Source organism: Lissotriton vulgaris, chromosome 5, assembly GCF_964263255.1.
Source record: "Lissotriton vulgaris chromosome 5, aLisVul1.2, whole genome shotgun sequence".
Taxonomy (NCBI): Eukaryota; Metazoa; Chordata; class Amphibia; order Caudata; family Salamandridae; genus Lissotriton; species Lissotriton vulgaris.
The window spans coordinates 1,141,553,139-1,141,965,736 of record NC_141693.1 but is presented as its reverse complement, the minus strand read 5'-3'; the positions used below and the strand labels follow the sequence as shown (position 1 = coordinate 1,141,965,736).

The window sequence follows — 412,598 nt, the reverse complement described above, 5'->3', positions numbered from 1 at the left end:
TATGTTTTAAACCGCAAACCATCAAAGGCATTGTCATTTACAATGCCAATAGCTCAAAATTGTGTGAATGCGAGACCTATTGCATTGCAAATGCTTGTTTTAAAGTGGCTCTGTGCAGCAGAACTGTTTTAAAAAAGTAATTTGTGCCCAAACTCGACTTTTGTGTTTGGGGCACTTAAAAATGGATAACCTACAATGTTTTGGAATATTAGGAACCCCCAGGGTCTCCCCTAGGCATCGCGGGGGGGGGGGTCAAGTATTTATAAGGTACACCCTTATAGAATGAGTTTTATATGCCCAGGGTTAAGTGAAATTTCACATTTCACTTTCCACATTGTGATAAAGTGCTGCCCAAATTCGACTTTGATGCTAGGAGTACTGTGGAGGGAGGATCTGCAATATTTCAACAGATTCAGAGCCCCTAAAGTCTCCCCTAGTTGTCCCATGGGATAGGGGTCTTCTAGATATAAGCAAAGTACTCATAAAATGGGGAACATCCTTTACAACGCAACTTTTACCACGTAGAGCCTTTACGACGCAACTATTACAACGCATGCCATTACAACGCATTGCGCTGGGGGGCGCTCTAGGATACGGAATAGATTTAATTTACTATCCAACACCTTCCCTACTATCCACGGGGACTGGAGTTGGAATAGTAAATTAAACTATTCACTATCCAGCACCCCTCAACACTATGCGTTGTAAAACTTGCGATGTAAAGGCATGCGTGGTAAAAGCATGCGTTGTAATGTCATACATCCTTATAAAATATGTTTTTAAAAGCACTAGTGCTGGAAAAATGGCCCAAGTAATTTTTCCTATTGCAAATCCCATGCCACATAGGTTAACATGGCAAGAAGATATTAACTAATAACTCCTGATAGGAGACTGATAGAACTTCCATTTAAAGACTTCCAAGAATAGAAGTGATGAATCCAACAATATCATGTTGTTGAATTTTTCCTAAAATGTACAGACAAGAAAGAAGTTATAAGACTTTCTTGTTTGTAAGTCCAGATTCAGCCTTCCAGTGGTCTGTTCTCATTGGTCAGAGTTACGTGGATTAGCCAGGCTGCTTTGAAGAGGTGATAAAGAGCCTCTGGGGTTAACCAGCTCTGCTGGGAAGTCAGTGTGCTGCTACACAGGAATGCCAGAGCAGGGGGAGGAGTCGTAACCCACGGTCTTCAAAGAGAAAAGGACAGCCTCAGTGTCATTTACAACTTCACTCTTTTGATCCAAAGTTAGAGCTAGGCTTATGGAATGAATGCACAGATGCAAGGGGGAGAGGCTATGGTAAGTAGCCATCCTAGGGGTGTGTTTAGCCAGCCCATACCTCCCTGATGGAAAATCAGCCATTATGAATTTGGAGGATTTGGTGCACTGTGGGACAAAATAATACCACACTCTACAGGATGCGGTCATATCCTTGGGAGATGCCCTGCTCCCATTGGTCAGGAGTGACCTCCTGCTTGACCCAGAGAACTTGGAATAAGTATCCGAGAGGGGCAGAGTCTCTCAGATCTGCTGCTTGAAACTTAAGGAAGCAATACGTTGCCATGCTGAGACGTTGGGGTGCAAAATTCTAAGGCCTGTCTTCTGAAGACTGCACCAGCTGAAACTACAGCCCTGTGGATTACCTTGCTGTAAAGGAACTAAAGAGTTGACTCCCTGCAAGCTACAGGTTAACAGAGCTCACCTAGAACATTACCACCAAGGATCCTCAACCTGGAGAACGACCAGTGGATTTGTAGGAGCTTTGTCCAAGTGGATTGTGGGAACTGATGTCCCAAAATTTCAAGGAACATCTTGGAGGTTCCAGACCCTCGGAGTGAGTTTGAGACACTTTGGGACCCCTGGGGGGGAGGGGGGGGACTTATGGAAGAAGTGCCAGAAGTTTGGAGAACTTTGGAACAATTTTGAAAAAACAGCTCCATAGGGGGACCAACTCAACCTGGCCTGCCAAGCCGCCTGCCTTCAACCGCGAGCCAGCCAAGCCATTCAGGTTCGTCCTGCTAAAAGCTCAGTAGGTCCGACTTCCAGAGTTTGACCGGGAATAGAAGAAATCCGAGGCTAGCGAACCCTCACTGAATCCGGCCTGGTGAAGAGCATCGAGGAACCCCGCGAGAAAAAGCTCCAGAAAAGTTTCTAAGTCCTAAGTTAAAAACTATGACCGAGACCTACCGCAAGTGGTAGCCGCTCAGGGCTCCATCACGGTCGCAAACTTTGCCTTTGAGCCAGTCTATCATGACCAGATGTCCCAATAGGGTGCTATAAATTTCTAAGTGCTATAAAGTGATAAATCTGTAAAAATTCATATCTCTGGTTCCCTTCATTGGATTTTTGTCATTTTGGTGTCATTTTAAAGATACAAATATTTCTTATTTTTATAAATTATTGATGTTTTTTTTTTAACAACAGATTTTATTGATTTGCCATGGTACCAGATGGGCAGAGCCCAGCAAGCAAAGGACATTTGAAATGCATACTCTAAAATATCTAGGTACTGTAGATTACCCACCCCTAAGGTCTGCGGAACATCAGACCAAAGAAAACACCCCACCCACGAACATGCACCATACATACTTTAAAAGCATTATATAGACCCATCGAAAGAATTCCAGTCAACTTATGTGTAGCACTAACACTTTAAACTGGCAAATCTTCACTATCAGCCGTTCAATATGGTCTCGGGTGACTGGCTGCACCATTAAGGACATGTCAATACCCCTGTACTTGGCCCACCTAGCCCACGCTTCTGTGGACAGCCCCTCGCCTGGAACAACGCAACCTCCTCTGACATGCACCTATCTATGGCCTTTTTCAAGTTAGCTATACAGGGCGGGGACGAATCCTTCCAATGCTGTCCTATGTCTCGCTTAGCTAAAATGAGACCCAAAAACAGAAGGTGTCTTTTAAACCTGTTCCCCCCCAATGTCTTCTGTGCTGTGTAAGAGCGTTAGTCTAGGGTCGGTCGGGATGTCCTATGCCAGAACCCGCCCCATGCAGGACATTGCAACTCTTCTAGTTGGGCGTGCTGCCCGACCAGAAGAGTTGCAATGTCCCGCAGCTCCACACTGACACTGTGTGAACGAATGACCCCTCATCTGTGCCACAACGGTGACAGATGGGTAACTGAATAGCCCCTATTTTCCAGAGGCGAAGACACTTGTAATATATCCTATGGAGATATTTAAATTGGATTAGCCTGTATCTGGTAGAGACGGCGGTGTACCTAGGGCTAGCCAGCCCTTCTGCCCAATCATCGTCCGTCAGGGCGGGCGGGTCTGCTTCCCACGCCGCCCGGGTTCAGTGGATAGTGGTCTTCGAGTGTCTAGTGAGGGTTTGATCAATTTGCCAGATTTTGTGGGCCCCCGAATCTCCCATCAACATTCGACCTTCCAGCGGGTGGAACTCAGGTAATGACTCAAGATGCCGTATCTGGGGGTCAATGCTTGACGGAGTTGCAGATAGCGATAAAACTGTGATTTGTGAGGTCAAAATCCGTCGGCAACCTCTGAAAGGATTTAAGAGTGGTCCCCTGCATAATGTCTACGAGAGTGGATATCCCAATATCATCCTATCTGCGGAACCCACCAATGCCGAGACAGGCTGGAAGTGCGTTCCCTGCCAGAGGGAAGTGGCGCCGGTCAACGTACCCACCCAACCCATGGACCGAACCACCCGCCTCCATGTCTGAATAACTGTCCGGCACGCCGGGGAAGCGTCTCCAGGGACGAGCAACAATACAGGAGATGGAGCAGCGGAGTGCCTGCCATGGCAAGCCTTTCCACAGATTAGGCCGGGTCTGTCTGAGAACCGTACCACCCTTGGTTGATCACCAGGAGGTGCAAAGCCCAATAGTACGCACGGACGTCGGCCGCCGCAATACCACCACAATACATGGACTGAATGCACGTTGCGAGTGCCACACGGATCACACCCCCTTGTCAAAGGAACCTATTCAGGAGTGCATTTATTTGGAGAAACCACAATGGGGGGATACGGATAGCTCTAGATCCTGTAGAGCTAGTGTGGCAGAGACACCATTTTGAAAATTGCGAACCTGCTGTACAGCCATAAGGGTAATTGGGACCAAATCATCGTTTCATCCTGGATGGCGGGGAGCAGTGGAGCTATGTTATGCATCCATGCTGCTCTGGGACACCGCGTTACGTATACCCCAAGGTACTTGAGTATCTGCAATGATCAGTTGCAAGGCCCAAGGCTGACTCCTCTGCTCGCCGAGGACGGGGAAGATGATAGATTTGGATGGGTTAGCGCATAGCCCAGAAGACTCCCCGAACACCCGAAGAATTCGGAGGACACAGGGCCCAGAGGCCCAAGGGTCCAACATGAAAAACAGGGCATCGTCGGCGTAGAGTGCGATCTGGTCCGAGTGCCCCGGCGACCAGTCCAGCCCTTGGAGGAGGTGTTGGATTTTTATTATCTGTTGTGTCTTGATTATTTACTGAATTGGTGTTTTTAAATGCTTTACATACCGGTCTTTGAAGTTAAGCCTGTCTGCTCACAGCCATGTTACCAAGGGTTGAGCACGGTAATCATTTTCTAAGACCTATTCTGAGCCCTATACTGTGTTAGTGGCCTTATTGCCAGTGGCAGACCTACATTTGCCCCTACCAATATTCCACTTTCCAACCAGGGGGAGAGATTTTTGGTGGGCTAAGTCCTCTTTGTTTCCACTGACTAGTAGCCTAAATAAATAAATTGTGGCCAAAATGCAAACTTTACAGGAGCAGCTGGGGTGTGGATGGAGGGCTCTCGTCATGCTGGGGGTACATGTTTAAGTTGGTAAAATAGCACAGCACTGACAAGTAAAGCCCATTTGGTAGAGAGAAATGTAAACTAGAGTCATTATCATGCCTCAGGGTCTCTTTATACTGCACCAGGACACAGAGCTAAGTGGTCAATCCTTTTCCACAGTAAGACCGAAGGCTTCGGAGCTGCTGGGTGGTCACAACTAGCTTTGCTTCTTCAACTTTCGAGTTTTTTAATAAACTTAAAAAAGCTATTTGAAACATTGAAGCCGAGGCATAGTCTAGATAGAATGAGATCTTCATGGCATCTTACCTCACCGTTACTGCGAAACCATGACGGATCCCTCATGCTTTAGACCTAAAGAAAGGAAATCCTACAGATGGAAGAATATTTAACATTTAAACCATTTCTGAGTGCGCACAATCACGACAGATGTGAAACCGAGCGACAGTTGTAGAGTTCGCTTTTTGGTCCCCGTGCAATGCATTTTCATTCCCTCCACACTAACCAGACAATAGGAAGTAGAGTCCTCTTTCTTTCTGCCTTTAGCTTTTAAAATATTATCAAATAGCTCCTTCACACAGGACACTTCTTCATTCCTGCAAGGTACATGGGCACCCAAGCACACCAGTAATCTCAGCAGGGCTCTCTGTCTGGTTGAAGCTAGAGGAGACACCGGTGCTGTTACCACAGGAGGAAGTGTAGGTGCAGGAGGCAGTGGCAAACAGCCAGGAGGAAGAAGCTGGGGCTCTGCAAGGGCCTGGTACCTGAGAAAGGCAACAACACAGGTAACACCAAGACTTCCTCCCAGCCCCTCTCTAACACGCCAATCCGTGTCTAACACTTCTTCTATAGCAAAAGGAGAACAGAACTACATGAACAACCTAATGCCAGCCATGGCAGTGCAACCCTTTGTGGCTTGAACTCCTTCACCAACATGGTGGCCAGGCTTTGTCTAGTGAAGAGTGAATTTACTTATTGGATGGGTTGCTTATGGCAATGGGCATAGCTGAGCACTTTTTTGGGCCAACTAAGGACATTGCGATGGACCAAGCTACTTCCTGTGGAGGGGGTTCAGTTTGTTGGAAGAATACACTCCCAGAGATTTCACAAGCAGTGATTGCTCAACCGTATGCCACAATGTAAAAAGAGTCATATCAAACTTGCTTGAATGCAAATTGTGACTGAGCACAATACTCATCTCATTTCTCAAAACAGCCAAACAAAGTGTCAGACAGGCTGATGGAGCTGTGGCTCACTCAACCAACCTCTATCTTCAGAAGTAAAATGGGAAAACTAAGGAAAGGGAGACCAGATTAGGAAAATAAATAAAAGCAATGCAATCAAATGATTTGCAGATTAATAGAAGTGGAATAAATAATTTGCCACAATTCTTCTCGATCATGGGTTATGGTATTCGTGAAGAGCAATACTAGTGAAAATAATTACAAACATGAACATTATATTTAAATCAAAATAATTAATTAACATTACTAACAATACGTGTAACCATGGCTATCTGCGTAAAGCGTAATTCTTAGCATTAGCAAGTTGGTGACGACAATTTGCTCATGTGCAAATCAAGCACATATTTGTGTGATCATTTTTTCTACACATTGCAGTAAGTTTTGCAAATTTTGTGAAAGAGTTCTTTTGTTTGAAACACTCCAGAATTAGCAACACAAACGAAAATGGGTAAACCAATGACATATGAACTATAAATAACGTCTTTAATTATGCTTCATATTTAATTGGAAAGCACAATAGAAATTCCAAGATGGGGAGAGACGTTGTCACAATGTGTTTTTAAAGCACATCATGCAGGAAGCAAATACCAATCAAAACTGAGTTATTCCGTCAGATCGCTCATAGGATGGTACTGTAGCACAAGTTACTTACCTTCGGTAACGATATATGTGTAAGAAACAGTAGTTAGTGTTGCACAAGTTACTTACCTTCGGTAACAATATATCTGTAAGAGACAGTAGTTAGTGTTAGATTCCTTACTTTAGAATATTCCCAGGCATCAGACTGGATCAGGAAAGTTTATCAACAGTACCCTAACGCGTCGGCAAGCGTCGTCTGCGGCTCCGCATTCCGCCGGCGGCTTCGTGTTCGCCGGAATGATGTCGTCGGAGTACTTGGACACCGCCCTCGCGCGCTGACGTCAGTTCTGTACATAGATTTCTGCGCCAGGAACGCAGAGCCATAATAGAAACTGACACTGGTGCCATAAAACCCGGGCCCTGAAAGGGATGACCTTAACCCTAGATATTGGTTCGCAGAACGGGGAGGATGGGTGGGGCGGTAAGGAATCTAACACTAACTACTGTTTCTTACAGATATATCGTTACCGAAGCTAAGTAACTTGTGCATCTGAAAGAAACAGGTTAGTGTTAGATTCCTTACCTTAGAATAGATACCCCAGCAATACCAACCCCTGTGGTGGGTCTGCGAACCAAGATCACACCAGAAAGTCCTGGAGAACGGAACGGCCGAAAAAGCCATCTCTCCAGACTTGGCTGTCCAGGCAGTAATGCCTAGCTTATGTGTGCAGCAAGGCCCACGTAGCTGCCTGACAGATGTCCTGCAAGGGGACTCCCCGACCCAGGGCAGTAGTAGCCGCCATGGCCCGAGTGGAATGGGCTCGCAGCCGCACAGGAGGCTCCTTTTTCGCCAAGAAATAACAGACCTTGATGCACAAAACGGCCCACCAAGAGATGGTCCGCTTGTGCACCACCTGTTCCTTCTTAGCGCCCATGTAACCAACAAAGACTTGGTGGTCCAGCCGGAACTGGCGCGTGCGGTCTAGATAAAAGGAGGCCGCACGTTTTGGGTCCAGACGGTCGAGCCTCTCTTCCTCTTTCGAGGGATGCGGAGGCGGAAAGAAGGTGGGCAAGGTGATGGACTGCCTGATGTGAAAGGCTGTAACCACCTTGGGCAGGAAAGAAGGACGAGTCCTCAGAACAACCTTGTCTGGATGGACAGAGAGGAAAGGAGTCTTGGAAGACAGAGTCTGGAGCTCACTCACTCTCCTGGCAGAGGTGATGGCAACCAGGAATGCAGTTTTAAGAGTCAGAAGACAAAGAGGACAGTTGTGAAGTGGCTCAAAGGGAGCGCACTTCAGATAAGTTAGCACAAGGTTCATGTCTCACTGAGGCATCAAGAAGGGAACAGGAGGAAACATGTGTGTGATGCCCTTCAAGAATCTATTTACAACCGGGGACATGAAAAGAGAAGGCTGATCAGGAAGCCTTAAGAAGGCTGAAATGGCCAAGAGATCGCCTTTGATAGTGCCCAGAGCAGAGCCCTGCTGGGCAAGAGAAAGAAGGAAGAGGAGAACCTCTGAAAGGGGGTCAGAAAGTGGATCCACAGCCTTTGCTGTGCACCATGCCAGCAATTTGTTCCACCTGCAGGCGTGTACAGTTTTTGTGGAAGTGACGCCTGGCTGCCAGAATGACATCACAGACTTCAGGAGGCAAGTCAAATGACCTCAACTGTCGCCGCTCAATCTCCACGCATGTAGGTGGAGACTGGACAGGTTCGGGTGGAGGACCGTCCCCTGTTGGATGCGACAGAAGGTCATCCTAAAGAGGCAGACGAATCGGGGGATCGACTGACATGTTGAGTAGCTTGGGATACCAGTATCTTCGTGCCCAGTCCGGAGCCCCAAGGATGACTTGGGCCTGGTAGTGCCTGTTCATCTTCAGCACTCTGGGCAGAAGTGGTATAGGCGGAAAGGCATATAACAGACCGCAGCTCCACTCATGACGGAAAGGGTCGCTGAGCTGATGCCGCCTTGGAAATTCCAATGCGCAGAACTTATGACATTGCGCGTTTTTCTTCGGTGGCGAAAAGATCTAACCGAGGCTCTCCCCACTGCCGAAAGAGACCTTTCGCCACATCCGAGTTCATACGCCATTCGTGATCCATCATGCACCGGTGGCTGAGTTCGTCCGCCCTGGAATTCAGGGAACCTGCCAGGTGTTGAACCACCAGGGTGAAGCCCTGGTGTTCCAGCCATGTCCAGAGGTGCAGAGCCTCCTGACAAAGGGTCCACGGCCCCACCCTGCCTTGTTTGTTGCAGTACCACATAGCGGTGGTGTTGTCCGTGAACACAAGCACTACACTTCCTTGGACAGAGGGAAGGAATGCCTTCAGTGCAAGCCGGATCATCCGCAGCTCCAGAAGGTTGATATGGAGCCGGGAGTCAGCCGTAGACCAGAGGCCTCTGATCCCCACCACCTGGCGTGATGCACCAGTAGGATGCAGGAGGCCATCAGCCCCAGGAGCCGAAGTGTCAACCTGACCAAAACCCGAGATAAAGGCTGAAAGATCGGAATCATAGCCTGAATATCCTGAACCCGCTGCTCGGGAGGGTAAGCCCGAAACTGCGCCGAGTCCAGAACCGCTCCGATGAAAAGGAGCTTCTGAGAGGGGCACAGGTGTGAATGCAGGAGATCGGCCATAGTCTGGAGGTGGGAGACGACTGTCTGGGGCGAGCCCGCCTTCAACAACCAGTCGTCTAGATAAGGGAAGACTGGAACCCCTAATCTGCGCAGATGAGCTGCGACCACCGCCAACACTTTCGTGAACACTCTAGGGGCACTGGTGAGGCCGAAGGGGAGCATGGTAAACTGAAAGTGCTCGAGGCCTACCGTGAACTGCAAGGAGTGCCGGTGGTCCGGCAGGATGGGGAAGTGGAAATAAGCGTCCTGCAAGTCCATCGCTACTATCCAGTCCCCAGGGTCTAGGGCATCCAGGACCTGAGCTAAAGTCAGCATCTTGACCTTCTCCTTCCGGAGGAAGCCGTTGACGCTCCGGAGGTCCAAGATAGGGCATAGGCCTCTTTGCCCTTCCAGAAAGTTGTGGGAGTAGCAACCATGTCCTACTTCTGGCCCAGGAACGCGCTTGATGGCCTCCTTGGCCAAGAGGGCAGTAACTTCTTCCTGCAGAAGTTGCAAGTGATCCCCCGACCTGCTGTGGTACTGCGGTGGTATGGCTGGAGGGGTCGCCTCGAAGGGGAGGGAGTAGCCCCTTCGGACGATTTGCAGCACCCACCTGTCCGGAGTGATGGTGCACCACTGGAGAAGGTGAAGGTGGACACTGCCCCCTACTGGAGTCGAATGGGCCTGAAAGCTCAGACTAGGAAGGCTTTGAGGCAGATGCTGCGGGAGTGGATGTGGACAGACCCGGCCTTTGTTGCCCTGCACCGCAACAGCGGTTCCCACATCTGCGACCGCGTTGAGGTTGGTTCTGCGGCCTGTGGCTGGACGAACGTGTGGGGGCGCCCCTTCCTTAACCACGAAAGGGGCGAAAAGCAGAAGTCTGCTGCGCTGGCCCGACAGGCCCAAGGCTTTGGCAGAAGCCCTGGAGTCCTTGAAACGCTCAAGCGCACTGTCTGCTTTGTCGCCAAAAAGGGGACAGCCATGAGCGTGGACTGGACATCCCCCGAAAAATTGCCGGCCTCAGCCAGGCTTGGCGACGGATTGCCACCGTCATGGAAATCGCTCTGCCCAGCGAGTCGTGGTATCAAGTCCACATCGGATGGAATAAAGTGCTGCATCCCGCCCTCAGCAAGAGCTTGGGCGAGCCTTGCCTGGGCCTCCTCCGGACACTGAGGCAGCACGTCCGCAACCATATCCCACAAGGAGTGGGTATTTCGGCCCAAAAGGCAAGCAATGTTGATAGACCCGCAACCCCAGACTAAGTGAGGAGAACAGTTTCTTCCCAAACTGGTCCAACCTTTTGGATTCCAGATCTGGAGGAGCAGTCGGGAATGCGGTCTGGGACTTAGAGGCCTGGATGACCAGACTCTCAGGGTGGGGTGTACGGAGAGAAAGCAGGGGTTGCCGTCGGGCCACGTTCCGATCCACAGGGGGCACTGTGTAGGGCTTGGACCAAGTGCCCATCAGAATATCCGTGAGGGCCTCATTAAACGGCAGCAGAGGCTCCGAAGAGTTTACTGGCGGCTGAAGCACCTCGGTGAGGAGATTAGCCCTCACGGCCGCAGTCGGGAGCTCAAGAGCAAAGGCCTTGGCTGCCCTGTGCAACACCACACCATAAGTAGCACCCTCCTCCGTAGCCAGGGAAGGAGGAGAGAGAGATGAAGCCAGTTTTCAGGCGATGTGTCAAGACCACTGGCCCCCCAGCTCGTCTGCCCAGTCCTGAGATAACTGGCACTGTCATTCGAGAGGGTCCTCAGACCCCTTCCCAGTCCTCCCCTTCATCCGTGTCCTGATAAACAGGCAGAAATGACAGGTCATATTTGAATTGCTCACCCACATACGCCAGACCCGGACCGGGGCTGAAACTGGGGACGACGTCACCCGAAGACGGCGCCGGGAGTGACACCAGAGGCGTCAGCGCCAGCGGAGGAGTCGTGAGGTCAACTGGCGTCGACCGGGATCCAGGCCTGAATCCCACGGGGGCCTGCGGTGTGGGGACCGAAGTCAATGATGGCGCGGGGGCCGAAGCCCCCGGCTCGCTAGGACCCCCAGTCCGGCCTGCGGGGCCCGAATGCGCGCCAGCAGGCCTCAACGGAAGGAAAGGAGTCCTCATGGCAATGAGGAAATCACGAATTTCCTCCGGCATCATATGCAGTCCAGGGACCGGATGCGATGCCTGCGGCTCCGGCGGAGTCACCCGAACCCTCGAACGAGTCACGGAACTGGCGATGGGAGTCAGAAGAGCGATGTCGCCTCTTCAACTTCTTTTTAGAGTGCCTTGACTTACCTGAATGCAAGGACTTGGACCCGACTAACGGTCGGGCTCCGGCTCCGCGACTGGTCCCTCGACTTCCTCCTCGACTGGGACCTTGAGTGGCGTGGAGCCGACTGCCGGAGCTCGAGCATCTTGCGGGACCGCTCCTGCCTAGCTTTCGAGGTCAAGGCCCGGCAGTTGGGGCACGACTTTTCTTTGTGGTCGGCCCGAAGCAGTAGAGAAACCGGTGGTAGGGGTCGGTCACCGACATCAGGCGGTGACAGGCGTCGCACGGCTTGAACCCAGGCCTCCCTACCGGTACCAGGAGTCGAAGTAGACTCGAAAAGAGATCCAAAACAGATCACAAAAGTTAGTCAAAAAATGACTAGAGTACTGCTCTTCCCGGATCTGCGCTTGCTTGCGCGGAAAAAAGAAGAACTGACATCAGAAGGCTAAGGCGGAGTCTAAGTACTCCGACGACGTCATTCCGGTGAACACGACACAGACAACAGACGCGGAGCCGCAGACGATGCCTGCCGACACGCAAGGCGACTGCTGACGAAAACTTTCCGGATCCAGTCTGACGCCTGGGGATATTCGGAGGTAAGGAATCTAACACTAATCTATTTCTTTCAGATTCATCTTATAAGGTTGACAAGCTGTCTTGAAGATGAGCCTTCCTCAATGGGACCAACCCCACATTAGCAAGCCATGTTTTTTTTGGTTTAAGGATTAAAAGACATGCGCCTGTTTCACAAAGTGTTTCCCGAATTTAGTTGAGTCAAACTTTCCCCTCATGGAGAAGCTATAACCTAGGAATCTCCGGCGGTTTCCTTTATTATGGAAGATAATTAAAAAAAAAAAAAGATCTTGTTCCAGTTCTGTGAAAGAGACCTACAGATCTGGAATGAACAGGGAATATGATCAGCACAGCTTACCTTCAGAAGTTAAAATGTAGGAGACATGAGAAAAATAAAGCCTTCACAAGATATGTTAGTCATGGCTTCAACCGAGGAAAGAGCACATTTTCTGGGCAGATACTCAAAAATGTCCTGCTTTTCTCATGAGTAAGCAGTGCCGTGAAGTAATTCAATAAGAAACCAAACGTGCAGTTATTGGTTTTACCACCCAAAAAAATAAGATCAATATTGGAGCCACTGCCAACAAGAACACGGTGTCAAATTCTGTGCTACATGAACAGAGGCTTGTTGACAGTTCATCCCCAAACACTACTGGCAAGACGATCAATCCCAGGATAACAGATGATCGCAGAGACTGTGGATCATGACTCCCAGTCTTTTTTGCTTATTTTATTTTGAAAAGTTTAATATAGCGCTACTAGACCCGGAGGTATCAGAGCGCTTTACATGAGTTACAGCAAGTTACAGGTTACATATTGAGGAGGGGGAGGGAGGGAAATACACAACGGGAAAAACTAGGAAAACAATGGCAGATCTTGAAGGTTCAATGCTGTTGTTCAATAGATTTCATCTGAATCTGTTTAAACCTGTGTTTAATTGGTAAGGGCTCAGAGGCGAAGTCGCTGTAACCTCTACTGCCTGTGGACGCACTTGTGATGCTATCTGGAGAAAAGAGCTCGCCAGGGCAAAAGGAAAGCCCAGTCTCTTCTCGTTGTACGAGTAAATATACAAAGAAAGAGGAGGGTTTCAACAGAAGGATTTCATAAACCATATTTAAGCTCAGGCTCTAAGACATGATTGGAGCACCTGTTTATTCCAATCACTGTAGTCATAAGAAATTCCAGCTTGAACTGACATTATTACTCCTTCTATTGGACCACCACGCCTGCCCTCTTACCATATGGTGGTGCAGTGGTAACTAAAGTAAGTGGTTTGCTCTTGCACTGGGCTTTGTCTCTCCATGACCTTAAAAAACTTTCAAAACTACTAATTGGTTTCCTACCTGCACTAAGAGGTATTCTCAAACCCACACTGCCAAAACCCTGTTCAGTACCCTTGTCTTCCGCAAGTTAGACGTTTACATTTTCCTAACTCCCTTGTTACTCATTCCTGGCTCAAGTTAGCCACTCAAACCCTATTCAACCTTCCGCTCCTGCCAAGACTAGGCTAGCCGGCATCGTCAAAGAAAAGTGCATTAAATATATTTTCTCCAACTTATCATTCAAGTCAATCCGTGTCCTTTCCCCATAGCTAAGCCACAAACACCCTCGCTTTCTTCCCTGCCTGCCGTCCCTACCTGCAACAAGCCTTCTCCAGCTCAGGCCATTGTCCATGTCAGCCCCATTATAGTGGAACATAAGGCACCTCACTGGTCCCTTAAGGCTGCCGTGAAAATAGGCCACATCAAGTCTAGGTACAAGACGGCCTAGGGAATAGGTCCATAGTTGCCTCACAAACTCACACCTGATATTTTGCGTAATTATTGCTGTAATATAATGGACTCTTCTCCCAATAATGTCGTCTACTGCATCCCTATACCAGTCTACCATTTATATTTTCTGTCACCCCATGTACAGCATCCCTGCTGGAGAGTGGCTCCACAACACACGTGCAATAGAAAATAAATGACATACAAGTCAAGCCTTTATAACTTTTAAATAAGATGTATATAGGGTTAGTACTAAGCAGCCCCAACACATGGTATAAATTTAAAAAAATAAAGAAGGTTTTCGATTATTATAAAACAAAACGTTTTGCATTGAAGGAACGTTAAAGAAGTCTTCTGTCCGTGTTGACTCCAAATGACGCAGTTTGTACTCCTTTCCCGCCAGCTGCACATAATGAACTGAGTTGGAGGCCCGCCCCACGGCGCGTGCTTTTTAAGGGGAGACCATGAGGAGGCTAGCCATATAGGCCTCATTGAGCCGATAAATCAGACTCCGGCTCTTTTCTCAGTACCGAGGACGTCCCAACACACGCGGGAGATGCCAGGCCCGAGAACATTAAGCCCCAGCACTGAGCGTCTCCACGCCTGGTTTTATGGCTCCCTAATCCACTGCACTCCATTCCGCCACTTTTGATACTGCCTCATGAAACATGAATGGGAATGTCTCGCGCCGTCGACCAATGTGGCTCTGATTACCCTATCCATTTTTAATGGGCACACATATACACACGAGGGAAGCCGGGCTTCGTGAGCGATGCCCTGCCTGGCTGCAGCCCCCCTCCATAGAGCCAGCCCCCCCCCCCCCCCTCCATGGAGCCACACAGATGATGCTGCTGGCTCTGTCAAAGACATCCGCATCCAGGGTACGAGTGGCAGCGCTTTGTTCTAGTCATCTGTGTACATTTTATTTAAACAAAACACTATTTCAATTTGTAAATATATATATATCATTAAATTCAATAACTGGTGAGAAATTATTAAGGGGTATCCACTAATTCTGGCCTCCATGCATTATAAATAAGTCAGTGTTTGAGAAAGAAGCTGAGGAGACGAAAATAAACACTAATCACGCCAGGTAACAAGATGTACACACCCTTTTGTACATTCAATGCAGCACAAGCATCTTTAATTCATGATATACCTCTGATTCTTAACACAATTACATTATGTTTAACCATGTTTTACGTTTAACCAAAAGTCTGCTTCTATGCCTGAACACAGCACGCTGGGCCCAAGTCTCTGCCAATTCGAAAGTCCAGAAGAATGCGCTCTCAAATACAATTTGATCCTTAAACTGCACTGGTGCTTCGTCTCTTTATGAGGTTTAGGGGCCCGGTGTAGGTACCAAATACCGGTCGGAAACGGCCGTTTCCGACCGGTATTTGGCCTACTGAGATGTAGGGGACCTTTTTTTGTCCGATTCGGTATTTTACCGATTTGGTAAAATTACCGAATCGCAAAAATACCGAATCGGTAATTTTACCGATTTTTTAAATTTGGGATGTAGGTGGGACTACTTTCAGTCCCACAGGCCCTTCAGATTCGGTATTTTACCACCCAATCCAATTGGGGGTTAAAATACCGAATCCAGGTGTGCATGCACATGTGTGCATGCACACCTATGCCATGTGACAGACAGACATGCCCTTGGGGCATGTCTGTGTGCCACATGGCTCACATGCCTTTTTTTGGGGTGCTGGAGGGTGTCAAAGTGACACCCCCTGCACCCTTGCACAAATCGGTAATTATCGATTCGGTAATGCCCATTGATTCCTATGGGCTTCAAGGCCCATAGGAAGCAATGGGGGATACCGAATCGGTATTTACCGAATCTGAAATACCTACATCTCCCCCCCTCTAATTTACCACTTCATAAATACCGATTCGGTATGATTCGGTATTTATGAAGTGGTAAATGTAGATTTACCTACATCGGGCCCTTAGAGATGAGCTCCCTGGCTCGCTGTCATCCGTCCTTGCCCCAAATGCTAAGGATCGGGGAGGACCGGGGGTCATGTGTATCTTTAGTTTCATCCTAAAGGGATTCACTGGTCTGCGCTACTTCAAGCTTTGCTCCCGCTTCGATTGGACCCTTATATCACAGTTCGCAGCGTTCTGGACCCATAACAACTTAAACTCTACATACATGCTGCCTAATTCTGAACCATTGCAGTATCATCAGGACTGGGAGGTGTGCGCTTCCTTTCAGCCACAAAGCGCCTCTGGGAGCCTATCTGTGCCTTTTGTAATTTTTACAAATGATAGAAAAAACGTTCAATGAACGAATGTATATGTCTCACTCTCAACTCTGTTAACATTACAGTCCTAAATCAACACAGACTTCTTTAGGACCCTAAGAAAGTGAAGCATATTCTCAGTTCAAGCTGAAAGTTGAAGCTCTGTCTTAACCAATACGATTTATTGAGACTCCAGAGACGCGCTGGTCAAGTAGATCTTGAGGTTTTTTTTCTTCCCTGATGCAGTTTGTAGAGCGGCGGGGCCACGTGGGTGAAGGCCACAGCTACGCTCTAATAAGGTACGCCACATGCGCTTCAGTATTACGTTGGCTGGAAAGACCAGAGCGGTCTCCGGTCATTTATTTATCCCCTCGGGTCGAGCCCGCCCTGTACTCTCAGCTGTTGGTCTTTGGCCCGACGAGCCTCACTCACCTTTTGGTTCGTCATGGCTCTTCTCGTTGGACAGCATTGTTGTCTCATTCCATGGGTACACACGAGGGATTCGTCGGGATGCTATCGCAAGGTGGCCTCTTGAAGAGCAGATGCGACGGGGCACTTTTGTTGTGCTGTGTGGCGTCTGACGGTAGGCATCAAGGAACTGATTTAGCGCGACTTCCGTATCTTCACCTTGGTCTACAGCGATGCGCACGGCTCGATTAAGTGTCCGCATGAGGCGCTCTACACCTCCCCATTAGCTTGAGGCCACAACGGGGAGATCTTCCGGTGATGAATTGCTTTTCGGTCTAGGTACTCTTGGAATTCACGGCCTTGGAACGGTGGCCTATTGTCTGTCTGAACCTCTTCTGGTAAGTCCATGAGTGTAAATGTCTTGTTTAGGACTCTTTGGACATGTGTGAAAGCTGTTGATGCCACTATTTCTACTATGGGGAATTTTAAGTAGGAGTCAACCATCACCAACATGGTGCGCCTATCCAGGAACCTTCCAAAGTCAAGACTGACCTTAATCCAAGGGATGTCACTGGGCTCTTCGGTGATAACTGGCGCCGGCGCCGGATCTCCTCCTGTGATGGTGCAGGCATGGCACTGCCTCACCATTTCCTCTACCACGGAATCCATTGCCGGAAACCAGACTTTGTTCCTCAACCTGGCATTAGTCTTGGCCATCCCTTGGTGTCCCACATGCGCCATCAGGAGTATTCGATTCTGCAGTTTTTATGGAATCACAATCACATGTCCTCGCAGAACATCTCCCTTCTCTCTTACACTGAGTTCATGGCGCACTTGCCAGATTTGTTGTTGAGCGTGGCTAGCTTCCGCCCTGAGAGTTCGGGCTCCATCCATTAAATGCACCCAGCCCACCAGCACCATCTTCACTCGGGACAGTGTTTCATCTTCGGTAGTGGTGCGGCCAATTTTTTCAAGTGTCATGGCCGTGGGGCACGCTCCTTGTGGGACTATCTTCACGAATGCCTCAGACTGGGATGCATCCATTGATGATTCCTGAAGCGGCCTGGATTCTGGGTGGCGTGAGAGGTAGTCTGCCAGGATGTGGGCTCCAGGACGAAAAATAATCTTGAAGTTGTAGGACTGCAGCTGCACCGCCCATCGCTCGATCCTCGGGGGTGCTAGCCTGGACGATCCTGCAAAGAGCGGGAGTAGGGGCTTGTGGTCAATTACAACTTGGAATTCCTGGCCGCACAGAAACAGGTGAAAATGTTGATACGCCCATTTTTTTTCACCAGGGCCTCCCTCTCGATTTGGGCATACCTTGTTTCCGTGTCTGTGAAGGCCTTACTGGCGTATGCTACCGGCCTCCAGGCTTCAGGGCTGTGTTCTTGGAGAAGGACCGCACCAAGGCCAACTGGGCTGGCGTCAACGATCAGTTCAGTGCGTCGCCCCGGATGGAAGTAAGCCATCACCGTCTTGTCCAGCAGGGCTGCCTTGATGTTGTGGAACGCAGCATTGACAGCTACGGTCCACTCCCACTGGTGGTCATTGCGTGTGAGAGCTCGGAGTGGTTCAGACAGGGCAGCGAGATTTGGAATGAATCTTCCACAGGACGTGGCCATGCCAAGAAATCTTCCCACTTCCGTGGGGCTTTTCGGGGTGCTGGCCGCTCGAAAAGCTGCGGCCTTCTTGGGGTCCACTTGTAGTCCTTCTCTGGTGAAAGTGTATTCGAAGAAATCGACAGATTTCTGATAGAACAAACACTTCCCCTTGTGATGGGTCAGCCCGCTGTCCTCCAGTCTCTTCAGGGTGGCCCGGAGGTGAGTGTGGTGATCTTCTAGGGTGTCCGAGAACACCAGGATGTCATCACTGAGGTTAATCATGCCCTGCAGACCCAACAGTACTTCCCTGATGGCGTTCTGGATGATTTCGGCTGCTGAAGACACCCCAAAGCGGAGTCTCTTGTACCTCTGGAGGCCAACATGCATTGAGAATGTAGTGATGTATCTACTCACGGGTTCCAGTTCCAGCTGGTGGTATCCCGTATTTAGATCTACGTTCAAGAACCACTTGGCTCCGTTCAGGTCCGCCACTATGTCGTATATGGTGGGAGTGATGTGGCGCTCCCTTTTGACTGCCAGATTATCTAACCGCATATCCACACAGAGCCGGATGGCTCCGGGCTGCTTGGGTTTGGGAGCGACGGCCTGCAGGGACACCCACGGGGTGTGGCCGGAGACCTTCTCAATCACGTCAAGGTCCTCAAGCTTTTTCAGCTGCTCTTCTACCTGCGAGCGTTGATTGAACGGCACTCTCCTATGCCTTAGGGCGACCAGTCTCAACGTGGGGTCGATGTGGAGTTTGAACTTCTTCCCTTTGAGTTTTCCTAGTCCAGTGAACAGTGCCGAAAACTCCTTCAAAATTGCTTCGGCATGGGAGTCATGGATCTGGTGGCCAAAAAAGACTAGCCCTAGGTCTTCGGCTGTATGGCAGCTGATCAGCGTGCCTTTCCTTCCTTCTGTGATGTGGAACCTGGTTACTGTGGTGGGCCTCTAGCTGACAACTTTTGCGTGAATGACTCCTCGGAGGGGAAGTTGATCCGTACCTCTGTACGTGTAGATCCGAGCCTTTGAGGGTGCGAGCAGGGGCCGTGGCGACAGGCGATCATACTGCTCCGAGTCCATCACATTAACAGAGGCACCTGTGTCGATGAGGCCTAGATAGCCGTCCCTTCCACCGAGATGGAGCACATGGGTAGTGGCCTTCGGTGATTGCCGGTCCTGCTGACATACGACACAGCAAATACTTCGTAGTAGTCATCGTCCTCAAGTGCAAGGCAGTGTTCCTGTTGTTTTGTCTCACTTATCGATGGCGGGTCTTCAATGGAGACCTGGCAAGGGCGTTGTGACATGCCCCGCGGCCTCGACGTAGCTTGCCTAGACCGACCACTGTGGCACACCTTGGCAAAGTGATTGATCTTGCTGCAACAGGAGCACGTTTTCCCTTTCACCCTGCTAACAGCCATCGCTGGGTGTGTATCACCACAGTAACCACATTGCCCTCTGGGCTGCACCCTTGGTGCTTGGCAAGTCGTGTTGGGGCACTGTTGGATTGCCTCGACCATCTCTTCCTTGACGGAATCGTGCCTGGACATATGCAGTGCAGCGATGGGTGTGTGTAGGGCAGCCTCCATTTCCTCAGCCTGAACATCTGACAGTTTGGCTGACCGAACCAAGACGAGAATCTCGTCCAGCGAGATCCCTAGTTGACGAAGGATCAGCTTACGCAGGAGTTTGGAACGGCATCTGAGGATTATTTGGTCCCGTATCTCTTCCCTATAATCCGGGAAGGTGCACGTGCTGGCCAGCCTGCGCAGCCGTGCGTAAAACATGTCGACCGACTGTATTTGACTGCGACGCCCGTCTGAACTTGAACTTTTCGAAATTGGGGTTAAGTTGAGGGTCGAAATGCCTGTTGAGAGCGGTGACCGCCGCCTCATAGTCATCGTCTTTATCCGTGTTGAGGAGCGTCTCGAAGAGGTCGTAGATCTCCAAGCCTCCGTAGTAGATGAGCAGCGATCTCTTCACGTGCCATTAGTCTCCCTGGTGCCCTTAAAGTAATGATTAAGGCGACCAACCCACGCTTTCAATTGTAGGGCCACTGTGGCGGGATCCGCCGTCTCACTGAACAGTGGCAGTGGGGTAACGGCCGTGTGACTGTGTCCTGGTGGTGGTGTGTTGGCACTCCTGAATGGATTGTTCCCTCCAGCCTGCTGAACCGCAGCACTGTCTGGAGCCTGGTTGCTAATGGTGTCTGTTTGCCGGTGCGGTGGCGCAGTCCTGGCGCAAGGAGACCATGGGGAACGTGCGTGCTGGTACGTGGCCACGTGCAGTTGGCTGTCGCTGACCTATAGGCCCAGTGAATGCAGGCTAGTGGGCTTTGTTACCTTTTGGGGCTATGGGCGAGGTGGCTTGGTCTTCCTGTAGAGCAAAGGCTGCTGACACCCCTTGTGTGTGCTGAAAGTGAGAGTCCAGGTAATGAAAGTTGGGGCAGTGACCTCTGATGTGCCTGGCTATCCTCCTTTGTGTGTGCAAACTCTTCCCCCTATCTCCTTTTCTGTAGCGCAGGCAGCACGCAGGGCAGTTATGCGTGCAGGGGGGACTGCGGCCAGACGTGTTCTCAGGCCTGTGCAGAGGCCCCGGAGCTTTAGACTGCTTCGGCGCTGGCTGGCGGAGTCGGGCAAAGGCATCGAGGGAGGCGTCCTGGGCAGGCAGGTGCTAATGCACGGTGTGGAGGGGAGGGGGGAGGAGGGCTGCAGTACTGCGCAGCGTCACAGCCGGGGGAAGCCCTTCTACGGGCCTGGCACTTACCCGTCAGCAGCGCACACCTCCGGCTGAACATGCTCCCGCTGCTCTGGGAATGCGTGTGGGCAGGTGCGGGAACAGCGGCAGAGACCGCAGGGCGTCTCGCGTCGCCATAAGCGAGGCAGGGTATGCTCAGACGTGAGTCCCTTGCTCACTTTGCCACTGGATTCAAGGAAGCGGGGCTGAAGACGCCTGGAATGCCAGAAACCGGTCCTCGGAAGCTTGTTTCCGGTCCAGGGAAGACATGGCTTGGCAGTTCGGGCTGGACTGTTCCCATGAGGCACAGGGTCAGACTGATTTGCATATAGCCATGTCTGAACTGGGGTGGCAGAGTGGGCGAAAGAACGGTGATGGATTAAACCCAGATCTTTTGACTGGGTGTGAGTGTTTGATTGATTCAGATGCTCCGTCCATTACCACCCCCTTTTGTACCGTCCATCAACGGGAGCAGCAGCAGGGCGTGGAAGCGGGCCCATACCTCCCGCAGCGATGCGCAGAGGAGCGTGCAGATACACTGGTGGCAGATGCGGAGCGTCACCGGTAGGCTCTGGTGGTGTTCCGTCAAAAAATGACCATGAGGCGGGCATGCGTGGAGCACGACCGACCTCGTCACCAATGTAGAGCGGCAGGGCCACGTGAGTGAAGGCCACAGCTACGCTCTAATAAGGTACGACACACACACTTCAGTATTGCGTTGGCTGGAAAGACCACGAGCGGTCTCCAGCCGTTTATTTATCCCCTGGGGTCGAGCCCGGCCGAGGGGTTTATGGATGCATGTGTTGGGCTACATTGTAGAGGAGAGCCCGGGTGGCTCTCTACACAGTTGGTGTGGTTTACAACTAGGGGGACTAACTGGAATGTAGGCACATTTTGGAAAGTGAATGTAAAAATTCAGAACAGAGGTTAAAAATTCAGGGCACACTGGATATCACAGGGGAGGTGAAATGGCCCAAATACCTCGCGCTGTGGCCAACACTGTCTGCGGAGGTCCCAAAAAGAAATATATCCAGAACGTGGGGGACAAGCAGACCCTCTCCGACTGTCGGCGATTGGGAAAACGACCTTGACTGGTGCCAGTTTGCGGAGTGTGAGATGTACCTGGGTCTGGGATGCCCCCGTAAATTTGACAAGATCGAGGTTAACTGGACACACCACAGGGAGTCCTGAGAGGAAGTGGTGGCGGGAGGTACTGGGAGGGAGGTCCCAGGAATCCCCCTACCAGATTTATCCAGAGAAACACGTCGTACGCTACATACTGAGCATGCAAGTTGGGTGATAACGAACATTTATAAGGAAGGGAATGTTTATGCCTCCTGCGAGTGGCTTACTTTATTTGCTTTCCATTCGGTCTGCACTGCTGTGAACTGAACAACTGTTTATTAAAATGATTTATAAAAACAAAAAAATCAGGACAAAAGGTCAGTTTCACAGATACATCTTAGCCGGTCATGCAGTATTATAAAAGTACGTTTTCAGACTACTGCCACAAGTGCAAGTTAAAACAGGCTTTTGTTCTTTGGTTGTATAATTGTATTTTTGTATTTCTATAGCACTTGATACTCCTGACTAGGAATTGAAGATATATCCATACGTTCTGTCGGTCTATAAATCAATGTATCTAGTCGCTGACATTATGGTTAGCCTTGGTTATAGGACCTTATGTAAAAAAAAATAAAAAAATACCCAGAAATTCACTGAAAAAACCCCTCAGTTTGAGTGTAGTTTTGGTTACAAAACCTAAAAAAAGCTTACATTTGCCATTTATAGTTGGCAAACAAATATTAACTCAGGCATGACGTTACATCACTAACAACCTCTCTAATTACATAGTTGATTACAAGACTGATGTCTGATTCCAGAGATGAGCAGAGGGGCTTAACATCAGAAATTCACCCTGCCCACAACCCTCTGATCACCCACACCCCACTGAGCGCATCCTTCGTCTGGATGCAGCTGCAGATTGCCAATGGCAAATCCTATGCAAGTAGCCAACTCCTGCTGTGCACAGCCTTTATCTCTGTGCAATTGAGCGGGCTGGAAGGCCTAATCTACAGCCAGGCCGTGAGCCCAACACACGATGGGTAGCCAACCCCACTATATATTAATTTTATCCACGTGCTGCAAGGGTTGGTTATCCAGCGGAAGGCCAGGGATTAACACTTCAACAGTCAACAAATTCAAATTGGGCCCATATAGGCATTCGAGTTTCCAGGCTATTCCGCTGGGGGTCAAGTTTTATAATCACTTTGATCTTGATTAGTAAATTCCTCACTAATCTTCACAGATCAACACTCTTCCTTTGGTCAATGGACCATTAGTCGAGTAGTTGATGGTGGCATTAACAAATTAACTAATTTAACTTATAACCCAATACAATAATCACAGACTCCGGGTAAGATTAAAATTATTTTATCTAATAACTCAGTCAAAATGAACGCCATTTGTACAGATTCACAGTGCAAACTCCAACTTACATGGGAGACAAAAACTGATTTATCAAATACATTCAATTCACAGACCCATTCAACAATTCAATGCATTAGGAGTGGATAGATGGAGACAAAAGACATAATAAATCCTACATTTGCAAAATATATGCAAATTTAAGACAGAAATATATTTCGCCAATGGTGAAACGGGAAACCCAACCCTCTGTCCTAAGGACTGGAGAAGGAGGTCACCTGATTAAGAGTCAGAGGACCAAGACTATTGGACGGAATCAGGACAGAGAAATACTAACAACACTGTTTTAGATCCCGACGCTCCGGAATGCATCCCTGTCTTTCACTCTACCCCTCCTCGATATTCTTCCGCAATCTTCAATCTAATCAGGTTGTTTTTCAGAAATAAGTCTTCCCAGTCTGTTATCTTCCTTCCAGCAGCTGCTCTCGCCTCTCTCTCAGCATTGATCGCTCTCATGATGAACACACTACTAAACTTTTGTCCTTCTAGTTATACACTTTAATCCTGCATGTCCCACCCTCATAAGTTGCAAATATCCGTGGATCATGGACTGTGATTGGGAAGGGGCAGGGGAGTTGTCATCACCTTATGCATATTTGATTTTCTAATGAACCCCTTTGTTTATTAAATCCTTCCCATTTAACTTATTTATTTCTTTATTCCACATCCTTTCCCACCCATTCAAAGTAACAGATTAAGTACACATTTTGTATAATTCCACAGTTGAAAGGAATTCCCATAGCCTCTGTCCTTTGCTCTTGGCAACCTATCAACGGTCCGGTCAGGGGGTCACAACATCACTCAAGTGTGCAGACTCAGCCTGTTTACGTTTTTCCGCTGCCATCTTTTACTTTGGCTTAGCACATTCGGGCCAAACATACACTACTAAAAAGGAGATATAAACAGATGTTAATTTCTTAAAATATGTGATTATCACTGTTCACCACCCACTTCTACTCTAGCCCATTTTAAATTTGTCTTCTTTAAGCAAAAGCATTAGCAGCAACATCTTCTTTTAAATTTCAGGCAAGCATATGCCAGGCACGCGGTGCCTCAAGACCTAAGGTTAGTAATTCTTACTCATGCGTGAGAGTTTCTCTCTGAAACGAGTTAATCACATGGTTATTTACGTAGGTTTTGGTTTGCGCATCCGCAGAAGCATTTTTCAGTTTAAAGCGAGATTTTATCGCACTGCAAATTATTCTTTGTTATTTAAGCGTGCAAAAAGCTCTCTACCCCATATGTGAATGTTGTGTGCATGTTATTTTTCACTTCTTTTCTATATCTAGAGATTAGTACTTGTTAATGAGGAATTGATCCGAGCAAGTTCCGTTTTCTTGAACCATGCTCCATCAATCCGCCCTCCGAAGGCATGTTAGAGCCATTATAAAATAACCATCATTACTAAGTGCCAACTTCATCATTTTATCTTAGTATCTACGTTGTTTTCTACACCTTCCTTATTTTTCTCTTTTAAGTAAATTTCTTTCATTTTACCATACAGATTGTCTCATTTCTTCTAGCTCAATTTCCTCCCTTCTACTCTTTCTTCACATCTTTCTATTTTTGATTTCAATCATCAATCCTGTTCTCATTTTTCCCTTGTAACATTTATAAGTCATTATTATCATCAATATTACCAATGCTATTGTAATTCCTGGGATTAATATTTTCCCTAATAAACTGGTTCCAAAAGTGGAAAACCAGTTACCTATAGTGGAAATCCATTTACCAAGTCTCTCCCAAACACAGTCATCCTCCAGTTGGGTCAAATCTTTATGAATATTTGTGATATTCTTAATATATCCCTCAATATCTTTACTTTTATCTGGGATATTTGTACAGCAGTGTTGATCTTTCAACATGCCACAGACTCCACCCTCGTTTGCCAATAGTATATCAAGTGTTACAGCAAACAAATGATGGACGGAATGCTGACAATGCAAAAATTCTCCCCCAGTCAAAAGATTTGGGTTAAATCCAGTGTTCTTTTATCCACTACGCCACCCAAGTTTGGGCCGAGCCATATGCAAATCAGTCTTGACACTGTGCCCCATGGGAACAGTCCAGACCGAACTGCCAGGCCAGGTCCTCCCTGGACCAGAAACAAGCATCCTGGGTCCGGTTTCAGGGTATGGCACCCTTCTTCAGTCAGGCTAGCTTGAATCCAGTGTCACAGTGAGCAAGGGACCCACGTCTGGGCATACCCATCCCACTCAGGGAGAAAAGTGTTACAGCAAACAAATGATGGATGGAATGCTGACAGTGCAAACATTCTCCCCCAGTCAAAAGATCTGGGTTAAACCCATTGTTCTTTTGCCTACTGCGCCACCCCAGTTTGGACCCACCCATATGCAAATCAGTCTTGACTCTGAGCCCCATGGGAACAGTCCAGACCGAACTGCCAGACCAGGCCATCTCTGGACCAGAAAAAAGCATCCTGGGACCGGTTTCAGGGTATGTCACCCTTCGTCAGCCAGGTTAGCTTGAATCCAGTGGCACAGTAATGTAAATTGATGCTGGTATATCGCACTACTCACCCGCAAGGGTCTCACGGCGCTTGCACGAATACCGCTGTGGAACCCATCCTGGCTTTCCCTGTGAGGCGTCCTCTTCTGGGCACCCCCAAGGTGGAGGCCAGGCATCCTTAGCGTTGTGGGGGCCATTGTGGAGATTAAGCAAGCTATTGCCCAGAGTTGCAGAGTGGGACTCCATGATTGGAACAGGCACCGAGGCGAGAATTATCAGGTCCGTGGAATTTTGAGCCCAAGACCCGCCGAGGCGGGGAATTGAACCCTGGTCCCGGGCTAGACCTCTGCATCAGGGTCTGCCGCTCTAACCATTGTGCCACACTTCTCCTGAGCAAGGGACCCACGTCTGGGTATACCCATCCCACTTAGGGCAAAAAGTGTTACAGCAAACAAATGATGGACGGAATGCTGACAATGTAAACATTTTCCCCAGACCTGGCTCTTTTCTTTGTTCTGCCAGTTGCTGCTTTGGTCGTTCAAGCGGACTTGGGCCTCTTTGGGTATGACTGGCATGGATCCAATTTGGCAAACCTGCAAACTTCACTGCTGTTGTCGTACCCAATATGGTTTGATGTGGTCCTTTCCACCTGGGCTCCAAACACGATTCCCTCGTGTGCTTCTTCACCATGACCCAATCTCCAGGAGACAAATAATGAGCTTGGTTTGGCTGTGCTGTGATTGCATCCTCTCCAACCTGGTGAACCACAGAACGTACCAGATCAGCTAGTCCCTTGCAGTAGTCCAACACTAGATCATCAGTTATATTCACCAATTTGTTGCCAGGTACAAATGCTTGTCTCATTTCTCTTTCCATGAGGATTTCATGTGGACTTAATCCGGTTCTTCGGTCAGGAATGCTTCTTAGACTCATCAATACAAGGGGTAAAGCACCAGGCCATTTCAGTGAAGTGAATGCACACACTTTCCCTAACCTGGATTTTACTGTGCCATTTAACTGCTCAACCACTCCAGAAGCTTCTGGTCGATAGGTGCAATGTAATTTCTGCTCAATTTTGTAAGCTTCACAAATCAATTTCATTATTTCATTATTAAAATGAGGTCCTCTATCTGATTCCAAAGTGACTGGAAATCCGAAACGAGGAATGAGCTCTCTGAACAGAAGTTTGGCAACAGTGAGACTGTCATTCTTCCTCGTGAGATAAGCTTCTACCCATCGAGAAAACAGACACACAATAACAAGAACATACTTTAAACTGTTGCACGGTGGCAACTCAATGAAGTCTAGTTGCAATCTTCTAAATGGTCCTTCTGCTTTTCTAATCTTTCCCCAACTGACCACTGTCTTTTTCCCTGGGTTTTGAAGTTGGCAGGTCAAACATCTTTAACAGAGACTTTCTGCAACTACCCTAAACATTGGATTAAACCATGTTTGTCTGAAATGTTGAATCATGGCATCCCTCCCAGCGTGTGTGGTTCCATGATATACCCTGGCCATTTGTGACAACAAACTATCCGGCATTATTGGTCTACCATCTGGACACACCCATACTTCATCGTCAGCTCTTTTTGTGCAACCTGTTTTGATCCAGTGTTATTTTTCCTTTGTGTCTGCCTCATCCTGTAACTGTCTAACTTCATCCCATGTTTCAAATGCAGAGAAAAACATCAGTTGGCAATTGGTAACTTCTTTTCCCACCCCCTTGTTCAAAGACATTGTATTTCTTGCACAAAATTGTGCCACTTGGTCTAAGTACCGATTACCCAATGTCACAATCATTTCCTGATTTATGTGCGGCACATTTGACCACTGTAATTTCTTTTGGTAGCTGTCATGCTTCCAATAGTTCTTTAACCACTTTGCCATTCCTGATTGGAGATCCTGAAGAAGTCAGATATCGCCTCTGTAGCCACAATTGGCCGAAATCATGCACAATCTCGAAACCATATTGACAGTCCGTAAATATGGTTACCCTCAATTTCTTCCCCACTTTACAGGCTTTCGTTAAAGCGTACAATTCAGCTATTTGTGCAGACTTGACTCCTCTTAGACAGGAATCTTCTATGATACCCAATACAGTACATACTGCATAACCAGACATCAAATCTCTATTCTCTCTTCTCAAACATGATCTATCAACAAACAGTACAAAGTATGACTCTTCCAGTGGAACGTCAAGGAGGTCGGGTCTAGGCTTTGTACACATCTCTGTCACATCCAATCATGATCAATTTCCTCTCTCACTTCTTAACCATGAGTCAGGCAACACGGTTGCTGGATTCATCATTGTGCATCTTGTCACACTCACATTTTCAGCACCCAAAATTACTCTTTCATACTTAGTCAGCCGACTCTGGGTCAAATGTTGAGTACGAGTCCTTGTTAAAAGGATCTCAACTGAATGTGGTACAAACACCTTTATATATCACTACTGATTCACTCTGTTCTAGACTCACACAAGTAGCAGTTACTGCTTTCAAGCTGCCAGGTTATGTCGCAGCTATTGGATCCAGAGTACCAGAAAAGTATGCTAAATGGCGTTGTGACATTCCATGTCTCTGGGGTAATACTGAAAGTGCACAACCTTCCCTTTCACAACAGAACAAAGCAAACTCTATTGTATAATCTGGCATTCCTAGTGCTGGTGCTTGACACAAACAACTTCTCAATTTTATGAATGTTTCCTCACTTTCATCATCCCATTCAATTGGATCCATCATATCCTTTTGTGTCAACCTTATTAAAGGTTTTGCAAGCAGTGAAAATCCACGTATCCACTGGCAACAATATCCAACCACTCCCAAAAACATTCACACTTCCTTTTTAGTTTTAGGCAGGCTCATTTGTCGAATCACTTTTATCCTTTCTTTGTCACCTTTCTGACTCCTCTATCTTATGTCCAAGATATTTAACTTCTTGTTTGCTAAATTGTAATTTTTCTGGAGACACCTTGTGTCCTCCTGCCACCAAATGATTCAGTAAAGCTGTTGTGTCAGTGACACAAGCCTCTCGTGTTTTTGGTGCCACCAATAGATCATCCATGTACTGCACCAAAACTGAATTTCCAGGCATAACCACATTTTCTAAACATTTTTTCAGAATCTGGTTGAAAATTGAAGGGTTCTATGTGTACCCTTGAGGAACACGGCACCATGCCAAAACACAGTCTCCGAACCGGAAAGCAAAAAGATATTGGCTGTCCGGATGCAATGGATTCGAAAAGAATGCTTGGCACAAATCAATCACTGTATACCAATGTGCATCCCATGGTATCTGATAAAGAATTACTGCAGGGTTTGGTACTACAGGACAACAGGGTACTCCTATTTTATTTACTTTCCTCAAATATTGCACTATTCTATATTTTGCACTGGGCTTTTTAAGTCCCACAATTGGCGAAGTACAAGGACTGCTCAATATTTATTTTAGAATACCTTGTTCAATCATGTGATCAATTACTGGGGCAACTCCTGCTTTGACTACAGGACTCGTTCTGTATTGTGGTGTATTTGGATATGTTGCACCTTCTTTTACCACAATTTTAACAGTGTTGACTTTTGCCATTAGACCAATATCTTTTCCAGTAAAGTCGCATACATCTGACCTCACTGTAGTTTTCAGTTCATCAGGTAAATCACTCTCAGTAAGAAGTGAAAACATCTCATCCACTTCTGTTCCCTGCTTTGCTAGCATCATTTTGAAAGCCACATCTTCATCCGGTGTTTGGAAAGCCACACCTCAGGCGTACATAAGATGGTGCAGTTCATCTTGAAAAGTAAGTCTCTACCGAATAGGTTTACTGTAGGTGAGTCTCATACCACAATCCTATGCATGTCTCCTGAAATTCCCAATATTCACTTCTATTGGTTTTGTGATTGGGGTCTTAATCTGTTTATTTGAGACTCCTACAACTTGGATAGTTTCTCCAGAGAGGGGTAGGTTTGGGATTTCTGCTGTTCTTACAGTAGAACGGGTAGCGTCAGTATCCACTAGGAAAGTGATGTCATTTCCTTCAACCTTTCTATCAACAAAAGGACCTGACTTATCTACCGCCAAGGATGTGCCAAGTACTCACTCCTCCTCTCCCCCTCAGGCACCATCATTGCTGCATTCCCGAATCACTCGCATTACTTTGCATCCAATATTGTTGAACGGTCTGTTTATTCTTACCACTTGCTCCTCGGAATCCAGTGTTCTCACTGTATCTCTGCACCTGAGCGTTCAAATTGTTGGGCAAAGGGGCTTGTGGCACCTGTAACTGAGGAGTAAATCTCTGTTGCTGTTGGTTCACAACCACCTCATTCTGCATCTGTGGATTTAAAATTTTATTTACCCCATTTTTCTGTTGTATATTTCTACACTCATTCTTCCAATGTCCAAGCTTTCCGCATCCATGACAAGGATATTTCTTTTTCATCTTCCTTTATTTCCATTCACTACTTGACCATTCTGATTCTGTACATTCGTCTGGTTGTCAATTTGAGAACCAGAAACTGCCTCTTGATGTTCTGCCAATTTCATTTGTGCCCACATCATTTTTTCTATTACATTTTTATGTTTTGCATCAATGTCATCACTACAGTGCTTTGCGTACTTTAGGATGTCATCAATTGGCTGGCTTTGCCAACAAAGCATATGCTGTTGAATCATTTGACTCATTTCTGATCTTAGTCCATACACCAATCTATACACAAAATGTCCCATATCCTTATCATCAATGTTCTCAAATCCACTATACTGCTGGAATACCTGCAATAGCCTCTCATAGTATGCATGTACAGACTCCTAAGGTTCTTGAGTTGTTCTGTCTATTTTAACCCAATCTGTTTCTTTAGGGAGAATTTTCCCTTTCAGGAAAGTAATCACTTGATAATATTTCTTCATTACATCCTCTGAAGGCGCACCTGCCTTTGCGTCTCTAGGATATTTCTCAGGTGGCCAATCAACTGTAATTTTACATTATGTCCATAAATCTGTGGGTACCACTATATCAAACAAACCATCCAAATCTTTAAATAAAACCTTTGAAACTTTTACAGACCGCTCTATCTTCTTGTACCATTCAATTGGTTTCTCTCTCAATCTAGAAAAATCATTTGTAAAGGAAAAAATATCCGGTCTACTCCATGGAGCATGAACATATTCACCACCAGGGACTTCTCTCATTGGACATATCCTTTCCACCTTTTCTACCTCCCTCAACGGGAATGTGAATATTTCTTTTGTAACTGCTTCATCTTTTTTCCTTGACCATCTAGATCTCCATTTACCTACATCTCCCCACTTCTTCAAAATGTGTATTAATTCCTTTATTTGCAATCTTCTTCCAGATGCATTCAAACATACAAAGTCCTTCTCAGTAAATCCTGATCTGTAAGGTTTTTGTAGTATTTTTGATTATTCTCCATATCTATTACAAATTCTAAAGCTGCTTCCGCTATCTTTTCATGAAGATTCTTTGTCCTCCAAGTTATACTTTCACACAAAAACAACTCTTCATCTCCATATAAACCTAATCTGTCAAGACCTACCGTGCCAATGATAATTTCTTCCAAACCTACCCTCAACTTGCTTATATCTATAGTTTTGGGGGCATTTTCAGTTTTTCTAATCCTTTTGCCCATTCCTCCAGATCTTCAGGAGAAAATCCAGTGGAATTTCCTGCCACTAGAGTGACAGTTGGTACTTTCCTTCTTGCATCAATGGATGAAGTTCTTTTTGGAGTTTCGGTCACAGCCTCAATATTTTGGAGATCGATCAATGAAACATTTGAATCACTCTCACTAATTTGATCTTCTAACATGTCTATCTCCTTTCTAGCACTATTCTGTGTGACTAATATATTTTGTGATTTTGGTGTACTTCGTTTATCACCATACAATGGGATAAAAGGACCAATAGTTTCTGGCACTGTCAATGCTTCAGCATTTAAAGCAAACTGATTTATTGTCTGAATAATCTCTTCTTTTGTTTTATTCAATGTGTCCCTTTCTTTTTTTTGTGAGGCTAGAATAACTGTGGGATCATATAGAACTTGTGGAATCAATGGAGTTCCCTTCATAGGGGTACTTGGAGTTGTATCTCTAGCACTTTCTTGATAAGGCGGGTCTTTTTACTAAAATATCTTCTAATTAATAACTCATCATCAGACTAATCACACCCTATTCCTGTCCTACCTATGTGTTTCATTTGTTCCTTACACTTGCTCCCTTCCTTGTCTTCAGCCATCAATACTGGATATAAACCTTCCGTTACTACAGCCCTTCTCCATCTTTTCATTTGGTCTCCTCAAGTGTCAAATGGGTACCTGGGTAAACATCCTCAAATCTTCTGCCTCCTCTGTATTTCTCTCATTCAAATGCCTCAACTTCCCATTCTTCCAAAGCCTCACACTGTGTTAACCTAGGATTTGGTTCTAACAAATTCATCCTGTTTCTCAAATTTTGGAGAATCCTTACATTAAATGTACCATGTTCTGGAAAAGCTAGAACACCATCACCTTTTGTATACTCCACCCAATTCTCCAACCATACACACGTATGATATCCATTCTCCATCATCATAACAGAAGCTGGCGTACTGGGAGATGGCATAAGAATTTCCTCCCTAGTCACTATGCACATGTCCTTTTTAAAGAAATTCTTAATTTTATTAATCAGTTTCATCCTTACGATTCTTGCAATTTAACTAATTCAGTCGGCAAAATTCCAAAAGCTCTTCCGTATTTCACAAACCCTGCTCGTTAACACTCGACCTATACCAGCACGACTCACACCAACAGCCCAATCAGGACTCACTACGTATTTCTTTCTTCAGCCAATACCAGCACACTACCTGTCCATTAACCAATCAGGGCTTACAACACACTCACTCGTCTGACCAATGCCAGCGCAGTTCTTTGTGACGTCAGTATTACTCCTACTACTGACCATCCCTTTACAATCTTCAGTTTTCTCACGCCCGCTGCTTCAACCAATACCAGCACGGCTCTCTGTGACGTCAGTATTGCTCCTGCTACTGACCCTCCCTTTACAAGGTAATGCAACAATGTTTTTTCTAACTCTTGTTTATAAATTTTTTATTATTAACAAAGTAAAAACAGCGCTACTCTGTCGGCTCCACTTAACCACAGATAGTTCTTCACTCGCTACAAAGAGAAAATTCCTTCCGGTCACTACGAGTAAAAACCACTGTTTACCCTTCACTTAAGCTCGAGGAGAACCTGTTACTTCTCTAGGGCTATCCCTCTTCTGGGTAAGGCCTAATTTTCACAGATAAGCCCTCTGCTACCTCTCGCACCCTACACTTATACAATATAGTCCCTAATATAACACTGCTAGCTCTGCGTAGCTTCTCAGTATTATGACAACAGACGAGTAACCTTCTGCAGTGTGATTTCCATTTACCATACTCTTCTAAATTCCGTTCCCGGGATTCCCAGGTATCTCTGTACCTGTGCTTCCAGACAACAAAAAAGGCTACACAAACTTTTAATGTTAAACATATAGTTGATAATCAAAACAATAATCATTAATCACCAAACGAATCGATAATAACCATCGCTCTGCTACCAGAAAAACTGATCCAGCGGAAGGCCGGGGATTAACACTTCAACAGTCAACAATAATTTCAAATTGGGCCCATATACACATTCAAGTTACCTGGCTGATCTGCTGGGGGTCAAGTTTTATATTCACTTTGATCTTGATTAGTCAATGGCTAACTAATCTTCACAGATCAACACTCTTCCTTTCGTCAATTGACCATTAGTCGAGTAGTTGACGGTGATATTAACTAATTTTACTTATAACTCTCAATATAATAATCACTGACTCCGGGTAAGATTAAAAGAATTTGATCTAATAACTCAGTCAAAATGAACACTGATTTGTACAGATGTCATGGGAGAGAAAAACTGATTTATCAAATACATTCAATTCACAGACCCATTCAACAATTCAATGCATTAGGAGTGGATAGATGGAGAGACAAAAGACATAATAAATCATACATCTGCAAAAGAAATGCAAATTTAAGACAGAAATATATTTACCCAATGGTGAAACGGGAAACCCAACCCTCTGGCCTAAGGACTGGAGGAGGAGGTCACCTGATTAAGAGTCGGGGACAAAGACTATAGGATGGATTCAGGACAGGGAAACACTTACTACACTTCTCTAGAACCCGTCGCTCCAGAACGCACACCTCTTTCACTCTCTCCCCCTCAATATTCTTCCGCAATCTTCAATCTAATCAGGTTGTCTTTTAGAAATGAATCTTCCTAGTCTGTTATCTTCTTTCCAGCAGCCGCTCTCGCCTCTCTCTCTCCCAGCATTGATCAATTGCTCTCATGATGAAAACACACTACTAAACTTTTGTCCTTCTAGTTATACTCTTTAATTCTGCATGTTTCATCCTCAAAAGTTGCAAATATCAGTGGATCATGGACTGTGATTGGGCTGGGGCTGGGGAGTTGTCATCACCCTATGCTGTCATATTTGATAAATGAACCCCTTTGTTTAATAACCCTTCCCAATTAACTTGTTTATTTCTTTATTCTGCCTCCTTTCCCACCCATTCAAAGTAACAGATTAAGTACAATTTTTGTATAATTCCACAGTTGAAAGGAGTTCCCATAGCCTCTGTCCTTGGTAGCCTGTCAACAGTCCGGTCAGTGGGTCACATCATCACTCAAGTGCGCAGACTCAGCCGGTTTACTTTGTTCCGGCACCATCTTTTTTTTTGGCTTAGGGCCAAACATACACTATTATAAAGGAGACATAAACAGATGTTAATTTCTCAAAATATGTGATTATCACTGTTCACCACCCACTTCTACTCTATCCCATGTTAAATTCTTCTTCTTTGAGCAAAAGCATTAGCAGCAACATCTTCTTTTAAATTTCAGGCAGTGCCTCAAGACCTAAGGTTAGTAATTCTTGCGCATGTGTGAGTTTCCTCTCAAACAAATTAATCACATGGTTATTTACGTAGGTTTTGGTTTGCGCATGCGCAGAAGCATTTTTCATTTTAAAGCGAGATTTTATCACGCTGCAAATTATTCTTTGTTATTTAAGCGCGCAAAAAGCTCTCTTCCCCATATATGAATGTCATGCGCTTGTTATTTTTGACTTCTTTTGTATATCTAGAGATTAGTACTTGGTAATGAGGAATTGTTCAGAGCAAGTTCCATTTTCTATCATTGCCAATGGCCAATCCTATGCAGGTAGCAAACCCCTGCTGTGCACAGCCTTCATCTCTCTCTATGCAATTGAGCGGGCTGCAAGGTCTGATCTACAGCCAGACCATGAGCCCAACCCACGATGAGTAGCCAAACCCTACTATACATTAATTTTATCCACGTGCTACAAGGATTGGTCCTGCATTCATCCAGGTACTGTGCTTTTGGCCATGAGGGTTAGACACAGGACCTGACCCATAGGCTGGCCATACCCCACCCATCCCCAACCTTTTACAGGTGGTCAACCCTGCTACACACAACTTTCAGCCCTTCACAGCAGGGCTTAGCCCGCAACCCAACCCCTTGTGAGCAACCAAACTGCACGACGTGCGGCTGTGCACAGCCACGTTGGCTGCTTATCCCAATTTTTTATGGTTCAGTATAATGTAAACAGCATTATCATATATTAGGTTGTCAATGATGTCATTTAACATGTCATGAGTGATGTCATAATATGCAGGGCCCTCAGCAGCACATGACCGGCAAGCCAGTTAGGGTTAATTTACCTAACCATAACTTCCAAATTTCTGCGACTTAAGTTTTGTTTTGTAACTGCACTTTAACTGTTTTTTTCTGTGAATTTGAGTTTCTTTTTTTAAATGCAGTTATCCTATAACCAAAGCAAACCATAGTTTCACTTCAACCTTTGTATTTTTCAGTGAATTTCAGTTTTTTTAATCCAATACATCAACACTTCCTTACACATACCTCTTATGTACAGCTAACCTCTATTGTCCATGGATTCTGGCTCTAGGGTATGGAATATGGTCATGCAGTCTGCCCAACACACTGCAGGCAGAAAATCCCTCTCTGGGCATGGGCTTTTCCCCATTTTAATGTTATCACTGGTGATATGAAACTGGTAAAATGTGCTTTCTTCAGACAAGTAAAATCACAAAAACTATGTCTTTATAAAAAATGGATCTTTTCAGAACCAATTCAAATGTTATGAAAAAAGATACAAATATATGTTATTTGTATTGTATGTGTAGCTGTTTGGCCATCCCCACTGCAAATAGCCTTTGACCAAGCGCAGAAGAGGTGGCTGTAAAGCCTAGACAAGCACCAGGCAATCTACCCTAACTGTTGCAGGCAGCCAGCTTCCACTCACATGTCCTTCAACCATGCACAGCAGGGGCTAGCACTGTGTCCAATCTGCCAGGATTGACCACGCTCCAATGGGCAAACCTTTCATCTGTGCGCAATGGAGGTGTGCCACAGGGCCTGTACTATGGCCAGGTCCTGTGCCCAACTTGTGTTGTACACATACAAGCCAGACATCCAATATGCTGTTGGCAGCCAACCATAACATGCTTTTTTCCTGTTTTCTGGGAGGTCATATGCAGATCCTTCATAGGATTCATGTACTGCATTTGGATCCTGGAAATATTTTGTACCTTCTGTGGAGCTCGCAAGCCGGGTTTATTTTGCTGAACCCACAGATGTGCCAACATGGTCATATGGAGCTTTTAATGGGTTCAGGAGGATTCTGCACCCATTTTGGGTTACTCGCGGGTCCAGGGTGTGTTCCCTGGCCTCCTTATGTACCTGTTCACTTTTTCCCCAGAACTAAGGGGCAAAGTCCTTGTGCAATATTTCTTTCCATGTTGCCTCCTGCCTATCAGATCAATCTGGGTTTGCAGATCTTGGTGAGGATTTGGAGACTAGAAAATATCAGATTGGCTGACCTCAACTTGCAGAAAAATATTGCAAGTCTTGAGGAATTTGATGACCCAAAGTGGACGGGTGAATAAGCTCCCACATCTAATCAGATTAGAGTATTTTGAAAAAAAATGTAGTATGCGGAACTCTGTGAATTACCAGTCAAGATATCTTTAAAATCTAACCTCTTAACGCCCAGTCCAGGATCCGTTTTAAACACGAAGGGGTCATTAGTATCGCCCGCCATACCCCCGGGAATCGGGACCGCCCGCAATGCTAGCGGCGGTCCCGCACCCTCAATTAGGATGCGCCCGCCACACTTGTGGGCGCATAGCGCATTTGAAACATTGTGGTAGGCGCTGCACCTACATTGGGGTCTGATGGCACCTTGAACCATAATAAGGGGGGCCCAGGTCTAGCGGGAGTGCTAAAAGGAAGTCTAAGCCAATAGTTAGGCAGGCTAAAAAAAACGAATTAAATGCACACTCTAAACCATTCCTCAAAAACAAGGCAGGTGCTCACTTAATGGATAATAGTCATTCAGGATATGTTGGAGGCCTTTAAATCAACCATGAGCTGCATGTTGAAGGATAGGCTGAGTCCCATTGTAGACAAATTGAATCGCATCGAGAAGACCTTGGTAGAACAAAAAAAGCTTTTAGAGTCCTCACATATTCCCAATTTAGTGCCTTCAAATTTGAATAAAGTCACTATGACACCATGCCCTATTCCTCCACCTGTAGAAGCAGCAGTCTGCCACCCTCCCAACAGTACTCAACACTGTAGCGCAAGTGTGGTTGTAAATGATTTAACTAGACTGGCTGACTGTGTAAGTGTTAGATCAGATACCATTGGGGATCAACCTGTTACTGGGCAGGGACAGGTTCTTCAGAGGACAGGTAGAGCCTTGGCTGATCACCAGGGCCCCCCCCATTTCTGCCAGTCAGAATTTAGCAGTTGTCGATCTTCCACCACAATCTACGCCCCTGGTAGTGATTCTGACAAATGTACCGCCACTTCCCCATGGATCACAGGAAAATTTTACACAACTAAGAAACAAGGTAACCTATTGGCTATCAAGTAATACCTCCATGGGACCAATGGTGGAACGTAACATCATTATGGTGCGTCGAGTGGGGTGGATAGGGAGCTCGAGGAAACATTAAGGGGGCGACCCTATCATTGTGAATTTTAATAGCAGTTACCTTGTGGATATAATCCTTCGGGATGTTTACCTTAATTCCACTCATAGAAATTATGGTATAAAGGCTCTCCCTTTGGGTTACTTCTATAAGTTCGACCCCAGAAGTCGGTTAAATTCAAATTTGCTTTTTAATGGACCGGCTCAAAGATCTTCTGTGGTGTTGGGGGCGGGTCTATCTTTACAACTTGGAGGTGTAGGGCGAGTAGATGGGCACCAGTCGGTTCCCGGCTGGAGCTCTCAAACAGTTCTCAGCCCTCTCTAGGCTGGAAAAGTGTGATTGACTACATTTGAGGCCTGAGGCAGCAGGAGAATAAACCCAACGGCAGGGGGATCCTTGCCCAACCACCCAAGATACTGTGTCTGGTGGTATGGAGGAGTCAGGGAGGTTTAGCCCCCGGCAGCAGGCATCCCTATTGGTGGGAGCCCATGTAAAGCAGCTTAATCTGGAATCGTTGGAGGGCTATAAAGCATTTTTTGTCCCTGCATCACCGTCATTACACGGTAGCGCTAGTGGTGGCTTGGCCATATTTATAGCATTGGCAGTGACCCGCAACTCCCTTTTTTCAACAAAGATATCCAAGCAATCCTCCTGAAAAGAGGAAAGAATAGCCTGAGAATCATTAACTTCTATAATACCATGGCCTTACAGGGGAGTGTAAAATTGCCCAGTTAAGCACCCTTCTAAGGCAGATGTGTGGTTCTGTCACAAATAGCCTTATGGTAATGGGAGATTTTAACATCCACCCTTGTGGTGACCCGGCAATCACCTGCATGAAAGAGTTGGGTGTGCAAGATGCGGGGCTTTCATTTTGAGCACTCTTCACAGGGGGATGCCCTTAACAGTTTGCTTAACCATTTTGACTTGCTTCCCTCAAAGGCATTTTCTACTCCGCTTAGTAAACAGCTTGCACCCTCGTTTAAAGGACGGTATAAGGGATCTTTTATCGACCATATTTTGATTTCAGCTGGTTTACAGAGTAACTTTCAAAGGTTTGCAATTTTAGACAGTGCATTTAGTGATCATAATCCCATCTGTGCACTTCTGAGGGGGGGGGGGGCTGTTGTCGATCCAAGACAGGGTTCCGGTGACCGATAGGATGAGATCTACAGATGGAAGGCATAGAATTAGTGGTCACAGGTCGCCCCGGATTTATTTTACAGTGAGGTGAAAGCTAAATGCGCAGCCGAGATTGCATCTTATGTGTCTCTCAACACCCGTCCTGGGGGAGTCCTTAACCCTTCTGAGGGTATTATTTCCAAGGTAGGGATTTTGTTAAGTGCCCCTTCCAACAGATCAACGCCCTCTGAACCTAGATGGTTTGACACCTCCTGTTCTAAGGCTGCTAGACTTAAAGGAAGCCTTAAAGACTATACAGAGAAACCAACCTTTGATCAGTGCCCATCGTCTTACCTATAAGCAGGCACTGGCTTTTAGGAAGAGAGAATTGAAGGAGGAAACCTGGCGAGAACTACTGGAGCCTAGTACTCTAGCTAGTAGTTCTAGATTTTGGGGCATTATTAATCGCCCCCTATTCGAGAAGTCAAGGGACGGAGAAATGGGCACAAATATAACCGAGGACGAATGGGTGGCACATTTCACAACTATCTTTAAGGGTGTGATGGTACCTGAACAACCCAGAGCTAGGGTTAATAAGTATGTCCTGATAATATTTTAACAGAAAGAGGTGGAGTTGGGCATCATAGGGTTATCTGGTAATAAAGCCCCAGGCCCGGATGGTATCCCTCCAGACCTTTTTAAATCTAATCCTCACTTTGGGCTCTGGTCCTGGCGGCCATGTTCAACGGGGCGGCCAGGGTCGGTTGTCCGGAGTGCTGGGGCACTTCAACAATGGTACCGGTTTTCAAGAAGGGGGATCGTAATAGCACTTTGTGCTACAGACCGATCGCCCTCCTTGATTCGGTGGTTAAGGTAGTTGGTGGGGTAATTCTGAAAAGATTAGCCTCCTGGGCGGAGGAGAATGCGATAATCTCAGAAATTCAATATGGGTTCCGCTCGGGGCATTCCACTTTAGCCCAATGCCTTAATTTATATTTGATCCTGGGGAAGTATACAATTACCCGTCAGGGTACGCTCTACATGGCCTTCATGGATTTATCCTTCCTTTGGACTGTGTCAATCGGGGGAGATTGTGGCAATCCAAGATGGCCGTGGGTGTGGAGGATAACTTGGTTGGATTCCTCGAGGATCTGCACTGGGTTACCAAGGCGAACGTCAGATATGCAGAGGATCTCCATGTCTCTAGGGAATTTATCATCAAGAGGGGTGTACGGCAGGGCTGATTTCACTTATGAGGGTCGTCGGGGTTTGCCCGTCCTGCTTTATGCAGACAACGCTGTCCTCATTGCTAGAACAGCAAAGGGCTTGCAGACCCTCCTTGACACCTTTGGGAGCTTCATGGAGGATTGCGACCTAGCAATTAATAACTCTAAATCATATATCATGCAGGTCGGGATCTGTCTGAAGAAGGAGTATCCCTTTAAAGTGGGCAATGAAACGGTGCCCCTGACAACAACATTTTCTTATTTGGGTGTATTGCTGGACAATAAATTGAATTGGGGGCTCTTTATTCAGCGGACTAAGGGGGAGGTTACAAGTGCCAATACAGCAATCTTCAACTTTGCCACCAAAAAGGGTAAGCGCGCAGTGACGGCAATGTTGAAGTTATACCAGTCGAAAAGTGTCGCCATTGCGACCTATGGGAGTGGACTATGGGGCTATGCCACAACTGATGCCCTACAGGTGGTAGAGAACAATTTTCGAAAACGCCTCCTTGGCTCAATTGTTGGTTGAATGATGATTTAGCTCTTAACCATCAGATTCTAAGGGATATTTTGAGTCTGGATTTCATGCTACGAATTCCGTGGTTAAAATAGATTAGGGCTGTTTTGAAAAGTTTGGGCGGCCTGATTCATTTTTAAAACCTGATCTTATTACCGGGGAGGATGTGGGTTATGTCAAAAAGACTTTTATGACAATTAAAAAAACTGGATAAAGATCACATTGAACTGGGAAAACACAGTGCTCGTAAATATGTGATGCTCAAAACCATTCCCTCTATGGAACTGTATCTTTTGTGGCCTTTGTCAACACATGAGCGGTTTTTACTGGTCAGGTTTCGTTTGGATTATTTTCATTTGCTTTTAGCTGTCCCAAAGGGGAGCTGCAGGGGACAGGTGCTAGCACCCTGTGGCTGTGACGGAGTGTCTCCACAGGATTTGCAGCACTTTGTTTTTTTGTAATTTTTACATTGTTCCTCGTAAATACTTTTTAATCCCACTTTAAAAGAAGTTGAATTTTACTCCGGTCCACCGTGCCCTATTTTAATTACAACTGTTGAAACCAGATTGTATACCATTTGTAGTAGGCTTTCTAAAGTCTGCCTTGTGACTAGAATCTGTACAGAGCACTGATAGTCACTTTACGGAAAGACATCTCTATTTCCTGCTTTTGTATTTTGTATAATGTTTGCTTGTGCCCTGTTTTTCCTCCATAATCATGTGTCAGATGTTGATATTCTATCCCTACTGTATTTTATTGGATCAATTAATATTTTTTAATGATATGAATTGTATTAACAAAAAATTGTTTTATGATGCTGTGCAACTTTTATGGTTTTATTCATAAAGCCGAATAAAGTATTTTGACTGACTGACTTAGTGGGTCAGTAAGAAATCTGTGGCAAGGCTATGGGGCCGATTATGAGTCTGTCCGCCATTGTGGTGGTGACCAGGACCGTCCGCAATACATGCGGCGCTCCAGTACACCCAATTAGGATCCGACCGTCACCATGGCGGTCCTATTTTGCACTTTAACATTGCGGCGGGTACTGCTGACTGCAGCACCCGCCGCTATGTTCAAAATGCATGTTGTGCATTTCCTTGCATTATGCGGCAGGCACTACACGGTGCCTGCCACTTGGTGCAGTGAAATGTAGAGGTGCACCCACACCTCCCCCCAACACAAGGAGGGCCCTCAACGGGCCCCCAAAGCCAATCTCCACCAGCCTGTTCAATGGCAGTTTTGTTGCCACAGAAAGGCTGCCTGAAGACAGCATCCTAATTTGGCGGAGGGTGCCTGCTAGGCACTGCCATCAATTTATAGATGCAGACCGCTCTGCCAGGCAATCGGTACGATTGCCTGTGGGAGTACCGTGGGGACGGTCTTTGCGCCCGCCAGGGTCTCAGAAGGTGAGAGGTACGGATCACTGACATAATATGGACACCACTAATTTTGAGCAACAAAATTGACACACTAATATCGACCACAAAAATATTGACATCCTACTATTTATTTAATAAAATACACAAATATCGAAATAAAAATATCGCCTGAAAAACAGATGCATCTAATCTCGAAAACAGAAATATTGTAAACAAAAATATTATAATCATTAAATAAACATACAAAATAAAATATAAATATGTAAAAAAATATATTCATATAAAATAAAATATTTTACATAATAAAATTATATATCTTAAAAAAATATTTAAATACAGATTTCTTCTAAAAACACAAGCAACAAACTACATAATCCTACCTAAAACAAATATAAACATATCATTAAAATATTTAGCAATAAATAACATTTTCCACCCACCATAATAATTTAAAACTACTTATTATTTCGTAGCTGACGAATATGATCCACAAATCAATTAAAAAAATCCAGAGTTGTAGAAAATCTAATGCCTAAATGAAAATAACCCCCCAAAAAATGGAAAAATACAACTGTCCAAAACCATATCCTCCGACACAATCTCCATAGTGTAGAACCACAAAAAACACCCGGAAAACAATTGCAAAAAAGAACCCGAAAAATAAAGGATATGTAAAATAATTATTAGTTTATTTGAACCTAATACACATTTCCTTAAAAAAACAAAAACCTTCTTCCAATGGCAAGTCCGGAACAAACAGTACCTGTAAAAAAAACAACACAAATCCTTCCCGAACAAACATACAGTACTAATAGTATAAAATAAACAAAAATATAAATTCCTCAACACATACTGCTCTACATATAACTAACACTCTAAAACATACCATACCACTAAACCTACGACACACGAACCGTACTTCACATAAAATAAACTACCTAGTACACTACACAAAACCAACTAAAAACACAACATACAAACCCTAAACAGTACCTAACTACCTCCCCATACTCTTAAATTACCTTACAAAAGTAATTAAAATAAACTTTTATTAACTGATGCAACGCACCTTCCAACCATAAGCTTGTCCCTTCAAAAACGACACAAAAAACTAACACTGATAGACTAGAAAAACAATCATCATCCCAATTTTCAAAAAGTGAAATAAATCATTGACAATAAATTACAGACCAATATTATTGGACAATACCGCAAAATTAATGGGCCGCCTGCTTCTAAACAGGTTAGAATCTGTGGCCCAAGAAAAAAACATCTTATCAAGTCCCCAGTATGGATTTAGAAAGGATAAAGGGACGACTGATCAGTGCCTCAACTTAAATCTACTTAGTGCTAACTATGCAGCGGTGAAAAGAGGTCAATTATAAATGGCCTGTATGGACCTGTCTGCGGCTTTTGATGATGTAGTCCACGCAAAATTATGGTCGATATTGGAAGACTTGGGCATTGAGAAACCGATCATTGATTTTATTTGAGAAATGTATGCCGGTGCTACGGCCTGTGTTTGATATGTTACAGCAGGTGAAACTACTAGTCCCTTGGGATAGCTCATGGGGTCAGGCAAGGGTGCGTACTCGCACCTTGCCTATTCTCCCTATACACCAACGGTGTGGAAGCTGCACTGGCAACGTCTGTAAATTAATTTTCACTACTTAACTCCACCCCAGTGCCAGTACTTCTCTATGCAGATGATGCAGCCAAGCTTTTGGAAGCATCCGTTAGGCCTCCTTAAAGCTTGTTCTTATATTTGTCAGCTGGAAATGGATGTAACCTTCATATCAGATTTGATCCGTATTGCTCCCCCCTTCTGTGGCACTCAGTATGGAGAAGGGAAGATCTAAAGATTACATGACATATTAAGATACTCCTTAAAGCTTGATGGGGTATCTAAGGTTAAATGGCTACAAAAAACATAAAGAATAGTTTTTACTCCATTGGCCATGCTAACTAGTTGACGATCCCCCAGCATGTAGAGCTATGTCAAGAACCAAGCTGAAATGCCTGTTGCTGGCAAAGGAGAAGCGATCAAGAAGTGAGCTTAACCTTACAAAGTCTAGGGCTAATTCATATCTCTTAGCACCTAGGTTGAGCACACAGGATGACACGTACATACATTTTGTGATGAACCTTAAACATAGATACCAATTAGTCAGGTTTCGCTTGAATTTTATTCCTCTTATGTTGGGATATCCCCCTAATATATTCTCTTTAGAGGCACTCACAGTTTGTCCTTGCGACTATCGCTCTTTCCAATGTGATTCACATTTTTTTTATTCTTTTGCAAATTGTATAGGAAGGAAAGGAAGAGATACATATTGCCACTTTTGCGAACTATGATTTTTAGACAATGCTACCCAGCCTTATATTGTCTTACATGTTTATCAGATCCTTTTACCTGCTTCTATCTGGCTTCCTTTAGCTTGCTCTAAATAGAAGGAACCAGACTTTGTATGATTAGTCAACTTGTGCCGGTTTTAAACAATTTTATTTGTTTATAAAAATCTGTGTATCGCGTCATATTTTGTAAACAAGAATTTTTTATATTCAAATTATATTTTATGTAATTTTTGTCAGATATTTTTAATCTTCTACTTATGTAGTATACTCGTTATGCCATTGTCTACCTCATTGGTGAAATAAAATGATTGATTATACAATACAAGTTACTGAAAACAAAAATGGTCGCCTAATTTAACAAAAAAAAAGACTATTCTCAATTGAACTCAATGTAAATTGATAAATAAAAAAAATGTATAAAAAATACATATTAATGTTACAAATGTTAAAAAGAATTTTTTATCATGTTAAGTGTTCAATATATAGTAATAAATATTACAACATACATATTTTTCACTATACATTAAAAAATATTACATATGTTTGTCATGAGAAATTATTATTTACCGTTTAAAAAAATATAAAAAGGTAGTAATGTGTTGGGGGAAAAAAATGTTACAGAAGTAGAGGACTATCCCTGGAGAGATACGTCTCATAGAAGACTGGTAACTAACTACCATGAATTCTGTCACACTCACTCAGCACATATATTCGATCTCTTATTCAAATCATTGGTCACGGACTAATTTATAACGTTTACAGTCTATTTATTTAAAATCAGTGGTTAAAATTTCAGTGTGGAATCAAACGGATCCTACTGAAAACATAAAATACACAAGCATTTAATGATACTAGTAAAAAAAAAAAGGGAGAACATTTCTTATAAAAAACGTAATATAATTACATTTATACAACATATGAAAAACCAAGGAAAAAAGTACATTTGTTTAAGCCGTCAAAGCATACAATCAATTACAAATACATAAGCAAACGAAACCCCCTACTGTAAATAGAGCACCTGTTTGCTACAGATTATGAGATTCAAAAAGCCTTTATACAATTTCATTAGAACTTCTAGTGTCCCATAATATAGTACATCTAGAGTCTCTATGGCTCTATTTGAATTCTACAGTGGAAAAATTGCGTCGACGCGTTTCGGTGTTTCAACCTTGCGAATGTGGTCACACCTTGTCAGGATCCCTCCTCTTAGTGAACTTAATGCAGACTCAATTTGTTTAAAAGCAAGAAAATGGAGCGCCAGCCGAGACTTCAAGTGGTCCCGGTTGTGGAATGCTAAGTTAGCAGTCTAGCCTTTCCAGCGCGTGATTGAGAGTCCAGGTGCAGCGCGCTTTCCTTTGGAACTGCGCACTTCACCGAGGAATCTGGTCACAGAGGTCGCGTCAGAGAGAGAGAGAGAGAAAGGAAGAAACATTTCCAGTCAGTGTAGAGTTATTTAGGCTTTCGCTGCATTGACCTTGGGGTGTCACGAAGTCAAGAGGTTATAGAGCATTCAAGGGAGAGTTTTGTTTCAAAAAAGAAATCCGAGCTATTTAAACTGCGTGTCAGCGAAGAACATTTACCAGAGCAGTGAATTCCAGTCATTAATGCACAGAAGCAGAGAGAGAGAGAGAGAGACTCATTCGAAGAAGTAGCGGAGAAACACAGAGCTAAGTGGAAGGTTTCCTGTTATCAGTTCAATTTCAAGTGACTGTGTAAATATTGTAATAACAACGTTCTCAATGCAAGGAAAGGTCTATGAACTGTTTAATGGAGTAAAGCCTGACAAACCAATTGTTGAATTTCGTCTGCAGAACCAGTGCTAGACAGAAGACTTCAAGTTTAATCTAGAAAGAGATAGGGACAGTGTTAGAGAGGTTTTTCAGTACAGTTAAAAGAAATTACAAGCAAAAGAAAAAGGAAACTTACCTGGAGAGTTGAATGAGGTTAATTCATCTATTCAGGAGAAAGCCCCTGTATTTAAGAAGAACATAATATAAGGATAACGTAGAGACAACACTGGCAGGTGGAGAAAACAAGCAGTATAAATTTAGTACAAACACTGAGCATAGAGTAGAAGGCAATAACACTTTTATTATTTTGCAGAAGTAAGAGGTAGACCTGTCATCTGAAAATACAGAATATGCAGATCATTCAAAAAACCTACACTTCAGTATAGAAGAGCAGCAGGTCGTTACAGATTCCTGGGTAGGTGTTCTTAGAACTAGTCATAGGGAAGCCAGAGTAGCTCAGGTACAGTGATTTATTATCTTGTATGTGTTTAGTTTTCCTAGGGTTCTTTGAGAAGCTGATTTGCAAGCTGATTGAAGATTCCTACGGAACTCCAGAGGATCAGGACCAGTCTCTTCTCTGTTTTATTTCTTTCGTTATTTTATCCAATTTTCCCCTTCCCTCTATCTAATCAGGTAGAGTCATGATATACTTCTGATTCTGATTGGTTGGAAGTGGGAGTCAGAAAGCTAGCATCTTCTGTTCCTGTGCAAGTCTTCGAGAGGATAGAGTTGGTAAGAAAGTGGACTCTGACACACCTTCTTCAGGACAGAATAGATATACTTGGGGTCAACTGGTACATTAGACCGGTGTTCTATCTCTTCTATATGAAGGCTGTTTTTTCAGGTTATTCATTGGTTGAACCTTCACTTTTAATCATACCCTGCAGTAAGCAAATCCTCAGGGTTGGTGTAGGATCGATTTATTTTGAATGCAAATGGGTAAGAAATTCTACTCCTTTATTTCTTATTCACTTATTCAGATGTAAGCTATTCGGGTGTTGGCTGTATTAAAAGCGCCAGTTGGAGTTGGTCGTTTGTCTCACTTTGGAGCCCCTCGTATAGTTAAGGGTATATCCTTCCCCGTGGTTTCCCTTTGTTTACGCACTGTTGGTCATGTTTTACTTCCGATTCTTGGAACTAGATATGTTCTTTTTATTAATCGTAGTAGCGCCGCCACAGGTACGTCCGGTCTCGTTTCTTACTTTCAGAAAAAAAATGTTACCCAATGCTTTCCTTGCTATATGTTTGTTTCTTATACATTTAATAATATTATATAAACTATATTATTTAATATCCAAAATAATTAAAAGAAAAAAAAAAGAACACAAAAATGTTTAAATATATATAGTAAATAATATACACAGTATATAATTGTTTAATAGTTAAAACAAATATTGTATAACTATTACAAAATAAATATGAAATGAATACATGTATGCAAAAAACCAATTATGTTTACATTTGAAAAAAAATGGTTTTCAAATGTTTTAGTTATAAAAATAAAAAATTCGTTTTTTTATTATTTATGTTAAAATATTTACTGTTACATTACAAAGAAAATCTCACTTTATGAAAAATGCATACAAAATATTGCAAGTAAAAAAAGTGCACTACATTTAATGTTTTCAATAAAGATACATTGAAAAATAAAATGTAAATCTTTTTATATATTTACTATATATTTTAATTTTCATGTATTATAATTGCAATAAAAATCATTTACTAAAATTTAACACCTGTTTAAAATATTTTAATAAACATATATGGATGTTCTCCAAACTCCATTAACTCAGGGGAGGTGCTGGACACTAACATATATCATTTACTATTCCCACTCCAACCTACATTAAGGAGATTCAGGAGATTAGGTGAGCCTATGTGGGCGGCCCACGGATGACACAGACTGGGAGAAGGACAGTTTGGCAGGGAATGTAGACTGTGGCCCCCAAGAGTACTGTCCCTGACCGAATGGTGGGTGCAGAGGAGGCATGGGGCCCATGAACAAACAGACTACGAGCGCATCTGCACAAACACTGAGTGGGATAGCTTATGGGGCACATGGAGCCCTTTCTGCTACAGTAACCCTTTGGGAGCAGAATCAGGCCTACTAGACCTGGTGGGTCCTTGTGCCCATCTCATCTCAAAGGCCTCAAGGGGTCATCTGCACTGAGAACCTGACCCAATACTGGGAGTATGATAGTGTCATTTGCCAGCATGAGAAAAGACATGACAGCAAAGTCAGCTCAAACTAACAAAATGGTTAATTATACACACATACTATGCTCCCTGAGGGCACTACCAGAGAGAAAACTGCAAATACCCTTGGGGTGGGAGGCAGTGGGCCAGCGAAGTCTGCTGATACTTAAGGACTTGGTGGTAATAGAGGACTTCTGGGACGATCTGACCACTAAGATAGACTTGGTTGCAACTGTGGTCAATCTGCTGCACGTTGGTTTGTGAAAGGTGGCGGGCCATGTAACCATGGCGGAGGACAACATTGGGGTCCTGCAACAAGAAGTGCTCACTCTGCACAACACTGTGCCAACCCTGCAAAAACTGACTGCCCGGCTGGACGAACAATTGGAGGATTCCAAGTGGCGGTTCTGAAGAAATAATTTGAGGTTCATAGGGTGGGTGGAGGGGCAATCGGCAGAACTATTCTTAGAGGACTGGATTGCCACTACTCTGCTCCCAACAGGTTGTCAAAGTTCTTCATGATCGAGTGGGTCCACCGGGCGCTGGTTCCCCCGTCAAAGTCTGGACCGCCGCCGAGGGCCCTTATCGTACATCTGTTTTATTTTAGGGACCACAATGCTATTCTGCAGCACATCCAAGTGCATGGCTCGCTGCAATTTGAAGAGAAACCTATATCACTATTCCTAGATTATACTCAGAAGGTACAAAACCAACAAAAAACTATCCTAGCTGTAAAGAGACTTAATAGACCTTAACCTGAAATAAAGCTTGATGTTCCGGGCAAAACCTCGGATCCTACCTTGGGGGAGGGTGTTGTTCTTTTTCAACCTAGAGGAGGCAAATGACTGGTTGGCTATCCGGGCAACCTCACTGGGGTGCTCCGGGTAAGGGAGCAACGCTACCAAACACGCAGAGACACTAAGTCCATCTACGGAATCAGAGTGGGCAAACAAATAGTCTGGATGACAAGCGGCAGATGGGAAGAATAGTAGTATGCCCGGCAGGCACCCTCCTAGACACCAACATTGTGCCTGACAAAAGGGAATCTTTTCAGAGAAGGAGGAGTGATCCTGGCACTGTCAGCGACAGCCCGGATGTTGGACTATCCTAAATTGTCTACTTCACAGTGAGTACTGAAACTGCCCATGAGGCGTAAGACTACCTGTGTGATTATGAGGCCCCCTAACTAGGCTGTGGATTTGGCCCAGGGACACCTGGATGGAGGACTTCCAGGGGATGTGGATAGGTACTTGCAGTGCTCCAAGTTAATGGGTGGGCCGGCCAATTGAGAAGCACAGTGATTATTTTCCCTGAGCAGTATACTATGCCGGTGGGGAAATTTAAGAGAAGTGTGAGGACACAGAGGAGCTCGAGTGCATAGGCCTTGCACCTCCCTCTAGGCCCCAGTCTCTAGTGAATCAAAAAGTAAATGGACAAGACTGCCCAAGGAGTGTGGGGAGTTGGAAGGGTATTTAGTTATTAACGGTTTGCTGTTCTGGGGAATTGTACACTGCTCTTGTACTGTACTGAAAAAACCCCAGAAAGCGATGGCCTCCGTGCTGAGTTTAACCACCGCTAGAAGCCTAGCAGGAAGCCCTACAAAAGGAGGGATTACCCAACACCATGTGTGAAGCCTTGACCCTTATGGTGCAGAAACCGGGCAAGGACCCAACGGCAGCTTTCTCATATAGACCACTCTCACTGTTAAATGTGGGCGTTCTTCTTTCTTTGATTCATGGGACTTGAGCGGTGGCTGCTGGTTTCCGACCTGCCTGTTGCTGGACAGGGCAAATTGGAAATTCTGGCCAAGGGGTGAGGGCAGTTGGGAGGGTATTACTCTATCAACTGTTTGCTGTTCTGGGAAATTGTACACTGCTCTTGTACTGTTTGGTTTTGGTTTGCACCTCCTGTTGGGCCTAGAAGTTAGGTTGGAGGTAGAGTTGTCCTTCTGGGTCAGGCCCTGGACTGAACTGGTGGGTGACCGGTTTAAACTTATGACATGGAACATCAGAGTACTGGTCCAGTTAGATAACTATTGGAAATAATATGCCTATATGAAAGGCTATAATGTGTCCATAGCATTCCTGCAAGAAATTCATGTTTGGGGGAATGCGTCCCTACTCTCTGAAAAAGTTGGAGGACAATTGTACGCCATCTCCTATTCTGGGTACGCCTGGGGTACACTGATATGGGTGACCCCTGGGCTCCTTCCAACAGAAGGGGCATGTGCTTGACCCGGACGGGAGGTAGGCGACCCTGTTCGGTACCCTAGGCAGTAGAGGGACGAGTCTGGTGAATGTATATGTGCCTAATAAGTATTTCCCAAGACTTTTATGTCCGGGTGGCATCTGCCGCCTCGTCCTACTTAGCGGTAGACATTATACGCCAGGGTGGAGTTTGCTGCCTCGTCCTACATAGTGGTGAACATTATTCTGGAAGGGACTGTAATTGTGTCCTAAACAGGGTAATTGATAGCCAGCCACCCAGACTACACACCAAGCAGATAATGACAGGTGGGCTACATAACATGCTCCGGGGCCTTAGCCTGGTCGATATCTGTCGGGAAAGACCCGAAAGAGAAGGTATATTCTTGTTACATGCCCGCGGCTTAGACATACAGCAGATTAGACTACTGCTTTATGTCGGCCAATATCGGGTGGAAGTGCATCGGTGGGTCAAGCACGGTCTCACTATTTTGCCCAAAATTGGGGTGGCACGGGTAGCAGGGCAAAGGACTGGGAAGCCATGAGGTGGTCCTTAATACTGCTTATGGCTTTAGGCACCATCTACATCGTGACCAAACACAAGGAAAACCCGAGAACCATAGAAATGGTACTACCCACAAACCCTGGTAGACACCAGGAATGGCAACAGTGCTGAAAGGAACTCTTGGATGACTAGCGCAACCTGGAGAAATAAACAGCACACCAACAGACTACACATGGAGGGAGACCAGACCGGGGCAATGTCTGCCTGAGTGGCATGACAGGATGAGCAATGGGTCCGTATAGTGGCGATGAAAGATAGCAGGGGAGTCTTGGTTAGCACACAATTAGCCGTTAATGGGGTGTTCTGGTGCCATCTGAGGCCTTCCAAAAGGAAAGCTTACCAGACACTATATGTTAAGCCCTGATCGTAATGGTGCAGAAACCAGGCAAGGACCCATTGGTGGCTTCCTCGTATAGACCCCTCTCGCTCTTAAATGTGGAGAAGGGAAGGATAGTCTTGAATGGGTGTCTGCTACATAGGGGCACTAGGCAGGTGTGTCCCCTATAGCCTCTACTGTTCGTGCTGACTGTGGATCCGTGGCGGAAAGGCTTGGCCCCTGGGGCAATCGCAGTAGTGGAGACCACATGTGGTAGCCTTATATGCCGAGATGCCCTGATCTATTTGAGGTGGTCTGAGTACTCTGTACCCATACTACTGAACGCGATGCAGGAGTTTGGGGAAATAGCGGGACTAAATGTCAACCGGGCAGGAAAAATCTAAACTGTTCCCATTGGGGGAACTAGCTGGGATACTAGCCGAGACACTCCCAGAGGTGGAACTCCTCTGGGAGTTTGAAGGCATGTGGTACTTGGGGTTCTGAGTTGGTCACACTAAACACACGTTCTTGGATCTTAATATTGGCAGGGTGGTAGAGAGTTGTGGGCCTTTGTCCAGTTCTGGAGTGATCTGCCTCTATCCCTGATGGGTACGGTTGCCCTAGTAAGAAGGGACCTGCTCCCTTGGTGCCTGTATGCACCGCAGTGCACCGCAGTACACCCTTTATGAGATTCCTCGAAGTGATTTCAGGGACATAGGTAGACTCATCATCAACCTGTTATGGCAAACAGACGGAAACGCTATGGTCTGACCACGCTCAAGAGGACCTAGGAAAGGGGGCCTTATAAGTCCCCAACATCGAATTAAACTATATGGCAGTACACTTACAGCTCACTAGTTGCTGGCTGGACCCCTACGACAACTGGGAGAAGGTGCTCTTGTATGGCTTTCGTGGTGGGTTGTCGCTGCCTGTTTTGCTGATGGGGGTGTGTAGTCACGCAGCTAGGAGACACAACCACCAAGAGGCTTTAAGGGCACAAAACAAATGATTTTTAATACAGATAATCCTCTGGTTACAATAGGATTCCACTATAAAGGAGGGCAACACAAAAAAAAAGGAAACAAAGATATATGTATGGAATCAATTGGTAATAGTTCATACACTCTTTCTTGGTTTGGCGTTGATCTCTCTCCTCCCGGAATCCTTTTCAGTTCTGTAGCCACAGTATGGAGGTCCTCGAAAAGAATGACACAAGTATACACTAGTTACTGGGGTTGTTCTCTGGCGGGTTCCTTCACACACCAAAGTGCTCAGGGGGGCTACAGGGAGTGAAGCGGGATTCTTGGGACACAGGGGTGAAGTGCTCTGGGAGTTTCAGGGTGTGAAGGGGGTTTCTTGTGGTACAGAGGTGACATGCTCAGTGCCCTTGCATTCAAAATGGCTCTGGGCGTCGCAAGGTTCTCCCTCCCACCACTGTTGAAAGAAATATAAGAATAGGACTTGCCTGAAGCCACGACACTCCAGGATCGTGGCGCCGGTCGTCTTCGCCTCCTCTGCCTTACCCGGGCCTTTCAGCAATGGTCCTTCTCCTCTTTGGTGTCACTCTTCGGTACCGGACCTCTTCGATGCTTCTCTCTCTGCGATTTCTCCGTTCCAGCTTTCCGCATCCTCTCTCTCTCTCCCGCTCCGCGCTCACTGGGTCGAGGTCGGGTGAACTCGTGACGTAAGCGCCGACCGCTAGACTGCTCACTTCGCTTCTGCCTGTACAGGACGGCGTAGCTAGGGTCACGTGTGTCCGCGACACCGGATCACACTGCTCCTCTTCCATGCATGGACGGTCGGGCCATGTCGAAATAGGATATTGAGACAGGAAGTCCACATTTCCTTGTAGTTTTCCTGGTACATGATACGTCCGAAACGAGAAAGGTTGTACAGCCAAAAACCATCAAAGTATTTTGGGGTTCGTGTCTTTGTGAGTAGCAAGCCAAGTAAGGGGTGCGTGATCTGTAAGAAGAATAAAAAAACGTCCCAGCAGATAATACTAAAAGGCTTTCATTGCCCACTTTATTGCTAAACATTCTTTCTCCATGGTGGCATAGTGTGTTTCTCTTGGGAACAGTTTCCGGCTGATAAATAGTATGAGTCTCAAGTCTCCCTGGTGGTCTGGTTGTGAGAGAACAGCACCCAGACCTCTACCAGAGGCATCTGTTTGGAGAACGAACACTTTGGAAAAATCAGGACACATTAATACAGGTGTTGTTGGTAAGGCATTCCTTTAAATTGATGGAAGCTGTTTTCTTGGGTTGTTGTCCAAGGAATGCCCTTAATAGGGTGTTGTTGTGACAAGAGGTCTGTAAGGGGCTGGCTATGTCTGAAAAATGTGGGATAAAACGACGGAAAGAAATATTGTAAGAAAGTGACTTGCTAGAAGCCACGACCCACCAGGATCGTGGCGCCGGTCGTCTTCGCCTCCTCTGCCTCACCCGGGCCTTTCAGCGATGGTCCTTCTCCTCCTCTTTGGTGTCGCTCTTCGGGACCGGACCGCTTCGATGCTTCCCTCTCCGTGTTTTCTCCTCTCCAGCTTTCCGCGTCCTCTCTCTCTCCCCCGCTCCACGCTCACTGGGTCGAGGTCGGGTGACCTCGTGACGTAAGTGCCGACCGCTAGACTGCTCACTTTGCTTCCGCCTGTACAGGACGGCGTAGCTGGGGTCACGCGTGTCTGCGACGCCGGATCACAGGGTGCCCCCGGGCACAACCTATATTGTACACCAGATGTCTAGACTGTGGGAGATGATAGTCACTAGAGTGATACGCCGGGCTCCGCACATGCCAGATATGCCACTGTGGTGTCTGCACCTGTTTCTTAACATAGCTGAGACCATGTCGGTACAGAAATGGCAGGATGGGGACTGCGACATACTGAGTGATCTGTATCCTGAAGGCAAGTTTTTCACAAGGGAAAACGCAATTGTGACCTTCGTGCTTGGGATGGGGCAATATTTACAATATGCGAAGATTTCTACAACAGCATGTAGACTGTGGCCATGCTTTCCAGAGGTGCCACCACACTCCCACACCCTGACGGCACTACTGGCCATGGCAGGGGAGCGTAGACTGATCTCTAACATGTATTGGGCGTTGCAGGACCATCTGTCGGTAGCAACACTTCACATACATGCAAAATGGGAGGTGCTTGAGGAGCCCATGACCGCTAAAGATTGAGAGAGAGTACACAAGGGGGTGAAGACAGTCAGCTCCAATGTTGGATTTAAATTGATAGAGTATAATTAGGCCCATCAGCCATATGTTGCCAAAAACACTGCATACTATATACAATGCCCGACCTGATAGCTGTGCCCGGTGCAGAAGACCTGTGGGAGATTTCCTACACATGTTGTGTCATTGCCCATTCCTGAAGCCCTTCTGGCAAGAAGTGCTGGAAAACCTTAGTAGAGCCACTGGTTGGGCGTTGCAGTCCTCCTCCCCTCTCCTAAAAATAGGAAACTTAGTGGGAAATTTATACTGCGCCGCCTGTTAGCAAAACGCCGCATATCTACAAAATGGATGGGGGCGGATGCCGCGAGGTATGGGTATTGGCTTAGAGACATGTCTGAATGGACAGTGGGGGAGGAGATCCGCATGAAACATGTGAGACTGAACGAAAAGCTTGACGATGCTCTGAAGGCATGCTGACTTACTTGAGGGAACCCCTTGTGGCCGAGTCCACATAGGAAGGCAGGTGAAGATGTAATAACAGCTTACTGGAGCCGGAGCAGGGAGGAGCTCACATGTATGACTGGAGAACAGGCTGTGGATTGTCGCTGCACCCCCGGCACAGATTGTTGTGTGCTGTCTACCTAGGGAAACCGATACACTCACAGGACACCAATGCAACATAATAAAGCGGGTTGGAGCGGGAACTAGACAGAACAAGGGTCCGCTCTGAAGAATAACCTTTTTTCCTCCATTTACTTAAGGTTCTAACTGAAGGTGCTCAAGAGCAAGGGGAGGGGGGTTGTTGGGGAACGGTTATTGTTTACATTGTTGGATACAACACAATGGCGAGCTCTGCAGCTCTACTGATCAATGCTTCTGTATTTTGTGTCCCACAAAAACTTAACAGTATCAAAATGTTATAAAAAAAAATCATAACCTACTTCTGATGAAGGCTCCCTCTTTACGGCTTCTTGGCCTGCCCTTCTTGGCGGAGCATAGAGAGATGGACCTCAGTCAATCGTACGTGGGTAGCATTGGTGGCGGGGTAATCACAAAGGGGAGGGAGAAACCTTTTTGGATGACATGGGGAACCTAGCAATCTTATTTTACTGACCGCCAGTGGCTGTATGCACACACAGCATCACTGCCAAGTGTATTTCAGTCAATTGGTCTTGTTTAAAGTGCCATGTTTTCAGTTTCTTCCTGAACAAAGAGGTTGCAACAATAGCTTGTATTTCAAGTGAAAGCTTGTTCCATGCTATGGCCAGAAGAAAGAAAGAAAAGGGTCTTCCCCCAGCCCTTGTGGACTAGTTACTATTGTGTAACAATATATCTGTAAGAGACATTAGTTAGTGATAGATTCCTTACCTTAGAATGTCTCCAGGCATCAGACTGGATCAGGAAAGTTTTTCGTCAGCAGTACCTGCGCATCAGAAGGTGGTGTTGTGCGGGTCCGCGTCCGTTACCGAGATGACGTCACAGAGACTACTTAGGCGCCACCCATGCACTCTGACGTCAGTTCTGTAGACGACTTTATGCGCCAGGATCTTACAGATATATCGTTACACAAGTAGTAACTTGTGCATCTGAAAGAGACACGTTAGTGATCGATTCCTTACCTTAGAATAGATACCCCAGCAATACCAACCCGGTGGAGGGTCTGCAAACAAGATTACACAAGCAAGTTACAGAGAACAGAACAGCCAAATAAGCTGTCTCTCCGGACTTGACTGTCAAGGGAATAATGCTTGGTTAACGTGTGCAGTAAGGCCCACGTAGCTGCCTGACAAATGTCCTGCAAGGGATGCCGCGTCCCAAGGCAGTAGTGGCTGCCGTTGCCCTGGTAGAATGGGAACGCAGTCCCACAGGAGGCTCCTTCCTAGCAGAGTAACATGCTTTGGATGCACTGAACGACCCACCGGGAGATGGTTCGTTTGTGCATGGCCCAACCTTTTTTGGCACCCATGTAGCCAACAAAGAGCTGGTCATCCACCCGTAACTGTTGTGTGCGCTTCAGATAGAACGAGAGCACATTTTGGGTCCAGACGGTGGAAAGAAGGTGGGCAAAGTGATGGTCTGCCCGATGTGGAAAGGCGTGACAACCTTTGGCATGAAAGAAGGACGAGTCCTTAAAACCACCTTGTCCGGATGAACAGAAAGAAAAGGAGGGTTAGAAGAAAGAGCCTGGAGCTCACTCACTCTTCTGGCAGAGGTGATAGCTACCAGGAAAGCCGTCTGTAGAGTGAGAAGACGTAAGGGACAGTTATGAAGGGGCTCAAAGGGAGCACACATCAGATAGATCAAGACAAGATTTAAGTCCCATTGAGGCATTATGAAAGGCACAGGAGGAAATGGGAGTGTAATGCCTTTGAGGAAGCTAGTAACAACCGGGGACTTAAAAAGAGAAGGCTGATCTGGAAGCTGTAGAAAGGCGGAGATGGCCGAAAGATAACCTTTGATAGTGCCCAGAGCAGAGCCCTTCTGGGCCAAAGGGAGGAGAAGAAGGATCTCGTGAAGAGGGGCAGAAAGGGGATCCACAGCCTTTGCTGTGCACCATGCCACAAATTTGTTCCACCTGCAGGCGTATACCGTCATAGTGGAGGGACGCCTGGCTGCCAGAATGACATCACAGACTTCGGGAGAAAGATCGAAAGCTGTCAACTGTCGCCGCTCAATCTACACTCATGGAGGTGGAGGCTGGACAGGTTTGGGTGGAGGACCGTCCCCTGCTGCTGCGACAGAAGATCCTCCCGAAGAGGCAGTCGGATCGGGGGATTGATCGCCATGCTGAGTAGCTCGGGATACCAGTATCTTCGTGCCCAATACGGAGCCACAAGGATGACTTGGGCCCGGTCGTGCCGAATCTTCTAAAGCACTCTGGGCAGAAGTGGTATAGGCGGAAAGACGTATAACAGACCGCAGCTCCACTCGCAACGAAAAGCGTCGCCGAGCGAGTGTCGGCTTGGAAATTCCAATGCGCAGAACTGATGACATTGCACGTTCTCCAGTGGCGAATAGATCTAACCAAGGCTCTTTCCACAGCAGAAAGAGACCCAGCGCCACTTCAGAGTTCAGACACCATTCGTTATCCATCATGTACCAGCGGCTGAGTTCGTCCGCCCTGACTTTCAGAGAACCTGCCAGGTGTTGAACCACCAAGGTATTGCCTTGATGTTCCAGCCATGTCCAGAGGCGCAGAGCCTCCTGACATAGGGTCCACCCACGACCCCACCCTGTTTGTTGCAGTACCACATGGCAGTGGTGTTGTCCGTGAACACCTGCACTATACTTCCCTGGACAGAGGGAAGGAATGCTTTCAGTGCAGGTCGGATCGCTCGAAGCTCCAAAAGGTTGATATGGAGCCGGGACTCTGCCTGAGACCAGAGGCCTCTGATGATGGAGAACCCCAGCAAATGGCGGAGGTCAGCCGTAGTCTGGAGGTGGGAGACGACTGCCTGGGGCGAACCCGCATTCAACAACCAGTCGTCGAGATAGGGGAAGACTAAAACCTCTGATCTGCGCAGAGAAGCTGCGACCACCGCCATCACTTTCGTGAACAAAAAAGGGGCACTGGTAAGGCCGAAGGGGAGCACAGCAAAAAAGTGCTCTTGGCCTTCCGTGAACCGAAGGTAACGCCGGTGGGGTGGCAGGACGGGAATATGAAAATATGCGTCTTGCAAGTCCAAAGCTACCATCCAGTCTCCAGGGTCGAGGGCAGCCAAGACCTGAGCCAGAGTCAACATCTTGAACTTTTCCTTCCGGAGGAAGCGGTTGACGTTCCTGAGGACCAAGATGGGGTGCAGGTTCCCTTTCTCCCTCTTGGGGAACAGAAAGTAGTGGGAATAACAACCACGTCCTACTTCTAGCACAGGAACGCGCTCGATGCCCCCCTTGGCCAAGAGGGCCGTGACTTCCTGCTGGAGAAGCGCAAAATGGTTCCCCCGACATGCGGTGGAACTGAGGTGGTATGGCTGGAGGGGCAGTTTCGAAGGGGAGGGAGTAGCCCCTTCGGCTGATATGCAGCACCCACCTGTCCTATGTAACGGAGCACCAGTGGGGGAGGTCATGGCGAATCCTGCAGCCCACCGGCGTGGGGTGTGCCCCAAAGCTCGGACTAGGAAGGCTTTGAGGCGGATGCTGCGAGAGCGGAGGTGGACTGACCCACACGCTGGCCCCTTCCTGCCGCGGCGGGAACCACATCCACGCGGAGGTTGGTTCTGCGCAGGCTTCTGGCTGAACGAACGTGTCAGGGGGCCCCTTCCGTGGCCACGAAAGGAACAAAAAGCAGACGTGGCTGGGCGCGTTGAGGAGAGACCAAAGGACTTGGCCGTAGCCCGGGAGTCCTGAAAACGCTCTAGCGCACTATCTGCCTTATCGCCAAACAGGCGAGTACCAACAAGGAGCATATCCATAAGAGAACTTTAAACATCCCCTGAAAACCCAGTGGACCGTAAACAGGCTTGGCGACAGAGGGCCACTGTCATGGAAATTGCCTTACCCAGTGAGCCCGCGGTGTCCAGTCCACACCTGATGGCGAACTTTGCTGCATCTTTCCCCTCAGCAACAGCTTGGGAAAGCACTTTCTGAACCTCCTCCGGACACTGAGGCTGCATCAGCGCAACCATGTCCGCACAGATTGAGAGTAGTGGCCCAATAGGCATATGATGTTCACCGACAGCAGCCCTAAGCTGGCAGATGAAAACAGTTTCTTGCCGAACTGTACCAGCTTCTTGGATTCTTTATCCGTTGGAGCGGTAGGGAATGCACTTTGGGAAATGGAGGCCTGGATGACCATGCTCTCTGGGATTGGGTGGGTAGACAGAAGAGCAGGGTCACCCGGAGCCGGGTGATGATGCCTGGCTACGTTCTTATCCACGATAACACCCGAGGCTGGTCTAGACCAGGTGCCCATCAATATGCCAGTTGACGCCTCATTGAACGGTAGCAGAGGCTCCATAGAGATTGCCGCCCGCTAAAGAACTTAACGTGAGGAGATTAGTTTTGAGGGCCACCGTAGGCAGGTCAAGGGCCTCAGCTGCTCTACCGAGCACCAAAGTGTATGTGGCGCCTTCCTCCACAGCCACAGCAGGAGGAAAGAAAACCAAGGTCAGAGGTCAAGGCCACCAGCATCCTCTAACTCTTCTGTCCACTCTAGTTCCGAACCGCACTGTCGTGCAAGAGGGTCCGCAGACCCCTCCCAGTCGTCCCCTTCCTCCAATGCCTGTGGAACAGGCTGCGGCGGCAGGGGAGGGACTGGGGAATATAGATGTTCGAACAGCGCCGGTCCGACCCTGTGTCCCAGTTAGGGTCCCAGCCAGGAGCAAAATTGTCTGGGAAACGGGGCAAGGGCAGTGGTGGAACAAACGGAACCCACTGCGGTGCCGGGAGAAGAGCCGCGGGCGGCACCGGGACTGGAACCGCCGGCGGAGGACCCTGCGGCCCCGGAGGCAAGGAAGGGCCCTCAGCTGGGACGGCAGGGCCCAAAGGCACGCCAGTGGCAGCCTGAGGCCTGAAAAGGCAGTCCATTGCAGCAAGAAAATCTTGCACTTGGGCAGTAGTCGCCGATGTACCCGGATAAGGTGGGTAGGCCGCGGGACTCACAGGCTCCAAAGGAGCCACGGGGGTGGGACCCCGGGCCCCCTCGTCCGCGTTCGGAGACCGACCGGGTGGGAAGGGGACTTGGAGAGCAGAAACGCTTCTTTGACTTTTTCTTATGACGTCTCTTAGCTGAATCAGAGTGTGAAGACTTTGACCTAGAGGAGTGATGGTGATTGCTCCGCAAGTGGTCCCTCAATCGACCCCTGAACCTTGAACGGCGCGGAGAGGACTGCTGGGCCTCCAGTAGCTTGCGGGACCGCTCCCGCAAGGTCTTGGGAGCCATGGCCAGACAGTAGGAACATGACCGGGAGTCATGGTGGCGCCCCAGACAGTAGAGATCGACGCCATGGAGGTTGGCCACCGACATTGGATGGCGACAGAATTTAAACCCAGGCATCCCTACGTGGCACCAGGAGTCAAAGACTCAAAAATGGAAGACAAAAAGTCTCGAAAGGTTAGTCAAAAAGTGACTAGGGTACGTGCTCTAACCGGATCTGTGCTTGCTGGCGTGGAAAAAGAAAGAACTGACGTCCGCGCACATGGGTGGCACCTAAGTTGTCTCTGTGACGTCATCTCGGGTCTATGACACCAGCGTCAGATGTGGAGCTGCACAATGACACCTTTTGACGTGCAGGGGTACTGCTGACGATAAACTTTCCGGATCCAGTCTGACGCCTGGGGATAGTCTAAGGGAAGGAATCTATCACAAACGTGTCTCTTTCAGATACGCCAAATCCTAGGTATTTTGGCTACGAAGGTGTTGGCTGATCTAAGGTTCCTTAAAGGGGCTAAAGCTAACACTGAGATAGCCTGCACCTGTATGGTGGAGAGCTCTGTGGACCAACACAAGTGTTATGAATAAAATTCTCTTTGAGGCTTGGAAGCAGCAGCTGACAGGGGAGTGGCAGACTGACCTGACCTCAGGCCACCCTATCCTATGCTATCTGTGGGACCCATGCTCTCGGCTACAAAAAGGCTGAAAATCCTGTTGGCTGTGGTGGTTTGGACGGTAGGGCACAGTGGAGACTCCTTCTATGGCCACTAAAAGGGGAGGGGGGTGAGGCAGACTGGGTTGGCCAGGGGACATAGACAAGGCCCATGAGCTTGCCATAGCTCTGCTTTCCTTGAGGCGTCCAGTGCTGAATACGCCTTCCCTTCAAAGAGGCGAAAGCCATCGAAGGGAATGTCCACGAGAGAAGACTGGACATCCTCTGAAAAAACAGTTCTCAGCCCGTGGCGGCGCCAAAAGGCTACCAACAAGGAAATCGCTCTGTCCACCGAGTCAGTTGTGTCGGTCCCACACCTTATGGTGAACTTTGCTGCATATCGCCCATCAGCAATACCCTGGGTGAATATGGCTCTTGCCTTCTCCGAGACCATAAGCAGCACATAAGCAAACTAGGCCTATATCATATGGGAATAATAGCCAAAAGGCAGGCGGTGTTCACAGGCTGCAGTGCTAGGCTGCTGGAGAGACCATTCTCTTACTAAAGGTATACAGTAGGAGGAGGGACCAGGCCAGTGGCGGGTGAGGTGTCCAACTCAATTGCATTCGCCAGTTCCTCATACCAGTTGTCCTGTCCTTCAGGGAACTGGTAACCATAAGTGTCCGTAGACCACTACCATTTGTCTTCCTCTCCAAGCCTATCAAGTAAATAAGGCCCTGCCTCCACTCCTGGAAGCATAGGCCCAGTCGGTGCTGGAGTTGGTAGACGTTGCTCCGGCTCACAGCCTGAGTCAGGAATAAAAATGTAGGTGGCGCCGCCTAGGGGTGTTTGTGGCACTGGAGCAGGGGTCGAGGAAGGTAACAGTCTCGCATCTGCGCCGTTTCAGATTCAGCAAGGGATTCAGGGGGCCAGACTAGCGCTGAGGGTGAATGCAGTAGTTTGCTTTCTTGCACTAGAGAAAAAGACAAATACAAGTGGCTTTCAAGAATTAAGCAGGAGCGTGACAGAACATTCTGGTTTACAAAAAAAAGCTTACACAGCCAAACTCTAATACAAAAAAGTGGCCTAGCAGACAGTCCAACCACTTGACTGTGGGTTAGAGACACTTAGTGGATGTGTGAAATAGCTATGTTGAATATGCAAATGGTGAATTTTATTAGTTTAAAAAAATCTTATTTGAGTTTTATAAATGTGCTATTTGCTTATATTGCATAGTCTGGATAACACTTGCTTACAGGCATTTAGGGCCTAATCTAGAATCTGGCAGATGGATTATTCGTGGGTCCCTTCCTCACTGGATTCAAGCTAGCCTGGCTGATGAGGGGTGATACCTTGAAACTGGTCCCAGGATGCATGTTTCCAGTCCAGGGAGGACCTGGCTTGGCAGTTTGGGCTGGCCTGTTCCCATGACTGATTTGTTTGTGGCTGGGTACAAACTGGGGTGACGTGGCAATGAAAGTTAAGTTATGATGGATGAAACCCAGGTCTGTGACTGGGGTTGAGTGTTTGAAACACCCCATCCATCATTTTATTTTGTGGTGATGTGATGGATTATTCTGCCACAAATGTGGTAGATATCCTTCCCGCCGTATTACAAGTGCATTATATCCTATGCACTTGTAATACACGGACGGACACTCGCAAGTCACTTCTGTGGGGCAGTTCTGTAGAGTAAGTCTATAGTCCTTCATAGTGAAAATCAAAATGAACCAGAACAGGTGCAGAAATATAGACACAATGGAAAATGTATAACAAGTTTTATTTTGCAGGGCACAAAGATTATGCTGTAAATCATTGGCATTATAAATCATTCACAAATATGACGCTTTATACCACACTTCTGCCATGCAATTGGTAAATATTAATTTGCAGTTATTTATTCCTACAAAACACACAGTCAAATGCTCTTGTTCAGAATCATTAAAATTTTTGTAACCAGAGCTTTTGTGTTCTCACAAGAAAGTTAAAAGATTTCCGTTACATTGCTTCACCGGTCTTCTCCAATTTCAAAAGCATGAAATTTCACTATGCTCAAAACATTTTTTTTCAACTTAACAAACCTCAAAACCTTTACCATTAAAAAAAAAAAAATCTTATATTGAAGTATACAAATGTTGAAACAGCTGTGTCATATTTTTCATTGTGCAGCTCAAATTTATTTTCTAGATACACAGGGTTAGGAAGCAGCAGTATGTCCTCTGTGAATTTTATCAAAGGGAAAACTTCAGATAAACTTCAATGGTGGCAGTCCTTCATGACTAAGTTAATTTGGGAAAATAAGCTTTATAAAAAAATCCTTGAGGACTGGGGAGGATGCATAAGTAATGTACTTTAAAGAACTGTATTTCAAGATATGCAGGAAATAATTACGCATTACTCTCCCAGGACTTTTCGGATACTAAAGAACATTATGACCAGGAGATGGAGGGCCGGGAACACATTCAAAGTGCGAGTTCCTGGCGGTTTTGGTCCAGGGGAAACAGTCACTTGGTAAGCACACTGAAGTCATTGAGACTTGTATAAACAAATGAAGCCCTCAAAAGGACATACTATGAAATTGAGATTCTCAAAGCAAGACCATGTCAGGAGCAGACAAATATTTCCTGAGACCATGCTCAAAAGGTTTCTCTTACAAGGTAATTTTCCATTTGGTCTTCTTTGAGGTCCCACTTCATAGATGGATAGCTGATGTTCCTCAACTCTCAATTTTCGTTCACAAGAGCTCTTGAAATGGAGTTCACTAATCCCAACAATATATGATATTATGCAAGTGGGAGAGGAGTTGCACTATCCTCAGACTTTTGAGTAAGCAATATTTTGTCAAATACGAAACCAACCAACACAAATAACAAAAGCATTGGCATAGCAAACGAGTCTGGTCTTGCTTACAGATCGTTTAGCTTTCCTAATGCTGGTTTCCTTTGCTGTAGTTGATTTGTTTACTGTTAAAAGGAAGCACCTGGCCAGCCATCTTGGCCAGGAAAACTAATGAAAAGTATAACATGAAGCGTTCCAGGTGGCCACTGATGCATATGCATAGTGTGAAGATGCGTGGTGATCATATTGGAATTATTTACTTTCAGGCTAAAACCATTCAAGCACGGCCACTCAAGTGTGTGATGTGTAAGCAACCAAGGGAAGCAATTTTAGAATGGCTTTAGGATACTTTTTTAAATAAAGGATGGGAAACTGCAAAGATGGTTTCCCACGGAAATGCTTGGGTGGGATGAGACACATTTGTAGCATCAACAAGCAGCCTATTAGCAGTGTTGAGGAGCTGCTGGGGCCTCACAAATACAAAAAAAAGATACAAAATGTAAACTAGTGTAAAACGAAGAAGTCGTTTATAAAAAAAAAAAAAAGAAAGACGAGACTGGCCTGTGAGCACTGACACTGAAGAGGACTATTTAAAATACCACTCTGAGTGAAGAAAGTCAATGGCTAAAAAAAGGGCTATCTCACTGCCCTATGCTGTAAACTGAGGTGGGCAAAAGCAAAATGTGAATGACAATTTAACGGACCAATGGATGAAGACCACTTACCAAATGCTTGTATATAATATATATGATTGAAGAAAAAAAAGTAGCTTAGCAAGACAGGTTCAGCGGTCTCAAAGGCTAAACCTAAAAGGATACTAGGACAACAAGCATGAGAAAAATCACCATTGTTATGCATTACGTGCTCGCCTGTAGCTCCCTCACCTGAATGGAAAAACAAATTAACACAAAGGACCAGATATACAATGGACTATTTTCACAAAAATAAACAGTAGCACTGCAAAATGACAATCCGCTCTTTTAAAACAAAATAATACTCATGCATCTCATTATAAATCTAATAAGAATATATGCACAAAAACATAAAAGTTTGTGCTACTGCATTGGTGTAAACATCAAAAGGGACGGAAGATAGGGTTATTATATTATGAAAAGTAGGATATTCCCTTTGTAACCTATAACATATAAATACACTTAATGACTGCAGTGGATTTAACATAGGAACATTCTGATAGATGGGGTGAATATCTGGAGAAGTTACCAGCTACTGGATAGTTAACATTCAGGTTGGGTTAGAAGCATCACACTGATATGGCTGGAAATCTCTACACAGAATAAGGTGCCTGTTCAGGTGTGCCCTGCAAAATAAAATGTTACAATAGAGAAGCAAACTTCTTCCCTGTCCCTCCATATAAACATATATACAGTCTTTGAGAACTAAAACTTGGCGGAAGCCTGGATTTCCATCACAGCCTTTGTATTGCACAGGTGAATAAAATGTGAACTTATTACCAAAACAAAATGTAGGTGTTTGGAAGACCAGGCTCTTTCCGGTGGATGAGGTGCTTCTACGTGCGTATTTTACATAAAAGAAGAGTCTACCTCACATCTAAAGTTATACCGGACATAAATGAAATTTGTACAAATCAGTCTATTTACAAAAATGTGCAGCGAGGTGAAGCCCTCTCTCTATACGCGCCATATAAATTAAAAACTGCCCCATTACAATTATACTACATGGTGGCTGCTCTGACATACATAGCCATGAAGCAAACACTGAAAGCAGCAAACACTGAAAGAGGCAACTGACAATGTGGAAATGGATCCGATTAGAAGCGCCGGTCATTTCTTTCAGTTGCTTAACGATATAATCCACAGAACAAAAATAAAAATCTTTCTCCTTTTGGTCTCAAAAGCTAGCAAATTCAAACAATTATCGAATTCAATCTTAGAAACTATTAGAATCTGCATGTGCAAAAAAAAAAATGCAAGAATTAATTCACATAACAAAAAGTTACAAAAACAATGTAAACAAAGTATGGTTGCATTATATATATATATATACATATTTGTGTCTGCATATTATACACAAATGGGCAATACTTCTATATTTTACAGAACATATTTCCATATATTCCACATAAGCAATTAAATGTGACTGCAAAATAAAATAGAGATGCAATTAAGCTTATCTACTTTAAATGGGGTCTTCTTCCATCACGTGTCAACTGCGTACTTTACTGTGTCTGACAAAATATTTAAGTCATCTTTTTACCCACAGAGCAGACTCAGTTTTTATGTTTCTGTTTCACAGAATATTACCTGATATTACATTAAAATGAAACCTTTAACTTAGGAGACCACACATTTGCTGATATTCCCCTAAACACGTTTCTGACTACATATGCAGCTCAGAAGTCAATTAGAAAAAACGTGATATACTTGCCTCATTCTACTAAAGAAAAGTATTAGTATTTTGCAACTTAGGGTTCTACATATTGACAACTCATGGCATCCAAATACAGTGGGGAAGGTGGGAACCGGGACGAAAGTGTGCTGAGCAAGGCTAGCTAAGAGATGTTGCCTTATTTAATCCTCGTCTTGAGTGCTCTGGCTACACAGAAGAGAATGTGAACACGATTTTTTACGTTATTTATGGGATTTGGTTGCCCTTGCAAATATGACAGTTCAAGCTGTATCTTTGTGTCAGAAACTACACTTAGGTTTCTGGTTGTTCAGTATAGAGAGTTTAAGTCAGGAGAAACAGGGCAGGAGGAGACCGGGACGACAAAAAAAATACATGAAAGTATATGACCTCTACTCTGATGGGGTTTAGAATAAGAGCCATCCAGTGATAGGTGGCAGTAACGCTTTAAAAAATTCGAGAGTCTAGACAGGAGGAGAGCGCTAGGAATGAGAAGATGACTGTGGTGTCATGAGTATAGGTAGCTGAAGCCAAATGAAGAGTTGATGTGGCCAAGGGAGGGGATGTAGACACTGAAAAGATTGGGACGAAGGACAGAGCCCTGGTGATGGCTAAAAGTAAGGGTGTAGGTCTCTTCACCAGCAAAATCATTTATCTTCTTACATCCTCACCGTTGTCACACAGACATCGCAAAAGTGCAATGAAGCAATTTTACATGGAAGCAAAGGTAAAGTGCTTCTCCAGAAATGCTTCTCAATTACAAGACGGAAATTTCATCTGTTTTCACAGAACCCTGTTGCAATTAACTTTTTGATTTGGATTAGTGAAATCAAATAGTCTGCTAATATCCAATCCAAGGCTCTGGTTGAATCCTTCCAATAAAAATGTTGGTGTGGTTTTCTGTTTAAAAAAATAAAATAAAAACACACTGCCCCTCTCCTAGAATTTAAAATTGCACTACGGTGAGAAACTGATGGAAAGGACAAAAAAGTTAACTAACAGCCTGCATTCAAGAGGGATAAGAGATGATCTTATGGATGAATTGTGCATGGTGAAGAACCAAACTGAAGTTACAAGGACTATAGTGGATGATAATTGAAGGCTCAAAATTCTGAAATGTGGAGTCGACCAAACTGTTTGGGTTAGAATACGGGAAAAATGTAATCTATTACTATCACTAAGGTATTTCTAAATGTCAACAAATAGTTAAAAATATTTCTGTGCATACAAAAACTTTTTCATCATTCATTATTCCCACCAGCGATAAACTGTGGCATGACTTTACACGCATTCTGTTTCTGAGTTCTGCTCAAGGGCTCTTTCATCAACTAACTACTGTTATGTGGACTGACCATTAGGTTGTCTCAGTATCAAAACGCAGATGTATCTATAAGCTATTTTTAATGACTAATCCCTTCACTGATATGCCAGCATTATTCGCACTATGCCTCACACTTCTATATATGCCAACAGACCCAATCAGGCAGGAAACTCCCGATTTTTAAAGCACAGAATGGCTTTATTTTAGGTGTGTCCCACCTGCAACCGCCAGCTTTTCAATGTAAGTCAATGGGTAAATCAATTCCCCCGATTTGAATCTCTCTCTTACCACATTCAAAATGTTGGTTAGTACGCATGTTTCTACTCCACCTATTGAAATCAGTTGAAAACATAAACACTCTTTTAAAGTACATTTAACAATTTCTCTTTTTTTAAAAAAAAATAAAAGATGACATTTAAACTGCAAAATATTCTCAAATGACATACGACATTGAAAGTTTGTTAAAAACAATAAAAGTGATCAGGGAGCTTGGGTAAAAGTCCATCTCTTTGATTAGTTTTTAAAATATTGTATTGAGGTTTCCTGAAGTCTCTTTAATTGCATCCTGTGAAATAGCAGAAGGTTCTGTCCATATGTTTGCTACATGTTCCAGAGCCAGTAAAGGGTGAAAGAAATATGACCTTGAACAATGGATGTTCGCATGAATGAATACTTAAGGACATATCCTTTCTTGTCTGAGAGAAAGTTATACTCCAGAGATAGCAGCACATGCGCATCCGTTACTTCCCTGCTGATCACGGTGTGGTTGTGGCATGGTACTTGACAAAAGCTACGGCAGCCAACTCCTTGCAGAACTCTTCGAGCACAATCACGCCCTCCAACAAGGTCATGTGGTCGACACTAGAAAAGAGAAAAAGACAAATAAAGTCATCCAAAGTGCATGAAGTCTCCCAGAACAGACCACTTTCATTATTCACTCTTAGCCTAGCAAAACGGACCCTTGTTTGGAACTTCTCGTGCACCTAGTGCCCTTGGCGAAGATGTGGAGTATACCTATTTGCAGAAGGGTGTATAGATTCATCAGCCATCACAGAGTTATTCGCCTTGGAAGAATCTTTGCTTCAGTCACTGCTACAAACTGACAGAGACAGAACTGGTCGAAGGTAGCTATGTGATTTATATCTATATGCAATCATTTATTTGTGAGCTCTTTTTGAGCCATTAGTTGTCTGACGAAAGTTCATGCTATAACAAACCACACAACATACACATACATACAGAAAGGGGCTTTTAGACAGTCCATTTGAAGTATTTGCCGGTCATTGTAACCCCACATTCCAACAACCTTTCTTCACATTTAGTAAAGCTATTTTGAATGCATCCTTGTTGACAAGGAATGAGCTCAAAACGCTGCTCTACTTATCCTGCACACCCCACGTTAAAAAACACAAATGGAAGAGACCGGACTCAAGTGCTTAACGACAGGCTGATGGCTGGAAAATGGGTGGATTTCAGTAGATAAGTTAAATTCAAAAGGTACAGCGAGGTAACGCACAAGACACAATTTAGAGCACTATGCAACCAGTGATCTGCAACCAGATATCAATATCAGAAAACCAGCCTAATGAGGCAAGCATGACTGTCGGCACAAGGAGAGGTGTAAACGTGAGGCACAATATATGCACATTCGCACTCCCCAATATGTGCACTGTAAAGAAACTGTTAAAAATTACAATAAGGAAAACCACATTACATCCAAAAGCCAAAGCGTCAATGCAATCTTCTGTAATTAAATTTAAAATGTATTAAAAAAAAAAACTTTGGTGCCAGAACCTTTCGCAGGAGTTGCTATGTAGAATGGCAGGACTACTGTTATGATGTATGTTGCTCTAAAGGCAAAGATCTATATCCTTCAGAATCAGATGCCCTCTTTCTTATAGAAACCACCCGCAAGTCAAAAAAGACTTGCCAATACCAGTGTAAGTAATCTAGTTCTATTTAGTGCAGGCTTGCTTCTTGCAATAAACACAACAACTGCAGACTACTGTAGCCCGCAATTGCCCCCTGGAACCTCCCTCCCATTCCTTACTGTCAGAAGCAAAGTGCCCAATTTGCCAGTGAAATCCAAGTTACCGTGGGAGGGGAGCCAAGTGTAGGCTAGAGGGGCTTATTCAGATTGACTTGGGGTTGGTCTGCAAGAGGCACACTCTCTTCACTCCTGCCTCCTCTCCTGCAGGCACCCTGCGGGAAATTCACAGGGAAAAATTCACAGGAGGGATTTCGCAGTGGGTAATTCTGCAGCAGAGAATTCCCCAAACATTCCATAAAGGGGAGGAAAGGCGTATAAAAACCTACTGCATGTACCCAACCGAGACATAGCAAGAAAGGCTGTAAGCAATGAACACTGCCACGAAGATTACTGGAACGCCATAAAAAATCGTTGGTTGACACAGACGTACCCATCATTATGGAGTATATGTAGAAAAATCACAAACTGTAAAATCTAGTGTTTGTGTCTTTAGCTTAATAAACTTGTTTTTCTTTCGACCACCTTTATCAAGTGGAGAACTGTAAGCATTGGCACGCCACAGCTACGTTGCTGTTAAGCAAATTAGGAAATCAGCGAGTCATACAGACTATGAGAAGCTTTACAGAGAACCTCGTCCCTTTATGCTTTCTTGAACTTGATGCTGTGGAAATGATGCTCGAATATGAACACGGTCGAGAGTCTAATAGGACTTGTGTTAATCTATAAAAAAGATCAATACTGAAGATCTTGTGTTGCGGCTAAATAGGTTACCTTTTGCCAGTTTTTGATCTTTGACAAATTCCATTTTTTTCAATAGAAGAGCAAATATCATTATCTTTTGTATGTCACCTATTAAATGTGTATCTATCAAAGAGATATTCAAGACAGCTCGGCCGATTCGAGCGTTACCGATTATAGAAAGTAGACACTAAGCTAGAGGTTGCCATTTTGCTGCCATGTATTGTTCCGGTGTTATTTAAGAAAGCCACAGATGCTGCTTCCCCTCTTGTAAAGAGGCACAATCCCACAATTGAGTTTATGCGCCTTTCTGTAGCAGCACCTAATGTACGTGATGACCTTTATTTTTGCCGCCATTCTTTAGTCAGTAGATACAGACCGTGAAAGCCTCTTTGGTACCCCAATGAGGATTGAAGAATGTCTGCAAGAGTGAAGGAGACTCCGAGAAATCTTGCTTAACCTAAAGAATTACCTTGCAATAAAAAATATAAACCACCATTCAATCTGTACCAGTAGTTCACTCACCTGCCGTCATGTTAGGAAGGAAACAAATCATGTGTTCTTCCATGAAGGTCATTTGAGATCTTAAATGCATAGACTCAAAACTGTTTTTGGTATGTTTTGATAAAACAAACGTACAACTGAGTGCCTTTCTTAATTACAGTGATGATACTGCAGGCTCCAACAACATCAGTTGAACCACTTTGACTTCAAAAAGAGGTTTTCTATGAACGAAATCGTGCCAAAAAGACTAAATTACAACATTTCTTAAGATTACTAATTTAATGACTTTGTTTCCCTTTCTATGCAGCACAGGACAAAACTGTAGGACTTCAGGTGATACCCTGCAATGTTTCTATACCTTTGGCCACTGAAGAGTATCTTCAAAATACGTTGAAATAGCAGATCAGTGACACTAGCTGCCAAAGCATACCTGGCAGACCTAGACTGTGTTTACAGCATGGGTACTCACAAACTTTCTCTCGGGGGCCGAATTTACAGTGTGGTTTGTGGCCGAGGGCCGCACCGGTGGGGGCGGGGTCATTGGGGGCGGGGCTAGAGGGGTAAAAAAAAAAATGGTCCCATTTCAAAAATTGTTTCCAATGCAGATGTTACTACATGCAGCACATGTTTATAATATTTTTTTTATTAGCAGACAAGGGCAATCTTAAGTGGTATTGAATGGCAATTTGCAGCAACCGGATATTCAGCACATGTCCAGTGCAGCACAGGCTTCAGAGCCAAAAAATAGATATGTTAAACACAAACACTATGGACTTATTTTACATTTCATGTCACCAATTAGTTTTCTGTAATCTGGTACCAAGTTGGAAACGGCAAGCCTTAAGAGCTGCTCCAGATGTATGTCTGTAAGTTTATTTCTAAGTTTGCTCTTCAACAGTCCCATTGTGGAAAATGAACATTCGCAAGCATAGGTTGACCCAAACATACAAAGTACCTTCTGGGCCACTGTAACAAGAAGAGGAAACTTGTCAGGGCCCCATCCGTTGTTATGCTGACAAGAGTGTTCAGTGGTATGTCATTTGTTTTGAAGTAGTTGCACATACTGTCCAGTACATCTTCTCCTCTTGTGTGCCCTTGCAGTGGTAGAAGGCAGGGGAGCTCTTCTTTGGGATGAAGCGATTGGTCCAGATACCTCACCCAAACTAATAACTGGGCCACATCGCCTATGTCTGTTGACTCATCCATGGCAATGCTGAAGAACGGTGACTCTCTGACTGATTGAATCACCTGCTCCTTGACGTTTTGTCCCATTGCCTCTATTCTGCGTGCACATGTTGAATCGGATAGCTGCAATGCACCAATTTCCTTTAAAATGCTGGCTTTATTAGTGTAGCTGTCAAATAAAATTTCTGCTGCTGAAAGGAAACATTGCTTCATCAGCTCTGCATCTGTGAAAAGTTTTTTATGTTTGGCAAGCAGGTAGCATATTTTGAAAGACGCTTCTGTAACAGCCTCAGATTCTTTCATCTGGCAAAGGAAGATCTTCTGCTGGGAAAGAAGTGCTTGCTTTAATGATGCCACTTTTGCAGAACGCAGTTTTGAGTTCAGTGGGAAGTTCGCAGTGAATCCAGAGTGCCGTGTTCTGTAGTGCCGTTCAAGGTTATACCTCTTAAGAACATTTACTTTCTCTTTGCAAAGCAAACAGGTGTCTTTTTCTTTTGGGCATTCCACAAACAAGTACTCTTCTTCCCACGCTTCCCGGAAGGTTCTGTGTTCACTGTATTGATCTGGGTCGTTTGCAAGCCTTAGAAACTGGACTGTAGGCCATTGCGGAGCTCTCCAGATGTATGTCTATGCAATCAGTACCAGGAATCCGATTTTCCACCAGACGTCACCCCACGACCGATGCGCACCACGACCGCTGGACCGACACTGCGTCACGACCGCTGGACCGGCACTGCGTCACGACCGCTGGACCGACACTGCGTCACGACCGCTGGACCGACACTGCGTCACGACCGCTGGACCGACACCACTTCTCGCAACAGATCTGTGAGCAACACCAAAGGAATGCAGGAAATGTGTCACTCAATAGCGCATGTTAACCCATAGATATCTTAGTGCTGAATAACAGATTTTTATTGCTACCCAACTCATTTTATCGACCTCAGATGGATGAAAGGCAGGACCTGCCGGGATTTGAACCTGTGACCATGAGCTAGAACCCAGGGCCCTGCGGTGGACGCATTTTTCCACTGAGCCACCAGACCCCGTGTGCACACAGTACAATGATACAGAGTAGAAACATGTGGGAGGAGCTAAAGGAATCTGAAAGGCTCAGATAGCATGGTCAAGCCTGTAGAGAGGGGATGGGTGAGACACATAATACATCATCTGCTGCTTAATGTGAATTATGGGAAATAATAATACAGAGTTAGACCTCTTGTCTTTGAAATCACTGACAGGTATGCGATAAGAAACCTTAGTGTGTGTGTGTGTGTATATATATATATATATATATATATATATATATATATATAACAACCAAGTCCTTAGAGAGCACGAAGTAGGGCAAAACTCCACCCGGCGGGGGGGGGGGGGAGGGGAGAAGAGAGAGAGAGAGAGAGAGAGAGAGAGAGAGAGAGAGAGAGAGAGAGAGAGAGAGAGAGAGAGAGAGAGAGAGAGAGAGAGAGAGAGAGAGAGAGAGAGAGAGAGAGAGAGAGAGAGAGAGAGAGAGAGAGAGAGAGAGAGAGAGAGAGAGAGAGAGAGAGAGAGAGAGAGAGAGAGAGAGAGAGAGAGAGAGAGAGAGAGAGAGAGAGAGATATGGTGAGAGGGGGAGAGAGGTGAGAGAGGGATATGGAGAGAGGGGAGGGGGGAGAGAGATGTGTAAGAGGGAGGGATATCGAGAGAGGAGAGAGGGATATGGAGAGAGGAGAGAGAGATAGAGAGATGGGGATATGGAGAGACAGAGGGGGAGAGACAGGGTTGGGAGGGAGGGAGGAAAGAGGGAGAGGGGGGAGAGGGGGGAGGAGATGTTAAAGAACAAGCTGCAACGGGTCACCAAACACAGCCTGACAATGGAACACATTACAACAAATGTACTGCCAGGCATTAATGCAATCGGAACTTCATGCAAGCACGAATACAACGGGACTGTGTGGAAAACAGAGCAACACATCCCCCTCCTGTGCAGGAGGCATGTGTCCAGGGTGCAGTATCTTTTTCCCAGATGGGTAAAGTAACCAAAAAACAGCCATCTGTAGCCAAAAGAACGCACCTCCCACAGAGGGAGAAATGAGAGAGGAGGGATGAGAGAGAAAAATAATTTGCACAGTTTCCCTGATGAAATCAGTTGTCAACCCATAGTAACTGGATAGCATTTCATCAGAGGACAAACAGTAAAAGTTGCAGGTTGGGCAATGATTGCAGCCTTCAACAGACTGCATTGTTTACAGAAGGTGTAACATGCACTAAACATTTGGCATTTACTGAGCTACAAATTCTAGTGAGCCCATTGCATACACGCAGTTCCAGCGCAAGAATGTAACAAAAAACAACTATATCTAGGTACAATAAAAGGTCTTTTTTTCCTTCAGGTCCTGTGAGTGGGGTGAAAACAAGGGGACCGAGGAGGGAAATACTGAAGATGCGTGGAGAGCATGAAGGTGTCTGTTTTGAGGCACGAGCCAGGCCCTCGTGACCTCTGTAGAAAGACCTTGCACACAGGTGAGGGCTGGCTCGTGCCTCAAAACAGACGAAGGGTTAACAATCCCTAAAAGGGTCTGCCTGTCTCCCTAAAGAGCTAGTGCCCTAAGGGACCTTTTGAACTGAAGCATGTCTGTGCTAGGATGTAGGAGGCACCAGCGAGGCTTGAGGTGCGAAGGGAAATGTTAATCTCAATATATGTGCATGTGTGCTGTTACATTTACAATGCAGTCATATGTTTGGGATTAAACGTTTTAATATTACATTTATAACCATCACATATAATTTTAATAGTAGGGTATGGCTGCTTTCTGACATAGAGGTGTACTTAGAAGTATGGAAACTCTTGTAACTTTCAATATAAATCGTGCATGTATGCTGCTACATTTACATTGCAGTCTTATGTTTGGGATTAAACATTTTAATATTCATGTTACAACCATCACATATAATTTGAATAGTAGGGTATGGCTGCTCTCTGACGTAGGCGGCAAGACATGCAGGTTAGGAAAACAAATTGTGAGCATGGAGGGGGTCTGTTTTGAGGCACGAGCCAGACCCTTGCGACCTCTGTAGAAAGAGACGCCTCCATGCTCACAATTTGTTTTCTTAACCGCTAATGGCACAGACCCAAAACCGCCCCAATGATAACACTGCAGCTCCGCTCAACATGGCTGCAGAAACAGAAAGCATCATGGTGTGGCGTAGCATCACGAGATTGGCAAGGTAGGAAGCACTTCCATACTAGACACACACTCCACCTACAATCCATAATCTGCTTCTTGCCCCACATCACTCTGAGTCTGAACGCAAGAAATCACCCCAATTCCGATGGTGAGCAAACCATTTCGAAACCAGGAAAGAAATCCGGTCTCATGGGCCTTCCTCAGCAGCCACGCATCAGCCTTGTCCAACTCGGAATCAGGTTTGCACACCACCGCCTCCAGCTCCCCGAGGACCCGCCAAAGAGCTGTGCAGCCTTCTCCGCCCGCTCCGTTTACAACCCAGCCACAGTAAACTACCAGCCCGAAGTAAAGCTGGTCTCCACCAGCCAGAGCCCACCATCTTTGTGCGGAAGCAGAAAGCTGCACTGCAAGCACCATCACAACACGCCTATGAACCAGAGCACACCGCTAATGACAGTGGGTGTGGAGGTGGAAACAAGGGGACCGACGAGGGAGACAGAACATGCGGGCTCAGAAGGGCGGCAAGACTCGGAGAACATACCTGCTGGTAAAGTACCACTCTGACGTAAAAGGCTGCTGTAAAGATTCTCCGGGGCTGCGGGCTGCAGGTGAAGCGGCAAAGATGCTGCGGGCTGCAAGGACGTCGTCACCGAGGATACAGGAAACTTCCCAAAGGTCCTTTAAAAGTCAGCTGTAAAGCAGTAGTTACAGCTGACTTTTAAAGGACCTGTGCTTCGCGCCGGCCGGGTGCCGCATGTGACGTCACAGAGGTAGGCCAATTAGGCCGTGTGCCGCATGTGACGTCACAGAGGCAGGCCAATTAGAGACAAGCAGTAAGCAGAGACAATGGCCGCAGTCGCAAACGTAGTGAATAGGTATTGTATACGTATTCACTACGTATGCTCCTGCGGCCATTCTCTCGGTTTACTAACTTACTGGGAAAAAGTCGGTATAATGGAAAGAAGGTCCGCGGGCCGCCAAGGAAGGCCAGGCGGGCCGCCACTGGCCCGCGGGCCGTACTTTGAGTACCCCTGGTTTACAGGAACATGCTGACCGTTCTACTTTTCGATTTACCAGCGTTTTTATATGGTTAAGACAAATCGTCCCATCCCAGTGCAGAGAAAACTGTTTTAGAACTGCTCTTCTGCTAAACTTGAGGTGAACAGCGGACAATTCATTTTCTTTGCGAAGGCAAACAGATGTACCCAAGTGTAGAGTCTGTATTTCGAGAGTTCTGCCTCTATGTAGTCCTTATTTACAATTTGTGTAAGCAAAACTATCTGCACTTTAAATGCCCATATTCTTGCTTTTCTTTTGGATTGTTGTTCTTGCTGGTATATTACTGTAAAATCTGAATCTTCATACATAGAAACGAATATTGAGCTCCTTGATAATTAACATGTCCGTTGAACTATTCAGCACAATGTTTAGTGCTGGTCAGGACATTTGTTTGGCCGGTCAGGTTCTCAGCTCTATGAAATGTGATGCATATTCATAAATACATCTTTTATATGAACCTTTTCTCCACAAGCTTTAGTTTACCGGTAAAAAGGAGGAACCTGCCACCACTGTCCAAGAGCAATGAGATTGGTGGGTGTGGTGCCATATTGACAAAAGGCCAACAATGCAAGTAAAGTCATTGTGACTTTATTACTCTGCAGTCTGTCCAAGGGCCCGGTTACTCGTTTCCAATGATTCAAGGGCTGATATTAGCTTTAATCAGTAACACTCGTCTTAAAATATTTTCTCTGTAGTATGTGGATAAAAGACCAACCACTCCATGCCAATTAAATTAAAAACACTTTTTTATTGATAAAACCATTCACTGGCCGAGGTCTCTTTCTGTGGCCTTTCACTACATATGGACATTTTCAAAGTTAGTATTGTATTGTGATAAACTTTAGACCGTCTGTTATACTTTTTTTTAACCTTACATTAAACCAGGAACTCAATTAGACTGGGCATGCACAGTGGCATTTTAAAGTCTTGCGTATCAAACAGCACATGCTGGTTGGTTGCTGTTGGAAAACGAGGCAGTGTCTGAGGCCTGCACAAATAACAGGACTACATTTGTCCTTCACTGGGAACCAAACACCCCATTGTCGCATTTGACTCTGAGGGTAGCGTTGCAGAGCAGTCTAAGGCTTATTCAAGGGAGGTGGTGTGGGCTAGTAATCGCCATTTACCAGTACACAGTAATAACACTCAATATTTGACTGTCCAGTCTGTACTTTGCTTTATATAAGGAAGAGTACATGTATTAAACACACACACACTATTCAATACAATTCAAAAATTTACAAATTTACATAAGCTGTTGGAATTACTTTTTGACATTGCCTAACTCCCACCCCTCCCGAAAGGGAGTGAGGGGTTTAGTACCACCATTCCCATGTATGCACATCATCTAGTGAGGGCCTTGCCCACTAGCACCATCCCAGTGGCGACCCACCAAATTATCTCAACAAGCATTTAAAATAGCGCACACCTGCCATGGTGACACATAAGCCTGACTTAGCATCTCATACTGACCATACAGTATACACCTCTACATCTTAGTGGCTAACAGTCGGATTGTTCTTCACCTAACGCAGCAGCAAGAATACATGTTTAGGCATCACTTAAAAGGACAGTACTTATCATAGCTGATAACAGTTATAATGCATTGCAATTAAAGCCCCTAAAAGGCATCACAGTTATATTCACACGATTAAGCATGTACAACCAGACACCCTAGCAGGAATGCCCAGCAATATAACCCCAATTTGCTTATGACTTCACATTACACATGTGACTTTCAGTCCCTCTAAAGAAATAACATTAGGTAAATGCACTTCTCCACCTCCAGAGGATACCCTTCTCCAGACATCCCCAGTTCAGCCCTTCACCCCTTGGTGCAATCCCAAACACACTTCCAGCTGAAGGACAAAAGTTCCAGCCACAGGATGCTGTTGGAGTATGGCTGAGCCCTTGAGGGGTTGTTTCTTTCTAGTCTCTGGAGACTTTCATCATGTCGTGCTGGGGGAGCCTGCATGCTCCTGCAACTCCTCCTGCATCTTTGCACACCAACCGCGGTGGCCCCATCCTCCTGGGAGAACCACACGCCTAAATAACCAGGTTTCCTGAAAGCCTTCCCAGACCCTGCAAAGCATTATGGGGCGCTCTTCCCCCATCTGGTGCATTTTACAATAGCGGCTCTCCCGCTGCTCAGGGGGAGAGACGCGCACCCTGAGATGGCAGCCTTGTGCCACATTAGCTCCTCGCTGGAGGCCCAGTCCCACCCGGACCCCTTCGGTACAGGTATGTGGATTGCAGCTCAGGGAACCCACCCCCGGCCGCGCCTGCTGCTTTTCCTTGCGCAGACGTTTGAGAGCTGCTCGGGGAGCCCACCCTGGCGGTTCCCTCTAGCTCCCCGACTGGCCAGCACCCTCGCGTGCTGCCGCAGGAGCCAGCACTTTAATTCTGGTCTGCCCGCTCCTGCGTCCAGACACAGAGACTGTGCCTGGACTGGCGGGACCTCGGGGGAGTGTGACAGCACTCCCCCCGCCTTACTCCTGCGGCTAGGGAGTGTGGCGCACTCCGCCTCCTCTTGGCATCACTGGGGCCCAGAGTTGGGGGTCCGGGACCCAGAACTCACTCGCTCGCTCGGGGGAGTGCGACGGCACTCACCCCGCCTTCCAGGGCAGGTTTCTCACCATCTTGGCCTCTTCTGGCTCATGGTGGCCTGCCCCAGTCACTGGGAGCACTTTCTGCCGACCTCCTGGTCTCAAAGAGGGTGAACTCAGCAGGAAGCTGTGTTCACTGGCTCCCTGCGCCAGCCTTTCACCTAGCTCTCCTCCTGGGTCTCTCTTCTTGCGCAGAGGCCCAGGCTTCTCTTCACTGGTCCTGGACTCCCCCACAGGCGCAATCCAGGGTCTTGGGACAGTCAGGGGGTTCCTCCTTCCAACTGCCCATAGCGCCAGGCTCCAGCACCAGTCTTCCTTGGCCGACCAAATCCCAGAGAGAGCTTCTCTTCCTGTGCAAGACCTTTTAAAAGCATTTGGAGGGGCTGGAAGGAAGTCTCTTCTGCCCTATCCTGCAGCGACAAATCACCTCTCTGCTCCTGCTCCCACCTTCCTGCACATCAACATCATAGGATTGTCCAACGTCCGCTGGCAAGAAGCTTCAGGGAACATTCCTGCAGAGCCTTGGGATTCATGGCATGGCAGTCTTTGCTGGTCTTGGAGTCGTGGTCCAGCTCCAAGCATCATAAGCAAACCAAATGAGGGTCTGTCACAAACATGTGCCTGAGACAGGTACCACAAGGTTTAAAATCCGCTGGCTCGAGGGGACTTACTTAATACACCAAGAGATTAAATATCTCCAAAAAGCTTTGACACAGGTTGAGAAAAAAAAAGTCAGTCAAAAATTGACGAGGGGTAGTAGTTCTCTCCGGATCTCCGCTGACTGTTGTGGAAAGAAAAGAACAGCGGACTGGGGTGGCGCTTATATAGGCACTGTGCACGTCAGTTCCGGCGCTGACGCCACTGATGTGAAGCGGAACAACGCCACCTAACAGTGCGCAGGGGTACTGCTCAAAAAAGTCTGGTTCCTGACACCTGGGGATTATTCTATGGGAAGGATTGTGTGTCTAGAAGTCTATCAGATAGAGCAAGGCTAGCGAGGTAATCTGAAGAAAGTTCCACATATACAATTTCCTTAGCCCTCAACCTGAACATTATGACTAGTGTAGTCTTGACATCACAGAATTGAAATTAACGTAAAACCAATAGAAGAATATGGGAGAAAGGAAGGCGAGACAATGTAATAAGTGACATTCAACTCAAGCTGGGTCCTAAGGAGCGTGTGAGGTGTCCACAAGTGTTTTTATAGATAATTACAGTGAGCTCTATGAAGTAAATTGGGTATCGAGAGTGGCTACAGGACCAACCATTATACAACAGACTCAATGGGCTTTATTTCTCTGTAGATATACTTCTAACCCACTGCAAAGCTTTTTTGGTAAGTGCAACTAGAAAATACAATGTTGCCTGCCCTTTTGGTGAAGCCTACATCCAACTCCATGTGTGAAATGAAAGATATTTTGAGTTTTTCAGTCAGACAGAACAGATTGAATCCCTAGTTCTAGGTCTTTTGAGTAGAGAGCTGCTTGACTTAAGTGTGATTTAGTGTTTGCACGATACATTCCTAACAAGACAGTCATGAAGTTTAAATGCAGGTACTTTTTTAGAACTCCTATGAAAAATGGGGGTTGTGCCAGAAAGGATAGACCCCTGAAATTCAGTTTTGTAGTAGTTTAGACAGACTTTGAAACTTCTAACAACTGTCTGGATTTTTCATATGATAATCTTGTTGCACTGTATAACTTAAAGGAACTCAATTCAAATTGACGATACAAAACCTTAAGCAAATTCAAAATTTATGAATTTACTAACAATACAAAACCTTCAACAAAAGCAAACTACCCAATCTTAATCAAGCCTGTATAAGAGTAAAGCATATGTTATGGAAGACAATTAAAATTTGACCTTATGATCTAGTACTGAGTCCGTTTTATAGATAATACTACAGGCAGATCATGCTTTAGGCCAAGAGAGATTTTACCAGGAAGGAACAGGATCATTTAGCTGCAGCCCATGGTGCTAAAGAAGCAAAGTTTTTCTTTGAAGTTAGTGTCAGGATGTGTTACTCCTGGGGAGGAGCATGTGCATGGGGTGGAGGCTGTGGTTCGGGCAGATAGCGAAAGGTTCATTTTTACTAAGCACAGAAGATGATATGAACAATAGTACCAACTTTGGCCTCCAGAGTAGGGAATAAACAGTAAAATGTATTGGAGTGACTATCGAAGCTGACTTATGCGCCGCAAAATTAAGAAAATCGACAAATTTCTCACCTTGGGGAACATCAGTCAAGCAGCCATCGCCTTCGTCATCTCAAGAATTGACATTGCCAACTCTTTATGTTGGCCTACTCAAATGCCTTATTAAAAGCCTCCAAATTATTCTGAATGAGGCAGCCATTTCAATCTATAAACAACCAAAGCAATGCTACATTACCATCACAAAAAACCTCCACGGGCTGCCTATAGAAGGAAGAACGATTTCCAAAGTCAGATGCATTACCTTTAAATTACTCTATACTAAAAGCCCCTCGAGAGTAAGACTCTGTCCCTTGGTGTCTGCCTTGCTCGCTACAGGAGTAGCTGGGAGCCAACACGTCTTTTGGGGGCATTCTGCAGCTGTTCAAAGGAGGACCCGGCCTCAGTGGAGGTGAGAGGCGCGGCGAGCGGGACTGCGAGGACCAGCATTCCTGAATAACACCGCCAGCTGGTTCCTCTTCCCGCCGCACCGCGCCCCCTCCCAGTGCCACGCCCCCCCGCCTGAGCCTTCATTACCTCTCGCGGCCCCCGCTTGGCGGGGGCCGCTCGAGAGTAAGACTCTGTCCCTTGGTGTCTGCCTTGCTCGCTACAGGAGTAGCTGGGAGCCAACACGTCTTTTGGGGGCATTCTGCAGCTGTTCAAAGGAGGACCCGGCCGCAGTGGAGGTGAGAGGCGCGGCGAGCGGGACTGCGAGGACCAGCATTCCTGAATAACACCGCCAGCTGGTTCCTCTTCCCGCCGCGCCGCGCCCCCTCCCAGTGCCACGCCCCCCGCCTGAGCCTTCATTACCTCTCGCGGCCCCCGCTTCGCGGGGGCCGCTCGAGAGTAAGACTCTGTCCCTTGGTGTCTGCCTTGCTCGCTACAGGAGTAGCTGGGAGCCAACACGTCTTTTGGGGGCATTCTGCAGCTGTTCAAAGGAGGACCCGGCCGCAGTGGAGGTGAGAGGCGCGGCGAGCGGGACTGCGAGGACCAGCATTCCTGAATAACACCGCCAGCTGGTTCCTCTTCCCGCCGCGCCGCGCCCCCTCCCAGTGCCACGCCCCCCGCCTGAGCCTTCATTACCTCTCGCGGCCGCCGCTCGAGAGTAAGACTCTGTCCCTTGGTGTCTGCCTTGCTCGCTACAGGAGTAGCTGGGAGCCAACACGTCTTTTGGGGGCATTCTGCAGCTGTTCAAAGGAGGTCCCGGCCGCAGTGGAGGTGAGAGGCGCGGCGAGCGGGACTGCGAGGACCAGTATTCCTGAATAACACCGCCAGCTGGTTCCTCTTCCCGCCGCGCCGCGCCCCCTCCCAGTGCCACGCCCCCCTGTCATACTTAGGAGCACTTGGGCACGCGCATCGCGGGATGCGCGCGGGGCGGAGAACGGGGCGAAGACCGGGCAAAGAGCGGGCCGTTCTAGGCCGTTAGAGGCCGGTAGAGACCGGACGGGCCACCCCTCTGACGCTCCCTGTCCCTTAGCCCCTCTCCGCTTAACTCCAAAATGGCGACCAGGGCCTCAAGGAGCAAGCCCGCCCAACAGTGTTCAAGTACACTGGAAAAATTCTTCCCAAAGGCGAGTGCTCCAGCCAACAAATGCCAGTCAGTCACGGAAACACACCTGGAGCTGGGATCTGAAAGCGTGGCTTTGGACCACGCGATACTTTTTCTACAGATGTTAGTACGCCTATACTACTGGATGCCACCCATATGTCATTAATAGACAGTATTGATCAGACCATTGAGTCGGTTCTACAGCAGTTAAGAACTCCATCAATCCCCCAGAGGGATAGTGATTCCCCCCGGCCATCTGGGATCACTAATAACTTTTCTTTTCCGGTCAACACGGGAATAGACTTGCAGGAAGTGGGACAGGTTGCCCTGCTCACAGAGCCGGCAGGTAGTGGAGTGGAACAACCACCAAAAAGGAAAAGGTCCAGGAAATCAAGGAAGGCAAAAAGGGCCAAAGTTGATACAATTGAGCTAAATCTGGATGTCAGCACAGACATCTCGGCCTCCCCTGAGCTCATTTCACCAGGGTCTAGGTCGGATCATATAGGCTCTCCAGTATCCACGGCCTTACCATTGCACTCGGGTCCGTTTATATTCGGTGGGGCAACTTCCAATAGCACTGACATGATAATCAACTCACTTACAGACACCCTTAAGAACTTGTTGATTCCCATTTCAGACAAACTGGACGCCATAGAGACTAGACTCAAGGCTTTGGAAAACATTCACAAAAGGAACAGCCCTGGGTCAGCTACAAATGCTCCTTTAGTCCCCCGGGATCCACCTGGGAACAGACCGTCGTCTTCTGCGTTGACCCAGGTCTCAAATTTGGTCCCGCCGAGTACAAATGGTGCGCTAGCCTCGCAAACGCACCCTTTGATAGCTCCAACTCCTAGGCCCCCGGTTCCGGCCCCTAGGAGATCTAAGCCACTTCCTGCTCCCCAACTGAGGGGAGTTGAGAATTCTACTAATGGTCCCACTGGTAACACTACTTCCCCCCATGATAGGCGTAGGGTGGTTAATTTGCCCCCAGAAGCAGTTCCATACACAGCAATCATGGTGGGAGTACCCGAGCTAACTGGTGACACAAGGGAGCCTCAGGACTCTTTACGCAACAAGGTCATAAGTTGGCTTAGTATTAATAGGCCGCTGCCCCCAAACCTGAAAGGTGAGGTTCTGATGGTCAGGAGGATCCCATGGATTGGCCTTACCCCAAAGAACAGGGCAGGGGATTGCATCATTGTAAGTTTCAAAAGCCCACATGTCGCCAACTACATCTGCAATTGGCTTGTAAGGCCTGATAAGTCCAACATTGAATTAGTACCCCTCTCACACTTCTACCCAAATGCTTGCAATACGGAGGTGGGGAGGGAGAAGGGGTGGACTAGAGTAGGCTTTGCTGTAGATGGCTCACGCTATAGACCAAGGCATTACTTACCACCTGTTCCGGCCAATATCATACATCACAATAGATTTTCCTGCCTAGACCAGGTCGACTGACCACAAACTGGGGAGATTCCCCTCAGCCATGGAAAGCCGGTGGGTGAGGCGCAAAGTTGGGTGGGATTGAGTGCTGCCCCTGTAACTGAAAGTGGCCCACAGGATACCGTTAAAGAACGAACGGTTATCCTGGATGATAGTCTGGGCCAACAAGGGCTTTCACCGAACATTGGGTCTGACCATAGTTTACAACCTGAGGAGGCGGAGGTGGATGGTCCACCCGCCACCATGGTTTGTAACATTGCTCTGTCAGACACTTACCCACCGATAGTTACCGCGCAACCTCCTACTGGAGGTCAAGGTACACTACTACCAGATCCTGGGTTGAGAATTCTCTCCTGGAATGTGGCAGGAATCGCAAATAAGGAAGGCACACCGGAGTGGGATCAACTATTGGGTAGCAGTGATATCCTCCTTTTCCAGGAAACATGGGCGAGGGAACCCCAAACCAGGAGAGGGTTCGAAATATTTGAAATCCCTGCAAAATGGAGTGGGAAGGGGAGGCCGTCAGGAGGCTTGGCAATCTGGATTGCGAGTCACACTGGGTGTCAGGCGGAACAGGTGCATACGTTTTCGCAGGACATCCAGTGTGTACTGCTCACATGGCCTGGCAAACCATTGTGGGCTATTGTTAATGTCTACTCGCGTCCAGTTGCCGCGCCAAACGAATCGCCCACCCTAAACGATTTGTCCTCCTTCCTGGGTCAACTGCCAGGAGACTTCAAGGTAGTGCTGGGAGGAGACTTTAATTGCCACTTTGAACCCTTGGAAGGCCTACTGGAGGGTGCCCTCACTGCCGAGGATGACTACTGGGGGGTTCCACCCTCGTCCTCGCCCCACCCTAAAGCCTGGTCCCCTCTAGCAATACAACTCATGTCCCTCGCCTTGAACTTCGCACTGAGGGCTTGTAATGGTCGTACCCCATCCGATACCCCCTCAGTGTGTACTTTCAACAGAAGGGGCCATGAGTCGAGGCTAGATTACATCATGATAGATATCACACTTTGGCCAAAAGTCCTCGACTTCAGGGTAATAAATAAGTCAGACAGTGACCACAATGCCCTTTGCTTAAACATCCAGCAGCCCCTGCCTCCAGCGGGTCTGTCCGCAGAAAACGGAGGTGAAGACATGGGGGAGCTGCTTCTTACAACAAATAGGCGTCGGGTTAAGTGGGGAAAGCTCGTGAGTTCAGAAGATGACATTAATAAGCTATACGAGTTGGCACTCCCAAGGTTTATGGAGGTGGACGTGCTTTTAAATGAACCAAGAATCCCAGAATTTAACGAGAAACTGGGTAGCATACACCAGGAATTAGTGAGGGATCTGGCGGAGGTATTCCACCCGCTGGTGCCAACCCGAAAGAAAAAGACCCACGTTCCCACCTGGTACACCTCCTCCTGCAGGGCAGCCAAATCTGAGCTTATTGCCGCAATCAAGGAGGGGTCAAATAAGGCCAAGGTACGTGACCTTAGGAAGGAGTATAAATCAGTGATGGCAAATGCTAGGACCGAGTGGGGCTGGAACCACTGGCAGGACCTTCATGATGCCCTAAAAGCCAGGGATTCCCGGAAATTCTGGGCCCTGGTAAATAATGGGATGGGGGAACTTAAGAAAGCAATTGAACCCAACATTGCCCCCGCGGTTTGGGAGGATCACTTTGGGGCACTCTATCAAGACACTAATACCTGCCCTGATATAGCCCTGTCAGTGCCCATAGGCTCCCAGGACCCTGCCTTGGAACTATCCCTAGGGGAGGTGGAGGCTGCTCTGGAGCATTTATCGTTGGGGAAGGCGCCGGGTTTGGATAAGTTACCCGGGGATCTTTTTAGGCATCACCCGGACATCTGGGGTCCGTACCTCCTTATTCTTTTTAATGCCATTTTAGGAGGTATGGCAATCCCCGGGTCTTGGCTGGGGGCAGAGATTGTACCGATTCACAAGAAGGGGTCCACTCTGCTCCCGGCCAACTACAGGCCTATTAGCCTAATAGATGTACCCCAAAAGCTCTTTGCGCGCCTTATCCTTAACCATCTGCTAGATTGGGTGGAGGACAATGACATCATGAGCCCCCTCCAGGCTGGCTTCAGAAAGAACATGTCGACCATGGACCAGATCTTCCGCCTCCTCCTCCTTTATTGGAAGACGGTGACGTTAGAGGGGGGAAGACTGTACATGGTCTTCGTGGATCTGAGGTCAGCCTTCGATCTAGTCCCTCGAAGGAAATTATGGGAGGTTTTGCAAAAGCTAGGAGTACCCCCTCAGCTACTCAGCATTATCATCAGGTTGTATGAGAACAACTATGCACAAGTGAGGTGTGGGAGGGACGGCAAGCTCTCGTCCAGATTTCCGGTCCATCGAGGAGTCAGACAGGGCTGTGTCTTGGCGCCGACCCTGTTCTGTCTTTTCATCAATAGCGTCATATTACATCTTGATAACGTTAAGGACAATGATGCCCCGCTCCTGGCAGGCAGGAGGGTCCCGGCAATAATGTTTGCTGACGATACCCTCCTGCTTTCCAAATCCCCCATGGGGATTCAGAGGATCGTGAACGGTTTTGGCCTTTTCTGTCGCCAACATGGGCTGGAGGTGAACACGGAAAAGACCAAGTTCATGATCTTCAATCCCCCGACCAAAACCAGATCAAATCCCACACTGGGGGAAGTTAGTCTTGAGAGGGTCTCGACCTTTATATATTTGGGGGTAACACTCCAGGAAAACCTCTCATGGGACTGTCAGATAGCTAGATCCAGACTAAAACTGTCCCAGTTATCGGGTGCAATGCTGAAGGTGGCCAACAAGTCCACCTTTAAGCCTGTAAGCCCGGCCCTGGAAACATACAGGTCCCAAGCCAAGGCAGCAGCCATGTATGGTAGCGAGTTATGGGGACACAAAGCAGGGAAGGCTTTGGCAGGAGTGGAAAATAGTTTTCTAAGACGCCTACTTGGTCTCCCGCAATGCACGCCACTTCTGCCCCTAAGACTAGATATGGGTCTTCCCCCCATTGCTGAAGATCTTCTGTCTAAACCTGTGAAGTTTTGGCACCGGATATGGACTACTGAGGAACTGCACCATTACAGACAGGACCATATTCATGTAATGAGCCTGAATGGCAACAACAAAATTCCCTGGCTGGCTTTTATCAAGACGGAATTGCTTAGTATGAACTTGCCAGACTTATGGGATGATCCAGCTCAGGGCTGCCAAAGGATTACACGTAAAACTCTTGCCCAGTTGTAGAAGAATAAAAACTTGTCTCACATGGAAAATGCTCATAATAGTGGCACCCTGACGGCACGTTTTATAGAATCCAAAAATACTTATGTTTTCGAACCTTTTATGGATTTTATTTTTCCTGTCCTGGCGAGGAAATTGTTTGTGCAATGGAGGTTCGGTACACTCCCCACCAAAGTATTTACCTGCAAATGGTCCATAGGGGGTGACAAACTTTGCCCATGCTGTAAAGCCCAGGACGAAGATGACCTACATATAATGTTTGTATGCCATGCTTACCAGAGACCCAGGAAGCGCTGGATAGCACCGCTCTGCCGGAACCTGGGGTTCAGGAATTACTTACAGGGTCATGAAAACTAATACTCTGGGCCACATTGTGTTTGCTGTTTCAAAATTCCTAATGGCAGCGTGGATAATTAGGAAGAAAATGTCCCCCTGAACTGGTAATACCTTGCACCTCCTATCCCCCGCTGGTCCAGTAGAGACTTTTTATATGTAAAAATACTGTGTTTTAATGTATGTATTGTATTTTACTGTATCTTTTATGGCCTATATGGCCGAAATAAAGAATTTTTGGAATTGGAATTGGAAAAAGCCCCTCATCTTCTCCTGGTTACACACGTATACTCCCATGCTCTTATTAAGATCATCCCACATGAACTACATGTCAATTCCCAAGTTCAAGAGGAAGTGGCAGGGCGGTACCAGTGTTTCGGTTATTACGCCCAATCTATGGAATTCCTTCCACATTGAAAGAAGATCAGCACCCTATTATTTAGAATTCCGAAAAGCATTAGAAACCTGGCCATTTAGACAAGCCTACTATTAATTCTTACCACCCTTATTTCCCTTTTGGACAAATTCCTTAACGTTTCCTTCCTCTTGTATTCCCTACTCAGAGCTGTGAAACCATTTGGTGACCGTGCGCTTTACAAAACTCATTAACATTATTAAGTATGCTATCATCAAAAAAGGGAAGTTGCCTCTGGCTTTCATGGACCTTTGTGAATCAGTCCACCTTATTTGGAATGGCTGACCGGTGTAAGCTTCTGAACATTTTGCCTCAAATAGGATAGAAGAGCTAGCAACATTATATTATGGACAGCATGCATGAAATATGGTCTGTGCTTATCAAATTACGATTGCCATGGCGAATCTAAGCCTTCTGTTAAGACTCTCCAAGGTTTAGCGGGGCGTTTTGGCCTCCTCCTTTTTTACGAATATAGCACTTTACATTGCATGCGTTTACAACGCATGTGATTACAACGCGGTCGTTACAATGACCGCATTGTTACATCACAGTACATTACAACGCAAGTCGTTACATCGACTTGCTGTAGGGGGCACGCTGGACCTAGGAATAGTGTAATTTACTATTCCAACTCCAGTGTGCGCAACAGTAGCATTATACAATTCCTTAGGTTAGTGCACCCTCTACAGCAAGTCAATGTAACTACTTGTGTTGTAATGTACTGCGATGTAACAACAAGGTCGTTCAGAGCTACCAATATTATTAGTACTGTAATAGTGATCACAGCAGACATTACATTAGTGACACCATAGGGAAGATAACTTGCAGAGATCAACTTGCCAGCAAGCAGATGCTAGCAGAAAGGCCTTGTCAATTTGGAGTGCCTCTACATGAGTAATACATAACAGTTATTATATATGTAATGCCCGACACCGAGGTAATAAGGTTCAGTAATAAGTCTCAAATATCCCATGATTTATCACTCAAATATGGTCCCAAAACAGGTGCCATTTCATAGTAGTATCCCCTCTATAGTATGTGGGGTGGGTGTATGGGGTTATGCTCAGTGGGATTCACTGCAGGTTGCGGAAAATATGTTTATAAAACAAATTCTGAAATTTCATGCTCAGCCTCTAATTTTGCCTGCCATCAAGAAATCGGACAGAGATTCTTTGTTGATTAAATCAAATGGGCGCCACTAGCTCTGTAGATTTCAGTGTGGGCTAACTCTCATACCACTCTAACAAGGACTATTATGTGTGAGTTAATGCATGAAAAAAACTAATCATCAATTAGATGGTATGACCATATACCTATATCTAGAAACAAATCACGGAACATATATCATAAAAACATTAGTTAGCTTAGAATGAAAAAATAAAAGTTTGCACCCTGTTTTTGGCTGGAGTCTAGGGTGAAGTGAAACGTTTGAGATACAGAAGGCCTCTGTTTGAGTATATAACCCATGGACTACTGCTACAGGTAAAACGTCCTACTTAAGTTAGGTTGTATGCGCCTAGGAATGCAACATCCTAACCCATTTCAGAAGGAGTTTGATTTTGGAGAGGGTTGGTTTTCGTAACATTGGGCTTCTGAAATGTATGGCCAATGTTGCCTGTGAGACCAATTAGCCAGGTGGCCATGCATGCAGTTCTTTTTTCTACCGGTTTTATCAGGGGGCAAGGAATACATTTTTAAGTCCTGTATTCTGATTCATGGGGATAAGGAGCTCTTAAGCGGCTTTCTTTTTGTTTGTTGCCTATGAACTTCCCATGCCTTACGTCTGTGGTCTCTTAAATTTCTGAAAGCTTCTATGTAACTAAGAGTGCCATAGCAGAATGATAAATGGTATTCATGACGTCAATTGCTAATTATATTAATGGCACATTAATCGCGCATGAGCAGTATGTAAGGGAGGCATTGAAAATGAAAACGTTTGTGGGAGACTAGTCTCACTTTGTCCCCGTTTTCAGATTTTTCTTAGTATACATTTTATTGGTTAATATTATATTGTATTTACTGTTACATCATGGAGGACACTGTACATCAGAGGTGGTCTAATTCTGTGCAGGTTATATTCAAAGGCTCAATGGAAACTACCACTGCACTGCCTGACCTACATCAAGGTTACCTTCACTTATGAAATCCAGCAATGGATGTAAATGCATGATTGAAGGTGCCAAGTGCTCTGTCCTCTGAAGGCTAATGGTGTAGTTGACAGTGGCATTCTTATGTCAAAATGAATACCAAGTGCCACATTTGGGAGGTTCTCATACAAGTAATCCGTGCCTGATTTATTTTCTACAAGGACATGAAACAGGTCTGTTGCCATATCACGGAGGCTAATGCAATCAAATCATCTGTGACACTTGGCCTGGGAAGTGCACAATAAATTTGTCCTAAGAACATGACAAACATCCTGCACGTGTGCCATTATGCCACATTGGTGTTATGAAAAACCCGATTATACTGAATTATTCTGATCGGGGTTCTCACAACACCAATGTGGAAAATAAGCTTCTTTATCCCCAGTGAGGACAATTTCCAAGGAAGCAAGATTCCATATAATATTGTTATCAAAGGGATGCAACCCCCAAATATAGTCTTTCAAAAGTAGCTGGCTGACACACTAATTTATTTGTTCAAACGTTTTCGAGAATCCGAACATGAGACCCATAACATGGACAGATAGGAGAAAGGATGTTTAAGATCTAAAGAGCAATACTTTTAAAGTCCACGGCAGGGAAAGAAAAAAACAAGAGCACTCTTTTAAATGAAAAAAGAACTTAAGATATCCATATAAATGTTCCCCCTCAATCTGCTCGAAGAAACCATTTCTATAAGCACATAGATTGAGGAGATGAAAGGTGAAGGTTCAATGCTCTTTTCTCAATGTGAATGAAAATGGGTTCTTTCGTAAGAAGCACAATATTAGAGACCGTCTTTTTTCCTGCCTAGAAAACACTGGTTATATAAATGCCATTAGTTGTTTTCACAGTGCACAAGTTGTGACTTAAAATGGAGTGTAAATATATGGACCACCTATTTGCCTACAGCATACTTACACAGAAAATTGTACACACACTGTATTATTATTATTGCTATATGATAGGTATCAGTAATGTTGTTGGTAAAACTAGGATGAACAGGATTTACATCCTGCCCGTTTCCAGGTAGGCAAAATGAAATTCATGGCCAGAAATACACTAACCAATCATAGCGGTCAACTATTTCTGGAAATTGAAAAAATGGACTCCAGCAACCCATTTCGTGTCAAGGCGTGGCAGCAGAAAGGGGGTGGAGTCAAGAAGGGCAGAGTCATGAAAAACCGAATTGGACAGTCAACTTGTACCTTTTTTTTTTAAAACTCTTCCACAAAGAAACTAGCAATAAGGCCACGTGACAGTAGATCTGCTCTGGCTAAATTAATTGGTCATAAAGAGGTCATATTTTAAGATATACCTTATGCGCTTAAAGCAACTGCAGCAGAGCACCTTTTGTGCCTAGTAATTTTCATGGTATAATAATGGTAAGTTCAGTTACAACCGTAATATAGCATACAGAGTTATGAGTCAGCATAAAGGAGGTGCATAAAACGTGGAAACTTATTGTTTTTGTAAATTACACTTTCCTTATTCTAATGTTCAAAAGGGTTCCTCTGGGTAGCAATAAAGTCTTATTAGTGTAGGCAACCTTAGCCACAGCGTTACGTTTTAAATCCTAACTTTGCGTTTCTCCAGACTAAAAAGAACTCTTAACATAGAATGCCTACTAGTATGGTTGATAATTACTTAGAGAGGTACATCTTATTTTGACATTGCATGCATATCTCTTGTGTTCAGTGGTTCAGCAAGTCAAAAACGTGCATCCAAATCATAGTTCGCCTTAAGCACATGTGAAGTGAAAAGCTGATTGCCTTCATTGCATTGGAAACTAGGTTCCAGATAGCTCTCAGCCAGGATAAGAGTCCAAATAATGGACGGATAATGGCCATTTAAATGAGGCCTTGGTATTGGGTCTGCCTGGCCTGAAAAAATAGGTTTCCTCAACCCCTTGCAGGTGTCTGCTCGGAACAGAAAGAAGATAACGTGTGGGTGCTACTGACGGTGTCGAGCTGTCAACAAATTACCCCGGACAAATTTAGCATATTTCACTAGGGCCGGCCCCGATCCGGCTCAATAACAGCTGCCATACATGAGATCCAATTGGGTCCCCCTCATTTCCTGCACTGGCTTGGAACCTAGAACAAACCAATTACACAGCCTGCAGCAAAAAGGAATAGTGATAATGCAAGTGGTACCTGCTTAAGAAAGGAGTCAAACGTATGGGATGGCAGGGCCGCCTTACGAAAGCGACCCCCCCTATGGGAATCGGATATTCTGGGTCGGCTTAGTACCTGTGTTGGCATATGATAGGGATCCCCACGGTGGGCGATTTGTGGGTTACGCACAAGAAGGCATAGCTTTCCGATCTTCAAACTAAACACCAGTTTGCGCAGACAGAGATTTCGCTACTTGCAAATCAGCCATGCCATTGACTCCGCCCTTCCTAGGGATACCCCCTCCCATACTACTCTCCCCTGGAGGACAGGCTCTTGCTGGATTCTATGCCCCGCAAGGCCATCTCCCTCACATACAAAAAGTTGATTAATAACCGGGCCGATCCAATGTTGAGACTGATGGCGTCCTAGGAGGCTGAGCTGGGGGAGCTACCCGACGAAGACTGGCTAGAGGCGCTGTCTTTGCCCCGAGATGTGGCCATTCCGAAGCGGCTTTGCCTGGTGCAGCTTACAATACTTCACCATGTATATTTCGACGCCACACTACTACACAGACTAGGCAGACGATCGGATGATCGCTGCCTCCGACACTGTAACCAGAAAGGAACGCTCCTACAAATTATATGGTAATGCCCGCACATACAACACTACTGGACAGAGGCCACCAGACAGTTGACTAAAACCTGTGACAAACCTATCCTCCCAACCCCCACACTGTGTCTCCTCAATGTCTGGGAAGCAACGGACCTCACGCAAGCCGAACAGGCATGGGCTACGATGGCATGGAGCATAGCGAAACAGAACTCTGGTCAGAAATGGGGTGTGGACACAGTACCACTGCTGAGGGACAGGGCTAGAGATATGGACCATGCTATGATTGCCGAAAAAACAGTATATAAAGGACGGGGTGCCCACGTAAATGGGATCACAAGTGGGGGAGCTGGAACAAATATAGCGGGGAGATATGTGTCTCACCGACAATAGAACTGAGGAGGGAAAGACTCCGGAGATTAGGAGGAGATGTGGATGAGATATCAGCACAAGCAGAGGATAATTAGAGGTAGAGTGTCTAGCTGAAGTCTCCTGACCCGAGAACATGTGAGCGGCCTACCGATAGTTTCATATGTTATCATTGGATTGTAGTATCCAGGACCTTCTCCGGATTAATAATGGGAGAATAATATTGTAATCTCTTTGACCACCTGTATACGAGCTGTCAATGCAATGTCCTTATTGCTGCTTTGTTTCTAATAAAAAATTTGTTTGGGGGTTGGGGGGGGGTCTGGTGGAAAAACACACCAAACGAGAGAGACCGAAAATGGAGGGTTTTAAAAGAGGGTATCAAGGAGTAGAAGCTGAAGACACTTATGGAAAGTTGTCACTTACACTGAACCTGTCACATTAATGTGAATTAGGTTTTAAAATGACAACGCAGTTCTCCAAAACCATTTGCAATAAAGTAATATAACTTTCATTGCAACAAACATACCTACTTTATACTCCTGACCATTTCACAGCATATTCATACAGAGCAACTTGCATGACATGAAGTATAGGGTCATCAGAACACCTCCAGCCACGAGGACACCAGGTTTTCAGGGGAAGGCTTTTGTTTAAAAAAAATAGTATAGCCCATCCTGTATACTATAGTGCTGCCTCAGATTAGTTTACCAGATTGACAGACTAATCCAATTACAATGATATAAATAAACAGAAAAACTCAGAAATGGAAAAGCAGTTTCGGAGTAACCATTAAACTTCCCACCCTAGCATAGGCCACATTACACCTCACCATTCATCCAGGACATCACATCTGCAGAAAAAATATTTTTTGTCACTTACATTGGACCCTCAGGCTCCAATCCAAGCAGCCGTTTTCTGACCAGCAGAAGTTTTGTAGTGAAATCTGGGATGCGCTGAATTCTCACCATAAGATCTCCAACCACCTGAGAATAGTTACAGGGAGTAAGACAGCAAGTGTAATACATTTAACAATACAAATATCTCTGCAACGACAGTTCAATAAGAGACTTGGAGAACAGATTACAATCTTCAGGATTGAAAATGTTCGACTTTGTGAACAATCAGTTATACTCCTCACAAAACAAAGATATCAATTTCACCTGACGATTGTGTAGCTGGACAAGTTACTTATCTTCGGTAACTCCTTATCTGGTAGAGACATGATCTATCCGCAGATTCCTTACTTTTGAACTTCCCAGGCGTCAAACTGGATCTGGAAGATTTTTCTTAAGGAGTACCCCTGCGCGTCGGTAGGTGGCGTCGGTCTTCTGCTTCGTCTCAGTCATCGTGGCGCTCGCGTCTATATAGGCAAACTTGGGACGTCAGTACTTTCACGACATTCCACACTAGAAGCATGGAGCCATGAAGTTGACTGACAGTGGTGTGTTCAAACAACTAGGGCCCTAAAGGGGAACAGCCTTGACATTAAGAACGTATCTGCAGTGCAGAGAAGATGGGTGGGTCTATAAGGAATCTGCGGCTAGATCATGTCTCTACCAGGTAAGGTATTACAGACGGTAAGGGACTTATCCATCTGTTAGAGACATCTACCTGTAGATTCCTGACCTATGAACAGATATCCAAGCAATACCATCCCCGGAGGAGGGACTGTGGAAAAGTTTAAACCAGAAAGTCCAGTAGGACCTAATAGCCAAAGAGGCCTTCCGTATGGACCTGATTGTCCAGGCAATAATGCTTGGCAAATGTGTGCAGGGATGCCCATGTAGTCGCCTGGCAGATGTCGAGGACTGGGACACCACACTGGAGAGCCATGGAGGCTGCCTTAGCTCTGGCAGAATGAGCTGTCAGGCCTTCAGGGGGCTGTTTCTTTGCCAGAGCGTGACAGATCTTAATGCAGAGGATAACCCATCAAGAGATGGTCCTCTTCTGCACAGAACATCCCTTCTTTTCTATAACATAGCCCAGAAAGAGTTGGTCTCCACCGGAACTCTATAGCGCAGTTGAGGTAAAAAGATTACGCTCCTTTTTGGGTCCAGAGTGTGGAGACCTTATTCTTCCTTAGAAGGATGCGGAGGAGCATAGAAGGTGGGCAAGGTGACAGGTTGCCCTAGGTGGAAAGGTGTCACCACTTTAGGCAAACAAGAAGCCCTAGTGCGGAGCACTACCTTGTATGGGAAGACCGTCCGATAAGGACACTGATAAGAAAGTTCCTGTAACTCGCTCACCCTCCTGGTAGAAGTTATTGGCACTAAACAGGCTGCCTTGATGAAAAGCAGCTGGGGGGGCAATAGTGCAGTGGCCTGAATGGTGCACACATTAAATAAGTGAGGACCAAGTTAAGGTCCCACTGGGGCATGATAAAAGGTGAGTGCGGAAACAAATGTGTAAGCCCTTGCAGAAATCTATTTACAATAAGGGACTTAAATAGTGCAACCGTAGAAAGGCAGAAGGGGCCAAAAGTTAACCCTTTAGAGTGCCAGAGCAGAGGCCTGCTGGGCAAGAGATAGGATGAAAAGGAGGATGTCAGAAGGGGAGGCAGAGAGAGGGTCAATACTCTATTCTGTACAAATGTTTGCCATTGGCAGGTGTATACTTAGTGGAGGGATGCCTGGCTGTCAGAATAACTTGGAATAGTTTGGGAGGAAGTTTGAATGCTGTCTACTATCGCTGCTCAATCTCCACGCAAGAAGGTGGAGGGTTAACAGGTTCGGGTGGAGGACCTTCCCATGCTGCTACGACAGAAGATCCTCCCAAAGGGGCAGCCTGATCAGAGGCTCATGCTCATCTGCAGAAGCTCGGGATACCAAATTCTCAGTGCCCAGTCCGAAAAATGACCTGATCCCCGTCGCTCCTAATCTTCTTGAGCACTCTGGTCAGGAGTGGTATGGGCGAAAAGATGTATAGGAGGACTGAGCTCTACTCTAGATGAAAAGCGTTACCGAGCGAGACCCGCCTTGGAAACTCCAACGTGCAAAACTGCTGACATTGGGTGTTCACAGTGGAGGCAAACAGATCTAACCAAGGCTCTCCCCTCCACTGAAAGAGTCCTTGTACCACCTCCAGATGTAGATGCCATTCATGACCTGCTAGGCACCGACGGCTGAGTTCGACCACCCTGGTGTTCAGGTAACCAGCCAGGTGTACCACCAGGGATATGCCCTTCTGTTCCAGCCAAATCCTGAGATGCAGGCCTCCTGACAGAGGGTCTACAACCCCACCTTGCCTTGTATGTCGCAGTACCCTATGGTGGTGGTGTTGTTCATGAACACCTGAACCAGCCTTCCCTTGAGAGATAAGAAGGCTTTTAGTACCAATCCGATCACACAAAGCTCCAACAGGTTGATGTGCAGCCTGGCTTCCGCTGGAGACCAGAGTTCTCGGATCTCCACCTCACCAGATGGGCGACCCATCCCAGGAGTGACATCTGTCACCACTGGAAGATCTGGGTATGGAAGGGAGAGGGGTCTGTCTGTGACCCATTTGCGGTTTGTCAGCCACCACTGCAGATCTTGCGCAGTTCCCGCCATGAGGCCCAGCAGCCTCAAGAGTCAGTCCCACCGAAATCCAGTATAGAAGCTGAAACATCCGTATCATAGCATGAATATTTTGAACTCACTGGTCAGGAAGATAGGCCTGAAACTGCACCCTTTCCAGAACATCTCAGATGAAAGGAAGCGTAAGGGAAAGGAGTCAGGTGTGGTAGTCGCTGTAGTCTGGAGGTGGGAGAAGACCTCCTGGGGTGAGCCTACCTTCAACAGCCAGTCATTCAGATAGGGGACGACCGAAACCCCTGATCTCCGTAGATGAGCTGCGACCACCGCTATCACCTTGGTGTACACCTGAGGATACCTTTCATGCCGCTTTGCCTGTGAGGAGCCTTGGAGACTTTGGTGACTGTTCGCGGGTGCCGCTTCATTAAATTGCCCCGGACTTGGACCGCGTGGGGACCGGAGGAGCTGTGTGTGCGTGTCGGCAGGCAGGCAGGCAGAGAAGCGCTGCAGGGACTCGCTCTCCCAGGAGTCCCTGCTTGACCTTGTACACCTGGTCTACGTTCCCTGCCTGCCACGCCCAAGGCACACTGAGGTGTTTTAAACTCTGCCCTTCCCCCCAACGAGTGGGATAACTTTCATGCAGTTTTGCCGCTTTGCCTGTGAGGAGCCTTGGAGACTTTGGTGACTGTTCGCCGCACCAGCTTCGCGGGTGCTGCTTCATTGAATTGCCCTGGACTTGGACCACGTGGGGACCGGAGGAGCTGTGTGTGCGTGTCGGCAGGCAGGCAGGTAGAGAAGCTCTGCAGGGACTCGCTCTCCCAGGAGTCCCTGCTTGACCTTGTACACCTGGTCTACGTTCCCTGCCCGCCACGCCCACTGAGGTGTTTTAAACTCTGCCCTTCCCCCCAACGAGTGGGATACCTGTCATGCCGCTTTGCCTGTGAGGAGCCTTGGAGACTTTGGTGACTGTTCGCCGCACCTGCTTCGCGGGTGCCGCTTCGCGGGTGCCGCTTCATTGAATTGCCCCGGACTTGGACCGCGTGGGGACCGGAGGAGCTGTGTGTGCATGTCGGCAGGCAGGTAGGTAGAGAAGCGCTGCAGGGACTCCCTCTTCCAGGAGTCCCTGCTTGACCTTGTACACCTGGTCTGCGTTCCCTGCCCACCAAGCCTACGGCACGTCACTCGCACTATTTCTTGGTTGCAGTCTACCGCTGGTGGGAGCGCGCAGGAGCATGCCGGGCTAAGCCCTGGTCTGTGGCCATCCAGGGCCAGGAGGGGCTGGGCTGGGCCACCCCCCTAAGGTTTTTGACATTTGTGAACTTGCACATTAGGGACTACTGTTTCCTGCAATATACAGCCCTTTTAGGTATTGTAATTGGGTGTGTGTTATTTTGTGGGCAATGTCTACACGGTCCGGGAAAAGCTTGAGGGGTGGAAATAACTGTACAATAGTTACCATGGACCAATTTATTACTCGCGTTGTTACGGTCATTGAGAAGGAAATTGCAATGACCGAACGTCGCCTTTCCCAGGAATCACTTGCTAACAAACGGTCATCCTTGGGCCCTTTGGCATTAGCCCCTTCTCCAGTACATCTTGTTGCCCCTGGGGTGAATGTCTCAGAGAAAACCGACCACCCCCAAGTAGCTGCGCTTAGGACTAGTCTGGACAGATTAGAGAGATTGTCTGATTTGGCGCCATGCATGGAAGGGAACACCACTCCAGACACACGAGCACTTGAACAATCTGCTCCTGCTGTTCCCCCCTGTACCCCTGGTCGCCAGGAGAACTTTACTTCTCCCCTCATTGTACCACCACAGACATTTACTGGAGTACCCCCCACTAAAAGGAAACGCATCGCTAGCCCTCGAAAGGGTAGTTACTTTAAACCACATAAGAAACCCAGGAGGACTGGCAATAGGGGGGGTCTGTCTTCTAAGGGCCTATCTTGCAAGGGCGCGGGTGAGAGAGCCAAACCTTCCGAGAGGCAGACAGGGGGACTCACTTCTGATGTGTTAGGTGAGAAAACAAGTGTAGGTTTTACATTTGTCCCTGCCTTAGGATCCTCTCCAGAGTTCCCACCAATCTCTCAAATTGAACATCTAATTAAATCCCTACTCCTCCCAGTTTTAGAGAGAGTTAAAGGGCTGACAGAGCGGTTGGATAGATTTGAGCAATCTACCCGTGACAACTTCTTTTCCCTTAAATCCCTAATTAAACTTCATTCTAGAATTAGGGAGGATGGGTTAGTGGGATCTACTGTCCCCCAGGTTCCAACCATCGTTGCCAACGCCTCGATCATCTCTCCAGGGGTTGAGGTAAATATATCCAATGTACACTGCGGAGTCCCGACTGTGGACCTTTCTCCTAAAAGGGTGATCACTGAGGGTGCCTTGGCGCAGCCTACTGCGCACACGAGTCGTGGTGAGCCTCCTAAGAAAGCGATGCAGCCCGTAGGTCCTGGGACCAGCAGTCTCGCCAAAACCAAGAAGCCTAGTTCTAATAAGACTCTTAGCAAAGGCAAAGGTCCTGACATGACTATCACTAGTATGCTGACTATGGCTTCTAACCAACAGCCATTAGGGGAACTGGACGCAGTCACAGCTCCCATCATTAACCTTCCCCCCAGACTGTCAGCCCTTTGTAACTGTTCTCACTGGGGCCCCTACACTTAAACCAGGCAAATAGGAGTCCTATACTGAACTCAAAAATAAAACTATATTTTGGCTGAGGGAAAACCGAAATTTACCAAGCTCAATTGATGGTCGGGTCATCCATGTAAGGAGGGTAAATTGGATAGGTACTAGACCCAAGGATGCAAAGGGTGATTGCATCCTTGTTAATTTTAAAGATCCTAGGGCGGCTAGATTTACTTGCAGCCAGAATTCTGTTGGTAGCAATACAGGGATAGACACACGCACTCTTAACTATTTTTACACTCACCCTAATACTACATGGCCCCTTAGATTCACTACTAGGGGGAAGGGTTTGACACTAATTTCCACCAAGATTTGCCACCGCCCCATATGTTTTATCAGCACCCTGAACTGATTCCCTGCTGGCCGTGGTGGGGTCATTGACCAGTTGGCTACCAATCACATAAGCGAATGCCTCCTGAAGCCCCTGACTCCGGGGGCTGCAATTTGTATTCGCAAGGGGACACGCCCAAGAACCTCCAATTACATCCTGTCCCTCCTATTTCTGGCTCTGATCATGGGGAGCCACCGGGATGCTCTGTTGTGGACCCATCTGATACTATGTTAGTACTGGAGGGGGTGTCAAAGCCCCCTTGTCCGGAGCTTACCGAGTGTCCGCTGAGACTCTCTGCTGGACACGAGCCAGCTCCTAACAATGCTCTGAAGATAGCCAGCTGGAATATCGCGGGCATTTCTCGTAATCTGGACATACCGGAGTGGAATTCCCTCATTGAGTCTTTTGGAATATGTATTTTCCAGGAAACTTGGTGTTTGGAACCTTGTCATAAAGTTGGGTTTACCACCTATATTTGTGCCTGCTATTGCCCCCCTTATGGGGAGAGGCCGTCCCTCTGGTGGCCTGCTTATATGGGCAAATTAGATGTAGACCTTCTAAGTCTCATGACTTGCAGAGACTGTCAGTGAGTGGGCCTCACAGTGGGCGGAATATGGAGATTTTGAATATCTATGTAAGAGCCCCTAAAAGAGGTTCGCCCTCATTGACACTATCGATCCTTGAGGACGAACTTAGCCTATGCAATCCAGCTGACTACATTCCGCTTGTGGGGGATTTTAACTGCACCTTTGAGCCCTTAGCGGTTGATGACATTTTGGGCATCGAAGAGGAAGACACTAGGAGTGGCATACCATCCCTATCTATAGCACCTGTAACGAGATGGTCCCAAAGGGTTATACAATTGAACGCCTTGACCCTGGAGTATGGCCTGAGGGCTGCAAATGGAAGAACAGCCTCGGATCCCTCGGGTGCCCATACATTCAAACAGGATAGGTCATTCCTCTAGAATTGACTATATCTTGCTGAACTATAAACTTTGGGCAAATGTACTAGACATGGCAGTTCTATCTTCTACGGACAGTGACCACAAGCTACTCTCCCTGGCACTGACCCCCCCTATGGACGATGGCCACCAATAATCAGGCACCTCCCATACTGAGATCGACAGACGATGTCTGCCCATCGAATTGCGGGAGACGCCTTAAATGGAATAATGTGGCCTTGGATGAGGGCAAAATCTTAGAAATAAGCTTAATCATGGCTGAGGTTTCAACTAAGTTGGAATCTACCACCTCAAAGGCCCACGAGATTTCCACTCTCTTTGGCCACACTACGAAACTTATAGGTGACCTTTTTACCGTACAAAGCCAAAATGTTAAGGCTGGTTCTAGGGGGCGCCCTAGGGGAAATCCAGGTTGGTATACCAACTCTTGCCGGAAAGCTAAGAGGGACTTAATCATTGCAGTTAAATCAAAGGATTGTGGGTTGACAAGTATAGCTAGGAAGAAGTATAGGGGTGCTATCTGTAAAGCGAAGGAAGAGTGGGAGAACCAGTTCTGGAGTGATCTGAAGTTGACAAGTGTTGGAAGACATTCGAGGGGCTTTTGGGAACTAGTTAGAGCCAGGAACAAACCCGCTGATTCCCTTATAAAATGTAATATCCCCGAGGTGTTGTGGGTGGACCATTTTTCCCGTCTATATACCTCAATAACGGGTGACGGACAGGAACCCTGTGAGCCACCACCGTTGGACCACCTTGGGTTGAGTGAGGACCTAGCATTTACTAGCAAGGAAGTGGAGAACGCGATCAAGTCTCTTGTTCCCAATAGGGCTGTCGGGCCCGATGGGCTACCAGGGGACTTGTTTCGCATAAACGTCCCTGAATGGGGGAACCTTATTGCCTCGATGCTAAATGCAAGCTACCTTGGTGCTGCCCTCCCCGAATCCTGGATGAGCGCTGAGGTTGTCCCAATCTTCAAAAAAGGGAGTCAGGACGACCCAGCAAACTACCGACCTATAAGCTTGATAGATACATCTCAGAAATTTGCAGGGAAGGTAGTTTTGGGGAGGGTGCTCCAATGGGTAGAGGACAACGGGATCCTCTCTGATTTCCAGGCGGGCTTTAGATCAGGCACCTGGACTATTGAGCAGTCCTTTCGACTGCTGTTACTCTATTGGAATGTGGTCATACTGGGCAAAGGCAGTCTGTACCTTGCTTTTATAGATCTGCACACTGCCTTTGACCTAGTACCCCGTGATTGCTTATGGAGGGTACTGTTTGACCTGGGTATGCCCCCGTACCTGCTGTCGCTATTAATAAAGCTTCACACTAAAAACTTTGCGCAAGTGAGGTGGGGTAAACAGGGCCAAAAGACCTCCAGAATAACAGTAAATCGGGGCATCCGCCAGGGCTGTGTCCTTGCCCCCACTCTGTTTTCACTGTATGTCAATGGAGTGGTGGATCATCTTTTAAAACATCCCGCAGATGCTCCCACCCTGGCGGGCAGGAGAATTCCTACCCTGCTATTCGCAGCCGACACCCTTTTGATTTCCAAAACACCGATTGGGCTACAGAGTCTCCTCAATAGCTTTCACTCTTTCTGCGACTCTCGGGGATTGAAAATTAATACTGATTTTGGACTATCTGTAGAACCCACAATGGTGGAGGTGAAGGCGTATCCTGCCACCAACTGGATGCCCATGATCTGGGAGAATCGGACTGGGAGTGTTTGGAGGCGGAGAAGGGTTTGTGGCCTTATCTGACCTCGGGCAATCCGACCCACAGGGTGAGGGTGAGCTGCGCCCACGGCCATGCATAGTTTATGTAACTGGTGCTGTTCTGTGGTTAGGATAGGGCTGGCTCCGCTGGAAGCCCCTTCTATAGCCTTGAAAACTGGACTTAGGCGAGATGACACAAAGAGGCCCAAGGACTTGGGCGTAGACTGTGATTCCTTGAAGTGCTATAGCGCAGCGTCCGCCCTATTTCTGAAGAGATGAGAGCCATCAAAGAGCATGGCTATAAGATTGGCTTGGACATCGCCAGAGAAACCAGACATTCTCAGCCAGGTGTGGCGCCTAACGGCCACGATCGAGGAAGCTCTCTGTCCAGCGAGTCTTTCATGTCAAGGCCACAGTGTATGGTAAACTTTGATGCATCTCTCCTGTATGCAACAGCTTGGGAGAGGACTTGTGGCAGCACATGTGCAACCATATCCCATAAGGCAAGGGAATAATGGCCCAAGAGGCATACAGTGTTTACCAACTGCAATGCCAGGCTGGCAGAAGAAAACATTTTCTTGCCGAAGCTATCCAGCCTTTTGGAATCCCTGTCCAGAGGTGCAGAAGGGAATGCACCACGAGAAATAGAGGCTTGGACCACCAAGCTCTTGGGGGGGGGGGGGGGGGGGGGGGGGGGTCAGTTGAGATGTGAGGAAACAAATAGTTTCTTACCTGTCGGTGTAGTTTTGCAGCTTGAAGATCTTTCTGGATTCACTATGCTGTGCATTATTCCGCGGTCTAGTGGTTGGGTCCGGAATCGTAGTCTTTTCTTTTTTTTTTTTCGTAGCCCAGTTGGGCGTCGACGTCCCACCTTTTGGTGTCCTTCATGTGACGTCGGCATGCTTCCTGCGGAAGCTCCCACCCTGGGCGCCATCTTCGGATTCTTTTTTTCCTTTTCCATTTGTGTTCTGTTTCCGAATAGTATGGCAATGTTTCGATCTTTTCTTTTATCGCTCTTTTCCTTGACGTTTTCATAAATCTTTTTTTTTTTTCCTCTCCACCTCTTTTCTCCAGCCTCATCTTTCTGGCGGAGGTGGGTGGGTTCGCTAGTGAATCCAGAAAGATCTTCAAGCTGCAAAACTACACCGACAGGTAAGAAACTATTCGTTTTGCAGCGTGAATCTTTCTGGATTCACTATGCTGTGCATAGACTTTGTAGCGGTTTTGTTATTGTGGCGGCTGGGTGGAAGATGAGCTTGTGTTCTTGAATATGTGCTGAAGCACTTTCTGTCCCACTTGTGCTTCCTTGTTCATTTGTATGTCCACACAGTAGTGTTTTGTAAACGTGTGCACAGAAGCCCATGTTGCCGCCAGGCATATGTCCTGAATGGGAGTGTTTGCCAAGAAGGCTATTGTAGCTCCCTTTTTCCTTGTTGAATGGGCCCGTGGCCCCTCTGTTAGTTCTTGCCCAGCTTGTTTGTGGCAGAATTGTATAACTTGCACGATCCATCGTGCAATTGTCCCTTTGGTAACAGCTTTGCCCATGAAGCTTTCTGCAAATGACACAAAAACTGTTTTGTTTTCCTGTGGTCCTTAGTTCTTTCTATGTAATGCATGACTGCACGTCTCGCGTCCAGAGTGTGCAGTGCTCTTTCTGCTTTTGTTGTTGGTTTCTGGAAGAAACTCGGTATTTGGATTGCTTGGTTGATGTGGAACTTGGACACCACCTTTGGCATGCAGTGTGGGTCCGTTCTCATCACCACCCTATTGTTGTGAATTTGAATGTAGGGTTCCTGTAGCGTTAACGCCTGTAGTTCGCTTACTCTGCGCAGCGAGGGGATTGCCACTAGGAATGCTGTTTTTAACGTTAGCATCTGTAGTGAGGCTTTATGCATTGGTTCAAAGGGTGCCTTCATGAGTTCTGTTAGCACTATATTGAGGTTCCATGCATGTGCTGGTAACCTTTTAGGTGGTGCAATCCTTTTTGCGCCTTCCAAGAATCTTTTTACAATCATAGAAGTAAAGAAGCTTTTGCCTGTTTCTCCTCTTGTGTAAGCGACAATGGCTGCTAGGTGTACCCTTAGTGAAGAAAAGCTCAGGTTAGTCTCAAGCAGGTGCGTGAGGTACTTAAGCACTGTAGAGTCCCTTGTCATTTTGTTGTGCAGTCCCTCCTTTCTGCACCATAGTGTGAACCTCTTCAATTTGGCCACGTAGCACTTCCGTGTGCTTGGTCTTCTTGCCTCTCGAAGTACCCTCAGGGTGCTTTCCGGTAGTTTTAGGTGTGCAAACTCTATGTCCTCAGGAGCCATGCTGCTAGGCTGAGACTTTCTGGTTCTGGATGCAACACCTCTCCGTTTTGCATGGAGAGTAGGTCTTTCCTTCTCCCAAATTTGTTTGGTGCACTCTGTCATTTCCATAATCTGCGAATACCAAGTCTGCCTGGCCCACTGGGGTGTGACCAGTATCAGGGTCATTTTGCTTGTCCTGCACTTTGAGTACCTTGTGTATCAGGGGAATCGGCGGAAAAGCGTAGGCAAATGTCTTTGACCAGCTTATCCATAGGGCATTCCCCAGGGACCCTTCCCCTGGTTGCCTTGATGAGAAGTGTTGGCATTTTGCATTCTGGCATGTTGCAAACAGGTCTATTGACAGTGTTCCTCACCTGTCGAATAGTTTTCTTGTTTCTTGTGCATTTAGCTCCTATTCGTGTGAGGCCGATGTCTGTCTGCTGAGCCAGTCCGCTTCCACGTTGTCCTTTCCTGGGAGATGTATCGCCAGTAGATCTATCTTCAGAGGTATTGCCCATTTCCATATATCCTGTGCTAGTTCTGACAGCGGGGCCGATTGTGTTCCTCCCTGTTTGTTTATGTAGAACATTGCTGTTGTGTTGTTCGTCTGGATCAAAACTGTCTGGTTGTATAACTTCGTCTGGAAAGCTTTCATAGCTAGGAGAACGGTCTTCAGTTCGAGGTAATTGATGTGTTTGACCGCATCCAGTGGCGTCACTAGGGTTGGTGTCACCCAGGGCGGGTATCTCATGGTGTCACCCCCTCACGACTTACCCCATGATGGACCTCCTCCGAGTCCGCCAGTGCCAAATAACGGGACCATCAGAATGGTTTCAATGCTAACTCCCACATTGCCCCATCCCTTGTCACCCTCAGTCACCACCTCTCATTTTCCCCTATTCCCTCCAGGTCCGGAAACTGACAGCTTCAATACAGAAATGCTCTGCAGTCTGCGCATAAGCCCCCTTCCCTCATCTTTTAAACAGCCTCGCAAGTCGCAACGCTCTGACCCGTCTATGGCTCACTTTCTGATCTTTGCACTTCCTTTAATGAAATGTGTTTCCATTATTCGCCTTGTGCCTAAAAAACAACATTGATAGAACCATGTGTTTTGTAACTGGTGGTAATGTATAGCGCTCCAATACCTTTGTGTCGAGTTTGCTCTATATACAACTACAAACAAAAAAAGAAAGAGCCTTATATCTTTTTAAATGACCTATAAAAAATGATCAACCTAATTTGTAGACAAAGCAATTGAGTCATGTCTAAAGGTCGGCAACAGACAAACTGTGGCTCTACACTGAGCATCACTCTGGATTATAACCCATACAATACCTGCATCTAGAAAACAATACCCGTTCTACAGTACCGCGTAGTGTTAGGGCTTCATAGCTGAATGATGAAAAACACAGCCTATCACCCCTCCGAGCCTTGCTTCGAAGAGTTCAACGCGCCTCTTTTCTGTTCAACTGGACTCCACTGCGAATTTCTCAATCGGAGACCCTTTGGCTAAAAAATATTTTGTTTTCGATTCTGTTTTGCAATATATCTAATATGCTAAGCAGTCCATAAGACAGTAGCCAAGGGGGCACAATGGGAAGAGAACCAACTCTTACGCGGCGAAAATCAGATAGATCAGGCAGTTGAGGACCTGCTGTAAAGGTCTTAGAATAGCTTGGGGGTCAAGGTTCAACAATCAGCTGAGTCTTCCGTCCTTACGAAATAAGCAGACATGACTCCTGTACAGCTAAAATCGATAATAATGTTGACATTTAATTAAGAGAATAAGCGCCAACACACAATTTCTTGCAGTTTTATATAGCGCAAATTTGGCCCGGGAGCATTAGAGCGCTTTACACGGAACTAGAACACTTTTACAATTTTTTTTACTTTTTTTCATATTTAGTGTGCGATGTGCCTATGCTCTACCAGAAGTCAATTTTATACAGCATTGCCAAAAGCAATACAAACTCCGATGGGACGCATCCGTAAAACTAGAAAGCGCTGCACCTGACTCTGAGCTCGCAGGGCCCAGTCTGATTACAGTGCTTGTCTCCCTGCAGGTACCAGACTGAGGCAAGAGGCTGCAGCTTTCATACGCCAAGCACAGTGGGCCGGCTTTCCGACAGTTGCACAGAAAAGTGCAGACTAGCAGGCAGGACCGGGCACTGCTGGGACGCAACGCGCCCACTCGTTCTGTCTCTCTCTGCCGCTCCAGGCACAGAGGAGTCACGCTCCGCCATGCCCCACCCCCAGGCGCTTCCCAACCTGCTGGTGGTGCTGGTGATGACGAAGAAGAAACAGCAGTGACAGTGCTTACATTTAAAGCATGTAGCGGTGGACGTTTAAGCACGTGTAGTGTGAGCAGTGGGCTGATAAAAAACGGCACAGGCCCCTCACTCTGAGTTTTCCCATGTGTGCTCCCCATCCCTTTTGGGATGAGTCTGTGATGATGGTCACTGTTGGTATTGGTGGTGTTAGAAGTTTCCCCCTTGTTATGTTTCCTTTGTTCCACCATGATATCTCCTCGTGCACTGCGTACGTTACAACCACTAGGTCCTCCCAACACCCTGTTGCTTGTGACCATTGGTCCTGCAGCCACTCCTGGAGTGGTCTCATGTGTAGTCGTACATTTGGTACTATGTGGATGCATGAGGCCATCATGCCCATCATTTTGCTCACCGTCCTCACTGTCAGAGCTTGCCCCTTCTGGTAGCGGCGCGCCTCCTTCAACCGCGCCATCGTTTTTTTTCTTTTCTCGCTGGGGAACACCTTCCCCTGCACGGTGTTGATTTCTGCCCCCACAAATATCTTGGTCTGTTCTGGGTTTATCAAGGATTTTTTCCAGTGGATGGAGAAACCCAGGGCCATCAGTGTGTCTGTCACTATTTGAGCGTGCTGTTTGCACGTGTTGTACGACTTTGCCTTTATTAGCCAGTCGTCTAGGTAAGGGTAAACGTGTATCCCTTTTCTCCTTAAGTGAGCTGCGACTGCTGCCAGACACTTTGTTAATACCCTCGGTGCTGATTTTAGTCCGAAGGCCAATGCTGTGAATTGATAGTGATTGGAGTTGATTGCAAATCGTAGCAGATGTTTGTGCAGTCTGTTTATTGGGATGTGCAGGTAGGCATCTTTTAGGTCTATGGTGACCATGAAGTCCCCTGTTTGGAGCTGTGGAAGTACTTCTTGCAGGGATGTCATTTTAAATTTGTGTGTTTTTATGAATTTGTTGAGGAACCTTAGGTCCAGGATGGGTTTCATTGTTTCGTCTACCTTGGGTACTAGGAAGGAAGTAGAGTACACCCCCTTGTTCCTTTCCATGGGAGGTACAGGCTCGATAGCCTCCTTTAATAGGAGTTCCTCTGCCTCCCTCTGAAGAAGCTCTAGTTCCTTGTTTGTTAGTGCTCTTTTCTTTACTTTTCTGCTTGGTGGTGTTTTTTCTAACTCTATGCAGTACCCGTACTGTATTGTGTTGATGATCCATTTGTCTGTTGCAATTTTCTTCCACTCCTGGAGTAAAAGTTTTAATCTTCCTCCCACTGGTGTTACGTGGTCGTGTTCTTTTGGTGCGTGACACTCCCGTTTTTTGTTTTTGTGCTCCACCCTTTGAGATTTTGGAAGGGTGTGCACTATCAATGTGGCCGAGTCACTTGGAGGTGGTTTGCTGTCCACCCCTCCTGTAGTTTCCACATCCACTCGCCCTCCTGCGAAAGGACTGGCCCCTGTGTTGATATTGCCAGTGCTGTTTTTGCTGGCCTTGTTGCGTATGGGTGTCGCTTTGGTGGGAATGTTGGAAGGACTGATGCGACGTTCCTGGCTGGTTCCCCCCTCTCCCGTGTAGTCTCCTCTCTTTGCTCCCCTGAATTGCAAGGCCCCCATGGATCTTGCGGTGTCATTATCCTTTTTGAGCTGTGAGAGCTTGTCGTCCACTGGTGCTCCGAACAGTGTTTCACCGTTGAACGGGGTGTTCAGGATGTTGCGTTGCACCTCCGATTTAAAGCCTGATATTCTGAGCCAGGCTTGTCTTCTTTCTGTGATGCCTAGCATCATAAGCTTGCTGGCCGTGTCTGCAGCGTCCAGTGCTGTTTTCAGGCAAGAGTATGCCAAGTTCTTCTCCTCCTCTACTAGGTGTGAAGCCCTTTGTTGGTATTCTTGAGGGAGGTGTTTCACCAGCTGTCCCAGTTCGTCCATGATCTGGTAATGGTGTCTGTTGAGCAGTGCGTTTGAATTAGCCATGCGCCAGTGCATAGCGGCATTCCTTTCGATTCTTCTTCCTGTTAGGTCCATCCTCCTGCTCTCTTTGTCTGGGGGTGGACCAGAAGTAGTTGGGACATTGGCCCTTCTCCTTGCTGTTGCGGTGATGATGGAATCTGCAGTGACCGTCCCCTGTATGTAGGGTGGGTCCTTTGAGGAGTGCTTGTATTTTTTCTCCGTCCTTGGCGTGACGGGTTTACAAGTAGCAGGCTCCTTGAATGCCTCTCTTCCATGCCCTTTGATGCTTTCAAGCATTGGCAGGTATTGGCTCTTACTTTGCATTGGGAGTAGTGTTTCTACTAGGAAATCCCCTTTTGGCACCTCCTCCTCTAGTTTGACTCTGAACGCTGTTGCTGCGTTCTTGATGCATTCATTGTAAAGTCCAATGTCGTTAGGCGGCGAGGGCCTCGCTGGATATGTGTCTACCCCCTCTTCTGGACTCTCGGCTTCGATGTCTTGCCACTCTTCGTCCTGTGTATCTGAGTATGTTGATTCTTGGTACACCCTCTGGCCGTCATCTGCCTCCTCATCATAATAGGGGGTATCATCTTCCTGATATGGCAGATCTTCTAAGGTCTCCGACACTGTTTCATCCTCATCTTCTTCCTCGACCAAGTGTGTTTCTGGTGACTTGGGCCTCGACGGAATTCTGTAATTTTTTCATTTTTTTCGTCGAAATCTTTCTTTCGCTGCAGGATGTTCTCCATCTCTGCTTCGAGTCTCCTTTTCTTTCTTTCCATCTCCGCCGCCTGGTCGGCGTCAAGTGGTTGTGCCGATCTCTTCGGCGCGCAAGATGGTGGCGAGATGGGTTTCAGCGGCGAGACTGGTTTCGGCGGCGAGACTGGTTTTGCGTTTTTCGACGTCGGCTTCGAAGATGTTTTCGGAGTCGAGCGCTCCTTTTCTTGGAAGCTTTTCGACGACTTTGGCTGGTCGCCGTCCCTCGGCGCCAGGGAGTCCTTCTGTGAGGATCCGCTGGGCCTGGATGTTGCTGCGGAGGCCGAAGCTTTCGGCGTCTGCGCTTTCGGGGTCTTGGCCTCATTTTTTTGAGAGTCTTGGGTAGACTGTCGAGAGTCTTTCGGGCCTTTTAGGGGTGTCGAGTCTCCTACCTTTTCTGTAGTCTTCTTTTTATCGGTCTCTGCGACCGTGTAGCCGAAGTCTTCTTCGGTGGCGCAATCTTCCTCGTTGGTCGAGAGCCCCAGGTCTCGAAGGGACGGCGGTTGGCCCTTGCCCTGCATGGTGTAGTTTGCAATTCTTTGCCTCTCTCTAATTCAAAGGGTCTTCGGCGTGAATGCAGAGCAGGCGTTGCAGTTCTTGCTTTCGTGGTCGACCGGCAGGCAGACGTTACAGACTGGGTGCTGGTCCTTTTTCGCGTACTTATGGTGGCAGTTGTGACAGAATTTAAATGGTGTGTTGTCCATGTCTTGCGTTCAGGGTGTCCCCTTGTAGCGCATTCTCCTCTGGACGTCGAAAAGGTGTTGAAATTTTCCTTTCTTCGTCGTCCTTTCGATGGTGTAGTCTTCCTTCGTCTTCTCAAAGCTTTTCCTCCACATTTTCTCGAGTTTTGCTTCTCTTTCCTCCTAATCTCTGGAGCCCTCTCGGGAACGATCCAGACCCAACAGCGGAAAAAAGAATCTGAAGATGGCGCCCAAGGGTGGAAGCTTCCGCAGGAAGCATGCCGACGTCACAGGAAGGACACCAAAAGGTGGGACGTCGACGGCTATGAAAACCCCCCTCAAAAAAACAAAGAAAAGACTACGATTCCGGATCCAACCACTAGACCGCGGAATATTGCACAGCATAGTGAATCCAGAAAGATTCACGCTGCAAAAGTTGGGTCGCCTGGTGCAGGGGGATGGCGGCAGTCGATTATTCTTTTCAAAGGAGCTCCTGAGCTGGGCTTGGATGTGCCCAGGAGAACATCAATCAAGACTCATTAAATGGCAGCAAGGCTCCAAGGTGGTGATGCCAGGCTGCAGGACGTCCATCAAGACATTGGTCTTGACCGCCGGAGTAGGAAGCTGCAGGTCCAAGACCTACACAGCCCTACGCACTGCCATAGCAAAGGAAGCTCACTTCTTCATAGCCAGGTTAGGAGGAGAAAGCCTGCCAGGCTCAGGGGAGGTATCCAGGCCACTGGTATCACCCAGTTCCTGATACCAGTCCATTTCTTTGGAATAAGGCGGAAACTCTAAGGGGTCCTGCACCCCCTCCCAATCTTCCTTCAATCCTAGCCCCTCCAAATAAGTCTGAGGATGCTACAGAGTCCAAGGGCTCTGCCGGCCTCGGGGGACGCCCGGCTGGCTCTGTGTCGTCAGGGATGAGAATGGGGCTGGTGCCGCCAGAGGAAGTCTTGGCGTCGTGGAAGGTCGAGTAGGTACAGCTGGAACCGGTCCTGATCCATGAGGAGCCATGGGTGCCGTGGCCACAGCCGATGCGCGGCACCCAATGGAACTCCTTCAACTGAACCCTGAAGATGTGCTAGTGTATTCAGCCCTCCCAAATATGCCGCAATGGCGTCATAAAATTCCTTCAACTGGGCAGGGGTTACTTCCGGTCCCAGGACGGAGGGGAAACACAGAGCAGACACAGGTACACACTTCGCAGAGCGAGGCTTCGAATGCAGAGACTCCTCCGTCGCGTTGGGTGACGGACGGGGTGAAGTCGAAGCACACTTCAACCTCTTGTGTTTTTTGAGGCGCTTCTTACCTGACCCCTTTGAGGACTTTGAATGGTAGGACGAAGACTTGGATGCCATGGAGCGGTGCTCGGACCTTCGTCTCAACCGTGACCAGGAACGAGAAATCAGAGGCTCCAACGCCAGGCTACAAGCAGCTTTAGGATCTGCTCCCTCAAAGCTTTAGGAGCAATGGCCCAGCAGTCGGAGCACAACTTCTGGTCATGGTTGTGCTCCAGGCACCAAAGGCACTCAAGGTGGGGACCCCATGACCGATATGGCACTGTGACAGTCACCGCACCAAAGAATTCATGGTTGAGGGGTGAGACATTTTCTATCCGGAGAAACTTCCAAATGCATTGTTGCCATGATGTCTCATTAGATTTAAATGTGGGGTAAATCAAGTCTATGTCAGATGTTCACAGTATCTTACTAAATAATGACAAAACCTGTAAATGTGGTCTCAATATGAAGGGAGATCTAGCACATATTTTAGTGAATTCCCTGTGGTTCTTAGCTCAACGGAAGATTAATTAAACCAGTTTTTAAAAAGTATGACATTAGGGATAGGGGCAAGCGAATAAATTACTTATGGAGATGATTCCTGGATGTAACCTGTGCCATGGAACGATTTGTATCGCATGTAGAATCGTTTCTGACGGGCAAATTGATTATTCTTATGAATGTTTTAATTAGGAACTAACTGGGGTTGATCTTTTATCGTCTGTGTTTAATGTACATGGATAGATTGGTTTATGCTAGATGAATTACAGTTTTAAAAGTTGTTTTATTACGGTTTACGATTTTAACCATTATTGCGATCTAAACCACTGTTTTTATGTTATATATGTGATTTACAGTGTGTTGTTTAGAAGAACAATGGTCTAAATAAACATATGTTTTGATTGACTGACTTACTTCAAAACTAACTTGCCTGGAAAAAAAGTCACGTGTGGCAGATTGTCAAAGTTGACTTGCAGATCACTCATGTCGCACCAATGTTCCGGCGATGAGAAAAAGCATATTGAAGGTAAGAAGCTATAATTAACAGTTGCATGGGGGTTCAAAGAGCATGCACATGAGAAATGTGATGTACTACCGGAGAATAATCAAATGAGTAGGAAAGTTGGAGGCGATGCATGTTGCAAACATTTAATAAATAAATAAATAAAAAGACAGAGTGCCCTGGTAGCTTATTTTAGAAATGCATCATAGCTTTGTGTAACTCCAGGATTTGCTGCGTGGTCTCACTGAAGGACCCCGAAATTCTGATTGTGCCGGAACGAGAGTCTGAATCATCTCTGAAAGAGATTGAATTCATGAGCATGACTGAGAATCACGTTTATGTCCTTCCATCTTCTCAGGAGTTAGGGAGTGGTATGAAGAGGTAGAGTCCTGCTTGGATTTCTTATGCTTCTTTTTCAACTTAGCGGAGGACTTCAACCATGACAAAGATCTGCCATGGGAATGACTTCGGGAGTGGGAAAGGTACCTTACCATCGATCGTTCACAGGGCAGAGTCTTCCCGTACTTGCCGAAGTACAGCTTTGCCTCACTGTCCCAAATGGCTTTTGGATTCATCAAGGCGCTTGCTCTACAAATTTTGTAGTTGTGTTCTGAGCACAAGCACCAAAGACAAATCTGGCAGGGATCTGTCACTGACATCTGCTACCAACAGTCTCCACAGGGTTTGAACCCTGTGGATTTATGAGTCATATTTCCCTTGTATGTTTGTTATTTTGAATGAATTTCAATAATTTTGCCTCATGAAGAGAGGAAGGGTCCCCTCTGGATAAGCGCCTGGTGCACAGAAAGAAAGGAACGGAGGCAGTGTGCATGGGTGGCTCTTATACGCAGCTTTGAATGTCTCTTCCTGGGCAGAACAACGTTGTTGCGGAGCAGCCCAACACCACTAATCAGTGCGCAGGGGGACTGTTAAACATTTACCAGATCAAGTCTGATGCCTGTGGAACATTCAAAAGATGAGCAATCTTTGATTAGAAGTATTCATCAGAAACAAAGTTTTAAATTAAGATCCTTTCTTCACAGCCAACAACAATTTCTGCTCAGCATCTCATCATCTAGAGATAGATTTACTTCATTTGTAGCAAAGACTGTTCTAGGGTAATAACTTAAGATGCTTTGGACTCACAAGGCCTGAACCACTGGCTCTGTAGACTCTGGCGATGGCAGCCACTGGGGTTATGGGTGCAGCTAATGTGGAGCTCACTGGGGCTGCACTGCTGGTGCCACTAACTGTGTCATGGAGGAAATCACCTGCCCACATGGCTTCTGCCACTGCCTGGATCACAAGGACAACACCCACAATGGTGAGGCTGGGGACAGGCAGGCACTGAAAGTGCGATGCTCAAAAACTCAGGTTTGGGAAGAGGTTGATGGTTGCAGTGGGCGTCTCAGGAGAAACATCTTGGAAGGAGGGGATTCACCCATGAACGCAGTACAAACACAGCACTGGCAATCATAACCTAAGAGGCATTACTGTCTTCAGTCACTCCTCTTCGCATACACAGTCATGTCTTTACATTTAGATACAGCGGCCGTCTTGCACATGCAACCTTAATATTCAAGGCTCTGCATTTACCTTCAGGGCTGACTTAGTATTGATCATTGTTAAATATTGAAAACACTGATGGAACCTGATAAGATACTTTGGAGCTCACAACACAATAACATGACATTTTTAAAGATATATTGTATGCTATGCCAAGGTTTAGTAAGGATCAACTGTCCTACATTCCCTGGGTCGAAACGTAGACTTCCTTCTACTCCCCCTGAACTCCTAAAGGACAGCCTGATGTACACAGCTAATTAGGAGCTTCAATTTGAAACGTTGTTTGATATCCATACACTGTTTGACCCCTCCTATGGGGATCTATAATTTTTTGTGATGATAATTTGTGCACATGAGATTTTCTGACTAGTGATGTTTTAACTGTCATGAAATGTGTACCCCTTTCCTCACACCCCTTCCCTGTTTTTCCCGTGTGGGCGCATCTAATTTTGTATATACTATATAATGACTTGGATTATTTTTGGATCATTGAGTGATTGCAACAGTGCGGTGATAATAAAAAACACCTTGCACTCTGATTTTTCTGCGAAATTAATTTGTTTCAAAACATTGTGATTTTTTCTAAGAAATTTTTGGTGTTTGGTCAGGGACCACTTCCTTATATACCGACTTATTACCCAGGTCCCACTGATCGTATGGGTCTAACCCCTTTATCTACAACATACTTCGAGCAGACGGTGGTCTGCGAGGTTCCCCTTTTCCCTAATAATCTATTACATTTTTTCTTTGCGAACTTTTATACCTTTATCTGTCTTTCAACTCAACCATTATGGTTGACAAGGAGGTTCTCTCCTATACTGAGGATTATATTAAGCAACTTCTACTAGATCCAGCTAACAACTTCCTATCACCCACTACACCCGTCATTGACTTTTCGCTCAACGACAAAGTCAACAATTTGGAACGCCTAGAAAAGAAACTGATCAGAACAAAACTGCATGGTCATTTTTTAGCACAGTGCTTGCAAAACAACATCATTCCTGTAGGCTTACAGGTTAAAGTCGAACCTGCAATCTTCATCGACGTACCTAAGTTCCGTGAGGGCTTCAGCTTTGTCGCGAACAACTGTTCGCGACATTGGATGGTCCTGGGCATTGAAACAGCCAACGAGCAAATTGCAATCTTAACTAAACAGATAGCGGATTTGAAGGCTGAGATTACGGGCGACGCTGTCCCAACAATGAAAAGGACTACGTTTTTTCAAGCCGCCCTTTGATCGTTCAATAAGGTAATTTCATGCAACTGTGGGTCTATCCTCAGTATAACCTCCTTCACCCAAACTCAGTTCATAATTTAAAGTCTCTTTGAGCATAACGGGTTGTCCGTTATATAGTATTTCTGGACTCTTTCTGAGACCAATTTTAAAATTGTTTTCACTTTTATCCTGTCTAGGACAAGCCCCACTGTACCCTTCCCTCCCATCACGTCCTGACGAAGACCCGTTTAGTAAGGATCAACTGTCCTACATTCCCTGGGTCGAAACGTAGACTTCCTTCTACTCCCCCTGAACTCCTAAAGGACAGCCTGATGTACACAGCTAATTAGGAGCTTCAATTTGAAACGTTGTTTGATATCCATACACTGTTTGACCCCTCCTATGGGGATCTATAATTTTTTGTGATGATAATTTGTGCACATGAGATTTTCTGACTAGTGATGTTTTAACTGTCATGAAATGTGTACCCCTTTCCTCACACCCCTTCCCTGTTTTTCCCGTGTGGGCGCATCTAATTTTGTATATACTATATAATGACTTGGATTATTTTTGGATCATTGAGTGATTGCAACAGTGCGGTGATAATAAAAAACACCTTGCACTCTGATTTTTCTACGAAATTAATTTGTTTCAAAACATTGTGATTTTTTCTAAGAAATTTTTGGTGTTTGGTCAGGGACCACTTCCTTATATACCGACTTATTACCCAGGTCCCACTGATCGTATGGGTCTAACCCCTTTATCTACAACAAGGTTTAGTACCAGCACAAGCCTAGAGTATTTCCAATTATTCTCAAATATCAATTGTGCTCCAAAGGAAAGAGTGGCCACCAACACTCTTAACTTGTCTAAGGGAGAACCCCAGTCATTTCAGATAGATACAATGCCCCGAGCAGTAGCTACTGAAGACAAATTAATCTGTTTAAGTGACTATGCAGTGTAAACAGGAACAAGCCTTTGAATTGTGAAAAAGATAAGAAAGGAAAATGCTACTTACCAGTATGCATGTTCTTGGCATGTAGAGCTGCAGAGTTACACACTGTGCATAGACGGCCACCTAGTGTTGTGGCGCGGATGTTTGCAGTTTGTTTTGTTGTAGAAAAGTCTTTGGAAGTCACGGGATAGGCGACGCCTCCTTTGGATGATACTGCGCACGGGCATCGGCTCCATCCCCAGATTGTTTTTCGCCATTAGGGAAGTGATGGAGCTGTACAAGAGGTAGTGATGTCCATGTGATTTGTATCTAATAAAGACAATACTGAAACAGATAAAGGTAGCCGGGGAGGCGGGTGGGCGTATGTAACTCTGCAGCTCTACATACCAATAACAGATGCATTCTGGTAAGTAGCATTTTCCGTTCGAGGCATACGAGCTGCAGATTACACACTGTGCAGGATTGTGTAGCAGTACCCACATCTAGCGGCGACCACCAGTATCTGTTGCAGTTGCTTGACACAGTTAGATTCACAGTTTTTTGTACCTCGGCACTCGATGATTAAACATAGAGGCAAGTGCTTCTATGAGAAGGGAATCCCAGTCCTGACCTTCTTACAGAATCATGACTTGATGATAGTTGAACAGAACACATTCAATATTTAGCTGTGATATAGAGAACATCCACAACTTAGATAATGATTGCTATTTTAATATCATATGCCAAACAATTGTCATTCCAGTATTATCATGTTGTTTAGAAACATTCAGAAGCACATTGTTGTAAAGTTCTTCTGTGCGTAAGTTCCAAAATGAACACGAAGAGGCAGCCGACACGTGTTTCATTACTAAATAGTAACTTTCTCAAGTCTTTAGGGATTTCTTGATTTGGATGCAATCTGCGTAATTTGAAGCAAGGTTGCAGAAGAAGAAAAGAAAATAGTTGAACCAAGGATGAGGGTTGTGTTGCCTCTCAATCCTGGGACTCAATTTAAAACCAGATGCGGGTGAGGCCCTTAGTTTCAGTTTAAAGATTTATCAGGGGTGGGCTCCTTTACGAAGAATAATCAAGCTGTTATAAATTTGCACTGCTTTTCCACAGCTGGTTAGGAAGTGTAATCCAAGAGTGAGTCAAATGGGCCTGTAGGTACGGCAGTAGAGACAAAATGATCCTCAATGTCATGAGTGGTCAAGTGACTAAATATGAACCCAAAGGCACGTTCAAGGTAAGTCACAGCTTGCCAATTTACAACAATTTTCTGACACCTTATGACATTCCAGAAAAAGTGAAGATAGCCCGCTATGGCCAAGTCGGATGTGTTGTTAGGAACCTCGATAAGCTCCTAAAAGGGTCCTCAAAAGATTTTAAGACATTCTGAAGAGCCTGATATGCTCTTGAGAAGAACTGCTGCACATCTCTACGCTCGTTGCCGTCCGGGGAAATGTAATGGTGAAGCTAATTTTGTTTGACACAGTGTTTTTAGTACAGCCTGGCCCACAGTGGCTTTTTGTTTAGTTTACACATCTACACAGTAATGCTTTGTGAATGTGTGCGGTGTAAGCCATGTAGCTGCCTTGCATATATCTTCTAGGGGAATGTTCCCTAAGAATGCCATTGAAGCCCCTATCTTCCTTGTAGAATGGGCTTTTGGAGGAATTGTTAATGTACCTTTGGCTTTGTGGTAGCATATTTATATGCATTTAACAATCCATCTAGCTATCCCCGATTTTGATATGGGGTTGCCTTTATGTGGCGGTGAAAAAGACACAAAAAGTTGTTTTGTTTTACGAAAAGATTGTGACCTTTCGATATAGTACAGTAATGCTCTTTTGACATCTAAGGTGTGTAGAGCTCTTTCTGCGCCTGTTTGAGGCTGCGAGAAGAATACGGTCAGCTCAACTGATTGATTTAGATGGAATGGCGAAATGACTTTAGGAAGGAATTTAGGATTGGTACGAAGAACCACTTTGTTATGATGCATTTGCAGAAAAGGTTCTTGAATTGTAAATGCTTGTAGTTCACTAAAACTTCTGAGAGAAGTAATAGCTACTAGGAAAACTACTTTCCAGGTTAGGAATTGCAATTCACATTTATGTAATGGTTCAAAGGGGGGTCCCCATTAATCTTGTGAGAACAATGTTTAAGTTCCACACTGGTGCAGGTGGCGTTCTGGGAGGAATTATCCTTTTGAGTCCTTCCATGAAAGCTTTTATAGCTGGTACTCTAAAAAGAGATCTATTTTGTAAGTATGCTGCAATGGCAGCGAGGAGTAGTCTGATAGATGTGTAGGCTAAGTTACACTTTTGAAGGTGTAATAGGTATCCTATGATGTGTTGAATAGACACGTCTAACGGATTTATTTGGTTGTTTTGGCAGTATATGACAAACCGTTTCCACTTAGCAGCATAACATGCTCTAGTGGTGGGACGTCTAGCTTCTTTGATAACGTTCATACATTCTGGAGGAAGGTTGAGGTGACTCAACTCTATGACCTCAGGAGCCAGATCGCTAGGTTGAGCTAAGCTGGGTCCGGGTGTCTCATCTCTCCGTGGTTCTGTGTTAATAGGCGTGGAGATAGGTTTAGTTTTTGGTGTGGTACTACAGACATCTGCAACAGCGTGGTGTACCACGGTTGTTTGACCCAAGTTGGAGCGACTAGAATGAGCGTAAGGGAATGTTGCTGTAGCTTGCGTACTACCAACGGAAGTAGTGGGAGATGAGGAAAAGCGTATGCAAATAGTTTTGACCAGTTCATCCATATCGCATTGCCTTTGGACAATGGGTGTGGGTATCTGGCGGCAAAGTTTGGGCATTTTGCGTTTTCGTGGGTGGCTAAGAGGTCTATGTGAGGTTGCCCCCACATTTGAAAGATTGGATGAAGAACTTGTGCTTTAAGTTCCCACTCGTGGATCTGCTGTGTTTGTCGACTTAGCAGATCTGCCATAGTGTTTTGTACTCCTGGAACGTGTTGGGCGAAGAGGAAGATCTTTAGTGGTATAGCCCATCTCCATATCTGCTGTGCTAACTGAGAGAGCTGCAGAGAGTGTGTTCCCCCTTGTTTGTTTATGTAGTACATAGCTGTCATATTGTCTGTGCGGACTAAGCCAGCTTTGCCTGAGACCCGAGTTTGAAAAGCTTTTAGGGCTAAAAAAACAACTAGCAACTCCAAGTGGTTGATGTGGAGTAACATTTGTTGCAGTGTCCACCTGCCTTGCATGGTGTGATGCAGTAGGTGAGCTCCCCAGCCGGAGAGCAATGCGTCCGCTGTCATGACTATTTGAGGATCTGGCTCTAGAAATGGTCGCCCTTTGGAAAGGTTTTTGGTGTCCCACCATTTCAGAGAACGATGAGTCCGACCGTCTACCAACACTAGGTTTGTTAGTTGACCTTGACCCTGGTTCCATTGGCGTGCTAGGCACTCTTGAAGTGGACGCATTTGCAGTCTTGCGTGAGGTACTACAAATAGGCAAGACACCATCATTCCTATGAGCTGCATGAACACTCAAGCTGGTAGCGAATGTTGCGGTTTGAATTTTGTTAGGAGAGTTTGTAGACTTGTTATCCTGGCTGGAGAGGGATAAGCTAGTGTTAGTTGGGTGTTTATTGTAGCGCCAAGATACAGTTGTATGTGCGAATGTTGCAGATGCGATTTGGTGTGATTTACTGTGAATCCCAAATCGTGAAGCAGTTGAATAGTAGCGTGAGTGTTTTGTACACACTGGCTGTATGAGCTGGCTTTTATGAGCCAGTCGTCTAGATATGGGAAGACATGAATGTGTTGTCTTCTTAAGTGTGCTGCTGCTACTGCTAGGCATTTTGGAAACACCCTTGGCGCTGTTGTGACTCCGAATGGGAGCACTTTGAACTGGTAGTGCTGCCCGTCTAGCACAAATCAGAGATATCTTCTGTGCGCTGTGTGGATGGGAATATGGAAGTAGGCGTCCTTGAGATCTAGGGTGACAAGGAAGTCGTTTAGTACCAGAAGTGGAAGGACTTGTTGGAGTGTGACCATGTAAAAATGATCCAACTGTATGTAAATGTTTAGAGGTAGGAGGTCTACGATGGGTCTTAGAGATCCATCCTTCTTTGGTATTAGGAAATATAGGGAGTATACTCCTTTGTTTTTCTGATGCTCTGGAACTATCTCCATCGCATTTTTTGCAGGAGGGATATTACCTCCTGTCTGAGCAGTGTTAAAAGTTCTTGTGACATTGGACGCTGCTTGGGTGGCATGTTTGGGGGGGTGGATGTTAGTTGTAGACAGTAACCTGATTGAATTATTTAGAGCAGAGAGTCTGATGAGATGTTTTCCCAGGCTGGCAGGTATTGTTGAAGTCTTCCCCCGACAGGAGTGGAATGGGACGGGGGAAGGGAGTTATTGGGCAGGGGTAGAGGCAGAGCGGGAATTGTTATTTTTACCTCTGCTTTTGTTATTGTTACCCCTGTAACCACCCCTTTGGTAGCCCTTGCTGTAAGTGGACTGTTTAGGGGTTTTGTATGAGGTGTGTCTGAAGAGTATCCCCTGGTGGCACCTCGATAGGATGAGTGTAGAAATGAACGCCTGGGAGCCTGCGACTGCAGGGCTCCAATAGATTTGGTGGTATCTGTATCCTTTTTCATTTTTTCAAGTGATACATCTACGTTAGGTCCGAATAGGTGTTGTTCATCAAAGGGTTGATTAAGATTGGAACTTTGTACTTAAGGCTTGAATCCGGATATACGTAGCCAGGCATGCCTACGTAATAAAATGCTGGTGTTAACTGCCCTAGAGGCAGTATCTGCTGCATCAAGTGCACACCGAAAAGAGGTGTTTGTAATGTTTTTCCTCTCTTGGATGAGCTAATTTGCTCTGTCCTTGTATTTATCAGGGAGGTGCTTCATTAATGATTCTAATTCGTCATAATGTGCCCTGTCGCATCTGGCTAATGATGCCTGTGTATTGGCAATACGCCACATGTTTACTGCTTGAGACGCTGTTCTTTTCCCTGATGCGTCAAGTAGCTTAGACTCTTTATCTGGTGGTGGAGCTTCCCCTGATGTTTCCGAGTTTGCTCTCTTGCGTGCATTAGAAACTACAAGTGAGTCTAGTGGTACTGGACCTTTAATATATGCTGGGTCTGAGGGGGCAGCTTTATATTTTTTCTCTATAGGAGGGTTAATGACCCGAGTTCTGACTGGGTCCTTGAAGACTTCAGGAGCATGCTTAATCACTCCTTTAAGCATTGGTAAAGTGGATGAGGCCCTTTGTGCATTATCAAAGGTATCCATTAGGAAGTCTTCATCAACAGGGTCTGTGTGCATGTCTACCCCAAGATATTGCGCAGCTCTGTGAATTAATTGATTGAAACCCATAGTGTCTTCTGGTGGGGAAGGCCTTGAGGGGTATATGTAATCCAGAGAGACATTTGGGACATCTGGGGAGGTATAATCATCCCACGGGTCAGGTGATCCTGTAGGAGTAGCTGGATCAGGTATGTTACCCCCGATATCATCAGAGCTATTATCCCTGTTGTCATCGTCTGGTATGATAAGAGGATGCTGGGGAATGTTGTGGTATGGGAGGAGGTGGTGATGGTACAGGTGAAAGGGAAGGGGAAGGCAGTCTTAGGGGAGAGGTAGCCATGTCCTTCTTTGAATGCAGAGCTGGAGCTGGTGTGTCTAGGGGTCGCTTTTTTTAAGCTAAAATTAGCTGTCCAGTGATTGGATCTTTAGCTAGAGTCTTTTGAGCAGGGTCTGGATAAAGTAAGTCCTCTGCAGGAGGCCGATCTTTTGGTGCGGAGGAAGGTTTCGGCACCGAAGTGGTTCGTTTAGGTTTCTTGGCAATGTCTTTACTTGGAGAAGCAGGAGTCTTTTTCGGCTCCGAAGCTTTTTTCGATTCAGAGGATTTTTTCGGCTTTGGTACATTTTTTGGATCCGATGTTTTTTTCGGTTCCGGTGTTTATTCTTGAATCCGAAGCGGGTTTTCTTGGTTCCGACCTGGGTTTCGGTGCCGAAGGAATAGTGGTCTGTTTCGGCGCCAATGGTTTGGATGTTGGCGTAGCCGGTGAAGTTGTCTTTTTCGGTGCCGGGAAATGTGCGCCAGCACCGTGCGAAGGTCTACTCGAGCCCGAGTCGCCTGAAGGCTTAATTAGCTTCTTAGCCGTGGCCGAAGGTGGGGCAGTAGAAGCAGTGTGTCGGTGTGCACCCGAGGGCGAAGGTGTGTATGGGGCCTTCTTTGGGTGTGTCGAGGAAGGGTCGGGGTCGACGGTCTTACTTCCGACCCGCTGTGCTGGAGTGAGGTACTCGACTTCGGAGTCTTCTGCCTTGGAGTTGCTGTCGACGTCGTGTTATTCTGGAATGTTGAAGCCTTCTTCAAAGAGGTCGTCCGGAATGGAAGCTGAAGATCGAGCCATTGGTGCTCCTCGCTCTTCAGTCCCGGATAGTCTTTTTGGAGCGGAAAGAGGCACAAGCGAACAGTCCTTGGCCTCGTGCTCCAGGGAGATGAAAAGGTTACACACTACATAAAGGTCGGTGTGGGGAAACTTTGACCCACATTGAGGACACTTTTTAAATGGCGTCCTTTCCATGAGCTGGAGTCGGGGCCTTTCTGTATGTTGGTGAGGATTGCGCGCCGAAGGAAATCGGTTCCAACACGGAGCGCTGGAAACACATCTGAGCTCGGTGGAGGGAAAAAACAATCTGGGGATGGAGCCGATGCTCATGCGCAGTATCATCCAAAGGAGAAGTCACCTATACCGTGACTTCCAAAGACTTTTCTACAACAAAACAAACTGCAAACATCCGGGCCCAACACTAGGTGGCCATCTATGCACAGTGTGTAATCTGCAGCTCATATGCCTCGAACATATAGAAACAAGGAACAAGGAAACTTTTTGGACATAATTGTATACTGTAACGTTGGATGCTCGGGCATTGTATCTAATACATTTTTTAACTTGTACAATGAAGCACTGCCATTTTTGCAAGGGGTGTTCTGTCCACACATAGAGAAGCAAGATCTACTTCATAAGAAGTAAGTGAAATGATACCAGTATTGCAATGATATGCTCTAAACAGGCTGATCAACATAGAAAAGCTCATCCTCTATATTTTCCTTCTTACTGCATTTTTTGTTTTTGGTGAGCTCTGGCAACAAATAAAGTGGTGGCTAGGAAGAACTAAAAACAGAACAATTGTGTCTTTAATCACATTAAAGAATAAACATGGTCTGTGGTAGAGTTCAAAAGACCCAAGTATGTAGAAATTGAAAGGCAAAACAAGAGATGGTCAAGAAATCTTAACTCCATCTTTTCATAAATCGAGAATTATTTGAAATTTCCTTCCCCAACAACACTCCCTGGAAAACAATTGTCCATCTTTTCAGTAACAACCTTGCATTCATGTGTCAAGTCTACTTACCCTGACAATGACAGAAAACAGAGATCTACAGCCTGGAGCCAGATTTACATATGGATCCAAAAGGAATTCATGTATGTGTGGGTGAGGGAAGAGACACAGCTTGGACAACACTGACGTTACTTGTAAATTAACATCATAAGGCTGTTTGGGGAACAAGAGGAGAAAACTGTTTAGCGACAAAGGCAGAACAACTTATACAAACATTTGCATAATTAAGCAATATTTGTGGTCCTATTAACCATTTGTTCGTTTTGGTCATGAAATGTCCTCAATAAATGCTTGTCACCTTAAAAAAAAAATACATAAAGTTTCTTGAAAGGTATGTGACAATTTTTTTTTCACGAGCAATTAGGGAGAATAAAATGCCTGAATTTGCTACAACACCCTAATTCTGATGCTAACCTCTTACAAATAATTGAGAACAGTCACACCTTAGTCAAACGCCACTCGACTGGCTGCAACCAGAGGTAAGACTGAATGATAAAATCTGCTAGGTCTTCAAAGCAGAACAATTAGACAGATGTGCTGAAAATAACAAAGGGGTTAGAGTGTAGGATTGATCTAGTTAGTCGAAAGGTAAAGTTAATTCCGAAGACCATTAATTGCCAAAGCTAATCATCTGGGCTTTTTTTACAATGAAAAGGATGTATCTGCCTTCACTAATACGTCCAGGTAAGTGCATAGTTATCTTTAGTGTATTTGATGGAGAAGGGCTTGTAGGTGTGATTTTGGGGGGTAGAGCACCATAGTACTCAATTTATATCAGGTCTTTACAATCGAACAGGGCGAGTGGGAGGTTCTGGAGGTCACATTTCCATTGCTGCATTAGGCCAAGGGCCTATTGCACCCTTGCTTCGCCACTGCAAACAAAAAAGGAGAAGCAGGAGCAACAGCTGTTCACGCTTACCTCAGGTTATGAAAGAAATTCTGAAAAAGAGACCGGGAGATGCAGAATGGTGCAAACAACAGAGGTCTTACAACGTGCCTCCTGCACACTGATTGTGCTCAGAGAGCGAGCTCGATGCCTTAATATGTTGCTGGTTGGTATGTTCAAAGCCAGTAATACGGCAAAAGTATTTGAAGTTTAAGGTCCACCCTGTATACGTCATTTATACATTTATATGCTTATATACGACATTTATAAACGTGTGGTTTAACTTCATTAACATATATGGTACATTTAAATTAATTAATAGTATGCAACTATTATGATCACTAAGACTTCACATATATGTGTATCAGATTGATCAACAAACTGATGTATTCATATTCATTACATACTCACATTTAATAAAGGTTTACTTCCTACTGATGTATTTCTCTAACATGTATCCATTTCGATTCTCAAGTTAACTTAGCTTGACATTAGGCCTTAAGTGGAAAAGGTTTGCTTTAACGCTGCCAGTATGTGGTTTTCTTTACAGGCGCAATATTGTGCTTGTCATTAGTTAGAGAAAGGCTTATTGTTATGTATTAGACAGCTAATAGTGAGGCTGGGAGTAGAAAGTTGGCAACGAACGCCATGCAATGATGGTGAGAGAAATCCTCCTGTTAACGTTGTAACAGGAGGGTGGAACAGCCAAAGCCATCACATTGGTACCGGACTGTGTGGAGATGGGAATTTAGGAAGCATGTTCACTTCCATCAAATGTGCTTACAGGAGTGGCACTCGGTGGTGGAAATGAGATATGGATGTTCTCGAAAAGGCTATTTACACTTTTAATTGATGTTTCACAGCTAGTTAGGCAGACTACATCCTGCCTTTGAGAGGAAACAGATGTCTCTCTACTCAGATTCTTTGAGTATAAAGCCTTATGCCGAGCACTCGTCTCATTTCCTTTGTACCTTTACTAAAGCTTAAACTCATGCGGATACCTTCTATGCTCCCTCATTGGAAATTCCCTTTAGAGTTTTTCACCTTAGCTTATCATTAGATTAGAAAAGCAAAATGTCTTTATGGATGACTTGAATGCATCAATCAATAGCTTATTTCTGTATTGTGGGTGTTACTATCGTGTACCTTATATTATTACGACGTAATGTACTGGCACACACTAGTCTGCAGACTGTACTGCTATATCTTTTAAATCTGTTCCTGCTTTTCATATATACTGGTTTGATTAACGTTTCAAAACAAACCCTTATAGTTGAATTAACTGGTTCTTGGTCTTCACTGTAGAGTCATATTGTCTTCACAGAAATGGAAATGCATTTCTGATGTTAGCTTCCTTGCAAACTTTTCAAGTCAACTATCAATAGTCTATGTGAACAATGGGGAAATTTGTTTGATGATTTCACTAAGAGTTTGATGTTTAGGAATCCAAGCTTCATCAGCTTTGTTGACCTACTGTGAAGAATCATTATGTGGGACATTCAGACAAAGGTGAAGGCACTGCCAATCATCTTCATTAATTTACTTTTATTCTGAAACACAGCTTCCTGAAAACGGTATTCTCAACACATTCATGGTCTGCCATAGGAGACCCTCTCTCATGCGCATTATTCAGTGATGTGGCAAATAAGTTGGTGTAGCAGAGACCAGTAAAAGCAGTTCATCAACAAATCGCCAGAGCGCCACCCTTCACTGCCCATGCTAAAAGATGATATATTCAATGATAAATTCAACACAATGCAAAAATGCCAGAAACTCACATTTCCTTGAAACTATTACTGACACTCAGGCAGTTGGACAATAAAAATAACTACTATAATTTAAGATTTCAAAACAATGACTCCCATCTCTCTGGAATCTACACTGAAATTGTATGTATTGTTACACTACTGATTCTGCATTTGCGAGCTCCTAACGACCCTGCTTTATTGACTTCCTGTTTAAGCAAGACACTAACTTCCTGTACTGGTCTAACAGGAACAATGGGGTTAACCAGAGGAAACAAAACCAAGGTATCGGGGGGTGGAGGCAAGCTGTTAGGTCCCATGGATGACTTTATAACCAAGGCAAACTCATTTATTGATCAAAGCATTATTCTGATGGAAGGTAGGGTGTCCTTGGATTTAGCGCTCTATGGGTAACTTAGCTGACGCAAGAACCCTGTAATAGACAACAATTCTGGGCAAAGGATCCTTTGTGAGGGTAGGGGTAGCCTACCAAACAATGTGGACCTGTCGGCTTCCCAACTCTCGGACGTCCAGTTAAGTTCAGATCTAGAAAAGACTCCAGAGCTGCTACCCCAAATTACACCAGATGAAACAAGGCAAGCAAGAGGGAGGAGGGAGGGTGCCATAAGGAAAAGAAAGAATGATCAGAAAAATCCCACCCTCAATGAGATCGGTGATACAGCTAATATGACAGAGAATGCACCCCATAGAGCCGAACAGGTAGTAGTCACTGCGATCATAAACCAGTCAGCACATGATTCTTCTGACTCTATTAGCTTGAAATCCCCTATTCATTCATCCTGTAGTAACGAAATAACTGACAGCAATAACTTACAGCTGCTAAATAACATCGCAGATATAATGAAATCCTTTCTTGAACCAGTAGACGCAAGACTAGCGCACATAGAGAATCAGCTATCTAATCTTACAAATCTTATAAAACCCATGCAAGTCCCGTGGGCCCAAAATACGGGGGGAAATAAACAGAACAAACCGATCCAACCCAAGCACTCAGTCACACAAAACAAGGTACCTACATCGTCAAACGCAACATCTAAACCAATACCCCCTGAAATATCAAATAATAATAGACTAGTGAAACTCTCCACTAATACTGCCACTACTTTATCCCAGGGGAATACCCCGTCAGAAACAATAGCAGCGCCTAAGACATCGGTGCCCAAAAAACCGGCGCCTAAAACTCCGGCGCCTAAAACTCTGGCGCCTAAAACCCCGGCGCCTAAAACCCCGGCTCCAAAAACCTTGGCCCCAGTATCCAACAGAGGGGGCCCTAGAGGACCTTCCGAAGTTAGACTCCCTGTTGAGATGCCACCGGAAGCCTGTCCCTTTGTAGTGGTAATGACAGGTGTTCCCGAGTTAGTGGATTATAACGCAGAACCGACATGGTCATTGAAAAACGAGGCTCAACATTGGCTAAACACCAATTGCCCCATTCCACCAACCTGGTCGTGCAGGATTTCGATGGTACGTAGGACTCCCTGGGTAGGAAATGGAAGAAAATCAATTCCGGGAGATTGTATTGTGATTACATTCGAAGACCCCCGAGTAGTAGACTGTAGTTGCTCTTGGGAGTACTCGAGTGTAAATGGAGGTATAAGCACCAAGCCACTTTCCTTTTTTTATCCTGCAAGACATTGCAAAAGTCCCTTCAATGATCATGACACCCCCTGGGAAGTAGCGGCACCCAGTTTCTTTGAATATGGCAATACAAGGCAAATAGCGGGCCATCGTCGCCACGATTATGATAGATCCTGGCACACAGTGGGCCCACGCCACCGGGGAGGAGGATGGAATGATTGGGGTCCGCACACGCAGAGGACGGCCTATAGAGAGCCGCCCCGCTGGGATACTTGGTTCAGCATCCCGACGTGGAGTAGATTTAGTGGCCTCGAAATGGTCGACTGACCACTAACGGCGACTGAATCTACTAATCCTAACCCACTCCATCTAATACCAAAATTAAGAACAATTTGCCCAGTAAACTAAGCTGTGGCGGCTAATTTAGAACCACCACCCCTTCCTATCCTCTTCTGGAATGTTGCGGGTCTCCGTCCGAAAATTGAGGATGGGACTGCCATGTACTTTTTGGAGCCGGGCAAAATTATCTGCCTCCAGGAGACATGGTCCACGACGGAGCTCCACCTTCTGGGCTATAAAACATACTTCATTCCAGCAGTGCAGGCAGACCTAAGGGAGGGCTGACCACGTACATTGCAAACACTGTGAACCATCTAAAAGTGTCTATGGTCGATTCTGATCCAAATTTCCAATTATTTTTCCTTTCAACTAAGAACAAGGACTCTATCCTCTTAATTAACCTTTATAACAACTTAGAAGAGGACCAATTCTTGACCCTTCTTTCTAACATCCATGAGAAACTAACCCAGTTTCATCAATCCAAGGTAGGAAAAGGGGCGATTCATCTTCTGGGGGGGGGGGGGGGGGGGGGGGGGAGCTATGAACAACGTGTTATCGGACTTAGATCTCATAATAGCTAACAGGTTAAGTCCAGGCTCAAATCTCCTGCAACCAACATATGTGGGAAGGGGATGCCAAACGACAGTCGATTACATTCTCCTGTCGCCTGGATTGTTACGCATAGCTAGATCTTTTGAGGTCCTGATTAACACTCTAAGTGATCATTCTGCCCTGAGGATGGATCTTTATTTAACTAACTCCAAACCCCCAACCACAGCTATAGCGAAAACTCTTGCCCAGAACAAACTGGAGCTAGGTAAACAAAACGGATATACATTAAAATGGGGGAAGATAAACCCGGCCGAAATTACCGGAAAATTGGTAAAAGCGGCATACCCAAACATAATTAAATGCCTGGATCTATTAGAAATGGACGAAGAAGTCCTAAATAATTTTGCCCAGATATTAGAGAAAATTAAGGGATTCCTTACAGTAAAACCAAGGAGCTTGAACCCTACCACCAAAGGGTGGTTTAACCATAGTTGTACTGTGGCCCTAACGAACTTAAAGCTGGCCCTAAGAAAAACACCTAGAGATTCGCAGCAGATCCAACTCAAAAAGACAGCAATACGGAAGGGCACGTAAACTAAGAATACAAGAACTAAAACAGAAACTATGGGACGATCTCCATACTAGTGCTGCCTCCAAAAACAGTGAGGCTTTTTGGCGAACAGTTAGATCCCCCTACTTAATAGACGATAACAGCCCCAAGATAGAAGTGGCTATAGGGGAAGACACCTGGGTGTCCCACTTTTCCAAAATCTTTAAAAACACAGTAACATCAGGAGGGACAGAAAACACACATCTAATAGTTGAATACCCAATATCCCTGCATTTTGACATCTGAGGTACTAGTTGCACTGGAAACAAGTAAAAATGGGAAACCTCCAGGCCATGATGGGGTCCCAGTGGATCTTTTTAAATACAATCTGGATCTCTGGGCCCCCATTCTCACTAGAGTGTGTACCGCAGCTGCAAAAGTGGGACTGATAAAATCTTGGACCAACTCCATCATGGTCCCAATCTATAAACAATGGGATCGTCAGGATGTCACATGCTACCGCCCCATCTTATTGCTGGACTCTCTGGGTAAGGTCGTTGGCAGGGTAGTCCTTGAACGACTCCAGCAGTGGGCTGAGGAGAAAGGCATTATCTCCGACCTTCAGTTTGGATTTCGAGAGGGGTTTGGAACGGTGGAGCAGGCCCTTAATCTTAGCCTGATAGTGGGCAAATATATCCAAGCAAAGAAGGACACGGTCTATATGGTGTATGTAGACCTGTCCGCCGCTTTTGATTGCGTCTCGCATGCAAAACTCTGGATAGTTTTGAGACAAATGGGAGTGGATCCCCCCCTCTTAGATTTTCTGAGTCAGGTTCACGTAGCACGATAACATTTAGAGCACTCGCGAGAACGGTTCAAATCAACCAGAGACTCGGTAAGCTGTCGCCAATAGGATTGATGCACACGTTTATCATCTGTTAGAACACTCTAGGTAAGCTTCTCTCTTATAATACGTGAGATTATCGGAATACGCGTTTTTAGTACTACACCGGCCATAGCACGGTTGTTAACATAGGTTATGTCTTTCGTTTCTTCACAGATACGTCGTGGCTCTTTCGCAGTAAAGAAGGTAATGACACGTATAACTGCAGGCAGTTTAGCAAGCCTCCGTGTATATTTGTACATAAATTCTTAGCGGTTTCCCATTTCCCCCGTTTTTCTTATAACATACATTTGGATAAATCAACACGCGCAAAGGATAGCTATTCGTGAGATCGCCCCAGATACGTCGCCATTCTTTATGCCGCGCAGGTAAATTAAACTGACATTTTAGGGGAGCGAGGTCAGCTACTAAGACAATCAGTCAGTAAAGCTAAGCGGTTTTTCCTTAATTTTTTTTAGAAAGATTCTCTTGGACGAATTCTCACACGCAGAAGGGCACACATTTTAGAACCCCAAATTACACTGTGAGTGTTTAATGTTTTCATGTTTGTACAATTGAATGTTATGTTACAATGTTTTGAAGCAGTGCTAATCTACATTTGTGCAGTTTTTAACGCATTCTTCATATTGATGTAACAGCAAATGAAGTCATATTTGTTCTGATGATACATAGGATGAAACGAAGAATCTCGAAGATGTTTTTACAATGTAGTATCATGAAACAAAGTACCCTTGCAGCAAGGTTTATTCATATCTGTGCAGTAATTGATGCATTCTCTATAATGACGCAACAGCAACTGATGTTATACTTTGTTCTTTTAACACACAGTATGGACTGAAAAATTGTGAATATTTCTTTAGGCTCAATTCACATGGTAGTTTAATATTTTGTACATAAGATAAGGGCGGTGGACGCAGAATTGAGTAGTGGCAGATATGGAAAACTCAAATATAGAGTACAAATCAAGTTAACATTAATTTATGTATATGATCTTTTACAGAGGCCCCTGAGGAATGGACGAGGTCCCGAAATGCATCGGGCCGATCTATTCAACGATCGTCGAAATGTGAATGATTGTGTGTATGATTAATACAGCAAATGCATTCTTTTGGATTCATTGAAATGTTATAATGAAATGTACATATTTGTAAAAAATAATCACTCATAGTTGATAGGTAGTTGAAATAATGATTGCAAATAAATGCGAGAAGCAAGTAAAACTTGTCTTTAATGTGTAAATAGAAAGACATTTAAACAATTAGAACAGGGGGAAATATTTAATATCTTGCTGTGCGCCCGGTAGGGTCGTGATACCTTGATCATGTACCGTTCTTCTACAATAATATTTATAGACCAGTGCCACACTTGTAATAAAGTACACTGCAGCATGATTCACAGCAAAGGACATACTTTTTATCCAAATACATTTTACTGTTTTTTTTACAAGATAGAATGAGCCTTAGTTAGGCTCAAATTTGAAAACAAAAAGGTAAACAAAAACCCCACCTACCTTTCACATTTTTCCTGACAGGTGAACTGAACATAAGTATATCTTTACAATGCCTTGAAGCTCTGATATCTTGCGATTGCTCAATAATAACTCCTTTTAAAAGGCTTTGTTCATTGGAGCAGGCATGCACTCTACCAGATGTCTCCATGTTTGATCATTCTAATGACTCATACTGTGAAGGTTTTCAAAGGCCAGCAAGGCCCACAGCTTACTCTCCCGTGTGTAGATTGATTTTATTACCGTAGATTTCCAAGAATGTGCCTCTTGGGCATTTAGATGCAATATTATCATATACTTCTAAAGAGATTCTCTGTTTTGGACACTTTTATACATGGAGGGTAAATTTAGCAGCGCTTCAACAACTGCCCCATATAGATATTCCATTACCAGATATTTTGCCAGTCTCATTTATGTAAATTGGACTTTGTGCTGGTAGTCTTATGTACTGAGAATATATTTGAAATGAACCCCTCAGGTACTGTATGTTGGACCCGGGGTCTCCGGTCCACCTAGGGTAGCTTGGCACAGGGGGTAAAGGCTTAACTCCAAGACATCTGTGTTGTGCTTGCGTCACACTCAAATCAGTAACTCAGCGTATCCCCACTTCCAAAAATGACACCACACCTTCTTTCTTTTTTATAGAAAAGTTGAAAAGCTTTATATTTTCTTTCAGTTAATTTTCCAGTAGCCTCACAATCTGTTACATCTGCATTTTAGATACCATCATTAATATTTGGCATACTTTTGTAATTCCATGAATTATAACACGGAATTCGGTTACATTAGCAGACCTTACTTAATTCTAATAACCTAGTGCTAGTAGGAATAAGAGATACTTTGCAAGAAGGTCATCCTTTTTCTGTAAGTGCATACCTTTCCTTCTGTGACAATCAGAATGTGACTCTGTATGTCAATGCGTGCAATAAGATTTAAATTACCATAAAGGACACATTGGAATTACAAATGGGATACAGGTTCCAGAGATAGCTCTGTGATATTTGTACTTGGAAATTGAGTCCAATAGTAGCTTGCTTAGAAGGGCAAAATTAAGTTGTGACATTAATTCTTACAACCATTGGATACATTCTACAAGTACCTTAGAAAGACAGGGTAATACTTTGGAATAAATAGACTTTACTTTGAATGTGTACACTCACTTTAGACCGTCAAAGTTCAATTTCCAGCGTTGCTGTAACGACCATGCTCCTAGTCAAGATTGATTAAGTATCGCTCCTAATCTATCCCTGGTTTGTAACCTTTCTCAGGATGGCTGTGGATAGATAGTATATTCGTGGGTTACCATCCTCCATTAACCCCTTCGACGCTGATGACGAGCTGGGCTCGTCATGGCGTAGCCTCCTCGCACGCTGATGACGAGCCCAGCTCGTCACGTAAAGTGAGTTTCCGCAAAACCCAGCGTGCGAGCGGAATTCCGCTAGCGCGCATGGTGTTAAGAACCCCGGCATACACTGATCATTGGTTGGATTTTACAGTCAGGGCTCTCAGTCGCAAGTCTCCTAGGCCCAGCAGCCCAACCACAGTTACAACCCCGCAGGGATTTAAGAGTGCCGAGTCTTTTCCCTCTCTCCAGGACAGAATTCCCGGCTTACTTTGTGATGACGAGCTTGACAGGACCCCGGGAGGTGAAGAGCACTCGACGGGGCTTCCCCGCTGACTGTAGGACTCCGACGGGGGTACTCTCACCAAAGTTCTGTCAGTGAGTGGGGGAATTGATTCTTGCTCCCCCCCCCCCCCCCCCTTTGTTTCCACGTCTCTCTCACTCTTCTGCCTCCTCTCGGGGAAGAGCTCCGCTTCAGCCCAGCCTCCTCTCGACCCCCACCTCACCGTCCGGCGCCTCGCCTCCCCTTGACTCGACGAGCGGAGCTTTGCAGGGCCTCCGCTTCCTAGCAACCAACGCGGAAGACGCTCTCCTGCCACACACCGACGCCAGTCACCCAGGAGCCCCAGGAAGCCCAGTCTGCCCGCTTCCACAGCCGACTTCAAATAATGAGCGGTGAGTACAGACAAGCGTGGATGGTGCTACGCTGCTTAGGGTCCGTTTTTCCTGAACCTCCAATTACACCTATTCACTAGTAGGCTTCGGGGAATAGCCAAGAGACAGTTCCTTCTGATTTCTCAGGGTTTTAGACAGTAACCTTTCTCACCCTCTAACTCCCGGCTCAATGGTTTTCCGCCACCCAGGCTGAACCAGGGTTATTTTTAGAAAAGAGGGGGGTACCACTAAAGTAAATTGCGACAGGGTCACAGATTAAGACAGGGCTAGGTATCAGACCGGGAGGGGGGCGTCAGCAGAGAAGGGAAGAAGGCCCGCAGACAGTCAATTTTCCCTCCCCAGTGCGCCAACCTCTCCTCCCAGAAGCCTTAACTCCTGACTGACCCTACTCCTCACAGGATCACCTCTCTCTCCAAAATGGCCGCCCAACATTCCACCTTTTATAGCCTGTGTCCAGAGAGGTCCAGAAGGTTCTGGAACCCCTTTTGTTATCCTATGGCACCAAGCCCTGAGGTAAAAATTAGACAGTTGGTGGCCACCATCTTGTAGCTGTTTTATTACTATCAGCGCCAAGAAACCGCAAGGTGTATGCTGCGCTTTACAAGTATTTTAAATTAGAAATTAGAAATTACTCCTACCTCCATTTTAGACGAGCATCTGCGCCTTAGTACTAATTAGTAATAATAAGGCGCCCAGAGACCTAAGGTCAGCACCCAAAAATCACAGTGGACACAAAAATTAGAGGCAAAAAGGGGGGAAAAATTAGGAGGGACCACCCAAAGGGCTGACCGGTCTAACACTTTATAGTTTAGTGAGTGGTCTAATGGCCGCTACTTTGTTAGCAGGGTAGACTGCCCAATGCTGCAACTGCAAATCCTTCATTCAGTCACCTTCCCCTATTTTAAACTTCTTTTTGCACTGCTTAAATGTTTTGATTTCCTATTTGTCAAATAGATCTTTGAGTATTCTGCTCTCCTACCCTTGCGCCCAACAACCCTCTCCCCTCTGGCACATTCCCTGGAGCAAATACTGAGTTTCTCCACAGCAGAAAAGAAATATTGCCAAGGACCGTTTTCTGGTGATCATCTCTTTTTCACATCGTAGGGCTGAGCTTTTCAGAAAAGTAACAGACTGAGGGATGAGCCATTTTTATTAGTGAGAGTATAGCCCATGGTGTTGGATCCATGACACCTTCGTTCATAAGTATCCAGTGCCACTCGGTCTCAAAAAAAGAGACTTTTCACAGAAGACTTGGGTCTGCCAGGCATAGTAATACAGCTTTATTTCCGGAAATCCAAGTCAATCTAATCACAGGTGTCCCATCAATATTTTCTATGCTATTCATACTTTTTTCACCGCCCATATTAAAGAGTTGAATGCACTCTGTAGGGATTTCAATGCTGGTTTAAGGACTCTTACTGGCAGGGCTTGGGAGGCATAAACTAAACGGGGTAAGATGTTCTTTTCAAACAGCAGCAACCCTGTCAGCTATGAGTATGAGAAGCAAGGCTCTTGTTTCATTTGGGAAAAAGAGGTAAAGCGTATGCGAATATTCCTGTTCAAGCTAGGTGGAATGCATTTCCCCAAGATTTTGTCTGTGGGAACCAATTTGCATTTTTATTGAGAAAAGTTTCAAAGAGATCCAGATGTGGAGTAGCCCATCGTTGAAACACCTGCAGTAACTCCCGCTGATTCAGTTCCCATTCATGGCACCACCTTATCCATTGTGCTCTAGGGATTCTGCTAATTTGTTCTCTACCCCTGGAACATGTTCCACTTTCAGGGTGATGTTGTGGACAATCAACCATTCTCAGATCTGCTGAGCTCGAGCTGATAGAATCTGCAACATCATACCTCCTTGTTTGGTGAGATAAAAATTGATGTGGTGTTTTCTGTTCTCACCAACACAGAGGAGTTGCAGATCCTAGGAAGAACAGCCTGGAGTCTTAGGGAAGCTGCTTTCAGCTCCAGAAGATTTGTGTGAGATAAAGTCTCATAAACGGGCCATTTTCAATGAATCTTCAAGTCCTTAAAATGAACTCCCCAGCCTTCCGCGGGGCATGTAATGTCATAACTATATGGGGTTGTATAGTAACGAACGACAGACCTTGACAGATATCAGCTGTATCTGTCCACCAAGACATTGCCAACCTCATTGTCGCAGTAACTCATATTGTGTCCTCTAAGGTGCCCTTGCACTGAGCCCACTGACCATATAGTTGTTCCTGCAACGGCCACACGCAAATATGACGGTTTGGTATCAAGTGGATGCAAGAAAACATAAGTCCCAACATTGACTTGTAGTTCCGGACAGAAGTGGTCCTTCTTCCCGAGAGGGAAGCTTTAATTCTTTCTCAGTGATGAATTCTTTCTGTAGTTGGAGAAGCCTTGGAAACATTAATATCTAAGATTGCCCCCAGAAAAACTGCTGTCCTTGATGGGGTTTCAGACAATTTTTCTTTGTTCAGTTTGAGGCCTAGAGTACAGAACAGCCTCAGATGCACCCTAATAGATCTTCCTGCAGAGTGAGAAGTGGGTCCTTTTATAAGCCAGTCCAAGTACAGGAACATCTGGTGCCCCGTTCTACTCAAGGAAAAAGACTCTGGGGCCATGCATTTGGTGAAGACCCTGGGGGCTGATTGTAGCCCAAAAGGAAGTATTTTATATTGATGGCACTCTGCCACCTTGAACTGTAGGAATTTGTGATGCTTAACGTGGATGGGGATATGGAAAGACGCATCGAGCAGATCCAATGAGGTCATGTAATCCCCTGTATTCATGAGTTGCAGGATCTTTTGTAAGGACAGCATTCTGAGAGGTTGTTTCTAGATGAATCGGTTTAATAGCCTCAAGTCCATCACTGGTCTCCATTTTCCGGACTTCTTTTTGAGGAGGAAGAAGTTGGAGTAGAAACCTGTGTTGGCATCCGAAACTTCCTCTATCGCTTTCTTGGAAAGAAGTAAAGGAATTTACTGCTTCACCAGAGGCAGATGATGATGGGATGTTCTGTTAGGTGGAACATTGGAAGGCTTTTGAACAAATTCCAGGGTGTGACCGTGTTGTATTACATGTAACAGTAATTTGGTTGAAGAGATGCTCATCCAGCGAAACTAACATTTGAAAAGGGTATTTCCAAATTGGTACTGTCGTGGGATGGAGTTGACTGGTGTCTGTTAAGTATCATTGCCGCATAGAAGCGTCCCGTGATTTTTCCACCAGCTGGGGGGGCGTCTGTGATGGCTATCTAGCATAGGAGGACGCTGCTGCCAACTTGTATAGCTGTTGGAATGAGTATGGAGAGCGATACCCTTGTTGGGAATATGGTTGGTACCGATTTCTGTTGGTAATGTTTTAAAAAGATTTTCACCAACAAATGGCATGTCAAGAATCTTAGCCTGCACTTTTGGGCAGAACAATGTTACCTATAGTCAACCCTGGCGACATAAAACAGCAGCTCCTGCCATCTGATGAAAAGCCGTAGACTGAATATTCATGTCTGCATCAATAATCTCTGAGGGGGTGTTCACGCCATCCAGCTTAATTTCCCTTGCTTCCTTCTTGTCCTCTGGTAAATATTCCAGAAATGCTAACATATCAGCCCACATTTGACTATCATATCGCGTAATGCAGCATATCGGCATAATGCGGCATTACACGATTCAGCTACAGGTTAAAATCGAGCCGCTTAAGTAACGGTCTCCTAGAAACTCGAGGGATCTCCCCACACCAGCGCTACCAAATGGTAAATATATTTCGCCCTTAACCCGGTGAATTGCCACTCTTGACCACAGCCGGGTAATGACTTTAACTTTGTCCCCGCAGGTTAAAATCTGCCCTTAAACCGTCCTTGTCGCACAGAGGTATGGCCCCCGGGCAACCAACTTACCTTGGCAACTGTTACTAATTCCGAGACAAACATGATTTATATACTTGTCCTGAAGATGATGCCATGTATCTAAGTTTTCAGCATCGAAACGTTTTTTTTTTTTTTTTTTTAAATATATTTTTATTGCAGGAATCAGTAAATCGTTACATAATCGACCAGCATTATATAACAAGCAAGATCAATGAGACACAACCCTCCGTCCCCCCGCCGTAAGTCTCTTACACAGCCATTCAGCCCACAACCCTGGGGTCGGGCGGCGAGATTCAATGGGGGCTCAGAAGGATGTCGAGGCTGGTCCGGATAATCCACTGTCCGTCATCTGCTTTTCCAAACAAGCCTATAAACCCAGAAAGAAAAACCCCACCCTCAAAAAACGCAACGAACCAAAGAAAACCCTACCCAACCCCGCCATCAGCGCACGGTAACAACCTCAACAGGATCTGCTAAAGGACCCATGGGGAAAGCAACAGAGCTGAAAAGTGCAATCGTCTATCGGGACTTGGGGCGAGCTGCTTCCTCACTTTCAGAGTCGCTGGGGGCGCAATAATCCCTAAGGGCCTGCACTAACGTCTCCCACTCCAGCGCTGCCTCCTGTGCCTTCTCATTACGCTGCCTCCAAGCTAGCTGGTATCTTAGCGTGCTCTCCCCCGCCGCCCACTTCAAAAGTTCGCTGTGCCACCGGCTTCCTGTCGGACCAGCTCGTGCCTTCCAGTTCCTGGTCACCTCTCGTTTAGCAAGGAGCAGCCCTAAATCAATGAACTTGCTAGATATTTTGTTCTTGGGGGTATGAGGGAACCAGTGCAGGAGTCCCACCGCCGCGTCAAACGATAAGGATCTCCCCGTCACCTCCTCCAGGGTCTTCCCCACTTCTACCCAATAGGATGACAATCCCGGGCAGGCCCACAGCATGTGGAGAAGGTCCGCCTCCTGGGCCGGGCACCTGGGGCATTCCGCCGAATTCGTAGCAAAATATCGCCTGATTTTCACTGGGGTCAGATATGCTCTATGGAGCACGTAGTAGTGGACCAATTGAAAGCGGGCGTGGCGTGTGCCCTTCCAGGCTCGCCGCACCAGCTGGGACCAGGTCGTCTCCGGGATCTCCTTGCCAATGTCCTCCTCCCAACGGTTTCTCAGAGTAGTGAGGGGAGCCAGCCCCTCATTGATCAGTCTGCCGTAAAGGCAAGTGACCGCCTTCACCGTGCCCGCAGACATCATCACGTATTGGCATACCGGAGATAAAGGAGGTTCCTCCTGCCCGCATTTCCAGTGCGCCTGGATCGCTCGGACAAGGGCCGAGTGCAGCAGAAAGTCGCTGCGGGGAATCCCGAAGCGATCAATGAGCTCCTGAAAGGGCAAGAGCGCCCCGTCCTCGTATAGGTCACCTATTAGCTGTAAGCCGGCGTCCTCCCAGTTCGCCAACCGTGACCAATCGCCGCCATGGGGCAAAGCCGTTAGCATCCCCAGAGGTATTTCGGGCGCATACGGTGTTCTCAGGTGGCCCCGGGCGTGAGCTCGGTTCCAACACAGGCGAACGGTCCGCTCCTCCAGCGACAAGTCCTGTAAGGCCAACCGTTGTCGCATCGCTATGAAGGAGAGAACATGCCTGGCCATACCCGTTCCCCTCCTGTCTTCTGGGCCCCGGAATTCCCGGGCGATCTCCTGGGTGAAGGTCTGGAGCTGCGCCGCTAAATAATACTTTTCGAAGTCCGGCACCGCAAGCCCACCCTCATCCTTCGGTCTCATCAGGGTCTTGAGGGCCACCCGCCGGCGGCCCGAGCCCCAGAGGAATCCGACTATCATTGATCGTAATAGTCGAAACGTGGCCGGTGGGACCCAGATCGGTAGTGTCCGGAAATAATATAACAACCGGGGAAGCGCCACCATTTTAAGCAAAGCAATCCGCCCTGCCACCGAGAGCGGTAGCGTGGCCCAGAAGTCCATACTGCCTCGAAGTGCTCGAGTGCCGCGGGCAATGTTCCCATCCAGGAGGTCAGATGGTTCATGATAGACGTACACCCCCAGGTACTTAAAGCAGTCGGGTTCCCATCTAATCTCCCTACTTAGAGCAGGGGTAGGGGTGCCCCTGCGAACCGGGAAAAGACAGGTCTTAGTCCAATTCACTCGGAGGCCCGAGACCTCCCCAAACTCCGTGAGCGCCGTCGCAGCTCCATGTAAGGCAGCGAGCGGGTCCTCTAGGAAGAGCAGCAGGTCGTCTGCATACAGCGAAATGTAGTGCGGGCCCGAAGGAGTCCACAGGCCCGTATAATGGGCTCCCGACCGGAGATGCAGCGCAAGTGGCTCCACCGCCAGCGCAAAGAGAAGTGGGGATAACGAACATCCCTGCCTCGTGCCTCGCTCCACCGGATATTGTGAGGAAATCAGCGGTCCCGCCCGAACCCTGGCCGATGCCGAGGCATACAGAACCTTGGTCCATCTGATGAAGCCCTCACCGAGGCCGAACCTCCGTAGCACAGTGCAAAGGTAGTCCCATTCCAGGCTATCAAAAGCCTTCTCTAAGTCTACCGATAAGACAACCGGGCACGGGGCGTCCACAAGCGGTTCCCCTAGTAAGCGGAACAACCTGCGAATGTTCATGGTCGTGTTACGCCTGGGGATAAAGCCAGCCTGGTCCTCATGTACCAGGGAGCTCATGTGTCCCAGCAGCCTCGAGGCCAAGATACTGCTCAGTATTTTATAGTCAACCGTCAGCATTGATAAGGGACGGTAAGACCCCGGATCGGATGAGTCCCTTCCGGGCTTGAGGAGTGGAACCACCAATGCCTCGCACATCGAGCCCGGGAGTCGCCCAAGCCTCTTCGCCTCTCTGTATACTATCAACAACCTAGGGGCTAGGAGATCAGCATAAGCTGCATAGAACTCCACAGGAAGGCCGTCCAGGCCCGGGGTCTTATTCCTCGCCATCTTTTTAATGGCGCTACGGATCTCTCCCAGTTCTATGTCGGACCCCAGGGCTTTCGCCACGTCCTGCTCCACTGTTCGGATCTCCAGAGGCCGTAGATAATTATCGAGCAGGTCAGGGTCTCGGGCAGAGCGACTGCGGTACAAGCGTTCGTAATATTGCCGGTAGCAGCTCAGAATCTCAGGCTGAGTGTACACCTCGGTTCCGTCTGCCTTGCGCATGGACGTCGTCAGTGAGGACTGACGCGTAGGGTTGGCTAGCCATGCCAGCAGCGCGCTCGACCTATCCCCCTCTGCGATGGACCGAACCGTATAGGCCTTGTAGTCAAAACAGCGAAGCCGTTCGACCTCCGCCGCCACCGCCTCCTTCGCCTCCGCTGTGCGTGCCTGTAATTCAGGGCGCCCGGGGCGGCGTAGTTCCAGCTCGCGGAGTTTTCGATCCGCTGCCTCTAGGTCGGCGAGGATAATTCGCCTCATGCCGACCTTTTTAGAGATACAGTACCCCCTCACCACCACCTTAAAAGCGTCCCACTCTAACGCTCTCGAACTCGCGGTGCCACCGTTGGACGCAAAGTACTCTGAGATCTTATCACCTAGGTCCGCCCTGAAAACACTGTCCTCAAGGATCTCGGGCCGTAATTTCCAGGTGGGCACCGCAGGCACCCCGGGAAACCAACGAAGGTCCAGCAGGAGGGGGTTATGGTCTGATATGGTCCTGGTCAAATATTCAGACCGGACCGCTGCTGAAACCAGTTCGGGCGAGCCAAGAAATCCGTCCAGTCTAACGTGCAACTCATGGAGGCTCGAGAAGTAGGAGTAGTCCCTAGTTGTGGGGTGTTGCGCCCTCCAGATATCCGTTAGACCCCAGTGAGTCTGCCAGTCCCTACGACCCTTAGCCATGCGACGAACCGGAGAATCGGGGAGGGGTGGATGCGAGCGGTCAGTGTCTACATCCACTACTGAGTTGAAATCTCCACCGAGCAGGAGGGGCCCGGAGAAGAAGTGGGCCAACGAGCCCGATAACCTGGAAAGGAAGGCAGTCTGGTCTACATTAGGAGCGTACACACAGCAAACGTTTAGGTCTCTCCCTCCCAAAGTCCCCGAAATGGCCACATAACGCCCCTCTGGATCTATCACTGTTTTCGTGACCTGGAAGGGAACCCCAGCTCTAACCCAGATCAGCGCCCCTCTGGCATACGCGGAGTACGAAGTGCAAAAGACCTGCCCCCTCCACCTACGCTGTAGCGCCGCCCCTTCCGCCTTGTTCAGATGAGTCTCCTGCAGCAGCGCCATTTGTATCCCCCTACGCACTAAATAAGCGTGGACTTTGTGACGCCTGGACATAGTATGAAGCCCCGCACGTTCCAAGTAACACATTTCAGATTAGCAACATCAGCCATTGTCCCATATCGTTCTCGCAAAGTCTCCCCATCTGGGTCCCAACAAAGAAAGGACATCAATCATCTCAGCACTGATGGCGGCCATTTTCCCCAACCAAAACTTAACAACCCAAGTGTGAACCAACTCCCCATCCACCCTCCCCAGAACAGGACCCAAATAGCACCATCTAGTTCCCATCCAAACCATACCCTCCAACAACCCACTTTCCCCTACTAATCCTGCGGTCGCCACCGTAGGAAGGCCTTAAGGGCCAGGTGCGGGCCGGGCGGAGGCAGTGGGCCCTCGACGCTCAGGCCACCAGGACTAAAGCAAGCCCAAAACAGTGTCAAAAAACCCTCAGGGCAAAAACAGGGCACCCCACCCTCCCTTCCCCGGGAGTCAGCATCTATTGTCGGCACCCGCCACCCCCCTGCCGGGCCCCCTCCCAAAATGAAGTAGCTCACCCCGTTACCCCTGTCCATCCAGAAGGTCCTCCACCGATTTCGGTGTGATCACCGGCGTATGGACGCTGTCAGTCACCGATTCCTCGGAGTCCGTTGGTACCCCCTCGTCACCAGGGTCCGCTTCCTCCTCAATGGCATCGTCCCGTGAGCCAGACAGCGCAGATAACACCTCTAGTACTCCCTTCCGCTCCGTCGATGTCTCTGCAGTTGAGGGTCCTCCTGAGCGGCCACGGCGACTCCGAATCCTCTTGGACCGCCGTCTCTGCTCCGGCTCCGCCGCCTGCTGAGATGAGGAGCCGAAGCCATCTTTCCCCGCTCTATAGAGTTCAAGCCAGTTACAGACATCCTCTGGGGTATCAAAGAATTGAGTTTTGTCATCGACAATTATGCGGAGCCTCGCAGGATATAGGAGCGAGTACTGGATGCCCTCGCTCCTGAGCTCGCGCTTGACCGCCAGGAAGGAAAACCGTCTGCGTTGAGTTTCATAGGTGTAATCCGGGAAGATGTTCACCTGGCTGTTCGCCACTTTGAATGGACCATTATGTCTGGCGGCATTGAGGATGAGGTCTCTGTCCCTAAAGTGCAATAACCGTGCCACCACCGGTCGCGGGGCACGTCCCTGCTGCGGTGGCCTCGCTGGGACTCTATGGGCACGCTCCAGGGTGTAGAAGGAGAATCGACCCTCCGGGGCCACCGTGTCTCGGAGCCAGGCCTCCAAGTATGCCACCATGTCGCCATCCTCAATCTTTTCCGGCAGGCCCACCACCCGAATGTTGTTCCTCCTGTTACGGCCTTCCGCATCCTCCGCTCTCTGCTCCAGGGCCGTAATCCGGGATAGAGCATCCTTCATAGCCGCAGCCAAGGTTCGCTGTGCCGGCTCCAAGGTTTTCACCGAGCTCTCCACTTCCTTGACCCGGTCCGAAAGTTTGCCGTGGTCCGCTCTAAGGAGACCTAGGCTCGTCGCTACCTGGGCAATGTCCTGCTGGAGGGCCGAGCGCGTGGTCGCTATCGCCTCTAAGACGCGGTCAAATTGCTGTTGCATTGATGCACCGGCAGAACTCTCTGGGTCCCCACGTTCCTCTTTGTCCTGGGTCTCCGAGTCTGAGGCGGCTGGGGTAGCCCCCTTGGCTCCTCTAGGTTTCCCCATGTCGCCGGGAGCACTCTGTGCGGGTCCAGTAGCAGGCGTCTCTGAGTGCAGGCGCCGGCTATGACTCTCTCGGTTGCTGGGCCTCAGGTCGAGTGCCGGAGATCCCCATCTCCAGGGCCTGTTGGACCTTCTCAGCTTCGGCTCGCGCCACCACACGTCGTCTGAGGGCACCGAGGAGGAGGCGGAGACAATCGTCGCCAGGTCGGGCAGGCCCGCACGGCCGATAGAGTCCCGGAGTGAAGGTCACCAACTCCACCGGACGATTTGCGGCGCCAAAGGGTTGCGCCTCCCATGGAAGTGGGTCGGCCAGGAAAAAGTAGCCAAATGCGGTGTAGGGAGTGGGGCCACCGTCGGGACCTCCAGACGTCCGCGTGCGGGATCCACTATAGCGTGGGCATCCGCCCATCCGAGTGCAATCCCCGTTGAAAGAGACCGCTCTGACCGATGTCCAGATCCACACACCACTGGGAGACGGCAGAGCGGGGGGTGCACCGCCGCCGGCGACGTTCCTCCAGTCTAATGGATCCGGCCAAGGGGACAATGAAATCCGGGCGCCATGTTGGGTCGCACTCCGCAGTTCCACAAACTTCGATTTTCCGCCGGGTCACCGCTCGTTCAGATCGCGCCAAGGGCCCCGGCAGGTCTCCGTCGGGCCGGTCAGCAGAATGCGGGGGCTGGGGTGCCCCGCAGCCTCCGATTTACAGGATAATCACGGGCTCAGTCCCGGAGCCGAGCTCTCAGGCGACCATCGCCATCGGCGCCCAAGCCACGCCCCTCCATCGAAACGTTGTTGACACATTAGTATCATATGTACCTAAAATGCTTGTAAATGCTTTGTACAATGGAACCCAAAATGTAATCAAGTCTGTTCACTGATTATAAGTATACAGACCGTCTTGTTCGCTCTTGCCTGAATTTGTTGTTTTGTCTTGTTCACTGGAGGTCACGGGCTGTTCCCTCTTGACATTACTTTAAGATTCATTTCCACTGTGTGCATCTTCGAAATAAATTACTGTCCAGCTGGACAAAGGACATACTAACTAGTCAGTGTATGTCTATTTTTACCTTGATTTCTCAAGTACTAGGGTCCACTGTTTTTTGTAAAAAAGTTAACGCCCAAGGTCCCTAGTGTATTACCTTCGGGTTCCCTTATTTCCCATAACACAACATCCGGAGGATCTTGGCAGGGCTTCGGCTGCTTCCGCCTCCTCCTCCTCCTCCTCCTCAGTGACTTATGAGTTGATCTGGTTCTTGGAAGTGTTCCTTCTTTTGGGAGGGTCGCCCTAGTTGTTGTTCTGTGTGCTTCGTGGCCACTTGAGTTCTCCTTGTTGAGGCAGGGGTTTTGTTGGCTGCTGGACGGCCCTTCTTGACTGTGTTTTTGCTTTGGGTTATCTGCCCCAGGTAGGTCCTGAGATAAGGCCTTCTGTTTTTTCTCTTTGGCTACTTGACAAGCCTTCTGCGGGGATTTTTACCTGCGGTCCTTTCTGTTGTCCTCTGCTGCGGAAGTTTCTTCCTAAGAGGGTTACCATGTCTTGGGACTTAACATACCCTATGTGGGGTAGTGGTAGCTGTTGTGGTCGCCTGTGGGCTACTGCTCTCCATGGCGTTTACGTACATTGCAAGTGCAATTCCCTTATTGCTGGATTGGAATGCCTTGGTGGCGGGGGGGGGGGTCTTCTCCGGGGTCGCTACGTGGTTTGCCTGGTCTGCCTGCTGCCTACGGCCTGACGTTTTGGCTCTGGTTCTACTTCTTTTTGGGTCATGTGTGCGGGCCCTTCTCTGTGGTGTCTCCGGGCCTTCTTCACCTTCATGTTCTCTGTCCTGAGGGCTGTGATGGATTTTGTGTTCCTCCCTCTTTCAGGCGGAGTCTTCCCGGTTTTCCTGGGTGCCCCGGGCTACTCTTTCTGTTTCCGACTGCTTGTTGCTGTCAGCGCCGTTCTGTCTGGTCTCTTGACTTCTGGCTGTGGTGGGCTCAGCTGCCTTCTTCGCGGGGTATGTTCCCGGTGGGGTCTGGTCTCCCTCGTCTCCTTGGAGCCTCTAAGTTGATATTTATTTATTTATAAAGTTTTATATAGCGCGTCTTCCTCTTCTCTGGTCATGGATGGAGGTTCTGTTGCCTTGTATGGGCGTGGGGTGCTTTGGCCTCCCCTTGCCTTGCCCTAGTTTCCTCTGTTGAGGGTGAACGGGCTTCCTCTCCTTTGTTCTTTCCACACCCCCACCTTGGGGTCGGGGGTGTTCTGCTTGTAGGGGTTTCCCTTGCTTGGGGGGATGGGGCTCCTCGCCCTAGTCCCCGGGACCCAATGTTATGACCAGGCTGGTGGGTTTCTCTCGCAGACCCTCGTTCCCCATGGGTATGGCTAGGGTATCTATTCAAAGTTAAGGAATCTGCGGCTAGTAGTCTATCAGATGTACAAGTTACTTACCTTCGGTAACCTTCTGGTAGAGACGATTCTAGCCGCAGATTCCTTCACGGCCCACACTTCCTCCCCGTTCTGCTGGGACCCTTGGTTGGTCTTCTGCATTCGCCCCCGGTGGGTGGCTGTGTCTTCTGTGAGTGCTTTCTTTCGCTCTTTCTGACAGGATGATTCATCCTGTTTCTTTGCTCCTTTCCTCCTCTTTGGCACATTGGAGGATGGGTGTATAGGTAATCCTGTACCCCTCTCCCCTTTGTTGCCAAGGGTTCTGGCCCCTCTGCTATCCTCTGGGTTGGGGTCACCTGGCCGTGCCTTTACCCTTTGTTCCTTTGGGGGGTTGTCACACTCTGTGCAGGGGTTGCCTTGGAGGTTTGTTGTTCCTGCTTGTCTTGGAACTGGTCTCCCTTTGTTGTTCTTGGTGGGGGTTGTAGTCCTGACATTTTACATATGTTTCTTGTCTCCAGGAGGAGGGCTGTCTACATATGGCAGGGTGGCTGCTCAGGGATGTGCTCTGTTCTTTATTATTTTCCCTGCCTTTGGGTACTGCAGTGTCTGGCACTGCTCTTTATGGTGTCGTTCGAGACCATTACTTTTCCCAATTTTTCTGCTCTTTCACACATTGTTCCCATACTCCCACAGTTTTGTCTGATGGCTCTGCGTTGTGGCGCGGAAAAGTTCTCAGGAGAAAACTGACGTAGGTGCGCCGGGGTGAGACTTATGTCACCACGCTGACGTCACGTACACGGACGACGCCTGGGCGGAGTCACGTGATGCCGTCTCCTCGGCACGCAGAGATGCTTGGCAAAAACTTTCCTGATCCAGTCTCACGTATGGGGACAATTCTACGCTAAGGAATCTGCGGCTAGAATCGTCTCTCCCAGATACATTGTTACCGAAGGTAAGTAACTCGTACCTTTGTTAGCTTCAACCCCTCTTGCCATATATATTTCAGTACGGGGTTGGATCTGACAGAGCACTGAGCCGAATCTTTGAAGTTGTACGGAAAGGTTTCGGTTTGTTTGGCCGGGAGAGTTAAGTCAAACAGTTTGGACTCTCTTTCGAGGAGCTTGTGAAAACCTCAAATATCCGCTCTAGGAAAGTTGGGCAAGGAGAAGCAGCAAATGGCGCAACATTATCGCCCCCTTCTGGGTGATCACCTGCTGACCCAAAAGGAATCTCACCTTCCTCAGGTTGTTGGTCCCCATCACTATCTGTAAAGGTATCTCAAATTATAATGGGAGGCATTAGTTCTTACCATTGGCGAGTTTTTATAGGGTTACCACCTCTGGTGCTTCCGAACAGGCCGGAGTAGGTTGCACTGGGGCATTTGCTTCTGGAAAGCTTTTATAGTCTTCATTCAGAATCAGGCATAAATCTGTGACCAGAAAGATAGGGACCGTAACCTTGTGCATAATGCTGCTCTTCATCAGGATCATCATATGGGTAATACTCCTGAAAGGGGTCATAGTCCTGATACGACTGCTGGTGTCTGTCCTGAAAAGAAAAGTCATCTTACTAGGTATCTAGAAGTATCCTGATCGGTGTGGTCCTCATCAGTGACCTGCCATTTGACTATATGTTATGTAGAGCTGTGGGCGGGACCAAAGAGACCCTCATCACCCGATTCCTGCATCTCCAGAAGGTGAGCTTGAGTTAGAGGGGACACCGTGGAAAGATCATGAGGAATGGGTGTTGGAATGCATCATCTGATTTAAAAAGTATTTTTTTACAGCGGTTGTCGACGTTGACCCGGAATCTTCAACGGAAGGAGCTGAAATGGGGCTAAGGGCATTGACGGTGCCACTGTCGAAATTCTTGCCATTGATGACGGTCTCGCCGGCGACTATGTAATCATAGTCAGTGTCTTAGTTGGCAAAGAAAATGTTCTTGTTCTCCTGGTCGCCGTCATGGTAGATGCCGCTGTAGTCACTGGTACTGAGGGGGATGCGACGGTCGAAGGGGTGATGATCTTTGCCAACGGGTCCATCAAAGGATGGATTTTCTTGACAGAAGGTTCCTTGAAATATGTTACAGGAACAGGTAAAGGTGAAGGTGAAGAATGGGCTTTCTGTGAGAAGGAGAAGGTTCAGCAGGTTCTTTAATTCAAGACCTCTCAACACTGGTATGGGATTTTTCCCTTTTTGTGCCTTTGTCAGATGAAGATGAGCCCTAATTTTTTTTTTCTTAGAGGAAGTGTGCCTCCTTTTTTCACACTCCAAATCAAACTCAAATCAAACTCAGATTGAGCCACCGCCTTCTGAAGCCAGAGGAGTTTTGGCCTCACGGTCCTTGAGTATTTTGACAGAAAATGTGCGCCAATGTCGTTCGGTTTACGGCGAGGGTAAAGGTATTTCTTGTGAGGGTTCTCAGGGAAGAGTCTTGGTTTTCCACAGGATTTACAAAGCCTTAGCCTTTTTTTTAAGATCCCTCAGACATGGTGAAAACCGAGAAATAATCCCAAATATCTGTACCTCAGATGTTGCTTTAAGTTCAAGAAATAGTTTGAGGTCTAAAGTTAATAAAAGTAAAGTGACTGAGCAGAGCTCAGGGAGACTCTCTAACACACATGTGTGGTACGAAATCTGAGGTATGGTGGCTTTGCATTGGATGAGTGCTTCAGGGTCTCTACTCTGACTGGTTGAAGTCTAGACTGCATTAATTGGCAGAATTGGCTAGCAATGTCTATTGCTATCAATCGGATTCTTAATGCTGATCTATTACCACAGTTTTTATTAGTGTTACCATGGAACTCCCATCATGACGATGTGGAAACTTCAAGCATATGAATCTATGAAAGATTCGGACCGTAACTATGAGAAGTACAGGTTATGCCATCAGAGCAATTGATGCGTATCTCACAGAGTAGACAGGGACAGTTTGCAGAGTAGAGCAATATTAAGCACTAAATATTTGATCTTTTCTTGGATCCCACCTGAAGCGGGTCTTTTCAGTCAGTATCTCTTTTTCTGCTTGGGGCCACGCCACTACCATCAACTCCAACTTTGCTAAATTGACTTTAAAAGACTGATAATCTAACAAAATGTTTTATCAAGTCTAGGGCCTGAATGATGGATGTGTGTGGATTTACCACAGTAAGTGGAATATAATCAATGAACAAATGAATCTTATGCTGCTCGCTCTAATTTCTGGATTATAGGTTAATGTGTGCAGCTGGAGGTTTAATGTTTAGTATAACAAGCATTTGCAATGCAATTGGTCTCGCATCATTAAAGTTTGAGTTATTGGCATTGCTAAATAATGCAACACCAATAGCTCAAACTTTAATAATGCGTGACCTATTGCATTGCAAATGCTTGTTTTTATGTTAATCTTGACAGAAGTGCAGGATTGGACAGGCACGCGCGCACACACACACACATGCTTTGACATACACACACACAGACACTTTCACATACACAGGCAAACATACACAAGCATGCACACACACACACACACACACAGATACACACACACACACCCACACACACACACACACACACACACACACCCAGGCATACATAAAACACAGATGTGCATACACGCCCGGGCATGCACACACAGGGCCAGGTACGCACGCACACACAGATGCGCACACTTATACAGGCACACACACATAGGGATGCACACATCCCCAGACACAGATGCTTTCACATACACAGGCAAACACACACAGATGCGCACACGCCCAGGCATGCACACACACACTGATGCGCACACACACACACACAGGCACAGACACATAGGCACGCCCACATACACAGATGCGCACACACACACAGGCATGCACACACACAGATGTATTCACATACACAGGCAAACACATACAGGCATGCACACATACACAGATGCGCACACACGCCCACGCACAATAACACCAAACACACACACACACATTCATATTTCCGTCTGAGAGGCTGCGAGAAACAGTTAATTCCAAACTCAATAAGTAGAAACCCTTAGTGCACTATTTGCACCACAGCTGGGATTTCGTCTTGGATGCAAATTTCTTTTGCAACACATAAGGATGTACACGGCCCTTGGGATACAGAAACAGTGTCCATCAGAAAACAAGTAACACAGATTAGGAGGCAAGGTCAGCTTTCAGACTGCAGAGCTATCCCTAGGGTTACGTAGCCAATGTACACTCTTTAATCATACAGCATACAGGTTACAGAGAACCAGACCTACCAGTTTATACATTTTTGTTCAACGCCTAAAGAGGGGCATTGCCGGGACTGAGGCACTTTAAATTCACCACCTCCAACACCAAACAAGATGGCACCCTCTCCATTGTTGTATGGTCACCTGTGAGTGACTCTGTTGATTCGCAGAGCAATCTGTGTCTAGGAGTCAGTGTGCGAAGAGATTGCGGAACCATTGTCTACCAATCCACACTTGTATTTCGCATTGTATGGACTACTGCCCACTAAACAGATTTGCCAATCAGGCGGTGTTCGACCTGCCAGAATCTAAAGTACCGGCTGTTTACCTGGAATGGACACCACCTCAACAGCAAGGGACCTTTCACTAGTCCAGCAGCAATCTACACCCTCTTTGTGACGAGTCCATGATCACACGTAACGTGCCGATCCAAAATATGAGACGGACGAAAATTAGAGCGCCACAACAGCGAAAAATGTTTTCTAGCGTGGTCGAGGAAATGTATGGCGGAAACTAAGTAAAGCAGTGACCAGATGCAAAGACACTATTAATTCATTGCCCCCGTTAAGGGCCCGCACGTGCTTTTATCATGGAGCGCGCCTATGAACGTGTTATTAAAACAGATGGAATGCATTGTCATTTGCAATGCGAATAGCTTATACTGTCCCAAATTCGAGACCTTTTGCATTGCAAATGCTTGTTTAAGGACTGGATCGTGTATGTACCACACTTAATGATAACCCCTAAATCCTATACCCAGTATGGTGATGTGATTCTAGCTTGGGAACCTATACACGCCGAAATTAAATGGCGGCAGTGTGCTCTCTGGTACAAGGGCTGCTCCCTTCTACAATTAATGGTAAAGTAGGGCTGCCTGGCCGCTGCCTGAGCGACTAGAGGCTTCTGAATAAATGACAGCACCTTGCCCCGTGAAGGTGAAATACACTGCTGTGCCCTGCATTGGGGTGCTTTGTAAGTCTACCTAGAGACACTGAGACTGTAATGCTATGGTTTGGCTTGCGTCACTGCTGCTGGGTGTAAGTTAATCAATGGACTATCGCCACCTCACTAGCGGGGGTCCAGGTTCAAGTGTAATCGACACCTCACTTCCTATGTAGAGTAACTGCTGCTGCTCGCACTACGGGAGACGTCCTTGGGGAGGAACTCACCCTGGCTGCAAAATGTGACGGGTCATCGGAGGAGCTGATGTACATAAGCCAGATAGCTGAGTGGGTTATGCACGTGCAGTAGAGATGGGCGTAAAACTCACTGTCCAAACCCCACTGCTGGCAGTGACCGCCACCCAACCCTCAGTTGGACTGGTAGAACAACAATTAGTACCGTGTTTTGTTTACCCAGAAATTGCCCAATAAGAGGCGCGCACACATTGAATCCAGCGTTCAGCCTCCGTGCACAAATAGGGAATTTCCCCTGTCTAGCAAAATATTCTGTATTTGTATTTTTGGTGTGTAATTGTGGGCAGCAGTGGTGGTGGGTCGGTAGAACAGTTCAACTTGGACATGTTAATACCTTTCTGCCTTCGGATTGGAGAAGTTAAGTGCAACTTTAAGCACTGAAAGCAATTGCTCTTGTAAAAAAAAAAAAAAAAAAAAAAAAACACGCCGGCGAGCGCGCGCCACATGTGCTTTCAATTATTGTGCTCGTGTCTGGGCACGAGAATTGAAACCACATGAGCTTTGGTGCGCCTAACAGACACCAATAGGCCGTGGGCAGGGCAATGCTCCCGCCTTTGGCCTATTGCGTGCTCCGTTGAAAGAAAACACACACCTACAGCCCAATTACAGAACACAAAACAAAAAACAAACGCACAAGCGTGTACAATTCCAGGGTCCATTTCTGAACCCCGGACAAAAGGACCCTAAAAAGTAGGGACAATAGAGGACACCCCTGACGGTGCCTCTATGTAAATAACTGGGTTCACACCTATACCCATTGACTGGTGTTCTAGCCAATGAAGTTTTATGGTTAGCTACTATCCCTGTCAACATATTAGGTCCCAGTTCAACTTCTTTGAGGATTTTTTGAAGAAATGCCCAGCTTACCCTGTACAATGCTATTTCAGCATCTAATGACAGTATTGTAAGGGGTATCTTTTAAGGGATACCTTTTGTATTAGGGTGTGCACTTGTATATTATGTGCTGTCTATCGATGATGCGGCAAATCCAGATTGATCTGGGTGTAGGAGATAAGGCATGTGGGGCATCAATCGGTTCACCAGTATTTTTTCTGAAAGTCTTGGTGTCCAAGTTCAAGAGGGCTATAGGTTGGTATGCCTCACAAAGAGCCTTATATATTAGTGCAATGTTTGTTGCAGTCATCGTATGTACGACTGAGCTTGTTTGCAAAAATAGTTAAATATGGTTATGAGATGCGGGGTTAGGTTTGATTGATTAGATATCGAAATCGATAGAATGAGTTCGATAGGCCATCAGGACACAATGACTTATTAGACTGTGGTTCAGAAATGACTTTCAATACCTTATCTAAGGTTATCAATTTTCGAGAGATGCTCTACTGGCTCTGGATAGTCTCAACATTTCTGCTGAACTAATAAATTCACCCACGTTTTTCAGGTACACTGGATCCTCCAAATAAAAGACTGAATAATATCTCCTAAAGGCCGTTCTCTTTTCCTTTTTGACACAGCTCTATTCACGCCCTTCCCCTCTTAGAGCAGGGATTGGCCACATCGCCTTCACCCCAGAGTCTTCTAGCCAACAAGAAGTCCATTTTATGGCCGTTTCAAAAGGTTTTGTCTTAGGCACAATAGCGCCTTTAAGGCATGCCCATGTACAGGAGGCCCAGATGGCTTCTCACTCTGGTCAGAGTTCATAAAGACCACAACTAACCTGTCATTTTACAGACCTCTTCTGCCAGTTTGAGCTCACCTTCTAGGGCGCCATGACTTCACTTCTATATATTGCGCTGTCTAGTGCTCTCCGGTACGCACTGGCCTCTAGCAACAGCCTTGAAGGCATCCTATATGATGCCGGGGGGTACCTCTCCTGTATAATTCGCTTGGAAATACTTTGTGATGGCATCCCTTAGAGAATGCAATGTTATTCTATCTATAAGGAGCGCTTTACTAAATCGCCAGGATTCTCTGCTGCCAACGCTACCGGAGCACTTACTCTTGTATATAAGCATAAAGTAATACGATGCTGCAAGTGTTTTCACCCACCTGTGACACTAGATCTATAAGGGGTTACAATCTATTAACATGAGGGAAGGTAGTGTACTCTTGAGCCTCAGGGTTCCAAATGTCTATGAGACCTGCTTCCCTGAATTCAATCAAGAGGGGTTCAGATACAGTACCTTGGTAAAATCTATCCTGGGGGTGTCTATCAAGCTGTGCATCCGGGACTACATTGAAATCACCAACAAAGTAGCCCATGTGTGTTTCAGTCTTTCATTTTGGCTGACTTGTGGGAAAGAAATGTTTTCTTGGGATGTATTTGGGGCGTAAATATTGAGAATGCTAAATCTCCTGTCAGGCCTAGGTTCCTATAATAATAAAAATAAAAGTTAGCCCTCCTTAATGTCTTTCGTGATCATAAAAATTTTAAGTGGGATATCACTGTGCAAGTCTATCATAACTCCTCCTTTTCTCTTACTGGTTGCGGAGAAAAATAGTGTGGGGCATAGTTTTCTCTGCATGAGAGGGGTATCTGAGGAGTGTAAACGCATCTCCTGGAGAGACACTACATCTGTTTGGGCTTCCTTCACTTTCCTTCAGATTTTAGGTTTCCTAACCAGGGATTTCTATCCACTCACATCCCATGACATGATTCTCATCGCATAGCTAGTCTCTGTGTATTCCATCTATAGGAGGAAATCATTCTATGGTCTCTAGGTGTGCTTTCAGCAACTTGGGTGCATTTGTGGTGTCTGTGCTAGTTGGTCTCCTCCTTAAAGCAAACTTAGTAACTCACCCTGTTCTCTCCATCTCTCCTCCTCCCATCCCCAGCACTATCTGAAAAAAAATTCAGGGGAAGGATTACATACACTCACAACACGATGGTGAAATGTGTTCCAGTCTTCTGTGCACCCCCAGGCCTCAACTGCCTCCATCCTTTATGCATCTTCTATTAACGGTCATCTAAAAACAGATAATGTTACCATTCTCACTCAGTCACCCATTGATATATACAATAAACTTGATTATCCACTACCCTCCTCACATCTTGTGTCAGGCATAGTGTTGTGAATTTTACAATAAAGTGATATAGCATGAGGGACTCCTACTTACCCTCCGGAATTCATATCCTTAGCAGATAGGTCATTCTGTAACTTCATCTTCCACAACTACCATTCCCAGTCAGTCGCAAAGAAGCATGCGTGCACCCTTATGCCTGCTGTTATGGGAAGAGCATCTCAAGAGGTTTGACTTTTCCTATTTCTCCATGGGATTTCCACTACGGTTTTCATCCTGACTGGTGCCCGTCCTCTGCAGGACCTACGATCTCATAGGCTTCCTCGAATGTACATAGTAGGTGCGATTTGAAGTCCATTTTGAACAGCAGCCCATAGGATAATGTCCATCTATAACAGGTCCTTCTCGTTCGCACTTCTGGTTTGCTGCAGCTTCCTCCTTTTATTCAAAGAAGCTTGCGAGATATCTTGGAAGAGATCTATACTTTTGTACTAGAAGATTAAGGCAGCAGCCTTTCAAGCTTCTCTCACAATCATGTCCTTGATATGGGATGATCCCAGTTTAGCAAATATGTTAGTAGGGTGAGCACCAGGCCCTTCTCATGTGCCACCCACTCTATGCGCTCTGATCAAGATATCAAATATTTGGTCCTCTTTTAGAACATGGCAGAACAGAGTCTGAAAACAGATGACTATGTCTGTTCTTTTTTCATCTTTGTGAACATTCTAAATTCTTATTTTGTCTTTGCATTACCTGTCCATGCATTTTTCCCAGAGCTCTCAGATATCTTCTTCAATCTTTCCCTCGACATCCTGGGGTTTCTCATCTCAAATTCTTGGCTCATTGCCATTTATCCTCAATGGTAACAACGCTGTCCCCCATTGACTGCAGCTTTTTCTTCAGATCACAGAGAGGATGCAATGTCAGACTTTAGCGTTTGATCTGTGTGGTCAGCATATTCAATTTAGTAGCTCGCCTAAGCAGATCAGTAATCTTCCTTAGTCCGTGGTAGGACAGAAGCCCTTTTTGCCACCAATATGGCTACCTGTGATATCTGTGCACTAGCGACTAAGGTAGAATTGACTCACTTCTCTGAATTTCAGGAATCTCTAAAGGCCCTCAGTGCTTCAGTTTAAAAAAAAAAAAAAAAGAAATTGGCATCAAATTAGGAGAACACTTAGCAAGAGTCTGTGCCCCTGAGGCGCTACTTGTAGTTCTCTACGCTGCATAGAGACTCTCTTCCAGAAGCCTCTTATTACCCCTTGGCGCGCAGAGTGGGAAGCTTCACTAGGCAAAAATTGTGTTCCATGGGGACTGCTACAGTTGTTAAAACGATCGTCAATCCAGTAGTGTGAAAAACATTAACCACCCAGAGGGATAGCACTCCCCAGTGAAAGCCATGAAATGCTCTTTGTAAACATTTTTGGTCTGGGAATCGCCCCAACAGTCTTAATTTAATTCTGCGTATAGTCAAACATGGAATTCAACCAACATCGACATCATGGCGTATTTTGTTGGTGCCTTAATAAGTAGTGTGATAACTAAAAGTTGGGCTTCTATTCATAGAATTCAAACAGGAATGTGGCAGGGTCTTTTGCGCTAACTTTTCATTTCTCTCCCCCACCACCAGAAAGATCTCTAATTGGGTCCTCCAAGGAAGAGGTCTGCCACTATTGCCCACAAATACGGACTAGATGCATCCAGTCCTGAACAATCCACAAATTATCCTGAGCACCAAAATGTTTACAATGAAAGTATGTCCAGTTTTCTTTATCAAGTTCAGTTTATTTTCAACAGGACTTCTTCAGAGAGTACAGTCACTCTTCTTCAGAAACCACATAAATGCTCTTCATGTAGCCACAGCCAACACGTGTTTTATCAGAGTTGATGTGTGTACATCACTGACTTCATCTCAGATAAATCTCTCTAGATCCAAATGCCACAGTTTAGTATTCTCAATTCTTCTCTATCTTCTCAATCCTAAACAGTAGAATTCCAATTATGTACAGTTCCACCTGTGAGCTGGAGAGAACTCTTCGGACACTTCTGGAGAGTGCTCCTCGAACAAATCTGCACAGCGTGGTAAAAAACTACCAGAATACAATACTGTGGCATTTGGATTTAGAGAGATTTATCTGAGAGCCCTGATGAAGTAATCGGTGTACATACTAACTCTGACGAAAAACGTGTTTGCTGTGGCTATATGAAGGGAGTTTTTTGTGGTTTCTGAAGAAGAGTGACTAATATCTGACAGCCAAGACTGAGCAATCCATAGGGACGACATTGCCTAGCAAAGGGATGTTGTTCGCTCTTTCTTCCTCGTCAAACACATCGCCCAAGCCTATGATTGGCTCATAACTGCAGTTCAGGTCACCAGCTATTATAACAGTTTGCTTGTCTTCCCTGCTATTTAAAAAGGTGTCCAGCTTTCCCAGGGTCACAGACTCTTTGGATAATGCAGAGGGTCTATTATATATATTGATTAAATATAGCACCTTTCCATCAGTGCCAATAGATCCAGAGAATCAGTGTCGATTACTTCGACACAGATTTTCAAGGTTACTTTTACCCAGATAATAAGTCCACCCGATGGCCTGCCTCTTACAGAAGGCACTGCATTGATCCCAAAAGTCTTATAGCCTACTCTATGTGGGGTGCTAAGTGCCCAAGTTTCCTGCAAATAGCAAAGTGCACTTGATTCAATATAATTGGACCAATCTGGATCACTTAGATTTTTTGATAGCCCGTCTATATTCCATGATATTAATTTAATATTTGAAACGTGGCTATTACAGTTGTATGTTTGCTCGTGAGTTATAGGGTGGTCCTTCGTGCATATGGTATCTATACATTTAGCACCATTAATACTCCTATCCACTAATATGTTAGAACAGTCTCCCATAGGCACTCCCCTTTCTGCTATTTCATGCTCATATGCATGTGATTGTGATGATAATACTGATCTAGTATTATGCCCCTTTCCACTTGTAACTACTTGGACAACCTCAAAATCACTACCGACAATATTTGCAAGTAGTAGTCAATCTACCATTTCCAAGTTTGCTAGATCTTCAAATCTGTTGGTGCAATAGATAAGGGGGGTAATGTCAGGATGTCTACGGGTTCTCTCGCTTGGGGGTTTATAGAAATGACCCAAAGGGAGTGCATGGATATTAGTGTGCACCTTCTGCGTCAAATCGCAGGGTCTTAGCAGATGGCGAACGATATTGGGATTTCTAAAGTTCACCACTATACAGTCCCCTTCAATATCTTTAGTCTGCTCTCCTACCCAGCCTACTCTGCGCACCATGATAATTTCATGGCTTTTCTGTGGGCTGAAACTTTTGTATTTGTTCAGCCAGTCCACAACCTTGTTCTTCAGGTTACTCCCTGTTTCTACCTGGCCTCTCCTTAGTGCCGGTACACCAGTTCGTATCAGTACATAGGGGCATGAGGCTGGGGGTAGTCTTAGATTATCTTTGTTTGGTGTTACCAGGAGTGTATCTGGTTGGGGAACAGAAAGTGCTGCACCCATAGAACTTTTATCTCCTCTTAACCCACTGGACTGGCTAGTTGCTGCCATGTTAATATCATGGGTGATGCCGGTCAATGTATCCCCTATTAATTTCTGGGCTCTTGTATCTACATTATTTGTCTCAGAAATTTTTTGCAAGCCTGCCCTAGATGGTAAATTCGCTTTTGGTAGGGCCTCTGCTTTATTACCACAATTTTCTATTCGGTCTACAAGGGTTTTTTTAAGTGCAGTTTATCAAACTCTCTTTCCCCTCCTTTAACAGGGTATCCAGGTTAACAATTTCCTGATTTATGCCATTTGTTTTGTTGTCCAGTTCCTTTAGTCGAGTTATCATAAGACTGTTAATCTGGGCCTGTACGGATTCAAGGGTGGATTTAAAGATGTCAGCAACTATGTGTTCAAGTGACTCCACGGTGTTATCGACCCCGCTTGTAGAGGAACAACGAACCGTATCTGTTTGAGTTCCAATAGATCTGTTTGCTATGGTTTCACTGACACTTGCCTCAGCAGTGGTAACTAAACCACCCTGCCCACTCTTACTGTAATTTGATTTCTTCCCCTGGGATGAGGACTTAGATTTACTTTTTTCCTGCATCCTTTGCGTGATCCTACACTGCCTGGTTGCCCTTGTGGGTACAGGAGGTGAATTAAGTGTTACATCTGAACCTGGCTGAATTATGTCGATAACTTCAATGGTTGGAATGCTAGTTACCCTGGCGTTTTGTGGTATATCAACGGAAGAAGGAATATGCCTATTTGGTGTTTTGCAGGGGACATCAGGGGCTACTAGTGTACCTGAGTCTACTTGTGTTTGGAGTTTTGCCGGATCCAGAGAGAGTCGTCCCTCAACCAAAGCAATTTCCTTGGTTATTAGGGACTCTGCTCTCAGAAAGAACCCATCTAGTGGTCCAGACATAACTTTTGGTTTGCTCATTACTGTTTAAAGATAAAAGACAGTTCAAAAGTTTACAAGTACAACCCTTGGCGACTACCAACAATAGTATACCTAAATGTTCAGTTCCAGGTAGTTCAAGGGTGGACCAAAGGATGTGGCCCAGTCCGGCCTCTTCCGGCCACAGACGGCCCGCCCTTTGCCTGGGCTTTGCCCGGCGCGTCCCGCGACACGGGTATATGACCTCGGTTATATGCGCCTTCAGGCGCGGAGTGTGCACAGGCGGCTTCCGGCCGCAAAGGCTGATGGTCTCTGTAGTCCCCTCTGCTCGCGCCCCCCCCCCCCCCCAACTGCGGCCGCGCTCTGGAGAGAGAGAGCTGCGGTGGCGGGGGAAGAGCAACAACAGTCCCAAGGTAGCTAGCGTGATGTTCGGGCAAGCAGGCACAGGAGCGGCCACAGGAAATGCCCCCAGAGACACAAGAGCACCGCTGTAGAACTCCGCCAGGAGGTTTTTTGATATGGTCTCTCATTCCATTCTTATCCATAAACTGTATGAGGTTGGCATATGTGGCAGTGCCTTGCTCTGGCTTAGGGATGCTTTAGACAACCAACCCCAAACCATCTGTCTAGACTCATTTAGGTCCAAAACCTTAAGAATCAACAAAGGAGTTCCACAGGGTTACTGCCCGATACATACTTTTTAACATTTACATGGCGCCTCTAGCACAGATAGTGAGAATGTATGGATTTGAGATCATAGCCTTTGCGGAAATGCAATTACTCATCTCCTTTGGACTGGACTCCAGGAAAGTTCCATCGCAGTTCTCCCATTTAATGCATAAAATTGCGACATGGATAACCAATAATTGTCTTCAGTTGATCGGAGACAAAACTGAGATTCGACTTTTTGGCAAGGCCCTGGAAATTTGAACAGCTGACGGATTGCACCCTGAGTTTGGTCCAGCTCCTGCCCCAAACAGGTAGTAAAAGAATCTTGTGGTCAAAATAGATCAATCTTTATCGAAGAAATCCCAGGTTGACTATCTGTAGTACCTGCTATGCCACCATGTGGCTCTTAAGGAAGACGTTTCTGTGGCTCACCCAGTCCAAGCTATCATTACCAGCCACCTAGACTATGATAATGCGCTTCTATGAGCAGCTAATGACACCTTGTTATCAAAACACTACGTGGTGCAGAAAACTGCTGCCCGGCTAATTTTTTACTTGCTCCGCCGTACTTCCATGGCTCCCATTTTAAGGTACTAGCACTGGCTGCCCATAAAAAAAGAATATTCTTTAAGATATGTTGCTTGACACAGAAACCCTTAATTAAGCTCATGCCCACTTATTTGCATTCCAAGCGTTGATTGTATCAGCCCTCTTGGCTGTAAGATCTTCCAACAAGTCTTATTTAAAAATACCTCAGATCCGCACAGACAGATTCAGCGGCTGATCAATTTCCTACTTGGTGCCATCTCACTGGAATAAACTTCCCCTGTCTATTTAGTTATGCGAAGACAATGCTAAATTCAAAAATCTATTACAAACATGGCTATTTAATGTTTCTCTCTAAATTTCTAGAGAGTACCCATGCCAACTTGCTACGCCCAGTGCCAAGGTGCCTCTCTGGGAGTGAGTTGTGCGTAATAGCAAGTTTTAATAATTATAAAAAGTAATCAGTCAAGAAAAGATAGCCTTAGAAGGAATTGGTATGAAAAACCAAATGCCACAACACTCACTAGGTAACATTGTTTCAAGAGGCCATGCTTTCCACTGCATTGTGCAAACATGCTTGACAGGATTAAAGAGGTGCAGTAAGGCAGATCAGATGGCACTTCAAGAATAAGTTAGTAGTGGAAAAGCAGTATCCAGGTTGTTCATAGGCACCAACAGACACACTGTTCTTGCAGGCATTGCCCGAGAGAGTTGGTTTAACAAGATATGTAGAGAAAGGCATACCACTGGTCACTGTGCAAGTATGCAGGTTACTAATGGACCCTTGACCACTTGCACTTGAACTATAGTCTTGTGAAGGATTTCCTGGCAACCACCAGCATATCTACTTTGTCGTACTATACGCAAGGATGGAAAAGGCCAGCTGCTCAAGAACAAGACACTCAAGCTGAGTAAAGGGAGGCCGATGTGCAAGACCCTCCATCCCTCTCTGGAAATGAGGCCTCAATTCTGGGGAAGCAGGTCTGTTCCTTCTGTAGAAGATGCAGGATTTTCAGAAAACAGATTTGTTGGGGACAACCAAAGTCAGAGCCCCCACAGTGGTCTCTGATCTTCCACAGAATGTTTGGAGTAACAGGGGTTCGGGGTGGTTTTACAGCAATGTTACTTTCCAATCCATCATCAGCTGCCAATCCAGGAGCCGAACCACTAACTTCGCATTCTCAAAATGATCTTCCGCTGGATCCCTCTCGAGACAAGAAAGTCTGTCACCCACGCACTGGTCACGAGTCGACTGGATTATGGTAACACACTATACGCCGGAATCACAGCAAAATTACAGAAAAAACTCCAACGCATCCAAAATGCATCAGCGAGACTCATATTGGACATCCCTCGCCAAGATCACATCACCGGACACCTAAAAGACCTCCACTGGCTTCCCGTCAACAAAAGAATTACGTTCCGTCTTCTCACCCACGCACACAAGGCCATCTACAATCTAGGACCCGAATGCCTCAACACTCGACTGTCCTTCTACAAACCCACCCGCCAACTAAGATCATCCAATCAAGCCCTCGCCGCAGTCCCGCGCATCCGAAAATCCACCATGGGTGGCAGATCCTTCTCCTTCCTGGCTGCCAAGACCTGGAACTCACTCCCCACTCACCTTTGCCTTACTCAAAACCACATCTCCTTCAGAAAAGAACTTAAAACCTGGCTATTCGACAAATAATGAACCCCTTCCCCAAGCGCCTTGAGACCCTCTGGGTGAGTAGTGCGCTATGTAAATGCCCGAACTTGAACTTGAACTTAGACTTACAGTTCAAGTGGACGCCAAAGGCATCGACAACTAGAAATCTCACCACAACCACCCACATCCCCAAGTTTATTAATTGGATGGTCTCTCTCTAGGAGGCAAATAAGTGAGTTCAGAGTCTAGAATGGCCCAGCTTAACAGATTTTAGGATACATCAGAAAGGAGTGTGCATTGTTTAGTAAGAAAACAAGTTACTTACCTGTAGCTTCAGTTATCCAGTATTGGTATCTTTCATAGAGTCACATGCCTGAATCATTCCCCGTCGCCGAGGCGGGAGTCCCACGGTATATAAAAAAGCAGTGCCAAAAGTAAATTACAGTAGTAGGCCCTATGAGAAGGCCTGAGGCCTAGATTGTAGCAGCCTATCTACCTCTTTATGCTAAAAAGACCAAAGTCTTTGCTCCAACCAATCAGCTCACAGAACCCTCTAGAACCCTCTCTGCAGAGCCAGTTCTCCTCAGATTTTCGTCAGCACAAGTGGGGAGTGGAGGAGGGTGGGTGCATGTGAATCTATGAAAGATACCAATACTGGATAACTGAAGTTACAGGTAAGTAACTTGTTTTCTTATCCAGTATTGGGGTATCTTTCATATATTCCCATGCCTGAATCAGAATAGCAAGCAGTAAGCCAGGCAAAAGTCAGTTGCGGATGGTGGGAGACTTATCGTGGTATACCCCCATAAACTTATGTTTAACAACCAACAATTGCAAAGTAAATGATCTACTAATAAAAAAACATGACTAAATTCCAAAGAGTATTCATATAGTATTCCACAGAAAAGGAATATTAGCATAACATAAACAAGTAAACTGTAATACATGTATTTCTTTTATCTTTAAAAAAATATTGAATAGTAAACACTCATTATAAAATGAACCAAACATTGTTACCTGAATATGTTCTTATGGAAACAGGTGACGTAAAACCGCTTGACCAACTGCTGCATCCTCTTGATTTGCTGATTGCAGGCAGTAATGTCTTGTAAACGTGTGGACATTCTTCCATGTCGCAGCACGGCAAATGTTCTCTAGCGTCACTCCTGCAAACAATGCTGTAGACCCTGCCACAGCCCTTGTAGAGTGAGACCTTACAGTCCTTCTTAGAGGTCGGTTAGCCTTAATATGGCAGAAATGGATCGCAGAGGCTATCCATCTGGAAATTGTGGCTTTAGTGACTGCTTTTCCCAGTGTAGTTTGGCCATAAGCCACGAATAGCTGATCTGACTTCCTGAAGTTCTTTGTTCTTTGAAGATAAAACTTTAAACATCGTTTAATGTCCAAAGAATGTAGTGTTCTTTCCGCCGGGGTTGTAGGATTTGGGAAGAAAACACGCAATTTCACTGGTTCATTCAGATGGAACTGAGAAGGCACTTTGGGTATGAAAGTTGGAATTCTTCGAAGAGTGAAATACTCTTGAGAAAAATGTAAGAAAGGTTCTTTTATAGTGAAAGCCTGAATTTCTCCTATTCTCCTGGCAGAAGTTAGGGCTAAAAGTAGGGCGCCCTTCCATGTCAAGAATTTGAGGTCGGCTTTGTGGATCGGTTCAAACGGGTGCTTCATCAGCTGTGAGAGGACCATGTTGAGTTCCCATTCCGGTGGTGAAGGTTTAACTGGAGGATAAGTCCGGAAAAGATCCCTCATGAATTGTTATATTAGCGATGAAGAGCATAGTGTCAGCCATTTTCCTGAACCTGGATAAAGCCGCTAAATGGACCTTTATGGACGAGAAAGAAAGACCAGAGCGAGCCAAATGTAAAAGATAAGGCAGAATTTTTTCCGTTTGAGCTTAGATAGGGTGTAAAGAGTTTGAAGTACACCAGGAGCAGAAACGCTTCCATTTGAAACAATAAGTCTTCAAGGTGCTCTGGGCTCTTGCTTTCTTCAAGATGTCCCGGCAGTCTTGAGGAATTTGGAGGTGTTGAAATTCTAAGAAGTTAGGAGCCATTCGTGCAATTTCAGAGATTGAGGTTCTGGGTGAAGTATCTGACCCCCGTTGCGTGACAGTAGTGTTGGAGCCGGTAGAAGTTTGATCAGAGGCTCCTGTGACCGCAACATGAGCTCCTGAAACCAATATTGACGAGGCCATCTGGGAGCAATTAGAAGGAGACGGCAGCTCTCCAATTTCATCTTGCGCAACACTCGCGGAATCAGTGGGATCGGAGGAAAGGCTTAAGCATAGATCCCCGACCATCGCATGGACAGGGCATTCCCTCTTGATCCCTGTTGAGGGTATCTGCTGGTGTAATACCGGCATTTCTTGTGCTGCTGGGTCGCAAATAAGTCCAACGTTGGTTTGCCCCAAGTCTGAAACACCTTGATCAATTGCGTGTTGTCAAGCTCCCACTCGTGGCAATCCGACAAGGATCTGTTTACTTTGTCTACCAGGGTATTGTGCAGACCCCTGACATGTTCCGCCTTTAGAGTTATGTTGTGAAGCGTCAGCCATTCCCATAACTCTTGAGCCTCTTTTAAATGTGTGTCTGACCTTGAACCTCCCTGTTTGTTTACATAAAACATGCTGGTGGTATTCTCTGTTCGGACCAGGACTGAAGACCCCACGATTCTGGGGAGGAACGCTTGTAGAGATAGAAAGATGGCTCTCAACTCTAGACTGTTGATGTGGCATTTCTTGTGTTTCTGAGACCATTTGCCTTGCACCAGCAAGTCTTGGGGATGGCCTCCCCAGCCCTCCATGGACGCATCCGTCGTCAGGACGAAGTCTGGAGGAGTTCGCAAGAATGTGAGTCCTTGTCTTAGCTTGTGTAGTTGTGTCCACCATTGAAGAGCATCCACCATGCGTGGGGTGACTTTGATAATGTCCTCGAAGGAGCCTGTCGCTTGTTTCCATTGAAGATGTAGCTCCTCCTGTAGAGGGCGCATTCTGAGACGTGCCAGCGGAATGAGATTTATGGCTGAAGAACACATTTCCAGAAGTGAAGCGAAGAGGCGAACAGAAAGTGACTTTCTTTTTGATAGCTTTATGGCCAATGCCTGTAGACGGAGCTGCCTTTCTTGAGACAAGAATGCCTTGCATTGTATCGTGTCCAGTCAAGCTCCTAGGAAAAGCAGGATTCTTCTCTGGATCAATTGAAACTTGTTTTCGTTGACAGTGAGACCTAGGGATGCAAAGAGATTGAGGCACACTTATGTCGTTCTGCACCCTGCATTTTGATGGACCTTTGACTAGCCAGTCGTACAAGTACGGGAACACCTGGATCCCTGATGAGTGTAGTGCTGCCGCTATCGGGGCCAGGCACTTTGTAAAAATCCTTGGAGCCGACTTGGGGCCAAATGGGAGTACTTTGAACTGATAATTGGCGCCAACCACCGTGAAACGAAGATACTTTCGATGTTTTGGGTGAATTGGGATGTGGAAGTATGCATCTTCCATGTCCAAAGAAGCCATAAAATCTCCCTCGTTGAGGCAATTGAAAATTTCTGAAAGAGTGACCATACGGAAACCCTGCTTCTTGAGATATTTGTTGAGATTGCGCAGGTCTAGGATCGGTCGCCATTCCCCCGATTTCATTTTTATGAGGAAAAACGGGAATAAAAGCCTGTCCGCCTCTGATGTACTGGAACTTTTTCTATAGCGTTCTTGAGGAGCATTGAGTGAACTTCCTTGAACAATAAGTGAAGACGAGGGAGAGGGGGACCCCTGGGCGGAGTTATTGGTGGTTTGGTGACAAACTTCAGGGTACAGTACCCACTGATCGGATGTAATCTGCTGCCACTGTTTTTGAAAGGCAGATACCTTTGCGCCCACAGGGAAGGAAATAAGGTTGGCGCCCGACTGATCTCACTGTTTTCTGTGAGTGTCTCGCCCTTGATTGTTTGTGCGCTTTCGTCTGCCTTGGCGAGAGAAACTAGCTGTTCTGGACTGGCGATAAGAAGACTGATAATTTTTCCGGTACTGAGGCTGATATTGTCTGCCTTGTTGGTAGTAGTTTCCTCTAGAGGAGTATCCACGTCTTCTAGCACCTCTAAAAGATCCTCTCTTATACTGTAATGAACCTAGGGATCTTGAGGTGTCAGTATCCGTCTTGATTGCCTGGAGAGCCTCGTCGATATGTTTACCAAATAGAGACTCTTCGTCATAAGCCATGTCCAGGATCTTTAATTGGAATTCGGGTCTAAAGGTGGTAGCCTTTAGCCAGCCCTGTCGTCTGAGAACTGCAGCTCCTGCCAGCTGTCTAAAGTTCGTATTTGCAATATCCAAAGCGCAGTCGATGGTTTCTGCAGCTGCACGTTCCCCCTCCATTAAGATCTTGCGTGCCTCCTGACTTTTATCCTCTGGGATTAGATTAATTATACCAGCCATCTTGAACCACATTTGGCGATCATAGCGCCCTATAATCGCCATAGAATTTGCTCCTCTGATCGAGGCAGCAGCCATGGTGGAAATGTTTTTACCGATAAGGTCAAAACGACGCCCCTCCTTATCCGGTGGTGTAGTGATGGGGGTGGCTGGGTTTTTCGATCTTTGTTGCGTGGCCTGCGAGATGACCGAATCCAGCCGCGGGAGTCCAATGAGGCATGAAGGACTGTTGAGAGGAGCGCTATATTTTTTATCGATCCTTGGTAACACGGCCGGCACTGAAGCAGGGTTTTTCATCACTTTGATGCCTTCTTTCCAGATATAATCTATAATAGGAATGGCTCTTGACACCTTCCTAGTTTATTCTTTAAAATCATGAAGAAAATAATCTGTCTGCTCCACTGTTACTGGCAACTGAAATCTAGTTGCAGCTCGCTGCATGAGATTATGGAATCCACCTATGTCTTCAGGCGGTGAGTCTGAGGGTTGTGGGGTTGGTTGAGACGGCATGGGAATAACAGTCATCCCACGGATCCAACTGAGGATTATTAGGTAACTCTCCTTCCTCTACTTCTTCATCCGAAGAAGTGTCCGGGGTCTGTCTAGGCATAGCAGGTTGTGGAGTTTCCGTGACCGGAGACCTGGGTGGTGGAACCTCAGTTTGAGGAAGGGAGACAGCAGGTTGGGCTGGAGGCACGACCTGTTGAGGTGGAAAACGTTGTTTATAGTCTGCAAGCATAGCCTGTAAATCTTGGATGAGGCTTGATGGTAAAGGACTGGCCTCTGAAACCTGAGACCGCCTCTGGTATTCTGTATGATGAGGTACTACAATGTTCTCCTGATGCTCCCTCATTGTCATCATCCTCAAAATCCTCCTCTTCGTCATCAGCATAAGTCTCTAGGAGATGAGAGGGCACAAGTGGCGAGATGTAAGATTCTTGCTGTCTCTGGTATGATACTAATTGAAAGGTCTTTGAAGAAAGTGGTGTAGAGAAAGCCTGTTTAGCAGTTAAAGGATTAACTGAAGCAGCATCTATTGGTCTTGATGACACCGGTGATAATGGTGACTTTGATAGCTGTACTGTCACAGTTGTCGATGACAGGATTCGTCGTTGATGGAATAGACGTCGACAGGACTGCCGTCGACGGGACAATCGTCGACGTGCTCGACGTGACCGCCGTCGACGGGGCCGCCGTCGACAGACACATCGTCAATGGACCTTGCTTCTTCGTCGACGAGACGGTCATCGGCGTTACCGTAGATGACTTCGTCGGCGGGGGCTTCTTTGTCGACGAGTGCTTCTTCATCGACGAGTGCTTCTTCGTCGAGGAGGCTGTCGACGAGAGTTCTTTTAGCCACAATGCAGATTCTAGTAGACAGGATAGGAGAGGTGATGGCTGTAGTAGAGATCATAGCCGTTGAAGAAGAAGTAGAAGTTGAGATGGTAGTCACAGGCGATGAGACAGAAGAGCTCTTACTCACGGTTTTCCTTGAAGATTCCTTGAGAGCTGAGGCTCCAGAGATAGAAGATGGAGATCTCTGTGAAGAGCCTGAAGTGGAGTGGGAGGTTTTAACATATTTTCTCCTCTCACTTGGATAATCCTCTTGAGATTTTGCTATCTTACTGGAGGTAGAGGCTCTGTCTTCATCATCAGTAGAAGAGGATTTTAGCCATAAAAGGACTCTGGCCTCCCTATCCCTTAGAGTCTTAGAAGGGAAGGTGCGGCAGATCTTACAATTTTTTTGCCTCATGTTTAGGATAAAGGCAATAAATGCAGCCCTTATGTTGGTCATCAACATGGACCCTTTTCTTCTCGCATGTTCTGCAAGGTCTAAACGAGGCCTTCTTGTCAGACATCCTGAAGCTTAGAGAAAACTGAGTCAAGACTCAGGGAGACTCCCTTCCACACGACGTGCGGTGAAAATCTGAGGAGAACTGGCTCTGCAGAGAGGGTTCTAGAGGGTGCTGTGAGTTGATTGGTTGGAGCAAAGACTTTGGTCTTTTTTTTAGCATAATGAGGTAGATAGGCTACTACAATCTAGGCCTCAGGCCTTCTCATAGGGCCTACTACTGTAATTTACTTTTGGCACTGCTTTTTTATATACCGTGGGACTCCCGCCTCGGCGACGGGGAATGATTCAGGCATGTGAATCTATGAAAGATACCCCAATGCTGGATAAGAAGGAAAGAGACTGAATAGAGCATAATTAAGCGATCAGACTGAGTTGTGCATACTTGCTTGACAAAGCCGATTTTTCAGGTAAGGTTAGTAACAGGCCTTCTGTAACCTTAGAAAAGCAACAGCAGGAGTCAAGATATTTGAAAATATAGATGAGAAAGAGCAGAAATTTCACAAGGTCTTGTACTATCAGGTTTGGTTTCCTACCATAAAACAGAGACACAACTCAGAATATGCCTTATATAATTGTTGACAACTTCCAAGACTTGGGACAGCACCAGCATTTTGTAGATCTGAAGAAGGAAGAAAGGGTCGGGATTGTAGAGATCCAAGTAGGTTTGATATCCTATTCAAGAAGAAACTCGTGATATAAACCTATCTTTTTGGAAAAACATCAAATAGAGGTCAGTGCTTATGATTATAAAATGTGGAGGATCTCATTTCTCCTGCAGAAATTCCTGACATATTGACTGGGGAACAAGTATCCTGGTAGGGGTGGCTGGGATAGCTGTAGAGCATACCTGATTAATACTACCCAAAGGGCTCATGCATTGGCAATCATCTGGATGGTAAAGCTTTCTTCTTGCTAGAGAGTACAGTATACCGCCTAAGAAAGAGAGACTAAGGTCAATGGCATAGCCCTTGCTGTCACTGGGATTTTCAACTTCTAATAATGTCTGGAGAACAACTGTGGTACATTCTTTGAAAAACCTTCCCATTGGACTCAGAGGTCAAGCCCAATGAATAGATGGCAGCTGCAAAAGACTTTGCTCAAAAGGACGTGTTGGCCTTGAAAGACTGCAATAACTTTTTTGGTTGGTAAGGGCACTGTAGTCTGACATGTGCACTCCGGATGTCAATCAGCTATTTGGCGTGAACATGACGGTTTTGTACTGCCAAAGGGCCATACTAATTTGTGGAGCAGAGGATAGGTGGGTGTGTTTCTAGTCATCAACTGGAAAGTTTATGGGCCAGATGTATGACCATTTGCTTTGAGACTCGCAAATTGCCAAAGATTGTGAGTCGCAATTTGCGAGTCGCAAAAGTAAATGTACAACAGTGTCAGACACTGCTAGCGATTCTCAATGGGGTCTCAAAATACGAGGCTCGTGAATATTAATGAGCCGCTTGCAATTTGCGACCCCCTTGGGAATGGCTGGCCCTCCCAAGGATGGTGGCCTGTGGGCTCAGCAGACCTTCATGTCTGGGACTGCTTTTTAATAAAGCAGTTTTTTTTTTAAAGGAAAATGGCTGAATTTAAAAAATAAAAAATAATGAAACATTTTATTAATTTTTTTAAGGGCAGGTAGTGGTCCCTGGGACCTCTGCCTGCCCTCAAAAAGTATTTTTGGAGCCTGTCACAAAGGGGAAGGAGTCCCCTGGGGACCCCCCTTCCCTTTTGCAACTCCATTACCACCCTCTGGAAGATGGTGGTAATTTGCAAGTGTTTTTGCGACCGCAATTGCGATCGCAAAAGATGCTTACATGGGTAGAAACTCGCTAAAAGGAAGGGATGCCCTTGGCAGCCCCTTCCTAATAGCGACTCGCAAATACTATTTAGCGAGTCACAAATACATTGTGACGCGCTAATTCGGAATTGTACATGGCCCTGTAACATTTTGCATGTGCAAACGGGTCGCAAACCTGTTTCCGCATGCAATTTAGGGTCGTACATCTGGTCCTATATCCTTTTCTTGTACTCATCAACAAAGCCAAGATTCAAGACCTTGCCCCCTGTGAGGGATTTACTATTTACACCTAATCGCTGCTTTGACACTTGTGGTTAAAGCCTCTGTCAATTCATGAGTGTAACATGTTATCATCATCTGTCTGGTTATGTCCCAATCCATAATTCAGGAGCTGCACTTTGCTCAAACGTAGTTATCAGATTAGCAGGACTCCAGTCTTCAACATTGTCATTAATTAGCAAGATATGATCCACGGTGGCTTAAAGTGGAAGTTCATCTTTATGTGCACAGGTTTAATCTCTAAATGCACTCAGAATTCATCCAGTACCCAATTGTCAGATACAGTTTTATCTCGTAAATATAGGAAAAACTGTTTGCTCTACTTAGGAAATGCAACCTCATACTTCCTACAAACTCGCCATTCCTCATGTCCAAATTTCTGGAGTTGCAGGCAAAACAAGACTACAACACTTATGGACCTGTTTTGTAGTAGTGCACGATTTAACTCTTATTATCCTCCACAAAGTTCTTATTTACCAAGCACTGACAAATCAAATGGGTCTTGTATAGAAAACCAATTAAACATGAGTGACAAAGTAGCCAATCAATAGTAAGCATTGAGTGTCTGCAAGTCACCTGTAAGTAAACTAAATGTATCGAAGTGGCAGCACATGCTCATCTCAGATGAGAGCTAAAAAAACAGCCCCGTCACTATTTCTACTTATTACCCTTAGACTGAGAATGGGAGAAGGCAAGAATACAGGAGGAAGAATATTTTTGTCAGAATCTAGTGGCTCTCTAAACTCGGATATGCTGCTGGTCTAACCTTTGCATTAGCTCTATATACCCATTACCAAAGAATTGCAGCCCAAAAAGATGGAATATGGAAAAAACAGACTGCAAACTCTTGCCACTAGTAATCTACCATCAGTGACACACCTTGTAAGATACACCTCTATTTTTTTTCGATGGGTACAAATCATAACACTCTTCCAAAATATACCTATCAAAACAAACACCATAGAAAATCAGTATTTCAGTGCCCAAATGTCACATCAATCTGGTACAACAGCAAATTAGTGGGATAATCTAGGGGACCCGAGCACGTTGGAAAACTAGGCAAACACAATTACAAACGAAGGTACTGAACTATCGAGGCTGTCACATCACTAAAGTGCACCGATATGTACATAACTTTTGTTCGGGGAGGGCTTATAATGGTCCTTCTTTATTTTACTGATTTTGCTGGCTGGCTTGTGACATGCCATCACTTAGTAGAGCTGATTCTGCTTGACCATGAGGTAAATCTCACAATTATCATGGAAAAGAGCATATTTTTTGTGTGACTGCAAAGTGTTTATGATCTTTGAACGGCTGTCACATTGAGGTTTGTATGGTGCACAAATATGCAAATGTAAACTTTTGGTGTATTTCTTACATTTTTGTAAGTTTGTATGAAGGAGATCAACTGGTGATAATGCTAACACGAACTGAACTAAAATCATTAGAAGCTTCCTCAACTTAACACTACATTTCTGATCTGCTGTTGCCACACACCAAGTCCCCTAAATGGCTTATTAGCCTGTCTTACCAGCGTTAATGCAATTGCTCCTATAGGATTTCTCCGTAGAACATTCATTGCTTATTAACGTTTGAAGCTAGAGAGCAGGGATTTAATTCAAGAGTTTTGAGTATGAGCTAAGGGCCACATGTAGGTAAATCTGAAATACCGATTTCGTAATAGCAAATTTTACCGTTTCGCTATTAAGAAATCGGTATTTCCTATGTAGGTAAAGATTCGGTAAAAAATACTGAATCCTTAATATTCCTTATTACTGAATCGGTAATTGAGATTCCGTAATAAGGAATACCTACCCATTCATTTCTATGGGCTTGGAGGCCCATAGGAATGAATGTGAAGACATTCAGTATTAGCAATTCGTCTGGGAGGTATTTCAAGGGTGCCAGGGTGTCCAAAGGACACCCTGTTGCACCCCTGAAATGTGTATGCATGCACATGTGGAGCACATACATGCCCTAAGGGCATGGATGTGTGCCACATGGTACTTCAAAAAAAAAAAAGTGCTTTTTTAAAGGAAATCGGTAATTACCACCAACTTGAAGTTGGTGGTAATTCCCGATTTCTTAAGGCTCAAAAGCACTCTTTAACCTCATAGCTGCTGGCGACATCAAGCGGACGTCGCGTGCACTACCTAGGTAGTGCTGCGCACGTCCGTTGGATGTCGCGGCCCCGCCTGCGCAATATAACATTCCGCACTAGTGCGGAACGTTCAGCGCAGTAAAGGGGTTAATGTGCTTCCTAAATTGCATTTAAGGAATCGGTATTACAGATTCCTTAAATGCAAGAGCAATAAGGAATCAGTATTTACGGATTCCTTACCTGTATATGGTTATTCACTCACTTCCCTTATATCACTACTCTACATCATATAGCCCACTCCTTTTCCACTCTGGACTTATAATTGAATTGTTATGTGTGAACTATTTGATCTTATGATTATTATACTACCCATCTTCGAATCATGATCTGATGGTTATCTTTCCCTGTAACTGTAAAGCGGTCAGATATCCTTCGGGATCAGCACTGTAGTAGTTGTGCCAAAGCTGCTTTCAAATTGGAAGCAAAAAAATTCCTCTTGAAGAAGTTCTTACCTTAATAGAAGGGGCAATATATATATATATATATATATATATATATATATATATATATATATATATATATATATATATATATATATATATATATATATATATATATATATATATATATATATATATATATATATATATATATATATATATATATATATCTTTCTTGTACTTTTATTTTCTGCCCAAAATGCATCGGACTTTGCATAGAATGGTTCATTCCGGTATATGGTTATTATTTGGTAGTAATTATTATTCTTGTACATGATTTTTGTGTTTGCTCCCCTTAAATCATTATGTTACATTGTTTTGCCCATCCCGTGCTCACCCAGGTCTATAAATGATCTATTAGATGCTCACCACTTGATTCAATGCTTAGTAGAAGCCCCATATCATTCATGTTTAGATTTTATCATGGTATTGACTATTATTACTGCATATGGATATTCACTCACTTCCCTTATATCACTACGCTACATCATATAGCCAACCAACTCCTTGTCCACTCAGGACCTATAATTGAATTGTTATGTGTGAAATATTTGATCTTATGATTACTATACTACCCATGTTCGAATCATGATCCGATTGTTACCTTTCCCTATAACAGTAAAGCGCTCTGATATCCTTCAGGATCTAGTCTGCGCTATATAAAACTTTATAAATAAATAAATACATACATTAGGAATGGCTAAATACAGGTCGGCAACGCTGAAATTTACCGAATTTCGGCATTACTGACTGGTATTTAGCCACCTCCATCTGGCCCCAGGTTCTTTCTTTTATGTCAGTTGCTTAGGTTACAGAAATAGCAGGTAGGTCCTGTCCTCCCATCAACTGTCCCTAGCTCCTAGCTTGCACTTTACACCACACATCAACATTTCATTACGTCATTAACTCACAAATTCCAGGTGCTAGCTCAGGCATACAGTGAATAGGTAAAGACAGGATACTACACACGTCCCTTTCTTACAAATAACGAAACATGAATGCAAGACATGTAGTCCCAGATCCTCGTTCACGAGGCAGAATGGACACAAAAAACACCCACTTCCTTCGACAAAGGGTTTCTCCATCATCTCTAAGTCTTCGCATTCAAGGCAAAAACAAACAAAAGCAGAAAGTTTAACAATACATCACCTTAAAACCAGTGAAAACTCTTTTGACCAACCAACACAAAACCTGGCTTCACACCACTGGGACAAAAAGTCACCAGACATCTACATCACACTACCAAATTATGCAGGTGACACAAACTGAGTTTCTACACCTACCCAAGGGCTCCAATATGCACATCCACAGATGTTCAACATACTCCACCAAGCACTCACACATAAAGTGCAGTCGAGTACTCTAACACATCCAATACCTAATCACACCAGCAGCTCAGACCAACAATGATCAAGAGCTAGGTCGAAGAAAGCCCTTAATCTGCACCCAGTAAAACACCCTCTGGAAACAGAACCAGAAAAAGTTGTGATACTTTCTAAACGCAATGACAGCCTACAACATATGTATAGAAAAAAACATTACCAAAGATTAAACAATACAGCAGTCCAGTAATACAATCTTGGGCTTCACACCCCACGAAGAAGGACTCCCCCTATATCACACTAGAGTTGCACCAAACACTAGCATTCAAGCAGAACACTGACCAACTCCATTGAATAAAACACAAAACAATAACAAATGTACCGCGCTCCTGTACAAAACACTTGTCAAATCTTCCTACTTTAACAGGTTTACTATTTGTCCCAGATCGTGCTCAGGCAAAACATGTAGCTACCATCCACAACAGCACAGGTAACTACACTTCTTCACAGTATCACTCCATGGGGTACTTCTCATTGCAACGTCTTATAGCATGGTACATCTCTTCTCCCACATCCCGCATCACAGGGTACCTTTAGTGAAAGGGTACTGCTTTTTCTCTATTCGCACCACCACACACAAGTGTACAGCACGCATATCTCACAGTGGGTACTGCTCTTCACCGAGAGCTCCATCCTCCATCTAACTGTCCCCATCTCCTAGCTTCCAATCTGTGCTACACACCAGTATTCTATTACATCATTCATTGTCAATATTCCAGACACCAGCTCAGGCATACAGGCAATCCAAGCACACTAAAGACTACACAAACCATCTTCCTCTACAGAAAATCCACAACTTACACTAGGTTATTATACACCAGCACATATCCTACTAATATCAGTTCTTAGTCTACAAGCTAGTTTAAGAAGTCACTCCCCGTAATGATTAACAAAAGCTGCCTTTGTATTACTTTTTTATGCATTCTCCAAAAATATGCCATTCTTTTTCCAGCCATCATGTGCTTGTGCAATTTATACCAGTAGTCTCATATCTCTACAATTCTTTGTGTAAACCATTAGTTAAATACACTAATCAAGCTGACCTGCAATAAACTAGTCCTCTTAGTACTTAAACACACCTTTGTTTTTTCAGCTGCGGGCACAACTAATTTTATTACTCACATTCATAAAGCATTTTTTAAAGGTTTTAAATATTTTCTTTTCTTACCTGATCAAGGATCCTCCCCATTCTGTCAAACAAAACTTTCACAAAATGTCCCTCAAAGAAAGGTGCTTCCAAATTGCATTTTTCCAGTGCCTTTGGGTAGTTGGGCCATTCCCACCGAATACAGATAGCACAGTAATCACGAAACTAGAAATGAATAGGCACATGACCACATATTAATGCAGAGTCGTTGATTGAACTGACCACATTTCACTGCACGAGGAAGGGTGAATCTAGAAATGACACACAACACACTACATAACAGGGGACTGACCTTGTGGACCAATTTTAGTGTTAGATAGTACCAAGCAAGGTCAATGAAAGCAGCGTGGTAGGGAACACAGTGATGTGACAGATCATCGACCTTACCAGATGACAAAGCAGCACATAGTACAGTTTTTAAGGGCGGTCCATGAGTCTACTTCTGGCCAGCAGGATGAATACACATTGCCAGGAAGCGGCTCTGAGGAAAAGAAATGGGTACCATGGACACAGTAAACAGGGTTGTTTTCTAAAGAAGATGCACGTCATGCTGACAACGGGTCCATGTTTCGAACAGAATACTCCCTGGGTATAGAAGCTTGCCATCCACTGATCAACCACGATATGAATCTATGCCCTTAATTGCACACAGTGGTTTAAACACATGCATATTCTTCACATGACAAGTAGTGTTCAAGTTGCCAAGTGGCACCGCACTATGTGAGATACCGGTGTCCAACACCCGTTCCGCCAGTACTGACATTTTTGCAAGCAAAACACACTGCATTCTGAGTTTGTACTTTTGCCTTACCCAAATTCAAGGTGTACCCAAAAGTGTAATCTTGCATACTGATAAAAGGCCATGGCACGCTAAAGTTGTTACACATACGTGAGGTCAAAAAGCTGAGAGTGCTCTTACCTGACTTGAGCTACCCAGTCCCATGCAAAGGCACAAAGGTGCCCAGTAACAAATTTATTCCTAGCAAGACTTTTCTTACGCTTTACTGCCATTAGTATGGATTCATGCTGCTGCCAGATTTAGGACACCTTTATAACCTGTCCTTGGGTAATTGGTCACAGAACAGAATCTGTTTTCGGATTGTTTGAATTGGATCATTAGTATGGGTAGAATTAACATGCTGGTTTAGTGTATATTATTGGTTGTATGAGTATTGTTTAATCTTTAGCACGGTTTGGCTTGTGTAGTTAAATGGTACAAAAGGGGGTGGTGATGGACGGAGCATCTGAATCAATCAAACACTTACACCCAGTCAAAAGATCTGGGTTTAATCCATCACCGTTCTTTAGCCCACTCTGCCACCCCAGTTCAGACATGGCTATATGCAAATCAGTCTGACCCTGTGCCTCATGGGAACAGTCCAGCCCGAACTGCCAAGCCATGTCTTCCCTGGACCTGAAACAAGCTTCCGAGGATCGGTTTCTGGCATTCCAGCCGTCTTCAGCCCGGCTTGCTTGAATCCAGTGGCAAAGTGAGCAAGGGACTCACGTCTGAGCATACCCTGCCACACTTATGGCGGCCAAAAGCGGTACAAAAGGGGGTGGTGATGGACGGAGCATATGAATCAATCAAACACTCACACCAGGTCAAAAGATCTGGGTTTAATCCATCACTGTTCTTTAGCCCACTCTGCCACCCCAGTTCAGATATGGCTATATGCAAATCAGTCTGCCCCTGTGCCTCATGGGAACAGTCCAGCTCGAACTGCCAAGCCATGTCTTCCCTGGACCGTAAACAAGCTTCCGAGGACCGGTTTCTGGCATTCCAGCCGTCTTCAGCCCGGCTTGCTTGAATCCAGTGGCAAAGTGAGCAAGGACTCACGTCTGAGCATACCCTGCCACACTTATGGCGGCCAAAAGCGGTACAAAAGGGGGTGGTGATGGATTAAACCCAGATCTTTTGACTGGGTTTGAGTGTTTGATTGATTCAGATGCTCCGTCCATCACCACCCCCTTTTGTACCTCGTTTGGCCGCCATAAGTGTGGTAGGGTATACTCAGACGTGAGTCCCTTGCTCACTTTGCCACTGGATTCAAGCAAGCCGGGCTGAAGACGGCTGGAATGCCAGAAACCGGTCCTCGGAAGCTTGTTTCCGGTCCAGGGAAGACATGGTTTGGCAGTTCGGGCTGGACTGTTCCCATGAGGCACAGGGTCAGACTGATTTGCATATAGCCATGTCTGAACTGGGGTGGCAGAGTGGGCTAAAGAACGGTGATGGATTAAACCCAGATCTTTTGACTGGGTGTGAGTGTTTGATTGATTCAGATGCTCCGTCCATCACCACCCCCTTTTGTACCGTTGTGTAGTTAAATGGCATTACCATCTTGGGTACATGTATCTGGGAAGATTTGGCATGTGCATTCCCCAGCTTGACTGTGCCAGATGTAATTGAGAGCATAGCGTCTTGTGAAAGGTCACTGGTATCTCTTTGAGCCACACTAGTAGTTAGCTCAAAAAGTCGACATCCTGCTTTAACCAATCAGTGTTAGATTACTGAGAATCTATAATGTGGGTAATTGCAAACTGTGTGTCTTCTGCAAGCTCTCCTTTGGGGCACTGGTGCTAAAGAACAGTGTTGGTAAGCATCATATTTCTTTTGGGTGACCAAACAAGAAAAGCAAGTTCGGAATTACTGTGTTTTTATCTAGGAACCTAAATCGATATTTCTATTTTATGCCCTTGTACGGTTATAATCAATAATATCCCTATAATGGCATAAGAATCATATCCATATTTGTTGTAGCCCATGCAGTCACATTAAGCAAGGCTACTTCCCCGGACTCCTAGAAAGCACAACGGTTCTCTATACAAACCAAACCTCCAGCAATCTGGGAAATCCCAATTTGCTTTGATTTTGATTTCGTCCTAGGACTCCTGTACTGTAAGAACGGCCAGTTCTTAGTGACATCTTTATTAACGTCTTATGTCCACCCTTACGTCAAACCTGGCACCTTTCAGGTATAAATATACCAACGTTGCCTTAAGCAAACACACGGTGGTGGTTTTGGAGCAGAGCAACTATCTACTTGCCCGAGAGGCCAGCTGATGCGAGAGCCCACGGACGCTGCCCCTCCCTTTTGACGCACTGAGAAAGACGCTGTCTTTTCTCCGGCCGAGAAAATCCAGCTCCGGTGTTCTCAGCCGCCTTCGCGAGCTGCTGGGATATCGAGTCCTGAAAGAGAGATACCAGACCTCCTGCATTCTATTACCCAGGTACGGAGCTGACTAAATCCTTAAAGAGAATTCTTGAATCAGATCCTTGGCAAAACCAACTTAACTTAAACTGCTACTTACTCCTTCCCAGTATTAGGCCTAGGTCAGGTACACCGGGGTAGGCGTATTTAGAAGCACCAGGTGAGTATGTTTAGTCAATGTATATATGTATGTATATATTTTATCCATTTTAAAGTATCTTATGGCTAAGAAACCATATCAATGCTTTTACAGTATTATTTCATAATACTCCTTTTACTGTACGCACTTTACTTTATATTAAGTATTGCAATTATGGCAATTCATTTCTCTTGCATGAGAAAGAAGACTGCTCAATAAATAACACCTTTTTATTGAAAACGCCCGTCTCGCTTTTCTCTGCACTCTGGTGAAACTAAGTATGCACTTCTGACTGAGTGAAATAACTGTCTATTGTTTTCACACGACTCTAGAGATACACTCTTATTCTGAGGGAGCAAAGTTGTCATGTTATATGGTTGTCAGAAGCTAATCCCTTCTTGTCTATCCAGGGGGGTTAAACTCCTCCTCGTTTATTCGAGAAAGTTTCTAGTGACCTCTGAGCTAGCTGGCAAAACATAAGTCTAATATAGTCAGTAGAGATATAGTCAGTAGAGACCTAGTCGACCTCAGTCCTACGTCTACACTGCTGAATATATTATTCCAATGCGCAGAGCCTATTGGGAATATAGGAACTACACTACATGGCGCCCAACGTTTTGTAAGGCGATAAACCTAACGCAAGACGTTAGAGTAACTCAGTCGTGCTTTTTCACAACGACCCTTTTTCCCCGTAAATACTCCAAAAGACGTCTGGAGTGGGTAAGAGGTTAAAATCCGCCGGAACTTAGTAGGAAGAGATTCCTATGTAGAGTTTTTGGTTTAGTAAACGTTGAAGGATACAGTATTCCAAAATATTGTGCACCTAATCTTTGTTTCCTTGAAACTTGATCTGCAACAAAAACCTTTCTACCAGTAAAATGGGGGAAAGTGAAGAAGAAAGGGAGACAGCTAGAATAGCAGCTCAACTCCTAGAGGATGACACAAGTCTCCTACAGAATGACCCGAATGCTATACTCATTCCGGTCAACATAAGAAAAACTATAACTCTTAAACTTATAGAAAACGGACTGACATCATGAGGTAGTACAGTCATATTCGTGATAGAGGCCCATGAATATCTGCAGACAGAGGTATTCTATTTATGGATAAACTTTCCAGCAGCAAACGCTGTAACACACGACTTCCACTATTATAAAATAGAGGAACCTCCGGATGAATACACTCCTTTCGAGGACGTTAAAATCCCATTAAATTACCAAGAGCACCTGCTCTGGTTTAAAGGCGCCCTAAAACATAATAATCACATCACCAGGCTCGGTCCACTAGGTAGACCAGAAGAAACGGGTCGGTCCTATACAACTATGCAACACACCCAGACTACAAAATAATGTCAAGCGAACAACTCCTAGTTAAACTAAAAGAATTAACAAAGACATATAGGGAATTAGTTCAAATGGCAAGGGATGATATAAAAAATTTCCAGAAATTAAAGGAAACAGATATAACAGACCAACCAATTGAACTTGCCAAAATCATAGAAAAATCCTATGAAGAACTAGGTAGAGATAGTTTGGGTGGGAAACCGGTAAAACCCCAACTAACTGAAAATCCTGAAAAGATATTTATTAAAAACAATCTAAACACTCCAAAAAAGAGCTGGGATGGGAATAAACAATCCGCTCCTAAAGAAAAAAGATTCCAGTCCAGAGGAAGGTCTCCTCGGCGGAGAGAAAGATCTCCGGACCAAGGACATAAGTTTCCCCAGAGGGAGCCCTCTGAGAAAAGATACAACCTTAGAAATAGGGATAATTTGAAAAAAACCTGATAGATATCAAGATATTGATACATGTCCCTCTCGATCTTTTCAGACTTCCTCGCAGAAATCGGAAAGAAGAGGAAGGTCAGAACACAGGGAAGAGCACATCAAGTCCAAAGACAAGGAACCTGCTCAAAGTAAAAAAAATACAATTTCCAAGAAAGAAGGTAGCTAGTATTAAAATAATCAAACATGCCGAGGATACTGAGGACACAGCTGAAAAACGGAGAGTGGGCCCAGATAATGCTAGACAGCGCAGCAGAAGTGACAATAGCTCGTAAGATCCTGATGAATCATCTGGAGACAGTGGACACGAATGAAAACATTCAGGTGGAAACTGCAGATACCAGAGTTAGCAAACCTCATAAAATATACGAAATAACATTGCGTATAGAGGGAGATAAGACTAGGAAAGTAAGGGGTCTGTTTTGGGATAACCTTTCAAAAGGCTATGACATCCTATTAGCTGAGAAAGACTGGCCGCCAGAGTTTGTCAGGGAGTGCCCCCATGGCGAAGAAATGATTATGCCTGCCTTCTCAAATCATATTCCAATTCATAGAAAATACATATTGCAAGAAAATGGGCAGTAGCCCAAGCTCCTGCATTATATAAAAATCATGTAGGATGGGATGAGGACTCCCCTCCTCACAAAATCCAGTTAAAATGTCAACCAACTGCACAAAGGCAGTACCCAATTAAGCAAGAAGCTAAAAAACAAGTCAGGGAGATCTTAGATCAACTTGAATACCAAGGGGTGATAGAAACATGCACCTCTCAAATGAACAATCCTTTGTTTCCTGTCTCCAAACCAGACGACTCGTATCGTCTAGTCTTGGACTACAGACACCTTAACTCATGTTGCAAAACGTTTGCAGTACAAAACTCACACAGTGCAGCACTAATGAATAACATCGTTCGCAAAAAAAAAAACAACAACATTAGACATCTTTAATAAATTCTTTTGTCAAAACATTGCAAAGCAGGTATTTAACCGCTTTCTCAATAATGGGTTCACAGAAAATTTCTGTCGACTCCCACAGGGATTCAAGAATAGCCCAGGATTATTCTCAGCAAGGGTAACAGAGTTACTACAAATATATGATGATGAGGCATTATCTTATGTCGACGACATCTATCTCACAGATGATGACTTGGATACTCACTTGAAAAGAGTGAACACCATAATACTTGGGTTCGCAGCAGAGGGTTACAAATTCAACTTTAAAAAGTCACGAATTGCCCATCTAACTGTCCTGTTTTTAGGATATGAATTATCAAGTGAAGGCAAAAGCCTAGCAGACAACTTCTTAGAAAAGTGTGCTGTACTCCAAGCACCAAAAACGCTGAAGAACTCACAATCAATACTAGGTTTCCTGAATTTCGGAAGAACTTATATTCTAAATTATGCAGAGAGGGTTAAACCTCTCTATGAATTAATAAAACCTGATTTTAAACCAATCAATTGGACTGAAACACACAGAGATTTTGAGATCATTGCAAACAGACATGTTAGCTAAAACAAAATTACAAATTCGCGACAACACACGCAACCTTGTAATACGAATCATCCCAGGAAGATGCGGATTCACGTACCTAACTTCTAATGAGGGAGAAATGGTACCAATAGCTTACAAATCACATTTGTACACAAAAGCTGAAATGAAATTCAGTTCAACTGAAAAAATTCTAACTGCGGTTCAGACTGCTGTAGCAAAAGAAAGAGCCCTAGCACAAGGTAAACTAATAATAATCGTTACACCGGTACCAGCCCTAGAAGCGGTAACAAAAGCAAGCATTCCAAATGCTAAGGCACTACATCCGAGATGGATCCAATGGGTTAAATCTCTTGCTGCAACAGACGTAGTATACAAATTTGATCCTAATTTAAAAACACAAGAATTTCTACAATATGAATATGAATGTCCCCTGCCAACCGAAATCCTGCCTCTAGAACACTTCTGCTGTGTAATATATACAGACGGATCAGCACAACCCGCAGTTGGGGGTAAACAAGCTTACAGTGCTGCGTGCGCGATTGTTAAAGGTCGTTGGCACAAAGGAAAATTTAGACCACTGGTCACTAAAACGCAATCTGTAGGAGATTGTACAGCTCAGCGAGCTGAACTACTAGCATTTAAGATGGCGCTTGAAAATACCGATCGCGAATTCCCCACACCAATAGTGTGCGATTCATATTACTGCGTTCAGTCTTATAATGAATACCTGCAGAACTGGGTTCAAAACGGTTTCAAAGATGCAAAAGGTGGCACAATCAAGCATAAAATGCTTTGGGAACAAGTAGTTCTTTTACAGGAAGAACTACAAAAGACTCACGTGATACATACACTGAGTCATCAACGTGATGGCGTTCACGTTGCAGGGAATTCATTGGCTAATGAAGCCGCGAAGGCAGCTGTGCAAACGGCTTCCGTAGCTGCTATCACCCTGTCAAAAACAAAAATAGACAGCGATATATTGCAAGCTGTCAGTGTGTCAGTAAAACAGGACAGAAAAACACTCCCGAAAGGCTTTCCAGTAAAGTACTCATACATAACTGATGCAAATAATGTTCCTTTTGCTCGAATCCCTGGAGTGGGGGATAGGGCAATTCCAAACATGGAACACAGGTTAGGACTAATTACAGCGGCACACGAAGGTCTCGCTTCTGCACATGCTGGTGTTTCCGCCACAATATCATTATTAAAACAGAGATATTGATGGCCGCGCATGAGAATACAAACTAGGAAATATGTGCTAGAATGCGAAATATGCCAAAGAATGAAAGTATCAACAGTGAAACGACCAGCAGAGACGCCCCTTCTAATTTCAGATAGACCTTTAGCTTGTGTTTACCTGGACCACTGTGGTCCCTTACAAAGGGATGGTAACTATAAATATATCATGGTCGCAGTGGATTCCTGCACGAGATTCATTTGGATGTGGCCCCAGCGCTCTGCTGACGCCAGAACTGTTATAAAAGATTTGCGAGTCTTTATCGGCACATACGCAATTGGCATGCTACATTCTGACCAGGGTCCTGCTTTTAGCTCTCGAGCTTATAAGGAGGCCATGACCGGCATGGGCATTGCATTGCGGTACTCTTGTCCCTTCCATCCTGAGGGAAATGGGATTGTGGAAAGAAAAAACCGGGACATAAAGCAATCTATAACGGCGAGGGCATTAAGTTCGGGTGATGGGTGGGTCCAACATTTAACAAGTGTCCAACGTAGTCTTAACAATCTGCCAAGAAATTCTCTAAAAGGTTTCAGCCCGTACGAACTATTGTTCGGAACTAGAATGCATATTCAGGACTTAGATAGTCATACTTCAGTGGTAGAAAGAAAATGCTTTGATATCAAAGATCGTTCGGCTGTTTTACAGGACTTACATGAAAAAAGAAAAGACCTGAGCAACATAAAGTTAAAACAGCAGCCAACAGCCACTGAAGATAAACCACCTGTCCCAGCAAGGCCTGTCTGGATTCCAAAGATCGGGGATCTGGTCAGAGAGAAGATCGCGGTGAAAAAGGAATTTGGGCATTCTTACAGAAAAGCAGTACCTGTCTTAGCTGTCAGCGGAACAAGATCAATCGTACTACCGCCCCTTGCTGGTAAAAAGGAGAACCGAGTTGTATCAATCGACCTGGTAAAACCACAATCATGTGGCCAATAATAAGTAGTAGGCCCAGTGGACTCCCAAGAAATAGCAGAACACCCACATTTGCTACAATCCAAGAGGTTCAAACTGAGAGACTAATCACATTTGATAAACCTGCAGTGAATAAAAAAGGACTATGCAATAATGCCATGGAACTTGTGCCTCTTGAAACCCAAATTACAACAGTTCGTCAAGAAACACCCGTCTACGACGATGTAGCATCCGACTATGCTAATGAAAGAAAATATTAAAAAACAAAAGAAAATTCGGAAGCAATTCCAACAATTGACAGAAATGCATCTGGCTACTTCATCAGTTTCGATAACTTTTCTGAAGATCCAAGCGAACCTGAAGAATCGCCAAAAACAAAAACTTTCAAAGGCAAATTAACTGAACTCTTTCATCAACTCAAAGAAACATATCTGATTTCTCCATTGATTGAATTTTGCATTGTGTTAGGTGTACTTTTCCTCCTGCTTTGGCTCATCATGGTACTTTGTTTGGGAAAATTAATTGAGGGAAAATACAGTACAATGGACACAGCAAGTCATAACATCAACTTGGTCCTAAAGCCACACAAGTCATCTCACAGCAAGAAAAGAGAACTATCAGTGAATGTCACAGCCATTCCAATACCCGGTGGGGTAGCTTAGGACAAAACTGATTACGAAATCTATGGCCCGGTTGAACTCTTGAAATATCCACATCAGTTCAAGGTTTCATTAAGTGACTTTGTAAAACCAAGTACATTCTCTGATGATTGGGACTTTGAAAGCATAAATAATATGATGTCAGATTTAGTAATGTCAGCAAAATTTACTGAACATGTTTACTTACAGGGTTCGTCGAATTATGAACAGATGTACTGTTACAATCACTTTGCACATCACTATTTACATAAATCTGCTCAACCTAGAAATGTTTTTAAGTATAATCAATGGGAACATTGTGCGACTCCACCAAAAAGCAATTCAAAAACATTTTATGGGAAATTTCCATACTTCTCAGGGTTTACCACAAGTGATGCAGAAACGTTTTACTTCAAACTGTTAAATAAGACCGGGATAAAAACAATGTTGACAAATACTAAATTGATTTATTTTGAAACATTTTATGAAAAAATTATTACATTTGGTTTTGAATTCTGGAAAAACAACATTGAAACAAAAACCATCTGGGGTACAAAAGAATGGCAGGTCCAAGGTTTAGAAGTATTATTTAGAGCCTGCATGATCCCAGAATAAATAATATTCTTGAATGACACCATTCAACAGACTACTTGTCTTGGCCTAGCTAAGATTAAAGACTTAAACAAACCGCCTATTCCAAAGCTGATACCTGATAGTAACACCACTACAGATGTTGAGATAGACGTATCCCATATTTTACACCAAAACAGAACACATCCTGATTGGAAAAAGTGGTTGATCTGGCCTACAGACACAAATACCTGTCAAGATAGATTCCTGAACAAAAACAGGGGTTCAAAATGACCAGACCAGACCCTAGATACTCCCAGAGACAACATCCAGGGATAGTAACAACATACAGTGTAGGAAAACTATGCCTTGAGTGGCTACAGAAATCCACACTGGCTGAAAGTAAGCAACACTTGAGTTTACTTAAAGACGGTGCTGACTTGCGTGATTTCATAATGGGACCACGCAAACAGCGTCAAACGTTTCATAGCGGCCAGCATATACGCTGCGTACAACGAAGCATGGAAAGTAATGCAAATTGAAATAGCAGAAAAAATACAAGAAATTGATCTTTCCAAATTAATTCGATCACTTGTGGAGAGGTGGGGCTCACTGGTTAGAGGCGGCAGACCTGTGAGCAGAGAACGGCCCGGGACCAGGGTTCAATTCCCGACGCGACAGGGTCGTGGACCAGGGGTCAACGGACTCGATAATTCTCACCTCAGTGCCTACTCTAACCAGGGAACACACTCGGTAACTCTGGGCATTGAACTTGCCTCATCTCTACAATGGCCCCCCACAGATGCCGGGATGCCTGGTTTCACCGTGGAGATACCCAGAAAGGGACCATCTCACAGGGAAAACCAGGACGGGTTCCCCAGCGGTCTACAGCGCCAGGACACTCGGGTAGAGTAACAGTGCGCTTTACAAGAATCCCACATTCACATTACATTACACTTTCTGTTGTGGACAATGGGTTAATGAATCTGTCTTCCAGAATATATTCACTGGACAGTATTGTATCATCTGCTATCGATATAATAGATCAGGGCTTACTAATGTTACATCACGGTCAGTCCCAATTGCGTTCTATTGTACAGCTCGGCTGGACGTTGCAAAATCTGCGTTCAGGCTACGTGCCATGGCGTTTGATAAACACAACGTCATTATTTTCTATCTTTAACCTTACTGATAAACAAATCCGTTTGGCAAAAAAAGGAGTAGACTATACGATTCTGAGCATTGAAAAACTTGAGAGATTACCATTGACAATGTCAGAAAGACCTGTCATTGAATGGATAATACACGGAATAATAACAATTCCGATAACAACTTTCCAATTTAAATACTGCCAAGAGTATATACCAGCAGGCCAGTATGAAAGGTTGGGTAAAGGGTACATTAAGTCATCATGGAAATTACCTTACACACACATGCTATAGTGAAAAGAAACAGAATGTATTTCTTAGTGGTAACACTTGTAAACAATCAGTAAGCGGTATACTTCTGTGCCAAGGTATTAATTTGCATGGGGCCTGTGAGGGGACTTCAAATAACCTTTCATGTCACCAGCATGGCACACCTGCAACACAAATAGAGCCATTCTTTAGACGGCTTTCTAACGGGAGCTATATTCTAATAGTGGACCACAGCTGTTGTGGCATGGTGCCAGGAAAAGCCTATCTCGTAAGCGTTAGTTCCAGGGTCACTTGCTGTTTGCAAGTATTGTACCCAAACAGCACTCCAGATACAGAGGCGACGATTTGGCCTTCTTTGAATATCTCGTCTATTCGAATTGATACTTTAAGCAGAATGAAGTCTGTTCTTTTACAGACAACTGTGCCTTTAACGGCATCAAAAGAAACATATGATCTTCTAGTTGCAAGGACAACATCAGAGATACATACCCTTTTATCAACAAATTGCCCCGTGCATTTCGTAGAAATGCTAAGCCAAATCCTAAATAGGTCTGATGCCATTGGTATCCCACATATATTTAAGACAATTTTTTTCGGGACTGTTAACTCCCTTCGAAACAGTTCTGGGCATCTTTCCCAATTTTGTCCATTCGGTCTTTGGCGGCCTACCACTACTTTTGGGACTCGTAGCAGGAATTTTATTTTTGACCCTTCTGCTCCGATATGGCAAGCCAAGTCGAAGACCAGACTTCAGCAACAATGGAAGAAACGATCCTAGCTATACGCTATCGGGACCGCATAACTAAAGTCCTTAGATTAGCCCGGCTAAGAGATCTGAATATGACCTGGTTTCTTTCATTCAGACCTATCTGGCAGAATTGCATCCTACCTGTGCTTTGATGTATGCTATGCGGAGAAGAATGCGTGTTGGACGTCTGTCTTCCACTACCATCAGCAGTACCTTTGGATACAGATACTTTGCTAAGTCCGGTAACGACTCATGCATCGTGTTGTCCCCAGCGGCTACCCATTCTGATGACGGAATTCGTTGAGACTTCACCACTACGATTAGGTGGCAGTGAAGTACGAGATGAGAGCAGCATCACCCAGGTAAGGCCTTCTGTGAGCATTGCTGATCCTGACATCGATGATAGCAATCATTTTCATGACTGCACTGTTGCGGCATTTTCAAACTTGGTCGAACTTTCAGCTGATGTCGTAGACCAATTTTTTGCAAGTCTGTATGAAATGATGTTCTCCCCTGAACAGAGAGAATAAACTTTTTAATCTACGAGCACACAGCGTTCCCCTGAACTCTGAATTCGGCCTTCAGCTTTGATAAACGAAAGCTACTGAAAACATTTGGGACTATTTTTCTCCCCTGAAAGCGAAAAATTTTTTTTCCAACTTCCAAAATATTTACTTTTTGCCGGCACATGTACTCTGCTTAAAGTAGAACTATTCTTAAAGAACAGAGCTTCTATTTTTAGGAACTCTAGGGACAAAATATTACCTCAGCCTCTAACACATTTACAGCTATATTTATCTGTGATGGAATGGTCTCGACCTTCTTTTCTGTATTAAGAGCCATTTCATGTGTAATTTTCGCAAATCATTCGGCTAATATGTATATAGGCCTCTTTGACTGAATGATTACACTGCTTAAAAAGTGTACAGTACCTATAATCATTTTTCGTGTATTTCGCATACACCATTTCGAATGCAAAAATGTAGTTTGGGGTGGGTTGGAATACACATGCACCTTTAAATGTTTACTATTGCTTAGTTTTAGTAATGATGGACATTAGATCGTGGAGTGGGTATTGTCTTTTTATCTAGGAACCTAAATCGATATTTCTATTTTATGCCCTTGTACGGTTATAATCAATATAATCACTATAATGGCATAAGAATCATATCCATATTTGTTGTAGCCCATGCAGTCACATTAAGCAAGGCTACTTCCCCGGACTCCTAGAAAGCACAACGAGTTCTCTAAACAAACCAAACCTCCAGCAACCTGGGAAATCCCCATTTGCTTTTGTTTTGATTTCGTCCTAGAACTCCTGTACTGTAAGAACGGCCAGTTCTTAGTGACATCTTTATTGACGTGTTATGTCCACCCTTACATCAAACCCGACACCTTTCAGGTATAAATATACCAACGTTGCCTTAAGCAAACACACGGTGGTGGTTTTGGAGCAGAGCAGCTATCTACTCGCCCGAGAGCCCAGCTGATGCGAGAGCCCACGGACGCTGCCCCTCCCTTTTGACGCACTGAGAGAGACGCTGTCTTTTCTCCTGCCGAGAAAATCCAGCTCTGGTGTTCTCAGCCGCCTTCGCGGGCTGCTGGGATATCGAGTCCTGAAAGAGAGATACCAGACCTCCTGCATTCTATTACCCAGGTACGGAGCTGACTAAATCCTTAAAGAGAATTCTTGAATCAGATCCTTGGCAAAACCAACTTAACCTAAACTGCTACTTACTTACTCCTTCCCAGTATTCGGCTTAGGTCAGGTACACCGGGGTAGGCGTATTTAGAAGCACCAGTTGAGTACATTAGACAATGTTTATATGTATGTATATATTTTATCCATTTTAAAGTTTCTTATGGCTAAGAAACCATATCAATGCTTTTACAGTATTATTTCATAATACTCCTTTTACTGTACGCACTTTACTTTATAATAAGTATTGCAATTATGGCAATTCATCTGCTCAATAAATAACACCTTTTTATTGAAAACGCCCGTCTCTCTTTTCTCTGCACTCTGGTGAAACTAAGTATGCACTTCTGACTGAGTGAAATAACTGTCTATTGTTTTCACACGACTCTAGAGATACACTCTTATTCTGAGGGAGCAAAGTTGTCATGTTATATGGTTGTCAGAAGCTAATCCCTTCTTGTCTATCCAGGGAGGTTAAACTCCTCCCCGTTTATTCGAGAATGTTTCTAGTGACCTCTGAGCTAGCTGGCAAACCTTAAGTCTAATATAGTCAGTAGAGACCTAGTCGATCTCAGTCCTACGTCTACACTGCTGAACATAGTATTCCAATGCGCAGAGCCTATTGGGAATATAGGAACTACACTACAGAATCACCGTTAGTCATGCAAAAGAAAAATTAAACGACGTGGAAAAACTGCACACCTAACTCAGTGATATGTTGGGACAATAGATTTTTTAAACCATTAGATATATTTTTCCATCTTAATAATGCATTAACACAATACTAAATTATACTTAAACATAATCTGAACCTACTATACAAGTGCTTGCATAACAGATTGAAAAGTCTCAGTGCCGATGGATATACCTTTCCGCAGAGTTCTTCCCTTGTGCATTATCCTATGCGGCATCAAACTGTATGTAGTATTTTAGTGAACCGGAGGTCTCAGTGGCTCCATCATCAGGGGAGCCTCATGGTTTGGGTGCAGAGCTTTCATTCTGTTAATGCGGATCAGCACTGGTGGATCAGTGGTGGAAATCACCAACTTTTTGACAGGTGGTCTGTTAGTCTGAGCCTCAGGAGGCTCAGACTAACATGGATATAGATGCCTCCTCACTGGGCTGGACTGCCCATCTGGGCTCAGGTTCTGCATCTCACCAGCCAAGCAGCATGGACTGACATGGTGGAAGCCGCTGCTTTCTATCAAAGTTTGTGATAAGATCTCAAACATGCCTTATGGTTAGCAGTAAACTTACCCACTACATTTATGGAATTGGTCAATGTGAGAAGTTGGCCTGATATATGATGTCTCCAATTCTTATATCAGTCCAAACAATCCCTTATGGTGGTGGTTGTAAGTCAACCTTATAGACAAGCTATCCTAGGGGTAGCATGGACTAAGCAGCCTTCAGGCTAAACTCAAGAGGGCATGTGAAGCCAGCTGTTTTACCAATCACAATCCTGTAATCTCAAATGAAAGGACACCACACAAGTTATATATTATAAAAATATATGTATTTATTCTCAGAATAATCCTCTATACTCTTTATGAGTCTAGAAGCACAAGCGTTTAAACAAAAGCACAGTAAAACATGAAAGTTGCACAATTATGGATGAGTCCCAGGGGCCACTCAAACCATATACTAAAATAGTGGTATAAGTATCACTACTTGAACAGTGGTAAGGCCTGAGGCCTTGGGAATCGCTGGGGCTATTCGGGACTAGCAGTGGTGAAGTCGGGAAAAGCCCGCGGGACTCTGGTGCAGCGCTAAAAACACACGCATGCACCAATGCAAAGTCAATGGTGCGTAAAAGTTATCGAGTTACAGTTTTAGGAGTCTTACGACTGGACTAGAATTACCAAACTTTAGACTTAGACACTAGAGGTGTATTCCAATGCAGGAGCACCGGCGTTCATGAGTTGCCTCACCCACAGGAAGCGGGTGCATAGGTGCCAAAGTGTCGGGTTTCGTCACGCAGTCTAATGGTGCCTGGAGATGAAGATGCTGCAGGCGTCCAGAAGAGAAGTGTCCGGTTGGATCCAAGGGTGGATCGAAGATGTAGAGTACCTGAAAGCAGAGGGGACAGAGTCTGGGTCACTCAGCAGTGACTAGGGTGGAACCAGGAAGGAACCAGGCAATGTCTGGCGCAATCAGGTGGTTGTTGTGAAGCTTGACTCCGCTGCCACGTGGACTCTGGGGCATCTAGGATGACCAGGAGTGGAGCACGAGCTGTCCCACGAAGGCTCTCGCTGATGGCGGTGTCGGCTTCCGGATCGGAGCAAACAGGCCTTGGCAAATGCATCCCACGCAGGATTCGAAGATCGCTTCTTACTCGGACTAGCAAGGTCAGAGCGGTGGCTCCTTTTCAGGGGAGCGAGGGCAAGTCTGGAGCAACCAGACTCACAAGTTAGTTTTCAAGGTTCGTCGGTTTTGGGGCCACTAGCCAACGGGCGAGCGACCGGACCAACGCGTCGAGCAGAAAAGTGCAGAAGGGCCCCACGCAGTACTCGGAGATTGTGGAGGGGTGAGCTTCGGTGCAAAAGCTGCTCGGGGCTGGGGCTTTTCAAACCCCAATGCACAGCTTTGACGGAGTCTCGGAAGCTGCACGGTCAGCACTTCGTAGTTTTTCCAAGATGGCCGGCTCCACGCTCCACGGGTCTCAGATTCGCTGGGACTGTGGATCGGGCTGTTGGGAGTCGAGGGAAGCTGGTCTTGTCGATCTCTGTCGCTCGAGTTCCGGCGGGAACTGCAACAAAGCAAACGGTGAGGCGCTGGATGGTGCCTGTTTGCACAGGGTGGTCAGTCCTTGACCACAAGGGAGGTTCTTCAGTCTTCCACGTTGAGTGGGATGTCGAAGGTCCAGAGTTCTGTATCAAAGTTTCAGTCAGGATAATCTGATGTGCGCTAGCACTGCTCCCACCTTTATTCCAAACTAGTGGGCTGGATTACCTGTAAGGTCCCTCCTATGGGTGGAACCAGGGAAGGGGGTGGTTACACCCATTTCCCTTTGTCCAGTTTCGCGCCAGGACTGGGGCTGGTGTGCCCCAGAACTGGTTTGACTGGATTATGCAAGGGGAAGCCTTGTGCTCCCCAGGCAGTGTCTAGTTTCATTCAACCCACCCTGCCCCAATACACTATCTCCTGTCTGGGGAGGTGTAGCACCTCCCTGCGACAGGAAACCCTTTGTCCAGCCCTCCCCTGCCAAGTTTCGGTCAGCAGTAGGAGGTCAGACTCGTGTCTGGCAGCAGCATCCATTTTGTGATGCTGAGGCTCTGGTTAGAATTAACCGCGTTTTAGCAAAGTAACATGTCTTCTCCCTCTAGAGGGGTGGAATGCTACCCCCGTCGCCAGGACTGCGAGGGGGTAGGATTCCAAAAGCGTATGACACCTTACACGACATGTTTTGATAAAGCCAAACCAAAGTTAGCACATAACCGTGATGGATTATAATGCACTTAAGAGTATATGGTATGGCAATATCCTGGAACAGCTAAGTGAGTTGGTCCCGACAGCTGCAGACCGGCTCAGCTCATGTTAGAGCACCATCTCACATAAAACCAAGCACTCTGCCTCCAGGATTGCTAAGGCCTGCCATAGGAGTGACTTATAGGTATATATGTGTCCAGTTTTAAGTGTAGATATAGGTATACTATATCTAAGCAAGGGGTGATTACACGACCTTGCCCCCAGCTGAGTGATCAGCCAGTTGTGTCAATTTAAGGACCAGCCAGGGGTGGCAAAAGATATGTTGCAGCCCCTGGTAGGCCTTGGATGCACCTATGCCCTGGGCACCTATAGTGCACTGTACAGGGGCTGATAAGGTGTCCAGTACCAGATTGGTTATGCACCTAGGGTGCATGGAGTCCATTTTACAGAGAGAGCAGAAAGCCTGGGGCCCTGATTAGCAGGGTCCCAGGCCAACTAAGTCGAAAACCAGCTAAACACAAGGCAGAAAATCTGGGGTAACCATAGTCCGGTATCCACCCTCCTACAGTCAACCTCACTTTACAGGTAGAAGCTCAACAAAGGAGTTGACAAGAATAGAATTGCCAGGAGCCTGTACATAAATGCCCCACATTGTTAAAGGACGATAATCTCCAGTGGAAGAAGTCGAGGAAGAAATCATGCAGATCAAAACCTGCACAAACCTTCAACGCGAAATAAAACAGAAAGAGGAGGCCTTGATGGTTTACGTTTATATTGTGGACCAGCTCATCATTAGAGGTAAACAACGTTTCAAGATCTTGAAATGCATACCAGGACCAAAGGTTTCTCTTTTAAAAACATGCCTTGAAAGTAAAAGCACATTTTTTCCATATATTCTTTGTGATCACTAAACAAGGCCCACTTGCCTTATTAGAATTAATTAAGTCTGGAGTTTCTGGAATATTTATTGATCAGACTTTTCAAAGAAGCACAACATACCCATTCAAAGAAGAGATTGAACTCAATTTTTGAACTGGATTAAAATACTAAAAACTCAGGCAAAGTAATCGACAAAACATGAACGTTAATCAAGGTAAACCAATCATGACGTGCAAAATGGATACCGTGATATCATAGATACTCCAGGATTGTTAATGATTTTAGGGACTTCCTGGCTTCAGTGCCATGTAACCCAATTTTGCAACTGTTCCTCTTCTCTAATGCAATAACCCCTGATGTGCTTCTCATTGGAGAATTTGCATGAAATAGGATAACCTGATGTCTGTAAAGACTTTCTGAATGTGGTTAGTGTAAAGGAGGCAGACGGTCTTCCTACCCTTTCGGCAATATGATTATACTATTGTCTTCATTCCTGGAGCAAAGATACCACTTAAACAAACATACCAACTTACTGTTCAAGACCTATTAGACATTCCCATGTACCTTTATGGTATTTTGGATTTCATACAAACAAAGAACAACATCTGGCACATATCTGTGAAATAATGTCTAAGAAAACATTGTCTCTACACCTCAAATTAGAGTGATGCATTTTTCTCCAATTTTACTTCTTTGAGGAATTTGCGTTACCACTGCTATTCACTCACAGTGCTGGGCATTCATAAGTGTTTGTCTTCAGGGTATTGAGTTATGTGTTTTCGCAGCTACTGTTTGAATGCCATTCACTAGAAGGGAGGTCTCCGGATAACATCATGCAATAAGTCGAGAACCAAAGAGATGGTGGAACAGCATTTTGTTTTCTCTCTTCCTTCCCCCTGATCTTCCCTGCTGCCCGCTATGTTTGAGTTGTACATTGTCAAAACTTATATCATGGAAGGGTTGGGTTCACTTTGAATTTCCAACAACGTGGTCATTTACAAGATCAGGGCATGGAGGTAGCTGAACTCTGACAGAGCTGCAAGATCACAGTTACGGTAAGACTGTGCTATTCAATTCTTTTCAACATATGTTAGTTAGTTCAGTATTACTTACAGGGTTGGATTTTTTATGGCCCTCATACTTGCAGAGCATTTAATAATAATAATAATAATAATAATAATAATAATAATAAAGTCATTTGTAAAGCGCATGGTTACGCCATCTCGGCGTGTCCCGCGCTGAGTGAGAGGGAAGAGCAGCGCACCTAAAACAGAACCGGCCATTACATTATATGCTGTCAGAGAATAGATGGGTTTTAAGCAGATTTCTGAACTTGATCTCAGAGCTTTCCAGCCTGAGTTTTATCAGGAGTTTATTCCAGTTCTGAGCGGCACGAACCGTAAAAGAACGACCCCCCCCATACTGGCCTTCTTTACCTTAGGGATCTCCAGTACCCCGGTGCCAGTAGACCTCAGAACCCTCCTTGGCGCATATCTGGTGATCAAGTCACTCAGATAAGATGGACCAGTGTTGTTATGAATACGGTGACAAGTGCATAGTGTCTTAAACATAACTCTTTCTTTTACTGGCAAACAGTGCAATGAGTTAAGGGCTTTCTTAGAAGCCGTCCTCCTAGGCTGACTACGGACCAGCCGCGCAGCTGCATTCTGCAGAACCTGTAGTCGTCCAAGACTTTTGTCCGTGGCTCCCAGATACAGTATGTTGGCATAATCAAGGCGCGACGTTATAAGCGCGTGTACCATGGTCTTTCTTGCCCCTACTGGGAGTAGATCCAGTGTTTTGCGCAGTTTTTTCAAAACACCAAAACACTTTCCAACTACCTTTCTTATGTGTCCATCATAAGAGAGAGTCGGATCTACCCAAACCCCCAGATTTTTCACCTCATTGCACGGTATAGGGGTAGAACCCAAGCTTGAAAGCCACCATTCTGTCGACCAGCTGGGAACACTGCCTCCCACCACCAGCACCTCGGTTTTGCTACCATTCAGTTTAAGGCAGTTCTTATCCATCCAGGAGGCAAGCTCCTGCATGCAGGCCCTAAAGTTGGAGGCAGCAGTCTCCAGAGCCTGGGATAGGGAGATCATCAGCTGGGTGTCATCTGCATAGGAGACCACTCCAACTCCAAAGCCCTGCACGATCTCTGCCAGCGGCGACATATATAAATTGAACAAGGTGGGACTCAGGGCAGAGCCCTGAGGCACTCCCTGCTGCAATTCAATGTCTTTGGAGTCGTGTACACCCAGTCTGACCTGAAAGCTGCGTCCAGTTAGAAAGGACTTCAGCAATTTCAAGGCAGAATCCGAGACACCACCTTTATTCAAACACTGCAGCAAGGTGTAATGTGCTACAGTGTCGAAAGCGGCACTCAGATCTAACATGATTAGCACCATAGTGTGTCCCGCATCTGCCCTCTTTCTGATGGTTTCTTTGGCCCTTAACAGAGCAGTTTCCGTGGAATAACCTGCCCGAAAACCAGATTGCGACGGGTGAAGGAGGCTCGCATCTTCCAGATGGGTCATAAATTTCCCTTACACATCAAGCAATCTTGTTAACAATTCCTACCCAATCCCTCTGACCCGATTCTTATGACAGGGCATCAATGGATAAATAATGTCCCTGGGAATGATAGATAGCAGACAGCAGTTGCCTGGAATGTCCAAAAATAAAAAGTACAGCTCATTGATTTAATTTAATATAATGAAACATTGTTATAGTATTTTTATTCAGGCTCAATATCAGATATTGTACCAGTTATAAAAAAAAAATCAAGGTAACTGTAGATTTATAAATTAGACAGATTTTGCCTTTATCGTGTTACACTTTCCACTACTACAGGATGGGAATCTGTGATTCAGATGGCATGTGCAATCAACAACATTTAAACTAATGTAAAACTGCAGCCACACTGGGGCCAGGCTATGACAAGGCTAAAACTGATCTAAGAGTTGGATGAATCAGTTATCATAATGGGACCTGGACATACTGATGTTAAGGAAAACATGTTTGCAATACTTCTATTAGTGATGATAAGAATGTCAATTGTTACTTCACAGTCATTTACATCTGGAGCCCTTATATTTTTTACCTCAGGTAAGTAAGACTTACTTTGCAGGTAAGTCTTAGTTTTAACTCCTTTTTATTTCATTTATACACATTAATACCTATCAATATTAAGCTCTTATGTATACATACTTCATTTATAATTACATATGTACAACCTCTCTATAGACACACACATTTAAATACATAAATTAATTTTGTGAAATGTAATTTTATTTCTAAAATTATTATTTGTTAAATAATTCTTATTACTTGTAAAGCACCTATACATTCAAACTATCTTCATACCTATAACATACCACCACAGATCCCTACTCCACCCCCCTTACAGGCTTTCCTTTTTTCAGGTTCCATTTTTGGTAAATTCTGGTGGGGTTTTTTCAGTGATTTCAATACCTTCGAAAAACAGTGGTTATCAGTGGTTACACATTTCCGTGCCATTAAAAAAAACAGAAGGATTAGTTACTTATCTGTAATCCTAGTAATCATCCGGGGGTATACTCATCAAAGTCATAATCTATGAATAATCCCTGCCCACGTGCGGGATCCCGGAGCATATAGAAAATACAAATATATACATATATATGCATATGTGAAAACATATATAAGCAGCCTAAAATGTTTCCAACATGGCAAAAATGCTGAAATTACATAGATTTGCGTAGTAGAAATGATACTTTCCCAACCCAAAAGGAAAAGAAGGAGCAGTAAACATTTGTCATACAAACAATGCTTTATTGCCATAGAGAAAACCTGTAATTGCAGGCATTTGCCAGTAGGCTGCAGCAGAGTACTAAGAAACCAAGACAACTGGCACCTTGCCTTTAAGGCATTAGAGTAGTGGTGCCGTGCCTTTAAGACATGCAGGAGACCCCCTGCTCCCATGATGCACCACAGGTGACAGTTGGGTCAGTTATTTTTGGAGGTGCATATGCACCTGTGCAGATCCGTAATCATTAAACAAAACACTTCCAAGTAATGCTCGTCCGGGGAGGTGGGTGGGTCGCTTATGACTTTGATGAGTATACCCCTGGATGAGAACTAGGATTACAGGTAAGTAACTAATCCTTCTCATCCAGGGGATACTCATCAATAGTCATACTCAATGAATAGAGTAGCAAGCCCATACCGAAAGTCTCACGGACGAGCAACAAAGTAAACATAACATGAATCAATATCACATTTAAAATGCATTTATGCAAATAAATTCCTCAAAGAGGCCTAACCAACCTGGGCATTGGCCTGTGCATCTGAATCTAGACAGTAATGGTGGGTAAAGGTATGTACTGAGCGCCATGTGGCCGCCTTGCAAATCTCAGATATCGGAATGTTGCGAAGGAGAGCTGTGGTAGAAGCTTTCCCTCTAGTGGAATGTGCATGTGGTCTGCCCTGCAAAGCCTTGTTAGCTAATTGGTAGGACAGAGCTATACAGGAGACGATCCATCAAGAAATAGACCCTTTTGAAGCAGCCAGACCAGTATTAGTTGAACAATAGTTGACAAAGAGCCAGTCAGATTTCCAAAGTGGAAGAGTCTTAGCAAGGTAAAATTTCAAAACCCTCCGGAGATCCAGGGAGTGTAAAGATCTCTCTGGGGGAGTGGTTGGCTGAGGGAAGAATGTAGGCAGTGTGACGGTCTGGTTGATGTGGAAATCCGAGACCACCTTGGGCAGGAAGCTCGGGTGAGTTTGCAACACCACTCTATTGGCATGAAAAACAGTGTAAGGCTCCTTGCAGCACAGGGCCTGAATCTCACTCACCCTGTGGGCTGAGGTGATGGCTACCAAGAAAGCAGTTTTCCAGGTCAAGTGCTGCAAAGATGCTTTATGAATCGGCACGAAAGGAGCACCCATCAATTTGTTATGGATGATGTTAAGCTCCCAGGGAGGAGAGGGGGACCTCACTTGTGGAAATACTTTCTTAAACCCCTCTAGGAAATCTTTGACCACAGGTATTTGGAAGAATGAGGTCTGGGTAGGAGACTTTCTATAAGCTGTGATAGCAGCTAAATGAACCCTGATGGAAGGGTACTTCAGGCCTGACCCAGCCAAGTGTAGTAAGTATGGAAGAATCACCTGCTCCTGACCTTGAGTCGGATCAAGAGCATTGTCCTTACACCAAAGTTAAAACCTCTTACACTTGAAAGCATAAGACTTTCTGGTGGAGGGCCTCTTCGCTTCTCTAAGAATGTCCATACAGTCAGCTGAAAGGTCTAGGTGGCCATACTGGATGACCTCAGGAGCCATGCAGTCTATCGAAGGGAAGGGAGATTTGGATGAACATTCTCCCCTCGTCCTTGGTCAGTAAGTCTGGGCGGTAGGGCAGCCTCCGGTGAGGAACCTCTGACAGTTGGAGGAGATCTGGGTACCACCACTGGTGTGGCCACTCTGGCGCTATCAGGATCATTCTGGTGTTGGTCCTGTAGAACTTCTGTATTACCGCCGGGATCAGAGGGAGCGGAGGAAAAGCGTACAGCAATGTCTGCCACCAGCTGATCAAAAGTGCATTTCCCCGTGATCCCTGCTGGGGGTATCTGGACGTGAAGACGGGGCATTTCGTGTTTGCCGCGTCTGCGAACAGATCGATGTTTGGCACTCTCCATTGCCGAAAGATTTCCTGAGTGACGTCTTCGTTGAGCACCCAGTCGTGTGCTTCTACGAAGTCTCTGCTGAGGCCGTCTGCTTGAACATTCAGGGTTCCTTGAAGGTGGACAGCAACGATTAAGAGGCCCGTCGCCAGTAGCCAGTGCCAAATGGATTGGGCTTCCAGAGACAGGACTCGTGATCTGGTGCCCCCTTGCTTATTCAGATAGAACATCGTTGTTGTGTTGTCTGTCTGAACTTGAATGTGGCGGAATTGAAGAGACGGATACAGGGACTTGAGCGCCAGATGAACCGTCTGTAGCTCCAAGAAGTTGATGCGATAACTTCTTTCTGTCTCGGACCAGACACCTTGTACCTGAAGCTGGCCCATATGAGCTCCCCAGCCTTGCATTGAGGCATCTATGACTACTGTCTGAGTTGGAGGCGTCTGATGAAAAGGGACCCCTAGCAACAGGTGAGAGCTTTTCATCCACCATCTGATGGAGTCCCTGGCAACTTGATGGAGAGAGACACGATCTTCCCAGTGACCCGACCTCTGAGACCCTTGATCTTCTAGTGCCTGCTGAAGAGGCCGCATGTGAAGGTGCGCATTGGGCACAATGTAGATGCAGGAGGCCATCAATCCCAGTAGTGAAAACATCTGTCTGGCTGTAGGATTTGCGGTGTCGAGAAGGGTGCGGCACTTGAGAAGCATTGATGACAACCTCTCCTCCGAAGGACACATGCTTGCCCCTGCCGAGTCCAGGGAGGCGCCCAGATAATGTATTCGTTGGGTGGGGTTGAGGACCGACTTCCTGTACTTGGCTTGCAACCCCAAGGAATGCAGCAGGTTGAGGCAGTATGAGAGATGGCTCTGAAGTAGAACAGGTGTGGAGCTTTTCAGGAGCCAGTCGTCTCTGTATGGATAGACGAAGATCTTCCCCCCTGCTGAGGAAGGCTGCCACCACCGCCATGCACTTGGAGAATGTCCGAGGGGCGGATTTGAGGCCGAACGGAAGCACTGAGAAATTTGCGATGTTTCACTGAGACAGGTATGTGAAAGTAAGCGTCATGCAGGTCGATGGCACACATCCAGTCTCCCTGATGCAGGGCTAGCATACGAAATTTCTTTCAGATAAACCTGTTCAGCAGGCTCACGTCGAGGATAGGTCTGTACTCTCTGGCGACTCCTCGCTTTTGGACTAGGAAGTAACAAGAGTATACCCCTTGATTACCTTGGGGAGGTGGAACCTCCTCTATGGCCCTCTTGGAGAGAAGGATAGATACTTCGTCTTGTAACAGCCGGTTTTGAAGTTGAGGAAGTGCTTCAATTGCGGGGGCACGTGCGGAGGAGACTCGAACCTCAGCAAGTAATCATGCTGCACAACATTCAGCACCCATTTGTCTCTTGTTATCATTTCCTACTCTTCCAGGTGAAAAACTATACTCCCTCCTACCGGAGTGGCAAACAGGTGCGGAGGAAGCAACGCCTCACTGCTTGGGAGGCTGCTTAGAGGTGGACTGTTGCTTGTTATTGCCTCTTCCTCTGCACTTTTGGTGGAACTGGGACCTCTGTTGGTTCTGGGAGGACCATTGTGGGGTTTGAACCCTATGTTGAAAGGAACGTTTTTTGCCCTGACGGAAACGTTTCCAGAGCTCCTTGCTTTTCCAGGCCAATAGCCTTGACAGTGTCCAGCTCTGGCTTTATTTTGTTCATCTCGTCATCGGCGTGAGCCCCGAATAAGGATGAACCATTAAAGGGGAGGTTCAGAATCTTTTTCTGGGCATCAGGCCTGAGGCCTGTGAGGCGCAGTCAGGCTGAGCGCTGTGAACAGACTCCATGGGAGTAGCCATGAGCGGCGAGATCTGAAGCATTCGCTGCAGCACTTATCACTTGATAGGCTACTAGCCGATCTTCTTGCAGAATTTCACTGAAATCCTGCCGGTCCTCTTTGGAGAGCTTTTCAGTGAATCGTGCCAGGGAGTCCCAAAGAGATCTGTCATATCTCCTGAGAATGGCTGAGGCACTCGCAATCTTCATTGATGAAGCTGAAGCATTTCTCATTTTTCTGCTGGGGTCTTGTATTTCTTCGCAATTCTGGATTGGACGGAACCCACCGTTGCAGGGGTGAGGAAGGTGACCATAGCCGGCTCCAAAAATCCTGGCACCAACGGTAGCAGCAGTCTAGGAGCTGTACGGTGTTGTAAGGGGTCAAAGATGACAGACGTGGGAACCCCCGCGGTATGCAAAGTGATGTTCAATTTCTTCGCACCCCTAACCAGAACATCTGTGAAAGTCGTGATGTCATCGATGGGAGACACCCGTGATGGAGGAGAAGGTCACAGAGTAGTCCCGGACCTAAGATCTCGTAGAGGAAGACCATGTGTGTGATCTTGTGCGCCTTCTCTTATGGGGTCAGTCGTGATGATAGCGGTGACGACCCCTGGACAGAGATCGATGTGTAGAAGGTGATCTTGGTCTGGAAGGCGATCTTGGTCTCCTAGGGGAGACCAAGAGGGTCCAGCAGGTCACTTTTCTGAGGAGTTGCCCTGGATGGTGAGTACGTGCATGAGTAATCCGAGCCCGGACTACTGCGGTCACCTGTCCCGGCACCTTGCGGACAGCGAGGTGACAGACCTTAGGCCCTCTCCTATGCAGGTCTGGGGGATCTCTCTCGCGATATCTGCACAATATGCAGTCCTGGAGATGATGACCGGTCTCCAGATGACGATCTGGTCCTGGAAACAGACTGGCGCCGGGACTCCTCTGTGATCGCTGCAATTTTTTCTCTTGACGTCGAGTGCCTCGACGTCTATGAGGTCTGAGTCACCATTGGCATTGAGTGAGGTCTCGACGGTGGTATCGACGTCTATCGCCTACGGCGATGAGGTGACCTTGACGTCGACCTTCGGCGTCGTCTTGGAGATCTCTACGTCGATGTCTCATGGCGTCGTGTCGACGGCGATCTTTCATGGCGTTGTGTCGACGTATATCTTCCAGACGTCGAGTGATGGGTCCTAGACGATGCTCGACGACAACATGCCCACTGGCGGCAAGATGTTCGCCGTTGTGACTCTCGGCGCTGAGGGCGGCGGAGAGTGTCTCGACGCCGACGAAAGCCTCAACGTCGATGGAGACTTATCAGGTCTCTCAGCACCCACAGCCTTCGAGCCCGAAGTGTGGTGTCTCGACACTGACTTACTTGCATGCGGCGGAGAATCTCGACGTCGAGATGGTGTTCTGTCCCTCGAGCTGAAGAGTGCCTGGGCCTCTTCGACAGCGACTTAGACGTTGAATCTCCTCTTACCTTCTTTTTGGGGTCAGGGGAGGTGGAATGTCGCTGCTTCCGATGTTGATTGCTTAAAGAAGGTGGTCTGAAGCCTCCATGACCACCTCCATGATGGCTTTCTGGCAGTGGTGGCACTGGTCAGGATTGTGTGAGGATGTAAGACACACAATACACACAGAGTGTGGAATGCCCTTCCTCTTCACTTGCGCTCCTCACAGTGTGTAGCCCAGTTCAAGAGAAATCTGAAAACCCATCTTTTTAGGAGTGTGACATAAGCTGACTCTTGTTTTGTTTCTCCTCTGCTCTTTCCCATCGCGCCAGGATACTCCCAAGTAACAGAGCGCGTTATAAAATGATTTATGCATATACATATACATCTTCTTGTCACAGGAAAAAAGAACTGACCCAACTGTCACCTGTGGTGCATCATGGGAACAGGGGGTCTCCTGCAGGTTTTAAAGGCACGATACCCCTACTCTAATGCCTTAAAGGCAAGGTGCCAGTTTTCTTGGTTTCTTAGAACTCTGATGCAGCCTACTGGCAAATACCTGCAATTACAGGTTTTCTCTATGGCAATAAAGCATTGTTTGTATGACAAATGTTTACTGCTGCTTCTTTTCCTTATGGGTTGGGAAGGTATGGTTTCTACAACGCAAACCTATGTAATTTCAGCATTTTGCCATGTTGGAAACAGTTTAGGCTGCATATATATATTTTCACATATGCATATATATGTGTATATACATATATGTATTTTCTATATGCTCCGGGATCCAGCACATGGGCGGGGATTATTCATAGACTATGACTATTGATGAGTATCCCCTGGATGAGAAACTGTGTTTTTCCGGTGTTTATGGAACATTTTGCTTTCATTATTGTTTGCTTTCTGCACGGATGGCGCATGGTATTTAGACAGTGTATATGAGGTCCAAATACATTTTTGCGAATCAAACTCCTTGTACTACACCATACAATACTTCAAGTTTTTGGTCATGCACAATCGCTTTTTCCTTCCCATCTAAACTTTGGTCTATGAAAAGGCCCTCTCAACATGGGCACTGAGACAGGCAATATCAAAACAGTCAGTACACAATTTGCCAACTCTGGCCACCTACATAGCTTTCCATGCCAATAATGGAACACCTGAAGATTGTGATTCTCTGGGACAGGTAGTGCAACAAATGCACTGAACTGGGCACATATGCCCTCAGAGTTATTGAATAGGTAAAAAATGAAGCAGTACTTTTCCAAATCCAGATAAAATTCCATTTTACGGAAGAGATCTAGAACTTGTGCAGAGTACCACAGTGAGGCTTCATTGACTTCAAATGCCATGGTTGGAGAAGGGACATTTTTATGCACGATTGCAAGCTATTTCTCATGTATTATAAAATGAAATTTCCTGATTTCCTCCTCAACATTACTTTGCTTCCCAAGTGGCAAGCATTCTAACATGGAACATGTTGTGTCATCCATCCTACTATCAAGAAGATGTTTCAGATGTACACCAATTATGCTGAACACTTGGTAGACAAGGGTGTTTCCAGACTCTAGTTTTTTTATTATGTCCACTACAGCAGTCATGTTTTCCTGTAAAAATGTAAAAATGCAGTAGAGTGTACTTTTTCACATCACTATCAATATGCGATTGACGATCCTCACATTACTTGCCTTTGGCATCCTCAATATGCAAACATTCTGTAAACAGTCGCCACATAGAAAAAAACAGAATTCACAGCATCTAGGACTGAGAACCACTGGTTGAATGACTCAGTTGTGATGAATCTTTCTTCGATGCGACAAAGCACAGCATGAGAAATATTTGCATTTAAGTTCCCACGCATAACGAAAAAGTGCACCAGAATGGACTACAAAGTCTATAGCATTCTTCATGAACTCTGCAGATTGTAAATATGCTTTCAGCATACCAGATAGCAAGAGTCAAGGATCTCTTACAGGGAAGCACTTCAGCGCAGGTATCCATTTTGACAAGTAATCACATAACCTTTTCATATACACAGCTGAATCACTGCAAATACAAACAATATCACTTCAATCTTTGTTGAATTTGGTAAGGACTTTTGGTAGCAGAATTCCAAGTGAATCTATGCTCCATATTTTCGAAAAGGTCTGGTGCCATGTTTTCACCACTATCCCAGATGCTTGGTGAGAGCACTCTATTCACATATACCGGTCACTGCACTTGCATTGAATGTGTAAAGCCTGGGCTGTTTGTCAATTCACCTACTATCAATACCGACTTGCTAGAAAAGGGGTCTGATATATCAAAGGGTTTCACCCATTCTCTGTCTGCCGGTAAATGTGATGGTACATATTGAGAATATTCTTATGAAACCCGCCTATTTACTTATCAGTGAAAGACTCAAACATAGCCAAAATATCAATTATGATTTTGATATTTCCTGATTCTCAAGTTTACAAAATAATCAAATATGACCTAAACATGCTTGCAACTCCTGCAACTTTAGACCAAAGACCACAAAGATGAAAAAAACAAATGTCACCCCCCTAAAAAGCAAAACCCAAACAGAACAATGTTAGCCCATCCTTCCTTGCTTCTAGCTTGTATAACAAAGCTACATTGTATTGGCCCTTTCAGGAAGAAATACAAATTACTCTTTCACTCTCCTCTTCCTTTCTTTGAATGGCATTTATTTTATGTTTCTGTAGGTGTTTTTTCCAGTGTTTATATGTTTACACTGGTGAGGGCCATTTCCCTTTCAATTGGGTTTTCTCAGCTATTATAGGTTTAAACCTAAAACAGGATAGCCAACCCATAGGCTACTCATCCCAGATGCTTAATAACCACTTACTACCATTATACACTACCCCTTCCCTGAACACTAAAAACTCCAAACACTATTAAAGTACAGTAAGTGGGATTGAGTGCGAGTATGTGTGTGTATAAAATGCCTGTGAAATAAAAACCTTTACAGACTGGACGCAAAGTAACAACTCCCAATGTACTTAACCTGTGATATGTCAATTAATTTGCCTGAGGTGTAACGTAACTGTAAGTAACAGTGACATAATGTTACTGTTAGGTGTTTATGTCCTATTGTACAGCATAGCAATGCCTCCTTTTTTTGAGGGAAAGCCCGTCTGTAATCTATTTAAAGCAATACTTTTTAATATCAAACAAATAAAGGCAGCTAAGAAGCGTCTACTATGGTGGAGTTACTTACTTGCCTGTGGGCATCTCTGAGGTAGGTATCATAGCCTGTGCCCTCTACCTGGTAAGAGGATTTGGCTTCATCTGGTACGAGGCAAAGAAAACTTGGAGAAAAAGATAAGTACATTACAAAAGCTGACTCACCCAGGCAATAATGTAAAATACCATTTAATGCATCAACAAGAGACATTTAGGCATATAGCAAACCAGCGAGAGCTTGAGATAAACCAGAAGATATCACATTTGAATAAAAACCATGCATCCAAATTCACAAAAGCATCAATGAATATGTGAAGTAGTGCTCCTGTAGTACTATTTTACATACTCTTAAATGCGCTTGTCAAAAATTGTCATGTACTATTAGTACAAATAGAAAGGTTCTTGCATTCTTTGAACTTTTACTAACAGGGTATTTAGACATTCAAGCTCATAAAAGCGAGTTTGTGGAGTAGTACTCCTGTAAGACTGTGATCATAAATGCCCTTGAAAATCAGCCACTATAGGAGAGATAAAGCAGAACCTCATTCATGACGGGAATATGTTCCAATAGGTCCAAACATCCAGAGGTTAATTGAAGGATTTACCTTACAAATAAATAGGATAATAATTAAGAGCATATCTCCTGAGGTACCTTTACAGATTTCTTGGCACCCACATCTGTTCTATGCACCTTGGGTACAACATTCTTTAACTTTTTAAAGTCCTTCGCACATAGGCAACCTAACATTTTTCTACCCACATATCATACATTTGGACCAGTACTTGGCATTATAAATCTTGCACTCTAATGAGATCGAAGCACAGCATATTACTTACAATTGAACTTTTGTCCAACAACACCAGATAAGGAAAATGTTACCTACCCTGTATGCATCTGTTCATGGCATGTAGTGCTGTAGATTCACATGTCCATCTAGTGTTTGGATGGATGTGTACAACTTGTTTTTGCTTCAAAGAAGTCTTTCCAGACACTAAGTGTTTTATGACTCCACCTGAGAATGATATTGTGGTTGATAATTGGTTCCATTGTTAGATTGATTTCCCCACAGAACGGGTGAGGGTGGAAATGGAACAGAAAGTGAGAGAAGATGCCTATGCAAAAGTAAAACAGAGGAAATATATATTTATGAATTTAGGATCACCCTAAAAAGGGCTGTATCTGAAGTAGTTGGATATGAGATTTGCTCACATTTTTTTCTTGTAGCCAAGATCGTGAAGACCAAGAGACACTACTCTCTGCTCACACTCTTTATCAGCCAGTCGTTGGGGTACTGAAATATGTGGGCACCTCTTCTCCTTCGATGATCGGCTACCACTGCAAAGTATTCAGTAAAGATCCTGGGGTACCATTGTTACCCGAGAAGGCAGAACTTTGAATTGAAAGTGCTGTTAACTTACCTTGAATTTGAGGTAGCGGCAATCAGCAGGGTGGATTGGGATGTGGAAAAATACATCCTTCAGTTTAACAGTGGTCATGAAGTCACCTTGCTACCGCACTGGGATGACATCCTTGAGCATGACAGAATGTACTTGTTGAGTGGCCGTAGATTGAGGTTGGTCCTAAGGGGCCTGTCTTTCTTGGTGTTGAGAAAGTACAGGGAGTATACCCCTTTGCCGTGGTGCTGCGGTGGAACAGGCTCTATAGCACTTTTAAGCAGTAGTACATTTACTTACTCCTGGAGGAGGCACTGATTGTTACTCAGAAGTGAGTATCGGGGGGGAGGGGTACAGGGGGAGATGTTTGGTGGCGGGGAAGGAAAATACTACTTACCAGTATGCATCTGTTCTTGGCATGTAGAGCTGCAGAATCCTACATTTAGCAATAGATCGCCACCTGGTGTTGGGCTCGGATGATTGCAGGTTGTTGTCTTCTTGGAAGAAGTCTTTTGTAGTCACGAGATAGGTGACTCCTCCCTTGGACAATACTGCGCATGGTCATCGACTCCATCCTCAGATTGTTTTTCGCCATGATGGGAAATGATGGAGTTAGTAGAAGTAAAAGAGAAAAGAGGATGTCCATGCGTGTGCATCTAAGTAAGATGAGTAATGGAACGGATACAAGTCCCGGGGAGGCGGGAGGGCATGTAGGATTCTGCAGCTGTACATGCCAAGGACAGATGCATACTGGTAAGTAGCATTTTCCGTTCGAGGCATACGAGCTGCAGATCCTAAATTTAGCAACGATTGTGCAGCAGTGTCTCCCCTAGCGGTGGCCGCTTGTATTCGTTGCAGCATACTGAAATAGTGTTTAAGGACAGCTTGCTGCTTGACTTGCACATCAACACAATAGTGTTTAGTGAAGGTGTGTATTGTAGACCATGTTGCTGCCTTGCATATGTCCTTTAATGGTATGTTTCCTAAGAAAGCCATAGAGTCTCCTAGTTTGCGAGTGGAGTGTGCTCTAGGAGGAACTGTTAGTGTACGTTTAGCCTTGTGATAGCATATTTGAATACACTGTACAATCCATCTAGCAATACCTCCTTTAGAGATGGGATTGCCTTTGTGTTGGGGAGAGAAAGATACAAATAGTTGTTTTGTCTTTCTGAAGGATTTAGTCCTGTCTGTGTAATATAGTAGAGCTCTTCTAACATCTAAGGTGTGTAAAGCTCTTTCTGCAACAGAGTCCGGTTTTTGAAAAAACACTGGTAACTCTACTGATTGGTTTAGGTGTTATGTTATGTTATGTTATGTTAATAACTTTTATTCGGCGCACAGCTGCCCCAGCGAAGGGGCGTCCTGGCGCCTGATCAAGTACCACAACACAACAGGTGAAAAGGAGTAATCACTTTTGGTAGGAATTTTGGATTAGGTCTTAGTACCACTATGTTAGGATGTATTTGAAAAAATGGTTCTACTATTTTGAATGCTTGGATTTCACTAACTCTTCTGAGAGAGGTAATGGCAACAAGGAAAGCAGTTTTCCATGTTAGGAATTGCAGTTCACATGTAACGGCTCAAAAGGGGGTCCCATGAGTCTCGTAAGGACCACATTTAGGTTCCACACTGGAGCAGGTGGTAACCTGGGTGGGATTATTCTTTTTAATCGTTCCATAAATGCTTTTATTGCAGGTACTCTAAATAGAGATAGTTGTTGTCTATTTTGTAAATACGCTGCAATAGCTGCTAGATGCAGGCGTATGGAAGAGTAAGCTAAATTTGACCTTTGTAAATGTAGAAGGTAGCAAATGATATTTTGGATGGAAACGTCCAAAGGATCAATGTGATTGTGGTTACAGTATATTGTAAATCGTTTCCACTTAGCAGCATAGCATGCTCTGGTAGTGGGTCTTCTAGCTTCTTTAATTATATCCATACAGTCTGGTGGTAAGTTTAAGTAACCAAACTCTAGGACTTCAGGAGCCAGATCGTCAAATTCAGTTGGCTTGGTTCTGGGTGTCTTATTTCTCCATGGTTCTGTGTTAACAGGGATGGCGTGAGCCGTAATTTCGGATGTGGAACCAATGAGAGATCTAGTAGCGTGGTGAACCACGGCTGACGTGCCCATGTGGGGGCCACTAGTATCAGTTTGAGGGACTGTTGTCTGAGCTTGCGTACTACTAGTGGAATGAGTGGGAGAGGCGGAAAAGCGTACGCAAATCTGCCTGACCAGTTCATCCATATTGCATTCCCCTCCGACCGTGGGTGTGGAAACCTGGCGGCGAAAGTTGGGCATTTTGAGTTCTCGTGGGTGGCAAACAGGTCTATTTGTGGATGCCCCCACATTTGAAAGAATGGTTGAAGTACTTGTGGGTGCAACTCCCATTCGTGAAACTGTTGAGATTGGCGACTTAACAGATCTGCTATCTGGTTGTGGATCCCTGGAAGGTGTTCTGCTGTCAGATGTATGTTTTGATGGATGGCCCATCTCCAAATGTTCTGTGCAAGTTGGGACAGTTGCAGAGAGCGTGTGCCCCCCCCCTGTTTTTGTATATAGTACATGGCTGTCATATTGTCCGTTCGGATTAGGACAGCTTTGTTTTGGACTTGTACCTGAAAGGTTTTGAGGGCTAGGAAAATTGCTAGCAGCTCTAAATGGTTGATGTGGAACTGTTTCTGTTGATTGTTCCACTGACCCTGTGTGGTATAATGCAGGAGATGGGCTCCCCATCCTGTGAGGGATGCATCTGTCGTGAGCACTATCTGTGGAACTGGATCTAGGAACGGCCGTCCCTTTGTCAAATTGTTGGTGTTCCACCACTGCAGAGAGCGATATGTACGGCTGTCTACCAACACCAGGTCTGTGAGCTGACCTTGAGCCTGATTCCACTGTTGTGCTAGACATTCTTGTAGTGGGCGCATTTGCAGTCTTGCGTGGGGAACTATGAAGATGCAAGATGCCATCATCTCTATTAGGTTCATGAACACCCTGGCTTGTAGAGAGTGCTGTCATTGAAAAAGGGAGACTAAGTTCTGAATACTTTGAATCCTGGCTTGACTGGGATACGCTAGAGCTACCGATGTGTTTATAGTAGCTCCTAGATATTGATGAACGTGGGAAGGCTCTAGGTGCGACTTGGTGTAGTTTATCATAAACCTAAGTTGTGCAGTGTTTGAATTGTTTGTTTTGTGTGTTGTGCACACTGGTTGTACGATCTTGCTTTTATGAGCCAGTCGTCTAGGTAGGGGAAGACATGTATTTGTTGTCTTCTGAGATGTGCTGCCACTACTGCTAAGCACTTTGTAAACACTCGTGGTGCTGTTGTAACCCCGAATGGAAGGACTTTGACCTGATAGTGTTGTCCTTGTGTGACAAACCTTAAATACTTCCTGTGCGCAGGATGTATTGGAATGTGAAAGTAGGCGTCCTTTAGGTCTAGTGTGGACAGAAAATCTCCCTGTTGTAGTAATGGGAGTACCTGTTATAAAGTGATCATGTGAAAATGATCTGATTGTATGTAGTGGTTGAGGGGTCGGAGGTCGAGAATTGGTCTTAAAGTCACGTCCTTCTTTGGAATTAGGAAATACAGGGAGGAGACTCCTGTTCCTTGTTCTTCTAATGGAACTACTTGAATAGCATCTTTTTGTAGAAGTGCTAGAACTTCCTGTTGAAGCAGAGTTATGTGTTCTGCAGACATTGGACGCTGCCTGGGTGGTATGTTTGGGGGGGGGGGGTTGCTGTGAGTTCTAGGCAGTAGCCATGTTGGATAATTTGTCTTACTTACTTGTCTGTTGTGATGGAGTTCCAGACAGGTAGGCACTGTGAAAGTCTGCCCCCCACAGGAGTGGAATGCTGTAGGGGAGGCAGAGGGAAGTCACTGTTTAGGAGTGGAAGAGGAGCGGTTGTTGTTACTACCTCTACCTCTTCCCTTGTTGTTATTGCCTCTGTATACTCCTCTAAAATATCCTTTATTAGAGGAGGTCTGAATGTGTGTTTTAAAAGACGATGTTGTCTCTGCGCCGGTCTGCTTGGAGCCTCCTCTATAAGAGGAGCGGCGAAAAGAACCTCTAGTTTGGGTGGATTGTAATGCCCCCATAAACTTAGCGGTGTCTATGTCCTTCTTCATCTTTTCTAACGTATTATCTACCTCCGGCCCGAACAATTGGTTCTGGTTAAAGGGCTGGTTTAGGATGGTAGTTTGTACCTCTGGTTTAAAACCCGAAATGCGTAACCATGCGTGACGCCTGAGAATAACACTAGTGTTCACTGCTCTGGATGCTGTGTCAGCTACATCTAGTGCGCATTTAATTGAGGCATTTGAAATTAATTTGCCTTCTTGTAAAAGTTCTGCTGCCAGATCCTTGTGTTGATCCGGTAGGTGTTCCATTAACTTTTCTAGTTGATCGTAATGAGCCCTGTTGTAGCGTGAGAGTAAAGCCTGTGTGTTTGATATGCGCCATATGTTTGTTGCTTGTGCAGCAATTCGTTTCCCTGACGCATCAATAATTTTGGACTCCTTGTCAGGCGGGGTGTATCCCCAGAAGTTTGAGAATTGGCCCTTTTGCGTGCATTTGACACTACCAAGGAGTCTAATGGCAGATGACCCTTAATGTACACTGGATCAGCTGGTGCTGGCCTATACTTTTTCTCTATTCTAGGATTTAACACCCTACACCTTACTGGATCTTTATAAATCTCTGGAGCATGTTTAATGACTCCCTTAATCATTGGTAATATTTGAGTAGACCTTTGTGACTGTTCGAAAGTGTCTAACAAGAAGTCCTCCTCAATGGCATCAGAGTGCATAGGAACCCCATGGCAAAGTGCAGCTCTGTTTAATAAATGATTAAAACCAATACTGTCCTCTGTAGTGGATGGTTTTGTTGGGTAGTACTGAGGATCAGGGATGTCTGGTGCATTATTTGGTACAAAATTATATGCATCATCATCCTTAGGGAATTCTTGGTTAACATCCTCATCTAAAGGGTATGTATGTGGCTCTGGAACATCACCCCCCCCACCCAAATCATACTCCTCATCAGTGTGGTGTGATGATGCAGGAGAGTGAATAGGAGAAGTTATAGGTTCCACATATGGAGTAATATGAGAGGAAGAAGGTGAAGGAGAGGAAGGGTGCATTGGAGAAGTTGCACAGTCCTTTTTGGCAGGAACCACAGGTGTAAGTGGTGTGTCTGCTGGTCTCTTCTTATAAGGGATTGCTTCCACATGTCCAGTTTTCGGATTAATATAGACCTTTTTCTGTCTAGGATCTGGTCTAAACAGTTCTTCCTCTTCTATAATCTTCTTCGGCGTCGATTTTTTCGGAGCCGATGGAGGTTGTTTAGTGCTTTTTGCCTTAGGAGTAGCGGAGTCTTTTGGCAATGTTTTCGGTGCCGAAGGTTGTCTATCCTTATCTGGGGTCTTTGGTACCGATATTAGAGGTTTCGGCGTAGAGACCGGTTTCACTGGGCCTGTGGCGCCGGAAACTGGCTTCCCCTCTTTGTTTTCTGAACCGGAAGGTTTCGGAGTCGAAGCTTTCGGGTTTGGTACAGGTTTTGGCTTCGGCACCGATGGTACGGGTGCCGAAGCTTGTCTTTGGGCGCCGAAGGCTGTCTTATCTTCGGTGCCGACGAGTCCTTCGGTGTCGAAGGATGTTTTGGTGCCAATGGAGGAGGTGTAACTGGCACATGGTGTTTCTTCGGTGCCGAGGCACCGGAAGGCGTATTCTGTTTCCTCGGAGCCGGGCCCGAAGGCGGGGCGTTAGAGGGTAAATGTCGGTCTCGACTGGGCCCCATGGGCGGAGTGCTGACCGTTGCCTTCTGTTTGGGTAATGTCTGTCGTGCAGGGGCAGATGTACTCACGGGTTGTCGAGATGGGATTGAATCGTCCGAATCCTCTGCCCCCGATATTATCTGGAGATCAGGCGAGTCCTCCTCTGCGCCGAGTGGAGCCTCGTCCTCGGAGATATCTTCGATTGGATATTCGTCCTCGGAGACGTCTTCTTCGACGATCTCCTCTTCAAAGATGGCCTCCGGTGCTGGTGCTGATCTCAATTCGCGTCGACGGGCCCTCTGATCCCGAATGGTCTTCTTCGATCGGAAGGAGGCACAGGCTGTGCAGGTCGACTCGTCGTGTTCTGGCGAGAGACAGAGGTTGCAAACCTCGTGATGGTCGCTATGAGGGAATTTTGCTCGACATACCGGGCATCTCTTGAATGGAGTTCTGTCCATGAGGCGTAGGCCGCAAGGCGCCGATGGGCCCAACAGCCCGCGTCGACGCACCAGAATGTAGCTGGTGATGTCGAAAGTCTATTCGATGTCGAAAGAAGTTTGTTTGAAGTTTCTCGTTTCGAAAAAGCAGAAAAGGTATTTTTCTAGCCGGAGCAGAAAACTTTCATCCGAACCCAGTGGCGGAAAAAAACAATCTGAGGATGGAGTCGATGACCATGCGCAGTATTGTCCAAGGGAGGAGTCACCTATCTCGTGACTACAAAAGCCTTCTTCCAAGAAGACAACAACCTACAATCATCCGAGCCCAACATCAGGTGGCGATCTATTGCTAAATGTAGGATCTGCAGCTCATATGCCTCGAACCAGTGAGTTCCAGGCAATAGCCACGAGGCACAATGGGCAGAACCCATTGGTCCAAGGTGATTTGTCGCCATTATGTGAGGATCCCCCTGTATATGGCCCCTGACAAATGTTGTGAGATCGGGAGGGGGGAGGGAGTCACTGCTTGGCAGAAGCATCTCCATTTGCAGCACCACATCTGTTCCTGCTCTTTGAGTTTTTTCTCCTGAAATAAGTGGAGGCTCGATACTGATGCTTTTGCCACTGGTAGGAGGTAGAAACCTCCGGAGAGGTTGCCTTGGTGCTGCACCAAAACTGTGTGTGGTGAAAGGTCCCTTGGGATGATGGGGAATGGAGAGCTTCAATCGCCTTGGCAGTGTCCATGTCTTTCTTTATTTTCTCCGGCATTTGATCAGCTTGAGGCCCAAATAGGTGCTCCCAGTCAGATGCTGTTGGACTTCTAGCATGAAGTCAGAGACAAGACAAGCAGCCAAGCTGATTAAGATGCTGCAGTTAATACCCCTGGCAGCAGTGTCGGCAGATTTTAACATACCCATGAGTATGGGCATGTATTGGGTTGAGCGCTGTGTGTATGAAAGTGACTTCACTAAAAAGTAATCTCCTCAGCGATGGCATGCAAATCCACCACGTGGAAGGTGGCCACTCAGTAAATGGCCTCTCGTGATACAAGGTATCCCCTGAGGGGAAGGCTTAGCAGGGTGGAGCTCAGGTCGCTGTTGCTTTGGGGATAACCATCCCAAGGATCATTCTGGGGCTCTGGGACGTAGGGAGCATTGTATGAATCTGCAGGATATATAGAGCTACTCTCTCCATATGAAGAATGTGTGAACCTTCTTGTGAAGCTGGTGGAGGTGGCCTTTGCTGTGGAGGGGGGTGGGGACTTTAGGTGGAGGACTTGTAGTCTTGGCAGAAGGAGGAGGAGGCTAAGAAAGCAGGGGGGCGGTTTCCCTATCTCAATGTGCCTTGGGCTTGGTTGGTGGCTCTAATGCAAGCTGCTACCCGAAGGTAAGCTTCCTTTTGCGATGAAGATGGTCTTGCACATTCAGTGGTGGTTTGGCAAGGAGCTTACCCATTTGAGGGCAGATGTAAAGTCTCTTCTGCCTACTGTCCATCTCCTCTTGGAGGTGCTGCAGAAAAGGAGCCTCGAGGTCCTCGGGAGTCCATTGCGAAAAGTGCCTTGGATGTGCGAGTTATCACCGACAGGATCCAAAGCCGGTCTCAATGTCAAAGGAGATTTCTGCTCCAAAGGGAGGAGTTGTGCCGGTGTCAAGGAACTGGAGGGCATCAATGGGTCTGCTGGTGTCAAAGAAGACTGCGTCTTGTACAGCTGTCTTGGTGTCAGTTGGTACCAAGGCCTTGTATCGGTACCGGCCATGGCTGGGATGCAGTGCTGTCCTGGAAGGCTGCTGGTGGACTCAACGCCCGGCCCCCTGGTGGGATGTGGTCAGCTGGTTGGTGTAAGTGTTGGGGAAGACTACTCATGGTCGAGAACTTGAGGCGTTGTCCCCATTAAAGCAACTGGGCGTTGACCTCGGAGTGAGAAGGAGAGCTAGGCCCTAGACGTCTTGCTCTGCAGACTTCGAAGTCTTTACTGAAGATGTCGGCAGTGTCTTAGTCTTGTGACTGCGCCATCTTGCTTCGATTAAGTTGTCAGTACTGGAGAGTCTTCTTGGATCCGAACAGGAGGCTGGCGGAACAGGAGGTCTCATTGTACTCTGGCGACAAGCAGATGTTGCAGACAGAGTGGTGATCATGCCACGAATATTTGAAGTGGTACTATGGACACTACTGGAAAAGAACGGCGGGCAAGCTCTACAACAAATGGAATTGTTTTGCGCCAAAGGGAGTGGAAGCAGCAGAAGGCCCAGACAACGAAGAACAAGCGGCGTCGATTGAGCTTCGGCAACACCCATCGAACCAGCCGTCAGAAAAAAAACAATTTAACAATGGAACTTATATGTAGGCACAATACTAGTCATAGGGGGAGTTACAACACCTCTTGACTCCAAAGACTTCTTCCAAGAAAAACAAGTTGTACACATCTGAGCCCAACACTAGATGCATGAGTATGGCAATCTCCACTGTACATTATTATTACATCTTTTTCATAGTTTGCAATAACCAAATGTATGTAAACATATGCCCTATTATTATCACACAACCCTATAACAGACATCTGAATGAGGATGAGAAGAGACTAAAAAAGCAGAAGGAAGCTCACAGAGCGATTTCATATAATTTCTTAAGACAGTACATTGGAAACTAGGAGACCGTTTGAACTTCAACTTCAAACATTATGCATGTTTTTATCTCCAACAGCCAAAATGTGGGCACCCAAAGAAGACATTTGAGCTGGTTTTCCACTGAGCTACTAACCTGAAAAAAGACACTACTCATAATGACTGAAAGAGGGGAAAACAAACATAAAGCTGCATACAATCTTTAACAAATTTTTTTAAAAATTCAGAACAATGGTTAGTAAGCAATCATCGGGGGAAAACAAACAGCAGACACATTAAGACGTTGGTATGGCAATCGATACAGTCAGCAAAGATAGAACACAAAAGACAGCATCTGGTAGTAACACGGTGACCAAATATTATGGGCGGATGAACTTCTAAAGCATATGGTGTCATACATTTCAGTCAGTCATGACTCTTGTGTTGTAAAAGGTTGTCTCTAAGGGGCTGCCAAATCACAATACGTCATACTGAACAGCTAGTCAGGAATGGAAGGACAGCACCTACTGCACCAGTGTAGAGTAATCTCTTGTTTAGCTATTAATAGCACTATAGCCATGAATCTACGCACCCTAGGTGGCACATTAGCGACATACCCCAGCAAAGCTAGCAGTGGATCTGGAACCAAGTCTGTCCTTATCACAGAGAGCTGAATGAATTTAGCCCTCCAGTAGTCACCCACAAGCTTAACTGTTGGGGGCCATCTTGGTTGCCGGGTTGGCCATGCCTCGTAAAAATAATAAAAAGATAGATTTCTTTCCAGTCTAGTCAAGGGCAGCCAAAAGGAAAACCTATTCAAAGTTGTCTATGTTTAATCTTGTATCAGCAGTCTTAAAATGATAGAAAGAACAAAACTTTACTGCCAGAATTAAACTCCTACTAACCTTCTTACCTGCACGCTTGTGCCGAACCAATCAATTGCATACATCTTAAACTTCTCCAATTAATTACGGTCACCTTCACAGCCAATCTGGCTAGTATTCTAGTAAAGGTGAGTAAAAATGTGGATAATAATGTACTCTGGTACACCTTGGGTACTTCCTAACATCCAAGGAAAGCAATATTTCAGCTACAGTGTCAAAAACATAATACTGTAAAGGACAATGAGGTTCTTCCATTCTTTGACTAGTCAGCAGTATTTGATTCAGAGGATTATTAAATTGTGAATCGTCATTGGCATCTGATACAGAAGATTTTCAAATCCTACTTTTCCATCCACTGTACAAAAACTAGCACTTCATGTGACAACCTGTGATGGTTTTATCAACAGGCAAGATCCAAATTTGTGAAACTCAACACAACTCATCTGTTGGCAAAACATATACAAGACTGCCTTGAAAATTAGAAACAAGAATGGACTAATGATATACAAACAGGCTGATGGAACACAAACTAAGATTTAGAGGTGTCTGAACAATCAGTTCACAGCTGCAAAATACTGCAACAAAGGGTTAACCCAAGATCCATGTTGGCAAAGTAAATTTCAGGAAAGCTAAGTACAGCTTTTAATAATAAACATGAAAGACTAAGACTTCCCATGCACATGTTACTAGTAGCACTTCTAATTAATACATAAATGCAGGGCTACAGTGAAGCAACAAGGTATGCAGGAGATAATTACAAGTGAATCCCCCCCATTCCTGGTGCCTTCTCCTTTAAATGTGTGCAGAACATTAGGTGGTAGCAGAATCTGCTGCGACATTGCCAGCCCACTCATCCTGTCGTGGACAAAGCCTGAGCACACGGACAATGCAGCTCTGCCTAGAAGCCAATAAGAATGGTATATGCACAGTAACCAATTCAAGTTGACAGAAAGGTGACAAAAATAATAGCTACAGCAAATTCAGCCAAATAGAATGAGTTCCAGTTTTTACACTATTCTGACTGGCAGTTTGACAGTTTTGAAATCCAAGGAAGATACAGGCAGCTAAGGTGGTATCATTTTCCTTTTTAGTCTGCCCACACCGCGTATTTTGAAGGTCTTTCGAAAGTGACTAACAAGACAGATTCTACTATTTCCACATTTTGGTAAATGTCTTTGCCCACGAATCAAGAAGTAGAGAGGCATCTTGTTTAACACAGACGTAACTGTGGCACCACAAAATGTCAGTTGTCCAAACCTGCAATGTCTACATCTGCATTCTTTGTAATATTCGCCCTGAGAAAAACACAGTAAGTGTGGAACTCTCACTTATAACCTCCCAAGAGAACCACTTTAATGTACTCCATGATTTAATGGAAGTCCCAGGGAGTTATCAGGAGGTAACAAAATTCTGGAAATTGGCAATGCCGACAACCTAGGTCGTTTGCCGTCTTGCCAGGTTTTCTTTTTTAAGAGTAAAAATGTAACCATTGCTAAAAGGTCCACAAACCCTATTCATACTGATTCTAGTTAGGTAGTAAATATTCATGCAACCATGATCTTTAGCCAGGATCTCTAATTATAGGCTGCACTCTAAAGGAGGTTGAAGTCATGCCTGGTCCCACACTTCTGGAATTTCAGGCCATATGAATTGGGGAGCTTAACAGTCCATTGGTCTACTGAGATTAAGTTTATATGTTTGTTTACTAAGCTTCCTGCATCCTTGCCAAGTCTTTCACTTGTGTCTTTTCTTACTCCCAGTGCCTTGGGGTTTCAAACTGTAGTACACGCTTTATGAGGGGGAACAACTGAATTGACCAATCAGGAAAGGATATATAAAGGAATATATCGGATGATGGAAAGCAGCGATTCCAGCCCCATACCCTTCTTACCTATTTACTATTTTATGCACCTCTGTCTTGCCGTCATTTTTATGGTGATCTGGTGTGGTAGGCGGTGAGCTGCTTAGCCACTCCTGATTTGACAACATATTATCTTGTGAAATGTCCGTGAATATTGGATCCTCTTCGAGATCCCTAGGCAGATATTGAAAAGAAAGCAAATTAATTAGATTTTCCTACATCTTTAACTAAACTCTCTTTTCTTAATTTAAATGAAGCAAATTGCACATTCAATGGTATGCAAAAACAAGAAGCACACAAAACAATACATATCACAGCTGAACAATTAACGGGATGCAGGTTTACTTTCTATTAGAACAGATTGAAGGAAGCCCATTGTCAATTATAAGACATGAAAAATTACTCAAAATAAGTTTATTTTTTACACTGACAAGAGCAAACAGCTTCACTCACTGTGGTAGTGTCTCATACATATAAACATCATAATTCCTCTTATGGAAAGTTCTGTCCTTGTGTTGGTTCCAACTGATCTACAAAATTATAGGCTGATCTTTCGCCTCCCTTGTAGCTCAAAGATCTTGGAAACATTAATCAATCGTCATCTCTCTAGTTATTTGGAACAGAATAACCTATTGGACTTGTCCCAGTCGGGATTCCGTGCTTGTTATAGCACGGATTCCGCATTGTTGGAAGTCACGACTCTATAAGGATGTCACTGGACAAGGGGACCCCTTCGATGCTAGTTCTCCTTGATCGGTCAGCAGCCTTTGACACCATCTCTCATCGCATCATTCTGGATAAGCTACGAGAGATTGGAGTCAGAGGCATGGCATTCAAATGGATACAAAGTTTTCTGACCGACAGAACACAATGTGTCCAGCTGGATTCCTTTGTGTCTCAGAGCACGCAGGTGGAAAAGTCCCACCTTGTTTAATATATATGTGGCCCAGTTGGCCGCAATTATAAGATGCTGTGGGTTCGAGACCATTTCGTACGCTGGCGACACGCAGGTGATTGTCCCCATAGAGTCAGACCCGGCAGTGACTAAAGCGAAGTTGAAAAACTGTGTGTCAAACATAGCCATATGGATGAAGAAGAACTTTCTTCAGCTCAATTCCATCAAAAAAGAGATACTGCTGTTTGGTAAAGCAGAGGAATTGTGGACTCCAGAATGGTGGCCGTCAGAACTAGGGCTGACCCCGTCACCAAAAAAATGGGCAAAGAATTTAGGCATCAGAATTTACAACAATTTATCTATGGAGGAACATGTGAAGACGTAAGGTACCTGCTTCGGAATAATGCGGATGTTAAGAAAGATCTTCCCTTGGATCCCTCTCATGGCAAGGAAAACTCTCATCCAGTCGGTCTTGGTTAGTAGACTAGATTATGGTAACTCTCTACTAGTCGGAATCCGGGAAGAGCGATTATCAAAATTACAGGTGGTTCAGAACACTGCAGCCCGCCTTGCCCTCAAACCGGTACGCACCCCATCTCTACCTCTCCTAAGTCAACTGCACTGGTTTCCTATTAGAAAGATAGTAACTTTCAAGCTTCTATGTACTGTTTTTAAGTCCATTCAGGGGACTGGCCCTGCTTACCTTAAGAAGAAACTGAAGTTGTATCAACTCGTACGTCAGTTTAGCTCTAGCAATCGCAACTTGCTTGGCACGCGGAGAATTAGGAAAGCCAAAATAGGCGGTTGTGCCTTTACTCATCTAGCCCCCGCCCATTGGAACAGTCTCCCTGATGAGATCCGGGACTGTTTCAACTTGTCTCAATTTAAGAAACTGCTCAAGACTTGGCTGTTTTAACATTCTGTTACCTTTTAGGTGACTGGTACTCTGGCACAGAGATCCCCCTGGGGATGATTTGTTGCGCACTACAAAGGAGTATAATAATAAGTGTATCTAATGTTTCAATGAGGCTTGCAGGACAACATAACATTTGATAACAAACAACATCAGTATAGCCTATGCTTGTTTTGAACAGTTCCAAAGTGTCAAAGTACATGATGAAATGACCAAAGAGCAGTCTTCATAACAAACTACGAGTCATCAAATTACACTTTTCTACTAGTATGTCTTTCTTTTTTAGCAAGACCATACTCTGGAACAGACTTAACCCTAATGAGGTATGAAACTGGGGGATGGCCATTGATGCCTGCCTTTCCCTAGTCCCTTAAGTGAACCAATTTGCATGAAACACTCGGTAACATATATATATTTTTGTTTTATAAAGTGCGAACTAGACCAGAGGATATCTGGTATATGAGCGCTTTACATGAGCACCAGTTTTGTTACAGATGGACACACTAATTTTTGTTAGTCACGGGGAGATTAAGTGATTTGCAGAGGATGTTGAGCGCCGTTGCCAAGAATCAAACCCTGTTCCCCAACTTCGAGGTCGACAGCTCTAGCCGTAATGCTACATCCTCTCCATTGATATGTTGATTGGAAGCTGTTCCAAAAGGTGCAAGACTGAGGCTGATTTGCTACCTGTCTCCGTTATAAGCGCTTCGTAGATGACGTACCAACACGGCGCCGGAAATATTTGCCCAATTGAATTCTGTGGTTACAGACTAAGGACGGTAAGGACCCAAAGTGAAACCTGATAAACGGAGCTGGTAGAAGACTTCCCTTCTTAACAAAAATGCTGAAAGTCTCCATCTTTTCCAAACAGATTAACTTGGAACGGAAGTCCCCCCTTGACTCCATTGCCACTGACCGGACCACCACGAAAACTCTTCGAGGGTATTCGAAATACAACCAAGTAAGTCAGCCAGCAAACCATCTCCACCGTTCTGCTAGGTCATACTAGGCTTCCGAACAAACACTTATGGATCCTTTCCCTTGTTTCCCCACAGCTTTTAAAGGATTAGAACCTGAAGAAACAGGACAGGTACTATTGTTTGTCGTGCTGAGTGTTAAGTTGAGAGTCTCTCTTGTTTGCTTACATCCGACTGAGTGTGTTTCTTATGTTGGTTTTATGTTTTTCAGATCTTTTCTGTTTTTCGGTCCTGAGGAGAATCCCAAGGAGTAATGGGATTCGAAACGCGTCGACCCCTCTAGATTGAATAATAACCTTTTCAAATTCCCTCTCACGGTGACTTCGTGTCACCGGAGTGATTGTTATTCAGTTATTTGTTTGCATATATTGCACTTAAATAGAGCAATTTTTTCTTTAAGTTGCATAGTGACTGTACTTTTGTGTTTTCAAAAAGAAAAAATTGAGCTTTTGTTTGCTTACCTTAGTGTATATAGTAGATAGTTTCTTCCGCCCACTTGTAAATATTCACTTTTGCACTTCCCTTCTTGTATGAGTAGCGGTTTGTTGTTTGATTGTTGTAGGATTGAAGGTTTTGTCGAGTGAGTAGAACTGTACATTAATGGTGTGTATGTGCCTTTTTTACCCCCTGCACCACTTACACAGAGACCCCTTTTTTGTGAATCGAATTGTACGGTGTGAAAAATTTCATTTTGTGTATATAGAGATTGGTTGTTCTTTGATTGAAAAATAATCCAAAAAAGTTCTTAAAATAATTTTGTAAGTAGAGAATAAAAATTCATACTCAATATCATTTGGTGTGGACTAAATGACTGGTCCTTCTAGGTTGGGAAGCGATACTCAACTTATTGCGTATAAGAATAAATAGTCCGAGCAGTACTGGCAGTTGTTTTTGTTTCATAGAGTTATAGGCGTAGCCTTACTGCGCTCAAGCCAAACCCTTCTTTGTTCCAAGGACCTGTCTTACGAAGCACAAGTGCCCAAAAAACGGACTAGAATCCAGCCTGGGAAACCATTTCTGGCTGCCATTCATTCCAGCATTCCACACTTGCATTTATTTGGATATGAGAAAAGCAAAACCAAATTGATCACAATATTGTGAGAGCACTGTATATACCATCAGTAATAGGAGGAAAAACATGATGCCAGATAAGGAGGGGCAAACTGGATTAGCATGTCCTTAGTATCCATGTCTTGGCCATGTTTGCCTACTGACGCTGTTCCGGATAAAATCCAGTCCCTTCAGCTGAGGTGGTGAAATATGCTAAAAAGGAATAGATTACTTACCTTTTAAGCATCCCTTGGTAGCATGTAGTGCTGTAAATCCCCATGTTTGCATACTGCTGCCATCTAGTTAAGATTTAGAAAAGGGGGTGGTGATGAACAGAGTGTCTGAATTAAGCAGACCACTCTTACCCAGTCCAAAGATCAGGGCTTGATCCATCACCGTTATTTATCTCACTGCCCCATCCCAGCTCAGAACCTGGCTATATGCAAATCAGTCTGTCCCTGGCCCAGTGCATCATGGGAACAGGGCAGACTAAACTACCAAGCCAATTCTTCACCAGAAAGGAGACAAGCTACCGGGGACCGGTTTCTGGCATTTCAGCCGTCTTCGGCCCGGCTTGCTTGAATCGTGATGGAGCAGTGAGAAAGGGACTCATGTCTGAGTATACCCTGCCACACCTATAGTGGCCAAAAATGATTTAGAAAAGGGGGTGGTGATGAACAGAGTGTCTGAATTAAGCAGACCACTCTTACCCAGTCCAAAGATCAGGGCTTGATCCATCACCGTTATTTATCTCACTGCCCCATCCCAGCTCAGAACCTGGCTATATGCAAATCAGTCTGTCCCTGGCCCAGTGCATCATGGGAACAGGGCAGACTAAACTACCAAGCCAATTCTTCACCAGAAAGGAGACAAGCTACCGGGGACCGGTTTCTGGCATTTCAGCCGTCTTCGGCCCGGCTTGCTTGAATCCTGATGGAGCAGTGAGAAAGGGACTCATGTCTGAGTATACCCTGCCACACCTATAGTGGCCAAAAATGATTTAGAAAAGGGGGTGGTGATGAACAGAGTGTCTGAATTAAGCAGACCACTCTTACCCAGTCCAAAGATCAGGGCTTGATCCATCACCGTTATTTATCTCACTGCCCCATCCCAGCTCAGAACCTGGCTATATGCAAATCAGTCTGTCCCTGGCCCAGTGCATCATGGGAACAGGGCAGACTAAACTACCAAGCCAATTCTTCACCAGAAAGGAGACAAGCTACCGGGCCGAAGACGGCTGTAATGCCAGAAACCGGTCCCCGGGAGCTTGTTTCCTTCCCAGTGTAAGAATTGGCTTTTGTAGTTTGGTTTGCCCTGTTCCCATCATGCACTGGGACAGGAACAGACTAATTTGCATACAGCCAGGTTCTGAAACTGGGATGGTGCAGTGAGCTAAAAAACGGTGTTGGATCTAGCCCTGATCTCTTGACTGGGTGAGAGCTTTCTGCTTAATTCAGAGACTCTGTCCCTCACCACCCCTTGTTGTAAATATTTTTGTCCACCCTAAGCGTGGAAGGGTATTCTCAGATGTGAGACCCTTGCTCATTGCACCATCAGGATTCAAGCAAACCGGGCCAAAGACGGCTGTAATGCCAGAAACCGGTCCCCGGGAGCTTGTTTCCTTCCCAGTGTAAGAATTGGCTTTTGTAGTTTGGTTTGCCCTGTTCCCATCATGCACTGGGACAGGAACAGACTAATTTGCATGTAGCCAGGTTCTGAAACTGGGATGGTGCAGTGAGCTAAAAAACGATGTTGGATCTAGCCCTGATCTCTTGACTGGGTGAGAGCTTTTCTGCTTAATTCAGAGACTCTGTCCCTCACCACCCATTGTTGTAAATATTGCCATCTAGTTAAGGGCTCAGCCATTTGCAAGTTGTTTTCCTTCGAAGACGTCTACCGAGTTATGAAGTATAATGACTCCTGCTTTGGCTGGTAATGTGCATGGGCACAGGCTCCATTGTTAGATTATTTACTGCATAGTGGATAAGCAGGAAAATAGAGAATAAGATCGAAAGCATAGAAAGCATATTGACAATGCAGAAAGTAAGATATTTAGAAGCTTGATAACTTTGTGTATTTGCAACAACCAAAGGCTTTCAGGGAGGCGGGTGGCTGCTTCTAATCCACAGCACTTCATGCTACGAACAGATGCTTACAAGGTAAGTAACGTGTCCCGTTCATAGTATGTATGGCTGGATAGACTGTGGAAGTTTTCTCATAAGGGGTGGCTGGCTGAGGGCTGTTGCAGGAGATTAAAGAAGAGTTCTTTAGACAGCCTTGCCACATATAACGTGAAGAATCCGAAAGGAATCTGCCAACAATGTATACAAAGGTAGGCCACATAACGCCTTCCACACTAGGCTAGAGAGGCTCTAGGTTTGAATAATTTACACTTCGCATTTTCTTAACCCCTTCCATGCTGATGACGGAACCGCTCCGTCATCAGCTACAGTTGAGCTGTGCTGATGACGGAGCGGTTCCGTCATGGCCCGGCCGCCGCGCCTGCGCGGCACTGATTTCGCGCCTGCGCGGGCGTTCTAATGAGCGGGGCGGGTCATGACGGAACCGCTCCGTCACCAGCATAGCTCAACCGCGGCTGGTGACGGAGCGGCTCTGTCACCAGCATGCGGCCGCCGCGCGGCCGCCCCGCCCCTTTAGCGCTGCGGCGGAATAGCCGCCGCAGCGAAGGGGTTAACAGCCCCCCGCACCTTACACTACTAAAACGTTGGGGAATTAAAGAAAGAAAAATTTCCGAACATAACAAGAGAGTCTTCCACAGTCCACCGTCTAAAACTGGTATGTAGTCTTAAGTCAGAGACATTGCATTGGTCATTTGTGCAACTTTAAAGGAGATAAACATTGAGATTTTTATACACAAAACTTTATTGTTTTGTTGTTTACATTATACAGACAAAAGAAAAAAGGCCCTGATGAGATTCTAGGAACTGGTTTCCTGTAATCGAAACGCGTCGGCATATTTGGAGGCACAGGCACACTTGGAGGCATATTTGAAGGAATAATTTACTCACATTACTCACAAGAACTATTTGCTGGTTTTAACACCATGAAAGAGTATCATTAATTTGACACCATTCCTTACGCTCTCCTTCCTTAATGGCTTTCTTTTCCTCCTTTTGATTTTGTCTCTCATTTATAAAGATTAAGTACACATCAATTTAATGTGGTTTTTGTTGTGATGTTTTTTTGAGTTTGTGTAGATACATTGTGATATGTTTTGTTTATAAATTGGTTTTTATAGTATTGTAAATATATGTACAGTCTGTCCTATCTTTGCTAATGAATATATATGTAAAAAAACTTTGAAATCAAAAAAATAAGTAAAAGGTATAAAATAGAAGTACCTGGTCAGAATTCAATAAAGAGTATTATTGACCTTCATTAATTGTTCTTGTTTTTAAAAAAAAGAGTGGTCTAGGCATTTGTGTTTTTTGCATTTATAAATTGTCCAGCCTTGTCCACGTCCAAAAAGGACCTAACTCTTTTGGGTTATAAATAGACTTGTGGAAGTTGGCATGATAAGACATCCACATAATAGCATTTAGTGAATGTATGTGGAGTAGATCAGATAGCTGCTCTACAGATGTCAGCTATGAGTATGTTACATAAGAAGGCCATAAGGCTACTTTTTTGCGAATGGAATGTTGCCTGGGTGAGACAGGCAGAATCGTGTTTGACAAGCTATCATGCTATGATCGCCTTTGAAACTGCAGAATCTTTGTGCAATTTGGAAAAGGTGACTAATAACTGCTCAGTTTTGCGAAAGGGCTTTGTTCTATTCATGTAGTACATGAAGGCACCAGTAACAAGTCTGGTTGTGGGAGAAGTTTGGAAACTCAATGGTTTTGTTAAGGCGGAATGGAGACACCACCTTTGGAAGGAACTTGGGATTGGTTCCAAGGACAAGCCTGTCCTTATGAACCTTGATGGCCAGCATCTCACTAACACAGTGCAAGGATGTGATAGTAACAAAGAGGAATTGCAAGGGACACAAATGTAAAGGTTTGATAGAAGGGCACATAAGTCTGGTAAGGACAATATTAAGGCTCCAAATTGGGGAAAGGGTACTCTCGGAAGTATCATACATTTGAGATCCTCCATTAGGGAACTTAACTACAGATATCCTGAACAAGGAAGTCTGTTCCCTGTTCTGCATGAAGGCAGCTATAGCAGCCAGATGGAGATGTATGGCCCAATTTTTGTAAATGCAGAAAGTAACACATGAGGTCTTGGACTGGAGGCTTAAGTGGGTCTTTAGCTTTAGCAATGCAGCTGGAAACATAGCAGGCCTGCCTAGTGAATGGGCATGCACTTTTAAAGGGGGCTGAGGTAGCCAAATTTGATGCCCTCAGGAGCCAGATCGCTAGATTTCTCGGCTTGGTATTGGGTGCCTGACTTTGTCCCGGCTGCTTGGAAGCTTCTCACAGGGAAACACTGACATTTCTAGTAGGGTGAAAACCCATGGTTGCCTGGCTCAAGTGGGAGCAACTAGGATGAGAGAGAGAGGTTTGCTGCAACTTAAGGATTACATAAAGTAATGAGTAGGAGTGGCATAAAAGCACAGGCAAATATCCCTGAACAGTTCATCCATAATGCATTGCCTATGAACTGTGGGAGTCTGGAGGTGAACTTTACATACAGCACGTGCAGTATATATAGTTTCGATCCCACCCCTACTTGCCTCAACAGGAGCATCTCCTTAGATGTTAGAAACATGGAGGTGAGCTGCAGCTTTTTGGGTAGTATTGGAGTAGGACTTGTGGGTGGCATTCTCACTTGTGGACTTGTTGCTGCATCCTGATAAGCCGCTCTGTAACACTGTGATCCACTCCTGGAAGGTGCTCCACCAGGAGGTGTATCCAATAGTGAATAACCCAATGCCAAATGCTCGGCGCTAGTGCAGTTATTTGTGGTTCCTGATAGCGGTTTTGTTTTGGGAAGTAATTTGTGGAGGTCATGTCTGTTTTTATGAGGTTTACTTTGAGTGGAATCTACTTGAAGAATGTCTTTTGAGCACTCATTGGATGGCCAGCAGCTTAAAGTAGTTGATGTGAAAGCCCACTGCTGCGGCGACCACATGTCTTGAGCTTTCAGATGCTGAAGATGCGCTCTCCACCTGAGAAAGATGCATCCTTTTTGATGGGCACCTGCGGAACTGGGTCCGTGAAGGGCTCCCCATGCAACACGTTGTTGGTATTTCCCCACTGCAGAGTGTGATGGGTCCTGGCTCATATCTACACTAGATCCTATCAATGACCCTCTGCTTGTGACCATTGCATTCAGAAGCAGTATTGCAGCGGGTGCATGTGTAGATGGGCGTTAGGAACAACGGCAATGGCCACCATGCCTCGAAAGCACATAGCTTTTCTGACAGCCATTTGATGATTCTCGACTGCAGTAAGCTTTGCCAGTAAGTGTGTTTAGAACGGTCCCTAGAAAAGACTAAATCTTCAGAAGCTGCAGGTGGAAATTGGCAGGGATTATTGTGAAGCCTTGTTTGTGAGGGAGGTTAATAGTTCACTGGGTATGGGAGAGGCAGAGCTGCTTGCATGCATGCACTCTTCATCAACCAATCATCCAAGTACGGGAACACATGAATGCCACCCTGTCAGAGGCTGGCGGTTACAACATCCAGGCACTGTGTGAGCACTCTGGGGGCAGTGGTGACACAATAGGGTAAAACATTGAACTGATAATGCTGACCATATACCACGAATCACAGTAGAGTCAATGAGTGGGTTATGAACGTAGGCATTCTTTAGATCGAAAGCTATCATATATTTGCCTTGCTGTAGAAGAGGGATGGCATCCTGCAGAGTGACAATATGAAGTGTTCTGAGAGGATGTAATTGTTGAGGGGCCTAAGATCAAGGACTGGCTTTATAGATACGTCTTTTTGCGGCTGAGGAAAAAGAGTGAGTAGACTCTCCTGTGTTGGTGTTACAATGGTACAGGTTCTATCGCGCCCTTGAGGATAAGTGCCTAGACCTCTTCTTGAAGAAGGCGTTGATGTTCGGCAGGGAGGGTCTGTGCAGGGAGGATGTGTGCATGTGGATTGTTTGGTGGGGTTGCAATGAGTTCCAGTCAGTAACAGTGAAGTATGATGGAAAGTACCAACTGATCGGAGCAGATAACTTCCCAATCCAGAGGATACCCTTGTCGTCTACCCCCAACAGGTGCAGTGTGATCATGAGAGGGAGTGAAAAGGAGTCACTGCTTAGTAGAGGACGCACCCTTGGCTAGGTCTATTTTGCTTCTGCCTTTGTAGCCACCTGTGTGCACTGCGGGTGGTATTGCTGCTGCTTTAGATAGGAAATAGGGATATGAATTTACTACCACCCCTGTACTGAAACCTCCAAAAGGATGGATCCTTGTGGTAAAGGCACCTGAAGAGCTCCCATCGCCTTGGCAGTATTTATGTCCCATTTTAGTTTCTCAAGCATATGATCCACCTGCTGTTCGAACAGATATTTTCAGTGGAACAGGTATAACAGATTCTTTTGGACTTCTGGCTTCAAACCAGAGACACGAAGACAGGCATAATGGCAGACCAGGATGCTGCTGGTAAGACCTTTGGATGCTGATGTTAAGACCTTTGGCCGCAGTATTTGCTGATTTGAGAGGATTGTGATGCTCTATACAGTTTGGACTTCAGCCACAATCTCCTGACCACACAGTTTGTAGTGTGTGGGGATGTGTTGTAGTAGTTCTTCCATTTTATTCAGTGTGCCCTTTTGTCTAATACTTGGCGAGAAGGTCCACTGAGCTGGTAATTTGCCAGTATGTAGCGGATTGTTCTGCCACTCTTACCTACTGCGTCAATCATTTTTACTCTCCTTATCGGGAGGTAAAAAGTCTCCTGTACTTTGGAGATTATTGTGCACTGTGTGAACTAACAGGGATTCAGGTGGAATGTACCTGCAGATATGAGGTGGATCATTGGGAGAGGGTTTGTCCTTTTTGTCTGCCCTGTTTCGACCAGGAAGTCATCACTTTCTTGGACGACGTGGATGTCTTCTTTATGTTAAGTAGCTGATCTGTGGATAACTCTGCGAGAGGAAGACATATCATCTGGCGGGGATGGTGTCGCATGATTGAGTTCAGGGTATGTGCCACCTTAGGCATCAACATTGTATTCATTCCCTGATTCAGGTTCATAGGTAGCATCATATGGCTCTACTGGATACAACGGGCTGTGTTGCCCTTCCCATCTGAAAAATGAAGTGACCTCTGTGTGGTGAAGCTAGAGGAGGTGTCACATGTGGTGGTGGCAGGGAGGGTGGAGGAGGAGGCGGAGAAGAGCGAGCAGAAAACAGGTTAGTGCCCTGTCCTCGAAGGACATTTTACGCTTTTTTGGCAAAGTGTCCTGTGGCAGGGGCTCAGTGGCAATTTTTCCTGTTAGTGGGTGTATAAAACCTCTCTTTTGCTGAGTATCAAGCTTCTCCTGCAGATGCTGAAGAATGGATTGGCTCCAAGTCCTTAGAGCTTGCTATCAAGCATTAGAAACTAGATTGCATGAGTATGTAGAGCCTGTATATCAAGCCACACCTGCTACAAACAGTAAAAGGTACACACTTCTATTAATTTTGGCTCAGACAGATACAAAATTCCCTCTAACAGTTTTTATTCTTGAAACATCCCAGCTACAGACGGGGACCAGGGAAGTATTTTTTTTAACACAGTATCACTGGTAAAATGGGTGGTGACATATTTGTCCCAAATGTGCAACACCAACTGTTCTTCAGGGCACTGCGGATCAATCGCAATAACTCCTTATTGTTCCCCCTTGCAGCTTTCTCTGGGACCCCTGTAGAACACCTGCTCAACATTGGTCTGTGATGGGAGCTGGAACACTTCTGCGACTCAGGAATCATAGTTGCACATTCCAAGGAGAAGCAGCTGAGCCTTAACTTGGGGAGGGTAATGGACTTACCCACGTACATCGGTTGCCTTCTGTCACTTATGGGTGGGAAAGCGATCTCCAAAATGGTGCTCTTGACTGTACGAAATACAGAATTCCCTTTGTTCTCTGCCTTCCAGAGTATATTCAGCCAGCAAGGATTCCATTCTTGTTTCACTAATCTGGGCTGACAGGCGTAACAGGGTGGCCTTGGACACACTGAACCAGAGATATGAGGAGAGTGGCTGGAAGTTGCCACAGTTTGAATTCTATTACTATGCTGCACATATGAATCATTCTGCCTACTGGTTGGAGGGCGGTGATAGTTGGGAGAAGTGTATGCTGGCGGGAGGGGTTGGTATTACAGAGCTCCCGGCTCTGCTGATTGAGTGCTCCGGAGCGCTGCCTAATGTGCCATTCGTAGTCAGGAAGAAATGCTCATCGATGGCAAAAGCTTGTGACAGCTGTTCTTCAAAGGACTCCTTTTCACAGAGACTTACAGGTATGGATCCATGCACAGATCCAGCGCATTGCCGAAAACATGTCCTTTCAGGCTTGGAGGGATGGAAGATGCAAGATACTGGGGGGACCTGTACCCCAATGAGCACTTAATTTCTTTCTGGGCTGCACAGGCGGAGTTTGAACTGGGACATGGACACTTCCTACATTATGCTGGCCTGGCCGAACTAGTCAGGCTGACCTGGACTACTTTCCCAGTGGAGGCTGGCACCTTGGGGACCTTACTATCATGCGGGACAGGGCGGCACTTGGTGCCCCTGTCATATAAAGCAATGGTGGTGGACACTTCAGGCCACCAACTGCAACTCTGGGCGACATGGGAGGCTGATCTGTGGCCCTGCATGTTGGACACTGACTAAGCTTGAAACTGCATCCTTACCAAGACGGTCTCTGACAAGGTCCGATTCAAGAGGATCCACTAACTTTTTACATCGAACTTACATGACGCCCTTGGCACTTCATCTTATTTCTCGATCCTGGTCGGACGCGTGCCCTCGCTGTGGGCTCCAGGGAGCTGACTTTCTAATCTTGGCCTGGAGATGTCAGAGTGCAGGAGATTTATGTGTGGTTAGTGGAAAAACTAACACACACACCTTTCTACAGTCCAGCCTCACTCCACAGTATTGTATATTGGGAAATATCGGTAGGCCCGAAGGTCGTAAGTGGCATACAAATACTTGCAACTTGCACTACTCCTGGCCCGACGCAGAGAGGCCATCACATGGATGGGTCAATGCACTCCAGAGATAGAACACTGGCTCAGAGATGTAGAGGAATGGATGCTAGCAGCGAAGCTCCAAATGAAGCTGAGCAGGAGATTTGATAAGATAGGAGATAACATACTTACATGGAGAGACATGGGAGACAGATTTCTAGCCCCGGATGAAGCTTTGTCAAGCTACGACAGTGCATGACACAGATAATTAGACCTATCTTGCACTTGGAGCAGTAGATGTGATATGCCCAGGATACTCTATTGTACTCACGCTGTATAATCGTCCTTTGTGCAATTGTAGCATACAAGTTACTTACCTTCGGTAATGATGTATCTAGTAGAGACGTTGTCTAGCCGCAGATTCCTTAACTTAAAATATCCCCAGGCGTTAGACTGGATCTGGAAATGTTTTGCAGCAGCACCTCCGCGCGCCAGGTGACGGCGTCACATGACCCCGCCCTGACGTCGTCCACGTACGTGACGTCAGAGAGGTCATATATCTTTGGAGAAACTTTTCCATGGCACAAGGCGAAGCCACCAACAAAAAACTGTAAAGCATGGGAACAGTGTGCGAAGGATGAAAAATCTGTGAATAAAGAAAGAGGATGGTGCAAGGCACCATAGTGAAAGATAGAAATAGACACCACCTACATATAAGTGAAATCTGTGAGAAAGAGCCCCCCCAAGGGAAGCAAAAACCTTTTCCTACGTGCAACAAGTGAAGAACATATGAACAGAGAGAAATAGACTGTCAGTATCATGTAGAACTGTGCCGTCTAGTAAGAACGGAACACAGAAAGAACAACCATCCACTGCAAGAAGGTATAGAAATGGAGGTTTGAAAGAGATCACAACCGATCCTCAAAGAGGACAACTAAGAGGAGACCAGGACCCTGAGTCAATAGAAAAGGCAGAAGGAGAGGAAGGCAACAGGAGAGAAAAATAAGCCTCCTAGTTAAAGAAAATCAAAAGGTACCATATTACAGGAAAGAAGCCCCGTAGCAGGAGTTAGCTGTATATGGAAACTCTCAGAGGGCTCAACAATGTGAACTCCCTTGAGAGAAAACAAATGGCAACTGAAGAGGCTAGTGGAGAACACCACTCGGCAAGGTCCTTGCAGAACGGGGAGGCTGGGTGAGCGTTAAGGAATTTGCGGCTAGACAACGTCTCTACCAGATACATCGTTACCGAAGGTAAGTAACTTGTACATCTGATAGAGACATCTAGCCGCAGATTCCTTAACTTAGAATAGATACCACAGCCATATCCTAATGGAAATTGGATCTGCGACAGAACAGAAAGCGTCAGGCATTTGAGCTGGCAACAGAGTGACAGACAATGGGGGGATGCCGTGGCAGAGCAGCTAGACAGCAACCCATGCAGCTCAGAAGAGCAGAAATAGTGGGTGGCAAGACATCTCAAAAATACCAGAATGGCGCCACACCATACCCGTATAAGAATGACAGGTAGAAACGACACCAGCCATATACCAGAACAAAGAAAGAGAGAGAGAGAGAGAGGAAGAAGGACCACTCTCGGCTTAATGGTGCACTATGTGGACACCGACCAACGGACAAGAAGAATATGGAGATTCAACCAGACCCTACCAGACTAGCCTATGGAAGGAAGGCTGGAGGAGCTTTCACCAAGACCCAAAGGGCAAGAGGTAGAAACTGCGCAATGCTTTGAAAATAGCAGGCGGGGACAAGAAAACACGCCAAGTGCACACCCAGACCCTAAAGGAGGAACAGGGGTGGACAGCAGCAATTTAAAACCCGCTGAAGCAGGCCACCACAGAAACATGCATCAGGCAAACGGCCATAGAGACCTCAAGGTGGCGAAGCTAAAGAAAGCATAAGACTGCAGCCTGAAGGGCAAAGTGAGAATCAACCCATGAATACAGACATGCAGGGAATAGACCAAGGACAATCATCTTCTGAAGAGCTGTCCCGCAGGCCTAGCTGATACAATAGTAGGATGATACCTAGGAAAGAGGCACATCCGAAGGAAGTGGCCACAAAAAGCACCAAGATGTGGGAAGAGTCCCAGAATCCGAGACCAAACCCTCAAACTGGAGGAAGTAACTAGTGGCCAGAAAGAGATAAGTACAGTGTCTGAATACCAATAAAAGGAGCAGTTATAAAACTGGGAAATCACCCCAGTAAGTGGAAGCAAAGAGGGAACTTATTGGCAATCCCGCAAATAACACTGAAAAGCTCCCCGAAACATGGAGACATTGGACCAGACCTAGCAACCTCGAAGAGAGGGGACGACGTAGGAAGAGACCCACGGCAACCGTCATATATACACAAATAAATAAATATTATATATATATATATATATATATATATATATATATATATACACACACACACACACACACACACACACACACACACAGAACGAGCCAGGACTATGCAACATGGCCGTTTAGAAGCACACCTAGTACAGTAATGGCGGATGTCAGCCACATTAGAAGAGGAGAAACACCATGAAACCCTCCCAAGGAGGTGAAATAGGCAGGACAACCCATGGCGTACAGACGATGGCACCAGGGAAAAACATTGAAAACCGTAAAATGGAGCACCGTCCGACGTGTGGAGCCTACAGGATCTCCAGACACAGGTGAGATAAGTAGAGCTATATAATAGCATACAAGTACCCCACATGGAGTATGCACACCCCTAACAAAGGGGAACTCCTCTTAGGGCAAACCACAGTCAGAGGACCAGACACAGCAACCTGTAGAAGACATCCACAGCTGTCACAGCCACAACCGTCAGCTCAAAGCAAAATGAAAACAAGGGATGCCAATAAAAGGGTAATTACCCTTGACCATACAAAAAGAAGACCTAAGGCTTACTGCCCATAATAAACACAGAACACATCTAAGGGATGCTAATTGAAAAGTACCATCACGGAAGACAGGCCTGGGAGGGCGAAAGCCCGCAAGGAGGCGGTGAACCGCCGATTCAGCATGAGCATCAAACAGCAAAACCCCATCAAAGGGTAAGTCAACCAGTCGCTCCCGGATATTCTCAGGGAAGATGCTATCTCTTAACTAAGCAGGACGCCTTAAGGCAAAAGAACCAGCCATAGCCCGGCCTAAAGAATCCGCAGTATCCAAGGCCAAGCGGATCATAAATTCGACAAAGTCACGGCCATCCCGGAGGAGATGAAGGAGATCAACGCGAGCACCTTCAGAGGTGGCAGAAATCAAAGACTCTGCAGAGTCCCACAGGGAAGAGGTAGCCCGAGCCAAAACACACTGTATTTAAGGACCGAAGGGCAGCACTAATGGATGCAAAGATGTTCCTACCCCGTGACTCAAGCCATCTGGACTCCCGCAAGGGAGGAAACGTTAGTGGGGGCAGGGAAGGGAAGGCAGTTTGCAAAACAAACCCCTGCACATCAGGGTGCACAAAAACGCACATAGGATCATGTGGAGCAGGACGGTGGCGGTGCAAAACTGAACGAGCTACCGGATCACCTGAAGCAGGCTGAACCCAGGTACCCAAAAAGGGCATCATAAAGGAAAGCTTTGAAGGGCAGAAGCGGCTCCACGTTCCCGGACCCACAGTGAAGGACCTCGAGCAGAGGGTCCACAGACAAGGGGGCAGAAGGGGGTTGAATGTGTAAAATGTGAGTGGCCAGGAAGACCACTCTCAGAAAAGCCGCACTAGCCTCAATAGCCCTCCGTGGAGGGGACAACAACTCATTATTTGGGGAGGGTTGTAAGCTAATCCTCCCAAGATACGGAGGATGAGACCAATGCCCCACTGAAGGGAGCCCCACTTGAAGAATGAGGATCCTGAAGGGGCTCTTGGGGAGGCGAATAGCCTGCCGGATCTGTGAGCTCCTGAGGAGGCTCCAGAAATTACAAGGCGGGTACTGGCAAGAATACTTCTGGTGTCGCCTGGCGGGAGGGCGATGCCGAACTCTCTCCAGAGGCTTCCGGAGAAGAGTCAATAACCCGGCGTCGACGTGGTGCCAAAATGAAGTGTGCTGGTGTCAATTGTGCCTCGTCAGGCGCCAACTCGGCTGCATCTGGCGTAGAGTCGGCGCCGAAACCACAACAAGCTCCCCTTCCGAAGAAGGAGAAGGCACCGGAGCCGGGGAGGCAAGCCATCGGCGCCGACTCTGCCTCAAGCATGACAGGCTCAGACTCCAGAGAAAGAAGCAGAGGCGGACCCGGGGAGGCGAGTCTCAGCTCCGACCCCGGCTCCAGACAGGCGGCCGCCTGCTCGGAAGGCCGGGGTGTGCTCAAGGCAGGGTTATGAGCACCAGCAACCACCTGCGACGCCACAGGGAGCCCCGCGGGGCTATGCCGCGACCTGACAACTCCATGTGACTGGAGAGGGGGACCCAACCAGGCCACGCCCTGACACCACATCTCCAACGTCCCTGGGGGGCAAAGGCTCAATCGGCACTGGGGGCGAACCCACCGGCGAGTCAGTCAGGGATCCTGCAAGAAGCGGAGGCCCCAAGGACACCCCAGGAATGAGAGGGGACCAAATGGAGGCCTGTAACGCTGCGCCATTGGCCTCCATTTGGGCCCGAGTCGTCCCCACACCTGGATAGGGCGAGTAGAGGCGACCGTCGGAAGGGCACGTCTAGAATGTTCCAGGAACCAGTGCCCCTGACAACAAAAGGGGAGGTCGAAGACCTCGACAACATACGCCTCAACTTACCGACAAGTGGTGAACGACTACCCCGGCCCCAGAGGGCAATCGGCGGCGGAACCGGACAATAGAGGGACCTGCCGGCGATTTAGAGGCCGGGGGACGAGACTACTCCGGCCGGGACAGCCGTGCTGAAAGAAGCTTCATCCGGCGATCCTGCCGGGACTTCGGCTTGAGGCGTTGGCAGGCGTCGCAGGCCGTGGAGTCGTGGTGCTCGCCCAGACACCACATACAAATAAGATGTGGGTCCGTCGCAGACATCTGCCGCGAACAGGAAGTACAAGTTTCAAAGCCCGAAGGCATTGCACACTGTTCTTGACGCGAAGCATCGAAAAGGGGCCTGAAAACAGGCCAGAGCAACCGCTCACTCTGGATCCACGTTGCACGCGGAAAAGAAGGAAACGGACGACAGAGCGCCAGGAGGGCCTTTTATGACCTTGCTGACGTCACGTACGTGGACGACATCAGGGCAGGTTCGTGTGGCGCCATCCCTCGACGTGCAGAGGAGCTGCTGCAAAATATTTCCGGATCCAGTCTGATGCCTGGGGATATTCTAAGTTGAGGAATCTGCGGCTAGATGTCTCTATTAAATAGTTGTTTATCAGTAGTGTTTATTGTATAATGTTATCCCTGTGTTGAACGCTGCACTGTTAGTTAACTTGAAAGTGATAAAGGTATAAAAAAAATTGTACCTCATGACACAAATTATCTTACCCTGCCTGATTTCTTCACTTCCAAGACATTTCCAATTTGGTAGTCACCACAAAGTCAGAGGACAGATAGGGAACTTGAGCATGCAATGAAGAATCTACTAAGGAAAGACACGCACCTAAATAACTAATACTACAGGAAAGCGCTTACTTTTCAAAATGCCACCTAAGAAATGTTAATGGAGCGGGCTGTGATAGACAAACAAACATGAAGCTTCCTGAAAATGTGCTGAACCACCTATCTTCCAATACACGCTTCAGTCCCAACATCTTAACTATGGCAATTACATTTTACACACTTATTAACAGATTGCCAAGTGGCAGTCTTGGAATTGTCTTGCAAAGGGACCCTACAGCTGAAAGCAGCAGTTGCTGCTCTGTTACTGGCGGAGTATGTTATTGTTCCTTCAGGAGTCATGTTAGCTGCCTCTCAGTGCTTCCTATGGCTGGAGTCTATCCATCACAAAAAGGCCTGTTTAGTAACATCCACAATGTTGGAAGTAACTACAGAAATGACAAAAAGCTGCCCATCAAACTGGCCTCCTGCATATCTGGAAAAATAATGTGGTCGCCAAAGAAGGCAGACGTCTGAACAGATTTGTTTATCTAAAACTATGTCACCATCTTAGAAGGGGAGGATGGCTTCACTTTCATAGTTACTATGCCCTTAGAGAAAACTATGGAAATTTTGACTTTAAAGCCAGTAACCCTTGAGGTTGAAGTTACTGCCAAAATTAAGACAATAGTAAGACCAAGACAAGTCTGTGTAAAAGTTCCAAATGCAGCATCATAAATGCAGCAAACATTAAAAGGGGTCTAACAGAGCATTGGCATAATGTGAAAGGGGAAGTTTATTTGGCACAAGTTTGATAAAGCACTTTTATCTCAAATAGAAGCATCTTTGGGTTTCATAGAAAATGACATGAGAGAACCTTTAAGAAATGTCCCCGGCAAACTCATTGTTGAGTAACAAAGTACTCCTCAGCATTTCAGATCACAATGGTCTATACCAGTGGTTCCCATTTTTTTTTTTTAATATCCACGACCCACTGAAAAACGTTCATGAGTGTCGGAAGGGACCTGATGCCGAATCCTCAAGAGCCGACCCTTTACCTCGAACTACAGCGGAGGTCACCTGGGCCAGGGATCAAACAATCGGCCACCCGGGTAACTCTTGGTCCGGGACCTCTTCGTTACAGGATCTCGGAGGCGGGCTTGAGGACGTCAACCAATCAGACCGGGAGCAGCGAGAGGAAAAGGCAGAGCAGGACTGAGAACGCAGTGACGTCCCTGAGTCAGGAAGGAGGAAGAGCAAGGAGTCGCAAAGAGCCAGAGAGACGGAGCTGGAGAAGACGAGGAGACGAGACGAGAAGCCTGGGGAAAACCACGGAAGGAGTCATGAAAGTCGAAGAGAGGTGGACTCCCCCATAGGAGGATGCAAATGCCGCAGTAACTCAGGAGAGTTACGGCTTGGACGGTGAGTGACACCGCACACGAGCCTTAGGCTCAGAGAGACTGGAAGTGGGAGGGAGTTCGAGGGAGTGGGGAGGACGGGCGGGAAGTTACGGGTCATTGAATACACTTGAGCACTGTTTTTAGAAGTAGAATTTTGGCACTATCGAGCTTAGGTCTTTTCCCCCTCCTTTTTCAAGCTTTCTAAGTTTCATTCGCCAGGTGTCTGTCAACGGAGAACCCAGAGAGGCCTTAATAGACACAAAATGTCTACAGAGCGTCATGCAACCCCAAACCATCTAGAAAGGAGTACAAGATACCCGTGGTATTGTGAACATTCTGTGTGTACATGGGGACCAAAAACCATATACCACAACGACAGTGGCAGTACAACATGACCCCGAGGTTGAACCAGTAACACTCAACGTAGGTCTCAACCCTAACTTGTCCAAAACCTTGGTCCTTGGACGGGACTACCCTTATATAGAAGACCTACTGAAAGACACCCGAACCAGTGAAGATGAGTGGAGAGAAACTACCCCGTTTGCTTTTCCTCTGAGGCCACTCTTGATCTGTGAGGAAGGCAAAGGACAGAAAATAAAATAAAAACGAGAATGGACACAAATAGCGTTAATAAGGACACCTGTCTCTGGGAGCATGATCAGCAGTTCCATATAGCCCAAAGAGAATACCCCACGCTACGGGAAGCCTGGAACAAGGCGGTGGAAAATGAAGAGTCCAAAACGTAGGTCCCCAGTTCTTAAAAATGGATTGCTATATCGAAAAGGGAGTAAGATAAGAAACCACAGCTATTGGTCCCTCAGGTATTCAGGGAGAAGGTCCTGTTTCTCGCCTATAGTCACCTCCTAGGGGGCCACTTTGGAGGGGATAAAACGGAGAACAATATTTTTGCCCACTTTTATCGGACGGGCATATACCTTCAAGTCAGAAAATACTGACAACAGTGCCCCACATGCCAAAAGGACACCAGATCTAACCCCCCCCCCACCCAGGACGCGTACGCCCCCTTCCCCTTCCCGTTATTGAAGAACCCTTCTCCCGAGTTGGGATGGATCTGATCGGCCCCCTGTTGCCCTCTCGCAGCGGGTGCCGATAAGTTCTGGTTATCGTAGATTATGCGACATGGTTTCCAGAAGCCATTGCTTTACGCCAACCCAATACCACCCAAATAGCAAAAGCAATGATTTCTTTCTTCTCGAGGGTAGGATTCCCCAAAGAAATCATCAAAGACCAGGGGACGCCTTTCGTCTCCAGGTTAATGAAACAAGTATGCCAACATATAAAGATAAAGCAGATCCGTACGGCGGCCTACCATCCCCAAACAGATGGCCTCGTAGAAAGGTATAATGCCACCCTTAAGACAACGCTAAAAAAATTGTTGGAATTAGAATCCGTAAAATGGTAGGGCATGTTGCCACTAGTCCTTTTTGCCATCAGATGCAAACAGCAGAAAAGTACGGGATACTCCCCTTTCGAGCTTTTATATGGGAGACAACCCCGTACCTTGCTAGATATGGCTAGGGAGGAATAGGAGGAAGAAGGGAATGGAGCCAAACCACTTCCTGAGTATGTATGGAGTCTGAAAAATCTATCTAGCAGAAAATCAGAAGCATAGTAAGGACCCATTTGGAACAAGCACAGCAAGCCCAGAAGAGACAGTACGATAAAAAAGGCTGCCAAAAGAACCCAGAGTGTGGGGAGACATGGTCTTGTTAATGATGCCAAGCTCAGACTACAAGTTAATAGGGCAATGGCAGGGTCCCTTTAAAATAATAGAGAAGGTAACCCCTGTCACATTTCGCCTAGAACTCGACCCCCATAACAAAAAAGAACACACAGATTTATCATGTGAATCTGCTCAAAAAGTGGCAAGGCCCCAAGCCCACATTAGTAGGCATAGCAGAGGAACCCACCCCCTTGTTCCATCAGATTATCGACGGTGAATTACAGATGGTCCTCAAACAAGATCTCTGTTCAAGATTATCTCCCTACAAGAGGTGTTTTCCACAAACCCAAGGAGGACTACCCTGGTACAACATGAAATACACACAGTACCAGGGAAGAAGGTACGGCTGCGTCCCTACTGACTATCTGAGTCCCGAAGATGTACCATAGAGCAAGAGGTACAACAGATGTTACGCATGGAGATTATCGAACCCTCACACAGTGAGTGGAACTCCCCTATTGTGATAGTACCCAAACCTGACTGATCGATCCACATCTGTATCGATTTCCGAGAGATCAATAAGATATCCCAATTCGACGCCTACCCCTAGCCACGGGTTTATGAAATGGTTGAAAAATTAGGCAAAGCCCAGTATATCAGCACCTTAGACCGATGCAAAGGTTACTGGCAGGTCCCTCTCAGTGAACAAGATAGTGAAAAAACTGCTTTTTCCACTCCTGGGGGTTTATACCACTTCCTTGTACTACCTTTTGGCTTGCATGGAGCCCGTGCCATCTTTTAGAGGTTGATGAATCACGTACTTAGACCTTGTGAAGACTTCGCAGCTGCATAACTTGATGACATCATCATATACAGTGACTCCTGGGAAGAACACGTAGTGCATTTGTGCCAAGTAATCCAGGTCCTAAAGGAGGAAAGGTAAACTATAAACTCAGCCAAAAGCCATCTAGCTGCTACGTCAAACAAATATCTGGGGTATCTGCTAGGGGAAGGATTTATTAAACAGGAAGGGAAGGTAGCTGCCATAGCCCATCTAGCATTCCCCCTTACAAAAAAGATATGTGCGCATTCCTAGGAATCCTAGGTTACTACAGAACCTAGGATTCTATCACTGTGATAATAATTTGAATCTCTTCTTTTCGTACACATTAGATACCTACCTGTTGTTAACTAGATCTGTACATTCTCTTTTACTTTCATCCACTGAGCATTTCCCCATTCTAATATGGCCGATACTTTCTTTTCCCAACTCTGGTCCTATCTTCATTTCTACTCATTTCCAGCTATCCCCCATAAACACAAGCCTTCGGCTCACACGACTCCAACGTTTCCTGTTTGGTTTCTACCGGGTTTTCGGCATGCCGTTTCGAGTTTAACACTGGTAAGAAGATATTAATCAATCACGCTCACATACAATTAGTCATATTATTTGGATTTTATTTTCACGAGTCACTCGTTCGTTTTCTACAGGCATTGTTGTACTGACGATTATGGCACTCTAGACATCTTTATGAAAAACCATTACGGTAAGCCACATTCGAGCGCTTTCTGCATTCACGCGTACTTCACTGAGAAGCGTGGAAACTCAGAGTTTTACGATCCTTTTGTTTATTCAGCCGTCGTGATTTCCGTGATGGCGTAGACCTTTTGAGTAATTCACCTAACTTCGTAAGTGACAATGGATTTTGATCGCACGTTATATCGGCATGTTCACCATATTTTGTTTCGATTTTTACATCACAGTAATTTCTTTACCTCATCACGATCTCTCTCGAGTAATTCACGATTCATTCACTTTGTTTCTTTTATTCTTTCACTATTGGTACGTCGCAGCTTATCCCTGCATTGGCACGTCATAGCTCACTCTTCACTATCCAAAAACGATCCGTTCACTTCAATTTTCACTCGTATCCTAACTATCCACTTCTCGGATACATTATCACTCTTGTCCACTGATGTACCCTATTGTCCATTCCTCGCTACTACGTTTGTGTTACTAAATAGCCTGCAGCCTACGATTCCCACTCTTAAAATATGATATTGTCTTTATAGATTCCCCTGATAAAGGGCCACAGTTACCGCCCGAAATGCATTGGGATATGTTACTGAATTATATTTTAAGAACTGTATACCTTAAGCTTGGATTTTGTGAATTTCAACATTTTCCATGGATACATTTTGTGCTTCTACATAAAGAAGAAAAAATCAAAAGAAAGAGAATAAGGATTATATGTTTCATTTAATTTATGTTTGCATATTGTGTCTAACCTTTCAAAAATTGTTAAAAAATGTATTTTGCCTATTACTAAAGATTGCTGATTTACACTCCTAGGAGGGATTTGTGCTGTGCATTAGGTACTCAGACACACGTCTGGTGCACTCTCACATTTAATGACAAAAGGTTTGCAGAACCTTTTTCCCTTTTGCACGCAATTGAACATTGAGTGAAAAATTTGATTATATGTAATAACCACTACTGAGTACTGGTTAAAACTGAGTGCATCCAGGTTGCCTTGACTCCCGATTTTAATATTACTCTGCACTGCAACCACTTTGCACCACCCCAGGAAAACTTTACCCCTTTTAAACCGCATCATGGCATCTTTTGATGATATAGCTCATCTCACATGAAACAAAGCACAAACAAAAGCTTATACCCCAGCAGAAGCTGCAGACATTTATGAACTCAAAGAAGTGAGGAAATTCGATGTTTCCTCTGGTCCAGTTCAACAACAGATAAAACAACTTGAGTATCTCATGCGACGTGAAATCAATCAACGCCTGCATGCCACAACGCTCATTCAATACCATCGAGTGAGTAGGATTCCCCGCGGATTGCGTCTATCAATCAAACCCATGCTATTCAAAATGAATAAAAAAATGTATGGAACGATGGTACGCTGTCCTAACAAATGGTCTCTCGACCTTATCTTACTGATTGTCGAAGAAATTTCACAAGTCCTCGTTGGTTTAGAGACCGAAATTAAAGACTTACAAGCTACTCTAACTCAACGTATGGAAACTGAATCCTTTACACCTACCTTAGAAGACATCAATAAAAAGCTAGACTCTTATGCTAAAGAACTCCACGAGCGAAAAATTAGAAAGTTTTGTCGAGACACAATCGACTATAAACTTGACGAGGTCTACTCCTGGGCTGAAGTGCATGCACAAAAAAGAACATGGCAGAAAAAATCTGACACAGCGTCATCTGATGAAAGTGTAGTTTCCATTACTGACACTCAAATGACCAGACCTCCTGTATCTACAATATCCACAAGCGATCCAGCCAAAGGCGCTCCTTCAACATCAAAGTCTTTTTTATCCACCAGCCCGCCTGCCAACGCACCGCCCATGGAAACAGTACCTCAAAAAACCCGCAGAGGTCACAGATTCAGGAAAACCGACGAGAAAGAAGAAACACTAGTTGTTAACATCTCCTCTAAACAGCTCACTCAAACTCAAATGGCGGTACTGAGTAGAGGTTGCTCCTTTGTACCGACGAACCAAGCAAGAAACCTAGATGCCCAGATAGAGCTGTTTAGATTCACTAGAAAATTGAGGCTACATTACTTTTTCTCCACTATAGAGATTCTTCTATGCCCATTCCAGAATCCACGGAGTTACACGAATTCAAACCGAAAAGTTCCTTCATTTCGCCAATTTCACACAAGGCCATTGATCTTTTCGAGACTCGAGTAAAACAAGACATTGCGAAACTGCCTTCTACATCTCATTCTAAACAAAATGTATCAAAAAACGAAAAGGATTCACTACGTTCACTACAAAATGACAAAGATCTACATTTTACTCGTGCTGATAAAGGTGGCGCACTAGTGGTCATGGACCAAGAAATATATGAACACAAAATAGAAGACATGTTAAAAGATACAACCACATATCTTCCCTTGACCTCTGACCCTACCAACGAATTCTTGAAAGTGCTTGACATCATTCTCAATAGAGCTCTAGAAATGAAATGGATTACTTAAAACTTAAAAAACTAAAGAATACTTATTTAATGAGGTACCCGCGTAGACCTTGCCTGTATATGCTCCCCAAGATCCACAAATCCCTAACAAATCCCCCACTGAGAACGATCATCTCAGGATGTGATTCGATACACGACACTCTGGGAAGATATCTAGACACCTTTCTTCAACTCATTGTGAAAGCCTGTGAAACTTATGTACAAGATTCAACACACTTACTCAACATCCTTGGTTGCATCAATATTCCACCTGATGAAGAAATCTGGCTAAGCACAGTGGATGTCGTTTCCCTGTACACTTCTATCCCTCATTCAGAAGGCATAGAAGCCATTGAATGGGCATTACTCAGAACTGACGAACTGAGAGCCAATCGAGTGTTTTTACTCGAACTCTTAGAATTTTGCCTTTTTCATAGCTATTTCCAATGGAAAAACCTTTTTTTCTTGCAATCTAACGGCACTTCAATGGGATTTCCAGGAGCCCCCAGCTATGCAAACATCTTTATGATGAAATTTGAAACAGAACACATCCTATCAGAAGCTGAATGGTCTGAGCATCTATCATTGTTTAAACGATACATAGATGATATTCTAATCATATGGCGAGGTTCGCGAGACATACTTGAAAACAACATTCTCAAATTGAATAACATTCACCCTCGTATTCAGTTTACTTTTCAAATTGAAGCCAAGAGTATTCCGTTTCTTGATTTACTAATCACCCTTCAAGAACAGCAAATCACCACCTCATTGTACACCAAAAAGACTGATCGCAACAACGCTCTGGCCTACCAGAGTTTCCACCCTTGGTCACTCAAACGCCACCTACCATACAGTCAATTTCTTTGCATCAAACGGATACATTCTGATGAACGGACTGGCATGCAGACTATCGAGAAATTCAAAGATAAAGACAAGGCAAGAGGGTATCCACCCTCAATCATTCAACAAGCAGAAATCAGAGCTCACATCCTCAAAAGAGAACAACTACTGATTAAATCCACAAAGGCTGATACTCCCAAAAGAGAGGTTTTTGTCTCCACCTATTCCACGCAATCAAAAATGCTTAAAACCATCATAACAGATAGATGGTCTCTATTGAGATCAGAACCAGATTTCAATGATATGCTTCGTAAAACACCAATGTTTGCTTACAAAAGAGCACGTAATCTAAAAGATATTCTTAACAAATCACCGACTCCTCAAGTTGTATACAAAGGAATGCTAACCTGCATGAACTGCTCTAACTGCGGGAATATGATCAAAGGCAACACTATCAACCATCTAAGATCAGGAAAATTAATTCATCTCAAATTTAACGCAACTTGTAACAGTCATCACTTGGTATATTTCATAAAATGCCCATGAGGCCTATTATATGTAGGAAAAACCGAAAGAGCATTAAGAATGCGGATTACTGAACACAAAAGTCGTATCAGAACTCAAACCACGAGTTGTCCAATAGCAGAACACTGGCGCAATATGAAACACAACATAGCGCAATTGAAATGTGGAGCACTTGAAATAATAGATCCACAACCAGACAGAGACACCAATAAATATTTGGCTCAGCGTGAAACATATTGGATTTGGTTTTTGCAGACACTGACCCCACTAGGTCTTAATGACAAATTTGAATTAGCATGCTTTCTCTTAACTGTGAACTCTCAGTATTATACACTTCGATCTGTACTGTAATTTCATTGAAAACTCACATTGAATTTAATATTGTGATAAATTGAATTTTTTCCTCTGTTGAACTTAAAGAAAATAACCCATTGTTTTGTATTCTATCACTGTGATAATAATTTGAATCTCTTCATTTCGTACACATTAGATACCTACCTGTTGTTAACTGGATCTGTACATTCTCTTTTACTTTCATCCACTGAGTATTTCCCCATTCTAATATGGCCGATACTTTCTTTTCCCAACTCTGGTCCTATCTTCATTTCTACTCATTTACAGCTATCCCCCATAAACACAAGCCTTAGGCTCACACGACTCCAATGTTTCCTGTTTGGTTTCTACCGGGTTTTCGGCATGCCGTTTCGAGTTTAACACTGGTAAGAAGATATTAATCAATCACGCTCACATACAATTAGTCATATTATTTGGATTTTATTTTCACGAGTCACTCGTTTGTTTTCTACAGGCGTTGTTGTACTGACGATTATGGCACTCTAGACATCTTTATGAAAAACCATTACGGTAAGCCACATTCGAGCGTTTTCTGCATTCACGCGTACTTCACTGAGAAGCGTGGAAACTCGTAGAGTTTCACGATCGTTTTGTTTTTTCAGCCGTCGTGATTTCCGTGATGGTGTAGACCTTTTGAGTAATTCACCTAACTTCGTGACTCACTGGATTTTGAACGCACGTCATATCGGCATGCTCACCATATTTTGTTTCGATTTTTACATCACAGTAATTTCTTTACCTCATCACGATCTCTCTCGAGTAATTCACGATTCATTCACTTTAAGTTTCTTTTATTCTTTCACTATTGGTACGTCGCAGCTTATCCCTGCATTGGCACGTCATAGCTCACTCTTCACTATCCAAAAACGATCCGTTCACTTCAATTTTCACTCGTATCCCAACTATCCACTTCTCGGATACATTATCACTCTTGTCCACTGATGTACCCTATTTTCCATTCCTCGCTACTACGTTTGTGTTACTAAATAGCCTGCAGCCTAAGATTCCCACTCTTAAAATATAATATTGTCTTTATAGATTCACCTGATGAAGGGCCACAGTTACCGCCCGAAATGCATTGGGATATGTTACTGAATTATATTTGAAGAACTGTATACCTTAAGCTTGGATTTTGTGAATTTCAACATTTTCCATGGATAAATTTTCTGCTTCTACATAAAGAAGAAAAAATCAAAAGAAAGAGAATAAGGACTATATGTTTCATTTCATTTAGGTTTGCATATTGTGTCTAACCTTTCAAAAATTGTTAAAAAATGTATTTTGACTACTAAAGATTGCTGATTTACACTCCTAGGAGTAATTTGTGCTGTGCATTAGGTACTCAGACACACCGCTGGTGCACTCTCACATTTAATGACAAAAGGTTTGTAGAACCTTTATTCCTTTTGCACGCAATTGAACATGGAGTGAAAAATTTGATTATATGTAATAACCACTACTGAGTACTGGTTAAAACTTAGTGCATCCAGGTTGCCTTGACTCCCGAACAAAAGTGAAGAAGACATTTTGAACTCTGATTGACCTTTGTAACCCAAGGGCAGACTTGACCTATCAATCACCAAGTGCTTCATACTACAAGCTTTCAGTGACATCAAAGAAGAAATACAAGCAGTAAAAACAAAGGTCTAGCTGAACCTGCTAGACATGAGGAAGTTCATCAATGACCTAGGTTGACGAGTGAACTATCTAGAAAATGCTTGAACAAAAACGTTTATGACTACGACGGTCTATTAACCCAAATGATTACGCTTGAAGGTTAACATGCAATTTTCCAGGAGAAATGCGAGGACCTGGAAAACTGGTTACTGAACAACAGCATTGGAAGAGTCTCTCATAACACCCAAGAAGGCCTCCATCGCCATGTTCAAAACCTTTTCAACACCATCCAGGAAATCGTGCGAAAAGAGCCAATAAGACTAGACAGAACACAGAGAACCAACCAAAGCCCTGAAGCTGGTCCTGCCATCCCAATTTACTATCCCAAGGATATTTCCATGAGAAGAAAAAGGCAATCTTGGCCAAAAGCCGAACAATGGAACATTGTTATAATAATATCAAGACCTCTCCCAGTCAATTTTTTAAAGGCAAAACATCTAAATCAATGGGGAATATGGTTAAAATATTCTTCAGGTGAGCAAACAATGAGCCTTCACCTCACTTAAGGATTCCTGCACATTCTGGGAATAAACAGTACAAATAAAGACATATCACTCTACACTACCTTCTTATGGTTCTTATTTCAAGTGAGTCAGAGACTGGAAAGCTAACCGATCAAGGAGATCGAGACCTAGCAGAGATGATTGTAGAGAGTAAAGAATGTCTGTCACATATCGTGAGCACCACAGGAGATACCCAAGAAGTCCTTCACCTTAGTCAAGACATGGTTGAAACATGATCTCCACTAGGTAAGATCTGACGGTTGCAGATCTAGGGTCAATGATGATGTTCTACATGGGGGAATGCGTTTGGAGGGGGGGGGGGGGGGTGAGGAGAAAGAACAATAGTTACTTATCGGTAATCTGTGGTTCTCCAGTATTGGTGTCTTTCATAGATTCACATGCCTGAATCATTCCCCGTTGTCGGAGTGGGAGTCCCACGGTACATAAAAAAGCAATAATATGCATATAATAACCAAAAAACCTTGGTAATAACCAACCAGGAAGTAAAGTAGCCCTAAGCTACAAAGGCAAACTTCCACACTCATGACTATCCTAGTCATTTTATATAGACCAAACTGCAGCCAATCAGGCAACAGCACCCACCAGAATGTTCTCCCCAGAGGCTCAGGCTCTCAGATTTTCTACCGCACGTCGTGTGAAGGGAGTCTCCCTGAGCTCTGCTCTACTTCTCAACTTGGCTGGTTTTTTACCTACTTTAAAGATGTCATCTTCTAAATCCCTCTTCAGGCCTTGTGAATCTTGTGGGAAGCTTAGGCTTTTTAAGGAAGATCCCCACAAGAAATGCATTTATTGCCTGTACCCAGACCATGAGGTTTGTAAGATCTGCAGAACCTTTCCACAGAGGACCCTCAGAGACAAGGAAGGTTGTCTTCTCCTGTGGCTGCAGAAGATCAAGGACCAGGACAACCCCCTATCTGAGGTAGGAAGTGTGGCTTCGGGGTCAACTATGTCCTCTAGAAAGAGGAAGATTGAGGAAGAGGTATAGTCTCCTGGGGCTAAGGCGTCGAGAAAAGCTAAATCCTCCAAGGATTCTAGCTTACCTTCCTCCTCTACTACAAAAAAGCCTTCTCCACCTTCAAGATCTGGACTTAGTACACCCCCGAGAACGTCTGGAAAGTCTTTACCTTCAAAAAGACTGTCACAGAAAGTTTTACCTCAGAAAACTACCTTCTCTGACGCTTCCTCTACGTCTACGGTCACTTTTTCATCACCAAGACCTACGATGATAATGTCTTCAGCTTGTTTCCCGTCAACGCTGGTCTCAGTTTCAATACGACCCATCTCGTCGATGCAGATAATGCCTTCAATCGTCGATACGCCTTCATCGACGAAGAGTAAAAAGGTCCCGTCGACGAGCGCATCGGCGACGAAGAACAACTCGACAGCTCCTAGCCCGTCGACGAAAGTCACCTAGTTATTGCTTTATGTACCGTGGGACGCCCACTCCGACGACGGGGAATGATTCAGGCATGTGAATCTATGAAAGACACCCCAATACTGGAGAATCTATACTATCTGTAACACTCATTCTTTGCATTTAACATTACCACATATCAGTATAGAAATGGATAGGATACCAGTCCCTCCACCACACTAAAACATTACATGCATTTGCCAGTCTGGGTACAGGCCGGTAGCAGGCCTAGGAAAGGTACCTATACATACAGATGCCTTAATTGTTGCGCACACAACTAGATAAATTTCTTGCATTAGAGGCACGCAGCTGAAAATTTTTGCAATTCTCATGGGTTTGCTGGGGAATGGGTGGAGGAGGGGTGTGTGTCCAAGTTAGACCACTCACCTGATGCAAATTAAGTTTCACCCATCCCTGGGCTAATCTTGGCCCACACTGTGACAAATAAAGCCCTGTCTATTTACAACCCTACTACGCATCTCCTTCAGGAGACCCACATGCTCTGAACCGATCCCAATATTTTACCAAACAGATGGTGCCACACCATGATACTAAGAAGGCAAGGATGGCTATCTTCCTTAAATGCTTGTGTTAAATTCATGTAACACAGCAATAAATTGGATAGGACATGTATATGGATTACTGTTTGCTGGGAGAGGGAGGTGGACTTTATGGCTATCACTAAGACAGATGCCCTGAACATAAGTCTAGAGAAATATGTCAATCCAGAAAATCAGGAGGTAATGCAATTTCCCTCCAACCCAAAACCAACTGGAAGACTATTTAACATGGTAATGCACTCCTCTCAAGACAGGTCATAGCATAGAGCAGGGGAGACATCCAAACTATCGATGGAGGGCAACGCCATGCCTGGTGGCACATAGCCCCTTTAGTATCAGATTACTACAATTTCTCCAGACATGCATTGAACCTAAACTCAAATAGATTACAGACTAATTAACTAACGATTAGTACAGTGAGTGAAGGTTGTCCTACAAAAAGTCAGGCGCTCTCTGATCATGGCCCCAATTAAATGATCCTTAACTGGTCATCCAATAACAACTCATGTCCCAGAGATATGTGGCACTTGAAGGACTCCTTCCTGAATTGTCCTTCATAGGATTCAGGAGAAGATTAGGGTGTGTCTTTCAGCAACACTGGGGAATTTGAGCTTAGAGACAGAATGAGATGCCTTTAGGATTGTAGTCAGAGGCATGTTTATTCAGCAGGCGAGTCGTCTTAAACACATGAGAGAAACAGAACTGGAGAAGCTCATCTTACAGCTCGTGGAGCTAGAATACAGCCATAAGTCTAACTTACCTAGGAAACTCTGGCGAACACTCACCCCAGTTAAAAGGTGAGCTGCGAACCCTAGAATTCTTTAAGGATAACTATATCTTGGCAAGTGCATGAGTTCCCTTCTCTGAGAAGGCAATACCCGAGTAGCAAATAAACTCCATGCAAATCAAGAGCACAATATATTTAGGGAAATCAGAAACCGGAATCGGGAGCTGAAACAAGCGAAGAAGGTAAGCTGCAGGCTTTTCCTGCATAAAATCAGACATACCTTATACAGTAAAACCGGTTGACCCAACTGCTACAACATATTTAAGGTTCCTTTCCCTCCCCACCTTACCCGAGTCAAGAAGCAGAATGCCTGGGTATGGCAAACTGAGATGTTGGAATCGATAGTCAGCCTGAAGATAGGCAAAGACCTGAGACCTAACAGCTACACATCTGCATTTCGCATGCAGTTTGCCACAGTCAATCCCAATACTGGTTGTGGTCTACAACAGCTTCAACCACAAGTGGGACACATCCCATATGATCACAGAAGCAACAATTTCACCAATAGCCACACCACACAAAAGACCCCATTTCGCTATGATCTTAGCGACCCGGTTAGACAAATTGATGCCCCTTTTGATACACGCTCATCCGAATGTTTTCATATCTACTCTATCAACAAGTGACAATACCAAGAACACCCTACACCTAATCAATAATATGCAAAAGTGGAAAAAGAAACCACATTGTTTTCCTTCGATAAAGGGTGGAGTGCAGCATGATGAGAGTGACGCTAGAGGGGTTAAGCTTTGAAAGTAGAATTATGGGATCGGTCGCTGCTCTCTATAACCTTCACAATGGCCTAAGATAAGCGTGAATACCAGGATACCCAAATGCATGGAGATCCATCAGGGAACTGTACCCGTTGCTTTCTGCCCTCTACTTACAGTCCCTTTTGAAACAAATCAGCAAATTCATGCAAATAAAGAAAATCGCCTTTTGCTTAAACTGCTTCAAACTGTCAGTGTTTGCTGACATATTGCCACTCATACAGCTCAAACAATTCCTAAGGAAACCGGAAAGCAAATTCATGGTAACCCCCTGATCGTATTATTGGGCTATGTTAAACAAATTCCATCTACAAAACGCAGGATCATAGCCATGCTACTTCTACCTGCCAACTGCAGGGTGGCCATGAACTGGGGGAGAAGCCAGGTGCCCTTAGTAGATGCCTGGTTACAGGATGCAACATACCGTTCCAAATAACTTTCCCACTACTGAGGATTAATGGTCCCGTAGTCAAGTCCCAAAGATATATGGGAACCCCTGCTTGGTTATTTATGCACCAGAGATGCATTGATCCACATGTCATCAACGTCGCTCTCTACCGCAACACCAGATATACAGGACGACTGACTCCTTATCGTTTATATATTATGACGGGCTGTTGCACCCTTTAGTCGCAAATCCTTTTTTTTCATATATGTTATCTATCTTGTTGACTGGCACATACTGCAATTTGTTCACCTGTCCCAACAGCCTCTACAAGTTGTGTAATTACAAAATCTTCATTGTATTTGTGTTATGATATGATTCTGCTTGCTGATGTCCCCCTCTTTTTTTCTTCTCTTTTTCCCTTTATTGCCTGTTCTATTTACAGTTTGGGTTTCCCTTATTTTCTCCTCTTGTTTCCTGATTTCTCTTTTGCTCATGTAATCTATCACTGATTTTCACATAGGGTTATTGCTGTATCTTTTTATTTTCTTCTTAAATGCCAATAAAAACAACTTAAAACAAAATCATTTACAATTGAAGGTGTTGCTTATGCCTTTGTGTTTTTGTTTGCTGATCAAATTTGTCTGGGTGTATTGACCAGTTAGTTTCTTGGAGATATTGATAGAGAATCTGACAGAAGATGGAGACCGTCTTCAAGGGAGAGAAAAATATTGACTATAGTAGTGGATGTGTTGATGATGGAAATGCTGAGAAATAACACACTATGAAGATGTTAACTGGGGAGATGATGTTGACGAGGCGGAGAAGTAAATAGCGGTCTTTATAATTTGCATATCTGTTTGTAAGTGCCTGTGCATATGTAGCTCATTGTGAGGGTGAGCTCTGGGTTTGTGTGTTATGCTGTGCTATATTACAGAGATTTTTATTACCATGTACTGTCATTAATTGTTTTTGCATTAATGTGGTCTTGCAGCATTGTTAGTTTTTGATATCTTCATACACTAGTCTTGAGGGTTCCACACAAACTGGAGTCTATATTGTGCTCTCTTTTTTTAATATGATAACCATGTTGAGCAATCTTATATATGATGGTAACAAGTGAGAATATCTTTATAGTGTTACCTTCTTGGATCACAGACAAAACACTGATTAGTCCTTCTAATCGCACCAGCAAAGGGATAGAGTTACAGAGACAGATCATGCAAGTGTCTTTGATAATATTTTAGACTATGGTACTTGGTTGATTAAAAAAAAAAGAGGCTTCAAGAGTACAAACATATACATGAGTCTACCCACTGGTCATTGGGGAAATGAGTCAATAATTGTCTTATATATAATCTAAATCACATTCTTACCTTCACAATCTCATTATTACAGGAGAAGTGGAAACTAGATTTTCCTGGCTATGTTGTGCTGTAAACATTACCAATTCAAACATTATCCTTCAAACTTACACTGCTCCTACTATCTGTCCATTCTCCACCACATCCTTATCTTCTGGGAAAGGTAAGCTGTGGTCTGTGTAGTTTCGGTCTTCCAAATTTCTTAGCACAAGATTATAAAGAATGTGCTCACTGGGCTTTTGTAAAAGATGTTCAAAGAGCTTCAGCGTCATAATGCTAATCTAAAAGAAAATAGTGATATCAATAACACTGGTATGTAAACAAAAATGTAGTTTCCATTTTTGCTTTATATTGTGGTAATATGCATATACTTGACATTGACTTGTATGTAAACAAATTATTTCGTTTCAAAGAAAGACAGTGCACTTTGGAGTCATAGAGCAGCCAACTGCCCTCCTCTGATTCAGATACCTTAGTGCATTGGGATAGAGGGAGGCACAACACATCATTCACTAAGCGCCTTGGAGCAAAATGGAGGTACAACACTTCATTCACTAAGTAACATTTTTCAGTAATTGGGCAAGTAAAGTAACATCTGAGCGTGTACAACACCTAGAGAACGCTCACAGCTGCCTTCAACGGGAAGAGATGGTGTGGAACAGAATACACTATGTACATAAACAAATGGTGTTAATCTAAAATGTGACCTTCATTTGCTTGCAAAGTGAGAGAATGCCACATGATCTGTGGGAAAGGGTGTGAATGGAATGCTAACAGCTCTGCAAAATAATATTATGAACCTAAAGAAATGCAATCTGTATTTTTATACAAGTTACTGGTCTACATGTTCCTTGGGAGACCAGAAAATCTCACTTTCCAACACTGAAAATTGACTCTGCAACGATCGTCTAGTTTCAATTGAAATCCATGGTAACCATCATGCGATTACTTCTGCTGATTCTTAAACAAAAACAATTTCTTAATCAACTAAGATAGATGAAAACTATATGCCCTTCTGTTAGGTTGGATGTAGACAACTAAAACCAGCAGGGTGTCAGTGCCTTAAGTTTCCCTAATGCTACTAAAAACGACTAAAGGAAGTCCATACAGATCAATGATTCAAACACTTTGGCATAATTAAGCTGTGCAATGTATGTTACAAGAATCATTATTAGGAATATGCTACTTACCAGTATGCATCTGTTCTTGGCATGAAGGGCTGCTGACATTCATATCTGTGCATAGATCGCCGCCTAGTGTTGGGTCCGGATGATTGCACATTGTTGTCCTGGAAGAGTCTTCGAAGTATCACGAGATAGGTGGCTCCTCCCCTGGACTACAGTGCGCATGGGCATCCTCTCCATCCCCAGATTGTTTTTCGCCATTGTGGCAGAGATGGAGTGTAATACTGAAAGTGATGACCATGCCTGAAAATGCTTCTGAGAGCTGCAGCTGCGACAGGCACCGGGGAGGAGGGCGGGCGATATGAATGTCAGCAGCCCTTCATGCCAAGAACAGATGCATGCTGGTAAGTAGCATATTCCGTTCGAGGCATGAGGGCTGCTGAATTCATATCTGTGCATAGAATAAATAGCAGTTTCCTCCTTACTTGCGGGTGCCCGTGCCAGCTGCAGCAGTCTGAAAGAGAGTCCTGAGAACAGCCTGACCTAAAGCAGCTTGCTGTTTGGAGTGTACATCTACGCAGTAGTGTTTGGTAAATGTATGTATAGTGGTCCATGTGGCTGCTCTACATATGTCCTCTAGAGGAATATTACCCAGGAAAGCCATGGAGGCCCCCAGTTTGCATGTGGAATGCGCCCTAGGGGGAACTGTTAGTGTGCGTTTAGCTTTCTGATAACAGATCTGGATACATTTAACAATCCACCTGGCTATACCTGATTTGGAGATAGGGTTGCCTTTATGTTGTGGAGAGAATGCAACAAATAGCTGTTTAGTCTTTCGAAAGTCTTTTGTCCTGTCGATGTAATACAGGAGAGCTCTTTTGACATCTAAGGTGTGCAGTGCTCTGTCTGCCACCGAATCTGGGTTAGGAAAGAAAACGGGCAGTTCTAGGTTTTGATTGATGTGGAACTGTGAAACCACTTTTGGCATGAATTTAGGGTTGGTGCGAAGCACCACTCTATTCGCATGGATTTGCAGGTAGGGTTCCTGAATTGTGAGGGCTTGCAGCTCACTGACCCTCCGCAGGGATGTAATAGCTATCAGGAAGGCCACCTTCCAGGTGAGGAACTGTATGTCACAGGAATGGAGTGGCTCAAAGGGTGGCCCCATGAGTCTGGTGAGAACGATATTTAAGTTCCAGACTGGTGAAGGGGGGTGTCTGGGAGGGATCACTCTTTTAAGGCCTTCCAAAAAGGCTTTAATGGCAGGTACCCTAAAAACGGAAAGGTGTTGCCTGTTTTGAAGGTAAGCGGCTATGACCGCCAGATGGATCCTGATGGAACTGTACGCCAGGTTGCATCGGTACAGATGCAACAAGTAACATATGATGTTTTGCGTAGATGCGTCCAACGGGTTAACGTTATTGTTGGAGCAGTAAATAACAAACCGCTACCATTTGGCCGCATAGCAGGCCCTGGTAGTTGGTCGCCTTGCCTCCTTGATGATGTCCATACACTCAGGAGGCAAGTTCAGGTATCCAAACTCTATGACCTCAGGAGCCAAATCGCAAGGTTCAGCTGTTGTGGATCTGGGTGCTGAATGTCGCCATGGCTCTGCGTGAGGAGGCTGGGGGTGAGGTGCAGCCGCTGGTGAGGCACCACTGAAAGTTCCAGGAACGTGGTGTACCAAGCTTGCCGTGCCCACGTTGGAGCAACCAGGATGAGTGTCATGGAGTGCTGTCGCAGTTTGCGCGCCACCAGAGGTATGAGGGGGGCTGGCGGAAAAGCGTACGCAAATCTGCCTGACCAGTTCATCCATATCGCATTGCCCTGAGACTGCGGGTGTGGGAACCTGGCGGCGAAGTTTGGGCATTTTGCGTTCTTGCTTGTGGCGAATAGGTCGATGTCTGGATGACCCCACTGCTGGAAGTACGGATGGAGAACCGACGGGTGGATCTCCCACTCGTGCATCTGATGACTGTGCCTGCTGAGCAGGTCCGCCATCTGGTTGTTGACACCTGGGAGATGCTCCGCCATGAGGAAGATGTTCCTCTGAATGGCCCACTTCCATATGCTCTGGGCTAGGTGAGACAGCTGCGGGGAGTGCATGCCCCCCTGCTTCTGGATGTAATACATGGCAGTCATGTTGTCCGTCCGGACTAACACGACCTTGTTGCACAGGTGCAACTTGAATGCTCTCAGTGCCATGAAGATCGCCATGAGTTCCAACACATTGATATGCATCCTCTGCTGTTGTGCAGTCCATAGCCCCTGCACCGTGTAGTGGAGGACATGCGCCCCCCAACCCTGGAGAGATGCGTCCGTCGTTAGCACTATTTGTGGGACAAGCTCCTGGAACGGTCGTCCCCTGCAAAGGTTTTGTGGGTTCCACCAATGCAGAGAGTTGTAAGCACGACCGGTCACCAACACTAGGTCTTTTAGATGTCCATGAGCCTGGTTCCACTGACGGGCTAAGCATTCTTGGAGGGGTCACATGTGCAGCCTCGCGTGCGGGACTATGAATATGCAGGATGCCATCATGCCGATCAATTGCATGAAAACCTGTGCTGGGAGGGGTTGCTGAGGTCGGAACCTCCGGATGAGCGCTTGCATGCTGTTGACCCTGGCTGCGGCCGGCTGCGCCGTGGCCGACTGGGTGTTTATTGACGCCCCCAGGTACTGTTGCACATGGATGGCTGCAGGTGAGATTTTGCGTAGTTGAGAGAGAACCCTAGACTGTGAAGGAGGTGAATGATCCGCGACATGTCGTGGCCGCACTGTATGGCAGACCTTGCCTGGACGAGCCAGTCGTCCAGGTAGGGATACACGTGAATACCTTCCCTGCGCAAGTGCGCTGCCACAGTTGCCAAGCACTTGGTGAAAACCCTGGGAGCGGTAGTGACCCCGAATGGCAGGACTTTGAATTGGTAATGCTGACCGTTGACTGTGAACCTGAGATACTTTTTGTGACTCGGGTGAATGGGAATGTGGAAATACGCATCCTTGAGGTCCAGGGTGGCTAGGAAGTCGCCCTGACGGAGCAGCGGCAGGACTTGTTGTAAAGTTAGCATGTGAAAGTGTTCCGAGAGGATGTATTGGTTGAGGGGTCTGAGGTCTAGAATGGGCCTTAGGGACCCGTCCTTTTTTGGAATCAAGAAGTACAGGGAGTACACCCCTGCACCCCTTTCTTCGGCAGGCACCAGTTCTATGGCTCCTTTTTGCAGCATGGAGAGGACTTCTTGCTGCAATAAGTGTGAGTGCGATGCGGACATAGGACGGTTTCTTGGGGGTATGTTGGGAGGGGGGGGGTGGAGGTCAGTTCTAGACAATAGCCGTAACGGATAAGTTGTCTCACCCACCTGTCTGTTGTGATGTTTTCCCAGAGTGGCAGGAACTGCTGAAGTCTCCCCCCGACAGGTGTTAGATGGTCGGGGGGCAGTGACAAGAAGTCACTGTTTGTTGGGAGTGTAGGACCTGGCGTTGTTATTGCCGCGGCCTCTCCCTTTGGCGCTGTTCCCACGGTATCCACCTCTGGTGTTTTTAGTGTATGCAGACTGCGTGTTGCCCTTGGCGTACTGGGAGTGCTGTAGAGCTTGTCCTCTTGTTGCTCCCCTGTTACCGGAGCGTTGAAAGGAACCGCTCCGAAACTGCTGTGACTGGAGAGCCCCCATGGACTTTGCCGTCTCAGTGTCTATTTTCATTTTTTCGAGTGTTGTGTCAACATCGGGTCCAAACAGGAAGTCCGGATTAACCGGCTGATTGAGAAGAGTAGTTTGGATCTCGGGTTTAAACCCAGAGATGCGCAGCCATGCGTGGCGTCGCAGCATCACGCTAGTATTGATTGCCCTTGCTGCAGTGTCCGCTGCGTCCAGTGCGCACTTGATGGACGCATTGGAGATCAGTTTACCCTCTTGTATAACCATTTCCGCAGCCTCTCTGTACATATCAGGCATGTGCTGCATGAATTGTTCTAGGGTGTCGTAGTGCACCCTGTCGTACCTAGCCAACAGGGCCTGTGTATTGGCTATTCTCCAAGTGTTAGCAGCCTGCGCTGCCACCCGCTTCCCAGACGCCTCTAAGATTTTGGACTGTTTGTCCGGAGGGGGAGTGTCCCCCGTTGATTGAGAGTTAGCCCTTTTGCGCGTGTTAGCCACCACAAGGGAGTCCAAGGGGAGCTGTCCTTTGATGAAGGTGGGGTCCACTGGAGCAGGCCTGTATTTCTTGTCGATCCGTGGATTGATAACCCTGGCTTTTGTTGGCTCCTTGAAAATGGCCGTGGCATGTTTGAGGACCCCCTTAAGCATGGGCAGAGTCTTGGTGGAGCGTTCAGATGTGGAGAAGGTGTCGAATAAGAAGTCTTCATCCACTGGCTCAGCATGCATTTCGACGTCATGATTGAGGGCTGCGCGCTCTATCAATGCATTGAACGCTGCAGTGTCCTCAGTTGGAGATTGTTTGGCATTGTAGGACTGAGAGTCTGGGGCGGTATGGGGGTCATCAGGGTCATCGCCTTGATCCGCTGCCCCTAACCATTGATTTGAGACATCCTGATCAGTGTCAGTATTGTAAGAGAAGCCCATTTGGCTATAGTCCGCAGTTAAGTCTTCCTCACTTTGTGTTGGAGAATGAACAGTATGGTGCGAGTAGTCCTGAAGAGGTTCAACAAGAACCGGAGAGGTGCCGGAGGCCATCTTCTTTTTGAGGGGAATTTTGTAACCCTCCAAAGGATGTTCAGGCGTGATTTTCCGCTTGTGGACGGTAAGCCTGCCCGACTCAGAGTCAATAAACAGTTTCGTTTGGTTGTCGTAAGAAGGCTCATGATAGACGACCTGTGCATGCGAGGACACCTTCGCCACCTTGGAGGCCTCTTGAGTCTTTGGACGGGCAGTGGGCGGAAGGCCAAACTTAAGTGGCGTCGATTCAGCCTGCTTCGAACCGGAAACGCCGGCTTCGTGTTTCTCTGACGCCCGAGTAGGCCTCTCGCTTGAGCGCGTCGAATCGACCTCCTTGCGCGGTGCGCCTCGACGATAATTTCGGGGCGTCCTTGGCCGTGGCTTCGACCCTCTTCGCCAGCCCAGCCTTGAGTCCCGAGAGGGGTGGCTGGAGACCTTTCGCGAACAGAAGTCCCTTGCCCTTCTCGCTATGCTTGGTAGTGGACGCAGGCACTGGCGCCGAGGCCTTTGAGGCGACGGTCTTGGTGGCAGAGCCCTGCTTCGGAGTCCCAGTCTTGGCGCCGACGGGCATCTTCGGCGTCGAAGGATCGATGACAACCTTCGAGGCGTGCGTCGACGTCGAACCGACCACCATTTTGAGTAGTTTCGGTTTCGATTTCGTCTCCGTCTGTTTCGGTTTCGATTTCACGGAATCGACCGATGGCTCCTTTGAAAGGGTCTTAGCCTGGCTATGTCGCGGGGCTGTAGACCGAAAGGATGGATCTTGGCTAAGGCCTTTCGGCGATGCCTCGACCGGAGCCGGAGCGGGCTGAATGTCAATGATAGGCCCTGGAACTGAGGGCGGACTCGGTTCACCACCGGAGTCGTCATCAACGGCCTGATCGTCGTCCCCTACCTCGACGACATCCTGGTCGTGGCCGAACTCCTCGTCTGGCTAGTCCACTTCGAAAGTGGAGTCTTGCTCCGACGCCGGTTCCGACATTTCTTCGGGAACGTCATCTTCCGCCTCATCCTCATCTTGGAGTTCCTCGTCCCCGGCATCGAAGATGTTTGCAGGTACTGGAGCCGACTGTTGGGCCGACTGCCTCGCCGCGCGTCGAAGTTTAATAGTCTTCTTTGATCGGAACCTCGAGCAGGCGAAACATTTTGACTCGTCGGGGGACAAACAGGTGTTGCACACTGGGTGCACATCTAAGTTCGAATATTTTGAATTACACACAGGACACCGCTTAAACGGGGTCCGTTCCATCGTTGATGTAGTCTGGGCCTGAGTCGTCGAGAGAATCTTTTTTCGACGCCGATCGAAGAACCGAAAGGGCCAGGCACCGATCGATACAATACCGACGCTAAGAAGGCCTTTTGGCCTTAGGAACAGAAAGAGTACAAGTTAAGTAACTGGAGTAAGAGATTAGACATCCGAAACCAATGGTGGAAAAAAACAATCTGGGGATGGAGAGGATGCCCATGCGCACTGTAGTCCAGGGGAGGAGCCACCTATCTCCTGATACTTCGAAGACTCTTCCAGGACAACAATGTGCAATCATCCGGACCCAACACTAGGCGGCGATCTATGCCCAGATATGAATTCAGCAGCCCTCATGCCTCGAACACATTCATATTATTCTTTTGACATGATGACCAGTGATTCAAGTTAGCTTATGTTTTTGCACTTTAAGTAATCAGATCTACTTCTGTCACAACTACCCAGCTCTTAAATCAGTAAGCCCTTAATGCCCTTACCCTCCCATTCCACTGGACTCATGGTTGTTTTGACTGGTATGCAATGCACCAGAACATAGATAGCAGAGAAATTGTTCAAGTTTAGAAAGCTAAATCAATCAATCAATCAATCAATCAAGAATTTGTAGAGCGCACTACTTACCCCTGAGGGTCTCAAGGCGCTTGGGGAAAAAGGGGGGGGTGCTACTGGTCGAACAGCCAAGTCTTGAGCAGCCTCCTGAAGGTCAGCAGGTCTTGGGTATGTCGTAGGCTCAGTGGGAGGGTGTTCCTGGTCTTGGCGGCGAGGTGGGAGAAGGATCTGCCGCTGGTGGTTGTTCTTCGGATAAGAGGGACGGTGGTGAGGGCAAGGTCGGCGGAACTGAGCTGGCGGTTGGGGATGTAGAAGAAGAGGTAGGCTGGGCCGGTCTTGTGGAGTGTCATGTGTGCGTGGATGAGGAGCTTGAAGGAAATCCTCTTGTTGACGGGGGCCAGTGCAGGTTTCTCAGGTGGGGGGTGATGTGGCTGTGGCGTGGTACGTCGAGGATCAGGCGTGCAGAGGCATTTTGAATGCGGTGCAGTCGTTTGATGAGCTTGGCCGGGGCACCCGGGTAGAGGGCGTTTCCATGTCGGGGCTGCTCACAGTGCCGTAGGCCACCAGGAGTCGTCCCAGGCTGAAGGGTTGGAGCCGAGGAGGAGGACCTCCGTCTTGTCCGTGTTCAGCTTCAGTCGACTGATCTTCATCCAGTCGGCGACGGCCTTCATTCCTTCGTGGAGGTTGGATTTGGCAGTGAGGGGGTCCTTAAAGAGGGAGAGGATAAGTTGAGTGTCGTCAGTGTAGGAGATTATGTTGAGGTCGTGCTGTTGGGCGACTTGTGCGAGCGGGGCCATGTAGATGTTGAACAGTGTCGGTCTAAGGGATGATCCCTGGGATACGCCGCAAATGATCTTGGAGGCTTCCGATCGGAATGGGGGAGGCGGACGCTCTGGGTTCTGCCGGAGAGGAAGGAGGTGGTCCATTCCAGGGTCTTGTCTCTGATCCCTGCGCCGTGGAGGAATGTGCATAGTGTGTATAGTGTGCAGTGGCAGACGGTGTCGAAGGCGGCGGAGAGGTCCAGGAGGATGAGGGCCGCGGTCTCACCCTTGTCCAGCAGGGTCCTGATGTCATTGGTGGCGGCGATGAGGGCAGTCTCTGTGCTGTGGTTGCTGCGGAACCCTGACTGGGATGGGTCCTGGATGCTGTTTTCTTCGAGGTATTGGGTTAGCTGTCTGTTGATGATCTTCTCGATGACCTTGGCTGGGAACGGAAGCAGGGAGATGGGGCGGAAGTTCTTGAGGTCTCTCGAGTCCCCCTTGGGTTTTTTGAGTAGGGCTTTGATCTCGGCGTGTTTCCAGTTCTCTGGGAAGGTCACGGTCTCAAAGGAGAAATTGATGACGTTGCGCAGGTGGGGTGCGATGGAGCTGCTGGCTTTGTTGAAGATGTGGTGCGGGAGTGGGTCTGACGGGGTGCCAGAGTGGATTGTGCTCATGGTCTTGATGGTGTCATCTATGTTCACGTTGGCCCAGGCTGGCAGGGGGTCGTGGTCGATGGTGTGCGGGGTGTGTCTTGAGTGTCGATGTCTGTTGGGGCTGTCTGGGCGTTGAAGCTGTTGTGGATGTCAGCGATCTTGCGGTGGAGGAAGGTGGCGAGGGAGTCGCATAGGGCTTGCAACAGCGGGATGTCGTTGGTTTTGGAGCGGGGGTTGAAGAGTTCCTTTACGATGTTGAAGAGCTCCTTGCTGTTATTGTGGAGGCGGTTTTGAAGGAGGTCCTCTTGGCAGACCTGATGAGGTGATGGTGTTTGCGAATGGCGTTTTTGTGGGCTGCGAGGCTGTCCGGTGCCTTTTCATTGAGCTGTTTCTTCTCTAGTTTCCGGCAGCTTCGCTTGGAGGCTAGAAGTTCTGGGGTGAACGAGCTAGCTCTCTTGCTGGTGTCTGTGGGTGGGTTTCTTCGTCGGGGCGAGGGTGTTGGCGCAGTCGTTGATCCAGCGTCTGAGGTTGCAGGCGGCGTCGATGTTGGAGGTGTCGGTGGGTGGGCTGAGAGTGAGGTTTGCGTGTAGTTGGTTGTGAGAATGACCGGGAAGCCATCGGAGCCACCAACCGGAAGTGGAGTAAAACGGGCGAGGACTCCCAAACCAGACCGGAAGCCACCAGCGGTCTAGCTCTGTGCAAGGACGTCTGATCGTGGAAACAGAGGAGAGACGATAAAAACACACCCCCAACGAAGGAGGGACGGCATAGTCAGGAAGCCGTGAGTTGGAGGTTGGCCGGAGACGATGAGCCCAGCGAACGAGAAAGCGGAGACCAGCTGTCGGAGGAGCCAAGTGGAGGCAAGCCACCGGAAGGACCGGAGACCAGCTGCCAAAGGAGCCGAGCGTCGGAGGCAAGCTGTGGAGGGAGTGGAGCACGGAAGAGAACCACCCAAGAGCAGACAAGATGCGCACACACCCGGCGGCCCAAGGTGGGGAGAGGACACCCCGGGTCCAGACGCCACGGCCCTGTTGACGGGTCGTGGCCCAAGGCAAGTGCCAATTCGGGGTGCATTCTGGGGGGGTTGGTGGGGCGACAAGGGGTAGCACACAAAGAGCACGGACATTGCCGGCCTCCCTTCCTGCATACCCTGCCCTCTTTTCCCGCTTTACTTTAAGCCCCTTTTTCCTTTCACTACGCCTGGTGATGGTAGCACCCAGAATAACAAAGAGACAGGTATGACTAATTCTGATCCCTTTCTTTTGCGCTCTACCCTTCCGAGGAGCCTGACTGAGAGAAGCCCGAAAAGCAGCAAGCCCAGAGGCCAAGCCCAAGAAGTAGACGGCCTACCTTCAAGACAACACCTGACCCTCCTTAACAATTTGTTTTGGTTCTCTGTCCCTTATTTTCGCTGAAAACTTCTCTTACAAAATAGACCAAAGTCCTCAAAATAAAAGGTACTTGATAAAGAGTCTAAAAACGACCAGTCTTTGTGTTGGACACTCGGACCACATTACATTGGTCTTCCATGATTTTTCTCCAGCAGCGGTATATGTGCACCAGCGGATTTCATACTCAGTCATACACGATGGCTCTCTGTGCGCCTTATAATAGAAGGCACAGTCAGAGTGGAATGTGAATGGATTGTCTTGAAGACAGAAAACTAAAGACTATGAACATAAGACTCACTTAAGTAAAATTAAGGTTGCTTACAAGTCATTACAGTTTTTCAGAATAAGTATCTTTTATAGAATCAAGATTCACTTTGTTTGAATATTCCAGAATATCAGGCTGCGAGTCCTTGGAAAAGCGAAATCATACCTTTTATTAAGCTCTACATTCCGGCATTCTTTTTCATTGAGTAGGGATGGGTTGCAACATTGCTCTCCAATGTATCAATTTAATTTGATTCTGAGCCAATACTTAACTGTCTCATGTACCACTCTGGGGTGAAGAAACAGGTTCAGTGTAGACCTATAAAGTTTGCTAAGACTGGATAACTATACTTGAAGGTATTAACTAAATATTCCTCAACCACAGCATCCACTAAAGATTCACATGCTTGCATCAACAGAAAAGCAAGCACAATCAGACTTGAAACTGCATGAAGAAGATATTTACTGCATTCAAATATGTACTAACGTACCTACCTCTGTGTCTGCATTTGTCAGTTCTGCTGTTAAATGTTCTCTAAAGAGTTGTGTAAAGCTTTACACCCTCAACAGTGGAGTTCTAGCTATAAGGCTTGACTGCCTAGGGTGATGTTAATTTTATTGTGATATTTACAATACTTTAGTTTATTAAGATATGCAGGTAGGTGTTTTTGGGGTACAGGCCAATCATCCAAAACTGTTCTCTCATGTTACAAGAGGTTTTTGAGGTGGCACAGAATTAATTGTAGTTTTATCTTTTCAATAGTTGCACTCTGCTTTGAAGCGCAGGGTGTGTTAAGTCTTCTCTACAGAAGGATTAGGATATTACAAGACTACCACCAGGTGGAAAAGTACAACTGACATGAATATTGTATATTATCAAAACATAAAACAATGGGTAGGTTTTTAAGTTTTAGCCATTATAGTGGAATCTTGATAAGACTCATCGGGCAATAAAGTGTGCATCTTACTAACCTAAATTGCTAATATAATTGCTGAAGTGAGGCTTTTTTACAGGCAACTGATGTTCATGGTATGCATGTCTAAAAGGAAGTTTCCTGCAACAGCAAAAAAACTGCTTTAACTTCCATGCTTGGGCTGGAAGTTTTAAATTGCAGAGAACATTAATCCCCCTTAACTAACCAGGTAAAGGATGTTAAGCCTATAATTCTAGATTGAAACATTGCATTGTTGCAACTGTCCTTCTCCAGGGTACAAATCGTTTACTGATTTCTTGAGTTCTGAAAATCTCTGCTTGTGAGAAGGATCCCAAAACACTATTTTGTCAGTATTTCAATTTGTTATTTTTTTTTTCATACTCACATATCTAAATTACCAATACCATGTATAATAAACATATAGCCAAATTAAGTGTTTTCCAACTAAGCTAGCCTTTTCAGTTCTATCCACTATCTTTAGGCAATGTTAGTAGAAAAGAGTACTGTCCAACACAGAATTCTTCCCTGAACATTGGGCTGATGATGCATTTAGTGAAAAATCTGATGAAGACCCACATTAATTGTACTAAACTTTGTGTAATTCATACTCTTCTTTTTTTTAGGTTTAATTTACCTAATGATAGTGAAGCACATATAACTTTCAAAGTGGCAAAATGATGTTTAATTGGATTTTCGTTTAAATAAAACACAACAAATTAATTGTAAATTCTACTTTATTCCGTCAATATTGACAGTTTCCAAATATGGTTTAACACAAACAGCTGAACAGAGATAACATCACCCTACTATGGCCACCAATCAATCAACACAGTTTTCCTTATGATGTAGAGCCTTTTTTGAGCATGAAAAGATGGAATATAGATTCAAGGTTCTTACACGGCACTCACAGGGGGAAAAAATATAATATACAAGGCAAAGACCAACAGCACCACCAAAAGCAGGATGGAAGTTATACATAATTTGTTGGCTAAACAAAATAGGAAAACCAGGGCCGAAATCTGCAAAAGTGTCTTAGTAATAAAGAGCAGTGCTAAGAGATTCCCACTAGCCTTGCTGCAAAATCGAGCCAAAATGAACTTCACACCAAATCATAAATTAAAAAACAATAGAGTAGGGGATTTCTCTGTTTCGCCAGAGACTTATTTAAAAGTTTATGACTAACTCAGCCCCCATGATATAGAAACAGATATGGTAAACTCTTGCATCCCTTTATAATGAATACCTTAAACCACAATGATTCGTCATGAAAAAGGGGTCACAAAATGTATTTTACAGATTGATTGGCTCCCGATTCAGCCACAGAAGTGAATGTTGCCATGCTTTATAATCCCAACACACTTTAATGAAGCACTAGGTTACTATTTGATAAGGAATTTGGCGCTATCCTAGCTGTATAGTTTCAGAGATGCCCTAAATCATTTAATCAAAAACTATTTTAATTTGTGATATGCACAAAATTTATGGGTAGATATCATCAATAGTGATGTTTTCCAACAAGCGGTTCCACGGGACATCAGTGACATGAGCAATGAAAAAGTTATCTTCATGTCACTTGGACTCTAGGGGTGGAAAGCACTTTGCTGTACTGATACTTATCTGTATACATACACCATAAACCTCATCTCTGCTCCATAAAGGTCCCCTCGTGGTCACAGCAGAAACTGTAACAAACAATGACTTCCTCAAACATTCGCACCTACTAGTAACCTTTTAAGCGCTTCACACAACTGAATATAAAAAATCTACCTGTTGGTCTGCCAACATCCCTCACATTGCTTGCTTTGGCCTGCCTCCGAAGTCCTGAAAGAATATAAACATGCAGCCTATTTAAACACCTTTCGCTCCCGATGTCCTCACAACTTTCTCCATTCTCCTACATAGATCTATATTGAAATCTACTTGGCAATCTGCTGCCCTTATTATTTGCTTGCAGGCTTGCCTTCACCTACTAAATTATTTAAGTACGATTGTTAACACCTCCATGCTTCTACCTTGGCTTTTCCTCCCTTCTCTCCCTAAGTGTTCTGTACCTGCTCTCCCAGAAATAATTAATTAAAGGCACATTACTTGACAGCTCTGTTCATAGTGAGCCACTGATGAACAAAGCAGTATTCTGCTGAGTCTATCAGGATGTAGTGGAGTAAGTGAATGGTGAAGTAAAAGCCATTCCATTGAATTCTTCGAGCGTATGGCGACCCAGAGTAATACACATCACCATCTGCTGTTCCTCTTCTCTTTCGAAGACTGCCAAAGATCTGGGGCAGGAAGGAGATCCATGCCCAGCATTCTTTCATCTGCCACTACTATTGAGTCTCTTGAGACCAAGGGTAAGATTTCCCTGCAAAGCGACGTCACAGCACTTGAAATGCATTTCATTTTCGCTGCTGTAACGTCACAGTACTAAATAATCAGGATCATATTCCGATTTCACAATAACTGCTACAGATGTAAGCCAGGCACACAATTATATCTAGAAATGAATTTACCACATGGTCTAAACCCACTTAGTGGCATAAATCATCGAGATTCACTTGGTACTGATAAAATGTTAGCTCAACCAGCCTCAAGTTATTTCCCAAGAAGAATCGAGCAATAAAGACATTGAAATGTTATTCTCCCTTCATCCAAATTCAATAATTCCACACAAACGCAGACAAACTCTATGGTTTGCCTTCTCTATCATGAAATAGTAAACCGTTGTGAAACAAATAGAGTGGCAACTATAGAGAAGCACTGTTCAGCATCCTTATGAAGGAACTCCGGTCCTGCTCCACACTATTGTATTGCCAAGTGACTTATTTATTTATTTTATTTAAAAGGTTTTATATAGCGCTACTGGACCCAAGAGTATCAGAGCCCTTTACAAGGCAGTTAAACATATCATGACAAAATAAACAATGTGCAGTTTCCTAGCATAGGATAAGAATTAGCAATCAAATGAGAGATGGAGGCAAAGAAAGAGAAAACTATTAAGGGGACGATGAGTGTTGAGATTTAAGCGATAGATGAGAGTGTAGAGCGGGGGGAGAGAGAAAAAGAAAAGTGGGAGAGGGGGTGGGTCGAGGAGAGAACAAGAAGAAAAGAGTGAGCAGAGTCAGGTTCAGTGACAATTAGGTACCCCAATATTTGTTGAAAAATGACTCCTCAGGGACTTCCTATGACCTGATGAGGTGTGACAGAGAGCATTTCAGCCTATATGTTGTGCTAGCTAGTACTGCTACTATATAAGAAAACATGGTTTAAATATCTCTGCTGCACAAAACAGTAGATAAAAGATCAAAACAGGCCCACCCCCTCAAAAATGTCAACATTCTGTCTGCAGCGCAAGATCATTACCTCATCAGAAATATGATCACAGTGTTCTATAAGCCGATGTCTTAGACTGCATTTGTTGATGTCTGCCAGAGACTCCTGCTCTCTTTGCTCTCCAAGAATGAAGAAAACTATCTCCTGCAGCAAGACGGGAGATGTGACATGTCGAACAATCCGATGAAGCAAAGCTGTTGATGTAAGGATGCCAATCTCTGACCTGGACACCGAGGGTTAAGGGAGAACGGAACAACAATGACAGCATATTTAATTCATTCTTTTTGTCACACCACTTGGGCTTTTGAGAAGACATTCAGTCTGAAAATATTTGAACAGATCAGACAAACAGGACGGCAATTAATCTGTGCGTGTATATTCAATATATATTTTAATACCTGCCCAATCATAATCTAGAATACAACGGTTAGTTTCTTATACATGATTTGCTCCATGCTTAGATCTTTAGTTTTGTAGATCAATATTTCTGCAGTTCATACAACACCATTATCGCTAACATAATCAGGTTTGTCAAGAAGAGGGGAAACAAATTCATCAGAGCTACACACTTGCAGGTGCAAGCACGTTTTCTTAAGTGCCCTTACACATTTTAATACCTCCACGGCATTCTGTCTGAGGGATGGAGCTTAAGCAACTTACTGTCCGAGTCCACCTACAATCAATTGCTTTTACTACAAGAGGAAAAGGCAGAAGAAAGAACTGCCAATTAATTATTAGAAATTACATAATTCAGCCTCCAACACTAAGTTTAAGCACACTGCAGTAAAGAGCCTTGGCCAGAGTTCCAAGGTATGGTGTATGTACACGTTTCTCTGTATTCATTTCTGTAGCACTTCTTCGCACATGGGGAAATATAGCTATCACAAACCAGGGCACACTCACGTTTGCATCAACTGTGGCTCCATGACACCAACAAAAAATCGCTCCCGGACACACCTGGCCATAGCCACAGCAGCCGTCTACAAACAAAGAGGAAAAGCCACATTATGTTTGTACCATATTAGACTGGAAAACTGCAAATACTGGGTGTCGCAATGTTTATTCATCTATAGTTGACGTAAGGTGTACATGAAAGCCAAACGTTTGTTTACAATTCTGCTACATTGTTTATTTATTTTTATTAGCTGGCAAACTCATGCTTACATTTTTTGTTTGTCAATTTGGAATATTCAAATGGGGGTAGGGAGAACGGTGGGGTGGGTGTACATGTACAGATATTTCGAAGTGAAGGGAAAACAAGTATGCTCTTCTGGCCTGAAACTCTAGCAGTTTCTAACACAACATGGTTGCACAAACATCTTGAAGTTTGGAGAGGCCTATATTAGAAGGGATGGCAGAAGTGAGCCTCTCTCGACAGAAGAAACCCACCTATACCATTCTTTCTCATGTTTTTGATAGAACATCAAACCAGCAACACTTAAAGGTAGGAAGCTTTCACAATGCAGAATACACTTCTGCATGGGATATGCAAGTAGCACTGTGCTCATGCCATTCCTCTGGGGTAATGAGCTGTTATTCTTCCTTATTTCCTTCTATGACCTATGAAATACCTTAAGTCTTTGCTTCCTCAGTGACATTCAGAAGTTCACTAACCAGCCACGACCACACTGCTTAAACTTCTATCGTAAGCTACCGCATACTAATCATATGCTTCTCATGAAAATAGGTTGCAGATCAAGTTAATGATCATGTATGTAAAAAGATCGGTGGAGTATTAATCTATTATTTTTATATTATTTTTATATTAAGCAAGGTTTAAGAAAATAGTAATTTTCCTCAGTTCAGAAACAATGCAATTAGAATGGTCAGAAATGCAATTATGGACATTCAATTATTTCCACTCATGCCAATTTGAAGCAGAAAACGTTCTGCACCTCGCTTAAAAACACTATAAATATATTCTTACAATTTAAATTTGCAGATATCCGAGTGCTTTACACATATATGGGATCAGAAAAGCAAAAGAGTGATTAACAGACGTTTTGTGCACAGGGGAGCAGAAGGTTATCAGTGGAGAGCAAAGGTAACAAGGTACATAGTTGGTCAGTCCAGACAATGTAGTAAAAGGATAGATGATGAGTCTCGATAGTTCCATAGTTTATATTCATGTGAATTTAGCCATGAGGATCGATTTTACTTCTTTTTTGAAAGATGCCGTGGAGGAGATAAGTCTGGTTTCTGGAGGGAGGGCATTTCAGATCCTGGGTGCCATCTCTGCGAAGAAGCGTTTATAAGTTTTTTTCTTGTGAAATCTTTGTGGTTTCAAAAGAAGATTTTCTGTGCTTCTTATGGCTCTCGAACCACCTAAAATTGTCAATTTCTGAATGAGGTAGCTGGGCGAGTTGTGGTGTACAGCCTTGTGTGTCATGCAAGCGATTTTCAGATGGATTCTAGCTTCGTAAGGCTGCCAGTTCAGGGATTTGAAGTCTGGAGAAATGTGCGAGCGCTTTTTTGATCCAGTGATAAGTCTCGCTGCAGCGCTCTTAGAGGCTCTTAGTGGTGCGGTTGTTGATATGGGGAGACCACAGAGGGCAACACTTCCATAATCTATCCGAGGAATAACTAGGGCTTGTACTGCGGTCTGGAAGTCCTTGGCTGGGAGGAAGGGTTTAAGATTCCTCAAAGTATTGATTTGGAAGTTAGCTCCCTTAGTTGCCTTGCTGATATGATGTTGCATATTGAGATTGGCGTCAAGGGTTATGCCTAAAGATTTAGCTGATTCCACGATGGTAGGTTGGACGTTGAGTGCAGTTAGGTGTTTAAGCCAAGCCTGAGTGATGGGGATTTTAGCGGGAGGTGCTATTAGAAGGAATTCCGTTTTTAGAGCTTTAAGTTTGAGATGATTATCGGCCAGCCATGTCTGTGTGTTCCTAATCGTTGTGTTGAGTAGTTTGATGTCTTCAGGGGATTGTATTTTGAGGTAGAGTTGGGTGTCGTCTGCATACATGTGAAAGTGTACATTAGATGCTTGCAGCAGTGTGGTGAGTTGTTCCATGACTAGATTGAACAATGTTGGGGATAGGGAGGATCCTTGTGGGACACCTAGTGTTACAGGAACGGGTGAGGACATCGTGTTGTTGATCTTTAATTTCTGAGTCCGGTTATGCAGAAAGGAGGTAAACCACTTGAGTACAGTCCCTGATAGACCCATTCTGATATTCAGCAGCTCGAGTAAGTTCTCGTGTTTTACGGTGTCAAAGGCTGATGAGAGGTCGAGTAGGATGAGGAGGCACTTATCGTTCTGATCTAAGATTTGAAGTGCGTCATCAATTATGTGTGTCATGGCTGATTCCGTGCTGTATCCTGCTCGGAAGCCTGATTGGTGTGAGTTGAGGAGGTCAAATTGATCGATGTGTTTAGTCAGTTGGAGGTGTACACATTTTTCCAGCAATTTGGCCAGGGTAGGAATATTGGAAATAGGACGGTAGTTGTTTAGGTCCGTAGGGTCTGCTGTGGGTTTCTTAAGTATGAGCGAAACTTGTCCCACTTTCAGGGAGTCCGGGATGAGTCCTTGTTGAAGTGAGCTGTTAATAATTGTGGTCCAAAGCGGGAGAAGCAGTGGGATGAAGTCCTTTACAGCGGTTGCAGGTAGGGGGTCCGTGAGGTGATTAGAGGGTTTCAGGGTACTGAGCATCTTGCCTATCATTTCTTCTGTGTAGGTGTCAAAGGACGACCATGTAGCATTGTTTTTTGATTCAATGGGTGTTTTGCAGAGGGGGCTGGAGTAAAGGCTTAGATCATTGAGAAGATTGTTCCTGATGTTATCTGTTTTTAGGTTAAAAAAAGTAGAGAATTCTTCACATGACGGTGGAGTGCTAGTCGTGTTATGTGTTCATTGAGGTTGTTCCTTGGATTGAGTTTTGATTAACTCAAACAGTTTTTTAGGCCAGTTTTTTCTTGGTCAAGCTGGTGGCTAAAGAAATCTGCTTTCGTGCGATTGATTTTCCTAAAGTAGACGTTTCTTTTTTTCTTAAGTGTTTTAAGGTGCATAGCCGAGGGGGCTGATCTCCAGTTGCGTTCTGCCAGTCTCATGGCTCGTCTATCGTCGTTAAGCAGACCATCGTACCATGGTTTCGAGTTCTTAGAGGAGACGCTCTTTAACTGCAGGGGGGCGACCTCATTGATTATTGTGATCATTGAGTTGAGGTAGTGGTCGGTGAGAGCCTGAACGTCTGAGGCACCGGTAGGGGGTAGAAGAAGATTGTAGCTAGGGGAAGGTAATGAGTTGGGGTTGAGTTTCTTCAGGTCTCTTTTCCAGACCTTAAGTTTGGTGGATTGAGCCGGGTGGAGTTTAACATTTTCGTTGATGAAGAATGTGATAATGTGGTGGTCAGACCAGTCACAGGGTTGGATTGACACAAGTTGGGCGGATTCCTCTTTGGAGATGATTAGATCTAGGATAGAACCTTTGTCATCAGTGGGGCTGTTGCAGATTTGGGTGAGGTCTAGAGCGTTGAGGAAGTTTTTGAGACTATTTACCACTGAGTCGTTGTGATCGTTCCAGTGAAGGTTGAAATCACCAAGGAATATTTGAGTGTTTTGACGACCGGAGTTAGTTGTGATCATGTCCATGAGTTGTTGAGTGAAGGTGAGGGTGTCCCCTGGTGGGTGGTAAATAATATGTAGAGAGCATACTGGTTTGCCCTCGCCAATGACGTCGAGGCATATGTGTTCACAAGAGGAGAATATAGGGGAAGTGGCTCTAGTAACTGAGAGGTCGCTCCGATAAATGCATGCGATTCCACCGCCTGTCTTGCCAGTCCTATTAAGTCTGATGATGTGGTAGTTATGGGGTACTAGAATGTCAATGAGTGGCAATGAGCTTTCTGTTAATCAGGTTTCAGTGAGGATGGTCAGGTCAAGGTCCAGTGCATTGAGGAGGTCAGCTATGTCAGAAGCATGTCTAGGGGCAGATCTGCAGTTGAGTAATGTGCACTTGAGCCGCGAGGTGAGAAGGGAGGAGGAGGGGTCTAGAGCGAGGGAGACTTTTTTAGGGTTAGTAGGGACGGTACCTCTATTGTTATGTGTGGGGGACCTATGCGGGTTGGAGTGGATAGTGGGGATGGGAAGGTGTGTGGTGGCTATGTGGGTCAAGAGAACGGGATCATAAGAACGTAGGAGGGAGCGTATGTCGTACCCGGAGAGTGGATTGATGGTTCGTCGAGGGCAGAATTACAGGCGGGGATTGAGGTCCAGTACGGAGAGTTTTGTTTGCGAGAGTGAGCAGGATGGGTGGGGGACTTGTTAGGTAACAGGGTACTGGTGGGTGAGGGGTGTCTGGGTTGATTAGAAAACAACTCTTTGAAGGTATGAAGATCCTCTTTGATTTGGAGAAGGGTGGACATAATCTTGTCCAAAGTGGTGTTAGGAATGGTGGTGTTGGGGATGGGAGCATACGGGGGTTGGCTGGAATGGGGGGGGGTTCAGAGTACGAGGTGAGCAAGTGGCGTAGGGAAGGTGTATGGGAAGGGAAAGGGAGAGTGGGGGTGGGGGCGTTGTAAGAAAGGGAGTGATCTCTGCCTGGAAACGGAGAGGGTGAGGTTTCTATAGAGGGTGTTTTAGTGTCTGAAATTCTGGAGTGAGGGAGGAGGGGTGTGTCGTTATGAGGCGGTGCTAGGATAGAGGGAGGGATGGTGGGCGAGGTGGGGGGACTAGTGGTAGGAGGGGGAGGGATGGTGGGGAGGAGGTGGTACTAGGGGTGGTGATGTGGGAGTGGGGACTAAGGGTGGGAGGGGAAAAGGTCCTGGGAGGGGAAAAGGTCCTGTTGTGGGTTGGGGAAGTTGGGTTGAGGGAGGCGTGTGGTTCTGAGTACTTATCTGGCAGTGGAAGGGAAGGTGTATGGGAAGGGGAAGGGGGAGTGAGGGTGGGGGAGTTGTAAGATGAGGAGTGACCTCTGCCTGGAAACGGAGAGGGTGAGGTTACCATAGCAGATGAGTGAGTGTCTAAGATCCTGGGGTGAGGGAGGAGGGGTGTGTCGGTACGATGCAGTGCTAGGGTAGAGGGAGGGATGGTGGGGAGGTGGAGGGACTAGTGGTAGGAGGGGGAGGGATGGTGGGGGAGGAGGGGGACTAGGGGTGGGAGGGACGTGGTGGTGTGGGAGTGGGGACTAAGGGTGGGAGGGAAAAAGGTCCTGTTGTGGGGTGGGGTAGTAGGGTGGAGGGAGGCGTGAGGCTCTGAGTACCTAGCTGGTAGTGAGGTGGGAGGTGGGCGGTTGGCTAAGTGGGATGGCGTTGTGGTGTCTTGGATGCTAGGCGTGGAGGTCAGTTGGGCAGGAGTCGGAGGATTGGAGACCTGTCCTTTAATAGTGGGAAACAAGTTATCGAAAAGGTTTAGACTCCGGTCCGTGGATTGAGTGAGGATAGTACCGTTGTTGTAAATAGTGATGGTTGCGGTCGCTGGGAAGAGTTGTGATGGTGCAATGGAAAGCGCTAGGCCATGTGCCAACTTCCTTGTGGAGAAAATCGTGAGTAAGGTTAGAAAGGCTTTCCTCCATTGCGCTCTACGTTTAGTGTAGAAAATGATATCGGTGGTCTTGACCCCATTGTGTACTGAGAAGTAAGGGTCCGCAAAGGGGGTTTCTGTGTGAGACTTCAAAAAGTTGCGTTTAAAGCTTTTGGCGGATTTTTTAGAGAGCTCGGGGGGGGTAACAGATTTTGTAAGTGTGCATGCCAGTGAGTTCCATGTTGTGAACTGATGTGTGGGTGAGGGGAGGGAGTTGTAATGTAGGCTAGGACATCCAGCTGGCTGACGATAATGTTGAATCACGGCTACTGTATTTGTGAGTAGGGTGTGGGTGGTTCAGTCTAAAATGTGGGAATGCTTAAATAATGAGGGATCACTAGTCTAAAATGGCCGACTCCTTAGGAGAGATAGAATGTGGAATTTGACTAAAAAGCTCCCTTTTCCCCTGGTGTCCCATCATGCACCCTATCCACCCTGACATCGACCAGGCAAGCCGATCCTCCTACTTCAAGCACAAATCCCGTTGTACCCCCTCTTGCCTGCTCTCTTTCTCATAAAGCTGATACATGCTAAGAATAATGTCCAGTTACCATGTAACCTACGGGTTTCCGTCCCGTTCAATGTTTTTCCTTTAGACCAGAACAGAGTCGGTCGGATGGGTGACTCGGAAAACCCCCCCTCCCTAACTCTGTCACCGAACGAGCAGCTCTCGCTCGTCAATGATTTCCTAGTTTGTGAGGACAGCCACGGGTTGGGTTAACAACCAAGGGAAAACATAATCACGCACCCGAGACTGCCACGAAGAAGAATAGTTTATTACAGCCCATTCTCCTTCTTCTCCACTGCACACACATACCATTGTGAGACCTCACCGCCCTTGTGTACGAAGCAAAGAACGCCCAATGCCTCGTCCTCTCTACCTTTCCGACAGAAATGACCCTGTGACAATGCCTCGATTCTCTGTCCTCAGATACTAGCAACCCTGTAACTTGTTACCTCAAACACCCCGATGCAATATGTTTGTCTATGTGTAAATGCTATTCAGGTTATTCTTTAAACGAGAACAAGTATGCTATGTTTTCTGTATGATTACATCATGAATGATTGAATCAAGTCTAAGGGAAACTCCTTCTTTTTGATTGTACTCGTATTGTATATAAGTGCTGTTATGTTTCAAGCAAAGTATACTACTCCTGAACCCGCTTGGTGAAGGAGCTCTCCCTTAACTCGAGTTCTGGAATAAAACCCTTTCAACTCGAAGACCATGGACTCTGCTCCTCATTTTATGCATTACCATTTTCTTGGGTAATTATAGAAATTCCGAACTGCGTAAATAACTAGCTTTTTATTTACCACAAGAGACTGGCTATGTAGTCCACTGTCTGTTTTCATGAGTTGTGAGAGGGGGTGTTGTCCAGTTTTGCTTTCTATCAAGGGCTGAGGAAGTAAGTCCAGTTTCTATTTTTCTGGTTAGGTGGTGAGGGTGGGGAAGTCAAGTCCTATATCGGTTTTGGTGATCCCAGTGCCAGGCAGTGTTGTTACCCAAACTTTGTAAAGGTCAGTAGATGAGGGAAGCGATTTCATATTGTAATTTATGACCCCGGCCATTTTGAGCCATTGTTCTCAAGGGGAATGTGAATTTATGGTAGATAGAGGGAGAAAAATAAAGCAAAACAGTACCTTAGCGAAGAGATCAATGTCGTCTCATGTGTCGGTTAAAAGCCAGATAAATAAACGTACGCGTTGCATCATGAGACTCATTGGAAGCTGCTGCAGGTAAAGGGTGCTGTAGATATCCTCCGTGTGCTATTAGCTCGGAGGTGTGAGCCAGTTGGAAGTAATAACATTGTTTTACTGATCCGCTTTTCACAAAGGGGCGGATCAGCGGAGAGAGATTGATCGGACTTTACCCTGTCATCGGTAACATGGTTCAACTCCGGGGCAGCTCCTGATGACCCTGGTGCAGTGAGGGGACTCCGGTGAGGCAGACCTGTAACCGCCTACGGTCCCACCGAAGTGGGGAGAGCCGAGCGCCCCGGGATCGGGTCGAGTGCAGGTCTCGCAGCATGTAGTCATCAGGGTAAGTTGAGGGATCAGGGCGTCCTGGTGGGTTGTTGCCGATGCGGTGAGGGGCTTGGAGCGGTAAAATAACCAGGGGTGTGCAGCCTCATTTCGCGGTCATCGGAGGCAGGTCTCGTCGCGATGAGTCCGTCGATGGATCCGCCCGAGGTAAGAGCAGAGCCGCCCTGCGGTCCCGCCGAAGAGTGGAGAGCCGAGCTACCCAGGCGTCGGGTCGAGTGTAAGACTCGCCGCGGTAGGGGCATGCAGTCGTCAGGGCTGTAGAGGGATCAGGGCATCCTGGCGAGTTGTTACCGATGCAGTCAGAGGCTTGCTGCGGTTAGGTAACCCTGGGCGCACAGCCTTATCTCGCAGTCACCGGGGCAGGGGTCGCCAAAGCGTTTGTCTATGAATCCGTCCGAGGAGAGTGCAAGCCGCCCTTCGGTGACCAGCGAGGCATAAATGATCGTTGATCTCAGATGGTGAAGATCGGTGAAGGGTTGCAAGGGGTCAGTTCCCTGGGATGACGATCCGCCGATGGCGACCCCTTGGCCGTTTGAGTCAGGTAAGCCCTGCAATTCTGGGGAGGTTCCTGTCTAAAATGTTCCACAGCACTCGTGAAATAATCCAGTTACTCTTTCTAAAAAAACTGACCGAATGGCGGTTGTCGCTAAACAGGATTTTTTACCAAAAGGAGATCCTAGCGAGAGGAGCTGTTACTGTTACTGTTGCTGCGAGAACCCCCAGGTATCTAATCATTGCACTTTATATTATTATTATTGTTATTTTCACTTGGTATGCTTTGATTGCTACCTCATATATTTTGGTTGCTCACTATTGTCACTTTTGATTCATGTATCGTGTATTGTCACTTTTGATTCATGTATCTTGCACTTTTTATTATTATTATTATTATTGTTGTTATTTTTCATTTGGTATGTTTTGATTGCTACCTCATATTTTGGTTGCTCACTATTGTCACTTTTGATTCATGTATCTTCTGTTTGCATCTGTATTTCGTTCATGACTGCATATAGATCTGTCGCATTTTTGTAACCTGCACCCATTACACTTTTCATTCCCATATGCACTGATTACTACCTCATATATCTTGCACTGATTACTACCTCATATACTTTGGCTGCTCATTAGTGTCAATCTTGTTCCATGTAACTTGTGGTTTGCATTTGTATTTTGCTCCGGTATATCAATATTGTGCACCCCATATTTTGTTTGCATCTCTGTTTACATCTGTTTTTCATTCACCACTGCATATAGATCTGTCAAATTTTCGTAACTTGAACCCATTTCACTTTTCACTCCCATATGCACTGATTACTTCCTCATATATCTTGCACTGATTACTACCTCATATATTTTGGTTGCTCATTAGTGTCACTCTTGTTCCATGTAACTTGTGGTCTGCATTTGTATGCTGCTCCTGTATATCATTATTGTGCTCCCTACACTTTTGTAACCCGCACCCAATTCAATCCCTATTCCTGTATACTCCGATTGCTACCTCATATACTTTGGCTGCTCACTAGGGGCACTCTGTTCCATGCAACTTGTTATTATTGCACACCCTCCCGCACCTACCTATACCGTCATCCCAACATGGAGCCCATCGGCAAGCACACATATAGAATCAATTACCCACCCTCACTCACCAAAAAAGCCGCTAAACGCTTTAAACACAACTTCCTAAGATCCCACCCTGAAACCCCCTTTGCAGACACCTACTTCTCACCGGTCAATGGTCCCTTGAACATTGATTTCATCTTCCACACCACACGCAGAGCTCAATGGAGGAAAGCGTTCCTCGCCTTACTCACTGTCTCCTCCACCAGGAAATCCGTTCACAGCCTAACTCTCTCCATCACACCATCCCAACTCTTTCCAGGCAGAGCCACCATCACTATTTACAATAACGGGATTATCCTATCTCAATCCACAGACAGGAACCTGGAACTACTAGACAACCTGTTCCCCACTTTCAAAGAGCACCTCTCCAATTCGCGGACCAACACTCATATCTCCTCCAGTCCCACCAACCATGACCTCACAGCTCCCACCACCCACAACCCTTCTAACCTACTTCAGCGCCAGTTAACTACTACATACTCCTCAATCAGGAACAAACCTACCACCCCTGACCTCCCATCTCCCACCCACAACCCCTCTTTCCCAGTTCAGCACCAGGCAGCTGCCACACACGCCTCAACCACAGACACAGATCGCTCCCCCTCACACACCACACACACCCCCACCCCTTCTACCAACCCTCGGACCTCCACACATATCATCAACACTCCTCTCAAACCTACAGCTGGCATTCACATTCCGCTCACCCCCGACAGCACAGCTCCCGCTCACCCCCGACAGCACAGCTCCCACCCACAACACACCGAACCGAGTCCAGCACCAGAACTACACGCCTATCGACAAATCCCCCCCTTTATCCCCCCCATTCTCAGTCCCCATTACCCTCTAACCACCTATGCAGAACACACCTCCTCTCTTAATTTAACTCCCTCTCCCCGCAACAGGACCTTCTCCAATCCCATTTCCCCTCCTACTCTCAGCCCCCACTACCCTTCCTACACCACCACCACTACTATCAGTCTCCCATTCTACACCTCGAACCCCCCGCCTACCATCAATGCCCTCACTCATACCACCAACCTCCTCCCTACCTCATCCACACCCCTCCCGCCCAAAACTTCTCTCCTCCCTAACACCATCCCTTACACTAACACAACGCAGCCCGGCCCGAACACCAGCCCACTCTCCCACCTGCACGCGAACTCCCTGATCAGTCATTCACCTCTGACTGCCACCCCCACCTCCACCACCTACCCCTCGATGGACTACATCATGGCCACCCTCATTCAGATCAAAGAAGACATGCACATCATCAAAGAACTACTCTCCACACAACCCAAACACCCCACACCCACCTCCACCTCCACCTCCCCTCCCAAATTGTCCCCTACCCCTCCGGCTGAATCCCTCACTCAACACGCCCTACACCGGGCGCCAATCACTGCTCATAGTCGCAGCAACTGCCCTCGTCCCCCTCGTTGCCCCTGCAACCCCTCACACAACTACACCTCCCCGCCCAACTTGTCCTCCGCCCTTCCGATTAACTCTCTCACTCAACTCTCCCCCAACCGGACCTCAATCCCAGCTCGCAATCGCAACAACCGCCCTCGTCACACCCACAACCCTACTTCTGACCTCGACACACTCACCATTCTCCGCTCCTATGACCCAGCCCCCCAAAATCACACATCCACCCCACACCTCACCATTCCCACGATACACTCAAATCCCCTTAGACCCCCCACACTAAACAGCAGATCCTCCATCCCCAATAACCTTAGAAAAATCCCCCTCTCTCTAGAACCACCTACCACCCTCAACACACCCCGTCTCAAATGCACTCTCCTCAACTGCAGATCGGCCTCGAAACATTCCGCCGCCATTGCTGATCTCCTCTTGTCGCTGGACCTTGACCTAATCATCCTGACTGAAACCTGGCTAACTGAATCCTCGACACCTATAATGGACATTCTGGTTCCTCCCAACTACCACATTATCAGGCTCGACAGATCAGGCAAAATTGGTGGTGGAATCGCATGCATCTACAGGAATAACCTCTCTGTTCTGAAAGTCAATTCCACCTCCCTACCATCCCCAACATCCTGGGAATACATCTGCCTTGACATTATCAGTGAGGGCAAACCGATATGCTCTCTTCACAGCATCTACCACCCACCCAGGGACAACTTCACCTTTTCCCAACAAATCATGGATATGATCTCAACCAATTCCGGACGGCAGCTCACCCAAATATACCTTGGTGACTTCAACCTCCGCTGGAACGACCGCAATGACGCAGTAGTAAATAGTCTTAAAAATGTCCTCGATGCCCTTAACCTTACCCAAATATGCAACAGCCCGACCACGAGAAAGGTTCTATCCTCGACCTGATCATCTCCAAAGAGGAATCTATCCAACTCGAGTCCATCCAACCCTGTGACTGGTCAGATCATCATATTATCACATTCTTCATCAATGAAAAAGTTAAAGTTAACCCGGCTCAATTCTCCAAGCCCAAAGTCTGGAAAAGAGACATGAAGAAACTCAACCCAAACTCCCTACCCCCTAACAGTTGCAATCTCCTACTTCCACCGACAGGCGATACGGACGTTCAAACCTTGACTGACCACTATCTCAACGCTATGACCGCGATAATTAATGAGGCTGCACCTATGCAGCTAAAAAGAGTCTCTACAAAAAGCTCCAATCCATGGTATGACGGGAGTCTCAATGAGGATAGACGAGACATGCGAATGGCAGAGCGCACCTGGAGATCAGCTCCCTCTGCAACGCACCTAGAAGATCTGAAGAAAAAGAGAAACGCCTACTTCAGGAAAATAAAACGCACAAAATCAGACTTCTTCAGCCTCCAGCTCGACCAAGCGAAAAACCGCCCGAGAAAACTGTTTGAGCTAATCAGATCACAATCCAAGGATCAACCCCAACCACACAACACGGTGCGTGAGGCTCCCTCCTGTGAAGACTTCGCGGCTTTCTTCATCCAAAAAACTGACAACATAAAGAGCGATCTCCTCATTGACGCAAGCCTCTACTCCAAACCCCAGTGCCTAGCACCCATTGAACCAAAAAACAATGCTACATAGTCAACATTTGGCACATACTCGGAAGAAGGGGGGCGTGGCTTGTACGCCGATCGGGATGGCGGCGTGAGCTTGCGGCTCCGCGCAGGGTCCAGCTATTTCTTCTGAAAACTACACCTGGGGAGACCCCTGGTCGGCGCAACTGGCCAGCGAAGTGTTGGGGAACCACTGGAGAGCGGCTGGGAGCTTTTGGGGGACCGCTAGTCCCACGGAGACCTTGAAAGACGGCGCCCGAGGTGTTGCCAGGAGTGTGAAGAAAATGGCGGCGGCGAGGGTCGATGGTCTCTGAACCAAAATTGAGGAGAATTGGCATCGGCTTGCGAGGTGGCCCGCCTATGTGAGATCGGAGTTACGGGGGCTGCTGGCACGGATTCGGGGAGCGGGGGGCTAGGCGACCAACATTGGACTGGTGTACGCACTCGTTTCTACCTCCCCCCCCTTCCCCTCCCCCCGGTTCTGGCGACAGTGGGGCGGACGGCGTTGGAATTCCCGATTCCTGGAGTTGCAGGCATAGCGGAGGCACTCTACCACGATCACTGCTGGTGCGCACGTCCCCCGGGCAGAGGATATCGGGCCCTGGTGAGGACCGGGCCTGCCCGTGTGAGGACGACAGTGGCACCTAAGATGGCGGCTGCGGGTGGAGCGGCCATCACGGAGCAGGGCCGGGAGGACTCGACCGCGCTGTCCCAGGCCGGTGAGGCCTCCCCGCCGATGATGGAACAAGAGCAGAGGCTGAACCGGCGCCTGGATGCTATTCTGGATGCCATCACCTCGACCAAGGAGGCTTTGCAGCAGGACATTGCGCAGGTCGCCACGGGTCTGGGTCTCCTGAGGGCGGATCATGCCAAGTTGGCGGATAAGGTTAAGGACCATGAGCAGCTGCTCTTAGACCTGAAACCGGCGGTGGTGACCGCGGAACATAAGATCACGGACATCCTGAACCGGCTGGACACGCTGGAGAGACGAGCGGAGGATGCCGAAAGCCGCAATAGACTGAACAACGTGCGGGTCGTAGGCCTGCCGGAGAGAATTGAAGGGGAGGATGCGGTGGCCTACATGGAGAACTGGTTCCGGACAGTGGTGGCATCGGAGGGTCTCACTTCCTTCTTCACGTTAGAGCGAGCACACAGGGTGCCAGCTCACCCGCCAGCGCTTGGCCGCCCCCCTAGACCGATGGTGGTGAAGCTCCTCCATTATAAAGATCGGGACCTCCTAATCCAGAAAGCTCGGGCCTCGGGTCCGTATGAGGTGGAAAATAGAGTAACGATTTTCCCGGACTATACTCAGGCGGTCCAGAAGAATAGGGCATCCTTCCTGGCGGTGAAAAAGGAGCTAAGAGAGGAGGGCATCCAGTACTCATTGCTTTTCCCGGCCAAGCTGCGGATAATTCTAGATGGGAACACTCAATTTTTTCAGACTCCTGATGAAGCATGGTCATGGCTGGAATTGTATCGCGCCGGCACGGACAGGACTGGCAAGAGTCAGCGTGAGAGGCCTAAACCGCTTCAGGTCCGGAAATCGCAATGGATTCGCTCCCGCAACAAGCTTCAGCGAGTGAAACGGGAGGCTCAAATGGCTGCGGACAAAAGAGGGGCGCTGGCAGCGACGGCAGCCATCACGAGATCACAGCAGGAGAGTGACCTGGCTGTGACAGACTCTGGCGAGGACGGCGGCAGGACTGGAGAGGAATTTTCGGAGGCGGAGAGCTCGAAGGGACCGGTGGTCACCCCCCAGACGTCTGATGAGATTTTTCATGGCTGACTCATGTATGGGACTTGGGACACTGTATTTCATGTGGGGAGGTATCCTGTTGGCACTAGATGGGCTGCCAGGTAGGGTGAGGCATCAACATTGCGGGATGGAAGGCGCGGGGTGCGGGCTCCGCCTGCCCGAGGTTGGCGATAACTCACCCCCTCGGGGCCCTTAAGGCCTTCTGTGGTGGCGACCACAGGTTAGTCGGATGTGTGTTTTGTTTAAGGTTTAGATCGGGGCTGAAACTGGGTTTGTAGGCTCTGTCCTGGGGAGTGGGGTTTGGGGAGCTTTTTTCTATGTTCGTTTGGGGGGGGGCAACTGCTGTGATGTGGGCAATGAATGGCTACACTTGAACTGGATCAATCTGCGTTGGCATGGGGACGTTACCCAACTTGAAATGCCTAACATGGAATGTCCGAGGCCTGCGGACTATGGTCAAACGCCACAAAGTGCATGCTTATTTGGTGAGGCGGGGGGTCCAGGTTGCCATGTTGCAGGAGACTCATTTAACGAAACAGGAATGCATTGCGTTACAGAAGAGGTGGCGGGGTCAGGTCTTTGGAACCACTTACTCTGCGTTTGCTAGAGGGGTACTGATATGGGTACGAGCGGGGGTACTGTTCCAGGTTTTGAATCAATTGGTGGATCCTGAGGGCAGATATGTGGCGGTGGAGGGAAGGTTGTATGGTCGGGATGTGATCTTATGCTGTGTATACGCTCCGAATGTTGATCAGGCCCGCTTTTTTGATGGTTTATCCTGCTCAATGGCCTCTTTCTTAGCGGGTCCTGTGATTCTGGGAAAGGGCTTTAATTCGATCACCGATGTAGCCTTGGATAGATCTCACCCTCCACTGGTCGATTCCCCTGTACGTAGGCTAGCCGCACACAGGAAGGATTGGCAGGAAAGATGGGGACTGCTGGATGTGTGGCGGGAACAACACCAGGGTGGTAGGGATTACTCCTTTTTCTCCGCCCTCCACGTTCTACATGTTAGGATCGACTCGGTCCTGTGCAGCGGGTCCTTGGCCCCATTGGTCTCCCATACGGAGTACCTGACCAGGACCATCTCGGATCATAATCCTTTGCTGATGTACGTTCAATGGCAGCGGGCGCGATCCACGATTCCAACATGGCGGCTCCGGCCCGACACCCTGGAGGACTCGGTGTTTAGTGACACGGTCCAACGGGGCATAGATCAATATTTTGATGAGAATGAGGGGACAGCATCTTGTAGGTCCACTGAATGGGATGCGATGAAAGTGGTGGTGAGAGGAGTGTGCATGGGTAGGTTTTCGAATGCTCGAATGTCGGTGTTGAATGCGCTTGCCAGTGCGGAGGAGAAGTTGAGGGATCTGGAACGGCGTAGGCCGGACCGACCGTACCTACAAGCCCGGTTATTGGAAGCCAAGGAGGTGGTGGCTACCGAAACGGAACGGCTGCGGAGCTATGATTACAGACAATATACCATCAAAGCGCATGCTGAAAGAGATAAGGTAGGCACGTTACTGGCCAGGCTTGCTAATCCTGAACTCAGAGGCTGCCCGATCTTGAGCATAAAAAATAAAAAGGGGGAGACGGTTTATTCACAAACGGCGGTGCTGGAATGCTTTCGGGCCTACTATGCTGAGTTATACGAGAGTCAGTTAGGGGTGGAGGCCTGGGAGATCGCTGAATACTTAGAATCGATGCAGCTTCCGGTGCTTGACGATGACGATGCAAAGGACTTGGGTGGACCTGTTACGCTGGCCGAGATTAGGGCGGCCATTAAACATATGGCGAGGAATAAAACACCCGGGGTAGATGGCCTGCCAATTGAATTTTACCAGAAGTATGTTGATAGCTTGGCACCCAGACTACTGGTGGTGTATGGGGAGGCTCACAGGCTGGGGAGTCTGCCCGGATCAATGAGGGAGGCGCTGATAGTGCCGTTGCTAAAACCCGGCAGAGAGGCGACTGATGTGAAGTCGTATAGGCCGTTGTCCATGTTGACGGTGGACTATAAGATTTTAAGCCGTATTTTGGCCACTAGGTTGGCCCCACATATGACCAGGCTGGTGCACAGGGACCAAGTGGGGTTTATCCCCACGAGGAGCACGGCGCTTAATATTCGCCGTCTGATTGGGATATTAGACGGTACAACGGAGGTGGACGATGCCCAGGCGGTGTTATCAGTGGATATTGAGAAAGCCTTTGATAGTCTGGAGTGGGCCTATTTGGACGAAGTCCTAGTGAAGTTCGGCATTGGTGAGGGGTTTCGTAGGACGAAGGTGTTGTATTCCTCGGCTACGGCGCGAGTACGTCTGGGCACTCTGGTGTCTGCGGCTTATCCAGTTGGTAGGGGGACGAGACAGGGGTGCTCCCTCTCCCCGCTCCTGTTTGCACTGTCGATGGAGCCACTGGCGGCGCGCGCCAGGTCGGGAGACATGTACGCGGGGATCGATAGAGGCGGGCAGTTGCACTATATATCATTGTATGCAGACGATCTGCTGCTATATATGGCGGATACGGAGCGGGCTCTGGAGGGGGCAATGGATATGCTGTCTGAGTTTGGCCGGCTGTCGGGCCTCAGGGTTAACTGGACGAAGACTTGTGTCTTTCCGCTCAGGGCGGACGCGCCCTGTCCCTCTCGCGATGTAGGAGTGGTCTGGGAGCCATCTTGCTTTACTTATCTGGGAGTCCGAATCTACCACTAGGTCGCGGACTTATTGGAGGGTAATATTGGGCGGTGCATACGGGCGCTGAGAGGATGTATGTCTTTTTGGGCCTCCCTCCCTTTGTCGGTGTTGGGTAGGATAGCTCTGCTGAAGATGGTGGCGCTCCCGCGGCTCCTGTATTACTTTCGCACGCTGCCCATTTGGATTCCTCAAAGGATCTTTAGGGACCTGCGGACGATGGTCATCGATTTCCTTTGGGGGCTTGGTCGCCGTAGAGTAGCATTGAACACGTTGCTTCGTCCCAAGCTTGAGGGGGGGATGGCGGTCCCTGACTTTGAGTTGTACTACCTGGCCGCGCAGCTTCAGGTTCTCACACAGCATGTGGCTAGAGTGTTCAGAGGGCCAGAGCACGACCGAGAGCAGGGTATACAACGCCATGTACTGGCCTACATTATCATGCAGCAGAAACTGGAGTTGCGAGGCCTCACCATGGAGGAGAAGACGCTCAGGTTATGTTGGCAGAGGAGTCTGAGGAGAGCGAAGGCGTCCCGACCGTATTCCCCAGAGATACCGATAGGTATGCTGACGGCGCTGACGCATGGGGGCGATTGGTCTCCATTACTGGAGTGGGAGGAGCTAGGACTGCAAGTGGTGGGGGATCTGTATATTGATGGGACGCTGGTCCCCTTCCAGACGCTGCAAGAACAGTTTGGGCTGCCGGAGGGGAGCTTCCTCTTGCATGCGGCCGTGGTGGCGGCCATGCAGAAGCATTGGAAAGGGGGGCTCATTGAACCAGAAACAACCATGGCTTGCCAGTATGTAGTGATGGCCGCTGGCACCTTTAAAGCGGTGACTTGCCTCCATAATAGGATGTTGCATGAGGGGTTGGATCCGCTCCTGGGCCTGAAAGCGAAATGGGAAATTAGCATAGGCAGGCCCATTCCGGACACGGTGTGGGGTCATATCCTTAAGCGTACGTGGAAGGGTACAAGGAACGCGCGCTTTCAGCAGGTGCATTTTTATGTGTTGCATAGGGCCTACCTGACCCCGGAGAAGATCAAACGGTATTTCCAGGTGCAAGAGGCGAGGTGTCCGAGAGGTTTGGTGTTGGAGGCGGATTTGGATCATCTGTTATGGGCTGCCCGAAACTGGAGGCTTACTGGGCGGAGGTTGGGGAACTCCTAAATGTAGTGACCGACAGGGAGGTGGAGTTCGACATGGCGGCATGCTTGTTGCTCTGGTTCCCACACACAAAAAATACTAAGGTGACAAGTAAATTTATTGACCTGGGGCTGATACTGGCGCAGAGGGAGATCACCTGGCACTGGAAGTCCAGGGAGGGACCGTCTGTGAGGAGATGGACGAATGAATTGCTGAGGTGGTCTGGATGCGAGAGTGTGCTCCGTATGAGACAAGCAGTCAAGCTCGACAATGAAAAGAGCCTAGAATCAGCGCGCGCGTGGGAGTTGATAGTGCAGGCTTTGCGTGACTCCCTGGTGGACGATGAGGGCTGAATAGATAGTGCATAAGGACTCCATGAGGCTTACGAGTATGGTGGTATTAACAGATCTGTAGCGGGACCCATAATAGCGTTAGGAACATGGCCCACATCATCAGCGGTTGCTGGGGGGGGGAGTGGAGGGGGGCTGTTCTGGGGTTGTTCGGGGGTGGGTTGGGCACCGGGATCCAGGTTGGGAAGCGGAGGTAATTCCGGCCTGTAACTGTCCTAACGGGTCTGGAGAGTTTGGATAGATGGCGGAGCAGGGGCAGGGACACGTGGCACTGTGATGTTAGGGCCACCACTGGAGGGACTGGGGGGTGGGATCGCAATTTCGCCATGTGACCGGACTGTTAGCATATGCTGGACGGTGTTGGGGGTGGGTTAGGTGTTAGGGGGTAAAATGCAGATACATGAAGAGATTATCAACCAAATGTCCCTCAGGGATGCTCACTATGATGTTCTTGCTGGAGGTTTGGAACGTTGCGCCGCCCGGCCCCCGGGATACGAGCTGAATGGCTGTGTATGATCTATGCTTACTCGATCCATGCGGGGGGACACCATGAGTGTGCTGGTTGATTTATTGTATGCAATGGTTTCCAATTCTGCAATAAAAACAAATTAAAAAAAAAAAATAATAAATACTCGGAAGAAGAAATTGGCAAACTGCTCAGCACCCTGAAACCATCCAATCACCTCACAGACCCCCTTCCTGCTACCGCAGTAAAAGAGTTTACCCCTTTGCTTCTCCCTCTCTGGACTAAAATTATCAACAGCTCTCTCCAACAAGGAAGCATACCTGACTCCCTCAAAGTTGGTCAAGTCACTCCTCTACTAAAGAAACCTACAGCCGACCCCCTCTGATCTCAACAATTACCGTCCCATTACCAATATTCCCACTCTCGCCAAACTGCTGGAAAAATGCGCACAACTACAATTGACTAAACACATTGAACAATTTGATCTCCTCAACCCTCACCAGTCAGGCTTCCGAGCAGGACACAGTACAGAAACTGCTATGACTCACATAATTGACGACGCAGTTCAAATGCTGGACCAAAACGACACCTGCCTCCTCATCCTTCTTGATCTCTCTTCAGCATTCGACACCGTTAAACATGAGAATTTACTAGATCTACTAAACACAAGAATGGGTTTATCTGGAACTGTCCTCAAGTGGTTCACTTCCTTTCTTCACAACAGGTCGCAGAAATTCAAGAGCAACAACCTGATGTCCTCGCCAATACCTGTAACGCTAGGCGTCCCCCAAGGATCCTCTCTATCCCCAACTTTGTTCAACCTAGTCATGGAACCTCTCACCACCCTACTACAAGTATCCAATGTACACTTTCACATGTACGCCGATGACACTCAACTTTATCTCAAATTACAATCCCCCAAAGACATCTTGCTCCTGAACTCAACGATCAGAGGAACCCAATCCTAGCTTGCCGATAATCATCTCAAACTCAATGCCCTGAAAACAGAGTTCCTTCTGATCTCACCACCAGCGAAGATCTCCACTACGCAAATTTGGCTTAAACACCTAACTGCACTCAATGTACAACCCACCATCGTGGACTCAGCAAAATCTTTAGGCATAACACTCGACACCAGTCTCAACATGCAGCAACATATCAGCAAGGCAACAAAGGGAGCGAACTTCCAGATCAATACTCTGAGGAAACTTAAACCCTTCCTCCCAGCCAAAGACTTCCAAACCGCAGTACAAGCTCTAGTCATCCCTCGAATTGAATACGGCAGCACCGCCCTCTGGGGACTCCCCCAAACTACAACCGCACCACTAAGAGCTTCTCTAAACGCTGCAGCGAGACTCATCACTGGGTCAAAAAAGCACTCCCATATTACCCCTGACTTGAAATCCCTGAACTGGCTGCCTTTTAAAGCCAGAATACATCTGAAAATAGCCTGCATGACACACAAGGCGGTACACCTAAACTCACCCTGCTACCTCGCTCAGAAACTGACAATCTCTGGCGGAGCTAGAAACACTAGAGGCACAAACAATCTTCTGCTGAAACCTCAAAGATTCCGGAAGGAAAAAACATATAAGCGCTCCTTCTCAGGTATGGCGCCTAGGATCTGGAACTCACTCCCTCCCGAAACCAGGCTCATCTCCTCCACTACACTCTTTAAAAATGAAGTAAAAGCTATCCTCATGGCTAAATACACTTGAACTATTATCTCGAACTCTCTTAATACTCTGCACCAATCGGTACTACATGTTTGACCCCTCTGCTTATTTGTATGAGTGTCTTATTATTCACATGATTGGCTTTGCAGCCACCTATTTGTACTGTTTGATTTATTGATTTATCTGTCTGACTTTGCTCCCTCATATACCCCTCTATGTAAAGCGCTCTGATATCTGCAAAGATCTTGTCCGCGCTATATAAAACTCTCAAAATAAATAAATAAAATAAATCATTGAGTTTATATTACTTTGAAAAATCTGGTCTTATTGATAAGATATTTTGTATTATGCTATGTAGTTTCGGAGAAACTAAAGCAAGGACCTGCTCAACATCGCTTTGAACTCATCCTCTTTTCCAGACCCTGTTGTTCCACCGATTAAAAGGAATAGACTGATATAATAATACACCAAAGTGTTTGTGCGTAGTCCACCTCACTAAAACCTAGTTGTAATAATAATTAAGGTTAATCACAGTTACATTTTGCAGTACTGCAATGACTATTTCATGTACTTACAAAATAACAATGGCCTAATTGGAGGGGTGGTCAAGAAAACCAACATTTTAACAATTTTACAACTCAAGACGGCTCAGGAGGTTGCTTCCAAAATGGTTTTACACTCACTAGAACGCTTTTCAGCCAATACAAATAACGGGTGTTAGTAAGATGTCTCAACTTAGCATGACACTTTTGGGCCAAACATTTACGAAATAGTAGTCATAGGGTGCCTTTTAGCAGATTGCTGAACCATATGCTAAGTGTGACTGCAGTTATCAACCTTGAAGGGATGGCGCCAATTTTAACAACACACCACTAAACAAGCAGCAAAACAATTCAACAAGACACTTAGCAAACCTTCTGCGCTTCTTTGATCAGCTGATCGCAGTAATCAAACCAAGAGAGAAAGGAGATGAGGGCTCGTTTCCCAGGAAAAGCAGAAGTGTCTTCTTTGTGACTATAGGAGTCCAGTCTAAGGTCGCAGGATTACAAAAGAAAGGATGAGTTAGTGTTCGATATTATTACCAAACAGGTGAACTATTAAGAACACAATTTAAACAGCAACATGCCCAATTTCTGTGTTTCTGAGGAAGGTGCCTTATCTCATAGAAATGCACACTTGTATTATCCGGTCATAAAATATTTCTTTACAATACGTTCTTCATCTATAATTTGGGTGAAGGGGTCTTAACTCTATTACACTTTTTTCTGCAATGCTTCCTACAAGAATAGCAGCATTATTTTGGGTCTGTTGGATGCATACGGGGAATACATTAAAAAGCAAGCTCCATTTCCAGAAAGAACCCACTGTATTATTGGACTGTTTGGAACATGCTAATCCGCCATAGATTTGTATAATAATAGTTTTCTGCAGGTTATGCATTTTCCATGATGTGCCTCTCCAGTCAAACAGTTGGACATGGAAACCAGCTTTATCACGGTTACGATTACTTTTGGTCATGCTGGTTTTAAATGCCTCACGTGTCATAATGCTATGTATTTTCGATTATTTAATTTAGAGCGGTGCTCCTCATATACCTGAGCTGCTTGCCAGGTGGGGTGATGCGCTATAACCACAACAAATGGGTGAGTGGTCTATGAAATGATTTTCATTCCTGATTTATATGGATGTGATACAATACTGATGACATCTTTAACCTGTATGTGATATGTTTAGTCACTTACGGTCTGTGTGTTTTGTCTTACATGTCACTCCTGCGACTCCTGTGGTTCCAAAAATTATACGGTAAAAGTATGTGGTTGTATGTCTACATCTCAAATACAGAGGTGTCACTTTTTCACATTTCATGAAGCAGTAGTTATTCCACCCCTTTGGTCCTGACGAAAGCATTGGAAGTATTCCACTTACATGCTGAAACATGTTGACCATTTATTACAGATATTTTGTTAAATCTGTATCTGCACTTTTTTAACCTTGGGAGACTGGGTGACACAATTAAACTTATTTTTCATCTAGTATATCCAATTTTATCTTCACCACGATCACTCTTTTCTTGGACACTGCTATTTTTCAGTAGCCACAGAACTTTCAAGTCAAACTTACTTCTGCACCCCTCCATTAACACATAACTCTTTACATCACAATAGGTCATAATAACATTTATTGACCTCTTCCTTTTCCATCTCCTGGGCAAGGAGTACCCAAATGATGTAAATAAGGGCGGTACGGAGTGGCTATCTGATGGGAATTTATTCTAGCCCGTGGAGTGCTTAAATTTATAATCTGTATTTTCACTCCTCTTTTTTGTTCCACACACTTGTGATATAATGTAAGTTCTTGCTGCCGCAGTTGAGTTTCATGTTCTTTCTGTTGACCCCTAGGTACTCTATGTGTAAATGGTAATTTAAAGTGGGGCACGTACTTAGTTGGGGTCATTAAACTTGCCCTTGGACCCTCCTTTAAAAATTTCTGTATAATGATGATAATATTTAATCAAGAGACACCTCCATCACGTAATGTGAATATAGGTTCAAATTACTTCAGTCATAGAAATTGCATAACAAAAAAACTGGACCTACTATTCCCAACATAAACTTGGATAACAAGCTCATCCCAACCTTACATGGACCTCCCTATCCCTCAGGACCATGAGATTTTGAACTATAGACAAGTCAGAAAAGACTGGAGGTGGTGCTGCAGTCATCCACAAATCCTCCCATCAAATGCAAAATCACGTCTACTAAGCAACCTTTCAATGCCTGTCTTTTAAATTAAGAGCTTCAATAATGCCACACAATATCTTCTACATCATATATCTACCAGGAGACAAGCACACGTTTATTGAGCAACTGTGAGAATTCTTAGCTAAAAAAAACACCTGTCTGCAAACAGCATCTTCCTAGGCAACTTTAATTAAGGTACATTGGGAATTCTCCTGGAATCCAATTGCATCACAACTGCACTGTTCCGGATTGCAAATCTGAATCAATCTTGTTCTATCCTAACTCATGAAAACTGTGCCATCCTGGACGTCATAATTGCCAAAATGGACTTAGTAGCATCTGAATCATCTATCACAGTGGACTGATAGGGCCACCTACCGTGCACTAAAACAAACTCATGGGGTCAATGGACATTGAAGAGACAAATAGATCTACTTTCAAAACATAATCTCCATCAAATTAAGTAATATCTCGTCTGATACAGATGCCATCTCATAGATAAACACTTTTAATGAGCTCTGACAGATGCCGAAGGTGAGCTTGCTGCTCCATACTAAAAACACAAAAATACTGCAAATCAAATAAACTGTTAACCGGAAGGTAAATGAAGAAAGGCGAAACCTCACAAACCCTGAGCACCAACAGCATGATAATCCCTCAAAACCAAATTTAGAAAACACTAACTCAAAGTACACAAAACAAGCTTTTCCAACTCAAAGCATCAGTCTTCACAGTGAAACGAAATCAATACAATAAGTTAGCCAAAAAACCCTTCACAATTGTCAACAAAACTACTGAATTCAAAGACGGCAATCCAAAGCAACAACAAGCATTTGCAATGCAATATGTCTCGCATTTATGAGAGTTTGAGCTATTGGAATTGTAAATGACGATGACTTTTATTTACGTGTTTTTAAAACTGATAAATAAAATGCATGGTAATTTACAATGCCAATAGCTTAAACTCCAGCAAATGCGAGACCAATTGCATCACAAATGTGTGCTATAAAAATAAAAAAACATTAGGAGAAAACGTGTCCTGTCTGCAACAGCAGCCAGGACAAAGCTATTTGAGAAAATAGTACTCGGAGGCTGTAATTAAAGCCTACCGAGCAACAATACACGTAACAGGGGATGTTACAACATGAGAGAAGGTAGTAATAAGAAAGGATTAGTAATCCTTTTCACCAAAGGGTAATGACACAAGCAAAGGAAAAATGTAGGCGAAGCTTCAAGTCCATACCTCAATACAGCATGCCTTGAAGAGCAGCACATGCACTACCCAGGCTCGACCAAAAACTGTGGGAAATGTTACAAATGTCCTTGTGTGTTCTGGCCGACCCAAATATACATCACACCTTGCCTAACAAAAAAAATCAACTCCTCACTGTTTTAGCCAGGTAACTCCCCTATGCAAAAAATAACACAGAGCTCCTGAAGAGGTCAGTAACTTCTGCCTTATGTCAAGCTTCTCCCTTCATAGCTAGAGTTGTAGAAAGCTGAATCTCAACAAAAAATGAAGAAAATAACGGAAGAAAACAATCTTCTAGATGATCATCATTTGGGTTTTAGATATGGCTGTAGCACAGAGATTGTGATACTTCAAATACTAGACAACATTCAACATATTTTAGACAATGGTGGAATAGGTGTCCTTGTTCTACTTGATTTATTAGCGGCATTCACCACTATCAACCATGCAACCCTACTTAAAACACTAAAAGAAAGGATGGGATTAAGTGGTATAGTTCTGAAATGGTTTGAATCATCGCTGGAAAAATCTTACACACCAAATAAACCTGCCAGAGTCCTTTCCGGATCCAGCATCTTTACAAGAAGCAATTCACCAAGCATCTATCTTATCTCGCACGCTGGTTAACCTCTACTAGGGACCCCTCATTGTATTTCTGAAGGAAACCAACATCTTCTTTAACCTATAGGAGGCTGACCCACAACTTTACATGAAATTGTCATCCCTGGAAGGCACAACCTAATTTTAAGATTATTTTTGTCATGGATAAGTTAGCACTACTGAAATTAAATGCACAAAAAACAGAATCCCGTAAATTTTCCTAAAACACTGCAACTCACCTACTTGGCTGATGAGTACCTACTTGACTGTAAACCTAATATCATACTACAGCAAGATCACCAGACTTCACCCAAGACAAGACCCTGAACCTTTATGTGCCTTATCATTGCTACAGTAAAAGGAATACAAAAGCAAATTAGCAATCTATTGAAAATAAATCCCATGATCCCAAAGAGTGCAAACAACAGTGCAATCACTAGTGCTACTCAAAATGGACTATAGAAACACCCAGCTAACGGGGATTCTAAATGCATCAAACCCTTTCTAAGGGCGACACACAATCCAGCAACAAGATTGTCATCAGCCTAAAGAAGATCTGAGCACACCACAACCACACTGATCACCTTAAAATGGCTCTTCATTGAAGCGAGATGCTTCCTCAAGTAGGCTGTCCTGTTCGCACAACCCTTCATGAAAAGTTAGCAGGTTACCTATCCCAGATAATAGTCAAATCTGGTTGATCCAGATGAAGCGCCAACACACTAGGCCTTGAAAGTCCTTATTTTAAAATATGTAACTGCTCCTTTTCAAGGATCACCCCAAGGTTTGAAAGCGCATTCTGAGTCCCCAATTCCCAACCTCTTTTTCAAAGAATTACTTTATAAAATAACTTCTCTTCCTAAGACACCACACAATTCAAAAGTAAAAACCTGCTCTTACAGCACATCACCTCCGATCCTTTCTCTTGAATAACATGCACTACCATGTCTACAGATGACAGTTACCAACCAAGTACTTGACTCTAATCCTAACCAAACCACAGTCAAGACTCAAGAATATCCCTTTGTGCAAGCTCTCTCCTGTACTCTTGATACCACACCCAATACTTTACAATCCTCTTGATAAGGATAGTTATTTGTATATAAGTTGCCGATCTAGTTTTTCTTAGCTGCTATGTGAGGTGCTCCGATACGTGCTAGGCCTGGTTCACGGTATATAAAACTATAAATAAATAAATTTAAGCTGTGGCACTTCAAGTTATACAGTTTTCACCATGCAACAACACTTCATTACTATGCACATAGTAAACAAGCTTTTGACAAAAGGAAGCATGGAAACAAACAGATTCAGATTAAATTGTGAAGAAAACTTAGACACGAAAGATTAATCTTTTGCAAGTACAATAGCTAATAATATTTAAATGTACATGTTACTGATTCTATTGGAAGATACGATTCTCCTGGAAGGTTTACCCCCAGTATGACTAATAAATCTAGGATATAAACTTAAGATTGTTGTTAGCCTAAGTTTGAATAGGGGAGCTGTGAATATGAGGGTCATGTTTAATTCCCATGTATGGCCTGGCTTGAGGAGAAAACCTACTGAAGAACTACTCCAAAAAAAAGTTAATACGTTGAAATGCCTTCTACAGCAGAAGACCTTTGCCAGGTCTACTCTAAGTGAAGGAATGTGTTAAGACAGGTACAGTCTTTTAATACATTTACTGTATTCATCCAAGTATGTTCTTCTAGTAAAACTCTTTTACAGAAGTGATCACAATTTCCTACTCTTCTGGGATTTCCAAACCTCCTAGTTTCAAAAATTCACGGGGCACTGAAGAAAGCAAAATTGCGAGGACCTACCCAGGGCCTCATCAAGGGGTGTTAGCAGACAAAGTACAGCAGGCTATTACATAAGAACAAAAATACTTTTGCCATTGCTAGGTAGGGCGATCAGAAGAACTTTGCACTTTTGTGTCTTAGGAATTGAAGGACAATCGAAGAGAAAAGCCTCTACCCAAGGGTCACTGAGGGGAATCATCTGAGGTAAACTGCAAGAGGTAACATTCTGTAATATAGTCTAAAAAACAAGCAATTTAAGTTGTAATCTGGGAGGAGCGCATTGTCTTATGAAGCAAATGCACAGAAGCAGAGAGGGAATGGGAGTGTGTTGACACCTATTACTGCTTCAAGAGTTCCAGCTTTATCATTTATATATTAGAGGGTGATTTTCAAAACACAAAATGTTCTTTCAAAAAGCAGCAACACATCAGTAGTATTGTCAAAAAACAAAAGGTTATATGCTGGCTTGAGTGATGTAGCCAATGCATAGATTTTAAAGTGTTCAAGGAGTTAACTTGGTAGATTTTGCAAGTACAAATATCTTGTGCACAAAAAGAAAAGCCTTGCGTAAAAGGAGGATCAATGCATTCCAAAAAGCGTGTTGTTTTTAGCTGGAAAATGCCAATATATTGAGGACATCTCAAATCATGAAAAGAAATAATTGGTTCTAAAGCTGGCAGACTTGATAACCCAAGTTGGTAGGAGGCCCTGCAGTTGGTAAAGAGCCTTACAATGTTAGGCAGGCTCTGAAGGTGAAAGTGATACTATGGTTGGCAGACAATGAGTATGATTAGCAGTTAGAAGACATGTCGCACACAGTTCCACAATCATATAATTTTGGGGAAAGCATGCTGTTGAAATTCTCCAAAAGTCTGCATTACATGCATATGAAACTAACAATTCTGATTTGAATACAGCCCTAAAAGAGATGTGCTTAGTACGGAAGCAACCACTAGATATGTGAAAAGTGTTATCTAACAGGTAGCAGATATCAACTGTGCCTCACCCAGTCCGATTGGAACATTCACCATGTGTTGTATCATATGGATAGCACAGAGAATAGTGGAAAGGCTACCATTCTTTCCATAACCTTCACTGACGGTGTTCGCCTGCGCTAGATGAGATGTCGATACCTGATATGCCAAGCACTGATGCTGGCGAAAACATCAAAACTAGGTATAAAAGGCAAATCTGCCATTCACAAACACCAGCACTCATTCTACCCTATCCCCATCCGCAAACAGAGTAACACACGAACACCAAATATGCTCCACTGATTTACTACAAACTAACCCTAAGCACAATTCAATGCACCCACTACAAAACCACACAAACAACAGCTATACACCCTTCTATCCCAGCAACCACACATTTGCACCATCACCTACAAACAGTACACAACTCTATCCTAACGCCACTACCTAATCCACTCATGACTGACACAACCCAATTTCACACCACAGTGAACTATATCCCAATCAGACACACACTCTCTGCTCTAATTACTCCTAACAGACCTCTTTTTGTCACTAACAACCCTATACTCAGCCTTCCATCTTTTCTCCAACCAACACCCTCCTCTTCTTTCTATCACAAGAAGACAACCACACAACATCTATACCCCACTACACCACACATAATCGTATTGCAGCAAACTAGTCTCTGACAAACACTCACAACGGTACTTCATGCCCTCTTACACACAAAATACACTCTACTAGAAAACACATCACCACCCCCTTTACCTTACAACTTTCACTCAAAAACCATACTATACTACCAAACACATCTCATAAAACAAATATCAACATCCCCTTTCCCTACTCCTCAAAAACAAAACATATCACGCAAACCAGCGCAACAAAATCTCTCAATCGCAATACTTCATAATACTTACCATCACACAGTAAAAACACACCTACCTTTCAAATTACACAAATGGACAAACTACAATATCAAGCTTTCTCTCTTCCACCAATCCTAATACACATAGAGCATCACAACTACTCTCTTTTAACCTCCTCTTATCCATTGAACAATTTAGAACCATACCACATGACCCACATGCTGCACTGCCACCCCTAGCTCATATACCTTCCGCCCTAAACAGACACAAACAAAAATAAGCAACGTGAGACACCTCACAACTTTGCTTCTCCAGGTCTACTGCACAACAAGGTTACACTACAAAAACAAAGCAAACATTAGGGGGATGATGGACGGAGCACTGAAACTTTTCAGACACTCACCCCCAGTCACAGATCTGGGTTGAATCCATCATCGTTCTTTAGCTCACTTTGCCACTCCAGTTCAGACCCAGCTATATGCAGATCAGTCTTGACCCTGTTCCTCATGGGAACAGTCCAGCCCGAACAGCCAAGCAAGATCCACCCTGGACCAGAAACAAGCATCCTGGGACCGATTTTGGGGGTAACACCCCTCATCAGCCAGGCCAGCTTGAATCTAGTGGCAAAGTAAGCAAGGGACCCGCGTCTGGGTATACCCTGCCAACTTAGGGCGAACAAAGCAAAACACAAGGTGATGATGGACGGAGCACTGATACTTTTCACTCACTCCCCAATCACAGATCTGGGTTGAATCCATCATCGTTCTTTAGCTCACTTCGCCACCCCAGTGCAGACACAGCTATACGCAAATCAGCCTTGACCATGTGCCTCATGGGAACAGTCCAGCCCGAACTGCCAAGCCAGTTCTTACCTGGACTGGAAACCAGCATCCTGGGACCGGCTTTGGGGTAACTCCCCTCAACAGCCAGGCTAGCTTGAATACAGTAGCAAAGTGAGCAAGGGACCCATGTCTGGGCATACCCTGCCAAGTTTGGGCGAACAAAGCAAACACAAGGAGACTACAAAAACAACACAGCACACCAACTCACTCTTAAACATGGTCTCCACCACCTACACACGCAGACCCATCTAAATTCCTTCTTAGCCTGCTGGACGAGGAACACGATCCAGAACAGCTACACGATTGCTATCCTCATACAGCTATTACCAACACGAAGGACACACCAGCTGCAAGCCCACAAAATACTGCTCACTCCTCTACAAAGCAAAGTCACACTATCTCCAAAGTACATTATCTAAACTGTCTACTAATAAATGCTCGATCGCGCTCTCTAAGAACAAACGTCACATTCACGACCTTCTCACGGACGCAAAACCAGACATACTACCTATTACAGAATCATGGTTGACAGATGATATGGCTCCAGTCTTGCATGAAGCCGTTCCTCTAGACTATCAAACTATCATCCAAAATGGTATAGGCAAAAGAGGAGGTGGCGTATCGGTTGTGTTCAGGCAAACATTACATATCACTAAAATTGACGACGTCTCCATAAAAGATTGTGAGGCCATTTTCACCAGATGTAATCCTACACAGTCTTCCTCCTCTAAATTCCTGCTCCTTTACAGACCTCCACCTGGCAAGGCAAATATCCCAGACGCAATTCCAGACACGGTTTCAAACCTGATAACACTACACTCGAAGATATACGTTATGGGTGACCTCAACATTTGTTTTGATAACCCAAATATGCCCCATCCGAAAACAATCATTGCTGGCCTAGAAGCACTGAACCTGCATCAGATTTCCCACAAACATCGCGTTACACATCCTAGATGTCATTTTTGCTAATACAGAACTAGTTACCTTTCAAAACAATGACTCCAGTCACATGGTCATACCACCATTTGCTTGCCTTCCAACATAAAACAACACTAAGTGACGCACCTAAAACCACTTTACGTGCATCCATTTATCGCCCATGGAACAAACTCGATTTGGAACACTTACAAACACAACTAACATCCAGTAGAGATCTAGAAACAATAAAATCTGTTCAAAACGATACGAGTGGCTACAGGATGCTTTTGATATCCTGGTACCACTAAAAACCACACAACAGAACAAAAGAAAACAAGCATCTTGGAGACAGAGATAAAACAGCAAATTAGGAAGCTGCAACGTGCCTGGCTCAAAACAATTGCAAACCAAGACAAACTTTGCTTACAGTAAATGAACAGATTGTACAAGTCAGCTATCAAAAAAGCGAAGAAAAAATACTATTCATACAGAATTCAAAATGCTAAATGTGGAAATAAAGAATTCTATAAAATTCTCAGTGAATTTCGTAAACCAAATTTCCTAGAAGCAGCTCCTCCCATTACTCAAGAGTTCACAGACAAACTGGCAAATCATTACGCGGACAAAGCAGACATGTTGGACTCATACTTAAAACATAGAAAAAGCATCAGCACTAACCCTTTTACAAAGCTACAATCCAAGAATACTCTGACCCAGCCTCTCCATTCCTTCAAACACATTTCACACAATGAATTTATGGACCTGGTCAAAGCAAGCAGGCCTGCTGCCAGCCCTTCTGACCAGTGTACCTTCGAGACAATTCTTCTAACAACCTCTGCTGCCACTCCAGTAAGGAAAATCATCAACAACTCCTTAACTACTGGAATATTCCAAGAAGAACTTAAAAGTTATACATATGCCCATAACTGAAGAGAACAAACTTGGACCAGCTGAACCATGACAACTACAGACCGATTTCAAATGGCCCTTTTTTGGGCAAACGGATAGAAAGAGCAGCTGTTACCCAGATGTCACAATTCATTGAAGAGAATGTCATACTTTCAGACTTCCAAACAGGATTCCGTCCAGGAAGAGGCACAGAATCTGCCCTCCTTGCCATCTGGGGCGACCTGAAAACACAGTTGACTGCAACAGGGTTGCTGCACTACTTCTCTTGGACCTCTTGGCTGCCTTTGACACAGTTGACCATGACACTCTGATACAAAGACTCCACAAAGCCGGCATAGAGGGGACTGCTCTAGACTGGATCACGTCCTACCTTTGCAACAGAACTAATGTAATCCATTCCCCACCATTCACGTCCAAACCGTACTTCACAAAAGCAGGAGTCCCTCAAGCCTCTATTATCTCATCCATGCTTTTCAACATCTAGATGAAGTCATTACCGGCACTGATCAATCAATTTCAACTCATGTGCTACAACTATGCAGATGACACGCAAATACTCCTTCAACTGGAATGCACCAAAGACATTGGAAACTCGCCAATTTTCAGTTGTCTCAGAGCCGTGGATCAATGGGTGACGTGGAGCCATCTCAAATTGAACGCTTCCACAATGGAAATACTCACGTGTGGCAATTGGAAACATTATGGCCCATTCGCCATGTGGCCTGATGATATTGGATCTAAAATATTGAAGGAAGTAAGAAACCTCGGAATTACCATGGACTCCAAGCTATTGATGAATGCCCAAGTGGACAAACTAGCAAGATCAAGCTTTGTTACTGTAAAAACTCAGCGACGAATCTTCACCCATTTGGGATTTTCACACAAGGTCCAAGCTACCATCTCCCTTGTTTTGTCCAAACTCGATTATGCCAATAGTCTCTACCATGGATCACCTTGAACGACTGTGAAAAGACTACAACAGATTCAGAACTCTGTTGCCAGACTACTCTTACGTATAAAACCGCAAGACCACATCTCCCCTGCCTTCAAAGCCCTGCATTGGTTACCGGTTGCCAGAAGATCCACATTCAAGCTGCTTTGTATCACTCACAAAGCAATACATGAAACTGGACAGCTCTTCATCAGGAATAAAATCACCAAACACATTCAACAAAGAAAACTCTGTTCTAGAGTGGCAACTCGCCTCAAAATCCCAAGATACAAGAAAAAAACAATGGGTGGCACATCATTCTCTGTGCAAGCAGCCAAACCATGGAACTCTTTACCTCTTAACATAAGATCCACAGATAACCACCTTATCTCAGAAAACTACTCAAGAATTGGCTCGTCCCCACATAACCACCATACGCAAACAGATAAATATACAGCATATCACTCTGTATATAAGCATTTATTTGTACTATTGATATTTACCTATACATGTGTATTGCTTTGTATAAACCTGTAGAATACTTATGGTTAAAAAAAATTATATAGAGATATTCATTGGTTCTGCTTAAGAAATGTATATATCACGGATAGCTACATTATTCTATGTTTTAACATGTATATTAGTGACTGCATAAATAACTAAATCTTTTTATCATAACTATTTATCTACAATTGCTTCACTAAAGACATACAATACAAATATATATGTATATTCAAATAAATAAAACTACATTTTAAGTACAACACTTCAAAACCAGAGTTAATTTAATGCATCTTTAATCTACATAGACTACCTTCAATTATGCATCTTTTCCTCACCATGCACTTATGGATCTATATCTTTATTACTTTTTGATCTATATATTTATTACTTGAACTTGATCCTCCAGCTCAACTCGGACTCTCTCAAACCTCTTTCTACACTCTTTCTAATGCATTAGCCTATTTCTCACCCTATACTTCTATCAATATATCATTTACCGCCACTCTCTCATTCATCCCAAACCCCAAAATAACACTTTCGAGACTCATCCCTACTCTACCTCTCCTTGTATCATCTAATACCTCTTTTTACTATTCCGATCCCCCAAAACAAGACTTTCTACATCCTCCCTCCGACTCTTCCCCCTCCACCTCCCTTTTACTTATCCACCTCCACCTCCTTTTTACTCATGCCAAGCCTCCTCCTACTGCTATGAGCTAAAAAAAAAAATCTAAATCCTTCCCACTATCCTTTTCAATCCAAATAACAGACTAACATGCCTACCACTCAATTAATTTCATATTTCACTATACTAATTCACCACTAATCCTCTATGGGTTATGGAGTAGCGTGCTACTCACCGAAATAGCACTTCAACACCTCATCAGGGGTAACAAGCGCTATACAAATGCAAACCTTTTTACCTCTTCTACCCTTTGGCTATCCTTCTAAATCCAAAAAACTGACTGACATATCCACCACTCAAATTACTTTCATATTTCAGTATACTAATTTACCACTAATACTGTACCAGTGTTCCAGAGTGGCGTGCTACTCGACGGAAAAAAAAAAAAAAAAAACCACTTCAAACCCCCCCCCTTCCCCATCAGGGGTAGCAAGTGCTATATAAATGCAAACCTTTTTCCCTCTTCTATTCTTCTCAATCCAAATAACTGGCTAACATTTCCACCACTCAAATTACTTTCATATTTTCACTAAACTAATTCACCACTAATCCTTTTTGAATTCCAGAGTAGAGTACATCTTGCCGAAAGAGTGCTTCGATGCCTCGTCCGGGATAGTAAGCGCTATATAAATGCAATTACAATACAATACAATTGTTGGTGCCGTACTCACTGCCTCAGTTATTATCCTTTTAGCACATTTCTAGACAGGGATATGCACCTTCACTTGCTACTGGCCAAAGTAAGTGACTTAGTAAAAGAGAGGCAGAGAAAAGGGTTTGCTGTAGGCATACAGACTGGGTTGGCATACTAGCACCATGATAATAACAGCGCTAATGGGAGGTGCAGATGCTCCTTGTTTTGGAACAGTTCATAGATTTACATCATGATATGTTTGAAAACCTCAATCTGATCAGAGTTAACTCAGGAAAGGAGGAAGTAAATGGAGAGTGCAAGCTTACCTGTTTTGGATTACAATTTTCCAGAAAAGGTAGCGTCTGACCGTGAATTCTATGGACTATCTCTTGCTTTCCACACAGCTTACAAGATGCCACTTTCAAACCCACACAACATACACATCATATGAAAATTAGAAACAGACCTTTGTCTTATGCTGTCTGAGCAGGACATTAAGTCTAAGAATTTGATATTGTGATGGCAACAATAAACAGCACAAATATCGTGCCCACAACCTGATTGGGTCTTTTGGAAATTATTTCTTGATTAGCAAAAATCCAAGTGAGTTGTGAATTGCAGCTTCTGTACTGAAGAAAAATCAAACTGAGATCATCATAATTGGTGGTGCCTTCATGGACCGGATATGTTTTTTTAGTGTGAAAAATTAGCAAATGGCCCCACAGATGCACCATCCACCGTCAGAAAGGAAAATCAATGGATTAAAAAAAGTTTCCAATTTTGGCAATACCTTAAAATGTGTATGCTTAAGGAAGAGGCATCACATGGAAACATGAACTTTAAAAGTTTCTACATTTTATATGAATATAGATCTTTTCCCTACCCCCAATTGATGGCCTCCACAGTCTCAATGTCCAGAGGATCAACCGATGAAGGCAGGGCTTTGTAGAGAGAAGCAAGTCTGTCGGTCAGCAACTCGCACAAGCTAGTGCTCTGCATAAGACATCTGGCAGCTGCAGGCTCTGGCAGGCTAACTAACAGCATGAGACCTTCACAAGCCTTTACAGCAATACGACCATCCTGGAAGGAGTATAGAACACAGAAATACATACTGAATTACACCAATGAGAGAACGATGGTGAAATTGCATTCAACTAATCTAATCATATATGATAAACTACTAGATAAACAATGTGCTGCTGTAATATTACATGTAAATAGTATCGTTACTCAATGAGAATATAAAGCTACAACAAAAGGCATTATTTGGTTATTGACTGCAGTACATTATACAGCCTTGTGGCAGTGAAATGATATGCATGTACATGGCATATTTTAAGTAAAAAATACGAAACACTGTTAATGCACCCTAGTCATGTCCAATATATCTGTAAAATATTACAGTATGGAATGTACCGTTTTGAAATCAGTCCCGTGCCCACAGCTCAAATAATAGGCACAAGGTGTGTTAACCAATACATCACATCCATTTGTACACCTTTGCCCAGTCATGCACATGTAGGTGAGGTCAAATTACTTCTCATTATTTTACGTCACTGATGTGAGACTTCAGGCAATGCCCCACTCCCCAATTTATGCTGGTTGTTTATCCATCGGCCCCTGGGAGATGTTCTTAAAAGCACTGCAGTGGTCCGGGCATTGTATTTTTCTTAATGCAATTCTATATTGAGACCCCTTCCAAAGTTCAGCTGCTATGCGTCTACTACGATCTATATGATCTCGAAGCTTCAACTGTCCAGGGCTATTGCACACCACTACTTGCAACACCAGCTCAGCTCTCATAATCTGGGGTACAGGAGCAATTCTCTGTTGACAGATTCACAATTAATCCATATACAAAAGAGGACTAGAGATATATATCTTTACCAAATTCCAGATTATCTGTGCCAAACTGTCCTTGCAGGGTGGTAACTACAACGAGGATCAGAAAGACAACCTACTTGTGCTTGATCATGCTAACCTGCTTGTGCCAACCGCACTTCCTCATCCCACTTGAACTTGAGCACCAGCATGGAAATGTACAAAGACTACCAGCAGCCAACAGGCCTGGGCTGCAAACTGAAACAACGTATTTCTGACAAACAATAAAAATCAAATGGAACTGACCGGACTCCTTGTGAGATTGAGTAAGGAGTTCACAAGATTGTAGTCTTGGTTTGGATGACTGCTCGCAGTGTCGGAGACATCAGTGTTGTTAAGACATGTTGAAAGTTCATCAACCTGGTCTCCAATGTCATTTTCTTTCACCTCATGCCCTGCCCAAGCTCCACTACTTGATGCTTCGGATTTCAGCGACTGCCCCGTGTCCGTCAGGCAGTTCTGGTCTTTTAGGTCATCTCCTGAAGGTCCTCTGAATGCCGGCAGTTTTAACTTGTTCTAAGAAAAGAAGCATTGAGTAGTGAGATGTGTACAGTAAGTTATACACAAACCTTTACAAAAACTTCAGGCAGCCATTGCAAATGTCCCTGTACTTCCTTTGCAAAGGACGTTAGACAATTTTCCCATAAATATGCATTACATAAGGATGTACACAATTTAATTCATATGGATATCAGCTATCTGAAAATGCAGCAATATAGTGGGGAATGCCAATCACCCACCTCGAGGAAGAAATTAACTAAGTATGGATCCTGCTTCAGCTTGGAACAGACTATACAGAGAAACTGAATCTCCTCATTTTCGGTTGGTGTTGCTAGAACTTCCCCACAAAGCCTGATGAGTTTCTGTGAATGAAAATAGAGAACATAATTTTTATGTACCTACATTAAGTAGAAATTTAATGTTACTTCTAAGTAACAGACAGTCAAGTAACTAGACAAGTCGCCATGAATGGCACACGTGAAAATAAAAAAACAATGCCTTTCTTGGCTGCTACACCGCTGGATTAATCAGCAAGTAACGCATCCCACTAGTTTATAGTTACTATCAAATATAGGAATCTTTGAAGCGAAGCAATGAACGTCTATCAGCTTCAGGAATTATCCCCCTCATTGATCTGTTTCTCACTCAGCTAAAATCAGGTTAGCTACTGTAGAATTATAATCTGCCCCAGAGGACAAACCAGATTGTTAAAATTGAAGATAATGTTTGTACAGTTCAGCATTTTAATTGCGGGTCACATGTAGTGGTCTATTATTCTATATCTGATTTTAGATTTCAAGTAGTCTCTAAATTTTCTGGAGAGTTAGAAACAACCACAACTGAGCCATCACAAAAGTTTTGTAACTCCTGAGCGCAACATTTTTTGAAGAAAGTGGAGCAAATATATATTATACAAATATTATATATATTATACAAGCACCCACGTCTCCTTCAACCCCACCACCAAACTCCACTGAACCGACCACAGCTGCATCCACTTCACCTTCAAGAAGCCCACCACACCAAACAGATGCCTCGCCGCTGCTGGAGCAAAGTCACCGAAGACCAGCTAACCACCTCCCTCGCCCAGAGCCCACCCGCCGACTCCACTGACTCAGACACCGCCACCCGCAACCTCAGACAGTGGATCGACGACTGAGCCAACACCCTCACCCTGGTCAAGAGACCCTCCAACAGTCACACCAGCAAGAAAACCAGCTGGTTCACTAAAGACCTCCAGGCCTCCAAGCGAACCTGACGAAAACTGGAGAAGATCTGGCTCCGTGAACAAACACCAGACAGCTACGCAGCCCACAAGAGCACCACCCGCAGATACCATCACCTCATCAGATCTACCAAAAGGGCCTCCTTCAAAGACTGCCTAGACAACAACGCACACAACAGCAAAGAGCTCTTCAACATCGTGAAAGAACTCTCCAACCCCAGCTCCAACACCAACGACGTCTCACCTTTGCAAAACCTGTGCGACTCGCTGGCCACCTTCTTCCACCGCAAGATCACAGACATCCACGAAAGCTTCAACGCCACGCCTGCCCTACAACCACCGAGATCCTCGCCCCCACAACCACCAACCGCCTGCTCCCATGTACCAACATCACCGACGACTACACCATCAAGACTATGAACACCATCCACTCCGGATCTCCATCAGACCCATGCCCACACCACATCTTCAACAAAGCCAGCACAGCCATCGCACCCCATCTCCGGAAAGTCATCAACATCTCCTTAGAGACAGCAACGTTCCCGGAGAGCTGGAAGCACGCCAAGATCAACGCCTTACTCAAGAAACCCAAGGCGGATCCCAAGGACCTCAAGGGTTTCCGGCCCATCTCCCTGCTCCCGTTACCGGAAAAGGTCATTGAGAAGACTGTCAACAAACAACTGACCCGCTACCTCGAGGAGAACAGCATCCTGGACTCTTCCCAATCCGGGTTCCGCAGCAACCACAGCACCGAAACTGCCCTCATCGCCGCTACCGATGACATCAGGACCCTGCTAGACAACGGAGGAACAGCTGCCCTCATCCTTCTGTACCTGTCAACCGCCTTCGACCTGGTCTGCCACCACACACTACGAACATGCCTCCACGACGCCGGGATCCAGCGAAAGCTTTGGACTGGACCACCTCCTTCCTGGCCGGCAGAACACAGAGTCTGCCTTCCCCCCCTTCAGCTCCGAAGCCACCAAGATCATCTGCGGCGCACCTTAAGGCTCATCCCTCAGCCCAACGCTGTTCAACATCTACATGGCACCACTCCCCCACGTCGGTTGACTGCACAACCTCAACATCATCACCTATGTCGACCACACCCAGCTGATCCTCTCCCTCACCAAAGACCCCCACACCGCCAGAACCAACCTCCACGAAGGACTGAAGGCTGTTTCCGAATGGATGAGGAACAGCCGATTGAAGCTGAACTCTGACAAGACGGAGGTCCTCATCCTCGGATCCACCCCCTGAGCCTGGGACTCCTGGCGGCCCACCGCACTGGGAACAGCCCCAACACCAACCGACCACGCACACAACCCAAGTCATCTTCGACTTCACCCTCTCCATGACTAAGCAGGTCAACGCCGTCTCTTCCTTATGCTACAACACCCTCCGCATGCTTCACAGGATCTAAAAGTGGATCCCCACCGAAACTAGAAGAACGGTCATCCAGGCCCTCATCAGCAGCAGACTGGACTACACAAACAAACTCTACGCAGGAGCCTCGGCCAAACTCCCGAGACGGCTGCAATGCATCCAGAGCGCCTATGCACGCCTGATCCTCGACATCCCTCGCCGCAGCCACATCACACCCCACCCCACGAGAGACCTGCACTGGCTCCCCGTCAACAAGAGGATAACCTTCAAGCTCCTCCCCACGCACACAAAGCACTCCACAACACCAGACCAGCTTACCACAACAGACTACTCAGCTTCTACACCCCCACCTGCCAGCTCCGCCGACCTAACCCTCGCCACAGTTCCCCGCATCCGAAGAGCGATCTCCGGCGGCAGATCGTTAAACCACCTCACCGACAAGACCTGGAACCCCCTCCCCACCCACCTACGACAGACCCAAGACCTGCTGACCTTCAGAAGACTCAAGACCTGGCTTTTTGAGCAGTAGCAGCATCCCCCACCCCCCAGCACCTTGAGACCCTCACAGGTAAGTAATGCGCTTTACAAATGCTATGATTGATTATTTGATACTAATACTTGCACAGTTAAAAGCATCCTAGCCAATGTTGGCTCTTCTGCGGACATAACTTTTTCTGAATTTAAGCCAATTACCAACGAGAAAATCACCACTCTTATTCAGCAGGCCAAATCAGGTTCTCCCTATGACCCTCTTCCCCCCATTGTGGTTAAGCAAGCCGCTGAGATGCTGGTTTCCAGTCTTACCACCATTTTGAATTCCATGTTTGCTCAGGGTGTATTTCCTACTATTTGGAAAAAGGCATCTATTTTGCCATTATAAAAATACACAATCTTGATACCAAGGAACCAAATAATTACAGTCCTATTTCCCGCCTTCCTATCCCGGCAAAACTGGTGGAAAAAGTAATCGATGAACAGCTAACCCACTACCTGCACTTCAACAACTGTCTGGACGAAACACAGTTTGGATTCAGTGCAGAACACAGTACAGAATCAGCCCTGGTTAAAGCCACAGATGAAATTAGAACACTTCTGGATACAGGGAGAGCTGCTGCTCTGATTTTGCTCGACTTGTCGGAGGCGTTCGACACGGTCGATCACAATCTCTTACTAAGGTGTCTTTATCCATTGGCATCTCCGACAAAGCGCTCACACTGGTTTCTTCCTTCCTGTCTGGTAGAATACAATTGGTTGCTTTGGGCACCAAAAAGTGGCGCAAGGGGTTTGTGAATCTGCCCCTTAGTGCCCTAAACCTACTCCTGCAGACTGTCTTATGGGAAGGGAAGCTGTGCCAGTACAGGATGCATATTTTAAATTTCAGCTAACCATGTACGTTGTAAGGTTTTTAGCTGTTATGTTTGTACTAGTTGATTCAATGCCCATTAGATTCCCAATGTTACACTAATGTTCTGATGTGTTACCTTTGCCTCAAATTGTAAAGCGCTCTGATATCCTTCGGGATCAAGTTCGCGCTATATAAAACTTTATAAATAAATAAATAAATAAATAAATAAATAAACAAGTCTCCACCCTTTGTCCTCCGATGTGGAGTCCTACAGGGCTCATCCTTGAGCTCCACTCTTTTTAATATTTATTTAACCGAGCTGGCAACACTTATTAGATCCTTCGGACTGGCTCTGACATCCTATGCAGACGATACACAAATTGTTTTGTCTGTGTCTAAAAACACTGTCACTGATGCAAAATTGTAAGTACTTCATGCTGGCAGTCAGGTCCTGGATGAGTTCTCATTGTCATAGACGGAATTCAGATAAAACTGAAGTAGTCATTTTTGGCAATTTTCTACCATACTGGTCACAGAGTTGGTGGCCTGAAGAATTAGGGACAGCACCAATTCCAGTCGCCAAGGCTAAAAACCTTGGTGTGATCAAGGTGTGATCACTGATAAAAAACTGCACTTTGAGGCACAGGTTAATGCCGTTTCCTCATCAAGGTTTTTTTTGCTTAAAATAATCAAAAACGTACTACCTTTTATTACCAGCAGGAAAACGTTGATTACCTCACTGATTCTTGCCAAATTAGACTATTGTAATGGTCTCTATCTTGGTCTTCCTAAGAAACAACACAATAAGTTGCAAATGATCCAGAATGCGGCCGCCAGGCTTTTGCTGGGAATTCCTAAGTATCATTCAGTCCGGAAACATTTGCAAAAGCTGCACTGGCTCCCAGTCAAGATCCGTATTATCTTTAAGGTCCTTCGCACTACCTCTAAGGCACTTCGCGATCCTGGTCCCAAGTTCCTGAGACGCCTATGATACTGGTATGTCTCTAAAAAGTATCTGCGCTTAGAAGGAACTAAATTGTTTGCAACTCCGAGATTTTTCAAAGCCAGTTGGGGTGGTGGTAGAAGCTTTAGGATGGCAGCCCCCAAACTCTGGAATGAACTTCCCTTCTCCATTAGAACACTTCCAACGTTGTTTGCTTTCAGGAAGGCCCTGAAAACTTGTCTGTTTACTAAATAGAGACACCTGCCTTACATGAACTTGCTTCTCCAGACCTCAGCGCCAAGATACCTCTGGGTTGTCGAGCGCTTAATAAATGTATTAACATAACATAACAGATACCTTTTTTGCCTATGTTAACTTCTGTTCTGTCCCCTTACCAATCAACACATGTTCTCACCCCGTAAAACGGATTCGGCCGAAACAAAAAAAAAAAAAAGTATATGCTACTGGCGAGGATTCCTATTGTAACAGTAGCAGTGATAACCCAAATTATTCCTTACACAGATATTTAAAGGGTCAGACAAAACGAAACATAACAATCACTATGACGTGGCATAGAATGTCAAGCAAACTTATTTCACTTAGGTTTCCATTGATGCATTGGCACCATTTCATGTAGCCCCTTTTTATAGACATGCCTGCACCTCCTCAAGCAAGAGTTGGAGGTGTTAGTTTTTGATCTCATGAAGGTGGGGTGGCGGGAGGGTAATCCTGTCAGGCCCTGAGTTCCCTCAATATTAGACAAGTAGGCAGCAGGTTGTGGTTTAGATGCTGCAATGTAGTTTTGAAGAATGATTCTTCATAAAAAACTGTCTTTTTAAAAATGGTCTTGGTTATCTACTGGCACGTACCTCGCAAGATACTGCGATGCAGAACCTGGTGATGGCAGGTGCGATTGCAAGGTTTGAATGATAGGTAGAATACCATCTAGTATGGATGACATTAGTGGATAGGGAGCACAACCTGTGTAAAGTCACCTGCCCCATAATCGTGCTTTGCATCATCCTGTGAGGTGGGTCTACAAAGCAATCGTCATCAGGTCTTGAATGTACTGAATATGGCAGTGACTACTGTTATAGTCTAAGTGTGGTGTATAGTTTTTCTTCTTAGAGACTGATAAACCTCAGTGTGTGGTGTTACCTCCTTTGAGGCCAGAGGTGCTGTGAAAGGCCCTCTGATTTTCCCTCAGAGAATCAAAGTGATGTTTGCTATAGGTACGGGCTTCCATGGAGGCCCTGGAGATACAGATTATCCCAAGTTGAAGTCTACAGGCGAAACAAAACTAGGATCCCACACACTTTGTTCTTTTGCTGTGCCAGACGGTCCTCCTCTGAATGTCCTGGACTACCAGACAAGAATTCAGTAAAGTCTTGGCACAGCAATTCTGACTTTTGCACCCACCTGCTGCCCGAGGGTGTCGGACAGTTTCCTGCGAACAAAAGGTATTGCGTGCAAAGTAGTTGGTCTTGTGGTGCCTTGATAAACAGAAGTAACAGGTCTAGCTTTGGTCTGACCTTGGGTATTTGCTATTGTAAGAGGAACACAACATAAAATGAGTATTCTCCAGCTCCTTCTCATTCTCAAGCTCATAGGGCATGATTCTGGATCTTTGACTCAGAAAAAGTGGCACTGCTGGCTTTGTTTATTTTCTGTTCAATGCTCTGTCCTTTCTTTTCTCAGAGTTGTTCTGTGCCAAAATCTTTCAGTTACAATGGTATTGGATCCCCTGAACCATGTCCTAGCCTGATTATGGAAAAACAACAATCTGGGAGGTCTGTGTTCTGGTGCTTACAGTGCTTACTTTGAGCCAATGGTTGCAGGTGGGGCCTACCAGCACTTGGTTTTGGGTATCTGCCTTATTTTTCCCCATCAGACTTTGTCTCAGAAAAATACACAATGAGATAAGAATGAGAAAGACGGGAAAAACACGACAAAGGATTAATTCAGGAACCTGCATCAGTTAGATAAAAAGCAGGGGGTGGTGGATTAACAAGGAATGAGGTGCATTCACGACTGCCAAGGCTTTGGAATTCAGCACGCTGACATCCAATGGAACCAGCCATCAGGTTCTGAGCAAAACGGTGGGCCCAAGCACTTGTTTTTTTTTTTACAAATTAAGCACAGTGTGAATTGTGCATTTCACCTCAAAACAGATAATCTGTCTTTGAAGAAATACAACTTGTAATTTTATGAGCACAAGACTAGATGAAAGGAGAGTGCACAGCAAGGTACCTGCAATACATAAGCAACAAAAACCTATGCATGCGGACCTATCGGGCCAAGTTTATGCAATGAATAGCTTAACTGTGGAATAAATAAAAGATGCACGTGTTTTTTTTTAAAGATCAAAAGAATTATAAAGCAGTTCAATAAACGTGCACAACAATCAACTAGTCAGAACTCTGTGTTACCATGATAGGACTAGAACATTGTTTAATAAGGAAAACCTTCCAAGAAACATGCAATTTGACACTTCATTCATAAGCATTTAAGTTTAGAATGTATGTTTTTGTCCTGGAATTGAGCATTACCATCAAGGAAACAAACGTCTATGGTCCTCCAGATTCCTAACTTCTCAAAACCATCATGAGCTTCAAGAGAGTGATGGCACAGTCTCCTTAACCAAGACCTGGACAGACCTTCTCCATCTAATGGATTGAAGATCACATATTCTGAAATCTCTAGCTCCAACCAAGTTCCTCAATTGTGAACAGATCTGTACACAGGCCAAAGTCCAGCAGCCACAGACAAAGATTCTAGACATGTGGATTGGAGTTTAGCAGCAGGACACAGATGTCAGCATGTTTGATGGAAGACTATACTAGAGAAAACAAAATTAACATTTTATACTGTGCTAAAAAGCGGAATCCTCTTGAGGATTGGTTATGACCAAAATAAGTCCACAGATTACAAAAGTTATAGCTCCCAGGGAATTATAGCTGTGGTAGATTAGACAACAGATGAGAATATCAACTGGGTCAGCACTGCCTTTCTAGAATGGAGAACACAGGGATGCTTGCTTTAGATGTGTAGCACTGTAAGGATTGGTGGCCCTTTGATGCCCATGCAATGAGGACCTGTTGAGCAGGTCAACAACTCGACCATGACAGCCAACACCTTACATCAAGCACGAGAGTAACAAAAGGCACCGCCTAAGACGAATTAAGTGCTCTACGAGGTTGGTTGAGCAAATACGTAACATTACCATGAAGCCAAAGTCAACTATCATTTGTCAAAGATCTGGACACAGTTGTGGGCTATATGTTACTATTAAACTAGAAAACCTTTTCTGTCCTAAGCAAGGAACCAAAAGGTGTGATAATCAGATACGTATGCTAATTTATCATTATTTCCAATACAAGGATAAACAAAATTGGTATACCTGAACAGGTCGGTGTACATTAATGTGAGGAAGAAGCGGCTGTCGGATCCGACCTAAGAGTTTTGTATAGAAAACCAATACCTGCTGCTTCATTCCTGGTGGACACTGCAAAAAAAAAAAGAAGAATTAACAGACTGGCTCCTTCTCTTGCGGCACCTCAGACCCGCTCACGAACCAGCGGCATACCAGTCCAGCTACCGGCCTGGCAGCATACCAGACCAGCTCCCTACCCAGCAGCTTCCCAGATGGGCTCACTACAGCCAACATCCATGACTGGATTCATACAGTACGTTCAAAATATTGGTCGAGGTAGTCAAATATCTTGCGACAAATCAAAAAGTAAGCAGACAAACAGAAAAGAGTAAATGCAAAGGTAAGTTCAAGAACAGAAATTTATTTTGCTATGTAACACCAGCATTAAATGCAATTGTCAGTCAAAGCATTAATGGGTCGCAATGCATTACTATTGACAGTGCTCTGAGGTGTAGGAAACAAAAGGGAAATTCGGGCAGTGGTAGTGAGTTGACGGGTGGGGGACAGGGTAAAGGTGTTTGTGACATAAGTACAATACACAATATATACAGTTTGACCTTTCCAGCCTATATATGGTCAATAGGTTCATATATATATATATATATATATATATATATATTACACATTGCTCATAGGTACATTTTCAATTGGTACATTTTATTCTATGAGCATGTGGGCGTTTTGATAGGACGGTCTACGTTTCGACCCCAGCAGATAGGAGGGTGAGTGGTGTCCTCACAAAGGGGTCTTCATCAGGACAGATGAGCACTTGGATGAGGAAGGACGGGCAACGTTCGATTCTCGAGGGGCTCCTGGTTTATTTGGTTAATAATCTAGCAGAGCATGGGGAATCAATCTCCAGATGCAGGCCATGGTAAATCCAAAACAGTCTTCTATGTGTGGCTGGGTCACTAGACACAGCAGTTTCCCAGACTGTAAAAACAACTATATAAAAGCCCTTGGAAGTTGCAAAAGGGTTCTGCAACTCATGCCAAGTCACATTTAAGAGGGGACAAGAAAGGTGCATCCCCTCATAATTGCGAATCGCAATTACGTGCATCAATAGTTTGTGTATGCTACTGCTGCCACAAAGTACTGCTCAGATATATACATCTGAATCTGGGTGTTAAAGAATTTGTAAATGCGAAGCAAAATCTGTCCCTGACGGACTGCATCTCCTGTGTGAATTCTGTCGGGTAGACTCTGGGGCAGAGGTTACAGGGGAGGGAGCCGGGGAACAGTTCAGCGCCAATCTTTTCCTTCCCAAATGATACGCTTATTTTTTCGGTCGAGCCTAGGGAGTGCATGTGCTGTTGCGAGGTATGCAGAATTGGAGTATGGATTTGTAGTCCCACCCAGTCTCCACCCATATTTTTAATTGGCTTGTGTCATTGTACTTCGTAAACACTGGCTTCAGAGTTGGTATTAGGCTTGTTATTCCCTCAATGATACTGCCCTGTCTGCATTTGTTACCTCCCATAACGACAGGACCTTTTACTTGTCTTGTTGCACAGTCTGCTTTATCTTGGCTGTGAGCACTCTTTTGTTTAATGATTTGCCTCTATCCCAGCCTCTAGGTCGCAGCACGCCACCCGCTTTCATTTTACTAACTAATGGCGGTCCGTTTTACCTGTAGCGGCATCATTTCTTTCTTTCTTTATTTTAGCAGCACTGTCCGCTTTAAGTATAGCGTCAGCGAGAACTTTTTTTTTTTAAGAACGTTTTATTTTAATGAGCAATTTTCTAACCAATTAGAAAACCAGTTTGTGTGGATAAACTCCATTGGCTAGGCAAAACGTAGATCTCAACCACGCAGTTGTGGTTCTTTCTTGATGAGAGGCAAGAGCTGCGAATCCACTAGCTTCTGGTCATTTTTGCGCTGCTCCGTTACCTCGTGTTTTTCTTTCTCTGTGTCAAAGATTTCGCCCTCTTTGTGTTTGGGTTAGCTCAGCTTCTTCTTGAAGTAGGAGTCAGTTAGATGTTTAGGTATTTTTACTAAAGAGATGTCAATCTTGGTAGAAGTGGCAATGACTAATTTCTGGTGAGCTCTACGCAGTGGAATGCAATTTATAACCAATGGACCTGTTACAAGGAGCAAACCAGATGCAAGCTCCTTCAAACACATTACACGCTTTCCGCTGTGACGCCCATTAAGAAGAATCAGAACTATTCCTGGAGAAACGGAGGCACGCAGCTTGCGCTTGTGCTGGGAGAAGGGCTTTTTACCAGGACTCAGAAATTTGCGGGGTACATCCTCTGTCGGATAGTATCATGGCATTTTACAAAGCTTAACCATACGGGTGCCTCCATTCTTGTCTCCACCTACTGGCTTTGAAATAGTTCCTGGTGGTCTTGCCTTCTTCTCAATCTTTTATTCTGTGGCAGTGTACTTGTGATTGTGCATAGCTCTTCTGGCACACATCGCTGATCGGGAATATTTCCCGATACCACGAGCCAGAACCAGGTTGCGGCTGGCATGATGCTTTTTGGTCTTCTTTGCTTTCTGCTCGCCTGCCGTCTTTGCTGAAGGAAAAAGCTTACTTATTTAAAAAATATATATATATATATTTTAAAGCACCCATGCGGTGCTTTCACATTCATGGAGGCCTCGCCACTTTCTCTAGACAAGCCGTGTCTGAAGAAGGGTGAGGGCTGCTTTTAAAGTGAAAGTGTGGCAGGGTGCTTTTACACAAAAAAAAACAATCATCAACTTGACAAACACATGCTTTTTTTTGTCAAAGCGCCCCATGCCACTATTTTACTTTAATGTCGGCCACACTACTTTCTTTAGACGTGGCTTGTCTAAAGAAAGAGGTGCGGCCTTCACAAATGTGAAAGTGACACATGGGGTCTAGTATACAAACATTTTTGCAATGGAATGGGTCTCGCATTTGCGAGAGTTTAAGCTATTGCACTGCCGATAGCTCAAACTCTCGTAAATGCGAGACTAAATTTATCTGGTGCATCTTTGGTCTACATGTACTTCTTCCATTGTGCATCTATGTACCTTCCATGTAGTTGGATCTGTGTGTTTGTTACTTTCCTCCTGAAAAGCATATCCAATGCACTACCCTATTTCTCACCCTGTACCTCTATCAATATCTTTAATCTAAATATACCGACCTCCTTTATGCATCTTTATACTTTCAATGTACTTATGGGTATTTATTACTTTCTTTTAAGTTAGCATATCCAATACACTACCCTATTTCTCACCACATACTTCTCTCAATATATCTTCTAACCCAACTTTGACTCATCTATTTTTTTTATTTATTTAAAACATTTGTATAGCGCATCTGTCACTTGGCAGGTATCCTGGCGCTGAGAGCTTACTCCTAAGATGGAAATAGACAGGAGACTGTTTAGGGGTTAGAGGTGGGGGAATTAGGGGAAGAGCCAAGTTTTAATCCGCTTTCTGAAAGGAAGGAGTTGTGGAATTTGGCGGATGTCGACCGGCAAACTATTCCAAAGTTTAGCGGCGGCCACTCTGAAGGATCTTCCTCCAGTCCTTACCTTGTTAAATCTGGGTACCAACACAAGGCAGGCTGAGGTGGATCGGAGAGTTCTGGTGGGTGTGTACCAGGAAAACATTTTTTGTAGGGATCTGGGGCCAGTTCCGTGTAGTGCTTTGAAGACAAGGCAGAGTGCTTTAAAAGCTATTCGCTGCTTCAAAGGGAGCCCTTGTAGCTCGGCTAAGGCTGCTGTGGCCGAGGATCTCCTGGTCCAACCGAGGGCTAGTTTGGCTGCGGCCAACTGGACTCTTTGGAGTCTGTCCAGTAGAACAGCTGGGGACTCGAGCAGAAGAGCATTGCAATAGTCAAGGCGACTAAGGATAGTGCACCTGACTATTAGTGCTCGAGCCTGTGAGGGGAGTAGAGGCATGATTTTGCGTAAGGAACGCAGTAGGGCCGAGCAGGTGGAGACTGTTTTGGTTACCTGCGTTTCCATGCTGAGGTTGTTGTTAAGCATAACACCCATCATCTCAATGTTCTTTCTACTACTCTTTCTAATGCACTACCTTATTTCTCACCCTATACATATATAAATAATATATCCTCTACACCCACTCTCATTTTCCCAAACCCCATACCACTACTATGATCCTCAAAATAACACTTTCTATATTCTCCTTTACTCTACCCAGCCTTGCGTGATCCAACACCTCTTTTACTATACCAATCCCCAAAACAACCCCTTCTAAACTCTTCCCTCTGACTCTTCCCCTCCACAACCCCTTTTTACTCATCCAAGAAAGAAAGAAAAACAAAATCCTTCACTCTCCTATCCTCCACTATCCTTTTCAATGAAAATAACAGACTAACATATGTCCACTTCTCAGATTTAATATTCCACTATACTAATTCATCACTAATTCTTTATGGGTTCCAGAGTAGCATGCTACTCGCCAAGAAAGCGCTTCAACACCTCATCAGAGGTAAGCAAGCATTATATAAATGCAAATCTTTTTCCCTCTTCTATCCCTCCACTACCTTTCTCTATCCAACTGAATAAAACATCCAACACTCAAACTACTTTTATATTTCACTATACTAATTTACAACACTAATCCTTTATGGGTCCGGAGTAGCGTGCTACTTGCTAATAAAACACGTCAACACACCATCAGGGTTACAAGCGCTATATAAATGCAATCCTTTTCCCTTTTCTACCCCTCCCCAGCCCTTCTCAATCCAACTAGCGGACTAACATATCCACCACTCAAATTACTTTCATATTTCACTTTACTAATTCCACACTAATCCTTTGGGTTCCAGAGGAGCGTGCTACTCACCAAAAAAATCGCTTCAAACCAAATCAGGGGTAGCAAGCGCTATATAAATACAAACCTCTTTCCCTCTTCTAACCTGCCGCTACCCTTCTCTATCCAAATAACTAAATATCATATCCACCACTCAAATTACTTCATATTTAACTATACTAATTTTCAACACTAATCCTTTATGGGTTCCGGAGTAGCGTGCTACTCGCCAGAAAAGTGCTTCAACACCCCGTCAGGGGTAACAAGCGCTATATGAATGCAAACCTTTCACCCCTTCTATCCCTCCGCTATCCTTCTCACTCTAAATAACTGACTAATATCCACCACTCAAATTACTTTCAAATTTCACCATACTAATTCTCCACTAATCCTTTATGGGTTTCCGGAGAAGCATGCTACTGCCCACAAAAACCAAACAAAAAAAAAGAGCTTTAACACCCCATCAGGGGTAACCAGCACTATATAAATACAAACCTTTTTTCCTCTTCTATCCTTCCGAATCCAATTAACTGATTAACCTATCCACCACTTTAATTACTTTCATATTCCAGTAATTATTTATTTTATTTATTATTTTGCGATTTCTAAAGCGCCTGGTGACCCGTAGGCATCCCCGCGCTATTCAACCTGTAAAGATCCAGAGGGGGGAAGAGGGAGTGCCTTATTTGGGGAACAGGAGGGTTTTAAGTTTCCTGCGGAACACCATGTAGGAGGGTTCCAGGCGTAGACTGAGAGGGAGTGAGTTCCACGCTGTGGAGGCTTTGACCGAAAAGCGTCGACCACCGGTGCGAGCCTTCCTGAATTTGGGCACCGTAGCAAGATGTTCGGCGTCGGAGCGAAGGGGTCTGGAGGCTTTATATGGGGTAACCATATTTTTGAGCGCAGCAGGGCCAGCTCCATTGGTGAGCTTGTGGGTGGTACATAGGGCCTTGAACTCTACTCTCTGGCGGACAGGGAGCCAGTGTAGGGCTTTGAGGGCAGGCTTAGCCGACACTCTAGGGGGGAGGTTCATAATGAGCCTGGCCGCCGCATTCTCGGTGCGTTGGAGTTTGGCCAGGGTGTATTCAGGGGCCCCCAGATAGATGGCATTGCTGTAATCGAGCCAAGACAAGACCCTGGACAAGTAATTTCCTGGATGGGAGGGGCAGTAGAGGCAGGATCTTGCATACGGACCGCAGGAGACCGAAGCAGGTGCCTGCTGTCTTGGCTGCCTGCGTTTTCATGGTAAGGTCAGGTTCCAACCAAACTCCTAGTGTTTTGATTTCATTTCTAGGAGAGGGGATTTCGCCGAAGGTGTCGGGCCAAGATGTAGGAGGAAAGGTCGTCCATTTATTGCCCAGGAGCATGATCTCAGTCTTTGCGCCGTTCAGCTTCAAGGCCGAGTCACACATCCAGGTATGAATGTCCTGGAGGCAGTGCAGCAAGCTGTCAGGATGGTTATCCAGGTGGGACAGGGATAAGACAAGTTGGGTGTCGTCAGCATAGTTAATTATTTTTATACCGTAGGGGGCCACTACGTCTTCCAGGGGAGCCATATAGACATTAAATAGGGTGGGGCTGAGCGACGACCCCTGGGGAACTCCATTCTTCAGTGGAAGAGGTTCTGACCGGGAGTTGCCGTCCCACACCTGAAAGGATCGATGGGAGAGAAAGGATTCGATCCACGCTCGCGCCGTACCCACAATTCCTGCCTTGGCCAGGCGGTGTAGTAGGACACGGTGATCCACCATATCAAAGGCGGCGCTGAGATCCAGGAGGATCACTGCCACTGATCCCCCTGAGTCTAGGATACACCTTGCCTCCTCGATGACAGAGAGGAGTGCGGTGTCCGTGCCATGGCCGGGTCGAAACCCAGTTTGGGATTGGCGCAGGATGTTGTTTGTCTCGAGAAATTGGGATAGTTGCGAGTTAACTAGTTTTTCAGCCATCTTACTGATACAAGGGAGCAGTGAGATCGGTCTGTAATTGGACATATCGTCCGGGTTCAGTTGGGGCTTTTTCAGCAAAGCCTTCACGACTGCGTTCTTCCAGTTGGGGGGTACCGTTCCACCAGCGAGGGAAGAGTTGATAAGGTCCCTGATGATAGGAGCTATGGTGGAGGACACCTTTTTTAGGAATCTGGCCGGGGCTGGGTCAAGGGGGGAACCGCTTTTCATTTTCTCTAGCGTGGACGTCACCTCGGTGAGGGAAACTGCTCTAAAAGACTCAAGCTGTGGTCGAATGTTTTCGTCCGCTGTGGCCAGGATGGGAGGGGGGCTGACGGTAGGAAGGGAGTCCAGTATCCGCAGGATTTTAGACTCGAAATAATTGGCCAGATCCTTGCTTCTGTCTGGGGGGGGGGGGGGGAGTGAGGGGGGGGGTGCTGTGGGGATGTTTAGTAGTTCTTTGACTATCTGATAGGATTCTTTGGCTGAGTTGGTCGCGGTTTTTATTCGGTTATCGTAAAACGTTGATTTAGCTAATTTCAAGGCTGTTTTGTATTGTCTTACCGCGTTGTGATATATGTCCTTGTTGCTGTGGAGCCAATCTTTCCTCCATGCTCTCTCCGCCTTTTTGCACACTTTACGGAGCGCTCTAAGTTCGGGATTATACCAGGGGGCATGGCCCTTGGTCTTATTTTTCACCTCCCGATTTTTGATGGGGATGAGGCTGTCGAGGGAGGAGGAAATCCAGTCTCTGAACTGGATGTCTGCCATGGTGGGGTCGGCTGCAAGACTGGGGATAGTAGCGTCAAGCGCCAAGGCCCAGTTGTCCGTCGAAAGTCTGGCCCAGGATCTATCCTTGGTGAAAGTTGGGGGGTTGTGTGGTTTCTTAAAGGCCCCTGGGAGATGGGTCGAGACCAGGAAGTGGTCCGTCCACGGGAGGGGGAGGGAATTGGTGAACTGGAGGGAAGGGATGTTCGAGAAAACAGGGTCGAGCAGATGTCCTTTCGCATGCGTGGCTCCTGAGTTAGTCAGGGAGAAGCCAAGGGCGCCAAGTTCACTGATTAAATCAGACGACCCTGTGTCTGTTGGATCATCGAAATGGATGTTGAGGTCGCCTGTGATCAGGAAGTTGGATGTTAAGTGGGCCAGGGATGAAACGGATTCTAAAAGAGCGGCGGAGAAGGGGCCGAAATGTCCAGGGGGTCTGTAGACCAGAAGGCCTGACAGGGAGTAGGTCGGCGAGAGCGTCAGCGTGAACAGACAGCTCTCCGACTCCTTGCTCTGGATCTCAGTAGATCGGCAGGTGAAGTAGTCTCGGTAGATGATGGCTATACCACCACCTCGACATAGAGGGCGGGGTTGGGACATGATGAGAAAGCCCGGGGGAAGGGCCGAGACTATGTCGGAGTTAGAATGACCGGTGATCCAGGTTTCGGTTAAGAAGAGTATATCCAGATCGTGATCGACAATTAAGTGGTTTATGAGAAGGGCGTGCTTGGGAAGCGATCTACAGTTGAGTGTCGCTAATTTGAGGCCGGTTAGTGGGACGGCCATCCTGGGAAGGAGTAGGTTTCCAGGTTTGCAGATGTTACAGCTAGTGAAGGGGACGTTTGGGTCATGTATGGCATGACAGGTGGTGTCTAATCCTGTGCTACTCGCAGAAAAAGCGCTTTGACCCCTCGTCAGGGGTAGTAAGCGCTATATAAATGTAATTACAATACAATACAATTGCATAGAAAATGCTTGGTTTTTTGAGCAGCCTGACACGGATTGCTTTATGAAAAAAAAAACGCATTTGGGAAGAAGAACGTAAGGATGAAATTCTGCTGCACCTTGTAGGCCACCGTTACTGCATGGGAAACCAATCACGCGGGGGGGGGGGGGTTCAAATTGCGACATGCGTAATTCAGATTCATTAGAAAGGTCATTTAGTGGCTCTCTCAAAGTGGCCGATTTCAGATACAACTTCTTTATGAACCGGTTGCATCGCAATTTGCTTCCTTGCTGTAATCCTGTCTGTGTGCAATCTGTACACTGTGGATCGAGAACAGGGATTAGTATATAGGGATCTCATTTTTTTCCACAAATATTGAGGTACTAAAAAGGTGGAAATACTTTAATGTCACCTTGAAACAGTGAAACCGACAGATGTAAGGAAGATTTTTTGGTGCCTGCCCTTAAACTAGATTAAATCACCGCATTCTGGTTCAACACAACCGTCGAGCTATTTATTATTGAGATCAACATATAACGGTTACAATAAATATAGCCTCAAATGTACCAAGTACTGTTTTTGGATTCTTATGAGAGAGAAGATTGGGGAGTTGGTGTGGCCAGAGATACTGACTTTAGAACTGTGTCACTAGGTTCGAGTCCAGACGGACTCAACATGCTGTGATTTTGGGCAAATCGCTTAATCTCCCCACGCCCGGGAGGGGGGTGGGGGGGGGGGGGGGCATTGATTTTGGGGGTAGGGCCTGGCCGGCCACGCACGTATATGTTCCAGCATGGTGATGTTGTGTTTTGATCCCTGTAGGTTTTACTTTCCTATTCTTGTCAATCATTGCTGTCTCATCTGCCCCTGGGAGTGCCATAATGAGGTGAACGAACTGTATACACATTTCTTTTATTAGTTGATGTCAGAGTTTGGGGGGGTTTTCTATTGGGGAGTTGGGGGGTAACCTGAATAACAGAAAAATAAATGCGGATCAAATATCCTGCCGTACAGATGCATTACTATGTTCTCCATCAGTTCTGGCACGTTACCACTTAACGCCGCCCGGCCTTCGGGATGTGGGCTGATGGGCTGTGTGATGCTCACCTGTAGACCTGCAGGGTATAGTTATTACTAATGGAACTGTTGGCACAATTGTTTGTATGCTATATGAATCTGTGACAAAAATAAAGTTTAAAAAAAAAAAAATCTCCCCACGCCCACAAAATACGAATGTGTCCTTGAAAAATGTAAACTAGTGCTCATGTAAAGCGCCCCAATACCTTTGGGCCGAGTTTGCGAAGTATAAAAAACTGCCACAAAAAAAAGGGGGTGAGGGGGTTACAGATCCTAAGCATCAATTAAATGTGTTATTTGTTTTTTACACTGGATGAAATTTCAAGCAAAGTGCGCATTTCTGATACAAAAAAAAGATAGTTTCGAATTGCGATTTACAATTTTTCAAAACTTTTTTAGTATTACACATTGCTATGTGGTAGTAATAAACAGGACGTCTTCTTGCTTGGATGCGGTAAAGTGTAGCTAGTGTGCCCATTCTCCAGGCGAACATGACTTTGTTCAGTGCAGGCAAGCAATTGCCAGAGGACGACACCCAGGTTACCTCGACATAAAATATTGTGAAGACAAACGAGACTTCTAGTAAACAATAACCGCGTCACAGATATGCAGCCATAGACCCATGCACACAAAACCAGGCACACATCTGGGAGCTCTCAACTTACATCTGCTTTGCCAAGCGTGTAGAGCGTCTCGAGGATCTTGTGATGCAGCAAGTACTCCATGCAGGGTCCAGTCTCCCCTGACTCCCGCTCATTTTCTTCTTGCACGAGGATATCTAACATCTGTTCCAGATGGGAAGGGATGTTCGTGTCGGTCACGGGAGCCTTATCATCTAGGAGTGACGAGAAAACACCCTTAACAGAGGAAAGGAGCATGTACACCACACACCTCATTAATCAAACACCTCAGCAGTCTTTGAAAAGTGCTGGCTCCTTTTATAAATGCATTTATCATCAGAGACTCAAGTATTTATATGCAGATCATTACTAGTAGGCGACTAATTTCAGGAGGTTAGCGAAAGCGTGACCTCGACTATAAAATCGAGGTCTAGGATACCATCTGTTAGACTAGAGTGTTAATTCAAGTAAAATGATCTCTGTAAGTAATCATTCCAGATTTTACTGTGTATGCTGGGGCAACCACTTGCCTCACATAATGGTCGTTAAGTAACGTACGATTATTCATACCCTATATCAATCAGAGTACTTGTAAAGCGCGCTACTTACCCGTGAGGGTCCCAAGGCGCTGAGGGGAGAGGGGGATGCTGCTACTGCTCGAAGAACCAGGTCTTGAGGAGTCTTCTGAAGGCGAGTAGGTCTTGGGTCTGCCATATGTGGGTAGGGAGGGTGTTCCAGTTCTTGGCGGCGAGGTAGGAGAAGGATCTGCCGCTGGAGGTCGTTCGTGGATGTGGGGTACAGCTGCGACGGTGAGGCTGGCGGGTGGGGTTGTGGAAGCGGAGTCTGCTGTTCAGGTAGGCTGGTCCGGCGTTGTGGAGTGCTTTGTGTGTGTGGGTGGGGAGCTTGAAGGTGATCCTCTTGTCGACGGGGAGCCAGTGTAGGTCTCTCAGGTTGGGGTGGGGGGGGGGGTGATGTGGCTGCGGCGAAAGACGTTAACGATCAGTCGGACGGAGGCGTTTTGGATGCGTTGTAGTCGTCGTAGGTGTTTGGCTGGGATTCCTGCGTAGAGTGCATTGTTGTAGTCCAGTCTGCTGCTGACGAGGGCCTGTGTCACCGTTCTTGTTTCGGTCAGGATCCACTTGTAGATCCTGCAGGGCATGCGGAGGGTGTTGTAGCAGGAGGAGGAGACGTCGTTGACCTGCTTAGACATGGAGAGGGAGGAGTCGAGGATGAATCCTAGATAGCGTGCATGGTCGGTGGGTGTTGGTGCTGTTCCCAGTGTGGTCCCCTATGCAGTGAGGGGGCACTGGTGCCCCTCTAAAGATGGGCGATGTCTCTTTGTGCTATTTGTATTCCACTGTGTGGCAGTGCCTTTGTGTAATGATTGCCATTAATGTCATTAAAGATATTGGGAAGGTTGAAACTGGCTGTGGGCGGACTGGACAATACAGGATACTCGACAATACTCCAAGAACTCTTACCTGATGTTTTTAACAGCAGGACATTCCGAGATTGCATAACGAAAGACAGCTGTAATACGGTGCGCCCTCTGTCCTAATGGGACGAGTTCCCTTACCATGTTGTATACACGGAATAATATGTAATAAACTTTGTGTAAATAATAAAAGTTAATAAGGCAGACTTGGCTGATAAGGCCATCACAGGCGGGCATACGAGGGCATCTTTCCAGCCCTCCGCAAATAGTCTGACAGCACATGACGCGTGCATGGAAGAGAGAGTCGAGGGATATAATGACTATGGATGTGTATATGTGAGGATGGTGTGTGTGATTGCATTGCCAAATAAACAAAGCAAAATAAATTAGATTTATGTAGAGCAAAGTTGTTTTAACAGGTGAAGGAAAGTAAACACGAGTGGGAAATCCCGTCCACAGTTGAAAGAGGCCACCATGTGAAGCCTTGAAGGGTGTTTAACTGAGTAAGACTTTTTCCAACCCACAATGGAGTTTCTTCAGTCAATTAGCCATCCCTACAAATCACATAAAAGATTTGCTGCAGAGACTGAAAACTTATCTGGTAGAGATGGTGGAGCCCAATTGAAAGCTTTTCCAGGTACAGGTAAAGCAGGGTGAGTGATACCTAGCATCCATCTCTAGGTTCATTAGGCTGCGTCAAAGTGAGATTCAAGGAGCAAAACCATTTATCACCACCACTACCATATTAGATATTATATTTAGGAGCACACACACAACATATAACATAACTCACAGCTGACCGCCATGTTGTACTTCAGTTAACTGTTTTTGTTTGTGTCTGTGCATTTGGTGATATTTGTTTTATTCATCGCTGTTGACTGCGGCCAACCCACTCTGAGTACAGCCTTTTGGGCGAGTGCAGTGGGAGGTCAGCCACTGTGCCGTGCCAAGGCGCTGCTTCAACAAGGGTTAGCCACAGGCCCTACCTCCCAAGCAAGGGAAGACACTTATTTTATTGTTTGGCTTTCCTCGTTTGTATTTTTTGCCCCCCAGGGTCTGAAACTCGCAACTCTGATAAGACTTCCAAGTCAGGAACAAAATGGCCTTCAAATTCAGCACCCATAATTGCCACTGGTCAGTCACCTCTGACTTGAGCACTAAATATAGCACTGATTTCTATCGAGCGAGTTTCAAAATGGCAGAAAATACAAATCTCATCCCAAATCCAGCTAAACACATCATCTTAACATTTGAAAATGTGACTAAAATATTGACTTGGGAGTCTAAAAGGAAAAAATATACACAATTTAAAACATTTAAAACCCGCTCTGCATTTTTTGAAACACTACGATCTCAAAAACTACTAGGCAAACCAAAGAAGCACGTTTTTTGAGTAAAGGTCTACTTTCATGCCAGGTTTGCTGTAAATCTGTCGAGTTGTTCGGGCTGTAGAGAGAGCAAAATTTCCAATTTAAGCTAAAATGGGAAATCACTCTTTTTTAGAACACCTGCTCCCATTTTTCCCATGGATTGATTTATGCAGAACTTGGCAAGCTGAAAATTAGCTGAATGATTTGACATACTAACAAGTTTTGTGCAAATACATCCACCGGGTTAAACGTTACAGGCAAATCAAACAATACATTTTCGATGGAAAGTGCTACTCAAACATAACTACACAGTGGCTATCGCAACTAAGTAATGGGCGCAGTTACTGTAAACTAATTAAATGTTACTTTGCTGCTGTACTTGCAACTAATGCAAAAGACAGTATTAACATGACTGCTGGACACTACTGCTGAAAATCAATTCAAATTAGAGACCTGCGCAAATGGGTCCTAAAGCCATTACTAAACAGTTGACTATTTTTTTTTATTTACTATTACTAGCAGCATGAGGCTGGAGAGAATGAACAAAAGGCAGGTAACATCACGGTATTACTGTAGTCCTGCAAATTCAATTTAGGACTTAAAATCCAAATGTATGCACATCTATGCCCTGAAATGCTATAATTGCGAAACTAAAGGAGTCAGCGCGTTCATTTCACTAGGGAAATCTCAATGGTTTAAATGACTGAGGACGCCTCTCATTTATATAACTCCCAAAGTCCGTTCTTACAGGTCTGCGGAGAATAAATCATAGGCTAACAAACCACCCTTGACTGATGTGGCTCCCTGATCCAACAATCACTCCTTCACTACAGCCATCAGGTACAACATATTCCTCGAAGCCCTGCCTGGAAATAGAATTCCACAGGGACAGTGCAAGGAGGGAAACATTAATTTGCATCATTTATCCACTGACAGCGCAAGTGCTCCAAGCACATCAACAACCATACTGGAACTCTGCGCCCAGGCACCTCTTGGGCGGTTACTTATGGCCACTTGGCATTTCTCAATTGCTGCACATTTAAGCTTGTGTCTGGAGTGTTTTTCTGCGAAATCGTGCTGCTTGGTTACACACATTCAAAATCCCCGGAGGACAGGCTGTTATGTCGGGCACGGATAAGAGCAAATATGCAGTCAGCAAAAGACCAGGGTTAAGTGCATTGCTATCTAATGCTATGATTGCAGGCAGCTGGGGCGTAGAAGAGGAGTCAATTTTCATATTTCAATTGGTAAGGGAAACCTTGCTTTTAAGTGGAAGTCCTGCAAGCAGAAGCCAAGAGGAAGGGAGGTGGAGAGGTTAATGGCCAGGATGAAAAGCCAGCTTATATGGAAGCCAAGCACTCCATTCCGAAATTGTTTGAATGCATGTGCATCTCGTCTTGTGAAATAATCTTACAGTGGTGGTGTTGGTCCACCAAATGGATTTCCAGTCATTCCTGTTCACCCAAGTCACAGCTACGCCCCTCCAAACAAAAACTCTAGTTTTAGGCATTGAGACAACAGTGCTCTGCAGTAACCCTGGTGAAGAAGTACGCGAAGAGCAATAGAGGCGTGCAAGAAACATTTTCAGAATGAGGATGCTAAGCTCGTAATTTTAAAATCGCGAAAAGTAAATCTAGCGATCACAATCTGCAGCACAATGAAGCAATGTGGGGTGCGTAAAACAACTCCTCCCATGCATTTGCATCCACCTCTATTATTAGAGTAAAATTACGCTATGGACGTTTGTCTCAAATCAAACTATTTTGTAAGGAGAACAAAAATATCAGTAGCACATTTAATGGCAAAATGCATCAAATATGAGCATATGGAAGCAAAACAGCTTTCAGAATAACACAAACACTATAGAAAACCGTGTGTGTACATACGCACGTTGCTGTCTATATTAAGCCCGGGCGGAGCTGGCGTAGTTGCACTACGCGGAGCTCCACGGAGTTGGACAAAAACTCTGTGGAGGTCACAGAGTTGGGCAAAAACTCTGTGGAGCTCTGCACATCCACCACCCCCCCTAATAACTAAATATAAAATAAAATAAAGGTTTTTTTTTAAAACACACTTACCTCAAATGTGGCGTCTACGGGCTGCCTTCCTCCTCCTCGCTGTGGTCTCTTCTGCAAACCGAAACCCCTACATCAGACGTAAGTCTTGTAGGACTGCGTGCGATGTACGTCCTATCATGCCGTACGTCTGAAGTAAGGGGTTTCTGCAGGAGAGACCATGGCAGGGAGGAGGAGGGCAGCCCAGAAACGCCACAATAGGGGCAACTATGTTTTTTTAAAAATCTTTGTTTATTTTAAAAAAAATATTTATTGGGGGTGCTGGAGGCAGGGAGCTTACTGTGGAGCCCGGGACTGTACTCCGCTCTGCTGCAAAGCCATAGTTTGCATAAACTCTGCGTTCTCCGCAGAGTAGGCAAAAATCTGCAAGCTCCGCCAGCGGAGGGGAGTTCTCTGCCCACATTTAGTCTATATGGGAAACGGTTTAAAAACCTGTGACCGTGAATTCATTTTTGCAGGCTGACTGTGCGGTACAGTACAGCTTCTCTAACGACTCTTCTGTGGACAAGGAAGAGTTTGTCTCTGCATGGTCAGGGTAGTGGACAATGGCGACCATTGCAGCTCCAGACTCTTAAGTAGCACTGAAAGGAATGCTACTGGTGCTGGTGGGTTGCAACTGGATTCACAACTGTGGGCCTTGGTCTCAACCTCCACACAATCCAAATCAAACGGGGAACAGAGTGTATCAAGATGCACCATCCTTTACAGATCGGTTAGTACCGATTCAAGAACGTACTGCGTTGCTGTTGTGAGTTCTGCTGTGCTGTTGTGAGTTCTGCTGTAGAGACCACAGGAACAAGGGGAAAGGGTAAGCAGTGTTTTATTTCTTTAGCTAAGTTTCCTTTAAACAAAAGTACCATCGAGCACTGCTCTGAGACATCAGGGACCAGTATCCAGGGCGTACCATCGGGTGACTCCAGAGATGCTGGCTCAGGCATCCCTGGATCATCCTTTCCCTGCTACGGGCGATCTGGACAAAGACTTAGACTCCTTGCAGTTGTGGCTGATGGATAGGCTGAACGATCTAGCCCCTGTGATTCCCCCCCGATTAACACCTAAACGGGCCTTTGCCCCTTGGTTCAATTGCCCTTGCCAATTTCTTCACCAATAAGATAAAGCTGATTCAGGATTCTTTCCCCACGAGGCAGATTGATGCTCCTCCCAGCCCCGTGGATGGGCCAGTTCCATCGATTCCTTTAGGTCCAGTCCTGATGGTGTTTCCGCCATTTTCGATATCCTCTTCGTTGGCATTCATGGCTAATCTTAAATCTGGTTCACCTTTGGATCCTTGCCCGGCCAAATTCTTGGCGAAAATGGCGGATATTGTAAATCCTTTGGCAAACCCGCTCTTGAATCTTTCTGTGAGTCGAGGGGGGGTCCCGCAGGCGTGGAAGCAGGCAATGGTCATTCCCCTCCTTAAGAAGCCCGGCCTTGCCCTAGGGGATCTCGGCAATTACAGGCCTATCTCGCTCCTTCAAGAACTAGCTAAGATCTTGGAGAAACATGTACATATCGTGCTCTCCAACTATTTGGAGTCTCACGATTTACTACATTCCTCCCAATCTGGTTTCCGCCCCAATTTAAGCACCGAGACGGCGCTGCTGGAGGTGTCTGAGGCCATTAAAGAGTTGTTGGATTCGGGAGACAAAGTCATGCTTGTCATGCTTGATCTGTCGGTGGCTTTCAACACCGTCCCCCATGAGGGTCTAGTCGCCAGACTCTATGAGATAGGTCTGAGGGGGACGGTGCTCAGCTGGTTCAGATCTTTCCTAGCTGACCGTCGACAAACGGTCTGGGCCTCTCCGAGCTCCGCCGAGATGCCGCCATTGGGAGTCTGAGTCCCTCAGGGCTCCGTGTTGAGCCAGACTCTCTTTAACATCTTTATGACCCCTCTGGCGACATTGGTTGAGTCTTTCGGGGCCCAGATCGTATCTTACGCCGACGATACCCAGCTCCTCTTTTCATGTCGGAAAGGAGAAGATTTCGACGGAGAGAGTATCCGTGAGTGCCTTGGGGCTGTTTTCAAATGGTTCCAGTTAAACAGCCTCAAGTGCAACTCAGATAAATCTGAGATACTCTTCTTCGGTTGCTTATCTGACCCAGAGTGGCATGAATGGTGGCCTGCCGACATGTTCCCTCAAGCGCATTCTTCCCAGATAGCTAAGAATCTGGGAATTAAGATCGATAACGGGCTGACATTAAGATCCCAGGTTCTGGCTCTCTCGGGAACCTGCTTTAGCCTCCTCAAGATGCTCCGGAAGTTCTTCCCCCTGCTCTCGGAAGAGCACAGGAGGACTACGGTTCAGGCACTAATCGGCTCAAGATTGGATTAGTCCAACATTCTATATCTTGGCCTACCGGAGTATCTCCTGCAACGCTTGCAGGTGGTGCAGAACGCGGCCGCGCGGGCTATCTTTGGCCTCCACAGACGGGCCAGAGTATCTAGCCTATTGCAGTCGCTCCATTGGCTGTATATCCGGAAGCGGATAGAGTTTAAGGCCTTGACACTGGCCCACAAGGCCTTGCATGCCGCGGGAGCTCAGTATCTCCAAAGGAGGCTTGCCTTTTACCATCCGGCTCGCTCCCTGAGATCTGAGTCTCTGTTCTTAGCTGTGGTTCCCCGAGTAAAAAAGGCTCGCATTGGAGGCCGCTCTTTCAGGCTGCGAGCTCCGCAGCTTTGGAACTCTCTTCCACTGACACTGCGCAGTACATCCATTCTACTGGCCTTCAGGAAGGGCCTTAAAACATGGCTCTTTGCCCGATAGTGTTCTTCCTCTCCAGTGTTGGATCCCTCTACTCTCTATAGTGGTTCTGTTCATGTTGTAGATGTCTGTCTTTTCCGGTCACTAATTAAAGCGCCGGGACACTCCTTTGGAGTAGCCGAGCGCTATAGAAGACCACCCTAACATCTAACACTTTATTCCATCGGCCGTTATTGAGTTTCTTCTTTCTTAGGTAAGGATTCTTATGTTGTATTTGGGTGTCCTATTTTATTCTGCTGCTTTCTCTTTCAGACTTTCAGGAACGGACTACCTCTGGATTCCCCCCGACCCCACCTTCCATCCCCATCCGAAGTAACAGAGGACACACTTATCAGGTAATTATTACTGTCAGCCTATCTGCTTTCTGCCTTTTCTTCTGTGCCCTTTCCCTCTTATTTTTTTAGGTTTCTTATTTATGTTGCTTGTCCCATATCTCAGCTCCTCTTCTCTTCACTTGTTTTACGTACGTTTTCCTTTCCTTCCTAACACGGGGCCCTCTTTTCTCCATGTGTGCTTTAAGTGAAAAGAAACTTCCCTATACCCGATTTCTAGTTATTAGAGTTTTTCTAGACTTTCCCTGGTTTTTCAGATTTCTGTAAGAGGTCTCTTTTTTAGGTCTCAAATAGACAGCACATGCACGGTGTCTTTGAGGCATGCTGGTTACAGTTGGTGGTTACAGCCTACCCATAGGCTTACTATTTGTTTGCTTCAACATCGCGCTCATATCCTTCGCTCCACTGCGTCATGGCTTGTATGCGTCGTGCCTCTTCTTGAGTTTGGCCCTCCCCTAGAACATGGACTAAGTATTTCTGTACATCCACTGCTCCACTTTTTAGATCTACTTAAATTGTGTTTATGCACTCCATATGAGGGCTTGTGTTAATTTCCCCTTCCACCCGCACCCATTTGTGTTGTCTTTTTTCGGTCTCACCCCCCTGCCCGTCTGTTTCGGCGCTGATTTGAGTTTTTGCAGTTCACAGGAGTGCAAGTGTTTGCAGTTCTGTCTCGCCCTCCTGCCGCCGCTTTTCAAGTGCTTTTACCATCCTTGTCTCGCCGGCTAAGGTGTTGCATTCCAATCCCTTTGTATTTCATTCCAGGATAGCCCCCACACTCCTACCAGACTCTGGCAGAGCGTGGTCTTCCCGCTGCTAGGGGAATAGGTGCTAAGTCCACAGACCCCATCAAAGCACCCGCCGCCAGGGACCGACTGTGCCCTTCAAGCCGAGGCATCCGCCTGCTGAAGAAGACATCCTGGAAGTTCGCGAGTGCACATTCGTGCCACCGGGACTAAATTTAGACACAAATCTGTAATGATGATCCATAATATATAGAGAGCATTCATTTAGCTTACATCCGATCCTTGCATGTGAGCCACCGACGGCAAAGGTGCACCGGTCCAGACTCTTCTTCATAAGAAACGCAGACCAGCCCTTAATCGAAACATCCGGTCTAAAGTGTATAGCTGCTGCTTCAGATTTTCCCCGGGCAACGGTTTTATCTTCTTCCCAAACCCCCTTCCACTCCACCACACAACCCAGCGCCGATCAAAGTCCTGTTTCTTGTCAGTGTATTCAACAAAGTATTTTGCGATCCCAAAAGTTATGTCGCATAAAATATACATTATGTAATATATGAAGGCGCTTTCAAAAGATTTTTTTTTATTAGAACGTCTGTCTCTTTTAATATATGAGCAACCCATTATGTTTTACATTGCCACAGTGCTTTGCACACTGAGAATTTTCAGCGCTCTCCAGTTTAATGCCCGAGTAGCATATCCAGTCCGGGTTATTGCTTTGCATTCTGGGACTTAGTCCTGATTTTATCATGGCATAGAAAGGACTATAAGTCCCAGAATGCAAAGCAAACACCGTAACTTGATAAGCTACTTAGGCATAAAATTGGAAACTTGAGAGCTCTGATGTTCATCCTGCATTTAGAAAACTGAAATCCAATCTGCAAGACCAACGATGCAATCTGCGGTTGGTTAAATACCAGAACTGTCTTAAGGTGCTCTGTGACACACAGGTCATTTCACTGTTACAGTGAGAACTAGCATTTACTTTCCAGTCAGCAATGAGTGAGATATTTCAAAGGAGAGGATGTGGCGTTAGGGTCAGAGCTGCTAACTTTGGGACTGGGGAACCAAATTAGAGTCTTGCCTTCAGCTCAACCTGTGCCTTTAACAAAAACAAGCATTGGTTAATACATTCGGTTTCACCTCTGTGATTAATAATAAGCTATTAGCATATCAATCCGAGCACTCAAGTGTTTAAAAGATAGTCATGTATACAGTAATATCGCAGTAATAGTCAACTTTAATCCAAGTTTTCAGTTCAGGCCCAAGTGGTACAATCGGAGTCTTCACATTAGGCTTGTAGTGAATATCACTGCCAGTTCGCATTCCAAAAGAGAAACAATCCAGTACAATTTTTTAAACGAAGGGCAGTTGATGTAATCAGCCGTGCATGGGAAAAAAGGGGAAAACTATTATGAGTGCCCTAAACCATGGAGCCACTGGGATTTAGACCAAAGATAGAGCCATACACCACAAAACACATAGACGACTTAGAACACAAGTGTCTAGGACCCACATCTCCGAGTGACACATTATAATATAAACGTCAAACAGTCATAATAATCTGGTACATCGGTGTATAAGAATCCATCCACATAATCAATATCAGGTACGTTTAGCACAATAATGCTACAGTCCAGTAGAGATAAAAATCACCAGAGTCCTGGGTTAAAAATTACAGTCAAAACACAGAGAATTAAAACTCAAATTGCCGTAAGGGAAGTAAAGAGTGGCAATAGAAATACAAACGCAAAAAGCGACTAAACAATTGTTGATCCCAAAATAAATCTTAATTAATATTTGGTTGTGAATATATATTGTTCATATCGAGTAGTATAAATCAAACAACATAATAGTATACCATGCTATACTGTGCGTCTAGTTTCATAAAATAGTTATAAATAAATAAATAAAAAAGTCCCAGGTCATTAAAACAAATAAAGAAACTACATATATAATAATACCAAGATATCTAAATAAAAATGTCAGTTAAATACAATTCTACAGATAATAATAGTAGGGAGACATCACTTCTAGTTATCCATGGACACATACCGGCAAGGAGAGTTCTCCTCGTGTATAAAAAGATTTGAGAAATAGTTATGTGCGCAGACATAATAGTATCAACGCAAATCACTTATAGTTATTCAAGAAAAAAATGTGCCAGCAAGGAGAGTAGTCCTCATGTTCAGGTGGCATGGACCACACCTGCCATGTTGGAAGTCCAATAAATAGCCCTACATACCCAGTGCTAGTGTGTGTCAGTTTAGAAAATAACAGCGGTCACCTTAAAGCGGTTACTAGTTATTGATCGCAATGACGGTGTGTGTCAAGTTATGTAGTCAACTATATATGCCAATAGCTACATAATATATATATACATATGTATAAGTAATGTAAAAGGCAATAACATTTCAACAAAGACGAATGGATCCCTCGACCCATCGCAGTCCGGATTCCGTGCCAACCACAGCACCGAGACCGCTCTCATCGCCGCCACTGACGACATCCGAGCCCTGATGGACAACGGGGAAACAGCGGCCCTCATCCTCCTAGACCTCTCCGCGGCTTTCGACACGGTCTGCCACCGCACCCTAGTGCAGCGCCTCAGCAACGTCGGAATCCAGGAGAAGGCGCTGGAATGGATTGTCTCCTTTCTCGACGGAAGAACACAAAGAGTCCGCCTACCACCGTACAAGTCAGAGGCCACCAAAGTCATCTGCGGCGTCCCTCAAGGATCCTCACTGAGCCCGACTCTCTTCAACGTCTACATGAGCCCCCTCGCGGCCATCGCACGCCAACACAACCTCAACATAATCTCCTACGCCGACGACACCCAGCTGATCCTCTCCCTGACCAACGACCCCGCCGCCGCCAGAGCCAACCTGCACGAAGGGATGAGAGAGGTAGCCGAGTGGATGACGACGAGCCGCCTGAAGCTGAACACAGATAAGACGGAGGTCCTCATCCTGGGCTCCTCGCCCTCCGCCTGGGACGACTCCTGGTGGCCCCCCGCCCTGGGCACCGCACCCAAACCGACGGACCACGCACGCAACCTGGGTTTCATCTTGGACTCCTCCCTCTCCATGACCAGGCAAGTCAACGCCGTCTCCTCGTCGTGCTTCAACATCCTGCGCATGCTTCGGAAGATCTTCTGGTGGATCCCCACAGAGACCAGGAAGACCGTCACCCAGGCCCTCGTCACCAGCCGACTGGACTACGGCAACGCACTCTACGCCGGAACCACCGCCAAGATCCAGAAGAGACTCCAGCGCATCCAGAACGCCTCAGCCAGACTCATCCTCGACATCCCACGACACAGCCACATCTCCGGACACCTAAGAGACCTGCACTGGCTCCCGGTCAACAAGAGAATCACCTTCCGCCTCCTTACCCACGCACACAAAGCTCTCCACGACCAAGGCCCGAGCTACCTCAACAACCGAATCAACTTCTACGCTCCCAAACGCCACCTCCGATCCGCCAGCCACGCCCTCGCCGCCGTCCCACGCATCCGCAGAGCCACTACAGGAGGAAGGTCCTTCTCCTACCTGGCCGCCAAGACCTGGAACTCCCTCCCGGCCGACCTGCGCCTGACCCAAGACCACCTCTCCTTCAGGAAGAAGCTCAAGACCTGGCTGTTCGAGCAGTAGCGGCACCCCCCCCCCCCCCCCCCCCCAAGCGCCTCGACACCCTACGGGTAGGTAGTGCGCTCTATAAATGTCTTTGATTGATTGATTGATTGATTTACAAATTGCTAACAAGTGGAATCTGAACATAAACAAATTAATAATAATACAAACAGTAATAAATAAAGTACTAAAAGTACAACTTTAGCACCCTTATATTTGTGGAGTAAAGCATATTCTCGAAGCGAAGATGAACGATCATATACAATAAGCACGGTAGTCATTTTGAAATGGGCGCCGGATAGGGAGTTCAAATGTCAGAGAAAAGCAATCTTCTATCATAGAATCGCAAGGGGTCCGAGGATAAAGTTATAAGTAATTTAGTGAAATAGAGTAAAAAGCAATTAAATCTGTTTAGTCTAATACAACGTAATACATAATAAGTATAGTCGGATACAGATCTATACGTAGCGGTTTGTAGTGTTTAATGGGAAAGAGCCGTGAATAAACACATGGACAGTGCAAATGGACACCATTAAGGACAATGCCCATCTCGTGAATTTCCCGGTATGCATCTCCCAAGAGGGTCGAGGTAGATGAACGTATAGGGCTTTCTGAAGGTGAAGTGGATGCATAACTCCTTTCTCATTAGCAACATGCGGCACGTCCCTACTGATGTGAAGCCAATGATGAGCAAATTGCGCTTGTGCCACTAGCTCAGGTGTCTCCAACAAAGATCGAGAACGCTACCAGTAGCTCCCAGACACCTCCAAAGTAGTTTGCAGTGTTAAGTTAATTTTTAAGTAAGCACGGGGTCACATTTTTCTTTTAATGTTAAGGGAAGACTGGGTATACTTTACATTATCATCATCAGGCTGCAGATAGCAGAGCCTGATAACGAGCAGTGGTCTGTGAGATTTATGGGCCAGGCTGGGTCACAGAGGTGAAGAACTGAGGCACTGAAATATTTAACTCTTAAATAAAAGTCCCTTTCGACTCAATATTGGAGCTTGGGAACAAAAGGTTTCTGAATGCTTTTGAATGGGAGGCCATTAAAATAAAAAGCAACTTTATTCAATGTGTTTTCTATCAATTTTTATGTAAAGCGCCCTGATACCGTCGGGTCTAGCTAGCACTACATGAAACCTATAAATAAATAATAAATACCTTAGTGAATAACTTTTCATTTTAAAGTTTCACATTTACCAGCAACAGGCTTTTTGCTTCCAGTGGCCAGTAGACACTGTACATTATTTATAACTGAAAAATCGTAATTTCTTCCAAATGGGAGCAATTATAAGTGAAGAAAACATTTTCTATGAAACATTAAGTATTAATGTCTTTCTCCACGTTCAATTAAGCCAAATACATCTTAATGTTTTATGAAGCATATTTACTCACTTAAAATTCCTCCCATTTAAACAAATGTATTTTTCTGTTATAATTATGCACCATCTCTACAGGCCACTGGAAGAAAGATGCTTGGTGTTTGTAAATGTGACAATCGGAAATGGCACGACAATTTAAATAATGAGTTTTATGGAACCCATATAAACAAAGTTAACTCTTCAGATTAATTTTCATGTTATCGTGACATAATTATACTTGAAAAATACAGCCACTGTTTTAAGTTGGAGAAATTTAAAGTGCATGTAAATATTCCATATTCTGAAAATTGCACTTTAAATTTCTCCCATTTATGTTAACCATGTAACAGGGCCACATATGGCGAAAGGTTTGTCCTGTGTCACAAGTACATATGACAGTCTCTCAGTCACCCGTACACAAATATCCTACTCGCACGCACACCTACCCACAGGCCACGCACTGACATATGGCAGTCCTGCCATAGTGTCTCTAGTCAAAGTATTTTGTTCAAACCATAGGATCTGGCTCTATGGACATTAGTCTTCAAGTCAATTCAGCTGGGCGTGGTAGCATCTGGCAACAATGCGCAAGTTGCTTTGCCTTCAGTAGCTCACAATGATTTTCAATGATCACAAGTAGCTCTCACTACAGAAAAGGTTAGAGACCCCCTGCAATAGATAATGCACTTCAAAAAGCAGTGCATCAGATCTGTTCCTGTCGTATGGAAGCTGCAAGTTTATTCCAGAGCTCTCTTGGTTGTTTGCCTGCCCACACAAATTTTATCAGGAATGTATTGAGGTGTGCAAAGAACGCTTTATTTAAAGGGATGCGGATGTTTTGAAATAGAGTAATTTCAGCAACACCACCATCTTCATAAGTGCTATTCTGTCTGCTAAAGGATAATGGGAGCTTAATCGATCAGTATACCAATGTGGCAAGGCTTACCATATACGTCCCATAATTATCTCGTTAAGTGGTTAGAATAGCTGTGTGGTAGCGTATTCACATGTAATGAACAGCTCCTGCCACTACAATGGATAGTCCAGTAAGCCAGATCAGCACCCATATTGTGTGATTTCTCTGATAATCGGATTTAAATTTATCGCAGGGAGAGCACCGTTTCCATACATTGATAAATGCGTATACCTGAAACCCAGATTAACCCCTCGCATGTCATGAAACTCTTGAAGGAGGTAAGCTAGGGGCTCCAATGTGAGTGAAAATAAGATCTGGAATAAAGGGTATGCTTATCACATTTCTCAACTAATTTGTAATGCTGCTGTTAGTCCGCCAGTTCCCCTCACTCGGGCCAGGGGTTCCATATAGATAAGCTTAACCTACCTCAACATAGCTTTACTGAGGCCCATCCTTTCCAGTACTGTAAAGAGAAAATTCCATTCTACTGTGTCAAATGCCTTTGCTGCATCCAAGAAGGTGGCCACCATCGGTATGTTCGGGTCTAATTGATCGATAAGTGAAAACAGCATACAAAGATTATCTGCCATCAGTATGAAACCAGATTGATCAGACCGTAACGGCAGAAGTTTGTTCTGTTCGCTAGCGTCTTAGTCAAAATCGTGCTGTCCACATTAATGAGTGACAGGGAGCAATAGGAGTCATGCTTTCCAGTGGGTATAACAGGTTTAAGACGAGTTATCACTATGGCCTCTCTCATGGATTTTGGAAGTCTCCCTACCTTGTAAACTTCTTCGTAGACTTCTAATAGAAGAGGAACTAGCTCCTTCGCACACTTTATATAAAATTCAGCCGGGAGGCCATCATTGGCAGGTGCGCTCCCATTTTTAAGTTGTTTATTAAAAAATGCTTTTGCGTGTTTTATTTAGCATTTTATTTTCTTATTAGTTATTAATCCAATGTGAATCAGTAATTTTAAAAAACACTGGTGTCCTTTTGGAGGTGTGATGTGCATGACTACAAAATGGCTTGGGTGGCATCGTCAAAGGCTGATGTTTTTGTTTTGTTTCATTTTAAACTTCAGCAAAACTGCACAGCATTGTGAATGTTGTACAGCGTTACTAAAAACCATCAGCAAAACCAAGAGGTCACAAAGGCAGGACCTATTTGCTTTGCCAGTGCTTGTCCTTTTAGCCCTCATAGATATAACCTTTCAAGCTTTTGTCTTCCCTGCATAACCACAATGATCATTACACTAGGGAGACATTACTCTCTTTCCTTTTTAGGTATCGCGCCTAGTGGTGCAGTGCGCAGCACTACTCGCGCAGCGCAAGACATTTAGTAGGCAAAAACGAAACGGGGTTTAGGAGAGTGACCTAGGAAAAGCACACACGTGTGCGTGTGCTTTTCCTGTTGTGTCCTGCTATTGGACTTTGCGTGTTTTTCAGTAAAACGGCACGAAATAGGCCAAAGGCGGGTAAGGCTGCTCCACCCACGGCCTACTGGTGTCTATTACGCGCTTGGTGCGCGTAATAGACACCAATAGGCCATGTGGTTTCAATTATCATGCCCAGACACAGGCGTGATAATTGAAACCACAGCTCGCTGTGGCGCACGCACTCCACTCGCGGGCTTCTACTTTTTTTGGATCCATTTTACAGCGAATCAACTGAGTAGGTACCCTTACCTTAGGGCAACCAAGGGAAGCAGCTGCCACTCCTGGCTAACTGTGACACTGGAAGAGGATGGGGCGTAACGGCCAGAGTTCCAGACATCGGGGAACCAGGTGTGAGACTCGACGCTGCTCAACAACCTGTGATTCTGGGCAAACTACTTAATCTCCCTGCGTTTTTCACAAATGAATGTGTTCTTGTGTAATGTAAATGGTGCTAATTTAAAGCGGTCCAATGCCTTCGGGTAAAGTCCGCGCTATATGAAACTGCAGCAAAATAAAAAAAGCCTTGCCGTGTCCTTCTAATTTATCCCCAAACACCCTATTATCCCTTTTTCTTCCTTACGGTATTACCTTACCCTCCTTTCTCCAATTTTACCATGATTCCTTACATTTCCCATTCCTTTCTTCAGCCATCCATCCACCCGGTCTTTTATCTTCCCCTCTTTCACATGCAGCTTCCACCTTTCGTGCCGCGTTGCTGTTTCTTTTTCCCTCCCTTCACTCCTTCGTGCAATTCCTTTTTAGTTTCTTTCGTCTTTCAAGCCGATTTGCCCCAATTTTTCTCTCTTCCATCTTGCCATCGACTCCCTTGCTCCTTTTCTCCCCTAGTTTCTTCCCCTCAAGTCTTTCTCTACGTCCTGCCCTTTGCTGCCCACCTGAAGGCCGCCGAAGGGTACCAGGGCTGCGCGCCATCAGGCTTGTTTACAAAGTATGGAGTGATGAAACGCAAAGCATTGGGCCTGGGACAGTTCCAGCGTCCAGGAGGGCCAGCGTGAAATGGAAATGTAAAAACAACCAGTCCTGCCAGGGCTGAAGAAAAGAACCGGGCGAGAAGAAACGCATCTCCATATCTCCTCGTCTGCCCGGCATTGGCAGCTGGTCCCCGCTGTGAGCAGTGGGGGCCATTGGTCGAAGACCACATTGTGCTGTGCTGCTGCCGCCAACCTCGAAACAAGCCAGGGGGCTCATGTTTATCCACTCGGCGCCCTTACACCATACTGAGGTTACTAGAAGGGCAGGCCTGGAACCAAGGACCAGGGGAAACAAGCATTTGCAATGCAATAGGTCTCGTATTTATGAGAGTTTAAACTTATGGCTTTTATTTTTGTTTTATAAACCAAAACCAAAATAAAAGGCATAGCCATTTTCCATGCCAATAACTCAAACACGCATAACAGCGAGACCTTTTGCATTGCAAATGCTTGTTAAAAATAGTTAATCAGCTGTGTACGCAATTTACCCTTTGAGAAAATCCACAAACCCACACCCCCCCGATGAGAACCAATCACATTACTCCCCTTACAACATCAGCTGCGAGAAAGGCATTGCTGACGCTTGCCCTCGGGTACATGGACAGCGAGGACTGCCATAATAGTTGTGGCATAGACCATCAGCAGTATCAGTGGCAATGTTTGTTGTGCAAGGGAGCATAGGTGGGGGAACCGCTGTGCAGTGGGCGGCAGCTGCATACAGGCAGTACATTGAGTCCCCAAAGCAGTACAGGAAGCTGTTAACTATAATGTCAGTTCTGTGATAGTTTGTAAAACATTACAAATTCCCCCAAAAAATGTAATGCTGGTTTAAAGTGTAATGTAGCTTCTCGATGCTGTTCTTAATGCTGTTGCCCTCACCCAGGCTGTGAAGTTTCCTAGGCCAATGCGTGAAAAGTTCATCCAGGTAAAATTTTACTTGGCATTCTAGGACCTGAAACCTCGTTTTACCCAGTTAAAAAACAAACAGGACGAGTAAGACATTTGAGAGCTCAAGTCTCGGAACGCTGCTACAGTTAAAAAAGAACAAACACAAATCCTAACATTTCCTGGCTCTTTATCTTACAACACATGCTAGACTCCTTGCGTATGTTTACAATTTTACATGAGAAACCATTCCAAGGACGCATCTAATGCATAAAAATGTCACACGTGACACGGCCTCTAACTGATCGGGGCAGGTGAAAGTTTCATTTTCTTGACATCTCAGAGCAGGGCAAAGCGCGCTAATTCATATCATACTGCCAGAGCAAGCGCCTGACAGCAGCCCGCATTTAGGAGCCTGGGAGGGTCTTGCCACACTCAAGATGGCGGTCGTAGTTGCCTCCCTGGTGTGAATGATGTCACTAGAACGAGCCGCACGCTGCAGAGAATCTCCTGTCACTGTTACTTAAGAGTTCAGGAGGCATCAGAAAGAACTGCGCCTACAGGCGAGAAGACCCTGTGCCTCTTTGAAAGTGTTCTGGACTTTTCAGTCCTGAGAAATATGTAATGTACCAGTCAAAGCAGGAGAAGGAGAGGGTAACTGCCATAGTATCTGAATTTGGAACGGGAGCCAGGTTCGAGTCCCAGCGTCAGCCGGTGGTTGGGGGATGGGGGGGGCACGGGGGGAGGGGGTGCGCGTGTGTGGCTGTAGCTGTGTGTGTAGCTGTGCGTGTGTATGTATATGTGTGACTGTGTGTCTGTTAGCTGTGCGTGTCTATATGTGGGGCTGTGTGTCTGTGTAAGTGCGTCCTGATGTGCCTGCGTGGGTGTATGTGTGTGTGTGTACGCATGCGTGAGTGTGGCTGTGTCTGCGTGCGATTGAGAGAGGCTGTGAATGTGGGACAGGAGATATGCACGGGGCCGGGCTGGGCGTGCGCGCCCACGAGGTCAAATCGCCAAGGAAAAGCGCGTAACCACCCCCCTGTCCTCCAGTCCCGGCAAACCCACAACAATAGGTCTTTCGCTGGAGCAGCGCTATGCGATGCTAACACCAGCGAGACCTAAAAATTGGAAATACAGGAGGCCGACCCCCCCCCACTCCTGAAGTACAATTAGTCCCTATGCTTGATATGGAAAGGGGGCAATTTAAAACTCTCTAAGAAGGCTTCTTCTACAAAGCATTCGAAACACGGGCGACTGTAGCGATTATTAAGGCAGCAGGTGCGTGGGGGAGTCCTCTAGGGTGCTAGGGTCCCCCAGCAGCACATGGGCGCAAAACAGGCCCCTGCGGCGCAGGGGGCCAGCCCATCAGGGGAAACCCAGCCTTTGAAGGTGACCCCGTTCAGCCCATCATGGCCAATGAATATCCAATATATAATATATGGGAGTCTCGGGGGCCCCTCGTCTCACACTGCAGGGGGGCCCTCATTTTGAGTTACCCACTGTACCATTGTCATGGCCGTCTTTTACTAACAGGAAGATTGGTAGGGAGGGGGGGGGGTGCCACTTTTATAAGGGCCTATGGAACCCTTGGTGCAGCACAACGTTTACGAGTCATGAACTGCTTGCAGGTTTCGTTTCTTGTATGCCTCAGTACCAGAGCATAGGGAGGGAGCTTGGTGGATTTCTGTCTTGAAATTTGAAACTAACTTTCACTCCTCTTGCGCTTTTAACAGTAGTTTAATGTCACGTCAGCTTATGCCAAACCTTCACCCGACTCGGCTTCCATTGCAAACCTCCTACCTTTGGCGCCGTTGAGGGCATAAGACGGTCCTTAACTTAGCAAAGAAAGTGCAGGGTCCAAAGTGTATGGTAGGAGTCCGCCGCCATCGCTGTGGAATCCCAGGGTGGGAGTCCCACGGCTGCCTGCCGTCATCCACCTCGGGCCACCACCCCCAATTAAATATTACATGCCTGCTACGTTTAAAACGATGCTATGGATTCACGCAGTTTTAGTCCTACATCTGTTACACGTTTACTACTGACTAACTTCCTGTTTGATTCAGTACTTTACAACACTCTTGGAGCTCAAAATAAAGTTTGTTAGATTTCTGTCCAAAAACCATACCAGGAGGCGCATTATTTATTTTCATCATCAGTTGAAATACTTTTGATTTAAAAAAGATCGGCAGTAGAGTTATATTATCCATTCATGCCGGCATATTACAAGCATTTGCAATGCAATAGGTCTCGCATTACTTAAAGTTTGAGCTATTAGCGTTGCTTTACTACTTGCAAAACCATTAGCTCAAACTTTCAGTCATGCGAGACCTATTGCATTGCAAATGATTGTTGTATGATTGGCTTTTTGTCGCCTGGAGCCATGCTTGATTATCGCATCCCACTTCGCACTAGAATTGCACTGCTGGAATTAAAACTCATAAAAAAGACTGATTTACAGTCATATTTTGGCAAATTCACTTTCATTTCTGGATTTAGATTTTTTTTTTTTAAGTCGAAGCCTATTAGGCAACCCAAGCGCTGTGTGGTGCGAAACATTGTTTCCATGCACAACAAGAAACACCAGGGCACTTTTTGGGAAAAAAATCGAGAAGATTCATCAAATGGCACAAAGTACACACTATAACTACCTACTGGCAAACACCAGTAGGAGAGAGATATAGCTATATATTCCTCCGAGGTTGTCCTCAACCAAGATGCACTCGACAGCAGCTGAAATCTCCAGAGTTCTTTATCAAACAAAACCGGCATTTGAAGTCAGGTAGTCTTCTCCTTCCTGATGCGTTTCGGACCACCTGGTCTTGGTTCACAGGCTAATGGAAACGTCTGTCAGAATTAGCCAAGGCGTCATTGTCTGCCTGCTTTTAAATAATACTGCCCTCTAGTGGAGCTTCTCAAGTGAGTCTATTTGGGTGTGCTTCGTTTTCCTTTCAATTATATAATCATGTTTGCCATTCAGTGGGCCTATGACTGTCGATGCCTGTTTTAATTATGCAAAACTAACTGCAGTCCCGCAATTATTATTATTATTAATATATATATTATATATATATATATATATATATATATATATATATATATATATCTTTAGATATATATCTCTCCAATCAATAAAACAACACCTTTCTGTTTTCCTTCTTGCTTTCAATGTAAAACCCAGAAGCAGGCATATAAAGGTAAACCAAGGTGCCTTACCTGATGTTTCGATGTAATAATGTGTAATAGCCTTCCAGTGGTAAACAAAGTCTTCTTGTAGTGGAAGGGACGGAGCAAGCTGTATACCAAGAGACAAAAGAAAAATGTCAAAAGCGCGTGTGCTTAGGGCCCGAGCAGTCAACACTTCAATCAGGAGATTTTCAGATTTTCTGTACTCCAACTGGGTCATCCTCACCCCTTTCTATGTTCCCTGCAAAGTCTATTACAAGAAGTACATTCCTAACCTTTTCCATGCTCTGGACGACTCCCGCCGTCACGATCACAGTAGACTTGTGCTCATGAGGGCCGGGAGCCGTCTGAACGTTGTCACACCGCCCACGAGTGGGTAATTCCCCGCCTGTGCTCGAGAATTAATCAGTGGGCGGAGTTAGAACGGTTCCCGGCCGTCATGAGCACATGCCCACCATGATTTAGTAAGGCGGTACCCGAGCGCCACGCCAAGCCCAGCCCCGCACCCCCTTGCACCGGAGTTGTAATTTGCCACGCAGCGAAGGGGCTAAAGTGACCTTCACCTGAACAGATAGAAAGTATGGAGTTGTATTCATCATTGCCTATAAAGTTCTGAACATTATTACAAATAGGGTGGTTCCGAATATAGGCAACACACGTTTCACAGACTACAGAGATAGTTCGAATCATTTGGGTGATTGCGACACTTTTATGGCCAGGATAAGGCAACAGTGGCATCTGCATACAACAAAAGAAATAAATAGAAGGAGCAGGCTCACATGGACCTACCGCTGAAGCATCTCAAGTTTGCAACAGGAGTCTTTGACATATTTTGCAAAGGTGTGTTACATAGGGTCAAATCTGGGGACGTGATGAGCATTTCTGAAATACTCAGTCAAAGAGAAATGACAGACTTAAAGGTGCATTAAAGACTTCTAAAAATCCTGCTAGCACAGCCGGACCTGCCCCATGGAAATGATTATGAAGTTAAAGATGTTGGTCTACATTATGGCAGGATCTGGGATCCCTTAAATTACTGTGAACTAAACTTTGTGGTTTTGTCACAAGATGTGTGCAACAGACATGAAAAGAAACCCTTTCAGCCTTAATTCCCCACCAAATGGCACTTCGAAGGATTCAATCTAAACAGTGTGTGGCACTTTGAGCTCTTCAATTCTTCCACCAAAGTTCAAATATCAAACTCTCATGAGTAAGGAGAGGCCATCAAAACCATTTGGGAAAGAATGAGAACAACCGTGACTGAGAACTCAATTTATTCTGCACCACAATCTCGCTCGAGCACCCGATGCATATCATTAGGGTGTCGGGTGTGTTGATCAGGTCTCTTTGCTCGTTCCTATCAGACACAAGCCAAATGGCTTTAAAGTACAACTACATAGAGGCATACCAAAATTGGTAAGCCTCAAGTTATGACTGGAGGTGGTTTCTTTGGTCCAAATAAGGAATGAGGCAACTTAAAAACCATTGCATAAAATATCAAACAAATTAACAATTTAAGTTGCACAGGTCCTCTAAGTTGCAAAATACCTTCAGGCCAGTTTGCATTAAGACAAATAAAAATGAACAAGTAGCTGGAAGGCCAACTTTTGTTGAAAATTAGTATCCCATTAAAGAATTGCCTGCAGTTTGATGTCAGTACTGTGAGTTCTTTGCAATAGCTGGAGGGAGGCACGGTCAGCACATGCTGAATTTTACCACATTTACATACCCGTGTGTATAGAAGGCACCCAGATTTTGGGAAACTTTAGGGTTTGTTCTACAAAGGTCTGGGACAAGGTCTAGTTGCGACTAGGCAACTGAGAACCCAGGATAACATGTTTTTCAGCTTTTGTGTCAGATCCAGAAAGTGTTCTGAAGAGGATTCCTTGATCACCACATTTATGGATGGCACTCGTCAGTGGTTGGAGGAGACTCCTGGCTACTCACTTAACTAACGGGGTGATAGTTCACAGGGGTAATCCCACCCACATTTCTAGCAATTCCTGTTTCCCCTCCCACAATTCCAAAGTGCACCTTACTCCTAAATTCAAGGTGGGGGAACACTTTCTTCTTTGTGCAGAACTTGTGTCCACTCAGGGGTATGCTTAATAAAGAAAATACAAAAATGTCCCTTGGGCACATTTCTCACAAAGATCTACCACACCACTGGTACCTGCTCACTAAAGATGTGGTAGTAGGTCAACAAATGAATTGATAGGTCCACAATATAATGTCAATGTGATATATTACTTTACAACATGAACTAGAAAAATGAGTGCAGATAACGCAAGGTACAAAAGGTGCTCTGCACAAAACAACATATATACACTTAAGAAAAAAATGAAAAAATAGGAGGAACCTGAATTAAGTTTCAACATTATTAGGAATATATTCCCATTTTAAAAATGTTGTTGACCAGATAACCCCATGTGCTGTTGACATTTCAACCCAAATGGAATCAATCCACAGGTCTCATCAGGACGGCACTGACTGACTGCTAGCCTTGAACAGAAGCATCTGGCAGAGCCGCCACAAATCCAAGTCATTGATACCCTCCTGGTGTTGGTCATCATGAGAGGCTTCATTAAAAAAGAATCAACCCAAATCAAACAAAAATAATTAATGTCCGGCCCACGCTCGACCGGGTGAATGGAGCATCCGGTGATGACCATCCCTGGAATATCTTTATGACTTGCATTTGTGGCAGTTCTGCAAGCTACTTGTCAAGATATTGAGTTCAGTACCCCTTCTTCAGTAACATGAATTATGATACAAGTTACTAAAAGACTTTGCAAACTTTCAAAGCAAAAGTTGAAGTGTTAGTGAATAAGTCCCATGGGACATTGGGTTGACTTATTAGTTAAGGGAGCTTAGGCAGTATTTCCACGCAAGTTTGCCTTAGTTTCAAAGGTAGGTATGCCCACTCAGTTTGAGGAACGGAGCCTTGGAGGCATACTCGGACACCCACAACTTGCCACAAACTGGAATGAGTTGGATTTAGTTCAGTGAGTGAAATACATGTTTTCTTGAGCTTCAATTAGCTAGCGACGGAAGCAGTTATTATAGGTTCACTTGGCAAGTATACAGGATTACTCAGGACTCTGATGAGGACTAACTGAGACATGATGAGCTGAGAAAACCTTAGGCTAGGTGTCTTTTCACTAGGATATTGCATAGGCAGAAGTCAGATAGTAAAGGTTGTACAGATACACATGGCGTCACTTCACACTCTCCTATGCAATCAAAGCCATTGGCGCTACACTCACTCCGATACTTCATAACTCCCTCATCCGAGTAAGCAGTTGACTCAAAACTATAAAGAAAGCAGCAGGCAGACTCCTCCCTCAACATTCCAACACACACACCAGTCACCTAAAACAGATTCACTGACTCCCAATCAACATCTCTTTTCTAACTCCTGTAAACACATTAAAAGTCATAAACAGCACTGTGCTAGTACACCTCAATACCACCTTAGATTTCAGAAGCTTTCCAGACACCTTTGTTCAGCATAGGCAGAACCAGAGCAAGGAGATTAGACTTCTCCCATTTGGCTCCAAAAGGGCAGACTGACCAAGCTCTGCACATGTGCTGCGACTCAAAAGAATAGTCCATTCCATACAAAGTTGAACACTAGGTGCTTCGACCACGTCACTCCGTGGACCACCCCTGACTGCTCTTGCATGGGTGACAGGATACCCTCACTGTGGGCGAATGCTCTCAGCTGGGAATGTTGATTCCACTAGAGAAATCCTGACCTATGAAGCACTTACGAGATCATTTGATGACCTGTGGTCCAGCAATAGACACAAATCCAAGACACAAGGGATACTAGAATTTTTGTTGACTATGGGAAAAGACCGAAACCTGGTGAAATGGTTCGACAGAGCACTGCTGGACATGACCAGACTGCCTCTGAAGGCTAAGTGGGAAGTCCTATTGGGGCACGAACTGTCGGAACGCGAGTGGAGTCGAGTTATGGCATATCCCAAGTGAATTTCAGGAATATGTAGTTGAAATTTACCCAGTTCAACTACTTGAACATGAATTATTTGACTCCTCATAAACTTCAAGTCATCCATAGGGGAGACCCGCGCCCATGTCTTAGATGTGCAGTATCGGGCGCAGACTTTAAGCACGACTTGGAGCTGCCCCAAACTGTGCCCATTTTGGGGTGAGGAGGTCCACAGAATGACTCGTACACTGCGCTGTCCGGTTGCTTGTTCTTTAGACGTCTGTCTGCTGGGATTATTCCCAAGACCCAAGTCGAGCAGAGTGGGTTCTCGATCTATGGACCTGACCCTTGCTCTGGCAAGGAGACGAATAGTGCTAGTATGGAAATCTGAGGCGGGTCCAAAAAAATATTGCTGAAACCTGATTTCCACACTTTATCCTTAATACGCTACAGAGTTTAATCTGTAAAACTGCAATTCAGTGGGACATTTTATGGCCATTTTAATGGAAAAGGTGCTGTCTATAAAGGACAGTGCACTACCACATCATGCTTTAGTAATATACTTATTCAAAGTGAGAGTTTTTAAACATGAACTGAAAAATATTCCTGCCCTGATGACAAAGCTATTAGTAAATTAAGAAGCAAGTCAGGGGTCATGTGTACCCTATATGTGGGCTAGATTATGGTTATAGATGGAGCAAAAGTTTAGTCTATTAAATCAAACACGTTTTTGTACAATAGACATGATTAACTCACATATTGAAGGTGCACATAATATGTGATAATGAAGACAAAGACGACACAGTGAATTCAAATATTTTCCTACACAGTTTGAGATCAGTTAATAGGTCAAGTTCATTACAGATAGGTCGAGTTAGATTATTCAAGTCACTAAACCTGAATGTTCGGTAATATGTTTATGATGTTTTGAGGACTGCAACGCCAATTAGCCTAACAGGCTCAAGCAGGAAAAGTACGCGTTCTAAAAGATACTTTTCCAACATGTTTAATAAAAATGCAACTTCACCAATGGATTCGATTGTTTATAAATATGAAAAATAGACAGTGAATGGCTATTATAGTGGTTTTCTGCCAAAAGGTTACAGATTAAAGCTTAGGATCTCTACTTTGACATTTGCCAGGATCCAGGTATAACCCTGCCAGTGAAAATAGCTTTTGGCAGTTACTCACCAGAGGAACATGACAACTTTAATCTCGTACATGTTGTGCTTTTAAATAACATACACTCTGCCTGGTGGGAACAAGGTGTACTTAAGGGTGATTTATTAATATTTAAAAGCAAGGTCTCTAGCCTGTCAGAAAAAGTTATTTTGACAGGTATGAATGACAGCATTTTTTTAGGCTCTTGCAGTCAGGCTACAGAGTGTAGGCCTACAATGCTTTCCATGCCCATTCTAAACATAGCCCAACAGGTGCGGTAGTCCACAGGTGCCATTTAACTTCCAGACTATGGGAATATTTTCTAGACCTTACACTGGGGACTTGTAGGCAAGTTAAATATGGCAATGGGGTAAGTCAATTTAACCATGCTTCAGGGGGGGGAGCACATATACTTAACTCCTCTTTAACAGGGGGCAGGTGCACAGGGCTTAAAATCCGGAAAAACGTGGGGAGTTTACATCAAAGATGGTAATTTCCTTCAAGCCCTTATTGTCAGATGACCTAAAACCAAAGGGAGCCCTAACAGTCAGGTGACCAAAACAAATGGCAGTTTTAACTTTATCGATCAGGTGACCTGGCTCTAAAGGTAGATCCAGGAGTTACAGACTAGGAGGGCTAATGCTAGGCAAAATCTGAACCGCTAATACAAGTTTACCAACAGGAACCCTGTTTCTAAGAAACCTTACAAGGATTGGATAGGAGACAAAGGAATGTAGTGGACTCAAATCTGTACCAAAGGATCAAAAACTAAATTTTAAATACAATCAATCAAAATTAACTTTTTTGTGAAAGTTAACCACATATTGGTTAACACAGAATCCCTTGCTGGAGCGTGAAAATAAAGCTAATTTCAGGAGTACATGACTTCTCAGGATCGGGCAAGCAAAGTTAGTGGACTAGTCCTCTGCAACATGACACTACTTCAAAATGGGGCCTATAGGGGAGACTGTAGGAGGATCGGAAGGGTCCATGGTGACTCGGCCCCAATGACAGCCATAGGAGTCATCGACTGGGAGGAGTAATGTTCGGCCGCATTTGAACCCCGTCACTTCCCACCCTCAATACACACAGGTTTAGAAGCACTGTTGCTAGGAACCTCTACTTGGTTTGGGAGGGGTAGGGAAAAAGGGCCGAAGAAGATTCAAATCTGCACCAAAAACAAAATTTTAAACACAATGCAACTAATACAAAACTGTTTGGGCAAAATTAACTGCACATTGTTAAACAGAGATACCCTAGGCAGCTCAATGAAAACCGAGCTCATTTCATATTCACCTATATATTATACACCATGCATTTCCATCATTATTGTGGCCTCACAGTGCAAAAATCAAGAGATTTACCAAAGGAATTAAAGCACGAACAAACGCTCTGCGTCAGTAAATGTTTTATAGAGGGAAGGTCAGTTTTAGCTCTATGAATTTAAGGGCAGTTTCACTTTTAATGTTACTTGCATCTCAAAAATTTTCAACAGTCGCAGACAAAAACAATGAATGGAATGGAGAGCTTTGATTTTATCTCTAAGCTTGAGAGTAGACTCGAACTTGAAGCTGCTTAGCAGCCCCCCTTCACCCTGGGCCCTGCGAATCAGTCCTGTGTGTGTACCTATGAGTCCCCCCTTTCAATGTATGCACAGTGTGGCGGACACTATGTGGTGCCTGCCACAGGGTGTACGCTTTTCCCCAGCCACCCCTTTTTGCTATGGGATCCTGTGTATGAGTTCAGTATGCAGGCTCCCATAGAGTTTAATGGGAGTCTGAGCGAATTGAGTCAGTCATCATACGGGTGCATCGGAATCGGTCGCTCGGACTCGTGGAGTGCAATTTGCTAGGAAAGCCCTCCTGATCAGAGGGCTTTCCAAACGAGATCGAAATCAGCCCCTTAAAAGTAAACTGAAATGCCACACATTCGTTTCACTGTCATGCACGCATCCTTTACAAAGCATAGCTTTTTTCACCTTTTTTTTCCACTGCCACACACTTAACAGGTCACCACAGGCTTGCACAAATGCTGTTTGTATATTTGCAAACATTATAACCGGACTATTGGCTTTGCCAATCCTTTTTTATCATACAGTTTGGCGTCCCTCTTTAACATTTTTTACATTTTACCATTTTATAACAACTTTCTGCAAATTTAAGAAGGCAGAACAAGAAACTGCAGGGTAGGCCACGTCCCAAAAATGAATGCAGTGCTAACGTACACAGGGTTTCAAAAGGTGCTTAAATTCAAACATTTGCAAACTCTCACAGGACTCTACTTTCTTGCCAAAATAATCATGTTTCAGTAACAAATATTAGCAAAGCAAGAAATGGCAATACCAACAGCCAAAGCTTATAAATGCTCCGTCAAGCCATACCTAAACATTCAGGTATGTTAATGTCTGCCCTGCTTCCATCAATGCTGCCGCCAGAGAAAACGCCACCATGTACGATCTTGTTATCTTAGACAGTTTAATAGCATTACAATGGTAGGTGTGTGCCTCTGAAAGTTCAAGCATAGTCAGATGGATAAACAAAATGATCACAGCTGTGTGGAGGGCAAGCACATTTTTAGGACCTATTGTCGTTAAAATGCCGCTCAAGGGAGTCAGACCGGGACACGCGCGGCGATTGGGGTCTGAGGACGCGCACGTCCAGCCCAACGCCGTGCACATCTCCTAAACACATTCACAAACCCCCCCCCCCCACTGGCGGCTGCCGAGTGAGGAGCTCCCGGGTTGGGGATATCCCCCTATTTACCCCAACATCCACCCCCAAACCACTAAAGTCTATTTCCTAGTGTCTTACCGGTCGGAATCAAACTCCTGAGTTCCGACGTCCATTACCTCAACTGCCTCTCCGTTCTTCAGCAGGCTAGAGCCCTCCGACTCTGCCTCCCTGCTCTTCAGCAGCACCGAGCCCTCCGACTCTGATGTTCGGCGAATCCACCACCTCCTCTACTTGTTACTTTGCACGCTCTTGCACGCATGCCACTTTTTCCTCCTGTAATGCACCGCGTTTTTTGCTATGTCTTGTATTTTGTTTGCTCACGATTGTCACTTTAGTTTTGACTCATGTAATTAACGTTTGCTTTTGTGTAATATTTGTTGTCTCGTAATTTTCTCCTCATGTCTCAGTACTGTCTGTTCCTGTGAGAGTTCTGACGCCCCGGGGTAAAGTCCGCGCTAAACGCACATAAAATAATAAATATAAAACCATTACCATACACCGGCGGCTGCGGCGGCGTCGCGTGCGCAGAGCTGCGTGGACACTAGTGAACTGACACTTACTTAGTTAGTAGTGACCTGCTGCTGCCCACCAGCCACGATCTGTCGACGGTCCACTCCACAGTCCCGCGCGATCGGCCGACGGACGGACACTCGGCTCGCCTCGGGGCTGGGCTGGGCTCTGCTGCCGGCGCGGCCGCGCTCGCAGTTTTCCTGTGGCCAGAGCTGTCGCCGGCTCGGCTGAGCTGCCACAGTGGTGGTCAAGGTGCGCTGCAGCCTGCAGCTGTGTTTAGCGGGGTTTCACAGGGGGCCGCGGCAGGTGGCCATCATGATGCTTGAGAGACTGCGTCTCTTGCGCCCCAGCCTGCACTCTTCTCCCCCGCCGCTTCTGCACTTCCTGCTTCCTCCGGACGTGACGGCACTATCCCAGGCCGGCACATCCGGATTAATCACAGTCGGACCTGTCCTGGCAGAGCAGAGAGATACATTGTAGCGCGGCGCCGCTCTCACAAGCTCAGCTGCAGTCTGGTTAACTGTTTAGGCACTAGTCGGGCTGAGCAGCACTTTCAGAACAGTAGAGAGAGCCCGGGCACAAGAGCTGCTGGCGCGCCAGGCACAGGTGGCAAAAAAGCATGACAAATGCATTCAGTGCGGTGATGCGGATCACCGCACTGAAATGCGTGAGTGTCACACCTGTTGCGTGACGCTTGGCAGGACTGCTCCAGGCGGATCGAAACTACGGCTCCCTCCTCTACAACGAAGACACCATTTGTTCCTGGAAGTGGGGACACTCGAGCTGCCGGTACTGAATAATGAACAGGATTGCCCTCCTTGTTTAAGAATAGTGCACAGCTTCGCGCAATGCATGCCGGGCTCAAGTCGGGCCAGTGACAGTGAGGACTCCACACCTATGAAAACTCGTGTTTTTACTTTCACTTTCTTTGACTAGCGTTGCTCTCTCGCCTATTCGCTGCGAAGCTGTGCACTGTTCTTAGAGTCCTCACCTCTCTAGCTTGCGAGGCTGGGATGTAAACCCGCCCTGACACTGCGACTAGTCATCAGCTGCCCCTGTCTTTTCGTTGCCCACATGAGCCTGGATTGCCCCGCGTGGTACGTTGGCTGAGTCAGGAGAATGGCCACCGGCTTCTCGTTCGGGGCCGGTACCGCCACCGCCACCGCCACCCTGGGGGCGACCACAGGAGGCACCTCCACAGGTGGAGGGGGCTTCTCATTCGGAGCGGTGGCGCCAAGGTAAGGAGATTCGTTGAGTCTGCCCTATTTGTCTGTCTTTCGAAGTTAGATAACCCGAGGCTATTCAACACCAGAGCTGCAGTTCTCGCTCATTTTTATATGTACCCCCACCCTTGTTGTAGCCCCCATCTTCGAGAATTGCAGAGGATGGCTAGATGTGTTTTATTAAGCTGTAACCTGAACCTTTTTTTTCTTTGTTGCACAGTCTGTGCGCCTAGTTTAACTCTTGTTGCAGTCTGCCTGGCCAGTGTGTATTTATCATTTGCACTACGTTCTGCCTGATGAGTGTATTTTTACCTCTTGTTGCCCAATGTGCCCGGCGAGTGTATTTTTACCACTACCTGCTTATTTTGCTTGGCTACTGTATTTTTTCTCTATGTTTCACTGTCTACACACCTATTGTATTATTAACCTTCCTACACAGTCTTCCTGGCTAGTGTCTTTTTACCCCCTGCTGCACATTCTGCCTCGCTAATGTATATGTATCATTTGCTGTGCATACTTCCTGGTTAGTGTATATTGCCATATGCTGCCTATTCCGCCTGGCTAGTGTAATTGTACCCCTTGCTGCACATCCTGCCTGGTTAGTGCATAGCTTCCATTTTCTGAACATTCAGCCTGGTCAGTGTATGTTTACCTCCTGCTGCACATCCTGTCTATCTAGTGTATATCTATAATTTGCTGCACATTCTGCTTGGCTAGTGCAATTATACCTCTTGCTGTACAGTCTGTCTCGCTAGTGTATTTTTACTTCCTGCTGCACATTATGCCTGGCTAGTGTATTTTTACTTTCCGCTGCACATTCTGCCTGGCTAGTGTATATCTACCTTGTGCTGCACGTCTTCCTGGCTAGTATATATTTGACATTTGCTGTATACATGGCCTACATATTTTCTTGCCTATGTTCCCTGGTTGTGCTTGCTTTTCTTGCCTCTCTTCCCTAGTTGTGATCGTTTTTTCTTGCCTCTCTTCCCTGGGGTGTTACTGGGCAGAGGTGGGCGTGTGGTGAGGGGCAGTGGGTGCCGAGGGCACGGACGCCAGCGCACCGGCTGACGTGTGGCTCTGTGTGTGTGTGGCTCTGTGGCTCTGTGTGTGTGTATGTGTGTGGCTCTGTGTGTCTGTGGCTCTGTGTGTGTGTGTGTGTGGCTCTGTGTGTGTGTGTGGCTCTGTGTGTGTGGGTGTGTGTGTGTGTGGCTCTGTGTGTGTGTGTGTGTGTGGCTCTATGTGTGTGTGTGGCTGTGTGTGTGTGTGTGTGGCTCAGTATGTGTGTGTGTGTGTGGTTCTGTGTGTGTGTGGCTCTGTGTGTGTGTGTGGCTCTGTGTGGGTGTGTGTGGCTCTGTGTGGGTGTGTGTGGCTCTGTGTGGGTGTGTGGCTCTGTGTGTGTGTGTGGCTCTGTGTGTGTGTGTGGCTCTGTGTGTGTGTGTGGCTCTGTGTGTGTGTGTGGCTCTGTGTGTGTATGTGGCTCTGTGTGTGTATGTGGCTCTGTGTGTGTGGCTCTGTGTGTGTGGCTCTGTGTGTGTGGCTCTGTGTGTGTGTGGCTCTTGTGTGTGTGTGTGTGGCTCTTGTGTGTGTGTGTGTGGCTCTTGTGTGTGTGTGTGTGGCTCTTGTGTGTGTGTGTGTGGCTCTTGTGTGTGTGTGTGGCTCTTGTGTGTGTGTGTGTGGCTCTTGTGTGTGTGTGTGTGGCTCTTGAGTGTGTGTGTGTGGCTCTGTGTGTGTGGCTCTGTGTGTGTGTGGCTCTGTGTGTGTGTGTGGCTCTGTGTGTGTGTGTGGCTCTGTGTGTGTGTGTGGCTCTGTGTGTGTGTGTGGCTCTGTGTGTGTGTGGCTCTGTGTGTGTGTGGCTCTGTGTGTGTGTGGCTCTGTGTGTGTGTGGCTCTGTGTGTGTGTGGCTCTGTGTGTGCGTGTGTGGCTCTGTGTGTGCGTGTGTGGCTCTGTGTGTGCGTGTGTGGCTCTGTGTGTGGCTCTGTGTGTGGCTCTGTGTGTGTGTGTGTGTTTGGCTCTGTGTGTGTGTGTGTGTGTGTGGCTCTGTGTGTGTGTGTGTGTGGCTCTGTGTGTGGCTCTGTGTGTGGCTGTGTGTGTGTGTGGCTGTGTGTGTGTGGCTGTGTGTGGCTGTGTGTGTGTGGCTCTGTGTGTGTGTGGCTCTGTGTGTGTGTGGCTCTGTGTGTGTGTGGCTCTGTGTGTGTGTGGCTCTGTGTGTGTGGCTCTGTGTGTGTGGCTCTGTGTGTGTGTGTGGCTCTGTGTGTGTGTGGCGCTGTGTGTGTGTGGCGCTGTGTGTGTGTGGCGCTGTGTGTGTGTGGCGCTGTGTGTGTGTGGCGCTGTGTGTGTGTGGCGCTGTGTGTGTGGCGCTGTGTGTGTGTGGCGCTGTGTGTGTGGCGCTGTGTGTGTGGCTGTGTGTGTGTGTGGCTGTGAGTGTGTGTGCATGTGTGTGTGGCTGTGTGTGGCTCTGTGTGTGTGGCTCTGTGTGTGTGCGGCTCTGTGTGTGTGTGGCTCTGTGTGTGTGTGTGGCTCTGTGTGTGTGTGGCTCTGTGTGGGTGAGTGGCTCTGTGTGTGTGTGTGGCTGTGTGTGTGGCTCTGTGTGTGTGTGTGGCTCTGTGTGTGTGGCTCTGTGTATGTGGCTCTGTGTGTGTGGCTCTGTGTGTGTGTGGCTCTGTGTGTGTGTGGCTCTGTGTGTGTGTGGCTCTGTGTGTGTGTGGCTCTGTGTGTGTGTGTGGCTCTGTGTGTGTGTGTGGCTCTGTGTGTGTGTGTGGCTCTGTGTGTGTGGCTCTGTGTGTGTGGCTCTGTGTGTGTGGCTCTGTGTGTGTGGCTCTGTGTGTGTGGCTCTGTGTGTGTGGCTGTGTGTGTGTGGCTCTGTGTGTGTGTGGCTCTGTGTGTGTGTGGCTCTGTGTGTGTGTGTGTGTGGCTCTGTGTGTGTGTGTGTGTGTGTGTGTGTGTGTCTGTGTGTGTGTGTGTCTGTGTGTGTGTGTGTGTGGCTCTGTGTGTGTGTGTGTGTGTGTGGCTCTGTGTGTGTGTGTGGGGCTCTGTGTGTGTGGGGCTCTGTGTGTGGGTGTGTGTGTGTGGCTCTGTGTGTGTGGGGGGGGCTGTGTGTGGGGGGGCTCTGTGTGTGTGTGAGGGGGCTCTGTGTGGGGGGCTCTGTGTGTGTGGGGGGGCTGTGTGTGTGTGGGGGGCTCTGTGTGTGTGTGGGGGGGCTCTGTGTGTGTGTGGGGGGGCTCTGTGTGTGTGTGGGGGGGCTCTGTGTGTGTGTGGGGGGTCTGTGTGTGTGTGGGGGGCTATGTGTGTGTGGGGGGGCTATGTGTGAGTGGGGCTCTGTGTCTGCTAATACACTTGACTACTTTCTAATGCTCACCTATTGCCATTGTAAATGACAATACCATTTATTTATGTTTAAAGAAAACAAAAAATGAAAAGAATGCTATTTGCAATGCCAATAGCTCTAACTTTAAAAAAGACGAGACCATTGCATTGTAAATGCTTGTTTGTGGAAGCAAACAACTTGTATCCAAACAAACCTTGTACTACTAGCTGCTAACGTGTGCAGAGTCAAAGTTCCTCTCTAGTGGTGCTCACATAATTGTCTGGCAACAGCTGCGCTATCAAGCCACACCATGAACAGAGGATAGGCAAAAACCATCAAAATTTCAATATTATATTTAAGTATACTGAGAACTTCTTTTTGTACAACAAAGAGAGAAAGTTGTACCGTGACAACGCAGCACTCGCTGACTATTTCACAACACCTTGTGAGATAGCTAGATATAGAAACAAGTTGGTCATATTTCAATAACAGAATGAAGGTCGCTTGGAAACACGGTCAATGTACGCAGGCAGTCTTCGTGAGGAGACTAACAGTTTAAGGAACACTGTGGAGGCCTTTTTAGGGCTCGGCCTCCGTCACCACGAAGTGGGGCAGAGCTTCGAGCTCTATTGTTATAAAAAAAAAAAAGGTTTCTTTAGGGCTCTGGCCAGAAACATTCCAAACATTCCTTAGTGCGCGTGGCTGTTTTATGGCATCTGCATAGTGATTCGTCTTCGCTGTGCTGTCTTTGTAGTAGCCTTGACGCGATAGGCTTTATGTGATTTGCGTCCGCCATTGTGGGCATTTTCTCTGCGGTTTCGCGCACGGGCGTCCATAAATAAAAATTAGGAGCTGTCAGGGTGCCTCGTTAAGTGAATGCAGACGGCCGGGGCACGTTCACCATTCAGCAGCGCTCCGTGGGCTGGCTCGCTCTGCACTGCAGACTCAGCCTCACCTCTGCTCTGCTGCCAGACACTCAGTGCTGCTAGCTCAGTGGGTTAGGCGCTGGTAGCAGAGGTCTATCACTTAACTTTCCATTCTTCTTTTGAGTTTGAATTGGAATACGGCAATACAATTTGTGTGTTTGCATGGGTCTGCTTTAAAAATTGTACTAATAATTACGTTTTGTCACCAGTAAAACCAATATAGAATGTTAGTAAACTTTTTGGTTTTTCCAGGCTATGCCTCCAGGCTCATCAGCACAAGGCTGCATTCATACATCCTTTCCATTGCTTGTTACCTCATTAAGAATGCGGAAGTCATCTGCTGTGAGTGTGTTTACGTCTGTCTTTGTTGCTCGTGGGTCATGAGGCGTGCAGAGTGGCGGTGAGTGCAGAGTGGCGGTGAGTGCAGAGCGGCGATGACTGCAGAGCGGCGGTGACTGCAGAGTGGCGGTGACTGCAGAGTGGCGGTGACTGCAGAGTGGCGGTGACTGCAGAGTGGCGGTGACTGCAGAGTGGCGGTGAGTGCAGAGTGGCGGTGAGTGCAGAGTGGCGGTGAGTGCAGAGTGGCGGTGAGTGCAGAGTGGCGGTGAGTGCAGAGTGGCCGTGAGTGCAGAGTGGCCGTGAGTGCAGAGTGGCCATGAGTGCAGAGTGGCCATGAGTGCAGAGTGGCGGTGAGTGGCGGTGACTGCAGAGTGGCGGTGACTGCAGAGTGGCGGTGAGTGCAGAGTGGCGGTGAGTGCAGAGTGACTGCAGAGTGGCGGTGAGTGCAGAGTGGCGGTGAGTGCAGAGTGGCGGTGAGTGCAGAGTGGCCATGAGTGCAGAGTGGCCATGAGTGCAGAGTGGCCGTGAGTGCAGAGTGGCGGTGAGTGGCGGTGAGTGGCGGTGACTGCAGAGTGGCGGTGACTGCAGAGTGGCCGTGACTGCAGAGTGGCCGTGACTGCAGAGTGGCGGTGACTGCAGAGTGGCGGTGACTGCAGAGTGGCGGTGACTGCAGAGTGACTGCAGAGTGGCGGTGTGTGCAGAGTGGCGGTGAGTGCAGAGTGGCGGTGAGTGCAGAGTGGCGGTGAGTGCAGAGTGGCGGTGAGTGCAGAGTAGCGGTGAGTGCAGAGTGGCGGTGAGTGCAGAGTGGCGGTGAGTGCAGAGTGGCCGTGTGTGCAGAGTGGCCGTGAGTGCAGAGTGGCCGTGAGTGCAGAGTGGCCATGAGTGCAGAGTGGCCATGAGTGCAGAGTGGCCATGAGTGCAGAGTGGCCATGAGTGCAGAGTGGCGGTGAGTGGCGGTGACTGCAGAGTGGCGGTGACTGCAGAGTGGCGGTGACTGCAGAGTGGCGGTGACTGCAGAGTGGCGGTGACTGCAGAGTGGCGGTGACTGCAGAGTGGCGGTGACTGCAGAGTGGCGGTGACTGCAGAGTGGCGGTGAGTGGCGGTGACTGCAGAGTGGCGGTGACTGCAGAGTGGCGGTGACTGCAGAGTGGCGGTGAGTGGCGGTGACTGCAGAGTGGCGGTGACTGCAGAGTGGCGGTGACTGCAGAGTGGCGGTGACTGCAGAGTGGCGGTGACTGCAGAGTGGCGGTGACTACAGAGTGGCGGTGACTACAGAGTGACTGCAGAGTGGCGGTGACTGCAGAGTGGCGGTGACTGCAGAGTGGCGGTGACTGCAGAGTGGCGGTGACTGCAGAGTGGCGGTGGCGGTGAGTGCAGAGTGGCGGTGAGTGCAGAGTGGCGGTGAGTGCAGAGTGGCGGTGAGTGCAGAGTGGCGGTGAGTGCAGAGTGGCGGTGAGTGCAGAGTGGCGGTGTGTCTAGAGTGGCAGTGAGTGCAGAGTGGCGGTGTGTGCAGAGTGGCGGTGTGTGCAGAGTGGCGGTGTGTGCAGAGTGGCGGTGGGTGCAGAGTGGCGGTGGGTGCAGAGTGGCGGTGGGTGCAGAGTGGCGGTGGGTGCAGAGTGGCGGTGGGTGCAGAGTGGCGGTGAGTGCAGAGTGGCGGTGAGTGCAGAGTGGCGGTGAGTGCAGAGTGGCGGTGAGTGCAGAGTGGCGGTGAGTGCAGAGTGGCGGTGTGTGCAGAGTGGCGGTGTGTGCAGAGTGGCGGTGTGTGCAGAGTGGCGGTGAGTGCAGAGTGGCGGTGAGTGCAGAGTGGCGGTGTGTCTAGAGTGGTGGTGAGTGGAGAGTGGCGGTGAGTGCAGAGTGGCGGTGAGTGCAGAGTGGCGGTGTGTGCAGAGTGGCGGTGTGTGCAGAGTGGCGGTGTGTGCAGAGTGGCGGTGAGTGCAGAGTGGCGGTGAGTGCAGAGTGGCGGTGAGTGCAGAGTGGCGGTGAGTGCAGGTGCAGAATAAACAGTGTGTGACTATGCAGGGTGACATTGGGAGTGTGCGGGTGAGCAGTGTGTGAATGTGTAGGGGCAGTGTGTGTGATTGTGCAGAAAACACCACACACACATACACCACACACACATAGCACACACACACACCATAGACCCATACACCACACACACACCACACACACATAAGGCACACAGAAACCACACACCTCAGTCTCTCAACACCACACACTCGTCACCACTCAACACAACACACTCACCACCACACTCACTCCCCAGGCTCACCCCCACAGACTCACCGCCACACACTCACCAGTACACAGAATACAACACACAGAACAACACACCCCCAGCCGTCAATGAATGCTTTCACCATGCACAAACACCAACAACCATCAGCCATCTGTGCACGCTTTTACCAAGCACACACCCACCAGCCGTCAGTGCACCCTTCCACCAGGCACACACACCTCCAGCCGGCAGTGCACTTTTCCACCAAGCAATCGCAGTATGGTACACTTTACTTTTAAACATATTCATATAAAACACAGCATGCCACCATTGGTAAAATTACAATCCAACCCACATAATTTCACTACACACCACATGCACACACTCCATAACACATGGCGAAAAGACATTGGCATTTACAATGCCATTAGCTCAAACTCAAATAAATCCGAGCCCGATTGCATTTCTAATGCTTGTTTAGACAGGCGCAGTTGTCTTTGTAGATTTCTTCACTACAGTTGTAGATGTTAAAATGCTGTCAAACTTTAAGCAACAATGCTTCATGCGTAATAGGACACATTTGGGTCTTCCAGTAAAGTTCTCAAACTCTAGATGCGAATCACAGCTATGTTTACTCATTAAATTTGTAAACCTTCCTTTTCAAAACAGTGCAATAACATGGTTTGCTTTCCATAATCTGGGAAATGTCCTTTCCCAAGCACAAGCATGTGTATATTAAAAATATCAACACATTCTTGCCATGGCGTATCGGCAATTATTATATATATATCCCAACGTAGTTTTTGGCAAATCCAAGCCGCTTCGTGCGGCGGGCAACCCAGCAGGGACGCCACTCCCAAATTTTCCAACAGCAACTCCAGCATACGAGAAATAAACTCACTGGTACCGTGGCCTCAATTTTCCAAACAGTATTTATTTCAGCAACGGGTAAACCTGACGCGTTTCGCAGTTAACCTCACTGCTTTTTCACGGGTGAATTATTAAAGTGCAATACATGTATTTAAAGGTGCAGGGTTCAATTATGTCACAATGATAAATATAGGGCGGAATTGTGAAGAACATTTTTGTTTTTGTAAAAACTTTGATTTTCATGGCGAGCAGCCAGTATGATATAAATACGTTGGTGTTCACTGCGTATTGAGCTACAAACTAAATACAATTTGAAGAAATGTAATGAAGTTCTTTATTTGAGTACTTGAATACACTTGTAAACATTGCATCGATTTCAAATGCTAAAGTATGTTTACTATGGTCCGTTGATGAACCGAGCATGTCCTCAGGGTAAGCAGAGTAGTTTGTATAGCGTAACAGCTACTCAAAATTGAGCAAACGTAGGTGCTATGTGCTATTATTTGAAATGTCCCTACCTGCACAGCTGCAGACCTTACCTAACAAGGCGGTCACAGGCAGTTAGCACTCTCAATCCATTATAACTCCGGTAGTGAGACTTTCTCATTGCTTAAATCCATAAACCTAAACCTTATTAATTTTTTTTAACTCGGGAGATTAAGTGGGCGGAACCCATTTCTCACAGTTTTATTCAAATTTAGTACTTTGCATCATTACTGCGTTAATTACCAATAATGTTTGCCTAACACTACAAGCATTTACAATACAATAGGTTTCGCAGCATTAAAGTTTGAGTTATTGGCATTGTGTATGACAATGCGTTGCATAACATTTTTAGCAAACTTTGAATTGGTGAGCAGTGAGAGTGTGTGCAAGAGTGCTGTTTTTGAAAGCAGTGTGGTAGAGAGTGCAGGAATTTGGGTGACCTGAGCAATGTGGATGATGCACCTCATGCACGGGGCTAACTCAGTTATTATTCACACAGCTCTGATGGTGCACCTTAGACACGGGCTCACAGCTGTTATTATTCACACAGCTCTGATGATGCACCTCACGCACGGGCTCACAGTTGTTATTCACACAGCTCTGATGATGCACCTCACGCACAGGGCTGACGCAGTTATTATTTACACAGCTCTGATGATGCACCTCAGGCACGGGCTTACAGCGGTTATTATTCACACAGCTCTGATGATGCACCTTAGGCACAGGCTCACAGCTATTATTCACACAGCTCTGATGATGCACCTTACGCACGGGACTGACGCAGTTATTATTTACACAGCTCTGATGCACCTTAGGCACAGGTGCGGGAGATGTAGCTAGCCAAAGGATGCTGAGGAAGAGAGCAGTCATCGGCGCGCGACGGAGACGCCGTCGCCGTGAGCGTGCGCGCGACCAAATTCACGCGTGGCCAGCTCCTGTCGCTCCCTCTTCCATTCACAATGCTGGGCGCGTGGCCAGCTCTTGTCAGGTTTGTCGGCTGAAACGATTGCTATAGTTCTCTGGCGAGAACGTGCTTCGCGCGTCTCTAAACCAAGACCTAAAAATCAAATATCACAATCGACAACCCGAAAAAAAGGTGGCACAAAGGAGCAACTCACCACAAGAGATGAAGGCATGGGCACGTTTGGCAGAGGGATGGTCTTAACTTGCAATAGCTGCACTGGTATATGGCACGCCTCTGCATGTTATCTTATCTCTGTGAAGGCCCAGAGCTTCACTGAAGTAGTACAAAAGAGTGAACTGTGAAAGCGCATGTTTTCCTGGAGGACAGTCATATGGATGTGCTCGCCTTCTACGTTATACTTAGGAGAGGCTTGGCAAATGAATTTTGCACTCGCTTGGAAAACAAAGAGCGGCGAGACTGGGTGTCTGACTGAACTCAACCTTTGCTTTCTTCCAGCATTTGAAGATCTGAAGAGTCTACAATCATCTCCTCAACACGGTCTTCAGTATAAAACCCATCTTCTCGCAGGAACACCTCACAAATAATACTACTGGAAAAACTGGCTTATGACTGGTACCAGCCAGATGTTCAGGATATCCAATTACAATGGATACATATGTCATTATTATGAATGGAAGCTGTAAACAAAGTCAGTGATTACCCTAAAAATCTTTCCAAAGGGGATGATGGACAGAGTGCAAATCAAACACTCACCCCCAGTCAACTGGTCTGGGTTTAATCCGTCATCATTCTTTAGCGCACTCCGCCACCCCAGTTCAGACATGGCCATATGCAAATCAGTCTGACCCTGTGCCTCATGGGAACAGTCCAGCCGAGCTGCCAAGCTCGCCCCCAGGGCCCTGAAACTGCAGACTCAAGGAGATGTGACACCAGCACGAGGGTGCGACACTTGCCACCCACCCACACACCTGTGGCACGTGCACGTCGATATCTCTGGAATCCAAGGCACTCGGGACCCAGCCAGGACTGACCCCCGAATCAGCTCCAGAGGCTGAGCAGCTGCGACGTCCGAAATAGATCAAGCGTGAGCATCCTACCGCAGGTCAAAGGTCACGTGAGCCTCCATTGACTGGCATCTTACCATAGCCCCTTCGGTTCCGCCCCTGCGGCCAGTAATGCCAGGCCGGCCACTGGCCAGCTCTGGTACCCACCACTGGTACCACAGTCGCCTGGCTCCTGTAGGAGCCGCTTCCGGTCCTTGCTTTCTCATCTCCAATGATGCTACTGCAGGACCAGAGACGGGCACTTCCGGTCCGTGCTCATTCACTTGAAATTAGAGCAGCTTATACCTGGATGCACCGTATTCTTGCTTCTCTCAGATGAACCCGCTTCTGAAACTGGATGTGAAAGTCTTCAAACTTCACCGCAAATGTATTAGAGTACAAAACATGGCGACAGCCTGATCTCACATGACATCTCCCGTTATAGAGATAGTGGTTTCCTGATCTCATCATGTTATGCTTCTGGTTACAGAGATGGTTGTTTCCTGGTCTCATGTTATGCTCCTGGTTACAGAGGTGGTTGCTTCCTAATCTCACATTATGCATCTTGTTATAGAGATGGTGGTTTCCTGATCTCATCATGTTATGCTCCTGGTTACAGAGATGGTTTTTTTCTGGTCTGACATTATGCATATTGTTATAGAGATGGTTGTTTTCTGATCTAGTTATAGAAAAGGTAATTTTCTGATTCCGAATTTTGCTTCTGAATGGAGATGGTTATTTTCTAATCTCACATTGTGCTTCTGGCTGTGGGGACGGTTGTTTACTAATCTCACATTGTGCCTCTGGCTGTAGCACTGGTTGTTTACTGATCTCATATAACGGTTCTGGTTACAGAGATGGTTATTTTCCGATCTCGTATTATGCATTTAGTTATAGACTTAGTTGTTTTCTTACTTAATGCGCATTGTTACAAGAAGGTTGTTTTCTCATCTCACAGTGTGCATCTGTCTGTAGGAAAGGTTGTTTTCTGATCTCATATAATGGTTCTGCTTACAGCGTTAGTTGTTTTCTGAGCTGATATTATGCTTCCGATTAGTGAGCTATACATTTTCTGATCATACCTTAAAATGCACCGGCTAAACACATGCCAAAGTACACATGGGGTCTCCAAGACGGGACCCATGTTGGCAAAGAGGCATGAATCGGGCACACTTATCTACGTGCTGGGGTAGTGTTCGAGACTGCGCTCTTATTGGACGCAACAGATTACATGTGTGACACCACTATCGACAGGCTCCCAATGCAGACAGGACTGGGTCTGCCCAATAGAGGGACATTTTCTCTGTTTTCACGGAGTGAGCAGATGACACGAGCGCTATGTAGGCCACTTGTTCCTCGCCTGCCTCAAGCCAATGTGCCTTTAAAAATATAAAGAGGCCTCAGCCCGCTTGTTAAATAATCAAAGTAATATTAGCACGCCCTAGTATAAAAGATCATGTGGCGTCTCTTAGCTAAAATAAAACCGAATGAGAAATGAAAGCGAGTGAGTTCATTCGTCTCCAAAATAAAACACAACACTTTTTAAATAACATACATTGTTGCAACGCAAAACGTCTAAAATAAAACAAAAGACAATGTCTAAACTAGCCCTCTGCATCTCATAAACAACATATAACTGTGTATTGCCCTCTCTAGTACAGAAGCAGAATGAACAGCTAATGCGAAATGAAGTAAAGGGATCTCTACTGAAATAAACAAGACGTGCGTGCGCACTGACCAAAACGAAACCTATCGTGGGGCGGGGCTTCCGTCTTGTGAAGCCCGCACCCACGGAGTGCCTGGCCAGAGGAGTAGCGGTGACGCGTTGCTCCCATGCCCGAGGGAGAGCCACGGGGACGCTGCAAAAGTCCGGAGTGCTGGTGAGTGGGGCTTAGTTGCAGGACGGCGGGGTGGGGGGGCTTCTGTGTGTGTGTGTGCGTGCGTGTGTGTATGCGCGGCGGCGGGGGGAGTCTCTATTTGTGTGTGTGTGTGTGTGTGGGTGTGTGCGTGTGTGTGTGTGTGTATGCGCGGCGGCGGGGGGGGGGTCTCTATGTGTGTGTGTGCGTGTGTGTATGCGCGGCGGCGGGGGGGGTCTCTATGTGTGTGTGTGCATGTGTGTATGCGCAGTGGCGGGGGGTCTCTGTGTGTGTGTGCGTGTGTGTGTGTGTGTGTGTGTGTGTATGCACGGCGGTGGGGGGGCTGTATGTGTGTGTGTGTGTGTGCTTCCAAGGAGCCATGGGAGACAGGAAACGCGCGCGACCTGATCCCAGTTCGCAAGGTTGCGCGTGCACATAACTTGTCTGTCTCCCTTGACTCCTTGAGAGCAGAAACGATTCCAATAGAGTTTCGCAGCGACGATCGCTTCGCGATTCGTTCGCAGTGCGAAACCTAAAAAGGGCTTGCTCATTCAAATTATTAAACTGTTGACATACTTTTTAATGTGAGCTGATTATTTATAATGAACACATTTAGTTACTATGAGAACAGAACTCACACAAAGTTCCTCCAGTAGGGTTGTTTGACTGGAGAGTATAGCCAACAGACGCCACAGCTGTGTCTGAACACATACAAAGGTCAATCTATCCAATTACAAGGATAAAGCATGCAATAGCTCTGGTCCGTATAGTACAAAGTATATTGTAAGGAAGGTTGAACACCGCTAAAATGTGGCTGTCTATGGCCTCCCCTGAATGACAAACATACAGTTTTTGAGGCAGCCATACAATTCATCATTTTTTTTTTTTTTTTTTTTTTTTTAAGACGTTTATTATTGGTCAAAAAGTGCAGTACATATAGCAAAGCCTACAACCCTGCGGGCCGGCTGCAAAAAAAAATCTGTGCATTGTCGAGGCAGATGTTTACAGGGGAGGGCATTATGCATAGGTCTATTTATTGTCCGGCGTGTCGTGCCACAGGTAAATTATACATAACATGCGCTTTTAGCGCTCGGCCATCACTGTAAATGACGTCTCATTTTACATTTTATTTATAATTGAACCAATAACTTTTCAACAAAAATAAACAGTACCGTGCACATCGGTACGTCCCAGTGAGCCTACGGTGTCAGTGCAGCTCCATGCACCTACGGTGCATGCGGCATCATTGTCTCTTCAACTTGCTTATGCATGTGCTAGGAGCGCATCAGTGTAGTGAGAGAGCTGCGGCCGTCCCGTGTGGTTAGTTGTAAAGCGGGTGGTGAACAGGGTCAGTGAGCGGCGGCGTCCCACCAGCTGTCCGCTTGTTGCACGACATGTGTGGCAATCATATGTGTCGCCCCTACGACTTTTTCGGTGGGTGCCACCCGCTCCCGTGTTCTTTGCCATGTGGTTAGCCAGGGGTGTCTGTCTGTCGCTATGTGGTAGTGGGTATTCCCGTAGCTGGGAAGAACAGGAATGCGAAACCTTCAACATGGGAATGTGCAGAGGGGGTCAGAAGTAGGGGGGGGGGGAGGGGGGAAGTGTACCCGTGTGGGCTGTGTCAGGGCTGTGGTGTTGAGAGCAGCGTGCAGGCCATTACGTGGTGGAGAGCCCTCATTAGCGTGGCCGACTGTGTTCGCGGCGTACGTGCCGGGGGGTCGGTGTCGCCCTCAGGGAGGGGAGGTGGGGGGTGAGCGCGGTGTGCAGCCCTGTCTATGATGTTGTCGCTCGTGGGGGGCCTGCCCGTCTCGGCTGTCGCTGCGCGATTCCCCTGGCCACACCCTCTGTCTGCAGGGACCCCAGGATTTCATCCCAGATGTGTGCAATCGGGAACTGTCTCAGACCCGCTATCTCCTCCCCGCGCAGTGCCGCGCCCTCTGCTTTGGCCCAGTTAACGAAGGATGCATACCAGTGCGCGGGAGCTGGCGGTACTCTGCTTTTCCAATGCTTGGTGAGCAGGCGCTTGGCTGTGATAAGGCCTAGGTCCCAGAACCGGGCTTGTGTTTTGTTCTGTTTAGTCCTCTTATACAGCCCAAGAACGCATGCCTCCCACGTGTTGGGTAGTCCCGGGCCTGTGCTGTGTGTCAGGAGTGATGTCACCTCCCCCCAGTAATTGGACAGTGTCGGGCAGCCCCAAAGCATATGCAGGATGTCAGCGTCTAGCAGATCGCATCTGGGACATGCTGCAGAGTCTATTGCGAAGTATTTATTAATTCTGTCTGGTGATAGATATGCCTGGTGTAATATGTACAGCTGGATGGTACGGAAGCGGGAGTTACGCGGGACATTCACAGGGCTGGCCACGACCAGTTTCCATTCTTTATCCGTCCAATCTCTCCCTCTGTGAATTGCCCACTTGTCCCTGATCTGCTGTGTGGACCTCTGGGTGTGTATGAGGAGCGCCTGTGCCAGCCAGTGCGTGATATGTGAACCTCTGCCCATGACGTGCAGGTATTGGATCAAGTGGTGGAGCGGTGGCTCCTCCTGGATATCTCCCCAGGATACCATGTACGTCCTCACCACTGACGCGTGGAGCAAGAATTGTCCTGCCGGCAGGCCTGTGCCCTCGGATAGTTCCGCAAATGGGAGCAAGGCCCCGTCCGCGTATAAGTCGCCCATCGTCTCCACCCCGGCAGCAATCCAGGGTTCCAAGCTGCGCGACAATACCATCCCATTCCTCCGGGGGGTGCCCAGCAGGGGAAGGGCGGGAGCGTAAGGTCTGACATTCTTTGTCAGCTTCAAGCAGCGGAGGAAGCATTTGCGGGCTACGGCCATGTGCAGGGGCAGAGGGCGAGGTCCCTTGGTCAGTGGATGAAACAGCGCGCACACCTGCTGGTGCGTCCATTGGTAGTCTGCGTTGGCAGTGTCGTCTAGGTGTGAGTCGCTGAGCCAGTACGTAACCCATTGCAGCTGCGCTGCCAGGTAGTACAGCTCCATATTGGGGACCGCCATCCCTCCCTCCGCCGTCGGGGAATACAATTTCGCCAGGGCCACTCGTGGGCACCCCGTGTTCCAAATGAAGCCGCGAAGCATCGACTCTAGATCGCGGAAGATCCTCGTGGGGACATACATCGGGATATTTGCAAAGTGGTAGAGTAGTCTCGGTAGCGCAATCATTTTAGACAGAGCGATCCGGCTGGGCACATTCAAGGGCAGCGTCTTCCAGAAGTTCATCTGGGCCCTCAGTGAGGACACGGCGCGTACCAGGTTGCCATCTAGTATATCCTGCGGGTCTCTGTAAATATGCAGCCCGAGGTACTTGAACGTGGTCGGGTACCAGGTAAGTCGGGCGCCACCGAGGTGCACCTCGCATTCCTCCAGGTCCGGGCTGAAGGCGTATACTCCGGATTTGGTCCAGTTGACCCTGAGGCCCGATACCTCCTCAAAGGTCCGGAATATGTCCGATAGCATCGCAGGCACCGCGGTGAGGTCTCGCACATAGAGTAACAGGTCGTCTGCATATAGCGAGACCGTGTGCACCCCGTCTGCCAGCGGGATCCCCCAATCCCCTCCTTTGTCCGGTAGTAGGGCAGCCAGGGGTTCAATGGCCAGGGAGAAGAGAAGGGGCGACAGAGGGCAACCTTGTCTGGTGCCCTTGCGTACCCGCACCGCCTCTGACAGCAACCTGCCCGTCCGCACGCGGACGCTAGGCCTCTGGTAAAGCAGCCCGACCATATCCATGAAGGCATCTCCTACTCCGAGTTTTCCCAACACCGCTCCCAGGTACGGCCACTCCACTGAGTCGAAGGCCTTCTCCAGGTCCAAGACGAGGCATCCCGACCTCGGCCAGTGTGTTGTGGCCGCCTCCTGGACTCTGAAGAGGCGACGCAGGTTACGGGAGGTGCTCCTAGCCGGCATGAACCCGTTCTGGTCTGCGTGAACCAGGGTCGGGACCTCCAGGGTCAGGCGGCGGGCCAGCAGGGAGGTGAATATTTTGTAATCCGTGTTTAACATGGCTAAAGGCCTGTATGACCCCATATTCGTGCCGTCCCTGCCTTGCTTCAGCAGCGACACCAGGTTCGCCTCGTTTAGTGAATTTGGGAGCGCCGAGTCCTCGATCGCATGGGTATAGAGCTTGAGCATCTCCGGGATCAATACGTCCGAGCAAGCCTTAAAGAACTCAGCAGGCAGGCCATCGGGGCCAGGAGACTTGCCGTTAGACAATGCGAAGATAGCCTCTCGCATTTCCTCTTGGGTGAATGGTCCCCCAAGATCCTCCTGCTGCGCATCCGTCAGGGGGGGCAGTTGGACACCTGCGAGGAAATCCGCGACTGTGACTGCGGAAACCCTCATCTGTGACCTGTATAGGGTCTGATAGTGTCCCACAAACGCCTGGTGTATCTTGCTCTGCGTGTATACTATCTCCCCTCCAGTTGTCCTAATAGCGGACACCGGTTCCGTGCGGGATTCCTGTTTGACCAGCCACGCCAGCAGTCTCCCCGGCTTGTCGCCGTGCTGGTGCACCCGCGCGGAGTGGGCCGCAAAATTAACGTGCCTCAGCCTTTCTAGTAGTGTCGTATGTTCCTCGCGGGCCTCCCGCAGCCTGTCGTCCGTGCCGGCCACTGCTTCCCGCTCCCAACGGAGCAAGTCCGCCTCCACCCTGCTCAGATCTGCCTCTAATTTCTTCTGTATGCTCCCTTGTGTGCCCAGGCAGTGACCTCGTATCACCACTTTAAAGGCGTCCCATTCCACACTTGGAGAGGACGCCGTGCCTGAGTTGTCGGTGAAGTACTGTGCCACTCGGGCCTGTAGGGCGTCTCTGAAGGGGGCGTCCAGTAGCAGAGCGGGCTGCAACCGCCACGTGGGTATGGGCGGGTGTGGGCGTTCCCAAGCTATCGCCAACGTGTGTGGGTTATGGTCTGAGTGTGTCCGGCCGAGGTAATGCGTCTCAGTGATGTGTGGGAGCGTTTCTGTTGTCACCATGAATCTGTCCAGGCGGACATGTAGCGCGTGTGCCCCCGAGTAAGAGGAGTATACCCTGGTGTCTGGGTGGTGTGCGCGCCACGCATCTCTGAGGTCCCACTGCATTGCCCACCCTGTGAAAGCCTTCGTTGCCCCCAATGACGTGGCGTCTGGTCTGGGCGGGGTCGAGCGGTCCAGTACAGGGTCTAGCACTGCGTTGTAGTCACCTCCCAGTACCCAGGGGACCCCATGCCAGGGCGCTAATTTCTCCGAGAGGTGTGTCAGGAAGCTTCCCTGGTCTGTGTTTGGAGAGTACACGGACGCCAGGACCACTGGCTGCCCGTCCAACCGACCCCTCACTAGTACATATCTCCCCCCCTGGTCTGTTATCACTTCTGTCATTGTGAAAGGGGTGCCCGGCCTAACCCATAGTAGTGTCCCACGAGCAAACGAGGAGTATTCTGTGGCGTACAGTTGACCCCTCCATCTGCGTCTTAGGGCAACCACCTCCGCCCCGCATAGATGTGTCTCTTGTAAGAGTGCGATCTGCACCTGCTGTCTCTTCAGGTAGGAGTATATTTGGTATCTGCGCGCGGGTGTGTGCATGCCCCTGATATTCCAAGTGCATATTTTAATCGAAGTCATGTTAGTGGTGCGTACCTCTCCCCATCTTTCGCACTGACAGCAGCTCCGCTAGGGGCTCTCCCATTGTCAATCTCAACATGCCCATCTCCGCAGCCATACAATTCATCATATACAATAAACTAGCGCACCTAAACATCTGCTTCAGAGATACTAGGTGAAATTTGTTCAGAGGGCAGCCTTTCAAAAAACGTTTTGGCATAGCCAATAGGTCTCGCCTTTGGGACCATATAAGTGTTTAGCCAGAGCGAATAGTTTTGCCAAAGTATTTAAAACTAGGTTGTAGAGCAGTGTGGCTGCTGTGCAGCATGTTGAAAAGTTATAATAAAAACGTGTTATAAACATTTTTCTTACCTTATATATAACCAAGAAGACATTATGAACAAGTGACAGACACGGACAAAGAGACAGACAGAAACACACACAGACACACACACAGGCACGCACAAGCACACACACAGGCACACACACAGACGCACACACTCAGGCACACACAGGATATAAATTGCTTGGCCAGGGAGGAAGTGAGGGTTTGCCAAAAGGATGCAAATCAGCTCAGAGAAGTAGACTGGGTTAGAAAGCAGGCTCCTAAGGAAATAATGACCCCCTATACAGGGGTTATCCTGGAAGGGTATAATTACGAAACAGATATCTGTAGTTGTAATTGCAGCCGGCATGGAGCGTGCAGGAAGAAAATATGAGGGCCCCACTTTCATTACATAGAACATAATAAACATCTGAATAATTAAACTAAAAGTAAATCAGGAGCCTGGCAATTGTGAAAATAAAAAAAGACACTAGTTTGATCTGAAAAATATTGTGCACGCCATGGTGTTTTTATCTCTCTAAATATAGGACAATCAGCAGTTAGCAGAAAGAAAACCGTACAGCTCGTTCTCAGTCTGTTGTTTTTTTTTTTATGAACACTGCTGTTTTCCTCACTTTGAGCGCCAAAGGAACCACATATAATACAAGAACGATACTATAAAACTCAGAAATAAACAAAGCAAGTTATGTTTAAGAGAAAAGTGATCGTGTCTTGACTGAGTGAAGAGTCACCTCCAGATACAACAAGGCGTTGAAGCGCGAGTAGTAAGCTCTATATAGAGCTTTAACTAAAGTGCAACCAAAACACTAACTGTAAAAGGGGTATTGAACTCCGAAGCTTTTAGTTTCGAGAAGGACTCGTACACAAGTTACCTTTGCAGAGCCCTGAACCAACAATGGGGAGGGGGGAGTGACGCAGTGTCCATGGCGGACCCAGGTGCCTCCAGTAACGGCTCTTCAGCTGCAAGAACCCTCGGCCTCTTGACTCCCGACGGAAGGTGTGGTGGGCAGACAGCGCAAGAGAAATGAAGACAAGGCGTGAGACTGCAGAGTGTGGAGATAGGCTGCCAGCGTTTAGCGATTTTAATAAAAAAAAATAATGTTCATTAAGTGGTTTAGTCTTGGTGCGAGAGCTGCTGACTGCTCATTGGTTCAAAATTACGAGAGTTCAGTAGTGAACTCCAGCTGGCCGCGGGCTGCGTAGATATTGTTAAAGGTCCCAAAGTGCATGGCCCGACGAAAGAGAAACACAATAAACTGTGCCTCAGCAGAGGGGCCTTTCTTAAAACCTTCCAACAGCTATTGGTTTTCCCAATGAAGGGGGAGGGGCAGGAAGCTGTAGCACAGCCAAGGTCACTCAAGACCAGATATTCCACTGCAGGGCTTTCGTTCAACTACCCGGGGCACTCTGGGAGTTGTCGTTTTGTTTTGAGTGAACAAAACTAAAGAATCGGAAAGATGGTTTTAACTTTTTCCACCAGTAAAGCAGAGGGCTGTAACATGTGAACCCAGGTAGCTCGGGCAACTGGTAACTAGGCCCATCGGGAAATAGCCTTACCATGTGTTGACACAGACATCTACCAGTCTACAAACAAGGAAAGAAAATGAGCATTTCACATCATCGGCTGTCATATTGTTTCAGGGTAAAGGTCAGGTAGATATTTGTTCATAACACAAAACAAGCATTCAAATGACGTGCTGCATCACTACCAAGTGGTCTCAGGTCACACGTAACTGCAGCCAAATCTGCTTCGCTAACACAACAGCACATTGCATTCTTGGAACTGAAGTTTTCCTTCAAAGACTTTAAGTAGGCCTAGTTGGTGTGCATTTTTACGTCAATGCCCCTTGAAGTAGAAAGATGGGAAAGAGTGAGAAAGAGCGAGAGAGCGAGCCCGGGAGTGGTGCCTGGGTGCGCACGCAGTCGGCTCATTTTAAAGCACTGCACTCGTGCTTGTGGCATGCCCCTGCTCACTCCCGCAAGGTGGATGCCGCCACAAGTACGAGTGTGTGCTTGAAAATGACCAGAGCGACGGCTAAATGTCCTCCTATGCAGCGCATGCGCGCTGTGTAGGCGAGACCTAAAAAGCACAACTATGTAAAAGTAAGAAAAGGCTGGTAAAGTTCAACTAACACATATTTTGAATTTCATTTACAACAGTTCCTCATTTTAGATGCTAGCTCTGCCAAATACGGATGGAGGTTCCAAATTGAAATATAGTGCATTCCTACCTTGGTAGTATCGCCACGCCCACGTGAAGCCTAATGGATGGTGATCCACAGCCAACTTACTAAAGAGGTTGGGTGTTGGTGAGGGGGCTGGACCAATACACAAACCTATCAGAGCGACCTTACAGTAGAGGTCGCTCTTGACAGTGGTCCATTGTGGCCCTGTGACCTGGCAGTTCCCCAACAAGACATTTTCTGAACAAAGGGTAAAAACACGGACCTTCGGGGCACTAGAAGCCTACGGCAATGGTAAGCAGAGACACAGCCCCTACTGTGTAGATAAGGCCTCAGTGGCCTTATATATTGGAAGCACGCATCAAAACCACATTTGGGAAAATTTATTCTGTGGGTTACCTCAGCTAACAGGCCGATGGTGGGAATTTTTTCCACTGTCAGAGCCCTTTTCAGAGGACTAGAGGGCACACAGGGGCTATAGGCCGAACGTGGTGGTTGAGGCCTTTAAATCTTGATGTCCCAGGGCCCAACCTAATATGGATAACGAGGGACTGGGCCAAGTACCCCTTCTGAACTCGACTCTCAATGGTAGCGGTGGTCGAGCTGTCAAGGCTCACTCAGGGTAGGACGTCAGGGAAAAATGTAGATACAGGTCGGTGCACACGACTCATAACTCAAAGGATACACAGTAACTCAATGTCCAGTGAAATTCTTGCAGACCTTCCCCTTCTCACACAGCCAGTCTGGCTGCTTGGAAGATGACACATTTTGGGGTCTCAACCTACCCCTTTTATAGTTCATTTTCAGACATCAAAATGTAATTTAGGGTTGGAGCCTTTGACGTTTTATGTTGGGGTTCGGCTTCTTTTGAAGTGGACACATCTTTTTCTTCTTTCCTTATGAAAGGCGGTCTGTCACAACATGCAAGACTCCAAAGCTTATTGTCCCACAACACAATTCATGGTAGTGACCACAGTTCCCACCAAATGTGCATCAAAGGGTTAATCCCAGACCCCCAGTTCTTCTCTACTATTCCCTTCCGGCCACATCTCCCTTCCTGAGATTAATCTGGGCCCCTTCTTTGAGACCCATCACTTAGTTAATGAGCATTATTTTGAAGTGTAAAGACAGTCAATTCATTTTTCCTCTCCAGTGTGTGTCCTACCCAGCTCACGGGAATGCAGCAACACACATCAATCTGCGGAATTCCTCCCGTCCTCATGTCTTCACCAGGCAGGCCTGGGCTTCCCAAAATGGAAACCAAGGTCCTCCATGTTTAGCACCATTGCAAGCACACTTACTCAAAGAACATTCTCAGCACACCTACTGTCCAGCACTTGTACCTCCATGCATTGTACCCTTACATGTACACGTGCATTCAGCACACAGTCTGCGTGCACTGTTCAGCACTGAAGCTTTTCTATATAAACCAGGTGTGCTATTTACAACCAAACACGCTGCCAGCATACACACTTACCATGTGTACACTGCACAACACTTCACCATTTATGTATTGAACTTCACCAAAGCACACCCATACTCGGCACATGCTCTCAGAGCACACAGACTGCACTACATATTTTGTGTCATGTATTCTTTGCAGGCATGCATACACCTAGTACATGGACTACCAACACAAAACATACAGCACAGTACTGCTCTATTCGTGTACTGTACACTTCCTAGGCACACATACAACCAGTGCAGTCACTACTCCCGAACTGTGCAGCACTACTAAACTAGCTGATGTAGACCAAAGGTTGAGTTACGCACACAGAAGGGAAACTTTAAAAAGGTGAGCGAGATAGTAGGCCTCACTCCAGTGACAGAGTTAAAATATCCTGTGCACTATTATTGATCACTACGCAATATGCTGCCACAACTGCGCTCTTGCTACTTAGCTCCTGATGAAGGCAGTAGCCTTCCACCACTATGACGGTAGAGCTTTGGGCGCCCCTCCTGATCCAACAAGACAGTAAACCGTGAGACAGGCCTATGTCATGGCGCCCAAGCATGATTTGTTCGCTATGACAAAAAAAGATCAGCATTAAAGATCCAGACAACAGTACAGTTGGGCACTTGGGGCAGGGGTACACATCTCCAACCACGCAGAGGACATTTCCGTCCCAACATCCAGTGATGGAGACATTTTGAACTTTGTCTTCCTAAAAGCAAAAGAGACTTTGGCTGAAGGTACAGCGTGATTAATTGTACACCTTTTCTGGCCACTATAGGTGTGGCAGGGTATACTCAGACATGAGTCCCTTTCTCACTGCACCATCAGGATTCAAGCAAGCCGGGCCGAAGACGGCTGAAATGCCAGAAACCGGTCCCCGGTAGCTTGTCTCCTTTCTGGTGAAGAATTGGCTTGGTAGTTTAGTCTGCCCTGTTCCCATGATGCACTGGGCCAGGGACAGACTGATTTGCATATAGCCAGGTTCTGAGCTGGGATGGTGCAGTGAGATAAATAACGGTGATGGATCAAGCCCTGATCTTTGGACTGGGTAAGAGTGGTCTGCTTAATTCAGACACTCTGTTCATCACCCCCCCCCCTTTTCTGTATCGTTTTTGGCCACTATAGGTGTGGCAGGGTATACTCAGACATGAGTCCCTTTCTCACTGCACCATCAGGATTCAAGCAAGCCGGGCCGAAGACGGCTGAAATGCCAGAAACCGGTCCCCGGTAGCTTGTCTCCTTTCTTGTGAAGAATTGGCTTGGTAGTTTAGTCTGCTCTGTTCCCAGGATGCACTGGGCCAGGGACAGACTGATTTGCATATAGCCAGGGTCTGAGCTGGGATGGTGCAGTGAGATAAATAACTGTGATGGATCAAGCCCTGATCTTTGGACTGGGTAAGAGTGGACTGCTTAATTCAGACACTCTGTTCATCACCCCCCCCTTTTCTGTATCGTTTTTGGCCACTATAGGTGTGGCAGGGTATACTCAGACATGAGTCCCTTTCTCACTGCACCATCAGGATTCAAGCAAGCCGGGCCGAAGACGGCTGAAATGCCAGAAACCGGTCCCCGGTAGCTTGTCTCCTTTCTGGTGAAGAATTGGCTTGGTAGTTTAGTCTGCCCTGTTCCCATGATGCACTGGGCCAGGGACAGACTGATTTGCATATAGCCAGGTTCTGAGCTGGGATGGTGCAGTGAGATAAATAACGGTGATGGATCAAGCCCTGATCTTTGGACTGGGTAAGAGTGGTCTGCTTAATTCAGACACTCTGTTCATCACCCCCCCCCTTTTCTGTATCGTTTTTGGCCACTATAGGTGTGGCAGGGTATACTCAGACATGAGTCCCTTTCTCACTGCACCATCAGGATTCAAGCAAGCCGGGCCGAAGACGGCTGAAATGCCAGAAACCGGTCCCCGGTAGCTTGTCTCCTTTCTTGTGAAGAATTGGCTTGGTAGTTTAGTCTGCTCTGTTCCCAGGATGCACTGGGCCAGGGACAGACTGATTTGCATATAGCCAGGGTCTGAGCTGGGATGGTGCAGTGAGATAAATAACTGTGATGGATCAAGCCCTGATCTTTGGACTGGGTAAGAGTGGACTGCTTAATTCAGACACTCTGTTCATCACCCCCCCCTTTTCTGTATCGTCATTGTACACCTAGGCAGCGGTAGCACCAATTACCCTATGAATACTCCACCAGTTCTGTGAACCGCACTAAGTGATAGTGTTTAATGGCTGGAGAGTTCTTATTATCCCGCTTCCCAAGAAAAACGAACAATAGATGTCAAAAAAACAGAGAGCACCCACAGCACAGAATGGGCTCTGAAAGAGGGTCAAGTCAGCCTCAAAATAACTGGCTGAACAAGTATGCCTTTCTAAAAATCACTACACCATCTGGGAAGCCTAAGGACCCTATGGATGAAATGGAGAGAAGCTAGGAACTCACACAGATCCATGAACTATCGCTAACTCAACTAAGGGTTAGGATTAAGGAATCCAGAAGAGCCCTAGTGGAGAAGATAGATAGGGTCACCATGGTGATTAATTTACTGATAGCGGAGTGGGTACATTGGAACCGCCACAAAAAAAAACATACATGATGTGGCTGTGAAGGCTCTTTCAACCTCAGTGGAGCAACTTCAATCAGATTCCAAACGTATGGCTGCACGGATGGAAGATGCTTAAGACAGGGAAAGAATAAAATCTGGATGGTGGCAGTGCCTGAACGAGCCGAAGGTCCAAGCATGAACTCTTTGCGGAAGACTGAATCTTACATTTAGTGAAACTGCAAGACTTATTCTTTTCAACAGAAATGACTCATAAGGCAAAAGCTGCCTATGCCTCCTTCTGCACCGGACTCAATCTGTGGGACAGTACTGCCAGACTTCTCAACTAGAAAGGCAAAAGGGAAATTCACACAACAGTCAGGCAAAGTGGAGTCATTATGTAGAAGAATACAAAAGTATTGAAACTCCCAATACTTTACTATGGAAGTGCAAAACAAAGGAGAGGTTCTGATGCAAATAAAATGGAACACCTAGAAAAGGAAGCAATATACATGATGCTGATCCACGCTCAATTCATTGTGGCAGTGGAAAGGAAATCCTGGCCCGTTCACTCACCCGAGGATGCTATGGAGATGCGAAACCGTTAGTGGCAATTGTCACAGAGATGGGGTAGATACAGGCATGAGAGGTAGGAGGAGGGAAGAGCAACCAACAGGAACAGAGTGGCTCGCATTAGTAATGAAGACAACTTTGGGTGGAGCGGACACTCAACAGCCGAGGGTACACCAGACTCGAATTCTTGTATGCATCAAGAGAAATGTAGTGCTCTTAAGGACCAGAAAGAGTCTGAACTGATGGGAAATTTACTGATGCTTCTAAATCTGGGAATGGTGGAGATCATGGACATCATTTACATCGTTTAATGTTTGGTGTATGAGTTGAACGTAAAGGGTCAAGTGAACGATCTTGAGAATAGTAAGAGTGATACATGTTGGAGTTGCTGATGTCATCCCCTTGCTGAAGTGGTTGGGGTCTGTGATCAGAAATATGAAGATGCCTGAAATTTGCATGATCGTATCTGAAATCTGCCGTTAGTGGTACAGGGAGTTGGCTGCTAGGCAACACCTTTGGAAAAATGTGTGTCTATTAGTGACCTTCAATGCCATTTTGAACTTTTATCATTGGGATTGGGCAACAGGGAAGTCATGCATTGGGGAGGTGGTTAGTCCGAAGCCCACCGCAGGACACAATGGAGTATGAAGTTCTTGGTGTGGCTCCTACGATCAGGCCCACCACCCCTTCTGCTTTGGGGGTCCAACACCCACTGTGCCCCTCATCTCTCTGCCTTTGCACAAGGTCTTTTTTTGGCCTTTGTGAAGTACCCACTACTAAAAATGGCCACGATTTGATGATCTCGTTCTTGCTTGCAAGTCACCTGCTTTTTTCTGCATTTTTTCCTGGTATTGTAGTGGAGTTGTGTACTCCTCTGGGTAGCCCTGAGCAGTTCCCTGTGGTGGGTCACCTTTGAGATTGCCTGCCCCCCCCCCACCCCCATGACTTTCAAAATATGTTTCCACAGAGTGAAACTCACACGAGTTTACATGCGAGTTTCAAGATGGCCAAAAAATGATTTCATACCCTTCTCCAGTAATTCAGAATGTCAAGAAATTAAAAAAGCAAGTGATAGAAAGTCGCAAGTCGTAACTCAAGAGTTAAAATAGATATACAAAAGTGTTCATTCTTAAAGGCCCCTAATACTTTTTTTGTCAAAACTTTCTTTATTTGGCTTCCAAAGTGACATCATTACAGCCCACCTGAGTTTAATCCCTCTCTCTTAGTACATGGTTTTTACTGGCAGGATCAGTTGCTACTATACTAGGGATTATCATTTTACAAAGTTCATGTAAATACATTGTTCTGTGTATATTACAAGAAGTGCACATTTACCCCACGCTGAAACTTTCTTAAAACGTTAATGTCTCAAAAACTACTGAGTGGATATAAACCAAAACAAAGGCACACTTTAGGAGTCATGTTAAAGGGATGTGTAAAGCACGACTAATCGCTAGATGGTTGAAGGTTATCTGCAGGGTCTTAGTTGAAGAGCCAGGTCTTCAGCTTCTTAAGGAATTTCATAAGTGAAGAGGGGACAGTTAGGTGTGGAAGGAACTCGCTCCACGTTTTGGGCGAGCGGTAGCAGAATGCTATCCCTGCTATTCTGCATCTGCAGATGCAGGGTGTGAGCAAAGGAGAGAGAGGCAGAGTGTAGATGGCTGGTGGAAGTGGAGGCAGGAGTTATGGTGTGCTGGTCCATTGTTGTGCAGTGCCTTAAATGCATATGTGAAGAGTTTGAACTGGCAGCATTTGTGCATCTGCAGCCAGTGGAGATCTGAGGTGAGGTGTGAAGAGGCTGCGCCGGGGGGAGGTCCAGGACGAGTCTGACAGCAGTGTTCTGGATGGTCTGAAGATGGTGGAGGAGATGGTTGCGGAGTCCAGCATAGTGTGTGTTGCTGTTGTCAAGTCTGCTGATGATGATTAAGGCTATGTTTGGGGCTCTTGGGAATCCATCTTAAGGTTTAAGGATGCATAGCACGTAGAAGCAGGAGCAGCTACCTGCATTCACCTGTGTGGTCAAGTTGAGTTTTATTCTAATACAATGCTGAGGTTGCGTGTGTGTTTAGTGGGTGATGAGTAGGACAGAGCTCTAACAGCTACCAGGTATAGTCCCTGGGGGGAGTTTATCTATGTTGAGTTTCAGGCAGTTGATTCTCATCTATCCTGCTACTTGGATAATGCATTCAGTGAAGCTGGATCTGGTCGTGGAGGATTTGTCAGACAGAGAGGGTGTGTCGGATATCATTGGCATAGGCGATAATGGAGATGCAGTGGGATCTGATGACGTTCGCGTGTGGTGTCATGTAATGGTGAACAGGGTGGGGCTGAGAGATGATCCTTGAGGTACTGCGCAGATCAAGTCCTTGGGCTCAGATGTTTGTGTGCTTATGGGGGTGGGAGTCTGACTCGTGTTCTTGTGAGGAAGGCGCATATTGATTTGAAGGTTGGGCCCTGTATCTTGTAGTCTTCTGAAGAGGTTGAAGTGTGAAAATGTTGAACGCTTCCGAGAGGTCCAGCAATATGATGGAGGTAGTTTCTCCTCTATCTAGAAGGATGCGTATCTCATCTGTAGTGGCGATAAATTCTGGCTCTGTGCTGCGACTGCTGCAGAATCTGGATTTGGAGTGGTTGAGAAGAATGTGGAGATCCTGGTGGTTGTAGAGTTGCTGGTTGATTGCTTTATCACCTTTGCTGGGTATGGTAGTAGGGAGATGGGTCAGAAATTGCTTTGTTTGGCGGAGTCTGACAAATTATTTTAAAGGAGGGCTGCGACTGCAGCTTGCTTCCACTTCTCTGGGAAACTGGAGGACTTTATGGTGGAGCAGATGATGTGGGCGAGGCATTTGCTGATCACAGGTTCTTCTAGGTAGTCGATATAGTGTGGACATGGGTCTGTGGGGCCCCAGAGTTGACAGGCTTCATGATTGGGGTGGTGGTGTCCTCTGTGAGGGTTCATCAGGTGGTTAGTTTTCTGTCCAAGTGGTATGTGTGCAGTTTGCAGATTATGTCCTTTAGGTCTGGGAGCTTTTCAAAGATAATGTAGATCTTCGATTGTGTAGAAGACATTTGAAAGGTCGTCGCAGAGTTCCTGGGATGGGGTGATGGAGTTGAATGAGGAATCTGGGGTGGTGAATACCTTGATGGCGACAAATATCTCGTTGATGCTGTTGGAACTGACTTTGATCCTATCCATGAGGGATCTTCTCTTGGTAACTAAGGAGGTGGTGGTAGTGTCTGAGAGCGGACTAGAAGGTTGATCTGGCACCAGCGTTGTCATTTGTTCTCCACTTCCATTTATTTACAGCTTTTTTGCAGATTCTTTTGGAGTCGCTGAGTTCTTCCTTGTATGAAGAGGCCTGCTTGTTGGTTTAGTGAGGTTTGTGAATTCTGATGGGCGCAAGAGCGTCAGCAAAGTTGGAGATCCATTGGTTGAAGTTGCTGATGTAATTGGCTAGGTGGCTACTGTTGGTATATTTAGAGAGTGTACCACAAGGCTGTTTCCGTTATTCTGCTCCAGTTCCGGCTGGGTTGGTTGGTGTTGATGGGAGCTTTGGCTTGTGTCACTGAAATATCGAAATGGATAATGTAGTGGTGGGTCCATGTGAGTGGAGAGGCAAAGCAGTAGCTGATGCTGTTACAGGAGGCAAAGATTGCTTCTAAAGATTGCATTGTGCAATTGGTACATGACCATCTGGGGATTCCTATGTTGTGTAGACGCTCAAGGTGGAACTGTGGTCAGAGGGGTCTTCCAGGTGAAAGTTGAAGTCTCAGAGAAGAAGGAAGACCTTGGAGTTGATAGTGAAACGAGCAATGAACTTTGAGATGGGGTTGCTGAAGCTGCCTCATGCACAGGGTGGCCTTAGGGTTGAGCTGTGATTCACCGTGGTGTTGTTGTTTACATACAGGTTGAAGTGCATGTATTCCATGAAAGGGGTATCCAGGTCGGGGGGGGGGGGGGTTGAGCATTTGAGGGTGTCTTTGTAAGTGATACCGAGACCACTGGCGGGTGTATGGAGGCAGTTTTGATTTGCAATTTTGTATTCTGCTGAGATGGCTACATCAATGTAGGAGACTGAAGCGAGGTTCATCCAGATTTATGCTAGGAAGAGGAAGTCCAGTGTGCTGTTGTTGAGGAGGTCCCAAATTTCTATGTTGCGTGTTTTAAGAGCATGCCTGTGAGGGAGGTGTGGTGATGTGTGAGGAGACGTTGTGAGCTGGTGATGTGGGAGACTGAATGAGGGCGTGGATAGTGCAGAGAAGCTGCAGATCAAGTGCCACTATAAGCAAGAGAAAGATCCTACCACGCTGTGAGGTATGGTTTGGCAGAAGTGAATGGAGGGGCATCCAAGGCTGAGAGCATGGAGGGTCGCTTGGGAGCAGCGGAAGTGGGTGATTTGACAAGAGGTTGTGGTTATTGGCGAATTCCAGGCGCAGACGGGTTTGCCTTTGCCGTGCTCAAGCACACCTGCTGCGCAGTGGCTGGTATTAAGTAGGTCCTGGGAAGGGGAGGAGTGCAGGTGGTCTGTAGGCAGTGCTAAGGGGAGATGGGAAGAAGACACGGGAGAGCAGGAAAGGAGTGGGAGGAGGAAGAGCGCGGTAAAGGGGTAGGAGAGGGGGCTCGGGGAAAGATGGAGGCACAAGGTAATATTGATATATTCCCAATGCGAATTAGTGGTATTGTTTGGGGACAAATGTATTTGTACAACTAACATGGCTGTATATTCCAACCGAGCATAGTAATGTGTATCGTATAATCACAATGTTCAAATATAGAACCATAAAAAAAAAGGAGATTACTATACACTATATAGCTTATTTCTACTAAAATTATGTGCATATAAACAATTATGTATTGGTAGTTATATTAGGGCACTTTTTTAGAAATATCTACAATGACTGATTTATGATCACTACGCCACACGGTTTTGATCGTATACGGCTTGTGTATATAACAAATGTAATCATTGAATGAATTTGGTTTTTATACATCAAGCAATTATCATGATATAATGTGAAAATGCGTTAATGATCAACATTACAACTGTTTTCAGTGAGAGCAATTTGGCGACTGCACTAACACAGACTGTAAGGGACGTATGTCTCATAGTCCTCTGTCTATTCCCATTATCTGCTGGAAAGGCGCGAAAATGTAATGTTGTTGTTCCCTTTAAAAATATGGTGTCTCCAAACCCCTCCCATCAGTGAGCAAGGACGCCAGTCCGAAACGCGTCTGATGACTAGCACCACCACCATCACGAAATGAAATAAATCTTTGTGAAACAAGACAAAGTCTGGCGTGGGTGTATATTTGCAGTCCGTGTACCTGTTTGCTTGCCGACGGTTGCTGGCGACAAGTTTGGAGTTATATATATATATATATATATATATACACATACACATACACACACACACACATTAATTGAAAAAACTAAAGGTTAAAGTAAAGATATAGTTAGGTGAAAATGTCAGTATAAAACATACTGTTTTAAAACAAACAAAACTACTAAAATTAATCAGTTATATTTGACTTGAGTATCTATAACTTGCTCCCCGTCATGCACAGTTATCTCAACTATAATTTCATTGCAAACGTTGCAGTGATATTATCAACGATGTGAGTGATGTAATATGTGGGGTAAATAGCGGTGCATGTTACTTGAAATAACTATAACTACTGGATTTCCGTGGTTTTGTTAGTTTAAAATGGGATGCTTTAACTGACATTTTCACCTATCTATAACATTACTTTAACCTTTGTTTTTTCAGTGAATTTAGTTTTTTTTAATGTAAATTAATATTTTATTACCATATCTAAAGCCATGCCCTGCAGCAGAAGCACTTTGGCCATGTGCAGTGAGGAGTTGGCTGCAGGGTCTGGCCTGTGGCCAGTGCCTCCATCTAACAAATTGGTACAGTCCCCCACCACAAGCAAGATTGGGCAACGGGACCCCATCCACCGCAGATTTTTTTCTACTAAAAGAGGGAGGCCTTTGGCCCTCTCCACTTTAGGCCCCAGGGAGCCCATCTCCGGGGCAGAGGACCCCACCCCCAGATATAAGGGGAAGGGGAATGTGCCTCCTCCCTCTTCAAGCCTTAACACGCTCCGGGGACCCTCTACCCTGGGGCAAACTCCATTTGGGAGGGGGGCTCACTTTCACCCTCTCCAAGCCTCAACGGTTCACTGGTTCACTTGGAGTTGTAACTTAATAATTTCTTGCATTTTATCTGTATGTATGTGTATTTTTTTACACACACACCCCAAAGAAAATCCACTTGCTATGGCGAGTCAGATTTAATCATGACAAGCTAGTTTTTGAGCCTACTCGCCCTTTCTAGCGAGCTGAAAATGCAGATAGACAAACTGACTTTTAACCCCTGTCTCTGAAAGTGGAGCAAATGTGACAAGATTAAAAGGCATCTTTATTTCTCACGAAGTGAATGAGCAATAAAGATAACTTAATTTAAAGGCATCTTGTCACATTTGCTCGGCTATCAGAGACGGAGGTCAAAAATCAGTTTGTCTTCCTACATTTAATTTTCTTTCTGTGACTGAAGTAGAGGACTTAGATAAGTGAACTGAGTGACAATTGCATTGAGACCTGTTCACGGGTCAAGTACATTACATTTAGGTTGAATACATTTTTCAAGCTACTAGACTTGCAGGTGTAGTAAAAATTTCCTGAATTTGAGCCCTGCACACACATACACACTGAAAAACAAACATTTGCAATGCAATAGGTCTTGCATTTATGAGTTTGAGCTATTGGCATTGTAAATGAGAATGCCTTTTATTTTTGTGTTTTTATAATAAATTAAAGGCATGGTCATTTACAATGTCAATAGCTTAAACTCTTGCGAATGCGAGACCTACTGTATTGCAAATGCGTGCTATAAAAATATTTAAAAAGCGTTAGGAGAGGAGGACCTGCCTGCTGCTGCAGGCAGGCCAAAGCTATTTGAGAAATAGGGTTCGGAGGCTGTAATTAAAGCCTACCGAGCAACAACACACGTGACAGGGGGCGTCTCCATGGGAGGTTACAAAATGAGACATGGTGGTACTAAGAAGGGACTACTAAGCATTTTAACTAATGAACAGCCACAGTTTACAGTGGGCAATGACACAAGCCAATGAAAAATGTGGGCGGAGAGTGGTCAGAGCTTCAAGTCCCTCGTAGAGCAGCGCATGTGCTGCCCAGGCTCGACCTAAACACATAAAGGTTAAAGTAACAATATAGTTAGGAGAAAATGTCAGAAAATAAATATTGTTTTGAATTAACCAAATCACAGAAATTTACCAGTTACAGTTATTTGAAGTAACTAGAACTCTCACCCAGCCATGCATAGTTTTGTTTTTCTTGTCAATTTGTCTGCACATTTTTCAGTGATATTATCAATGAGGTCACTAAAGAGGTTATGAGTGATGTAATATGTGGGGTAATTAGCAGTGCACGGAGCGGGCACAAATTCACAAATTATAGTTACCTTAGAGCACAAGGTATAGTTACATTAGGGTACAATTTATAGTTACTTGAGATCTATACCTGGTGAATTCCAAAGGTTTTGTTCACTTAAAACAGTAACTTTTCACCATAAAGACAACCCCCCCCACCCCCGCTGCGCATGCATTTTGGCCAGGTGCGGCGTGGGGTTGGCCACAGGGCCTCACAGGCCTTACCTAGTCCAACTCCCCACAGGCAGGACTAGCCATATGCAGCGTGGGTTTGTTCAGTGTCTGACCTGCCACCATGCCCTGCGTCCAATACATTGGCATAGCCCCTCTCTCCAAGCCACTTTGTGATGTGGTCCCTATGGCCATTTGTTTTTTAATTAAGGGGAGGGGCACGTGGCTCCCAATCCCCCGAACCAATAGTTCACCAAGGGACGACATCCTGGGGTCCAGATTCCTTTAATAAGGGGAGTGGGGCAGATGCCCTGGCGACTACCAAGGGCTTTTACCAAACAATAAGTTGGCGACTGCAGCCTAAATCGGCTCCCTGCATGCACTCATCCTGGGTGATGCGTTAGCTAGCTAGCACTGCTCCTGCCGGGGGAGAAGGGGGGCTTAGGTCAGTGAGATGGCAGAGGGGTTAGAAAGGAGCAGATGGGGTCCCTGGGGTCTATGGAGGCTCGGGTGGAGGGCCGTAGGATCTGTATCGCCTTTTCAATAGCATTCGACCCTGGGGGATAAGGTTTCCAGGACCTATTAAGGCTGGGGGAAGAGGGTGCATGCTGCCCTTCCCTTTTACTGCCATCTGGCCCTGGGGAATGGGTCAACTCGGAGTAAGGATACGAACAGACAACTTTATAAAACCTGTTGTGAAATCCACACGTAACATCCAACTACACATTTCTCAATTCTGACCTACTGTCAATTCAGAAGCAACCCACTGCACTACCAAGTCATGACAATCACAGGTTTGCCCCAAACAAGAGGTCCTTAACATTGGTGTGCTTATAGATTGCTGCTTATCCTCAATTTGTAATGTTAGGTGGCACATATGAACACTGTGACACTCTACTTCACATACATAAGATAATACAGCCTTATCAAGTCATGACAAAATATTACTGAAAAGCTGACAACAATAAGGAGATAATCGCCTAAGCTGAACTGATCACTGGACCAACCAGGACAGGTGCACAATGTTAAATCTGATACATTTATTTATTTAAGGTTTTGTATAGCGCGAACATGACCCAAGCGGGTATCAGAGCACTTTACAGGATACTAAAAGAAAGGTGGAATTGGTGGCTTTCAGAAACTAAACCTTGCGATATGTTAAATGTTAAATGTTAAATGTCATATACCTGTAAAGCGCACAGCTGCCCCAGCAAAGGGGCGTCCCGGCGCTGTATACCGCTGGGGAACCCGTCCTGGCTTTCCCTGTGGGATGGTCCCTACTGGGAATCCCCAAGGTGGAGCCAGGCATCCCCGGCGTTGATGGGGCCGTTGTGGAGATTAGGTAAGCTAATGCCCAGAGTTGCCGAGTGGGACCCCAGGTTAGAGTAGGCACCGAGGCGAGAATTGTCGAGTCCGCTGACCCTGGTCCACGACCCTGCCGCGTCGGAAATTGAACCCTGGTCCCGGGCAGACTTCTGCTCCCGGGTCTGCCACCTCTAACCAGTGAGCCACACCACACCATCAATCGATATGCTTATATTTATTATGGTATTAAAGGAATTCTGGGCCAAACTGACATCTCATGAAACATCTGGCCCGCTGGGGGGTAAAGGTGATTTTAAAGAGAGCAATGAAGATTCAGATTGAGGCGAGCTGCGAGGCATTCAGGAAATATAAAAAATAAAGAGTCAAAAATTATGTATCCTTAATGGCTGTCACATAGGATGAGTCATGGAAGGAAGTGTGGCAATATGCCAGGAGAGATGTTTTAACTAGTTTGCTCATTGTACAGAATAATATATTCCAACATCTGCATTGTACAGCCCTGCCATCTTGGTAGTTTAAGATCACAAATAACTAATACATCTCTCTACGAATTTTTAGCATTATCATTTACAGATATGGATGCAATACTCTATACTGCATGACAATCAAATTGGCCATTGAAGAAACCTTCACTACAAACTGGACCGCCGTAATAACTGGATGCTACTGATAAACTCAAGACAGTCATTTGCAATACCTCAGAAGGATGAAAGGCTTGACAAATGTTTACTAGACCCATGTGCTTAACAATTGTATAGTTACGAGTGTCAATAGGTCTCCCCTCAAACTTCTTTCCACAAAGAAATATATTTAAGGTACAGATTATTAAGTCAAAATAATGAGTTAATAATTTTTTATTTAGTAATGAGTTGGTGATGGGATCAAGCGATTATTATTATTATTTCCAATTATAGCGTACTGGCTACCCACGGGTTTCCAGATGCTAAGCATAGGTATAACTGTCTAAATAAAAGATTAAAATAACCAAATTTTAAGGTGCTTGAGAAATAGGAAAAGAGAGGTACAGTGTCTTAAGAATTGCAGTAGGGCATTCCAAAGTTTAGGGCCCAGGTATGCGACGAATTCTGGGCACACGGCATAAAGCCTAATTCTCAGATCTCAGCCTCCGACTGGACTGATAAGGAGAGACCGGATCCAGTACATAGAGAGGGCCAAGTCTAGCTCTACCTTTAAAAATTATGCATAGAGTTTTAAATTGGACACTTTTCAATTAGACCCGAGTTTAGTTCACGAAGAATAGGAGAAGCCAAGGCATACTTCGGAAGCTGAAAAAGGAGTCTTGCAGCCGATTCTGCACAACCTACAGACGGCGAATACAGACCTGGTCTATTCCCAGGTAGAGAATGTTACCGTAATCCACTCGTGCCAGTAACAGGGCCTGAATAAGAGTTCTTTGTGCCATGTGAGGAATGATCCAAATAATCTTCCTCACACTTCATCGCGACAAAACAGGTGGATGCCACTTGGGGATGCATAGACAGAGTTTCATGCAGCCAGAATCCCAAGTTTTTTACTTTGGGGGATAAGTTAGAAGAACCCCCAAAGACTCAGGTAAATGTTGTGGACCCTAGAGCTGTAGATTCCTACCTAAAACCATAACCCTGGTTTTATCATCGTTGAATTTAAGGGAGTTACTTTCCATCCAAGAAGCAACTCGTCTTAGACCAAGATTAAGGACATCCACTCTTCCAGCATTTGAATGTGTGACCTGCAGGATAATAAACGCTGTAATGAACATGCTGCCCGCTGACCTATAATACCAGATAATAGGATACATTTCCAGTAGATTTTTAATATGTTACTATGATCATTCTAAATAGATCCTCTTCGGACAACCTGACAGAGTGATTGGCCTGCTGTGCTTTTGAAATCAAAACAATTCATAGAAAATACTTACATACTGATTGAGTGTCATACACATCCTGCCCCACTGATGAAAACATACTACATACAATGAGTCCGCTGACTTCAGCTATTGGTTATAGTATACTCTCAGATGAATGATGGCATTTTGCTTGATCACGTGCATATCTACCTGAAAATAAGTGCAATTCAGTGCCAGGACTGAATGCCCGGTCTTTCAATGTTCCTTTTAATCTTTTTATATGTCTCCTTAGTTCTTTTCTCTTTTATAAAGGTTTTTAGAGCAACCTGCTGCTCTCCACACAATAAAACTGGGCAGCTTGCTTGACGGACATTTCATTTGTAGTGCACTGCATCCAGAATGATCACCCCTACCAAACTGGGCAGCAATCTTGGGACTTATTATTTTACCACTCCAAGATTTTAGTAACACTGTGTCAGCAAGCTTTTATTGGGAGGAACATTGATACTAAGCAAACTAACATTCAAAGATGGGTGACCATCTTGGAATGATATTTGTTCGGTGATTCCGTGTTTAATCACTGCAAGACAGCCACCACGATTCATTTAAATCTGGCAGCTATGAAGGATCTTGAAAACAATGAGAAATTAAATCCAACACCAGTGAAATCCAGGAGCCTGCTGATAAGTACAGTTTAATTATTTAATGCAAGCATATGCTCGCCATTTTTAAGCAGGGGTGTATTTCCTTTTTTTACTTCTTCTCTTTTATCTTCTATATGCCTGTTGAGTTTGTGTCTTTATAATCCTGTCCAAATTCATATATCTCTGATAGAAGTTGAGGATGCAATAGACCAGAGCTTGGGAAATAAAGCCCCGGGCTCGGATGGGATCCCAATCGACCATATAAAATCTAGGCCAGAGTTTTGGGCTCCATTGCTACTTAATGTTTTTAACAATTTAACAACAACAAAGATCCCAAACACCTGGTCCACATCTGTAATTGTCCCCATCTTTAAAAAGGGAGATCGATCTAAACCAAGTTGTTATAGACCAATCTCCCTAATTGATAATACTCTTAAGATATTGGAGAGAGTTTTATTTAATAAGATCAGAACCTGGGCAGAGGATGCAAACATATTAAATAAATGCCAGTTGGGTTTCCAAAGTCATCTTGGAACGGTGGAAGTGTCTGAATCTTAATTTAATTATAGGAAAATATACCACCGCCCGACACAGTCCCTTTTACCTGGCATTTATGGATCTCCCATCCGCTTTCGATTTTGTTAATCGATCCAGGCTCTGAAAATGCCTTTTAGATTATGGATTGGACAAAGATATGGTGTATTTTTTAGCATATTGCATAGGGACCTCAAGGCTCGGGTGAAAATAAGCAAGGACGGGGCAGTTTCAGGGGACATAGTAGTAGGTAGAGGAGTTAGACAAGGGTGTTTCCTTGCCCCACTTTTAGTTATTTTATACATTAATGAGTTCCATAATGTACTGTCCAACCAAACTACAGATGTCCCAATATTCAATGGTAATAAACTGCCCTCCCTACTATACGCGGATGACGCAGTTTTAATGGGGTGCACACCCAATGCCCTACGAATTTTAGCCAGGGGTTTTGTAGCTTTTATTAATAGCCTGAACCTTTGTACAAATTTTAAGAAATCTTTTTTAATGTGTTGTGGCCCCAAAAAATGTTCTATTAACACTATTATTTTGGGCACAGATTATTTGCTATGCACTCACACTTTTCCGTATCTAGGCTTACAATTCTCAAATAATGAGTCCTGGACACCGCACTTGGCATATGGACGAAGCAAATTTTTAAAAGCTATAAATTCAGTTACAAGCCTTCCCCAACCAAAAAGAATAGAGGTGGTACTGTCCCTACTTAAAATCTATAGCACACAATGTGTACCAGTTATGACTTATGGGGCTGAAATCTGGGGCTATATAAACCTGAAAAGTGTTCAGGCTGAAGAAAATAGATTTTGTAGGAGAATTTGAGGTTTACCGATTTCAGCATCCACTTTTATCTGTCATAACAAGCTAAGATTACCCTATTTGGAGGACTAGATTAGGTCCCGCCCTGCCATGTTTTGGCTAAAAGTCTGGCAAAATCCAGTAGCTACATTAACAAGTGAAATCTTGGCTGATTGCCTAAAATGTGACAGGGGTGGTGACATACCGTGGATTGCTGAAGTACGGGCAAATTTGACAGCTGTTAACCTTAGCCATATTTTTACAACCCCGACCAATTATATAGAATCGATGGAAAAACTATCCGTAAAATTTTATATAAACATTATGGGGACATAAGACATGCCCAGGAGTCTACTAAAGTATACATGGAACAATACATAACAATGGCAGAAGAAGGCAGGCCTTCATCCTGTTTACCTGTTAGTTATTTGTTAAAAGGTACCACTCGCTGGGAGCGAAGCCTTCTTTTTCGCCTTAGATCGGGTACAATACAATATTTGCTGTGTTTCCCCTTAGGATATCAACCCAATATTGATGATCTGGCTTGCCCATGAGGCAATTTAGGAAAACAGTCCATGCTGCATTTTTTTTGTACCTTTTATCAAAAATATAGTATGCCGTTATTGATACCGTTTTTTAGGTCAAAGGGGATAACGGACTTTAAGGTTGCCTATAAAATAATTCTGCAGGTTAAAAAAATGATGATTTAATATACCGAGTATGCACCTTTTTGAAAATGGCTATCCGTTCACGCTCTTCTATGAATCCTTGAATGTTGGACCAGGTCACACTTTATATATACCTTTGGATTGTACATTTCAATAGGGGAATATGTAATACAATTAACATGTGGGCGCATAGAGTACTTTGTTTACAACTTTTCCTTGTTTCTGTACACTGGCACCTTTACATAATGCTGCTATTTGTAATTTTAATGTAATTTATTAATTTGACTACCACCTGCATATTTGCACATTGCACCTTGGCACTTTAGTATTGAAGCTGCAATTGGCTATGTGATCTATTAATTTGCTTGCTCCCGGCATATTTGCACGTTGCACCCTGGCACTTTAGTATTGAAGCAGTAATTGGCTATGCATGATATCCTTGTAATATTTTATCGATTGGTTGTAGAATTAAATCCGGTTTTAAAATGTTATTGATGAAGGATTATGTAACTGACTATGAGAAATGTTTAAACGATAAGCTTGTAATATAATCAATGTTTAGTTACAACCTTCTTATTGACGATGGATTATGTGAAGTGTGTACTTTTATGGATAATAGAGTGAACAGTTTCCCTTGGGTGAATAACTGAGTAAGTATGCCCAAATATTGGTCTTGGACACAAAGCTTAACTAAGCAAAAGCATAAACAAAAACAATTTTATATATAAAATATAGAAATTTTATTCAAACGCATAGTTAAAACATATTAAAAACATTCTTATTTCATAAAAAAACCCTTTGCATCAATTACGAGAACTCATTCACAATTCATAGACGTAAACAAATGCTTATACTGTAATCTAACAATTTTTTTTTTTAAAACCTATATATCAAAAGAAAGACGAGAGGGGAGAGACACACAAAGACATCAACAATTTGTCATTCGAGTATGCACATCATGACCCTCATTTGAACTCGATCCAAGACGTGGCTTTTTTTCGTCATTCTTGGGGTGAGTTGGTTAGTTGGATTGTGCAACAGTGAGCGTCGACGCGTTTCGATGGCCTTTTTTAGTCATATGCCATCTTTTTCAAGACTTTAAGATTTTTTGTCTCTCCTATGGTGGCACTGGGTGGTTGCCTATACAGATAAATCCTTATTCCATATTCAATTTGTGGACAGAGAGTTAATTTCTATTTTCTGATTTTGCATAATTTCACCATAAGCTTTCGTTAAAATCTGTTTTCTCGTTCTCCGGTGGCTCTTGTCTCACCGTTGTCCAATTAAAGTTAAGGAGATATACCGCCCTTGTCATTGGCAGCAGTATTTGCGTGGATGTTAATCTTCTCCTCAACATTCAGACATGGAGTTTTCAATGAATGACAATGTTCCTCTTTGTTCCGTTACTAAAATTGCGGTAAGTTTGTCCTTGAGTCGGGTGGATGGATAGGACGCTGTGTTTACAAACGTGGTATCTCGGGCGTATTCTTGCGCTCTATTGCTCTTTGATGGGGAGGCGCCTGGTTGTAAAAACTCGGTATTGCTGGTGTTTTCTTGCGCTCTGTCCCTCTTTGTTGCGTATCCGAATCCCGTCTCCTTGCTCTCGTCAGCTATTCCAGAAAACTGCTAATATCTTAAAGTCTTGAAAAAGATGGCATATGACTAAAAAAGGCCATCGAAACGCGTCGACGCTCACTGTTGCACAATCCAACTACCCAACGTCTATGGATTGTGAATGAGTTCTCGTAATTGATGCAAAGGGTTTTTTAATGAAATAAGAATGTTTTTAATATGTTTTAACTATGCGTTTGAATAAAATGTCTATATTTTATATATAAAATTGTTTTTGTTTATGCTTTTGCTTAGTTAAGCTTTGTGTCCAAGACCAATATTTGAAGTATTTTAGGCCTGGTTGAGAACCAGGACACCAGCACGCACTACTCAATTTACAATTTGAACGTTAGTACATTTATTTGAAGTTTCATCAATAAGTCAACTTAAATCAGCATAACATTTAAATCCATGTTATATGTGTTTAAAGCGCATATTAGTTGATCAGCATATACATAACTGTCTTCAGCTATATGTCATACATCACAATAGCAATACATTTAGTGTCCACCCAATGCATTTCGGGGCACGAGCCCCTTCGTCAGGGGTCGCAAACTAGATGGAGGGGTATTGCAAGTTACATTTCTGGTTGAAAATCGATGAGATCTGTGCGCTTGGGATGAAAGAGTCTTATGTGTGCTGATTTTAAAACGGGGAGCCTGTGAGTCCTATGGGTTATGCATCAGACTCAGTGAGGGCTCAAAAAAGTGAAAGGACCGAAGTCGAACGGTCAGGGATCCCGTCTCGGCGTCTTTTCTAGCGTGTTTGTAGGCTATATACCAACACAGCACACATATCGAATTAACGCTTTCAAACTGATTCTCAAGAGTGCAGTAGCCCTTCGATATTCACAAGACCAATATTTGGGCATACTTACTCAGTTACTCACCCAAGGGAAACTGTTCACTCTACTGTTTACAAGTACCCCATTCCCCTGGGCCAAACGGGGTCTCTCTCCTTTTTTCTATACTTTTATGGATAATACATATCCGAATAAAGATCAATAATGATGATGAGTTTGTGTGTGTTTTATCGTCGATAGATAAGTGAGTGAATGTAAGAATGAGCCAGTGGGTTAATGAATGAACACTTGAGTGAAAGCACGAGTGACAGTTCATGTATGATGAAGAGCCTAAACTCACCTGTGAGTTCAGACGCACTTTCAGCTACACGCCATAATTACTAGTATTGTCAAGGCTTGTTAATTAAATAGGCACTTGATTGCTCCATTATATAGATAAGCGCTTTGGCTTTCTAGAACTAAATTTGAGTACACAAATCTGCAATCTATAATTCTAACAAGACAGCTGGAGTTCAGAAATCAGTCAACCAAAAATAGGCGTTTGCTTAATTATGTACCATCCTAAGAAGACTACTTCTTTTTTGCATTAAAACACATTACTTTCTAATGTTAGCAGCCCACTTCTGAGCAGTACAAAAAGTCACTATCAATCGGGGAATATGAGAATCCCATTTACAATAACAAGCATACATTATTGTACTGATGAAATAAACTACTGTCTATACATTATAAGGATATGACAGGCCACTGGCGAACTCACTGATCAAAATAAGAAAGAACACAGCAAATCTGCCATTTCCCCCAATGCTTCATCTTATTATGATATGGTTTTGGGCTCTTGTTCACAGTGGCCAATGTGATGTACTTTGCATGAAGATCAATTACCGTAGGAGCACTTTAAAAATTGTGGAAAGTACTTAAACTCGGATTTCGGTTAAAAAAGAAAAGTAAATGGAGAAATACACGGGAATGCCAACAAAAAAGACCCCGCTGACATAAATCAGGCATAGGTGAAACACTCATGATACCCTTGCTTAAGATGGGGATGTTAACTGTAGTGACATCTTCACAAAGGGGACGAACTCCTTGGAATGGTATTCAGGTATTTATTCGAGATGAACTTCAGGAGAAGCAAAGTGCATGCAGTAACACAAACAGGAACAGCATAAATGAGATCATAGCATTCCTATTCAGTACAGAGCAATGCAGTAGATTCCATTACACATAATAATTCTAACAGCTCTTAAAGTAACATGCAATCACCACACATCCCCCTTCCTTAAAACACAAAAGAAGGAAGAATAAATAATAATCACTGAAGAACAAAATCATCAAATTTGCCAGGAGTTCGAATAGGTCTACCAAAACTGCTAGACTTAACAACACCAGCATTGAGTGAGTCCTGTGCAGACGGAAGGTCGGAAACAACATCTGCAGGATTCTCAAGATGAGGACAAGGACCACCCCTAGTATTTGCATCAGGACAGAGAGGTGCGAGAGAACGATTGAGACACTCAGGAACAGAAGAACTAGTTCCAGGCACAACCGCATCATCAAAAGATTCAACAACATCCCGCACATCCCCCTCCTTTAGATTTGAAAAGACATTCAACCACCAATAATCCCTACATACATGCTCACAGCTTTTTGCAGTAACACCCTGCTTGGCTAAAGCTATGCGACTCATGTGATGAATGCTTCCATCCTCAAACTGAACGGTGTTCCTCATAACCCTAGTGATACGCATAGGATCTGAGAACCTGGATTCCAATTTCCCAGATCTTCTTCCAGACTTTACTCTGGCCCACTGTCCAACTTTCACAGACACTTCTCTAGTACCATGTTTGCTATCAAAAAGCTCCTTATTCTTATCCTGTGAGGCAGTAATGGAGTGTTTAACACGATCAGTATCCCAATGATACCTTTGGCTCCTGCCCATCCAACCTGGATTGATTTTACAATGGGGAAATCTCCCACGCATCAAACCGAAAGGGCTCTCACCAACAGTGTCATGAATGGTAATCCTATATGACCAAATAAGTTTGTTCAATTCATCCTCAAAATTCTTATTAGCTCTTTTTGCCAATTGCAAAACCCCTTTTATAACTCTGTTGACTCTTTCAACGACAGAATTACCCCTAGGGTGATACAAAGCTGTAAACTTCTGTTCAATTCCAATATTGTCCAAAAATACCTTCATAGCCTCAGACTTAAATTGGACGCCATTGTCCGTTAAAATTGAGGCTGGAAAACCCTCTTTCAAGAAACATCCTTCCAGAAATCTAATTACTGCTTTAGTATCCACAACATGAACAATGTCCACTTCCAACCATCTAGAAAAAAGATCAACTAAAACTAAAATATACTTCAAAGAACCATCCTGCCAACAAACAGGTCCAAGAATGTCTAATGCAACACATTCCCAAGGTAAATTAGGACACCCTAAAGACGACAAAGGAGGATTCAAAGTCTTCTGAGTCTTGTCTGCCTGCTCACAACTGAAACATTCACGAACTTTTCTCTCTATATCGATGTCAATTTTAGGCCACCAATACAAAATTTTAATGTTTCTTTTGGTACGAGCTATACCAGGGTGTCCTTCATGGCCAATATCGATAATCTTGTTCCTGATGCCAGATGGGGGAACAATTCTTCCTGCTCTGCAGACAAAATCGCTTTCAACACTTAACTCGTCTCTGACCTCCCAAAATGGCCTTAAATTAGGATCGGCCTTAGATTCATTAGACCATCCACTAACAATTCTCTCCTTGACCTCATGCAAAACTGCGTCATCTTGGTACTCCTTCTGCCAGACTTGTTTAGAAAGACCAGGAACATCATCAAAAACACCAGCCACACAGTAATCCTTCCATGGATCATTGTCTAATTCTCTGAGCGGTAAAGAAAACCGGCTCAAAAAATCAGCTATGACATTTTTGGTACCAGGCACATACTTCACATCGTATACATAATCCTGTAATCTCATTGACAATCTAGCAATCCTGGCAGAAGCTCTGGAAAGACCATCAGTGGTTAGTAGTTTTGTTAAAGGTTTGTGATCAGACCTTAGTAAAAATTTCTTCCCCCATACATATTTTCTGTAATGCTCCATGGCCCACACACATGCCAATGCCTCTCGCTCTATTACCGAATACTTTACTTCGGAAGGTGACAATGAACGAGAAGCAAAAGCTATAATTACTTCATTTCCTGAACTAGTTACTTGTGTGAGAACACCACCAATGCCAGTAGCACTTGCATCCGTGGTTATAATGGATTCGGCATGAGGATCAAAACCTTGTAGTGATGGTGCCTGTGCAATGTCTCTCTTTATGTTTTCAAACGCTTGTTGGCAAACATCAGTCCATTCAAACACAACCTTGTTTTTCATCAAAAGACGCATATCGTACGTCTTCTGGGAAAAATTATTTACAAACTTCGCATAGAATTCTGCTAAACCCAAAAAGGATCGCAGATCGTCCTTGGATTTGGGTGCAGAAGCTTCAAGAATGGCCTCAACTAATTCTGTCTTGGGTCTGATACCGAAAGTGCCAATCTCATGTCCCAAGTATGTAAGGGACTCTTCTGAGAACTTACATTTGGTTCCTTCAGCCACCAGACCATTGCTTCTAAGTATTTCTAGGACTTCTCTAAGGATAGAGTCATGATGCGTTTTATCTCTCCCCATAATTAAAATATCGTCCTGGAAAAATACGACCTCAGGGATATGGCTGAAGAGATTAGACATCAAACGCTGAAATACTGCAGCGGCTGACGCTAGGCCAAAAGGCATTCGCTTAAACCTATAACAGCCAAAAGGTGTGCAGAAGGATGTCAAATGCCTACTGTTCTTGTCTAGGACCACCTGATGATATGCAGCTGATAAGTCCAGCGTAGAAAACCATTTTGCGTTTCGTGTCAAGGAGAGCATTTCATCAATCCTTGGTAAGGGAAATTGGTCCACCAAAATGTTATTGTTGAGGTATCTTAAATCTACACAGAGACGGGCCTTGCCATTGGACTTGCGAGCTACGACCAAGGGCGAAACCCACTCAGCTGCTTCAACGGGCTCAATCACTTCATTGTCTAACATTTTGTCCAATTCCCCTTTAACTTCATCACGTATTATAAAAGGTATATTTCTAGCTTTATGCACTTTCGGGATTGCACCTTCTTTTAAATGGATACAATGAGTAAAACCTTTGAGTTTTCCCATATGACCCGAAAATACCTCAGGAAACTCCTTAAGTACCCACTTCTTTGTATCTTCAGACTCACATGAAATCAAGACTTGTTCTTTGCTATTGGGGTTAAGAATGATATCTAGGGATTTCTGGTCCTTCCAGCCTAAAACGGATGGACCAACTCTAGCCACATACAACTTTCCGATTGCTTTCCTTTCTTTAAAACGGAAAATTAGTGTTCTAAAACCTAAAAAATCAATATCATTCCCAGTATAGCTTTCAGCGGAAACATCATTGGTTTCTAACCAAGGGCCTATTTTGTCCACAAACTGATCCCTCCAAACATCTTGTGAAACAATTGTGTAAGGAGATCCGGAATCTGCAGCCACCTGGATGACATTACCTCCTACTGATATTAAACACAACGGTTTAGATGAGGAAGAACCTGTAATGTTTACTACCACATCTTTTCTTTTTATCAGATTAACATGTGAATCATTCTCTGAGGAAGATGAATTGTTATCACTATCTTCTTGAACACAAGCTATTTTGCTTTTGGGTTTTTGTTTAGATTTGCGATTACAAACCCTTGAAAAGTGTCCAATTAAACCACACTCTAAACACTTAGCCGCTTTGGTTGGACATCTCTCATACGTGGCGGAATGCGCATAACTACCACACCTGTAACATACTACATTGCTAAAGGTTTTCTGTTCCTTGTTTTCATACTTTTTTTTGTCAAAACGATTCGGTTTTTTCCTTTCGAATTTTTTCTGACTGGTATAAAAATTATTTTTCTCCACAATCTTACCAACCACTTCTTCCTTTTTATCTTGTGACAAAGTAACTTTAGCACACCTTTCTGATAGTTCAGCTTTTTTCACTAAAGCAATAATATCTTTCAAGCAATTATCACCCTCCACCCATAATTTCTCTTGCAATGTTCTATTTTTAGAGTACATAACAATCTGATCTCTAATCAGATCGTCATGCAACTGCGCAAATTTGCATTTTGCAGCTAACTTTTTCAAACTAGAAACATACTCTTCAATGGACTCATGTTTTTGCTGCTTCCTATGGAAAAAAGAATGTCTGGTGACAGCAATACATACTACAGGAGAAAAATGGTCATCAAGATCTACAATGGCTGCTTTAAACACATCCAAATCTCCATCTGCATTTTGATGTTTGTGCATTTCATTAAAAATACGAAGTCCTTCAGGACCTAAAGAGTACAATAACATTCTTTTTTTCCTTTCAGGAGTAAAGACCCCATTGACGTCTTCTAAGTTCGCTATATAGTTCAAAAAGTACTCCTTCCAGTCTAACCATGACACGACTGGTTCTCCTGGAATTGATAAAAATTCTTTAGGAGAATTAATTTGTAGGTAAGGTAGATGGGTGTCTCTGTTTAAGTTGGTATCTCCTGTTGGATTGGACCTCGAAGGTGTAGCTTCAACAGACATGTTGAAAAAAAAATAATGTCACAGAATACTGCAAATATTTGTAGGTTGCATGAAAAATAATGTGGTCTTTTATTGATTTTGAAAGAGAACGAAAAGAATGGACTTCAAGTATAAGCTTCACGCTGCATGCACTTTACAGATAAAAACAGGAAAAATAAGCTTCTTGAAACACAAATGCGCAATCAAATTGTTGAGGAAAGCGCTTGAAAGATCAATTGAAATAAAGTCATAAATACCCACACGAAGATCGGAGAAAATGTTCCTCGTTTCAGTGGTCGCGTTGCCCTAGCAACCACAAGATGGCGGTGGAGAGCGTGATGACGCTTGTGACGTGGAGGAAAGCACGTAGATGCGCGCTGATGCACTGAGTGTGTGCGCGTGTAGAGCTCAATTGTTCACGGAGACGCTGCTGCGTGCGTGAGAGCGAGGAGCTGTGAAGCCGGTAAGCGTTAATCCTTTTGAAAAAATGCAAAACGCTAATAAACCGAATCACACGCTAAAGCCAGTAAAAGTAGCACACATTTCCCAAAAACGATGAGGTTTTCACCAAAACACACCGTGGTTCTTCTCCCTCGCGTCTTTTAGGTCTTTTAGGTGCTTTCCCCTTCAGAACAGTTAGAAGTAGAAGTACACGCGAGAGGTTCACTGACGGGAAACGCTGGAGCCACAACGTTGTGATAATCCCCACACGAAAAAAGAGTCAAAAGGAACATAAAAAAAATATAAATGTTCCCTTGAGTTACTCACGATTGTAGTTGAGTAGCAAAACGAAGGTGAACGTTAAAAGAGAAGAAATCGCTGTGGAGGTTGAAATCACAAGTTGTGCCCATCTCGTTGCCAATTCTGTAGTGACATCTTCACAAAGGGGACGAACTCCTTGGAATGGTATTCAGGTATTTATTCGAGATGAACTTCAGGAGAAGCAAAGTGCATGCAGTAACACAAACAGGAACAGCATAAATGAGATCATAGCATTCCTATTCAGTACAGAGCAATGCAGTAGATTCCATTACACATAATAATTCTAACAGCTCTTAAAGTAACATGCAATCACCACATTAACTGACTACGCTGCTTATGACAAGCTAATCATTTCCCTTAACTACTGTGTTTCACGAGCTGCAAGAAATCGCTTGTGTACGCTGTGTCAGAGGCTTCAGAGTGTCCTGTAACCTCTCTCCACCCTTATGTCAGGAGTTCAGACAGTTCATTTCTTCACCTGTGCCATAAGCTGCACGATTCACATGGCTTGGCCTCTTCTCCCTGCATTCAAAGGCTGTAGAAAACTTGCACATGTCCGCTCTTCAGCCAAGCAATGCAGTTCATTAACTCACCTAGAAATTGTCCACTTCTTCACAATACCCATGTCATTTCATACTAGGCCTCATCCTAGACTTCACCTACCAGGCTTCCCCTTCTTATCGTCCTTCCACTGGGGTTTACTCAGTGGCGCCTCCAGGCCATGCACCTGGCGTACCTTCATGGAGATATCGGATATCTCTAGACAATGGTCTTCTCAATGACCCCATTCCTCCCTCCTTAGCAACTCCACGTCTAGGCCTAACATCCCCGGATTCGCGTGGACCGGTAACAAGCCCTCCCCTTCTGCCCGGTTGCTTACCGCCTCCACGGCGTGCTGCAGTATGGATGTGATCTTGGAGAACATCCTGGAGCGCTGCAGCCGCTGCCGGGAGTTCCTGCTCAGCTCTTCCAGCCGCCGGCGGCGCTCCAGGGTCAAGCCGGGCCGGGGGCTATCTTTGCTGAACGGCCTGTGGGGTTCCCGGACACCGTGGCACTGACAGGAGCGGCAGCGCACCGAGCCGGTGCTACCACCGGCGACCGCTCGGCAGCGCCCGAATCACAAACCACCAGCTGACAACTACTGGGAATGACGTCACCATGTGGGCGTCCCCATGCTTGCAGATTGCACGGGTAAGGAAGAAGGACAGTCAAAACAAAACAGAGGGTCCGCCACGTCTGCATCTGGTTGTGCTCCTCTCATTGTATTGTAAGAGTAAGATTCCCGTTCCAAAATGGAAAGCATGCGTGCGTCTATTCATGACGCACCTACGCCGTACAATGCGACGTGTTCCATAGTTCAAGATGTCTTCTGTGGTTGCGTCTTGTAATTTCTTTTCTGAAGCGCAACAACATTTCACCCCCCATTCAAAGATGGCCGCTTTCAAAATGTGACTGTTATAGCGAAATGAAAAACACACAATTTTTAACAACATGGGAGCATATTTCGATCTCCCACATAGTCCGTGATTTAATTCTGAAAATTATCTAGCTTACCTTCGTTTTAAAACGCTCCTTTTTGTTTTATAGGCACTTTTTTTTACCTTCGGCGACCATTTTGGAATGGGAGCCATACTTTTCCAATGAATATGGCTATTTGCTCATCAGGACAAAATAGAACATATGCATGCATGCTAACACTCTTTTCATTATGTATATATATGTATGAATAGAGAAGACCCATCTCATAGCCGCCACACGTGTGTGTGTGTGTGTGTGTGTGTGTGTGTGTGTGTGTGTATATTTTCTCCAATCCTGTCGATCTGCTCTAGAAAACAGGCGCTGACTCCGTGGGGTCTTAAAAAAAAAGTTTATTTTCCTTTAGTGCTCAGATTGACGCGTTTCGACGGATACAACCGTCTTGCTCACAACAAAGAATAACATTACGTGAGTGCTTTTAAACATGTCAAGTGCTCATTGGATCATGTGATGGTTCACCTGTAGTCATGACAACCAGTTTGCCGAGTTCACTGGAAAGTTACAGCGTTACATTTTACTTAGCCAAAACTGTTGTGTTTTTGCTGCTTACTCATTGTTTCTGCTGCACATTTTTACATCAACTCTGAATAAAAGACAATTATATAGCATTGTGGATTACCACCGCATAATTAATTATATCATTGCTAACATTTGCATTTGCACAATTCTCACCCGTTTGCACTTTTGTTCAGTTCATGTACATTTGTGATTTTTGGAAAACGTAATCGGTTTATACAAATATTACTGCATTACATTTAATGTTTCATTATGGATTAAGGTTTGATTATATAGGGTCTAGTGCCCGTTTGGTCATCTTAATAACAGTATTACTATGGGAACCTATATGTAATGAGGTTCTCATGAATAAAGCCCAAGTGGGCAATTCATTATCCAATTGCAGTGTTAAACCTAACTAAGTCAGTGTATCCTTTGTACATTGTCTTGCTCTATCTCTCTGCTTGATCGCAATGATAAATCAACTTGACTTTTGAAACCACCAATAAATATTGTGAACATGTTTTTGGATTTCTTATGATACATGACATGTATCTAATAAGTTACATTTATTTTTACAATTCTCTTGCGGAGGAAGGGTTGGGGAACACTCAGAAGTTTCTTTGAAAACAATTAACTTTTTATAATTATAAGTGTACACTTAGCGCTTCGTCTGCATTTAAACCTTGTGGGGCCTTACTGTCCAGGAGAATAATGTATCTCGATTCTAGTCTTCGGAGGGCTAGTTGTCTATTTCCCCCTCTGATGTTTTTCTTCACATGGTCAATGACAAAGTACTTGATATTTTCTGCTTTGCCCTCATGTTTGGAATTAATGTGCCTTCCCACTGGATATGCTGGGTCATTGTTTTTTATGGCCCTGAGATGCTGTAGCACTCTTACGTGGGCAGGATGTATTGTGCTTCCCACGTATCTTTTTTTGCAGCTACATTGCAAAACATAGACTGCAAAGTCTGTCTTGCACGTGTAGTTTGCACGTATCTCTAGTGGTTTTTTCCTATATGGAACATCAACTGTGGTAACGTTTGTTCCATATTGGCATGCTTTGCATTTCATACACTTATAAAAGACATTCTTAGTTTTTAACCATGGTGATTCTTTTTTCTTTAACACTGGGGCATTCTCTACCAGTTCTTCCTTCATACTTTTGGATTTCCTAAAAGTCAGTTGCGGTGTTTTGTTGCAACTTTTCCCTATCACTGGGTCATTGCGGACTATGGGCCAATGTCTATAGATTATCTTTCTCAGTTGTTTATGATAGGCATTGTACCCTGTGATAAGGCGTGGAGTCCCTGTATTTTGTTCTGACTTGGGAAGTTCAATTTTAGGGGAGAACAATAAGTCTTTCCTCTCCCTAAGTTCACATTTTTGTTCCGCTGTTTTTAATGTATGTTCAGGATAGCCTCTAAGTCGTAATCTGCTGAACAGACTTGCCTTAGAGTTTCTGTAGCCTGTGGTTGTGCTGCAGTTCCTTTTCATTCTAAGGCATTCTGCATAGGGGATGCTTTCAATTAAGTTTGGGGGATGGAAACTGGAGGCATGCAGGATGGTATTTCCTGCGGTGGGTTTACGATAGGTATTAGATTGAATTCTGCCTTCTACCACTGATAATTCTAGATCTAAGAAATGTATCTTATTTTTACTAGTTTCGCAGGTGAACTTCAAGTTTAAGCTGTTTTGGTTAAGTTGTTCAGCAAACTCTCTTGCACTTTCCTCACTTCCCTTCCAGATTGCAAAAATGTCATCGATGTAACGACTGTAATGTGTTACATTCTGTGTCATTTCTTCAGTGTGTTTTACCTTGAGTACTTGCTCCTCCCACCAGCCCATATGCAAATTAGCATAGCTGGGGGCGAAGCAAGTACCCATGGCAGTCCCCTGTGTCTGTCTGTACAGCAGTTTATTGAAGGTAAAGGTGTTGTTCTCCAAACACCACTCCGTCATTTGGAGCAACATCTGTGTATGTTGGTACAGGTCAATGCTTCTACTTCCCAAGTAATGCTTGATAGCATTTAAACCATCTCGGTGTCTTATGCTTGTATAGAGGCTTTGTACATCCAAAGTCAGAAAACCAAAGTCTTATTCCCATTTTATATCATAGATTTTTCTCAGAAAATCTCCACTGTCTCTTGTATAGGATGGTAGAGTTTTTACATAGGGTTGTAGAAAGGAGTCCACAAATCGACTTGTATTTTCAAATAAGCCACCTATGGTTTTTGTGCACCTTAGGAATTAGGTATAGGTTTGGGATAACTGGGTAGTTGTTTTTCAGAAAATCAAATTCATTTTTTGAAATAGTTCCAGCACCTTTCCAGTCATATAGGCTCCTATGGTACCTCTCTTGAATGTTAAAGATGTTGGTCTCACTAATCCTTTGATAACATTCTCTGTCGGATAGTTGTAATAGAGCTTCTGTATTATACATATCCAGAGGCCAAAGGACTACGTTCCCTCCTTTATCGGACCAGCGTACGACTACATCGCTTCTTTCCTTGATTTTAGTCATAACCTTTTCATATGCTGATCTTTCATTTGCATGTGTCTTGAAGAAATCATTGCTGCTTGTCCACGACAAGGATTTCAGATCACGTATGACTTTGTCTGAAAAGATGTCAATACAGTCTTTGGGCATGATGGGGCAGAACGTAGATCTCTGTTTGAATTGCGTTCTTAATGTGCCTGCAATATAAACTCCAGCATATTCTGCTACTTCTTGGGTGTTCATCATGTCACTAGTTTCATCAGTGTCTAGATCCACCATTTCCCTGATAAAAGTCTTATCATCAATTTGCCAGCTTGTGTCTCCTGTTGGTTCTTTTTCACTGTTATTTATCTCTTTACAATTAAAGAAATGTTTTTTCAATTTCAGTCTTCGTGTGAACTGATGCAAGTCTATCCGAGTTTGAGTGTAGTTAAAATTGGTATGTTTACAGAAGGATAATTCTAATGATAAAGTCTCTTCTTCTTTGCTTGTTAAGGCCATGTTGGTTAGATTTATGACTGTGTTTTTGTCTTTCTCCTCTGCTTGTGTGGCTGTTAACGTTTGTAGTTTCTTCTGTAGTTCTGGTTCTTTGTATTGTCTTTTTGCTGTCTTGCATTTTCCCCATCTCCTGTTTTTTCGTTTCCTGCTTTTTGTGATGATGTTTTGTCTTTGTTGGAGTTCTGTCGACCCCGCCGTGGTCTTAGGGTTCTCAGTCTCTCCTCTCGTAAAAAAACAAATTCATCTGCGGGGGTGGGTACTGTTTCATCTTCGGCCATCGCTCCCGATGTGCCCGGTTCTGATTCCGCTCCAGAACTTACTTCGGACTCTTCAGGTGTTCTGTTATCTTCTACATTTGAAGTTTGTTGCTTTCTTTGTCTGATGCCGTCATACTTCTTCGCAAACGTGTAAATGCGTCCTTTCATATAATCTGCGCGGTCCCTTTGGAACTTCTCAGCTTTTCTTTCTTTTATCGTTTGCTCATATTTGCTCACACGTGTTTTAATCTCAGTCATCTGTTTAGATATGTAATCTTGATCTTCTTGTTTTCAAGCTCATGTGCAACATTGGCTAATTGCGCCAAAAGTTTTTCTCTGTCCGTTGTGGCATATTTTACTAATATTTCCAACATATTTTTTGATGATTGTGCGTTGTTATTGGCCCATTCCTCTAACATCTTTGGGTCAGGGTTATCATATGTTGGTGCAAGAAGAATTTTTAGGCCTCTTGGTACTCTGTTTACTTCTAAGTACCTTCGCAATGAAGTACACTCCTACCACTTTGAGATTTCTTGTTTTCGAATTTTTCATACTCTCTCAGTAGTGTTTTAGTATCGGATTCCTTGGTTGTTGCTTTATTCTTTCCACTACCCATTGCAGTGTTTGTGTCTTTGTCAATATCCTCAAAGATATCACGCGCCGCTTCTATGCGCTCCCGTTCCCATTCCTCCGCCATCTTGCACTTTTATGTTAGGAATATTAGGTCGTTTCTGACACCCACTGTCCCTTGGGTCTTGCGTGCAAGTTCCTCTATGGACTACCTCTCCCAGATGCCACCTGGTCGGATACGCAATGCGCTAGCTCCCAGCACTCGCAGGCTTACCTGGATTCTCAGATGCCCTCCGGCACACAAAGGATCCCGCTCGCCGTGTTCGTGCCGAGTGCCCTCGCGGTCTCTATCCGATGCGTTCTGGCTTGGGGGGCACTTCTCTTTCCTCTTTCCGAAGATTTTCCAAAGTCTGTCTGCCCGACTGAGAAATGCTCCAAACCGAGGTGGGTCAGCGTGCGGGATTCCGGCACGTCCCGTAATATTTTCTCCAATCCTGTCGATCTGCTCTAGAAAACAGGCGCTGACTCCGTGGGGTCTTGTTCAGAAACAAGTTTATTTTCCTTTAGTGCTCAGATTGACGCGTTTTGACGGATACAACCGTCTTGCTCACAACAAAGAATAACATTACGTGAGTGCTTTTAAACATGTCAAGTGCTCATTGGATCATGTGATGGTTCACCTGTAGTCATGACAACCAGTTTGCCGAGTTCACTGGAAAGTTACAGCGTTACATTTTACTTAGCCAAAACTGTTGTGTTTTTGCTGCTTACTCATTGTTTCTGCTGCACATTTTTACATCAACTCTGAATAAAAGACAATTAGATAGCATTGTCGATTACCAGCACACAATTAATTATATCATTGCTAACATTTGCATTTGCACAATTCTCACCCGTTTGCACTTTTGTTCAGTTCATGTACATTTGTGATTTTTGGAAAACGTAATGGGTTTATATAAATATTACTGCATTACATTTAATGTTTCATTATGGATTAAGGTTTGATATATATATATCCATATCCATACTAATATAATAAAGAGAGAGCCCAAACCTTTGAGGCGGGTAATCTCAGGAACCACAGCACCAATCACAACACCCAATACAGCGTTGGAAAGGGCAGTTGCAGCAGAAGGACATAGGCTATGCAGACGCCCACCATATACATTTAAAAGGTAAAAGAACCGTGCCAACAAGGTAGTCCCTAGTGGGCGTGTCTGCGTTGTGCTGGGGGCGTGACAAACGCTGGGGGCGTGTGGTACGTTCCGCCCTTCATGCCATGTCTCATATTGTGTGCTAATCCACCCTGCTCCCTTTAAATACCCCTGCACCCCATAATCATAACCCACCCTTACTCCTTAACATACCCCAACACCCTTAAACACTAACCCATCTTAACCCTATAAATATACCCTGTACCCCAAAACCCAAACCTATCCTTAAACCCTAAAAATACCCCTGTACCCCCAAACCCAAACCTAGCCCTGAACCCTATAAATACCCCTGTATCTCAAAACCCAAACCTACCCCTGAACCCTCGAAATACCCCTGTACCCCAAAACCCAAACCTAGCCATGAACCCTAAAAATACCACTGTAATGTAATGTAATGTAATGTATAGGCATTTATATAGCGCACTACTTACCCGTAGGGTCCCAAGGCGCTTCGACCGCTGCGAAACCCTTCCTGGCTTCCCTGAGAGATGGTCCCTTAATGGGTATCTCCAGGGTGAGACCAGGCATCCCCGGTGGTCTGGTGGGGCCGTTAGTGAAGATGAGGCAAGCTAATGCCCAGAGTTGCCAAGTGTGATCGCTGATCAGAGTGGGCACCGAGGTGAGAGAATTATCGAGTCCGCTGACCCTGGTCCAGAAACCTGCCGCGCCGGGAATCGAACCCTGGTCCCAGGCCGTCCTCTGCTCTCGGGTCTGCCGCCTCTAACCAGTGAGCCACACTACTTGTACCCCAAAACCCAAACCTATCCCTAACCCTAAAACTACCCCTGCACCCCATAACCCAAAACTATATCTGAACCCTTAAAATACCCAAACACCCCAAAACATATACCTCAGTACCCCAAAACATATACCCCTATACCCATACTTACCTTATCCAAACATAAAAAAACCATGCTTTTACCATTCATGCATTTACAACGAATTTCGTTGTAAATGCATGCATGGTAAAAGCATATAAAATGTAATGCCATGCGTCATAATGGCATTGTGGAGTCATGGTACTTTCGTAATGAAAGTATGCGGAGTGATGGTATGCTGAAAGAAAGTTGCTGAATAATGGGTGTTTACCCTCCCCGGTAAGTACATTGGTGGCATGGAGGCCCACATCTCCAGCAACATACTCATATTTTTTCACCACCCATTTCAAAAATGCACAGGTCTCTCTCATTGATGGCCAGCACCGACATACACTTTTAGACACACCTCCCGCCACAAGTTCTAGAATTGCAAACTTTAGCGCTGGGGAGCTACGTTCGAATCTCTGCATCAGCTCAACATCCTGTGATTCCAGGCAAATCGCTTTGTCTCCCCGTGCCTACCACAAATGAATGTGTTCTTCTGTAATGTAAATTGTGCTCATGCCATGTTGTCGAGTTGCTCTATACAATATTGCAAGGAAAAATAAATTAGGGAATCTTGAGTTAACACACTACTGAACGCGCACTCTTAAGTGCATCAGCAGTGCACTGTGAATCTGAGCGTTTCACAGGCCTGTCACAGATAAGAAATGCTATCAAAACGATATCCTACAAAACAATATACTACTGACCGGCAGCAATTCATACCCGGACAACGTTGGGACGGGCTGCTAGTATATATATAAAAGAGAAGACCCATCTCATAGCCACCACTCTTTTCATTATGTATATATGTGTCAGGATCCTGCCTCACCGCGCCTACCTAAACTGTAAAGAAACTACAATTCCCATGAGCCCCTGTTGCAGGAAGAATATGGTCGGGACAGAGACAGGAAGGAAGTTGCATGTAATTTTGAGCCCTTCGTTGGTTTTGCCTGTTGTTTGGAGAGAGTCCTGGCTGCTGTGGCGTCGGGCCGCTATATGCGGCTGGAACTATACGGAACCACCATCATCCGTTCTAATTGAGGTACTGTGTTGTGCACATGAGCCGCTGGGAGCCGTTCTACTCGCACGCTAGTTTGATTGTTTGTTTTCCCCGTGTTTGGACTGGAGGAGACGCATCGGCTGATGCGTGCTGGTTCGGGGGACAGCAAATCCAAAATCTGTACCGCGGAACTGAGCGGCGCTCGCTGCTAGTTGCCGTGAAGTTCGTTTCCTAGATTTGACATTTTTTCCATAAACTGAATTGAAGCGGAATGTTGTGGGATTCCGTTACATTACTGGGTGCAATAAACGATTATAATATCACTGGGGTAGAGTGGTGGTCTCAACTACCTACCACCGGTGTTATGGGATAATTGGTACAGCATAGAAAGTAGCGGAGCATGGTGGTGGTCGCAACCACACGTTACCGTTAGTTATTCATGGAAATAGGAGAAAAGGTGGACACAAACCTGTTGTTCTCTGTCTTTAGTGAATTATCCCTCCTTTCTCCTTACAGTAAAATGACAGTAGCCTAATTTGAGTGCTTACAGAGCTTCCTCTCATCAACTCTTTTATGGTTTCTGAACTACTGGGGAAGTGAACTCTACTATTGGATTGAGTAGAGAAATTGGAGTTAATATGGGGTCATGAAAAAGTCCATCTCCACATGATATGGTGTGTACTGGTAGGGGCTTTTCTGAGCTGGTTTGGGGGTGTACTGAATAGCGACTAGGGTGATAACAAATGTGTTTCATTGCAGGAAGCTGGACTAAATCGGTCTTATTGTGGTTGGAGGAATATGTACAGCCTCATAAGGTATTATAGTTTCTAGCGAGATTTATTGAGAGTAGAATTGTAAGTAGATTTGTGTTATAATTCCTATGTTTTGTCATTTCAGATCCCTTGTCCCTGCTGACCCTTACCCTTCCCTGGTCTATTTTCATTATTTATCCCTCGCCTGATGGTTCGAACCCCCTGTGTTTATATTCAGGGTGTTGGTAAGATCGGGAGGTGGACCCCTTTGTTCATCGATCGTATCCTGCGGAGCGGGCCCTGACAGAATTACGTGCCCACGTTAAATGCTTCACCCGATACGATTGTTGAACAAACATGGCTACCCTTGAGGATGTCTTACAAGCTATTGTGTTTGTTCAGCAGGAGTTGATAGCCTCTAGAGCAGAAACCACTGCTTTAAGAGACAGAGTGGATAGGTTGGCAGGCAATCCCTTTGATGCAGCCACACTTAATCCACGGATTCAGGTTACTGTGCCTCCGCCCATACCATTGGCAAGTCCCGAAAGGTATTCAGGGGATCCTTCGAAGACACAGAACTTTCTTACTCAAATAATGATGCATTTCTTGTGTAAACCTGCGTCCTTTCCCAATCACCATTCAAGGATGGCGTTCGCCATCTCGTATATGATAGGCGATGCCGCCAATTGGGCTGTTCCTTTGGTAAGGAAAGATGATGCCATACTATCAGACTGGGGGCTTTTAGAGCCGAGTTCGAGAGAGTGTTCGATAGACGAACCACTTCTTTCAGTGCAGATAAAGAACTGCTTGAATTGAGACAGGGGCGGAATGAGCTGGTCACATATCTAATTGGTGGCGGAATCATCATGACCAGAGGAAAAACAGATGTCTATATTTTATCAGGGTCTGCGAGATGGGATGAAGGATGTCATAGCCCAAATAGATCCCCAACCCACTACCTGTGCAGGCATGATCAGCCTTTCATTAAGATTGGATGGCAGGATGACGGAGCGATCCGGAGACAGGAAAAAGTGGGACAGAGGTTCTTCTAGGCCAGAGCACCTGAGTAGGAAAGGGCCATTGGGAGTTGCTGAAAATCATGAACCCATGGAGATAGGAGCAGTGAGGGCTCCATTAACCAGAGAAGAGAGAGAA

At 45.6% G+C, this 412,598-nt stretch overlaps 1 protein-coding gene and 1 pseudogene across 1 annotated transcript; both read right to left on the bottom strand.

The window, feature by feature from the left end:
- Positions 1–62,989: 62,989 nt before the first annotated feature.
- FHIP2A (FHF complex subunit HOOK interacting protein 2A) lies at positions 62,990–403,025 on the bottom strand. Its single transcript, XM_086922896.1, has 17 exons — positions 402,637–403,025; positions 345,294–345,372; positions 324,185–324,354; positions 313,988–314,092; positions 305,928–306,050; positions 305,434–305,703; positions 304,190–304,386; positions 290,554–290,668; positions 269,237–269,313; positions 268,364–268,556; positions 253,510–253,679; positions 218,717–218,860; positions 205,768–205,858; positions 175,471–175,614; positions 124,021–124,161; positions 94,322–94,425; positions 62,990–68,631 (listed from the first exon to the last, which is right to left on the bottom strand). Exons 1-17 carry the CDS (start codon positions 402,679–402,681, stop codon positions 68,526–68,528), a joined length of 2,274 nt encoding a protein of 757 aa, XP_086779022.1. The 5' UTR covers positions 402,682–403,025; the 3' UTR covers positions 62,990–68,525.
- LOC147712112 (large ribosomal subunit protein eL6 pseudogene) lies at positions 315,724–316,432 on the bottom strand (annotated as a pseudogene).
- Positions 403,026–412,598: the final 9,573 nt, after the last annotated feature.

Excerpts from the sequence above, each read along its gene's own strand:
- FHIP2A (XM_086922896.1), bottom strand. The coding sequence starts at position 402,681 with ATGTTCTCCAAGATCACATCCATACTGCAGCACGCCGTGGAGGCG. Across the intron at positions 205,859-218,716 it reads GTGCATAAAATAGTAAATAG|TTTTCTTTGCCTCGTACCAG; the intron begins GTAAGAAGGGTA and ends TTTTTCTCCAAG. Across the intron at positions 94,426-124,020 it reads TGTTTTCTGTCATTGTCAGG|GTGGTTGGAGATCTTATGGT; the intron begins GTAAGTAGACTT and ends AACTATTCTCAG.